The sequence below is a fragment of the Halichoerus grypus genome, chromosome 10 (assembly GCF_964656455.1).
Source record: "Halichoerus grypus chromosome 10, mHalGry1.hap1.1, whole genome shotgun sequence".
In the NCBI taxonomy this organism is placed as follows: Eukaryota; Metazoa; Chordata; class Mammalia; order Carnivora; family Phocidae; genus Halichoerus; species Halichoerus grypus.
The window spans coordinates 18,068,569-18,645,284 of NC_135721.1; the positions used below are offsets into that span (position 1 = coordinate 18,068,569).

Consider the following 576,716-nt stretch of genomic DNA (forward strand, 5'->3'; position numbering starts at 1 on the left):
CCAGTCCCTGGATTGTTGTCAGGGTCTGAAATGGAATCGAGGCTTTCTTCTGGTCACCATGCTTTAGAACCTGTTGAGCCCACTGATGGCTGACACAATGTAGATTCTGGACCTCAATGACTTTTTGTGTGTTTCTGTGTATGTATATAAATAAATACATAACTGGAGTGTTATATATTTTATATAATAACTTGAATAATTTTATCTTCACGCAAAATGGGATTTTTTTTTATTCAGTCACAGTGCTGTAAGAGAAATGTTAAAGTGTTAAGTATTAAAGCCTTAAAGCTATTTTTATTGAATGTTTTCCAGAGCAGCATGAAAATGGATAGGGATGTTTCCTCATATTAGAACCTTTTCTTTTTAAGGGGGGGCCCTGGCATTTACACCGCTCAGTGCTGAGGGGGAAGGAGAGGTCCTGGAAGTCACCATCCTTACCTGGAAAATGCAGTCCCTCCCTCCAGGGAACACTTGAGGTCACACCACTGGTGTCTTTATGAGGGACACAAGGAGGAGGGCAGGGCCACGCCTGCGACAGCCGCCTGCCTGGTGCCTGTTGGTAAACAGAAACAAAACGTGCTGGTAAATGAAGATCTGGTGGACATGGGGAGAGGAAGCACCTGCTCCCTCCCAAATGAACCCCTCCTCACAACCGCAGCCCGTCAGCCAGATCAGGATCAGAGGCCAGAAAAGCAGACTCTGGCCAAGGCCTGGGCCGTGCCTGAAGGACAGAGACAAACTGGATGGTGAAGATAGATGGCTGTCGTTCACTGTCCGTCCCCGCCTGGCCATTAAACCTGCCCCCTGGCACCTCTTTTCAGGTTTCCCTGCCTCCTACACACCAACACACACACACGTGCATGCTCACACACACATGTACACTCACACACAAGGCACACGGATACATGCTCACACATCAGTACTCACACGCTCACACATCGACACACACACACACAGCCATCCACTCCAAAAGTGCACAGACTTCCATTTCTTCCTACACCCTCACTTGCAAACTGGTCAATTACATTCACCCCACAATAAATGTGTGTTTTTGCGGACAGGAGAAGGAGGGGAGGGAGGAAAGATGAGAAGAATATGAAAGGTATTTATTGAGCCAGCTCTGAGAGAGGCTCAGTGCTTGGGCTCTGGGCTCAAATAAGATGACAAAGACACAGCTCCTGATCTTCAAGAAGCCTCATCGATTCTGCTGTAAGGGAATCACCTTTTCAGTAAAACAACACTTAGCCTTTTGCAAGGTCTGCTCTGAGAAGGGATCTTGGGAGGGGGCTGGTGAAGAGACCCGGGCCACCTGCCAACTCTGCCTGCCACGGGGATGCCTCACCCTGCACGCACACCCCCCCCCCCCAAGCCCAGGGGCATCTGGTGTCACCAGAGCAGTAGACACTCCCCGTGGCCTCCCTAAGTTCAGCTGAAATGACTTCTTCACAAAGTCTCTACTGCACGCTGAGAGAACAAAGTGGGTAAACATGGAGGGAGAGTTTGGGAAGTCTGAGGCCACGAAGTTCACACACCCACTCCGGCCAACTCCCTCCCAGGGAATAACGGTCACTCTGAGAGCCACCTAGGGGTCTCATTTGTTCTGAGGGTCTTGCCTCATAGAATCATGATGGGCAGGAGGTACGACCCCCATTTATGGTGAGACCCACCTCTTATATTCAGGGTATTGCCTGGTCCCCTGAAGAGCCACACCGTCACAGAGCCTTAACCCATACCCACCCTGGAAAAATGAGAAGTACATTCTCCCCAACTGAAACTCAGCAAGTGAAAGATCATGGAGATCACAGAGGGGAGCAGCTGACATGTGAACCTGTTTGGGGCCCAAGAAGGATTTCTACAGGCAGAGATAAAAGGGAAGGACAGCACGTAAGGGACATAGAAAGACTATGAACATAGGGATGGGGGTAGAAATGCAAGGGCTATGAACAAGGTTCCAGATCCAAGAAGAAGGGGGAAGTGCAAGCATGCTGGACAGCACACGGGAGGAGCAGGGACGGGCCACCCTCTGAAGCCAGAGGAAGTTTGTCATAGAACTAAGTTCTGAGCCTTCCAGGGTGGTTCACAGGTGCAGACACCACACCTCTGGCTGTTGTGGCTGTGACAGCAGGTAAGGTTGCCAGAGACAAGGTGCAGAGTAAGAAGGCTAGTAACCAGAGGACAGAACCCTAGAACACTAAGGAGCAGGCTGAGAGTGAAGAAGGAGTCTGAGTGGCAGAGGTGGGAAGGAACACAGCACTGGAGGAGCTCAGGGACTAGGGAGGCAGAAAGCTCATGGCAGGAACGTCACCTGGACATGGCTGGTTCCGGGCGGCCCCCCCAACGGATCCTCCAATCTGCTGCCACATTAATCCCGGGAAAGTGCAGTTATGACCATGCCATCTGCTTGCGCAGAGCGCCTCAAAAGACTCCCCACTTAGACTGGCTTTAGGGTTCTCTGTGAGCGGGTCTTGCAAAACGCTCCGCCCTCATCCTGTAATTGCTCCTCTTAACCTTAAAAAAAGATAAACCACCACTTAGTCCACAAGCAAAAAAATTATGGGTTTATTCGGGAATAGCAGCGACTCATAACCCAACGCAAGAGAACCACCACAAAAACCGCAAGCGACTATGCCCAACAAAGGCCAGGAGGCCTTTTTTTATAGCGGCACGGTGGTGGGCGGGCTCTTTATAAACAAAAAGCCTATTGGAGTAAACTGGGAGTTCCGAGTATAGTGGCTTTTCATTGGCTGAGCTGTGACAGCCTCTGATTGGCTGAGCTGTTGTTTGGGGGCGGAGGAAGCTTTATTTTTCACCTGCTGTGTTAGTAAAGTAGTAGCTAAAGTAGTACGGACTTGCGAGGTCCGTCTCTTCCGGTTGGCTTTGCAATTGAGGTAGAGCAGTAGGGTGTGAGAGTACCCCCGCCAAACCTCCAGGCTCCGCTCCAGTGAGGATTCCCTTTACTAATTTTCACACTCCCGTGCAGAAACCCTGTTCTATCGAAATCAGGTTTTCACTATTGCCCCTTTCTTCTCACCTGTATTTTAATCATGCTGGTCCACCTTCTAGAATGCCTTTCCTGCTTTGACTCTCTTGCCTGCCGGAGAAGTTAGTGAACATGCTCCCTAAGCCTAGTTCATAACTCCATTAATTATAATTAACTCCATTAATTATAAGTCACCCAGAGGTTAACAGGTGTACCTTAAACCCTGCGGTGGACAGGCATAGCCAGACACACCAGTCTTCCCTCCGGTCACCGTGGATGGACATCGGCCCCCTGATCGACAATAGCCAGGACATGCAACAGCACACTCTCCTGGACATCTAGAAATGTGTGAGAGAGAGAGAGAGAGAGAGCTCATGCCTTAGAACTTTGAGAACCTGTGTGTTCAACTAAAGCCCCAAAACAGTGTCCCCCAGCAGCTCAAAAATCCCGTTGGTTTTTCTCCCGTTGGTCTTCATTGTCCCTCCGGGGAGTAGAAGGCTAGGTGGCATAGGCTGGCCCGTGGGGCTATCTCCCGGAGAAATCAGAGCACTCCTCTAGAGCTCTTGGAGATCTCCCAAGGTGAGACCCAGCATCAGAATTAATAAAAAGCAAGTACGACTGGGTTGCTCTCGGCTCTGACACAGGCTGGGAATCCTTATCAAACAAACACCAGCCCGGGAGGAGAGGTCACTGTGGATATTCCAGCGCTAACATTCAAACGTTAATAACTTTACCGCGTAGATTAATTTTAAATGTCAGACCACGTTGCTGTGTAAAGCTAAGGCACTCAGGAAAAACGTACATTCTCAGGCTTCCTGACAGCACCAACACATGCCGTGTTTGATCGCCAGCGGGGTGGGCAGGATCAGAGGAGAAGAGGGTGTTTCTGTAACAGTCGCTGCCCCTGCAATGCAAACATGACAAATAAACGGCATCTGAGCGTGCCGACCGCCTAGTTTCTCAAGCGGGAAAATGGCCGAACTGACAGTAATGAGATTTCACACAGAACCGCAAGGCAGCGTGAGGGCCGAGACCTCGCCCAGGATGCCGGGTTCCCAGCCCAGACAAATGTGTGCAACTTGGTTAAGAGCCCCTGGAAGATAGCATTTGTAGTAAAGACGGAGGTGATGCATGGCTGCGGGCCCCGGACTGAGGCGGGAGGCAGAGCTGGGTCCTTCGCCGAGGGAAGGTCTGCACTGCCCCGCGAGGAAAATCCAGGGGCAGCCCCAGCCCAGGAAAAGGCTTGAAAGGAAAAGAGAGGGGAGGCAGAGGCTGCAGGAGGAGCACGGAGGAAGGAACAGATGCTGCACACAAAACCCACCCAGGGCTGCCAGGCTTGCAATTAAAAATTCACATATTTTGGACTGAAATTCTCATATTTTAAGAGAACTTGGGTAAAATCCTCCTCCCATCAATATTAGCAATGCAAAACCGGCAGTCAAGACAGACCCAAATTATCATCCATTTTGCAAAAAGGATGAAAATTGTATAGCGCGGAGTCCAAAATTCTTAAGCGAAAACAATCATTAGAGCGCACCTGGCAGCCCTTGGTCCCGCCCCCACCTCCGGGCTCCAGGGGACACAGGACAATGCGCCCACCCTCTCCCTACAGAGCCCCAGGCTGCAGATCTGGGACTGTCACAGCAGCCACCAGTCACCAGGGGCTCTCGGATTCTCTTTCAGTTTGAAAGGGCACCCTTATTTGGATAAATGTGCATACTGAATTCAAGAGGCATTAATACTAGAGCAGGATACAGCAAAAGGGCAAACACAAAGCATACCAGGAATGCCAAACATAAACACTGTCCCAGGCCTGATGCACCTGGATTGGGCTTCCGGTGTTTAAGCCAACAAATGGGGTGGGAAAGAGGGAAAGAGAAGGCCCTGATAGAAAACGGTAGGCTCCCAGAATCCAAAGTAAAGTGAAATCCTCCATCAGCAAGGTCGGGCACGGGGCTGAGCACACATGACAGTCAATACGTCTCTGACTAAAATCTTTGAGGTTCTACCTCCAAAATGAATGGCAGACACATCTCCCTGCCTTCTTCTTCATCACCTCCAAAGTGATGTTCTGCAAACACCGATCTCTCTATGTCACGCAGCCAGCACTGCAAACAGGACCAATTCTCGGCTCCAGCCAGGCTCTCTGGGGCTGGTTGAAGGCAGCGGCCACTGCTGGGCCGGCTAGAATGCAGAAGGTAGGGAGGCAAGAAGCATAACGAGAGGGAACTGGTCTCACCAAAAAATAAATATGTTTCTACATGTAAATATTATCTTTATTAAAGGTCTGTAAATGCAAATATAATGTAAATGGATTCTGAATTCCAGCAGCACATCGCAGGGGCTAGCTGGAGTCCTAATTACAGGACCCAGGATGGGACGTATCTTTGCAATGTTCATGGACCTCATGTAGAAGCAGGAGCTATAGGGTTAGCATTAGGATTTGCAGCAAGTGCTATCTCTCTTACCAGGTTAGCAGGGCTCTCAAAGAGCAGCTGAAGAGGCAGGAGAGTGGAGGGCTTCAGAGGGTGGCTCTAAACTCATACGTCTTAGGTTCAAACCCAGCGTCTGGCTTCCCAGCAGTAAGAACTCAAGCGAGTCACATAATCTCTCCGACCCCCAGTGTCCTCTCCTTGGTATAATAACAGTATATACTTCATAGGTTTGTGGGGAGATTTCAATGAGATAATTCACATAATGCATTTAGCCCACTGCCCCATGCCTCCATAAATGTTCTTTATTGTTTTTAGAATTAGGAGACTGGGCGCCTGGGTAGCTCAGTTGGTTAAGCGACTGCCTTCGGCTCAGGTCATGATCCTGGAGTCCCTGGATCGAGTCCCGCATCAGGCTCCCTGCTCAGCAGGGAGTCTGCTTCTCCCTCTGACCCTTCTCTCTCTCATGCTCTCTGTCTCTCATTCTCTCTCTCACAAATAAATAAAATCTTTAAAAAATAAAAATAAAAAAAAAAAAAGAATTAGGAGACTAAGATCAATGAGGAGGAAAATCTCACCCAAGGTCATGTGGTAAGCTGGCAGCAAAGCTAAGAGCCACAGCTCTGGTCCCCAGGTTCCCCATTCTGACTCCTTCCCCCCACCAGCTTCCTTTCCCTTGCTGCAGTCTGCAGCAGAAACATTACATCAGGAGCCAGAAGATAATAAACCTAATTGGGCCATTAGGACCAGTCACTTCTCTCTACATCGAGCCTTTGGGGATGTTATGGGTGATCAATATAATAAATAATGTTGCATAGTCTGGGGCACCTCTCAAGGGAGCATCCTGGAAACCAAGAAGAGAAGGAGATTGAGATCATAGCAAGAGATTCAGAAAGAAAGCAAAATCTCCCTTGTGTCCTCCCTTGCTTACCTTGCCTTGCTCTGTGCCAGACACAGTGGGGGGAGGAGGGATGGAATGCCAAAGGTGGGCAGGTGACCCAAGTGCTTCGGGTTTTGTAGTTTGGGTTTTTGTCATTCAAGGTGTATCTTCCAGTCATGCCACCAATGCACAGACGCGGTTCACAGATAATAACGGTAAGGCTTGGGTGATCTCAGCCACGAGCAAAGGCTTCCTTCTTTCTAAGCAGAACCTTAAATGCCTGAGGAAATCTCATGGTGCCCGGCCGCACCTTCAGTGGCAGCCCTCCATCTCAAGAGCATTCACTGGCTCGCTGACATTCAGAATCATGCAGACACCTCTGTCCTGTATAAATGTTTCCCTGGCTCCCTAGAATAACTTTGGATTCAAAGGGCATCATTTGGACTTACAGAACCAGTTTGGAGGGAGAAGAATGTCCTCTGGGAATCCCTAGCAAATCATTAGGAGCTAACCAATGTCCCAGAAAACCAGAGATTTCCACACGTTGCCCTGGATTTCACTGCAAGTCGTGGCCCTGACCTAAGGGCACACAATGAAGGTTCCAAGAAGCTGGGGTCACAGATCCACAAGTAACCCCAGTGGGCATGCAGTCCAGATATTATTGGAAATAAAATGGTTGAACTGGAACCCTTTGAGTGTTTCATGCTAATGAAGATATTCAGTGGTGTGCACAAGAATTGATACCACGACCATGTCTGCTGGATGAGGAATATATTGTAAGCTTGGACTTCAGTCAGAATGGAGTCATTCATCCAGTGACCACAGAGCCTGCAGGTGTGAGGCATTGCAATATCGAGCCAACAGGCAGTGAAGCCACCATCTGGTACCAAAGAGGGCAGGTCATAGCCATGTGCAGAGGGGACTCAAGGGATGCACAGCCCCTCGGCAATATAACAGCAAAGATTTCATTCCTAAAGGACCTCTGAGCAAGTGCAGAAGCAGGAACAGAGAATTTTCTCCAGGTCAGAACTCTAAAATCCAAAGCTGATGGGATGTGAACAGCACAAAACACCCAGGAGGAATGAAGAATTTTAACTGGATCAGAGCAGAGGTTATTACCTAAGAAAGCAAGAATTAGAAAAATTAGTAACCAAACCCAATATGTCATCATTTGTTGTATCAGTCATGCTTGTATTTCCTGTCTGGTAACCATTTTTCTGGATCTTTTAATTACCCTCATCTCGAGTCCTCTCTATTAATACCTTCATTGAAAGAACTCCTCCACATACTGCTGTTGACAAACAGGTGGCTTGGGTGAGCCCTGACATCACTTTGGGACACTGTTCCCAGACTGGGCAAAGCCAGGGACGGGGCTTCCTTAGAGAAAGCCACTTAAGTGTGGTGGCTCTCTGAGAGCTCTCCACCACCCACTCACGAGAGCCTGCTCACACATCCATGAGGGATGATACCCACAGACTGAAGTCCTCTCCCACATCTTATCTTGGCTCCCTGCCCCTCCACAGAGCACCTACTACCCATGCCCACGTGTCTTTGAAATCTCCAGGCCATACTTACTAGAGTAAACATGATGGCCTCCCAGTGAAGGGATGAACCCAGGGAGCCAGGAAAAAAAGGCAGATCTTTGAAGTGCTGAGGTTCCTTTATTTCCCAGAATATAAAAAGACTCATTCCTCTGAAATACCATCTCCCAAAAGCATCAGGCAGAGAAGGTCTAGGGCATTTGGTTCCTGTGTCTGAGACAGTCTATGACTGTGTGGGTTTTTATTTGAGGTTTGGTTCGTGCTGTTCTTCCATGACTATGGGACCTGTCTGTGCACCCTGTCCACGCCCCATTCTGTGCCCTGGTCCTGCCCAGAAGCCTTTCTACTTCACATCTCTGGGTCTGAGCCAAAACTGTCCAAGACTGACCGAATCTGTGATCCTTCCCATGGCTTTCCAGGTCCAGAGATGTGCCTGGGCCTAATTATTGCCTATTCCTAAAATTATGATTGTTTAATTATACCTGTGGTCATTTCTGATTGTTAACTGTCTTGGTCAATGTCTGCTGCCATTGTGATTATACCTGTCTATGGGGATGATATTCAGAATATTTAACTACTGGTCCAGAAGCAGCCGATGAGAACAGATGCCCACCGTGAACAACCAAGGCATTCCAGCTGGGTCGTCCATGGTTCATCGAGCAATCTCAGTTCGGTGACATAAAACCCTGAAAGTGCTGTATTTTTTTCCACTGCTGCCTTCAACCATGCTCTTTCAGAATCCTTCCCTGTCATTTAATGACATCTCGAGCGGATCCTGCGGGTCTCTGGTCACTCTGTTATTGGAAGTCTCGTCCAGCCCACAGGATATACCTGATTTCAACCCAGAGCAGGCAGGCTGCCTGGATGGGGAGAGAGGGCACTGGCCTGTCTCCCTCCTCCTCTCTGCTCTCTTCTGGAAACAGAAGCCAGGGTGGGGGATGAGAGAGATGTCAGGTGTCCTCTGCCATGACTGGTCACCTGCAGCAGTGGGGAGGTGTCCCTGATCTTACCCCGGCTCCATCTGGCTTCATTGGCTATTGGTTGTGGCTTTAACGTGTGTTGGGTGGATGGTGCCTGTGGCTTTCTTGGAGCCAGCTTCCTCCATCACTGAGGACAGCTCCCTTGGGCCCCATCAGCAGTCCACAGCCCAACTTCTCCTCAGGGGGCATCACTGAGCCACAGCAGCAGGCACGTGGGCAGCCCTGGGGCCTCTGGGTTCTAATCCCCGTGCTCCTGCCCAGAGAGTCACAGGAACCTCCTTTCCTGTCCTCAGACGGCCCCAAGCAACAACCCCCTGTTCTCATCCTCTTCCACCAAGATACTCCCCTAGCCCCCTCCTTTTAACCCCTGACTTCAGAAATCTCCAGGAGACAAGCAGGCACCAACCCCTATGGCCAGGTAGACCCTGAAACTCCAAGGGTCGGGTCAAACTCTCCCTAGATCTCTTACTCCCACTGCAGTCCTGACCACGGGGGACCAACACAGCAGCACCAGCCAGCCACCCTCTGGAGACCTCTCTCCTCTCTCAGGGCTCTGGGAGAAGGAGTGGGCAGTAGAAACGAAGCCTGCTCTCCACAAACCCTGCACTGCTGTCAACGTGAACAAGTCCCTTCTCTCCCTAACTGGCTCTTTTTATGGAAAAAGGAAGCTGGAGACGGGGTTAGGGGAGGGTGCTGACTGTCAGGATCACGGTTTGTTGGAGAGATACCTGGCCCCTGTGGTTACCAAACTCCATCTTTAGAATGTGGGGTGCTCAGCAGCCCCTTCCTCAGCTTTGGGCTGATGTAACAGTCCAGAGGTAACTGAGAAAACCCTGTTCCCCATCCAGTTCCCCACCATTGTCTTTGTCTGCTCCTCGGCCTGTACCAGTTCTCATAGTTGTGTCTCTGGCCTGTTGCTGTTCCAAGCTCTCTGTGATCAGGCATCTGGGATTTCTTCTCCGTCCCCATGCCATGGGTTTATGATGATGTCTGTCTGTCTGATGAGGGACTCTCTTTGTGCCTGCAACCATGGCTCAGGGCCCACCTTGGGATATCTGCGACCATGTCTCTGGGACAGTGTTTCTATGCCCAAGCCTGCACCTAGCCCGACTGGGAGGCTAAGATGACTCTACACCAGTGGCCCTGCTCAGTTCAGGCCTTTTGGCAGGGACAGTTCATGTGAACAGGAAGGACAGAGATGGACTATCACACAGAGTATCAGTGACCAGGCCAGGATGGGGATAAAAGGCAGCCCTCTGGCCCCCCAGCACAGGAGGTGCTGCTTCTCTCCCACTTACCTCTCTTGTCTCTAACTGCATGGACCAAAGGGAAAGCTTTGGAAAAATCATCTCAACAAGTAGATTTCCTCTCCTCTGTCCATGTTCTTCTTTTTTTTTTTTTTTTTAAGAACAGGTAGTATGGCCCTTCCCTTCCTTTAGTTTACAAAGATTTTATTCCTAAATGAATTATGAATAATTAAAACTCCACTCCATTTGTTCTCTATTGTTGTTAATTGAAAAAATTAAAGATGCATGGGCTGCAGCCCCTGGGGTGGCCCTGGGAGAAGCTGGTGGGCAGCGCAGGGGGGGAGATGTGCCAGCATCTCGGCAGCCTGCAGCCAGTGCAGCCTCTGCGCGGGCACCTGGTCGACCACTGGAAACACTCCCCTGGCCTGTCCTCACCACTTCCAGCAGAACGTGCAGAAGGTATAATGTTATCTCTTTCCTTAATGCACATTTCTCTCTGCCTGTGTAAAGCCAGGGTACATTTATCATTCAAAAAATGGGGAAAGCTGCACTCATTTCTCTTGACTGGCTCTCAGGGTGATCCAGGCCCCGGGTGCCATGGTGACCTGCTGGTTGTGGGATGTGACATCTTCCAAAGACACCAGGTAAAAACTGAAGTCTGATCAGGCAGGTTGGTGCCTGCTTGTCTCCTGGAGATTTCTGAAGACTAATCACACTGCCCAGCCCTTGCCACGCAGAGCAGATAGGTACAGACCTGGAGCTGAACAAACCAAGGTCAACGTCTTTCACCTGGAACCTGGGCCCGGCATGGGCTCACCCAACTTGGTGGGACTTTGCCTTTATCCTCGTTTCCCTCCCCTGTTACTCTGAAGTCCTCTCTACCACAGTTTGCTTGGGCTCATCAGACCACCCCCACTGCCTGCTTAGCACATGCTTGGTACTCACAAGTGCTTGTTGAATGAATGAGTCATGTCTATAGTGCTGGGCTAACACTCCTAAGTCTGAAGCAGAGTCAACATTATATTAGCCATTACACACTAACTAGGGTAACAAACAACCCCGAATTCCAGTGGTTGAACACAATAAGCATTTGATTCTAATGACCCCTTATGCACAGTCTGATGCTCTCCCGAGTGGCTCTCCTGAAACACCAAAACTCAGAGCCCCAGGGCCCTTCCCCTTGCAGCCTACCCCACTCTCTGAGAGCTCCTTGTAATATTCTCCATTCGGTGGTGGATAAAGAAAGAGTGGAAAACGCCCTGCCATGCATTATAATTGTTCCTGCCCTCTCCTCCCTCATCGAGACTCCAGAGGCTCTGTCCTCCAGGTCTTCCCCACCTGGTCCATACAGCATGAGCTCTTGCAATGTCTAGTCTCCTTATCCTTAAGAATGACCTCCCATTGCCTCAGGCCCTCTCCAAGGAGGGCTTCCCCAGCACACTCTATCATTATAAGCTTCCCTTGACACAAGATAAACTACGGGGCTGAAGCAATGCAGCTGAGGGCAGAAACTGGCTGGGGTTCAGGTTGCCCCTCTGGCTGGGGTTCTTGCCCCCTTAGCAGGTGCCCTTTATTTGGTGGGCAGAAGGGCCTTCCCCAGCCTCCCCCCACAAAGGCTAGGCTAAGATGTCACTGCCCAGGGGAACAAGCTCTCCCCAGGCAGGCAGGTAACAGGTGAGGCCAGTGACCACGGCTGGTTCCTCGGGACCACTGCCCAATTTGAGCTCTGTTTCCCTTTCCTTTTAGGCAGTCCTGTGAGAGGGATGGAGACTTTGCATCCGGGAACCCAGGGCAAGCCACATTCTAATGAGCGGCTTCCCTCCTTGGGTTGTGAGCAGCGTTTGCTCGAAGGTGTGCCTTGCTGAGAGTTCTGCTTTCTGCATTTCGCTTCCCACTTTTAATGTTCCCCTGATCCAATTTCCTTTGCAATAAATAAAAAAATAAAATAAAATGTTTTCCTTGAATACAAACCTACTCACTGCAAGAGGCCTGGGTGGCACATAAACTAGGAAAGATCCGTTCTCTTCATTAAAGCAGTCAGTCCTTAAGCCCCACACTTTCTTCCTCCCCACCGTCTGCCTTGATCTCATGGAAGTGAAACCACAGCCTCCACTCCCTCGGGAAGCTCACTCCCAGAGGTTCAGACTCTAATAAACCTCAGGCCAAAGGATCCCACAGGCATCACAAGTGTTAGAGCCAGTCCAGAGCCTGGAGAAAAATGGGCAGCAGCAGAACTAGGTGGCAGGACCAGTGGTGGAGGCAGCTTCCCCCCGGAGTTTGGATTTCTGTGTGTCTCAACAGCCCAGGAAGTTACCTTTGAGATGCTCCACAGTGATCATGGTGCCATAGAAGGGGAGCTGGAGGCAAGTACCCTCTAACCACTGATCAGGCCCTCGGCTCCCTGCACCTGCTTCTGATACGAGCCCGCCGGGTCCGGTGGTGCTACAGTGAGCAAGGCTCTCCACTGACCCTGCCCCCAGCATTACCCCCACAGAGCTCCCTGTGCATGCCACTCCCACTTCAGGGAGGGGCTGGTTGCATCCCAAAATCTTCCCCTGGCTCTTGGACTGGCAGCGCCATCACCTGCTGCCAGGCTAACTCATGGATGGATGCCTCAGTTTTGGATGCAGTGCTCTTTCAGACAGTACTTGGAATGTCTCCACCTCCTTCAGGGCACTGAAGCCTACTTTTACACAACTATTTCTTTTTAAGTAAGCTCTACGCCCAACGTGGGGCTCCAACTCATGACCCTGAGATCAGGAGTCACAAGCTCTTACTGACTGAGCTAGCCAGGCGCCCCTTGAGCTCTACTTTCAGGCCTTTTCAGAGCCATGTAGAGAGAGAAGAGGTGATTTGGGGAATAATCACTGTCCCATTCGGTGCAAACCCACCAGACTTGGTTGGTCAATGTTGAATCTGAACTATTTACAAGTTTTCTTTAATTCAAATACTTACAGAGGAAATGTTTTCTTACTGCTTTGGACTAGTCAACCACCGACTGACGAGCATGTATGGTGCACCCATGCACCCACCCCTGCTAAAACGGTGGGGTGGAGATAGAGATAAAGATGTTGCCCTACCTCCAAGAGCTTAGTCCAATTGAATGGATCAGACACACACCTGAAAAATGAGATGAAATCAGAACAATTTAAGGCCAAACGAGACATTTAAGGGAAGCAGAAAGTAAAACTGTAACAAGAGCTACTATTCCTGGAATGCACACCCACTCTGTGTCTCAAAGATCTTTAATCTTCACAACTACTCCTGAAATAGGTATTATTATTAGCCCCGTTCACAATGAGAAAACTCACGCTTAGGGAGATGAAGTGATTTTCCTGAGGTCACACAGCCAGTAAATAAGGCAATTGAAATTCAAAGTCCACTCTATTGATTCCAAAGCCTGGGCTTCTACCCACCATGCAGCCTCAGAAGACACGTGCCCATGGAGAGAAGCCTCTGAGGCAGACCTCAATTCAACATGAAGAGACTTGCTAATCGCCCAGTTACGGAATAGGCTGTGTCGAGTAAATGAGTCCCCTCCCACAGAGAGCTTCAGAGGCTGGAAGGTCCTCAAGCAAGTGAAAGAAGAATCCGGGCCTGACAGGAGGTTGGGCAAATACATCCTAGGTGGTAAATGCTATCTCATTGCTGAGGAAGTGGGATTTGGAAGGGCTAGAATTTGAGGAGAAAGGTCAGGAAGGTGGCAGATGCGTTGGCCAAGATGCAGACATAGGGATCACAGGTGTGCCAGAGGGTAGTAAGTAAACCTGATGGGCTGAAGCAAAGACTCTGTGTTGGCCAAGTCTCCCCTTGCAATGGGCAAGGCCTAGCAAGGCACTGGGGTTGGGTTAAGAGGGCTGGGGAAGTGGCCAGGAAGATTTGAAGAGGTGGGAAAGGTGGGGAGAAATGAGTGCCACATTCTCAGGAGAGCCATGCCACAAATATAGAAAACTCAATTCTGCCTTCAAGAGCAAGGAGCCAGCCATTTGCATCCAAAAATTGGGTGGCTCAGTCAGTTAGGTGTCCAACTCTTGATTTCGGCTCAGGTCATGATCTCAGGATCATGAGATTGAGCCCCACGTCAGGCTCAGCACTCATGGGGGAGTCTGCTGGAGATTATCTCCCTCTCCCTTTGCCCCTCCCCCTTCTCGTGCTCTCTCTCTCTCTCTCTAATAAATAAATAAATCTTAAAAAAAAAGAGGCCAGGCCACCACAGAGTCAGGAACTGGGAAGTAAGAACCAGGCTGGGAGTCCTTGGAAGTGCTTCTGGCTAGAGAGTCAATGTCAGAAGTGCCCTTCCTTGCAGCCACATGGGTTAAAGGAGCAGGGGGGTTGGGATCAAACAGGGTTGAGAATGGTGGGCTCACATCTCCCCAGGGGGGCTGGCCTCACAGCCACAGGGGGCAGATTTACCCCAGAAGTGTCCCCTACCCATAGCACAGCAAAGCCCTTGGAGGATGAAGAGAAAATCAGACCGTGAGACCAGAACGCCCAAACCAGTCCAGAGCACGGTGACATGGCGCCCATCCCAGAACATCCATCTGGGCAGAGATGAGGAAATTGCAGGCCTGAATCTGCTCTTTGCCATTTTCTGGAAATGGCTTCACTGGTTCACTTGTTTTAAAAAAAAAAAAGGAAGGAAAGGAAGGAATATGGGCCAATTCTGAGGGCTAATTGCCTTTGCTCTCAACTAGAGCCCATGCTTTTTCCGGCAAACATGCTCTCCTGGTGCTGCGCAGCCAGACCCACTCTCCATTTCCAATCAGCCCTGAAAATAGCCCTTGATAGAGAGAATAGGAAGAACAAAGAGAAATTTAGAGGAGCAGAGAGAGGGAAGAAAAGTCATGCCTAACTGACAGCACAGACGTTGTTTTCATAAAGAGCCCTTCAGTTGGTCCCTGATTTGTCTCCAACAGCAAGGTGTTAAATAAATCCCAAGAAACACACTTGGACCAAGACCAAGGGTTCTTTGACATTTTTAGGTCACAGAATCTGGAAAAACATGGACCCTCTCTCACAAGGAAAATGCACATCAACACATATTCCGTATATTAACTCAGGGGCTCATAGACCCCACTGGAAACCCCAACCACAGACCCTGGTTAAGAACCATCATATAGGTAATCTCTTTTTTAAAGACTTTCCTACTTGTTTCTCTCTCTCTCTCTCTCTCTCTGTGTGTGTGCGTGTGTGTGTGTGTGTTTAAGGGAAAGTTTGAACTGAATCTCTTCAGGCATAGTCTAAGGGATTTTTTTAATTTGTTCAATTCAAAATCTTGGAAGCCTTTCTGCAAATAAGTGAGTGTGAGGGTCCAAAGAGGGGGGTGGTTCTGTGTGAGCCATTCTCCGCAAAGACAGATGCTAAGGGAGTCAATGCTCAGTCCCGGAATTCTCAGAAGAGCCAGAGACATGAGTCCCTCACCTCCAGGCCTCAGTGAGAACATGGGTACCACCTAAAAAGCTAATAATGGCTACGGGCTATGCAGGGGCTGTTGGAGCCCTGAGCCTCATGCCTGTGGAGAACGGTCTATGCCAAGGCATCCCAAACTTTACTGTGGATCCAAATCCCCTGAGGTCTTGTTAAAATTCAGATTCTGATCCAGTAGGTCTGCAATGGGAGTGGAGAGCCTGCGTTTCTAGTAAGCTCCCAGGTAATGCTGATGCTGCTTTAAGTAACAGGAGTCCATGCAATTACCTCCTCCTGGCTGAAGCCCTAGAAAAGACCTTGAATGCATGCTCTGGAAGATGGAGCACCGTTGGGATACCCCAGACATAAATGTCTCCTGAACCGAGTGTGATGTTACTGGAGTTGATGACAAGGGTGCCTACAATACCAAGGGCTAGAACTTCCTCCTGGGCTGTCCAGAGATAGCAAATGGTGGGGTGCCCCTTCCATCCCTGAATCCATCGCCCAACCAGCCCAGGGCCATGGACACAATAGGCATCCTTAAGTGAGTGACTAATTGAGAGCCCCATAAACAGGCATGGTCCATTTTCTAGCAGGGCAGGGGGTGTGGCCTATAGTCCGGGATCTCCAGGAGGCAGAAAATAAGGCTGAGGGACCATTGCACTCAGAGATCTGGTCTACAGTGCCTCATGTGGGCCAGTGAGCCTGCAGGTGGCAGGGAGCATCTCTGATATGGCCCAGGAAGGCAGAGAGAGGCCTACCTGGGAGCAACGCTACCTCGGGGCCTCTCCCAGCACATTACAGACTGTCAGCCTAATAGACCTGCACTGAGTGCCCGGGGGAAAGTCAGTTCCAATCAGGCCGTGATCTGTGGCCAGCAGACAAACACAGGGCGATGGCAGATCTGGCCTCTGAAGGAAGCAAGTCTGGCCCTCCTGCTCCCTCAAACAAGCTTGCTCCTGAAGAAGAGGGGAAAAATCAGGCCTGGGTTTTCCCCACAGCCAGCGAAGGGGCCTCTCTTCTGTCTTTTTTGTCCAAAAACAACATTAAGAAGATACTGCCGCTCTGGCTCTCTTGAGACCCTGAACTACAGATGCTCGGAGCAGGAGCAAATCCTGAGGCAATGTGGACCAGCCTCACATCTTGGCCTGTCCCCAGTGCTCGAGGGCCTCAGATCTGTGGTCATAGCCTCTGAGTAAATTGGACAGGTCACTTCTGAAGATAGCTGCCAGCTGATCCCGGGTCACAAACACCCACCTAGCAGGAATACGTGAGATTCGGCACGCAGCAAGCACGCATGAGGTTATGGGAGAGCTACCACCACCCTTAGAAACACACACATGAGGGCAAGGGTGCAGCCCTAACTAGGGACTTGAATTAATTCCACAAATACTTAAGCACCTACTATGTGTTGCTCTGTGTTCTCTGCTGCTGCAGGGCCGAGAGAGCTTGCCTGAGCTGGTCTCCTCTCACATGAACTGAAACAGAAGCTTCTCTGTCCCACTTTCTACATCCAAAACACACTGCAGGGATTTGGGGATGATGTGGCTAAATTTAAAAGCAAGTGCCTTCATCAGCCTTTTAAAAAAAATGTGCAAGAAACATTTGGAGCTCTTCGGTTTGTCCTCTCCCCCCTGGAAACTGTCCTCCCCACCTCCTCCGGCTCCCAACTTTGAAGCTATGGAAAAAATTGGCATCCAGCCCACAGTTTATAGAATCAGACCTCTGGGCTCCCGGCTCTGACACGCATGCAGGAGTGACTAATTCCTGTCTGAGTCCTGGAGCAGCGTTCCTCTGGTGTAAGTAGTACGTCCTGCTGAGGACATGAGATCACCAGGATAAAGCACTCAGCACAGGGCTGACACAGAGTGGGCCCTCAATGAATGGCAGCTATTACAACCATGACCCCGATGGAGACAGAGAAGGTGGACACGGATGCCCAGTTTCCCCATCTGTGCTCCCCTCTACGCTTTCCCTCCCCAGGCACAGGAGAGGGTCATGATCAACCCCAACCTGGAGGCCACCCGGTTCCCTCGCTCTGTGCTGAACCAAAGTCACCCTTCTTTCTGGACTCTACCATCCTAAAGATGGCCCACAGAGATGGGATATGTCCATGGGCCATCCCGGGGAGGAGGCCTTGAGACGGGCCCTGAGTGATTTCATCAGGCTGCAGAGGCTGCTGGTGTGCATGGTATGCTCTGGTTGAGTAAAGCACAGCGGAAAATTACTTTGTCAATCACCTCTGAGGGAAGGGGGTCTGGCAGAAGCTTAGGATTTCATTGGTGCCTGCCATGGGAGCCTCATCTTTTGTACAGACTATTTTTAGCATAAATAATGTACACTCTGTTATATTGTCAAAACTGACAGATGAGCATTCTTGTGGCACCCACAGACCACTTATTCACTTGGGAAAATGTTAGAAAATGTTAAATGAGCTTCTCCCAACCATGGCGCAAAAAGCCGTGTACCATGACCTGCGTGACAGGGGCTTCTACCCCCTGACTTCTGTCATAATTGTCCTGGCCTCTGAACCCCGCAGCCGGGATTCAGACTCAACTCCGCGGCAGATGCCATCTTCATCAAAGACTCAGCCAGGGGTAGCTGAGTCCAGGGAGCGCAGTTTGACAGAGCATTTGCAAAACTGTATATTGTAGGGTACGAGGTGATGGGATGAGAACTCCATCATCACTGGGGGCCTAGAAAACCACCTGTGATTCTCTATCATCCTGTCTCACAGCACTGGCCTCCTCCTTGGTCTCACCCCCAGGGGAGCCACTGCTTGGGTCCAGCTAAAGGGACAAGAAATGCAGTATGCCTATCACACAGGGAGACCTCGATCAGCCCATTTCTCAGGTCCTCCTGAGATTAAGGAATTCTTTGTTTTGTGAGTTGGTTTGACATTTTGTTTTTGCTTTGTTGCCTCCTCCACTGACTAGGCTCTTCTGACCACATCCCTGCATGATAGCGCCCGGCACGCTATATGCGGCCCAGCATGCTTTCTTCCTCTCATCACCCAGCTAGTTCTGCTTGCTCTTTAGGTCTCTGCAGGGATGTCACTTCCATAGCCAGGCCATTTCTGGCCACCTGACTTCAGGCAAACCGTCTTATTTCTTTGCTCTCAGAGCACCCTGCATTTTTCCTGCAGAACATCATAACAGTTTGCATGGATTACTGATTTGTCTCCCTCATTTGCTTGCAAGTTCTCCAAGAGTGGGGACATGCCAATTTTGTTTGCCACTATTTACTAGCACCCAGCACAAGGCCTGGCCTGGAGTCCAGCACAGAGTAGGGATTCATTAAGTAATATTCAGAGGCAATTGAATGAATGAACAAATGAATGAATGAGTGGATGGAGGGATGGATGAAGAAAAGGTTAAATGAGTGAATACTAAGAGGGATGCAAGAATAGTCTAGACAGAAAGCCTCCAGAATTCTTTATATTCCTTAATCCACTCCATTCATCCATTAAAGAGGGAGGATCTTTTATCACCTAAAACAAGTGAAATGCATGACTCCTTGTGGGGAAAAAAAAAAAAAAGAAAATTAAGCAAATGCAATTGTGTGTCCTTTGGGATGACTGAGGAAGGGCTCAGGGGAGGGGAAGACCCAAAAATATCTTTCTGGACACTGAAAAAGGTGCAAGCAGATCTATGCAAAACCATTGTAAGTCTTGCTTCCCTAAAGAAGTAAATATGGTGCCAAATTCTGGGATTCCCAGCCTGCTACAGACAAATGCTGAGGGCTGGATGCATCGAGCCTCCTTCTCCTGGGAAGCCTTTCCTGCCCTCCCCAGCCTGCTAAGCTCTCTGCGGCACTCCCCTTGTACCTCACTGAGTCACTGTGTTTGGCTCCTTGCACTTGCTCCCCTGGCATCCCAAAGAGGTGGACTCTGAGCTCTATGTAGCGTGATCATAACCAGACCCATGGCTGGGCATGCTCCCCAAGGCTAGTTGGTCTATTGCTTGATCACAATCATAGGAGTAGTAAATTTCAACAGCAAGAGCAGATTAAGAAAGGTACTATAGCACGACACAGCTTGAAGAATGAAGATGTAGGGTACAAATAGAGAAGAAATAGTGAGAGACAGTGCCACCTGCCTATTAGAGAACAGCTTTGAATCGGGTTCAATTTCAGCTGTTCAGCTGAGCCACTGTGCATCCCCCCCTGGATGCCAGACACAGACATAGGTACCGGGTGGCAGAGGGGGAGGGCCAGATGGGAGTGCACAGAATAAGCAGACCCAGGCCCTGCCCAGCAGAGGCTCCCAGCGGTTGACCCCAAAGACAGGCACTCAAGTTCCTGCCGCCCGAGGCAAACTATGAACAGCCCAGGGAGGACTGTGGACACGCCTCACCCAAGTTTCTCCAGCAAGTCTGCCCTCCAAGCTGGCAGAGCATTCTTCTCTCCCCGACAGTGGGAAAATTACCCAACGAGAGGTGTTGCCAGACGTGTGGTCAAGTGGACCATGGAGGACTGGATTAGAAGGTGAAGAGGCACCAGGATACACCTGCAGGAGAAAGGGGAGGGCGGCGGCAGAGTGGGAGGGGGCAGAAGTCAAGCCAGAAGCCTCGACATGGATGGCTCCTTGCAGAGCTTGCTAGAACCCAGAGATCTCTCCCCAGGGAGAGAGGGAAAGATAAAACCTGCAGCCATCTCCCCAGGTACAGAGATGCAAAATATCCTAATGGGGGAGGTTCAGGGGAGGCCAGGAGAAAGAGGGAGAAAGAGAGAGAACGAGAGAGAGCACAAGAGCTGTCTGAGAAAGTTGCTGTCCAGACTGTTATCAGGCATGGCACTGGCCTCCTATGAGTGGACACAGCCTTGCTCCCAGCCCTGGACAGACACTAGTCTCCTGTGACAAATTCACTAGCAAGAGCTGTGGAGGGTCCCAGGTTGTACCCTGCTTACATGCTAACAAGTTAGCCCGTCCCAGTTTCCTGGATGCAGGTAGAAGGCATGAGACTCCGGGCCAGAAAAAAAGCACTCTGTTCCTCAGGGTTCAGCAAGCAGCATGAGCATCAGATTTGCTTTGGCTGTTCTTGCCTGCCCAAACTCCAGGGGCAGGGGGTGGTGTGGGGGGGCCCAGGCAGATGCTGCACGCACAGCGGGTTTGCCTCACTGCTGAGGGGATCCAAGCTTAGGAAACCAAACCTTTTAAAATGGGCATAAGCCTGCCTGAATTTTGTCCTGGAGGGAGACATTATCTTCACTATACTGGACAGTAAAAATACCTGCTACTGTTCTTTACCCGCAGAGGGAGACCCAGTCTGTATCTTCCAAGGCTATTTGCTACACAAATATCCCAGAAGATAGAGTCAGAAACAAAGGCCATCCGTGCCTCTGCTCCCAAGATGTGCAAAAATGCAAGGAATGGGGGGATAATTGTCCTGCAACACTCAAACACTACAGACAGATAGAGTCCTACCCTCCCACCACAGCTCCCGCCTCACCTCTGGATGGAGCACAGGATGATGCAGGCAAGGGATGCTTCGTGAAGGGACAGTCCTTGAGCCTGATCTGGAAGGATGGCAGACACAACCTCACATTACACTCCTCTTTCTGAGGAATGCCTCCTCCAAATTCCACTCTAAAACATGGGGCAACCAGGGTACAGAGAAGCAAGGAACTATGCATGAGCAAACAGAATTCCCTCTGCCCTCCCCGAGGGAAAAAGATGGTGTAGGGATTTTTCAGGATTGCCTAGAACCTGAATCACATTGGAGGCCATTCCCTGGCCACAGAATGAGCATTCCTTATTGACCCCAATCTCTCTTTTCATTTGTCTGTGGCACATCCCACTCCTCCCTCCCAGTAATGGCATTCCCTAAAGTTATCCAAATAAAACCTCAAGGATCCTGCCCCCCGCTCACCCCCCACCTCCAGCCCCAGTTCACGCTTCAAAACAGCCAGAGGGGAAGGGTGCCTGCAAACACGCCTCCCTCCTCACAGCAGACAAGTGGTGAGAAATTTCAGTCGGGTCAAGTCTGGTTTACCTTCTACACTCATTGTAGAGATAACTAATTCACAAATCTTGCACTTAGAAGACAGGTCAGATGGCCATTTCTGTGACTCCTCTGATCATTTTGCTTTTACCTACGGGGGGCAAGAAGGACCACTCAGGGTCACTCTCTGACCTATAAACTGTCAGCCGTAAGTCACAGCCCTGAAGCCCACCCTGTCCTTTCTCACAGAATTTATAGTAGTGAGAGCCCATGCCATGTCACCGGACCCCCATCTGAGCAGCCCTCTCCTCAGGTCTGTCTAGCGGTTTCCATGAACCCCTAATCTTCTCCCCCTCTCCCCAGGATCTCTTAAATAAATGTTACATGATCAATTACTGCATTGCCCTATTTAATTGATTTATATGCACTTTAAAAAGCTTTACACTGAACAGGAAACACATCTATCATAATTCTTGATTGAATTGGAGAAAGGAGAATGGAGAAGGGGAATTAAAATTTATTGAGCACTTACTATGTGCCAGGTAATGAACAAGGTACTTTCCATACATTACTGAGTTTAACCCTCACAGCTGCCATGTGAGGGAGGGATTTTCCCCTCTTTAATGAGGAAACAGACCTACAGAGGTTAGGGGACTTGCCCAATGTACCAAAGCTTCTAGAAGAAGCAAAATTCAACTGTAGCTCTGATTCCTTGCCAACATATACTTCAGGATTTAAATATCAAGTGCTTCTATAAAAATTATGAATAAGGAATATAACCCTTATGGTGGCATTGTCTCATTGAGAAAATCAGAGTCTACTTGCATTCTTTCCTCGTACCACATCGTGTGCTAGAACCAAAAGTGCCCTGTGCACCATCTCACACTAAAGGGTACTAAGGAGTGTGGGGACGGGTGAGGAAGGGTGCTGGGGGGTAAGGTAAGCATGTTTGGAAAGCCTGAGAGTTTTCTCTCTAAACATTAGCACTTAAAAAAAAAAAAAACTTAGCCATTAAAAAACTCTTCAGCTATTTCTATTCAATACCATTGTGGGAGGGTACAGAGAACATTCATTTATTCCACGGTGTTCGTGGGAGACAACTCACTGCGTGTGGGCCAGGCAGGCAGCAAAAAAGCAAGCTGCTCAGAGTCCCTTGGAGCTTGTATTCTGGAAGTATACAAGTGACACTCAAATCTGCAACCACCCATTAGCCATGACCTTGAGCAGACAGAATAGACATGGGTCCCAGTGCTGGGCAGAGTCCAGTGGAGGGGACGGCTGATCTGAGACTTGTGTGGCAAGGAGGACATAAGCCCTGTACCTTCCCTTGATGACACAGGGTGGGCATTGTCAGTGCAATCACAGGGAGCCCCAAGACCCAAGCAAGGCTTGGCTTGTTAGCCTGGATTCTCCAGACAGAACCAGGATGATAGAAAGAGAGAAAGATAAGGATAGAGACAGAGGTATTACAAGGAATATTAAGGAACTGGCTCATGAAGTTATAGAGGCTAATTCCCAAGATCTGTAAATTGATAAGCTGGAGACCCAGGAGAGCCAATGGTGTAGTTCTACTCCAAGCCCAAAAGCCAGAGAAACAGGAGAGCAGATGGTATAAGTTCCAGTCTGAGTCCAAGTCCAAAGATAGGAGAAGGTCAATGTCCCAGTTCAAAGACAGTCAGGAAGAAAAGAGTTCCTCCTTCTTCAAGGGAAGGCCGGACTTTTTGTCCTATTTGGGCCTTCAACTGATTGGATGAGACCCACCAATGTTGAAGAAGGCAATCTGCTTTACTCAGTCTACTGATCCATATGTTAATCTCATCCCCAAACCTTCACATGCCCAGAACACATCCAGAATAATGTCTGACCACACACATGGGCACCCCACGGTTCATCAAGTTGACACATAAAATTAACCATCATACTTGGGAAAGTATTTACCCCTTTTCTATATCGAGCCAAACTGCTGGGTTCTGTGGGCTTGTGTCTGTTTTGCAATATTTCTGTCTCTTATTACCAGACAGTCTACTATCATCTCGGGTAGTCACAATCCCTGCCCGTAGAAGGACCTCTCTTCACTTCTAATTCACTCTGGGTTTTAAAACCAGCCTGCTGCTCTTGCCACAATTTAAGAATCTTGAATGAGTCCAGAGACCTATGGGTAAAATGCCCGAGATGGGGAGCAACCACTGTGACATCTCTTTTATCTTCTCAGGGGAACTTTATGCTTCTCTTCTGATTCTTAGAACAGTGATCCAGACAAGGAAGTTGCTAGATAATACAAAGACTCTCTGGATCAGGATGAATCAAAAACAAAATGGAAATAATTATGTGAGGGCAAGTCCTAGCTCCCACAACCTCAGGAGGTCATTTGGTATTCAGGAATTACAAAACGCAACAAATGTGAAAAGGTAGCTAAGCAGAAGTGATGCCCCCAACTTTTTGGTCTCTGTAAAGTAGCCTAGGAAGAAATAATTTCCTCTAAAACCAACAGAATGAGTCTTCACTGTGATTTCCCACAAAATAAGTTAGGTCCCACTAAAGAGTTTCCAAACACAATGGGTTTTTACTTTTAAAAGTGATCAGAACATTCAGTACTTAACACAAAAAAAGTAGCAACCATTCTGCTTGGCACTATTATACCAAGTGTGAGTGTCAAATTTTTTATAACTCAAATTAACAACAAAGAGCTGTAATTTTTGTGTTTGTTTGTTTAAAAGACCAGCAGAGATTTTTCTCTTTGCTGTTTAAGCTTCATTTAATTCAAGCTCCAATCTGCCCTTCTTTGATTGCATTTCCAAATCCTAAATAAAAGTGATAACTCTTTCTGCCAATTGTAACAAACTGCTGGTGCCTGTTATTGCTTTTAGGGGAAAAAAAACAAAAGACAAAAAAAAAAGCAAAGAAAAAAAAATCTTTTAATACTCAGCTGACAGCTTTATCCAAAAGCGGGGAGAAAATCCTGGCCTTTCAAAACCACCCAATATATTTGTAACAACCTCTTTACTGAGTTCATGTATCTTCTTTATTGTTCTTCATAAACAGGCTATTGGATCTCTCCAGCTTGCAATGTGAAAAATGAAAGAATTTCCTCCCATCCATGCCTCTCTTATCTCATAATTGTTTTGTTCTGAGAGGTAGGGGAGACCCGTATAAATGTCTCTGCTATTTTATTTGTCTTCTCCAAGCCCATTCATGAGTTTTTGACTCCTGTTCTGTTTCTGCCTGAACCTCTATCTGCTTACAGTTCTCTGCATCAAACCCCACTAAAGTGTTTGAGATTTCATTTCAGAGCATGATGCAAGAGAGATAAGAGTCAAAGGCATTTTAAAAGCCACTTTCAGCGTGTCTGTGCTGGGTATGTTGGAGGTAGAGGCACTTAAGTCGCTGCTCACCTGACATCACGGAGAACACCCTGGTTTGTGTCTGCGACATCCTCATGTTGTGTGAGCACTCAGCTGCATGCCTCCTCCGATCTTTCCAGTGGGCCCTGCTGGTGGCTCCTTCTCCTGCTGCTGCAGCTTCAGACGCCCCTCCATCTCTCTGAGCTCCATCCTCTCCATCCTCCCCGTAAAGCTGAGGTCCTCCCACAACAGAAATAGCCATGTCAGAGACAGGCAGTTCTGAGAGCCTGCAGAGGTGGCTGGTAGAGGAGGACGAGGAGGTGGAATTTTGTAAATGTGGTTAATTGTCCTGTATATGTGGGACATACACACTTGAAGAAGAGGCCAGGGAAAGGAGCCTAAAGGGGGGAGAGAAGTGTTTATGAAGCCCTAAGTCCTCAGTGACATGCCATTGAGCAGGCGTCTCAGACCTGAAGCCCTCTGTGAAAAGGCCTGAGGATTGGAGCAGTTCTCTGTAAAGAACACCACAAACACTTGTTAGTCCGGTTTTCTGTGATAATGCTGTGTAACAAATAACCCCCAAATCTCAGTAGCTTACAGCAGACATTTATTGCTTCTCAGTCAAGGGTCTGCAGGTTGGCTGGACTCAACTGTGCTTGGGTCAGTTCTGCTCTCCACATGTCTCTTCATTCTGGAGCTGTGGCTACCCAGGGTACACTCATGTCATGGAGGAGGCAGGAGTGCCAGAGGGCAATCAAACATTCAAGGCCTTGGCATACTCCCACTTCTGTGCACTGGTTCCATGGCCATGCCTAAGGAGAGCGAGGCAGTTAAGTATGTGCCAGCCTACGGAGGAAGCGAGAGAGAAGATCGAGTGAATATTTGTTCAACAAGAATCCAATCCACCACAAATACACACACACACACACACACACACAAACACACACAGCCTTACAGGGCCAGAAACTACCTCAGGAATCAAGAAGAAATAGGAATAGCCTGTTCTTCCGACCTGCCCCAGGCCAGTTAGAGCAGCCTAACAAAAACATTTCAAAATCATGATAGAAACTGAGGGTTCTAGAGGGGAGGGGGGTGGGAGGATGGGTTAGCCTGGTGATGGGTATTGAGGAGGGCACGTTCTGCATGGAGCACTGGGTGTTATGCACAAACAATGAATCATGGAACACTACATCTAAAACTAATGATGTAATGTATGGGGATTAACATAACAATAAAAAAATTAAAAAAAAAATCATGATAGATATGTGGGCACTTCAGACTAAAAACAACTTTAAATGTCATCTCGTCCTACATGATCACCAAGGGAAGCTTCTAGTAACACCTCCAGTGATGGAGAGATCACTGCCTCCAAGGCAGCCCCCTTGAAGCACAGAGGATGAGTCCTGTCCTTCTAAGCATGGCAATGCCTCGGACACCCGTGGACAGCTTGCAGGTATCCCCTAAGCCTTCCCTTCCCCAATGAAAGGCTCGGAGTTTATCTTCCTCAAAGCCTAGGGTTCCAAGTCAGAGTCTCTTCCGGGCATGTGCCATTTTTGTTAACATGCTATGTATGCTCTAAACCCAGCACCGCACTCAGAGCTCCAGAACAACAACATTTGAGTAGGCAGAGCGGGCCAGTCCACTCCCTCATTCTGAGCAAGCATCAACCAGAGAATGACAGGTCATATGTCTTACTCAGATTGAGCTTAGAGTCACCTAGAGTCAAGACATTCTTACATATGTTGCTAAACCATTCATCAATCAACTATTTACGGCACACTTATTATATGCCTTGCATCCGACTAGGTGCTGGGGACACAGTGATAAACAAAATTGACCTACATAGTCCTGGCTCTCCTGGAAGCTACTTGGAGAGACAGATAGCAAGTGTGCATGGAACCGTGCAGTCCTCTGAGGAGGCAAGGCCTAACTGGAGAACTTCACATTTGTCCCAACTGAGTTTCTCTTCATTAATTTAGGCCCCTTGCCCCAGCCTTTCAGCCAACAAGCCAGCTTTCCCTCGCAGCTCCCTGCCACCAACACAGGCGAAGCCAGGAGGAAACGTGACGATAACGGGGTGGACGACAGAGGCCTCAGGCACCTCACCTGAGGTAGAAAAAGCATAGGATCTCACAGAACTTTAAGAGCAGAGCCTTCAGGAGGCATGATTTTCAGGAACAAACAGTTCATCTTCCTACAGAGCCAGCTGAATGGCTGCGAAGAGACCCTGGGTGATGAACAACAGGTGTGCCAAGTCACCTGTTTCCAGGTGGAAATGCCAGGTGTGAGTCCTAATGGGAGCCTGGAGCCTGTCTGCAATCAGTCAGACACCCCTGGAGTCCCGTCCGACCCGGGAGGAAAAGGTCAGTGCATCCTGCGTCTGTGCTCATGTCACTGTGACCGGCTGCTTGACAGGCTGGTGTTCTGCCGGGAGAGCCCTGCTTCTTCCTTCTCCAAAGCCATCAGCCTGAGCCAATGTGTGGGTCTGGACCATACAGATAGGATGCGTGAGACCAGAGGCCTAGTGAGGAAGTAGAGAGCCCTTCAAGCACAGCCCAGTGGTCAAGGAGCTTTGGGATCCAGACCCTCAGAGATAAAGGAGAAGCTGTCAGCACAGATAAGACGGGCAGAGAAAGCACTGTGGACAAGTACAGACTTAAGAGTTATTGGGACTCTCTCCTGAGCCCACATGCAGGGGCGTCCTCAGACACACGAGGGGACACCTGCTGATTTGCTAGGAATGCAGTGAGCCCTGGGAAGGCTCGCCTGACCAACAAATATACATATATATCTACCCCAACGGAGTCTTTCTTTTTTTTTCAGCGAGTGACCTCCCTCAGGGAGCAAGGAGCTCTGGAGAAGGAAGTCATGACACTGGGGGCCGGCACAGCTTTTGTGGAGGGTGGTGGTAAGGACTGCACCGTGTCACCGAAGGACATTCTGTCCCACCACTCACTCCCCTTCTTGGGCCTCCTCTCCCACCCAGCCTTCGAGGGACTCTGTCCTTCCCCAGGTCCTGTCCTTCTCCTTCCTTCCTTCAGCCTTGTGACCTGGTCTGAGTAACACAGAGACTTCAGCAGTCAAGTCCAAATTATCAAGAAGGAGGTGTTTCACATTTATCATCCCCATCTCATTTTTCAGAGGGGAAACAAGTTTCACAGCAGTGTGTATAGTATAATCCTCTCTTGAAAAAACATATATATTAATACCGGGAGGGGGAGGGGGGGTTTCAATGTGCATATATCTGGAGAAGGAAATGTCTGATGGATGCAGCACAGAGAATTTTCAGGGCAGTGAAAATACTCTGTGTGATACTCTCATGGTGGATGCATGTCATTATACGTTTGTCCAAATCCACAGAATGTACATCAGCAGAGGGAATGCTACTGGAATCTGTGGGCTTTGGGTGATAATGATGTGTCAGTGGAGGCTCATTGATGGTACAAAGGTGCCACTCTAGTGGGGGACGTTGTTAACAGGGGAAGCTATGCACATGTAGGCACAGTAGGTATACTGGACCCCTCTATACCTTCCACTCAATATTGCTGTGAACCTAAAACTTCTCTGAAAAAAAAAATCTTTATTTTTAAAAACTCTGGGAGATATCTATCAGACGCTTTACAGTCATCTGAGTTCATTCATTCCCTTAGACACTTGCGGAGACCTTCGATGTTATACACTTTACCAGAACTGAGTATCAGAATTTAATTAATTTAACATAAGTGATTTAATTTTCTTTCTTCGTTCTGGCTCTTTCTTTTTACATATCTATATTTTCTCATTTTTAAAATGAACATATAATGATAATGAACCACAGAAAAAGAACTTCAAAGCAGGCCTCCTCCACCCACCAGTTCCCGCTTCCTTCTCCCCAGCTCACAGCCCAGGCTAGGCACCCTCCTTGAGAACCTTCAGACTGATGCTGTAGCAGGTGGACCTGGAGTTCGTGCTGCGCTCCCGGTCCTAATATCCCCTCCGAGCTCAGAGGAAGCCCTGCCTGGCCTCCCCCGGCCCCCAGAAATCCCCAGGGCTAGGACTTGGGCCACTATGCAGGCCCTACCATCTCACTGAGGTGATACGGTTCTCCGTTCAGGTGGCACTGGAGAGGTAGCAAAGAGGATAAATGGAATTTCTGCTCAATGAGTCTTTGATAATAACAAATAAGGTCTTTTCTCCAAAGACTTGAGTCTCATTTCAATGCACAAAAGTATTCATTTAAAAAATCCTCCCCACGGACTTGGAGTAGGTGGGGATTAGTAACCATTAACCCCGTTTTGCAGATGGGGAAGCAGGACCCAGCAGGAGCCGGCACTCCCAACCACCCGCAGAGCAGGTGACCTGCCTCCCCAGCAGGCACCCTGGCTGGAGAGCGTGTGAGCACAGCCTCGGGCTGGCACGGGAAGCACAGGCCCAGAGAGTCCCCGCGCCATCCTCGAGAGTCTGTGCTGAACTCTCCACCCGTCCCCCTAACTGCTTCCTTCCTCTGACTCTGAGCTCCCCGAGGATCTGTCCTCCTAAGACTGAGCAAACTGAGGACACCTCCTTTGCCTCCCTCCCACCGAATGTGCTTGGGACAGGGCCGCCCCCAGAGGCCCCAGTGCTCGGTGATTGATGCTATATGAATCAGCTGAACCCTGGCAATATAACTTCTTTGGTTCAGGCTCTTATATTTGCCAGGAGACTCCTTCCCAGGGAGGCAGAGGCAACCATGTGGCTCAGAGCAGGGAGACGACATCCTTCTCCTGCTCTGCCTTTGACTGTCAGAGCTTCCAGCCTCGGGTAACCATGGTAATCACCAGCATTCCCCACAGCACTGACAGGAGCCTCAGCAGGCCAGCTCTGACCTGCTCCCGCTGCAGATGGTACACCAGCTTCCTGCAGCACACGGCCCCCCACTTTGTCCTCTTGCACCCCTGCTGCATGCCCAGGGACTATCTACGAGACCCAGGAGTCAATGCTGGAGGGAGAAAATGGACTCCAAGCCTCCCGCTCCCTTAGCAGCGCCTGGGTCAGAAGAGGTTTAGGATGCGGTCCAAAAGCTTAGTGACGATGTCAGTGGTGGCCAAAGATGAAGGCTTATTCTTGGGACACCCTGTTCATTCAGTCCTAGCCTGGCCTCTAAAGGTAGCAGCCATCAGCTGGTCACCGCAGGAAGCCAGCCCAGCCTGGACCTATAGGAATCTCTCATGCCAGGGTTTAGGGGCATCCACAAGCCATCATGTGCTGCCCTTTACCTAAGGGCCATGCCAAGAAAGCCACAGCAGGGCTGTTCTTGCCCAAATTTGGGGTCTAACCACTCCACGGTGCCCATCCGCTCCACTAGCCCCATGTTTGAGATACTGGGAGCCAGCTCTCCTGTCTCCGGGTCTCAGACAGCAGCGACACGTCCTGCCAACCTGGCCTCACCTCATTCCCCATCCTTTTTCCTCCCACCAGGCACTAAACTACTTTTCCAGGTGGCACAGAGCTGAGCCACTGCCCAGAACCCATGGGCTTCCCCTTTGCAGCTCTGAGGGCCAGACCAGACTCCCCACAGGGAAACTGAACTGAGGCCCCCTGCTTTTCGCAGGTCCTCAAGTGCTGAGAGCAAAGGACAGCTTCTCCTGGGACCAGAATCCCTGCCAAAGCCACCCAAGGTTTGCAAGAGGCCTGAGGCTGCATCCCCAGTTGAAGGGTTCTGCAAACTCCTGCCAAACAATGCTAAGAATTCTTGAGTCCAGCTGCTTTTGAGAAATCTTTAAGAGGAAAAGAGCAAACGAGTTTCCCAGGAACCCCCAAGCCCTGGCAGTCACCCAGGCCGGTTTGCGGCCCTGGGAGCCCAGTGCCAGGGAAGGAAAACGACGTGGCACTCCCTCTAGTGGCAAACGTCCCGCACAGAGCCTGGCGTCTCTCCAGCCAGACTTCCCTGCAGAGCGGACTCTCCCGCCGGGACCCGTGGCCATCCCTCGGGAGCGGAGCGGGCACCCACCCGCTCGGCTGTGGGGAGCAGGGGCATCTCACCGGTGCCTGAGGAAAGACCTTGCTGCAGCCAGGGAGCCCGTCCAGCCTCAAAGCCACTCCCGCCGGCGGTTCACAGCCCCATCCCCTGACCTGCCTCTGTTAGGCCAGTGCCAGTTCAGGGAGGCTGTGTGACCTGCCCCAATCTGAGCTCTCTGCAAAACACCTGCCTCTGAGCTGCTTTGCCAAGCCACGCAGTCTCATCCTTCCAGCACTCACTAACTGCTCAGGAAGCTCCCCCTGAACAGCCCCCTCGGGGTCTCCCTCGGCCTCCAGCCCTACCCTGCTGCCGGGCCACCAGACTTGGTCCAGATGCCCCACCTACCCCTTGGGGACACTCTCTGATTCATCTCTGTGTCCCCAGCACCGCGCACAGTGACTGTGAAATTCATACAAGAATGAAGAAATAAGGGGCGCCTCTGTGGCTCCCTGCTCCAGGTCTCCTTCTCCCTCTCCCACTCCCCCTGTTTGTGTTCCCTCTCTTGCTGTGTCTCTCTCTGTCAAATAAATAAAATCTTAAAAAAAAAAAAAATGAAGACATAAAACCGTATTTGCTGCGGCAAAAGGTTTCTCCATACAGAGATGATTTTTCCTGCCAGAATCCCCACAATACCCTCTCTGTGCCCAGTGAGTTATGCTGGGTCTTGACCGTGTGCAACCTTTACATATTCCTTTCCACCCTGCTCTGCTCCCAACAAAACCTAGCTCCTTGAGGATAAAGGCCATGTCCAATTTGTCTCTTGGTCAAGGTCCCCAGAAGAATCCTGAGAAAGTATTTTAAGGGCGGGGGGGCGGGGAGGGACGGAGGGGGAAGGAGAGGGGGAGGAGCTATTATCCAGGTCCAATCAAAGCTGCCGTTTGATAGGAACCCACTCTGATTGGCCTGCTCGGTCATGCGCTCATCAAAGAGCCAGGGGTGCTCTTACAGGAATTTAATCAATCTTAACAGCTTTGTTGACATATAATTCATATACTAGCACAAAGTCTGCTTCTCTCTCTCCCCCTCTCCGTCTCCCCCACCCCCTGCTCAAGCTCTCTCTCTCTAAAATAAATAAATAAATCTTTAATAAAAAGATAAGGAGCTCAGATTTTATTCTCAGTACAACAGGGTTCAGTGAAAAGTTTTGGAGAAGAGAGTAATGGGATCCAACTCAAGTTTTTTAAACAGTGCGGCGTGCACAATGATTGGCGAGCAAGAGAAGAAGCACGAAGCCCTGGTAGGAGGCATCGGTGGACGTCCGGGGAAGGGATGCCTGCCACGGACAGGGCGAGGCAAGTCACACTGGAGAGAAGGGAGGAGATTCACTTAAATTCTGGAAGTAGAATCAACCCGCCTCGCTGATGAAAGCATAAAGAGGAGGAATCACAGACGGCTCCCAGATTTGGTTTGTGGAACTAGGTAAATGATAGGGCCATCTTCGGATACGGGGAAGAGTGGAGAAGAAAAACAGTGTGGGGTAACATCAAGAGCTCGGTTAGAGACACCGATGGTTTAACACCCCCCTGGAGAGGTTATCGGATAGAGGAGACAGTCCTTCCTAGAGAAGCAAATTAGGGACTGTCACAATAGAGGTGGCATTTAAAGGCACTGGGTATGGATGAGATCACCTGGGGAGATCTCTGAAGCTTCTGAAGCATTTCCTTATCCCTGTGCCTCTGGGTGCCAAAACAATAGGCCAATTCTGCCAGTTTAGAGAGGGAAAAAACTTCACAGATGTTTCTGGACATTTGGTGCCATGTAAATAAAATGGTTTGACTGAGCAACTTTTTCTCCAGGCAGTCATGGGTTTGTTTCCACCTGGCACATAGAGAAACACAAACCATTCCTATCCCCCTGACCAGAGGAGTGCAAAGGGGCAGCCAGCCAGACCCAGGGTAGCAAGTGGGCTAGCCCCCAACATGGGGGAAAATGTTCCTACCAAGCGGTCAGGTTGCATGTCGATCAATTACCACTGCAGCAGAAATGGTGTGACAACTCAACCATGACCAACCAGCAACACAGACAGGACTGACACTCTCTGGACTTTAGGAAAATGGGGAGACTGGAGCTCCATGGGTCCATACTGAGTGACAAAGGGAAGGAAGAAGCTTGGCCAGTTCTGACCATCCACATTTCACCCCCAACATCCACCACCACCACCACCATCATCCTCACTCTGTTAATGGGAGACAGTGGTTTTGCCCAATAAAAATCTGCAGAAACATTCCCAAGGTTTATTTTTCTGAAAACTCAGCATTGACTAAAGAATTTGCCCATTGAGGAAAGATGGTATATTTCTAGATTTCTGGGGCATAATCACACTGTTTTCATGATTTTACCAGAAAACCTAGGTGAAAAGGGAAAGCTTCTCAAGACTCCCATTCCAGAGGCAAAGATAATTCCAACTTTCACTGTTTACAAACGCAATGACTCAGCCTCTTCTCTCAGCCTTGGGGGAAGTGTGGGCGGCAGACACAGGCTGGAGAGGAGGAATTAGCAGAGTTTGTTCACATGTGGCTTTGTCCAATCATTTCTGAATGATGGGGGTGACGTGGATATAAACAAACTAGTTAGTGTCAGTTGGGGTTTAGCTTACGGTGGAAAAGAAAGACACCATCATTACCCAGTTATCATGACTTATCATGACGATGAGCCAAGACCCAAGGTGGACAACACCAGAACCAAAGAGAGGAATAACCAGTCCTCATTTTCGGGACACCAAAGAGCAAAGAAGGCTACGACGAAGGCAGGTGCAAAGTTGAAAGCAAAGCATGCCCGCACACATCAAAGGCCAAGTAATTCAGAATCTGACGTCGCTGGGACTAATGGGGAGACGGTGCTGGGAGGGCAAGCCAGAGAGGGCAAGCTGAGAGGGTCCTGGAAGATTCAGAAGAGGAACGGATGATACACCACCAGCAGGGAATGGGCCCGAGCAAAACTCCAGCAGGGGCAGTGGGGAGACCAGTGTAGACACAACGTAGAATGCAAGGGTGGGGCTCCAGCAGGCAGAGCAATAAGGTGAGTACCAGGGGGATCCAATCTGACCTGAAGCCATATGTACACGTTACCACCCTGTGATCCCACCTGAAAACCCTCAATAGGCCCAAGTGAACTCTGTCCTGACTCCACATCCACTCTGCAAACACATGGACAAGCTGGCTTAAAGTTGTAGTGTGTTTTGTTAGAACTCAAACCTCGTCCTCCTTTGCCAAGCTTGGAATCATATAGATATTTGGGGGGAAAGAGAGAGCAGGTTAACAAATTGTGTCATTCTATCCCAAAATAAAGCCCCCCAAACCCCCCTCCCCACTCCAATTTCCCAAGATAACTGACTCTTATAAAGCCATGGCATTTACTGCCCACTATTCATTTTTATTTTAAAAGATTACAAGGGGTGCACAAATTGCAGGGTGCAGACCACCTCTGGCTCTATCTGTTTGGCAAAAGGTTTGCCCCCCAAATAACCAAAATATGTTATTTTACTTAAAAAAAAATATCCGAAGGGTGCATGTTCCAGATTCCCAGTTTGAGCGCATGTAAAAGAGAGACTCAGAAATTTAGTAAATGTGAAACCTTATCCACTTGCCAAAATTCTATTCAGAGTACTCACCAGCCCAATTTTTGGCAGACTTCTGTGTGAGGTGGGCGGGGCCCATAAGGAAAGCTGAGGGTGGAAAAGTGCCCCAAGGCCTGCAGGTTGCTCCTAGGGCTGGTGGCCACATGCAGAGGGGAGGAGGCCTGGCTGTGCAGGGCTGGGGCTGTAGGGACCTGACCCAAAGAAGGTGACCAAATTACTCTGTCCAAGGGGCTCATCAATCCATGTCGACACTGATGTTAAAAAGCACCATGATTTTTTGGAAATGGCTTCCAATGTGATTTTGTGAATCCAGGTTTTTTTTCTTTTCCCTGCATCCCTCCTGCCTGGCTAAACAATGAGGCTTGTTGCCCAGTGAAGGTGGGAAAAGGTCTCAAAGAAGTTCACAGAGCAGAGAAGCAAGGTACATCATAAAGAAACTCCCAACTACCTGAAAAATGAAGTAGAACATCCTCCAATGCCAGTGGAGGGGCTGGAAAAGAGAGGGCAAAGTGTGGTGAGGAGGGTAGACATGAATTTCTGGCTCTCTTCAGAGGTTGAAACTTCTGTGGGCAGAAGAGAGACTGGTAGGGTCAGCCTGACAGGGGTGCAGGGAAATCCCCCCGCACACAGCAGCTTACTCCTGACTTCCCAGGGCTGATCTCAGGAAAACCAGTGTGCCCACAGAAAAACTGTCTCTTGCACAAGGTGTTCAGCACGGCACACGGTGGTAAATTAGGTGGTAAATTAGGCTGCGGATGTGTCCAGGTGGCCCAAGATGGCACTCCCTCCTCATCTCCTGTGGTCCGAGGAGTGTTGCGTCAGGAACTGAGAAGCTTCCTTCCGCCAAGCCCCAGGGTCAATGGCCGAGCTCTGCCTGAGCCAACAACACAGGAGACAAGTCCCTCCCCCTCCCCCACCCAGCAGTGGGCACCTCATCGGTGGAGCTGGTGAGGCCAGAGGCTGCCCCAGGACAAGTGGACAAGCATGTCAGCAGGTGGACCAGCAAGCCCATCAAAGCTGGAGAAGTGAAGACATCCTGTGCCTGGGCACCCTCCTAAGAAAGTGGGCAGGAGGAGGAAGGGGAGAAGATCCCATTGGGGGAGGGGGAAGTCACAGACCTGAAGGAGAGTATATACTTTAATTGGTTTATTTACTGGGGTGTGGGGAGGGGCACCCTTCAGGCCAGAAGAAATCATGCTACCTTCGGTTGTCAAGGTTAAAGACTGCTCGTGCTGGTGGTAGTATTTGTGTTTTTGTTACCATTGCTGTTTTTCCTGCCGCCAGAAGGAAAGCAAGATGAGACTAGTTCTGGAAAAATGTTTTACAGCGACATTTTCCTGCACGTGCTCCTATTTGGCAATAGCATTTCAGCGCCTTCGCCACCCACAGTGTCTAAAGGACCTATTACGGATGGGCACGCATGGCAGCAGAAATCTCAGGACTGTGCCACCTGGCAAAGTCCCATCTGTGGCAGCACCTTCGTCCTAGCCTGGGCCCAGCTGTGTTGAAGGAGGACTCTACCAGCAGCCGAGGGCACAAGCACGGAGCCCAGCCCTTCCCAGAGCAGCCTGCAGGGGCCGGGAAGGACGTCCAGCACCAGCCAAGCATTCGGCTCAAGGAGAACTGGGGTTCCAGGCAGGGAAACTAGAACTGACTCCAGTTTATAATCTGGAGAGACTTGCTAAAGTTTCTGTGGGAAAACAGCAACTCGGGGTCACTTCCGAGGGGATGTTCACAGCAAGATAACTTCAGCAGTAGCGCCCACCCACTGAGCCAGGCTGGACTCCCAGGAACAGAGGCTGCTGATTCCCCAGAGGTGACAGCCCCCTCTGTTCTCCCCTTCCTCAATCTCCCACTGATGTGATGAGATAACATAATGCATTCAAAAGCACGTCGTCAACTGCAAAGTGCTATACAAAAGCTGGCATAATTATTCATATTAGCCCTGGGTTTTTTTCTTTTTCCAGTATTTGTGCACTGATAAATCATAAAAGACTTCCTGCCTGAGCCTTTTCCCTTCTTTCTTTGCCTGTGAACTCCTCAATCCTACCAAGTGAGTCCTTTTATTGGAGATGTTGTTCGTTAAAATGGACAAACAGCTCCTGCCTGTCTCAGTACTGGGGCCATGGGAGGCCTCTGTCAGTACCTGCCTTGTGGGACGGAACAGGACTGGAAGGAATGCGACCCCATACTGATGTGGAAAAGAGGGGGTGAGCAGTGTGACCACAAGCCAGCATTTAAGGAGGCTACAGCTCATTGCTTGCATGTGAACCTCATCCCTGGAGGGTTTTCAGTCTTACAGAGGGCAGCAGTCACTTCTTCTGTATCTTTTAAATCTACCGGTGTCCTTCCCAAGGCTCCAGCCTTGTTCAGGAAAAGAGTGCTTGGCTGATGCATTAGTCATTGCTCAATAGCTGAAATGCTCATCAAATCCATAAATCGGTGCCTGGGCTCCAAGCCCAGATCTTGTAGGGGAGACACTAGAGTAAGGGGCAGGAGGCCTGAGTTCTGGTTCTTAATGGCCACACGTTTCAGGTGGGACTTTGGAAAAGTCCCCTCCCTTGTTTGGACTATAGTTTCTTCATCTGTAAACACAAGAAAGTGGATAAAAGAGTTTTTGAGTGTGTGAACCCACATTTTATGATTCCATCTATCCCCCTGCTCTCCTGGACAACACAAACAAGACAAAACCAGATAAAATAATCTCTGACAATTTAGCAAAAGGAATAGTCCTATTCTTAATGAGATTCAAATGAGGTTAAGACTGATTTTTATTAGATTCTGCAGTTATTTAATGCTATTAGAATATTGTTGATAGGATGCTTAAAAATTGTGAGTGAAATGTAAGTAAATGATCCATTTAAATCTGGATCTAAAAATATAATAGAGCCAACAGAAGGACCCAGAGCGTGGTCAAGCAGGGGAGCCAGGGGGTGGCAGGAAAATGGGTCCAGAGCTGCGGAGAGTGCACCGTGAGCTTGCCACATGCAGCCTCAAGAATGAGAACGAAGAACAAGTGATGAATCCGAGCCTTTGAACTCTGACAATAACCAGTACATGTGTACCTCTAAGTTACATGGAATCAGAATTTTCAAAAACTTGCAACAAAATTAATACTAAAATCATAATCTGCCTAGCCTAACTTTGAATCTTTGATGATGTGAAATGTTCTGCTTTGACTTTAAATTATTGTGGCACATGCAGATTTACACACACACACACACACACACACACACACATTCCTGAATAACAAGAGCACAGGACTGAGCTACTTCCCAGACTCTGCCATGAGAAGTCATAGCATAACATTTGGAACATGGTGGGGGGGGTGCTCAGTTCCACAAGCGTTAGCAATGATGTGATGATGATGATGTGATGATGATGATGATGATGATGTGATGATGATGTGATGATGATGATGATGATATGATGATGATGATGATGATGATGATGATGATGATGATGTGATGATGATATGATGATGATGATGGCTATGATCACAACAATAACAAGAAAAATACAGAGGCCATGTAACAGGGAGATCTCGCCTGGGCTAGAAGTTAGTAGTCCCTCCTGGAGGGAGTGATGTCTCAGCAAGCAAAGAGGAAAGAAGGGCCCCCACTTCCACCTGCAGGCAGACCAGTGTGGCTACCGATTAGCTGCCAGCAGAAACCGCCATGGGTGTGATTCTGTTTGTTGGGTGCTCCTCCCAGCAACTGTCTCTATCCAAGCTTTGGACTTCACCCCATCTTGTAGCGTTTCTAGCCTCACCTCACCTCTCCGGACCCGAATCTCAGCAATGCTGAATATGTGCTCCCCTGGAAGCTGCTTTTAAAAATAAGTCTTTGAGGTAAGTTTGTCTCTTTCTCTAATAGCAACACATTTAACCATGAGCAGTCCTATGAAGTTAGCAGAATTAGCATCCTCACTGAACATGGAAAGAGGCTGGGGCAGGCAAGAACTGGATACTGCATGCTCTTTTAAAGAAGAGGAAACTGAGGCATAGGAAGGAAAGTACCTTGCCCGCATTCATATAACCTGAAGCAAGTGGCAGGGCTGTGGTAAACCCAATTCTGTCTGTCCCCTGAGACCGTGTGTGACAATAGTGTCTCATTCTCAACACACTTTATTTTAAGGGTTTGAGGCTCGCCCACAAAGCTGTGAGCTCTACAAAGTCAGACACATCACCTGTTTTGTTCACTGCTCTAGCCCCTAGCACAGTACTTGGCGAGGGGACTGAGTAGGGCCTCACCTCACCGTTGACTGAACAAATAAAAGAGCGAATGAATTCTGTCTACTTCAGGAGGTGCTAAAGGAAATGAAGGCGAATGTGTTTCGGTGGTGCTTATATTATACACATAGGAAGGGAAAAGACGTTTGAAGTATGGTTTTTAGCAACTCAGTTAGTTGGGATGTAAACAAGAAACAGCAAGCCCTCCAAGTATGCGTACACAGGGTATTTCATAACACTGAGCGGTGTTCCACGTGACAGAGAGGCTGGGAAGGCAACGGCGGGTGGTAAGGTGCCCTAAAGATGAGTGCAACAGGAAATGACTGTCATCCTTCAGCTGGAGGGACAGAGAAGAGCCACGAAGTTAGCTGAGCTGGGGGTGGGGTCACTCAGCAGAGGCTGAGAACCACAGTAAGTCAGTCACTGAGAAGGTGGGGCCGTGGAACTTGCACGCTCTGCCAAGGACTCAGTCAACTCAAGACAAAGGGGAAGGGAGAGAAATGCACTGGCTTCTCCCTTCTTCTTGCCTTCAATCTTCCTCCAGTGCCTCTCTTTGACCAAATGCAAGAAGAGCCCTCTGACAGGGGAGCCTGGAAAAGTAGCCAACATGGGTCAGCATCCCCTGATACAGAGCTGGGCAGGGGAGGGAGGAAACAGGCTCTGGGGCAGCACAGGGACTAATCCTACACGGAAGATGGTAAAACTATCTCTGGGCAAAGGAGGGGTTAATCTTCTTTATTTATTTCTTACAAGATGGAAGATTCAGGAGGAACAGGAGGGAGACATTTGGAACAAGCCTGAGAAGCAACCACCTCTCGATGTGGAATTCCTGGCTGAGATAGTTGAATGGTGCAGGTTTTGGGGGCTGGATGTAGTGGAAGATGTTTGCTTTCATTTGGTCATTCACACAAGGGTGCGGCTCCCTGGGAGGCCAGCTACCCAGGGCCCCAGCTTGTCCATTCAGCCCCCAGGCCCCAGAGAAAATGGCCCCTCAACCAAGAGACTAGCTGCCTTAGGAGAGTGAGTTCTACGGTCTAAGGATCCATTGTTCAGATCAGTCTAAGTGTCCGACTGTTCCAAAAAGGATTCCCCAAATCAAAGCATAGAAGACAGACTGACCACCAGAGCTGCAAGGACCCTATGAGCCTGCCTGGTCCTATCACACTCCCCACCCCTACCTCATATTCTAAATAAAGTAATTGAGGGCCAGGGATTGAAATAGGCTTCAACCATGGTCATATTGCAACATAACAACAGAGTCAGAATATCACCTCAGGTCAGGATTTCCAGAGGGGCCAAAGGAGGCATGATGTATAGTAAGTGTGTGTGTGTGTGTGTGTGTGTGTGTGTGTGTGTGTAAGTTTGAAATGGAATGCCTCACAACAATATAAAATGAAAGATGGTAAACTATTTCATAGAGAATCAGTGTTGAAGTAAACTGAGTGATCTGATTGAGAATGATCATACTTGGCACATTAATCCCAATTTTAAAATACAAAATAGTTTGGGGCACCTGGGTGGTTCAGTCGGTTAAGCGTCCGGCTCTTGATTTTGGCTCAAGTCATGGTCTCAAGGTCATGAGATCGAGCCTCACTTCAGGCTCCATGCCCACCTCAGGCTCCATACTCAGCTGGGAGTCTGCTGGTCCCTCTCCTTCTGCTCCTCTCTCTCTCTCAAATAAATAAATAAATAAAATCTTTTAAAAAATACAAAATTGTTAATACTTACAAATTACATTCAATAGAGTTTAATAATTTGTTGTTGAAGGTGTTGAAGAAACCAAAAGACCTTGCCAGCCCTCAGTTGGGGATGTCTCAAAAAGATGCAGGAGATAGAGCTAAATGTGCAATGGCCCTGGGACATGTCCTGGAAACCACTTTTAAAAATAAATCTCTAGAGGCATTTCCAGCAGAGCCTGGCTGCTGAGAGCCAGGACAGACATGCTGTTCCTGGTCCAGGTTCCTGTCCGGGTCCTGCCCAGGCAGCGGCTGCAGTAGAAGGAAGGAGGTGTTGGACGTGCTGGCCCACTGCTGAGAAAATGGCCCTTCAACCAAGAGACTAGTGACTTAGGAGAGTGAGTTCTCTCCTAAGCCCTATCTCAGCTCAGAATGAACTCTACGCCCGGCACCACCAGCCTCATCGAGGACATCGACAAGAAGCACTTGGTCCTAATTCAAGATGGAAGGACGCTTATCGGTTTTATAAGAAGCATTGATCAATTTGCTAATTTGGTGCTACATCAGACTGTGGAGCTTACTCATGCGGTCAAAAAATACAGTGATATACCTCAAGGGATTTTTGTGGTCAGAGGAGGAAATGTGGTCCTACTAGGGGAGATAGTTTTGGAAAGGAGAGTGACACACCCCACCAGCAAGCATCTGTTGAAGAAATCCTAGAAGAACAAAGGGCAGAACAGCAGAACAAGCTGGAAGTTCAAGCTCTGTAGGATCGGGGTCTCTCCACTCCTCAAGCAGATACCTTTGATGAGGATTAGGTCAATTGCTGAGAGGCCATTGCTCTTGGGGAGCAGGGGTTATCACTGAACAAAACTGACATCCTGGTCACCTCACACATTTGACTAGAGACTGTAGAGTTTTGAAAAGTCATTTTTATTTTGAATTCTCTCACACGTGCAACATGAAGAAATCACGTGTCCTTTTTTTCCCCCTTATTAACGGCAAAATCATTGTTCAGAAAGAACAGTGGCATAGTCTCCTTTCACACATCGCTGTGGAGCCAGCAACTACTTTAGATTGCTCTTCTTGTGCCAAATTAGTGTTTACAGGAGACATTCTTCATTTACTTGTAAATAAAATATGAATCTCAAAACTCAAAAATGAATAAACAAACAAATCAATCTCTGGAGACTTTGGCCAAGAGCAACTATAAAAGCTAAATATGGTACATAAAATAACTGTTAAAAGTCACCAGAGAGTAAAAGCAGCCAGGACTTTAGAGCCCAAGGTTCTGGAGAAAAGGGAAATGCAATGAGTAAAACCCAAATTTCCTTCATGTTTTCCCTTCTAGGCATTTGCCAGTTCTCAGGGGGTATCAATGAGATAGAGGAGAAACATTGGCCTAGAACCGTAGCAGCCTAGGTGGTCTGAGAAGCCAAAAATTGAAGTGCAAATCTACCAAAGCAGCGAGAACATAGGGAACTCTTATCCTGGAGAAAGAGCCTAAATAGATATAAGCCAGGCATTCTGCATTTGATTTCCCCTAAAGGAATTGTTTCATTCCTAAGCTTTCCACATGATAGGCAAACGGCCAAGAAACTAAGCAGTAAACAGCTTCTAAAAGGTTGAAAAACCAGCCAGAGTTTGAGCAGTCTCAAAGTGCTAAGGAGAAAAAATATTGATGTCCAGGGCCCACCAAGGAGGAGAAATTTCAGTAAATAACCTAGGTTCTTATTGAGACAGATGAAGAGGATATTATCCTAAGAGATGAGACAAACCAGCAAAGACCAGCCCTCACAAAGCCTAAAATCCAACTTCAAAAATCTCAATTTCTGACAGGATCGAGGTGTTCTGTCTGCTATGAAAAAAAAAAAAAAAATCCCCTCCAAAGGAAGGCAAAATTATTCAGAGCCTCAACAATTCTTCATTCCCAATATCCAGTATTCAATCAAAACTTATGCAGCATGCTAGGAAATAAAACCAAATTAAAAAAGAGAGATAGAGGGAGAGACTATAGAAAAACATATAGATGACCTAGATACTGTAGTTATCAAAGACTATAAACCTAGGATTAATGTTCAAACAAATAGATGGAAAGATAGAAACCTGGAATCTATTTTAAAAGAAGCAAACAAAAATTCTAGGACTGAGAAATATGATAACTAAAATTAAGGATTCAATAAACAGGTAATAGGTAGGTTTAACAGCAGATTAGATACAACAGAAAAGAGGATTAGTAAATTGGAAAATAGGTGAGTAGAAAAATAATCAAACTGAAAGAGAAGAAAAAAGATTAAACACATGTACACATAGCTACACAAAAAGAGAGACAGAGAAAGAAAAAGAAACAGGGAAAAGAGCGTAAGAGACACAGTGAAAAGAACCAACATATGTGGAATTTGAATCCCAGAAGAGAGGAAACGGACCAGAATCAGTATTCGAAGAGATAAAAAGCAAGAATATACATTCAAGTAGCACCAACAAACTCAAACATATAAAATCAAAGAAAAGTACACAAAGGCACATTATGCTAAAGCTTCAAAAAAATAAAGATAAAAAGAAAAATCTTAAGATAGCCAGAGGAGGAAAAAAATTCAAAAGGTGCAATAAAAAGACCTACTCTACACAAACAATAGAAGCTGGAAGCCTATAGAATGACAGAGCTAAAAGGCTGAGGGTCTGTCAGTCTAGAATTCTACATCCACTGGAAATACCCTTAAAAACGAATATGAAAAAAATTTCAAGCAAATAAAAAATTAGAAAATGTATTATCAACAGACACATATTAAAAGACATACTAAAGGAAGTTATTCTGATAACATGATCCTACTTGGGAGAATAGTAATGCAGAAAGCAATAGATAGCACCAGAAATGGTAAATAGAAGAGCAAATCAAAATGAGTATTAACTCTTTAAAACAGTAGATAATGTCTTGTGGGATTTCAAATACATAGAGAAGTAAAATACATGACCAAAATAGCATAAAATGAAGAATGGAACTGGGTAAATGGAATTAAGTTGTTGTAAGGTCCATGTATTGTCTAGGAAGTAGTAAAATTATTAATTGAAGAATAGATTCTGTGAAGGCATATGGTATATCTTTAGCAGAGTTTGGCAAACTATCACCCACATCCAAATCCAGCCCACAGCCTATTTTATACAGCTTGGGAGCTAAGAATGGTTTTGCATTTTTAGAGAATAGTTGAAGGAGGAGGAGGGAGATGAGAGAGGGGGAAGAGGGAGTCAGTGTCCCTCTACACCTAAAATATTTACTGTCTGTCTCTCCACAGAAAAAGTATGCCAACCCCTGCCCTAGGGTAACACTAAATAAATAATAATAGAATTTATAACTAACACACTAGTAGAAGAAGGAATTAGAATAATGAAAAGCACTTTATTAAAAGAAGGCAGTGGAAATAAAAGAAGAACAAAAACCAGATCGAGCAAATTTAAAACAAGTAAGGTGATAGAATTAACACCAAAAAATCAGGAATTTGATAAATGTAAGTGGGATCAATTATCCAATTAAAATTAAAAGACTATCAGACTGGTAAAAACAACACAAAACAGCAAGACCCAACTATATGCTGCTTACATCAGATGGACACATAAATGTTGAAAGTCAATATGCCACAGAAAGACTAACCAAAAGAAAGCTGGCTTATCTATATTGTTATCAGACAAAGCAAGACTTTAAGGCAAGAAGTATTTCCAGAGATAAAGTGGAACATTTCACAATAACAAAAATTTGATTCAGCCGCAAGATTTAATAATCTGAAATGTGTATGCATCTAAAAACAAAACTTAAAACATGCAGAGCCCAAACAGAACTAAAAGGAAAAACAAGTAAATCCAATAGCATAGTTGAAGATTTCAAATCCATTTTCAGCAACTGATAGACTAATCAGACAATGAATCAGTAAAGATAAAGGGGACTTCAACAACATGAGAAACAAATTTGACCTCGCCAGCATAGGTAGAACACTGAACCCAACAAAAACAGGATGACATTATTTTCAAGTGTGCATGGGATATTTAACAAAATAGACCATATTCCGAATCATAATGCAGATTTCAATAAATTGCAAAGGGTTGAAATTTAAAGAGTATGTCCTTTTAATCAAGTGTGAAAAAAAATCCTAAATATGAAACACTTTAAAAATCCTCAAATGTTTGGAAATTACTAAATAACACTTCTAAATAACCTATGATTCAACAACTAAATCAGAAATTAGAAATTTCCATGCAAATTAGAAAATACTCTGAACTGGATAATAATGATGAAGCAACATGTCAAAAATTTGTAGCACAGCACTTCAACTAGGCTTAAGGGAACAATTCATATCCTTAAATGTATATTTTAGAAAAAAAAAGAATAGCAGAAAATCAGTGATCTAATGACTACCTCAAGGAGTTAGAAAAGAACACCAAATTTAAGGCAAATAAACTAGAAGGAAAGAAATAATAAAGATATAAGCAATAGATGAAATAGAAAAAATATAGAATAGAGAAAAACCAACTAAGCCCAAAACAGAGTCTTTGAAAAGACTAATAAAATTTACAAATCCCTAGAAAGATTGATCAAGGAAAAAAAGGAACACATTATTAATACCACTAATGAGAAAAGGTGTCATCACTAGAAATTCATACAAATATCAAAGAGACAATGAGAAGATGTTATGAATAACTTTGTGCCAATAAATTTTATAATTTAGATGAAATGGACAAATTCTGTTTTAAAAAATCATAACCTGAAAGTATTGACTCTAGAAGAATTAGAAAGTCTTAATTATCCTATTTACTAAAACCAAACATTGCATTCCCATGACCTAGCAATTCTACTTTAATAGATATGCCTACCTAGATGCATGGAAAGATGTGTGAAACATGTTCACAGGGACACTTTCCCTAGTAGATAAAAACTAGAAACTACCCAAATGTCCCTCAATAGTAGAAAGGCTAACTATATCGTGGTTACAATGGAATATTATATACAACAGTGTAAAAACTGAACAGGCAACAACATGGATGAATTTCACAGACACTAATGTTGAGTGAAAAAAGTTAGATACAAAAAGATACATACAGTAGTTCCCCTTTATCTGCAGGGGATATGTTCCAAGACCCCCAGTGGATGCCTGAAACCATGGATAGTACCAAACCTACATATAGTATGTTTCTTTTCCTATACATACATAATGAAGTTATGTGAATGTGGTCTCTCTCTCACACACACACACACATACACACACACAATACAAAATAGCTTATTGTATTGTACTCACCCTTCTTCTTGTGATGATTGATATAATAAAATGATACATAATAAGATGAAGTGAGGTGGGATGCCAGCATTGTGATGCAGCATTCAGCTATTATTGACCTTCTAAGACTATGTCAGAGGGATTATCTGCTTCCAGACCCCAGGTGAGCATGGGCAACTGAAACCACAGAAAGCAAAGCCTCAGAAAGCAAAACCATGGATAAGAGGGTGGGGGGTGGGGCATCTCCTGAACTGTGTCATTCCATTTATATGGCAACACGAATCTATTTTCGATAGAACACAGATGTTGACTACTCTATGGAGATAATGGTGGGCAGGGCACACAGGAGACTTTAGGAGTGTGTGCAGTGTTCTCTATCTTGATCAGAGTATGTTCACTAGGTAAAAATGTATCAGGAGGCATCCTCCATATTGTGTACTTCTCTGAATGTGTAATGACTTCACTTTTTAAACTTACAAATAAATACTAAGTTAGCCTCTGATGCAATTTTGTTTCTGGGACTTTGTCTCTTTCTAACAAAAAGCAGACAGCAGTATAATATTTAACCCCCAATATACTCTCACAAATAGAACTTGAGAGCATTTTAAGAGCTTCCAACCTAAGATCATGCTTTTCCTATACCTTTATTGGAAGAAGGATTTCTCTTCTGCTTGGGAATAAACAATTCTCTATATTTGATGGGTCTACAGCATAACAAGGACAGAATGTAAGAGTAGAAGAAAAGGGGTTTACCCTATCCTATAAGCTCTATCAGAGGGATCAGCCCATGAAAGGAAAGGCATGCCTAATGGAGGGGCCAGTGACCGATTCTGAACTTTCTAACTATTGGGCTTGCAAAAATGGGTATTTAGATGGAACCATCCAAGCATTCAATATTCAGTGTACTCTTCACCCCTAAAGGATTGGATGACTGAAGGGTGCTTTTCACACCAGAGGGGTGGACACTTTTGCAGAACGATGGGATTCACCAGACAAGTCCTCCCACAAAATAGGGATTTCTGGAGAGAAAAGAAAATCTCACTGGAAACAAATTAAAAAGGTAAAAAGATAAAGCTGTTTTTGCCATGGTAACTAAGGTTTGCCCATACCTAGATTTATTTCCTTGACTGAAGTGGCTTTGTGGGTATAAATGATTTTTGAAGAAAGTGATTTTTGAAGAGCAAATTAAAAAGATTTTTTATAAGTCCCAGTAGACAACAACATAGTATTAGCTAATGGCAGTTGCCATCTCTAAAATAATTACTTTTGTAATAATCTGTTTATTAATGAGGTGATCTACAAAGTGGATAATAGTTTCTTAAGATTTCAGGCACAGGATTCTTCTTTCCAGTTCATTTTCCTTTTTTTGCAAAAGTACACCATGAAGTAACTCAAAATTTGCTGACAGATTTTAAGTACAATAATTTCAGAAATGCATGTTCAAGCAGGTTGAATAAACCCATATTTCTTGCATTGTACCCTTAAATTATTCCCTCTGGTGATGGAAATGTTCTAAAATTGCTTGTGGTTGATGGTTGCACATCTCTGTAAATTTACCAAAATTGATTGAATTGCACACTTAAAATGGGTAAATGTTATGGTCTATAAATTATAACTCAATGAAGCTGTTTTGGGGGAAAAAAGCAATTGGACATTTAAAAAATTATTTCCTGTTTCCACTCTTTTGTCAGAGGAATGTTGAGTGTTGAGAAGGGAACATTCTGGGGAAAGATGGCAACTATACAAAAGGCAAGACGGAGAAAAGAAGATCCAAGAGTCCTAGTGGCCACAAGCTAAACAAAGAACACAAGTGAGCAGCAGAATGTTACTTTTAAGAAATCAAGCCTCCTATTGGGAAATGTTCTAAAAGCAGCACTTTCTTGTCCTAAGGCCAGAGTTCTGGCAGAAAAACAGGGTCCTGGGTACTCCCAAACGCAGCACTTCTTCACTTGCCACTCCTGCTAATTCCTTTTATCTTTGTTAATTACCACTCTGTTTAGTCCTTGGGTTACTATTCCTGCTACTTCCTTTTATCTTCATTAATTACCACCTTGTTTATTCCTTATGTTGTCTGGTAAAGCCTAGCACCCACAGGCATGTGGACTGGACCTCTATGAGGGCAGGAACTGTGTTGTATTCCTCCTTGGATCCAGGGTCAGTGAAAACCCCAGCCAGTGCCAGGCACAAAATAGGTATTTAGTAAGAACAGTTTCTGCCTTTCCAGCCCAGTGTATAAACAAGTTGTCCAAAACCTTTCCTTCTAGACTCTAAGGTGCCCAATCAATACCACCCTTATAGCATAAACTTGATGAAAGTTGCCATGGCACTGCCACGTGGACGATCTAGAAACAACCTGCCCGGAGGGCCAGCTGGATCCCAGCAGTTGAACTGGAGCTGAACTCCACCGACTGGAGGCCCTTACCCCCTCTGCAGCCATCCAGCCCCTGCTCAGCATCCCAGTCAGTTCACGGCCTCTGCCCCCAGCCAAGCCTTTCCTGCACCCAGTGGACTCTCTTGCTGGAAAACAATTCCAGGTGTCATCGGGGACGCCCTCCCCAACAGGTGCCCAAGGCCTCTCTCCAACGAGGCTGGGCTCAGTTCCCACCCAGGGTCCAGGCCGGCCCAGCTGGGCACAGTGAGAACTGGGCTACAAGTGGAGTTCCTGATGGTCAACAGGGAGCATATGAGAAGGATGACCAGAGAAAGACATCACAGGCTCATTGTCACACTCATTGTCCCAGAGCAGCAGCTAGTCACAGAGCCGGGACGAGAACCCAGGGCCCTCGACTTTGGGCCCAGTCTCTGCCATGGGTTGGTCAGGCTCTGAGCCTCAGGGTCTCATCTGTAAACAGGGCACTGGCTTGTCTCTCTCTCAGTTTTGCCGTGGGAGACAAGGCTGTGGATATTCAGATGCTGGACGAAACATCCCAGCACAGAAGGCCTGTGCAGATGCCTCCAGTGCTCACCTCTGCAGGGCCTGAGCGCCAGTTTCGGGGGCAGCAGGTTTCAGCCAGACGCGGCCGCGTTTGCACCTGTCCTGGGACCTAAATGCCTCCGTCGCAGAGGTGCTCCTGATGCCTTGCTGAATCACGAGGTTTCTAACCTGCGTTTTGGGGAATCTCTTTACACTCTCCCTGACAACGCTGTTACTTTGGGTTAAAAACAAACTTTTGCAGCTGTGTAACCTTTAGTCGACAAAGATTGTCAGATCTGAATTCAGAAAATAACACTGTTCCAAACTCCTGTAGCTGAGAAAGCCCAAGGTGACAAAATCCAGGAGGGGGAATTGCTGTGAGCGGGGGATGCTGAAGGGAAAGCAAGGGAGGCTAGTTACATTTCATACTAGCTGGAAATGTCTGACTTCTGTGACATTTTGGAAAAACAAGCTGCAATAATGTCACCACTAAATTAACACCATTAAAAAAAAGTGATTATTAGTGTTGAGAATTATGGGCTCTAAGAATAATACTACGTACAGTACAGCATCAGAGTGGTTAAAATCCCAGCTTCTAGAGTCAGCCCCTAGTTCGAATCTCCGCCGCCCTGTTTTACCCTGGCACGGTGTATCACTCAACCTTCCCGCAGTTCTGATTCTCCATCTGTTAAGTGGAAATAATGCCCAAACCATCAAGAGAGTGAGGGAACAAATTAAATGAGACCATATACAAAGGGCTTGTAGTCGACAGAATAATAACCCACACACACAAGATGTCATTGTCCCATTCCCCCAAACCCATGAATATGGTAGCTTACATGGCAAAAGGAACTCTACAGATGTGATTAAGCTAAGGACCGGGAGATGGGGAGTTGAATTTAGATTATCTGGGTGAGCCCAATATAATGTAACCACAAGAGTCCTTCAGAGAGGGAGGTAAGAGGATCAAGATCAGAAGAGATACGTTACCAGAAGCAGAGAGAAAGATAGACAGAAGGGTAGACAGAGATTTGCAGATTCTACACTAACTTTAAAGATGCAGGAAGGGGCCAAAAGCCGAGCAAGCCAGATGGGCTCCTGAAGCCAACAAAGGCAAGAAAAAGGATCCTCCCCTCGAGCCTCCAGAAGGAATGCAGCCCAACAGACAACTTGATTCTGGACTTCTGACCTCCAGAACTGAGAGATAATACATTTGTATTGTTTTAAGCCTCTAATTTTGTAGTAATTTGTTATGGCAGCAAAAGGGACCTAACACAGGGCTTTTGAGCCCACTTAGCACTGGGCCTGGCACATTTTAAGTTCTCAAAAAATGACAGCTGGTAATAGTAGTTATTAATATGTGGAGGGACTTCATGATTTTTCTGTGGCGAAACACCTTTCATCCCTCCCATGATGTCCCACTGAGGGACTTTCTCTCTCCACTCGGTCATGTCCATCGACAGGCGCTCCTACCTCCCAAGCAGCCCATCCCTTGGGGCCGCTCTGAGATGGCTGTAGGGAGTTCATTCTCACACGGACCTGAAATCTGTGCATCAGACCCCTATGAAATCTGCCTGGGCCTCTCTGCTCCTGACACCCTTCAGATAACCACAGACAGGTCTCAGCTAAGCCCACAGGCCTCATGGCTAAACTCTGAGTCCATTCTGGGCTGTGCTGCTTGGTGCCACGTTCCTGTATCTTTCTCTCAAACTGCAGTTACTGCATCTATTAGCCCCGAACTTCTGCAGGGGACTGTTTGAACCCACATGCTCAATCCTACCACTGGTCTGGTTCATCTCCTATCTTGGTACTCAAGCCCATTTTTGGGCCTTGTTGGGCCAAATATATTCCCTACATGTCATCTAAAGATTGGTTAAGTATTCACTAAGTTATCTATGTCTGCACCACTAGTAAAAATATCAGATGGAACCACGACTGCGGCCTTTCACTAGAAATTTACTTTTGCACTGACATAGATCAGCATCTTCGGGTATGGCCATAATACAATTTTAAATTCACCTACTACACACACCAGGCTGAAGTTACAATTACTTTGTCTTGTGCACAGATTTCTCATGAGATTCCTTGACAAATACTGAGCTGAGGTATGCTTTGCTTCTACCATAACTAACACAATTCCCTGACGTGATAATCTAGCAAACCTATCACAAAACTGGGAATATAGTTACCTTGTTGTGACTTGCTCTTAAAGAAGCCACATGGGCTTCTAGAGAATTCCCCATTTTTCACATGCTCACAAATCAACTTTAAGTAATCAACTGAAAGAGGTGGATAGGATAGCCCCACTTTTGGAATTTGTAGAATCATCCTCCCTCCCCATTAAGAAAAGCTACATTTTCCTATCTCAAGTGTTCCATTTTCTCTCCCAGTCTCCATGTTTCTTAAAGATTATCAGCAGAGACTCTACAGCGTCAGTGGTGAGTTCTCTACTCCCTGGAGTGTAATTTGTCCTGGCCAAGAGACTTGAGCTCATTTACAGCAGGTTGGTGCTTGTTATAATCTCTTTACTCATCTTGAACTTCAATTTTCTCTTACCACAGTTTTCTTTTTCTTTTTCGTCAGTAGATTGCTCGCCTTGGCAAAGAAGGAGGAGGTAAAATTCTGCTTTCTCACTGCCATTCTAAAATGCAAATAACATCATGTTACTTGGTCTGCCACTCATGAGTGGTAGGTTCCTCTTTGCCCTACAGCAGTGACTCTCAAACTTCTCTGGGGTACTTGTTAAAAGGGCAGATTCTCCAAAGAATTCCTCTCTCAGAAGCCGAGTCAATTGCTGTATTAGTAAGGGTAACACTAGCTACAAAAACAAACCCCCAAATTTACAACTGCTCAGAAATGATAGACTTTTGTTTCTTATTCTCTCGAAACTCAAATATTGGTGTTTCAGATCAGTGGGTGGCCCTCTCTAAACAATAATGCAGAGACTCAGGGCTTCCTCAATGTTGTTGACCTGCCATCCTCAACACGTGGCTTCCAAGGTCTCTGTGCTCACCCGCATCAACATGGAGAAAAGGACAAGGTAATGGAGAATATTCAGGGTATATCTTAATGGGTCAGGTCTGGAAATGGCACATGTTACTTCCATTCATATTCCATTGACATAAGTGCCCTTAACTGTAAAGACTGAGAAATAGAGTCTAAATGCAAAGGAGGCTGGGAAATGTAGTCCAACTGCAAAGGAGGCTGGGAAATATAGTCTGACTGCATATGAAGCTGGGAAATGTAGTCTAGCCCAGGAAGAAGAGAAAATGGGTAAGGTCAACAATCTGCTGGTGTGGACATAGGATTGGCCTGGGGCGGGAGGGCGGGGGGGGGGGGGGTGTCTGCATTTTCACAAGCCTCCCAACTGATCCTGATGTAGGACCCCACTTAGAGCAACACTGCCCTGTGCACCCACAGTGTAGAGCCTCTCTAACCCCATCTGCACTCTCCACCCTTCTCTAATTTTATGAAGCACCAGCAGCTTCCTCAGCCTGCTCTGCTCCCACACCTCTGTGCTTGGCAATTCTTTTTCTCCTGCCCTTCCTCCTATTGTTCATTTGGCAAAATCCTGCTCATCCTTCAGGACTCAGCTCAAGTGTAATCTCTTCTGTACAGCCTTCCCTGACCCGCCTGCCCCCGAGTAGCACTGGCAGTATCTCTTCTAATGTCCCTGCTCTACCTGCACTGAATCTCATTATGGTACTGATCCTGCTGAATGGCACTTGTTTATATGTGTGTGTGTCTTCCTGTTAGACTGGGAGATCCTTGAAGGCAGCAACCTTTTCTTAATTATCTTTGTATCCTCAGCACCTGGCACTTTGCCTGGTACATAGATTCAGTAAGAGTTTGCTTTACAGAAATTTTTAGTATTAGACAACTTCCCACCATCACCAGTCAGGTCCTTTCTTGATTTTCTGCTCATGTCAAATAAGAAAAGCTTTTTGGGGGGCACCTGGGTGGCTTAGTCGTTGAGCATCTGCCTACGGCTCAGGTCATGGCCCCAGGGTCCTGGGATCGAGCCCCACATCGGGCTCCCTGCTCCGCGGGAAGCCTGCTTCTCCCTCTCCCACTCCCCCTGCTTGTGTTCCCTCTCTCACTGTCTCTCTGTCAAATAAATAAAATCTTAAAAAAAAAAGAAAAGAAAAGCTTTTTTTGTTATCCATACAATTTTGCTGTCCTCAGTAATTAGATTTAATTAGGTCTGTATGACTCTACTACACTGAGCCCCCCCCCCCTCCTTTGCCAGCAAGGTGAGCTTTCCAATAGCCACTCTGCTTTCATCAACACCTCTCACCTTACCATTTTTCTTCAAGAACACTGGCAATTATACATTAAGAATTCTATCAATAAGAGTTCTTGAGCCATGTTCCCTTTTAGGGTCTCATGTCATATCCTCTGACTTTGTGGGGACCTTCAGAAGCCTGAATTCCTGAAATCCAGTAAAATACATCCTACTGTGCCCACTCGTCCCCTCTCTGCAAACCACGGAAGCTGAGATGACTGCTGTGGTAGTCAGCCTCCAAGATGTCTCCCAGTGATCCTACCTCCTAGTATTCACAGCCTTGGTCCCTTCTCACATTAAACTTCTGTTGGTCTAGATTGTTGATCCGAGAAAAAAAAAAAAAGACATTGCAGTTTCTGCCTTGTGCTCTCTCTTGCTCTCTCTCGCTCTCACTCTCTCTCACACACACATCACTTGCCATTCAAGGAGAAACTGGCTGCCATGTCTTGAGGCGTCCCTATAAAGAGATCCACATGGCCAGGAGCTGAGGCCCCCAGCCAACAGCCATGCAAGTGAACTTGGAAGCAAATCCTCCAGCCTTAGCAGAGCCTTGAGATAACTGCAGCCCCAGATGATGTCTTCCTGTAGCCGCATGAGAAATCCTGAGCCAGAACCACCCAGTTATACAGCTCCTGGATTCCTGACCCGCAGACACTGGGCAAGATAATGGATGTTGTTTAAGCTGCTCGGTTTGGGGGAAATTTGTATTTCCATAGCCAACTAATACACTTGGGCTTCTCTCTCTCATTCTAATTGAGCTTCTGGTCTCCTTTAGGTCAGACTTCACTGGCATGAGAGGTACAACCATCAGCTGGGGATGTCCAGAGCTTACCAGGGTATAAGATTAGGTCACAAAAAGGCACCACACAACATCCAACTTCGATTCTGGTTTTGAGATGTGTGTCCAGAATGAGCCAGCTCTATCTGCCATCTAGCCATAGGTTGTGTCAGATTCCACACCGAGGACAGAGCACCTGCCCCTCTCTCTATGCGTCTGCATTAAAATTTTTAGACTCGGGATTCACCAATTTTTACATCCTTTGTTGTTAGGAATATAAAAAACAATTTTAAAAGGAAAGTTAATGGCTTAGAACAGTGTCTGGCACACAGTGAGTGCTAAGCTAATACCAGATATTGTTGATATGTTCATCAGTAGTATGTCATTATTTTATAGACTGTCGCCCCAACTAACATTTCTGTTGCTTTTGAACACATACACATCTACAACCATATGTCGCTCTTGATTCCCAGGAAAAAGAGCCTTGATTATCAGGGTGAGGTCATATCTGCAACCCTTTTAAAACCCTAAGTTCAGTTTAATAGGATTCGTCTGCAGACTGGTATGAAAATATGTCAGGTCCCAGATATTGTTCTGACTCTCTCCAAGCCCTCCTAGGTTTCCCTAACCCACTTCTTCTAATGTTTAAGTTCTAGCTGTTTTTAGTGAAATTTTACATTAGCCAGAACTCTCTGGCTAATTTTGAAATTGACCTAAAGCTACATTGACATTATCAAGGGTTTAGACGTTAGCCAGAAGATACTTTTGCTTTCTAGGAAAATTCACAGCCACCTAAAGAAAACATGTCTGATTGGCAGCCCTTTTCCTGAATTGGCAATAAGTAAATCTATAAAGGATTGAAATGTTTTTTTAATGAAATCGTCGGGTAAATATTTTTCAAAGGTTTAGAAGTAGTGAAAAATGTTAACATAACAGGCCTGTAGTGTTATACTTTTCCACGTTTGTCTCCAAAGTCTAGAGGAGAAACCTTTTATCTCAACAATACTACATTCTTCAATTTATAACAGTCTCTGATTTTTAAGTAGTTTCTATTCAAAACATCTTTTATTACCTAATACAAATGTGCCTTCCTTTATACAATCAGGTAACCTAACTCATGTGCCCTTTTTTCCCTTAGAGAGCCTAACTGTAGAACCCATTCATCTTGTATGCTTGATGCCTCTAACCCCACCTCCTCCCTTTGGGTTCTGTCTGTTCTATTTCCTTCCTAAATGTCTCCTTTTGCCCCATGTTTTAACCTGTAAGTTGCTCAAGACCTCTTGAAAGTAAGCAGATGACAAGTCTTAAATAAATAAAAATAAATGAATGTGTTTCTGACCAGTTGGATATGAACGGAATTTCTAATAAATCAGCCACACATTAAATATCAAAGGGAAAAGCTTCACTTAGGGAAGTCCATGCATCCTTTTTGTAATGCAAACTGGCAAGTTCTTCTGTTATATCATTTTGAATTTTCAAATATCATATTTTCTTACAGCAAGATGCACCTGGACCAGATGGTGATTTTTATCACAGACTTTGGGCTATATTTAAGGCCCTTAGTAAATATTCAATAGGTACCCTGAGTTCAGGCCCTGTTGCCTCTGGTTCCCTGAGGACAGAGCCTCTGGGACCAATGTGTTGACAATCATGTTTCCACTGGGCATGACCTCACAAATTCCTCCTCCCAGACCCACTTCACAGGAAGAGTATGCAGCTTCACAAATTCTAGTAGGGATAAGCACAAAGATGAAACACGCAGTCACATATCCCAAAGTAGCTGAAACCATTAGGTACTTCAAATATCTCAGATGCCAAGAGCGTGTGGAGCTTCATTCCCGACACCTCTGTCTTTGGGGAGAATAGTGAATTTGTCCCCTGGAGAAAGGGCTGCCTTTTGCTTGCGAACATGACAGGTAGCCTCAGCTTTGGGGATATGGAGATAAACGGCAACTCCTCAGACAAAGCTCTGGATCTGACCATGTTCATTAATTAGCTGATGAAAATGGGTTTTGCTGCCAAAGGCTTAGCACTGTGGTTCCTCTGCCTCCAGCTGTGCTCCCCCCACAGCCCATGTGGACCGTGACACCCTCTCGGGCAGCCTGAGTCCTGGCAGAGGGCAGAGAGCATGAGGGTCTCCATCCTGGAGACAGTCAAAGCAGGGCAGTCACCTGCCCTGGATGGTCAATGTCCTGCCTCTGGCCCAATTCAGAGCTTCAAAGTGACCACACTAATGACATGGTCCTGGTCCTAAGTTCTACTGAAAACTCAGAGGGAGATAAAAGACAGTGGCACCAGCGGATTCTGTAGTCAAACAGGGAGCAGGCAGGCCCTTTACCTCTTTATTCTCAAAAACAGCTCAAAAATATGTGTACGCAAAGAACTATCAGGATTCTACCTTCGCTCAAAAGTCTCCTGAATTTTCCCTTTAGTGAACCTGCTTCAGTGAGTGAAAGAAGTCTCTAACACTCAAACAAAATAAATGCTCCTTACAACCTATCCTACCAATCATTTAGGTTTTCTTTTTGTACTCTCTCACGGGGGAAACGTTGGCCCCCTCTTAAATATGGAAAAAGTAAAGTGAACAATTCACCACCCAATACATATGTATGGAGCAACTATTAAATCCATTTCTTTGACCACCGTGTTTGAAGAATCACTTTATCAATGGGAAGAGTAGAATGTGCTCTCTCTAAAACGCCCAAACAGTGTTTTCTGTCAGTTTGGGAGTCAGAACCACCCAGGAAAATTGTGAGTGGCTCTGTCTAATTAGTACTTCTGCCACCTGCAAAAAAAGTGGTACTAAAAAAAGGTGCTGAATTCCTGCCATTGACAATGAAAAAAGAGAGAGAAAGAGAGATACCACTGGTTTTATTCTGAATCTTAGACTCTAATCATCCATTGATTTGGGCAGAGAAGGAAAACACACTTTCACTTCCACCCAAAGGAAATGATTACTAACAACGAGTTATGTTTCAGAAGCTATCATACCATGAGTCCCCCAGTCTGGGGATCCTACGTCCTCTGCCCTCCTGGCCCCTGCCTTCTGCTCTGGCTAGTCTGGGCTCCTCAGCCTCCCATGAAAACCTCCTCACTCCTCAGGTCCAATCTGAAACTGGCCTCCTCCAGGAAGCCATCCTGACCAGCCCAGTTCTTCCAAATCATCCCCTGGACCCTACAACACTTAGAGTCTTTCCCCCCCAACTAAGTGCTAAGTTATGTTTCTTGGTAACAACCACTGTTACCTTTAACCTCTATCAAGAACCAGAACCAAGTATTATTGTTTGGCTGCCTTGAACCCTTTTGTGAAACAAACTACCTTATACCTTCCCTGTATTCTGGAGCACCCAGCACAGAGCTGCACCCAGCGGCAGGAGGTCCTCAGCAAATGGCTGACTGAATGATGAGCATGTGCCTTTGTGATGCATCAAAGGGCAGGGTGGCTACAGTGAAAATTCAGCAGCTGTGACTTCTTGCTTCCCGCTTTAATCAACACCATGGGGTTGAAATGCTGGACACACAGTAGGTGCTAGATATATTTTTATGGATTGATTAACCACTGGGCTGATGACTTGCCTAGGATTTTTTTTTAATGCTTTTGATGTTAAATGGGGGTTTTAGTGGAGAATCATGTTAGAAAAACAAAACAGCAAATACAAAACCCCAACCAGCAGAGAGGCTGGCTCCTATTCTGTTTACACCCACTACACTCCTAGAAACAGATGTCCTCTCAGACCTGAGTGTTTCTGATGAGGCGTCCACTCTTTTAAGTGACCTGCGCAGTCAGTAATCAAAGAGATGTTTTGCCCTCTTTGACATCAGTTCCCTGTATCCCAAGACTGATTTCCAGTTCTGGGTCCAGGACCAGCTGCTGATAAAGGCAAAATCAGCATCCACTGTGTCTATTTGAAGGGAAAATCACCAGGCTAATGACAAAAGAAATTGCATTCGTGTGTTGAGGAGCCAACCAGCCTCCAATTCCAGCTTGGCCATTTCCTGGATATGTGATTTCAGGAGATCACCTACCCTCTCCTGTGACCCGACTTTTGGGACTGGTCACACTAATTCCACAGGTTGTTGTGATGACTAACAAGATTTCATGGGTAGAATACTTGGCGCAATGCTTTCGATGTAGTAGCCACTGAGTAAACGAACGTGTTGCTGTGGCTATCATTATAAATGTAAATAAGGAGAGAGGTCCATCTCAGCCACAGCGGGCACTCCAGGCAATGCTGGTGTGGATTCCTCTGGTGCCTCTCTAGGGCACAGTAGTGGCTTTTCGAGTACAAAGCCCCAGTCTGATTGCACAAGTAACAGGGGAATGAATGCTCTAGAACATTCCAGTCTACTTCCCTGTGCACCGCCAGTCCACTCCTTCACATTCGTCCTGATCCCAGAGCTTAGCTTGGGGCATCTCTGTCAGGACAGAGAGGGCTGCCTTTTAAAGCACATTCCACAGGGCAGATCCTGTGCTTCATGGAGAAATTTGGGACCAGGACAGAAGTTCCCATGTGCAACATCCAACAAATCCCACTTACCACGCGAGAGATCCTTGCCAACCATGGAACATATTCCATATGCCGCAGGGCAGGGCATAACCCAGAACAGATCGCAAACACCAGCAAGATCTGTGGAGAAAAGAGAGGAGTTCCCTTACACAACACAAAGCAGATCCAGCGTATGTCGCCAAGACCTGGGGGAACTGGGGCAGATGACACGAACAACAGTGCTCCAGATGAAATGGAGCTCATGTCTAGGCCAGAGCAGATCCTTCATAGGCAGCTATGTCCAACTCCCAACAGCTCCCAGCAGGGCCAAGCCCCACTGCAGAGGAAGATCTGGGCTTCAGACTGTGGAAATCCTTATTTGCATTCAGGCTCTGGGGATGAAAGAAGGGTGGGCTGGAGGGAGGGTAGACAAGCCCTCTGTGATTCTAATTCGCACAGCTTTTCCCATTCTACTGACAAGCCAAGCCGGCCCCCCACAGCGAGCTGCTATCTAGTTTGAACCCTGATGGTACCGCAACACTCTGGGACTGGCACCCTCACACAGAGACCAAAGGTGGTCTTCTTCTGTGTAGATGGGGATACAACAAGGCTTCTCTCCTCTGATAAGGCCAGCAGGGAAACCGGGAGAATCCTCATACCTTCACCTAGAGGTGCCACTGAGGAAGGATTCGTGGAGTGTGTTTTTCCTTCTTTCATTTGAGGATCACTCAAAGTGATCTCTAAGACATTATGAGTGCCTCAAATTGCCAGAACTTAACCGATCCTAGACTGTGCAAACCTTAGCTACACTTCCATGATGCCCACAGCTACACTGTCGGGTACAGCGCTGCTGCAGAACATAGCCCAGTGGATTCCTACATGTTCACACGTGGGAGGTCCATGCGGATCATTTCAGAGGGTGGCTTCCTACAACAGGAATGAACACGGACTCACCTTGCGCCTTTACTCTCTTTGTCTTTGCCTTGCGTTGCTTGAGGTGTTACCTGTTGTTACCTGTTACCTACCTTTTAAAAAATCCCAAGTAATCTCCTTTTCTCCATTTTCCTATCCACAGCACTCTTCAATCACTGTTTATACACCATTTTAACAACTTAGCATTCAAGCCACATCTTCTCCTTCAGGTTTGTTGAGGACCCTTGGGGAGCTCTCCTTCCCCGACTCCCCCACTACACCCCTCTGTCACTCTCCCTAAAAGACACACCACTTTTCCCAGCTGACCCCCTCATCTAGGGTGGAGTCCTCCCCGCGGTGCTTTGCCCTGTCCCCTCCCCTGTCCCCAGGCTTCACACACCAAAACTTTATTCCATTTTTTTCTTTTTCCAGGAAATACAGTTACTCTTACACCAATGTGCCATTTCCCTGGTGTCCTCATTCCCTGTCACTGACAGTCCTCCTGCTACCCTCAGTAGATTATTATTATTTATTATTTATCAGCCGCCACACTGTACTCTGCTTCCTACAAGATATTAAAGAAGACACCAATCCCTGCACTGAGTTTACAGCCAAGGAGAGCAGAGGCCTGGATTCAGACATCACAGGAGTGAAGCGAGCGCAGGGGATTTGCGGACCGAGGGCTCCCGCTGCCCGGCGCCCCCAGAGGATGAGGGTGGGCCCGGCAGAGCCCGCTCCAGGCCCGCTCCTCCCAGTTCCAGCCAAAGAGCCAGCCGCTCCCTACTTTACCACACCCCCTCCCCAATTGCTACCCAGGCCTCAGGCCTCTGCAGCTCCGTCAGGGGGAGCGGAGGGTGCGGGGGTGAGGGGAGGAGGTTGAAACCCACAAGGCCTTACCTTCAGGCTGGGGGTAGGGGCTATGTTTCCTCTGAAATTCAAAACCAGACGAGGGGGAGGTAGGGGAGGAAGGAGAGGTCAGGGAATAAAAACCAGAGCTGGAGAGTTACCAGGGAAGACTGGTGCTGAAATGGAATGTTCTGGCATAATGGAAAATCCCGCACTGGGGGCTGCCACGGGCCTCCAGCCAAACTCTTTGCTATTAGGGTTGACGTTAGGGTCTGTGTGGACAGCAAGTGTAGACAGAGAGGTGAAGGGGCTAAGAAAGTCAGTGTAGACCGTGGTGGTATGTGTGTGTGTGGGGGGGGTGTCAATGTAGACATGCAAGGCTGGTGTGGCCTGAGTAGGGGCTGACTAAACAGAGAGGTCGGGTGGATTCGAGTGCGTCAGTGTAAACAGGAAAGTCCTCGTGCAATGGGGAGAGTCGAGTCTGGACAGACGAGAGGGTCGCTGGACAGGATGGGCGGGCTAGTCGCGGTTCTTCAGATTTGAACAATTCCTGCTTCTTTTCGTGGCTGGAGTGTCCTAGGGAGGGCGGAAGCTGAAAGACGATTGGACTTTTCGTGCTCAAACTTTCCTGCCAGTTTTCTCAGGTGTTGAGAGCAGCCGGGGAGCTCCCTCGGCCGCGTCCCCCAACCCTGGGCCGGCGGGGCCGGGAGGCCGGGGCGGAGCAGCCGGGGCCACGCGCCGCGCATCCACCGGGCGCGGCCGCCGAGTCGGGCGAGCCGGGAGCCGCCGCGGGGAAGGCGGGGTGAGGGGGAGGAGGACGGGGGCGGCGGACGGACGGACGGACATACCCGCCGGCACTCCGGCCCGGGCCGGGCGCGCCGCTGCCGGGGATCCCTCGGGTCCGGGAAGCAGCGCCGGGTGCCCTGCCGGGGCGCCCCGCCTCCCCACCCTCCACCCCCGCCCACTCGGGCGCCCGTGATTGGCTCCGCCCGCCCCTGGCTGCGCGCCGAAGCCCGCCTCCCTCGCAGCTAAAGAAGACGGTACCCGGAGCGGAGCGAGCCAGAAGGGAGCATGGTCCCCGCGCCGCGGCCGCGCCAGCCCCCGCGCCGCCGCCGCCGTCCCCGCCGCCGCGGATCTAGCTGCAGCTCTAGCCCCGGCCCCGGCTCCGCAGCGCCCGCCCGCAGCCCCGGCGGCCGCCGCGCCTGAGCGCAGCCCCCGCCCGGAGCCCGAGCCCGGAGCAGCCCCAGCCCCGCGGCCGCCGCGGCTGCGGGGAGAGGGCGGGGGCGATGCTGCCGGAGCCGCCGCCGCCGCCGCCGCCTCGGTGAGAGCCGCGCCGCGCGTAGCCGCACAGGCTGACAGGCAGAAGGACTGACTTCCCTCTCCCGGGCATCCTCCCTGGGCTGCCGGGAGGCGGCGGCGGAGGAGGAGGAGAAGGAAAAGGGGGAGAAGGCGGAAAGCAGGAACGCGAGGAGGTGGACCTGGATCCGTTTCTCCCGGCCAGGACCCGAGCGGCCCCAGCTACCGCTACCCGCCGGCGCCGTCCCCTATCCATCAGCCCTCCTGCGCCCACCCGCGACCCCCGGCTCTCTGGGCGTCGGGCCGGGGCCGGAGCGGCGCAGCCAGAGGTAAGAGCCAGGCTGGGGCGCCAAGGATGTGGCGCCGGGGACCCCGGGTCCTGGCGGCTGCGCGGGGCCGGGCCGGGCTTGGGAGCGGGGCCCGAGAACCCGAACGCTGGGCTCGGCTCCCGCGGCGGCCGCGGCGGCGGCGGTAGGAGCCTCCCGCGTCTGGACTCGCAAGGCTGCAGGAGCCCTTGCGCCTGCGCTGCTCCAGGGGAAAAAGGGGGGAAAAACTTCCTGCCCCCGGGTGTGTATGCACTGGGGCTGCCCGGAGCCAATGTCGCGGTGGTTGGGGGTGCTGGAGGCGAGTGTGACCCCGGCCCCGGCACCCCCTGGCTGGGCCCAGCAGTGCGCGTTCCTCTCCAGGCCACCTCCCCGGAGCGGCCCAGGGCCCGCGCCGGGCTGGGGGCCAGGAGGAGGCACCGAAGGGCTGGACCCCGGGGGCGGCCGCGCGCCCTGCCCTTTGGGGAGGCGCGCGCCTCTGTGCAGCGGGAAGCCGGGTTGGGGTTTTGCCCCTTCCTGTCCTCAGACCCCGCATTTGGGGACTGGGTCTCTTCACTCAATCCCAAGTAACTTTCGAGGTAGAGGAGCTTGTAAGTCATGAGGAGGGAACCCGCACAGACCTGGTTGTCACCCCCCTTCCCTTAACACCTTTTGGGTGCCAGCGTGTTTGGGGGCGCGGAAAGGAGAGCTCATGGGGATGGTGAAGAGACGAGGATGTGGTGTTGGGTGGGGAGGGGTTGTTTATGTGTGGGATAGTGTGGACCCCGAGCTGTGCAATGTGGGAGTGTGGACGCGCGCCCCGACCCCGGTGGGGCTGCAGGGTGGCGGAGGGCTCACGTCCGGGTCTCCGTGGCCTGGAGCGGGCCGAGAGCGCGAGGTTTTTCTGCGGTCGCGGCGCGGGTGCGGGCGCTGGGCAGCGCCGGCCCGGGGCCCCGAGGGAGGGGCGCGCTCGCCCGGGGCCGGGAGAGCGGAGCCAAGAGCCGGGGCAGGTCCCAGGCAGCTCCCGGGGCAGGTCGGGTCTGCGTTAGCTGGGGAAGGCGGGGACGCGCTGCCTGCCGGGGGCCAGCCGTCACGGCGGAGGGGTGGGGGCAAAGCGCGAGTCTCGGACGCCTGGGTCCGCCAGCTGAGAAGCCAGTTGTTGTTCCTGGGCTCTGGAACCCAACGGCAGACAGGGTCAGTTGGCTGGTCCTCCCACGGGTCCCTGGGGATGCTGATGGGTAAGGAGCCGCCGCCTTTGCCATCCCTGCCGCTCTGCAAACGCTCTCCTCCTGCCGTACGGTGCTTGCGCCGCGGCGAGCCCCGGGCGAATCGTGGACGCAGGTATTTGTGTAGCATTAGGCGAGACCTCGGCGCTGGAGGGACCGGACCGTTAAGGACGCCGTGCTGCTGCCGCCCGCGAAACTTCCACTTCGTCAGCTCAGGGACAGTCAGGCTCCACTGATGCAGGCTTCAGCCTCTCATCAGCCGAGCTACGCTGGGATTCGGACTCCTCCTGCAGTGACAGATCTGTCCTGGTTACAGTTATATTTACCCTAATTTCGGTCTCTTGAAAGTCATCTGTCTGGTCCCTACAGAGTTCCTCCCCTTGCCTGTGGTCTTATGTCCAGCTCAGCCTGGGAGAGCATATTTAAGGAATTAATTCGGTGTAGGGTGAATGACAGATTTAATTAGCCCACTTCATTCCTGATGTTTTAAAAAATTATATTGGGGAAGCATAGAGCTAACTTTTTCACTCTTAGGGGGGTGAGGGACAATTTTACAGATTGTTCATCCTGGCACTTGGTAAAATCGTTGCCCTCTAAGGGCTGCTTGGTACGCATGTATTTGAGTAGTCACATCTAGGTGTTTATGCAGGTATGGAGCTGTGTGCCACTGATGAATATAGTCTCTGTCCCATGCATTGTTCTGAGTGCTCTTGATTTATCATCCTGCTATAAATCAGGGAATTACTAGCATATGTGTCCTTAAACTCTGTATGAATTTAATGACATTTAAACTGGCTTATGGGCTGATGCATTTAACCAATTTTAATAACTTTTCTGTACAAGCATCTTATAAACCATATTTGTCCATGATTAAGAAAAACATTTTCTTCTGCTCAGTCTCCCCATTTCTACACAGTTAACGGGAATTTACAGGTCTCCAACTTTCATTTGCAAGCAACAATCCAAACGAAATACCTAGAGTTGTACCGAAATTAAAAAAAAAAAATCCTATGGTAGCTATGGTAACAAATAGATTAAGGGTTATTGGTTTTCATCTGTATGTGCTTGGGGGATGGGGGTGGATCTAGTGTTGTGTCTTTTTAATTATGTTTCTAATGAGTGGTGGTCATACTTCAAGTACCCAGTATGGGAGATAAGCCAGACTGAAAATTCAGTTTTGTGAGAGGTTTATTGGAACAAAGACTAGTAGAGCCCAAGAGAATGACTTCTGCTAACTGCAGTTCCTCATATCCAGAAAGCAAATAGATAAAACCTTTCTTGTTTTTCAAGTAGATGAGAATTGAGTTAGTCCCTTTAAGATTAGAAAATGTATTTTTCTTATAAGCTCTTACCAAAGGAACCTTTAAATCAGCTCCTGTTTTCTAGGAATAAACATGTTAGAAGTGTGGATGTTGGTGTGGATTGAGTGTCAGAGTTGTTATCAACACCTGTCAGTCTAAGTGAGGCATATCATTAGTCTATTCAAATCTTGCCTATTTCAATATTCATGCATTTCCATGGTGATCCATTCCATTTTTGTTTACTTAGTCAACCTTATAAATCTTTGGCATCAATTTCAGTTGTGCCATCTTTTTTTTCTTTTATTTATCAATTGATTTGGCTGCAAATCATTCCCAGTTTAAAGCGTTTCCTTTTTTTTTTTCCTGCTAGTTTCCAAAAGTTTACACTATTCCTGGTTACACACAGATATAAAGGGGTTAAATTTTTTTTAATAGACTCAAATAACACCATTGATGCTAATGTAGTTTTTTAGCATCTCATTTGATAATGTGTGTGTGCATGAGTATTTTTTTTTCTTCCAGCAGGCTTACCGTAAAGCTTTCTTGCTTTATGGCCCGGGGACATCAGTGCAATCCAGCAGAATTGACTAAAGATTTCTCCTTCCTTCCTTCCTCCCTTCCTCCCTCCTTTCCTCCCTTCCTTCTTTCCTTCTTTCCTTTTTTCCTTCTTTTCTTCTTTCCTCCCTTGCTTCCTTCCTTCTTTAGTTTTATCCTTCTAGGATCTTTTCTAGTAGTAGCAAAAGACAGAAGGTTCTGAAGTGTCAGAGGATTTTCCAAATACAATATACGTTTAGTCACAGCATATAGTATCCCTAGGATTGTTGTAACATTGTAAGCTCACTGACCAGGCAGCTTTGCTTAAATGCGAGCCATGATGTTGCTCACCCGCTTTCATTTTGCTTTCTAATGATGCAGTCCCATGCTAATCACACCCTGTATATTTCAGAAATATCAAGGCAAGCATTAGCACGCTACTGACTTATTAGCATCAAGCGAAGTAATTGGAATACTTAAGTTCAAAGTCGGATGGAGAAATGGAATTATAACCAACCTTGTGATTCTATAATCGGTCAACTAAATGCCTGCATGAGGGTAGGGGGAGGAAGAAGCACCGTAACTAAGAAATCCAGCCATGGGTTGTGGAAAGTGAAGATAAACCAAGGCAGGAACCATGTAGGATGACTGGAGAACAAGAAATCTCTTTGTGAACACATAAATCACATGGAGACCCAAATGTTTAGAAAATGGAAAAATATTTGTAGTTTGTGCAGAAGAGGCTCATTTGCTATTACTCAGGAAATTGAGGGTCATTTCCCAGTATGCTAGAAGAATTGGGTAACAGAGTCACTGGAGAATACTTTCATCTGAAGTAAATTTTACCATAAATGGTCTTAATAATTTTGGCTAAGAAGGAAAAAGGAGTCAGAATTCTTTATCTGCCTGTTGTATCAAAAATGATCAGAGATCAAGACCACTTTGAAAGCAGATTCTGTGGTTCTTCCTGGAACAGCTACACGCTTACTTTCCCAACACCCTAGGCCAGGAAGGTAGTCTATACTTTCTTCAAAGAAATCACTTGAAAACAGGGAAATTGGAGCTGCAAATTAAGGTGAGGTGAGTTGATCATTAGCAACACAGCTATTCGTGAAATGAACTTAATTGTCTTGGGGCATTTCCACCTTTAGGGTGGGAAGGGGAAGATTTCTCATTTCCCTTGAGAGAGGGTATCTTCATGAAATTCAGATGGTTTGTAAATGCTTAACGGTGGCAGCAGATGATGATGCAGAAGCTAGAACAGAACAGCTGAACACTGTTAGGGCAGCGGATCGAGTTTGGGCCAAGAGGTCATCCCCAGACATTCAGAGGCTGCTATTGTCCCTACAGGTATCAATCTTTATAATTATTTTATAGAGTTTTGAAATTTTTTTAAAGATTTATTTATTTTAGAGTGCACACAAGCCGGGGGGGGGGGGTGCTGGGGCAGAGGGAGAGAATCTCAAGGGGACTCCCCGCTGAGCACCAAGCCCCACATGGGGCTTGATCTCACGACCCTGAGATCATGACCTGAACCAAAATCAAAAGTCAGATGTTTAACCCGGCTGAGCCACCCAGGTGCCCCTAGAGTTTTGAAATTTTAAACCATTAACTCTTTTAAGGATACACACATATACATAAATATATATAAAAACATACACACACATACATACAAACATATAATCTCCCACTTTTCTTTCTTTTTAAATTGTGGTTTAAAAACATAAAAATTTATCATCTTTACTATTTTAGGTGTATAGTTCTGTAGTATTAATATTCACATCATTGTACATGGATATCCAGAACATATGTTCATCATGTGAGACTGAAACCTTGTTCCCATTAAACATCAACTGCCCATTTCCCCCTTCCCCAGCCCCTGGCAATCACCTTTCTACTTTCTGTTTCTGTGAATTTGACTGCTTTAGATCTTTCACGTAGGTGGAATCCTCCAGTTTATGTCTATGAACATGGGTGTACAAGTATCTCCGAGATCCTGCTTTCAGTTCTTTTGGATACATACCCAGAGGAGGGATTGCAGTATTCAGCCACTTTTTACACTAATATATTACGCTGATCTTCTGTTTAGGAGACTTGGTGAAATTGCAGTCAACAGAACACAGTCAAACAAAGAATACAGTAGATGTGACTGACATTTGTTCTTCCTTTCCTGTGTGTACATTTCCTGGCAAGTCCCTCGAATCTCTTCTGTTTTGCTTTTTAGGGCTGCTTGTCTGAGTTGCAGCAATATTGCAGAGTGGATAAAGACGAAGGCTTAGTGTCAGAGGTGAAGTCCAGTCGCTGGTGCCTACTAGCTGTGTGACCTTGGACAGATCCTTAATCCCAGTAAAGCTTCAGTTCTCTTTTATGAAGATGGAGAGAATAATCGTGGCCAATATTACCCCCAGTAAAACATGCATCCCAGTGTCTGGCCTAGAGAAGTGTTCTAGAAAGGAGAGGTTAGGTGAAGGAGTAATGACAGCCTTGGCAGCAGCAACCCCTGGAGATCTCAGAAACTGTAGACACTATCCTGCTAAATTTGATCATAAATATTTCCACGGTACACCACCGTGTGTATATATATGTATATATATATATATTCTCCGAGTCTCATTATCAGTACTTACTCTGAAAAGCGTAAGAGATTTGCATCACAATTACAATAGTTAAAAATATCTTTAAGTGGATTTCATATATGAACTTTTAATTCCATTTTTTAGTATCGTAATTTTAGAGTTGATAGGGATTTTAGAGGTCAGCTAATTTACCCATTATTCAATCATCAAACCTGGAACAAATGCCAATAATATGATAATAATAGCTTCCAGTTTTGATTGCCCACTATATTTTAGTACTTTACATATATTATTTCTAATCCCCATATCAGCACTGCAAGGTAGGGATTATCCACATTTTACAAATGAAGATGAGGCTCAGAGAGGTAATCAGCTGGCCTGAGACCACAAATCTAGCCACATTGTACGGCTGTTCGAATCCACATCCGTCAGCGACCAGTCCACCTGTCTTGTCTTGTCTTCTCTGTGTGTGTGGATGTGTTTCTGATACTCTAGACAGGGTCTTCCTGCATTTGCACTTCTTCACAATGCCTTTTATTTGCCAGGGACCGCATTGTCTGTGCTAATGAGCACTTTAAATAAAATAATTCTATTAGAGGGAATATGAGCTTAAATAAGAATTATTAACCAGGTCTGGCCAGCATTCACTATACTTTTAGATTTGCCCACCTGCTTCCGTTTCCTCTGGTCCTGGAAGGCTAATGAGAAAAACTTTTAGATGCTTTAATGGCTTCTGTTCCCGCGTTAGACAGTGTAATAAACAAAGAGCAAATTGAAGAGTAGAAATGATGTACGAAGAATTAAGGATCCACCGAGAGGCACTACAGACTGGTCTAGGTTCATTCACTTTGGAATCCCAGCGCCTAGCACAGTGCTGGGCACAACACTCCATAGTGAAAATGTTTGCCTGCCTCAATTTATGCCCAGAGAAGGTGTCCGGTAATAGACATCAAAGACTACTTTTTGGATTTTCTTTTTGTTCAGTGGCTATGTAGTTAGATCTTCATGGTTTCTCATTGTGTGGAATTTTAGATGCTATATTTGGGCACATATCTATAAAATATGCTTGTTGAATTCTAACTAATCTAAATGGAATCTTCTAGGATTTATGACTTGAGACTTCGAAGACTAATTTTCTTGGAGCTTCTTCATTGCCGTGATAACTTGAGTCTATTTGGCACTTTTGCGAGTCGACACGAAGTCCATTCTTCGTATCACACTTAACTTGCAAGGTGTTGTCCCCACCAGGTTTTTTAATTTGTGGCGTTTCACGAAAGCATTGTTTTAAAGGAAAGTAAAACACCTAGGAATTTCTATTTTTATTCTTTAGATGAGTTTTTTGTGGGGGGGAGATGGGCAGACGGGGTGAATAGAGTTTGCAGCAGACACCACGAAGAGATGTCTGCTCCCTGTTTTAACTCTTCCAGCCTTCGTTCAGCGGAGGAGGACTTCTCCGGTTTGAGAGTCACCTCGAGAAAAGCACAGTCACCGGTGCCTGTGATCAGACCTGTAACTAAGTGGCCGCACAGGAAGTGCCAGGCAAGGGCTGGGCTGCAGAGGGCACCGGGTTGGCTCAGGCCCTGCCTGCACGCCTGCTTGTCTGGCCCCGCCACCTCCCCCTTCCTTACTCCAGGGCTGGTTTTGACCCTAAAGTTAAAATCAGGCATGAGGCTTTCTTTTTCTTCAAGCATGCCCGCAAAGCTCTCAGAAGCAGGGTCAGGGGTGAGGCAGAGAGGCAGGAACAGACAAGAGGACTCTCTCTGTCTTGTAAAAAGCAAAACCTAGTCAAAAGCTTAGGCCAAATTAGAGACCTAACGGTTTTTCACATTGTCCTTGTTTTCCTTTTGGACATTTTGCTACACTGAGAGGTGGTGGGGAGTGGTGAAGCCAGGATTTAAATAAACTTTCCTTTCTCCCTTCTCTTCTCTTTTCACATTGTCAGCTTTGAGCATTTGCTTTTGGATCAACCCTGCAACTGAAGTTAGCCTCTTGAGGAACTTTAATGATATGTGCTCAGCTTCTGGAGCTTCTGAGTAAGTGTAGACTCAGTAACTGTTCACTGAGCAGGCACCGCTCCTTTCGTGTGGCATCTCATTTGTTGCTCACGCAGTGACATGGATGGCATTATTCCCACTTCACAGATGAGTTCTAGAGAGACAAAGCATTTGCCAGAGGTCAGATCGACAAACGGGGTACTGGATGGGTTAAAGGGCTGAACAAGCCTAGCATCCAGACAACTGCCAACCTACAAAAAAGGGAGAGAGCCAATATCCCCTTTCATACAGAATATAAATTGCTTATTAAAATAACACAGTAATTACACATTTAGCCACATTGCTCGCTGATTACCACAGTTGCTATAATAAGCTGAGGGTCCTGCTAATTTTATTTTAAGGCCTGAAATAAACTCCAAGAAACAGAGGCCTACCCGTATGATTTCAGATACCTTCACACTTCAGTGTGCTATCATCACCATTTGTAAACTGAGCAAATGCTTGATTCCGAGTTATCTTGAAGGCTTAGGTCTAACTGACCACTTTTCTTCATGGACAGAGGCTCCTTAAGGGGCGCTGACTTAAATGTGTGAGGAGTGAATATCTGAGAAGGACATGAGTTCCTGTTTACAAAGTGCCAAGAACAGGGCCAGGCATGTCACAAATGCTGTCTGTGTATATGGGTGGGTTGGGTTCTGCTCCAAATCACATGAACAAGTGGTTATTTCTACGTTCATTTTGGGAATCATGGTCTCCCTGAGGACAAGGACCATCTTTGTCTTTTAGCCTTGGACCTGGCCCACGTTGGGTTCTCAAGTGTTGGACACCCCAAGACAAGGTCCCAACCAGGAGAGCTCCCAGTTTAGCTCAGAAGCCCATGGCTCCTCATGAAGCATATGGAAAGCAAGCAGAGTAAGATCAATGAATGATCCGGTCCTGGGATTTCCTGGGAAGTTCTGAGACCAAAGGGGGAATAACGTGATCATGAATGCTGCTGTGGATGTCCATTCAATTCTGCCTAACCACATAAGTTGGATCCTGCCGCCATTGACCAGGCTCTCCAAGCCAGTAGAGGAGTTAAAAACTCCAGGCCTCGTCCTCACGCTGGTGCCAAGCCACGAACTGTTACCAGTCTGTGACAAGATAAATTGGAAGTTAGCATTTAGAAAGTTCTATTGCATTTGACAGCCAAGAGCATGATCCTTAGGCTTATCCAACAAGGTATAGACCAGTATGGGCCATGTCAGACTCTCAGTAAGTTGCCCAGAGAGTGCCATATGGTGTGAGCTGTGGTCTAGTCATGCATGGTAGGTTTTAATGGGTTGGAGATACCAACAAGACCCGAAAACCTGGTCCTTCATTACAGATGGGTAGGGAGTACAGCGTGGAAGCCTAGATATGGTTTCTTGCCAAAGCCTGCTCAGTGATTTTCTAAAGCTCCTGTCCAGGATTCCTCATCAGTGAGGCCAACTTTGCCACCTTTAGGATAACAAGCAGACTGAATTCTGGCCAACCCGGCAGTGCTCACCTTAGCGGGGATAGCTGCCGGGTCTGTCCTGTCCAGAACATCATTGCCATTTGGGGTGGGCTGTGATGAGGGGCACCTGCTCAGTGTTTACGTGCATCCCAGTCCATCTCCCGGATGCCGAGTGAGAGCTCATACCCACGCTTCTCTTGAGGCCATTTTGTTGCATTTCTGCACGATTTTGATCTCTTGAGATACGGGCGGTTTATTTTGCCATTGAAATAGCTTATTTGGTTGATGTAAAGAAATATAAGATGAGCGTGCTCTGATCCTGGCTTTCTGAACCCAAAACGAAGGCCACCGAATTTGGGAAGTGTAAGTACCACATTCGGAAGCTGGGCTGCTGAGACCTGGAGGCCTCGTGCAGTGTGTGCGTCTGGCTGATCTTGCTAGCGAAGAGCCTGCCGTAAATAGAGGGCTGTAATCTATCCGGGTCATGCTGTTCCAGCCAGCTTTCATCATCAAAACTTGAATAATATTCAAACTGTGAAAGGAACATACTTCTTGCTGAAGCCTAGGTATGCCAAATGCAAGAGCAAAAGCATCTCAATCTACAAATCTACAGCAACACGTTGCAAAAAAAAAAGGAGCACCTGGGTTGCTTCATGAGACGTGGGGAAACTGCCTTTCTCCACAATCAAATGGCATTAAGATTTAAAATTTCTCCTCCCCCCCACCCTGCCCCCGGAGTAGAAAGATTATTTTCATGGGAACCATGCTCCATGGAAGTCACTTTTTTCCCCACCTGTGAAGTCACCACTTCCCTCATGGTCTGAAGGGACATTTCTTCCCTGGCCCCAGGTATCTGACAGGGGGTGCTCTGAGACCCCTGGGGGAGAAAGCTGGCAGTGCAGAGATCCGTGGGGCTCACTGGAGGGAGGGGACATGGGCTGTACAACCTGGAAGGCACCAGTGACTGAGACATGAAGGGAAGGTTGCAGGCAGCCATGGAGAGACCAGTAGGAAAGCAGCTCGGAATAGTGCCTTGTTGGGAAAGACAACGCAAACCATCTTTTTCATGTGCTGTAACTATCAGCCGTTTTTATTCCAGGTATGCCCCCCAGGATGTCTGGTCTTCAGAAACATGTTTTGATATCTAGAATAGACATCTGGGCCAGGGATAGTCTCCTCAGTCCTAGCAGAAGGGGAGGCAAGTTGCCTGTGCTAACTCTCTGCCCCTGTCCTCACTCTCTGCTCCTGTCCTCCCCGTGACCACACTGGAGGTGGGACAGGGACAGGGGATGTGAGAGTGACACTTGGGACTGAGCTTGTGACAGTGGGGAGGGCAAGACTGGGTTCTCAGAGTTGTAACGAAATCTTATTTACTTTCAACTCAACAACAAACAACCTGATTGAAAAATAGGCAAAGGGTAGGACGCCTGGGTGGCTCAGTTGGTTAAGCATCCGACTCTTGATTTCGGCTCACATCATGATCTCAGGGTCTTGAAATCAAGCCCCACATCAGGCTTCGTGCTGAGCATGGATCCTGCTTAAGAATCTCTCTCTCCCTCTCCCACCCCCCCCCAAAAAGGGGAAAGGGCTTGGGTAGACATTTCTCCAAAGAAGACAGACCAGTAGCCAAATAAGCACATGAAAAAGATGGTCAACATCACTCATAATTAGGAAAATGCAAATCAAAATCATGATGAGATACTACTTCATACCCATTAGGATGGCTATTATAAAAATTTTTTTAAAGCAGAAAATAGCAGTCGCTGGTGAGGTTGTGGAGAAATTGGAAACCTTATGTACTTCTGGTGGGAACACAAAATGGTAAAACAGTTCTGGAAACCATATGGTAGTGCCTCAAAGAATTAAACATACAATTACCATATGATCCAGCAATTTTTATGGGTATATACCCCAAAGAAGTGAAAACAAAGACCCAGATATTTACACCTGCATGTCCGTAACAGCATTATTCACAATAGCTGAAAGATGGAAGCAACCCAGGTGCTCATCCACAGATGAACGGTTACATAAAATGTGGTTTATACATACGTTGGAATAGTATGCAGCCTTAAAAAGGAAGGAGAATCTGACACATGCTACAACGTGGATGAGTTTGAAGACATTATGTTAAATGAAATAAGGTGAAATAAGCCAGTCACAGAAAGACAAATATTGTATGAATCCACATGTATGAAGTACCTAAAGTAGTCAGACTCCTACAGACAGAAAGTAAGATGGTGGCTGCCAGGGGCTGTGAGGGGAGGGGAATGGAGAGTTCCTGTCTAATGGATACAGACTTTTAGTTTGGAAAGATGAAAAAGTTCTGGAGATGAATGGTGGTTGATGGTTGCACAGCAACGTGAATACACTTAATGATGTTGGACCATACACTTAATAAAATGGTAAATTGTATGCATTTTTACCACACACAAAAAAAAACAGACTTATAAAAAAACATACTGCAAACTGATTCTCCTAATAAATTCTTTAAACAATTTGCTGGGGGTGGCAGGGGGAACCATTTACTTTAACAGTTCAACAGGTCTTACTGAGCACTCGATGTGTCCCTAGCCCTGTGGTGGGCACTGTATTTATTTTATTTGAGGTATAATAGTTGAGGCCATAATCTAAAGTCCACAGATCTTAAATGTTCAGTTCTGTGAGTTTCGATAATTTTATATTCCTGTGTAGCTACCATTCAAAACAAGATATAAAACATTTCCTTCACCCGGAAAATTCCCTGTACCCGTCTCCTAGCCATCCCCCTTCTGCTCTCCAATTGCCTTTTATGTGAGTCGCCAGAGATTAGCTTTGCCTGCTGTTGACTTTCGTAGAAACAGAAATATACAGTGTGTACTCCTTTTCGTGCCCAGCTGGTTTCACTCAGCATACCCTGTGTGCCATTTATCCATGTTGACTTGTGTCCCTTTTAGGTCATTCTTTATTGGTAAGTGGTAGTCCATGGCGATACCATAGTTTGTGTGTCCATTCTCCTGGGGATGGACATTGGGTGGCACTGTGTTTGGAGACACCCACCAGCAAGTGAGGATGTTAGTTGGCCAATTGGGGGTGTCCGCACAGGTTGGGGCTCCCATACAAGTTCTCCATGCTTGGGATTTTCCCACTTGACTGGCAGCATACCCAGAGTTGAACGGTCTCCAAGTTGATGGCATTTTGGCGATTTACACTAGAAATAGGATATCCAGTGGACCCAGGCCCATGTGTTGCCACTCAACAGATTTCTCCCCCTGAAGACACATCATAGGGGAGGCTAAATATCAAGAGGCTGCTTGGTGACTGCAATGGGGACAGGAGGTTGGTGCATGGTCTTAAAGGTCAGTGTCCCTGAGCTATGACTGCACCATTCCCAGCTCAGGGGGCCACCTGCAGAAGTGACCAGATGCCTGGGGGGGCAGAGTGTGGGGGCAGGAGGGTGCAGAGCACTCTCCTCGGGCAGGACTGGGGTGGCCGGTTCCCAGCTTGGCCCCTTCCTCCCTGGTTTGTAGACTCCGGCCTGGTTAATGTGTTCTTTCGGTAGCTTTGTTAACACCTTTCGTCTGAGACTGAAGCATGAGCTAGTCTCTCCTTACAGTAATTTTGCCCTCTCTATTGTACCCCATTCTCCAGTGAATCTGTAGTCTGACTCTGAGGTCAGTGTCCCCTTTTTACAGAGTTCTGGGCAGTATCTCCTGTCATGAAGTAGTGAGGCCTCCTGCTGAAGAGCCATGGCCTTCGCTGCCAGGTCGATCTGGGCTCAGCAGCCTAGCAGGGCCTCCTACAAATGGTGGGCTCTTACTTCATCTCTTGGAACCTAGCTACCTCCTATAATGACACTAATAATAGCTTTACTGCCCTCTGTTCTGCCTGTCACCGGCTTATAGGAAATTAGGGGTGGGAGGGAAATTCCTGCCTTCCAGGAACTCAGACAAAATTCATCTGTGTGAAAGCTCAGTCTCGTTGTTTCCCTCATTCCCACATTCCTGGGCAGTGCCTCATCACAAGATGCAGACGATGCAAGTGGGGAGTGTGGGGGTACAATATGACCCGTTGCTCTTTGGTAGAGAGCTGTGGAGACACAGGGGGAGGGGACAGTCACTGGGAAGCCCCACAGAGCAAGGAGAATTTGGAAGACCTACGAGGGCAAGTGTATTTACTGTGGTCTCCTTCCCTCCATTCTGGAGCCTCAGTCTGTATATCCCTGGCCCCCAGCCCAAGTCCAAAAGCTCACAAACCCCATACAGCTAACAGATCTGCTCCCCCCCGTGAGAGGTAAGCTTAGAAGACCCAGCTTGGCTTTGCATAGGATATAGAGGACACATTGCCTGGAGTTCACCTCTGAGAGACGGTGGCACAGCTGGGTGTAGACGAGCCCCGTGATGCTCATGGGGATGGTGGAGTGGAGCGTGGAGCCCATCCCAGCAAGTCAGGGCATAGCGAGTCCTGCCTGCGCATGGGTTGGCACAGGGGAGCTGGGATGGAAGGAAGGATCTGCACTTGGAGAGAGCAGAGCCCCGGAAGGGGCTCCCGGAGTAGCCAGTATGCCGTGTTGACAGAGTGACTATCAGCTGGTTCCAAGGAGCCACTCTGGCCTGGCCAAGGCCACCCTAGTTCCCTCCCCCTCTTCCTAATCTAGAAATCTTGCCTGTCTCTCTGCCCAGTTCAGAACCTGCCTGTCCTGTATGGCTTCCTCGGGAGAAGCCGCCCGCCCGTGGGGATGACCTGACCGAGGTTCTCCATGTGACTGCTTCAGAGGAGCCCCAGCTGACCATGTGCCCCTGGGGGATCTATTGCCTCACCTTTGTTGCTTTTCCCCCAAGGGCCTAGACCAGTACTGGGCACATTGCACAGTTTGAACAAGCAAAGCGCAGAGAAGGGAAATGCATCTAAGATTTGCCAGTCAGGAGAAGAGCAGGAACCAGAATCCCAGATCCTAGAATGTGGGAAGAGTATCATGAACGGTGCAGGGAGGGACAGGAGCGCCAGGTCTGGATGAGGGCTCCTTTCCTGTGAATCTAGTGCTGCTTCATGCTCTCCTGGGTGCAAAAGTACAAACCCTGTGGAATATTCTCTCTGGGTTGGTTATTGTCTCATGGAAGTAGGGATTATTCCCTAAAATGTGCAGCTCAATAAGCGATCCCTTCACCAGGATGTGAAAAAACCATGCATCCAAATCTGAGTCAAAAAAGATGATCTTTGCTCCATTTTTTTCTACACACCAGACACAAATTTTTTCCAGGACACTAACCTGTGTGTTCATTTTCAGTCCTTGGGCCTTGGGGTCTCCTGTGAAAGCCCAACCTGTATTTGGTTCCCAAGTGTTGCCTATGTACCCCCCTCCAATTCTCTTCCCTGTCTCTTCCCCAACCTAGGTTTATGTCTCCCCTTTGCCCAGCTACAAACCTCACTGGTTTGTCTTGGGGAAAACCTATCTTTGGAGTATGTGTTTGGGCACTGGGGTGGGGTTGACATAATGGTGGCATTAAAACTGTTCCTTGTTTTCTTCCGACCAAGGAAACCAAAAAGAAAAACACGAAACACTTCTTTGGGGATTGAGAACAGAGTTTCTAAAGTGACTTTGTCATGAGTTTGGGTATTTGAGGGAATTGTTTTTAATTAAGAGGGAGATTTTGTTAATTAAAGGAAATCAGGCACCTATTATGTATGTACTATGATGTCAAGGATGTAAAAGCAAAAGAGCATTGGAAAAAAAAGGCTGAAAATATACCCTAATGTTAACAGTGATCATCTTTCTGCTTTAAAATTCTCCAGATTGTTTAAATAATTAGCATATTTTTCATAATGGGGAAAAATAAAATTTTATTTAACAAGAGAAAGAGATTTAACTGTACTAATAAGGTTAATTTTTGCCTCCCACCACCCCTATCGTGAGCAATATGTGTTTGTGTACATGCCCACACTAACACTGATGAAAACGTGAAAAAGACAAGCCGTCACGTGGAGGAAATGTTTAAACCACCGGTTTTATAGGGAGGAAGGAACTGAATCATTTCATGTAATTCCATATAAAATCTCCCTCCCAGTGAATCTCAGATTCGCCTTAAATGAACAATTCTGTCAGGGTTATGTTCCACCCAAGGGCTCCTGCAGGATCCAGGATTGAGGGGCTTTCTCAAACGCAGCTGAAACAGGCTTCAAACCATAAAAGCCTGCCTCATTGAATGCGGTGCCAGCTTTCTCCACTAACTGTGCCCCCAAGTGGTCACTTGTACCTGTAAATTACAGCCGGCAAGAAAGGTTTCCAATTACCAGGTCTTGGACCACAGGGCTTGCAGTTTGAGGATGACGATGACGATGATGATGATGATGATGGTGATGGTGGTGGTGCACGACAAAAAGCAGTGAGAAAGGGAAGAAGAAACCTGAAGTGCGCGCACACGTGTGTGTGTCTGTGTGTGTGTGTGTGTGTGTTGTTTGGAAAGCAAAAGATAGGGCAGCATTTTCTGAATGTTTGCCTTCCCCACACCCCTCCAGAAAGTGCGGGTGCATGCATGAGTGTGTGTGTGTGTGTGTGTGTGTTTCCAGAAGAGGTGGGGGTGACTGTGAGCAGAGCCCTCCCAAGGATTCCGGAGACTTTGCTCCTTCTTCTTTAGGAGTGCACCTCCATGTCTTGCACAGCCTGTTTCTTCTTTGCAGCAGTAGCTCTGTGATAGTCTCCTTGGCAGTCCGCCAGAGACTGTAAGTGTACAGAGAATTGTGTTTTAATAGAAGGCTTTACCTCTGATACAGATTTAAAATGAGAAAGAAACTTTCTGTTCCTCAGCCAGAGTGAAATGCATTTTGCTTCTTGCGAAATGCTGGTGATTACAAGCTCATCTTACATAATTTTATTATTTTCAATTGCTGCCTGTCAGTCTCAGGTGATGGTTTCCTGGGAGCAGAAAAGGAGGCAGATTCTGGGTGATGATAAAAAAAAAAGTCACCCAGTCATTAGCAAATCGTACAGAAGTTTAGAAAGGAGAATAATTTTCTTTGTGATGATGCTGTTTAAGACATTCAGAACTTGCATACCTAAGTTAGACATGCAGAAGTGAATTGAGTACTCTTTAATGGCCTTCTAGAAAATGTATCTTCACTTTAACAAAGGGTTGATGTTTGAGATTTAAAAAAAATTTTTTTAAATCTAATGAAGGAATTCTCTTGAATAACCACATTTTCAGAAATCTTTGACACTGTCGGGGTGGTCCACTGTCACGCCCACAAGAGGGCATTTTCTCATCAACTTCTGGAAAAAGGATTTGTTTCCCAAAGAGAAGCTAAGAGGCCTGGGGGGAGGAGAGTGTTAATGAGAAGCAGGGATGGAGAGGAGCTTGCAATTGAGTTGTATGTATGCTTCCAGTTACTCTGTCCTGCCAGCCTGTGAGCCAGTGCTACCCGCTGGCCAGGAATTCAGCTCACTGTGTTTACTCACTGTGCTGTTAATGTCTTATTCCCAGAATGACTGGGAACCAAAGGAAACCTTCACAAGAGTTTCCTCCAGATATGAGATTCCACGTGCTAGCACGGAGCTAGGATTAATTCCTAGAGCTGGTGTCACCCGTCAGTGACTTAAGTACTAAATTTCATTTTCTATTATTTTAAGACTCTGGCCAAAGTCCCCCAGTATCATGACCCTGCACCTTCCCTAGTTCCAAGTTCCTTCCTTTACTTATTGAACAAACATTTATTGAGCACCTACTGTGTGTCAGCATTGAGCCTGGCTAAGATCCTACATACATTCTTGGTAGGAGACTTAGCATAAAAAACAGAGACAAATAAATACTGGAATATTATCTAGGTAACTATAAATGCTATGGGGAAGGATCATTGGGAGAAGCGAAGAGGTAACTATTCTGGATTGGGTAGTTAGGAATACTTCTCTGAAGAGTAACAGTTATTAGTTTGCTAAACACTTTAAAATTACCATCTACTCTTCTTTTTTATTCTTTATTGAAATTCAGTTTAGTTAACATATACTGTATTATTCGTGTCAGGGGTAGAATTTAGTGATACATCAGTTGCATACAACACCCAGTGCTCATTACCACGTGCCCTCCTTAATGCCCATCACCCAGTTACCCCATCCCCCACCCACCTCCCCTCCAGCAACCCTCAGTCTATTTCGTAGAGTTCAGTGTCTCTTATGGTTTGCCTTCCTCTCTGTTTTCATCCTATTTTGTTTTTCCTTCCCTTCCCCTATGTTCATCTGTTCTGTTTCTTAAATTCCACATAGGAGTGAAATCACATGGTATTTGTCTTTCTTTGATTTATTTCACTTAGCACAATACCCTCTAGTTCCATCCATGTCATTGCAAATGGCAATATTTCATTCTTTTTGATGGCTGAGTAATATTCCATTGTATATATACACCACATCTTCTTTATCCATTCATCTGTCAATGGACATCTAGACTCTTTCCATATGTTGGCTATTGTGGACATTGCTGCTATAAACACTGGGGTGCCATCTACTCTTCACCCCATTGCTGTGATAAAACAATGAATGTTTTAACACCAGAGTAGGAAGGACATAATCCCAGAACAAGGAGAGTTGAATAAACTTAGTGTTTTGGAAAAATTGCTGCATACTCTTGAGTTTTCTCACTTTCCATGGACTATGGGAACTTTATCATGGCCTGGTCCCAGTCATAAGTAATCATCCAGCCTTTTCCCAACCATGAGGTCCAAACCCTAGAAAGTATGGTAATGGCAGCTCTGTTGGCACGAATTCCACAAGCCTGCTCAGCTCACAGCTACATACATAAGACATGAGTAGAAGGTTGCCTGCTCCCCACCCTTGTGGTTCTGGGACACTGGATGGGGAGTCGAGCCCAAGAGCTGTGATGCCCTTAGAGATGCATGTGAAGCATTTCTGAAGCCAGGAGTCAAAGCTCTACTTTGAACACGTTTTGGAAGGTCAGAGCTATATGAGCTGGGCAAATCAAGGAGAGCTTCATAGAAGAAGTGAGTCTTCAACTTGACCTTAAAGGGTAGATAGGTGTAAGAAAGAGGGTAATGGGATTATAATGGATGGTTCATTTTTTCGAGTGAATGTGGAACAGTTTTTGGTAATAAAAGCAATATCCATTTTGTAATATTTTCAAGCATAATGAAGTAAGTAATAATCTCTTAAGACATATTGCCTAGAGGAGCGTCTGGGTGGTTCAGTCAATTAAGCATCTGACTCTTGATTTCGGCTCAGGTCATGATCTCAGGGTTGTGAGATTGAGGCCTGCATCAGGCTCCCCGCTCAGCGGGGAGTCTGCTTGAGATTCCCTCCCTCTGCCCCTCCCCCTGCTCTCTCTCTCTCTCTCTCTCTCTCAAATAAATAAATAAATAAATGTCTTTTTTTTTTTAAAAAAGACCTATTACCTAGAGATGGCCATTGTTAATATTTTATTATATTTTCTTCTAATCTTTTTTTGCATTTGCACAATAGCTAGGGCTATGTTACATACGAAATTTTGCATCTTGTTTTTTTTTTACATTAGAACATTTTCCCATGTCATTAAAAATGATTCTTGGGCGCCTGGGTGGCTCAGTCGGTTAAGTGTCCAACTCTTGATTTCGGCTCAGGTCATGATCTTAGGGTTGGAAGATCGAGCCCTGTGTCCTGCTCCACCCATGGAGCCTGCTTAAGATTCTCTCTCTCCTTCTCCCTCTGTCCCTCCCCCACTCTAAAAAAAATGATTCTTAAACATCACTCCTTAGTGCCTACATGGTATGCCATCATGCTTGCAATCTTATTTACTCAGCCAGGGCCATCAGCTGTATTTTTTTTTTTCTACTCTAATACTCTGGTGTGTATTCTTGTGTATCATTTTGATTCATAATTTTGGTGTCAGACAGATCTGACAAGACCCAGCTCTAAGGGCAACATCAGGCTCATCACATTATCCACCCAGGCCTTTGTCACATGGAGATGATACTAACAGCCTCATGGGGTGGTTATGAGAGATACATGAGAGAATGTTTTGGACAGAGTTCTAGAAATAGAATTATGAACGTTTGAGGTTTTAAAAATTATATAACTTTCCAATTACAAGAGTAATGTTCTTTATGGAAATTTTTAACAGAAAGAAAAACCATGGCTAATCTCATCACTAAGACATAAAAACAATTAACATTTTAGAATCTATTATTTGCCACTTTTAGCAATATTGGTATCATACTATATATATATATAAATATATATATATATAAATTTATCTCTTACTTCTTTCCCTCTTAACCTTGTACTGATTTTTTCTTGTCATTACATATTCAGAAACATGATCTTAAAAGGCTACATTTCATTATATGCCTTTAGAGTAATGTGCCATATTTTATTTAACTAACTTCCTATTGTCATATATTTAGATAATTCAGGTGCTATTTGCTATTATAAATATTGTTGCAATCAGATATTGTTGAACATAAATATATGCAGACATTTGGGATTATTGCTTTAGGATTAATTCCTGGAACTGGTATTATCAAATCAGAGGTGGGAAATACTGAACACATTGATCTGTATTGCCACATTGCTCCCAGAAAGCCTGTGCTGTTTGCTTTCCCATAAATGGCACAGGAGCACCCATTTTACCCCACCCTTACCTATTATAATTTTTAAAAATATCTACGTCTGTTGGATAGGTGAGTCATGGTATCCCGTAGTCTCAATATGCACTCCTTTAATTACCAGTGGGCTGGAGCATTTGTTTCTATGTTTATTGACATTCCTCTCCTTTGCCTGTTTTTCTATTTATATTCATCTTTCTCTTATTGATTTGTAAGAGCTCTTTATGCATAAGAGGATATTAACCTTTTGGTGTAATGTTAGAAATATTTTTTTCCCAGTGCGTCATTTGTCTTTTAAATTCATTTATGGTTTCTTGGTTGTATAGAAGCCTCTAATTTGCTTGTCATCCTATTTATAAGCCTTTTTCACTTTGATGTTTATTCTCGTTTTTATGCTTAGAAAATCCTTCCCTATCCTGGCTTTCCCTATCTGTTCATTTTCTTCTGTTTGTTTCATGATTTCATTTTACGGATTCAACTTTTTATCCAGTTCTAAGTTATCTTGTTTTAAGATAGAAGATAGGAATTTAACTTCTTTCTTAGTGGTTATGTAATTCTTACGGTTCTTTTTATTGAATGATTCCCCCCACCCCACCCCCACCATTTGAAATGCTACCTGTCTTGTACACTGAATTCTTGTATAGGCTAGGATACGTTTCCAGGCTATTTCCTTCTGTATTTTTTTTTTATCTGACCAAATGCTATAGCACATTGTTTTAACTATAGAAGCTTTTATATTATGTTTAAAAACTGGTAGTAAGGATCATCTTCATTAGCGTTATTTTCCAAAATATTTTTAGATACTGTCTCTGACGCATCTCATAGTCCAGGTGAACTTTAGGATTATTTTTACCAGGCCAAAAAAAAAAAAAAACAACTCTATTCTTGACTTTTTTTACATGCTATGCATATGAATTAGATTAGGTCTATAAATTGGTTTATAAAGAATTGACATCCGACTGCAATATTGAGTCTTCTCATTCAGGAACGTGCCATCCCGTTTACTCTGTGTTTATTTAAATTTACTTTCATATCTCTCTGTAAACATCGCTTCCTATGAGCTCTGCATTATTCTAGAAACTTCACTCCTAGATGCTACGTATAGTTAGACTAAGATCTTTCTGTCCGGTTATATTTTCTAATGAGTTACTACTAACAAATAAGAAAGCTCTTGGTTCTTATGTATTTTGTATCTTGCAAGCTTATCGAATTTTCTCATGAATGGAACTTTTTAAAGGCTTTTGAAACATGCTAATCATTTTATCAAATGTACGTGCAACCACTAGTATCTGGGAGAGCTTATCATCGTTCAGAATCTTTATTAATTTGGAGGAAAATGGCATCTTATTGTGTTATATTATATGCCATTCCAGTGAAATTTCTTTCTGGCTCCAAGTCGGAACCCTGGTCCCATCATTTATTTGGTGCGTGAAGTCAGCACTCCAGCCTCCCCTGCAGTGACAGGCAGCCGCAGTAGCTCTGATGTGCCACCCGGCACACTCCTCAGGCGGGACTGGAGGTTCACAGCCCTGCCTTGTGGGGAGTGGGGCAGGGTAGCCATAAAGAACGACGGAGGAGCCGGCTCCGGACACTTGTCCCAGACTGATTGGGTAGAGTCTGCTGTTACTGATGTTAGGTTTAATTTCACCCAGATGTACATTCCCAGCTAGACAAACTTGAACGTGAAGAAACAGAGACACCACTTACCCCATTGTGGAGCCATGGAGGATGCTCAAGACCCGTTCACCGCACAAAGACCACCCCTCAGAGTGAGCGAAAAAGGAAGAGAGAGGCTGAGCAGATATCTAACTGTAGTACCCATGCGCTTTGTCCTCAGCAGCTGTGCTGAGCTCGCATTACATTGCCATCTTCCCAAATTAAGGCCTTCTACCGGTTATGGGGAAGGAAGGATTTCTCCTACCCTGATTCTCCCTAGCATATGGCTCTGGTGGGGGCGGAATCTCCCCACGTCCCCACACAGACTGCTTGTGAATGTACTGATGGTGTGCGTTTCCTCCGTTGGACGAAAGACTCATCTTTTACTCTTTGATTCGTATGCCAGTTTAGGAAGATTGTTTTTCACCCACTTGAAAATCTTCCTCAGAAGGAATATGTTGCCATCAGCAAGTCCTCTATGTTGTAACTTGTCTCCTATGAAACCAGACTGTAAGGCAGTGCGGCTTCCCTCCATAAAACCCAAACCCATTATTCATGGTTTAACAAATATCTGAGTGCCTTCTGCGCGCCGGGCATCATGCTGGGTGTCGGAGCTTGGGAGTGAGCAACAGCATGCCTGCTTCTTTCCCGCAAGGAGCTTACAGTCTAGTAGGGGAGACGCGGTTATCGGAGAGTTCAGACAGAAGTCGTCCGGTGCTGTTATAGGGAGCCTTCCCTCTTCTTGGATTCAGGGGTTTCAAGGAACAGTTGACATGAGTATTTAAAGGGAGGCTGAGCTGGGGTGGGGAGGGGACGATGCATGGCAGACAGAGGACACGGGTGTACTGTAGGAGAGAACCCTATACAGGCACATTCAAGGAACAAGAGAAGGCCAGGGAAGCTGGGGCTGAGAAAGCAAGGGGGAGTGTGGTCCCAGAGGAGACCAGAAAATTGGGCAGGGAAAGACCATGCAGGGACTTGTAGGCCACATATAGCATCTTTATCTTTATTGCAAGAGCACTGAGTGACTTGGACAGATTTAAAGCAAGGGAATGGCATTTTTAAAAAAGATTTTATTTATTTTAGAGAGAGAAAGAACACGAGTGGGGGGCAGGGGGTGCCAGAGGGAGAGGGAAAAGCAGACTCCCCGCTAAGCAGGGAGCCCGACATGGGGCTTGATCCCAGGACCCTGCGATCATGACCTGAGCTGAAGGCAGACGCTCAATGGACTGAGCCACCCAGGTGCCCCAAGGAATGGCATTTTGAAATGATGGCACAGGCCACTATGTGGGACCTACTGAAGAGTACCAAGGAAGAATATGGGGCACAGTTACAAGATGATTGCCAGAGTCCAGGTGAGAGCTGGTGGCAGCAGCTGGGACTGCCATGATGTTGCAGATGGAGGGAAGTAAGTGAGTTTGAGACATTTAAAAGGTGGAGTTGTCAGGCCTTGGTGGTGGGTTGGATGTGGGGAAGTAAAGGAGAGGGGTGGCCCGAGATTTCTGACCTGAGGCGTGGATGGATGGTGGCGTGCTGGGAGCCCTGGGATGCTCGGGGGTGCTGCAGAAGATTGAGTTTTGTTCAGAACCAGGTGTGAGGGTTCCTGAGACATGACACTGGTGTCAGGTAGGTAATTAAATGTCTGGACCTGGCTCTTACTCAGAGGGGACAGACATTTGGAGGAATCACTCAGGCAGGATTGAGGAGGAAGGATCTTAGAGGTAAGGGACAAGCTGTTGGGCCAGCCAGCTGGACCCAGTCTTCCTGGGACCTCCTGCTACTCTGGCTTCCAGAGGCGGCACTTTCCTAGGAAAGGAGGAGATTTCCTGTGTACTCTCTACCATGTGCTGGCTGAATCAGCCCTGGAGGCAGTTTTTAAAAGGGGCACAAACTCAGAGGAACCACACATGTCAACAATCCAGTCTATAAACTCTTGTTTGCCTTTCGGGCTCTTAAGTCCCATGCCTCACGGTGAGTCTCAGGGTAGCTCAATGGAGCCGGGGTCTCTCCTGTCCCTCCCTCCTCTGCCTGAGCCTTTCCTTCCTCCCCACAGACCCTCATTTCTGAATGATGGTCTGATTGCCTGATCATTTTGTTGCATGAGGCAAGAACATGAAGTTTGCATCAATTCAAGGTCATTTATATAATTATGCATTCAATGAATATTTCTTGAATACCTACTACATGCCAGGCTCAGTAACGTGGATAAAAATAGTGAAAAAAACATGGTCGGTCATACCCCTCCCAAGGAACCTTCAGTGGAGAAGAGGAGACAAAAAACAGAAGAGATGAGATTATCCTGTTGATGGGACCCTGCTAAAATAGAACATCCCAAATCCCATGAGGCCAGGCAAGGGAGGAGCCTAGTCCGCAGAGTTAGGGGAGGACTAGGGCAAGTGGAATTGTGACATGTAGTAAGGGCAGGGGCAGGGCAGGGAGGGCGTTTGGGGCAGGAGAAACAGACAGGTAAGAGAAGGTATTTGGGGACTGTGAGGTGGTTCTCAGGACCAGAGTATACCGTATGTGTGTTGGAAAGATGTGTGCTTGGGGTGGACAGGCCCGGGTCATGGGGGTAGATACAGGGAGATGGGTTGTGATGTCTAAGCTGTCTAGGTGGGCGCACCCAGGTAGGGCAGGGCCTCAAGGACAGAGTTGTAAGGTTGGCCGGACTTCCTTCTCTTGCATGTGCCAGAAGACTTTTCTCAGCCTCATCCATTCCTGCTTTCAGGAGATGAGATGAGACAAAAATATCCTGTTTCTTCTTCTTGCCTTGAGAAATGAAAGCCTGGACTGGAATCGTAACAGGTACTGCTGGTTCTGCCTCCTCTACTTTCCAGACGTGAACACAGCAGCTCCCCACATCAGCAGCCTTGAGTGATTTGTTCTGAGGGGCTCCTTGGGCTCTTCTGGTAAAACTAAGGAAGTTAAGTTTCTCTCTGAGTCACTTAGGCCCTGTGCATGGGCCCAATCTCAGCACAAATAACCTGCTGGAAGAGCCAGAATTTAAGTCACGGGTGTTTCCCGACTCACGTTCTCATTAGAATGACCTTTAGCTCCCTTTAGATCTTACTCCCAGGCTTCTTAGGAAATGTCCTAGGGCTCTGACCAAAGGCAGCTGGGGCTCACCTCCTCTAGTGCCTCTGAACTGATCCAAGGACTAGGGTACTTCAGGGTCATGGAGTAACCAGCTCACACATGGATCTGCTTGGAGTTTGTCAATAGTTGAGGAATTTCAGAGAAGGAATAGAAACAAATCCATGCATTGTTCTGAATTTGGGTCCCAATTTATGATTTCTGAACCAGCTCTTTATTGAATTCCCAGCCCTGTTGGCTGTAGGCCCCGGGGGGGCAGAAGAAGGGGAGGAGAGGAATCAAGAAGCTTGTTGGAGATAAGGCAGGGAGGTCAGCATCACTGGCCTGTAGATTGTAGCCCTTAAAGCTTGTCCTGTATATGCAAATGGTGCCACACCGGCCGAATCCGAATTGCCCTCCAAGGCTGGGGAGAGGCTGCAGGACTGCCCATCACTGTCTTTGGGGAAAAAGGCCGGCGACCCCCAGAGCTGGGATGAGAGTCAGAGGGCTTAAAGATTGTTGTGGACCAGAAGCATCTGGGAAATCCTTCAGAGCACCTGGGCCTGGATGAAAGAGGATCACAGGTTCTTTCGGAAGATAATTATCCTGCATTTGGTGAAGGGGGAAGGTGGTGGGTACCATGCCCGGGCCACTGCATGATCACATGCCCGGGCCTCTTCTGCACAAGGGTCAAAGGCAAAGTTGCAGAGCTCTTCTGCCAGGCCCGACGAGGCTGACGGGGTCCACGCGATGCTCCAGGGATTACTTCTCTGCGTCTCAAGATGCTCACAGCTGGAGTGCCCTTTCACAAATGGGGAAATGGCAGGTGCTGGGCCTGTCAGGGAGAAGGCTGGTTCGGGCTGGCTCAGGCTTCCTTCCCCTTCTGCCTCTGACTGACTGTCTCTAAGTCACCTTTAATGTTGTAAACCACTGCTTGTCACTTTGCCAAATTCCTGTGCTCTTACTTAAGCGTGATTCACGCACTGGATGTTTTTGACATTTGAAGATTACTTGGTTCTTTGGGCAATTTTCTTGTTTGCCTTCAAGAAAATGCCTGCAGTTCTCCATTTCATTTGGGGAAAGGGGAGGCCCAGGATGCATGTAATGAACGGGTTGAACTACAGGCTGCTGGGCCCTGGTGAACTTGTGGGGTGTGGCAGCGCTACGAAACAGATCCAGCAAGTCCTTGGCCTCGTGTTAGGGATCACTTGTGAGTAAAGACCATCCATCTGCAGAATCACGCTGGCACTGAGTTGGTCAAATGAGGCCATCTCCATGCAGAAGCCAGCCATAGGACCAGCTTGGGAACTCGGCATTCAGGGCCCCCAGTCTGTCCCAAGCCACCTTCCTCCCCTTCGTCGGAGGCTCGAGGTGAGGGTTGGGTGCCCTGCCGTGGGGTAAGCCGACATCAGCCAGAGAGATTTTGAACTAGAGGCAGGCTCGGCAAATAGGCAGGTAATTTCACTTCACAAATGATCAGAGAAGAGGCTGCGGCCCCCACAGACGTCTGCGAACCCCATTCCTGAGCCCCTCGGCCCTCCCGGCTGTGGTGTTCCTCTGATGGAGTCCACTCCATCAAAGCACCGGAAAACAGGACTCTTGAAGACGGGAGAAAGGATTAGGGATAATTTCATTTCAGAAGAAAGAGGCTGAGGAGGGACTTAATTGTCTTTGAAGGATGCTCCTGAGGAGCACAGAGATGAGTCGTTCTGCATCTCACCGAGAGAGAGAAGACAAAGTGGATCTCTGAGGAGCAAGCAAAGTTTCCAGTTAGCACCCTGCCTGCAGGATGCAGGGAGCCTGGGTAGGCAGACTGGGCGGCTCCGGAGGGTCTTGCTGGCAGACGTGTTTGTTCAGGGGTTGCTGTGGGACAAGGCGGTATCTCGGGCCTCCCTTTGAAAAAAAATTTTTAAAAACAAGGAATTAACAGACAGGAAGACCGCGAGACCTCAGGAGTCGGAGAGCTCTCCGAGGGCTGAGGAAGCTGGGCTGTGGGAGGGCTGGAGAGATGAGCCGAACTTTTAAATGCAGAAAACAAGAGGCGAGGAGTGGATAGCAATATGAATAAAGATGAGAAGTGGGGATATGCTGTCTGCATCCTGCAGATGGGGGGGAAACTATCTTAGCTAAAGCCCAGAGTTCCTGGAGGGAGAGCAGGAGCAGAGATGGGGCCAGAGAGGTTGGGTTTAAACTTCACCAGTGGGCAGTGGGGACACACTGGTGATCCTTCAGCAAAGGGCACAACCCACGGTGGGGCTTCTGGTTCTAGTTTCTAACCGCTTGAGGGTAGGGAAGCAGTAGAGTGCAGTCCCTGGCCCCAGCCTCCAGGTCCCTCGCTGCCTGACACAGACTGGTCTGCAACAAAAGGAGAAAAGGAGGGATGCTGTGTGGTGAGGTTTTCATAGAACTAAATGCATTCCATGTAAAGTGCTGTCCTTTATTCTAAGATTAAGTTCTATCTGTCACCATTCTAACTAGAAAGCAACAGAAACCAATTTTAGCCAATTAAAGCAGAAAAGGATTTTATTAAAAGGATATAAGGCAGCCCAGAGTCTCCAGGAGAGTAGAGAACCAGGTTCAGAGGCCACACAGCCAGGAAGGACAACCAGTCATGCCCAGACCTGACCCAGCAAGGACGCCACCGCTGTCCTCCTGGGCCAGACCCCAGCTTGTGCCACCAACATCACCAGCTCCAGACAATGGATGCTGATCCTGTCGTGATTCTGCGCCATCCCAACTTCTTGGCATCCCTGGCTTCTGATTAAAAGGGCTCCTCTAGGGGTGTCTGGTGGCTCAGTTGTTAAGAGTCTGCCTTTGGCTCAGGTCATGATCCTGGGGTCCTGGGATCAAGCTCTGCATTGAGCTCCCTGCTCAGCAGGGAGCCCACTTCTCCCTCTCCCTCTGCCTGCCACCCCCATGCTTGTGCGCTCTTTGTCAAGTAAATAAAATCTTAAAAAAGTGTGCATCTATGGGTCTGATTGGTGAAGTGAGGGAGGTTAAGTGTGTTTGCCATTTCCCAGATACAGGACAGGGGTTCAGGTGTAACCACGTGGCTGTGTGTGCATGTGCGTGTCACAAACATTTTTCCTTTTGTGGAGGGAAGGTTTGTTTGGTGTTTAAAACATGATTGTTAATTGGAAGAATATGAAGTTGGCAACCTATTATTTGTCCCCAAATGTTTTGGAAGTTTAGTAGTCCGTGAAGCCCACAAAACGGGGAACCGTGGTTTTGACAATGCACTCAGGCGCCAGACAGCCGGGTCCAAATCCCAGACCTGCCACTTACTAGCTGAGTAGGTTTGCGTGAGTGATGTCAAGATTTCTAGGCTCCATTTTCTTATATGTACAATAGAGATAATAATCTTCCCTTCTCTGGTGGTGGTGAGCAGTGAATAAGAAAGCATGGATAAAGTGCATAATCAATGGCCAATAAGGAATTGGTGATACTACGAGGTTGAAGGATCAAAATTGACCTGAAGGGCTTTCTAGAAGCAGATCCGAGATAACCCAGGACACCTGAGAATCTGCTCTTGTGTCTGCTAGAGGTACAACATCACAATAATAGGTATCTGGGGACATCCTTAACCCCCAGGTAGCCTCACTTATTTCTTCTCTGCTCCACACCTGGAGGCTGGAAAGAAGCTGTTGTGTTGCAGACATCGATGGAGGCCAGGTTCAGCAGCCCTGAGCGCACACAGCCCCATTACTGCCCACACTCCCGGGCGACCCAGGCCCCACCCTGTGAGGGGACTTGGTGTCTGTCTCTCCTTCTCTAGCCCTCATCGGGATGGACGGGGCAGGCCGTGTTACCCTCTCCAGCTGCATGCCTCAGTTTCCTCATGTGGCAAGAGGCCCGTGAGTGGGTGGCAGACCCCAGACTCAAGTCCAGGCTCTGTTCACGCAACTGTAGGAGGTGCTTCATGCACTCACAGTCGTGGGTTAGAAGGACTGAAGTCCTCTTCTGCCCGTGAGGTTCATGTTACCAGGTCCTTTGAGATGTTCCCGACTCTCCATCAATAACACCTCGTAGATCGGTTGTCTATGCATTCATTGAAACTCGTCCCGAGTTTGCTTTTTTTTAATCTACTGTGGTCTGTCAGGAGTCACAGGTGTCTCAGCACATCGCCAGCAATACACATAGTGACCGTCCTGGCCAGGTTCACTTGGCTTCCCCTCCCGGGGCTCCGTCTTTGTTCTTCTCACTATACATATTCTCCTTGAGTAATGTTCTGTACTCCCCAAAAACAACAGCTCCTAAATCCATATCTTCACAGCTCCCATGGCTGATCGTGCGGTCCATAAAACCAGCCCTCCGAGGATTGTCTTCCCTGGATGTCTCTCTGTTTCAGCCCTCGGCCCCCCGCCCCTCTTCCCAACCCCGCCTCCAGACCTCTTCCTTTTTGGTCTTTGCGGCCAGGCACCCAGCATGGGATGGGTGGGCACCGGCTCTGTTAGGACCCCCTTGGGAGGGCGTGTCCCAAGTCTGGCGCTCCCCTGTTGGGCCTGGGGGCAGATCCCTTCTCCCGGCCACCTGTGGCCTGCAGAGGGACTTAGGAAGCTCCGATGGGGCCGGCAGGTCTGGTGCTGCCGTTTGGAAATGTTAGGCTTCAGCATGATTTAGTGCCCTGGTATTTCTGAGCTAGTTTACAGTAATCAAGCATTTGTTACTGTTCACTTTCCCCTCCGCGGACTGTTGCTGACACAGGAACTTTCTCTGTTGATTAGATTTCAGCCTGTGCTAAACAGTAACCAGTGTGGGGTACTGGGGCCAGCTGAGCTCTAGGAGCTACTTTCACACCTTCAGCGGACACCTGCCCTGTCACTTGCTAACTTTGTTAGCAGGGACGGCTCTGAGTCGCAGCTATTTCAGCTGTGAAATAGGGCTAACCGTACGTTTCTCCTTACCGTTCTTACAGGGATCACAAGGGAAAGAATGCAACACACTGTGCTTGGTTCATAGTATGTGCTTAAGAAATACTTACCCCTGCCAGTTGTCCCTTAGTACCCATGTTAATCTGGCTCCTTGGAACCTTTGTTCCCCAATGTGCCCGATGATACTTTCCAGATAGGAGTGGGCTTCCTTTTCTAATGTTGAAAGACTACTGCCTCCTGCCCTGCCATGTTACACATAAGTACTTTGAGAACCCGGAGCCGTAGACCTACAAATACGAGTAAATTGTCCTCCTAACTAAATTAAAATGGGTGGAGTCAGAAACTAGGCTTCTAGATCCCCAGGCCAGTATGATTCACCCCAAAAGAAGAGAGTCCAGGAAGTGTAACGTGTAACTTGAAATTTTGAACCCTGCTTACCCTGGCCCCATCCTTGGGCCACCTCAGAACAAGCTAGCTCTCTCCCTGTCTTCTGGCTTTCTCTCATTTTTGCCATGTCTGGAGTGAGGGAAGGCCGAGGCCAGGAGAAAACCCCTGACCTTCCAGGTGCTGCTGGGGGGTCTGCTTGCCCACACTACCTGGGGGAGCCCGGCCTGGGCCAGTAGCTGGATCTTTGCCACCAGTGTGACCGTGTGGCACTGTGACCCCCCCACCCCCATCCCTGTTGAGCTGTGCTTGGCGGGAGCCAAGAAGCCGGCTCTGGGTATGAGAGTGAGGAGGCTGGCAGTGTCCCAGGCCAGCCCCCAGAGGCCATTCTTCCTGTGGCTCCAGGGAATGGCCCAGCGCTGGGACTCCTTAGAGCACACAGCTGATTTATGTCTTTTTAATCACTTTGGACTTGGACGTTTTATGTTATTTTCAGGGAGTCTCCTCAATCTCATCCTAAAAATATGTCTTCGTTCTCTTCAGGATAGATTTTTAATTGCCCTTTCCCTGAAAAATGTTGAACAAAATTAGTCTTCAGGATACCAGTGGCCTTAATGAGGAGTCCAGTTTTCTGTTCAGCACCCGAAGTGGTGCATTTGAGCGGAGTAGAAGTGGCCCCCGGTCAGGCTGCACTTTGGGAGACAGCCACCTTCTGTGCGTTGACGTCTTCATATTCAGGATGTTCTTGTACCGGCCCGTAGGTCTTCCTCGGAGAGGAAAGGATTTGCGGCCTGTCCGTTATTCTGGGATTGGGCTGGCTCCTCATCCCGGCTGGCTCTTGACTGGCTGGGTGACTTTCCACAACTCCCTTCTTCTGTGTGAGCCTCAAGGGCCTCGTATATAACACGTCACAGAAGCTAGATCAGCACTTTCCCGTTTTGTTCACCTCATGGAACACGGGCAGAATATTTTTCCACACACAGAGATTCAGGCTCCTCCTGGTGACCAGCCTGGCGGCTCTGGCTGCCCCAGGGACAGAGGGGCTGTCTGCCAACACACATGGGAACCGTTGTCTTGGCCCCCCATTGGGATACTCTGGGCCAGACGGCTGTGTCCCCTCGTGGACTCCCCCACACTCTATGAAATGAAAGCCAATTCAGTCATTCAAAGCTGTTCAAGGTTGGAACTCACCCAGCATTTTGGTTGCACCTCAATACCCAGTGTCCTGTCTCCCTTGCTGCCCCCAAACTGATTGTGTTAAGGGTCAGAGAGGCTCACTTAGGGGAGGCAGAATCCCATGGGGAGCCAAGACTGGCCGGCTCCAAGGACCAGGTCATGCCACTGATGTCCTCCCCTTCGTGAGGGGTCATTCACGCACCTTCATCTCAGGTCTGCCCACAGAGTGACTGTTGCCCTCTTGGTCCTGGCCTTGCCTTTCCAAGCTTTGTTTTCTTCCTGCAATCTGCTGGTGCATAATGTGTGCTTTCTGGTGAGAATCCCACAGGAGGGGGCCCAGTGGGCTTTGCTAGTTGGGCAGAGAGCCTGTCGTACTGTGTACCGACTGCCTTCTGGTCACTGGCATCTGGAGTCCTGTCTGTGTCCACCCAGTGCTCTAGGAATGGCCTCTGGGGCCACATCCCCGCAGGCCCCACAGGTGGCGTGAGCTCCTGCACTGGCCGGCCGCCCACCGAAATCCTAGCTAGCCCTCACATCCCAGCGTAGAGCCCAGGCCTTACAAAGCCTGTCTCTTTCTCATTCTCTTTCAGTCCTTGACAAAGACTGTGCAGAGGCGGGACCAGGCCCTGATACGGAGGCTCCTCACCTCATTCAGTCCTCACAGTAACCCTTTGGGAAGTCGGTAGCCCTGTATTCCCTCACTACAGAGAGGGAAAAAGGCTCGGAAAGGTTTGATGCCTCTCTCAGTGGGACAGCCGAGGTGTGAGTCCACCCCGTGACGCCTGTCCTTCCATCCTATCCCAGGGCCTCTGAACCCCTAGAGCCCTTGGTGTCTGTTGTACACTAGACAACAGACTAGGCACCCGTTCTGTGCCATCTCTTGGGGTGGCCTGTGTTGTGCTGATCTCTGCTTGGTCCACTGCTGAAGGCATGTTTGCTTCTCCCCCAATTAGGTCGCCACAGGGAGGGCAGGTAAACGGAGGTCAGATGCTCGGCATTCGCCACCTCTGCTCTTGACCTCTGCCTATGCTTGTCTTCTCCTTGGGGGAAGGAGTGAAGGATTCCTGGGCCAAAGTACATTCTGCTTGTCCTGAATGTTAGGAAGAGAGTTCTAGAAGAGTGTGAGTGTGTGAGTGTGTGTCTCTGTATAGCCACATCTGTCTCTGTGTTTGTCTCTGTATGTTTGTCTCTGTGTGTCTGCAAGTAGGTGTCAGTGTGTGTGTGTGTGTGTCTGTGTGTCTCTGTATATGAGTGTGTCTATGTTTCTCTATGTCTATGTGTCTGTATGTGTCAATTATCTGTGTGTCTGTGTCTCTGTTAATGTGTCTTTGTGTGTTTCTGTATCCATGTATATGGTATGTCTCTCCATGTCTGTGTGTATGTCTCTGTGTCTGTGTGTGTTATGTGTGTGTTGTGTGTATCTTTGTGTCTGTGTTTTGTGTGTGTGATATATGTCTGTCTGTGTCTCCGTGTGTGTTATGTGTCTGTCTTTGTGTGTGTCTGTATGGCAGGGTGTGCCTCTGTGTCTCTGTGTGTGTTGTATGTGTATTGTGTCTCTCCAGGTCTCCATGTATCTCTGTGTGCTTCTGTGTGTATTGTGTGTGTCTCTGTGTGTGTGTGTATGCCTCTGTGTCTCTGTGTGTTTGTGTGCCTGTGTCTGTGTGTGTGTCTGTGTATGTCTCTGTGTGTGTTGTGTGTGGGGGGTGGTCTGTGCACATCTCTCTGTGTTGTATGTTGTATGTGGGGGGTCTGTGCACATCTCTCTGTGTTGTGTGTTGTATGGGGGGGTCTGTGCATGTCTCTCTGTGTTGTGTGTTATATGTGGGGGGCGGTCTCTGCACGTCTCTCTGTGTTGTGTGTTGTATGTGTGGGGGGGGTCTGTGCACATTTGTGTTGTGTGTTGTGTGTGGGTGGGTCTGTGCACGTCTCTGTGTTGTATGTTGTATGTGGGGGGTTCTGTGCAAGTCTCTCTGTGTTGTGTGTGTGTTGTGTGTGTGTGTGTGTGTCTGTATGCACAAACCCCCAGGTAGGCAGTCAGCGGGCAGGGGCGCCCCGTGAGGCCCTGACCGATGACGCCATGCTCCCTCTAGCAGGCCCCTAATTCCCGTTCAGTGCCAAGCCTCTGAGGGATCCAGTCACTCGCCCACACCTCCGTCGGTAAAATGCCAATAAGCCATTTATGTCCCTGTTTCTTAGAAAATGAAAAACTCAAGTCATTCAACAAAAGCAGCGCATGAATGGGTGTGGAGATTTTTCTTTCAGGACCATGGGGGCTGGCCTCTGCGAGGGTTCTGCCAGGAGCCAGGCCGGCGCCCGGCAGGGAGCAGAGCCACAGCAGAGAGGAGCCCACTGCGGCCTGGTGGTCGTCTGGCTCTGTGGCTCCCGTGGCTCGCTCTGCAGTGAGAGGGGTGTCGCTCTTCCCAGTGCCTGGCTGCGCCCGGCTGAGCGGGGGTGGGTGAGGACTGCGGAGGATTAGGGAGGCCTCCGCCCCGGGATGGGGTAGTTCTCCCGCTGAATCCAACCATGCGTGGGAGCAGGACCCCACGCCGAAGCCCCGGGTGGCTGAGATGTGCTTTCAGAGGTGTGTTTGGGTGGGTGCTGGGAGGGGCTCCCCTGGGCGGGGGTGGGGGCTGCCGGCGCTCTTCTAGCATCGTCCAGGGTAGGCGGCCTCCCGGGTGTGGGGGACGTGTGCAGGGGCTGGGCACGGCTGGCTTCCATCCCCACCCGGCTTGGAGCCATAGGCCCCGCTGAGGTGGAGCTTTTGGCTGGCTTCCACAGGTGGCCCCCAGAGAAGCTTGCGTTATAGGAAGTGGTTTTCGCCCACCTGCTCATTGTTTCTCTTCCCTGCAGGAATGTAGAAACCCGTGTGATTCCCCTAAACCGCCCGTGCTGGCGCTGGGGCTGGGCAGGCCTCTTCTGGGGCCTGCCGTCATGAGCAGCGTGTGCTGAGCAAGGAGGGGCCCCTGCGTGGTCACCTCGCCCACGGACCCCTGGGGGCCGGCTCCTCATGCCAGAGTCCCTGTCCCTTCCCTTCACACAGGGGCTCCTTCCGCCCCACTGGCTGTGCCCCAGGGCTCCGTCAGCCCTTGCATTCCAATGTCCTTTGAGAATCTCTTAAGCACCTGCAGCATCACTGCTTCTTCCTCTCCAATTCCCAAGCAGCTTAAAGACGGAGTCTGGACTCCTGTTCCCACAAAGGGAAATGGCCTCAGGGATTTCTGGAGTATTTGATTCCCCCACAGCTTGGTGGGTCTGTTACTGGCGGTGAGGTCAGTCAGGAGAGGCCTTGCCTGGGACAGGGAGGGCGAACTCATGGAACCTCATCCAGCTCTTCACTCACTGGGGTGCGGGTGTGGGGGCCATGCTGGGTTGGAGCTTCTCACCCTCTTGGGCCGTGGCTTGTGCTCAGGGACACCCCCTGAGATCCTTTTCCAACCTGGAGTGTCCTAGGCAGGCAACCCAAGCTCAGCTAGGCAACCCCCGCCCCCGCCATGGCCCAGTCTCCAGCAGTGATGCACAGAAAGAAACAGCAGATCTCTCTCCTGAAGAATCATGGGAGCTTGGTTACAGCCTTCCTCAGAAGGGTTGCCAGAGATCCCACATATCACATCCCCAAGATGCATTCCCCAAATCTCTCTGGAACCTCTTACCTCCTGGAAGTTTCCCAATCCAGACCACCACTCAGACCTCTCCCCTCCCACTCACCAAACATAGAGCCTTTGCTGATGTGGCCCTCACGCCACACTCACCTCCTTCCCAGCCCTCCACCATTCCCACCCCCACAGGCCTGACTTGCCGGCCCCTCCGTGCACAGCTCCCTACAGGACAGGCTGTGTCTTCTTATAATGAAAGCACCGCCCACCACTCTTTTTCTAGCCCAAGATGGGTAGAACCTTGAGACTTCTGGCATGAACGCTTGTGGCTTATCGTTGTTAAAAGTGGTAAATGCATTTGTTTCAGATTACGTATTTTAAAAGCCAGTAGATGGTTATTTACACAGTTTTCCTAAAATGGAACCCTGGGACCTCTGAATGTGTATGTGTGCATGTGCGTGAGTGCACACGCATGCATGTGTGTGCGTATCGTGTGAGAATGTGTGCCTGATAGAGATCAGGCAACCATGCTCATTACTCTGTCGCCAATTGGTTTATCACTTTGGTTCACTTTGACTGCTATATACTTTTAAATTGTTTTTATTATTTGTCATATATGGTTTCATTTATAGCCAAAGTGGATCTCTTTGGCTGTAAAAAGTGACAAAGACAGGAAACATAAAGAACATTTATGTTGAACCTCCCCAAGCTAATGAGGAGTCGAAGAACGATAATTCTGCAAATTTGCCTCAAAGGCATTTTTTCTAGATCCATAAGTTGTGCTCATCTGATCCGAGTTCTTATTTAGAGGTCATCTAAATGTCTTCAGTACATTAAATGAGAGGAAGAGAGAAGGAAATTGGTGGGGATGGGGGTGGGTACAGAAAATACAGAGATAATTTCACTAGCTTGTCTTCTCATTGATTGGAAAAATTATTGCCAGCAATGTGTTATTTTGAAGAACTTACAGCTCTGTCTGAATCCTGCTTTACTTTATCATTTAGATAACATGAACATTACAAAAATAATGCAGTTGATTTTTCTTAAGCTCAAAATGCAAGTATTCTAAAGATCAGGTCACAGAAACAGTTTCTATTTTTGAAGCTGATGCACATAATTAAGTTTCAATTATGTTTTAAATATATGTTGGTCCCAGAACCAAAATGTCGTTTTTTATTTGTCAACAAATCAGTCTTGCCTTGCACAACTAATTTAAAGGAAATGAAATGTTGTGTATAACTTGTTAAATAGAAAAATGTTGAAATGTGTCCTTATATATAATGAACGTTATTAAAAATTGTCTTTTAATGTTCATTTAATATAATCTTTGAATAATATACTCATATAAAATATTTAACTAAAAATCTTTTTTACTGTAAGCCATGCAAAAATGATAAAATGATTTTTTTTAATTGTAGGGAGTTTGTGAAATTATAGATTACTGTGAATGGAGTTCATTAGTCAAAAACAGGATTGGAAATGCTGATCGAGAGGCACAAAACCCAGGAGCTCGCAGCAGGAAAGGCGAGCCAGGGAGGAGAGGCCAGCTGAGGACTGTGAGGCTGGGGAGGGACCGGCCCCGTGGGGTACGAAGCATGCAGCTTCTTCTGGGCTCTGGCAAATTCCTGCTCACTTCACACCTGCCAGAGCCCAGAGCCCGGCCCCACTGCAAATGCCAGACGCTAGCCAGAGAGGCCAGGGCACTTTTCAGTGTTGCCTTTACCTCTTCTTTCCTAAAACTAAGTCCCAGTGGAAAGTACATTCTTCAAAGATGGACCAAGTCCCATTTCTGTAGCCACTGATGAAGTGTGTCTCCCCAACAGCAGCCCCAAAAGGTGCATCCCGAGGCTAATCCCCAGCTAAGCTGCTTTGCCAGCTTGCCTTAGATTAGAGACCAAGTGGACAGGATGCAGGTGACGTCATTTCCAAGAACTGGCTGTCACGTGACTTGGCAGGACGCTAGCAGCCCAGCCAGATTCTGTCCCAGAACCATTCATAGGAGCTGGAAGGGCCCCGGGGCACAGGTCATCCAAGCCAGCTCTCTTGCTGTCTAGGGGACAGACGGGAGCCCAGAGGTGGGAAGAGCTTGCCCAGGGCCTTGTGGTGGCCCAAGAGGGTGTCCTGTGTGCAGGGAATTTTTAAGAGTGGTCGAGTTCAAGAGCATGCTCCATGTGGAAGGTACTAATCACAGGCTGATTGTGCCCTTACTGTTCCCTGGGGGTTGGCCTCAGGCTCTGCTCGGCAGGGCGGGGGGGGGGGGGGGGGGGGGGGGGCGGGGGGGGCGCTCTCGAGGGAGGGGCAGCACGGACTGGGGAGAAGGAGTACATTCGGGACAGAGGATTAACTTCAGGAGCAGCAGAGACCATTTCACTGTTGTCTGGCTCTGTAGGTATTTTGTGACCCATCCTGCGGGGACATTTATTTGTATCTATTCCAGTTGATTGACCTGCCACAGCCCATCCTCAAATGTATCAATCCAAGGTACTATTATTTATAGAATCATTGACTCTCAAGCTCCCCAAGGGCTCCCTTGCCAAGTGACTTCCCAGCCGCTGTGGGTCTTCTCCAGGGGCAGGAGAATCCTGCCCACGCAGCTGTCCGTTCCTTCAGACGCAGCCTCCTCTGCTAGCTTGTCTCCTGTGGTTCCGGTTCTCTCTACCCCTTGGGGTCACCGAGAGCACACCTGCCCGCCTGCCACAGGAGAGCCGTTCAGATGCTTGCGGACAGTGATGAGCCCCTCCCCGTTGCTGCAAATAAACCCCGAGGCAGCAACAACATCTCCCACCCTTGCTCTTCACTCAGACTTTTCACGACCTCTTAGCGTCCCAGGCACCTGTCACTCCGTGGGCTGCAGTTTGTCCACATCCCACAGAAGGCATGGCCCGAGAACCACATGCAGTGCTTAGAGTGATAACCAGGACAGCAAAGGGCAGGGTTGCCAGCTCTTTGTGCCAGGATCTCGGGGAACAGCTGGGCCTAGTTACAGCTGACAGCTCTTCTCGAAGCTTCTGTGTTCCACTGGGGACGATGCAGTTTGGCATGGGGGTGAGGAGCCCGTGAGGGGCAGTAGAATCTGACCCCGGAAAGGACTGCATGTGTTGTTCAGAAAGAACATTTCTTTCCAAGGCCTGTTTCTGTTCTAACCAGAGAAGTAATGTCACCCTTCCATAGGGTGACACGGACTCGAGATGTTAAGTGATTTCTTTAATGATAGCCAGGCCTCTTGATCAGGCACCCCACAGGCCAGGTGACTGCCAGAGGTACCTCTGAATGTCCCTACTCTTTCCCAAACCCAAGGACCTAACCAGAGCTCAGGGTCCCCTGAAATGTCACAAAAAGGTGCCAGCTAATTACACAGCAGGATGATCACGTGAGAGCCTCTTCTAAGACGGGCCGCACGTCCTGTTGATCATTGTGGGCCAAATACTTTCACAGTGTTCTGTATTTGCACCAAAATGGAGGCGAACGTCACAATATGGCGTGCTCACAGGAAATGAATGAAATCTGTCAAAAATCACTCTTGACTGGGTAACTTCTTTAACCTGGGTTGCCAGGAAGTCTATGACAGTAAGAAGCGGTGCTCTGGGTGATATATCCTGATGAAAAATTGGCATTGGTGGAAATACCATTTTTTAAACTTGTAGGTATTACTAGTAACTCAGTGTTCCGCGTGAGGGGCAGGGGGAAGGCATGTCCCGTGTGCCCCCATGCATGTTTTATGAGTTTGTAACCTTCTTGGCAGCATTCCATCATCAGAGCAAAATTGCAAGCTGTCAGCAGCGCCTGTGGACGGTCACGTAAAAATGGCTTTGAGGGAGAGATGGCTCACGCGGCCAGGCATTTTGGTGTCACACTCAATTGGCTAAACATAGTCATTTTGGGTTCTATTATTGACTAATTTGGGTAATTCACCTACTGGGAAATATTTAAAGATAAAAATGCAAAATCCTGTTGGTTCACGAGTGAGGTCTTTGATGTCAGTTTTGTGACATATTTTTAAACACTGGGAGCTGTTCTGCAGGAATAGTCTGGCGTGTTGTAGTTAAGTAAAACAATGTTGGAAGCCCATCAGCTGTCTGTCTGCCCATCTTCCTGGGCTCATGGAGGCTCCTCTCAGGGCAGCTATTTTATACCTGGGCGGTTCCAGCTTAATAGAGAATGCCATTAACAAGCGTGCCGGAGTGTGTCCCTGTCTGGAGCCTTGATTAGCCATCAGCATGCTCGCAAGCTCATTTCTTGATTGGTGTTGAAATATGTCACACCCCGATGGAGCATTGCAGGCCGTCACCGCTGATGGATTAATGACAAGGCACCTGCTGCACGGCCTCACCCACGAGAGCAGCCATCCAGGGGAAGGAGTGTTTGGCTGTGTTTGCAGGAGGCCTTGGCATGGGGAGGTGTGCAAGCTTCTAGGAGTCTGCGTGGGCAGCAGTGGAGAGGAAGAGGCGCTCTGGGACAGGTTGCTGTGTCTTTCTCTGTCCCCTGCATGTGACGTTTGGGAGCTTGAGGCCCATGTTGCCCTAGAAATGTTTTTGAGGTGTTTAGGGTCTGACACGGGCAGAGGATTTCTTCTATCCAAGGTCCATCCGATTTTCCTTGCATTCCAGAATCACTTTAACCTGTCTTATGTTATGAGGGGTGTGCGAGTCTCATCTCCTCTTACGTACCCACGCCAACAGTGACCACACACCCGCTGTGTGTAGCCCCATTGCCAGGGTGCATCTGGGTTATAATTCTCTTGGGGTCAAGAAGGGCAACTTTGTCTGCCTCCCACACCCCTCACACATTTCACGTTATGTTTGTTACCTGGGCTGAGATCCATACTCAATGCAAACAGGAATGTATGGCTGAATTGGGATGAGGGCCCCCTTCTCTTGCACCCAAACCCAGGACCTCAGCATACCCTGAAGATTTCACAAGATGCAAAGCATGGTCTGAGGACTTTGGCTCCGCCTGACAGAGCCAGCAGAGGCTCCAAATACTTCTTTAGTATTCACTTCCCAAATGCCCTGCTTTCCCTATAAGGCACCTCTCCAGACAATCCATGGAAAGTTCTGTGCTCCCCCTCTGAGCCTGGGCTTGAGCTAGGCTGGGCTCTGGGTTCTCTCCCTGACTCTGCTGCTAATTCAAGGTATATATAACCTTGCTTGGGCAAGTGTCTTCTCCTCTTTGGGCCTCAGCTTCCCCATGTGCACAACAAGGGGGCTTGGAACAAATGACCAACTCTTTCAGTTAACAATTGTGGACATTCACCTCTCACCAGCTTAAGCCTGTACTTGGGCACCTATATGCACGCGTGCGCGCGCGCACACACACACACACACACACATGCCCAGCTGGGTCCTGATCCCTCACTGATGAGCTCAAGATCTGTCCTTTCCATGTGAGCCGCTTCTTGCAGCCCAAGGAGCAGTGGCTGCTGGCGCTGGGCCTGGGCCCCCACCAGTCCCAGGAGAGTCTGCAGTGCACAGCTGTGTTTCTCGCCGTGCAAGCCGCCCTCCAGCCCTGAAGGATAGAGCAGCCTCCAAATGTGGACTCTCACTGCAGTATGTCAATGGGATTTTTTTTGCTTTATAAGTATCGTAACTGCCTTGTCAACGGTTTAGGAAGTAGAGATGAGGAGAAGGAAATCAGCAGCCACCCACCACCATCACTTTGTAAGTTTCCTTCTCATGATTTTTCACATGTGTATTTTATAATTTTTTCATGCTTGGCACTATCCTAGGCACTTGATGTATATTAATGACGTGAATCTTTGCAACAGTCCTTCTGGGAAGGAAGTAACAGACCCCATTTTATAGAAGAGAAAACTGACTGGAGGTTGAGTGGGTTGCTGAGGAGACTCAGCTGCTAGGGCTGGGATTCGAACCTTGGCCTTGGGATCCCAGAACTTCCGCTCCTTCCACTAATGCGCTGGTTCTCAAACGTCACCCATGTGAGAATCACCTGGAAGGCTTGTCAGAGCACAAATCAGTAGGCCCAGCTGGAGTTTGGGATTCAGTAGGTCAGAGCCTGAGATTCTGCTTCTAACAAACTCCCAAGTAATGCTATTCCTGCTGCTGGCCTGGGATCCACACTTTGAGAACCACTGGACTGCTCTACATTTCTTCCTTGCATAGACCTAGCTCCTGAGTTCCTGACTGATTCAAAAGGCATCGCCCGATGTGGCTGTTGAGCTTCACAAACATCACTTTCTGTGGCTGCATGGTATGGTGCATGTTCTTTAAAAGAAATGTGTTGAGCTCTGGAAGCCCCCCCACCCCAGTTATAGCCCTCCCTGAGAAGGGCTCTTGGGGCCCTCAGACTGGTCCCAAAGTGACAGTACCTTGGGTCAATCCGTGCCCACGGCCATTTCCAGTTACCTAAATCTGACCCAGTCTTCAAAGCACAATTCAGCTTTCACCTCCACCAGGAAGCCCACCCTGCTTACACCAGCCCCTAGGGATCTCTTCCTTGTGAGAACAGTAACATGGGTGCTGCTGTGGTTGATAGCCTCGTTTAGAGCCTGGGAATGAATTTTGTCTCTTCCAAGAGTGACCCTCAAATCCCAGAGCCACAGACCATCAGCCCTGCAGGGCCCTTGGAGGATGTTTGATCTGCTCCCCCCGCCAATTGTATAGATGATGAAACTGAGGCCCAGAGGCAAAGAGAATTGTCGCTGGTCACACCCAGCACTGTCCCCATAAACTCCATTTTGAATTAATTCATGACAACTGTAGATTTGTTTTTTGACCTTACAACTGATTTACAATTACCGCTTAAGATGCCTTCCTAGATATCGCTCCATGGAAAGCATTCAGACTTGAGACAGACTGGGTATAGCATCTATCCCTCCCTCCCTGCGTGCAGCCTGGGGACGCTTCTGGAGCCGTTGCCACAGTATTATCTGAAGGCTTTCTAGCCCCTGTGTGGGTAGCCGCTGGAGAAGGCACCGGATTTTGGATCCTATTCCAAACATTTCCAAGGGGTCCACCGGAGCCAGGACCCCCTTGGCTCTTCTGACTCCCCAGGGGCTCGAGCTGAGTTTACAGGTGTCCAGAGTTTGCAGATGGGTCCTTTATGCAAACGTGTGTGTGATCTGTGTGCAGAGCCCCGGGTGGAGAGCAGCAATGGGGTGAATAATGTGGAAGAAAGCCACAGCTGGTCTTTCTCTGTGGGAGGGAAATATGCCTGGAGGCTTCTGTTTTTATTATCTAACAAGTGTATTTTCTCTGAAGCGGGCTCAAAATGGGGTGAGAATAATTATTCCCTGCAGCCCCACCTCCGCCTCGTCCTCTGGGGGGACCGCTGTGACAGGCTCCTGGCTGGCCTTGCTCCCTCAGCCCCTCCACCCACAGCTATTTCTCGGTGGCCACCGTGAATACGGATGGGGGAAGATTATTCTTCATTTCAAATCTATCCTTATTTTTTTCTTATTACAAAAGCAATATACGTTCATTATTTAAAAACCAGAAAATACGAACAAAAAAGAAGTGTATGAAAATACCTCAATATACCACCTACCCCAAAAATAACCACTGTATAAAACTATAGGTATCAATTCCAGATTAGCTTTTCTCTTTTTCCTCATTCTCTCTCTCATTTAAGGTTTTTGTGTACATATAAACACGGTATTTAGTGTTACAGGGTTGTTGTTTTTTTCACCATAAATGAAATCATGCTTATGCATATCATAACCTGATTTTTTCACTTAGAGTATCTTGGACACCTTTCCATGTCAATGCTTGAATATCTAACTCATCCTTGTTAAATAGCATTCAATAATTCATAATGCTGAAGCATTGATTTATGCAATCTTCTTTTGTTGGCTGTTTAAATTATTTTCAAACTTTCCATCTTTGTGTACTGCCCAGTTACCTGGTTAGTTCATTGGTTATTGTGTCAGTGGTGAAGCTGATTTATTCATCCCTTCAAGCCAGATATTTACCAAACTCCTCCTGCTAGGGGCCTGCCATGGTGCCACACACTGGGGCTACAGTAATGCCCAGGATGATAAGGTCCCCGTCTCTGCACTTCCAGAAAGGGGACATGGTTCGTAAACAAGAAACAAGTAAATTTTAAAAATCACGGCAGCTTGTGGGAACTGCGGTACAAAACCAACAGGATGACGTGATAGAGGGATTGAGGGAGGAGGCGGGGCAGCTACCGTGGATGGGAGGTCAGAGGAAGCCTCTCTGAGGAGGCGCGTTTGAACGAGACCTGCAAGAGAAGAAGCCAGGGCCGAGCAAGACAAACGGGGGGCTGGTGTGGCTGAGGAATGGGAGGGAGGCATAGAGCTCAGGGAGCCAGGGAACAGCTGACCTAAGAAGAGACTGGAGAAGTAGGGGGGACTGGAGCACTGGGGACCCCAGGGGCTGCGGTGACTATGTGGATTTCATGCCAGGAACAATATGACATGGCAGTGGTCGGGGGATGAAGGGACAGGAAAGGCACTGAGATTTATTTGGAACTGGAACCTACAGGACATTGAGGTGGGCCTGGGGGGAAGGGGCAGGGAAAGAGAAGAATCAAAGGAGACTTCTGGGTTCATCCCGAGGAGCCTGGTTCTGCCTCCTTGCTTCCAGAGTGAGTGCCCTGAGTTGTCCTGATGACGGCAAGGGCAAGCCTCCCAGCCTCTGGCCTGCCCCCTCGGCAGGGAGAATGCCCACGGGAATGTCCACATTTGCCTCTTCTGCGGGGTCTCTCCACCCCCTTGGAGGATGGACATCTATGCTAGTCCTGAGTCTCCAAGAGCAGAAGGGTTAGCTCTGTGACAAGGAAATCCTACAAAGCGTGTACTGAAATCTCTTTACAAAGTTGCCAGGGCACCTGAGTTATAGGGGCTAGAGACCCATTATTAGGATGTTGCCGGGATCCTGTTGTTCCAAGACTTTGCTGCACAACCGGCCCCAGGGGGGAGTGTGGGGTTGGGTGGGGGGCAGAGCAGTGGCCAGAGACTACTTGCAGTGCTGTCCAGGTGCCTTGGCTACCTGGGGGATCTAGGACTGGGAATAACCTGCATCCCCTGCCGTAGCTGGAAGGAGAAGGGTGCCGATAGGAGGCACATCACAGAGGCAAACAGATTCCCAACCTGATTTCACAAAGCAATAACAGTGTCTTTTTAAACGATGAAAAATGCAACTGTCAGTGTGCAGTAAGTGTCCTCCTCTTGGGGGCGGGGGGGGTGTGTGGTGGGGTGTGTGTGAGTGTATAGTCCTTAAAAACAAAAGCTAGGCTGTGGGTCACGGTCCAAAGCCAGGAACTCTGTGCTTTGACAAAGCAAACAGGATGGTTTTGTTCTGTGGGAGAGAAAGGCCTTGTCCAAACCCTCCGCTCGGGCGAGGGCACCAATCACGAATACAACCTTAATTGTCAGGCAGTCGTAATGTATAGTTCCAGAGTGGACTGAAGTTCTCCTGATTTCATGCTTGGGCCTTTTAGACAGGAAGGAAGAAAGAAAGAAATGGAGAGATTGAGATGCCTCCGGTGAACCCGTTACTGGGGTTTTATACACATTTTTACAAAGGGACAAATATATGGGTCAGATGAAGTGCTTTGCAGGGGGCTGGGTTTTGACATGCTGTAAATAGTTGTCCGTAATGGGGCAAGACTGGCTACACTGAGCCATTACTGTGATTAAATCCTCAACCTCCTCAGGTCCCATTGGCTCTCGGTCCAGCTGTGAGCTGCACACCAATGCTCTGTCATGTGGTCTGGGCAGCCTGTGCCCACCAAGGCCTGGGGCGGGGCTAGTGAGTGTCCCTGGACATGGGCTGAGGGAGGATCTGGGAAGCAGAGAGGAGGTGAGGGCTGGTGCTGGCCAAGGGGACTAGTGGTCTTGTCATAAACAAGCCCCACCCCCTGCCTTCACATCATCCCATAGCTTGATGCGCTGGGGGCTAGTGTGAGGCAGAAGCTGGGTGTGACTGAAGGGTGAGGAGGCCATGACGAACCCCTTGGGGAAAGTGCCCTAAAAGTCGCAGCATTTCAGTGTGGCCTTTGGAATGGGGCATGTCAGCAGCTATGGTGGAGCGGTGAGGTGCCTTCTGGGTAGTGGTAGCTGCATGCCCCAGTGGCACAGAGGTGTGAAAATGTGTGGTGAAAACTGGAAGACACAAAATGTGGTGTTAGTAGATGAGGGGTATTGGGAGACCACGCTGGGGCGGTAGACTGGGTCTTGAAAGCCATCCTGAGGTGTATGTCCTGGAGTCTCTGGCGTGGTTTGTGCCTATGAGTGAAGGCATCCCATTACAAAGATGGCCCTGTCGAGCGAAGGCCGTGGCCAGGCTGGATGGGAGAGAAGTTACAGGCCGTTGAGAGCTGTGGTGTCCAGATGGACATGACGACCCTGAACGGGACAATCCTATAGCGGCCATGGCAAAGAACTGACAGGGCTTGGGAATCCGTTTGGGTGACATGGTGAAGGAGAAGTCAAGTTCACCTCCCGAGTTTGGGAAATAAGCCGCTGTGGCACGTAAATCAATTTTCTCCTCCACTAAGTTTATTCATTTAAGTGCCCAAACTTAAATTAACTCTTTTTTGGTAGAAAGCTTTCTAACTAGTGACCACCAAACATCACCCTCTGCCTTTTTAAGCAAAGGAAATAGAGCATAACTTAACTAGAGTTTGATGAGACCACTGCTATGAATAGTTGTAACTGCCCTCATTCTCACAAGCCTCACGGCCTGTGGAGGTGTTTGGGACCCTTTGCCCCCCGGCTATTGTACTTAGCAGAGTTCTGGGTCTTCTCTTTTAAAAGAAAACAAAACAAAAACAAAACAAAACAAAAAAAACGCTATTGCTTTCTCCCTGTTCTTCCCTTCTTTGCTTCCCGCTGTCATTTCTCAGTCCTCAAGCTTTTAGGACACTCATTCTCCTGCTATTTCTAATCTTCTGCCCCAAGCTTTTCCAATCTACAGCTCTTCTTAAAATGAAGTGCATGGCCATTGTGAGGGTTGTTTCCCTTGTTAACTGGCGGGTTCCTTCCATTACTTCCCCAGTTTTACTGCAGATAACTGAGCTCTGAGTGCATGGGGATGTTTTCCTATGCCTTCGGTATTACCCACAGTGCCTAGCACGGGGCTGAGCACATTGTCCGTCCTCAGTAAACATCTATGGATTTAAGAGATGTAAATAGCCTTCTGTGTATTTTTTTTTTTTGCCCCCTATCATCAAAGGAGTCTACCTTTAGTCCCTTGAAAGCTGATGTTACAAAGCCATTTGGAGAGCCGGTTTTTCTTCCCTTTAGATGTGGTGTTAATTGTTTGGCGATTGCCTGCGGCACTGTGGAAGTCTGCACCTCGGGAGCAGAATAGCACTGCCTCTCATTGTCTGTGGATTTAGGCGCCAAGTGCAGCCCAGAGAAAAACAGATGAGTCACAGGTGTGGATCCGCTGGGTGGCTCTTGTTGTTAGCGATACAAAGCCACAGGTGTGCATTGAGAGCTGCCAAGCCGGATGAGGGGACTTGATGATTTTGAGGGTCTCGGGTCAAGTTAGTTATGTGTGGACTTGAAAATGCTTTGGAGATGCAGCCAGCCTTCCACAGCCATGGAGAAAATGAGAGTGATTTCTGCTCTTTGCTGTTGGGGCACCATTTAAGCCCATGTCTTGCTAGGTCAACGTCTTCATGCCCGGAGCTATAAATTAAAAATATGCCTCAGACTTGGGTGCCATTTCTCTGACTAGAAGCTGGGTCTGTTTATTCCCTTGCAGTTGCTAGGAGCATCGTAGACCAGAAGGAAGGGAATAGAAGATGAATGATTTTAAGCATATTTTCCAAGAGGAATGAAACTGTAAACACAAATTCTCACACACCAGAAAGTAACTGGTTTCCACCCACTATAGCAAAAGCTCATTTCGAGATCGAGACTCTCTGAAAATCAATCCCCCGCTCTCTGGCTCAGCTGGGCTGCTGGCTTGATTGAAAGTCCTAGTTCAGCAGGAATGTGTGGGTAAGGTGTAGTAAGTAGGCCACGTCTATGCAAACCAGCCTCTGAATCGGTTACTTAAAACAACAGACTTGGGTGACATCAACAATCATCCTAATCTAGTTCATCGGGGAGCAGCAGTGTATCTGAGGATCTCATTCAATGCCACGAGATTGAGGTGGGTTTCAGATTGCTATCACAGTTGTGAAAATTCTGCAGAACTCTGGCCCTCCTTTATTTTAACAAGGTCCTTAACATGGGTAAGTTGGCATCCCTCTTGCTAGAGAGACTAGGGAAAAGGGCACTGTCTTTTATGGGGGTGACATGGTTTTATTTTCACAGATTCAGAAAGAGCTTCATAGAGCATGGGCTCTGCTATCTAATTATTACCATAAAGACGGCTGCTGAATTCTAAACCCAGAGTCAACACTTTTGACGTACTTTCTCCGGCATTTAACTGGCCTATAGCAAACGTCCTGTCTCAGTTTTTCCAGGCAAAAATCCAAACCAAAACGTAGTGGCTTATAAGAACAACAGTCATTATTGGCTCAGGATCCTGCAGGGTGGGCAGGGCCCAGCCAGGATGGTTCATCTCTGCTCCTCAGGATGTCGGCTGAGTGCCTTGACCGAGGTGAAAAGGTGCATTCCCAAGGCAGTTCATTCACAGGGCTGGCAAGTTGTTGCTGGCCGTCGGATCGAAGCTCAGCTGGGGCTGTTGACCAGAGCCTCGCTTCCTTCCCCTGTGGCCTCTCCCGGTGGCTAGGTTGGGTTTTTCTCAGCACAGTGGTTGTGTTCTGAGAATATCCTAAGAGGAGAAGTTCTCAGAGGACAAGCCCCACTGTGCAAGCACAGATCAAGCTTCTGCTCATATCCTGCTTGTTTTTACGTCATTGGCTAAAGCCGGGTACATGGTGTGGCAGGGAGCATAATGGCCCCCTAAGGATGTCCACATCCCAGTCCCTGAAAACTGCGAATTTGGTATCTTCCCTGTGGCAGGAGAGATTTTGCGGATGTTAAAGATCTTGAGATGGAAATTATTCTGGATTATATGGGTGGGTCCAATGCCATCACAAGGTCCTGATGAGCGAAAGACGTAGATAGAAGAGTCAGTGTCTGAGGAAACGAAGAGAGGACAGAAGCAGAGTTTGGAGTAATGCAGAGGTTGGCTTTGGAGTTGGAAGTAGGGGCCACAAACAAAGGAAGGCAGACAGCCACTCAAAGCTGGAAAAGGCAAGGAAACAGATTCTCACCTAGAGCCCCCAGAAGGAACACTCTTGCTGACACCTTGATTTTAGCCCAGTGAGACTCATTCTGGGCTCCTGACTTCCAGCCGCACAAAATAAAAAAATTTATGTTGTTTTAAGCCACAAGTTTGTGGTGATTTAGGACAGCAGCAATAGGAAAGGAATGCACAAGGGCTAAGCACAGAGTCCGTGTGGGGCGGACGTACACGGAGTGAAAACAGGAGCCCGGGTTCATGGGGGTCACCAAGGGAACTGTCTACTCTTCAAAACAGGGTACTTCCTGCAAACCAGAACATCATGCGGTTTTCATCAGGAAGTGATTTTGCCAGAGTTAAATATTTTATGGGTGCCTTATCATAACTTCTCCTGGTCACGGTGAGCGTTTAGTTTTCTGTGCTTCATTGTATTCCAACCTAAAGTTGTTATTGCCACCATGAATGGGACACCACTTTAGGGCCTTGTGCTGGAACCAAGCTAAGATTCTTTTTCCTTTCCCTGATTTTTATTATGAGAAATTGCAAACATAGAGAAAAGTGGAAAGAACAATAAAATGAATTTCTGGATACCACCTAGATTCCATCATTGTTGACATTCTGACATATTTGCTTAATTTATAGTTGTGTGCATATTTATCTAATGTGTGTGTGTGTGTGTGTGTGTATACACTTTTTGTTTGTTTGCTGAACCTTTTGAAAGTTGCAAATACCCAGACCCTTCATCCCTAAGTTCTTTAGTATATATGTCCCAACTATGGAGACATTCTCGTATATTACCACATTGCTATTATCACATCTAAGAAAATTAATAATAATTCCCCACTATCATCTAACATCCATTCTACGTTCACATTTCTCCAATGGCCAAAAAAAATTTTTATTCATTCATACATTACATTTAGTTGTTAATGTCTCTCTGTTCTCTTATTCTAAAACAGCCCCACACCTTTTTTCCCCTTTTCATGACATTGAAGAGACCATGCAAGTTTTCTTCTGGAATGTCCCACATCCTAGATTCGCCCAGTTATTTCCTTGCAGTGGTGCCTGACTTGTTCCTCCATCCCCTGTGTTTCCCATAAACTGGAATTTAGTTTTAAAGACTTGGCTGGATTTGCGTTCTACACTTTTGTCAAGAATACTTCGTAAATGGTGCTGTGCCCTTCTATGGCATCACACACAGAGGTGCATAAGGTCTAGTGCCCCCGGTTGGTAAAGTGAAGTTTAATCACTGGGTTAAAAGTGGTGATAGGTTTTTCCTTTTGTGATTTCAGGTAACCTGTGGGGTGGTCCTTCAGCATGGGGCAAATAGGCTGCTTCCAACAACTTTTCATCCCTGAAAACCTGTACTCAAACCAGTTATTTCCAGTATAGATGGTGACTTTCTAATTCTGTCATTCTTTCTACATTTATTAGGTGAAGGTTTTTGTAAAGAAGACCTCATGTCCCTCTTTGAGCCCTTCCTTGCTTTTAGGCACAGTATGTCCCAGATAGACCTTGTATTTTCACTGTTCTAGACCTAGATTCAGCCATTTTCCTGAGGGATCCTAGTTCTTTTTAGTGGGGAGTTAAAACCAAGATCTCGGCACTAGGGATGCTCATTCTAGGACCGTTCAGGGGATAGAACCAGAAAACATATTTATTTACTGAATGTTGTGTTCACATTGATATTTCTGATTCAAATTTAATATTCAGGGTATTTTTCTTAAGGCTTTTAGTGGTTTTTTTTTATATTTGAATCTCTCTTCCCAAACTGAAAATTTGATTGCCATACATTAACAGATGTACCTTCTGTCCATAATAATACATAAACACATAAAATAGTTTCAAACTTAAAACACCAATATTATTACTAGAGTAAAACTACTGAGTATAGCTTTTCTTTGCATTTCTTTTTGACCTTGGGATCTATCCCATTATGCAAGAATAGAGTACAGTGTTCAAAAGTTATTCTTTGTGTGATTATGTTATCAATTCGATAAACAGGTTTATTTAAATCGTAAGGTTTACCTGTCCTTTTTAAATTAATTTTTGTGGGGGTGTTTTGGAAAATAAAAAAACATTTACATGGTTTAAAAGTGAACACTATATAATTACGGCAGCCCCATCTAAATCTTGACTCCATACCTGTCTTTTCCACCCCGTGACCCTACACCGGTCACCATTTTGTCAGCTTTTTATTTCTCTTTCCCCTGTATCTTTTTGTAAAAATAAGCAGATTTTATATGCATTCTGATTTCCACTTGTTTGCTAGACAAGAGTAGCCGAGGGCCTGTGCTTTCTTTCCTCTTGCCTTGTCCACTTTTTAGCGTAGTCCTGACATGTCTCCACGTGAGCCCACGAGGCTGTCCCCCTTCTCTCGAGCTGGGAATGCTCCCCTTCACCAGGTGGTAGCACTGAAGTAGATTCAGCAGTGGCCTGTTGGATCGTTTCTGATCTTTTCCTTTGCCAACCATGCTGTAATGAGTGATCTCTAGCCCGTGTTTTTTCATACATGTGAAGGTATGACTTCAAGTGAAATTCAGGATCACAGGTAAAAACATACATCATTTCATCAGGTCTTGCTAACTGCCCCTCTTTGGGACCAGGCCGCCCTGCATTCGCTGGTAAGTGGGTCTCCACAAACTTTTGGATTTTGCCAATATCATGAGGAAGAGGTGCTCCTTCAGCTTAGTTGTGATATTTATGTTACGTTGAGGAAGACCAAGCATTTTTTCTTAGGTCTAAAGGCCATCTTCCTTTCTCTTTCTGTGAACGGTATACATCTTTTGTTCATTCTCTGTCTTGCTCTGGGTCTTTTTCTTCTCCAATTTTAAGAGCTTTTCGTAATACTAGAGAGATTAGACCTTTGTCTCTGATAGAAGTTGCAACTGTTTTCCTTTCTTATTGTTGTCTTTTGACTTGACTTACATGTATTTTGCCGTGCATTTACGTTTTTACATAGACAAATTTATCAGTCTTGGATTATCTCTAGATTTTAAGTTAAAATTGGAAAGACTTTTCATCCCCCAGGTTATCAAGGAATTCACCCATTTTTTTTTTCTAGGACATGTATAATTTCATTGTCCATTTAGATCATCTAATCCTTGGGGAGTTTTTCTGGTGAATGCTGTGAGATATGGAGTTAGTTTTGTTTTTCCAAAAGGCCATGCATCTTTCCCCCAAAGGTTTGAGATGTCACCTTTGTCATATGCCAAATTTCCACATGTCCTTGGGTCTACTTTCCAGTTTTCTATTCTGTTCATTGATCTGTCAGACCTGAGATTCGTGAAGGTCACCTTGACCCACCTCTGAGTGGAGGGATAGTGTGTCTCTGTCATTCCTTCCATAGTCCGGAGTCAGCCCAACCCCAGAAGGCAAAGCTTATGACAGAGTACTTAACCTCAGCAGAGAGCAGCTTCGGTCCAGATGATCGGACTGTAAGTGACATCACAGCATCTCTCTGCAACCCACATGGTACCAACAGCTTTGTTAAGGGTGACAGTATTGACAGAGCGGGTCTGGGGATAGCCAGCACACCTAGTCCTTGGGGGTAGATATTCTAAAAGTTCTTCCTCAAGGTCATTCTGGACTATTAGTTACCATGTACCAATCTCTACTATTTGGCTCCCTATGGAATTGCTTTTGATGAAGAACACTTCGGTGACAGGTCATGGTCCTGTATTGAGGGTTGTGCTAAGAAAAAAGCCCAGTGAACCTCGAGAGTGTTTTTGAGCACTCACTATACTATTCTCTCACTCCCAGTCTGATCTTATCTTTCCTGTCTTTATCCTGGTTTCCTGACATTATTTTACTTGTTTCTTTTCTTTTTATTTTAATGCATCTTTGGAAGCTGTTTTTGGAGTCAGGGGATATATTTTCAAAGGAGAAAGGAGGGAAGGAAGGGAGTTAGACGAGACTGAGGGCTTTGTACTGCTGAAATATGTAAACAATGTGCAATCCTTGATTTCAGGCTAGATTTACTGCACTTTTCAAAGGAACTTCTCTTTGACAGGTTTACCTAATGCAGAAAAACACCTTTGCTTCCAGGTCAAGCAGTTTCATCCTTTAAATCTTATCATTTTAGATCCGGGAGAAATAAATGCAGAAGGATTTTAAAAGTTGATGCGGGTTCGGACAAGCGTTCTTAGGGACGAAAGTCAGCTTGAGACATTGGTGTTTAACTTCGTTGAATGCATCAGCACCCCAACTCGCCTTTGCCATCGTGGGCCTGTGCTGGGGTGAGCACTGCATTGCCCCGTGGACCAAATGCAGTCCTTTCTGTGGGCATTCATCACTATGCTGGTCCTGTCTCCCTCACTTCCCAGCTCTTCTCCTTTGGTCCAGCAGCCCTTTTAACCATGTGCAGAGCATACCCCTATAGGATGCCATGGCTGCTTTATTCTTTTTAAATTCCATTTGCTTCAGTCTCCCCAGCCCCGGGCTCTGCTTGCACCTGAGGTGACTACATTGACCTTACTTTCTTGCTTGATAAATTCGTTTGCATCTTTCTTGCCTGTGTGCTCACAGAATCCCAGAACTAGAACGGCATGCCCTGAGTGCCCCGTGTGGTCAGTCCTGTGTCGAGGGAAACAGATGAGTAGGACAGGGACCGTGCCCTAGAGGGGTGCCGAGAAAGACGGCCTGGGTGCAGGCTCTGCAAGGGGTGGGGGGTGCGGTGAGCGGGAGTCATGGTCCCGAGATTGCTCCGTGGGGAGGCCTGGAGCGGTAGTTAAAAGAAATGCCAAAATTAAACTCCCGCCACCAAAGTGGGGACTGCTGGTTCAGAGCGTGCACCTTCCTCCTGGGCTCTGTTATGTTCATCACTGTCCTCCCAAAGTGATGGCACCACCCTCTACTCTTCCAGATAGGTCTTTCTTTGGTGTCTTGTCCTCCTGTTCTCTTCAGTGTATGAAGAGAGAGAACAGTTTTGCCCAAGTGATTGCTTGGGAGTGCCCGCTTTTGTTGCATTTGGTCAGGCAGCCTTGCAAATATAAAAAGTTGTCCATCAGCTCACTATGTCTTCTGAACAGTGCTGACTGCCTTGACTTGGACCCAGCTGGCCCTTCGTGGCTAACCTTACCCCCACTCAGCTCAGCACCGAGGTCGTTGTCATATCATTAGGCCTTACGCAAAGGCCCATATCCCTTATTCACAAAACTGAAATAGAAAAAGCTCTGGAAACAAGAAATCATTTGACAGCAAAACTTGACCTAAACTGACACAAGGCCTTTAGATTTCTCATTTCTCCCAGTAAACGTAAGTATTCACACCTTTTGCTATAGAAATACTAATACGTCTGATTCGGGGGTGCTGTTGCAGACCCTCCTGGGAGGATCATGAAATACAGCATTTGTATTCTGAATTCCAAAGCAGGTTCGGTCCCAAGGACGTGGATTCAGGGATTATGGACCTGGATAAAACCAGAGGCTTGAGATGCCTATAATTTCCCTCCATGTGACGGACAAGACAACTTATGCATAGAAGTGACCCAGGCCACAAAGAGTGAAACGATGTAATGCCCAAACCTTTGAAAATACCCAAACCCAATCAGTATACCAACAACCTCTTCATCCCTGGAAGATCCACCAAACATGCAAGAAGCCTAGAAAAATGTCCCCACATCAGAATGTCACTGGATGTCTTGCAGTTCCCACAATTTGTCAACTCTGGGTGCCCTGACACCAGCAGTTTTCCAAAACCTAATTTAAATGTTTTCTGTATGTCAGGCACTGTTCTAATTGCCTAACTGGATTAACTAAGCAAATCCTTATGACAACCCTTTGAGGCATGAAGTGTCAGTATCCCTTTACAGACGAGGAAACTAAGGTCCAGAGAGATTAAGTGTATCCATTACAGTTTAGGAGCCAGAAAACAGACACTTCTCTGGCTATTTAAGGAAAGATTAATAGAGGGGATTAGGAGTTCCCAAAATCATTAGATACGCAGGATCTTGGCTCAGTGTCCAGGAATGATTTGCAACACAACACTGCAGAGCTGTACTTCCGAGGGTGGAAAGGCTGGGAATTGGGACCCCCACTATGGGAACTGCAGACCTCAGGAACACCCATCTTTGCTGCCATCCAGGGACCAGGAGGGGTCACTGCAACTGTTGGCTTCAGAATTGCATATGCTACGTGGGTACTCTGCTTCCCAACACATCCACAAAGCCGGTGGCTGGTCTCCTCACCTCTGCTTGGCAGGAGAATAGCAGAATCTATAGCCATATGGCCCCACTTCATTTCCTTCGCCTCTCAGATTATATCCAAGCACGCCTCTTGGTAGAATCTTACACACATCTAGATCCCTGGAGGTGTGAAGGAGTATGCCATGTTAGCTTTCTTGACTTTTAAATACAGGAAGACACATCAGGAGTAGGGTTGAATGGATGTTGATCAGGCCAGTTTATGGTTCCATGCATTAAGTAAGTTCACAAAGATGACCCAGGACGTGGTGGAACCAGGATTTGAAACCAGGCTGTCTGGCTCCAGAGTCTAAGCTCTGTAAATTCTACTGCCTTTCCTACTCCATGAGTTCGTATCTGGCCTGGCTGGCCCCCATGACATGTCTTCTCCAAGCTCTCTTCCTTCAAGAGATCTTCAGTTAGCTGGTCCATGTATCTGTATGTCCAAAAGGGCCTCTAGAACTAGACTCTGAATCCTTTAGGGTCTGGGATTGATGATCTCCATCTACTGTGGATTATCTCCATCTACCATGTACTGGCTGGATGTATCAGTTACCCATTGACCCAACAGAGTTGTTCAACAAAGTCACCCCAAAATTCAGTGACTTAAGGCAACATCTAGGGGTGCCTGAGTGGCTCAGTCCGTTAAGCTTCTGACTCATGGTTTTGGCTCAGGTCATGATCTCAAGGTCGTGAGATTGAGCCCCATGTCTGGCTCTGCGCTGGGCATGGGCCTGCTTAAGAGTCTCTCTCTCTCCCTCCCTGTCCCTCTGTGCCCACCCTCTCCCACTCCTGTTCATGCACACATGCTCTCTCCCTCTCTCTAAAAGAAAGAAAGAAAGAAAGAAAGAAAGAAAGAAAGAAAGAAAGAAAGGAAGGAAGGAAGGAAGGAAGGAAGGAAGGAAAGAAAGAAAGAAAGAAAGAAAGAAAGAAAGAAAGAAAGAAAGAAAGAAAGAAAGAAAGAAAGAAAGAAAGAAAGAAAGAAAGAAAAGAAAGAAAGAAAGAGAAAGACAGTGAACATCTAGTATTGCTCATCTAGTCTGTAGGTTGGCTGGTTCTTCTGCCTTAGCTGGGTTCATCCGTGCTTCTGTCGGCAGCTGCAGGCCACTTAGGTGGCTCTGTTATCTTGGCTGGGTTCTCTCAGACTTGGGCTCAGCTCACAAATCTCTGGCTGGGTAGGCTTGCCTCTCATCCTCCAGCAAGTCTGGCCAGCATGTTCTTCCAGCCTTTGTTGAGAAGTGAGAGAGGAAATAGAAATGTACCTGTACTTTTCCAGGCCAAGTCACATGGTCATGCTCAGGGTCACAGTAGAAAGGGCACTACAAAGTTACAGGGCACAGAGTGCCTCAGGGAGGCAGTTAGTTGGGAACCATCAACCTTAGGACACAAGTATTTAACCTCTCAGACAAGCCCACGCACCTGGGTCCAACTTTCTGGAACCCCACAGGGCCCAATCTAATGCAGAAGTCAGCCCCCTGGGGGCCATCTAGCAAAGCTCTACATAAACTGAATCTTCCATTCTTCTGGCTGGTTCAGTTCTGTGCTCAAGTCAGGCTCACCAGCTGACTCAGGGACACAGCCATTCACTTGCAGGCTCCTGCCTCACGGAGACACTTCTCAACACAGTCTTTTGACATCTCAAGCTGCATGTCTGCTCGCTCTCCAATTAAAAGGCTTATGTCCTCAATGTGACAAATACCAGGGAAAACAATTCCACAATTCAGAGCACAAGTGGGGAGAACACAAGCGAGTTAATCATGAATCAGGTGCCGGCCTTGCTGTCCAGCTTCCATCTGGCTTCTTGGTGAGACAGAACAGCACTCTCCCAGGATCTCCCGGGTCACGCTGGCCACTCTGCTCAGGCAAGACGTGCCACCGGGCAAAGATGGTTTGCCTGCTCTGCAGGATCATGTGAAGGCTGAGGGTTGTTTTTCCCTAGCTTAGATTTCGGCAGGCAGATCTCACATTTTCTTAATTCATATTTAATAACCTGACAGTGCTGTGTGGTGGCTGTGCTGTGAGGACAGAGCAGAGGCTGGGGTCCCCTGTGCAGTGGATCTTTGGGCCCCCCTTCCCTGCAGAACAGGAGGGGTTGCCCCAGTCCCAGGCCTGAGGGTTCAGTTAGCGGCGTCGATACTGGAAGACTCTAAGGAAAACACACATTCCTCCCATTTTTTCATCTGGCTCCCTTTGAAGCCAAGTTGAGTTGTCTCCCTAGGCCCCCAATGAAAGGAGAGTTGTGTGTTCTCTGGTTTGCTTTATTAAGATATAATTTACCTTCCATACAGTTTGCCCACTGGAGGTATATGATTCAGTGGTTTTCAATATATTCACACATATGTGCAGCCTTCACCACGGTCAATATTTTCATCACCCCAAAAAGAAACCCACACCTGTTAGCACCCATGCCCCATTCCCTTCTCCCCCAACCCCTGGCAGCCACTAATCGACCTTCTGTCTCTGCAGATTTCCTTATTATGGACATACCAAACGAACCGAATCATATAATATGTGGTCTTTAGGGACTGGATTCTTTCACTTAACATAAATTAAGTAACTTTTTTAGCCTTTGAAGGCAGATGAGTGGGTTTGAATCCTGACTCCACAGCCAACTGGCTGTGTGGGCTTTGGCAAACGGCTTAACAGCTCTGTGCCTCAGTTTCCCCATCTTAATAGGAGGAGCGTTCCAGTGCTCCGTCCCATAAAGTTCACTGGGTTAACACACGTAAAGGCCGAGCCTGGGACACAGAGTTCAGTAAGCCTGAGTTCTTGCCATCTTTCTTGTCCTGGCTTTCCCTGAAGACCTGTCTAGCTCCCCTTGAGGCGCCCTGCCTCTCTCCTTCACTCCTTCGGCAAACATTTACTGCAGTTTGCACACTTCTTCCCATCAGGGCTGCACCTGTGTCCCAGGGTCTGGGTAACCCTGCATGTGCCTTGCAAGTTCTCAGCCAAGTCCACAGCCTCCTGCACCCAGCCCCTTTTTCCAAGGCAGTCTTATGGCCCTTCTATGGGCTTTGAGGTTCAGAAGAGTTAGATAGTTCTGGGAATGGCACTTGGAGGGCGACTACCCTCTTTACTCTCACTATCGCCACCCTTCATGTCCTCAATATTTTCACTCTCAAATTGGGAGAGAGTAAGTCCTGTCACAGCCCTCGTGGAAAGGAGCCAGCCCCTTTGTTCTTATTTGCCGAGGTGTGATACATTAATATTATTAACTATAAAAGTGATACAAACACATATACAAAGGTCGCAGGATAAAATAAAACAAAACATATCCCTCGAGTCTGAGGTACTGACTTCCTTTTGGAGGATTCTTCTTTCCGGCTCCAGGTGGGTAGAACTTGAGGAGATCAAGGAGGCTGTGTTCAGGAGACAGTAACAGAATCCCCCACCCCAGAGCCCTAGCGCTGCGCTTCTGTGTAACCACCCCATTTGTACTAGGGGACTGTGGTTTCTTTGTGCATTTTTATGTCTTTCCATGTCTGGGTTTGTCTCCCCTGAGAGACTGTGAACTTCTAAAGAACAAGAACTGTGTTGTCTCCTTTTATAATGTGTGTGTTTCACAAAAAAATAAGTAAAAGTAAAATTTTTGAAGTGTTTCTTATCTACACCTACAATGTTCTCTTACTGACATGAGGGTCCAGGGTCTCTGGAAATTGTGTGACAAACACTCCCTCACCCAGCCATTATCAGCTGGTTAATATAACCCAACCACAACTTAATCCTCATGTACTTCTGTCTGTGTCTTTGGCCCCCAGAACTACCCGTGCTGTGTAAGGTGACAGAAAATGCAGCAGTGGCCAGCCTAGGGCCAAAAGGTAGGATTTCTCTGAAGCTTCAGAATTTCGTTGGCTTATAGTGCATATCCCATATTGAGACCTTTTCAGAAATACTATTGAAAAAAAAAAAAAAACCAAAACTGTGGGGTATAGCATTTTCCTCTGTGCCAGGTAAGGACTCTGGAAAAGAACCCACCCCCTATTTCTAGGCCTTTGCCTCCTTTCAGACACTTGGAGGATGAAGGAGGAAACGTTAGTGTAGTAACCAAGGCGCCATCATGGCCTGAGATGGGGCCACAATAAATGATAAAAATGGCTAGCTTTTATTGAATGCTTACCATGTGCCAGGCTGTTCTAAACATTGATGTGTAGTGTCATTTCATCCCCTCCTTACAAAACTGTATGAAAAAGAGATGCCCTGGGGATGGGGTCACTGGGGGATGGGCATTAAGGAGGGCACTTGATGTCATGAGCCCTGGGTGTTATATGCAATGAGGAATCACTGACCTCTGCCTCTGAAACTAAAAAAGAGAGAGAGAGAGAGATGCCCATTTGCCAATAAGGAAATGGACACAGAAAAGAAACATGACCTTAAAGTCCCACAGCCAGTAATGGCTGAACCAGGATTCCAGCCCACACTGGAATGCAGAATAATGGCATTCCCGAGTGGCAGTCCTTCCAGCTGGAACAGTGCTTCCTGGTGGGCAAAGCACGCTGCCCCGTTTCCTCTCCAGAGTCTCAGAAGCGTCCTTGTAGGAGCATGTCACAGGGGCCCAAATGACCACAGGGTATCTGTCCAGGCCTTAGGTATATTCACCAGCTCCTAATCTCTTCGTTTATTGCCTCTTCCTTAAACATTCAAAAATAAGGGCAGGAACTTCTCATTAAATCTTCACACCATAGCGTTGGAGCCTCAGTGTTCCCAGAGACTTTAAGAGAGGTGCTCTGAGATTAAATAGGGTTGTGCAACAGCATCCCCACCTTAGAGCATTACATGGCACATTTATTGGGTTAATTGTTTTCTATACTTGGTCTAGCACAGGAAGTCTGTGAATATGAATGGGGGGGGAAATGTGTCTTTTCTTTCCAATGAAAGTTAGCATTTTCTTCGATTTATGAATGTAGGCAACGAACCACGGTAGTAATAAGCAAGACCCGTGACTTTGTCACAAGTAGGATCACAGACATTTTCATCCTTGTGGCTCACGCCCCAAAATATCATTTGCACTCATCACTGCTCTGAAATTATGGTAGTTTAAACATGACACCAGAGTTTATTATTTAATGCACTAAAAAGGAAGGACATTTACTACCACATTAACATTTTGGTTTTTAGTATTTTGAAAACTATACTTAAACAAAGTTGGTCTCCTTCGTCATCCTATGTGCTTTATTTTATGCATTCAAATGCATTATTCTGAAAGGTGTCCACAGGCTTCCCCAGGCTGCCAATGGTGCCCCTGGTCCCTGGTTACCATCCCAGGAAAGCACTTCGGAGGATTCAAAGATGGGAAATGCAGGAGGAGGGTCTTGTATACACATGTGGATGCACACACACACACACACACACACAGGATCCTTGCCGGGAGTGTGCAGTGGACCTTTCCCCTAGAACCAGAGCCCCTGCCAGGTCCCAGTAGCCCCGTGATGCCTCGCTGACTCTGCTTCCCCCAGCCACCCTGAGAAATGAAAACCAGTGCCCCTGACTCGTGGCAAAGACACTGTTTCAATTAAGCCAGAGAAACACAATTTATTATGAGCATGTTTTCAGTTCCAGGCGATGCCTTGAAAAGGTCAGCTTATATGAATATTTAGAAAAAAGCAAGATCATGAAATGAGAAGGACCTGGTATTTTAGGGTTTTTTTTCCCTTTGATGAAGAAAATTCAGGTTTACTCTTAGGATTGGCAAACTGCAGCATTTTTTACTGGACCTGCATTTACTCTTTAAAAAGGAAGATGTTTTAGAGCAGCGTTTGAAGGGAATTTATGTTGCGGAGAAGTTATAGCGTTTGAAATCAGGACAGCGAGCCCTAACCATGAGACCAGTGGCTCGCTCACTGTCTACTGGTCATTGAAGGCAGCAAATCAGGAGAACATGCCTGCTTTGAAGATCCTGTGTAATGCCTAATTGTTCTGTATTTGTTTTGGCTGATGGCTACTGTTTTCATTAGTGGCTTTTCATTGGTGAGTCATCTTTTGAAAAATTCAAATTTGATGTGTCACTTATTCCTTTAAAACCTCTGTTGTCTCCTCCCTGGCTGAAGGAGAAAATGCAAAATCCTTAACCTCATGCCCAAGCCCTTTATGCTCTGGCTGCAATATTTCTTCTTATCCTTGTGTTTCAGCCGCTTCCTGCCTCCCCTCTCCTCCCATCCCACTCACATGGTGATGGAGACTGCTTGAATCATATTGTAGGGTGAGCTCAGTAAAAGAACAATCTAGTATGTTTATTCTTTATTTCACAGAGTAATTGTTTTAAAAAAAATAAGTTTATTTTTATGCTTCGTAGGCTGGATTTTATTTAAAGCCCCACCCCAGGTTTTAAATTGGTCTAGAGGATGCCTCGTCTTGATGTCCTCTATAACTTTGATATACACCCCTTACAAAATCCGGAGTTCATTTTTGAAAAGATGCAGGTTACACATGTTAAAGCAGTTACTTATTCCACTTTATTCCGCCTCCTTTTATAATCGTATCAGAAAACTGAATAATGATTGATTTGCACAGTTGCTCGTGATTGGTAGACTGCTCTGCTCCGAGCTTCTCCGTGGGTATTGCTTTCCCTACATTCCTGCATTTTTCGGCACTCTTCCCCTTGCGCAGGTCTCTTCTGCAATGAATGTTTCTATAATTCCATATAACAAGTATTTCTGGGAACCCACTGCCTACCAGACACCATGCCAAGGGCCCGGTGTAGAAGGTGGACGCACAGCCAGCCGCCCCCCACTCAGTGCCCAGCGCCGCATCCCCCGGACACTCCTGCTGATGGAGCTGAGGATTTTATGCTGAGTCTGACCACTTGTAGAAACGAGAGGCAGAGGCACATTTATTTTTTCCTCACGTCCACACCCTGTGTTCCATCGGTTTGTAGACACATTTACTGTGTCTCCACAGTAATGTGTCTCTGGAGACACATTTACTGTGAATGAAAGAAGACCACCCTGTGGTGCTTCCAGACCAGCCTCTTCCCTCTTCTCGGGTCGGGCTCCATTTGGTAGGAGTGTTGTCTAATTTTCGTCTCTTCAATAATTGGTGAAAAAGTTTTGGTTCGCCTGCAAAATCAGACCATCGATAGATAGTCCGTGGTCCCTTGTGACTGGCTTACAATGCTCTCTAGAAAGATTAACTAATACGTTTTATAAATGCTGGGTATTGTAGTTCGGAGTGACATTTGGGTCAACTTCAAGCTATTTTAAGTTAAATGTTTTTGTGGCTTTGCTTGGTATGGTTGGTGGTTGGTTGGTCTGCTGTTAACTGTTACTGCTATCGTCATCATTAATTTGTCTGTTTTTAGTGAGGGCTTTGTAAAAAGCAAATAAATAAATGGAAATCCAGTTAACAGGAGATATTTTGGTTATGATTTTTATTCACCTTTCTGCTCAAAAACTTCCTCTGAGGGCAGACAAGTGTGCCATTTGGTGAAGTGTCAACAGAAGGGGGCCTCCCACTTTCCTTAATTCTGCTAGTACAAGATAACACATACTGTTCGGCGCATTTGTTAGTCACTGTTATACACTGAATTGTGTAACAGTTCCCCACAAAACTGGTATGTCGAAGCCCTAGCCCCCGGCACCTCAGAATGTGACAGACAGTATTGGGAGATAGACATTAAAGAAGTAGTTGAGGTTAAGTGAGGTCATGTGGTGTCCTTACAAAAAGAGGAAATTTAGATCCACGGAGACCCACCAGGGATGTGGACACATAAAGGAAAGACTGTGTGAGGACACAGCAAGAAGGCAGCCATCTGTAAGCCAAGGCAAGAGGCCCCCAGAGAAACCAGAACTGCCCACACCTTGATTTTGGACCTCCAGCCTCCAAAACTCTGAGAGAGTGAATTTCTGTTGTTTAAGCCCCCCAGTCTGTGGTATTTTGTTATGACAGCCCTAGCAGACTCATATAGCCACCAAGCCTGTTTCAAAGGATTCCTTTTCTGAGCAGATTCCTGCATGATGGACGACAGGAGCCAGCATCCTCTTCATGTTTTTAAATGGAGAAGCCAAGGCAGAGAAGACTTTGGACCCTGAGCCCTTGATGCCGGGGGGGCAGTGGCCAGGACAGGCCTGAGAGGGAGCTGCCTCCACAGAACCCCCAGTGGGCTCCCTTTAGTGCCCAGGTGTTCATGGAGCCGTACCAGGGACCCGGGAAGACGCAGGTCGAAGAGGATGTTCTAGAATATTTGGAGCAGTGCTTTGAGCTTTGCTCAGGAGTATTCGTTCTCTTTTCCGTGGATCTTAACAAAACATCTGAGAACTAAATGTGAAACTCTTTTTCTAGTAAAGCCACGTGATGCACGCGTCTAGCACCCATGAGTGAAGAGCCGGAAACATTCTCCCGCACCAACTCTGTGGGTTTCTGGCTATTTGCGCTTTGGTGTAAATGCTCACATTGCATTTTTTGTTCCTGCCACATTTAACGCTTCAGCCTGAATCCAGCTTTATCACTGCTTGGGGAATTTTCTACAACTTACTGATGAGTATTAAAATTCTGGAGTCTTCCCCCATCAAAAAAAAAAAAAAAAAAAAAATGGTGGCTACTTTTTGGCTTGGACATTTTACCAGGACGGCAGTTCCAGAAGCTCCCTGCCAATCAGCCTACAGGACTGGACAGTGGATGCACCCAGGCTGGTTTGAAATGTGCTGATAGGGCCCAGCTGGGACGGCGCTGAGCAGAGGGAGGAGGGAGGCAGGGTCACTCCAGGTCAGGCATGCCATAGAAGAAGCAGGCCCAGGCAGAAGGGAGCTGGGTGGCGGCGATCAGCCTCTCAGGTGTCAGAAGCAGCGTGGTTTGGAGTCAATTTGCCTTTCCTAGGTGTTTGCTGAGACCCTCCTCTGTGCCTTACTCTGTGCCTGCCTGATCCAGGGGTTGGAGCTGGAAAGGGTGGTGACAGGCAAGAGAAGCATAAAGCAGGCCCCGCTCTGAGATAGTGCAGGATATCGAGGCAGGGAGCCTCATGCAAACCCGGGGACCACTATAGGAAAATGTGTGACCAAAGGCTGAACTCAAAGTGGGCTCTGAATGAGGAAATGCCAGGTCTTTGGGGGCCGGAGTGACTAAGGCAATCTTTTCCTGTGGGTAGTGGTAGCCTTGAGCTGCAGGGTTCTGGAGGTTTGAGCTAGGAAGAGAGAGAGCCAGGAGTTATTAGTTCTCTCTTTTGGTTCTGTGCTTTGGTTTTGTCCCTTTAGGGGTTTTGGTGTGGCTCTGGGCTCCTTCCCCACCCAGAGTCCCCACAGGGTGTTTGAGACTTCTCTGGATCCATGCAGTCCCCCCAGTGTCCCTGAGGTTGGGGGTGGCTCTGGAATTCCCTTTTCTTCCTTTAGGGCTGTCATAGGATTGTCACAGGGTCTGGCTGATGTGGGATAGGCAATGAGAGTTTCTCGGGCTTTGAAGCACCAAGAGCAAAGGCCCTGTAGTCAGATGAAAGGCCCCCTCTTTGCCTAGAGTGACCTGTTGGCAGGGAATCCAAAGAAAATTTTAGGAATCCTGCTCCTAAAGAAGAGAATGAGAGTCAGCACATTAATACCAGCCCCTATGGGCTCCAACACAGGTCTGCAGGTGGCCTGCATTGCCCTAGAGAGGGCTTATTTGAGATACTCACTCAGCAGACACTGAGGCATATATCAGAAGCTCATTTTTTCAGCTTGCCCGTTTACTCATTCATTTAACAAATGTGTATCGAATGTCTGCTTTCTGCTAGGTGCTGGTGTTCTGACTAGAGCAGGGCCTGGCAGACGTTTTCTGTAGAGTAAATATTTTAGGCTTTGAGAGCCATATTGTCTTTGTCGTAACTACCCAACTCTTGTAGGGGGAAAGCAACCATAGACAATACATAAATGCATGGGTGTAGCTTTGCTCCAATAAAACTTTATGGACAAAAACAGGTAAGGGGCTGGACTTGGCCCAAAGACCATTGTTTGCTGATCCCTGGGCTAGAAACACAGAGGTAAACAAAAGTGGACATAGTCTCTACCTGTTAGGACTTAACACTCTAGGCTAAGAAGACAGAAATAAATCATATAATCACAAGCATAAATTATGAGCACTGGTGTTTGTAGGAAAGATATATTCTCATAGCTCCACAAACAGGGATGTGATATAGTCTCAGGTCAAGGAAGGCTTGAGGCTTGATTTGGGCTTTGAATCAGCATAACCAGGTGAAGAGAGAGAGAGGAAACAAACAGCACATAGAAAGGCCCTATGGCAGGAGTATGGAACATTCTAGAAACTTAAAGAAGTCCAGTGTGGTGGTGGGTAGAGGAGAACAGAGGGGAGGGGTAAGATGAGGCAGTAACCAGTCCATGCACAGGCTTGGGGCCATGCTGGAGCTCCAGTCTGTCTGAGACTAATGAGGAAGTCTTAAAGCATGGGGAGAAAAAGAATCAGATTTGCATTTTGAGACAAATCTCTCTGGCTGCAACATGAGAAGAGATCAGAGAAGAACAAGTGAAGATTCAGGGAGAGCAAGTAGAAGGCCTATTGCAAGAGAGGAAAATGGTAATGGAGGTAAGGAGAAGTAGATGGAGATAAAAGATCTTTCAGAAGGAGTGCTGAAAGGTAGTTAGGGAGGGAGAGAACCTGCAGGATGGCTAGGTGTCAAGTTCGTACAATGAGAGGGTTAGAGGTGCTGTCTACTGAGATCCGCAGCACTGGGGAAGTCCCCTGGGTTTTTTGTTGTGCTTGGTTTTGTATTTTGTTTTGGTCAGAGGAAGGAGCCTGATAGGTTGAGTTGCCTTTGAGACATCAAATTAGAGGTGTCAGGTAAGCAAGGGACATGTACAGAACTGGAGCCCAGAGGAGAGGTGGGGACTGCAAGTCATATGCTTTGGGGAGTCATCAGCATGAGAGGGTACCTGAAGCCTTGAGCATCGCTTAGATTATCCAGGGGGAGAGAATCAAGTAAAAAGAAGGGAGCCTGGGAAAAATCTTCAAGGGACTCTGATACTTAATAGCCAGAGGGAGGGGAGGAAATGGGAGACTCTTCAGCCGGTACATACAGCACAGCGGACCTGGGCGCTGATACCCCGCGGCCATTCTGACTGGTCAGCGCATGTGCTGGGATGGGCTGGTGCCCACCCACGGCCGTTACTAAATATCACACTATCAACCGCGCCTCCCAGGAGTGGTCGTCAGTGTTGAAGGCTTTCGACAGAGCAAATGAGCTGGAGAGTGGAAACATGCCACCGGATTTAGCAACAGGGAGTTGGGTTGGTGCCCTTAGCCTGAGAACTGGACAGAGAACGATGGGCTCAGCAGGGAATGGCAGGTAAGGAAGCAGACAGAAAGCCCAGGTAACTCCTGCAGAAGTTTCACTGGGATGCAGAACAGCTGAATAGGTCAGACAGTGGGGAAACTGGGAGGCAATGGGGGTTGACATTTTTCTTTAAGATATTGAAATGATGGGAGGCACTTGTTTGTTCAACACTCTTACTGTGTGTTTAGTGACTTATCAAACGCTGTCTTGTTCATTTATTCATTATTTGATCCCACGTGCCTGTCTCATCCTGGGCGGGGGGGGGGGGGCAGGTATTTACTATGTTACGAGCATAAATTCATTTCATTTCCTTCTTTCTTTTTCAATGGGACATTTATCGAGCTCTTACTATTTGCCAACTACTGGACCAGGCCCCAGTGATACAGAAATGAGTAAGTTACAGCCTAGGTGTCCCAGGGACTTATAGTCTAGTGCAGTGGCTATCACCCAAGGGTAATTCTATCCCCTTTTTTACCTTGGGGATGGTAGGCCATGTCTGGAGTTATTCTTGATTGTCACAACTCGGGGGCAAGGGAGAGAGGCTGCTACTGGCAGCTAGTGGGTAGAGGCCAGGAATGCTGCTAACCATCCTACATTGCACAGGACAGCCCCGTCCACAAAGAATTATCTGGTCCAAAATGTGAACAGAGTACAAGGTGCCTCAGTAACTGTGCGCATATGGTGACTGCGGGAGCTCAGAGGACGGGCACTTAGCACGCACAGTGGAGCTGGCCAAGCAGAAGATGAGGGACAGACAGGAGGTGGAGATAGCACCTGTGGAAAGGCACGAAGGTGTGAGAGAACACAGTGCACGCTCAGGAGGCGCCACAAGCAGAAAGGGCAGAAGTCACTAGAATAGGGTCAGGACCATAGAAACCGTGCCAAGTGTTTCAGATTTTACCTATTCAGTGGGAGGCCACTGAAGGAATCCAAATGAGAGCAAACCAGATTTGTGTCTTAGGAAGATCATTCTGGTGGCAGACGAGATCAAACAAAAATCACGAACATTTACTATGCGTCGGGCAGGTTTCTGAGTACTTTATTGAATGACCTCATTTGATCTCCCAACAACCGTATGGCGGAAGTGCTCTGGCTACCCCATATTACAGCTGAGGAGACTGAGGCAAAGAAGTCATGAGGCTGGCTCGACATCACATGACTAGTACGTGGGGGAGCCAGGACTGACTGAGACTGGGCTCGTAGACAAGCATGAGATGTGGTTCTTCCTGTCTCCCCTTTGAATCTGGGCTCTGGAACAAGACTTGAGCATCCACAGGGTCTTAATTCGTAATTCATACATTCCAGCGCTTCCTGCAGCTTCTCCAGGAATCCCACGCCCGCAGCTCTGAGGAGTGTGGCCTTGAGGTAGCCAGCTTAATCCTTCCTATTAGGAGTTCTCATGGAGCTGTTAATTTTTAGGCACTATGTGGCTGAAATACCCCATCGAAAGACAAACACTTGAGAGAAGCGTGCTTCCGGGAACTCAGAATTGTTCTTTGCTGTCTGGGACTTACAGTGGACCCCAGGAACCTCATGTAACTCCTCCATCAGGACACCACACCCTATCATCACATGCACCGTTCCTCCTCCATCTTTGCTGGGGGGAAAAGTGGATCTGCATGACTCATAAAATTTAGAGTGGGTCTCAGCACCCAAAGCTGCATCGTGAGCCAGTGCAGATCCGGCTTTCTCCCGTTCTAATAACAGCAGTCCCTCCTTCCATCAGGATGGGTGGTCCAGTGGGCAGCCCCAGCCCAGCACCGACAGGCATGAACAGCGGGAGCCCGAGGATTGCAGACGGAAGGGACTGCTCCAGGCCAGAGGGGAGAAGTTTGCTGCTTGGGGAGGCTGAGGGTGATAGACAGTGATAGGATCAGAAGACCACTCCTGCCTGGCACCTTTCACCTTTCCTCCCATTTGAAAAGAGGACCAGACATACATTTTCATATTTAGATAGATTTTTCAATAATTGTGTCGTCATTTTTTTTTAGGCAGTGTTAGGGTTCTGGCAGGGCTTTGGAAATGCCAGCTTGTCTGTGATCCAGAGGGAAAACCTCCTGAAGAGAAGGCAAGCACCGCAGTGCTCTAGAATAACCCACTACAGGTAGATTCTTTGAGGTTAGCCCCAAATTACCCCCGCTTGACTGATGAAGAGCCTTAGGCCGAACCACTGCCACATGGGGTATCCATGGGCGAAGCCGTGTTCAGATTTTCCAGATTTTCTTGTAGGTTTCACTTCTTAATTTAAGGATTCCTTGGTAGGACAGAGAGTTCTCTGGCTTCTGTTTTCGCATTCCTACAAGGAAGGAATCGTTGAACTGAATATTGTCTAGTCTCCCTGATGGCTTTGATTTGCAGATTAAATTAGGCCTTTGGCAGGATGGTGACCACCCCTCTACAGTGCTAAGAAAACTAACTTTCCACCCAAATATAAGATATTCCCCACTTTCCCAAAGAAAAGGTCTCCGAAAAAGCCTTTTTAGGCAGCCTGAATATATGAATTTTTTGGAATATAGATGTCCACATCTATAGGATGGTACACAGACGTAGAGTATATTGTTATAGTATAGATAACTTACCATTTACTTAAAATACATAATTAATTGCTTTAGTTACACATTTTTAAAATGACAGAATCTATAACAGGCTAACTTTTTTTTTTTAAGATTTTATTTATTTGACAGAGACACAGCAAGAGAGGGAACACAAGCAGGGAGAGTGGGAGAAGGAAAAGCAGGCTTCCCGCCGAGCAGGGAACCCGATGTGGGGCTCGATCCCAGGACCCCGGGACCATGACCTGAGCTGAAGGCAGATGCTTAACTACTGAGCCACCCAGGCGCCCCAGGCTAACTTTAAAATACTACCTTTTCCACTGATAGATTTCACAAGTCATCATTCAAGCCTGTCGCGTGCAGTTTCAACTCCAGCGAGTGTTCTCTTCCCAGTGTACTTTTTATCACTAGAGTGGCTTTGTTTTTGTGTTTGTTTGTTAAGTAGGCCCCGTGCCCAACGTGGGACTTGAACTCAGGACCCTGAGATCAAGAGTCACGTGCCCTATGGACTGAGCCAGCCAGGCGCCCCTTTTTTGAGTCCTCTGACAGTTTTCCCGAGCTCATGATTCTTACTTCCATCCAAATTTTCAGAAGAAGCCACTTTCTGAATGTGGAGATTACACCTTCCTTTACAATTTTGTCCCAAGCCACCAGTCCCAATTCCTATGAGTTGTGACATTGTTGCATTGTTTCCATTTGCCTCACAGGTGAATGTTCACCATCTCTTGCAGCAATTACCCATTGTCGGGTGTCTTTTTAAAGTGACCTTTCAGTCTTCTTTACAACAACATCCAAAAGCTAAAATTATGAAGTCATAATCCCAAGAATAATTACTGCATCTGTTTTTGCTAAATTAGGCGAGAGAGTGCACTGAGAGATGTCCTTTTCTTGATAAAGAATTAATAAATCAACATATTGAAGCATATTGAAGATAAGGCAGCCTCCTTTTTCTGAGGCATAATGGGAGATGAAGGGAAAGATGGTCATGTATTTGGGCATAAACAAGCATTTTTTAATTTACCAAATTCTCCTTTAAAACCTATCAGCTTACTGCATTGTATATACGGGCATTCCTTGCTGGCTGTTCAGCAGCTGATGTCTGCAAATACAGGCAGAGGTCTCCGATGGGGCCAGATCACAGAGGATGGTGCTGAGGCTGCTGGGCCCGCCAAGAACTCTGGCCCCCATCATTCCCCACATTCCAAGCACCAGGAACTGCAAGCCCCTTCCGGCCACCTTTCTGCCAACCCGCCGCTGGGCTTTTGTGTCTTTTAATGAGCATAGAGTCATTTGGAAATATGCACTGTGTTCCACAAAAGGAAATAGTAATATAATCAGAAATGATTATATTCCAGCACTTCAGCACTATTGCTACTATTAATGTCCATTATCACTATATTACCTGAAATGTGTTTAACGGTTACAGCCACCAATCAAGATGCCTGTCCTGGAAAATGTGTATTCTTTCCATCTGGATCATACTATGTATTGTACTGTTACTGTTTTAAATTTTTTTTCAGATAATTGGAACCTGCTACTTCATACTTTGAAAAGTAATGTAGCGGGTGAAGCCCTGAGAGGTGCAAAGCCTATGCTTCCATCAGGGAAATAATGCAATTTCCACGCAAAATGATTATAATATTATGCAGTGATTACATGGGGGGGAGGAGTCTGTTTTTGTTAGACTTTTGAAAGTGGCAAATTGAATTCCATCCAAGCAATCAGAGGTTATAAGTTTCCAACATAGTGTGTTTGCACATGCTGGAACTTCATTGTCCCAGGATCCTCCCCAACCCTGCACCCCCAGAGCCTCTGCTGACCCCTTGGGGCAGATCTGAAATGCCAGGAGGGCTCATTCTCTGGCAGGAGCTCTAAGCCTAGGAGAAAGGGGAGTTGGTGGAAGATGCTCCAGCTGCCTCGCACCCCAGGATGTGAGGGATGCCTCTGAGACATGCCCCCTCTGTCCCCCAGAGGTCCCCAGTGAGATTGGTCTAGGTGCCCACAGTGGTGTCCTGCTCATTTAGGGCAATCTATGTTGGCTTTCTTCACTTACCTGTGTGACTTCCCACTAGCCTAGCTTTCTGAAATCACTTCCCAAATAAACCAGTTGCCTCAAATCCTTGTCCCGGTCCTGCTGCACAGGGAGAGGTGCCCCTGATCTCCCTACTTTCCTCTTCCCATTTTAAGGGCCCCCAGGGGCTTCTCTGGATCCCTCTGTCCTATAACCCATTTTGTAGGGATCTTGGCAACACCCCAGATGTCTCGGTGTGTTAAGGCATCCTCATCCTGAAAAGTGAAAATTCTTGACTTTTTTGGGGGGGGTCAGGAAGGTGATGGGTATAATTGATTTCTCCCACCTCTTCTCTTAATTATTATTCCTCCATTCAAGGGAGACAAGATGATTTAATCCGGGTTGTATTTAAAATGCCCATAATCAAGGTTCTCATTCTGAACATGTGTCCGTGTGCTTTTAGATAATTTATGTATAATTTTCTTAGATTTGTCAACAGCAGCCCTTCCTCATCTAAAAGGCTGCTCGCAGACAGATCACTTAATTTGTTCCTCAATGTTATTTTTCGTACATGGTTGCTGCACGGCCGACAGATAGCCAATGATCCTGCTACAAACACATTTGACATGGCATGTGCTGTAGGGATGAGCAAACTCAAGGTCTCCTACTGTGGCAAGTGGTGTGTGTCTCCCTGTTATGCAGAAGGGGGGGTTCCCAGAGACCAAGCAACAGAACCGGTGCTGAGGATGCAGTCCCCGGCAGTTTTGAGGTGCAGAAGTGAGCCCCCCCCTTACCGGTAGTAACAGAGGCCCCTTCCCCAGCCTGGGGGTCACCCACTGACACTTTCCATCTCCTGCCTCTCTCTGTGGGAGGGCAGGATGGAGGTGTGGGGGCCTTGATATCCCCAAAGCACCCGTCAACCTTCTGGTCTCCAGGCTGACCCTGCAGTTTCTCTCATCCTCCAGGACCTAGAGGTCGCCCTGACACAGAGCCTTCCGGCAGCCTGGAGCCCTCCCTCCTCCGACTACCTTCAGTCCCAGGAGTCTTGTTAACTTAGCCCTTAGCATCCGCAGCCTTGTGACATCCTGTATTTCTGCATGTGGGTGTGTGACGGGGTGGATGCCAGCTCTGCCGGCTTCTAGCTGACCTGAGCGTCTGTCTGAGAGGCGGTGGTTCTCCAGCCACATCCTCGCTTTGGAGTGAGGATCAGCAGGGTGGAGGGTGGGGTAGCTCCACGAGGCCGAGAGTGCACACTCCGGGCAGGGGGGCGGGGGGAGTACAGAAACCCTTCCTTCCAAAGACTGAGTGCTGCTGGATTATTTGCGCCATTTTCATTGGCTGGGGTAACGGCATGCAAGTGCATTGTGTTCCAAATGAAGAATGTTCTCTAATCTTCGCCATGCCAGCATGTGACAGAGTGAACCACATCAACTTCTAAATTTTCTCAATGGAGTGTGATGTGTGTAATGTGTAATAAAATATAAATAAGCCTTTAAGAAGCATCTATGTGTTTCTTTTTATCAACCTTTAGATGCGTTCAAGCCAACTACGATTTTATATGAATTCTAGATGATATGTAGTATTTTTATTTGCTACTTCATTGCTAAATGTTTCATATAAAACTGAAGAGGGAAAAAAATACACAGTCCCACATATAAAAGAAGAAGCAGATGGCTAAATGTGACCGTGGGAGAGAAGCAGTGAATGGAGTGCTCCGAATGGAGGCTCCCCGCTCCGGGGTGCAGCCTGAGATGGAGTGGAAGGAGGTTCGTGTCTGTGGTTACCTGAGCTCTGTAGCCGTTTGCTCCCACTGTGTCTTAAATAGGCCATTAGTATTCAGAAGAATCTACAGGTATCTTTGTTATGGCTTTTTTTTTAATCTTTTAAATGTACATATAAATGAGTATGTATTATTTATAGATGTCTTTGGATTTAGAAACATCGAGCTTGAAAAGTAATGCAGCAAGGAATATTTGATTTACTGCTCGCTGGAGAGGAGAGAGGAAGACGGGGGGCTTTCTGAAGGAATGAAGACTGGGTTTGATAAGTTGTTTAACCTTTCTAGGGGACTTTCCTGGAATCTTCAGGTCCAGTTAAACCACAGACAGAGGAGGGGGAGAAAGAGATCAGCGGGGGAGTTAGGAAGCCAGCACTACTCCTCCCTCTCCTGCTGATCAGCTGTGTGACCTTGAGCTTGTCACTGACCCGCACTTGCCTTTGCTTTCTTGCCTGTATCTGGACATCAAGCCGTGCCAGGCCGCAGCTCAGTGATTCTGTGCACTTGTATCGACTGCTCTGGGCTCTGGCCCGGCTCCTCGGTAGCTGGTTTAGATCGCAGCAGTGCCGTGAAGCTGGTGAGCCATGGCTCCATGTTTTTTTATTATTATTATTATTATTATTATTATTATTATTATTATTATTTCGGATGGAACGTGAAGCCATGGCGTGATCAAGCCACTTGCCTGCACACGTTGGTAGAGATCAGGAAAACAGAATTAGCTCCTAATTCTATTTTCAGTTCCTAGGATGTTTCTATATTGGCCAAGAAAAGCAGAGAACTTAGAGAAATTCCTGGTAATGACTGCTTTCTGCCTGGGTACGGAGAAACATGCCTGTCTGTGGTTTATTTTTAAATGGATAACTCATCATATCTGGGTAAAAAGTACTGTAATCTCCAAAGGCTTTTCTTTCACAATTTTTTTTTCCTCTGAGAGTATAGAAACAGCCTCAAATCTACTCAAATAAAACAGCTTTTTACTGGGTGAGGAAGCAGTGGTTTTCAGACTCTGGCCCTGTAGGCTTGGGTTCAGAACCCAGGTGGAGCGAGGGAATGGGAGCCTTCGCGGCACCAGGCCTGGAGTTTGGTTGACCAACAGCTGGCAGGGGGGAGGCGAGGTGGGGGAGGGGGAGAGGCCGAAGCTGCCCTCTCAGAGGACGTTCAGACACATAGCTGGAGGGGGCGGGGCATGGCAGCTGACCAGTGTCAGCTGGATCCAGGGCTTCTGTGCCCATGGTCAGCCCACTGCTTCCACTGCCTCCCGGGGAGGTCCCCGTCCACGCACGTGTCCCTGCGCGCTCGCTTCTGTGGAGAGGTGCCAGGAGAGAAAGCCCCACGTCGTGTGAGTCCCAGCCCTCCCCGTGGCACTACAGGTATCTTAGGGGCCCCTCTCGTGTGCTTCAGTTAGCATGGCTATATCATGGTTATAGCCGCCCATTCTCGGTGCCACGGGCTCTACTGAGTGCCCTTCCCACAGGCTCTCGACCACACACAGGCCGAGCCAGCCACTGAACCGCTGCGACAGGGACTAGGATGTCAATCCAAAAGGCAGCTCTGACCATGCCACGCAGGCCACGGGGATTCCGAGGTGGGAGAAGGGCTTGTCAGATCTCTCTGTGTCTCCCTGAGCAGACCAGAAACACACTGAGTCTAAAAGCTCAACGTGTTTTACTCTGTGAAGTCACTTTTGCCCATCACTTCTCTCTAAAGCTGTGGGTGGGGGGGTGTCTAGGGGGCAGGGGATGCTGTGGGACCCCTGTGCACTAGCAGGTACCAGATCCAGTGAACAGGTTTGGTGGCTGTGTCTTCTGTCCTCACAACTGTCTCCTGCCCCCTGACGTGGACGGCTGTGGCCCAGATGGAGGACTCAGGTGTTTTCTGATGTGGTTAGCTACTTGAGGGCTTAGGGTACAGGTCAAAGGCTCCCCCCCACCCCAAAGAACTAAACAAACAGCCTCAGGGCCAATCCCCAGGAAGGAGACAGGCCTCACAAGAAACAGGAACAGGGAAGGTGGAAAGAAAGGGAGGCCCCCCTCTCCTGGGCTCTGCCTGTGTGGTCCAGACTGGAGGTGGGCTCTTCCTGAGTGTGCGTTCCTCTGTGGTTGATGCTAAGATGGGGCCGCCCCCTGGAGCTGGGACGAGCCTGCCCAGGGCCGGAGACCCTCCTGGAGACAGCCGGGAAACCAGCCTGTCTGGCCACAGACGACTTCCTCTGTCCACGGCTGTCACCCACCAGTGGGCCTACCGTTCTGTTTTCCTCCAAGATTCTAGACAGGTCTTCCTGAAATGGTACGGCCTCTCAGGAATGTCAGGGAGAACCAAGGGAAGAGACTTGTCACATTTGAGTCAGAGTTTGAAGTGGGCAGCGCCACTGAGGCCAACATGGCCGGGGCGGGGGGAGCCTCTGTGGATGCCCCACCCCACACGGAGACCTGGGGGGGTGCTGGAAAAGAGGGTAGTGCAGGTCTCGCAGCAGCAGGAAGGAGAGGGGAACCCATTCACACTGCAATCCAGCTTGGCGGTATCGGCAGCTGGCCTCCCTGTCAGTGAATTAGAGATGCTGGCGCCTGTCCGCCTCTCCTGGGCTCCGTGTGGTGGTCTAATGAAGGAGAGAAGATGCACAAGCTCTCCAAAGAGCCCACAGCACCAGGCAAATGTGAAGCGTCATCATGAAAAGCTTAAATTTATGGGTCTGAAGGAGAAGCAACATCTGGGAAAGAATTATTGCAATTTAAAGGGAGGATGCAAGCCTGTTCGTAAGAGCAAAATCTGGAAGCAATGTCTGATTTTTTTTTTTTTTTAGCTGGTTTGTATTCCAGTCATGAAACCATGGTGTGAACTTCCAGATGTGTGAAGCAAAATTGTAGAAAATGAGTTGAGTCTGGTAGGCATTTTCTTTCCTTCAACAGAGCCTTACTGAGCATCTACTACGTGCCAGGGGCTACACACTCTGCCAACATCTTAAATGCTACCACAGGCGAGTCAGGCTGGGGGGTCCCCTGGCACCTCCACCTCTCTCCTCATCTTGTGGTCTTCAGAAAATGCAAAGGTCCTGTCAGCTCCGGCTCCAGGGATAAGCACATGTGTATTACCTGGGGGTGGAGGAGGGTATGTGTACTGGCGCTGAGTGGTGGGGCCCAGTTAGGCGAGTCCTGGTTAATGCAATTGCTGAGGGGTCTGCTGTGTAACAAGACAACGGGGGCTGGGTTTGTAGGGGAGGGGGTTGATTTTTTTTTTTTTTCTGAACTGTTTTAGTCCTTGTGTCTGGCAGAGCACTATGATGGCATAATTTAGGAACTGATCAGTCTGTGTGTGGGCACCCCATTTTCCTCCTCTGCCCATTCTCCTTGCCCAGACCAGCCAAGAGGCAACTGGAGGTGGGCCATCAAGAAACTTCTTTGGATGACATGCATGCACTTGATATTTTCCAGCAGTTTTCCTTAAGAGTGAAGGTAGGTGGGAGGAGATTCAGGGAGGCAAGCAGGTGTGTGGTCACAGTAGGAGAGCTGGGGGTGTCCGCGGGGTGGGTAGCCCAGGCAGTGGAGGCTGGACAGCTCAGGGCATGGAAAGAGTCCGGATTTGCCTGGGTTCCCCGGGGCCCCTGCCATGGAGGGATTTAGGGCAGGAATGCCATGACTATTCTGAGATGGAGCACAATCCCCGTGGCGACAGCAGGGCCCCTTGGGGGCTGTTGCTGTGATCCCGGTGAGAGGTGGGGAGGCCCGGCCCCGGCCGCGGTAGTGGAGATCATAGAGGACAGGTGACTGCACACCATTAAGGACAGTGCTGGGGGCGGGGAGCAAGAGAGAGAAGGAGGAACTGGGGTTTTTAAGGTAGAGGAGGTGGCAGTGCTAGGCCCTGAGGAAATGGTCCAGAAGCAGCGGGTCTGGAGAAAGTCAGTGAATACATGCAAGGGGCCAGGGCCGGGGGTGAGGGTCGTAAATCGATTCCAGGAGTGAAGGAGGGCACAAAAACTCATGATGCCACAATGGCTTATGCCCCTCAGCAGCGCCACCCTCCCCGACAAAGTCTTACCCCTTCAGAATTGAATGTCACTTGTTAGAAAGAATTTAAATGGAATGGAATGGAATTTTTCTCTTGCTGGGGGGAGTGATAACAAAAAAAGTTTGAGAAACCCCGAGGTAATAATAATGAAGAATCCAGTGCGCCACCTTAAGGCTGACAGAGGTTTCATGGTAGGCGTGGGGTCCAGTGTGGCTTCTCTGGTGTGGGAGGGGAGGGGGTCACTTGGGAACCTGACCACCACCAGGGCTGCGGAGAAGCGGGAGAGGGGGAGGGAGGCAGTGGCCAGTCGGGTCTTAGGGTTGGTTTGGGCTCACCGGGACCAGACTGGAACGAGGATATCCACTGACACCTGTATTTTTATCCAGCCCAGGGGTGGGGACTGCAGAGTGAACCCAGGACAACTCTAATCTTATCATCCATCAGGGCTCCAGGGTCATGGCAGCTGAAGAATTTGGAACAAAGCATGGGATGCAAAGTGCAAATCTAGAGTTCCAATTCTGAGTCCCTTGCTTATGTATCTGCCATGTAACTTTGGGCTGTTCTTATTTTCCATCTATAAAATAGGAATAATAATAGTAATCCACTCATACAAACTTCTGAGCAAAGGTAAATCAGGAAATGCACATGAGCGAGGCTTTGTAAACTTCAAGCATTATGAAAATTTCGTTATTCCATCTCAGTCAGGAGTCCTGGCCCCTGAAGATCCTCTCTTTCTCTGAAGAACCCATGCCTGCATGAAAACTGGCCAGCCGGTGCATCCTTAGCTTTGAGAATAAGTAATGGATCTCATCAGTGGCCGGTTCTGGCTCCTTAATGGAAAGAGGAAACCTCTGCCTTGTGTTGGGTGGGTCCTCACAAGGCACTCCATCTCTGCGCGTCCATTCTCTTCTTTTAAAAGCAGTGCCTTCCGGACCCCTCAGCCCGTGAACTGTCACCAACCTGATGGATAAACCTTTTGAGAGTGTTTATTTTGGGGTTGGCAAGATGCCTGAGGGCTTTGGTGAACCCGTGGTTGATGTTATTAATGGATGGGTTGTTTTTTCCTTCTTCTTAATGTGAATGAGAGTTCCCCTTGCAGGATACATTCAGAGCAGGCCCAAAAGCCCCTGCTTTGTGACACGGGTTAAGGTATTTAATGTCTATGAACCTTCCTTTCTCACTCTTGGAACTGGGGGGGGGGGGGGGCTGGCGCACAGGGTCCTGAGTCTGGGCTGACAGGAAATTGGGTGTGGGTGTGGGAGTTGGTTTTCTTCCACAGTTTGCAACCTCTAGTTGCTTTGCTTTTTCCTTCTGAGGAAGAAAGAATCCTTGCTTCCCAGTTGGGTGAGGGCTGGTGAGCTGCCTGGTTGCTGGAGCAATAATTGGGTAGCCTGGTCAAGACCCGGACAGGGCTAGTCTCTGATCCTACATCAAATGGGAGCCTCCCTAATTGGTTTATCCTCTCTTAAGGGCAGTTTCTCTCCAAAAATTGGTATCTTATATAGGGAAGTAAAAAAAAAAAAATCCTGGGGCCCTTATTTGTAATTCTCTTGGCTATCAATTTGGTGCATGTCAGGAGCCATCTTTATTTATAGATTTAGAGTGAGAATGGTCTCAAACATTTCTTTAGGTTTAATTTTAAAGATCTCCCATCATTCAGCAGTTATTTAACCCAAAGACCCCATTGGAGGGAATTTCATATTGGCCTTTTATGCTCTGCCAAACTCAATTAGCATGTCTTAAGTGCCTTGACAAGGCGGGGACAATGTAAGACCCCTTTCACACGCATTGACTAACTACCCACTGTGTTTTTTAAATGAATGTAAAAAGCCCCTCATCCCTTGGCTTTTTAATTTTATTTTCCTTGACCCTGGAAGCTGCCCTTTGGTGATGAAATGAGTGGAAGAGAAAGGGTCAGTTTGACCACAAATGTCAAAGTCAAGCCTGCCTACAGCGCCTTCCCCTCACCTGGAGATGGAAGACCATAGCTGTCTCCCTGTCCTTTCCTGGGTTCATTCTTGATGGATGCTGTGGACCAGAGATTCAAATATTAAGATAATGTCTGTTCTTTGGATGCCTGGGATTTGACTGCAAGGAGTAGAGGTTGGGTGGATAGAAGTGCAAAAGGAAATAAGTGAAATCCCTGAGACATCAACTGATGCCAAATAGGAGCTGAGAACAGCTAAAAACCCCTCGAGGGAGGAGTTTCTGGTTGGGGTGGGCAAAGATGTCAGCCAGGAGGTGCTCCTTGCCCTGGGCGGTAGAGTAGGTGGCGTAAATGCTGAGACAGTGATCCTGCTGCTGCTAATTATGCATCCGTTTCTCTAGTTCCAAGAGTGAGAAAGGAAGGTTCATAGACATTAAATACCTTAACCCGTGTCACAAAACTAGGGGCAGTGTTAGGATTCCGCCTGATCCCGGATTCCCAAGCCCTGCTCTGCACTGCCCCCAAGACTGTACCCTCTAGGGTCTTAACAGGAAATCGGCAGGTCGAAATGTGTGGTTGGAAGAGAGTCAGACAGGGCTGTTCATAAGATGTAGCGCGGGCTGCAGAGACCACGCCAGGGCCGTCCCCAGCCCACAACGGGGTGGGGCCGTTTCCAGCTGGAAGCCGGGGCGCAGAGAGGACGCTCTGTGAGGCCTACCGCACACCAGCCGTACCCGTGGCCTGCAGTGGAAGCCACTGTAAGGAGGGAGGCAAGTAGGGGAGTAAACACCCAATCCCACGCCAGTCCCCAGTCTCCCGCTGGTGTCTGCACTGGCTGCACCTGACCAGGAGTCTCAGGGTCTGCGAGCTCCAGTGATGCCCTCCGTGCAGATCAGTGAGCCCCCTGGGGACACACAGCATGGAAGGCAGACCTGGGCAAGACACCTAGCACAACCTGTAATGTCTAATGCGTCAGCTCATGTCAGGATCTCTCCATAAGCACGTTAGGGAAAAGTCCCAAAGAGCTCAGCCTCGCATGCAGTATATTTTTGTTCAGGACTTTGGTTCAGTTACCTCTTCTAGAAGTGGCCTCTGGGGACCACAGAGGAGGAAAGACAAGACCATTGTCATCAGAACAAGCTGGGCAGCCCTGGGGGCTCACCTCCTTCCACTGCCCCTCCAAGCCCCAGCCTGGCCTGTGCCCTGTTCATCTCACACAGCCTAGAGTGCTGAGCCATCTGGGCCGAAGGGATGGCAAGCAGATTGAGCTGACAGACCTGGGAGGTCTGTCTCAAGAGAATGAGAGCTCCATCTAAAGCCAGGTGCCAGGATCTGGGGCTCTCAGTTAGTAGCCTTTACAGTGGCCTGCAAGGCCCTACGCGATCTACTCACCTCTCTAGCTGAATGTCCTACTAGACCCTCCCTGTCCCTACTAGACTCTCCAGCCACAGTGGGCTCCTTGCTGGCCCAGGAACATGACAGGTATGCTCCCTGCACCCCCCAGGACATTTGCACTGGCTCTTCTCACTGCTGAACGCTCAACCCCAGACTCCCGCATGGCCCACTCCCTCATCCCCTTCACATGAGCTCAGTTCCCTGACACTCATCTTCTGCTCTGTCTTCTCTAAGACATAGCACTGCCTACCTTTTAATATACTGTATAATTTGTACTTATTTCTTAAGCTTATTGTTTATTCTATGTTTCCCTCCACTAGAAGATGAGCTCCCTTAGGGCAGGAATTCTTTTTTTCTTTCTGTTTGGTTCACTTATGTATCCCCAGTGCCTAGAACATTGCCTGACACACAGCAGACGCTCAACAAATATTTACGGAATGAATAAATGAGTAAATGAATGAATAAAATTCTCAAGGATCTAAAAACAATCTGACCACTGTCTCCCAGACCTCTCTCTTCACCAACACATATCTGCCAAGGGTCTTTCCCAGAAATACATCGATCGTTTATTATCACCAGTACTGTCGATACTTTGTGGCCAAAGCGATCCATTTATCCGCATGCTTCACATCAGCTTGGTAGAGGAAATGTACTCACGACTTTGGCTCTGTGTCAAAATTAAATGGTGACCTTGGCTTACTTCGCTTCCCCACAGAGGTTATTTCTTAATCGTAAAGGGAACACTCTCTCCTTGGGAAAAATAATATTTTTGCCACCTTCAGCTTGAAAATGGCTATTTGATATGGCTCGCATGTGTCTCTGTCGGTGGTAGCTGGAAAAGCTTGGGTTGAAAGAGGCTCTGAGAAAGACCCGTTGCGTTGTTGGAGAGAAGCTTGTCGCAAGGTGGAATTAGTTTACAATAACTTATTTACCTGTCCAAATCCCTCATATCACATTAAAGCTTTCCCCTGCTATCCAGGACTCTGGAGTGCTAAGAGGAAACAGGAAAATCAATTGATAATGATATATTCAGTTTAGAAAAATATATTGATTCCCAGGTAATGACAGCCGTGCATTTTTGCCATTCCTTGTCGTGAAGAAGGCTTTCACATATATTACATTTGAAAGAGGGAACTGGGAATAGCCCTGCCTCACCATAACAGATAGGCTCTTTATACTAGGTATTAAATCTATATTTTTTTTAAAAAAATGAATTCTCTCCAGGGAACCCATCCTTGCCTCCTCAAGGTCTTCTTGCCCATTATCTAAAAGAAGTAATGATTTGTTTTTGTAATTCTAGAGTTTGTGTCCTATTCTCTTTTCAGCATTTGAGACCTAAATTTCGTATTTTTCCCTGTTTTTGGAGTCTCTTGGTTTGAATCAGATGGAAGGCAATGCCATTATTCTCCCTTATCCACTGCTAGTGGCTGTGCTGTGGGGATTAGGGCTTTGTGTGTTTGGCGGGCAGGGGAGGGACATCTAGGGTCTGTCCCTTGGGGTTCTCTGCAGCCCGCTTGGCCCCCCTTGCCTGAGAGTGCCCATGGCAGTGTTTGGGCACACCCCGTTTGAGAGGGTCCACACTCAGAAATTCAACACAGGGACAATTGTCCACTTAGGGTGGGGACTGTCTAAGATACTGGAATTCCAAAGAGATTTTCTGCAGAAGATGATACCTTTTCCCACCCCACCCCCAACCTTTTCCTTCTCTTTCTAGACGGTCTGGCCTCCTGGTGATGCTCACACTGTGCTAAGTGTTGGTGGCCATCGAGGTTTTTGCATCCTGGGGACAAATCCTGAGCTCGCCAGAGACGGACATCAAAAGGTACGTCCCTGCTCAGCTCTCCTGCATATAAGAAAAGCGTCCGACCTGGGCACTGACAGCTATCTTCTCTAACACTGATTTTCCAGGGGCAGTGAGGAAGTACATAGCTGGTCCTCTCTGCCTTTTGGTTAGAGAGATTTTTACACAGATGTGGGATTAGAACCTAGCAAAGCCACCAGGCCCCAATCTTCCTGGAATCAATCTATGAGCATTGTGGTAGCTCTTCTGGCTCCCCAGGAGGGGGGACCTGTGGGCAGCCAGCAGCAGGGTGACCTTTAAATGCCTCAAAAACTGTAATGCTTCCTTGGTAATTTAACTTTTCTTGTTATTAAAGTAGTAGTATTCAATATCAGTAAAAGGCTATTTGTTCATTGTAAATATTTTAAAAGATAGTACCTAAAATTATAGAAATTACTTACAATCATCCATTTACTGTCCCTTTCCAGACTTTCTTTCTATGCACATACGTAAAGCGTACATGCATACGGGCACACACGCACACACGCACACACACGGGATCACACTGTATGTATGGCTTAGCAATGCACTCTTTTGACTTCATGATATGTCACATGTACATTTTTTATATCAGTAAGTGCAAATCTATAGCATCTTTAAACTCTCCATAACATCTGGATATAATAATCTACACAATTTACTTACCCAGTGCCCTAATGGTGGACATTAGCATATTTTTATATTTCATTCCTGCAAATAATAACACAACAAACATTTTTGCATATATATCTTTGCACAGTGATTTAATTATTTCCTTGGATTAAATGTATAGAGGTCTGGCCTCAAATTTTGGTTCAGGATTTTCAAACCTAGATTATAAAGACCAGGTAGCCAGGAGAGTTGGGGGGGAACGTGGCCTACTTGAAAAGAATTGGTAAGATTGCTTGAACACCCACCCAGCAGACCTGGACTGTGCCTGCAGAAGCAGGAGAGCCTGGAGATGGATGCTCCCCAGGATTCTGCAGCTCTAGGATTCCGAATTGCAGGTAGCCATGATTGTCAGCAAGAAGTAGGAGGAGGCTCCAGGCTGGGCCTGGATCAGCTGCCCAAGTGGAAGAAATGTTCACTGGGCATCCAGCCTGCCGCCACCAAGCAGCCCAATGGCGACAGCCAGTGGGGGCAGTTGGGTTTCCAGCCTTGGGAGCTGGTGGGCTGTTGGCACGCATCTAACAGCACCACTGAGCCGCGGGACAGCCGTCCTGGTTAGTCATCCCAGGCCCTGGGTAATGTTTGCTTCTGTGACTGTCGGGCGAGAGGAAGAGAATTGGAAAACTAGACAGATCTGGTGACAGTGGCCTTTTGGATTTCATGATGGTGGCATTCCCAGCTCCTAGAGGGGGCAGATGTGGAAGTGAGTGTCTGAGCCTAAGGCATGCTCTTCACAGAAGTCAACTTTCCAAGGAGAAGCCCTCCAGTCTTAGATGCTATGAGTGTGGCAGGGGTGAAGGACATCTAGAGACCCAGGGGAATGGGTTTGACGGCCTTTATCTTGGGATCTTCTGACACAGGGTGGCACATGGCTCTTATTTATCCCAGGCTTCAAGAAGCGTATATTTTAGGATAGGGAGGGACCTTGATAGGATACCTGATAGATCCACCCCTGGACTGGTGTCCCCGCTGCGAACTCACGTCAGTCTTCCCTACCACCTGGCCAGTTCCTGGGGGATGGGAATCCCATCTGATTCATCTCCATATCCCCTTCACCACGCCCGCACAGCACCTGCTGGGGCTCTCAGGGAGCACCTCCCCAAACACATAGTTGCAACTATTCCTGGGAACACCGTAGCACGTGGCCTGCTGCCAGTTCGTCTTTTCCCTTTTCCCTCACGTGAAGGACTCCATTGATTCCCAAGAAGATAGGAAGTCTCCACAGCCCAGTCTGTCCCCTGGTGACCAGTGGAAGAAGCTATCACTTTCCTATGGAAACTGGGCCAGATCACTGGGCTGTGTGCATCCTGCTGCAAAGTGGGGCCTGCTCAGATGCAAAGCAGGGAAGGCTGTGCTGGGCTTGTCAGTGACCGAGAGTGTGGTGCCAGGACCAGTTAGCAGGAGTGAAATCTGATCCCTGCACTGCAGTGTGGGAGCCTGGCAGGGGTGGAGCTCAGGGGAGGTAGAGCTGAGGACCTGGTTTGTGCAGAACCCAAGGCTGAGCCAAGAATGACAGTAATAGACACCTAGACTTTGGAGGTGGTGAAAGGCAAACACAGTGCTGAGGAGTGCCCCTCTGCAGCCTCCCCCTGATGCCCAGTGGAGGCATCCCTGCCCCAGCACTGCCCACCCAGGCCCCTTGTCCCCCTGCATGCCCTGCATCCTGAGAGGACATTGCAGATGCCTCCAGAGCTAATGGGACTTGGAACCCTTCCATTAGAGAACGCTGCAAATAATAACACAACCGTGCCGTGCCCTGGACTTCCGCACTCTCGGCAGCTTCACTGGCAAAGCCATTCCGAAGGTGCCCTTGCCGACCCGCACTCCCCCGCCCCTGTGCTCCCTCACTCTCGGCAGCCTTGCTCCATTCCCTCCTTCTCTTTCTCATCCATCTCTTTGGCTTCCATGGCTCCCACCCAAAGACAGACCTGTGGGCAGACTTCTCAGTGCTCCCTTCCCCAACACATCCACTCTGTCGCCTGCTTGTCCTTCATCCTTGCTTCCTCTCCCGGCCCCACCCTGGGAACCTTGGCAGCCCCCACCTCCACTGGGCATCTGGGCCCTCAGCCCGCTGAGGAGGCCATAGAACCATGCCAACACCCGCGCACAGATCCTTCTGCAGAGTCCCGCCTTTCCCATCATCACCAAGACTTCTGCCTGCCCTGTCCACCTGAGGGTGAGCAAGTGACCTCCCTGCTTGCTTTAAGGAGACCGTGAGCCTCTCTCTCTCTCCCTTGGCTTGGTGGGCCGTGTCACTCCATCTTTGTGGCCCCTCTTCGTCCTCCTCTCTGTAAGTGAAGGTGTTGGTGCTAGAAGATTTTCCTCTGCTTTCCTTTCTCTCAGCGGTCCCTCTACTCCCTCTGCTTCACCTGTCCCCAGGGCTTCATTCTGTCCTAAGGTCCCGACTGCCTCTCCAGAGTCCTGAAAATCAGTCACGACCTGTCTGATTTGCATCCCAGACTCGGCTTGGCCAACACAAAGCCGCCTCATGCTCTGCAGCCTTTGGGGACCTTGCCACTCGCCCCTCCCTGGGCTGCATTGCTCAGCTTCCTTCCTGGACCGTGAGCTCCTTAAAGACAGGGACTGTCCTCTTGTCTCCACATCGTGAGATTAGATGATCTTAGTTCCGAGATCACAGGGCCACAGGACAGAGTGACCTCATAGGCAGTGGATGGACAGGCCCCCGGACTGGGAGACAGCCACTGGGCTCTCATCCCAACTCTGCACTAACTCTGCGTGAGCCCCATAGGGCTGCTGAGTCCCCATCTCGTCTGCTTTCGCTGAGGGCAACCCCTAACCTTCCTAGTTCCCGGGAGAACACTGGCAGGTCTTCCTGGGCCAGCGATGTCAGCTCTCAGTGAACGCTGGAATCACCTGGAGAGCTTTAAAACCTACAGACACCTGGTTGTACCCCCAGACCTTCTAATTTAACTGTTCTTGTGAGGATAGGCGTCAATGTACTTTAAAGCCTTAACACTGCTCTCAACTCACAGGTGTTACCAAATTCCTGGACTCTAAGCCTTGAATTGACATGGAAGTTATGGAGATTCAGCAAAATGACATTCCTGGATGATAGGTCATTTATTTACTCTTTCAGATATTCTAAAATCTAATATATCCCCTATATCTCACCATCCGAAAGCCTGGGTACTTTGGTCGTCACGCTGTCAATTCCGTATCCCACCCACCCCCGGAATGCTTTCGGGCTGTTAGAAGATCTTCTTCTCCTATCGATCGTACCAGTGTGCTCATATTCAGGATTTTATGGTGATTAATGTTTATCCTGTCCCTGTGATCCCATTGCTGGGCCCCTTGGGAGAAGTGCCCCTGATTTCAGCACAGACATATTCTTCTCCCCAGCCTTGTCATAGTAGCTCAAATCGAATCCTGTTGTAACATCAGCTTCTTGTTTGCCTCTTCCGAGTCACAACAGCGGCTCTCAGCTCTGGCTGCATATTCAAATCACCTGGGGACATTTTTAAAAATTCTGATATCCAGGCTAGATACACCAGATCAGTTAGATCAAAATCTCTTGGGATGGGACCCAGGTGTTAGTATTTTTGTGAGGCTCCCCGGGTGATTCCAGTGGGAGACCACGGTCAGAGGCACCACCAAGCCTGGAGGCAAATCTGTGACCCACCTGTAACATACACATGGAACTTTCTAGATCTGGTTTCAGGGAGGCAGCAGTGCCTGTGCCATTTTCTGCTTCTACACTCATCGGTCCCTCTCCTGCTTTGGATTCACCTCGTCTCCTTACATGCATCCCTGTAAGTTACCTTCTGTCCTTCCTGGAACTGGGTGAGGTGAGAATGGAATAGAAGCCCCCTGCTTTTCTCTGGTGGGGCTCCCAGCTCAGGCCTCTGAGAAGAGAGGGTCAGAGACCCCTTCCCTACCCACAGGTTCCGGGTCAGCGGCCCCCGTTCTGGGAATCCCACGATGAGGTCAGTGCCCCCCATTCTGTCAAGAGCTGTCCAAGGCCCTGAACAAGGCTCGGTGGGTTCGCAGCGCCTGTGTGCTGATTGGGACCGGGGCAGAGAGGGGACTGGCGGGGGGGGGTGGGGGTGTCACCATGTCCAGGACAGTGGCCATGCCTCCCTGGTCTGCTCCCCTCGGTCTGCGAGACTCGGCCGCTTGATGAACGACATGTTGAGGTCATTGATCAAAGGCAAGAGATGCCCCGGAAGTGGCATCTTTCCCCCTTTCTGGAAGCAAAGTTGTTCGGGAAACAGCAAATACGTGGTGCAGTTCCCGTTAGTTAACAGGGCTGGGGTGGGGTGCACACAGCGGTTCACTCTAGCTGCAAAACCTCATTTGGCACCTGGGCTAGAAATAGCTTATCTGCAAACCTCAGAGTTTATTTTTGTGGCCAAGTTTGATTTTCCAAGCGACCTGTCTCCTTCCTTACCTTGAATGTGCCCTAGTGGCCGAAGCTGCTGGGAACAGTTGTTTTTGTGCCCTACAGGAGGGCACCTGGCCCAGGGGGTGTAGGGACTGACCCAGCCTGCACCTTGCAAGCTCTGCTGTGCACTATGAGTTCTCAGAGGGAGGTACGCTAATTTGCACACAATTTTAGTGTGCACAGAAATCTTGTTAGGACAGAAATACCAAGCAGGCTAGTAATGGCCCCACCACCAGAGCCCTGCTCAGGGAAAGCACCATGCGTACGTCTGTCCAGTGACCGTGCAAGGATGCTCCTGAACTACTGTGTTTCTGTCCCTTCTTGATCATCTCATGTATTCACAGGTCACTCAAAAGAACTTTTAAGCTTTTGTCTTCAATCATAAATTCTCTCTTTCTCTCTAGCTTTCTCTCTCGCGCCCTCCCTCTCATGTGCACACGCAGCATGACCGTGCAGACGTAACAGCCTGTTCGTGCTAAAATGAAGGGCATTCCAGCATTTGTTCCTGGATCCCTTCAAGCGCTTACTGGTGGCCACATTGCATACTGTTCTAGGGCCAGGGTCCGGAGAGATCAGACAAAACCCTGTCCTCAGGGAGCTGGCAGCCCAGTGGGGAGATCAGAGAGTGAATACATTCTTATAATAAGATGTGATAAATGCAACAATAGGAATTTATACAAAGTGCTATGGAAGAACAATTCATTCACTCAACAAATATTTCTTGAGCCCCTACTATGCCATGCATCATTCTAGGCAGTGGGGATACGACAGTGACCATATGAGACCAAATCCCTGACCCGGAGATTCCATTTGAGGGGATGAGAGTACTCAGCCGCTAACTTAATTTGATCAAAACTACAGGCTTCCAAGAAGAGGCGGCTTTAAACTGGAAATAAAGTTTGTATGTGTGTGTGTGTGTGTGTGTGTGTGTGTGCGCGCGCACACTCAGGGAATGTTCGGGCAATGGGAAGAGCTTGTGCAAAAAGTCTCAAGATACAAAAAGACAGGAGAGCTCAGCGCCTAGGTACTATGGGAGACCTATGGGTTGGGAAATGCAGCAACAAAGGTAACTAAGTCGTGCTCATGGTGGGCATTGAATGCCATGCTAAGCCTCCGAAAGCCATGCTCCTGGGTAATGGAGACATAGCTGCATGCTCACAGAGCCCTCTCATAGCCAAGCTTCCAATGCATTCTCTGACCCCAAAACAGAGACTCTCTGGCAGCCTATGCTCTGGGAAGCCACTGCCCCAACCCCAATTTATTAGAATATCCCAGACTAAGGTCATAGGACTTCTTTTACCTCCTCCCATGACCTAGTGCTTTTCATTTGCAAAGCGTTTTCACACAGTTCCCTCTACTTGGTCATGAGGGAGACCCGAGGAGGTAGACAGAGAGGAATTACTGTTGTCACTTATTACACCAAGCAGCAAGCTGAGGCCCAGAGAAGGCCAGTGTCTTGCCCAAGCTCACACAGCCAGTCAGAGCAGAAGGGGAACTAGAGTCCTTTGTCCTGGTCGTAATCCAGAAGTCCCTCCTGCCTCCCTGTCAACTGCTGCTCCTTAGACCAAAACCGAAAGAGCTCTGAGCAAATGTCAATCATGTACCAGCCTGTCTTCCACAAAGATAGTTGAGCACCTATTATGTGTCAATCCTCTGGGCCTCAGTGTCCTCCAAAAGTAACCCAGAAAGAAAACTGTCCTTCCTCCCACCCACCGTGACCCAAGAGGCCTAAAGAGGTCAGCAGACCTATGCTGTCGTCCACCAGCACCAACTTGAACGGGCGACAGAATCACCATCAGCAGCCAGAGACCACTCCACTGCCTCACTGGGTCCTCTCGTCCAGGCCACTTGGAGGCATGCTGATTAGAGCTGCCAGTACATCTGCCCCTCTGACCTGTAAGTGAGCTGGGTGCTGAAAGAGTAGGGGGCTTACACCTCACTCACGGAGCGATGGGTTGCCTGCGTATGGCAGACACAGCCTAGCAACGCTCACGGGTTGGGTTTTTTGGGGTTTTTTTGTTGTTGTTCTTTGTTTTTTTGATTTGTAGCAACTCATTTAGATAAAAGCATCTGGTTCATAAGAAAGCAACAACAACAAAAAAAATCATTAAAAGCATATTTCTGCTTTTACAAAGTAACCTAGTAACAGCACAGGAGGTAACAATTAACCCGGCCCCCCTTCTCCAGGTAGGCAGGCAGGTGCTCTAAGTGGGAAATGAAAGTCAGGACACAGAGAGGGTCTATCCAGGGTCTGTTAGATCAGCGCTCACCGATGTGCGCGATGCAGCCTCAGCCAGCCAGGCAGAGAGCCTCGCCCTCCCATTAGCGCGTAGAGGAGGCATCCTGCCTCTCCATCCCAGAATAAGCAGTATGATTATTTATTTAGCACCAGTTCAAGGCTTTCTGAAACGCTCTCAAAGTGCTCTGCCGTCTTGTGCGGGGGTACGCGCTCCTGACTTTGTGAATCAGATAAAGTCAATCATACGCCGCACCAGCTAGCCTAACTCACCTCCTATGACGCCCCCTCAATGTTTTCACACTCACAGCCTCTGTTCACCATGCAGACAGACCCTTGTGCTCCTAAGAGACCCTGCCTGGGTGCATCACACCTCTGGCACTTATCCTGCAAGCCCGAATATCCCGGAAAAGCCTCGCCCATCCCCACCCATCTCCTGGCAAAGAGCTCCCAGCCACCCACCCACTCATGGGAATCTTCTCCTCGGATTTCCTGATGCTGCTCCTCTCCCTGGCAGCCATTCGCATCTTCTCGGGTCAAGTGTGGTCCTTTTGCGGTCCAGTGTGCTGGAGGCTCATCCCCCAACCATTGTGAGCTCTTGGGCTGGGGGGTGGCAGGCGAGCTCTCTGCCGAGCTAAGCACAGAATAAGCCCTGAAAAGGAACTGATGATAGAAAAAGCCGACTCATGTGGCCTGTAGCTATGTTTGTTTGCTCCTGAGTCCTTCAGCGCCTCTGCTCCCTTTCTATCAGGGGACCCTCACACCTGGCACCCGGCTCTTCTCTCTTCTGCCCTGGGAGACAGTGGGCAGTGCCCTGAGGGCAGGGGCTGTGTATCAGTCGCTGGGTCCCTCCCCAAAGCCTGGCACAAAGAACACTCTCGAATGTTTATAGGATGAGCGAGGGGCATGTGTGGGGGGCATTCATCCTGTCTCATCTGTGCGCTCAAGGGCCAGCCACAGCTCACGGCGCCCACCTTAGAGGAGTGAGGGCGGTGCACTGACCTTGTCCTTGCAAGGCCACTGTCCCCTGGGGATACCACACACCCCAGGCTAGAGCTCTCCTTCCTGCTGTTCCAGGCACTGTCCACACTCCACAGTCCAGGAGGAAATAGCCCTCCCTGGATCCTGCTGGAACCCAGGATCTCAATAAGCTCAATTTCACATTCAAGCCACATTTAGAAAGGTGTGCCGCATATCCAAAGGGGTCTCACAGCATTGCATTCATTTATTTGGGAAACATTTCTAGTAAGCAATGTGGCATAATGGTCAAGAGCACAGATGGGGGACCCAGACTGCCTGGTACTAATCCCAGTCATGCCCCTTACCTGCTGTGCAACCTCTAGCGTATTATTGAACCTCTCTTTGCTTCAGTTTCTTCATCTGAAAAATAGAGATTATAATAATACCTACGTCATACGGTGGTTGTAAGGATTAAATGAGTTAATGTAACACAGCACCTAGAATAGTGCCAGAAACATAGTCCTCTGCAAATATTTGCTATTATTGTTATTCTCAGGGGCTAGGAGTCCAACTGAGTCATCATACTCTCTTCAGGACCAAATGCACTTTCAAGGAAGGTATTGGTGTGCCCATCCCCAACCCCCTCCCCCACCATGTCAGTCATCCTGCAGCTCTTCATTGCTGAATGCAGTTAGTCAGCAGGGGACTTCTGCTCCCAGGGAGGCGGCCCTCCTTAGCCCACAGGGACCCCAAGCCGCCCCAGAGTTACATCCTGATTCTCTGTGGACAATGCTCTCCAAAGCGTCCTGGAGCCCCTCCTGCTCCCTTCAGGCGCAGGGGTGGGAGGGAATCTCTCAGCACCCATCACAGACCCATTTCATTCCCCACCCATGTACCCGTGACCTCCTGAAGAGAGGACCTAATCTCGTGCTCAGCCCACAACTGCCCCAGCAGCCTATACCCAGACGGTGAGAAATGACCACCAGAGACACTGGGGTTGACCCACCCAGGACTGCCTCTGGGACCTGGAAGCCTGTCCTCGCCCCTCTTTGGATCTCAGTCTCTTTATCCGTGTCATGTGGGGTTGGGTTTACGATTGATTCCCAAGGGCCAGTCAGGCTCTGTCCCTAGGAGTGACACTCTGGATGTGGCCACATGGGGGCTTCTGGAACTCCCCACAATTAGCACTGTGGCTTCAAAAGGTATGTCAGCATGTCCTTGGGGCAGATGTCATTAACAATTATGAAGTCAGTATCTGGTAAATAATTCATAACCTGAGAGATGGGATAAGCCGCCAATAAACAATAATCCATTTAGAAGGAGGCTTGGCAAGGGCTGGGGCTGCCACGGCGGTGTGGCTCCATCCCGCCTCCGGCGTCAGCACGGCCCGCAGTTAGAGCCTCTCGGCCGCCTCCCGCCTCGCCCCTGACCAAAGGCATCACCCTTCGTCTGGGCTCAGGCAGGAGTTCGTGCCCAGAGTAACAATACTGAGTGATGATGCCAAGGCCTATGCTGAACGACAGACATGCGCGTTCTTGAATCCTCCGAAGAGCCGTATGTGCGTGCGGGTGCTGTTATAATACCCCTGTGCAGAGCAGCACGCTGGGGTTCAGAGAAATGAACGTTTTGCCCACGGTCTGAGCCAAGATCAGAAAGCGCTGGGCCGGGATTCAGGTCAGTTTGACGGGAGAGCTCTCCCTCTCCCCTACTAGGAGCTTCGACCTCCAGGCATGCGTTTGGGCATGTGACCTATGCCCTCCCAGCTGAACTGGGAGTCCCAGAGCCTCTGTTCCCCTCTCCTGTCTTCCTCACCAAGGAGGGGGCCTCGGAGGTGTTCCATAGAGGCGTCAGACCACAGCCTCACTGGGCCGGCTGCCTGGCTAATGGTGTGGTTAGGTTTGGCAGTGAAGGCCAAACCAAGGGCACTTCAGAAGGGGAGCAGGACGGCATGTCTTCAGGACACTGTATCTGAATTTCCCTTCTTCTCATAGGCCTGGTGCAATTTCCTTTTCAGGAAGACATTGCAGCCTTCTGTCCACACTCCCACGGAGAGCTCTATCCTGCGGAAGGAGCTTTTTGCCCGAATAGAGTGAACCCGGGCCATGTGGGTTGGTCTTTAGGATGAGGTTAGCTTCTTCTAGGTAGGGGCACATCATCAGCACCCATACAATGGGCTTTCCTAAGGCCTGGAGTCATGAAAGGTCTTAATGACACTTCTCAGACTACCAGAGCTCCTCTGAGTTGGGAGCTTCAAGGAACAGGGTAGAGTTCCTGGATGCTAAGCCCTGTAATTGTCACACATCTGGAATGTTGCACAAACCTCCAGGGCCAGGCTGGGTGGTAGAGAAAGCCACAGTGGTTCCCAGGCATGCAGATTTCTCGATAACTGTGGTCACCAGCTCAAGAGGAGGCCCCTTTAGCCTTGTGACCTCTCCTACTGTGGACAGTGGGGGGGTCAAGACTGGCAGAAACAAAGGCCAGGAGAAAGGGATCACCTTCCTGTGTCCTAAAATAGCCTGAAAGAACCAGAACTCTCCATCACCTTTGAACAGAATTTCCTCATGGGAGGTGCTGGTTCTGTCCTACTGGCCAGGCCCCCACACTGACAAAAACATATCCCCTGACCCCTTCCTGAATTCCTTTGCTTCCAGAAAGGGGGAAAGATGCCACTCCCAGGGCATCTCTTGCCTTTGATCGATGACCTCAGCATGTCGTTTATCAAGGGGCCAAGTCTCACAGACCGAGGGAAGCAGACCAGGGTGGCACGGCCAGTGTCCTGGACACGGTGACGCCACCTCCTCCCGCCTGCCAGTCCCCTCTGCCCCGGTCCCAATCAGCACACAGATGCTGTGAACCCACGAGCCTCTTTCAGGGCTTGGACAGCTCTTGGCAGAACAGGGGGCACTGACCCCATCGTGGGATTCCCAGAACGGGGGGCGCTGACCGGCACCTGTGGGTGGGGAAGGGGTCTCTGACCCTCTCTCCTCAGAGGCCTGAGCTGGGAGCCCTGCCAGAGAAAAGCAGGGGGCTTTCTATTCCATTCTCACCTCACCCAGCTCCAGGAAGGACAGAAGGTAACTTATAGGGACACATGTAAGGAGACAAGGTGAATCCAAAGCAGGAGAGGGACCGATGAGTATAGGAGCAGGAAATGATGCAGGCACTGCTGTATTCCTGAAACCAAATCTAGAAAGTTCTATATGTTTGTTACAGGTGGGTCACAGATTTGCCTCCAGGCTTGGTGGTGCCTCTGACCTTGGCCTCCCATTGGAATCACCCAGGGTTTCTGGTGACTAATGGGACAACATCCACCACTTGCTTACCCCAAAAAAGAGGGGGATCCATCCACCTGTGTTCAGGGCCCTGTTCCTGGGGCTTGCACTTCCTGTCCCTCATGGCAGCAACAGTCTGAGACCCTGCCGTGCTGCTCCCAGGGGGCTGGGGATGCTCCTGCTGCCAGGCCAGCTCCTCAAGTCAGTAGGACAGGATTTTCCATGCCTACCCAGTTGTGGATAGATTGACAGAAAACAAAACTATCATTTAGGGAGGGAGGGGGAGTTTTCAGCCCTGGCAGTCAAAGGAGTGAGAGAAATCAGCTTTTGTCATGAGGCAGAGAGCATGGCTTGTCCGTGGGCTGTAACAGAAACTACATCTTCCCGGCAGCCCCCAAGAAATGGTGCTGTTCCGCATGTGTTCACATGTCGTTTGTCCTCCTGTTCTCAGTGAGGAGGTGCTGGGGGCTGCGGGGTGATGTGCAGCGGAGGAGGAGCCCAGGACCCCCGGGGCCCGCCGTCCTTGGCCTCCTCCTGCACGGCGCCCTGGGGATGGATTGACCTGGCACTAAAGCCTGCTCCCAGAGGTCTCCCGGGAAGGAAATTCCATCAGCTCCCAGAGTCCCCGTTCTGGTGGCTCCTGCAGGCTTTTCTTCTATCTGACCTAAATCTCCCTTGCTGCAATTTAAGCCCATTTTCCCTGGTTTTGTTTTGAATGGAAATGGAGAACAGCTAGTCCCCAGCTGCCTCCAAAAGCCGGGTGAGTCACAGTCCTTTATACCTCCTGCCACACTGAAGCATTCTCAGAATCCTGCCCTGTGGAATCCCTCGCCGCTAAAGCCTCCAAGAGACCAGGTTTCACATTAACGCTGGAGATGAGGCTTTGGTGGTGGCAGGGCCCCTCCTGCGGGCAGCACTGAGGTGGCCCCCAGGAGTGCCGAGGCGGGGGGGGGGGAGGGAAGATGGCGTGTGAGTGGATCAGCATCCCACAGTGAACCGTGCAAGGATGCAGTCTGGCCAGGGAGCTGGGGGAGCTTCTTGTAGGAGGTGACATCCTGCGTGAAGTCCTGAAACAGTGGGGAGTCAGCAGGAAAAAAGGAGGCCTTGCAGGCAGATATCAGGAGGATTGTCCTTCCCTCCAGGTCCCACGTTTGGGTTTGGAAAACTAGTTCTCTTAGTTGTATCCTCCTTCCCTCCAGTGTTTAAGTGGAATCAGGGGTTTCACATCCTCACCCGTTCATTCTCTTTCCGGTGAGCATCTGACTGGGGGGAAGCCGCCACGGGCCAGGACGTGAACGCAGCCCATGTGGCCCATGTGGCCCGTGGGCCTTTCTGGTGGCCTGTGGGTCTCCTGAGCCGCTCACTAGGTTTCTGTCTTCATTTTGTGCCTCTTTACTTCTGGGAAGTAGGAACCCCCACTTATTTCTGCTAAGCATTAGCTCTTTTGTGGGCCATTAAATTCAATTCCTGGAAGAGTTGGGTTCATGGTTTAAAAAAAAAAAAATTAAATAAATAAATAAAATTTGATTGGAAAGCCGTAGATCGCAGCTAAGCCTGAGTTTAAAAAGCGGTGACGCTGAGTGTCCCTGACAGTGCTCAGGCAGGGCGCGGTGAGTGCAAGAGAACTTTTATTTTTCCTAGGCCCCTGGAATTAAAGCCTTCCTACTCTGGAGGCTAAATGGAGAGAAACTGAAACCTTTTCCCTAAGCAGTTATCTTACCATAGTACTGAGATGTGAACAAGGTCATTTCACTTTGTTTCCATTGCGTGGTCAAAAGCGCCCTCCAAACTACTTGGCTTCAACACAAAGGAACCAAAAAAAAAAAAAATTGATTGGATTTAAATAATGGAATTGCCATTAATATCTTCCATAAAAGATGATTGATTTTGACTTGGATTTATGGGAAGTTGGGGCTTGTAAAAGTAAACAGAGTGGCAGTCGTTCAATATTAATGCTGGTTTATGCTCTGCAACCCCCACCCCCACCCCCACCTCTACCCCCAGAGCTGGTGAAATGGATGGGCTCCCAGCGGCTGGGTCTAGAGAGTTATCCCCTGTGCCAGTTTAGGAAGCCAGCAGGCACCTGACCCCTCCTTCCCTCCCATGAGATCCTAATGTGGAAATTACTGGGTAGACCAGCAGCTTGCACCTCTGCTCTGGGGAAGCCCACAGCCTCCAATAGGACCGAGGACTCCCGGATGGCCTGGACAGTCTCTCCCTCTCCCTGCACTCCTTAAGAACTCCCAAGCTTCAGTGGGCTTGCTCTGAGCTTCTCTGCAGGTGGGTGGGTGTTTGAGTCACTGCAGCCTCTAACTTGGCTATTCTTAGGGCCCAGAGCTCAATAGACGGGTCTTCAGTGCAGGGACATGAGGACTGTGGGTTTCAGAAGCAGTTTCTCCACTGATTCTTTACTCCTCCTCAGAAAAAGACAGAGGTGAGCCCTAGGTCCTCCAGGAAAGTGGTGGCAGGCCCTAAAGTAGCCTAGGGCTTTTCTTAGGAAGGACCGGTGATTGAGGGTAATAGGGGCTGGCCCTCTGCCATGGTGCCCGTAGCTCTCACGCTTGCCAGTGTCCCACCCAGCTGGGCCGTCTGTCCCACTCCTGGCTCTCTCCCCTCCCAGGTAGCTGCCTCTTTCATCCCCATCGGGGCAGCTTAAAACCCTTATGATGGTCTCCCAGTCCTCTAGGCACTATTAATCCCTGTCCCCCAGCTGTAAACTGGCAACTCCCAGGACGGTCTCCAGGGTCTGTCCACATGGCCCCCTGCACCTCCCCAGGCTGCCCCTCAGAGGACACAAAACCTCACAGAATATGCCTCAGCTCTCCAGCCCACTCCTCGACCTGTGCTTCCCACCTCCGGGAATGGTCACACCATCCCCCAGATCCCAAGTCAGAAATGTGGGAGCCCCCCCTCCTCCATCACTCTCCACCCCCCACATCCCAGGCTTCTGGCTCCGTCTCCCAGTCTCTCCCCCGTCCTTCCCTCCATTCCCACTGCTCTTGACCTGGCTCAGAGGTCTTCATCAGTTCTAACCCTGTTTCTCTCCCCACCTCCCTCTTGCCCCCTTCTAATTCCTGCATGCTGGCCTGCAGGGTCTTCTCTAGGGGACGAGCCACATCCATCTGCCAGTCCCTATAGGATAAAGTCCAGGCATCTGCCTCTGGAAACCACCCCCCACCCCGCCGCCGGCCATGCTGAAAGCACCACCCGTGGTCCCAGTCTGGTGCTTTATACCACAGCACCTTTGCCGCGCTGTTTGCTCCACCGGCAGTGCCATTCCCACCCCCACCCAGGCCTCGGCCCAAGGCAGAAGCAGCCACCACACTTGTGCTCTTCTGACATGCTGTCCATACCTTTAATGCAGGGAAAGGAATGAACCTTTGAGGGCCTTCCATATCAGACATGTTTGGAGCTGCCTGCCTTGCCCACACCACCTTCTGGAAACATCTGTGCCCACCCACAACCCCTGCTGCTGACAGCAGGTCATGCAGCATCCCTGCCTTCAGCCTCATTTACTGGACTAGGAGCAGATTCCTGAGTGCAAGGGTGGCCTTCCCCTGGCTGGCCAGCAATAGGGGACTGATTGCTCCTGACGTTAAAGAATCAGCTAGACCGGTAGGATCTCTGTCTTCTGGAATGGGAATGAAGGGAACCGGAGACAGTTCCATGTGGGGCCATGCACTTTAGCCAAATGGCAACACAGATGCAAGACAGCAACTATTCTGGGGCTCTGTGATTAGGAGGAGAGGAGATGGGAGATGAGGGAGAAGGTGAACCGTGGGCAAGAGGCCTTGTTCCTCGTGGCTCGTCCCCGAAGCTCTTGTTCCTGCCCATCTGCTGGCTCCCCGAAGCCTCACCATTGCCGCACAGCACCTCCCTTTAACATGAGCTGGTGTGGGTGGGCTCTCTGTAGTGAGACCAGAACCATAACTAGAACGACTTTGGAGCGCCTCGGGGTCATGCTACCGAGTAGGAATTGTTACTGCCGTTTTTACAAGTAAGTCTGTTGAGGCTCAAAAAATGTTAGGTGACATGCTCAAGTCTACAGGGTGAGGAGGAAGAGAGCCGAGATGTGGGCCTGTCTTTCTCATCTACGGCCAATGCCTCTTGCTCAGCGCTTGCCACCACCATTTCCTATCCTATTAGCTGTGATCACTGTCCCCTCCTCTCCCACTCCGGGCTCCTCGAAGATGGGGCTGTGTCTCATTTGCCACGGTTGCCCACTGCCCAGCCATGGTTATGGCTGAATTTCCATGCAGCCCGTGGAAAAAGCATTGGACTCTGAGACCAAAAGCCAGAATTCAAGTGCTGCCTGTCTGTGTTAAGGTTGTGCAACCTCTCCCCTGTCACCAACAACGGGAGTAGCCCAAGATGTCACTGGCGGTTGGAAGAAATGGTTTCTGGGGTCCTTGCCTGCTCTAAGATCTCACGGCTGGGTCATCTCTGCCCCGCCCGCCTCACAGGAATGACAGAACGTAGAGCCCCGCACATGCTTGGCCCACTGGCATTTGCCCCAACCTGCTCCTACCTTTCACACAAGTCCCCAGAGGCCCCCTGCCGAGGGTCCTTCCTTTCGCTGCTTGGAGTTTAGGAGGGATTTGTGCCGAGGCCAGCCGGGCTGCAATTTTCAGGCATCCCTGACAGCAGCTTTGCCTAATGAGCACGCAATGCTTACACATATTTTCATTCTTTAAAAAAAAATCTGCTATTAATTTGTCAGAATTATTCATATTTTACTGATGATATTTTCCATGTATCTAATCAGGGAGCTCATGAATAGAAATGAAACTATTTAAATACAGAGATGGTGTACATTGTAAGATCTTGTTTTCTCAAGCTGTTTCAGAATGCAGTGCATACATTTATTTCTTCTAAAAACAGGTTTTTGCAACCATCAAAAAAAGTTTTTTAGATCTTTGATTAAATATGACTCCATTCAAATATGCTAAATAGGTGAGAGTGGTGTGTGTGTGTGTGTGTGTGTGTGTGTTTGCACACACGTGTGTGCCTCTCTGTGTGGTCACTTGAAGCCTGTTTTCTGGGCAGGAGACTGTGTTGGGTGGGAAAAGTGGAAAACACATTTGGATAAAAATCTTGGATGGATGGATGACAAAATAAAACTATAAATTGAAATTGGGCTGAATAATATTTGAGATAATTATTTGTACAATGTAGACTTTTAAACTGCTCAAAATTCCAGCAGCACTTTACCTCCATTGAAAGTGGCTTGGAATCATTAAACAAAGCCAGATATTAAATATACTACTGCTATCTCTCGAAACATTAGCAAGTAATGTAAAACACATGGCATCTACTCAATGGAAAATCTGAGAATACAAATTATAATAGTTGTCTTATAAGACCTCTGGGAAGCTTGAACTGAATTACTTAATTCCATTAATAACAAACTATTACTCTAGCTATTAAAGCAACATAAGGTAATAGAGATCATGTCGAGAGATTGCACTGAGGCTCTTTCTTCACCTAGCACAAATTTATTCAGGGGCATTGATAGATTTTAATTGACTATGGCAACTGAATAGCAACAAAGGAAATTGAATATCTTTTGAAAAGCTCCACATTTTGTAGAAGCAAATAGCAACACCAAAACGAGGGTTTGGGGGAGCTAGGAGAGGCGGGGAAGGACGTTGAGGAACATGTGTACCAGCAGCTCCTCCACAGAAAGGCTTTCCCATGACCTTAACGGAAAGTTCCTTGGGAACAAGCACACCACAGGCCCAAGCATCTTTTTCATTTCCATGCCGTCCAAACTGAAACGAAACTACTCCAGGCTGCTGTAAAGACACGTGCTTTGTCATGAATATCCATGGGGCATGCTTCCAAGATAGAGGACTGGAGGGACCTTCGTGCAGGCTGCTGAGTCTTCTCTGGAGAGTTCTGAGAACAGGGTTTGTTTCAGCCTGAGGGCCTACCAATGGCATGAGTGACCTCTCATCATGGCCTGGCGATGGAGTGAGTGACCCCTCATCCTAGGCTGGCGATGGTGTGAGTGACCTCTCATCCTAGAGTGGCAATGGCATGAGTGACCTGTCATCGTGACTCTGAACCTAAGGACCACTAAAGACTCCCTCAGCTCCTGTCTCATCCAGGATGGATTCTGGTGACCCGTCACCTGCTTTTTGGTCCCCCTGTCTTCTTTTCACACCCTATGAGCATCAGGTGTCTGTCCTGCATCTCATATGGGCCTTGCTTTCTATGAAGTCCATTTTATTCTAGTCCGCTCAGGCTGCCATAACAAAATACCACAAACCAGGTGCTTACACAACAGAAACTTGGTTTCTTGCAGTTCTGGAGGCTGCAAGTCCAAGACCAGAGTGCCAGTGTCGGCAGGTTCGGGTGAGCGCTCTCTCATTGGCCTGTGGATGGCCCTATTGCTGTGTCCTCGCATGGCAGAGTATGAGGGAGAGGAGGAAGGGGAGAGAGGGAGAGCTTTCTCTGGTTTCTCTTTGTATAAAAGGACTAATCCTGTCGGATCAGGGCCCCACCCTTACGACCTCATTAAACCTTAATACTCCCATAAAGACGATGTCCAAGTAGAGTCACATGGCGCGTGAGGGCTTTAACATGGGAATTTGGGAGGGACACGATTCAGTCTGCAGCATTGAAGTCCTCTTTTCATCTTGTCGGGCTAATCTCTCCTTCCTACTCACGCCCAGCCCCAGTACCCAAGTGCTGCCTCCGCTTCTCTGTTGGAAAGGAAACCCGTTTTTAAAGGAAACTCTACCCAGGCGTCAGGGGCTGCCGGGAGCATCCCTGTGGTGGCAATTCTAGAAGGTGGTAAGGAGCCTGTGGGCAGCAGAGGAAGTGGCAAGGTCACAGGGCACCCCCAGTCACCTCCACACTATGCTTGTTGGTGGATTGGGTCCAGATCATTGCGCCACGTGGTCCAGGGCACACAATAATGTTGCTGCAGAGGTGTTAGAAGGTCATGTCTTCTGATGTCTGGGCTTGCCGCTGGTTTTGGGGGTAGGTCCTGCACATCATCTCACTTCAGTCAGTTCAGTTATCTTCTCATTATTTTCTGCCCAGGGTGGCAACAGGTGTAATGTTCGACTCTGCTGTGTGCACTGGGATTGGGGACCTTCTCCTTCTCCCTGCCCATTGGTCCCAGCTTCTCTCCAGGACATCACAGAGGAGCTTTGGAGGGCTGGCCTGCAGGACACAGTATCCCCTCCGTGTCACGCCCCAGCGAGGGCACTTGGCCCTTCTGGCATCTTGTCAGAGCCGGGGCTCTGGGTGCGATGCCCAGGAAGGGGTTCTGGCTCACGGCAGTGGGTGCCTGCTCGCTGGCGCTGGGAGAATCTAATACTACTGTGACTGCAGCACACGCATGTGTTTGAAAACCTCCTTGGCAGGCAGGACCTCCTAATTTTTTCCACTTCTTGTGATTAGCGTTGCAGACTAATCCTAGCACCAGACTCAACACCAGCTGTTCTTCCCCCACCGCTTGTTTTTACTTAGAGACCAGATCTGGAGCTGCTGCTGTATCGGCTGGCCCCACTCCTCGCCGGCAGCCCGTCACCTGCAGCACGACCCCAGGCGAGTTAGCTTTCTACCTGGCCATCCGTGCTTCACGCTGCCTGGGCGGGCATTCCCCTGTCTCAGTGCCAAAGAGGCCTCTGGCTTACCTGCCAAGACGGTCTGAGAGCCGCGGTTCCCGGAGCCAGACTGACCCTAGAAATTTGATTCTGCATTCCAAAACATCAAACATCCTCGGGTACCACATTGCAATTGTTGGCGTCATGTGATCTATTCAAAACAATGCAGGCAACATTTAGGTAAGTTTTATATCTTGACAATAAAATGAGCACACATGACCCTACCTCTGAACATAAGAACTAGAATAGTCCCAGCCTATTGAAATGGCTGTTTTGCTCAATTCTTTCCAACACCCCTTACATTTAGAAAGGGGTCTGCAGGAAGAGCACTGGCCTTGGCCCGTCTCTCCTCCCCTGCCCCACCTTGTGGCCATCTGGAGGACAAGGACCTGCCCCCCAGGGACCCCCAGTTTGCAGCAATAGCACCTCCCCCATTCAGCGGGGCCCTGGCCAGGAAGCAGGGCATCAGTGGCCTTGAGCCCAGCAGGAGTGGCCAGAGCTCTTCTGTGGAGTCCAGGGAGGACAACAAGGCAGGAGATCTCTCAGCTTTGTGAATTTCCCGGCATCCCCCCCTTCTTCTGATGACTGCCACAGCAGTGCTGGGAGGAAGGTTATTTACAGCATGCATAGACACAGGAGCTCAGACTTCTGCATCCTTAGATGCCATCAATTTGCATTTCTGTGCGAGTTTCTCACATACCTGGAAGGCCCTAAAAACAAATCAGGGAGTGTGGCATATGGGACTTTTGCCCTCCAAACACTCCAGCGTCAAGAAGAATTGTGATTGTCAGAAATATCATATTCCTGTCGAAAGCACATGAAATCAGCTCTGTAAATTGGGAAACATAAGTCATGGTTATATTTGTTTTGCTGCCATATAAGAATCATGAATGTCTCATGGAATAGGAAACAAAACAGAACAAAACTCTGAGCCCTTTTAGAATAACTTAATGTCCAATCATAGCCACCTCTACCCAGCTGTGCTGTTTCTCTTGGTATAAAATTCCTGACTCCCTTCCTTCCTCACATATTTTGGGCCAGTTGGTTTCTTTCTTGGCAACTGCAGTTTATTGAAAGTAGGATTAAAGTAAATCACTCTTTTGTCCTTTTCATCACCCTCTCCATGGCTTTGCCTCTCCAGCGGCTGCCAGCCGTTTGGTTCTCTCTCCTTCCTCACCCCTCCCCATTCCTCCTTTCCTCACTTGGTTCAGAATTCCTGAATCACAGGATCACACGGGGAGCCCACAGTTTCCTGGAGTAGAGTGGTGCTCAGCACCCCAGGCCGTGCACTTGTGCACGTGCCCCCCACATCACCACCCCAGAAAACATTTTAGCTAAATAGGCCTGGGGGTGGTTGGGGGACAGTGGGATGAGTCCACCAGGGTGAGCTTAGGTGGCAGAAATAGAACTCAGCTCTGCCTGGAGAGAGAGGGCCAGGCAGAAGGTACTATAGGGGTCTCAGAGAAAGGGAACAAATAGCTGGAGGAGTCCAGGAAGGTTTAACCCTTGAGCATCTTCCACTGGATCCTAAAGCAATATAGGATCGAGATCTATAGAGAAGAGCAAAACCACCCGCTGGGGAGAGAGAAGGCTGGCCTGACGTGGGCGCTTGTGTGTGTGACTTGAGGAGGGCATGAAGCTGGGAGCATGACTGTGGTCGGGAGTGAGGGCCGGGGGCTGGGTCCTGCACTGAAGCCTAGTCTGTATAGGTTAGCACTGAGTCAAGAATGTCCAGGGGGACAAAAATTGGTCTAAGGACTACAGGAATGGTTGACTCTGGATTTTAAGCCAGAATCCTAGGATCTTATATACTGGCAGGGAAAGCCAGATTCTGGGAGCTCTCAAACTCAGATCCTTCCATGATCATTTCGTGTGTGTGTGTGTGTGTGTGTGTGTGTGTGTGTGTGTGTTTGAACACAAAAGTCATCCCTTGGAAAGCAGGCCAGGATTTCCCTGACCATCAGGAGGTCTGGGACTTGGGCAGTCAGTCTCCCTTCTCTGAAATCCCCATGTATACTACTTCCTTGGCCCCAATGTCAAATGGGCTGGTGCTGGCATGCCAACAAGGTGCCTTGACATCCCCATGAATGTGACAAATCAAAGCCCACACCCAGCCAGGCAAGGAGCTGCAGGCTTCCAGGTGGAGAGAAGCCCCCCCGGCTGGAATCAGAAAGCATTGAGAGGAAGGAGAGAGCAAGCCAACCGGAAGGAGAATTTAGCCTTGCTCTAGCACCCAAGTCAATACCCAACCACACCAGTCAGGGACTTTCTAGAATGGTATGCCCACAGTCCAGAACTTTCTGCAGTCATGGAGCTATTCTACGTGATGTTGTCTAGTACTGTTGAGCACCTCGAATGTGGTTCCTGCTACCGGGGAACAGGATTTTTAATTCTATTCAAGTTACGTTAATTTCAATCGAAATAGACCCATGGGCCAGTAGCCACAGTATTATTAGCAGCATGACTCTAGAAGACCCATAGCAGAACCTGGGTGAGGCTGCTCAATGCCTCCCCAAACTCCAGGAGATCTCGTCCTTTTCTATGCCTCAAAGTGGCAGGGCATGCAGATCTCTCAGAGAGAAATTATCCTGAAAATCAGAACGGGCTGGATGCTGACAGAGGTCCCTGCCACCAGGCATGTTCCGCTTAGTAGTCAGAAGAATTGTGCTCGGCATAGGAGAAGATCCTCCACATTCCCCCAAAGCCATTTTCCCTCTTGCTATACAAAGTCTCCTCTGCTCCAGCTGTCTGAGGAAGTGATTTTGCAAGGCTTTATTATTTTTTTATTTCTTTGGCATATTCTTTGAAGCTGTACCTGGGTTCCCACCCTCTGTTTGATTTCTGGCTGTTCAGGATTCACTTCTGACCAGGGTGCTGGGGTTTTCCCACAGACCAGTTTAGAGTTCCCACTACATCTCTCTTCCTTGGGGTGTTTGGAGAGGAGATCAAGGGGCTGATTGCCACCACTCATAGGAAATGGGCAGATGGAGGCTGTTTGATGACCATTCCCCTGAAAATGTGTGCCCTTTTTGGGTGTACATTAGGAATGCCTAGATAGATATTTATTTTCTTGCTCCAGAACTACAGGCCCAAGCAGTGGCTGGATTTGGGATGCTTTGGTGAGGTGCCCTGGCTCTGGGGTAACTGATGGAGAAGTCAGAATCCCTTCCTGCTTTCACCAATCTTAACTTCCCGGAGCCGGGCAGGGATACTAGGAGAAAAGGGAGCCAGTCAGAACCCGGGATGAGGAGAAACAGACCTTCAACCTTTGGGAAAGTGGAGGTAGCACCTCGTCTGTGCCTACCGCCCACCAACCTCCCAGGGAGTAAATCTTACGGGGAGAGGGAGTCAAGGGGCAGCACTTAGAGATCCAGAATCTCCCAGACCCCTGTGTGGACTCAGGAAACAATGGAGGGTGAGGGAAATAGCTCAACAGTTTCATTGTGTTTATGGCATATCTTTTCTCCATGGGCTGCTTAGGATTCCAGAACCTTCATCTAGAAATAGACCCCTTCCTTGTCCACTGGCTGAAAAGGGTGGAAACAGATGAATGGGGGTGTTTGCATTTCCTAGGATAGAAGGCTTAATGGTTCATTTAAGAACATTTGCTTTGGGTTTAACATTGGAAGAATAATTAACTTATGTGGGGACTCTCCTTAAACTCCCAGATATGTATTGGTGCCAACTGTCCAGCAGGCCCTGTGCTGTCCCCCAGCGAGGGAACAGTGCATGCGATCACCTCTGCCCGAAAGGTCAGACTCTTCCCAGTATGGTCTGAGTGGGAGGAGCAAGCTATTTAGACAGTGTTAGCAAGGAAGGAACACAGGGTGGGGCAGTCATATCAGACAGTGTGCAGAAGGCAGCAAGCAGGAGGGCTTCATGGAAGAGGGAGAAACTGGAGCTGGGCCTCGACGTGGGTAGCGGACTTCAGATGTCTGAAAAGACTGAGGGGGTCTCTTCAATAGTGCAGGTGGGAGAAAGAAACGATAAGTGAAGGGAAGCCATGGGGAAAGTTTTATTAGTATAACTTCCAGTTATTTGGGTATCTGCTTGCTACGTTTAAACCTTATGAATTGACAAACCACCTGGTATCATTTGTTAGGTCCTGGTTTGTAGTTCTAGAGACCCCCTGACCATCACCCACCTCCCACTGGGCCAGAAAGGTAGAGAAACTGACAAGACTCTGATAACGGGGACATGATTTTTGTGTGATGGCCAATCAACTGTGACTCTGAAGCTGCTCTTCACACATCTTTGATTTAAAATGCAGTTTTGGAAGTTCATTTCTAGGTTTATAAAAAAAGCCCATCTATTTTGAGTTTGGAAACATAATTAATTATTTCCTAGAAAAGAGTTTTAAAACCTGATTACTTTCCCCAACTCCACATCTCCTTGCGGCTATTCTAAAAAAAAAAAAAAATCAGATTTCAAATCACGCACGCGGAATGAGTAGCTTTTTCGAGTTCAGTTGACGAGGTTGCACTTTGACATGCTTTTCAAGATTTGAATATTTTTATAAATCATGATTATGCTACTGTTTAATGAGAACAAAAGTGGAAATAGCATCTGCTTGTCTGCCGCCGAGCCTCTCCCGGCCTGTGTGTGCTGTCTGGAAAAGTTGTGGCCCAGTCTGGAGAGAGCTGATGAGCGTCTTGATTAGCTAAAATTGCTTCCTGCGGTAGTTCGGGGGTGTCGGTGCTGTGATGAACTGGGTCGTTTCAGGGATCCGGGACATAGGAGCTGCTCTGAGACTCAGAGTGGCTGACAGTCTAGCTCAAGTCAGAAACCCCCACCATGGACGCATGGGCCGGTTTCCCTTCCGGTCGCAGCTGGGATCTTGGGGTCCATTCTTGGCTAGACTATGAGCTTCTCCAAGGCAGGCGTAGGGGCTGATACAGGTTGAATTGACTCTAACTGAGATGCAGGTGTTGTGGTTGCTGCTTATGGAGCAGGAGGTGGTACAGGCATGGACAGATTCATTGGGGGTGGAGAATGGAGACAGCGCACGACAGCGGCGGAAACAGCTCTGCGGTGGGCGCAGAGGGCAGCTTAATGCCATTCTCATTCAGCCCAATCATTGGTGTTCGGGTTGAAGAAACTATGTCAGCAAAAGAGTTTAAATAGGGTGCTCTTTGTTTTCTGAGTCTTCGAATGTTGCAACATGTTAGTTTTCTTTCGAAACAGTGAAACTAAAAATGTTTTTGATTTTTAAACTGTTACCATTTTTATCTGGAAAACTCATCCTTCCAGAATTCCTTACCACCAGCCCCCTGAAGCTCCTCTCTAAATAACTGTTTAATATAACTTCTCTATAAGGAAATGCCTCGCTCTTCAGTGGACAGTTCTATCAGTTACGCACTGACAAATGCAAACATCGGCGTAACCCACGTCCCTATCAAGAAAGCAACCATTTACATCAGAAAGTCCCTCGTGCCCCTTCTCAGTCAACCCCTTACTCCAAAAGCAACCGCTGAATGGTTGGCTTTAACGTGCATTTTAATTCAGTGTTTTAATTTAAAACATCACCTGCATTTTGAACCTGAAAAAGGACTCCTTCCTCTGAGAAAGGTCTGCTGCTGGCTCCTGAGAGCCCCTGTGGTGGCCAGGCCCAGGGGACCTTCTCCAGAGGTTGCCAAGCCCCCTGGTTTAGACTTGGAGGTCGTCTGAAGTCTCATCAGCTGTACACCTCCACACCTGGAATATGAGACATTTGCAATACCTTGAGAACAATGGATGGCAAGAAAATTCATTCTGTGCTTTTTCCAGGATTGCTTGCATGCAATTGTGCCTGCTGAGCAGGAGGGCTCCAGATTAGAGAGAGAGAAAGAGAGAGAGAGGCCTGTTCGTCGGCCTGCATAATCAGCATCGAACATATTTCTGCCCCAACAAAGAGAACAGTGTGTTCCTGAGATGCTGCTATGCGGCTTGGAGGCTCACTGGTGGGCGGTTCTCCTGGGAGGGAGTCAGAGTTTTCAGCAGCGCCCCATGCCCACCCCACCACCCCCCTTTTATTTTCTGCCCCAGACTCTCTGGCTCCCGAGGAGGGGGCCGCTCACATGGGGCCTAGCAGAGGGCAGAGACAGCTGCAGCTTCTGGGCTCCTTCATCCCTCTGACCCTCACAAAATGAAATTCCTACACACCCACCTGTCTGCCCGGTTGACTCTCCTTCTCAAGCTACTGTGGCGCCTTTCTTGCCTCTTTAGATGCGGCGTGTGACTTATTTCCTGGTGCTGAGGGCACCTCCACCTTCCCACAGGAGCTGCCGTGGGCTCCCAGCCGGACCCTAACCGGTCAGATGCATCAGCAGCAGCACTGTGCTAGGCACCAGGGACATTTCCAGATAGAAGCATCCAGGCGGCCAGCTACAAGACACAAGTGAACAAAAAGCCAGGCTACAGTTGACTCCATTGGTTTGCTCACTAACACTCCATTAGGACTCAAGTCTTTTAGGGGAGACCAAGATTGGAAAAACGACTTCTTTTTTTTTTATATATATTGTGTGTGTGTGACTTACCTGTAATTGTATTTTCCTTTTTAATCATAAGGATTTAAATCTGGAAAAATAACCTAAGAATATATGTGCTTTGTTTGAATGTCACAGTCATGCCCTTGGTAAAATGACCCTGAGGCAAGAGAATTAAAGATGTAAATGATTAAGATACTAAGATGCGTGGGCCTGTAGCCGGTGAAGGGGGCTCCCTGGGACCGACCGGCACACGCAGCCCTGCACTGGGATGCCTCCCCTGTCCCTCTGACCTTCGACAGGTCACTCCCTGTCTTGTGCCCCAGTCGCCCCAACCGAGTGAAGGTTGGGCTAAAGGTCCAACGTCACCTCAGCATGACCCTCTGTGGCTCCGTAATTCCTTTGTTATCACTGGTCACTTAAATGCCTGCCATGATCCCTGCCAACTATGCTGGTGAAAGTTTAGTGGGTTTTAGAGACTCAGACCGGGAACGACAGAAGAGTCCACCTGGGCAGCACCGTCCCGTCGACGGCTTGTGGTTCCTGCAGAAGCTCATGTCCTGCCATTACCACGGAACAGCCCCACTAGCCCAGCTCGGACTGTGCGGCCTTGCTTATCCAGAATGAAGGCAGCAAAAGGGAGCCTCAGGGGCCCAAGGCTGTGAAGCACCTTCGCTTTCTTTTATAGAAGCTGCCCCATCCATGCTCCGGCTCCCACCCAGACCCAGAGGGATTAAAGTAAGGCCACAGGTGAGAAATGAGGGCCCTGACCCCGAGAGGCGGCTGCTGAGAGGGAGGAAGAAGAAGAGGCAGGCAGATCTCCAAGCACAGCACTGAAGGCCTTTCGTCCTCACACACAGTCCTGCACTTACTGCTTTCTGTGTTTCAGTGAAGAACAGGCCAGCCCTCAAGGGCTGTATAAATGATGAAATGCTTCTGTGTGCCCGAATCCTTCCTCTTCCTCCACTGGGAGCCTCTGGTTCCAGCCCGAAGGAGTCCGTTGGGCTGGGAACACCTCAGAAGAGCACTGTCTGAATCAACCAGTGAGGTCCGCAAGAGCGGGGGCTAAGTTGTAGTCTGGATGCTCCCCACCTAGGACCTTAGGACCACAGGGCCTCGGGAGACCATGGGAGCTCCACCTGTGACAGCTCAGGCCAGGAGTGGGTCTTCCTGAGAACAATCCCAGGTCCTGAAGGGAAAGAATATGTGTTCCATATATTCTGCTCAGGGCCAGACAAATTTATAATACATTTCAAAAGTGTTTTTCGCTGAAAAAAAAAAAAAATTTTTTTTTTTTTTAATTAATATTTGGTGCTTAAAGTGACAGATGTGAGTTCCCTGGAAAATTCACTCATTTGGAAAAAGTTCAGAGTATAAGCAATGGCCCACCAGCCTGAGCTTTCCGGAACAGGGGCGTCTGAGGCACTGAAGGGGCTGCTGCTGAATGAGTGGCAGGTGCGGGGACATCTACACGGGGGCTCCTGCTGCTCACGGAGGGGCAGTGGCTACGGGTCCTGCTTCAGTCCTAGGCCCACAGCTACAGGTGAAAACTCAACTCTGTGTTCCGCTGGGCAGCATGCCCTCTGGAGCTCCAGCGGCAGTTTCTAGGGTTTTCATCAAAGGGGCTTGGGGTCAGTCTCAGGGCCTTCCCTGAAATGGGGTCATAGCTCCTGTTGCAGCTGGGACTAGAGGGGGAATGGGCACAAGTTGGGCCAGAAGAAGGGGCTGGGCCACAGATTTCCTCTGGTCCTGGTGCCAGGGCTGGGCGCAGATTCAGCCTGTAGTAATGGTGCTCCCTGGGGGAGGCCTGCCCTCGGGCCGGCACGTGCCGGGCACAAGGCTGAGGGCTGCGACCAGGCAGCTGTGTCCCTGAGGCTCCTGGCCTGTGGTCTGCAGCCCTGCTGGTGGGTGAGCCCCTGGCCCCTCCCCCTGGGGCCCCCAGCCTCCGCTGATGGTCTGGGTGGTCTCTTCTCCCAGGCAGCCGAATCAAACCTCCACTGGTGGGCACTGCGTGGCTTTGATCTGCCGACCTGCCCCCAAGAGGCAGTCTTTTTCAGAAGGTCTTTCTGCCTTTCATCTTCCCCCAGGGAACAAACACCCTTAGTTTCTCTCCTCCCTTCTGCTAGAATGCTTAGTCTTCTGTCATGCTGGCCTTTTTTAGACAGTTCTTGAAATTTTCTCACTCAGCAAGATGTGTTGTTTACCCTATCCCTCACTTTCTTTCCATGGGGGAAACTGAGGCCCAGGCACTGATGGGAGAGTTAGGGTGGAGAGCCCTGTGATGGGGGTGTCAGAGGAGACTAGCCTTGTCCTGGCAGGTGGGTCCCTGAGCATCCAGGGGCCCCGGTGACTGCTCCCCCCAACCCCCACCACACAGGGGTTGGGTGGGTCTCCTCCCAAGGTGTGGGCTGTGTGCTGGGAGGCTCTCTTCTGGGTGGGTGTGATGAGGCCCTGTCTCAGCCACTTGGGTGCTCCTTACAGCACCGTCTCAGCCACTTGGGTGCTCCTTACAGCTCTCTGGTCTCCTGCAGGGCTTAGGCTGCACCCCTGCTTTCAGAACCCGCTATCCTGGCCACGCTCTGTCCACACTTAGTTTCATCCCTCCACCCCTTTTGGTGAATGCTTCAGTTGCGTTGTCTGCTGACCCTTGAGGCATCCTACACTATGACTTTGGTGCCACCTTGCCTGTTCTGCCCCATCCCTGCCCCCTGAACACACTCTCAAAACCCTAGCCCAGTCTGTTCGCCCAGCCCCATCATCCAGGAGGGGAGGTCCCCCATATACCTCCCCAGGACCTCCAGCAGGCAGATTAACAGAACCTGGAGCTCTGGGGGACCAGAAGAGGCATTTTCAAGGATGGTGCACAGGCCCTCCCAGACGCTGACTTGCGAGTAAATGCCCCTTTTATTGCTGGGAAGAGAATGGGGACATGGACTGGTGTGTGCTGCTGCGTTAGCATCACGGACGCCTTCCCAGGCTCCTCCTGGAGGGTGGGCTTTGGAGGACACCTGTCCCAGTTTGGGAACCACCTCCTGGCCCCAGAGGTCTCTGAAGAGGACGTTCGTCTACCACGGCCAACACCAGGCAGGTCCCAGCCAAGCTAACCAGGTGAACTCCCCTCCTCACGCAGCCGGGAGGCCGACCACAGGGCCGTTCTCAGGTAGGGGGACTGGCGTCCTCACTCAGCCTCATGCCAGCCTCCACAGCAACCGGAGCACTTAGCTGGCGAACACCTGAAACCTTTCATCTTCCCTCTTAAGAAAATGATGAGAAACACGCCAACTTCCCCAGGAGTGGCGGGCATTGTCCAGACGTACTCCAGATGGGCATGACTTGGAGCCCTTTCTGCCCCAGGTGGTTCATTTTCCAACAGGCTGGGCAGCTGGCCTCATTAACGGGTCATTCATTAGGAAACAGAGCTGCTTCTCTCCGTGCACTTGAAGGAGTGGGAGGGCTCATGTCCTGACTGACCCTTCCCCACATGTGTCTTGCAGACGCATCGCCCTACTGCCTCTGTTTTGAAATTCTGGCTTCCTTAGCAAAATCAGCTCCTGACCCTCCTGAGTGGTGCTGAAGAGTCTCAACCTGACCCTTATTCCCTGAGAGTTACTTCTCCCGCAGGCCTTGTCCTACATTAAGGACAAGGATTCCAGCCGCTGTCTGGCCCAAGTATGGGTTTTCAGGGCCATTACCTTCTTCCCTGTGGCTGCTGAGATCACACTAGAACATTTAAAGGGGCTTCACCCAGAGCCATGAGAGAGCACCAGGGAAGTAAAGACAAAGAGCATTACATCGCCAGGCCGTCTGGCTCCCCCACACCTGCCTCTCCTCCAGGGATCCCCAGCTCCTTCCCTGGGTCCACCTCAGTGGTGGACACCATCACGGCCCCAAGAGCTCAAACCTTACCAGCCTGACTCCTGGCAAGACGGAAGCAGAGCTCCCTGGAGGCCCCCCTTCTGCCCCGGCCCCAGTGTGCGCTGTACCCCCGGGGACCTGCAGGGTGAGGCGGAAGTCTCTCTTGGAACTGCTCAGGGACAGGAGGGTACTGAGTTTATGCCAGAGAACTTCCCAGACTCAAACCGCTCAGATTCTTTCTAGGCAGTGCAGAAAAGCCACATCCGAAGCCAGAAGGGGGCCGACCCTGGGGTTGTGGGCAGAGTCGTGACTGTGTCTCCCACAGGCTGCCCATCGCTGTCCTGTGTGGGGCGGCACGGGGGGTGGGGGGCCGGGCTGCGTGTACACGTGCTGGCACTCGGAGAGCCTGCGAGCACCACAGGTGTCAGGAAAATAGCAACGACTTGCAGGACGTTTAAGACAAATAAAAAACCCGTGTGGGAGGAGTGCCCATTGCAGAGACCAGTTTGTATGTTCTGACCTGCCAGATAATAGGATAACACACTGCCACAAGGTGACTCGGTACCAGCCCCAGTCTAAGCAGTGTGACGGTGGGTCGTACGTCCTTCCTTTCCTGCTCCACATCCTTCACTGGGGTCACAGCAACTCGCTTTTGGGGATCCAATATCCCCAGGGCCTCAGCTTCCTGACTTTGTAGAGCCTCTGGGAAGAGGTGACTTTTTTTGGTCTAGACTTTGGCATCTGCTCTTGAGTGTCTTCACCCATCTCTTGATTCAAGAAACCCAGACTGATGTGTGTCTTTGTAGGCAGCTCAGGAGGGCCTCATTCGGGCCTGGCCCTTGGAAACTCACCCAGGGCTGCACGATTGCTCCTACAGTACTGTTTGTCTACTGGTCCATCAGACCCTCCTTCCAGCTCCCCAGAGGGGGTCTGGGCCAAGCCCTCCAGGGCCTGATGCTGAGCACGGGGAGGGCGTGGCCAATGGCAGGCACCAGGGAGACCATCTGACCTGGCATCTGTTCTGCTCATTGTTGCTGGATAACCGACCACCCCAAACCTAGGTGTATGGACAACCGTGTGGTGAAGAGAGTCTGGGTCAGGGCTTGAGACCAGTCACGGCCAGGGGAGCTTGTCTGCAATATCTGGGGCCTCGACTGGGAACACTCACAGGCTGGTGACTCCACCAGCCAGCCGGCATCATCCAGAGGCATCCTCTCTCCCAAGGCTGGCATGGACATGCTGTGGACAGGAACCCCTGCATGGGCCCTCTCTCTCTGGGCCTGGGATGCCTCACATGGTAGTGGCCTCAAGGCAGGTACATTTCTTATATAGAAGCTCGGGGCTAAGGGACAGGTGTGTCCCAAATAACATTTGGAAGCCGCATTGCCTTTGATGACTTAGCCTTGAAAGGCACACCTTGTCGCTTCTGCTCTGTTCTGTTGGTTATAAGCAAATCACATGTCCTCTTGGATTCAAGAAGAGGGAAGTTGGACTCCACCTCTCGATGGGAAGGGGGAGGGACGAGGTTTTAGAAGAGTGTGAGATTGCAGCCTGCCGCAAGCACCCCCGCTGCGGGTCCCTCCCCTTTGCAGATAAAAACCCAAAACCTTCATGTGGTGCCCTGTCCCAAGCAGGTCGGGCCTGCTCACATTTGGGATTCCCACCCTGGGGTCCCGTGGCCCAGCGACTTCGTACAAGCAATTCAGTAAACCAGTTCCTGGTGACAATGACTCTCTGTGGGGACATTTAACATAAAGCACAGCCTAATACAGCAAAAGTCAGCTTCCACGTCTGGGCGAAAGCAGAGACTGGAGCTAGACCTCTGGTTCCGAGGGCCGGCTCTGCCCCTTGCGATGTGACCTTGGGCAAGTGACTTAGGTTCTCTGCCTCTGTTCCCTCGTCCGTAAAATAGGGCTGATACAATGGTACCGCCTGCTTTAGTCAACTCAGGCTGCCGTGACCAAATACCAGACTGGGTGTGTTAAACAAGAGACATTTATTTGCCCTCCGTTCTAGAGGCTGGAAGTCTGAGACTGAGGTGCTGCCCTGGCCAGTTGCTTGACTCACAGATGGCTGCCTTCTTACCATGTCCTCCCGTGGCAGCCTCAGCCGGCTGTCTGGGGACACTAATCCGGTCATCTCCTTCCATGAGGCCCCACCATCGTGACCTCCTCTAAAGCTAATCACCTCCCAATACCATCGCATTTGGGGTTAGGACTTCACCTTATGATTGGGGGGAACCCATTTCCACATACCTCGCATTTGGGGTTAGGACTTCACCTTATGATTGGGGGGGACCCATTTCCACATACCTCGCATTTGGGGTTAGGACTTCACCTTATGAATGGGGGGGACCCATTTCAGTGTACTGAAAGCACCTCCTTGTAGGGCTTCTGTGAGAGTCCCATGAGTTACTGTTCGGCACGGGCCTAGAATGCTGCCTGGCCCGAGGCAGCCACTACAAAATAAAGTGAAAAATCAAGAGAGGAGCTCAGGACAGGAAGCAGCTGTTCTGCTGTCCAGGAGGCTGTGGCTGGTGGAGTCCTAGAGACATGGGGTAATTTCTGCCCCTGTATGGCAAGGGCTCACATCTTTGACGAGAATGGCAAATGATGCCCACAGGGGCCGGGAAGTGCTGGGCGGGGCGCTGGGGCTGGCCGCCAAGTCCAGGGTCTTGCATTTGGATTGCAGGATGGAAATTTTCCCTTCCCTCTTCTTTGCACATGTATAATTTTTCCAAGTTCATAACTTATTCTCCTCCCTGGATTTGGGAGAGTCGGGGAGAGGAGCCGAAGATGTCTTTAATTAAATATTGCCAACTCCTTCCTCCTTAAGGTCATTTACAGTCAATAAGGGGAAGGAGAAATATCTCTTTAGAAGGCCTTGCAAATGAAAAAGAAAAAGAAAAAAACCAAACTACTGAATGCAAAACCGTTCTTATCTCGCTCGCATCCTTCCTTCGGTTGTGATTTAATATGTGCATGGTGCTATATAGAAATACAAAGCAGCTTGGGAAAACGTCTCAGCCCTAAGAATCTTACAGCATTAAAACTTGAGTAATCCCACACAAGAGAAAAATTCAGCAAAGCCTGAGCTTTGCCCCTGCAAACCGGTGTGCTCCACCCGCTGCGACCCAGGGGCAGGGGGATGTCCCCGGAGAGCCTGTGCAGGCGGCTTTTGACAGCTGAATTTTATTAACTGTTTTTTCATTACTCCTGATGGGTCTGGCAATGAACTCTTATCAGTGTATTGTGGCGAGTACAAGTCAATTAATTTCTTTTAAATAACTTCAACTGAAATCCTATTTGATTTATATTCCAAAAATGATTTCCATTCCATTCCTTCCTGAGATTATAGTCCCGGCTGAGTTAATCACACTGGCCGCACAGATACCCATACCCCAGGGAGAAAACAGGATCAAGGAGAGAAGGAAATGAGAAGAAGGTGGATCTGAGCATTCTAAAGACTCTTTATTCAGTGCGAGGCCATGTGCTCGGTGACAGGAGAGCTCGTTTAAATCTTGCCTGCCAAAAAGCTTATTTCTCGTCGTTGTGGCGAGGGATGAATTGAGAAACACACGAGACATCCAGAAGGTGGAGGAGTCCTTACCAAGAAGTGTGACGGGTGGCCACTGTGGCTGCCGAGGTCTGGGGACGAGCCACCCCCTCGACTGGCATGCACAGTTTACTGGAGGTTCTGGGGCTGGTGTCCTAGAAGCTCCTTTTTTTTTTTTTTTTTAGCTCTGCCCTGGCTATGAGCCCTGAGCTTCATATGCCACCCCAGGTGTGGTGGGGGCGGCAGTCTCCGTGAGCAGAACCCCAACAAGGTTGCTGCTGGCCTGCCAATCTCCCAGACAGACGCAGGCGCAAGCAGAGGTGCCGCCTTCCCAAGGCCACCTTCCCTGGCCGGCCATCCAGGTGATAAGGCCTGGCTGAGCCAGGAGGCCGAGTGGCAGTCACACCCACTCAGAGGTGGCAGCCTGAGCTGGTGGCACCTAGCCCTGGAGAGCAGAGCTTAGTGCACAGCTGGTGATAGCGATGAGAAGCTGGAGCTCCGGAGGGGGTGGGGCGGGGGGGGGTGGCTCCTGCCGACGGGGGAGAAGTAGGGTGGCTAGATCCCAAGGCCGGGCAGGTGTGCGGCTGGTGAGATGCTATCCCAAGCCCTTGTCTGCCCTGATGCCAGGATGCCGAGCTGGACCTGGCAGACTTCTGGGTGACAACAGGTCACAGCCTTGGGGGAGGAATACCTAGCAAAGAATTCAGAGCAGAGAAAAAGTCTGGCAAAGATGAGTTTGGAGGGAAAAAAATGTATTTGCACCATATCTGCCATGGGTGTGGCATGAGTCTGCTGGGACTGCCGCAACAAAGTAGCGCTGACGGGTGGCTTAAACAATGGAACGCTATTTTCTCACACTTCTGGGGGCTGGAGGTCTGAGATCAAGGTGTCAGTAGGTTCCGAGCCTTCCGAGGGCCGTGAGGGAGGGATCTGTTCCGGGCCTTTCTCCTGGGCTTGGAGATGAATGTCTTCTCTCTGCGCCTTTACATCAGCTTTCAGATTTCCTCTTCTTATAGGGACACTGGTTGTATTGCACTAGGGCCCACCCTAATGACCTCATTATAATTAATTACCTTTGTAAAGACCCTGTCTCCAAAATAGAGATACAATCTGAGCCACTGGGAGTGAGAAGGTCAACGTATGAATTTGGTGTGGGGACACAGTTCAGCCCCGAGGGATGCTATCCTGGAGAGGCAAGCCAGCAGGGTTCCCCAGAACATGAACCCGAGACTGCCAGCATGAGAAGCATCTAGGGCACTAAATAAAAATACGAACTCCTGAGCCACACGCCAGAAGCACTGAAGCAAAATCTCTAGGGGTGTGGCTCAGCACTGGGCATTTAAATAAACTAAATTAACTCCCCAGCTGATGCTGGTGCCCTCTGAAGGTCCACTGTGGATGTGGGGGGCTCGAGGGGTGGCCATGGGGCTGACACAGCTCCACCTTCAAGGAGATGCCTCGTCGAAGGAACGAGATCTATATGAACAGTCAGAGAACACAGAACACAGCGTGTAATCGAGTGACCAATGGCACAACAGAGACCCAAATGCCACGGTAACTCGGAACAGGAAGGAGGATCCAGGAAGTAGGAAGCATTGGGGAAGCAGTCCTAGAGGGCGATGTTTCTCACATCTCCCTCTGCACAGAAACAATTCGAGGCCAAGGATTAGAAATACCTAAGGACGGGGATGCTCGAAGATGCGAGGCTCTGTATAAAAAATTTTCTCAGTATGAAGGATACCTTTGAGCAGTGTACCGCTTTTGTCTTTATCAAAAAGCAAATTTTGTTTTTTTCTGGAAATCCCATTTGCCATGTAGGAATGTGATATCAGTGCCTGATGCATCAATCCTCAGCGAAGGCCTGCTGCCTTGAAGGGTTGGGACATTCTGTGTGGTGTGTGGCTGGGGCGGCTTTATCCCCGGGAGGGAGACACGTGGCGGGGAGGAGGCTCAGCCACCCAGCAGCAGACGGGACAGGTTTGGGCACTGCTCGGGACCTCTGATTCCAGCAGGCCAGTGTTGATGTTCTCTTAACATTCGTCCCACCTATCTTCCTATACTCGTATTGATCCCAGCCAACGGAGACTTGACAGGACACCACACAGAAAGAGTTACATAAGCCTCTCGGTGGGAAAGAACGTGCATGGAAATGGGCAGGAAGCACAGTGAGGCTCGTGGACTTGGGAGCTGTGTTCACACCTTCTGGCTGGGTGAGCTTGGCAAGTTACTCTCCTACCTATGGCATAGTCGTGTGTTGAGCATTAAATAAGTTAATCACGAAAGGAGTTTACAATAGTGCCTGGAATGTAAGTCTGCAATAAATGTTAGTGATCGATATATTTTTTTCCACCTGGGTAAGTGATGTTCTGAGAATTTACTTCAAACAAGAGATCCTGACTGTTCTCGAGGGACTGGCTGGTCACTAACATCCATTCTCCTTATCGTGATCTGTATAGCTCGGTGATTTTTCTGCTCTCTGCTCCAAGCTAAGGCAAGAAAGCTTCGCCCCCCACCCCCAGACTGAAGTGAAGCATCAGCCAGCGCAGGGTCTCAGCCTTCCTGCAAGGGGTAGGGCCCAGTATGTGCGAGCGCGTGCGCATATGTGTGTGTGCGTGTATGTGTGTGTGCACTCCTTCAGTCCCGAGGGTACTACACGTTGGTTAAAGAGTATCATTTCCAGCTCCTAGAGATGCTGGAGCAAACAGCCCGCTTAGGCAACTTCTCCATTTGTGTGGTTGGGACTCTGCTTCCTGTGAGGCAGTGTCCCTAATGCACACTGTACACTCAGTTTCCCTCAGAACCAAGTCCCAGTGCACAGGCCATGAGGTACGGCCAAGGTGGTGTGGTGCAGTCCACCGTCACTTACCCTTGGGGCGGGGCCCCACATCTGATGGTCCCCGTGAGGGCAGAGGGCAATGCCCCTGTCTTCCTGGGAGCATGCTTCTTCTCAAAGGTTCTCACTGTCCCACTGTCCGGGAGTGCATTCTTCCCTGTGCCTGTGCTTTAAAATCATGGCAACATGGTGGATTTGAAGAGAGAAGGAAGATCAAAGAGGCAGAACGCACTGGCTCCTATTTGGGGATTAGTTCTCTAATCCAATTTTTTTTTTGCTAACAATGGTATAGAAATCCATTAGAGACAATTAATAAAAGCAGAGCTCCCTGGTTGAATCAGGGGTGACCTCGCCAGGAGCCCCTGAAATTCCCACATGGGATCCTAGGATGTCTCTGAACCCACTGGGAAAACCCTTGCTCCAAGCTGGGTGGGCATTCTCCTTGCTTTCTCAGCCCACCCCCCCACTGCCAACCTCTGTTCATGACAGTACCCATAGCACCTTCCCTGCAGAGTGGGCAGGACATGGTCTGGGAGAGAAGAGACTGATCTTTCCAGAATGGGGCATGTTTCCTTTTGGATAATCACTGCAGACTTCTTGGCCCAAATGCACTGTGTGAACTTGACTTTTCTGTACTCCCCTAGTATCTGACTACCAGAGCTAACTGAGGCCTGAGCCAGGAAGCTGAACAGCTTTGATGTGTTAATCCAGACTGTCACTTGGCCCACTCTGGTTCCTAGTCTCCTCCTCCCTCCCACGTCACTTAGGGGACAGGAGGACAGTGGGAGGGATCGGAAATGCTGGGCATCAGGAAGCAAGGGTGAGCCTCAGGCAGGACCCACTGAAGATACATGGACTTTGGCAGGGAACCCTTCAAACCTGCAATGGCTCTGTCTTTAGACTTCACATCAGCCTGCAGCCACCCCAATTTTTCTATTATTATTATTTTAACACCACATTGGCCCTATTTTTAAAATCTGCTGCACTTGAGCAATTTTTTCTGACGTCAGCTGGCTGCCGGCAACTTGCTTGAAAACAAGAATAACCAAATCTTCTAAGGAGTAATGCTGAACCTGCTTCAAACGCAATAAATCACAAAAACCATTGTTTACGATAAGTGGTATCTGATTGCTGTTAGAACCTGTGTTTATTGCTTTTGTGCATTATGGTCTCTTGTAATTTGGACAGCAGAAATTGTATTCCTTTACGCGGTGCGTAGGAAGGGTTTGTAAGGAGGGAGGCATCTGTAATTATGCTGCCAGGGAGTGGGGCTGGGGAGCCTCCGAGGAGCATGAAATGCAATTGCCGGGTTTTCATCTGAGGAGCTAGGCATCAGGCTTCCCGCTGTTCCTTGTGCTTGGGACCCTCCAAGCTCCTTTGGGGACCTGGGCAGAGGAGGATAAGCGGGAGGGGCCGCGGAGCCATGGGATCCCGCGTCAGAGCGCCCTGAAGTGGCCTCTGGGAGAGGAGTATGGGGTAGGTGGGCAGCCGCAGCCTTGCAGGAAGCTGAGTAGACGGTTTTCCCTGAAGATTGCTCTAGACGCCCCAGTATATTTCTTCCTTCCGTCTTTCTCGGAAAGTGCCCACTCGGCTTCCTCGGTAGGGGCTGACAGCAGGGGTCCAGGACAGCCAGTGGCAGAATTCCTGGGGGCCACTGTCTGCTAAATTGGGGAAGAAGCTACTTGGCCACGGAGCCTGGATCTTGATGCATAAGGTGGGCAGACACCATCAGTCCGTGAGTCACTGATGTGGCTTGATTCCTCGGAGGCGCAGTTGGAAAGAGGGGCCACGTCTGGGGTACCATGGGCCAGCTCTGGTTCTCATAATGCAGATATCTGGACTCAGGGAAGAGGGTCGAGTTTCGTTTTCATTCCCTCCATCTGTCCCCGCTGCCTTTGCCTCTGTCTGCTCCCTGACCTGGAAGGCTCCATCCTGCCTACTTCACCTGGCTGGAACGCAGCCAGCCTCCCCGTTCCTCCGCTTCCGTCAGGGTCCTCCCCGAACTGGTGCCTCCACCAGTGTTCCCAACCCCAGAGAATTTCACCACCTCTCCGCCTCCCCAGCCTGAAAACTGGGGTTCTTCCCAGACGCCTCTCTTTCCCTCCACCCCATTGCCAGCCCAGCATACGAAGGAGCTTGTTAATGCACTCAGGAGCCAGTCAACTGCGAAGTCTCACCAAAACTGCCTCCTGACTGTTCCCCACATGTCCTCCTCCCCATCGCTGCCATCCCTGCCCTGCTCCAGGCCCTTGGCTATTCCTGACAGGACCCCTGCCAGACCCCTGATGCTCCCTCTGGGACCTGGCTAGTGTTCGGGGCCATGTCCTCCCACGCCCATCCCCCCACACCCCTCTCACCTGTTTTGTTTCACTTAACTCCAAGCTCCTTTCAATTCCTGAACATTCCATATGGCTTCCTGACTCTGTTTCCACTACTAAGGCAGTTTCTCTGTCTAGAAGGCCCTTCCTCTCTTCTTCACTTGGCTTGCCTGCTTTGGAGAAGATTCAGGCACCGTCTCTTCTGGAAGCCTGTTCCAGCCGAGCCTGCAGGCCTGGGGGCCTCTGTCCCTGCTCCCACAGCTCCCTGTGTTCTTCTGTGTAACTCTCACCACAATTATAAGCAGCCATGAATGTCTCCCCTTAAAGGCAAGAATGCTGTGTTCCCTGTCTGAACGTGGCCAGCATAGCGCCCAGCCCACAGAAGAAAGAGAACGGTTCATGATAGTGTGTTAGAGCGAGTTCACAGCTCCCCAACGAAACCACGTCTCTGCCCAGGAGGGGACAAGGTCCTTGCTCAGCACCAGGCCATCCTGTCTCCCCTGAGGGCCTGAGCACTCACGTGGGACAAAGACTCAGCCTGAGGAGTTCCAGCCCCCATGGTATCTGAGCACAGAGCAGACAGACGTTCCTCAGTGGAAGCTCCATGAGTGAGCAAGCAAGGAGCATGGGGGGAGCCTGGCCTCACTTGGTATCTGACATCTGTCCCTTGCAAAGGATGGGACTAGCAAAGCAAGCTTTATTGAAGGGATGGATGATCAATGGCAATTCTGAAGCTGTGACTTCTGGGCAGATTGTTCAAGCCCTGACCTTAATAGACACTGGGCTTGGAGGGGCTCTCTGAAGTTCCTGGATTTGGCTTCAGGGTCACATAGGGGTCCCTCCTGCCCTGTCCAGGCTGGCCATCAAAGCAGTAGGGGAAGTGGGAAGAGAAGCCAAGGCAGGGCCCCACTTCCAGAAGACCCTCGTGTCTGGGGCCACAGGCACCTACTGGGCTGATGGCACTCTGTACACAGCCCAGCAGTTTGACTGAAGCCAACTGTCACAGTTTCCAGATTTGTTGATTTAAATACTCAACCAGCCTCCCCTTAATTCACACATACACACACACATGTGCACACACACGCATGTGAATGCTAAACTAGCCAAACTCAGTGCCAGCCCCAAGAAACAAAAGGGACCCATTCCCTCTCCTCCTCCCCCCACCTACCTTGCAGATCTTCCAGGGGCAATGCTCATAATTGGGGTTTTTGTGGCATGACGCAGCAAGCTAGATTATGAAATTGGCTTCTGTGGTCTAGCCACACAGGCCCACGACCATTGACGGCTTTGTCTCTACAGGGATGTACAATCTGAGTCACAAACAGCCGACTTCCTGGCAGACTTTTCGGAATTCGAGCTGCTCACCAACAAGGGTCTGGGAAGTAGACCCCCAGTCCAGTTGGCCAATCAGCAAATCCACCAGGACCCCAGTCTGGGGTTGGTCTGTGCCCTGGGGAGGCCAAGAGGAATCAGAGCACAGAACCCATGCTTCCAAAGCCCCCATGGTCTCGTCTGATGTGGGGTGGCAGTGCCCTGGGCACAGAACTAAGTCTCCCCGACCCGTGTGCATCCCTGCCAGTGGCTCTGAGGACAGTGGACAGAGGGGCTTCAGGGAAGGGGAGGCAGAGTGGACAGGGGCAGGCCGATGACTGGCATGCCTCGGCCTGGCCCAGAGAGCACAGAGCTGGCCCCTCATCAGCTGCCTCGTGGAGCTGAGGCCACTGGGTCCACAGGGAGGATGCATGCAGAGAGCAGGGTGCCAGGCATGCTTCCTACACCCCTGGGTCCAAAGGCAAGGCTGAGTAGTAGCTTTTATTTAGCCTTTCTCTTCTGGCCCAGGGGCCTGCCATCTGTGAACTTCTTTTTTCTCAAAACTTAGAAATATAAGCAATTGGACAGAAATTTTTTTAGAAGAACCCAATTAATATAAAATTTGGAATTATCAGCCTTACCAGATTCTCCTTTCATCTTTTTCACGTGCAGACACAGAGGGATACCAGGCTCTCATGGTTTCCACTTCTCTCGTGATGGGATTCCTCCTCCGCATCTCCATCCACACTACGTGGCTGGACGGCTGCTCTAGGGGCCCTATTCCCCAGGCTGAGTTTTGTTCCCACCCTTAGAAAAGTACTTTAGTGCACCATCTTCTTGCCTCAAATACATTGGGCTTTCTGCTCTTTGAGCCTTGCAAGGTTAATGACATGGGTGAGGGAAGTAGGTGTTTCTCTTTCCATCAGCTACTATAGGGACAAGTCGTTGTCCACCTCTAGTGGCTCAGTTTTCTCATCTATAAAATGGGCATAATAAGAATACCTATCTCAGAGGGCTCTTATGAGGAGTAAATGAGATAGTGTGTGGTTCATAAGAAATACTCAGTAAAGGGTGGGATAGAAGTAGGAATTATAGTAAATACTACTACCACTGTTGTTATTAATTATTACCGGGAAGCAAACAGATGTGGTGAGCTGGGAGCTTACGTCACCGGCATACCACTAGCTTTCAGGAACATCCTGTTCACTAGAGCTGCCTCCGTCTTCAGGCCAGGAGCTCCCTTCCTGTGGCCCCTGGGGGATCTAGAATGGAGGATCTAGAATGGAAGAGACCTGAGAATTGCCCTCTGACACCATAGCCCACATCACCCTGCCCCTTTAAGATTTGCATAAAATGTTCCGAGAGGGTTCACTATGACATATTTTTCTTACCCAGAAGGAACGACAAAAAAATTTGGGGTCCACCCACTTGACACGTGAATGAGGCGTTGGTCCTCTGGGGAGGGGTGAGCATCCAGGCCACCTGGATGGGGAATCAAATCCCCTCCCTTCTCCTGCCCCCCATCATGAATCCAGTGACTGTCCCCCCAAAAAGAGTGGCTCTGGATGCTGAATGGAGCCCAAACTCTCAGACCAGCTCAGGAAGCAGCCAAAGTGACCTATCCCATTTGAACAATCAATGCTTTCTTTTTATTAGTGACTCCCTGGGAGCGGGGAAGGGGCCTGGTCTGTGAGCCCAGCAAGGGCCAGGCAGCTGTGGAGAAGGAACTCATTTCTGGGAGTCCTGCACACCATGCCCTGAGATGCACTTTCCTGGCCCAGGGCTGTTTAGAGGCGCTCTGGCAGCCTGTGCCCAGAGGCTCCATTGGAAGCTGCAGCCGCCAGGTGGGCATGGATCTCCCTGGGTCAACTGACCCTGTGCCATGGTCCTCCTCCCTTGCTGTCAACCTGGCCTGGGCACTCCCCCACCCTCCATCCAGGACACTTTTTCTAGCCAGCTTTAGCCATTACCTCCTCAGGCTTTGGGTTTCCCAGGGCTCTTGGCCCCCTGCCCTCTTCCTCCCCACTTCTTCTTCTTCCTGGACATCCTCACGGGCTAACTGAGCTAGAATATGCCAGCCAGGCCAGCCCCACATCAGGACTGGGCTCTGGCCCAGGACTGGGGTGTCACCTGCCTGAGGGCTGTCAACAGGGTGGGTGTCAGCATAAACCACCTTTGAGTATTGCCCGCCCAGGAGACAAGCCGGGAAAGGGAGACTCAGGGAGAGCAGAATGGGATTGAAGTCTTCCCCATCTCATGGAAGAGGATCAGTGGCCAGCCACTCCGGGTCAAACAGACTCCAGCCCAAGCAGAGCCAGATCCTTCTGGAGATGGGGTCCTAGATGGGGGTGAGCATTGTTAATTTTCTTAGGCTTGGCGTCTGCAGTTTCACGGGATCCAGGGCAAGTGCCTGCACCTCCCAGGATCTCAGTTTCCTAATCTGTGCAATGGGAGGCCTGGAGGGAGAGGAGCCTGCAGGAGTCTTTCAGGAGCCTTTCAGTCTGGCCTTCTGTGATTCATTGACTACTTAAAAACAAAGACTTATAGCTGGGCTGGGCGGTGGGGAGAGAGGGAACAAAGCATGCCTTGTTTGCTTGTATTGGAATCCAAGGAGTGGACTCACTGGGATTGCTCACCGCTTGCTGGAGGTCAAGGCCGGGCCACTGCCCTGACTCCTGTTCCCTGGGTCCCGAGACCATGAGACCACCAGAACTCACTGGGAAGGGTCGATATCAGTGATTAATTACACAAGTCTTTTCTTTCATTTTACTATTTATATACCCCAACTCTTCAGGGGGAAACAAATTTCTGCCTGAGAGCACATAAGAGTTTCCCATGCTTTAAGGCTACTTTTTCATATATTTTTTCTTGGGACAACACAAATTCTCATTATAGATATTTCTGTATTTTAGCAGAAGGAACCATACTCAGAGTAATGGGATCCCTGAATAAAGTTCAGTTCATTTTCATCTCTTTCCTCCCCGAATATTATTGCTGGGAATGTTACATTATCATAAACCAGAGTTCAGGTTGCATATAAGGTTTTAACAATTGTCATTTTTCTCTGTACAAATTCTGATTACTGCCCACATTTTACAAAGACCCTCTCCCTCACTCTGGTGTTTTCTTTGTAGGTATTTTTCTTTGCTGGGCTCACGATCCAGACAATGAGAATTAGGAGGGAATATGATGGAGCACTCCTGTGTCCTCTGTCCCTCTTTTCTGCCGGCCATTTGAGGCACGGAGCCTGGGGCTGGGGTGTATGTGGGATGTAATGTGACTGGGGGTGATCCAGGGGGCTCCCCCAGAAGACTCTCCTTCTGACAATCCAGAAGAACCCCTGGAGAAGGCTCTGGGCCCAAGGCCTTCTGTCTGGGCACCACCTGCTGTGTAGGAGACCCCTTAAAGGCAATGTTCATGTGCTGGGAAGCTTCCCCCTTGACCATATCACAAACCACTGGCAGGACAGATGCTTGAACTTCACAAGGGGTTCAGGGCCAAGGGCCTTCTCTCTGGCACATTGAAGCTGTAGGTGTGTCCTGCCCTTGCAGCCTGTTCACTGGCTTGATGGCCCGCTGGGCAGCCATGGGTGGGGAGCTCCTCACCTACTCAGTCTCCATCTCCTCCCTGTGGACTTGCTGGGAAGCCCCTCCCTCGCTGCCTCCCTACCTGCTATAGGGATTAAGAAGCTGTCTTTGGGGGCGCCTGGGTGGCTCAGTCGGTTAAACATCCGACACTCGATTTCGGCTCAGGTCATGATCTCAGGGTCCAGATCGAGCCCCACATCGGGCTCCACACTGAGTGTGGAGTCTGCTTAAGATTCGCTCTCTCTCCCTCTCCCTCAACCCCTTCCCCATCTCTCTTTCTCTCTTTCTCTCTCTCTCTCAAAAAAAAGAAGGAAAGAAACTGTCTTTGGACTCAGATATCTCTGTATTTGAATCCCACTTGTGAGCTGTGTCACCCTAGGAAAGTGTCTTCATTCCTATGTAAGATTCTTCACCTGTAAAATGGAGTTTTACAATAACTACAACTAAGTTGGGAGGATGGAATTAGATTAATTATATCAAATACCTTAACCAGTGCCTGGTACCCAGAGGTGTCTTGTAGGTGATGGGGGGCTGCACCTGTTTCCATTCCCACCCACACTTCCTCTATCTTCTCCTCTGGGTCGTCTTTTTCTGTCACTTTTGCCCCCCAGTAAAGCCCTAACTTTCTTTTATTTTAACCAAGTTGGGTAAATCCTCCTGAAGGGACAGTCACCCTTCTTCCATAGCAGTGTGCTTATCCAGGGGACACTATCTGTATGTGCCCAGCACTGTCCACTTTCCAAACAGCCTCATCCCCACAGCAAAAAGTGGGGACCACTTGTATCCCCATCTCCTACAAGGAAATAGAGGTTCAAAAAGTTCAAGCCAAATGCTCAAGGACACAAAAATGATAAATGTCAGAGTCAGGACACAAGGCTCTGTTGAATTCCAAACCCTACACCCTTAACCAGTCTGTGGCCTTGAGTATCGTCTCTTATGCGACGGTGCCTTGATGCCCCTGGGGTCCTACGGAGGTAGTCAGGATGTTTGACCCTGAACCGAATGACCAAAAGTTGCCCTGCTTGCTGAGGCTGTGCTCCTGCTTTTCACAGTCTTTCTGCATCTTTTTTCATCCTCATCCATTCAGCTTGCTGTGGTCACTGTGTCGCCTGAAGCAACAGCACCACCCCCACCCCTACTGTGGGCCTACTTGTTACAACTGTGTGCAAAGGAAGCATCCATAGGCCACCAAGAAGGACGCTGGGGCTTTGCTGGGAACGGGGAGCTTCTGCACAGTGAGGCCCTCTGGTTTGCTTGTTCAAAGGCTCTGTTTGATTGCTTCTGGACTGGTGGTTGTGTTTGGGATAAAGGAAAGGTAGCTCTTCCTTATTTGGGGGCAGACTGGAGACCTTTTGCCTTTTGGAATCTGATCAGGAAAAAAATGCTTTTTTTTCAAGGTTGGGTAGTCATCCAAGTGGAATGGGAAGATGAAGCAGGCCTTTTGGGTTCTCTTCCCATAGAGCGGGCTGGTTGCCCCAAAGGGACCCAAGGTCTTGGGTTCTGAGAGGAGATGCCCACGGCCCAAGCCCTGGGAAGGGGACTTGATCTCCTCCAACCCTAGACCTAGGTCCAGACTCTCAAATTTATTCCTGCCTCCAGTGTCAGCTCTCTCTAGATGGGGTCATGTCACCCACCATCTCTAGAGGCCAGCCAGCACACCTATAAAATGGGGGTGTGGCAGGCCCCCCGCCCCCACAGAGTTTGCACAAACTCCACCCTGCATATGTTGTATGGGCCCAAGTTTGTCATTGCTTGCCCTGATCACAGTGCCCAAAGAGCTACCCCGGTGGGTAGATGTGAGAGCGGTCCTTGTGGAACTGAGTGTTAGAGTCTATGCGCCTGCCTCTCAGGGGTGGTTATGGACACTTGGGGGGGGGGGTCCAGAGCCTCGGACAGGAGGGGAGGGCAGAGGCATTCTAACTTCCAGAGATTCCTTTCACAGCCCCAATTTGCATTTTGTTCAGCAAAGTCTGGACTGGGAATGCTTTGCCGCCCAGATGCCAATGAGTAATAGCACAGCGTGTCTGTGGTGGGCCGGGGGCAGAGGACCCGCATTCTATATGAGGAGAGCAAAAAGGGGGCAGAGGTATTCTCCCACAGTGAGTTTTCGAATTCCTCTTATGATCCTTCTTCCATTCTAAAGCAAAGGACATAAATGCTAAACTATGGCTCTTGCCAGTGCTGATAAGGAAAACCAGTGAGTGCAGGAGTCTCATTAAGAAAATCCCAAAATTTTAGTCTTATCACTGCTGCAACATAATACAGTAAGTATGTTAATTCTAACCTCGCTCGGCTCCCCCACCCCCTGAAATCCCTTTTAGCTACGGCTGGCAGGGTGAACGGCGGCCCCAGCTCCAGCCTAAAGTGCTGTCGGATTCGGATTTGTCTCCCTGCCTTGGCTTTATGGGGTGAATCTCCAATTTGAGTGGACAGGGCTTGGCCTCTTCGCACTCCCAGCTGCTGCTGCAGTCACTCTGTTCAGCAAGCATTGTCTGAATCCCTACTGTGTGCAGGGGAGGGCGGTGGGATCCGTGAAATGTCCAAGTTGGGCTGAGTTCATCTCCTTGTGAGAGCCAATGAGCTGAGGAGGGAGCGCTGATTTATAGGCCAAGCCGCCGGCCGACCTTGTCCCCAGCAAAGGCTCATTTCAACAGGCTTCTCATCCAAGTGATTATTTGCTGTTTGTATGGCTTGGACTTGGCAACGATCCTACAATTCCTGCTAGCAAAGAGGGAACAGGAACCTTGAAGTAAGTGCTTATCTCATAAGGAGACGATTCATGGAGGAAGGCTTGTGCCTCTTTTGGGACTGGCCTAGACACCTCCAGCCGGGCTCTGTAATGGTAAGAACTTCTTGACTAGCGTGCTTGCCTCTTCCAAATTCCTTCTCCATCTGGGGTTTCTCTGTCTCCCCCACGACACCCACAGGGGGTAGGTAGAGTAGACTCGAGTATTCCCATTTCCCAGAAGCAGGAAGCCGACGCCAGCGAGGTGAGGTGCCTTGCTCCGTGCCATGCTAGGGAGTGACAGAGCCCGCCCCAGCAAGCGCTGGCTCTTCATCGGCATCTTTCCACTCCCCCAAACCCCGAGCTGGCCAGGAGGGCAGAAGATGGCGCGGGCACCAGCCGGGCGGGCCTGGACTCTGTGCAGAAGCTCGTGCTCGGAGGGGCTGAGGAGAGCCGGGAGTGGCCGCGTCCCTGGGGACTCGTGAGAGGTGCTGAGGGGAGAAGCCGGGCGGCAGCTGCAGCGTCACACTGATAGATGTTCACAGCTAACGGGTGGGTGGCTTCCGCGCAGCGCACCCGGGCCAGGGCGGCCGCACTGCTGGCAGGCCAGTGGGCCAGGCGTCACATTTCTGCAACACGATCCGATCCCAGCAAGGCGAAGGGCAGGGCGAGTGAGGGGGAACAGGCCACCTGGTGTTCCCTCGTGGTCTTCTGCGCCCAGAGGGGCTGGGGGGTGGGGCCGGGGCTGGGGCTGGGGCCGGGCAGCGTAGGGGGTCTCTCTGGTTCTGTCTGCTCCTCTTCTCTGCCCACCACACCAGCTTTTCCTGAGTAAGCGATGCTACGCTTCCCTCCCAAGACCCAGTAATACAAATACCGCGTTTGAAAGTCAGAGTTTCGGAAGGGACTTCGCCAAGAGAGGAGCACATTTGGTCTGAAAATGTTCCAGGAAAACAAAAGCCTCCCAGGCTCCCTACCTCTCAGCAAAAGAATTGGAAAGGCCTTTTCCAAGTGTATATATGTGTGTTGGGGGATTGGAGAGGAGGCCATTTATATTTGCTAGGGATCTTATTTGAAAGTAATTTTGCTCCCTGTAATTTTTTTTATTCAAACCCTCCCGGACTTTAGTTCTCCACTGGGTGACAGTGATCTCCAAAATTTGCTGACCTTCTGGCCCATACAAATACATACTGTAACTTGTAACAAATGGGATTTGTTTCTGGCACATTTCCCTGAGTCAGCAGAGCACCCAGGTGCAACCCCAGGGCTGGTCCTGGGGATGGGAGGCCCAACGCACCCCTGAAGGATGCCGGGAGCTAAGTTTTCCTGTCTAGACACGGAGGAGGGAGGAGGAAACGAGAGGAAGCTGGCTCGCTGGGAACTGGAGAAGGCCCAGCCTGCCCCTGAAAGAGAAGAACTCTCCCTTTGTTCCCTGCCCACTGCTTGTTCCTGAGCCCGGCCCCACAGGAGGGCAGAGGAGACTTCTGGGGCTCGGCCTGGAGAATTCCTTTCTTTTCTTGCTTCCTCCTACGCCACGTGGCATCAGATCATGACATTTCTGTTCAATGCTGTCAGTGCCTTGGTTTGAGGAGAATGTCTGTGTACCAGGCCCCTCGGCCAAGAAGAACTGGTGCCCGGAGCCTGCTGGCATCCGTGGCTCCCTGTCTCCCTTCCCCTGCCATGTGACTGCAGACAAGGAACAGTGCCTAACCCAAGGTGGTGGGGCAGAGCTAAGCAGGAGGTGATGCAGGTCAGGCCCAGTCCTTAGCTTGCGGATCTGGCTGCAGGCCGGCTTCAACCCAGCTTCAGCCCTGTCCAGGAAGGGTAAGGTCCAGACCCAGCTGTGACGTGCCTCACTCCTCTGAAACTTGGTGACCCAACAGCTCCAGCCCCTGCCCCTAGCCACAGGGAAGCCCGCGGGGCCAGGGCCTACCTGCTATTTTTAGAAAGCTATCAGGTGCACAGCATAGCCACTTGCCTTTTTCCACCCGCTTGGGGTCATTATAGGGATCCTGTGTCTCTGCCACAGGCCCTGCCCGTCTAGCAGAAGAGTCTCACTGTGGCTGGGGCAGCCTCCCAGCTCCCTCCCAGTGTAGCCCAGCCATCTCTCCAGCCTTGCCTGGCCATGACAAGTGAGCCACTGAGATCCTTGCCCATGGTCATTTTGTCCTTGGAACTACAGGTGTTGGACACTAACCCTTGCCTTCCTCTGCTTTCTTGAGAAGTTTTCAAAGGTCAAAACATACGGTCGGGTCAGGAAGCGTCTTGAATTGGGAGCCCACCATGGGGAGTGTTGATTCATGGAGCAGAAGGTCCCAGAGCCTTTGTTCTAGCAGGAAGCTGCACAGCGTGTGCGGTCAAGTTGGAGGTGTCCCTGTGTGTGCCGTGGACTTCATTCCCCGCAGGTGCAGGGGGTGACAGCTTTGCACAGAGGGGGTGCATCGGGCAGGGTTTGATCGGGGAATGCAGGAGAGAAGGTGTCACAGGCAGAGGGTCACTCCTAAGCTATGCTCTCGGCCTGGAAGCTGAGGGGATAGCCCAGGGGATGACCAGGACCCAGGAAGAGACAGTGAGGCTGGTGCAGGGGACTCTACAGGGACAGCACGAGAAGGGCCTGGGGAGATCAAGAGGTGTCACCAGGCGTAAAAAGCCTCGAATGCCAAGTGAGGTGTTTGGACGTGATCTGGTGGATCAAAGCAGGGAGAGACGGAGGAGGGTGGGGGTGTGCTGGGCAGCTCTGCTCCCTGCGGCCAGCCTGCCGTGGGTCTTCCTGGCCACAGGGCAGCAGCCACAGCTTTGGGCCAGCACATTCGTGACCCCCTGCCCTCCAACCCCGTTCCCAAGTCCCGTGAGTGTGGTGAGCTGGCCTGGCTCAGTGGCTCCCAAGAGCCCATTGCTGACATCCCTTCCCAGCTCCATGGTCACTGACATCCTGTTGGGAGCTCAAAATCGAGCTGGGAGTGTTTATACAACTGGCAAGTGCTACAAATCAGGGTCTAGCTGATCTGTTTGCTTTGTGCCCCCCCACCCCCCGCGCAAACATTTACCAGCACAGCACTGGGTGATGTTGGCCCCCGAAGGAATTCATGCTGAGGAGTAAGAGTGGGATCAGCAGTGACCACACAGAACTACATTGGTAGAGTGCCTTTGTGAACACGTGGCCTGCCCCCTTCCCTGTGGAGGAGGCCAAGCATAGAAGTGAGGATGGAGCTTCTGCCAGGACAGTTGAGCAGCCCCCTCATTAGGTGGCCGAGTCTGAAACCAGACTCCTAAACGGGGACCACAGAGCTGGGACACTCCTCACCCGGAGGAAACGTGCTCTTCCCGCCTTTCTGCTTCCTCACCTGAGCAAGCTCTGGCCCAACTCCCCTGAAGTACTTTCAGCTCCTTAAATGCAAACTGCTCTCCTCCCTCCAAGCTTATCTCATCTCTAAGATGGGGAAATGGGGAAAGAGCTCAAAGTGAAGGCTACTTCCTAAATCCATATTACCCTTTGGATACATGTATTTACCATTTGGAAGAACTCCGAGGAGCACGCACGCTCCCTAGATTGCTTTCTTTCCCACAAAGGCGGCAAGATTCGCAATGCGGTACCACCCACAAGTGTGACATGGAGGCCAAGATGGGTCAGGGAGCACCGAGTCTACAACTGGTAGACCCCAGGCCTTGACCCTGGTTCCTGGGACCCTCTACCCAGAGCTCGCTTCCGGAACGGAGGGTTTCGGATCATCCATCCCAAGTGAGCTCAGACATCAGGAGCTAGCCTCCTCCAGGAGATCAGAGTACAAGGCCTGACTCCAGAGACAGGTCTGCAAACCCCAACACCACTACCCCTCAAGACCTTGCCTCCTAAAAATGGGCATTAGTGGTGGCAAGGAATATGCTGTTGCATTTGTTGCTCTTTTGGGAAAAGAAAAAAACCTGGCTTCTTAGAGCTGTTGTATTTTATTTTTCTGTAAAGAGGAAATTAATTTTAGTCTTTCTTTTTGGTTTAAAATGTTGTTCTTTGCTTTTTCCGCCCTACAATTTAAAAGGAAACATTTGTCTGTTGAGAAAAGAAATGATAATTATAGACTAAAAATTGTTTCTATTCTGATTTGAAAAAGTGACAAAAAAAAAATTCCATCGCACAGATGGGACCCTGCTGACAGAGGGTGTTTAACAATGAAGCCCCGGGCCAGTTCGGGGCTCAGGGTGGCATTCGAGGTGGATTTGGGCTCCACTGTGGTCTGGGGAGGGGCTCTTCCCAAAGCCGGTCCCCATCTCCAGTGCTACTCAGTAGTCATTGTGAGGTGTGGACCCTGCGCCCTCCAAGTGATTCACCAGTAAGAGGAAGGAAATGTGCCTGGACACTTTACCTGTGGATTGCGTGGCCCCAGACAGGGGAGCTATGTGGACAAGGCCAGGCATTCCCTCGCACGGCCCCGGAGCTCCAGAGCCACCCAGCTGGATTCCCTTAGCCGAGAATTTTACTTTTCAGCTTTCACCAAATTACAATTGCTCCAAGTCCTTCGATCAATAAAGCAGGAAACTGATTAGACTGTGAAATTAAACTAATAATGCCCGCTCTTAACCCTTGATCAATGGGGAAAGAGCTCAAAGTGAAGGCTACTTCCTAAATCCATATTACCCTTTGGATACATGTATTTACTTTTTGGAAGAACTCCGAGGAGCACGCACACTCCCTAGATTGCTTTCTTTCCCACAAAGGCGGCAAGATTCGCAATGCGGTACCACCCACAAGTGTGACATGGAGGCCAAGATGGGTCAGGGAGCACCGAGTCTACAAGATGGCTGGGATGGGGCAGCACACTGTGTCTTGGGGTGGCTGAGGGCGATGTCCTCAGGGCTTCGGCTGCAAGTGTGATCCCCACAATCCCCTCACCCCCTGATCTGCCCTTCTGGCCTGTGGCTCTGATCACCATACAACAAAGGCTTGCTTGGTCACAGCGTCAGGGACTGTGTCTCAGGTGTGGCCAAGTCCTTGAGAGGCCACGGCTTGTCACTCGCCAAAGAGGTGAGCATGGACCAGGCCAGACCTCAACCATAAGCATCAAAACCTGTTCAGCTATAGCACTTGCATCCTTCCAGCCCTTTCCATTTGCTCTGCACTGCACAGTCAGCCCTACAGAACAGGATGGCATGTGTTACTACCCCCATTTAAGGGCTGAACAAACTGAGTCTGAGGGATTGAAGCTGTATGGTCGCACAGCGAAGGAAGATAGGAGCCCAGCTCCAGAACCCTGGTCCAGAGCCCTTTGGTCACCTGAGCTGTCTCCAAGGGGCTGTTCTGGAATTAGCCACGTCTTTGTCCTTCCCTGGCCTCACCACTGAGGAGTAGGGACTAGCATACCCTTCCCACTGGCCCTCCACCGGGACCTGTCGATTCCATCACTGTGGAATGTTGCCAAGGACCAGACCCCCTCTCTAAAAGTGGTGATGGTATTTAATAGCTAATTACTCTAATGATCCTGCAGAAATTCTGGAGACCTGTTTTAGGAGAGATGTCAATTAGAGCCATCTGCACGGTGAATAAAGGAGCCCTACCCCAGCTGTACTGTTGAAACATGTTAGCGTTTTCCTACCAGCGGCCATATGGTACTTAACGAAAGTGAATTGTTCACACTGCACAACCCGCGCCTCCTGATGAATACCAGCATTTTGTTTTGGAAAATAGTTCTTCAATCGTGTGGAATATTTTTCAATGCAATAAGTAGCAAGTTGGAAGGCGGCAAGCCCTTGAATGCAAAAAGACTTCCATCACCTCAAGATGCTCTTCCTCCATCCCAGCCCACTCCCTGCCCCCGCCGGCTGCCGAGCCCAGCCCCACCCCAGCTCCCACATCCCACCTGGGCCCAGGCCTTAGCATCTGTCTCCGAACCTGCTCAGCCTCGCTGAGGCCACGCAGGGTTCTTGCACCACCCCACCTTAGTGTTTTTAATTTGTGTGAAATTAAAAGCAGGCAGTTCAAAGCTATGTAGAACGAGAGCCCGGAGCTCCATCTGGAAGGCCACAAGACATTGGGCCAGAGGCCCCCAAGGGTTGAAAAGTAGTGCAGGGTGTTTCATGGGGTGTGTGGCTTCAAGGAAGGGTGAGCTTTCTATTTGTGTCTGTTCTTTTTAAGAAGTGCAGATCTCAAGTCGATACCTGGTTGCTCAGCGAGGGGGAGGTGGACTGTTTCTGGGGGCTCAGCAAAAGCCAGCCTGAAGCCCCCCTCCTCTTGTCACCAGCACAATGCCACCAATCAGCAGTGACTAAAAATCAGAGCCACCTGGTGGCCACTCCCTGACCTGGGGCCTGACAGCTGGGGCCCAGGGTGGAGCGGCCCTGTGGGTTCCATGAACTGAAAGCAGAAGCAGATCCGTGCCAACACGAGGCCTTTGTTGTGCCAAGGAGAGCTGGAGATCACGCTCCAATAGTTATGTCCCCACCATCCACCCACCACCAGGTCGTGCTGGGCAAGGGGGCCCTGTGCTCCCTCTTGGGGCTCTGTGACCCCAGCCAGCTGAAGGCTCTGCTGTCACCAGGAGGACACTATTTTATTGTAGTCTGCTCTGGGACCAGGAGGATTTCACATGCTGGCACTGTCTATTCTGGAACTTTCCCTAGAAGCGAAGTCACTTATTAAAGCTTAATAAAAGGCAAGATTGACTACAGTTAGTGATACAGAAGATCTGCTGCAAGTCCTGATACCTGAGATGTTCTTCACAAAACCGTGGTCCCATAAATCTCACTTATTTCCAATTCAGCAGCAACTGATCCCAAGTTACAATAATGATCCTAAGTTCAGCTGAACATGTCCTTAAAGGAAATCCTTCTGGGTGAAAAATAGCAGAAATTGTGCTCACATCCGTCCCCGATCAGCAGACTGCACAATTGCTTTCCACACCTTTGCCCTGGGTGTCTGCTCAATTCTCATTGACACCTGGTACCCTCACAGACACGTGTCTGGAAGCACCGCATCACGGTCGCTCCCGGGTGGCCATCTCAACAAGGTGACCAAGGCCAAAGGCAGCCTCAATTGCCCCTACTCATGAAAGGTGCCCAGAGCATCTCGGCTAAGTCCCCGGCCTTTCCATTAGACCAATTCCAGAATGACCCTTGCAGACCAGGGCCTACCCTGCTGCCCTTCTCGCCCTAGGTGGGGCCACGCCTGCCGGTTACCCTAAAGAGTTAATCTTTCCTCATTTGGGGGAACGGGGTGGGAGAAGCCTGGGGCCAGTTTGGCATACGCTGCCTGGTCTGAATGTGAATGCGGTGCTCAGACACTGAATTTGATGAATTGCATTATAAAATTTAAAAACAAATTTAAAACTCTATTAACTCCCTGTAATGGCCTCCTCCTGGAGTACACACACAGCAACGGCTCACTGGCAAGGAGAAGAACTACTCTGGTTTGCAGTGTGTTCCACTAGCAGCCGAAGGGAGACTGGTGAGGTGTAGGGTGAGCTCACATCCCCTCTGCACCACGCACCACCCCCTGCTCCTGGGTCAAGAGCGAGGCCCCTGCAAACAGGCCATCATGGGTTTCACATCGCCGAGGGGAGACTTTGTCTGGCTCCTAGGTTTTACCTAAAACCTGCTTTCTTTCAAAGCTAGAATACTTCTTTCAAGACTGGACCACGGAAGTGGTGAGCTTACAAGATGTGGCTGAGGCCTGGGGGGTGGGGAGCCCATCCACACGAGAGGCCTGTGGTTTGTGGGTCAGCGTGTGGGTGTCGGGCAGGAGGAGGTGCATCCTCAGCATTATCCTCTCACCCTCTGCACCAGGAGAAGGGGCAGGGCAGGGAGATTTGTGGTTCACTGGAGGCCTCTGCATATCAAGGAGCATTCTGGGGAAGGAGGGGGATTGGCCTGGCTCCAGACTACCAACTGGAGAGAGATGAACTTTTGTTGAGAAAGGAGCCAGCCCTGCAGCTGTGTGTGCACATGGGCAGAGAGGAGGGGCTCTGCTCGCACTGAGAAGGCCTGGGGGTCCCCGGGGAGAGCTCCCTCACGTCTCAGATACCCCAAGCTGAGAGTATGAGGGGCTGCGTGGCCTGGCCTTTGGGGAGCTCACAAAGTTTTCTGCCACCCAGTACCTTCTCCTTCATGAGCTTCAAGAGCTGCTTTCCCTCCTTCTGTGCACATGAAGTGGTTTGGAGATCTTTGGGGAAGAAAATGCTGGCATACATATACGGCTGGCCTGGGTGACCAAAGGCAGTAGAGAACCTGTGTGTGTTTGTGAGTGAGACGGAGTGTGTGTGTGTGTGTGTGTGTGTGTGTGTTTGCGGATCTGCGTGTGGCTTGTAATGTGGCTATCAGTTGGCCATTCCTGGGGCTGCAGTGTTATGTGGACTCTGCATCCAGGGGTGTCTGTGTTTCTGAGAGCGCCCTCCTGGGCTGGTGTTCCACCCACTTTGGGGAGGAGGCTGGGACAGTCTGGGCTGGGGCGCTTGTGGCATTTGGTGTTAAAGAATATTTGAGCCTCTCCCAGGAGTTATGTAGCTGATGCAACCCAAGGAGTTCCTGGTGTCTGACACAACTTCTGTGTCTCTTCTAGGGAGCCTTGACCCTGGCTAGCAGATAAAAGTCAGGGGCAGCGGAAGCTCCCAGCAGACTCCTCCCCTGTCAGCTCCAGGGGGAGTGGGGCGTTTGGGGTAAAGGGAAGGGAGATGACATTTGGAGTCGTTTGAGGACTCCCCTCCCGTCTTAGGACTAACAGTGTAAGCAAGAATCGGGGGCATCTACAGCAACGAAGAAAAGAGAATTTCCTCATGCTGACACACGCCAGAAGGTCCATTCCTGGGCTGTCCTGCTAATTACAGGCCACCTCTGCCTCCAACCTTCTGAGTCTGCTTTGGGCCATTTTGTATAAAAAAGACTGCTTTTAGAAAAAATCATTTTACTAATTAGCCCTCATTACTTTAAATAAATAATATTTTCCTATGACATTAAAAGAGAGAGAGAGAGATGTGTGTGCATACTGCAGAGTTTACAGAGCTCCTTCTGTGAATGCAGTATTGCTCCCGCCATCTTAATTGAAATTTGAACCAAGTGAGGAAGCACCGAGCTTTGAAAGTCCTCAATGGTTTGAATGGCTCTCGGCCTTGGTCCCTACACCACCTCCCCTCCATGCAGCAGGCTGAAGCTTTGTTAATAGTGTATTTCTTCCCACAACACAGCAAGCGGCAGAACATGGGCATCAGAGGGGCGCCTGGGTGGCTCAGTCGTTAAGCGTCTGCCTTCGGCTCAGGTCATGATTCCAGGTCCTGGGATCGAGCCCCGCATCAGGCTCCCTGCTCAGCGGGAAGCCTGCTTCTCCCTCTCCCACTCCCCCTGCGTGTGTTCCCTCTCTCGCTGTGTCTCTCTCTGTCAAATAGATAAATAAAATCTTTAAAAAAAAAAAAGAAAGAACATGGGCATCAGAAACATCCAGAGCCAGGGCTGAGTCCCGGGGCCATGCTTTGTGAACTGGGGAAGCCACTTAGCCATGTTGCATCTCATATGATTTCTCTTGTGGGCCAGCCACCATCATCATCATTTTATTTTTGTTAAACAAAATGATGTGAAACACCTAGCCCAATGCCTACTGTAACAGCCATTCCATAAATGATGGCTCTTATTATGTCTCCGTGCCTTTGTTGACACAGTGTCCTCCCTGCCTGGAGTTTTCTCCTCTTTCTGGCCTCCTGTTGAAATCCTAGGCATCCCTTAAAGGGCTAGCCTGACCGCCCTGCCTCCAGAAAGCCTTCCTATGGGCCTCAGCCCAAATGATGGATGTCTCTGCAGCGTCACAAGATGCGAACTTGGGTTCCAGCCCAGATGCCATTCTTCTTCCTGTTCCGCTCCGTGTACCCTACCCACCATGGAAGCGCTCCAGTCCCATGCCCCGCACAGAGCCAGGCTTGTAGAGTGAATGGGACTTGAGGGACACTTGAGTCCCACAGTCTGCTCTGGGCTCCAGGGATGCAAAACTTCCCTTGCCAGACCACTATGGGTGGCTAATGAGCTGCGAAATTAGGAAAAAAAAAAACAAAAAAAGGCCCTGCCTTTGGTGGTGACTCAGGGCTGAGGACATCTTGGTTTTCACAGCCTAGAACCCCCAACAGGCTTTTTATAAGTCCCCTAACCCTGTTGCTGCTGCAGCAATATTGACTGGCTCTAAAAGAAGCTGTCAAAATGCAGTCTGGCCCGAAGGAATGTTCTGGGCTGATGGAAATGGCCTGCATCTTGATTGGGGTGGGGGTTATGCAGGTACTCACATTTGTCAAAACTTGTCACACTGCACACTTAAGATCTGAGCAGTTACTTTAGGAAATGGCATCTCCATAAAATTAGTTAATTAAAAAAAATTACAGCCTGCCCAGGCAGACCAAGCAGAGGGGGCTATTCTGACCCTCCTGTCTTCTCCTCCTCTGTGGGTGAGTTGGCATTGAGAAGTGTGACTAAAGCCTGCATGTCGCAGGATTGCTCTAGGAGGCAAGGGACAGAACAGCCTCTGTGCTTGTGGAATCACAATCCTTCCGACCCTGAGCCTGGTCTGGGTGCACAGGTGTCCCCCCGTTTGCTCCCCCCCGCACCCTCTCCCTAGCCTGCCTCTGCAGAGCGGCCAAGTACCAGCTCTCAGCTTTGCGGCCTTGCTCAGCCACAGCTAGGGCCACCCGCCACCAGAGTGCAGGGGGTTAACGGTAATGCAAACCCCAAGGCTCCTCTAATATCCTTGCGCCCATGTTTATAACAGCATTATTCATAATAGCCAAAGGGTGGAAACGACTCAAGGGCCCATCGATAGATGGATGGATGGATAAACAAAATACAATGAAATATTATTCAGCCTTGAAAAGGAAGGGACTACTAGAGTCATGGGTAGACCCTATAACCTAGATGAACCTTGAAGACATTGTACTAAATGAAATAAGCCGGACACAAAAGGACACATACTGTATGATACCACTCATATGAGGTCCCCGGAGGAGTCAAATCCATAGAGACAGAAGGTAGAAGGGTAGTTATTATGGGCTGGTGGCTAGGGAAGAATAGGGAGTTAGTGTTTAATGAGTACAGAGCTGAAGATGAGAAAGTTCTGGAGACGGGTGGTGGTGATGGTCACACGACATTGTGAGTGTACTTAATGCCACTGATGTATATGCTTAAAATGATGAAAATGGTCAATTTTATATTTTGTATATTAAATCACAATTGTAAATTTTTTGAAGTAAAAGAACCAAAAAGAAAATATATATCCAAGGCCTAAGCCTGCCCTGTGGCCTCCCTAAATTGTGACATCTCCTATTTCAGAAGCAATGTTTGCCTGGAGATGTGCTTTTTGTACTGAAAACCCAGATGTAGAAAACATAGACCATCTCTGACTGCCTGCCCCTTTCTTAAAATCAGAGTGCAGGCCCCTTCAGAGTGACAAGCATCCTTCCTCAATGCTGGGTCCTTTTGTCAAGACAGACACAGTCTCACCCCTGGTTTCACTTAATTTTCTCGTGTTGACTCTCGCAGGTGACAGGCAGCCTCCACCTAAGAGCCAAGGAGTGAATTTTCCTTTATGGCTCTGGAAACCCCCAGCATCCTAATTGGGGTGACCCCATCCTCAAGACCCAAGGGGCCCCCAGCTGCAGAAATTAGAGCACACTTGGAGGCTGGCTGTCAGGGCGGGTTGGCGCTTGGCCTGTGATGCAGAGTGACGCCCAGCACAGCCAGGCTCCCAGACAGGCCCACGGCTGAGGACTTAAGGAGGCCAACTGTCCCACCTCTGCCTTGGGACCAGACTGGATTTGCCCCTGCGCGTCCTAACGCTGCACCCCTCACCATCTCACACTCACAGCTCACACTCAGAGAAGAGAATGGCTCGACACAGCAGCATTCCGCAAGGGGCTCCTGACTTTTGTGTTTGCAAAACAGGCCTGGAATGTTGAGTCCTGCTATCTCTCCATAAAGGTCTGTTGAGGGGAGCAGAAAGAGGATCCATCGAGAAATGGAGAAGTCCTGAGCCCATGCTGTGGAAAGAAATTATATACTGTTTACTCTAGAGTGGCTATCCATAAATACATAAGACCCATTATAAACAAGGACAGCGCCATTCTAAGACAAACTTCTGGTTTCTCCTCCTACCTAATGAATAGTGAAAAACAACACACACACACACACACACACACACACACACACGCCCTTCTCCAGGCACAGTGGAAGACTGTTCTGTTCTGGACTGGCTGGCATCGCCCTTCTGTCTGTTATGTTCTGGTTCTCTGTGGGGCCTGGATGAGTGTGCATGGTTCTTGCCCCACACCAGCCCACCTCTGGTTAGCACCTGCCTACAATCTGCCTTTCTGTCTCCACGTCTACATGTTCTGAGCCCCCTCTCGGCGCCATCCGTGGTCCTCAGGTGATTCCCTGCCTCCCCATGGGACACTCTGTGGCCTGGGGGCGGGGGCTGCCTTCCTGACTTTGCCTCCTCGTTTAGCTACTCTGAAGGGAAGGCCGGTTAATGTCCTTAACAAAGAAAGAGTAAATTCTCGGCTGGGTTCGAACTGTAGATCCCTGCACTGAGCAGAAACATGAGCTCTGTGACACTCTATGTAACACAGTTACACACACACACACACACACGCACGCACGCACTCCTCCAGCAGATCGAGAGGAGGCATCCTGTTTAACCACTCATGACCAATATTAGGTCAGCTGCATTAGTGCTTGGAATGCAGAGTTGTTTTCACTATAAAATAGACCAGGATTCATCTGTGGGCAGATTTAGAGCACAGAACCGCAAGGACAAAAGGAAGCTGGAGGGCCCCATCTGGGTATTTGGGAAGGGGTAGTCCATGGGCTCTTTGCTGAGATTCTGGGCCTGTGGGGCTTGGCCACCTCCAAGAAGCTGCACGTTGAGGGGAGCTGGAGAGGCAGGTCTCGGGCCAGCCCCGCACCTCCATACACGCCAGTCCAGAAGGAAGTGTTGGATTCTAATGACACTCACTTGGTTCAATATTCTGGGCTGCTGGAGGCTTTGGAATGTGTCCAAAGGAGGTCAGGATTCATGCCACAGCTTATGGGAGGGTAGGAGAGGTTTCTGAAATCCCACGGGGATTTGTCCCTGAGGAGAAAGGAGGCTCTGGTCTGCAAAGGAAAACGGCTCTGTTCACACCAAATGTACCTACGGACCTCGTTTCGGGGATGAGCACATGGGCACATCATTGAATCCATTGGCCTGGACCCCAGTTAGCATTTGGAAAAACAGAGGCCAGAAAGGAGAAGGACATCTGCAAATTCACCCCACAGTGAGGGCAGAACTAAGACCAGGGCTCAGCTTCCCCCCAACTGCCCGCACGGGAGCAACGCGGAGCACCTAAGTGGACTATGAACGGTTCACTGAGTCCCCCTGAGGATCCATGAAAATGCAGATTCTGATTCAGTACAGGCTGGGGTGGGGCCTGGGATCCTGCATTTCTGGCAAGCTCCCAAGGGCCCACTCTTTGAGAATCAAAGATGCCTAAAGTCAGCTTCACTGGCAAGGAAGCCAGATGGTCTCGGTGCAAAGCTGGAATATTTAATTCTACATCCGATCCACTTGGCTCTGCTCTTGTTCTGTTTTATTTTTACCAAGATGTCGAAAAGCTTTTGGCCGAGACCCCCAGCAAGGGGGTTGTCTGTCGCCTTAGGTCAGCTGCTTGCTGCCCAGACCTCCAGTGCTCCCTGGCACACGGGAAGCTGAATCATGCCTGAAAAGTGCCTCGCAGACACCAGGAGGAGTGTGCCTGTGGCTTGGTGGGGGCGAACGTGAGAAATACTCTCTGGTTGTGGGGAGGGACACCGTGGAATACGTCACTCTGTTAGTTTTCCGGGCTGTAGCTTGCCTGACTCCAGTGCGCGGTGTCTGTCCTCGGCATTTGTGACAATGTGACAACGTGTACCGTTGATCTTTTTTAGAATAAGAGGTCCTGGCTGGCAAGACTGTCGGGGCATCTGCTTTTTCCACCAATTCTCACTTATCTGGAAACTGCTCCCGCCCAGAGCCTAGATTGAGAAAAGATAGGAAAGCGTCTCTGAGGAGCTGACGGAACAACTAGGCATCACCAAGTGTGTGCACCCAGAATCTGTTCGTTCTTCCTCATCAGTCACCCCTGGGCTTTAATTCAGAATTGTTCTTTAAAAAAAAAAAATACAAATTGACTATAAGATTGATTACCTGGATTCTGAATTCAAAGCAAATTTTTGCAAACACTCGATCTGGCAAGAGTAAGGAGAGGAGTTGGAAGGGTAAGAGAAGCAAGCAATGTTTGGTGGAAGCTGATGGGAAATGAAGCAGCCCACAAAGCTCTAGAATTCAGTGTGCACGGCTGGGAGGCGCCACAAGCCGGGGCCGGGTGCTCGGACCTGCCCCTGCCCGGCAACCTCGGTCCCCCGCGTGACACTGCTCTGCAGCCCCGTGTCTCTATTAGGTTACATTCTGTGCAGCATGTTGGGAAGGAGGCAGTGTATTTCAAGACATTTTGTCTTTAAAATGGCTAAAATGCTTTGTTCTTGTTTGAGATTGGATATTTAAAGGAATCAATTTCAGTTATCTCAAAACTATATCTGTAGGTAAGAAAAATGAGCCTTTCACGGATAATCCCAGCGGACTGGGATGATGCTATATTGCTTACTCTACCTCCTTTGGTTACTTCACACACCTCTTGTCCTTGTTTTCTCTTTTGTCCACCTCTTCCTGGAAATCTTCGTCATGGTTCTAGCCTTGCTGTACATTTGTCTTTCTACAAGTTTGACCAATTCCCCGCTAACCCCCAATGGCTCCAAAACCCTGTGTCTCCAGCCTCCAGCTTTCTAGTAAATGACCTTCATCCTGACGTTCTCCCACATCAGATTCTGGATATCCAAAAACAAAATCCTCCACTCGCCTTGCACACGTGCATCCCCTTCTGCACTCCGCAGCCACACCAGCCCCCAGTCCTGTGAGTTGGCTTTGCCCATTGACTACTCATATCTGCCTCCTTCCTGTCTCCTCTGCCACATCAGACCCTCATCGGTTCCTCCCCAGGCTACTTGCATCTGTGTCCCCAGTGATCTCCCTGTTTCTAGTTGTCCATCCTCCAATCTGTCTCCCTCATGCCTGCCCCCTTACCCCCTGATCCTGCACACCTTCTCCCCAAGGGCCTTTGTTCACACTTGCCCAGTACAGTAGCCACCAGCCAGATGTAGTATTTAAATTAATTAAAATTATATATAGATCTTCCTCAACATACAGCAGGGTTACATCTTGACAAATGCATCGTAAGTTGAAAACCTCGTTAGGTCGAAAAGGCATTTGCTACACCTAACCTACTAAACATCGTAGCTTAGCCCAGCCTACCTTACACGTGCTCAGAATACTTCCATTAGCCTACGGTTGGACAAAATCATCTAACACAAAGCCTGTTGTAAAGTGTTGCATATCTTATGTCACTTATCGAATGCTGTACTGAGAGTAAAAAACAGCACGGCTATCTGTGTATTGGTTGTTTACCCTCGTGGTCGAGTGGCTGACTGGGAGCTGTGGTGGCTGCCCCTGCCCAGCATCACGGGACAATATCTGCATCTCGCTGGCCTGGGGAAAGATCCAAATTCAGAATTTAAAGTATGGTTTCTACTGAACGTGTATCACTTTCGCAACATCGTAAAGTCAACACATCGTAAATTGAACCATCCTAAATCAGAAACAGTCTGGAAAATTAAAAATTCAGTGCCTCGGTCACATTAGCCAGTTTTGGAGGACTCAGCAGCCACGTGTGACTGGAGGCTAGCATACTGGATCGCACAAATTATAGAACATCCCTATGATTGCAGAAAATTCTTTTTGGGCAGTGCTGGCCCACACTGTTCTTTCATCTTGGGCATCTTTCTTTTCCCTCTCCCTCTCTCTGAATCCTTCCTGTTTCCCAGAGAGGCACAAAGAAATTTCCTTCCATCCCAGACTTCCTCTTAAGCGGCACAGAACTTAGTTCTTCTGATAATGTATTAGAACATACTAGAACTCTTGTGATTGCAGCAGACAGGAACCTAGCCCAGGCTAATTTAAGCAAAAAAGAGCATGTGTTAGCTCTTGTAACTGAAAGTTTCGGCAACAGCTTCCGACATAGCTAGACCCAAGAGTTCCTAGAATATCAGAACTCTTGTCGGGCTCCCATCTCTGCTTCCCTCTCTGGCTGGCTTCATTCTCTGCTCTGCAGATTGCTTCCTCCTCACAATCAGGGAAGATGGCCAGGAGCAGCTCCAGCTTACAACACCCATACTGTTCATGATCTGAAGTTAGAGAGACCTTTGTTTTCTGAGTTCTTCCACCCAATCTAAGGGATTTGGGTCTGTCTGGGCCAAGAACCTTGAATGAGCAATTATGGCCAGGGGGATAGAGCCCACTGATTTGCTTGGCCTGGTCGTGTGCTCCCCCCGGGGGTGGGTCAGAACACCAGAAACCTGTCTAATGGGCCACATGCACATGGGAAGCAGTAATTTCTATTATCAGATGAAGCAGGAATGGATACCAGACAACACAAATTTTACTGCTGAATTCCGCTCAGACCTTTCTCACTCTACAGTAATCTTCCTGATGCCTGGCAAAGTACCTGAATAGTTGATGCATTAATGGGTGGAGAAATGAATCAATGAGTGGGTGAATGCTTGGGTGGGTGAGGGGAGGGACAAATGGATGGACAGAAGGAAGGGAACCCATAGGCCTAGGTAACACTGTGGGGTGCTGTAGGGAAGGCAAGGGGAGAGAACCAGGTCTCAGTACTCAAGGAGCTTGCGTGCACGCTACGCAGAAATACCACTTACTGTCTGATGGTCTCCGATCCCCTTAAGGATTGGCCCAGCCCTGCCAGATGGTGGCCCCCTTGGGCGAGCCCTCTGACCGATTCCTCTCTGCTGCCCCTCACAGCCCCTGGCACGGTGCTGAGTGCCGGCCAGAGCTGGCTGGTGGGCTGGGAGCCTGGCAGCAGTTCCATGTGCCTTTTGTTGTAGTAGGACAGTAAGACAAGCTGACCAGCATGCAGGGTGATTCCCGGCGTCTGAGGCAGCTACTCTCCCTGGATTCCTGGTCTCAGACACAGTATGTTCACCATTCTTACTCAAGCCCCTCACAATTGAAAGCATGGGTTTTTTTTTCCGAGTCCAAGCCAAAAACCCACACAATCGGTGCTCCCGGCGGACAGCAGCAGGGCTGGTGCCTTCTTCTTGTGCAAGAGGATGTGTGGGCTTTTGGCCCAACATCTAGCTCCCAGGAACCAGTAGGTGTGCCTTCCATCCAGGAGCTCTTGTTTTTGGCCGTGGCCACGGCGGCACGGCTGCTGGAACTGTCTAGTAGACGGAAGGATTAATCCTGGGAAGTAATTGGCACTCCAGGGAGTGGTTGGAGGAGTCAGCCCGCGTGTTGTGTCCCCCGCGTCGGTGCGCCAGTGGCCTTGGGAAGCCGTGTTAATGAGAGTAAAGGGCTCACCCAGGCAACCGGGGTGGTGTGGTGCTTTGTTTTGTTCTGTTTTTCATTTCTATCCCTTTAATCTGTTGTTTAAAATAGCCCCTCGGAATTTGGCAATCATATTTCTCCCTGGCAAGTTTGTGCTTTTCCCATCCTTTTCTTCCATCGGATCTTCTTCTGTGCACATGTTCATTAAGGAGCAGAAATTCATGAGGCGTCTAGAGGACTTATCCCAGCCTCCACAGGGCCGCCTGTCTGGAAGCTGCACGCTCAGGACACTCCCGCCACAGAGAGGGCCCACCTGAGCGGGGATTAGCCCTCGGCCCGAACCAGGTCTATTGCGGGAGGCGCTCCCCCTCTGCCCATTTCTTGTTCTGTTTCCAGATGGCACATGCACTCAGGGGCAGCCCGCTCTCAGGATCTGGCTATTTGGGGATTTGCTGAGTCTCCTGCTTTCTGGAGTTGACCTTTTCCATAAAGCACGTGCCATCCACAGAGCTTGTCGGGCATCTGAAGAAGACTATCTCCTGAGAGCCAGCATCCAACCTCTGCCCTTCCCGCATTCACTCTCTACAACGGAGGCTGTGGGGGACAATCCCCCAGGGACAGTCCCCTGCCTGGCACCTCAGGGAGTCAGCCTTTGCATTGCTCAGCCCCGGGGAGCTGACCTGGAAGACAGGCTCAGCATGGCTGCCTTTCATCTGGGACACCCAAGGCAGGGAAATCAGGTCTTGCTAGCACACAGCTCGTGCTTGGCTGGATCCAGGCTCTCGGTGACCTCAGGAAAGCCACTTTCAACTCTCTGAACCTCTGTTTTTCCATCTATAAAATTAAGATTGCGTTAGTCATAGCAGTGTAACTGCTAAACAAGCAATCCCAAAATGTAGCGGCTTAGTCCAATAGAAGCTTGTTTCTTTTCCAACTCACAGGTTAAGGGGGGAGAGAGGTCACTGGGTCTGCTCTGTGACCCCCACGAGAACCAAATCTCCTTCCTTGGTGTGTCTCTGGCACCTGGGCCTTGTCATCTCCTGCAGGGAACAGAGAGAGAGGGTGAAGAAGGTGTAGATCTGGAGGGACCCACGTGGCTTGCACACACTATTTGCACACACTGGCAAGACCTAGTCATACAGCCCCAGCTAGAGCCACGCGGGACTGGGGAGTGTCGTCCCACTGTGGTCCCCAAGAAAGAGGGGGACACAGACACTGGGAAGAACTAGTGGCCTCTGCCAGAGGGACCACAATGAAGTGTCCCTCCCCAGGCTGCCCATGAGTGCCAAATGTCAAATGCAGATGATCTTCCAGCACGGTGCCTGGCCCCATAGACACGTAGTGTTATTATTTTTCTCTTTACTGGTATTCCTTTGAGGTTTATGCAACTAGCAGGCCAAGGCAAGAAATTAAATATATGTCCCTCACCTCCGAAGCTACTTATTTCCTGGTTTCCTCACAGTGTAGCATTTCATTAGCCCTTCCAGATGGGGAAAGAGCAGACAGATTAAAAGTCAGATAGTGCCTAGAAGCCTGCTTCATCGGTTTTGGGGATGGCTGGAGCTTCAAAGCTATTTGGTATTTCCATTGCCGGAAGGCCTCCTCAGGAGCAGTTGTGTTTTAATAAATGGCTGCCTGAGTAATTTTCCTCGAAGGAATTGCATCACAGATGTGTCTGCTCCTGGGGGAACGCTGGCTGCCCCCTCCCAGTACTCCCGGGGCTGGGGCATTATGAACAAGATGCCCTCCAAGGGCTCCCAGGGCTGGGGCATTATGAATAGGATGCTCGGGGCTGGAGGAGCCCATCAAGTCTACCCACCCCTACACCCGCCCAGCAGACTCACAGGGCTCGGGGCGGGGGTGCCACTGGACAGGGACAGAGGGTGAGAGCAGGGCTGGGCCATGTGGGGGTCTTCACCACAGTTCTGAAGGAGAAGTTTCGTCCAGCCAGCCCGAACTGGCCCTTCTTCATGGCCAGAGGCAGAAGGAACCACTTCAAGACTCGGGACAGATTCATGCCCTTAACATACCTTGAGTGACACTGTCCCCATTAGGTGTGGGCAGCCTGGGGGGTGGGTCAGTGTAGGAGGGGACAGCAGAAGTCCTCAATCCAGGATAGCTCCATCTGGGCGGGGGGGGGGGGGTGGGATAGCACAGGCCCACACTGACCTGGAGTTGTGGGATTCACGCATTCATTTGCTCGTTCATCATTTACTGAGTGCTGACAAGAGGCCAGGCACTGTCTGAACCGAGATACAGCCGTGAACAGAACTGGTGGTCGAAGAGCGGTGACTAAGAGCCACACTGCCTGGGTGGGGATCCTGGTTCTGCCACCTCCGACCTGGATGATTTGGGCAAGTCGTTTGACCCGTGTGCACCTCCGATTCCTCATCAGGAAAATGGAGAGAGCCATCATCAACAGTGGAGTGTTTGTGGATTACATGAATCGATACTTATAAAGCACTACCTTTACAGAACTTGCATTTCAGCGTGAGCGAGACAGAGAAATCTAAGTAAACTGTGTCGTCTGAGAGAAGGATTAAGAGCAATCAAAAAATAAAGCAAGGGAAGAGCCAGTCACTTTAAAATAAGATGATCAGAGAAAGTCACTGAGAAGGTAACGTGGGGCAAGCAGAGGAAGCAGCAGGTACAAAAGTCCTGAGGTAGGAGGGGGCCTAAGCTGCTGGACAAGCTGCAAGGAGGACCGTGTACTAGGGCTGTGTTGTTGCAGGAGAGACAGAGTGAGAGAGGGAAGTGGGCACGAGGGCCTCATGGACCTTGTAAGGGTTTGGCTTTTTGACATGAGAACCATTGCAGGGATTTGGTTGAAGAGTGAGATGGTCAGACTTGCATTTTATCAGAGTCACTCTGGCTGCTGCGTGAAGAATGCACTAAATGAGGGCACTAAATGAGGGAGATTCCAACAGAAACCCAGGTGAGAGATAATGGAGGCTCATGCCAGGGTGGCCAGGAGGGAGATGGAGAGAGATGGAGGGAGATGGAGAGAGATAGAGAGAGATGGAGAGAACAGCCATCCGTCATGCAGTTGGACCTATATGAAGCATCAGGAGTTTGAGGTGAAGGTCTGCACGGCTGGGGCTGTCTGGGAGTCCAGGTCCAGAAATGAAGTGGAAAGAGCCCTGGCCTTAAAGCCAGAGATAAGAGCAAGCACCTAATCTGTGAGCCTCAGTCCCCCCCCCCCCCCCATAAAATGGAGGCCATGCTAGGACTCACACAGCTTAAGTGACTTGCAGAGTGACCCGTGTGCTGGAGGTGCTCAGTAAATGCTCCTTGCCTCTCCTTCCCACTGCCCCCTTGCAGCTGGGTGAGGAAGGCTCAGCACAACAGAGAAGGGTCCCCAGGTCAGGAGGCCAATGCAAGCAAAAGCTCAGGTGTGCGGAGTGAGGTGGACACCACCTCATGCCCATGTAAGCAAAGGGTATTTGGCATCTCTGCTCTGACTTTGTGATGAGTTCACCAGGCCCTTCCCATAGGGCCCCGGAGGCTGCGGGGTGGGCACGCCCTACCTGCTGCTCCTGGGGACAGTCATTTCCTGGGCAGCCAGGGAAGGGGCGCCAGGCCAGTCCTCTTCTCTGCCCTGGGTAACACTGAGCTCCTTTCATTCTGGTCCCGGAAGTCCACCCCGATGATACCAGGCTGGCTTCTGACGCCAGAGTCCCCCAGGCCCAAGCAGGGACTCCCTTCCTACCCCTCCCCTCCATATCTAAGCACAGACCTCTGTAGCATCCTTTGTTGGACCCCAGACATTGGGGTGTCAGCCCCGCTCTGAGTGCCTGCTGAAGGCTGGTCCCTTGTAAATGGGCTGCTTGTGCCTACAGCCAGGACTGGGCTGAGCTGAGAACAGATAGGCATCTCTCTCCCACTCCTGGGGCTGTTGCAGCTGAGATCTGGCCTGTAGATGGCTGTCCAGCACCCATTCAGTGACCCTGACTCTGTCATCCCCAATTGTCCTCAGGCTGCCCATTCCCTTGTCCTTAGTAGACCCTGGAGCTGAGCTCTGGGCAGCCTGCGTCTACACAAATGTGACTGTGGGCCAAGGATATAACTGATGGCTGTAAGTAGAGTTTCCACCCAGGCAACCAGTGGGAAGGGGCCAATGGTGTGTGTTTTCAGAGCTTAGTGTGTGATCGGGTACACAGGACTCTGCAGAGCAGGAGCTAGAAGGCAGCACGGCCGAAGGATGAAGTAGCAGAGTAACCTGGCGTCATCAGGAAGGCTTCCTGGAGGAGGCAAATACTGAACCAGAGAAGGATTGAATTATCTGTAGCAGGATGTTAAATTAGACTGTTCCTGTTTTCTTGGAGACTCAGACAAGGTTCAAGGCTGAGCATGAAAGGTGCCCAGTATCGCCACATTAAAAATACGAACTAGATAGCCCCAGGCCCCCTCTATCCCTCCGCCAGCCCCTAAATTAGGAAGGTCTTGAGATTGCAGGAGAGAACACCCCTGAGCAGAGTTGTGCAGGGAGGGGTGCTGAGGCTTTTCCCTTCCTCCTGGGGAGGTGACCCCTCCACCCCCTCCACCCCCCCACCCTGACATCAACTCAAGACAATCTCCCTGGTGCTTCCCCGAGCCTGGAGCACTGGGGAGGGTGACTTGGGTTCCCTCGAGCTGGGAGCTCTGAGACTGTGCCTGACTCTGCAGGACCAGAGTTGACCTTGACCATAATCGAGTCAAGGTAATGTCATGGTCACGCTTCCAGAGTGGACACTGCACAAGGGAGCCAGACAGGAGCCATCTTGGAAGACCCCACCCCAGAGGACGGCCCGCAGGGTGCTGGTTATTGGTGCTCTGCAGGAAGCACACTCACACAGCACAGAGGCCACCATAGGGCCACAGGCAGGAGAACCACCTCTGCAGGTGGGTGGTGCTCCAGTAAGAATAACAGAAGTCGTACCCAAAAGTGCGCCCTCTCCCCACCCCCGCCAAATAAAGCTGTTTGGGTCCAACAGAGTAGATGTAAAGGAAAGAAGTGGGAGAAAAAGAAATCTGTTTGCTGTTGCTATCCCACTGAGTTCAGCCTGTTTAACAAACCTGCTACATACACATCTATCATTTCGTGGGATCTAGAATGAGAAGAGAGCCGTGCTGGGTGCCAGAGGAGGCCTGGGTCGGCTATCCCTGCTGTCTGGGTGCGCTGGGAGGGCTTCTAGGAAGAGGTGGCACAGAGTACAGGTGGAGATACTCCATAGGAGAAGAGAAAGGTCTGAAGATGCTTGTGCGTGGTCACGTCCTTCTCGCTCACACCCCTGCCCTCGGGACAGTTCGGCTCAGTAAACGTCGGAGGGGCCCCTGCCATATGCCCAGCCTGGCAATGAGACGAGGAGGAGGTAGGCTCTGCCTTAGCATGGATCCTAGGGAAGGACAGCCTGGCACAGGGCCCCAACTGACCAGCAGGGAGTGTGCAACATGAGTGAAAAGCACACGTTATAGTTTAAGTCCCTGAGATTTGGGGCCATCATCGCATGACCCACCTATCCAGGCCGATGAGACCATAATTTCTTTTAAAGTGGCCCAAATAGAAAATGGACCCTGAGAGAATCTTCTCTGAGCCATGTGACCCTTCTTTTGTTGGAGCCCCCTTTGCCCTGGAAATGCCAGCTCTGGATTCTAGTTCCATCCCTACCCTACCGCTCTGTGCCTCAGTCCCACTGTCGTCAAAGGGGTTGGCCGACCCCAGAACTTCTGTGAGAGTTTAGCACAGTGGGAATGGGGCAGTCTTCAGGGACCTGGGAGTTAGCAGACAGCTGGCGGGCAACCTGTATTCGTTGGCTTCCCAGCTTTGGGCCCTGGGGATCACAGTGAAGGGCAAAACCAGAGTCAGGTGCAGGACCAAACCCAGGACAGTCCTGGGGGAGGCCCCGGGGGGCACATGGCGGTCCTTGCTGCTGGTGCTCCTGGGGCCAGTGGCCCCACACTGCCCAACAGGGGTGGAGGTGGCAGCCTGGAAGCCAAGTATCCCTGCTTGGTTAATCTAAAAATAAACAGAAAGGCAACAAAAATCTATGTTTCAATTACTGCACACAAGCCGTTCAAACAGCCAGCTCTGCACTAGAGATGTGAACTTGTCAACAGAGGCCGCCTCGTCTGCATGCTTGGGTGGTGATAAAACACACAACCTCGCAACGGGCTGCCCTCTGGTCTGGGTGGTTCTTTGTTTTGTTTTTTTAATTACATTAAATTAAAAACACGGACATAGAATAAAGACGGTGAAAATCTGAAGCAAGTACATCAAGATAGGGTAGCAGCTGCCAAAACAAGGGCCAAAGAGGCTGTGAGGTCTGAGACAAGCCTGGCCCTTGGTAGAGAGGTCAGCAGGATCGCAGCCAAAACAAGGGCTAGGTGGTCAGGACCAGGGGCCCCCCACACTCCTCCCCTCCTCTGCTGGTCCTGGGAGGCAGTCCCAGTGAGCAGCGTGGGTTCTGGGTGCCTGTCCTCACCAGCCTTTGGGATCTCACACAGAGCCTGGCACGAGGAGGAGGGAGGTGGTCAGTATACCGGAAGCGGTTCGACAAGAAAAGGGCAGAACAACGTATTAACCCAAGGGCTTGCCTAGGGGGTGGCTCGGGAGGGAAAAGGAGGCACAGAATCCTGATTCCTAGAAGCAGGGATGGTCGGCTACTTGGTGGTTTCCCAGGAAGATATTCTGGATAAGCAGAAGGTCCCCCGCGTCCCACCAGAGGTGGAGACGAGGAAGCGGTGTGCTTGCCCGAGAAGGTTCCACAAGGCTGTCGGTCCCGTATGCGCTCTGGACAGGGATTGTAATGTCCCCAGCCCTCTGAGCAATCCCACAGTCATCAGACACTAGTTACTCAGGGAAATAAAAGCGTGGTGGAGTCTCTACCAAGGAAGATAATATCCTGTCACAGGCAGTATGATCTGCCGGCCATGTGACGGCCGTTCCCTAATGTTTCCAAATAGACTTTTGAATAGACTCTTGTCTAGAAGAAAGCAAATTGCAAGAGCATTTTTGGCAGCCAAATAGAGAGAGTGCATCAGTCTTTCTTCTCTGCAACTCCTGCTGCTGGGTCTGGCTCCAGGCACCGAGTGGGATTTATTCATCAGCTCGGGTCACTGATGAACACCATTTGCTGTGAAGAGAGATCTCGTTGAATTAGTCAATTCTGCGAGATTTGGAATAATCAGGCATGCCTGAGAGGCAGCCTGCGAGACAGCAGAAGGCCCGCTTGGAGAAGGGAGGTGATGGCAAAGTCTGGCTCCCAGTGCTGCAGTCGTGTGTTTGCAGGGCCGTGGGAAAGCGGGCTCCAGATTTCAGTGATTCCGCTCCCGTGGAGCCCCCAAGAACAAGGAGTCAGAGGAGCAAAGATGGCTCCTGGTAACAGTAACTGTGGCTAATCCCCCTCTAAATGATCAAACGGTGCCCGCCATAGCAGCCTCATCGATCCTGATGTTTACGAGCCCCTAATTTATACACGCCTCCCTTCCTCCCCCAGTTTATGCTGATATTATGTTGCCAACTGTCATTTCCAATATCTTTTTTATTTTTCATTATCACCATTATAATGATTTACAGGAGTAGCAATAGCACAAATGCCTAGTCAATTAGTCCCATGAGAAAAGTCTCTGAATCATGTGCGCCTCTTCGAAAAAAAAATCACTACATCAAAACCCACAGCCAGATTTCTCGAAGCAAAGTTGCACATGGGAAGGGAGGGAAATGAGAGGCTTGTTCTTTTAATATTGTTCATCTAAAACGGGCACTGGATACCACCTTCCGAAGGCAGAGAGATTGCTTTTTGCGTGAGCAATTGTGCCCAGAAAAGGAATCCGTGGCATTTTTCCTGAAACCTATCATCAGAGAAACATTTTGAAACATTTGTCTTTTTAGGTCATGTATTAAGCCCTGTAATTATGGAATATGACTTTTCCCCAAAATACTTCTGCCCCCCAGCGCCTTTCCGAGGACCATGGTGCAGTGGTGAGCATTGCCGAGTGTCAGGAGGCCTGCGTCCTAGGGCCGACTCCGGTCCTGCTAAGAGGCGGATCTTAGGCTGGCATGTCTGGGGCCGTAACCTGCAGCTGTGTCCGCTGCCCCCCCCCCCCCGCCCCGGGTATACTGTGCAAAAGGCAGATTCCTACTCAGTAGTGCTGGGACAGCGCCTGCGATTCTGCACCCCAACAAGCTTCTAGGGTGATGCTGCAGACCGCAGACCACGCTGTGGGTTAGGGGGCACACACCACTACCCCAGCCCTGGTCTTCTGTTTTCTTCTTCCTCACCTATGAAATGCGAGTGTCAGGTGCATCCCAGCCTGCACCACTGGGATGTCGTGAGAAGCAAATGATGTGGTGGCTTGCAAAGAACCTAGTGAAGGATAAGAGCGGCGAACCTATAGGCCATATAGTTGTTGCTGTGACCGCTGCCGGACCTTTATGCCAGGGCCTCCTCCCTGCCCTCCCCTGAGGCCAGTCCACCCACTGGTCTAGGGTCTGCTGGGTTGTGTCTCCTCTAAAGCTTTGGATGGGCCAAGACCTGGGAAATAAAGCAGGTGCCCAGTCTTCCTTTAAAGATAAAGATGACACCCTAAAGCCTCTTGTTACAGAGATTGATGCCCCCCCTGGGGGGAGGAAGCAGAGGTCAGAGGTCTAATCTGAGTTGTCATACCCCTGACTCTTTCTCCCCTGCAGCGCTTGGTAGAGGCTGCTTGTGGGTCCAGACCTTGGAGCTGTAGCAGGTCTTGGTGGAACCTGCCAGCAACTAAGCCAGAGGGCTGGGATGAGCCACTCCAGCCTGGCCCTGGGCTGGACACTCTCCACCCTTGCCCTGCTGAGTGAGTGACTGATGGTGGTGGTGGGAGGGGAGGGTTCACACGAGGACCCTCATGGCTGGGCGAGGTAAGGTAGAAGGGAAAGGCCCTTCCAGAGCAGAGGGGAAGTGTGACAATGACTGTCCAGCCCACTGGGGCTTTGGTATTTTAAGAGAAAAAACTAACGATAAAATCACACCTCGGGTCACTCCTCCTAGAGAGGACCAGGGAGAGGCTGCTGTTAGCCTGTGAATGTTCCAGAACTTCCTTAGCATCTGAGCAGATCCAAAGGATTTGAAGCAGGGCTTGGACCCAGGCTGCCACCTTGGTGTGCACCCACTAGCCACACATTTCATACCCACCTGGAGGTGCTCAACACCTGCACACCCCTGAGCAATACCTCCCTCCCTCAAGGGCAGCGCCAGGACCGGGGTGAGGAGGGGAGGTAAGCGTGAGGAGGCCTCACTTTCAGGGCTGAGCAAGTGCGGGGTGGACCCTGACACGGTCCTTCTTGCATTTTTCACTCCCAGGCACCTCTCGCCTCACCTAGTCTCCACCCCGAGGTGTGTTCTGAGCTGGAAAGGACTTGCCACTTTGATCCAGGTGCCCACCCTGTGCCCAGACAGCCCCATGGAGGATCGGGGTAGGGGGGGCACAGCCTTGCAGGAGCAGCAATCACGTGGGAGGCACAACAGGCCAGCCCATTGCTGGGTCATAGGCCTGCCTCTGTGAGCTCCAAGAGGAGAGGGCTGGGCAGAGAGTGCCTCCTACAGCCTCAGCCAGAGGCAAGTCTTCTGAGTTAGTGGGGGCTCGGCAGGGCTGGGGGTCAGTGGGAGCTGAAGCAACCCCAGGAAACAGGGGCATGCCCGAGGCGCACCCCAGCTCCCGTCAGCATCCGTGCCAAGTCGTGGCCAGGCCGGCTTCTCCAGAAGCACCTGGAGTTTTCCTTTGTGTTGCATTTGCCAAGATGCTCTTTTGGCTGCTATTTATTATTTTGCTTCAGAAGAAAAGCTAAAAGATGCAGAGAGGGAAAAGAAAATAAGAAAGATGGGCACGGCCTGTTCCAACCGACTTGGCAGCACGTCTCCCCCAAATGAGGCAATCATACATTTTCCAATCGGGCTGGACAGGCCGTGGCTCGTTCCTCAGCTCCCTGTCTGGAGGCAGTGCGGGCTCCCCTACCTTCTGTGGATTAATCACACCTTCAGGGCCCTCACAGCCGGCGCCCTCTCCTGCACGTGCCTTCATGACATGAGCGAGGAGAGGGTCATTAGCCACCTGGGCTCCTGGGTACGGCATGTGCACACGGGCATGTCAATATGTGTAGCCACGACCAGCCTCCAGAACGCATCGCGGGTGTCCCCGGGCACAGAACGCCGTCGTCCTGATGTGTGTTCAGGTGTGCACGGTGTGCCTGTCCATGTGGCCAGCGCTGTGGGCTCCTAGACAGTGGCCCCCATGCCCCAGCCTGGCACAAACAACACTGACGACTATGGCACACGCAACTCTGAATTATTTACTCATGAATTATTCATGTGGAGGCGAATCTCTGGGGCAGGGTTGCTGATCTGGGACCCAGCAAGTGTCCAGGAGACTGAATTACAGAAACACAGCCGAGGCACTGGGGCTGAGCCTGGGTGTCAGCTGAGTCCCCTCCTCCAGGCTATCCTCAGGCCCCAGTTGGCCCAGGCCTTCCATAAACCTGGGCCTGAGTCTGTCACGGCACCCTGAGCTATTGGGAGAAGGCGATCCGACAAGGCAGGCCCTAGGGTTCCTGATACAAGATCCCCCTGGTCACAGGTATTCAGCTGAAGATGACCTTAGTCCCACCCAAGTCTGTTCTCTCCCAGGGGCCCTAGAAGGCAGAGCACCTTACAGGGTCCCATCCACCTAGCATGGGGGTCTTGGGGAGTCCATGGCTGTGTGTTTCAGACACTAGACCACACACAACTTCATAGTTGGCTATCTCCTTTGTCCTCATCCTGGAAAACTGGCTCCTGTTGGCCTACCTTTGTCCACCCTATAACTTTAAGGGTCTGATCATTGCCCAGTGATAGGGCTCTTCGCCCCATGCAGAGGGCTCACTGGAGTCAGGCTGGATTCTCTCGTGGTCCTGGGGGCAGTAGAGCTGTCCCTCCTTACTCTCCAGATGAACAACCTGAGGCAACCCTGAGTTTTCGGAACTAGTAAGGGGTAGTGCTGGGGTTCACACTCAGCCCTCTTGACCCCCGACGCGGCTCTGTTTCCACTGCCTGGGGCCCCAGGTCTAAGTCCTGGAGCAGTCACTGAGAGTTCTGGGCCTGCAGAGCAGACAGGACAGTCTCAGCACCCAGACTCTGGCAGCCAGTGGAGTGTGCCTTCACCAGACAGGCAGGGAGTGTGGGCCCCTTTGCAGAGAGGCTCTGAAACCCAACAACTCAATGACCAGGCTGAGCAGTGGCCAGAGAGGTGCCCGAACACCTGGGGCCTGGTTGGGTTTTGGGATCTGACTGGAGCAGGAACAGAAGAGGGTCCAGCTCTGTGGGGTTTCCAGAGCCTGAACTGGGCCTCAAACCAGGCACTTACTGGGGTGGAGCCCCTATTTCCTGGCAGGGAAGGATGCATAGGGTAGACTCCATAGCCCCAGACTATTTCTTATAGGACTCCAAAGTACCGACGAAAAAGATGTTCATTTCACATTACCTTTTCTATCATTCTAGAGGTAATCCAAGCATGTTTTAGAAAATGTAAAAACAAAATAAACAACACCTAACACTTTGGATCAAATTCTTAGACAGTTTCTTCTAAGCAGGAGACGGCTCCTTTTCAGAGGGTGTGCAAAACCGAAAAAAGGGAAGCTGTGGTTCGGAGTAGAGGCCGGGCATGATTCAGATCTGGGTATCAGGAGCGCAGAAAGGGGAGCGACTGGGAGCTCAGGGGTCTAGAGACAGGTGGTGGGCGAAGGTTTGGGACCGGAGCTAGAAGTACACCCAACACTCAGGAATGTCTCCTGCCCAGACTCCCCTCCGTCCCTCGGTGAAGGGCCCCATGCCAAGCTCTGCCAGCTCGCCAGCAGCCTGCCAGGAAGAGGTGCTCACCCCGACAAGGAAGCACATCCGTGTGTTTTGTCTGCAATTGCTTGACCAGTCTTGTCTGAGGCGCCCTGTCCATGTGGGGCCTCCTCCCGCCCCGACGAGCCCTTCCTGCTGCCTCCCCACCACCACCCTGGGCGCACGTGTAGGCACATGGGACCTTTTGGACACGCTGGCTCCATGCCCAGCAGGAAATACTGAAGTTGCCACACCCCAGGTAAACTGTGCAACACATTTCTTTCATTCCGTTTGAAAGGGGGAATTAAATTGAGGAATGAAGGCGAACCCAAACCTGGCATTCAAAGAGTTGACCTTTGTTTTGAATACACTTAAAGAGGCTCAAACCAGACTGTGTGGCCTCCAGGCTGCCTGAGTCCCCTCTGGCTCCTCGCTAGCGTGGTACGCAGCCTTGAAGAGATGAGCAGCGGGGCCAGGGGGCGGGGGGCAGGAGGTGCGGGCTGCTGGGACCATGGGTGCCGCGGAGCCACATTGTGCTGCAGCAGACGGTCCCTGAGGCAGCGAGCTGACGGGCTCTACGGCCGTGGGAGGCGTCCTTGGGGTTAAGGAGACCCCGTTGACCTGCTCCCAAGCATGCTGTGCCCACCCGTGGGCACATCTCAACAAGTCTGCCGTTCTCATCTCCATCTTCACCAGCTGGAAGGAGATGATTTCCTTGACAGTATGTGAAGTTGGGTTGTTTTGTGGGAATGTAAGTGCTGACTTAGGGTATCAGTCGGGCTAGGCCAGGCTTCAGTAACAAATAACCTCGCAATCTCAGTGTCTTAACATGATGAAGATTTATGTCCCAATCGTGCCAAGTCCAACGCTGGTGGGGCAACCCTCTTGCACCTCCAAGGTTACCATGGCAGGTGAAGGGAGCTAAGGTTAATAGAAGATGCTCTTAAAGGGCCGGATCTGGGAATGTTCTCCATCTCCTCCCCACTCATTCTAGTTGCCTGAATTCAGATGTGTGATTCCCAACCTAAGTGCAAGGGAGGCAGCGGGGAGGTCTTCCTGGGTGGTTGGAAAGAGGTCACAGTGTGGTGAACTTTGTGACATCATCTCTGCCATACTTAGGATCCAACCTAGGAAAACTGCCCTGAGGTGCTAATCATTAGGAAGAGCCTTGCAGGTGAATCTTGGGAAACAGGAGCCTAAGCTGTGGGGTCCGGCTAACCCTGGATATGCAGAGATTCTGTTCTCCTTCGGAGCCATCCTTGGAGGCTCCAGGTCTGACCTACCAGGAAGATAAGACATTTCCTTACCCTGGTACCTACATGGAATTTCCAGGTGGAAGACTCAAGTTTTTTGTGTCTCAGCTTCTCCCTTCACACAAACATGTTTGTCTGTTCTGGAAACATTCAGCAATTAAGAAGAAATAAACATTTGTTTATTCATTCGGCAAACGTGTACTGAATACCCTTCTATCCCGGACACTGTGTTAGGTGCTAAGGTCACAAAGACAATAAGCCAGGGACTGTTCTCAAGGTAGCAAATATACCACAGCCATTGATGCCGGGATGGGGTGCTGGGGGCCAGGTGTCCAGGGGAGTAGATGGGGGACCCTCTTGCCTAATCCAGAGGAGGTGGGTCCATGCAGCCTCCTAGAAGAGTCAGTGCCTAAGCTGAGTCATAACAGACATGCAGGGCTTGGCTGTGGAAAGAGTGGGAATCCATTCCTGGCAAAGGAGCAACAGGGGCTTGAACCCCAAGCTGAGAGAGGGCACGATGCCTTCAGAAACTGTAAGGTGTTTGGGATGGCCGGGCATTGCGTGAAGAGTGAATGGTGATGCTAGAATCCTCAGGTGTCTCCTGGGTCACACTGAGAATTCTGGACCTTATTCTGAAGGATAAGATTTAAAGCAGGAGAGTAAAGTATGGTGATCAGATTTGTGCTTTTAAAAAAAATCACAAGGTGGGGGGCACCTGAGGGGCGCAGTCGGTTAAGCATATAACTCTTTGTTTCGGCTCAGGTTATGATCTCAGGGTCGTGAGATCGAGCCCTACATCAGGCTGCATGCTCAGCACGGAGTCAGCTTTAGACTCTGTCTCCCTCTGCCTCTCCTCCCACCCCCGCCAGTGCACACTCTCTCTTTCTCTCTCTCTCAAATAAATAAATAAATCTTTAAAAAATAAAAAAGTCACAAGGGCTGTTGGGTAGAGAATGGGTAAAAAGGGCAAGACTGGAACAGGGAGATGTGGAAATAATCTATGTGGGACACAATGAGTCGGGATGGTGGATGTGCAGAGGGAGGGGGGCAGATTTGAGAAGCAGCTGGGGCGACAGAATCAAAGACCGCACTGTTGAATATATGAATGGAGATGGGAAAATGGGCTTGCAGGGCAGACAGGACTTCCTGTCTGCTAGAGGGGATTCCTGGGAATGAGTGGGCAAAAGAACAATGAGTTAATTCTGGGACATCCAGTATTGAGGTACCTATGGGGCAGCCAGTATTTCAGATGGTAGGACAGGGGGTGTGGAGCTCGGGATGGACAGGGAGCTAGCATGTGGCCTTGAAGGCCATCAGGGAAAGAGGTGACAGCTGACGAGATTGTCCAAGGAGAGTGCGTAGGGTGGGAAAAGAAGAGGAGGAAATAATGGATCCCTAAGGATGAGCTGAGAAAGAGTTGCTTGCCTAGGAGAACAAAACGAGGAGAGAGTGTGATGTCTCAGAAATCACAGAGAAGAAGTTTCGAGAAAGAGAGAGAGAGAGAGATCAACTATGCCAGATGTGAGAGAAGACAAGGCTTGAGTGTCCCATGGGATTTTACAAGCAGATCATTGGTGACCTCGGTGAGACCAACTCCCAAGGAGCAGCCAGAGCAAACGCCCCATCAGAGCAAGTTGCAGCCTGGGCGGGAGGGAGAAAAGTGACGAGAGCTATTTAAACAACTCTCTCAAGAGAAGTCTGTGAGGGGGTGGCCAAAGGGGAATTCGTTTTTATTTTTTACTATGTAATATTGAATAGATGAAAGGATAATGTTGTGGCATTGTGTAAGCCGTGAAGCATAGTGATAAAAGAAACAAGGAGCCCCCCATCCACTTTAAGAGGCCACGGTCAGCTCTGCTTCGGCGTGCTCCTTGCGCCTGGTGGCAGGAGCGGTGCCAAGGGAGGGGACAGTGACTGCCAGGACCCGCCAACCACACAAGTAGGACGAGGTAGCAGCTCACGAGGGTGAGGCCCAAGCTTGGCTCAGTGGTGCTAGAAGTCGACAACTAGATCTGGTGTGCAAAAACCAGAGTAGGATCAGGATTGATAGAAATTTTTAAAATAGGTGGCCTGTCCACCCACTAGCCAGTAATTCCAGAGCCTGCCGCCATGACAGCTGGATTTGCAGGCTAGGAAAATGAGCCAGGAGCTACCCCGGACCTCCAGGAGCTCACAGCCCAGACAGGAAGTGGTGGAAGAGTGCAAAAGAGTCAAAGAAAACTGAGCCTGAGCAGTGGCCAGAGCTGAGGATGTGATGTGCAGGACAGACCCCTCTCCAGCCTGCCCGCTGTGTCTGGGCTCTACCATCCCTCTCCCCTCTGCCTCTCCGGCCAAGTCAGCCTCTCCTGTATCTTTACGTCCTTCATGACCAAGGGTGACATCAGACCTAGGCTATGTAAGAAGCTGGGGGAGTCTCTGTAATGCTGAGCAAATCCCAATCCTCATGATGCAGGGGGCCCTCAGTATCCTGGTGTGTCTAGGTCTCCATGACAACCCTGAGGGCCTTACGTTCGGATACTCAGGAAAGTCGCATGGGAGATGTCTGGTTCGCAGGGAGCATGGGGGTCTCTTGTGCCAGAGACTAAATCATAGGGTTATAAAGAACTTTTTACGTCCAGGGGCTTAAGATCTTCTCAGCCTGGAGTCCTACGTTGGGCTACAGTCTGAAGGTGAGAGATTCTGGCCGCCTTCTCCCTTCCTACGTCTCTGACCTCAGGGACTCTCAACCAGCAACTTGGTCCATAAACTGGGATGAGCAATGCCGGGCCAGCTCACGGGCTACTAGAAGGATACAATGAGGTTTACGTAAAAAGGCTTTGTCCACTAGGAAGGGAGGCCACAGATGTAGCTGTTCTCCCCATCATAGGGTTGAGGAGTTCCCAGGATCTTGTTTCCACGGTGGGGATGGTGGGATAAAATCCCAACCACAGTCCCCACGAGCACATGCGCATCCTTCAGGGCAGTGTGGCGCTGCAGAACAGAAAGCGTTACTCTTCAACGGACACTGGGTTCAAATCTTGTCTACTACACTTTTGCCACATGATCCCGGACAAACCATTTATCCCCCGCCGCCCCCACCCCCTGGTGACGTGGGGCTAGCGATCCATGCATCGTGGGCTTGCTGTGAATATGAGATCAGCTATCAGCTATTGAAAGCCCTTTTTTGCACCCAGGGAAGGTGCTTACTAGATGCCGACGGGCGTTGCTGCCCTCCCGGCCTCCTACTAGGGCTGCCGTTGGTCTAAATCGCCTCCTCTCCACTCTGTGCCAGCAGGTCCGGCCTCGGTTTCCCTGTGAGGAGCAACCACGGCCCAGCAAGATGTCCCGTCACCACAGTCGCTTCGAAAGAGATTACCGGGTGGGCTGGGACCGCCGTGAGTGGAGTGCCAACGGGACGCATGGGACCACCAGCATCTGCAATGCCACGGCCGGGGCCGGTGGCGGCACAGCCAGCAGCCTCAGTGCCCGGCCCGGCCTCCTGCCACTGCCTGGGGTGCCCTCCCGGCTGCCCACGCCTGCCACGGCCCCGGCTCCCTGCACTACGGGCAGTGGCGAGGCCATCACCAGCCTCGTGGCCAGCTCGGCCTCCACCGTCACCACCAAGGTAAGCCTGGTGGCCTCTCTGAGCTGGAGCTGGGCACCGGGGCCCCTCTTCCCCTGAAGGCCCGGGCCGGCTCCACGGGCTCACACCCTGGGCCCTGGCCACCCTGTTCCCCAGAGTACTGGCGTCCCTGGAGCTGGGCCGGCCAACCTTTGAAGGGTCACATGGTTTCATTTGCTGTCAAGTCTCTGTCTGCAACTACCTTGTAAGACAAGCAGGTCTGAAGCCGCCCGTCATCCTAGGCCACGTTGATTAAATGCGTGTAGGGACGGCAAACTCCAAGGTGGCCATAAAGATTCCCTAAATAGGTGACTTTAGACCACACAAGTCCTCCTCGGGCACCAGTGACGTGGGTTTGCAAGAAGATAGTGACCAGCAGTAAGGCATAAATGGTCATAAATCTACTACTTATTAACTACTCTGCTGAGAATTCTCCCCAGCAGATTCACCCAACTGCATGAATCAGTACTTTTGTCCCCCACCTGTCAGCTGGGGATACTGCGACACACCAGCTCTGTGAGAGCTGGTCCAAGGCTGGACCTTCCTTGGGGACGCAGGCCTTGGGCCCCAGCAGTCCGCTTCGGGGCAATCGCTCTTTTCCGGAGGCGGCTCCAGCCTTGGGAATGACAGCAGAAACCAGGCTATGTTCCTAACAGAGAGACTGAAATGAAAAGGGTACCAAGGCTCTTGCCTGGCTTCAGGCTGAGCTGGTCTCCCTCGCGCCGCTCAGAGCCCCTCAGGGATGGGCCCACGCCGGGGGCAGGAAGCCCTGTTTATGACCATCCTGTTTCCTTGGCCGAGCAGGGGCTCTGCCGGCCACCTTTGCCTCTTTCAGCCATTCAGAGCGGCCTCCAGGAGCCCTCTCCAAGCCAGTGTGTGCGTGCGCGTGCGCGCGTGCATCTGTGTGTGTGTGTGTCTAGTGTTTTCTTCCCTGCTTTCATAAAAGTTGTGGGAGAAGTTAAAGGCGGGGGAGGCCCGTTGAGGCCATTGTGAGGTGGCCGTGGTGTGAGAAAGCCACGCTCCAGGTGTGCTGAGCCTTTGTCTCCGTGATTTTCAAAACTCCCTTTCAGCCCTGCTTCCCATTAATAACTGAGCGCTGCCGGCCCAGAGCCCAGCAGAGGCCCGAGACAATGGAGCTATTGGAGGCCAGCTCGGAGCACGCTGACATCTTGCTGCAGTGCCTTATTGATTTTATTTTCCTGTTATGAAAACACCTCCCCACTGAGGTGGGGAGGGAAGGAATGTCGGACGGGGGAGAGGAGATGGAGGGTTATTTGGGCACGACGCCCCCAGACCAGCCGATCGCATTTCTCTCCTGGGCGCCGATGCAGTGACCTCTGCCTGGTGGAGCCAGCCGGCCGCCCCGCCAGCTACATCTGGCAGCCGCTCAGGAAGGCCAGCTGTTGGCCATCTGGACAATGGCAGCTTCTGGAGCTGACCACTGGGGGCTCCAGGTCGGCAGAGAGAGAAACTGGACCTGGGAGCCCACTTGATGACTTCGGCCCTCTCTGGGTAGAGGCCTTTTTAGGGATGCTGTGGGGCTGCACCTGGGGCAGGGGTTTGGCCCTCCAGGCTGGGGTGCTGGAGGACACTTGGCAGTGAGGGCCCCTCACACAGGGCTGTCCTGCCCACACAGCTCCTGCTTTGCTCCCAAGCAGCTTGATATTCAGCATCCCTCACTGGCAGGGCCCCAAACCACAGCACATGGGGGGAAAGGAGCCCAGCCTCTGATAGAAAACAGCATCTGGGGAGGACTGCCCTGGGAGGCTGGGAGGGGAGAGGGGGTGAAAGGTCATGCCTGTGGGACAGCCAGCTCCGTGGCACGTGTCCCCTCTGTAACCATCTCCAGCCCAGCTCCAGACCTGCAGGAGCTGGTCCAATCAAACAAAGATGCCTGCTTCCACCCTGGATTTTTCGAGGTGCTCAAGAGAATGGGGTGTGCAGGGGAGAAGGAGGAGAGTAGCCAGCAGCAGCTTCTGTCCAGGACACTGTCATTGAATTTGGGCCGTGGTGCCTCTCTGTCATCTGGCCAAGCGGCGGCGCCCCCGCCTGACGCCTGTCCCCCAGCCTATTTGTCTAACCCCATGCCCGCACCACCTCAATTGAGAGGCAGGCCCAAACCAAGGTATCTGTGGTTTCCCTGGTCAACAAGCTGCGTCTTTACCGAGTAGCCAAGGCCTAGCTCTGGCCCTCGGGGAACACACAGGTCAGGATATACCAGGTCTGTGACCTGAACAGTGTGACCAAATGACCTGAGAATGTCTCTCCCATTGAGGTTCTTGGCAGAGGCAGGTTAGTGTTGTGGATGAAGACGGACTGTGGGGCCAGCCTGCCTGGGTTTGGCTTCTGCCCTATCTCTTGCTAGCTGAGGAGCCCTGGACAAGTTAACCTAACCTCTCTGGGCCTCGCTTCTGCAAAATGGGAATAGGTAATAGTACCTGCCTCCCAGAGTTGTTGTGAGCATTGTGTGAGTTCAAACATATATACAGTGCTCAGAACAGAGCCGAGCCTGGCACATGGTGGTTGTCACCCCTGCCACGTTGTCACTGTCACCCAGGAGAAGCCTAGGGAACAAGGGCATGCCCCTTCGGAGAAGAAGGATCATTTCTAACCTCACCAAGAGAAAAAGGTAAGTCTTTCAATGAGAAACAGGAGCTAGGCCCCAAGCAGGTGGGGGAAGCAAATTGTGTTTCTGAGTGGTTAGAGCTCACGTCTGTGACATGGAAGCATGACATGACCAAGGTGACATCATGGCAGCAAGGGGAGCCAGAGGGAGGGCATCCAGTGATGACCATGAGTCTGCATCACCTTGTGAGCCTGATGATGGAGTGAAGGGATTTTAAAGCTTTTTCAACCACCGGACCCCTTCCTCCCAGGAAAGTGCAGTGTGTATACAGGGCCGAGACCCCACTCTGGTGGGAGGGGGCTGAGGGAGGGGGCTGCATGGGAGCCAGGAACAGAGCCACGTGTCCCTGCTACTCTGGAGTGTGGCGATGGGGGCTTGAACACACTGGCCTGCCGTCCTCGGTGAAGGGTCTGGTGCCACATGTGGGCCAGTCCTGCCTGAGAACTCGGGCAAAGGTCCCCAAGGTGACTCTCAGGGACAAGTGTTAGTGCTGTCAGGCCTTAGCGACCCCCTGGGCGGGGCATGGAGCGGGGTGTCACAGCTCTCTGGGGGCTGGGGGCGACCACTGGCATCCTATGCCATCACCACCCATGCAGAGACAGCCCGCCCCTCTCCTGCCCCGAGTCCCATGAGCCTGGCCACCCGCTCACCCTCAGTATGGGGGCTGTTTCTGCCACGCCGTGGGGGACAGTCCCAGCTCCTCAGGGTAGGGAAGGCTGACCAGGCTCCCTGCGGCTGGTGAGCGAGGTGATGACAATTCTTTCTGTCGCTGCTGCCTTAGGCCTGTTGATTTTTATGTTTCTTCATTTTTCTGTGGCCTGAGGATTTCTTGCTGGTCTTTGATGAAAGTCCAGTTGGACAAGCACAGATTCCTGGGCCACTGAGGCAGGGGGAGGGTGTGACCAAATGCAACACATACTCTCACATACACACACACACACACACACACACACGCACCCACACATTCACTCATAAACACACTCACACGCACACTCACACACGCACCCATACACACTCACATGCACACTCACGCACACCCACACATTCACTCGTATACACTCACACGCGCACCCACACACTCATACACACTCATGCATGCATTCACTCATACACACACACGTGCACCCACACACTCATTCATACACACGCACGCATTCACTCACACATGCACACTCACACGCGCACCCACACACGCGTACACACGCATGCATTCACTCATGCGCACACACTCACATGTGCGCACACACACTCACACATACACACTCACGCATGCATTCACTCATACACACTCATGCACACTCACACGCACCCATACACACTCACGCGCACCCACACATTCACTCATACACTCACACGCGCACCCACACACTCATACACACGCACGCATTCACTCATACACACATGCACACTCACACGCGCACCCACTCATACACCCTCACGCATGCATTCACTCATACACACTCACACGCACACTCACACGCGCACCCACAGACTCATACACACGCATGCATTCACTCATACACACTCACATGCACACGCACACACGCACCCACACATTCACTCATACACACTCACATGCACACGCACACCCACACACTCACTCATACACACTCAGGCACACATTCACTCATACACACATGCACACGCACCCACACATTCACTCATACACACATGCACACTCACACGCGCACCCACAGACTCATACACGCATGCATTCACTCATACACACACACACACGTGCACCCACACAGTCATTCATACACACGCACGCATTCACTCATACACACTCACACGCACACCCACACACACTCATACACACTCACACGCACACCCACACACTCACACACTCAGGCACACATTCACTCATACACACTCACACGCACACGCACACATGCACCCACACATTCACTCATACACACACACACACTCACACACGCACCCACACATTCACTCATACACACACGCACACCCACACACTCACTCATACACACTCAGGCACACATTCACTCATACGCACACTCACACACGCACCCGCACACTCATGGATGCATGCTCAAACACACACACACACAAGTCCCCAGAGCCTGAGAGAAGCAGAGGGACCGTGCCCTCCGGCCGCTCTGTTTTGCCAGTTAGAAGCTGAGGCCCAGAGGAAATGAGGCTTGCCGAGGGCCCCTGACGAGTGAGAAGCGGACCGCCTGGGCTGGCTCCTTTGCTCGCTGCAGGCTGCCTGGCACAGTGTGCTCTCCATGGTAACCGTTAGCGCAGCATTGTGACCAGAACTTCTCCAGCCCTTCAACCACCTACCTGACAGCAAAACCCAGTCTGCAAGAAAATGGGCAGATTTACCCCTTGGGTGAGGTGGGGAAATGTAGCCCAAAGGTTCTGCCGACTCTACACTGCAGAGCTAGTGAGAGCTTCAGGCTGTCACATCAGACAGAACCGGGTTTGAATCCCACCTCTGCCTCTTAGGAGCTGACTATGTCTCTGAGTCTCATTGTCTCTAAAATGGGAGTAAGAATAGCATCTTCCTCGTGAAGAGGTCGTGGGGATTGGTTAAATTCGGATGTGTGGGAAAGCTTAGAACAGCACCTGCTACCCATAAAGCACTCAATAAAAGTTAATTTTAAAAGCTGCCTCAGAGATCCGGTCGGACCAAGTGTCCAGACCCACGGGGTGAAACCGGCCCCCTGGAGGTTGGCGCTGGTGGGGGCCCTCCCCTGACTGGAGAGGCATGAGGATGCCGAGAGCTGGGACAGCCCCGCGCCTGGCCCACCATGGCCACTCTGGGCTGCAGGCCGTCAGGCCCCCAGCAGGAGGGTGGCCCCGATGAGCAGAAATGAAGCTCCGCAGTTGCCGCTGCATGAAATTTAAATTATTCTTGGCAAACCTGCCTGACAGATGAAACAGAAAAGGGACGGCTTCATAAAATGCAATTTTGTTCTTGAAAGAATGGACTTTGCAGAATCCTGGCTGATGTCTGTGAAATGTGTTGGGGGCTTTCTTCCTTGTGGTCAGGAGCACTCATGCTGAAACATTCCGTCGTTCCTCAGAACTAAGCCCTCAAAAATTAATCTGGGCTTGGAAGAGAGAGACTTAGCCAGTGTCGGGGGCCCAAGGAAAACCGAAAGGGGCCGTGAAACCTGTAGGCTCCACCCTCGGAGCACCAAACACCCTGATTTTTTTTTTACATTTATGAGCATTTGGGGCTTTCAGGGTGGATATTTGTCATTAGAGAGACAGCACCGGCCACAGCGTCTTTCCCCATACACTCTAGGTTCTCTGGAGAGATGCCCCCCTGGGGGGAGATGAGCTGAGATTTCCGTGGGGAATTATGTGAATGACCTCGAGGCCCCGCCTGGCCGGACCCTTCCCCTTGTGTGGTTCCTCGGCGTCCGTGAATGGATAAGGGATGCTCTTGCACAGTTACAGAAGGAGAAGCAGACCTCCCTTTCCTCTTGTATTCACACTGAAAATCAAAGGCTGCTGAGTGGGCTCGGTTGGGAGAATCACTCAAGTCCCTTTTGTGGTGAATTTCCAGACTGTGCGTGATTTTATCCAGAAGACTGTTCTTGCTCCGTGAATGAGAATGTGTGATTTCCCCTGTGATAAATGATCAGGCACTGATCATGCGCCGTGAGACAGCTTTTGTGCATGTTCGTGCCGAGCTAATGGGTTTTGCCTGAACGTTGAGTTGCAGCCGCAGTTTGGATTCTATCTTCATTGACTTAAAACCCATCTGTCAGTCACGAAATGTGTACCATTGAAAAATGTCATGATTTCCAAAGTAACCATTTCAAAACCTACAGTGTAGGGAGGGCAGACCTGAGGGGCTTGAACTTTAAATTTGTGACCGAGGGGGCAGAAAGAGGGGAGAAGACTATGTATTCGTCCGCATTTGTAAGGGGTGAGCCACAGGCTAGATTCCAGAAGAAAGCTGCCAGGAGATCTCGTTGACTAGAGCCAGGTGTGTAGATAAGTTAGCTTTTGCTATGGAAAAATCATCTCAAAATGTAGTGGCTTACACCTTCACAGTTCTGTGAGTTGGCTGTCAGTTCTGGTCCAGGCTGGCTCCCTCATTGGTCTGTGGTCAGCTGCAGGTTGGCTGAGGCCGGCTGATCTAGAATGGCCTTGCTCACACATCTGTGCTTCGCAGACTGCCAGCCAGTGTGTATCTGTCTCCTCCGTGGGGCCTGCCATCCTCCATCCAGCTAGCTCAGGCTTGTTCACACGGTGCTCTCGGGCTTCCAAGAGCAGCAAGAGGGCGAGGCTCAAGGGCTTTTGTAACATCTGCTTGAGGCACATTTGCTAAAATCCTACTGGCCAAAGAAGTCTCGTGGCCAAGCCAGATTCAAGGAGTGGGCAAAGAGACCCTGCTTCTTGACAGGAGGTACTATAGAGGGGCAGGCATTCAGGGATGGAAGATTTGTGGTCATTTTTGCAACATACCACGAGGCTTTCCAGCACACGTGCTTAAAGCCAAGGGTCACGACCTGCCTCTGGCAAAAAAGATAGGGTCGATCTGCTACCATCCTCTACATGGCCTTGTGTGGGAAATCAATATGGGACCCACATGACACATACACACCGGGGTTACACACCTCCAGTCTACACCAAGAGCTGCCTGATGAGGTCTGAAGGAAGGTACCAAGCAAGGATTATGTTGCCAAAGAGAAGAAGGGGCAGTGGGCCCCCAGGGAACCCTGCAGGGTGCATTTACCTTAAGAACCCACTACTGGCAAGGACTTGGCCCTCACGTGATCCTGTCACTGCCCCCAGAGTCGGTGGGACTGGGACACTGCTCTTCCCAGGACATTCTCATAGACAGATGCTAATTTATGGCTCAGAATTTTAAAAATCTACCCCAAAGAGACCACCTTCATGGATTTTGGCCAGTGAATTTTTCCTTGTGAGAATCCACATGGTAAGACGTTCTGACGAGCCTGAAATCAGGAAAGGGAGCCTGTTATGTGGTGCAGATATTCAGTAGCCGAAAATTGGACAGCCCAATGGCTCTTTCTCCCTAATAGGCTAAATCCCGTGCAATTTCCCAAAAAGCCTTTGGAAAGGCCTCTTCTTAAATTAAATTAGGTTTCCTGCAAACAGCATCATTCAAGATGAACATAAATCTATTTCTTATTCGCTTTTAATGGTTTTCCCTGTTTTACTTAATTACTCATGTTGCAATTAAACAATTTTTTTCATTGCGAAAGGACAGTATTTCAGCTACATTATGGGTTAAATAGGCTTTGGAGAACTAGCCTGCAAGTCTTATCACCATTTATAACATAGTTTTTTTATGGGGAAAGTATGTTCCAAAATCTAAACAGCCAGATTACAAATGAACTTTCAGAACCCAATCCGTTTGCTAACTGGAACTATCTGTAATGCTAAAAATAACTCGGGGAAATAAACACAAAAAGGAGAGCTGAATACCCCTCGGTATAATTCGTTCACCATCAGCATCTACAGATTTCGTTTAATTTCAGGGAGGAGAATTTCCTCCAAACCCAGGCTGACCCTGTCCCTGTTTTACTCACTTTCATGACACAGGCCGCCAAATTGGCCTGAGCCCTCCCAAAGCATAATGCCACAGAGAAGGGTCTCTGTGAAGTCCCTGCAGAGCTGAACGGATGTAACGCGGCAGATTATCCATCAGTTTCAGCGTCCCGTTGGCTGCCCTGCAGTGAAGGCTCTGGAGGACTCCGGGCTGCTCCGGCTACGGGCTCCAGTAGCCGTGTTCATTTGCATCGTGAATTTGTCTCTGTAGAACCCGTAGGCAAGAAACCTCATTTTCCTCTGCGCGTTCAACAGAGCATCCGCGTGCACTCGGAGGCTGTTGGTGCACACCTTTCACCTTTCCTGTTGACAGGGTGGGATCCCTGCTGTTCCAGCCGCCTCTCTCCTGCCTCTTGTTGGACCCTCTGGCACCATGAGGGGAGTCCTCGGGGCCGGGGATGGAGCTGAGTGCACACTGATAGCAGAAGGCCAGTAGTCAGCACCTCCCTCCCTAGACTACATCCCTGGCTGCTGGCTGCCACAGTCCCCACACGGGGTCCTCGTTAGACCCGCTTCTGAGGCCAAGGCATTTTGGTTAAGCGTGCTAACCTCCACCCGTACCCCTACCCTCTGTGGTCCTTAGAGGCCACAAAGTCTTCCCCATAGGCCATACCTTGCGTTGTCAGCGAGCAAGCCTCCTTGCCCTTTCCAGACAGAGCTGGGGTGCTAGAGGGAGTCCCTCACACCTGGAGGGTGAGGAATCGAAGCCCACAGGACTCCCCTTGGCTAAGAGGCTGGTGTTGAGGAGCTGGGGAGAGTTGGAAGGATCCCAATCACTCATCCTTTCGGAGTTGACTTCTTTATTTTAAAAACATGGATTTAAATGACTGAGACGAGCTGGGGCAGAAGGACAGACTCATGAGCCCGGCTTCATCGATGGCTATCCCAAGCTGGTCTGCTTCCAGCTGGCTGTAAAATGTGGGCCAGGGACTTCCACACTGAAGGCTTCTCTCCCTCATCAAGAGTAGATTTACCCACCTCTCCCGGTACATTGGCCAGCCCTGGGCCCCAGCTCTGACTCATCTGTGAGCCTCTCTGTGATTCTAGAACAGCATCTGCCTTCAGGTTACCCTGGGGAAGCTCCTCTAGCAGCAGAGAAACCTTCTGAGCACAGGGTAGCCTTTTACTAGGTTAAAAGAAACCCACCTCAGCACTAGACTGGCCCTGAACATGATTTCAGATTCTTGACATACTACTTAAAGAATTCCTTCATCAGGTTAGAAGCGGCCCTGAAGTTGGCGGGTTGGGTGTGGGGATAGGAATAGGAAGGTGGCCAAGACTGCAGATGAGTCAGGTAGCTCTCGCTGTGGGAGCACAGAAGCTGGGGAACCTCTCCAGGCCTGACAAAACAACCTTTGGGTTGGGGTGTTGCTGGCTGTCTACCTGATGTGCATTTTGTTCCCCTCTTCCTTCCTAACAGAATCTCAGTTCTGGTCAGGTATCCACCACCTCTCGTACCTTAGGGAAATTGAACCCTAGCCCCCACTGGGATTATGATGGTTCTAAGCCAGGTGTTGGTGATCCCAATCCCCTTAGCCATTGTTGGTTTAGGAAGGGTCATGTGACCTAAGTATAGCCATGGAACAGGAGGGTAATGCTGTCTGGGACTTTGGGGAAAGGTTTTCTTCCCTCTGAGGAAGAGTCATAAGAAAAAGGCCATCTTTCTTCCTCTAAACTGTCATGTCTGGACATGCTGCCTTAAACCATCACGCTACAAACTGAGGATGAAGCCAACACATGAGGAATGGGGGGGGGGGGGAAAACAAGAAAATTCCAGAAATATGGAACCAGAGCCCTAATGTGCATTCCTTCCTGCCTCTGGGCTTCTTGATATGTGAGCTAATACATTTCCTCATTGTATAAAAAAATAAACAAAACACAACTGTATCCGTTGTGTGGAATGCTCCCTAGTGACAGTGTGGGTGCCTTCATCCATCTCCCAGACCTTGCCTGGCACAGTGGTTTGCCAAAAGCAGCTGCAGTGACCTTTGTGAGTACAGTCTACCTGTTACTGATTCATTTCAGCACTCACTGCTGTGTACAGGGATTCTGCTATCTTTTGCTTCCCTAAATGCCAACACCAGATCATAGATTACTACCGCCACACTCCTGTGTTTTCGTGGGACTGTGTTTATGGCTGAGGGAAATCCACCAACACACTGGGTGCCCAAACCATGGATCACTTGAGAGTTCACCCCTACCACCCATTTTAGCCACAACTCCCCAGATGTAAGTAGAATTCTCATGCCCCAGGGCCTTTGCACTTGCCCCTCACTCTTGCCCACCCAGAAAAAAACTCCTGTTCATCCAACAACTGACAGCCTACATGTTACTACCTCTGTGGTGGAGGGAAAAAAATGCTATTATTTCTCTTGTTCCCATAACACTGTCGTTTATGTTCCTATGTAATGCCTATAATATATGGTACTTACCCATCTATTCATTTGTATCTTTATTAGGCAGTGAACTCCATCGAAATAGCCTCCGTGTGATCCCAGCATATAGATTCTCAGTAAGTGTGTAAGGACAGAATGAATGAATTTATGCTTATAAATTTGTACTCATTTATTTAGCCCCTATTACTGGGGTCGAGAGGATGAATGCCTTTGACATAATCTCTACCTACATGGCAGATCAGCCTTCAAATAATGAGTAATTTCTGTGGATGCCCATGATGAGGCTGATGAAGATGGGACCCACATGGGGAGCCAGAAGGAAGCCTTCACGGGCTTGCAGATGGGACCTGGGTCCCAACAATGAGGTCTGGATCACAGTACGGATTTTACATACCAAGGCCTTAGCCCTAGGTCCTGCGCCCCTTCCCATCTCTCCCAAAGTGTTTGGGTTCATGGGATCACAAACATTAGTATTTATTCAGCACTAGTACTTTCCTCTTCAACATTAGTATTTTCTTGGGACTTTTTCCCATTTGCCTGCAATTCTTGGCAGCCTTTTGCATTTATTTGGTTATTTTATTTAAGGTGCTCGTGTAAGAATTATTTTGTTCCAGGCACTGTTCTAACCACTTTCCCAACATTAACTTTTAAAATCTTCATCATAGCCCTCTGAGGTACTTACTATTACCACCATTAGAGACGAGAAAGGCCGGGGGACTCGGCTGAGATCACTCAGCAGCCTGGGACTCGTCCCTGGGCAGTCTACTCCAGAGCTGGGCATGGAGCTCTCTAGGGGCCCTGCCCAGAACCATCCTCACTCAGTGAAATCTGTTGAATGAGCCACTTGGCTGAACATCTTGCCATTAATTTCCCTGACACTCACAGCACCTCCTAAAGAGAGACCTGCAGGCTCCCCACCGAAGCAGTTTTGTTCATCAGCGATTTGAAACCATCACGAAGGCTAGGACCAAAGCACATGTAGGATTTCGGGGCGCAGCCCCATTCCTCCTAGAAGGCCCGGCTGCAGTTCTGTTCCCTTTCTCTCTGGTCAGCTGACCCTCTTTCCTTAACATCCAAGCCATGTGTGCAGTGCAGACTGTGCTCAGATGCAGGACGTGGGAGACCGTGGAGTCTTGAAGCCACAGCCTCTTTCTCGGGGTTTCTTGTTTTGGTCCACGACAGAGCCCACGGCTGGTGTCCACTTTAGTGGCTGCTTTCAGAGTGCTTTGGCCAGTTTCATTCCGGAAGGGCATTCTAGGTCATCCCAACTGCCCACAGCCATGGCCTGGTGAGCTTGGGGCAATACCCGAGCTTAAGGGGGCAGCTCCGTCGTCTTGCTGGATTGACACCTGGGCTGGGGAGTGGAGATGCCGTAGCATCTCGGGCTGGCCGCTCACGTCGGACGCTGTCTTCTCTGTGAGCTCAGCACTGCTCGAGGGGAACAGAGAGAAGAACGAAAAGGCTACCGTTTGTCGCGGGTCGTTATGGTAAAAATGGCAAGTAGTATAGCATATATATTTTACAATGAAAAATATTAAAAATAAATAAATGCCATGCCATCAAAAGAGAGAGGAAACATCTGTGTAAATTCAGGGAAAGCTGAGGCACTGAGTAATTTCCCGTATGAAGAGAAATGGGGGTGCTGGTCAGGGTGGCCGGGCGTGAGGTCAAATGCACACTGACAGGGGCTTGATGGCAATGTGAGGGGGAGCTCCTGAGAATGGGCAGGGGGGCTGCCTGGGCCGGTCGGGGGCTGGGTGTCACTGAGGGGTCCCCACCATAATGCACTGTTGGTGGCGCGAGTTGGTGGGCAAGTGTGCTCACTTTCCCTGCCATCCCCAAGAGCTGGGGCTGCGAGTAAAGCCTCAAATGTGCTGGGCTCACTAGCGGTTACCAGTCTCACCAGCAGGGAGGGTTCTCCAAGCCAGAGACGTGGGCCTCCCAGCACAAGTGTGCACTTTAACCCCGTGCACTCAGAAGCCACGGGAGGAAGCAACTCAGGACTGCCAGCCAGCAGAGACCCTAGACGTGTCCTTGGCCTTGCCACCACCACCACCACCAGCAGCAGCACCGACGCTAATGTTTATTGAGTCCTCACTATGAGCCAGCCAGGGCTCTGAGAGTCTCTGCCCGTGTTAACCCCCTGCATCCCACGAGTGTATGAGGCAGGTGCCCTGCACATCCTCCTTATATGGCGCAGTGAGGTGATGCAGGGTCCAGGCTTACGCCGTCTGGCCCCACGCAGGACAGGGCGCTTGCCACCTCCTTACGATGCTGCTGTAGTGAGTGGATCCTCACGACAAGAAGAAGGCAGAGAGGAGGAAGGATCTGAGCCACAACAGCTCCCCACTGACTGAGCTCCAGGGCCCTGCCACCCGTCTGCCCGGCCGGGAGCAGAACAGACAGACTCGCGCTGCCGTCACCTCCCATATCAGGAATATGCTGAGGGTGTGATTTTATTCCCCCACAATATTAGGCTGAGGAGAGGATATTGGGCAAAATATATTGTACCCATAATTCATTTTAATGGGAATTCAATGGTGGCAACTTGTCATCTACTAGATTAGAAGGGAATATTGTGAATATTGTGTTATAAAGGCATTAAAAAGGCGTTATGAATTGGGTTCCATTGCACCACGTCGTGTTCCTTGTAAATAATTGAGGAAGAAACCGGTGCTGGGCGTTCGGGATGATCCATTTTTGAGATCCCAGCAGTTCCCTCACCAGGCTGATGGGGCCCCATTGATCCAACAGCTCCCACAGCTATGGGGAAAGTCTGCACCTGGCAGGTCCGAATGTTCTATAAAAGGAGCATTATGCTTCCTAACAGACTCTTCCTCCCCGAAGAAATTAGTAACTGCCACATCCAGCACGAGAGTCTAGGTGTTTCTTGAAAACCTGTCCCAAGTCCAGATAGTTTGTGTCCCTTACCTCCCATCCCTGGAAGTCTGGCTTCCCAGCCAGGGCCCAGGTGGGCTCTGGGGGCATGCCTGAGTCAGCAGCAACCTTCCCGCCACCACTCACACCCACCTCCGGTTCCCTCAGTGGCAAAGACTGGACCACCAGTGCACCCCCATTCAGACAGCTGGTCAAGCATCAGCAGCTTCGGTGCTAGTGGAACGAGCCCTGCTTGGCCAACACCCATCTCCAGTGGGCTTGTGGGTCCTGCTCTACCGCCTGAAGGATCCATCACCTGCTGTGAAGCCATGCCTCCCCTTGGCTCAGACCCCTGGGGTCTCCATATGGTCCTATGAAAGATACACAGGGCTTCCTGGCTGGGGTCCAGTACTACTTTTGTTATCAAAGCCGAGAATTTGGCTCAGAACAGAAGAGTGGCTGCCCCCCCCCCACCCACCCAGGAAAATCTAAAAGGAGAGTAGGGGAGGAAGCTTCCAAGTCTTTGCCCCATGTGCGGATCTGGGCAGAGCCGGTCTACACTTGTCCTGCGTCTCTGGCGCGGACTCTTCAGAAGGACCTCTCCCTGACCTTGTCTGGTCTAGGGACTCTGGCGGCTAAAGAAATTCTGTGACCTTTGCCAACTTTGTGGGCAGTTCTGAAGCAGCTGGTCATTGGTAAATGAGTAACTCCCCCTTGTAATTAGAGGTGTTGTTCCAGCATTTCAGATGTGACCTATCAGACACCAGGGCAGGAGTGACTAGAGAGAAGGGGAGGGGCTGCAGCTGGGGGGGCAGTCCAGGCCAAAGGTTTGGTTGTTGTGCGGAGGGCAAAAACGGTCATGGGTTGGCCAACCCATTAATCAAACCTAGTTGGGATACCCGTAAGTACTTACACATCTTGCCTGCACCGTAATGGGACTGGGAGCCCAGACTCCAGATTTGAGCTGCCAAGTTCAAAGCCCGACTCTTCTACTTTCTAGCTGTGTGGCCGTTAGCAAGTTACTTCCCCTCTCAGAGCCTGGTTTCCTCCTCTAGAAAATGGGATAATAATACCATCTATTAATTGGGTTGTGGGGGAGAGTAAATGAATTAATAATACAAATCCTTCCAGCCATCTCTAGTGTCTAGTAGACACTATACGTGTGATCTACCATTATTATTATTACGTGGTCTTCACCGTGTGGTCTCTTCCTCTCTGTCTCCCTCCCTGTACAAAGTGGGTCCTTGAGACATAAGATCCTGCCTTGGGTTTCACATCGCGAGCACCTCACACTTGCCTGCTCTGTGCTTAGGAAATAAGTGTTGAATTATCAAATTATATTGTGGGTAGAAGAAGGTGTAGTCATGGAAATCACTTGCTTTACTTAAAAAAAAAAAAATAGCTGCGCACTTCTGAAAATCGTCTTCCACTTTTCCGTGGTACTATAGTCTCCTTTCAGAGAGGTTCCACGACTGCTTCTTGTTCTTCACGTGGCATCTCAGTGAGAGTAGTCAAGAGCCTGCAAATACATTAACTATGTATTTGAAATGCATGTAGCTCCTCACTGATTAAAAGGATCCCAAAGTAAGGCATTTTGCAAAGCAATTACTGTGCTTCCTTGAAATGAAAAATCATCTCCTGTATTTGATGATCTCAAATCCAGAGCTGGTGCCTTGAACAGCCCTGGGCTCCAAGCCACATTCTGTTTGTTGGGGGTTGTTGTGAGAGTTGTGTTGTTGTTCTTCTTCTTTTATGTTGTTTTGCTTTTAAAACCATTTGTGGAGGTCCAAGGCACGGTGCCAAGAGCTTTACATGTTTTGTCTCTGTTCTTACAACAGCCCCGTGTCGTCAGCCTGCAATTATCCCCATTTTGCAAGTGAGGAAACTGAGTTTCAGAAAGCCTGGGGAGTTTGCTCAACACGCCAGCTCCTAAGTGGTAGAAGTGAGATTTGAACTCAGCCCTTTCTTAGCTCAAAGCCCATGCTTCTCGCTGTCAAGTCTTTTGCCTGGATGCCTGCCTCCTCTGGGAGCTGCAAATATGAAGTGCCCAGAATTAAACTCCCTGTCCTGAGGCTCAAACCTGCTCCTCCCCTACATGCCTGGCTCCGGGCCAGGTCCCCCCACTGCCCAGCAGCCCAGCTACCTGGAATCCCCTCTCCTTCCCTGTCCCCATCACTGCCACCAGCTTCACCTTTGGATGTTTCTCGAGTCCATCTGCTTCCCTCCATTTCCACGCCTACTGCGGTAGTCTGGAACACCATCGAAGCTCACCTAGGGAACAGAGACAGCCGCCACACCCATCTCCCCACCTCCAGTCTATGCCTTCCTCCCATCCATTCTCCCGTCACTGCAAATCTGATCTTGTCACACCGCCGCTTTAAAAAATGTGCAGGGGCCCCTGGCAGGGGAGCTCAGTTGGTTATGTGTCTGACTCTTGATCTCAGCTCAGCTCTTGATCTCAGGATGGTGAGTCCAGGCCCTGCATTGGGCTCCATGCTGGGCATGGCGCCTACTTTAAAAAATGTGCAAATACCCCAAACTTGGCCTGAAGATAAAGTGGCTTAAGGCCCACCTTGCTAGCCTCTTATCTCTCACCTCTGTACCTCTGCACCCCTCGTGTCCCACATTTCAGCCAGACATCAGCTGCAAACCCACCTCTGACGCCGGTGAGTCTGGCTAGAGCAGGCGAGCGAGCCCACAGTACCATGCAAAGCAGAGCATGACCTGGAAAGAGCACAGGCCTTCAAGACAGGCAGCCTTGGGCTCGCATCATTGGTAAGATGCTTAACCATTCTGTGGTCTCATTTTCCTCATCTGTAAAATGGGGACAACAGCAATACTACTTTGCAGGATTAGTATATCAATTAGGGAAAGTCCAGGTTAAAAAAAACAACAAAAAACCTAACCCATCACTGGGCAAACGAGATGTGTTCAGAAAATCCTGGGGGTGTGGGTGACATGAGTTTTGTTTTATAGATAAATTCCTAGGGGCTGATTTTTTTAAAGAAATGGATGCTCATCGGAAAAAATACAAAGTATGAGCATTTACACAATGACATCTCACTGGTTTCTACCGTGTTCCTCCGAGGATGCCAGGCCCCTCCTTTGGCACAGCCCGTAGAAACATCTGGCCTTCCAATGAACGTCCTCCCCACCCCACCCAGCATTTTGCACATCCCTCAGGTCCTCTCTCTTTAGTCATTCAGCAAACGTGTACACTTTGTTTCCCGAGGAGGTTCGGATGGCCCAGGTGGTTTGGCAGGGACCTTCTGTGAGTGCAGCTTCCCAATCGGAGAATCACCCCGGTGCCCTTCTCTTCTGGACAGCGCATTTGTGATGAGGGACAGGGGGGCCTCACGCTGCCGCCACGCACACCCTGCTCAGCACTGTGGCGGCGTGTTTAAGAACCACTGTGAGTGCACCCTCCGAGTTCAGCCTTTGGAATCTCTCCCAAGACACAAGCATTCGTGATGTGGATTGAGTTCTGATGACCTTCAGGGTAGCTTGCTGCCCCCGCCTCACTTCCCCCGGACGCCATGCCCGAGTTGGGCAACCAGAGGCCTCCCTCCGAGCGAGCACCCCTGCCCCCAGGCTCCAAGCTCCAGCGCCTCCCCGACTCCGGCAGCCTGCTCATCGGGGCAGGCCACAAAATGAGGAAGAAAAATCTTTTTAGACTGGAAAAATAGGGCTGCTGCTGCTTTATGGTGGTGTGGTTTATGGTTTTCAAACATTTTAATTAGTTTCATTTTTAATATAAATGCACCCTGTTGTTTCGTGCAGGAAGGGCACAGTTCTTAAAATCTCAGAAATAAAGTAGGAAAATGACAGATTGGCTATTAAAGCGTCATACTCAGACGTGTTATTATTATTATTGTTATTTAACATTGCTAAGCCCCAACACTGAGCCAGGAGGGATGGTGCAGGGTGGAGCGTGGAAAGGTCTAGGGGTGCTGATGATTCAGGTATCAGGGGGCCCCCAGGGGGCTGGCAGTTGCTTTCTCAGCTGTCAGAGGTTGCCCTGCCCCACAGAGACTTCTCGGGGTGCCCGTCAGCCATCTGGTTAGTGGACTGAGGATGCAACTGGGGGAGGGCTAGGCTCTGTGTCTCAACCCCGTCCATCCTACGCTCACCGGTAAACTTGCTGAGATTTCCTGGCACCCCCAGCCCCCCCAGGTAGAGATTTGAGCTGTGTTCTTGAGATAGGCGTCCTCCGGAGAAACTCCTCTCTTCTTTAAAACATTTGAATCCGTGAGAAAGCAGGGTTAGACAGACAGGATTTTATTTCAGGGACACTCCTTGTAGTGGGTTGAATAGTGGCCCCTGTACAAAAAATATAGGTCCACTCGGAGCCCTCCAGTGTGACCTTGTTTGGAAATAGGGTCTTCGCAGATGTCACGAAGGTAAGATTCTCAGGATGAGATTGCCCTGGATCAGAGTGGGCCCTCAGTCCAATGACGAGGACACTTTGAAGAGAAAGCAGAGGGAAGGTTGACACGCAGAGATCAGAGTGACGCAGCCACAGACTGGGAACGCCCGCGGCCACCAGAAGCTGAGAGAGATGAGAAAGGACTCTTCCCTAGAGTCTTCAGAGAGAGCACGGCCTGATGGCACCTTGATTTTGGACTCCCGGCCTCCAGAGCTGAGAGAATAAATTCCTATCATTTAAGCCCCCAGTTTGCGGTGATTTGTCGCAATGTCCTAGGGAACTGCCGCGCTCCACGAAAGTATCTCATCCTAGCTCCTTAAAGAAGGCCTACCTGAATGGGGGCTGGTTTTTCGCAAAGGATGCTCTTGATGCTCTGAATGTAATCCAGGAGCAGGATGGCCTGCTGACCTCACTGCTGAGTTGATATGAAATACCATCTCGCCTTTTTCCTCCATGTCAAAAACTGTTTCCATGGGCTTTCTAATGACCACCCACCTGTTTCCTGTGACATATGGACTCCAATTTGGAAAACTCTCCAAGGGCGAGTAAAGCAAGAAGGCGGGTGCTCCCAACGTCCCTCTCCCGTCCTACGGCAGCGTCCCCTCCGCGTGGGAGGGCACCTGTGCTGGTGTCTGCATTTACACATGGTGTTTGCAGAGAGAGACAGATTTGTGAGTTTGGGGCAAGACTTCTGCTGTGGCTGGCATGAGAAAATGGGAATGGACAGATTCTGCTGGTTATTCCTCCGGCAGAAGGCTCTTGATCAAATGCAGAGCGCCATCAAGGAAATTCTTTAAATCCAACAACCACACACTCACTGGCTTTAATTCAGAGGGAAATTCTCTTCCCCGCCGTCTCTACCCCTCTTTGATTCATTGTAAGTAAAAGGAGAAGAACGTGCTGGAGCTGTGGTCTTGGCCACACCTCATCCTCAAAGAGGCCATTTTGACTGTGGGGTTCGCAGCAGGAGAGTTCCGAGGCACGCACTGGGCAAGGAGAGGACTTCTACAAGCCCACACAGCCACCCAGACAAAACCAGCCAAGTGTAAGCCAAGGCTTAGAGGCCTATTTCAGGAGACAAGCGATCCCCAGGCAGGCTCCAGTCAGCCGGCTGGGCCTGTGCTGTGTCTTTTCCCCAGCTGGTCCCCTGAGTCTAGGTATGAAATTAGATTGCAGCCCAATTGCGAATGCAGCTGTTGTTGGCTGCCCAGAGCCCATCCTGGGGCAGGCGTCAGTGTTCCTCGGAGGATATTTATTCTTTAATCACTTAGGAGTTGGAAACAGAGCTGTGTATCGAGCTCCTGGAGAAAGGCACACTCCTCCCAGATTTGCCCTTTGGGGATTAAAACAGCAGAAACTCTGGGAGCAGAGCGTCTACATTTGGGGAGTACTGGCTCTGCCCAGCGGTGTTTAGGCTGGTAACTAAATCCCTTGGAAGTGATTTAACAACTTGGGTTTAATTTCTTTGGAGAAACGTAGAAACTATTTGAACTGATCACATCCTTCCAAGCCTCTGGCCACACCATAACCCCACATTGGCAGTGCTGGAGCAAGTCCTTAGCCAGGGAGACTGGGGGATGCCTGGTGGGGGGGGGGGCAGAGAAAGTCAAGGGCAACACCACTTGGTGTAGACACTTGGCCTCAAACAAGGAGAGAAAGTGGAAGACCCAGACCATAGTACCTGTTAGACCCCACGGTAGGAACGGCCACCAGCATGGGTATAGATGCACAGAAAGAGAGCAACGGGCCTTCAGAAAGGCCAGACGAATGCATGGATTGGCTCGGCTGGCCTAGCCTGCAAGAGACTGCTCCAAGAAACAGTGCCTTTAAAGGCCGGGGTGGTTCTCGCAAGCACTCAGCAACATGGCAGCTGAAATCGGTATAAGAAAGGAGATGGATTACAGGAGGTGGAATCCGTTACTGAAAGATTCTTGGAGTCTAGCAGCGATAGCCACAGCTCACTGCTAACCGGGAGATTTATGTGACAAGATTATCGATGGTATTAAGCACATTTAGAAGAGAGGATTATACCTACTTCTGGGTCAGTTCCGTGCCACCAGGCCCCGGTCTGGCCAGCATGTTAACAGATGGGCGGCCGGCTGCACGAAGGTGAAGCTAAATATTTGCACAGTCACAGGAAGAGGGGAAACACAGACAATGAGTGTAATGCTTGGTGGCTAAGTTCAGATCCAAGGGAAGGATCTGGCTCGGGGTCTCAGCCAAATCCAGGGCAGGCTCCATTTCTACCTCCTCCCTTCCCTCCCTACCCCCATCCCCTGCTGCCCCCAGCGGCCTCCCCAGATCTTTGTCAGGTGAACCTCCTCCCCCAAGAGGAGGGGACCCACGTGTACCTGGAAACAGGAGGGTGGCGTTGGGAGGCATCAAGGGGTGACAGGAAGGAGACTGTGCCACCTTCCCAGACCGGCCACCTTCCCCGAAATGAACTTGTGGGAATAGCAGACGCTTCTCAAGAGGAGGAGTGGCACCATCATCGCTCTGCCACTGGAGAACTTAAAACTAGACCAGGCAGAGCTCCAGAAGACGCATGCTGCTGGGAGCAGTTCTCCGTGGCCTTTCGGAGGGTGGCTATGATGTGGCCTGGTGGGCCCTTGTCACCGGCGATGCTGAAGCCCAGCCAGGAGCCGGCACTGAGCAGAAGGAGACGGAGTGGCAAGCCTCTGGGCAGGCTTCACTATCTCAGGATCCTCCCCCCTCACCCCCAAACAGCCCCCGACTCAGGGCTTTTCGGGCAGCGCTTGACCTTGTGAGCAGAGAATGGAATGTGACCTCAGAAAACATTACTTTTGAAAAATGGTGGTAAAATAAACATAAACACAGAATTCACTGTTTTCCAGTGTCCAGTTGGGCGGCATTTCGCACACTCACACGGTTTGGCAACCATCATTGCTCTGCAGTTCCAGAACATTCTCGTCACCCCCAGAAGGAAACCCAGACCCATTCCACAGTCACTCCCCATGCCCTGCTCCCTGAAAACATTCCTTTTTTAAAGTAAGAGTAAGAGAGTACTCTCAGGGAATGTCCTCTTCGCCAACATGGGGGGGGATGGGGAAGAGCTGGGGCGAGGGTTACCCGCCCCTCCTCGGGAGACCGCGTGCCCCACTGCCTGGGCACGCGCTGCGCTGCGTTTCCCTTGTCTGAACCTTCTCTTCTCCCCCTGCCCGCCCCCGCCCCCGGCTCCACCAGTGTCTTCTTCGCCGCGACCTCAGCTCCTGGCATAGCGGCTGGCACATAAAAAGCTTCAGCAGCATTTGTTGGACAGAAGGACATAAAAACCAGTAATTCAGTAGCCGATATGCTACATCTCATTGTTTGGGGACATAACTCTTTGTCCTCCAGTTGTCATACTTTTGAACCCTGCACAGAAAGAAGCCAACCCAGAGTAGGAAGAAAAGGCCCTTCATGTCGCTCCTTTTAATTAGGCGTCCTGTTAAATTGCAGCAATTTTGTACTGTGGTCCCCTCAGTGTGTCTAGAAGCTCTGAAGAAGCTCTTAACCAAGAAAGCCCGGAGTTCATTTTTATTCTTTTCCTCCTTATTTTCTTTCGAAGGCCAATTTACTTTTTTTAGACATTTTGCTTTTTGCCTATGCCATTTGTTGGGATTTGTGTATCTAACAATGCTCCTTCCACAGAGGGGGCCAGTGCGGTGGAGTGGAATCCCCGGGACCCCCCACTAATCACTTTTGATGGAGTAGGACTTGGAGGATCCGTTATTTTGCCTCGTAATCTAAAGACATCCACTGTTCTCTCGCCTGCTTACATGGAAATAGAAGCCACCTGGAGGGTTCTGCTCTCCCCCACCCCGGACCCCTCCTCTGCAGCCTCCCCAGGCTGCCCGAGTCCCCACTCTGCTCCCTGGCGGGACCTGGAAAGATCAAAGGGACAGATGACAGTGCTTGGCGCCCATTTGTCACTCTATTGGAGGGAACCAGTTGCAGTGTTAACAGTCAGTCCTGGTCCTGTGTTTCATGAATATTTTAGAATGTTTGCTGGCAGAATTCTAACTGCGCCGTGTCCTCCTCGTTGTACGTGTCACCCATATTCCAGAGCTTAATGGAGACTTTGGGGGAAGGAAGCACTTCTCCACTAGTCGCCTTTATTACCCTAAAACATGCCGGCTAAGCTGTTCCATGTCCAGGGTCTGAAGTCACTGTGGTCCTCTCATTCTTGTTGCACACCGAATCACGACACAAGGACAGGAAAACTGGCTCGGTTTTTATTGATTGACTATTTAGGGGCTCAGAGAAGAAGCTTGGGCACTGGCCCTGTCATGACATTTCTCTCAGGTGTCTTCAGCCTGTCCTGTAGTGGTTTGTTTCTGAAAAGCCCTCTCACCTGCCCTCCGCTCACCCCAACCCACCCTGTCCTCTGGACCCCATCCTCAGCCCACCCCTCCAGTCAATCTTCACAGAAACCACGGACAATTCTGACATCCTCATCCCTGCCGTGCAATTTGGGCTTGACCTGTCCCCTCTGTACATTCCCTGACGACCCAATAGCAAGGGCTGCTCCCCTTCTTGACTTCCCCGTCCCATAGCCTGGCGCAAAGCTGGACCACAGCAGGCCTCAGGAGGGAGGCCATATTGATAAGAGGCCACATGAGGCCCAGGCCTCTCCTTTTCCTGGTGGGAAAGTATCCTCGCTCACTTGGGAGCAGGCCAGGTAAGGAGGCCACATCGTGGGGCCTCAGCATCCCTCACCACCTTCAACTCGCCCCCTCCCGCCAGTTCCAAAGGGTGCCCCCAGTGTGGGCCTTCCCAAGCCTCTCTCGGGCACCAAGGCCTTGGATACACATGCTCCAGCCACGGGTGACTCTGTTTCCCCATGTATGCTTTTTTTCTCCATGCTGTGATGATGGTATCTCTGGGCTTCTCACTCCCCATGATATTTGTGACCAGTCCTGCCTCAGCTCCCCGGGGACAGAGGCTGGGGTCATGGAGCTGTTTTTAGGAGAGACGGGGCAATTGCCACGATCCTTTGCTTAGCGGTCACATGGAACAGAAATGAGACCATGTGTGCCCGATGTCTCCATAACCCTTGAAACGGAGAGACGCTCTGAATCCCACGTTCCTGACTGGCTTCCTTTGAGTGGTTCCACCTTTATTGCCTCTACCTCGCACCAGGTGGCACCCTGTTTGTGAGGCCGGCCACACACACAGGGCAGGCTCCAGAGCAGCCTGGGGCCTGGAGACTAGTCAGTCAGAGCTATTCTCGGAGGGCCACTCGGTGCCCGGCCGGGACCCAGCGGGGGTGAGGCCAGGGAGCCCAGTGGGGGAGTCAGGACAAGCCAGCCAGCCAGCCAGCTACACAGCCTACACAACAGGAGAGAACCCGCCGACAGCTCTGGCCACTTGCCTGGGGGCCATTGTTCCGGTCACCCTCAGACCTCTTGGTACACCTGAGCAAAGTGTAATGGGGATGTAGTGGGTATAGGTGGGGGGATGTGTTCACATCTTTGGGGAATGTGGAATTTGGATTTCTCTTGGACCCAGGATCCTGATAAAACAGAACACACATGAGCTCCATTGACGCCGAGGTCAGTTAAGTGCTGATCTGGGAAAGACGCCTGCGCTGGAATGGCAGGGGACGCCCCCGGGCGCCAGGCCTGGACATCAGATTTGTGGTGTGGAGGTCAGGGGGGGCCTGGGGTCAGCTCGGCACCCCCCTCCCTTCTCACTCTGGGGGAATTCTCCGACAAACGTGTCATTCACCAGACACTGATGGACACCAGTGCTGCCGAGGGCGGGTGCACAGAGGCTGAGCGGGGCACAGGTGGCCTGGAGCTGGCCCAAGGGGCCCACATCCCGGGCAGTGCTTCTCAGAGTGTGACCTGAGGATTTCCTGCTCCGAATCCCCCGAGGTGCCTGTCTGATGGGCGGGTTCCCACGCACCACCTCTCCCCCAGCCAGAGTGTATGGAGCGGAATCTCTAGGGTGGCAGCCTGGATTTGCATCTTTACCAGGCTTCCCCAGGACCTTTTATGAGTTGTCCTGGGCTGTCCGGCAGGACGCTGGACACAATCGTACTGGGCCCAGCCAGGTGCCCCTGCAGTCCCTGGGAGGAGCCACCTCACCCAGAACTCTGCTGTGAGGCCTGGAGAGGGTAGGGGACCCCCCCCGGACAGCCCCCCGGAGACAGTGTCCTCACGCTCCCGCTATGCATGCTGCAGGGCATGCGAGTCTGCTTCCTCTGTGTGTCACGCACAGACTGTGCCCAAAGATGGAGGGTTTCAGACACTCGTCTCCTGGCCTTACTCTGTCTTGCCAATGATGCATTGGCCCATAAGCTTCATTTATGTGTCTGTGTCCCGCAACACATGTGCTCCTCGAGGCCCAGGAACTGTCTTATTCATCCTTCTCTCCCTATGCCCAGTGGGCTTTGACACATGGAACATGCTCGATAAATGTCTGTTCATTTAATGTAATCTGCTGAATTGAGGCAGGAAAGGGCCTAGTGGCCTGTGGGCCCCTTTCCTTGGACCCGGTGAGCAGGAGTAGAGAGAGGGCCTGGCCTGCCTGAAGACCCGATACCTCCCCCCGTGAAGGAAATATTGATTCTGCTGTTTGTTTTGCAAGGAAGCTGTCCCCACTGGGACACCAGATCTAGTACAAGTGAAATGGAAACTGGGAAGGAGGCAGCGTTCTTGCAGCTGGTCTATTAATAGGGCGGCCTGGGTGTGTCCGGGCAGAGGGAGAGGCCCTGGGGGGCTACCCTGGAACCCCGCTCGCCTGCCCAACTGCCTCGGCTCTGGGCCTGTCTCAGCTCTGCTCCTCTCCACGCTGCTGCAGATGGAGGTGGGAGACACAGCAGGTGTCAATCCAGGTCACCTTTGAAGCAGGAGCCAAGTTGAGCAGCCGTGGCTCAGGATTCCAGAGAAGAACTCCTAAAACCCCTGCTGGACACAGCACAAGGGTCAGCAGACAGACAGCACATTTGGGACCTGCAGGGAAACAAGCTTTTCCTTTCTGTTTCAGAGGAAAATTTGAGTTGAGCAAAGCGGGGCCAATCCAGCAGCCATCTGGACGCTACACAGTCTAGAAGCTAAATCCAGTACCCCAGTTACCCAGAACAGCTCTCAGAGGAGCCTTCCCAAATATTAGGGTTTGATCGCTTTTAAAAAGGGTACTAGTGTCTGCAGTGCCAGGCAGATGAGACTACCATGTACAGCTGCACAAGCTGTGCACTGAGCAACTGGGAACTTCCATTCTACGTTCTACTGCACTGTAATAACTTGCAAGGGCACACAGCTGGCATCTTGGGAAAGCCCAGCTGGCTGTTCTGAAGGAGGCTGTTTAAATACCAAGAAATGGAACAGCTAGCTGGAAGGCCCAGTGTTCAAACCCCTCACTTGACAGACAAAAACAGAGGCCTAAAGAGGGAAGGAATATATCACACAGCATCTGTGGCAGAGCTAAGTGTATGGTTGGGCCTCTGAGTCCCCAGGCTTCTTTTGCCTCTTGTCACCTTTAGCTTCCTCTTATATTTTACCTTCTTTGGTACCAGTGAGGGATGCAGCCTCGAAGAAAGATCACATTCTGGAACCTTCTGCCTCTTCCCAAGCAGCTTTCTAAATGGTGATTTTTCTCAAAGGCCCTAGACTGGGCTGTCCCTTCCACCCGCTCTGTTTGTTCAGGCTTTGGCACATATGTTTCGTCCATTTCACGCCTCCCCTCCAGCTCTCCCCAGATTGTTTCCTTTAGGTTTGGGGTTTTATTTTTTGCATCTGCCCCCCCCCACCCCAAAGTATGTGCGTTAACCTTAAAACTCAGGGAGCCTTCGAAATAATAAATTCCATCCAACTCCAGGCGTCCTGCCCGGGCTCTTCATTCCTCTCCAGACCTGTGTGAGGCCCAGGGTGGCCAAGCGCATACTGAGATCACCACCCACAGAGAGGCTGCATTTCAGTCTCTAGACTGCAGAGGCCGCGTCTGAAGTCCCTGCTGCCTAGAACCCAGGGGTCCCAAGTAGCCCTTCTGGGACCGGCCACTTCCAGTGCCCAGGCCCAGAGCTGGGCGAACTGCACTCTGAGTTAGCAGCAAACCAAGGCATCCTTGATTCAGTGGAGGTGGGGATGGGGGCCAGCCAGAGGACGCTCATTTATTCATTCATCCACTAAATCAACAAATGGTAGTTAGCACCTACTGCGTGCCTGATCAAAACAAACATCTCTGCCTTTATGGAGCTTACATGCTAACGACTGGAGACAGGTAATACAATAACTAAGTAAATGTCAAGTGGTGATCCTGAGTCCCAAAGAAATTAAGCCAAGAAGGAAGTGAGAGCGTGCCAGGGTAGAAAGTGGGGTACGCCTGTTTAGGCCACACTGGAGCAGACACCTGAAGAAGGTGGGAGCCACCTGGGTGTCTGGGCAGGAGCATTCCAGGTGGAGGGATAACACAGTGCAGAGGTCTGGAGGGAGAAGCGTGCCTGACTTCGCAAGGAGCTATGAGAGGCCGGCGCCCCTGGGGCTTCCGAACTGGACCCCTCTGGCTGCCGCTTTGGGGAGTGGACTGAAAGGGGCAAGGGCATGGCACTGGCCCTCCCCACGGTTCATCTGTGTCCCACACCCTTCCACCCTGCCGGGCATCACCTGAGGAGCAACCTGGCTTTCTCACGCCAGGTCAGCCCCTGCCCCCCTCCTTCTGTGGCCCCTTCCAACCAAAGAACGCTCACACCTCCCTCAAAACCTGGCCCTGTCATCTTCTCCCCTCCTGCCCTCCCCCGCAAGCCTCCCAAGGTGGAATGACCTTGGTCTCCCTCTCCCCCGCCCCCCACCGAGTTTGACACATATAAGGCCTCGGGGAGTGCTGAATGGGAAATGAAGACTCTTGACAGCCCCACAAACCCCTTCCTCTGTCACCTGTCCGCTTTAGCCTCTGAGCTGTCCTTGGGCCCGCGGGGCTGGGAGCACGGAAGGTTTTCAGTAAATGTTTGGTGAATGAGTGGGCATTTTTTGAGCACCGACTTGAGTCAGCCTGTGCCCACTCCCTGCCACGGAAAGAGAGGCATCAGGGAAGCTCCCTGGGGAGGGGGTCCCGTCCTCATCAGGGGAAAGCGGGCCCAGCTGGCCTGTGACAGCCATGGGCTTCACAAAAGGGGACACAGCTAGGGGCTCAGGAGGGTATTAGAGGCCCAGGGCATTAGGCTGCACAGTGGCAGCTCCTGGGTGGTGGCGGAGGGTGGAGGTGTCTCTTTAGTTCCAGGGGAATTGATCCCCGGGTTGAGCCCCAAGCTGCCCATGCAAAGCTTCAGGTCACTTGGACCCAGAGACCCAGGAGTCAGCCTCCTGGAGTTGTCGCTGGCATCTTCGGGCAGCTTCCCAGGCACACTCTGACATGGGGCATGGGGCAGGGGCCACCCCAGAGAGAGGCCTAGCTTCCACGTGGTAGCAGGCCCTGTGGCATCTTGGGGAACACAGAGATCTGTCCAGGCTCCTGCCAGCCTGGCTGCAGTCCAGGCTTGTCCTGAAGTCAGCCCCTGCTTTGGGCTCACATAGGCTTTTTAGCAGAAATAATCAGTCCCCTTTCTAGAATGGACATGCCAGGGGTGTGGCTTATCTGCCCAAAAGAGAGGGGAGAACAGAGACCTCGAGGCACCCTCGCTGCTTCTCAGAGACAGTCAATAACAGAAGACTTTATAAATCTGTTGGGAGCAGAGGATCTGTCTTCTGGCCCCAAAAGGGTGTGGGAGCCTCCCTGACCTCCTGCGAGTGAGCTGGTCCAGGAACTGAATGCCTGATCTGGAAGCCTTTTTAGGGGACTTACAGCACTTGGTTTTATAGGTTTGTAAGACTTTTTTTCCCCCAACGGCCACACTGATCCTGTCAGGGGCTTTGTCTTTGTGCCCATGGCGGGGTCACAGGGAAACAAGCCAGCAGGCGTGGAAGGGGATCTTGACCACTATGGCTGAATTGGGGCAGGCCACAGATTTCCTGTGTGGGGCGTGCCCCAAGCTCCCAGGAGTACTTGGGCAGATTGTCTCCCCAGCCGGAGAAAGAACATCTCAGTCATCAGGGAGCCTTGTCCAGTGGCTTGTTGATGGCTCGACAAGTTCTTATGTCTGAGATTCAAAAGTGGAGAAAGTCAGTCATTTATCCTGGTGCTGTGTTTACAAAACCTGGATGGTTTGCAGCCAAGCAGACGCCGGCGGGCTTGGGCTGGATTTTTCCCATCTTTTCCACTGGGACAAGCAGTGGGTTGAACCAGAGTAGTGAACACCAGGGTCTGCGTCGAAGAGACCCACAGGCCTTTCACTCTCCTTGAGGCCCTGTCTCCCCAGCATGCTGGTGATTCTGGGTGCCCTGGCATAGCAGAGGATGTGGGTCCTTCCCTCCCGTGGAGGTGGCCTCTCCCACCATTCCTTCGGGGCAGTGGTGAAGGGGGAGAAGGGATGGGAGGACATCAGACCCTCCCCCCATAGAAGATGTGCAGTCAGGACCAGGGTGGTCCGGTGAGCCTGCCCCTGTCTGCTGATCCAATGGCACCTAGAACCCACACTCTGAAACACACTGTCTACACCTGGGAAAGGCCTCCCTTGAGCCCCTTCTTCCAGGTTAGACATCTCGGCCTACAGCAGCCTGGAAGCAGGAAATTCTAAGGGGGGGCCCCCACTGGAAGCATCAGGGGCGTGAGAAATCCGGGCACACCTGAGACCAGGTCTGCCAGGAAGGGCCCATTGTCCTCAAGCCTTCCTTTCTGGCTCCTCCTCCCCGCTACACAAGAGTGCCCATCTGAGAGAAGGACTCTGAGCCTTTCCCTGCCACCCACATGCTGCCAGATCCCGTGCCTCAGTTTCCCTGCCTGTCAAGGTGGAAACCCTTGCCCCTGCCCGCCCACCCCATGAGGTAGGAAATGAGAGGTGGGGTGTGGCAGGCCCTGCAGGAGGGGACAAATGAAGAACCCTTACGATTATTGGCAGCAGTGGTGGAAAGGTTCTGACTTTCCTGCCTGGGACCCTGGCCTGTAGTTTCCTGGGCTGCGCAATGGAAGAGGCTGGGGAGCCGCGGGCTTCAGGGAACACACAGTGATTTCATGGTCAAGGCGGGCGCCAGGCTGCCAGGGCCGGGGGCAGGGCGGTGTGGGGGGTACATTCACCATCTGGAACTGATCGGTGTTTTCCTGAAGTCAGAGGCCAAGCACAGACTTCCTTCCTTCCTGGCTTCTCCGGGCCCTGGAGTGGGTCCCCACCTGAACCCAAGACCAGGGACGTTTCATTCCCTTGATGATTTGTGGCCCAAACCCTCAGGAGCTCCCTTCCCCAGGCTCGACAGCACCCTCGCTGTTCTTTGTTGGCTTCTCTTCAGCGTCTCTCTCTGTAAACACGTTAAAAATCGCCTTCCGGTTTGAGTTCCCCACCTCTCCTGTAATTTTCTGGCTTCCCCTGATTTCAGCCTCCAGGATTGAAATTCTTTCTCCTGGTCTCCATGAGGAATTGGTGAAACAGAAAAAGCAGGAAATTAATGTCCCAGCCTCAAGGCTCCACACAGTATTAGATGGAATTAAAGTAGAATAATGAGTCAATACACACACAACTCTGTTGTTCTTTGATTTTCCTTTCAAAATTCATGTAGTGAACGCTTCCTCTGTCCCACACCGTCTTAGGCTGCGAGACTCGATAACGTCCTGAATGAATTTACATACCAAATGGGTTTTAATTTTATATTTTCGCTTAAGGTCAGGACATTTATTTATTATCATTATTTATTACTGAAGCACGAGTGGTTTTAATTATTTTTGTGTTCCTCCTACAAAGCAGGACCACTGCTAGCTACGGAACATTTTCCGTTTCCGCTCACATAAATAATATAGTTTTTAATTTCATGAAGATTTAGTATTCATCTGCTTTGTAAATTAAAGTCATCATTTACCACAACAGAGACAGAGTGTTCAGAACATCCTGGTGGACCTTCTCAGGGTGCCCTTCGGTGATCGCTTTTCCCAGCTTTGGTCTTCTGACGCAGGTGCCCAGAAAGAGGGCCCCACAGACAGGCCAGGAGGGAGGAGGGTAGTGGATGTGGAAAGGGGGTGATGCGGGGAGGGGAGAAGAACCCCTTCTCTCATAAGACATCCCTCTGTTCCCCCCACAGAACCCTTCCAAATCCAAATGTGTTTGCCTCTGCTGGGCAGATAAGAAACCTGAAGTCCCTGCACCTCACCTTGCCCAAGGCCACTTACATCCAAACAATATGTTCAGATCCAAATATGTCTGACTCCAAAGTTCATCCCCTTTCCCTCCCCACCCTCTCTGTGCCAGGGCCTGGGAAGGTGGGCAGGCGTCTGTACCCAGGGCTGGGTGGAGTCTGGCGGACGCTTGGGCCAGCCTGAGTGAGAACAGAAACCCAGAGCCGGAAGGAACAGGCAGGGATGGGTGGAGGGCAGTGGCCACTGGCCAGGCTGTGGGCATGACTGCGTGTATCTGCATGGCGAGGGGAGAAGCATCCTGACTGAGGGGACAGAGGTCTTCAGTCGTGCCGAGGGACGCTGTCCCACACACAACCAGGAGAGTCAGTCTGGCTACCCTAAAGTCACCAGTCTTGTGAAATCCCTCTCCCCCGTGCTCCTAACTCACTCACTCTTTCCACCTAGATCCTCACCCCTTTTCAGGGAGGCTGCCGGGTCAGTAAATGATGAGCTCCCATAAATTATGATTCCTTGCCTGTAAATGACTCTCCCCTGCTTCCCCGTGGCTATCCCGGCCATCTCTTGGCTGGCTCCATCCTCAGAGGCATTCCCAGAAGGCAGACGATGGTCAACAGGAACTGTTTGCATGCTTCCCATTGTTTGTCGCAAGGACACCCTTCCATGGCCCCACTTTTGCTTCCAGCGTAGCCTCTGGAATGAACAGGCAGTTTGGGGTTGCCATGGAGAAGCTGGGCCCTTTGGTGGTTTGAGCTGTGCTCCGCGTCACAGAAGGCCCTCGCCCACCAGCCAGGGCAGGGCGGGGTAGCAGCCTCACACTCCGGTGCCCTCTGCTGGGACCCAGCCAGCCAGCTACATCCCCAGCCCTCAGGGCTATCAGCAGGTGGAAAACGTATTCATTTAAATGATGCCAGTTTCATTCTGCCGGGGTTTTTTCCAGTTCTCATGCGGGCTCCAGCTACAGATCAGCCCCTGTGAGACTCCGTCCCCAAGCACAGGTCTTGGTGTCCTGGTGGCTGTGTCCCTGGGAGAGGAAAGAGCCCATTTCGTAACCAGGCAGAGTCGCTCGGACATTCGCCATGATTAACCAGGGGCCGGGCCACACGGTTCTTGTGCACGACATGGCTTAAATTTAAGCAAAAAATAGAGCTCACCCTGAGTCATCCTCCTCCGTGACGGAAGATGAGATTGTGTTAGCAGCAATACAGCGTGTTAGGGGAAGTCCCCTGCCCGAGCAGGAATGTACCTCTTTAGTGTGTCTTTAATTCCTCTCCTGTGAGCATCTCTCTCTAAATAAGGGAGCCAGAAAGACTTCGAGGCTAGGGCAAATCCACCTCTTACCTAGAATGGCAAAATCCTTGGCTCCTTCTCAGACACAGGCTCCCCCAGGAGGACATACATAAATAGAAGATTCCTGGTGCATATTTTACCCATTTTTCAGATTTTCTTCCTTCTTACTCATGGCACTGACTCAAGTGGTACTTCTGGATTGGTACCAGCCCAGCCAGATAGGTGCCTGGGGGAGGCAGGAAGTCTCGGGGCTGCATGGAGAATCAAAGAGAACTAATGGCAAAGTCTCTCCCCACTGGAAAGGGAAATAAAATAGCTTTCGGAGCCGTATCGCTTGCTGTTTTATACAGGGGGCCCTGCTTTTGTTAGGCGGGCTGCCACTGAAATCCAGACCCACACATTAAAAAGACATTTTTAGGGGAGGCTTCCTTTTAAAAAGGTGCAATTAAGCATGTGTTTACCATTTCCCCATTTTATAAAGGAGGAGATGGGAGCTGGAGATGGGGAAGCCTGCCCCAGGGCACATAGCTGGGAAGAGGTGGCACCTCCTACTCTGTGTGTTCAGAGATCTGTCTTTTCTGATGATCCGCGCAGGTCCCAGCCTCTGATGGACGTGTTATTTCCTCTGCTCAGCCAGCACACCTGCCTTCAGGGACCCTCGGTCTGGCTGCAGAGGCAGAACTAGGCAAGGAGAAAGTCAGGACTGGGGTAAGGCCACTGGTAATTAGGCTTCCGGCTACAGCAGACATGGCGGCCACCTGAAGGAGGCTGGGGACCTGATGGCTTAGGGTGGAGACTGGGAAGGGCATCGAGTGGCTCAGAAGTCACCAGCCTGGCAGGAGCAGGTGGGACCAGCGGAGAACAGGGAGAAGGAGGCTGCATAAGGGAAAAGGAGAAGGAGCAGGGGCTCAAATGCCTGGATGATAGTTTGGGCTTGACCTCACGGGGCATGGGGGGCACACGAGGGGGAAATGGTCCTAGAATCAAGGTCTAAAACCTCCAGGCTCTGCCGCAAACCTGCCGTGTGTCCCTTCACCTGTCCCTAACACAAATGTCTGTAAGGTCCCTTCTGGCCCTGACATGCCGCCAATCCAGGACGGTGCCCTTGCAGGTCCTTCTAAAGAGAAGAGAGAAGAGGCTTCCACTGCCTCTGGGCCCGGTGCCAGGAGCAAGGCTCCCTTCTGATACAGGGAGCTCTTGCTTCTGTGGGAAATCAGCTGGGGGGCTCTGCAGGGCGCAGGGAAAAAAGCATCCTGTCATGGGGACAAGGATAACCAGACCGAGCACACTCGAGGTTGACAATGAGAGCAAGGGTGATGATGGTTGGCATTTATTGAATCTTTACTGTCTGCCAGGCTTGCATAAGCGCCTTGCATCCGTTTTGCATCAAACCCTATGGGGCAGGTATTATTATCCCCCTGTTAAGATGGAAAACTGAGGTTTAGGGAAGTTCATTTGCCAAAATCATTTGCAAAGTAAGTGACCTTCCAACGTTCTAACCTCAGGTTCGTCTGGCTCCAAGAAAGAGTGCAAGACCTTAACATTCTTGTGTTTGCCTCTGGCAAAAATGCAAATTCAGGTGGCGTTCACTGAAGGGCTTGCACACACATGTGCACACTTCTACTTCTGCCATGCATATGCACACACAGCCCTGTCCTGTCTGCACCCACATTCCCTGACGCACGACTCCCCCTGCAGCCACAGATGCCTTCATGAGAGCTACCCCCCCCACCACAGTCACAGGAAGAACTCAGTGCCCCTCTCCAAGGACAGATCACAAGCTCACGAGTGTAGCAGGGTCTGCAACAGAGAAGACTCCAGAGCGCCCGCATGCGGCCCCGTGGTGGCCCAGGGGAAGGCTCCAGCAGAGGCCTGGGCTGTGGTGCACTTAGCTGATGATTGGGAGTCTCCATCATGCCAGGTCCCTGGGCTGTCCTACCTCCAATAATGGCACAGGGAGCCCGATTGCTCAAAACGGCCAATATCAAACTGAGGCTTGAGGGTACAGAACTGCAATGCCTGTGCTTGCTAGATCACGGAGGCAGCCTCCTTTAGACCCAGAAGGCTGGGAAATGGGGGCAGGCCTGGGAACGCCAGACCCTGCATTGGGCCCCTTGGGAGCTGCCATGGCTCAGGCCAGCTTGCCTGGGGAAGGGTCACAAAAACCCCCAGATTCCTATCCTAGCATTCTTTCCTATTTAAGGAGCGTTTTTGACTTAAGCAGCTACCCCAGGGCAGTCAGGGGCAAGAGAAGTCGGGAATGTTACACTTCTCAGAGAACAGAGGAGGAGAAAAATGCATCCTGCAGAATTGCCTGAAGCTGATACAGGGATACTCGCGGAGCTTCAAGCTCTGGGTTCGAGGCCCAGATGTCCCACTGGCCTTTCAGGACGCCTTGATCCCCGTTTCCTCATCTATTAAGTGGGGAAAATACTGAGGTCCCCTGAAAACCTCACAGGTAGTTGTAGAAAATGTCGAGGAGCTCCACAATAGCCAAACTATGGAAAGAGCCTAGATGTCCATCAACAGATGAATGGATAAAGAAGATGTGGTATATATATACAATGGAATATTATGCAGCCATCAAAAAACCCCCAAAATCTTGCCATTTGCAATGATGTGGATGGAACTAGAGGGTATTATGCTAAGTGAAATAAGTCAATCAGAGAAAGACAATTATCATATGATCTCACTGATATGAGGAATTTGAGAAACAAGACAGAGGATCATAGGGGAAGGGAGGGAAAAATGAAACAAGATGAAACCAGAGAGGGAGACAAACCATAAGAGACTCTTAACCTCAGCAAACAAACTGAGGGTTGCTGGAGTGGTGGGGAGGTGGGAGGGATGGGGTGGCTGGGTGATGGACATTGGGGAGGGTATGTGCTATGGTGAGTGCTGTGAATTGTGTAAGACTGATGAATCACAGACCTGTACCCCTGAAACAAATAATACGTTATGTGTTAATAAAAAAATAGTTTATCTCCCCCCAAAAAAAAACAAACAAACAAACAAAGAAAATGTCGAGGAGCTCTCCAAATGCAGAAGACAGGGCTTTTCCTGTCAGTAATAACAAGAGAAGGTGCGGAAGGAAATGTCCGTTTATTCAGCCAGCTTTTCAACCCTCAGCAGTTTCTAAAGTAGTGAGATATCTTTAAGTATGTATAAATGTAGATTATATGATATATACATTTAATATAGGAAATATCAATATTTGTATACATATATAAATATTTTTATATTTATGTGTGGACACAGCTGTAAATCTACGCAGGTATGTATGCATATGTAATTTGGAAACGTGAGAACAAGAGGAAGTCTAAATGAGAATACTGGTACTCATGCTTAATAGTACCCACGACTTTTTTTTTCCTCTAGCACTTCCTGCTGTGGACGGGAAATGTGTATCATACTTTTTTAAATTTAAAAACAAAGGGAAGGGGCACCTGGGTGACTCAGTCAGTTAAGCATCCGACTCTTGATTTCGGCTCAGGTCGTGATCTCAGGTTCATGAGATTGAGCCCCGCGTTGGGCTCAGCGCTGAGTGCAGAGCCTGCTTGAGATTCTCTCTCTCCCTCTCCCTCTGCTCCTCCCCCTGCTCATGTGCTTGCGCTCTCTCTCTCTCTCTCAAAAATAAATAAATGCATACATAAATAAAAAATGAGCCCCACCTCTTTGCAAGGCTCCGCTGGGCGCCATGTCCCTTCTCTGTGCTTCCTTCCACACATTGGTTACATAGAGCTCCTGTGGGCTCAGCCAGCTTTTGTCATCCCATCGCCTTCCTTAGCGTGTCCCCCAGGGGTCCTGGCCCCCCCCATTCCCCAGTGTGGCACTCGCCTGCCACTTGAGGGGATATACCACAGGAACCACAAGGTTTCTTCATATTTTCAGTGTGGGGCCAGGGTAGGAGTGAAGAGGGAATTTGTCCCCACATATTAGCTGGAACGCAGCCTGAGCTGGAGGTCAGTGACACCGAAATAATTGGAGGTAAGAGCTGTGAGGCCATTAAGATAAATTTTTGACATAAAAATATAGGCTGGTTCATGAAAGGTTGCAGTGACAATAGGTTATGGCGACAGCTTTTCAACAACTGTGTGAGCCTCCAGATGGAAGGGAATTCAGCATAATGAATTATGGGCAATCTGGACAACACAGTGTCCTTTTATGGGCATAGATCTAAGGGAAGAATCAAGTTATTCAGACTGGCCCGTATTAAATAGCGTGTTGTTAGAACATGGAGCGGAGAGACGGTGAGAGGTTGGAGGTGCTGAAGACACAGCAGTGAGGCGGGAAGGCCTTGGGACCAGGCACTCGTGGCTCCGGCCGTGGTCTAATGAGCGTCCTCGCCCGCGGGACCCCAAGCTAAACACCACGCGCGTCTGTCAGGGCTCTGGGGCCTTCCTTTGAAGGGAGCCCTGTTCCTCCACCAGCTCAGGTTTTGCTCAGTTTTGCCCTTTTGGTGACATTGCTCCCACTAACCCCCGGATGAGACATGTGGAACCTTCTTAAAAGGGAGGCTCTCTGGGTGGGAGATGCTGCCAGAAAGAAGGGAGCTCAGGGAAGGGTGGGCTCCATCAGGCTGGGAGACGGGAAAGGCATGGCTCACGCCGGACCCTCCCTGCCAGAGTCTGCCCTTGGCTTCTGATCACCATCTTGTGTGGGTCACAGAGCAGAAGAGGCCACCTTCACCCCTGTCCCCCTTCACTTCGGGGAAATCGTAGCAGCCGTAGTGACAGCTATCCTTCCCTGAATGCCTGTGTGTATCTGACACGGTATGGAGGAGCACCTCACTCCATCTCATTTACACCTCTCACCTACCCCATGACATAAGTATTGTTATTCCCATTTCGCAGACAAGAAAACGAAGGCCTGCAGAAGTTCATCTGCAGCTAGCTGCTGTTCACACTGGTCGGAGTTTAAGTGTGGATGTGTCTGCCCCTCTAGTCTGGGCTCCCAACCACTGCACTTACAGACACCCACACACTTGAAATCTGAACAAAAAGCTTCAAAAGGGTAAAAGAGCTTGTAAAGGCCTTCCAGGGCTATTGGGGGCTCAGCAAGTGGGGAGGCACGGTTTGCTTGGCTGAAAAAATTCCCACACATTTTAAAGGGGCTTTGGTTGGGTGGAACGTCCTTGATAGTAAAATGTCTGAGTTCAGTGATTTCACTGTGGATGTGTGAATTTATATTAATAATTTGTTAATGGCAGTTAAAAGAGATGAAATCATTTATGTGGCTATAAAGGAGCGAAAGTCCACACTGGAGCAGGTGCATCTGTTAGGCCTTCACTTTCTCTGGTTTGCCGCAGGGAAGCATGGGCAGGTTTGGGGTCTTATTTAACCAAATTGTGCCTCAGATAAGGGCAGACCCTTTAGGGAACCACCTCGGTCCCCAGGGAATACAAGGCCAAGCCAAGCTCTGTGAGCGCTGAGTCACCCACCTCTTTGTGATTTCCTTCCAGATGCTAGAGCTCTGGAACAAGAACAAATTCCTCTGGGCGAGCCCACTGGAGTGTTGGGGAAGGCACTTCAGCTCTGAGCCTCCCAGTGAAGAGCATGAGTGCACCTCTGTCTTGGGCAGTTCTGGCTGCTGGAAGAAATATGTCATGGCGATTTGTAAACAACAGGAATTTATTTATTTTTATTTTATTTTATTATGTTATGTTAGTCACCATACATTCCATCATTAGTTTTTGATGTAGTGTTCCATGATTCATTGTTTGCGTATAACACCCCAGTGCTCCATGCAATACGTGCCCTCTTTAATACCCATCACCAGGCTAACCCAACCCCCCACATCCTCCCCTCTAGAACCCTCAGTTTGTTTCTCAGAGTCCATGGTCTCTCATAGTTTGTCTCCCCCTCCGATTTCCCACCCTTCATTTTTCCCTTCCTGCTATCTTCTTCTTTTTTAATATATAATGTATTATTTGTTTCAGGGGTACAGGTCTGTGATTCATCAGTCTTACACAATTCACAGCACTCACCATAGCACATACCCTCCCCAATGTCCATCACCCAGCCACCCCATCCCTCCCACCTCCCCTCCACTCCAGCAACCCTCAGTTTGTTTGCTGAGGTTAAGAGTCTCTTATGGTTTGTCTCCCTCTCTGGTTTCATCTTGTTTCATTTTTCCCTCCCTTCCCCTATGGTCCTCTGTCTTGTTTCTCAAATTCCTCATATCAGTGAGATCATATGATAATTGCCTTTCTCTGATTGACTTATTTCGCTTAGCATAATACCCTCTAGTTCCATCCACATCGTTGCAAATGGCAAGATTTCGGGGGTTTTTTGATGGCTGCATAATATTCCATTGTATATATATACCACATCTTCTTTATCCATTCATCTGTTGATGGACATCTTGGCTCTTTCCATAGTTTGGCTATTGTGGACACTGCTCCTATAAACATTGGGGTGCTCGTGCCCCTTTGGATCACTACATTTGTATCTTTGGGGTAAATACCCAGTAGTGCAATTGCTGGATCGTAGGGTAGCCTACTTTCAACTTTTTGAGGAACCTCCATACTGTTTTCCAGAGTGGCTGCACCAGCTTGCATTCCCACCAACAGTGTAGGAGGGTTCCCCTTTCTCCGCATCCCCGCCAACATCTGTCATTTCCTGAGTGGTTAATTTTAGCCATTCTGACTGGTGTGAGGTGGTATCTCATTGAGGTTTTGATTTGGATTTCCCTGATGCCGAGTGATGTTGAGCACTTTTTCATGTGTCTGTTGGCCATTACAACAGGAATTTATTTCTTTTATTTATTTTTTTTAAAGATTTTTTTTTTATTTATTCATTTGAGACAGAGAGATACAGAGAGAGAAAGAGCATGAGCAGTGGGGAGAGGCAGAGGGAGAGGGAGAAGCAGGCTCCCCAATAAGCGGGGAGCCCGACGCTGGGCTTGACGTAGGGCTCAATCCCAGGACCTGGAAATCATGACCTGAGCCGAAGGCAGACACTTAACCATCTGAGCCACCCAGGCGCCCCAACAGGAATTTATTTCTGACAGTTCTCAGGGCTGAAATTCCAAGATCAGGGTGCCAGGCTGGGAGGGTCCTGATGATAGTCCTCTTCTGGCTTACAGACTGCCCACTTCCTGTTGTATCCTCACATGGCAGAGAGGGCTCTAGAGAGCTCTCTGGGGTCTCCTTTATCAGGGCACTAATCCCATTCCTGAGAGCTCCGTACTAATGACCTATTTACTTCCCAAAGGCCCCACCTCCTAATTCCATCCTATTTAAGGGTTAGTATTTCAACATATGACTTTGGGGGGACACAAACATTCAGTTCATAACAACTTCCCCACTAAATAGTGCATCTTGGGTTGGTAGGTTCTCTGGCCAGCACACCACACCATCTGGCCTGATGACTTTTCTGAATCGTTTCCAGGAATTTCCACCCCGTATCCTAGCACGTCATTTGTTTATGCCTCAACTTCTCACAGGCCGTGCCAGACACACACCTGAGCCTCCCCAGTGTCAGGTGCAAGTGAGGCCCAGTTCACAGCTGCCACTCCCGTGTAGTGAAGGATGCTTTCGGGTCCTTGGTCCAGAGGAGGCCAAATGCCAGGCTGAGGCTGGGTGGCGGGAGAGCCCAGTGGCCATGGCAGTGACAGCCGTGGAGAAATCCACTCACCCAGGCTAGAGGCAACAGCATAGGTCCCTGAGTGTGTCCCTGATCTTCTGCACCTTCGACAAGCCCAGGATGCCCACTGCCCTGAGGCTCTAGAGGCCTGCCAGGCTGTACCTAGTTTCTGCAGAATCTGGAGGCAACCGGAGCTCAGAGCCTCTTCACCCTAACAGACAAGGGGACAGCCGTGCCGGACAGTTCGATGTGACATTGTCCCTGTGCCTCCTGGAGCACCTCCTGAGTCATCGGCGCCCCTCCCCCCAGCTGCAGGGCCAGTCCAAGGCGGGCGTGTTGTGTTACCCTTTCTCCTTGGGCTTTTCTTAGTAACAGCACTGGCTGTGGTCGCTGCACAGGGGCCTCCTGGAGACATTCTGTCCTGGTCAACCCCAGGCTGACCCTGAGTCAGCATGTCCACCTCATCCGGGAAGCCTCCTCCTCACCCTGCCCGGGGCCTGGGCGAGGTCAGTGGGGTGCCTTTGGGAAGCCACAAAGGGAGTCAGCAAAGCCACAGCAGTGGCAGATAAGCAGGTACCCATCCCCCCACCCCCATCCTTCCCCCCCCCCCCCCCCCCGCCGGCTAGAGGGATAGCTCTAGGCAGCTGTTCTAAGTGCAAATGCTTGTTCACACTTGGGGTCCTCTGCCCCGAGGATCTGATTCTGGGTGAGAGGGAATGACATGGAGGGGTGCAAGGTCGGATCTCAGGTGCTCCCAGGCCAGGCCCCTGGGGGCCATATCCCATTGGCTTAGAGACATCAGAAAGTGGGAGACAGTCGGCCCATCCCGGGCAGCCTTGGACTTTCGGGTGGTTCTGCGGCTTGTGGACCCCTCCAGTTTCTCAGGAAACGACATCATGGCTCTTGCCAATCAGCGAATAAGACACTGAATATAGAGTGAGCAGAGTTCTGTGCCAGGCTTGGTGGGGGGCAATCTGAGGTGGGGTCATGGGGCTGGACCATGCATCTTCTCTGGGTAGGTCAAGGGCAGGGCAGGGACCCCCACTCCAGGACAAGCAAGGGCTGAGGAAAGCAGGTCCGTGGTCAGAGGTAAAGGTGGGCAGGATTCTCAGGACCTGAAACTGGCGAATTTCTAGCCTGCTGCAAGCTCTTATGTGCCTGGGGGTGATTTGGGCCAGAAGAGTCACCCAGCAGGATTGGCCAGACCCCCACCTCCAAGCAGCAGTCAAGGAGTTTTCTGGGTTGGGCTGTGAGGCTTGACAGAGGGGGTCCAGACAGGGGGGTACGCCCCAGAGAAGTCAGCCTGGCCCTGGGCTATTGGATTCTCGAGGGACCTCTGGTGGCCCCGAGCTCTGTGGCTCAGGACAAAAATCAAGGATTCTAGAGCTGGTGGAGCCTCAAGGTCTCCCATCCAGTGCTCGTTTACAGGGGGGCTCTGAAGCGTTTGTAAGAAGAATCTCCCCTGGGTGGTTTTCTGAAAAAGAGAGCTGGAAGATGTGTGGCCAGGGAAGAATATCCTCTGTCTGGTGTTGGAGTCCAGGAAAGCCAAATGAATACATCTGAGCCCCCTCCCCACTCCCCTCCCCAGGTCTGTCTAACATGGGTCTGGCCCTGGGGAGCAGCCTCCTGACTATGGGGCCCTGGTGGACTTATTAGCAGAGGCCCTGATGTGGCTGCAGAGGGAAGGAGTCTGTTCATAGCTCATCACAGAGCTCAGGGCAGGAGCGGGTCTTGTGGGGCAACCTCTGGTCACCCAACACTGTTCTCGTCTCCTCCTGGGGGACCGGTGGCCACGGCACCATGAAGTCGATCCCATGGGCTCAGGCTTGGGTACCTGGTGGACAGTCCTATGTGGGCCTGGTCGTCAGTGCCCAGGGGCTGGGGCAGCCCCAGCAAAGCCCCTGTTGCCATCCAGCATGAGACACTGGACCCAGGACATTTGGACAGCTGGAAGATCATTTCTCCTTTCTGTAACTGAGGCAGCTGCTTCTGGTTACAAGGCCTGCTGATTAAGTGGTCCCATTGGGATGCGGGTGTCACCAGAGGAAAGAATTGACGATGATGAAAGTGGCAGATTTCCTGGGACACAGCGTCCCTTCTAGGCAGCATCAGGAGCCCTGGAGGTGGACACTGAGAGCTTTTCCTTCTGGTTCTGACACTGAATGTGCCCTGAGGACTCGGGCCCCTGGAGCACTGGGTGCCCATCTGCAAAATGGAGAGACCAAGTCACTTCGGGTCCTTTGAGTTCATTGTATTTATATGTATATATAATAGCAAGAGTGGACATGGGATCAGAAAGGAGAACTTAAAGTATGTGTGAATTCCACCCCACCCCTCTGAAGTAAGCAAGGACCCCTTCCTTGAAGCCTGTCTCCTTCCCCTCCTCCCCGTGCCACCTCTTCTCTGCTCCTTGGCTGACTGTTGGCATGAGGTCCCCATCCTGACTCTCTGCCCCCACCCAGGGCTGCACCCAAGGCATGGTTGTCCTCTGGCCATTTGTAGACCCAAGGCCAGGCCTCTCTGATGGTGAAACAGGAGAGTCCTAGGACTATCTGCTGAGAGTAACACCCTGCCTGCAGGAGTCCGACCTGATCCAGCCTGACCTGACCTCCTTACTCAATAAGACCTAGTGTAAGTCCTCCAGCACTTGAAGGACAATATGACCCTATTTCTTCTTGGTGACTTCCATGCTGCACTGCAGACCCTCTAGACAGCATGGTCCCTGGCTCCCCAGGACTGCTGCCTAGTGAAGGACATGGAGGAAGCCTTCACCCTTCATCTTCTCTCCAATTTGGTGAGCTATAAAGTAAATTTTGGTCATGTTTTCAGAACATGTAAATCCTTACTGATTAAAGTGTCCTTGTAAATTGACACATATCCTAGCTTCCAGACCTGAAAAAAAAAGAGGAACCATAATAAAAACAAAAAAGTTATCCAAAACCTTCCTTCTCAGCTACTTCAGCACTGTGAAATTCTACCAAGTCTAGGAACTGGGGAAACCTTTTTTTTAAAGATTTTATTTATTTATTTGGGGGGGGAAAACACAGAGGGAGAGAGCACAGAGGGAGAGGGAGAAGCAGGCTCCCCACTGAGCAGAGAGCCCGATGTGGGGCTCCATCCCAGGACCCCGAGATCATGACCAGAGCTGAAGACAGACATCTAACTGACTGAGCCACCCAGGCGCCCCTGGGGAAACTTTTCTTGAAAGACAAGTTAGAGTATATAGAGGGTGAAGGTCAGGGTTAACTTGTGAGTATGTGCGTGGGAGTGCGTGTGTGTGTGTGTGCGCGTGTGTGTGTGTGAAAGGAAGGGGAGAGAGAGATTCCAGAACATTCTTTTGTTTAAGATTTATTTATTTATTTGAGAGAGAGAGAATTCAGGCAGGGGGGGAGGGAGGGGCAGAGCAGGAGAAACTCAAGCAGACTCCACTCTGAGCGCAGCGCCCGACGTGGGGCTCGATCCCACAACCCTGAGATCATGACCTCAGCTGAAACCACGAGTCAGAGGCTTAACCGACTGTGCCCCCCAGGCGCCCCTCCAGAACATTCTTTAGACGCTCAGGAAGGTGGCACAGGCAGAGGCCGTGCTTCGGCTGCAAAGCCAGGCCTTGCACACAGTAGGGTGGCGGGAAGGCTGGAGGCCTCTTCCCTGGCAGACTCTGCTGTGAGGTGCAGAAGGCTCCGTGGCCTCGTTTTTTGGGGGCCCCCCTGGGGGGCTGCCCTCTCTGTGACTTGGTCTGGTGCGGCCTTTCCATTAGCTGACTCTCCGTTCCCTCTAGCTGCTCGATCTAAGGTACCACGTTAAACATTGCCTGAAAGCATCTTAAGGGATCTGCCCAAAGTTCTGTGTTCAGCCTGACCAATTTAACAATTAAAGGTTCACTTTATGAAATTTTTTTCTTATAAAACACAATTAGCACTTTTCACCCCCTGAGGGAACAAATCATTCACTGCATGGTGTGAGTTGATTTTATCCATTTTTCTTTTTAAAGCTAAACCAAAGGAAGAGCAGAGGGGCCGGGGAAGGTCTCGTATGGGGGTCTGGGCACCCAGAGGAGTGGGCACCTGTTAGGCACGTCAGGGAGGGAGGGAGGGAGCCAGGGACTTGCTGAGCCTGCACCAAGTGGCAGATGCCCTCTTGGCCCCTAGCCGCCCCCGGAGTAGTGAGGGCAGCTCCACCCACAGACGAGGAGAGGTGACTCAGCAGCCGGCCAACCGCCCAGAGCACACGGGAGACAGAAATCAGCGTGGGGCTTGAAAGGGGGTCCTTCCGGCCCCAGAGAAGAGTCTCTTCCTGCTGGCCCGTGCTGGGCGGGGGGGGGGAGGGGGGCGTGCCAAGAGGGATGAGAAATGATTGAAAAATGCAGGGGGGGGGGCGGGGAATGCAAAAAGACAGGTGGAGGCTTCCAGTGATCCATTTTGGTTTTTTAGTCTTGGACCAAAGGGGAAAGTTATTTTTAACTGAATGTCTAAAATCAAATCCTATCTAATTATACATAGACTTGGTATTTCATTCTTTAAAGGGCCCCGGACTTGCTTCTTCCTGTGAGTGAAGCTCTGTGGTGATGTGCGCTGTCCTTCCCCAGTTTATCTGTGTGATGGGTTTAGATTCTCACACAGCCCTCTCTTTCAAAGGGTCCTGAACTGCCTCAGGATGGGGAGGGCAGGGCGGGGAGTCTCCAGGTCACCAGTAGAGGTCATCCGTCATGGGCCAGAAATGTCGCCTCTTGTGCTGTCCACACACACACACCGCAATGTCTGTCTCCATCCCTGCTGTGGTGGGGGAGCGACGCGCAGAAATAATTTGGTAGATGTTACCACATACAGAAGGGAGTCAAAGTGTGTCTGTAAACATTAAAATGGCAGGATCTGCTGTGAATTCTAGGGTTTTATTTGTTTCCTCCTGAGTGCATCTAGTTTGTTGTCTGTACTAGGAACTCCCAGGCGCCCCGTGAGCTCTCTCGCCTGCTGCCCTGCATCACCGTTGATCATTCCGGTTTGTGTACACCCCGTCTCCCCAGCAAAACCGGGGTCTCCTCGGAGGCAGGGCCTGGGCTTCTTCCTCTTTGTCTTATCTTCAATGCCTGCAATGGCATAGATGCTCAGAAAGTGTTTGTTGTTTTGTGTTTATTCAAAGTCAGAGCTATAATTCACAAAATACACACCGTACATTTACTCTGGTAAATTCTTCCTTTAATTGAAATGCATTCATTTGGAGAAAGCGATGCTGATAGGAACCAGATAACCAGAGAACTGATGAATTTCTAAGTGCTGTGGGCCCCTTAGGATGGAAATTACAATATGGAGCATTTAGATACCAAACCCGTTGGGGGAGGCCCCGAGGATTATCCATTCTCACATGGAGCACTCAATACAAACCCCAACTCTTATTAATTAAAAATTCTAAATCACCCAATTGTTTTTTGCTGGAAATACTTTTGCACACTGTTTTATTTATCACCATTAATAATAACGATAATGGTAACAATAATAATAAAACTACTATGTGATTAAGGTGCAGATAAGCAATTAGGAAACAAAATATTTACGGGTTTTAGCAAGCCTTGTGCTAGGAACAGGAATAGAATAATTACAAAGAGGTTTGTGTAAGAGCGCTTCCAGAAGACTCTTCGACTGGGAGGTGAGTCGGTCCCAGAGTTCTCTTCCATCTGTGATTCGGTTAACCTGTTCTCCTGATACCATTTATCCATTCGTTTGACAAATATGTATTAAGAGAGCCCACTCTCCAGGTCCGGGAGTGGTTACAGACAGGTGTGAGGCTGTTAGAGCAAGGTGTGACAGAGTCAGCAACATCAGTGGTGGGGACTGGGAGCTGAGCTGGGACCTGGAAGATGAGATGGAAATATCCAGGTGAGAGTGGGCCAGAGAGGGAAAGACCGTTCTCTGGAGAGGCCCTGTGATAGGAAAGAGCTTGATCCTTTGGAGGATGGATGGTAGTGCCATCCTTTTACTGAGGGGGTAATAGTCAGATGTGAGCAGGAGATGTCAGTATGGACCAGATCCTAAGGGCACTGGGGAGCCACTGAAGGGTCTATCGGAATAGTGATCTGTTGTGCGCTTCAGAATATTCTCTCTGGCTGTATTGTGGGGTGATAAGACAGGAAGCAAGGACCCCAGTGTGGAGGCAGATGCAGAAACTCATGATGATGGTGGCCTATGTATCTATAATAACTGGGGGGAAGAGAAACGGGAGGGCTTGAGAAATTCAGGACAAGTGAAGATAACAATGGTAAGTATTTAATGAGCTCTCACTGTGTGCCAGACCCTCTAGTAGGCACTTTGTCTGTTTATTTGGTATAATATTTACACAAAATCTAGGAGGTGGTGTTGATTATCCCCCATCTTATGGGCGAAAAAACTGAGACACAAAGAAGTAGAATATCGGGCCCAAGACCACACCACTCATCTGAAGAACAGATGTAAACCAGACTTTGGTTTACATTTGAACCCACACCTTTGTGTGATTCCAGAGTCCCATGGTCCTCACTATTACATCCAGTGGCTTGGTGATGGGAGGTCTGTCACCCAGGTAGGAAGGGTGGGCTGTGCAGATGAGTGCTGGCGACGTGACAAGTACATCAGACAATCCCTTGGGGCTCACATGGTGCCAGGGGCAGTAGAGAGTCCTCATCCTCTGGCTTCTCCCTGCCACGAAGTCCTAACTCCCAATGCTTGGAATTACAGACCCTTCCACTGGGTGTCGGGTAGGCATGCGGTGGGCGTGGTGTGGGGGTGCCCCCGCACTCTGCACTTGCTGGGCCTGCTGAGCCTGTGGCCTGGCCTAAGCTCCTACTCAGACTCTCGCTGCCCTCCTAGCATCGAATGCACCCTGCTGTCTTTGTTCTGGTGTGACTTGGAAAACCAACTGATTTCCTAGCTTCTTATCTCGTCACCATCTGAGAGCTTTTGGGGAGAATCTGCTACTCTTTGAGCAGTTTAATGGACATTTTCTTCATTTTTTTTTGCCTGAATAAAGTCCATAAATTGGTGCTTTGGGGGGTGCGGTAAAGAACGAGCTGCATGGAAAGGCAGGCTTAAAAAAGTCATCTCCCTGATTTTCCACTTCCCTGCAGGCCCTCTGTTTGCCTTTGCCCTGTGGGGCTTGTGTGGCTTCTGAACCCAAAATCCTCAGTGTCATCAGTTATGCGATGGACAGGTCGCTCCTTGTCCCCACTCCAGCCCTGTCCTTGGTTCTGGGATAGCAAAGGAGCTCTGTGCACTGAGCAAGTGCCCTAAAATATTACTCGAAAACCCCGGGTCCTGACTGTCTCAAGTCACTGCAGAAACATGGCCCAAGTCACCTTACTCTACAAACATAGAAATGCAGATTCTTGCTTGTTGGATAAATCTTTGTGGCTATAGAGTCAGATAATAGATTCACGCATTCATTCACCAACTATGTGCCAAGCACAGTTTCAAGTGCTATGGATAGAGCAATAAACAGACAAAAATTCTGCCCTCATGGAGCTTACCTTCAGGTGAATGAGAAGACAACAAAAATATAAGTAGCAAAAATATATAATATATAGGAACAAGTGCTAGTGAGTGCCATGTTTAAAATGGTTGACTAAGAACTTCTAACCAATCCTTCTGCTGCACACAACTGGAAAAGGAGGCAATGAGTCTTGAAGGCTCTGAAGAGCTAAGAGGACAGTGAAGAATTGCCAGATCGAAGTTTGGAGAAGAACAGAGGCCCATGCTGGTGAGCCAAGCATCTTGGGCTGGTTTTTCCCCAGGACTCTTTGCCAACTCTGAAGGGACAGCTGAGGGCTGAGCAAGACTTTTGACAGCCTTGTGGGATCAGAGGACCAAGATTGGAGTCCAGAATCTTCCAAGGGAGCAGTGGGAGCCAGTGACCCCTTCACTTGCTTTGGGTTGGAACTCCCTAGGGCTGCACCCTGGGACTCTCAGCTTCAAATTGGATTAAATCGATCTGGGATTGCTAGTGCACCCAGGTGCCCAAGAGAAGCAAACAAACCATCTTGGAAGGAAGATAACAGCATCTTAGGCCTCAAATTATTTTTAAAAGTAATACGCAAAGACAGAATCTGGCATGTGATAAAAAATAAATAAATAACCAGACACAAGGAAACAACATGAAGAAATACCAGTCTAAACAACAAAAAATAGAAACAGAGGCCACAAGGGCTCCAGATATATTGGAGTAATCAGAAACAAACTTTAAAATTACTATACTTTACCATGATCAACGTGTTAAAAGCCAAAATGGGGGTTTTCAACACAGAACCAAAAACTATATATTTTTTTAAAAATCAAGTGTAAATAACTATATAACACCCCAAATTAAGAGCTCATCATGACTTTAACAGATGCAACCAAAGAGAGAATATGGGCTAAAAGACTGGTTAGAAAAAATACCCAAAATTGAGTACAGAGAGACAAGAGAAAAAATAATAACAATAATAATAAAAAGGTAAGAGACATTGGGGTTTTGGTGAAAAGGTTTGACACATGTATGACTGGAATTCCAGAGAGAGAAGAGAGAGAACATGGGCCAGAAGCAATTGTTCAAGAGATAATGGCTGATAGAAAAAGAACAAACAAAACCCAGAACCATCGGAAGGAATGAAATAATAAAGATTAGAGCAGAAATAAATGATATAGAAACTAAAAAAACAATAGAATATATCAGTGAAACCAGGAGCTGGTTCTTCAAAAAGATCAACAAAATTGATAAACCTCTAGCCAGACTCAGAGAGAGAGAGAGAGAAGAGAAAGGACTCAAACAAAACCACTTAATGGAAGAGGAGAAATCACCACCACCACCACAGAAATACAAACAATTGTAAGAGAATATTATGAAAAATTATATGCCAACACATAGAAGAAATGGATAAATTCCTAGAAACATATAACCTCCCAAAACGGAAGCTAAAATTTGCACAGACCAATTACCAACAATGAAATTCCATCAGTAATCAAAAAACTCCCCACAAACAAGAGTTCAGGACCAGACAGCTTCACAGGTGAATTCTACCAAACATTTAAAGAAGAGGTGATACCTATTCTTCTCAAATTTTTCCAAAAAATAGAAGAGAAAGGAAAACTTCCAAATTCATTCTATGAGGCCAGCATTTCCCTGATACAAAACCAGGTAAAGACACCACAAAAAAAGAGAAGTACAGTCCAATATCTCTGATGAACATGGATGTAAAATCTTCAACAAAATAGTGGCAAACCAAATCCAACAACACATTAAAAAAAAAATCATTCAAGGGGCGCCTGGGTGGCTCAGTTGGTTAAGCATCAGCCTTCGGCTCAGGTCATGATCCCAGTGTCCTGGGATCGAGTCCCACATTGGGCTCCCTGCTCAGCAGGGAGCCTGCTTCTGCCTCTGCCTCTCTCTCTCTCTCTCTCTCTCACTCTGTCTCTCATAAATAAATAAATAAATAAATAATCTTTTAAAAAAATCATTCACTACGACCAAGTAGGATTTATTCCCAAGATGCAAGGGTGGTTCAATATTCGCAAATAAATCAACATGATACATCACATCAACAAGAGAAAGGAAAAAAACCATATGATTATTTCAATAGATGCAGAAAAAGCATTTGACAAAGTACAACATCCATTCATGATAAAAACCCTCAACAAAGTAGGTTTAGAGGGAACACAGCTCAACATAATAAAGGCTTTATATAAAAAATCCACAGTTAACATCATACTCAGTGGGGAAAAACTGAGAGCTTTTCCCCTAAGGTCAGGAACAAGACAAGGATGTCCACTATCACCACTTTTATTCCACATAGTACTGGAAGTCCTAGTCACAGCAATCAGACAACAAAAAAAAATAAAAGGCGTCCAGAGGCACCTGGGTGGCTCAGTCAGTTAAGCATCCAACTCTTGATTTGGGCTCAACTCTTGATCTCAGGGTCCTGAGATCGAGCCTATGTCTTAAGCCCATGAATTTAAGATTCTCTCTGCCCTCCCGCCCCCATTCACACTCAAGCTCTCTCTCTCTCTCTCTTAAAAAAAAAAAAAAAGGAAAGAAAAGAAATAAAAGGCATCCTAATTGATAAGGAAGAAGTAAAATTTTCACTATTTGCAGACAATATGACACTGTATATAGAAAACACTAAAGACTCCATCTAAAAGCTACTAGAACTGATAAATGAATCCACTAAAGTTGTAGGATACAAAATCAATGCACAGAAATCCTTTGCATTTCTATACACTAATAATGAAGCAGCAGAAAGAGAAATTAAGAAAACAACTCCATTTACAATAGCAACAAAAATAATAGGGGCACCTGGCTGTCTCAGTCAGTACAGCATGCAACTCTTGATCACAGGGTCATGAGTTTGAGCCCCACGTGTAGTGTAGAGTTTACTTAAAACAAAAAAATTAATAAAATAATAATAATAATAAAATACCTAGGAATACACTTAACCAAAGAGGTGAAAGACCTGTACTCTGAAAACTGTAAAACACTGGGCGCCTAGGTGGCTCAGTCAGTTACGCATCTGCCTTCAGCTCAGGTCATGATCCAAGGGTTCTGGGATCAAGTCCCATATCAGGCTCCCTGCTCAGTGGGGAGTTTGCTTCTCCCTCTGCCTCTGCCCCTCCCCTGCTTGTGCATGCTCGCTCTCTCTTGCTCATTCTCTCTCAAATAAATAAATATCAAATCTTTTTTAAAAAAAACTGTAAAACACTGATGAAAAAAAATTGAAGATGACACAAACAAATGGAAAGACATTCCAAGCTCATGAATTGGAAGAACAAATATTGTTAAAATATCTATCCTATCCAAAACAGTCTACACATTTAATGCAATCCCTATCAAAATACCAGCAGCATTTTTCACAGAACTAAAATAAACAGTTCTAATCCTTGTATGAAACCACAAAAGACCCCAAATAGCCCAAGCAATCTTGAAAAAGAAAAACAAAACTGGGGATATCATAATTCCAAACTTCAAAGTTATTTACAAAGCTGTAGTAATCAAAACAGTATGGTACTGGCATAACAAAAGATACATAGATCAATGGAAAAGAATAGAAAGCCAGAAATAAACCCACAATTATATGGTTAATTAATCTTTGACAAAGGAGGCAAGAATATGCAATAGGGACAAGACAGTCTCTTCAACAAATGGTGTTGGGAAAACTGGACAGCAACAAGCAAAAGAATGGAACTGGACCACTTTCTTATACCACACACAAAAATAAACTCACAATGGATTAAGGACCTAAACATGAGACTGGAAACCATAAAAATCCTAGAAGAGAGAACAGGCAGTAATTTCTCTGATATTGACCATAGCGACATCTTTCTGGACACATCTCCTGAGGCAAGGGAAACAAATGCAAAAGTAAACTATTGGGACTACATTAAAATAAAAAGTTTCTACACAGCAAAGGAAGTAACCAACAAAACTAAACAACAACCTATGGAATGGGAGAGGATATTTGCAAATGGCACATCTAATAAAGAGTTAGTATCCAAAATATATAAAGAACTTAGAAACTCAACACCAAAACCCAAATAATCCAATTTTTAAAATGGGGATAAGAAATGAACAGACATTTCTCTGAAGAAGACAACCAGATGACCAAGAGACACATGAAAAGATGCTCAACATCACTCATCATCAGGGAAATGCAAATCAAAACCACAATGAGATATCACCTCACACCTGTCAGAATGGCTAAAATAAAAAACTCAAGAAACAACAAGTGTTGGCGAGGATGCGGAGAAAAGGGAACCCTCATGCTCTCTTGGTGGGAATGCAAACTGATGCAACCACTGTGGAAGACAGTATGGAGGGTCCTCAAAAAATTTAAAATAGAACAACCTTACAATCCATTAATCATGCTATTGAATATTTACCCAAAGAATACAAAAACACTAATTTGAAGGGGTATATGCACCCCTATGTTTATTGCGGCATTATTTACAATAGCCAAACTACGGAAGCAGCCCAAGTGTCCATCCATAGATAAATGGAAAAGAAGATGCAATGGAATTTTATTCAGCCATAAAATAGAATGAAATCTTGCCATCTGAAGCAACATGGATGGACCTTGAGAGTATAAGTCTAAGTGAAATAAGCCAGTCAGAGAAAGACAAATGCCGTAAGATTTCATTCATAAGTGGAATTTAAGAAACAAAACAAATGAAAAAAGGAAAAAAAGAGAGAGAGAGACAAACCAAAAAACAGACTCAAACTACAGAAAATTCCTCCCCTCTGATGGCTACCGGCGGCGGGGGGAGGGTGTGTGAAATAGGTGAAGGGGATTAAGAGTATGCTTATCTTGATGAGCACTGAGTAATATATGGAAGTGTTGAATCACTATGTTGTACACCTGAAACTAATATAACACTGTATGGTAACTATACAAGAATTACAATTTTAAAAAATAAAAAATAAAATAAAAAAGAGATAATGGCTAAGAACATCCCCAAACAGTTGAAAAGACATTGTCACAGACACAAGAATCACTACAAACTCAAAGCAGGATAAAGAAGAAGTCTGCTGAGGCACTCATGTAAAACTGCAGAAAACAAAAGACAAAAAATTCTAAAAAGCATGAAAAAAAGATTACTTTCAAGATACAGTAATTAAACATGTAACTTTGGAAGTCAGAGGACAATGGAATGATATCTTTAAAGTGCTGAAAAAAACTGCCAGCTTAGAATGTTATACCCAGTGAAAATAACCTTCAAGAACAAAGGTGAGGTGTTTTTTTAATGTCCAGACAAACAAAAGCTGAGACATTACTCGGTGCCCAGAAAATGCACACTACAGAATATACCAAAGCATGTTCTTCAAGCAGAAGAAAATTAATTCAAGATTAAAAGTTAGAGTTTCAGGTAGTAATGGAAAGAAGCAAAAAAAAAAAAAAAAGAAAAGTAAAAAATGTATATCTAAATGAATATTGGCTTATAAAACAATAAAAAGTACTCTCATATGGACCTTAACACATAGAGGGGAATCAAATAAATGCAAAGCTGGCAGGGGTGTGGGGAATGGGGCTAAATTATTTTAAGGCTCTTGAATTGACAAGGAAGAGAGTATAACTATCAATTGATGTTAGACTTCAATAAGTCAAGGATGCAGATGGTAATATCTATGGATAGTACAGTGAAATAATACAAAACACTTCATCCAAAAGAAAGCAAAGGGAAAAGAGGGAGAATGTAGAACAAGTGAAACCAATAGAAAGCATTTCATAAAACGATAAATTTAAACGTAAATACATCAAATGGATATGCTCCAACTAAAAGACCAAGCATTTCAAATTGAATCTGAGAATTCTTACTATATGCTTTTTATAAAAAAACACATTAAAGGATAAAAGATGCAGAAAGATTAAAAGTTAAAAGACAGAAAAAGAAAAGATACACTGTGCAAGAAGCAGATATAGCTACACCATTACCAGACTAAGTAGACTTGAAGACAAAAAGCAATACTAGAGGGCATAATGTAAAAACAAACCCTCAGTTCCCCAGGAAGATACAACTGTATGCACCTAGGAACACAGCCTCAAAATGCATAAGGCCAAAATTGATAGAACTACAAGGAAAGAAAAAAAAACAGAAAATCCACAAGCATAATGGAAGATCTTTTTTTCACAGTGGAAGATTTTTAACACATTCTCTAAATAATCAACAGAACAAGCAGATCCCCCCCCCCAAAAAAAGTAAGGCTATAGAAAACTTGATGCAATTAATAATTGTGACTTAATGAACAGGTGTAGAATACTGTACACAAAACTAGAGAATACACATTCTCTTGAATCACCCACATAATATTTATGAGTACAATGGAGAAAAATAAATAAGGGATGTTGGATGTGCAATTTTAAATAACAGGGTCAGGACAGACCTCACTGAAGTGGCATCTGAGCAGAGACCCCAAGGAGATAAGAGTGGGTGACACAGATGCCTGAGGGAAGGGCACAGCAGCCTCAGGCAGGAGGCTCAGGAAACAGCAAGGGGCCTACGTGGCTAGAGCGGCACGCCACAGGGGAGGACGTGGGCTGTGCAGTTCCCACAGGGGAGTGGCACCTGTGCCCTGGACGTAGCTAACGGGAATTTGGGCCTGCGGCTCCCCCCAGACCCAGGCCAGCATTGCCTCCACAAAACAAGGCTCCACCAAAATTCTACCCAAGACATCGGTTTACTTCTGTCCATGTCTGCTGAGCCCTCCAGGCCCCCGTCGGCTCTGGAATTGCACACCTTCCAAAGCTCAGCCCCTGCCCGGTGTCCCATTTGGCCAACTTTTCAGGGAAGCCAGCGAACCTGGTGTCCACGGAAAATGTACTGTGGCTCGGCAGCACACCAGTCCTCCTCAGGTACTTTATCTGATCCTCACGAGCCTGGAGGTAGGCATTATTATTATTCCCATTTGACGGCGGAGAAAACTGTCTCTGGATCTTTTACTCTTTTGTAAAGTTAGCCTCCTCACAGATGCTCACATTACCTTCTATCTGAATTGTCACCAGGTTCTGCTGATGGCCACCTTCCAGGGTGGCCGCCTCCAGGGGTTGCCGCTCCTCCTCCCACCCTGTACTTATTTCTGGACCCTGAGAACAAGGTGGGACCCTCAGAGCTTCCCAAAGTCTCTTCCAATTGCCCTGAGACAATACCACCTTCTGCTCCTGGTGGCTTGATAGCCTTTCCCAGGGCGGACTTCAGTGCCCAGCCCCATCCTCCTCTGCAAGTCTTGTCCTCATCCTGGTCACAGCCCCAGCTTCCAGTCTAGGGAAGGCAGAGGAGATCCTCCCTCTCCTTCCTCCATGCAGCTCTCCAGGCCCAGAGTCCCCCTCCCTGGGAGACGTATGGCCCACATTGCTCAGTTTCTCACCTGTCACTCAAAGCCTTCTACTGACCTCTGCTTTTGCTGCATGTCAGTCTTATCTTTCTAACCAGGGTGAGGCTCTGGTGGCTTCTGTTCTCATGTCCCAAGGAGGAAGAGAAGAATACTGTTCAGGATTCTGAGGTTGGGTGAGGTTCTAGCCCCAGTGTTGAACACCTTCATCTCAACCCGTTAGTACTGGCCAGCATTTTATAATTTACAATGTGTTCACTGACCTTCCTCCACCTTTGCCTCACAAGAACTCTCTTCTCTGATGCTCAAGCTGGAAACCATAGTCATCATTGACTCTCATATCCCAGGAAATCCAATGGGTTCTCCCTTCAGTGCAGATCCCAAATCCAGCTACTTCACACTGCGTCCATGGCCACCATCTTGTCTGGGCTGCCTTCTCTCTAGCTAGGCCACTAGTATTCCCTCCTAACTAGTCTTCCTGACTCCACTCCTCCCACCCATAGTCAGTTCTCCACACATCACCCAGAGTGATTCTTTTTTAATTTTTTTAAATTCCAGTATAGTTAACATACAGTGTTATATTGGTTTCAGGTGTACAATATAGTGACTCAACAATTCTATACATTACTCGGTGCTCATCATGATAAGTGTGCTCTCAGAGTGATTCTTTTAAAACATAAACCTGACCATGTCATTATCTTACTCAAAATCTTTCAAAAACCCTGCCTTACTCAAAAAAATGCAAACTCCTTCCCCTGACTACAAGATTAGACCCCGGCTACTCCTCCACATTCATCTACCATTCCGAGTCTTTCTCAGGGTGCCTCAGCCTCCCTAGTTACTTTACTATCGTTCTCACATGCTGAGGACGCATCCACCACTTGAACACTGTCTTGAGTCCAGGTGTCTGCAGATGAAGACTCAGTGCTCAGCCCTTAGAGCTCAGTGCTCATCAGGAAGGCCTCACCTGACCACTTGGTCTGAAGTCACATCCTGGCAGGGTCTTGGCAAGAAACAGATGGCACACTCCAAGGGGGCAATTGAAGACTGCTTAATGAAGGGTCTGCTTACCTAAGTGTGCTTCTGATTAGGGGTGGTGAAGTACCGCAGGGCAAGCAACAGGAGGAAGCCAGGACTTTGGGCCTGAAGAGGCAAGGGGGGGGGGTGTGGTTATCAGAACACAGAAGGAGAGCTGTAGTTTTGGAGAGAGCCATGCTTGGGAGCCGTGGCCCTCAGTGGCGGAACGCAGCTACCACCAACCTCAGCCCAAAAAAGTGAGCCAGAGTAAATACCCACCCGATCATCTCCTGTGGACGTTTCCACTGGCCAGACTCGCCCAGAGCCAGACGGTAAGGGAGCCCACTGATGTAGTCCTCAGGAGTCACCTTCCAGGGCTCGGAGCAGAGCGAAGAAGCCTGGAGTGGACCTGGAGGGACGAAACAGCATATCCAGCACTGCATCCGTTACTCAGAAACCCCTACCCTGCCTCACACTTCTTAAGAGCACTCACCACTGCCCAACAACTTACTATGCATTAAATCATCTTGTTCTGTTTTGCTCTCTCAACCCCACTAGACCCATGACGGTGGGATGGGGTCCTTGTGGGGGTTGGTTTGCTTTCCATTCCCATCTCTGAGGTTCCTAGAACAATGCTGGCATGTGGCAGGAACTCACGTAGTCGGTGAATAAATGACTGAATGAGGCTGGTGTCATTATCCCATTTTAAAATTGGAAAGACCAACACTTAAGGTGACTTGGGGCCCCTCGGGGGCACAGCAGGAGTCACAGCCGGGTCTTGTGAGCCCCAGGCTATGTTCCTTTCCCCACCCCACAGAAAAACAAGACACAACTGCCTGAGAGGTTATCTGGTGCTTCGGCCGTCGCTCTGGGCGCAGAGCGTCCTTCCAGGCCCTTCCGTATCCATGCGCTTTGCCCAACACCTCTAGCACTGTGTGGCTTTATTCAAAGTCTAGCATGGCTTAAAATCCTGTTATGCCTCAATAAAATTAGCAGATTAGTCAAAGTATTTTTCTCAGTCCTTCGTGTTTGCTGCTAAGAACGCTTTCATCCTGGTGGCCCTTGCTTAGAGAAGATACTCACCCCTTCCCCCAGCTCTGCTTTTGATTTCGGAGCCATGAGGAGCTTGCAGAGCTCACTGAGGTCAGCACACCCTCAGACAAGGCCATGCTCGTGGCCCAGGGCCGAGAGCCCACGTGCCCAGCGGCCTCTCTCTCCTGCATTCTGCTCTGAGAGTTGCCTTATTCAAAGGGGCATCGTGCCAGGGAGGAGGTCCTGGGCTCTGTGGGACCAGGCTTCCTCCAGTGCCCGGACCCTGCAGAGCATCCGCACCAGTGCACCGGGCGGGGAGGGGCGTTGCTGACACTGCGCTTTGCGTGGGCTTCCCACCCCTACTCCCCGGCTCCTCGGAGAAAACCCATTATTCCGGTCTAGGTGGCTTCACACCTGCAGGCACCAGCACGCTCCGCACCTGCAGCCAGATGATTAGGCACCTGTTGGCGTCACTGTGGACGTGGCTGGCGCTGAGGGTTTTGGATTAAAATGAAGTGGCCACATCAGTCTGGTTCAGCTGCACTGGCCTTTAGCAAAGCGATGCCATTGTCCCCTCATTCAGCATAAGCCTCTGCTCATTTCCGTCCCCTGTCAGCAAACATTCTTGCCCCGGCTCCAGGGCCTGCAAGACCCACCTCTGCGTCTCTTTGAGGAACCAGGCTCCCTGTGGCCCCTGGCCTTCCAGGCCTCGATTCCTCCCAGTAAGGGATCCCAAGGCCGGTCCCCTCAGGCTGATGGGGATGAGGTTGCCGGGCTGTGGACCCCTCTGCACCATCTTCTGAGCCAGGCCTGCTCCAGCCCTGCCTCCCCAGGGGCAGCACGCCCCCAGCTTATCCCCCCAGGCCCCACAGACTCCCCGGCTGATCCTCTGGTCCAGGGAGCCCCCGGGAGCAGCCGGCCTTCTTTTCTCACCAGCCTCTCTTCTTCCCTCTTCCCCGGAGCCAGCCTGGGTGCACCTTATTCTGGTGGGAGCCTCAGAGCTCTTACTTTACCTAATCTAACCTCTCTTCAGCTCGGAGGAAGAGGGAAAGATGGAAGGAGGAGAACAGAGCGTGGCAGGTCAGAGGGAGGCATACGCTGGGCGTCTAAATGTCGCCCTTGCCACACTCCCTGCCCTGCTGAATAAAGAAAACAGAGGTGCCTTCAGGCCTTTTTCAAATCAAGATTTTATTAAAAAGAAACACAGTTTCAATCACCAAGCAAACAATTCTCGAAGACATTTTCTAGAATAATGAGAATGATAATACAAGCTCTCGTGTTGGAGGGACCCGGGCTGCAGGTTCCGCATCCATCACTCTTGCCACCCCGTGGACTGTGAGACAGACCCCCCCCAGAAAAACGGGGAACAGGTTGGGAGAAGGCCGGCGGCCTGTCCAAGGACACGGAGGGTGAGAGGGGGGTGCTGTGGTTCGCACTGAAGCCGGGGCGGAGGGGGTCTCTGGCGCTCTTCCTGGGGTGGCTCGCGACAGGATCCCCACTCAGACCAAGGCAGGCAGAGGACGGGAGAGCCTCATTGGGCATCCGCTACAGGAAGCTGTTCTGACTTCTGAGGCTAAGGGACGACCACAGGGGATCCCTACACTGGGTCTCCGTTTTCCATTTCTCTCTGGATCAGAGGTGTGACCGCATCACAGCGTGTTTGCCCAGAGCCGCTTGAATAGCAAGCTGGCGAAATAGAAATATCTTTGTGAAAATATGAACACACTTTTATTTACCGAAAGTAAACGAAACCTTTTCCTGGTTTGAAGATTTCCATTCTTCTGCCTCTCCGTCTCCTCCTCTCAGCTTGCTTTGATTGCCCATAACATTAACCTTCAGAAAGAAACGAGGGTAAACAACCTGGCAAATCCAAGTAGCTGATTTCCTGGCCGCATCCTCCTCGGTCAGGCAGGGCACACGCTGCAGGCCCTCACGGGAGTCACCCGACGGGGAGGCCCGTGTGGGCCTGCCGCCCACCCCACTCCCTGTCCTTTGGGGGCAGGGAGTTCCTTGCTGGCTTTGGGGCACCGTGAAGCTCGCATACCTAATACTTCATTGAGCCTTCCCTCTGTCTGGCTGCCTTGGAAGGCTCAGCGGAGCTCTGTGCTCCTGGCTCTGGGACAGGAAGAAAAGGAAGGGAAAGGTCTTCCAGGCAGGACTTGTTATTGCTGCAGAAACGGTCGGCATTCTTTTCGGGGATGTTGTGTTAATAGGGGATGGCTGTTTTTTGGGAACTATTGCCTTCGAGTAGGGTGACTCTTTCCCAGGTTATATAAAAGGGCATTAGGCAAACACTCGGAAAGTCGGCAGCTTCCTTTCTCGGGAGTGTAAACAGTGGGCAGACAGGCTAGGTGCCCTCCAGCAGCAGGCTTGCAGAATGCCCATTGGCTGCAGCTACCTTGCCAATCAGCCCTCAGTCTGGATAATATCAGCAGTACTAAAGGTTACAGCTTTTTCTGTGATATATTGCTTCTTCAGAGAGTATTAAAGATGTTTTGAATCTATTTTTTAGGAATCTTGAAACCACCAGTGGAACATTTTTGATGTTGTGGGTAATGCATGAAGCAGCAGCTTGGGAAGGCCAGGCCAGGAGAAGTACCCAAGGGTGTTGGAAGCACAGAAGACACTGCCCATTTAGTTTGAACAGCTAAGAAGCAAGCGAGGCAGAGCATATGCTGGGATGTGGGAGCAGATGTGGCTGGGAAGCGGCTTATTTATTTGATTTGCTGGGGGCGGGGGTGGAGGAGAGGCAGACCCTGCCTCTCCGGGGATTGGGCAGTATTTACTGGCAAGGCAGAACCAGCGCAAAAGGTCTGTAATCATGGAAGGAATTCTCAAGCCCTGCTTAGTATTCTTATTGTTTTGGGTTTTTTTTTTTTTCCCCTGCCTGGACTCTCCCTACCCAGAGCACAGATTCATACAAAAATTGCAACAGGAGGCGATATAATTGTGAAATTTGTAGTAGATAGTGTAATGGTTAATTTTATGTGTCCCCTGGACTGGGTCAAGGGAGGCCAAGATATCTGGCCAAGTATTATTCTCGATGTGTCTGTGAGGGTGTGTTTCTGGCTGAGATTAACATTTGAATCAGTGGAATGAGTAAAGCAGATTGCTCTCCCTAATGTGGGTGGGCTTTATATAATCAGTTGAAGGTCTAAATAGAGCAGAAAGGCTAACCCTCACACGAATAAGAAGGAACTCCTCCTGCCTGACAGCTTGAGCTGGAACATTGGTTTTTTCCTGCCTTCAGACCGAAACATTGGCTCTTCTTGGGCCTCAAGCCTGCTAGCTTTTGGACTTATCTTACACCACTGGTTCTCCTGGGTCTCCAGCTTGCCAACTGCAGATCTTGGGACTTCTCAGCTTCCATAATCACATGAACCAATTCCTTATAATAAATCTCTTCATTCATATATATATATATATATATATATACACACACACACACACATGTGTCTCCCATTGGTTCTGCTTCTCTGGAGAACCCTGAAAATAAGGAGACATTAATAAATCAGGGATTGAAATATTACAATCTTCCCTGAATCCATAACCTGACCAAATCAGCTATATTTTCTATGAGAGAAGAGAGTCATTGAATCTCCCAATTGTTCAAAATATGGCCAGTGGCTCTAGAAAGCTCTCCAGTTGTACCTCTCTGCTGAGAAAATCAGAGGCTGTGAATGGAAATGAGGAGAGGGTGACATGAGGGACAGGGAAATGGGCCTAGCCCTAGCCTCTCCCACCTGCCTCTCTCACCCGGCACCTCCTGGCTCCTCCCACTCAGAATGGCCCTTGGAAGAGCAAAGGACTCGGGCCCGGCTCCACATCCCCTCTCCCAGCTTGGCCTGGGCTTACCCCCCAAGGTACTGCTGAGCTCCTAAAAATAAAACCTATCATCATTGGAGTGCTGTAGACGCCCTTTTACTGTGATTGCAACCCAGATCCCTGGAAGAGTCCCTCCCACTCAGACATGCTTTGGTAAAAAACCAGAAAACCCTCTAGCTGTCTTGCAGCTGCCCTCCCACTAACTGCATCTCCCAAGGTGGACCTCAGCCACAGAGAGATCCTGACTCCTTTTTACCTGCACAGCCTCTGTTTTTGTCCAGGCAACAGGGTCCTGGGGCCGACAGGAGGGTGGAGGAGGGGCCACAGGACACAGACCCAAGCCTGAACTGAGAGGAGCTGAGAGTCCTGCCTAAGAGACTGGGTATCACCTGGCATCTACACCCAGTGGCAGCCATGTCTGGGGGTTCCTTTATGGGGTCCATATGGGGTGGGGGCTCCAGCTGGTACAGATTATATAGCTCACCTAGGCACTATTACCAAGAATTAAAATAATCCTAGCCTTTGAAGCTCAGCAGCTAAGTACACAGGTTTTCATATCCCAGCTCCACTTTGTTAGCTGTGCAGCTTTGAGCGAGTTAAGTAACCTCTCCGAGGCTTACTTAATGAACCTAGTTATGAGGAGTAGATTAGACTAGATAGTAAAAAGTTTAGCTCAGTACTTAATAGAGTTAATGCTCAATAAAATTTTGTTATCATTTTCTTATTTTAGATCATCAGCACTTTTCACCAGATTTATCAATACCCAGGAGCTGACACATGACTTTAGAGCCTTGGCAATAACATTACCCTGTCCATGAAAATGGTGCAAAAATGAATCTGTGACGCACCAGAGCATTTCAACTGGGAAAACCCCGAGACAAACCATATGAAGTTACCATTTCATTTGTACTCTCACTCATTCATTCAACAAACACTTATCATGCCAACTATGTCCCAGCCCAGGCTCTCAAGGAACTCACAGCTGGGAGCAGGAAACAGACAATACTCTGTGAGGAGTCTCAAGATCAAGATCAGCCCTGAGCCCTATCACAGCCCAGAGGAGGAAGATACAGCCCAGACTTGGGCATAGGGAGTGGTCAGGGAAGGCTTCCTGAAGGAGGTAACACCTGTGCTAAAGTTTAAGTTCCAGTTAGGCAAGCAAAGAGGTGGTGACAGAACACTCCAGTGAGGACTGGAAATACAAAGGCAGAGAGACAAGAAAAGAGTGGGTGGGGGTGGAGAGGGAAGGTTCAAGAGCATGTGAGGAGTGTGGTGTGGCACGAAGCTGGAGACCAGACTGGGGCCTGGTCCTGGGGGTAGTCACGGGCTGCGTGGCAGGGCTCAAGCTTTGCCCTGAAGACAGTGTAGAGCCCCTGAGGAGCTTGAAACAGGAGTGGCATGGTCAGGTTTGCATTTTTTTGAAAACTTGGAGGCCTGCTAGACTGCCTGCCCTGGAAAGTCACAACCTGGGATGTAGTAGTGATTCTTCCGCTATAAAAACATCACCCATTTCACCAGGGGCCCATTTCGCCAGGACCTGGGACCCTTCAAGTCAGGGCATGCCCAAACTTTTAATGAAGATACAATACATATGCCCCATATGAGGGACAGATCTCCCTTCCACGATGCCCACTAGTCCTTATGCAAGAAAGGTGCAATTTTGATAAATGAGATTTATTAGTGAGAGTTCTCCAAAGAGACAGAACTAATAGGATGCATATAGAGACTGAATATTTATTTTACAGAACCAGCTCATGTGATTATGGAAGCAGGCAAGGGTGGACCATCAGGCTGGAGACCCAGGGAAAAGTCAATGTTACGGTTCAAGTCCAAAGACTGTCTGCTGGCAAAATCTCCTCTTGCTCAGGAGAGGTCAATCTTCTGTTCTATTTAGGCCTTCAACTGATTGGATGGGGCCCACCCCCATCAGGAAGAGCAATCTACTTATTCAAAGTCCACTGATTTAAGTGTTAATCTCAGTACACCCAAAACTAATATTACACTGAATGTTAACTAATTGGAATTTAAATAAAAACTTAAAAATAAATAAATAAAAAATAAATGTTAATCTTGCCCAAAATACCCTCACTGAGACATCCAGCATAGTGTATGACCACATACCTGGGCACCATGGCCTAGCCAAGTTGACAAAGAAAATTAACCATCCCAGGCACGCCTCCATGAACATGTCATTTTGCAGGGGACATGGCTTATGCAAGCAGAGAAGGGCACTGCACAAGCACATATATACGGGGACTTGGCCACACCGCCTGTGTTGTCCGCTACCTGTCCCTGAACCAGACCTGAACCTGGCTCCTGGGAGACAGAGCAGCCAGACATACACCCAGCAGCTGCAACCACTCAGCTGAGGAAGGGTGGCCTCTCAATTGCAGGTGGCAGGTTCCAGCCAGAGCCCCTGCCACTGGGTCCCCGGACTCAGTGACTGTTCCTCTGCCCATCCCCTGCAAGAAGGGAAAGGAAAATGGGAATGAAACGGTCTGTGACGGTCTCTGCAGCAGGTGAGGCTCACACCTGGGGGCATCTCCAGGGCTAAGGGGAGAGCTAGGGCTCGCTTCTCCTGCAGTGTTAAGTGTCTGGTTCCAGCCTGGGCCGGTGGACTATTTTGAGGCCAGTGGGTGCTCCCAGAGGGGTGGGAAGAAATGGATCAAGGGTATGGGTCCATCTGTGCGGACATTGGCTATGGCTCCTCTAGAAATCCAAGCATCTCAGTGGCAGGAACTCTGACCCTGATTTTAGAAAACCAGGTCCCAGTGGCCCGGAAGTGGGCCTGGTCTGTGAGGACAGAAGACTGGGGTCTAAACACATGAACTGATGGCCAGGATGCAGAATGCAGAGGGGAAGCCGCCTCCCCTTTGGTGAAAAATCAATGCTGGTGTCGGGACTCCCCATTGACAGCTTGATTAGAAAGGACTCAAAACACACTTCGCCCTGGAACCCTACCAGGGAGAGAGAGTTGGAGGCCTTTCTGGGGCCTTGGTAAAGCCAACAACTGCATGAAGACCCACCCTCTCAGAGCAGCATGGAGAAACTTCCCTAGTAAGGCTTCATTCACCCCTGAAACCTTTACTGAGCACCTACTATGTCCCGGACCCTTTCCCGAAGGCAAAGCACAGTCTTCGACTTCGAGGAATTCATGACCTAGTGGGGACAGACGAGCAAATAGGAGCACACGGGGCTCCATCTTCATGGGTGTGTTGGGAGCCCAGAGGTGATACCTGGGGCCCAGCCGGGACAGGGAGCTGTTCAGGGAACGCTTCTCAGGAGAGGATGCCTGAGCGGAGTCTTCAAGGATACGATGGAGTGAGCCTTGGTGAAGGGGAGCTCAGTGCATACCCCTGGGCCAAGGTGTGGAGACATGAAGCTGCCGACCATGAGCCAGGCAGTGCTGGTGAGGATGAAGGAGCAGGCTAGGAGTGATGAGAGATGGGGTCCAGGAGGCCCACAGGGCTTGGGAACCACATCGGGGAGTTTGGACTTCACCCCTTAGACTATGGGGCTGGAGAGTTTTAGATGAAGAGTGACATGGTCATACTTATATTTTAGGAAAAAAAAAAAAAAACAGGCTGCAACACAGCGAAGAGATTGGGGTGGACCCCCCACCGGGTGACCGGGGGGCCGGGTGGAAGCTAGACTAAGGGGCAGGGTGGTGCAGGCTGCGGGGAGAACCCCGGAAGAGAGCCTCCGCAAGGCTGCTGGTGGGTGAGGAGAGCAGTGGCGGGAAGGGGCCGCCACAGCTCAGTCCCTGCTCCTGCCTGCATCACAGTGGGGGCTGGGACCAGCTCTGGAGCCCAACATAGGGCAGAAGGAGCAGATCTGGGGAGGAGGACAGGCTGAGTTTGAGGTGCAGGCAAAACATCCCAGTGGAGATGTCTGCTCGGCATTTGAACATGTGGGGTCTGGAATTACAGGTGCTGAAGACTTGGCAGTTGGGCAATAATTAGGTCCAGAAGTGCAAGCAGGGTCGCGTGCAGGTGTAGCAGAGGAAGGCACGAGAACATCATCACACCCTGAGAAACACCAACACTTAGAAGGCCAAGCCCACAGAGATGGAAGTGCAAACCAAGGCCGTTGTATGTCCATACGATGAGACCAGCCGGGAGGCAAACCTGCCGGGGAAACCAGGTCCCCGTGCCCGGACCAGCGTTCAGAGAGCAAGTAAATGGCTCTTAAATGGCGCACAGCCCGGCAGCTCAAGACACACATTAAGGGACAGCCAAGACCCTCTGCTATTTTCCAACAGGGTGGTGCATGAGGCCCAGAGGAGAGAGAGGTCTTGTCCAGGTTACCCAGAGAGCCAAAGAAGGAACAGCAGTGGGTGCCCAGAGCAAACAGGAGGAGAGGACCATGCTGGCCCCTGGTGCAAACAGGACAGCCTCCTCCAAGCCAGGAAATGGATGGACCGGAAAGAATTTGAAAACGCTGAGCCCCCCAGGAGAACAAGAGGGGATGTCAATACGTTTTAAAATAGAAGCAGCTGCCAAAATAGCGTGTGGCAGAGAGTCTCCCCTCTTTATTTCGGGATGCTTAACAGAGAACCTGCCTGATGCACATTTGTAAGGAACAGGCCCTGGGAGGGGGCCAGAAGGGATAGAATATACCCTCCTCCCCTTCATCCCGGAGCCTCCACAGCCTGCTGCCGCCTGACACAATGAGCACAGAGTGATGGATCTCTATGGTGGTTAAATGCAGCCCACCTTATCCAGGGCCCTGGAATAGGGGCGGCCACGGCACCTCCCATAGGCCAGAGGCTCAGCAGAGTCCAGGGGTGGGAGAGGGGACCAGATGGAAGCAAAGGGGGAGATATGGCCTCTACAGTGCGTGCCAACTGGTGTCTCCTTGTATGTGAACATGTGGGAGGGTGCGTGTGTTATCTACCTCGGGCTGCCTGAACAAAATACCATGACCTGGGGGGCTTTTCAACAGCGGACATTTATTTCCCACAGTTCAGGAGGCTGGAAGGCTGAGGTCAGGATGCCAGCACCGTGAGGTTCTGGTGAGAGGCTCTTTCAGCTTGCAGTCTGCTGACTGATCCGGTTTCCTCACTGGAGAACAGAGAGGGGACCGATCCCTTTTGTGAGGGCTCCACCTCTGAGATCTAATCACCTCCCAAAGGCCCCCCACCATCACATGGGTGTTAGTATTCCAACATATGAATTCTGGGAGCACAGACTTTCAATCCATAGCAGTATCACTGGTGTGCTGGGGAACGTTTACCCTGCGTGAGAGCTCGAGTGTGTAAACGTGGCTAAGACAGGACCCGTGGGAGAAAGTCCTGTCCCAAAGGTGGGTTCACGGAGATCCCCTGTGGTGAGCATCTCACGTGCTAGGTGTCAACTAGGGACTTCTGATACACAATCTTACTTCTATTCTTCACACGAGGCTTGGGATGGAGGGAACTATAATCCTCATCCAGCAGATGGGGAAACTGAGGCTCGGAGACATTGAATCCTTGCCTGGGGCACTCCAGTAATGACTCGAACCCCTCACTCTTGATGCCTTGCTGTTCTGACCCCCAAAGGCATCATGCCCCCTGTGCCCAGAACGGCCCATTACCCGTCCTTCCACCCCCACACCCCTCCTCCTGCCACTCGGGACTTAGCCTCTCCCCCAGGCAGCTTTCCCAGGCCCACAGGGCTAAGGTGGGTGCCCCCCTCTGTCACAGCACTTGATCTCCCCTGGATGCACCTGTTTCCTTGCCTGTCTCCACCAATCTGATCTGCCAGAGGGCAGAGCCCTTGTCCTGCTCAAAACACACAGGATGGAGAAATGACAGGAGACAGAGCACAGCAGACTGCAGCTCAGGACCCTGGCCCTGGCCATCTGCTGCTCCCGGGCCCTCGGGCACCCTGCCTCAACAGCAGGGCTTATCCTCTCGGCCCTACCTTCAGTGCATGGCTTCCCCCGCCTGGAATGCCCTCCACTCGGCAGACCTTGACAAGAAGCTGGCTGTCTGCATGGGTCGTAACAACAAGACAACTTCCCCATGGGACATCCATGTGCACTGGGCCCGGTCCTCCGTCCTTTGCACATATTAATTCATACTCGTATGGTGTAGGTTCTAGAATTATCTGCATTTTAGGGGTGAGGAAACGGTGGCAAAGGGAGGTCTGTTGGCTTGGCTCAGCTCATCCCACTTGTAAGTGGCAGGATTTGCCTTTGAACGAGGCAGCCTGGCACACACCACCACCCACAGTGAGAGACCCTGTCCTGCCCTCAGGGGCTCTGGCAGGTGAGACAGGCGGCTGCAGTCCTGAAGGGCAGTCAGGGCTGGTCACAGCAGGGGAGGAAGTGTCCCACCCACATCTCGGGCCTTAGACAGGACGTCAGAGGTAGTGAGGTAGCCTGGAATGTGCTGGAACGTCCAGACTTCCCTCCCCGGAGAACAGGCTGTTGCCAGGTTTGGGGGGCCTTGCCCTGTGGTGCTCAGAGGCCTTCATGGCCCCTCCAGGGCTGGCCCATCCCCTGGGGTGGGGACGGTCCCGGGGAGCCCAGCACCCGGGTTCACACAGGGGCAGCTGGGGGGCGATGCACTGTCTGGGGACAATATGTTTGCCTGCCCCTTCTAGAGGGAACGGCTCTGTTTTCTCCCTCCTGTAATTGTTACCATCTGTTTCCCTCCATCGTGTTTGTTGATGTTTTCTTGTTTTAAAACTGGAATGAGTCAGATTGGAAGCTGATTTAGGAAAAAGTGTCTGGGAGGGAAGCTCAAAGTGGCCATGGGGGACTCTGTGTTTCAGAGCTATGGGAGAAAAAAAGATTCTGTGGGGCAAGCAGGGGGCGTCTGCCGGCATCCCCTGCCCTGTGGGGGTTGGAGTGCCCCCCGAAGCCCGAGCAGGCTGGGGCCGTGTGGTTTTGTGTGGGAGTGGAGAAGGTACGTGCGTGTCAGTAGGCAAGTGTGTGTGTGTGTGTGTGTGTGTGTGTGTGTGCGCTCTTGTGCATCTTTGTGAACGTGCATGCACGTGTAAACCTGTGTGTCGTCCAGGGGCAGGGCTGTAGAATGCATACCCTGTGGGTGGTTGGAGTCTAGTATTCACAGGGACACAGACGCAGAAGAGGAGAGCTACGGGCTGGCCGTGACCAAGGTCCAGGTTGGGAGGGTTCCCCTATCTCTGCTCTCAACTTACCAGTGACCTCAAGTGGATCTATAAATTACCCCTGCCTGAGCAATGTACGCTGTGATGTCAGGGCTTGACCCCAGATGCAGAGTGAGGGGACGGGCTTATTTGGGGGTATTTATAGACGTGAACAGCCCCCTAGAGGTGATTCTCGGGAGCAGCAGTTGGTGTTGAGGGTGAGCGGCACATGGCTGCCTGAACCTCCCTCTCCTGGGGCACTTGGGGCCCCGCCCGCCCCCCACCCCAACCCCAGAGCTAAGCCGGGGTTTCTCTGTAGGGCCAGGCTTCCACGTCCTGCTGAACCCCACAGGGTAAGAATTGGCTTCCTGACCTGCCGTTCGATCAGGAATTTTAAGTCCATGACTCCTGCCTCCTCCTTCCTATTCCCATCCACCGGGCACCCTAGACTCTTGGTTCCTAAGTGTTGTTAGTTAAGCCAAAGAAGGGTGCCCTGTGACTCTGCCCCTGGCTCTCTGGGACTACAAGCCCAACACAGCTCTAAGAATTTGACCTGCAATTCGGATTAGCTGCCACCGAGCCCATGGTGCCATGGCGTTGGTCCTGTGGCCAAACAACCAGGATCCCCACAGGTGTGGTGTGTGAATTTAGATTCAGCCTGCTTTCCTCTCCTTTGTCCTTTCTCCATAATCCACAGCCTGCGGGGATCCTCTGGCCCCAGTAGCCCAGAGCAAAATGATTTAGAAGAAAGACTGCCGTGGACACAGCATCCTTCTTGCATTCTTGGGTCCCCTTATAGTCAGAAGAGCTGCCGTTTCCTGAATGCTGTGTGCTCTTTGCTTTGTCCCAGCTTCTGTGCCAGGCCCTGGAAATAGGGGACATCCGCTCTTCACTGAAATCAGTCTCTGGGAGCAGGATTATCATGCAGGCTTTATAGGTGAAGAAGCAGGGGCTCTGAGGGGTAAACTGATTTGTGCAAGGTCACAGGGCAAGCTAGAGAGGGAGCAGGCCTCAATCGCAGAGCCCTGATCATTCTGGAGAGGGGAGGCGCTTCGGGAGACCTGCGTGCTGTCAGCCAGACAATGCAATGTGTGGCGTCCAGACTGGCTGGGTTTCCCCTAGAAATTCTTGGATACTGTTTCTATCCTTGCACCTTTCATTCCAAGCTTCTCCTTCCTGGGAAGCCACCTGGCGTGTGCTCAGCCTAACTGCATGAGGCAGGGTACGCGGAACTCACTCCACTTACTGTGATATTTAGGAGCAAGCAAAGGAAACTTCTCGTGTCTGCATATTTAAGCGCTTTTATTAAGTGGAACATGCTATTTCTGAAAAGAAGAGTGGCCAACAGCCTTAGAGGAAATTAAAATGAACCATGACAATGGAAAATTGCACAGGGGCACAGCAGATTCTCCGGAGATAAATACAACAAGCCTTCCAACAGCATTCAGGAAAGACTAGAGATCATGGAGATTATGTTGTGAGAGGAAAAAAGCAAACCATCAGAAAATTAGAGCTCAGGCTCGTGGGCAGACCCATCGTATGCTGGTCAGGCCCGGGGGTGTCCCTCTATTAAATACCCCCCACCCCCCGGGTCTGGTGGAGCCCAGAAACAGCCAGCAGACCGAGGTTCACTCCATTCAGCCAGCATTTTCCAAACCCTCCTTGTGTGCATGCTTTCCAGGTGCAACTGGCCGAACTGTGTCCCCCCAGAATTCGTATGTCGAATCCCTAACCCTCACCGTGATGGTATTTGGAGATGGGGACTTTGGGAGATAATTAGATTAAGATGAGATCATGAGGGTGGGGCCCCCATGAAGAGATTGGTGTCTTTATAAGAAGAGGGACTAGAATTTTCCCTGTGCTGTGTGAGGTCACAGCAAGAAGGCAGCCATCTGCAGACCAAGGAGAGTTCTCACCAGAGCCCAGCCATGCTGACACCCTGATCTTGGACTTCCAGCCTCCAGAAGCATGAGAAATAAGTTCTGTTGTTATGTCAGCCAGTCTACAGTATTTTTTATGGCTGCCTGAGCCGACTCGGTACAGAACAGAGACGAACCGCCAGACCTTGGCCTCAAACAACCCCCAGGCCTTGAGGATTGTAAACTGGCACATCTAAGGGTTCCACAGCTCTTGGCTGTTATCATTCTGATGATGGTTCCTCCATTAGCCTGTGTGCTCTCCTAGGCCATAGACTATTCACCACTGTGTGTCCAGCACGGGTTAGTTTCTCGGTAAGTGTGGGGTGAAGGAATGAATGAATGCATGAATGAATGAATGATACACTAGAAGCCAATGAGCCCCGGCACGGGACGGATGAAGCTATGGTAGCCAGGCAGCAGGGCATGGCAGGGAGGAGGCCTCACTCAGCGGTGAAGGGAAGGCAGCCTTGGACTGGGCAGTCTGGGCACCCGCTGAGGACGGGGCATCAGTGGAGGGGGCTGGTCTGGGACCCCTCAACCTGACGCAGGGGCCCACAGCAAGCAGCCGCAGGTGGCAACCCTCCATGCCATCTCTCAGCCGTCTCCATGCAGAGCCAGGTCTAAGCACCCAGGATACGGTAGGGTGGTCACGCCAGCCCCTTGCAGAGCAGGGCCAGGGCCTTCCGCTGCTCTGGTCACCCGCCACCCTGCTCGTCCTCCATTGTCACTCCTGAGGAAGAGAGACTTACCTGCCCCTAGAGGGCTGCTTCCCTGTGACTCCCATCCCCTTCTACCGCTTTCCCTCTTGCACCCGGACCTCCAGTGAGTTGGGACAGAATCTGTCCACCCAGCAAGCTCTCTGAAGAGATGGACTGGTGCTGAGTGATGCCATCTCCTTTAAAAAAAAATAAAATAAAATAACTCAAACCACTTCAATTCTGAACTGAGGGAGCTGAGCTGGACTGTGGCCAGAGGGTACTCCTCTCCCTCAGGGCCCTGCCTGGCTGCAAGTTGTTCTCCTGACAGAGAGCCTGAGCAAGCAGGGAGCAGAGAGAGAGAGAGAGGGCCAGGAAGCTGGGAAGGTGTTCACGGAGTCCCTCGTTGCATGCTTCTGGAATATTCCACCGCAGAGCTGGTCTGTCCCATACCGCGTCAGAATCTAGGCTCCAGTCCTGAGACACACACTCGGGTGCTGACGTGCTTCAGTGAAGTCTTGAAGTCCTGGCAATAGTATTTTAGCTCCTTCGGCGGTGCCACCCCGTCTGAGGAGCTGTCTCACAGGGACATTTGTGCTGCCTTGTTTGTTTCATTGTCCTGCCTGACCTTGGGGCGACCCTGCCACAATCCCCTCTCTTGTTCAGGCTCTAATGAGGTCGCTAAAGATGTCTGTGTCAGGCCTGCCTTGCCGAGCTCTCAGTTAACTTCACGCTCGGAGAGTCGGCCGTGCGAGTCCCACGGCAGAGGCCTTCAGAACTCAGAACTGTCCCCTCTCCCCGGCAAGCCTTTGTCTGTGTGAAAAAAAAATCAGGAATCCTCTGCCGAGGCCCACGACTCGAAGGGTAGACCACAGGAGTTTTAAAAGGAGTGTTAGGTGTTTGTTGAAGAAAGGACCCCCGGGGGGAGATGCAGACAGCCAGCCAGAGCTCATTTGGGGATTCTTGCTGGCTCCGGGGTGAGTCCTGCACCCAAGGCGGGCTTGGTTAATCCCAGGATGCCCGCTAGGGAGGGCCTGGCAGGGCCTTGTGGGGCAGAGTGGCCAGGCCGGTCCCTGGCCCAGAGAGAGCCCGCTGCGTCCCCTGGGAGCCTGGTTCAGAATTCATATTGGGTGCTCAGAGTCCAGGCGTCTGAGGGCCAGGCCGGACCAGCACATAGTTCAGTCAGGGACACATGTGTGTCCCCACACCCGCTCCCAGCTCAGCCCCACACCTGCACAGAGGACCGTTCCTCACCAGACTCACTGAGGATTTCAAATCTGAGAACGACAAAGGCACCACAACGGCTATTGTCGGCTGTGCATCTGTGAGTCTGGAGCTGACCCTGGCGAGGGTGGCCGTGTCACGGGCTCTGAGGCTGGGAGGTGGAGGGGTGGTCCCGGAGTGTCACTGCCTGCAGGGCCGGCATGTGGGAAATGTCCCATCAAAGGCCGCAGCGAGGCTGTCTTGCCGTGCCTCCCTTCCCGCCCACTTTGCTCGTAAGAATGAACACGGGCGCCGTGCTCCAGAGGGGAGCTGTGCTGCCACCAAGGCCAAGGTGAGCGGGGTCGCGCAGGGCAGCTGGGCCTCTGAGCAGGCCACGCGGGTGACAAGGAGCAACGGCTGTCGGGGCGGGGGCGGGGAGGCGATGAAAGGCCCATCCCAGCTCTGCGAGCGGGTGCCCCGCGCTCCTCCTCAGCCCCGTCTGTCCGTCTGGGCCACTCGCTCCCTCACATCACAGGCATCTGCTGAGGGCCAGGCCTGCCCTGCACCTTTCAGCGGAATGAAAGGGAAACTGGTATCAGAGGGAACTGAAGCACAGGAAAGGGCCTCTTTCTTTTCAAAGACCTTCATTTGTGATGGGCTTTTTTTTTTTTCTAGGTGCTCTTATTTCAAAGCCCCTTTGAAAATTTTGTGGGTTTTGTAATGGATGAAAAGTAACTTGGAAATGGGACTAAGAAGTTTTCAGTTGAAAGTTGTTAGAGGAAAGTTGAAAGCTTTGAGTTGTAAGGTGCTGCCAGATTTATCATGTCTTTTGTCCACGAGGCCCATCTGTGGGGGTGGGGGGCTGGAGGAAGGGGCTGGGGGCCCAGACGGGGCCCTCGAGAGAGCACAGCCCCGAGCCGAGACCCAGCCATGGCTGCCTCACGTCTGCAAGGGGAGCCAGCTGAGCTGCACCTTTAGCAGGAAGGTCTCCAAGGTACAGACTTTGATGTGGGGAAAGGAAAAAGCAAATGCACTTCCAGAATACTACAGGAAGCCGGGTTCTATCAAAAACAATGGCTACCTCGCAGATGTTTCCTATCAGAAAAATAATTATGAGAGAAGTTAAGGCCCGAATAGCCCTGAGAGAGGGAGAGAGGGGGCCTGGCATGAGCCCTGGGGCGGGCCACGTGGGAGAAGCCAGTGATCGGCACAGAAGCAATTTAGGTAGAAAACCAGGAAAAGCATTGTTCCAGAAACAGAAGGGAAGGGGGTTTCAAGGAGGAGGAAGGAGGAGGTCAGAGGCAGAGGATGGCTGCAGTGAATCTCAGGGGTGGGCACAGCTAGAGAGGAGAGGTGGGGCGTCCGGAATCCCACGGAGGGCATGACCGCGAAAGAGGAAGGCAGATGGATGCTAGAATGGCAGGTGGAGTGGTCAGGCAACGAGTTTTCAGGTTTTCGGTCCCTGTGTTGGAAAGCCAAGGGAAAGGGCTGCTGATGAGAGGGGGGGACGGAGGGAAGAGCTGGAGACAGAAGGGACGGGAAGGGGGGCCCTGCAGCACCGTCGGCGCTGGAGAGGGGACGAGGTGTCTATACCTCCCTGCTCTGAGATTGAAGAACTGGCCCCACTAGACAGTGTCGAGACCCCACTGGCGGCATTTGGGGGAACACATCGGTGGCAGCTTAGGGTCTGGGAGGCCCGAGGGAGTGGGAGACATGAGGGAAGCCCAGCGTGCTGTCAGGGTCAGAGCAGGAGGCTCGGTTGGGCTGGACAGAGTGGGGAGAGGGGAGGCCGTGGCTGGTACTCAGAGCACCAGGGGAGGGGTCTAAGTGTTATCCCAGCAGGTAAAGAGGGTGCAGCGTAGACGTGGCTGAACCGCTTTATGGGGCTGTCGGCCACAGCAGGGGCGGGCTGGAGCCAGGTGGCCTGGGAACATTCCAGCCATCCCAGATCACTTCGGAGCGTCTAAGGATAGAATAGAGGTGGGTTAGAGGCCCGAGTCTGGCCTATTCTAGCTATTATCAAACTTCTCCGGACCCTATTACTCTCATCTGTGAAATACGGGTGAAATCACGGAACTCCTCATGGAAGGAAATCACAGCATGCCCGTGCCTGGCGTGTAGATGGTGCCCAATAAATGTGAGCCGTTAGGATGGCGGCAGTCCAGGCAGCCCCATCTCATCTGTGCCTGGCATGTGTTTACAGCCGGGCTTGCTGGGCCCTTGTGGTGAGAGAGAAGGTGCAGGAAGTGGTCAATGGCTGCTGGAGACCCTCAGGGCAGGGCACAAAGCCTGGGGTCACAAGGCCAGGTTAGAGGCCGACCACTGGCCTCCAATTCTATCTCCCACCCCAGCACATGGGCTGCCCTCGTCCAGCTGTCCCCTGGGGTCACTCCCTCCTTACTGGGCTCTCCTTACCCTCCCCCATCACATCGTCTTCCCCCCACCCAGGTTCCCGGCAGGAACACTTGCCCCCCAAAGACATCATCATATTCTGTAATATGATTGGAATCTGAATATATATTTAAAATGACAAGATTGAAATTAAAATTTAAATAAAGAATTACTTTTCTGTAAGTTGCTCCGAAAGCAGTAATTTAGCAGCAAATTGATAGAGAAAGGTAAGCACTGGTCCTTTAAACCATCATGCAGTTTCCGGCATTCGAGCCAGAAGTGTCTCAATTTAACACATCATTGGTTAGTATTATTAGAAATTTCAGCGGTCTCCGAAGCACATTATGGCAGTGTTCTGAAGGGTAGGCCGAGGGCGCCGGCCTGGGTCCAGCGGGCCAGAGAGGGCAGCCTCATTAATGAGAGTCGGGGGGGTGCTCCGGAGAGCCTCCCCTAGATCCAAGTGGGGATTTAACTCTGATGATTCTCCTGTTTGTAGTTCGGTGGCAATCATGAAATGAGAACTGAGAGACCCATAAATGTCATTTGCTCTTCCCAGAAGCCACAGATTTATAGCTTTAGCATCTGACAAAATGTCCTTCTGACCCCCTGAAACTGAGGCTGGGGCCAGGGGTCCATGAAGATGGTATCACCAAGGAGCCGGCTCCCGTGAGCCACCTGAGCAAGACCCAAAAATCTGTCCCATTCAGGACCTGGCCTGCAGCTTCAGCTCCTCGGTCCCCCACCTTCAGGCACACAGGCCTGCAAACTTGAACATCCAGACTGTCATTGCTCCCCAGAGTGAGGTCCATGGACTACCTATACCCCCTGGTAGGCCTATTAAACCACCACACTCAGGGGTCCCCTGTCCCAGACCTACTGAACCAGAAGCTCTGGGTGGGTTCAGAAACCTGCATTCCTAACACATGCATACACCCGCAGATACTTATGTGCGTTCACATTGGAGAACCCCTACATTAGCAGTGGTCAGTGCCCTACCTGTGTGACCTTGGAATCTGTGCTCTCATTGACAACCTGCCAGTCCTAGAAAGCCAATAACCTAGGTATAAACATCAGCTGTAATCTAAAAAACACAGACACCAAAACAGCTCCTCCCCAAACCTGGATTTCCAACATTAGAATACCATTCTTCAAGAAAAAATTGCCTTCCTAGGGCCTCACCTTCGTGGTGCAAGAGCCTCAGGGAGGTTCCTACACTCAGTCCCCAATATACCAGACTGAATAAGTTTAAACTGGCCTCCACCTGTCCGCACAGGTGGAGTAGACACCATGAAGAGGCTCAGTGCCTTGCAGGGGGAGGGATGCTGAGAAGGAGATGAAACATCCACTCCTTGCAGGGAGTGGCCTGCCCCGCTGTGCATGCAGCCACCACCATGATGGGATTCCCCAGCGTAGCCCAGGGCCTGGTGATCAGTGGGGCCTGAACATATTCACTTCTTCTGGGAACTGGGTGGGAACCTACTCTTGCTGTTCTCAGACGAGCCCTGAGAACCTTCCAGAGTAAGAAGGGAAAGGAAATGGCAGCTTTCACAGCTGATGCTATGCCTGGGACCCCAGGGCCTCCACCATCAGTGTGCTCCCAAATCTGTGGGTCTCTACCTGCAACCTCTGCAGACCGTGGACTTGGAGCTGTGCCGGCTCCCTCACGTTGCCCAACTTCCAGACCAAAACCTCACCCACGCCTGGAATCTAGCTGCAAGGGAAGCTGGTAGAGCAAGTTTTCTAGCTGCCACCTCAAGATGGGGGGTGTTGCCAAGGTGCCAGGCAGTCAGAGAAGATGCCCAAGGTCCACTGTGGGGCTCAGGCCACATCAACAGCAGTCGTTCATCAGAAGGGGCCCTCAAAACCCAGAGCCAATACTTGTCTTTTCCAAATTAGGTGGAAATTACGGGGAGTCGTGAGACAAAACCGAGGCTGCAGGTCAAGCTCAGAGTGTGGTCAGCCCCCGGTTACCCACTGCTGTTGTCCTCCCTGGGGCTTGTCAGTTTTCACCCAAGGCCCCATCCCCCCACCCCCACCCAGCTGGGGTGTGCTTGGGGAGAGGCTGCACCAGCTTTAGCTAAAGCATTTATGTACAGTCCCCACTAGAGTTATGCTGCAGGCATCCTCTGTGGAACACAAAGGATACATACAAAACTGTTGCATTTATATGTCAAGAGCAACACGCAGATGACTTTTTGGTCTTTTGCTATTTTGCAATATACACAGTAGACTGTGTATCTTTTTTCTTTTAGTGGCTTTAAACAATATTTCAAAGTATCTCACAAATTTGTGCACAAACTCCGAGAGGTCTTGGCTGGACCATCTGCTGCTTCGGTGGTGCTGACTAGAGTCACTTGGTGGTATTCATCTGACAGGGGGAGCTGAGGGACCCAGGCAGAGGCTGTGAGTCCTCTTAAAAGGCCTGGCCCCGAGCTGTCATAATATCATAGCCTCATGGGTCTGTTTCCTGCTCTCCCAGCCTATGTCATCCTCCAGGTCCCTGGTGCAGGCCTTATCCCATCCTGCTAGTGTAGACTCCTCGAGGGCAGGAGCTGAGCTTGACGATCACTATGACCCAGTGTCCCGTGGTGCTTTTGGGCCACAGTGAGCAGGGAAGCTTTGTCTGACCAATCAAATGGAGGTGAGGGCTCGGGGGCTCCGGGGTCCCTTGAGGGGAGGAGGCTCACTGCTGTGAGGGATGGGCCCAGCCGTGCTCAGGGAAGCCCAGCAGAAGGCAGTCCCTGCCAGCCCTGTCAGCACCACACAAGTGACAAGAAGGTCAAGGTTCGGGTGCCTGGGTGGCTCAGTTGGTTAAGCGACTGCCTTCGGCTCAGGTCATGATCCTGGAGTCCCTGGATCAAGTCCCGCATCGGGCTCCCTGCTCGGCAGGGAGTCTGCTTCTCCCTCTGACCCTCCCCCCTCTCATGTGCTCTCTCTCATTCTCTCTCAAATAAATAAATAAAATCTTTAAAAAAAAAAAAAAAAGAAGGTCAAGGTTCATAGGTTTATCAGCATCAGCAGGAGACGGACATGGGTGCTGGTGTTGTCACTCCTCCCAGAGGAGGCCACCTGAACCCCAAAAGTGGACTCCGGAGCCTGGCTCTGTCATATGTATGTAGGCGGGAAAAACACTTGTTGCTGTAAGGTTCTAGGTGGCGACTTCGGCCCGAATCCATCTCCCTTAGCGAATCCTGCCTAGCCTTTGTGGCCCAACGCCAGCCCCATTCTTTCTGGATGTTCTCCCTGACTTCCAGGCTCCATTGAGTCACCGTCTTCTGGCCTCCTTGGGCAAACAGCAGAGAGGCTGAGCTCTGGTTTCTCCAGGTGGTCCCCCAGCCCCACGGAGGCGGGCATCAACCTCAGCATCCCACATCTTCATCCCGCTCGGGCACATGGGAGGGGGCCGGTAGAGCCAGGCATTAGGCTTCCAAGCAGCCTCTGGCAGCATTCAGGGCAATGACATTGGGGGCCCCACACACGAGGCTCCCACAGTCTGGAACCTAATCTCTCCAGTAAGGGGAGCTCATTGCCTCCCATCGCCCACCTGCACCGAGCTACTTCACATCTCTGTTCCATGACATGGTCCGCTCTTCTGAAATACGCCCCATGCCTCCCTGTGTCTGTTGCACCAGCAGTGATGAATGCTCCAATGTTGGTCGACGCCGGAGCTCAGACGTGTGGCCTGCTCGTTCATTCCCTGGGCACCTACGGGAGGCCGGGCTCTGCGCCGGGTCCCTGTGTCGTGGAGCTGGCCCACCAGGCCAGGGTCCGTACAGGCCCTGAGGGGCAGTGTGCAGAGACTGTGATCGTCGCATGCAAGAACCAGGGGGCATGTGAGGGGCCCCAGGTGAGCTCCATCCCATCATCTTTCAAACCTTCCTGACTACCTGGGATGCTGCTCACCTACATGGCACCTTTGTGCAAAGTAGAAAAAGGGGCTCCCTCTCGGTGGGCAAATTAATAAAAAGTAGCCCCTCTGGGCGGTCGCAGCATCATGGGTGAACCGCCTGGTGGGCACAAGGTGCTTCGTGGGAGGAAAAGTGCCCCCTAACCCCTCTCTGCCAGGCATCTTTGCATTGTGCACTACCTTTGGCCCCCACAGCTTCCCCCAAACAGAGCAGGCCTCCGGTGCGGCTCGGTGGGCGATGTGTACCTGGTTCTCCCCAGGCTGGTAAAGCACAAGCCAGGGGCCCTGTGAGGCTTGTCGCCCAGTGAGGTTCCCGCCCCTGGACCAGCGGGCGCCTCAGCCCGTGCCGCCACCTCACAGAGAGCTTCATCCATAAAGGATCAGGGTCTTTAGTGTTCTTCAGTCGCTGAAAGAAGCAGGATGCTGTCAGCTGCCGTAAAAATGTGACCTTTGAAAATTTACAAGAGCTTAGGGTTTAAAAGCTGCGGCGTTAATGAGGCATCCTATTAGCATCTCATTAAAGGGAAGCAGAGAGAAGCCTGCCCAGCCCAGTGATGGGCAGAGAGGGCCTCTCCGAAGCACCAGGCAGGGGGAGGGCTCTCCTCACCTGCCTTTCTCTTGTCACTCCTCCCAGAGGATCATCATGTCAGGGGAGCAGAAACATGACCAGGAACACTGGCAAAAGGCCAGATGTCTGGGTGGCTTCACCGATGTCCCAGATGATGTGGTGGGAGGGGGTCAGGGGAGCTTCCCTCAGCCCTGCCTTCCTCCCCCGGCCTGGGCTGTGCTTCTGGTTGGTTTCTGTGGCATTCTTGTGCTGGGATCCCCCTGGCAAGGAGAAGTGGAACTGGGGAGGCCTGCTCGGGCTGGGGGAGACCTGGAGAGCCTTCGGTGGAGTCACAGACCTTTGGGGACTCCGGACCAAGGGAGAAAGTCTTAGCAGGAGCTCAGTTCAGAGCTGGAGCCATGGACCCGCACACAGTACTCCCGAAGCCTCCAGAACTTTGGAGACCATGCGTTTACTTTGGGCCTGGAGCCCTTTGCGGGAGGAAGGGCTCCGGTCAGGCCCAGCTGATTCCCATCACCAGCTTCAACATCCCTCACCCACCTGGGCACCCAGGCCCCTGGCAAAATGCACAACCGTATCCAGTTTTTTCTTGAGGGAGTGGAGAAAGGAATGTTCATTTCATTGTTTAAAAATAAATAAACAGAAATTTCTGAGCTGTGATTTGCTCGTAGCTTCAGAAGTTGCTAGTGCGAGTAGAGAGAGTGGCCTTATTTATCTTTCCTAAAGGAAAAAATGAAAGACCCTGTTTCCCTTCTCACAGCAGAACGGCTTTCTTGTGCATAAGAACTTGCCTGTAATCGTCGTGAAAGACAGAGCCAAGCGGGAGGCCTGCTGTAGCCACCGCTGGTTGCACCCAGCCATTCCGGGCTCACCCCTGTGCCCCCGGCTTCCTTCGGGAGGCTGACTTGCGTACAATTTGCAGAGCTGAGTGCTCCACTCCGCTGGGAGCAGCCGCCTGAGGGCAGGGCTGAGTCTCAGTCACCCCATCCCCGGTGCCCGGGGCAGGGCCTGGCAGGGAGCAGGGGCCCACTGCTTGTTTACTGAACAAACCAACTAACCAACAAATGCATTGGTGAATGACCTGGCAGGAGGGTTTTGGAGCCAAGGGACTAAGCCCTTGCAAAAGTGTGCAGGGTTTCAAGTTCAGAAACCCCACAGTTTTAGAGCAAAAACAGGGACTCCTAAAGTTTTCAAGTTCAGAATCAGGTTACTCACTGTGGAGGAGGAGACCCTAACCCCCCCTACTGGTGGCAGCCGCTGCCATAAGGCCCAGAGCCTTTAAACTCCCAGAGCCCTTCCGGACCCTGTCCCAAAGTACCAGGCGGAGGAGGCACCATGCTGATTCAGCGGGGGACAAATGGCAAGGGCAGGAGGACCCTGAAAACCAGACCTGCCTCTGGCCTGAGAGGCCTCCGGGAACCCCGGGCTGCAGAGAGGGGCTGCAGCACCCCCTCCTGGCAGAGGGGTCTCTGTTCTGTCCGTGAAGGAGGGTGCTCGAGGAGGCTGGAGTGTCGTCCTTCAAACCTCACCCCCCAGACAGGGCCCTGAATGGGACATCCCACAGGCTCCTTCCCCTTCGCAAGCCTCTGGTTATGGGAAGCGACCTCTGCACCTCCCAGCCCACGAGCACCCGGGGGAAGCTGGGAATGCAGAGCTGGCTGCAAGCAGGGCGCTCTGCAAAGCCCTCTGTTTACAGAGAATGCTATAGAAGCCACGCTTTTGTTCCCTAAGTGCCACAGGACTATCGGTGAGTGTGGCTAAATCCCCAGCCCCCTCCCCAGCACCCCCACCACCACCCCCACAGCCAACCCCAAGCTCCCATTTGTCCCACTGACAGAAATGGGGCAGGGGCCTCTGAGAAGGAAGCTTGTCCATTGAATTGTTCTTTCCTCCGGAGACTCACTCATCCCTTTGTTTCCTGCTCTGTTCACAGAAGCGAAGCATCTGAAATGCAGGCCAGAGATAAAGTGCAGCCTAATGCAATTAGCTCCTTGCAGCCCACAGGTCCTAATGGGATACGGCTCCGCTCCTCCCAGCCGGCCCTAATGCAGGCGCTGTTTGTCATCTGCATTAGGCATCAAAGACCCAATAAGTGCTGTCCTCCCTCCTCTCCACCCGCCCCTACCCAGCCATTCCCGCTGCTCAGGGAGGCCCAATGGGGCGCTGCCCCCACCAGCTGGCTCACTGGGTCAGCTTCTGGGAGAAGTCAGGAAGACCATGGCCCTTACCTGAGAGAAGCCTGCAGATGCCCCTTCAGGCCCCCCTGGGGGACAGCCGGCTCTGCCCCCCACCCCACCTCCTCCTTCACCCCCAACCTGGTTGGTGCTCTGGCTGCAGTCTTGGGAACTGCAGAAACTTCCTGAAACCACCTGTGCTGAGACCCCACCCCCCACCCCCGCCACATCGCAGTGATCCCAATCCCAGGCTCTCCAACATGCTTTTGGATTTCTTCTTGTTCTTCTTTCTTTTTTTTTTTCTTATTATAATGGTAATGGCCATAGTAGAAAATTTGGCATACAGAAAAGTAGAGACAAGAGAGTAGAAGTTACCCATATTCCTCTCACCAAGAATAACACCCCGGCTAGCATTTTGGTTTGTTCTCTCCTACACATACTGTTTTACATGTGAGCTTCTATTTGTGTCATTTTATGTCCTGCTTTTCTCATTTAACATTATAGTGTAAGCATTTTGCCATCTCATTATGCATTTCAGTAAACATGATTTTTAATGACCATATAATATTCCATCAAGGCTGTAGCTCAGAGACGAATGCTGTGCTAATGTTTGTTTTCAACCTGGGGTTCATTTTCTCATTAATCTAAATATCTAAATTAGAGAATGAGATCCTGAAACAGAGCCTCCCTCCTTCCCACAAGGAGCCAAGGGTCCCAGGGAAGATGCTACCTGTGCTGAGCTGTCCTCCCACAGGTCTCAGCCCCTACCGTCCCCGCACCTCCTCCGTGGAGTGGCACGTGGGGGCCTCAGAGGCTGGTATGGGGCCTGACCGCAGAGGGCGCCAGGGGGGGGCACTGGGTTGGGTGTTCCTGGGGGTGGGACTGCAGCAGAAGCCTACAAACACTAAGCCCAAATGCTCTGCAGCTCCCCGGTGGCGCTGGGTGTGGGGCCCGGTCTCTGCCGCTGGCCCCGTGGCACCACTCCGTGGATGGGCCCCAAGGCAGCAGCCCTAGTCAGGCCGTGCTCATCCTCCTGCTCTGCTTCTCCCCAGGCCCCTGGAATCTCCAAAGCGGACAATCAGTCCCAGGGACTCACGACCAGCATCCGGTGGGGGCAGACGCCCATCAATCAGTCCACGCCCTGGGACACTGATGAGCCACCCTCCAAACAGATGAGGGAGAGCGACAATCCAGGTGTGTACTTCATCGGCAGCCAGAGACTCCCACGGCGAGGCTGGGAAGGGGGTCAGAGGCCCCCTGGGTACTCCAGCTCCTCAGCAGGTCCCAGCTCACAGGCCTGCAGCAGCCCAGGCCTCAGGCTGCCTGCGGGTAGGGACCCTGTGTCCTGGGCAGTAGCTACATCTCTACCCCTTTCTCTGCTACTCAAGAAAGCTTTGGCGGAGGTGGAGGGAGTGAGAGTGACATCACAGGAGTGACTGTGAATCTGCTTTGTGTTATTTTGAATAGTCCTTCCCAAACCTCAGGATTCTGGTTCATACGTCTCTCAAGTCACACCTTCCAGGGAGGTTTTGCCTTGCCAATGTTGAAATGAGAACCGGGATGCTCCACCCCCTGGGAATGAGGACTCCTCACCTCCTACAGCACTCCAGGCCTTCTTGGGTCAGCTCTGACCATAACAACACCTTCCCTGTTACCACACATTGGTCCCAGACCTCCCCTTAGGATACACAGAACTCATCTGCTTGGCCCTCCACACCACAGCCCTACAGATACCTGAACACCCCACTCATCCTCCCCTCCAAGTCTTCTGCAGGATAAACACACCAGGTCCCTCGGCCACACTCCAAAGCCTGTGGCTGCCAGTTCCTTTGCCCTCCAGAGAATTATTTCTCCCTCTGCGTCCCTCAGGGCCCGGAACCCAACGCAAAGAGCCCACATGTGCTATGACCAGCACCTCCTTCATTCAGCCCCTCTACTTTGACCACTGCAGCCTTAGGTCACTTCTGATTGGCTGCTAGCCCCAGACATGCGCTGTCACCAGTGAGACCCCAAGACTGTCATGGCAGCAATTCTGACCCCCGTCCTCTCAATCTGCCTTAGGTAGCGGGGTGTGGGGACTCACAGGCAAGTCCTTGTCAATATCTTCCCCTAGGACTCTAAAGATCTCTTAGATTCCAGCTCTTTATTGCTGACCTCTGCCTAACCCTCCCAATATGATGTCACCTCCAGATTGAGTGGTGATATCCTCCCTGTCATACAACTCATTGATAAATAGGGTGAGCAGGGCTCAGTGCACATCACTAGAGACCTCCTTTAGGTCCCCAGCATCCTCTGGGCCAGTCGCACTCTGATAATCAGTCACCGCCATGGCCCGGCATCTCTGTACCTTCACCAGAGTTCCCAGAGAAGTCACTAGCTGTGCTTCCAAGTTCTGGTGCATCGTTCCAGGCTCCCTGGCTAATCCTGGAGAGAAATGAGCTTAGGATGGCATGTCTTGTGCTTAAGACACCAGGCTGGCTCACAGCTGGCTCCTCTTCCTCAGACTTAGGGACAATCCCCCTTAGCAGCCTATTCTAGAATCTTGCCGGCACTGCTTCACCAATATTTGCCAGTTTCTAGTTTTCTCTAACCTCCTATTTCTGTGAGGGAGCTCCCAGCTCCCCTTCTCGTCTCTGGGGCTGGGGGTCCTGAGTGGCCCCCTGGCCCCCACTCTCTTCCTCAGTCTCCCTGCCCTCAGTCTATACTGCCATTCCAGCAGCATCATGAAAACCAAGGTGGCATTTGGGCGATGGAGACCTAGTCCCACACTTATTCAGTCAGCGGTGACCCAGGCTGCCTTCCCTGTCACAGTGTCTTCTGGCTTCGCTCACAAGCACGCTTGGGTCACCTCAGTGTCAGCTCAGCTCAAGGGGACCTGACCCTGCTCGGCCTGACCTGGGCTCAGCAGGCCTCGAATCTTGTATCAAGTCTCAGGAGGTGTGTCTTCTTCAGTCAAAATTCTCTTAAGGGCCAAATGCATTTCTGTTGTTTCCCCCAGGGCCGGCCATGCAGAGGTTGCTTAGGAGAAAGCCTGGCCCCCCAGCTCCTGCCCGCCTTCCCCCACTTCCCGCACCTCTTCCTCTCCCTTCCTGCACCACAGGGCCCTTGCACGGCTCCAGGTTCTGGTGTTCTCACCTTGCCCAGCAAACACCTACTATCTTCACAATCCACCTTTCTCCCCACCTCCTCCAGACAGCTATTCTCCAGAAAGGAAGGAAAAACACCAACATTTATGGAACATTTAATACATGCCAAACACTCTGCTAGTTTTTCTTTTTTCTTTTTTTCCAAATACATTTTCCTCATTCAATTCATCCCAAGAGACCTCTGAGGTAGGTGTTGCTAGTTCCATTTAACAGACGAGAAGAATGAGGCTCAGAGAAGATAAGCACCTTGCCTGGGGCCCCTGGCTAATAAATGGCAGAGTCAAAATTTGAACCCAGAACTCTTTGAAGGTCTCTGCTTTTTTTCTCTCTGTTTTGTTGCCTCTTGAGCTCTCCCAAGTAGATTGTGCTCCCCCTCTGAGCCTCCACTGCCATCTGCTCATATACCCCCAAAGCATTTATCCTATGCTACCATAATCACAGATTTTTAACCTGGGGGTTCCTGGATGCAGGTGTCTTTTCCACCTCTGTGACCTCAGCACCCAGCCCAGGGCCTGGGGCAGTCGGTGTTTGCCGAGGGAATGTGTATCCAGCAGATGACATCTCTTCTGTCTCCCTTGCAGGCACAGGGCCGTGGGTGACCACGGTGGCCGCCGGGAGCCAGCCCGCCCTGATCGCACACTCCTATGGAGTGACCCAGCCTCCCACCTTCAGCCCGGCTGTGAACGTCCAGGCCCCAGTCATTGGGGTGACGCCCTCACTGCCTCCCCACGTGGGGCCCCAGCTCCCGCTGATGCCAGGCCACTACTCGCTCCCACAGGCACCCTCTCAGCCGCTGAGCAGCGTGGTGGTCAACATGCCCGCCCAGGCCCTGTATGCCAGCCCGCAGCCCCTGGCCATGTCCACACTGCCTGGCGTGGGGCAGGTGGGCCGCCCGGGACCCACTGCCGTGGGCAACGGCCACATGGCAGGGCCCCTGCTGCCTCCACCACCACCAGCCCAGCCGTCTGCCACCCTCCCCAGCGGTGCCCCTGCCACCAATGGGCCCCCCACGACTGACTCAGCCCACGGGCTACAGATGCTGCGGACCATTGGCGTGGGGAAGTATGAGTTCACCGACCCCGGGCACCCCAAAGGTAAGTTCCGCTGCCCACATACTCCTGTGTGCCCACATCTGTGCTTCCCCGAGCGGTCATGACAGCAGTGCGGACAGGAGTGTGCTCTCCAGCAGGTCCCTCCCTGGCCTCACCCAGCCCAGAAGTAGTGGCGGGGCCTCCCCCTGCCCAAGACAGCCTGGCCTCAGGCAGAGGAGGCAGAGGGGAAGGTGGAGGAGGGAGGAAAGCAAGGCGAGGACCTGTGAGCTGGCAGGGAGAGGAAGGGAAGGAAGAGCCTGCAAAGTCCGGGGTCCTTCTGCCTCCAGCCCAAGCCCTAGGCCATTCTCACCTCTGACCCCAAGGCCAGGCCAAGTATGGAATGAGCAGGAATCATCTGCTCCTCTTAGGGCTCCATGGAACAGTCCTTTGTGGGGCCTTCTCCATTTTCCACCCATAAGAACAGTCAGAACATGAATTGTGTCCTTCCCCAGAAAAGCACCCTCTGCTGCGCCATCGGATGAGAGCAGCTCCCCAGACATTAGGTGAGGGGAATGTCTCTTCCCCAGGAGACACTCCCAGACCATCCTGAGCCACTTGGATTTTTTGTTTCAAGGACCCAAGCGTGGCTCTGTGAGGCTCCAGGAAAGAGCACCTCTAGCCTCGGCCTTCAGTTAACCCCTTTGCCCCACCCCCAGGGCAGTTTTCAAGGCAGATCCCTGACAACAGAGGCTGCAGGATGAGCCCCCAGCCTTAGGGTTAGGACAAAGTGCATCAGCAAACAGGCATCACTCCTGACGTCTGTCTCGGGGATCTCTCCAGCTGGAATGCAGAAGGGGGCAGGAGGACAAGGGACCACAGATGTTAGACTGGTGGGGTTTATCCGCCCCAGACTTACTTGCTATCCCTTAGAGCTCCAGACAGCCAAGCCCCTCTCCTGCTGAGTAGAGAGGGGAGGCAGCCAGGCCTGGACCCAGTGGCAGACAGGAGGGCACATGGTGGGCAGTCTGCCTGCTGGGGTACCCAGGCCTCCTTTGAAAGGGGGGAGTCCTAGGAGGTGTGGACCTCTGGGCATCACTTCTCAGCCTTCTCACTCACAGCCCCTGGAGATGGCTTCTCAGGGGGCCCTGTCTCTCTGCAGAGCAATGACTCCCACTAGTCATTCTTTCCTGCCTGCTCTCATGCATCTCTATCTTTATTCTTTCAAGCAATTTTCGGACCTCATCAGGCATCCCCACAACAAAGCCGTGTCTAGATCTCCACTGGGTTTCATTCCCAATCTGATTGTGCCCCAACTGCCTTTGTTTTGGAAATCAGCACTAGTTTTAAATGACAAAATTATAGAAAATTACATCTAAATTCTGGTAAACTCTTGCTTTGTTTAAGATCTTTTTTAAAAAAAATTGACTAAATTGATTTTTTGTTTGAATTGTTTTGGTTAAGCGCTCTCTCCCTTAAAAAGGAAAAAAAAAAAAACCTTACTCCCAGTTTATACACGGCCAGATCTGATACACTGGGAACTGGGTGTCCTGGCTGCTCCCAAGGCTGTACCAAAGCCCAAGGCACTGGGTGGGCTTCCCTCTCCCACCATAGGGGCATCTCCCCCTCCCCCAGAGGCCTCCTAGGGCTGATGAAAGGTCTTACTGATTTGCCAAGTTTCAGACATGTATCTAGGAAAAGGACTTATTCTGGGCAGAAAGGGAACTGGCCCAGTTGGGCCTAAAGTCCCTGGTTTGGAGCTTGGCACAGAACTGGGGTCCGCCTCCTCAAAGGCACAGGTGCGTTCTATAATCAGCACCCTGAGCCCATAAGTTAGGGGCCCAGGAAGTTACAGGCGGTAGGGACACACTGGGCCAGCACGCCATTGCAGAGCCTCACCTGTAACATCTTTCTGGGGCCAGAGGGCGTGAACCATCCTCTGTACTGAGCCCAAACCCGCAGACAGGAGGGAAGGAGGAGAGGGCCCCTGAGGGAGTTTGTCCTGCTAGCCCTGGAGGGTGGATTCAGGGCTTGGTGAGGCCAGGCATAGGGTCAGCCTAGGAAGTGTCCACAGCCCTGCCTTCTGGTAAGCCAGTGAGATCCCTCCAGCTCCAGCCAGCGACAACCGGAGACCCATCTGTCACGCTGATTTCCATAGTCGGCCAGTGAGCAGGCTGTGTCCCCAGAGATTACATTTAACTCACCTATTTATGGCCCTCATCAGCTGATTTATCCCCTTATATTTGTGGTGAAGAAAGACAATGAAGCATGAACATACAAATGCCTCCAAACTCAAGCCTGGGTGGGTTGTGTGGTTTTTTTTTTTTTTTTTTTTTAAGTAATTTCTCCTTTCATTTCTAATCTTAAAAGCCTTTATTGCTAAAGCTATAATTTGTCTGTCAGATCTAATGTCAAACAACTGCATATTTTTTAAAATAAGAAACCCGAATTTTAAAACCAAATCTTTGAAACTTACCATGTGAGAATCATATTCCTGACAAGACCATGTGGGTTTGGATTTGGGTCACTTTTAATTTCGCCCCTAGGGATTTTACATCTCCAAGACCCAATTGATTTCACACTCCTAAATGACAGGCAGCTGGCTCCAAGTGAGCACCGGGAGGCACCGCGGGATGGTATCCACACTGGTCAGAACTCCACTTAAGGAAGGAAAAAAAAGAAAAAGAACTTTCCGTTTCTCCTGTTTGGTTTGAAAGCTTGCCCGGCATTATAATAAGATTCACCATAGAGCTCCTTGAGATCTAGCTCATTAAAGTCCCGCGATTTTTCCTCTATTGTTTGACATGACAACCTGGCCTCTCACGGGGTTGAGTAATTATGGAGAGATCCCCTCCATGAAGAACAGGTCTTGCCAGCCAGAGGGATGGGCCACTGGTATTTTTAGACTTCATTAGTGCCCTGATTTAAAATTTCACATTTTGTTTCTTGTAATTATCTTCCAATCGATGGAGCTGAAATTTCTGTTGGGGCTATGAGAGTCTGCCTTCCCAAAAAGGGCGTTGTGACTTTAATTTAAAACTTAACCAATTGAAAAATAAAGGTGGTGCAGAAATGCTTTTTGATTTGCAATAGGTCAAGCGATGGTCTCTCTTCTGTGACTAGAGAAGCCAGCTTCCATGCAGTTCACTTTAATGAGTGTTATTTAAATGCACTGAGCACATATAGATTTTCTTAAGAAACTTATAAGATGAATCTTTCTTTCTCTGAGAATAATTTGGGGGTAGGATTTCATTCTTTTAAAAAAAAGATTATGTATTGAAAACTAATTAAAATATAGATTTCATGTGTGCAAAATGATAAGGGAGGAAAAAAGAATTAGTTCTATTTGATTCCTGTTATCATATACCTGAGGCCTTTGTCTTGTTGGACTGGAAACCGTGATGCAATCTATGGGCAGAGGTGGTGGCCAGCGTCAGGCCTTGTGAGATGAGTGAGGGAAGTCTAATGTCACTGCCCCAGTACCCCAGGAGCCCAGTTGTGTGAGGGCAGAGGTGCAAGCTCTTGGTGTCATTTTTCTATCCCCTACCTTTTTCCACAAATGATTCCTGGGGGCTAAGACGGTAGCCAGAGACCTTTAAAAGCCCCAGACTAATGGTGAGCTGCGGAAAGTTTATATTTTCACCTGCATGTCCAAGGAGAGAGAAGCAAGTTTGCACCTGCTCCCTTCTTCTGAACCAAAAAGCAAAATCCAAGTTGACCTGAAATGGTGAGGGCTTGTCTCTTCTGACTTCAGATTTTGTAGGCCTAGGGTGAGGGGCCATGAGGATTCCCACCGCCAGGCAGCCATGTTGTGGGGTGTGCTCAGCCCCTCCCTGTGGTTTCACACCTCTTCCTTCTCATCCTTGCCCCAGAACGCCGCCCCGGGGGAGCTCTGTGTGTCTTTATGCCACCTTCCGCTTGGAGAGCAGCCGCTCTGTCTCCATGAGTGGCAAAGACAGGATCTGGAAAAGATACCTTGAGGCATAGTGAATACCTATGTGATGGGGACAAGTCTCCTAACCTCTCTGAGCCTCCTTTTCTTCACCTTTAAAATGGGATGAGAGTACCATCTTCATCAGGCATAGAGGAGGTTTGAATGAGATTGTGGACATGAGCATACATAGTACTTTGCCCTCTTAACTCTGCAACACTAACCCCAGGTCTAGAGTTCAGCAGAGACAGAAGCTAGTGAAGAGGGGAGAAACAGAGCCCCCTCCCCGGTGCAGAGGAGATGGAAGAAGCCCAAGCTTGTTCATACTGTTGGCAGCCCCCTGGTCAAGCAGTGTCATGGGACCATCATGTCCCCATGTGTAAAAGGGAGTGGATGTGTCACCTTCCTGGCAGGAGGATTTTGGACTGCTCTCCCCAGTGTGGAGCCCAGCACAGATCCCCCCATCCCTTCCCCACCCTCTGACATGCCAGGACACACACTGCTCAGTGCAGATTCTGGAAGCAGCTGGGAATTCATGATAAAGCTGTTTGCCCACGCATGGTTAGCCCAGAGGCACAGAACGTCCAAACTGAAATCACCTTCCCACAGACCTGCTTTTCCCGGGCCTCTGTCTCAGAAATGACATCATGAATCCACCCAGGAGTGCAAAGTCAGAGCCCATGGTTGTCCTTGACCTGCCCCCTTAGGCACTGAGTCTGAAAACTTCTTTGATTCTGCTTCTTCTGGATCTGTCCTCTTTCTGTCCCCACCACCACTCCCCTCTCAGGGCACCAACGCCTCTGGCCTGCCTTGGTGGCCTCCAGGCCTACGGCACATCTCCTCCCACCCAGGCCTACGGTGCAGCCAGCATGGTCTTTGCAGAACCCAAGTCTGGTCCCGTCACTCCCTGGCAAATGCCTCCACCAGCCCCTGCTACCTTCGGGACAGTGCCCAACCCTTCACGTGGTGCCTCAGGGTCTCACTTCTGCCTGCCTCCACCTTCATCTCTGCTGTTCTGCTCACAGGCTGCCCTGAAGCCACGCCAAGCCTAGGGTTGTCTCCCTTCCAGCTGTGCTCTGTGCTTGGCCACGCGCCTGCAGTACAGTCACCCTGCTCCCGTGTCATTCTCCCCGCTAGACTGCGGGGCACTGGGGTGGGGGCAGGCACCTCCACCCAAACGCTTGCCCCAGAGCACAGGGGAATCTGAAACTCTGACTCGGTTTCCTTGTCTATGAAAGGGGATAATAATAGAACGTGCTACTGAAAGTCGTTGTGAGGATTAAGTGAGTTCTTTGACATAAAGCCCTTGCGATAGTGGCCAGCATGTCATGAATCACTGCAAAAGTCTTTGCCATTAGTATCTTCACTACCAATGCCAGGGCCACCTTTCAGTGTCTGTGGCCTTTTAGGGGCCCAGGGTAACATGAAAAAGCCAGAGACCAGTTTACCTTGGGAGTCTTAAGAGATTGCGTCCCCATGGTGATGTTTGAAGCACCTCGTTCCCAGGGGTCCACTTTGAACACAAGAACTTGCCTTCCTGCCTTGTAACACTTTACAGCCCTCCACATTGCCGTAACAACCAGAAGGCATCAGGTTGTTGGGGAGACCCTCCCCCCAATTCCAGGAACTCTCTGTCGGAGGAGGTGCCAAGCTCACTGCGTGGGTCCTCCTCCAAGGCCATATCAGTAGATGGGACAAAAAGAATTCTGTCGCTCCTGCAGACCAACCAACCAAGGACGCAGGCGGAGGGAGTGGGTTAGGAGCATGTGGCCAGCAGCACGGAAGGTGGCCAGGAGCCCAGGTTCTGCACCAGACTCCTGGTGTAGAATTCAAACTCCACTACCCGCTGACCCAGTGGGCCTGTGCTAGAACACTGGTGTCTCTGAGCCTCAGTTTCCTCATCAGTCACATGGAGAGAATATTAGTGCTGTCGTCATAGACACTTTTTAAGGACTTAATAATGTAGGCAAAGTCTCAACACCACGTCTGGCACATAGTAAGCCCACAATAATGTTAGCTGTTGTTATGACCGCCACTAATGTAAAGAATCCTGGAGAAGAAATATCGTCTGGCGCACCTTTGACTCAAGCCCGCCATTGTTTCTAAAGCAAGGTTGGCCGAAATAATCTCCCAGGTCTAACTGACATAGCCCTCAACACAGATCTGGAACCAAATCCAAGACACGCTGTTACCCTAACTTTCCCTTTTCTAGCCCGCCCACCCCCCTCCCCAACACACACACCCTCACCTAAGAAATGTGTGTCTCAGAGCCTGTGGAATTTGACACTTCGTCTACACGGGTGCTTGGTCCTTGCCTGGGCAGCACCTGCCGCAGCCCTGCCTCCGAAAGCCCTCCTCCCCTTCCCAGGACTCTGGCCTCCTGAGGTTTGTTAATCATTAATTGGAGGGCTGTCCAGGGCTTAACTGTTGTGTTAACAGATCATTTGATGATGAGCGAAACCGGCAAGCGGAAAGATGCAGCAAAGGCCCCTAGACCACCCAGAGACCATGTCATTCTCGGAACAGCGGGTGACCCCAGCACCCCAGCCTGTGTGTAACCGTCTCAAGGGCCCTCTGCTCAACAGGGTGCCCAGGGCCCCCTCCCCAGGAAACTGAGTACATGGAACTAGGAGTAGCATATGGGCTTTCAGCCCCAAATCTCTGCTGAGCATTTTTGAGATCAGAAACCCTGCTCTGGCCCTAACTATTGACGGGTAGGGCCAGCAGAGTCAGGACACCACGGGAATGAGAGGGCTCTTCAGATTAGAGCAGAAGGAGAGAATATTTCCTTTCTGGGGGCTTCAGGAAATGGCACTGACCCATGGCAAGAAGCCAGCTGCCTGGTCTCAAGCCCACACAGATACGAGCAGGGATGACCACTAGGTTCTAGATCACTGACACTCAGAGGCCACCGAAGAGCATGAGTCAAGTCACCTCCTTCCCTGCTGCACCACCAAGCATTTACTGAGCAAGTAGTGTGTGTAGTATTAGGCACCTGCTGTGTGCAAGGCCCACAATAGCTCTTCCCACTCAAAAGATGCTGTGGAATGTGCTAGCTGCATGCCCCGTAACAATCTCTGCTCCTCCAAACATGAGGCCCTGTGGGGATGCCTACAGTGTTCCAGACACTGTCCCCGGTGCTGGCATGGATGGCAGTGTTCCTGGAGGAGGCTGCACCCCACTTGGGGAGTCCAGGGGGAGGCAGCAATAAAAGCCACAGGGGCTGGAGAAGAGAGGTCAGTGTGGACTGGGCCTTCAAAGGCAGTCAGAATGATGGAGGGGAGTGAGCAGAAGGGAGGTAGTCCTACAGAGGCAAGATCTTAGGTAAGAATGTTTGAAATAAGTGCCAGCAACACAGAATTATGATTTCTCAATAGAGCCACACACACACTTCTATTCAAATGGTTCGTAGGGCCTGTCCTGATTTGAGACAGGTTCAGCTAAGTGATTTATACTTGAGGGTGCCAGAAGTCCATTCCCTGACCTCTTGGTACACAGAGTTGAGGAAGCCTGGACTTTCCTCCAGCTTCTTGGCTTTACTTGCCCAGTTAGTGATGGCCGGGTAAGGATCCCTGATCTTGGGCAAGAATCCATTTTATCAGCCATTCTGGGCTTGCAAGGTGAAATCATCTTGGTCTTGCAAGGTGAAGTCATTCTGGCTAAGGTCAAGTCATTCTGGTCAAGGTCAAGTCATTCTGGTTTTGGAAGACCACTCTGGTCTTGCAAGGTGAAGACCCCATGGTCTTCAGGGGCTTTGATCTGGGTAGGAAACCCGTGAGGGCCATGAACCCCTCACTGGGAAATCGGTGCACACCCAGGGTCCAGAAATTCTTTGTAAACCTTTCTCTCTCCCATTGTGACAGGTTAATGGCAAGTCTCCTGTTGCCTAGTCATTCTGCAAACATCTAACACATGCTGTCTTTGCTGGGAAGGGCATGCCGTGCCAGGCTGATCCCTAACATTTTTCCGTTTTTAAGGCTGGGAACGAGTTTTGAGAGGGGAAGAGCTGGGCAAAGCTGTGGTGTGCCTGCTCCTGGTCCCCGTGTGATGGGAAGGTCGCCGTGCCCCAAACCACGAAACCAACGGGAGGAAACGTGGCCCAACATTGGCTTTAGCTGAAATGACATTCCATTCAAGAGCACACTCACTATTCCAGAAGCATAAAAGGTCAAAATAGCACGCGCATGTTAGGAACCGAAAACTTGGTGTAAATTGCTTAAAGGTAAAAAACGGCCAAAAGCTTGCAGTCTGTTGAAGTCGTCACCATTGCCTGTTTTCATCGTATAACGCTCTTTCTTTTCAAAAACGTATCTTAGAGGGAAGCCCAAGTGTGCATCAGTGCATCACCAAGAAAATGCTTTTTTTACTTTCTAGCTCTGCCAGCCGCCTTTTGGATGCCCTGGCAACTGCGCCGTGAACTGTCTGGTTTTGCCCACTGGCCCCTCACGGCCTTTCCCTCCTCTCTTCCACGTGACTCCTCACTGTTGTCATGGCTCCGTGTCTCAGGCCCAGGTCTACACACATAAGGGTGACCGGGGATCTGTGTTGCACCCCTGTCTATGGAACCAGTGTCTTGGGCTGTGTATGAGTGTGTCAGGGCTGTCTTCACAGCAAGCCCCCCACTGGGCAGCTAAAACAACGGGTGTTTGTGTCCTCGCGGTTCTGGAGGCTGGAAGTCCGAGATCAGGGTGTGCCCACAAGGTTGGTTCCTCGTGTGGCCTCCCTCCTCGGCTTACCGCTGGCCGTCTCCTTGCTGGGCCCTCACATGGCCTCTCCTCTGTGCAAGCCCTCCTGCTGTCTCTTCCTTGTCTTACATGGATTAGAGTCCCACCCTCATGACCTCATTTACCTTGAGTCACTTCTTAGAGGCCCTATCTCTAAATACAGTTGCTTTAGGAGTTAGGGCTGCATATGAATGGGGGGGGGGGAGATGCAATTCAGTGCATAACGGGCTACCTGTCAGTCTAGTTGACAAATGGCGTTAGAGTTTGTCCTTGTCATTTTGCCTGGACAATGTCTCCTCCCCGGTCAGGCCGCACTCCTGGGGCCATCACTGACCTTGCCCGCATGGTACCATTTTTGACTGGGCCCCCCGTAAGTGTGTGGGTCCCTGGTCCGCCCTCTTCCCCCCACACATGCCTTGTGGACCTGCTGGCTTGTGGGAGGTGGCGCTCTGGTCCCAGCAGCCTAGCCGTGTGTGCCCCATGGGCATGGCCCGGAGAGACCCAGTGAGCAGGCCCAGAGCAGCCCGGCCCAATGGGCCCTGTCTCTAGGTGGCTTTCTGTCTGCAGGGACAGAGGTTTCCAGGGAAAGAACTCCTAGCAGCAGCTGAAGTAATTGCTTAAGGAGTGGGGATGGTTTCCCAGGGGATTCTCTAGAGACAGTTTCTGGGGACAATGTGATATCTTGGTGAAAGCCCTGAACTTCAGTTTCCCCACCTATAAAATGGGGGGGTTCTAAATGATCTTTAAGGGAATATCCCACTCTTATATTCACTGTAGTGGTGTGGAAGGGGTGAGAGGGGGCAGAAAGGAGGGGGATGGGTTGTTGCTTAGGAGTAAATTCTCACCAACAGGGGTAGGTGATGAGTTGCCTGGGAGAGCACAGCTGGGGAGTGGGGGCAGCTGTGCATGCTGGTTAATGCAGCTCTGTCTTTCGGAAGGGCATGGAGTGGATATTTTATATTCATTATATGTTCACTCTGCATTTATGTAACCCTTGCATCTGCCCTCTGAGGTGGATTCACAGAGGGAAAACCGAGGCTTGCATGAGACACTGGCCCGGATCTAAGTGGTAGAGTGGGAATGGGAGTCAGGATCAAGACTGCCTGCCTCTAACCCCCATTCCCTTTCCACTGTACCACACCTTGAAGCTTCCCCAGCTTGTCACTCAGCATTTCTGGGCTAAAGATGGGTCCCGATGGCTGTCTTACATTTCCTGGGGTCATGTGCCTGATATCTCTCAACATAAATCGGTGATTCTTGGGTTCTTTCGTCATCTCCAAAAGTACTGTGTGACAGATGGATGGGTGAGTGGATGGACATAATTCCTCAAGTAACCCCATGAGGGATGTTGGGCCCTTGCAGCGGACTGCAAACAGGGCACCGGCCACCCCAGAAGCCACTGGAGCTTGGGAATCAGGCAGCCCTGGAGATTCCTTCCCACCGTGGCATCTCCCACATCTACACAGTATTGCCAATGCAATAAAGTTAATGGAGCCAGCCAGCCAATGAAGGAGCCAATTCCGTGCAAAGATGATACATCTTTGAAGTTAGTGAGGTCTATGGATCTTATGCCCTTTTAAACAAACACAGTTCTGGAAATCCCCCAAACAGCAGCACTTAGAAGTAGTTACTGACGCTGTGTACCTCTGTCACCGAGGGATGAGGAGCCGCCAGGACAGGGCTCCTGGAACTGGCTTCCCTCTGACGTCTGGATAGCCTTCGGCTCCTTGGGAGCTCAAAAGATGTCATGCCTGGCCAGCCATTCTTGTCCTTTGCAAAATCCCCAGATCGTGGTGCTCAAGGAAGAGTGTGATAACATGGAGCCATGACTCTCTTGAGGAGTATCCGTCCCAGCCCACAGCCTCAGGCCCAGCCTCAGGATTAGCTGGAAGAGGCGCTCAAGCACAGCTAGAGCGTCAGTGCTTCCAGGATGGCCACGGCTCAGGGTGGTCCCTGGGCTCGGGGAAGGTGAGCGGACAGTGTCTAGGAAGCGTAGATCTGGAACGGGCTGAGAGACACAAGCCTGCCCTTAGCCTGCCTGCAGACTGAACAGGGACCATCACGCCATGGCCCCGGGGCCCCTTGAATATGCTCTGCCAATGCTCTGCCCAATTTCAGTCTCCTCCCCAGTTCACACTGCTCGCAGTTGCTGAAGAACACAAAGTGGTATTTGTTGTGCCCACAGAACATCTGCTGAAGGCAAAACTTGTGTTCGTCGCTCTTCACTTCAAAAGACTTGCCGTGTTATAAAAAGAAAGGGACCATCTGTCCCTCTTCTGGACCCCAGCACCTCTTGGAAAAGATTTCTGTGCAAGAAGGCAGTGAGAAGTCAGCGCTGACTTCAGGGAACTATTCTGAGGCCGGAAGAGAAGGGTGCCTCCCCACTGAGGGGAAGTTGAGGTGGCAGATGGAAGCCTCTCTGTGGCGGCCGTAAGATGGGAGACACTGGTGGGAAGGAAGCAGCTGGGGGGCCGGGGAGACGCTCCATCTGTGCGAAGGCCCAACTGGGAGGATGAGGGCTGTGAGGGCAGCCCAAGAGGAAGGACCGGGAGGCATGGGGCGGCGGAGGAGGAGAAGGTGTAGAAGATGTCATCGCCATTTTCGACATACCTGCTGCCCAGAGTCAGGTATCATCCGTTTGCAGTCCTCTGCTCAGCTTGTCTGGCCTTTCTTATCCAAAAAGCCCTTTAAGACAGTTCTGTATCTTGGGGACCACCGTAGGTGCCATGATTCCCCTCCAGTGGCTGATAATTGGGGTGTTCTTCCAGAGTGTGTGGGGTGCGGTGTGAGGCCTGCTCAGGGTCTGTCTGCCTCTCGGCACCAAGATAGAAACATCAGCCGAGCAGCCAGGAGAAGGTGACTGGGCACCCGGGTGGAGCTGAGGTGAGCACGGGTCGGACCTTCAGCGGGGAGGCATCCCCCCAGCCTCCCGGCCACACTCTCTCCCAGGCAGGGCGCCCACTGACTGCAGCTCCGCAAAAGGCCCTTCCTTCCACCTCCTCTACACACACCCAGGAAAAAGCTAGGTTTCTACCAGAATCCTAGCAGATGCCAGAGAGCCTTGGTCTGTGAACCTCTAAGCTTGAGGCTTATTTTGTTTCAGATCAAAACCTGCTTCTCTTCTGAGCTTCTGTCCTGGGGTGGAAACGGGGGGAAGGTGCTGGAGGTTCTGAAGTGGGGTCCTCTGAGGACACCCCTTGCTCCCATTTCCTACTTGTCTCTGATGGGAGGGAATGAATTGAGAGCTTTGCCTCTGTCCTGGAGAGGGTTTGCTAGTTTTCATCCACAAGTCTTAAATGTACAGAATTCCCCCCACTTGGGTGCATGCATTTAGATTCTGAGGATGAAGGCAGTTCCTGGACTAGCATATTCAAGGCTCCCAGAATCCTAAAAGGTCACACTCCTTTTATTCTTGCCTCTTTTCACTTCTGTTCTTATTGATTTCTTTGCGCCCATAAGAAAACACAGTAGGCAAAGCCTGCTACTTCCATTGAAATAAAATATTCTGCAGTCAAACCACACACCATAAAGAAATAATTGCAGTCTGTATATATTGCTAATGGACATCTCTCAGCAATTCCCTGTCTCATAAGCTTTAAACACAGACATTAGTATAAATATGCAGAAACCCCCATTTGGGCAAATTACTCTGCATTTCTGAACAGAAGGAAGATTAACCATGTGCTGATATCTTTGAAGGAGTTCAGCAGAGCAGGAAAAATTCACTGGCCCTCTCTGGGAGGAGCGGGGGACTCTGTGAGGCCTGGATGGAGGACAGAGCTGGAGGCCCAGCTGGTATCTTCTCCTCCCCTGGGCCTGGGGCTCCCCTGCAGCACTCGGGGCTTGGCCTCAGGAAGAGGGGACTGGCCACCCCCCCCCGGCCAGATCAGCCTCGTCTGAGCGGGTTGGTCACTTGGGTGTCCTGCTTCCAGAGCCTTCCAAGCTCCCAAGGTGCTGGCAGGTGCAGGAACAGAGAGTTTGAAGCATTTTCCCCCTGGCCTCTCATCTGCCTGACAAACGCCCGCAGGGATCATCAGGCTTCCGCAGTAAAGGCCCATGAGGAGCCATGGGGAGACTTCTAGAGGCAGCATCACTATCTGAACTAGGCCCTAGAATCTCCCTTTCTCTGGCCCTCCTCTTCTCTGCACTCCTCCCCTACCCCGTGCACCCCCATTGAGGGCCCCACGCTCCCCACAAAGGCCAACACAGGGGTGAGGGTCTCTATCTTCTGGGCCTCAGCAGCCTGTGCCACCAGAGCCTAAGCCCAGCCTGAGCTTCAAGGGTCTGTGAGGAGAGCCCCTCCCTTTCAGGAATCGGCCCCGACCCCTGGTCACCACGGTGGGGAAGATGCCCCCGTCAGCACAGGTTGCTTAACCCCGGGGGTGACAGGGTCTGGCCTCCACCGCCTGCTGATTAGACAGGAGGCAGCAGAGGCAGGGGAGGGCTCTGCATGAAGCTCACGAAAGTCCCCTCCAGGTGCTCGGCACAGGCCACCAAGTCCCCTTCACGGGCAGAACTCGAGGCTTGGTTTTCCGGGGGCTAGAGCAGCCAGGCGAACAGTGGGAGGGGGGTGGCGGGCCGGCCGGAGGGCTGCAGAGTGGCCGCAGGCCTGCCTTGTTGTGCGACATGGGAGCTGAGCTATGAGCTAGTCAGGCATCGCCGAGGGGGAGAGCGGAGCGCAGAGGTCTTCCGGTTATTTATTTTGTGTTCGCCTGCCTTTGCCACAGTGGAATTGAATGCAGAGGCGAGCGCTCAGCATTTACATTCTGAGGCAGAGGGAAAGCGCCTGGGCTCCTCAGAGCTGGAGTTGCACCCGCCCGGCCTTGCCTGTCACCGGGAAGTCGGGACAGGACAGGCAGGGAGCCTGGCGCCAGGCCCTCCTCGGCCCCCAGACCACCTGTGAGGCCGGGGTTTCTGTAACACCCCAGTTTTCGAGGCAGTACTCTGGGGTGGCAACCTTAGCCAGAAACAGAGGCTCACGGGAGGATCAGAGCCTCTCCTCAGCTCACCCCAGCATGCGTGCAGGCTTCACTCACCCGTCTCACCAGGAGCATCTTGATGGTCTATTTTCATGTCTGTCTCCCCCACTCGACTGTGGATGACTTTAGAACACCCCCGCTGCTGGCCAATTTAGCAACTTTCTGTAAAATTTTAAGACACCCTTTTCTCAAGACCCTTGCTTGCCATCTACCAGAAAACTGTCACAATAACAAGAGAAATCTTGATGAGTGTGAGGTGATGGCGCCCCCTGGAGTTGTGCGGTGTGCAATTTGGGTAGCTGGAAAGTGACTTACTGAGGGTACTGTATTCCAGACGCTCTTCGAAGCCTGGCACGCACACTGACCATGTAATCCTCACGACAGCTACGGTCCAAACCCCCATTCTACAGATGAGAAACTCGGGCTCAGAAACATGAAGGAAACTTCCCGTGTTTACCCAGCTGGTCAGGGACACAGTCAGGGTGGACACTGGGCTGTCTGGCCCCAGGGCCTTGCCCTCTCCATGTATGCCGTAATATCCTCAGTTCCTAGTTCTGGGACTGGCCCTGAGGGTGCCAAGCAAGGCTATGTTTGCTGTAACAGCACAGAAAGGACCTGACTTCCAGCCCAGTTCAGCCCCGCTCCTGCCCACCCCCCCCACACACACACACTGACTACCTGTCCATTTATAAAATGAGGAGCCGGATGCAGAGTGTCAGAGTTCAGGGGCCTTGGGTCTCCCCAGAGGCTGCTGCAGGTTGCCATGCAGTCAGACCCGAGCAGGTGCCCTCGCATGGACCCAATCTGGGCCCATGGCTGGGGAGCCCCACACCCCCACAGGACTTGGGGCCTGTCAGCTCATCTCCACCAGGGCCTTTCAAGCTCAGCCCACCTGACTGGCCTCCAGGGCCCTCACATGCCCTCCTTCATCCAGGCCGTCCTTCCCACCTGGTCAGCCTCTGTGTGGTCTCAGTTCTGCTGTCCACCCTCTGCTCGGCCCCTCAGGACTGCCTCCTCAGCTCCTCCGGCCTCCAGGCTTGCCCCCTCTCGGGCACTCTCAACCCTGCTGTCAGAGTAGATTTTCTAAAGCACCGTGTGACCAGGCCCTCCCTTAGTCAACATCCTTCAGTGGTCCTCATTTCTCACGAAGCTCCCTCACCTGTCACTCAAGGCTGTTGACCCCTCCAGCCTCTCCCACCCTTCAGCCCCATAGGCCTGGCCCCTCAGGGCCTCTGCCCAACAACACACTTACTTCAGCTTCTGCTCATTGCTCACAAGGCCCACACCTATTCAAACCTGCCTTTGGTCTTGTTCCTCCTCCAGAAAACCTTCCCAGACCCCCCAGACCACATGGAAATCCCAGGCACAAGTGGTGACCTAGGGCTGACATGACTGTTCTCTCCCATGACTCCCTCTTCTCCCCAGGCAGAGGGATCTTGGGCCAGGGCCTGGGCCAGAGCCCAGCCAGGAGGGGGGCCCAGCAGCAAACAGTCCCCTGACTGGAAGAACAGGTACTGAGTCACACCTAACTTCACCCAAGTTGTGGCTGTGGTCAGCCCCAGCTCCTGGCCACCTCCTCCCTCAGCCCACACGGGCCTCTGATTCCCAGATTGCTGAGGCAGCTTGTCCTCCTTGAGTAAAGTGAGGGATGACCTCGTCAGGGTTCCCCGGGACCATCCCCCTGGTCCCCTGTGGCCGCCGCACAGAAACCAGAGAGCCCTCCTGAGGAACTACAGGAAACAGTTACACATGTGCCCATCAGAGAGCCCAGGAAAGTGCAACACTCCAACCCAAGAAGAGCTAGTTCTCACAGCCAGAAAGGGGAGGGGGGCTCAAGTAGCTGCCCTCCCAGCCCCCAGCACATGGGAATCCAGCTCCTCTCCTGGGGACAGGAAGCAGTTGGTGATGGATCAGGTTTTCCAGGGAGCCTCTGCCCCAGTCAGTAAGGAGAGAAGCCCAAGCTCTGAATGTTCCCTTCATTCAGGAGACCCTCCTGTGTAGACTCCAACTACATCTCAGCCCCCAAACAGGCAGCACATGCACACACGTGCACAGCCTCCCTCTGCCTTCATCACAGGGCTGGCTCCCCAGCCTGCTAGGCTCTGGCTGGGGCTTGGCTTGGAGCCCTCCTAGCACCGGGGCAGAGGGTAGAAATGGGAGCATGTAATCCCCCTCCCAGGATGAGGTCACTGACCTGGAAGGACCTGGCCTTACCCATGTGGGAGGAGAAATCCCCCCACTGACCCTTGTCCTGGGAAAGAACTCCAAAAAAAATATGAGCAACCCCCAGGTGCACTAGGAAGAAGGGAAGAGAGATGATGAGTCATGAGGCCTGAGGCTCTGAATAGACATTCGCTGGGAGCTTTGGGACCTAGTGCAGCCAAATGCGTGACTGACCAGACCTCGTGAGCCAGCTAAATCACGCCTGCCCTTGAGAAGGAGGAGACAGGTCACCAAACTTCCTCCAGAACCAGTGCCCCGCAGGGCAGGGCTTTTGATACTTTTTGTTCATCAATGTATCCCCCAGTGCCTGGCACATGGTAAGTGCTCAGTAAATACTGGCTGAATGTATGAGTGAATAAATGAATGAAGGAAGGACTATAGCTGTAAGCGCTCAATTCTGCCCACGGTACTATAGTGTAAACCCCACAGTGTTGTGGACACAGAGCAGGGAGGCTGGGAGTCCAAGGAGACGGGACAACTTGAGCAATGACAGAGGCGGCTCCAGTGTTAGGGCATTTTTAGGCAAAAGCCATCCTGAAGATAGGATGTCTGTCTTCTTTCAGTCATCAGCTTCTATGATTTTGTAGAACTTCATTCAAACGTTCAGCCCTTTGGCACAGTCTCTCTTGTCCAGACACTTTTGCGGGGTTTAATCTTATTATCTATCTTATTGTTACCCACTGACCATAGGTAACTCACTTTTTGATGGATCCTAGTGCTTTGCAGGACCACATCATGCTCCTGGGCAATGAGCAGGGTTCTTCTTTCCCCTGAGGAGTTGTTGTGATGTCAGGAGCCTTGGCCACATAAGCCCTTGGCCATTGGAGGCTCTGGCAATTTCTAGGGTTGCCCAGGATAGTACAACTGCTAGTCTGTGGCCATTGAGCTCACCAGCCCCCACTTTAAGTCCGAGCCCCTCCCAGTGGGTTCATCCTGCCTTCCTTCCCTTCCTGAAGGCCTGAGGTCCGCCTCACCACCTCAAGACCAGAGCCCAGGCCCCAGGCTGGCTCCAGACCCTGGGCTTTGCAGTGGCTCCTTCCACCCAGCCTGGGGCCCATCTCAGGGATCTCACCCAGCTGGCCACACCAGCCAGCCCTCCGGCTTGCCTTCTGAGCCAGTTCTACCCAGGCCCAACCATGGGCATCCCCTTGCTTTATCTACATCATGACCCTTTATGATGCTCCTTGGACCCTGGGTGTCACCTTCCCAAGTGACCTATAACTCTTCCTAGGCCCCTGGGCCTGCCCTGCCCTGAGGAAGGCAGCTAGGACAAGCAGGAAGCAGCGTAATTGTAATATTCTGATACGCAATAATGTAATCAGTGGGTATCAGAGGGGGAGGCAGGGTGCATGCACCCTGGGGGTGGGGGGGGCTTTACAAAGTGCCGGTGCTTCCTCCTCCTCCCGCCACCCACTCTCCCCAGCAGAAAGGGCCCCTGGGCGTCTATGACAGGTATGGGGTCAGAAAGACGACTGAGGGCAGGCGGATGTAATTAAAGCGCCCCTTGGCCAAGCCCCTGGCAGGTGGTAAGCAACGCAGAAAGGCGCCGGTTTCTTCAGCCCATTGGGTTTTCATGCTGGGTTCCTAGTCCTCGCCGGCCTTAAAGCCCAGCGCGAGCCCCAGCCCTGGCGGGTGGCTCCGGCTGAGGCGGACTTGCCCGCGTGGCCAGGCGCTCGGGGCCCCGGAAAGGGGAGGCCCCGCCCCCAGTGACGTGTCGAGCCCGCCCCCCGCGCCGCAGCACGTGCCACGGGGAGGGGAGGGACCGCCGGGGTTCCCGGGCGCGCGGTGGCGGTGGCGCGTCTGCAACGCCTATTTGCATATGCGCGGGTTGGATATTTATAACTTCTCTACAGCCAGTTCCAAGTTATTGATGTCTTAAAGTGACTTTAATCTGAGCCTTCTTTTCTTCAAATGGGCTTTTGATTTCCGGAGTGATATTATACATGGCTGTAAGCTATTGACTGAGCGATCGCCCTTGTGTTCTCAATGTGCTGATGTTGAAAATCTGCGATATAAATAAACTTCCTCTGGTAGAATCATTATAAAGCACAAGCAGCAGAAATTTATGGAAAGAACAGATTAAATGCTTAGGCTTAAATTCTTCAGTGTGCTGCTTGCCCTAAACTGCTGTGTCTGGAGTTTGGGCTGCTGATTCAGGTGGAAAAAATCAAACGGACACATCGCTTGTCGGCGCATTTTTACTATGATCTATTGTGTTGCCAAAAGAGAAAGCTCGAAAGCTGCCATTGATAATCCTGGTTAAAACTTGGAGCATAAATTATTAAGACATGTAGTTTCTTTTCGGAGTGGTTGGGGACTGGGGTGTGCAGCACAGTAAAGAAATATAACATCAATATGTGCTTATGCATTGTAATGTGGGACATTTTTATGCCCTTAATAAAACATTCTGCCTACAACTATGTTTATGAAAGCAACAGATAGGAAGATCCATAATGCCACTTTAATAGAGTTAATCACCTCCCATCGGAATGGTTTAAAAGGCTTTTTATTGCATGTTGAAAATCTCTGACCATAATTAATACTCCACACACTGTCAGGTGCCGATCAGAGGGCTGGTAGCAGCAAAGGGAACTTTCTAGCACACTGGGGCTGGGAGGGTTCTCAGGACTGAGCGCCAGGTTTTTAAATCAGGAATCTAGGCTTTGTGTCAAACATTGAGCTCTGTCTGGGGCTTTAGGTTCGAAATGTTAAGGTCTGGGCTCTAAATGTAAAGTCTGAGTTTGTTCTGGGCTCTCAAATCTAGACTCTGGGTTACCAACTCTGGGTCCACAGGTCCTGGGTGAGTTGGTCCCACAGTATATCTATACCCACAGCCAGGAGAGGGGTAGGGCTGTTTCCTAACTTGCTGTCAGCTTGGTGGATCCCACTGACCACTGAAATTTATCCCATGTACCTTCCGTTCACCTCTGACCTTTCCAGCCAGTTTTCAACTAAGAGGAGGGAAGTCTCAGAACGCCCATGGCTGGCCTCCCCCAGAGTCAGCATGTGGGTACTGACATGGAACAGGCCCAGACTCCATGGCCAGACCCATAGCCAACCAGCCATGGAGGCTCCAGGGCCAATCACTCCCCCTTGCCTCCAAAGGAGAAGCCTTTATAACCTTTATCTCCTTTGTCCCTTATCACGTAGCCACTGAGTGACTGGAGCCACAGGGAATCTCCCAAAACAGCCCAGAAAAGCTGAGGAGGTGAAGGGTCAGCCTGAAATAATTAAAGAATAAAATCACCCTCTAGAAGCTCAGTTCAAGCCAGCAAGAGTGAAGCAGGCGGCGGGGAGATAGTGCTTTCCAGGGGCTGGGCCTCTGTCACGTGCCTGGGCGGCAACTCTGGGGACACTGGTGTCTGAGCCGGAGCCAGCTGGTACTCTGGCGGAGCTGTTTCTGAGCGGGAAAGCTCTTTTTCCTCATGGAAAGTTGGGTCAACATAAACTAAGAATGACCCCTGAGGGCATTGAGTGGAGGCAGGTGGCCAGTGAGGCCAAGCCGTATATCCCAGTACAACATGGTGGACTTCTCTCTCCACTAGACTGGATTCCGGGGCTCGTTAGGGCTTGGAGGGTGGGTTGTCACCAGGAGCTCAGAGACTTTTGTGCCTGATGGAGAGGTTGCTGTAACAGGTCTTTGTTGAGACAGAGTCATCCCCCAACCGACCCCCGGTCCCCACCTGGAGACACTGGGTTTCCTTCATGACCTGAAAAGATTGATACCCCTCTACCATCTCCCTACCACCGGCAGCCCCCAAAGGGAGAGCTGTGCTCGGGGGAATTGGCCTTTCAACGAGGGAGGCATTTCCCCACATGGGCTGTGCACAGGGGGACACTGTCTACGGCTGCTCTCCCAGAGTGAGCTCCCTCATGGGGACAGTCCCCGCCTCCCACACCCCACATTGTACATGAAGTGACAGGGACAATGGGAAGATAGCACCACATGCGTGTTGTGGAGGAAATGCTCGTTCATCCAGTTAGCCACCAAAAACGCAGTGAGCACCGACCTACCGTGCTTAACTTACTCTCTGCCCTCACGGAGCTCACACCGGCTCCCTAAAGCCTCCCAAATGGTATGGCCTCCATCTCCTGGATGCAGTAACTAGAGAAATAAGGAATTGAGTGTGACTTTGCAGGGCTGTCCACAGCAGGCTGAGCTAGGATCCCAAATGCCGGGGCCCCAGTTCTCAGATGGATCTCAGTCCCCTCCCAGGCCCCCTTGAGGAACTCCCTCCACCCACTGGGGGCATGTGCTGCAGCCCAGGAGGACACCCCCGGGTAGTGTTGAGCCTGTGGCGCGGAAGCAGTGAGGTTTCAGTGCCTCTTGGTCCTTCTCAGGGAACAGAGCCGGGGGCCAGCGGGTTGCAGGACTGGCTCATGCTTGAGGCAACAAGGCCAGGGTTTCCCGAAGTTACGGAGTCCATGGCTGATCCACGGGGCCTGGGAAAAAAACATTGCAAAGTAGTGCTGGGGCCACCGTGAGCAATTTGGGGGGAGCGTGGGTGTTCGTGCCAATCTCTCATCTTGACTAGGCAAGTTTTCTTCTGAGGTCCCGTGTCTCCCACTGGGTTGATGTAAATGAGCCATAGGATGTGGTCAGGCCAACAGCACCCAGGGGACAGGCTATCTGAGTGGGGTTGAGTGTCCAGCCACATGCCGGCCTACCCAGACTGGCCCGGAACAAAAGGCAGCCCGGCTAGGCCCGTGGGGGTCAGAGCTGTCCTCCGGCAGCTACCAGGTCCCCTGCCAGTTGCCCGGCCCCCATTCTCTTTGCCCCCAGGCCTGATGGCCTTGAAGCACCCACTGGGCAGCTGCTTCTGGTCCCTCCCTGGCCTGTGGGCTCAAGTGAGTCCTGAGGCCTGAGTGCATAGGCGAGGGGGTTTTGGTGCACAGAGCTGGGCTCAGTGAGCAGCTCCCTGGAGGACTTTTGGGCTGAGTTTGATAATAGAGATGTCTGCTCTGGGAGGTCGTGATATCACCTGTCATTAACCCGGGCACCCAGCCCAGGGCTCTCACCAAGAAATCATAGGCAGCTGCTTGCAGGCGGGTGAGTGATTTGCAAGGACCACAAGACTATTTGCATAAACATATGTATGGAGTGTGTATTTATTTGCATTCATTTGCATAAATTGCTGGCTCTTTGAGCTGTTTTTCCTTAATTTTATTTTATTTTTTTTCAGTAAATTTATTTGAGCTCTGAGCACAAATCTGGACACTTTAGGAATGAGAACAAAAAGGCAAAAAAACAATAACAGCGCTGGGGCATGAGACCAGAGATTCTCAAATTTTGCTGCACATCAACATTTTCTAGGAAGCTTTTAGGAATCCCGGTGCCCAGATTGTCCCCCATACTATTGGACACAAATCTGGGGGTGGAGCCCAGGTGTAAGTATTTTTGTGAATACTTGGGTCAAATACACAGGTTGAGACCTGATGCCTTAGACAGGGCCGGGCCCACATCAGATCAAAGCGGCCTGAGCCCCCAGCTGGAGACACTGGGCGCATCACCTCACCCCCTCATATGTCCCGGACACTCAACAACTTCAGCACAGTGAGGTGTGGGATGTGCCAGGGCCGCACCAGCACACCACGGGCTCTCAGTGAAAGGTCACCATGCCCTTGTTCCTCACCGTCCCCGTCCGTGTCCTCCCATGCCCGCTAGAGTGTCTGAACACCTGACTGCCCCTCCTGGCCCGGGCCCCGGGGCGCCCTGGACTCCCCCTCGAGCTTCAGTCAGTCCCTAGGAGACTTCGGTGCTTCAGGTAGGGCCCGGGATCCGTTCTTTCCCCTTCCAGATTACTTCCAGATGCCTGGGAAGTGAGTACTTGGGAGAGGGAGGCCCTGTGTTCTGAGCAAGCCTGCCTGTCCCCACCCTCCTCCTTCCCCTCCTCACCCCAGGCTGGGTGAGAGCCAAGCCCTGGGGCCTGCAGGCTTTGGACGGGTGTTGTCTGGGCAAAGAAAATGCTGGAGGCCTGGAAATGCCTCATGTCCTTCTGTGTGGTTGTTCCCCTTGTGCTGCCACGCTGCAGCTTCTCGCTCTCCCTGCTTGATGCCATCTCTCCACCCGGCCACCTGTCCCACCTGTCCCACCTGGTCCCTGCTTCTGGGCCGTTGCTTCTGCCATCACTCTGGGGGCGGCCCTTTCTCCACGGCTGTTGGCTCAAACCCTTCCCATTCAAGACCCAGCTCAGTGCGTCCTATTCCACAACACCTTCTCCAATCCAGCAACTATTCATTCCCCCCATCACTCACTCACATCTCTAGCTGAAACCTGTTCAGGGCCAGACACTATGCCAAGTACTGAGGTACAGAGACCAGCCAGACCCAGGTTCTGCATTTGAGAGCTTTTCTGAGCAATGAAAAAGTCTATTATAGTCCCCTCCCTGGGCTCCTGTCAGGGGAGTGGGGAGCCCTGGGTCCTGCTGCCATGCAAATGTACCACATTAACAGGTGCTGCCCGGGGTAGATGATACAGGCCTTGCTAACAGGAGATAGGCACAGCCGTACCGTGGCCTGCAGAGGGGAGCAAGGAGGGAAGTGTTGGTTTCAGAACCTTCTGGGAGCAGATGGGAGCGGAGAAGAGCAGCTTCTGATGGCAGTCAGGGTTGCCCAGCCCACTCCTGTCCTGGATCCACCTTTGCTGGAACACATGGGGTCATTCCTGGGCCCTCGGGGAGCCCTACGGTTTGCAGTGCAGACCTTTCCTAGCTCTAGGTGAGCCGTGCTGGGGAAATCCTTCTCCCCACCTGCCCCAGGCCCTGGTTGCAGCCCCCTGGGGCCAGGGCTGTAGCTACCCACCCTCTCAGTCCATTGAGACCCTCACCTCCATTGACCAGAGGCAATACCCACCCCATGTGGGAGCCAGTGTGGGCCACCGCGGGAGAGCTCTAGAAGCTCCAGGGAGCCTGGAGATGGCTTCTGTTCCTAAAAGGAGCCGTGGCACCAGATGGACACCATTATTTATCAGCAAGACAGAGCTGGGCAGGAGGGCCCCAGCCCACAGGGGGCAGGGACAGCTCCCAGGTCAGGTCCAGCATTGCCCACCCCTGGGCCTGGAGCTGGAGGCTGGAGCTAGAGCCAAGGGCTGGAGCCAAGGAGCCATCACAGAGGACTGCAGACCAGCTGCCCCAGGACAGGTTCCCCAGGCCCCAGAGGCTGCGGGAGGCCCTGGGACTTCGGGGGATGAACAGCAGCGTCTCTATCACAGCAGAACTCTCAGTCGAACTGGAGACACGATTCCCAGGCAAGGATCACAGACCATAGAGGGGAGGGATTAGCAGAGAAGAGGCCTGAGCTGGCAGACAGGAGACGGGAAGGAGGGATGTCAGAAGAGGCCGCCTGGTGACCCTTCCAGGGACCTCCCAGGACCAAGCCTAGGGTGCCTCCTCCACAAGCTGGTGGGTGCCAAGGACCCTGCCAGCCAGTAAGACAGGGAGACCAGCCGTGGACCAGGGGCTGGCTCCTCCCTGGTGGCCATGGTTTCTCCACAGGTGTGACACCTGGGCTGGCTCTAAGGCAGACCTGACCCTCTGACTCTGTGCTGGGGCCTGAAGTTGACACCTGGCTGCCTGGATGACAAACGGCACTTTCTTCTTTTTTGCTAATTTTCCTAAAATGATCATGATGATTGCTTGCATGATCATTCAAGACCATTAGCAGTATGAAAAACTGAAATAATCCCAGGCTCTCTCCTCCCCTGAAATGAGAGGAGGCAAGGTGTTGCCCCAGACCCGACCCTGGCCAGGCTTGTCAGGAGGGGTGGACCCGGATGGAGACTCAGGGGCAACACCCCTTCCCAGACACCCCAGAAGACACAGGTGGGGTCCCCATCCCCTACAAACACACACACAGAGGCGCACGCACTCCTCCCCTGCATCCTTACCCCTCTCTGGCCACAAATTCTCTTCTGTGATGTGATTTGAAGTGTTCGGAGTTGCCATTAGCCCCTGGCATCTGGGCTTTCCATTTCATTTCCCTCTTCACCCGGGTAACTGAACTGATCATGCTCCCAGCTCTGGTTCACTAATTCTTGCAAATCCTTTAAAACTATTGATTTATTTGCTGGGACTGTGCTCTCAGTATTCTTGGGAAACACTGGCTTTTGCTAAAGCAGGTCAGAGGAGCCGTGTTTCCCTCACTTCTTGTATCTCTCTCCTGCCTGCCCCCTGTCTTCTCCTCCCCAGCACCTCCCGCCACCCCTTCTCTGTGCCATCCTGTCCTTTCCTGTGGCAGGTGGCTGACTTTACCATAGCCCTCGCTGGCTGGACCTTCAGGGCTTAAGTCTTCAGGATGCTTGCAACAAAGCAAGGTTCTATGGAACATCGCACGTGAGAATTGAGGCTTTGAGGGTGTGTCTGGTTCTTGGGATTTTTACACTTTATTTGAGATATCATCTCCTCCTCTGGGTCCTTGTTGCTCTTCTGTTTCCCTGGGTCCAGGGTTATGGGTGAAGAAGTTCTGGGGTCCCTCACTTGGCCTCTTCCCCAGCCAGCCCCTTTGCAGCCCACACAGTCTCACCCAGCCTTCGCAGGAACCCAGGTGGAAGGCAGGTCAGCCAGCGCCTCTGGATGGAAAGAGGATGGGGTGGTCGTTATGGCCAGTTGAGGATGAAGAGCCCAGCCCCTCTGGGAATCCAGGGCTGTGAGGGAGGGAAGCAGGGCTCCCTATGGGCCTCCCCTGCCCCCCACTGCCCACTGGCCAGGAAAGGAGAGTAGCAAGAACTCTCCCTGGATGAAAAAAGCGGAGGTGCGTGATGACGAATGTTCAGGCTCAGCACCTAGAGCCCCATCCTCTCCACCTGGGAGGCTGGGCTGGGTTGCAGGTCGTGGTGGCGACAGTCCCCCAGCTACCTTCGCTGAGCTCTGTCTTCCGGGGCAAAGACGTCTAGAGTTGATACCTATCTGGGGGCACATTCAGTACTGCCCCACTCAACACACATCTCTATTCAATTCTCTGGCACGGGCCAGCTACAGATTCTCGTATGTATTTGGAAATCTGACGTCTTGCCCCTAAAATAGTGAGTGGTAAAATAGAAAGTTATAAAATGGTAACAGCCAAGGATAGACCACAGGCTGGTGACTGCTCATCGTAGAAAGGCCTCTGTACTCACAGCCTACGACGCAAAGTGTGGGGACCCATCAGTGTGAGGGGCACATGCACGATGCTGAAGGGAAGAGAGGTAGCAACCAGCACCTGGTTTCTGAATGCCATGGCCCAGGCCCAACAGGGAGGTCGGCTGCCCTGGGGGGCTGAAGACAGGGACAGCACTCAGAAAATCCTTCCCTCGGCCCCAGCCCTGCACGGACTCTCAAAGACCTGGGGTTCTGCTTCCCCATCAGAGCTCAGGGCCCCTTCCACTGTTTTCCAGGCTAAAGGCCAGGCCTCATCCTCACGGCCCACACCCTCACCCCGAACAGCAGTAGCCCCTTGGGGCAGGGTCTGGCTTTCTCCAGACATTTGCCTTCCATCCATCCCACCCCTCTATACCCCAGGTGACCTGGGTGACTTTTCTCAATTTTCCTCCCAGGCCCACACTCTACAGTTCCTAACACAAGCCGGTCACGGGGACCTTAGCGGGCACTCCAGCCTCAGTGCCACCCACACACCCGCCCACCCGCCTGCCCCCACCCCAGCCCTACTCAACTGCCCGCTGCTCATGCAGTCAGGTGCTGATGTGCGACTTGGGCCTTTGCCCAGGCCGAGTGCTAACAAAAGTGTCCTCCTGTCCACCGTTAACAAGTCCCACTCACCTCCCAAGACCCAGCCAAGTCCCCGATCCCTGCGGGCCTTCCCTCCTCCGCTTGCCCCCTCTGCTCCCCCAGTGGTCCAGGCGGGCTCTGCTATAAGGATGTTTATCAGCCTGCGTATGACACAGTGTAACACATGCATCCTGTGTCAGTGCCACTCAGGGTCACGCGACGCCAACCACAGACTACAGCTCTGAGAGTTCAAGAGAACAGGAATTTATTTGAGGCTAGGGATTGGGGCAGCACAGGCAGATCGACCTCAGGGTCAGTACCCACTGGCACCGTCCCCCCGTACCCCCCCCGGGGTTGCTCGAGCCCCACTGAGCCACCAGCTCAGCCAGTTCACCACAAGCACTGTAGTCCTCACTGGCCGGCTCTGCGCTCAGCCTAGGACATCCTCGGGCCAGCTGAGCCCAGGTCTCGTGGCTACGTGTCAGCTGCCAGGAAACTGCTCCCACCAGACTCACTCCACAGGGCCCAGTTCCCTGCCCATCTCGGAGTTCTCCCCAATAGAAGGGGGTTCCAGTGCTAAGCAACCCAACTGACCTTTGCCCGCTGCAGCATCTACCTCCCCCATCAGACTGTGAGCCCCTTGAGGATGGAAACTGGTTTCATATTCATAGTCCAGGTCCTGACACATAGTAGGTCCTCAGTAAATGTGTATTAGACTATGAACTAGTAAATTGAGAAGGATACCCCTTGTTATGTGCATTGGGCTCTCCAGCCATGACACTCCTGCACTTCCTGGTCATCCCACCCCAACCCTCCCTCCCCAGGCCCCTCTTCTCTCCCTACATAGAAGGCCATCAGCACCACCACTGACCACCACCACTGTGTCCCCACTGAGCTGCACTTTCCCCTGGGACTATTGCCCCCTCCTCTGCAGCTCCCACCCCGACCCCAGCTCGGGGCCCAGTGCCCTGTACCTGGTAAATTCAGAGGAGGAACATCAGACTGGGTTGGAATAGCAGAAAGGAAGTGTCTGATGGTGTGGAAAGGCCAGGGGTGGGGGCAGAGTGTGGGGGCGTGGGGGTGAGGACACTGATGGTGGATTCTGAGCAGACTTTTTGAGTGTAAGAGACAAACCTGACTCTCTGACCCTATCTCATAAAATTCACCAATGGCCCCAGTCTCCTGTGGGTTAAAGACCACAGTGGGTTTGTTTCTTTCACAATCTAATATGGGCTTGCCTCTTACACCACACACATACACACACACACACACACACACACACATTCGCAGATATACACACATGCTCATACACAGCCACATGTTCACACACACCATATGGTCATGCCCACATGCTTACATACACTACACACTCCAACACACACACACACACATATGCATATGGTTCACACCTGGCCCATCCAGCCCACCTGGTGAGCTGCTATACATCTTTCCAGTGTTTTCTTCACCGTCCCCCCACCCAAGCCTCCCTGTGCTCCACCAAGCCATCCAGCAGTCCCTCCTCTGAGCCTTCTCTACCCAGTGCTTGCCCCACAAAACTCCCTCACTCGGCACCACAGTCATTGGTGGTGGTTAAACCATAAACCATATGTTAAAGCATAAACTCCTCGGGTCTGCAAACGGACCGCCACCCCACCCCCATGCCCAGCCCACCTGTTTAATAAGGAAACAAGTGGGTCAGACAGACACAAGGTGTCTGAAGCTCCCAGAGTCTGCCTCCGAAAGGGGATGTCCATGCCTCAGCCTTACTCAACTGTGGACTTAGCACCCCCAACCTCTCTAGAGCCCTCCCCACTCTCTGCCCTGACCCCTGGGTGCGTAGAGCTCTCCAAGGTGCTGAACTTAGTTCTCTCACGTGGCCCAACTATCTGTCCTGGCCTCTGGACTCTGTAGTCCCTCTAGCCGAGAACCACCGCCCACCTTCCGCAAATCTACCCTCCAGTGGAAAAGAAGCAGTGTCTCTAAATATGCTAGAGGTAGAACACAGTTTCGCAGAGGCACAGGGGGAGGGCAAGCTCCCCATCCCCACCCCAGACAACAGATTCAGCTCTCTCCCTGGGGCCACACACGAGGCTCATCCTCCCCTGGTCCTAAGGACCAAGGCCCCTCAGGACACCCACCTCCCTGGTGTCAAGGTCTAGGCCTTGGAGTGGCCTCCTGCCTCACAGAGGGATTGTCTGGCCACCTTCCCTCCAAACCCCTGACCTCCTAGCTGCTCCCAGCCCATCTGCTATGGCCTCCCTGGCACTTCCAGATCCCACCTTCAGGCTTCTGGTCCCCACAGAGCTCTTCAGTGTTCTGACTTGACTTGCTGGGATGCTTAATTCACCGCATATCCTCCCATGCTGGCTCTGGCACGTCAGCCTGGAGTCCCAGTTCCTGCAAGCTGTCTGCACACTGCCAACTCTTCTAAGCCCCAGACTTGCCACCAGGTCTCCTGGCCCTGACCCCCATGACATTTTCATCCTCTCTTGTTCAGAATGTGCCCATCACCCCTCGGCCTTCATCCTTAAAACAGGGGAAGGAGCCAGGTGGAGGCGACTTTTCTGGGGGCAGAAAGGACTAACAGCTCCCAGTGTCCACCTAGCCAGGGCCCTTCCCTCTGACCGCAGCTTCGGGCTTTGCCCACTGGCCTTCCCTGCCCAGCCAGTGGTTGCCCCCACCTCTGCAGTTATGAGGATTTTTAAAAAATTCTAAGGAGAAAAATTTTCATGACTTTCCTATCACCTTGGAGGGCCTGAGAATGTTCCCACTGGAAGGTAACCCTCAGTTCTGCCCTGCAAATGCATATCAAGCACCCCCTAGTGTATAGCCCTGGGGCAGGGATGGTAGGGACAGAAAGGCCCTTCAGTGACAAATTGCACTGCCTGAGAAATAGGTCTTATCACCCAGCATTGGACAACTTGGGAAAGGCAGGCTGGTGAGAGGTGGAAACTGTCCTTAGGGCTCTTTCCCTTTCAGATAAATGGTGGGAATTTCCATTTGGACAACAGGACAACCAGGAGGTCTCCTCACTAAAACTCTAAGTCAGGCAAGAAGTCTGAGTCTTCCACGCTTCCCTTCTCTGGAAGGACACGTTTCCTGGGAGGGCCCACCTGTGTGAGGCTGTTGGTAGAGGACCGCCCCTCCAACTCAGGGTGGGCATGCAGTCCCCAGGTGGTTTTATCCTGTCTTACCTAGAAGCTAAGGCCCAGCTTGGTACTCCAGGTCAATTTAAGCTATTCTTTGGGAAAGGGGGTGTATCTATCTGATCAGTCAGGGGAAGGGGAGGAAGAAGGGCAGCATTCAGCTTGGGAGCCTGTCCCTGACCGTCTGTGGTCTGACTGAGCAGCAACAACAGGAAGCTTTGTTTGTGGAAGGTCGCCATTTGTCCCCACAGTGTCTGCACACGCCGGTCTCCTCCACTCCTGGATGAATTATCTTCTGGGTATGCCTGGCACAGTCGTTGCTGGGCTTTCTCAGTATATTTCACAACTGCTCTGAGTTTATAATTTTTTCAAGTCCTTTATCAAATATGTGTCATAAATAGCATTGGAATCAGGAGCATTTATCACCTAGCTGGGTTCGTTCTTGAGCTCTGAAAAAAATTATTCGGCTGTACAACCTTTCTCGGGGCTCTGATTTAATGGACTTCTCTGCTGCAAAGCCACTGAAATGCGTTGCCTTTTAATATTTGACATCTCTTCCTCTTTATTGCCACCTCAGACAGCCCTTCTAGTCCAGCTGGAATGAGCCCATTAGTCTCTGACAAATAACTTGTGTCGTTTGGTGAAAAATATGCAGAAGCTTGGCTGCAATGTCATCTCCAGGCTTGGTTCTGTTTGTGGCCTCCCTCTTCTCTAAACAAAGCATCCAAGTCCAGGCTGACCCTCCCCAGTGTCCTCTTTCTCTCAGATGTCGCTTGCTGCTGGGTCCACAGAGCCAGGTTACCCGCCACTTACAATGGGGTTTGAGCCGGCGTATTTAAGAGGTGTCCATCACTGAGTGTCAAGAACTGGCCTCACAGCAGCACTGTTCACAGTAGCCCAAAGGTGGAAGCAACCCAAGTGTCCATTCACAAATGAATAGGTAAACAAACTGTGGGGCATCCATGTAACAGAATTGCATTCAGCTTTAAAAAGGAAGGAATTTCTGACACGTGCTCCAACATGGATGAACCTTGAGGATGTTATACTAAGTTAAATAAGCTTGTCACGAGAAGACAAATACTGCATGATTCCACGTGTACGAGGTACCTAGAGTGGTCAGATTCATAGAGACAGAAAGTAGAAGGGTCACTGCCAAGAGCTGGGGAGGAGGGGATGGGAAGCTGTTGTTTAGTGGGTACAGAGTTTCAGTTTTGCAAGATGAAGTATTCTAGGGATACTTACTAGAATACTCTGTAAATGTGCTTAACACTACTGAACTGTACACTTAAAAATAGTTATGATGGTAAATTTTACTGCAATAAATTAAAGAAAAAGAATTAGCTTCCAACGCTACCCATAAAGGAGACCCTGATGGAAGGGAAGTTTCATGAGCCCTTGAGCCCTATCATTTATTCATGCTTTCTGTATCAGTTACCTCTTGCTGCATAACAAACAACTCTAAGATTTAGTGGCTTAACCATCTCTGATTTAGCTTGTGATTCTGGTCTGCACTTTTGGCTGGACTCTGCTGATCTAGGTCAGGCTCAGCCAATATTGGTGGGGGCTGGCTGATGTGCATGGCTCCTCTTTGCTCCATGTGGCATCTTACCCTCCAAAAGACTCACTCAGGCTTGTTCATAGGGTGGTAGGGGCAGGGGTCCCAAGAAAGTGAGCAAAAGCAAGCAAATTTTCTTGAGGCTGTGGCTCACACTCACACGATGTCCTTCCAGCCTCATTCCATGGTCAAAGCAAGTCGCAAGGGCAGTGAAGATTCAGAGGGTGGGGAAATGAACTGCACCCCTTGAGGGGAGGGGAGACAAAGAATTTTTGTCATCTACCACACCAGCTGTTTATATGCCAGGCCCTGTGCTAGATGTTGAAGATAAAAATATAAATAAATCACAGTCAAGTGCAGGAGACATACACGTAAATAAGTAATTACAATGCACAGTGTGCTCTAAAGAAATAAGCACGGGATGCTGTGGGAGCAGGGAGGAGGGTGAAGAGCCAGGGGATGTGGGAGGAGGAAGGGGAGGAGGCAGAGGCTTGGGACACAGTAACACCTTAACTGGTACTGCAGGACAAAATGGTAATTAGCCAGAAGAAGGAAGGAAGAGAGATTGGGACAGAGGGCAGGGAGAAGGGACATGCCTGGGGCACAGGGAGGCTTCAGCGGGAAGTGGGGGAGTCTTGCTTCCCCTGCTCGTCCTTGAGAGGTTTATTTAAGCAGGGAGGGGTTGCTGGGTTGCTGGATGGCTTAGGGCCAGAAAGAGCCAGACATCCTCAGAGCCTGCTGCCCCTGACTCAGGAGAAAGAGGGTGGTGGCTCAGACAGAGCCCAGGTGTTCCTGAGACCAGGAGAGAATGGACAGCAGAGATTTCTAGGCGGTAAAAGAGGCGGGCTTGGTGTGGGAAGGAGAGGATTCAAGGGGGAGATTCGGTGACCTGGACCTGTGCTTTCGGCCCAGCAGTCTGGCAGCAGAGGGTTCCCCACTGAGGGGCAAGGCCAAGGGCAAAGCACAGCCGCTGTGTGGCCAGGCAAGGGCGAGGGGTCCTGCAGACACAGGTGGGGCATCCCACCCAAAACCCGGGAGGCTAGAAAACAGTTCCCTGATGTCAGCCAGCAAGGAAGGACCCTGAGGTCCAGACTTGCCCCTCCTCCACAAGCCTGAAGCAGCCAGATTCTGCAGGGTGCTGGGGTGCTGCTGGGGTCTCCCCAAAGGCCCAGCCCCTGCCAGCCCCCGCCCCGACGCCCGCAAACTGCCCCCACTGGGCACAGCACAGCTGGTTGGAGAGCTTTCCCAGGACCCCACGTTCCCCGAGCCCCTCACACATTAAGTGGTTGTCCTCGGCCGAGGCAAGGGCCTGAGCAGGAGGGCAGCTTGTGCCTGGAGCCAGTGCTGGCTTCCTCCCGTGGATCAGGGATCGTGCTGTCCCGAAACCCGAAACCCGAGCTGTCTCCGGCCGGGCGCTCAGCCGGCGGCAATAAGCACATACCGCCTGATCAATACTTGGAATGCGCTTGGGGCCCTGCTGTGAAAAGGAATCCCCTGGTGAGCACTTTCATAAATTGAAAATTTTTTTCCGAAACTGAGTAATCCTGCCCAGCTATTAAATCCAGATTTCCGCAAAGTGAGAGTAGAAAGCGCTTGCATTTAGATGGTGACCTGCACCTCCAAGCGCCCCCCCTCCCCCCCCATCTGGCCAGAATTCCCAGGACAGCAGGCGGCGCTGCGGGGCTGGGGCTGCAAATGGAATCTTTGCTGGGACCTTGGTTGGAAGTCGGAGCTTTCAAAAAGAGAGTGCTTTGGGCCCAGGAGGAGTGGTAGTTTGTAACTGCTGCGTTCTCCTGGCCCCCTGGGCATGGTTAACTCAGCAAGCCTGCGGGGCTGCGTCCATCCCTCACTGCAGCCTGACAGCTGGGAGGCAACGGAGCAGGTGCCTCTCAGTGCCTGAAGGGACTGAGCACCTAAAGCTGGGGCAGCTTGCCCAGGGTCACATAGCCAATGAGTGGCAAAGCTGCAATGAGAGCCAGGATCCCAGGCTTTGGAACTCCAGCCCAGAACTCTTTCACCCCCACGTGACTTCACTCAAAAAGCTGACATCACCACCTGGCTCCTGTTTCGGGGAACGAATTCAGTTGGTGGCTCTTCGTGGAGCTGCTGTGTGAGTGTAGCAAGCAGTTGAGCCCTAACCCAGACTGACCCTGCAGGCTCCCCCACCGTGTCGTACCCCCCCACCCCCGAGCCACGCCCTCAGGCTCCAGGTCCCACTGCCTTGCCTCCCACCCAGGCCCCAGCCACGGCCTCCTGCACTTCCCCCCGCCACCCATCCCACAGGCCCGAACCCCAACCCCAAACTGAACTCACCACCCGCTCCCTTCCCGGCATCCCTCCAGAAGCCTGGAAGTGGTCCTCGCACCTGCCGGCTTCCGCCTTCCCTCCAGCACCGAGGGCCGCAACTTCCCGGCCTAAATACTTGTCTTCCTCTGTCCTCCGTCCCCATTGTCGCTCAGGCCTTTGTCCCTTCTCACTTAGATCATGGAGCCGTCACCACCATCGACAATGACATCATGCCTGCCACCCGCTGAGGCCCACGGCTAACAGTTTACCATGGGCTAGCTCATTTAACTTCAACGAAGGAGAAACTGAGGCTTCTGGGACACTTTCCCAAGGTCACACAGCTGATAGGAGGCAGAGTTCAGGTTCTCCCCCAGGCCTGGCTCTGAGGCCCAGTGCTCCTCCACCTCCCTCCTGGCCTCCAGCCTCCAACCTCCACCGTTCCTCCCGGCCTGCCACTAATGGGGCTGCTAGGGTGATTTGTCTGGCAACCAGGTCCAAGCCAGTCACTCCCCTGAGCAGAATCCCATGGTTCCCTGGTGCCCAGAAGACTGAGCTGGAGCCCGCTTGCAAGGCTCTTCAGGTCTGACCTCACCTGCTGCCCCATCTCGTTGCTTTGTTCCCTATCTGCCCCACAGGTGCCCTCCACAACCTCCACCTAGTGCTTCAGGCCCTGCTGGTCTCCCTTGTCCTTCTGGGGCCCCAGCCAGTGCCCTCCACACACCCCTGCAGGTGCCCTGCCGCGACTCCAGCTCAGCCTGATGTGGGGTTGGTGGTGTGGTCAATGATTCAGCTCTGCCCACACAACTCAGACCCCTTTTCTCCCTGTCTGCCTTGGTCTGCAGCAGAACCAGAGCCCGGTATGTCCTCGCAAAGATGGACCTGCCTGACCTCAAAGCCTGCAAGCCCCTGCCCATCCCTGAGCCTGAATCAGGGATTTTCACCAGGCTCTGGGAATAGAGCGGGAGCCTCCAGCTTCATTTTGCAGATGTAGAAACAGAGGCTCAGAGAGCACAGGGGCTTGTCCGAGGACATACAGGTGTCAGAGGCGGAGCTGGACTCAGGAGGGAATCCTGACAGGCAGCCAGTGTTGGCCCATGTGGACAGAGACGACAGGTCAGGCTGGAGCAGGGCATGCTGGAGGGTGATTCCAGAACACCAGCCAGCCCGGGTGCAGCATAGACCTGAGGGCTCAGGATGACGGTGGGGGGCTTGGAAGCAGGGCTCAGTTCTGCTGACCACCCTCTCCCATTTACCTGCTAAAGGACATAACCCTGCCTAACAATAGTCTAGGTCATTCTGGCCGAGAATCTGGGCCTCTGATGTCCAGCAACCAGCAATTAGGGAGTCCACTGGGGGCAGGCAGACAAGGCGAAGCTAGTGGGGGCACTGGTCATCGGAAGGCCCTAACTTTCGCAAATGAGAGTTTCTATCAGCGAATCAGGGTAGCTGTCAGGCTCTCCTCCTTCCCCGTTCTGAGCCCTGAGCGGGGTCTAGGAGACATCCCAGGTTTGGAGCCCACGGGCATGGGACACTCTCTGTGCCGGCCCCAGGTGGCCAAGACACCAGGCAAAGGTAGGTGTGCATCAGGGTGGGAAGGCCCCAGAGGCCACTTGGGGGGCACCTCTCCCATGGCGAAGCCCCAGCTGCGGGCAGGAGTCCAGAGAGAATGACCCAAGGAAACGGGAGGAGGTGCGCCCCGCCCCCCGCTTCCTGTCAGCCCTCCTGACAGTCCTGGAAGTGTGCAATGGAAGGAAGTGCTCTTCAGGCCCCGGTTGCACCCCCTTCTTCCTTGGGGCCCCTCTCTAAGAAGCTCACCCTGTGCCACGGCTTGAGTGTCTAACATAAGGGACGCTGTTCTTGCAGGTTTTGTGGTTTTTATTCCTTTGAACCATATCCAGCCCATCGTACATCACAATGCCATGCTTTACTTGGTATCCAATACATCAGCCCTCATTGGCATTTGGAGAACTCGTTCTGTAGTTATACGACAGTTTTTAGTTGTCTGTGATAATGTATTCTCTGTGTTTCCAATTGTCAGTGTGGGAGTCTTTTCCCCCAGCCTTTCAATTTCTGGGTTTGAGATATATATATATAGATATATATTTTGTATTGTATTGTTTTGGTTTGGGGTTTTTTTGTTTGTTTCTTTGTTTTTTTGTTTTTTGTCGGGTTTTTTTGTTTTTTTTTTTTGCTTTTGGAAGTTGTTATTCCTTTGGTTCTGTAGCCCCTCCCCGTTGCTGCTTGTTACGCCTTGTTCGTGACTTCTCTTGACTGTCAGTGTTGAGCCAGAGTCTTGCCAAGAAACAGTAGCAAGTATTTTCCTATTTCTCTACTTCTTGAAAAAAAATATTTTAATTAAAAAAAAAAACTCTTAATGGGAACCTGGCCCTGTCTGTCTTCTCTGTTCTGCAGAAATGTTGAAGGAATTGAACCAGCAGCGCAGAGCGAAAGCGTTTACAGACCTGAAAATTGTTGTTGAAGGCAGAGAGTTTGAAGTCCACCAAAATGTTCTAGCTTCCTGCAGCTTGTATTTCAAGGACCTGATTCAAAGGTTTGCCTTCCTTCCAGCTGTGGTCGGGTCTGTTCCTTTGTAGGACGCTTTTGTGTCGCTTTTCTCCTCCCCTCTCTTGCAGGTTCCTGAAGCGTGACTCCCTGTCACAGAGCCAGTAGCCATCTCTCCTCCCCCCCACCCCGCCCCCGAGTGCCCTCTCACACGCAGCCTCAGAGCAGCCACGGCCCCCAGCCCGCCCCCACGCAGCTTTGCTGGTCACCAGGGGCCTCTGCCATCCATAGACAACACCCCTGCCCTGCCCCGAGGATCCCGAGTTCTCAGTGGCTCACAAGCCCTCTGTGAGATTAGGAGGGCTGTGGACTCCACTTTAAGGGACCCCCGCACACTGTCCCCACTGGTTCAGCACAGGGTCCCAGGCACCACCATCACTGCTGTCGATGGTGACCTTAATGCCAGGAAAGCACATCGACCAGACTGTCCCCCTGCTGAGGAGCACAAGGTGCCCACGGTGCCGCTTTTCCACAGCTGGAGTCGGGGAGAAGAGACTTGTAGCCAAATCCTCATTCACGCTGCACGCCTTGATATTTGTGCACTGAGCCTAAACGGGTGTTGTCTGAGCACAGACCAGGTGTGTCCTAAACACGGTCTCTCTCAGCCTTTGCTCCCCGCCCCCTCTGCCCTCCGCCCCGGCTATTTCTACCTGAATGAGTTTTAATGGTGCATGAGCATCTTTTTTTTTTTCCATTATGTTGATTTTTTTTAATTTGTCTGCTTCATGCCCTCGCAAAGAAGTCAGGGGCCACCTTCTAGCTCCTTAGCGAGGGAGAGCAGCCGAGGGGGCCGGCCCAGGGTAACGCTCCTGTTTCTCTCACCCATCAGCAGATTAATGCCGCTGCTCATTTTGCCTTGCAGCCTCTCCGGGGCGGACGCTGAGCCGGGACTGGGCTCAGAGTGGGAGGACAGGACCTCTGCTTGCTTCCCAATGCTGTGTTTGGACTTGCCAACTAACCCCAGAGTGACTGTGTTTTGTTTCAGGATGGCACACTGGCTGGCATCTCCTTTCCAATCTGTTGTGTCCTTTCACTTAGAGCTGAGCTGCCCGGCGTGCAAGCCCCACCCAGCCGCGCTGGCCCCAGCCATGCAGGAAGGGGCAGGCTCTTTGTGACTTCCAGTCTCATGGACAGCTTGGGTCTCCCGCCCCCAGTGCTTGGGTTCTCTCTGTCCGAGCACAGGGGTCAGGGGCATGAGCTCTGGGGTAAAGGGGCACGTCCAGTGGCTTCTTCAGGCCAAGGGAGGTCTTTGTGCTGCCACTCTTGGCAAATTCTGGTACTGGCAGTGACCGGCATCTTAGGGCCTTGGTCCCTGCACAGACCAGCTGGAGAGCACAGAGCGGGCAGGATGCAGGGGCAGGTTGGTACTAAGTGATGGCCCAGCCCTCAGCTAGAGAGATGTGGGCAAGAGGAGCACAGGAGCCATTTGACTGTCTTTAGAGACCTTACACATAAAGCCAAACTCTCATACACAACAGAGGACACCACTTGGTGGGAACCCAAAGTAGTGAAGGCTTCTAGGCCCAAAAAGAAGGAGGAAGAACATTCCAGGCAAAGGGTGGGTTGCCTAGAATGTTCTGGAAGACAAGGAATGTTCTGGAATGTTCTAGAATGCTCCAGACAAGGCATGTGTTGCCTGGAATGAAAAGCTGGGAAAGAGGCCATCCTAAGCAGTGTGGAGGGGAAGATAGCCTTCCCAGAGATGGGTGTGAGCTGGGGTGAGATGGGCGGGCAAGCCCGACCCCTGGGCTAGGGCCCTGGGCTTGGTCTGAGGTTGTGGGGGCCATCAGGAGCAGTGGGAAAGGGATGTCCACCTGAAGGTGAAAGAACTGTAAGATGTGCCTCTGTGGCCCTAACCAGAAATGATGGGCACTGGAGCTAAGAGGCGGTCCCTAGAAGGGAGAGGGCACCCCCCTGGGAGCTAAGAGACCTGGGTTCTACACCTGACTCTGTCACTTGTCCTATGACCCCAGGCAAGTCACGTCCTCTCTCGTAGGCCTCAAGTTTTCTCATCTGTAAAACAGGAGGTTGGTTCAAACGACATCCAGGTTTCCTTCAGCTCCTACATCCCAGGGTGGCGGTAAGGGGATGGGCACAGCCAGCCCTGCAGAGGCTTCCCATGTGCAAGCCCCAGGACGTAAGAACAGTGAGGTCACGGGGTGGAAGGCGGGTCCGCGGACCAGTGTCAGGGCAGAGCTGGGGGCGGTGGGTGAATCGAGCGTCTGGCATGGCAGGTTTTAGTGGCTGAAGGATGCCCCAGTGGAGATCCCTGCGAGGCAGCCAGATAGATGAAAGATCTGAACGCAGAGGTCTGAGGTCAGAGGTCTGAGGTCTGGGAGACCCCTTCAGCGTACAGGAGGGTCACTCAGGGAGGAGGGAAGGCCGAAGCCGAGCCCAGAGGCGCCCCTGTGGGCAAAGGTCACAATGTTAATTTGCGGCCGTTTTAAATTTTACTTCCCTCATCTTAACCTTGGCGTCCATCACCATTTCTGCCCATAGCTGCAAACAAATTCCTCCTGTGGGGAGGAAAGCAGACTCTGCAGAAAGGTGATTTCCTTTCTGGGCCAAGTAAAATCCTGGAAAATTTCACAGTCTTGGTGGTCAGGGAGCAGCTGATGTGGTTGCCCTGTCGTTTCGGGCTGCGACCCTGGGGACAGTGTGCAGCGGCCGGGGTGGCCCGGCAGGAGAACTGAACCCGAGGCAGGGGCTTCCCTCTCCGGTGGCTGCACTAAAGAACCAGAGGGAGGAGGGACAGTCTGTGTCCTGGTCCTTCCTTTCCTGAGGGCCTCTGTGAGCACTGTCAGGGCAGGTGACCCACTGCCGTCCCAGGACCCGCAGACCTGCGGGCTCAGGCGGAACTCCTGTCCACCTGCATCCTGGGGCCGGTCACGGGGTCACCACTCCAGCCCCCCGCCACACCCCCGGTGTGGACACCCTCATCTGGCACCACAGGACAGACGTGGGGAAATCAAATCATTCAGTCCTTTTAGCTCAGCACACAAGCAGGAGCCCCTCCCACAGGAAACCCTCGACGAGTCGGGTCTCTGCCCTGAGGAAGGCCACACCCTGATGAGGGGAACAGTAAAGAAGTAGGAGCGGGGGAGCAGACTGAGCACAGAAATGGGGTTTAGAGGCCCCCAGGCAGAACGCCTGACTGTGGGAAGAGGGGCAGTCAGGGACAGCAGGGGTGTCAAGGCCCAGCACATGATTCAGTGTCACCGGGGGGCCAGGCACAAGGTGGCGATGCAGGGAAGGAGGCCAGCACAGAAGGCCAGAGCCGGCCCGCGGGGCTTTGCTTTCAGCCTGGAGGTGCTGTGGTCAGATGTGTGTTTCATAAGGACGACAGTCAGGCCGTGAGCGGGAGAGCCCGGTCTCACGGTGTCCCCTCCTGACCAGCTCAGCTGCCCGTGAGCCCCGGGGCCAGGCAGATGTCCTGCCCGCAGCGCCTGTTCACCAAGCCCCAGGCCGACCCCCGCTCCGTCCACACACTCTGTCCTCACGTGTGTGTGGCCGCAACAGCTTCTCTCCATAGCCTTCCCTTATTTCGTTTCAAACTCTTGTCTTTTTCCCCTGATGGGGTCAAGACCCAGCCCACAAGGAGACTTGTAGAAACGTCTAATGTCATCCTGAAAATCCTCCCACTAACCCTGAGAAGCAGGTAGCATTAGTATCCCCACTTTACAGATGAAGAAATTGAGGCCCAGAGGGTTTTAAGTAACCAGTAAGTCTGGGATGGGAATGGAGGTCTGACTCCTAAGCTCGTGCTCTTACCATCCATTTGCTAACCCAGAGAAGAACAAAAAGGTAGTCTTTATTTGTGCATGAAGTCTATACGGAAAGAAAGTGAAACTCAGGGTTGACAGTGTGGACAGAAAGGTGAGGAAAAAGGATGCAGAGTTTGAGTGTGTGTGCACGTGCGCCTTGTGTATCTGTTGGAAACACTCGTAAACTGGCCACTGGATCTGCCCAAGAGGAGACACAATTCCCACCTGAAACAGGTCCCTAGGCTGAGGCCCCTTGCCCCCTTACCCATGGTCCTCTGGAGTAAGGAGCACGGAGGAGGCTCGGGAGGCCATCAGGAAGGGCAGAGCCGTGCAGAGACCCCTGGGCTTCCTCACCTCCCCTTTGTCGCCCCATCTGAGCCCCTGTGACAATCAGGGCTGAAAGCGCAGCAGAGAGACGAGCCATGGCTTTGTCTTCAGACGGTGGGAGGGATAGTGCCGCACCATCACCGCACCCTGCCTGCCTCCAGGCTGGAGGGGGACCCCAGCACAATTAAGTGGGCTGAGCCCCGAGCTTCAGGAAGGAGGAAGGACATTTTGAGCAGACTAGAGCTAGTCGCGTTTGGGGGTTATAGCCTCCCAAGTCCAGAGTCACTTCTCAACCCCGCTGAGCAGTACCTGGGTCTGCCCTGGACTTTTGGGAGGCCATGAGGAAGTTCCTTCACTTATCCCCAGGAGCCAAGGAGCCCTCAGGGATGGCTGGTGCCACGGGAGGCATTGGCTACGCTCTCTGGCCGGGCAGGCTGCAGGTCCCCTCAGAGAGGACAGGGGTCGTCCTTCAGAGAGAGCAGAGCTACTGCCCTGCCTGCCCGAACTTCTGAACACGGCCCCCACGCCTGGGTGGGGGAGAAAATGTCACGCCTCAGAGGGGAGCTGCCCCCTCATCGCACCAAACAGGACAGAGACCCGGCATTCTATCTTCCAGCCAAAAGCCCCATCCCACCAAGTCTTTTGGAGCCAATGACACATTTGAACTCTATTCTCTTTTTAGAGTAAATGAAAATAGATGGACATATTGATTTGTCCAAGTTGATTTTCACAAGCCCCGTGTGTAGGCTCTGGGTTTCTCCATCATTCTTTTGGGGGAAGCCAAAGGGATCTACCTAATTGAGTGGCACAGATCCTGGATGTAGGGTTGCCCAACAGATAATAGGCAAGCCATACGCTGCCTTTCCCCTCCCTCCCTGTGAAGCTGGGCGTTTGTGGGTGGCAGTCTGACCATCCCCCTTTCCTGGTAGAAGAGACAGGTGTGGCTGGAAGACCAGATAATAAAAGGAGAGACTCACCCATCTCGAAGGCCAGCAGAACAATGTGAGTCAGACCCATCGCCAAATCACCACGGTTGGGCCAGGGCCCGCCCGAGCTGTGCAAGTCCTTGGGACCCAGTGAGGCTCATGTGTGCCGTGTTTGAGCCCTGACGCCTGAGCTCCTATGCATGCAGTGGGGTGGGAATCACATCGGAAGAGTGGGGTCATCCTCCTGAACAGGTCAGGATGCCATCCATATTCACCACCCGCTCCATGACTGCCCCCCTACCCACTACTGCTCCACGGTTCCCCCGCCATTATTCCAGATCAAACTTGTAAAATGCAAGCATCTGATTACTGAGGTGTGTGAGGGGCAGATGAGGGACTAAAGTCTGGAGAGGGCAGCTCTGATCCAGGTGAACAAATTGCTGATGGTGGGATCTCACGTGGCATTCCTGGCACATCCACTGACCCAGGCCTGGCAAGCAAATGCTGTGTCCCATACCCTGTGAGAAGGTGAGCCCGGGCAGACCCACGGGTCCTGTGTGGGCTGGGCAGCACGGCCTGCCCCACACGCCCACCCCCAGTGTTAGGTTCATGGCCCAACCTGACAAGGCTACCACTGCGCATTCCTGCCCTGCTTCACCTCCCTCCAAGATCATGTCAGGACCCAGACTGCCCAGCAGCTCCCAGTGCTCCATGCTGCTAAGTGGAACAGGATGCTTGGACCTCAAGAGCCAGCTTAGGACAGGGACCAAAAAGTCATCTGTGGAGGACATAGCTCCGCATCGGTGACCAGGGCCACCCATCATGGGCAGTGCCTCCCAGGGGATCCCTGCTCATAGGGAAGAGACCTAAGGATCACTGAGGTCCAGTCCCAAGACCGTCTGATGGTCAGTGATGGAGAGTTACCACCAGCCTCCCTCGGCCCCAGAGCTGTGTGGACAATGAACACGTATGTGCACATGAGCTACAGAAGACCTCACAGCCTGGGGCCTCACCTCCTACAGATCTTGAGCTCAGCCACCCAACAAAGCCTCCATCGCATTCCCAAGTATTCCTCCATAACCAAGAGGAATGGTCATTCTGCCCATGGCGTGGCATCTGGCCCCAGGGGGCTCCACCCACTCCCTGAATGTCCTTGGCCCAGCAGCCCCCAGCCTTCCTGGGTGCCTCTCACAGGGGTCCTGAAGGAGCAGCTGTAGCTGGGCACCATAGGGGGAGTGGTCCTCGCCAACCCTGGACAGCACTTGGGGTGGTCGACACCCATGTGCCTCCTCACGTTGTCCCTGCCCTCCTTGGCCGTGCAGTCACCACCCTGTCCCCAGGACCCTCCCCCTGGCTCAGACTCCGGGCTGGACAAGCATCTCCCACAAGCACAGCCATACACATCCCATCCGACTCCACACTCAGGGCCGTGGGCTCCCCTGGCCTTCCATCTGCCCGACACCCCTCCCCACAGGGTGATACTGGGGGTCCTCAGGGTCACGTGTCACGTGCACTCCAGTGTGTGTGTGTGTGTGTGTGTGTGTGTGTGTGCGCACACAGCTGAAGTCCACCCAGCCCTTCACTGAGTTGGATGATCTCTGCTGAAGAAATGTAGGTGGACGGGAGGGCTGGCCCAAGGTGGAGGCAGCAATGGCCGGGGGGCCTTGGGAGAATGTGAGCAGCCTGACTTTGGCCCACAGGCCCTGCCCTGGCCGTGGCCTAGCGGGACCTCCGCAGAGCACGAAGGGCGGGAGGAGGAAAGGCCAGGCAGCAGCATGTAGGAATGAAGGCAGAGACGGCAAAGCCCGAGGAAGAGGTGGACCAGATGGCCCCTGAGGCCTGGGGTGTTAGATTTCTGTGCTTTCAAGTGATCACATAATGAACTATTTTTATACTTAACCAAGTTACCCAGGCATGAAAATCTATCCCGACAGCAGAGGACTCGATGTGTTAAATCACTTGAAAAGTCACACACACCGTGTATGTCTATGGGTTTGAGAAGGGGCTCTGCCCAGACCCTTGGCTTAGCCAGCACTGTTCCCTCTCAGCTTTCCCTCCGAGCCTGGAGGCAGGGCCCCCGCGGGCCCCAGTGACATGAGCCATTCTGTGGGGAGGGGAGCCCTGAATGAAGTCACAGCTTCCTCTGTTCCCTGGCCCCGTCATATTGGTGCTTTAAAAGCCCTTGGTGGCCAGACTGTGGAGAACGTGCTCTCGTGGGAGCATTTCAGGTTCTGTTGGGTAGAGCAGAGTCTCCTGGGCAAGGTGTTTTCCAGCCTCTATCACATAAACTCTCCATGGGACTTTAGACTTCATGCAGTTCAATCCTCTTGTTTTGCAGAAGAGGAGCCTGAGGGCCCAAGAGGCAAGGTGGCCTGCCTGTCGGTGGCAGGGCTGGGGCATGCAGGTCCTCTAGCTCCCCGCCCACACAGGAGTCAGCCTCTCTTGGGGGCTGTAGCTGCTGGGCACCTCCACACTCCCAGTGCCAGCCACAGGGGCGCCCGAGGGACCAGCCACAAGTCACCAGTCTTGCCCCCTGGCCTCCTCAGGAGTGGAGAGTTGGCAGAGGTCATTGCCCAGCCTCGGGCAGGAGCAGGCTCCATGCAGGACTGGTCAGAGTGGCGGAGATGGGGTGCCAAGCCAATCACCTCTGAAAAACCTGCCTCCTGACTCTTAACGCTCTGGGTGTCTTTCCTCCTGGTCACTTCTGTATCGGTGTGATTCTTGCTTCATCTTATCTGTTTCCTTCCAGGTCCAGCTTTAGGGCGCGGCTGCCAGGCCTTAGGAGCCTTTGCAATGGTTTCGTATTTCTGTAGACACCAGATACGACCATATTTATATATTTGTGTCCCTCCCCTGCTCCCCCAGTTCACAAGCCCGATGCACACTCTACACGCAGGCCACTCTGACCTCTGACCCCGTGCTCCATGTGGCAGGAGGGCCCCACCCCGGGCCAGGTCCCAGGTCATGGCTGCTGGCTATCTGTGGCGGAAGTCCTCGGTTGTCCCTTCCCCTCCCCCCAGCTCTAACCATTCTGTCCGTCTATCTCGTCTCGTCCTCAGTTTCAAAGCAATGTCATGAAGGGCTTCCTTTCCATGCCTAAAAGGAAACAATATGTTTTGGGAAATAGGTGGGGTTGGACTCAGGGTTCTGGGACAGCTTGGGGCGATCGAGGGGCATCTCCAGATTGGCTGTGTTCACAGCCGGTTGGGAGCCTCAGTCACACGGGCGGCTCCCCCCACTGTGGAGGCAGCAGGGGCAGGGGGCCCCCCTCCCCAGGCCGGGACCTGCTGGCCGCGTGTGGCCGAGACGCGGGAGCCAACCGCAGGGCGGAACCGTATTGTTTCCCTTTGAGGCCAGTCCTGGTCCTCGTCCCCATCCACAGCTCATGCTTTTTGATTTGCATCTTTTTTTGCATGGACATGCCAAGTAGTGATAAGCAGGGTTTTCTGTTCTTTTGGGCATCTCTGGTCAGACTCTTCTCTTTCAGATCCTGTGTCAGGTCGTTAGGTTCAGGTGTGTCATTGCTGTGTCCCTTGAGTCCTAAAATGAAGGGCGTGACCGAGGCGTGCAGGGAGATCTAGCCCTGTGAGGAGGCGGCGCCGTGGCCGCAGCGGGGCAGGTAAGGGACACCGTGGTCTCTGTGCCTAGGTCGGTGCAAGATGGCAGCCAGTGCGGCCGGGAGAAGCTGGAGCTCGTCCTGTCCAACCTGCAGGCCGACGTCCTCGAGCTGCTGCTGGAGTTCGTCTACACGGGCTCCCTGGTCATCGACTCGGCCAACGCCAAGACGCTGCTGGAGGCGGCCAGCAAGTTCCAGTTCCACACCTTCTGCAAAGTCTGTGTGTCCTTCCTCGGTGAGTCCGGGGTGGGGGCGCGTGGGGCGCCGCGTGAGGGAATAGCGCCGACGGGCCCCCGAGTTTGAAAATAGCCAGGATCTAGAGGGGGAAAGGCTGTGCGTACGCCTCAGGGTGCCGCTGGATCTCACAAGGCAGTTTGAAGAGGAAAATTCGGATAACTGTAGGCACCGGCAGAGCCCCGGGCACGTCCAGGCTAGAATAACCATTAGCCAGACCTCAGGAGAGCCGGCAAGACTGTCGTCAGGCCTTGAGGCCAGGTTGGTGAGGCTGAGGCCCGTGGGAGGTGGCGGGGGGGGCATAGGAGGGGCACTACTGCTGGTGCGACCCTAAAGTGGGAGCCTGTCACAGAGAAGACATGGTCAGTCTCCGCGTGACCCCTGCCCCCAGGCCAGGCCCACGCTCTGAGGCCCGCAGCCACGAGGAAGCTCCAAGCCCCACACTGATGCTCCATACCTCACACTCTCCATCTTTCTGCTGGGACCTGCAGGAGCAGAGGGAGGCCCCAGGGGAGGCAGTGTGAGACGGGGCGGAGGAGAACCCTGAGGGTAGATCCACAGCTCCAGGGACACCGGAAACGGTCTTGTGGGGACCCCGGATGCTGGAGGCAGGTCACAAGGACATGGGCTCCGAGAGGGATCCAGAGTGTCAGGCGATAGGATGAGAGGGCCACCCTTCCAGGGCCCTGTGGTCAGTGGTCCTGTGCTCTTGCCCCCAGAGAAGCAGCTGACGGCCAGCAACTGCCTGGGGGTACTGGCCATGGCCGAGGCCATGCAGTGCAGCGAGCTCTACCACATGGCCAAGGCTTTCGCGCTGCAGATCTTCCCTGAGGTGGCGGCCCAGGAGGAGATCCTCAGCATCTCCAAGGATGACTTCATCGCCTACATTTCCAATGACAGCCTCAACACCAAGGCCGAGGAGCTCGTATATGAGACTGTCATCAAGTGGATCAAGAAGGACCCCGTGGCCCGTGCACAGGTAGCCCCCCACCCTGCCCACCGCTTCCCCCCTGGGTCTGGGGTCCCCGTGCAGGGATGGCATCTGGAGCAAAGCTGAAGGGAGGTGGAGGTGGCAGGACAGCCTGCTCTGACCATCAGTGGGAACATGTGGGAGCCAGTAGGCCTGGGCAGAGGGAGGCCGGAACGGCTCCTGTGGGCCGCAGAGAGGTGAAGGGAGGGAGGAGAGATGAGAGGTCAGTCACCAGAGGGTTCCCAGGGCTGGCCTTCCACCTGAAGGAGACTCAGGCCAGCCAGAGGCCGCAGGGCCTGCAGGGAGAAGCAGGTGCCCTGGGGCTCCCGTGAGCTCAGACCCGGCAGAAGCAGCTCCACCCACGCTCTGCTTATTGAGAGGGTGGGGAGCACCTGGACCAAATGGAAACCATGCTGGAGATGGGAAGCCACTGCACACGTCACAGGAGGGAAGGCAAGTCCCTCAGAGGGGACAGCTGGGGAAATCGGAGCCAGAATCCAGGGCAGAAGGAAGGGAGGGCAGGGTCCCCAGGAGGGGCATCCGAGTCACCAGAAATCAGTCACACCCCAGCTGAAGGCCTCGCTCAGAATGGAACCGCCTTGATTCTAACGTGTGAGGGGCCCCCAGGGGTTAGTGCAGACACAGGTTAGCTCAGAGTCCACCTGGAGAGCCGCAAAGGGGAGGCCAGAGTCGGGGAGGCCAGGGCCCAGAACACCCCGAGGCAGTCGAGTGGCAGATGGCAAGGGAACTTCGTTGTGTGGGGCGCAAGAAGCGGCACAAGGGAGGGAGGGATGGGCCAGGCGCTGGGATCAGCAGCGTGGGGCTGTCCACCCTGGCCGGGCCACTGAGCCCAAGAGGAGAGGGTCCTCTGATCAGGTGGGGAGGAGGCAAGATTCGTTTGTGGAGGGAGGCAGCCAGTCAGCTTGGGCAGCTGTGATGGTGACCGCTGTCCCCCACAGCCCCCACCTCTGTGTCTCCGGCCCAGCCCTCTGTCTTTGATTGTCTGCAGCACACCTGTGGCCAGCGTCCCCCAGCCCCTCTAATTCATCCACCCCCAAAGCGACACAGCTTGTGTTCCTTCCTTCAGTTCTGCCCATTACGCACAACAGAAGCCTGGATTCCTCCCATCCCTCCCGTGTGCGTCGGGCCACAGGCCGCCGTCACTTGCCGACTTCCTCTCCCCAGTCAGGCCCCTCACCGCACCAGCATTGCTGAGGGGGTCTCCCGAGCGGCTGCCCTGCCTTCTGTCTTCTCCATCCCCAATTCAGTCCCACCCCGCAGCCCGAGCTAGCAGTCTTCCTAAAGAACACATTTGATGGTGTAATGCCTTTGTTGAAAGGCCCCCGGGAGCTCCATCACGCACCCTGCGGGAAAAAGCCCACCAGCCCTGGCAGGCAAGGCATAGGGGCGGTCAGGCTCTGGTCTCCTTCACCTCTCCGGTGTCACTTCCCCTGTCCGCTTACCACCCCCCCACCCCCCACCCCCTGCCAACAAGAATCAGCTCCATAGAATTCCCCAGATGCACCTTTCTCCTTCACGCTCCCATGTCTCTGCGTGTGCTTCGGGCGTCCTACCTCCTCTCCACCTGAGGCCTGGAGAAACCTGCAGCCCTTCCTCACCCAGCTCAGCCGGCGTCCGCTCTGGGAAGCCTCCTACCCTGCACCCCCACAACTCCTAACCAGGCTCCTCCTCGGGGCCCCACTAGCGCCTCTACGATGGATCCTCCGCCACCTGCCAGTGCACTGCGCGCACCCGAAGCTCAGAGACTGGGGCTTACTGGTCTTACTGACACTCTCGCAGTAAGGGGTGTCACCAATCGTTTGTTGCATGAAACTAAAACCAAGTGGTGAGCAAAGAGTTTGCCAGGCAGGAGGGGATTCGAGTCAGTTCGTGCAAAGCCTTCAGTGCAGGTGAGAGGGTCCGGGTGCCAATCTGAGGCTGTGGGATGCCCCTTAAGGGGTTTGTAGGCATTGGGGAGACTCAGGCTCTGACCAGTGTGACTTGCAGGCCTCATGGTCACTCTCAGCCTTCCTGGGCCCTCCCACCTCTTCCTGACTCCCCGCCCCATGTACACCTCTTCAGGGCTTAGGATCCTCATTTCAGTGAGGGTGAAGCCTGGGGTGAGGCCCAGGCCGGGGACCTGGGAGGAGGCAGGAATGAGGTGCTGAAGAAGCGGATGGATGGTTCGCCCCAGGGTCAGCTGCAGCACACCCAACCTCCCCCATTGCTCTCCTCTGGCTGATGGGAGCCCCCCCATCACTGTCTAGACTGGGATAAGCAGTGTCTACACTCTCAAGCCAAAGGCAGACTGGCGTTACCTGGGTCGTGCAGTACCACACCGGTCCTTCCTGTCTGCCCAGTACGACTCGCCAGAGGGGGCTCCGTCTGCATAATGTCACCCACCCTGTGTCTCCCTGACCCCGCAGTACGCAGCGGAGCTCCTGGCCGTGGTCCGCCTCCCCTTCATCCACCCCAGCTATCTGCTCAACGTGGTGGACAATGAGGAACTGATCAAGTCGTCAGAAGCGTGTCGGGACCTGGTCAACGAAGCCAAACGCTACCACATGCTGCCACATGCCCGCCAGGAGATGCAGACGCCCCGAACCCGGCCCCGCCTCTCGGCAGGTATTGAGGGACAGGCCCCGAGCTCCCCAAATGCGGGTGCCGTGGGGTCAGCCCGACTCTGGGCGGTCCCCACCTGCTCCTCCACGGGAGGCGCCGGGTGCAGAGGCCAACAGTGTTGGGATGTGTCCGAAGGCGGGGCGTCTGTGTCCCTGCAGGTGTGGCGGAGGTCATCGTCCTGGTTGGGGGCCGTCAGATGGTGGGGATGACCCAGCGCTCCCTGGTGGCCGTCACCTGCTGGAACCCGCAGAACAACAAGTGGTACCCGCTGGCCTCGCTGCCTTTCTACGACCGAGAGTTCTTCAGCGTAGTGAGTGCCGGGGACAACATCTACCTCTCAGGTGAGGCCCCTCGGGGCTGGGCTGGGCGCCGGGCACAGACTTCCCGGGGGCCCCTCTCCCCACGCCAGGGCTGAGGAAAACCAAGGCCCAGAAGGGTCCACTTGGCGGGTGAAACCTTCTCCTTCTGCCCCTGGGGCTGGGCCGGCCCGGCCTGGGGCCCCTCCTCACTCTCCGCCTGCTCTCTGGACCTCCCACACCGCCTCCAGGTGGCATGGAATCGGGGGTGACGCTGGCCGATGTCTGGTGCTACATGTCCCTGCTCGATAATTGGAACCTTGTCTCCAGAATGACGGTCCCCCGCTGTCGGCACAACAGCCTCGTCTACGACGGCAAGATTTACACCCTCGGGGGACTTGGCGTGGCAGGCAACGTGGACCACGTGGAGAGGTAATGAAGCCACGGTCAAGAAAGCTAAAATCATGTTGCTCCTCCCACCCAGCACCGAGCCAGCTGAGGCCAAGCGGAGATGGGACATTTATAAGGCGATAGTCGCAGGCTCTTCAAACACAGCAAAGAGGGAGGACTGAGGGTGGGGGGAGGGCAACAGGAAGGACGAGAGCCGCCCCACCCCTGAGATGGGGCACTCTTGTCCCTTGCAGGGGTCAGACAAGCTGAAGGCAAGAGACGCACTGTGGGCTTGGCCGGCCTGCCCAGGCACCTAGAGGCACCCCGGGACTGGAAGTACCAGCCCAGAGACTCGCGGGGGGTGTAGGGCAAGGCTGCAACCGATGGCCCACATGGGTGCCTCGTCCGTCGCCGTGGCTCCGTGTCCCTGCCGAGCTTGGAGGTCCCACACCGGGGAGCCCCTTGCTCCCTCTTTCCCACCCATCCCGGGAAAGCTGCTTGCAACACGGGGAACGGTCACGGCAAGCAGGTCTGGCCAATCATCTGGAATTCTCCAGAAGCCGATACAAAGCAATGGGCCGGAGAACGGCGCGTGTGAGCCTGCCCTCTGCTGGAAGTCCCAGGCTGGCTTCCTCGCTGAGGCCCACTGACCACTGGCCACACAGAGTGTAGGGATCGGGTGTAGGCAGGGGGAGCACAGGCTGAGGTGGGCACTTCACGGGGTGCAAATGCTCCATCTTTCCTTTGAGCTGGAGACCATTCTTGCCGAGAACAGACACCTGGGGGAGAAGCCACGGGAAGAACTCAGGAAGGCTCATGAGTCAGCAGCAAGCAGGGGAGGCCTCAGAGCAGTCCCGCTTTTGGAGAAACTAGTTCCCCCAAGGGAGGGCAAGTTAGGCTGAGCTGGCCCCAAGTCCCAACCCAGGAGGGCGCAGCCAAGATCACCAGAGCCCTTTCTCCACGTCCTCGCCTCCTGCTTGCCCACCACCCTTGGCCCACATCATCAGCTGTCACGGAAATCACATCTTCCCATGCGACAGCATTTTGCCTGTGGACCCACACGTACCCCTCAATTTGTATTTTTCCCTCAGTGGCTAATTGGACACTTGACAAATGTTACAGCAAAGATAGTTTCAGAGTGAGACAAGCTCTGGATGTTCACTGTGGGCTTTTACTCCCCCAAGTGGAGCCCAGAGATGGCTCAGTAACGACATTTAATTGTCATATTGATTTGGAGTTAATGGGGAATCCCTGTGTGATTATGAGGATATTAACACTGCAGCTGAACCTGGGTCAGCCCTGATGCTGACAGCCTTCAGTGGGCCCGCTGCACGGCCCTCACGTCCCAGGGCTTCCAGAAGCACCAGCTTGCAGCCGTTTGTCATCCAATAATAAACACATGAAAAAGGAGAGGTTTTCTGTGTAGGAGTAAACTGAGCTAGATCTGTCATCCCGTCTTGCTTTTGTCAGCTATTTTTAATCTCCTAAGATGCTGATTACTCATTTTGCGAACATATACTTGTTGATAAATACAGGAATTTGTTCGAGGATCAAATGCACCAAGCGGGGGGAGAAGCTCCGCTCCCCTTGGGCTCGGGAGCACTCCTCCAAGGCCTGGTAGCAGCCTCTACTGGCCTCCCCCGGGGGCTGGGCCTTTGTTCCACTAAGAAATATCAGCTAGGGCACCATGTGAGCAAGACCAGCCCGGGAACCTCAGTAGATGGGGGAGCCATCCAGGACAACAAGGTGCCCTGAGCCCCTCCTCAGCCCTCTGGTATCTGGCGGCTGTCCTTGCAGGGACAGGACGCAGACCTGAAGACCTCCGGGTGGCGTGCACACAGGTGGGGTGGAGGATGCAGGCAGAGGGGACGCCCACTGCTTCCCGAGGAACATAACTGCAGCCCCTTTGCACAAGTAATTTCTGCACCGCATGGTGGCAATGATGAGAATTCAGGGTGACAAGGAGGTCAGGGTAATGGGGACAGACGCGAGGGTGCTTTGTTCCCCAGGAAGCACTAATGGTACAAATTGCTCTTATATTGATAATGAATGAGATATATGGTACATTATAATTATATTACATTACTGTATTACAGGAATAGAACAAGATTATATAATTATAGATTAAAACAACAGTGCAGTAGACAAACCTGTATTATATCATTATATAAATAACTGGGTCTAATACTTCATAGCAATATATTGCACTAGCTGTGGTTACCAGATAAATGATAGCAGAGTGCCTCACTCCACAGGGTCATTTGCATGTCATTAGCATATCCTTCTCAAGCAGGAAGCTGACAGATTGAGCTGACGAGGGCTTGCAGCTTGGCAATCAGCTACCTGGAATAACAAGCTCTCAGGAAATTCGCATTTGGCGGAATGTGCCATTATACTGAAAGTCTGAAGACTAACAGCCACATAATCTTCCGCTGTCACCCAGCTCCTTCTACAGGAGCTCTTTGGATCTCTGCCATACTGGCTTAAAAAACAGCCATCTGAACTTCTGACACTGTCCAAAAAGACTTACTCCATTGCCTGTGAGCCACGTAGCCTTCGTCCGGGGCTTAATTGAATCAGCCCCTGCTGCCCTCTAAGGTCCGTCAGCCTCTTCTCAAATCCTGAGTCTTCGCAAGCACAGAGCTGAACATCTCGCCGCTGCCCCCTCATCCCTGTCTCAGAGCCAGGGGCACCGGCTAAGAGAGGCCATCTTCTGGATCACTAAGCCGTGACCTTGTTATGGCTCGAGCCCCAAGGAGCCTCATGGGGAAGAGTGGGCCCTGCGTGCTTCCCAGGAAAGGTGTGCTGGCGAAAACCCAGCCCACAGTGGAGGCCCCGCCTTGGGTCCAGAACAGGCGACAGAGCCATGCGCCGAGCAGGAGATGGGCCACCAAGTAAGAGGTCCAGAGTGAGTGCTTATAAGAGCAGCCCCCGGGAGCAATTGACAGAGACACTGAGAACGGAGACCCAGAAGCTGCCCAGAAAGACATCAGATCTCCCAGTTCCTTGGCCAGTCTGCTAGATCCCAAGTCTGTCCCTCTCAGCTGCTTTCTGTTGTCACTTTTTTCCCCGCTTTGTCTGGTATTCACATTCCATCATTTCTCCATGCTCTTTACTTTGTCCTGCCATACGTACGCCACAGATCTCTTCAATCCTGTCACTCTGCACCTTCTCCGTGCCTCCCCTGGGAGCTGAACGCTGGTGGAGAAGATCCCAGCACCTCGTAGATTGGCCCCACTACAGACTGAAGTCCTCCGACGTGTACTGTGTCCTTCATGCTGCAGGGCCCTTGTCCGCAGTTTCGCCCGCTCTCAAGAGCATGTGTTTCTCATCTCCTCCTCCCCCGTCAAGGCTCTTATCCCACGGGTGCCCATATCCCGCCAGCGTGGGCTCCTGCTTCACAGAGCAGGTGGCGCCATCAGTCAAGAACCCTCTCCTCTCCCTGCCATCGCCCTGGGTATGGACTGACTCTCACGCCATCCTTGCCTCCCTCTCTCATGCCCGCATGGACACCACTTCCCTCTCCACTCTGGATCCAACCTGCATCCCCCCACCAGGAGCCTCCCTTTATCAGCTCTCCCCTCTCTTTCATCTATATTTAACCTTTCCTTACCCATTTGGGCTCCTTCCTATCAGCCCGTAAACACAAGTAAACCTTTCCCCCTAAAATTAAAACAAAACCCACGGTGTGCTGGAGCTCGTTCATACTGGCCCCTGAGAGCTGACTATTACCTTTTTTAGGAACTCTGCAAGCCAGTTGTCAGTTACAGGTATTATTAAAAATTAAACCGTATAAACTTAGAACTAAATAAATCATATTAAAAACAAAGGTAATCCATACTCAAAACTCACCACTACTTTTTTTTTTTTTACTATATTGTGTACCGTCTGTGCTCTGGAGGTTCGATGTGTCTGCTGTGTCTGTATGTGGTGGGGATTCTGTCTGGCGGTATGCCGCTGCGCATCGCTTCCTAGTGCCATGTTCCACCACGTGCCATTGGTAGCTTGAAATCGGCCGAGAGGATTCACATCACAGAAATCAGCAAGGACTTTTTCCCTGGAGAGCTTGTTTGTAAACATCTATCAGCATGCCACCAATGCAAGCCATCTCTGAGCTCCAAATGCCTTTCTAGGTTCTACCTTCTCTGCCCCTTTTCCCAGCTGAGTTTCCTCCAAGTCGAGTCTCTACCTGTCATGCCCACCGCCTTCCTTCCCATTCACTCCCTGATACACATATAGCTCTGCACCTTCCATTCCTCTTAAAGTGCCCGTGACAAGACGGCCGGGAACCTGTCTGGGACTTCTTGACTTCTCACCGCATCTCCCGCCCACAGAGCCGTGCCCTCTATATGCCGCCACTCCTCCAAGGACCCCCTCAGCTCCCTCTTAAAGGCCGGCGTTTCCCCAGAGTGTCCTCAGCCTTAGTCTCACCCCCCCACTGCCTGTGAACTCCCTTACCTTCAGTTTCCGTCGCTGGGCCCGTGATCCCAAAGCTGAATGTATAGGCTGCCCGTCAGCTGCACCCCGCACATCCCCAGTTGGTTGCCCACAGGTCCTTTAAACTCCCCATGAATAAAACTGAAATCATCTCTCTCCTCCAAACTCCCCAACCTCAATTCCTGTCCCCTGAGTAGTGCCCCCTCCTTCTGATGCCCCACGCCCGAGACCCTGAGTCATCCTAGGTAACTCTGCCTTCCTGAATGGCAACATCAATTAACGATTGAACCCCATCAGTGCCCCTCTCCTTCTGGTCCCGCTCCCTCCTGTCCTTCCCTGGTCCAGCCTGCTGTCTCCCCAGTTTCCAGCCCAGAGCCTGGGTGCACAGCAGATGCTCAGTGCAGCACTGTTGGACAAAAGGGTAGGAATGAGCTGGATAGAGAGGGATGAAGGGGCCCAGAAGCTGGGGAGCCCTATGTGAGCAAAGGAATGGAGACGAGAATCTGCATAGGGGTTGCGACGGGCAAAAAAAGAGCCCACGGAGCCTCAGGAGGAAGGCTGAGAGGGCCAGGCTGGGCCAGATCTAGGGGGCCTGGAGTGACTCAACGCGAGTGCCCCCAGCTGTGTGTGATCTTGGGCTATGCCAGTGATTCCAAGGGCAGGAAGCAGAGGCCGGTGCCCCCCAGCGTCCGCCGCCTTGGTTGTCCGCCCTGCCCCGCACACAGCCCACCACTGATGCTGGGCTCTTTTTCTCCTCCTCGACAGGTACGACACCATTACCAACCAGTGGGAGGCCGTGGCCCCTCTGCCGAAGGCAGTGCACTCTGCGGCAGCCACGGTGTGCGGCGGCAAGATCTACGTGTTTGGCGGCGTGAACGAGGCCGGCAGGGCTGCAGGGGTCCTACAGTCTTACGTTCCACAGACCAACACGTGGAGCTTTATCGAGTCGCCCATGATTGGTGAGAGCCAGCTCTCTGCTCAGCCTGGGGCCCGTGCAGCATGCCCACCTCAGTGTCCGCTTGGTCTCAACAGCCCAAGCCCAGAGGGCCGGCTGAGCCTAGTAGTTCTGCAGGCCCGCGTCCGGGGCTGGGAGGGGGAGGCAAGCCCCCAGGCCGGGCAGAGCTGCACACCCCACTACCGGGACAAAGGGCAAGCTAGACCGCGCGCCAGGTGCCTCCTGGCCCCGGGCCTCGTCCTCGGGTTAGCCACCGATGATGGCGGTCCTGCCGGAGCCCGTCCTCGGGAGCACCTCCTGGCAAAGCAAAGGGTGGGGAGGGGGAGGCCAGGAAGAGATGCCCTGACCTGCCTGCCCTGCTCTCCTCACAGACAACAAGTACGCTCCCGCCGTCACCCTCAATGGCTTCGTTTTCATCCTGGGCGGGGCGTACGCCAGAGCCACCACCATCTACGACCCCGAGAAAGGGAACATTAAGGCAGGCCCAAACATGAACCACTCTCGCCAGTTCTGCAGGTGAGGGCCGCAGGAACTCGGCTAGGGGTGGGAAGGAGGCGGGCAGGGAGGGAAAGGCGGCAGGACAGGTGTGAGCACGACAATGACCGCCCGCCATTGGATGACCAGAGCAATTCCCAGGCGCAGCGCCCTCCGGCTGCAGGTGTGGCTATGAGGGCCAGGGCGGAATGGGAAGAGCCCGGGGGCAGCCCGAGGCCCTCAAGCCCCTCCGGGGGGCTCCAGCTGACCCATCTCCAAGCCAGAAATGGAGGGCTTCGTACAGGCACCAGCCCCAGGTCGTTTGAGGCCACACCTCCGGGGATAGGTGAAGGTGCTGCTGTGAGGACAGCTGTCCCCCAGGCCGCACCTGTGCAATACCCTACACGGGACAGGTGGCTTTCCAAGGGATGCTCTGACCACGGGATCCGGGGAGCGGTACGAGGCACAGCTGCCTTGGAGTCTCAAAGCTGACGGGGCGGACACACACATGGACCAGCCCCCACAGGAAGAGAGAGGTAGAGGTCAGGGTGTGGCTTGGTTCCCAGTCTGCCCGGCCCCATAGCCCAGAAAAGTTAACCACCTTGGGCAGTGAGACAGCAGACCCTGCTCTTCTAGCCCCATCCCCTCCCAGACCAAGAGGAACAAGGAAATATAAAAAGGGGTCCCAGAAACCCCATTTTCAACATTCACATAGCAGATCTTTCTTGAGGACACCTTGCACCCATGCGGAGGTAATCACGGGATCCCCAGTCCCAGCGCCCGCAGTTGGTGTAGCAGAGCTAGAAAAGCTGTAACCTACTACTAACCTATCTTAGGACCTTGGACGAGCAACTTGCGCTCTCTGGGGCAGTTGTCCTATTGATGAAGCAGGCGGTTGGACTAGATAACCGCTAAGTCCTATTAGCGTGAAGAGCCTGCAGTTCCTGGGCCTTACCCTCCCGTCACACACTCCAATGGTCGCGGTGTGCAAGCCGTTCTGACTACACTGTCCACAATAAGCACACCTGGAGGTTGAGCACCACTTGTGGGGAGGACTTGCGTACCTCATCGGAGACTCAGAGTGGGCCCAGAAAGACTTCGTGCCCGTGAGGAGGTGTAAGCTGGGCCTTGCAAGAGAAGCAGGGGAAAGATGTGCCACCAAGGGAGAAATCGGAGGGCCCTAGGTGGCAGGCAACTACAGGGGCTAAGGCTGGAAACATCAGGTAAGATGTCTGGACCGGCACGTTCCGTTCCAGGCTCAGAATTTCAGAAAGAGGTGGCGACTTTGCAAGGGCACCTGTTCAGCGTCAGGGGACAGTCAAGAAGACAGGGCCGTTAGCTGACATGCGGCAGAAACGGGGGCCGGATGCGTGGATGTAGGTGCGCGTGGGACAGGGGAGCTGAGCCGCGGGAAGACGGGAAGTGCAGACGGGGCAGGCGGTGGTGCTCTGGCCGTGGGAACAGCTCGCTGAGACGACAGGGTGGCAGGCAACAGGAAGGCGTCCCGGGCTGCCCCGGGTGGGGACGCCGGGCCGTCACCGGTGGGCAGAAGCAGGCCCCTGGTGCTTGGCAATCAGGGCAGGGAGCCGGGAGTCTGAGCGCCTGGGCCAGGGTGAATTTCACGGTCAGGTAGTCAGTGTTGGGTTATGACTTGGCTCCTTATTATCCTGTCTGCCATCAGCCCTGTGAGTCGTGCTCTCTACTCGATTGGAGCTGTACGAAGCCTCTGGGCAACACAAAACAATGCTCAGTGAACGGATTCAAGGGTCCCGTACACAAGGCTGTTCTCCCCGCCACCTTTCAGTGGTCCGGCAGGTCCCGGGATGTCCCCCATGGCTCGGAGGGTGGTAGACGCAGGGCACCCGACCAACCCTAGAGGAAAGGTTTTCTTCTTGTACCGGCTCGGGTCACAGGACAGAGGCAAGCAGTGAGATCCCTCAGACCTTTGGCAAAGGGGGAGAGGCAGCCTACCCCGGGCCGGGGTACTGAGTCCGCCTCCAGGTCCGAGGTGGAAGTGAAATGGCTAACTCTCTCCCCGCTCTCCCTGACAGCGCCGTGGTGCTTGATGGCAAGATTTATGCCACTGGGGGCATTGTCAGCAGTGAGGGGCCTGCCCTGGGCAACATGGAAGCCTACGAGCCCGCGACCAACACGTGGACCCTACTACCCCACATGCCCTGCCCTGTGTTCAGACACGGCTGCGTCGTGATAAAGAAATATATTCAAAGCGGCTGACGTCTGCAGAAAGCCCACGACGAGACTGGACAAGTCTGGTGAGGCATGTATGCTACTCACAGTGATCAATGTTCAGCAACACCCGCAAGAGGCTGATAGACACAATCAAGGGAATCACTGCGCTAAACATTTTGAATACTCTCTACATTGAATGTAGAAAATCATCCTCGCCTTTGGGGGAAACGGGGGCATAGCGCTCCATGCAGCAGGAACCACAACCATACAAGCAGCTGGGCCTGGGGGCTCCTTCAAAGGCACTTGCTCTGAACGGAGGCGCTCGCTCTGCCCGGTGCAATAGAGTTTCACATATTTTTCAACTGGGAGAGAGAAGCTGATTTTTCCTTCCTGCAGAGCAAGCTTGATCCCTAAACAACCATAGATCAGTTATCCTATGACAATATTAGGTGTCAGGCTCTCTTTGGAATAAGATCAAAGTGTCCTTATCACTTTGATTCCTACTTTTGTTTTTAACCGATCTACACTTGTCCGTGGCCGAGAGAAGAGAAGGGACAATACTGTGTGTGGCACAAGGCCTAGGAGGCTCCTGGTCCCCGCCGGGCAGAAGGGAGGTCCGGCCACCGGTGCCGAGCCCAATGTGGCTGGAGCGGCCGTGCAGGGACAGCCCGGGGACGGCTGGGAGAACCTTCGTCCCTCACAGGTTTTTCTACCGTGTTTTTGCTGGAGAAGGACAGGTGACTGTGCTAGCTTTCTCTTGTCCGATATGAATTATTTAGATTTCCAAGGCATTTTCTTGATAAACAAAAAGGCTATTTTTAAGTACTGAGAGAAGGAGGAGGCCATGAGAGGATCATGCGGGAATTCCCAAAGCTCTTTGTAGGTTGTGCCGGAGTGGGGCATTCGCTCTAATTTTTTCTATGTGCAGAATAGAGGATCTCTCCTGGGTGGGGGTGAGGGCCCCCGTTTTATTTTTTAAAAAATGTAACTCCCAGACAGCCCCATCAAGAGCTGTGCCTCCTGGAGGCGTTGACAAAGAAGATTCTGTTCTAGAAGGAAACCAGTCCCGGCTCATGACACCAGTCCGGCTCCCTCCATGAGGTAAAGCTGAGGACCCAGGCCGGGTGGGAAGGGAAGGAGGGAGGGAGGGAGAATAAATGTCTACAAAGCACAGGAGACTATTTTTGATATTTATAGCTATATATTAAGGCACCTGCTACAAGAGCTCTCAGGATGGGGACAGCCTTTGTAGACGAGCCATGACAGCCAAGGCCTGAGGGGCATGAGCAGAATCGCTCTTCCTGTAGCAGACGAACCAGAGGAAAGGGAAGCCAGGAGGGAGATCACACCGTGGCTCATGACAGAAAGGCCTTCCTGCCAGTCCTCAGACCCTCAAACCTCACGCGGTGATCAGTTTCCATCCCAGGGCAAGAAGAGAGCCGCTGCCACTGCGCCGTTGAGTTGAAGTTGGTACCAAATACGCATTTACCATTTTTCTATCCGGGAAGTCAACTCGCCGTCATTTCATGATAAAAACCATTTCTAAGGAGAAAAGGACAGGACATGCTTTCCACCTTTCGGTATTTGAGGACACAAAATTCCAATTCCAACGTCGGGCATCGACTTCTAGCACTACAAGTGTGGCTCCCACTCGGACAAGATACCGAGCTTCGTTATGCAGTTTTTAATATTATTTATTCTTTTAAAAAAGTAATAAGCACAAAACTACATACATTGTATGTCATTTAAAGTATTTATGTCAAACAGGGTGCAAGTGTGAACCCAAGGACTGGAGCACAAATTTCTAACTGCCTGGGGCAAGGCTAATGTTAGCGTTGGTGTGTGTGTGCCTCCAAAGGAGGTGTTAGGGGTCAGCAAGACTCGACACAGATGACATTGAAATTCCGTTTCTCTCCTCACTTCTCACACTGGAGCAAAACTGGCTATTTCTGTGAATGATATAAAACAGGGTTCTCTGTAATGGTATTGTACATAGTATATGTTTATTGTTAAGTTCTTGTTATATTATAATAAATATATTTATAGATCTAGACTCAGAAGCCAATGGAATGCCTTTGTGTGCCACCATCCTGGCCACAGCGATGAGAAACCCCACGGAGGCCTGCTCCTTCTTTCACACATCAGCCGTCTGGGCTCTATTAGAGACTGTAGTGCCGACCTTGGTGATGAGAAAGGACAGGACTCCTTAGCAAGGGAACATACAGACCGACTTTGCTCTACTAAGGATATCCACACAAGGCTTCCCTGGGTGCCAGGTAGGATTGCTCACTCTCTTTCAGGGAAAGAAGTTTAAATTTAAACAGGGTAGTAGGAAAAGGGAGATCACCAGCATTTCATCCATGTGAAGAGCCCCACACCCTCAGTCCCCAAATCTCACTAAGACCTAGCCTCCTCTTGCAAGAAAACACGTGAAGAAGGTGGATCAGCATAGGTGGGAGTGGGAGTTCTTCAGAGGACTCGGCTGAAGCCTATGATGGTTGAGCAGGCATTTGCCAAATAAATATCTGCAATGGTATCTTCAGAAACACCAGTCCTAGAGGAAAGGATGGAGAATGTGTAGAAGATTCTAATCACGAAGAGCTGAAATTATCACCTATTATAAAAACCAAGCAATAGTTTTGTTAGCTCCTTCCTTCTCTACCCTCTTTCCCCAAATCAAGGGAAATGTGTTCTCTGGGTCTGTGAAGAGTCTGTGTACTTTCACCATGAAAGACATGTGTGACCACTCTATCAGGAGCCCGTGTAACTATGGGAGGAGTCTCTCTTGTTGGACTCAAGCCACTACCATCAGACCTGGCGAGGGTCGGGCACAGAGGAGATGGATCACATTGTGTGTATGTGTGTGCGCGCATGTGTGCATGTGTGAATTAAAAAAAAAAAATTGCAACCAAAATAGGAAGAAAACAGTCAGGAAAAACATTTGCTGTCCATATGACAAAGGATTAATATCTTTATTAAAGAGCCTACATAATTCAATAAGAAAACATTCAGTGATTCCGCTTGTTAGGTAGGTCATAGACAGCCCCTACAAGAGGAAACATTGCTAGTAAGTGTAAGACAAGTTCAACATCCATAGTTATGAAATAATGACACTTCAATAACGAGGCATTATCTGCACCTACTAAATTAGCTTCCCAAATCTAAAAACAAAGTGGGGAGGTGCTGGGGGGAGCTCCAAGTGCTAACGAGGAGCGGAGAAACTCTTTACTGCCAAGGGCTTGAGGAACTGAAACGGCTTCTAGAAAGCAATGTGGCAGGTGCCATGTATCAAGAGCCTAAAAGGTACCTGACCCAGTAAATCCACTTCTGGGCACCGATCAGGAAATGTCATAGAATAACTAGCTCCCACCTATGGACACTAACTTTATGCCAGACACTGTGCTAAGCACTTAAAGCACCGAATCCTTACAATTCTACGAGTTAGGTGCTAAAGACAAGCAGTAATATAAACAACATTGTAAGATTCCTATTTGTATGTGATTGTGATTATGTAAGATACGTATAAAGATAGATAAGCTACAAAGACACATAAAATATGTATATAAAAATATCCAGATGTGCAGTCATAAAACTATTAATTGTACTCACACAACTGTGGGCAATTTTCCTTCCCTCTTCTCCAAAATGTATATAAAGAGACGTTGCTTTTCTAATAAAAGATATATTTTAATGGGGAATCAAGGATAGAAAGTAAACTTTCCCCTATATTTTAGTCCAAGAAATTCTCAAAGATCATTTCTTATTTTGACCACCAGAAGCAATGGGAAAGTTAGAGTTTAGAATAAAGTAACAAAGAACTACAGATGAGAAAATTGCAGTAATAATCAAGATTTTTTTTTTAAACCTAAAGGCTAGGGGTGAGTGGAATATATCTTTCAGTGCATGAAGATTTTCATGAAACAAATGAACTTTGGGTTCTTAGAAGGCCAAGTGAGCTGAAAAGGACAATAATAAAGAAGGAAAAATTCTAGTTCAACATAAGGATAAATGTATTAGTGCTAACCCTGGAACGGATTACCAAGATCCTTGTGAAGGGCTTTTCTAATTAAATCTCAATCAAATCTTGGTATAGCATAATTGCATACTTATCTCATTTGATCCTCTCAACTACCCTAAAAGTCACAGGGCATCTTCTTCACTCTTGAAGAAGAAACAATCTTAGAAAAGTTAAGTGAGCTCTCTGCAGGAATAGTTATGCCATACCCCGAGTGCTCTCCGTACATTATCACGAGCAGTCCTCCTAACAATCCTGCGATGGCTATCCCTGTTGCACAGGGTCCAGACACGAAACAGCGTTGGTCTAAGGCACCCTGGCCCTCGAACCCCGCTCCGTGAGACTCCAGAGAGCCCGCGCTACCTCACACGGCCTCTCCAAGACTAAGACTTCTTCCTCCTTTCCAAGCTCCCTCAGAAATCTGTACTAAGAAAAAGAATTCTGCGAATATGACAGACAAGCCACTCCATGTTAGACATGGTCCTCTTGGGAAGCAGTCTTCCCTTTGCCTGGTAAGAATCTCAGCAACGCACTGACTCCTCCACGGAAGGCTTTGGCTTCACACAGGAAATGGCTCTGGGGGAGGGAAAGAGTCCACTGATGTAAGATATTAGACCAGCCATTGCTGCCTCATTTAAAACTCCTCCTGGGAGCCTTCACTCTGTAATAAACTCTTAAGAGATTCCTAACATTCTTGCTGACCACAACTCTGGCCTGGGAGAGTAAAGAAAAGGGAAAAACAGCCCTGGTATTGGCTGCACCAACCTCAGCTCTAAAGGGCATACCCTGACCTTGGCATCCAAGAGGTAGGTTAAAGTGCTCCCCCACCTGAGTCAAGGGACTGACGAAAACGTGAAGCCAACTCCAAGAAGTCTGCCTTCACCACAGGATGGCAAAAATCAGATAATCCAAACTGGGTGCTTACCTTCCCAAATCTATAACCCATGAGGCTCTGTCGCCCTCTAGGTAACATTTGGCTGGTCACTTGAGTGTCTTTCCTCATGAAAGCTGAGGACAGCCTTTGAGTGGATCACACCAGGTCAGTAAGACTATGTTCTCAGCAGGTGAGGGCCATGCCCTCGCCTTCCCCCCACAGGGCACCTCACCCTGAGTAGTGACAGCCAGATTACTCAAACTCTACTGGCAGCATGAAAAAGGTTTGGAGTTATGAAGAGTATAAAGGCAAGGCTATGGTTCTGTGCGCTGCTTTGGCCACCCTTGTGGTCTACAGATGACCAAAGAAGCAACAGTTTTTGCTAAAGCATTTTTATTTGCCGTATGTATAGAACTTCATTCTCGGGGAAGCCAGCCACTGCTCGTGCAGACCTGTGCACCGTGGGGCCCATCAGACCGTCTCCTCGGGGTTTCGGCCTGGGGACTCTGCATCCTTCCTGGTAAAAATCAGTCTTCGGGACTCCCCAGTTCACACCTCCAGGCTCTCGTACCTCTCCATCCCACTACCTTATTTTAAGCCCTCATGACTTCTTGCCTTAGTTGTTGCTATAGCTTCTTTCTTATGGTTATTTTTAAAATAACAGCTTTATTGACATATAATTCACGTATGATAAAATTCACCCTTTTAAAGTATACAATTCAGTGGCTTTTAGTATATTCACAGAGTTGAGCTACCATCACCACTACCTAATTGCAGAACATTTTCACCATTGCAAAAAGAAACCGGAGTCCATTAGCAGTCACCTTCCACTTCCCCACCGCTAGTGCATGGTAACCACTAAACTACTTCCTGTTTCTAGGAATTAGCCTATTAGGGACACATCATACAAATGGAATCATATGACATGTGGTCTCCTTTCTCTGGCTTCTTTCACTTAGCATAGTGTTCTCAAGATTCACCTATGTTGTATTGTGTATCAGTTCTTCATTCCTTGTTATGGCCAAATAATACTCCACTGAGCAGGTATATTAAATGGGTATATATAAAAATTGATACATTTTGGGGCGCCTGGCTGGCTCAGTTGGTAGAGAATGCAACTTGATCTCAGGGTCGTGAATTCAAGCCCCACGTTGGGCAGAGATTACTTAAAATTTTTTTAAATGGATACGTTTTGTTTTCCATCAGCTGATGGACATTTGGGTTGCTTCCACATTTTAACCATTAAGAATAATGCTGCTACCAACTTTTGTATACTGTGCAAGGTGTTGAGATTAAATAAATTTGGGAAATGCTAGGTTTAACAAGGTTAAACAGGTTTCTTTACTACAGAACTTCTCAGGGTCAAAAACAGACTAACACTCCAATTTTACTAAGGTAGATACAGAAGATAGTGTTTTCCAAATTATTTGGCCACAAATTGCTCCCCCCACCCCGAAATCTAGGAAAACTTTTCTTCTCTTCTAAAATTAATGATACAAGGGGCACCTGGGTGGCTCAGTCGGTTAAGCATCTGACTCTTGATTTTGGCTCAGGTCATTATCTCAGGGTCATGAGACTGAGCACTGCATCAGGCTCCACCCTGGGCGTGGAGCCTGCTTAGGATTCTCTCTTTTGCTCTCCCTCTGCCCCGCCCCACCCCGGTGCACACACATGCACACACTTGCTCTCTCAAATAAAAAACAAACAAACAAACAAGTTCAAACAGTCAATAGGATTCTGGGGTCAATACATCTGACCCTCATCTTTGAAAGATGCACAAGAGAAAGTAAAGGTAATATTGTGAAAGATTCAGAAGCAAATTCTGATTTAGAATTCTCAAAATATTTCTTATAATAAATTGATACATTTTTATATGTTAGAAGATCAGTATTCTTTAAAGTCAACAAATCTTTTTTCTGACTACAGCAAAATATGTTTCACTGCAATTTTCTAAGTGCCAAAAGGACTTCAGCATCTCTTACGCTGTACTATAAAAAGATTGAAATAAACAATAACATTATAACCACTCTACACAGCTAAAATACCCAGCCCACATATCCAGTGATAGTTGCAAATGTGTGACCTGACAATTTCTGGAAAAGATTCTCGGGCATTTTGTACTTTATTTATTTATTTTGAACAACATGATAATCTTCTCAACAAGGGGACTGACAGCAACCGAGATCAGGGAACAGAGAAGTCAATCACTCGTCCCATCAACATTGAAAATTCAAAAACTTTCACATTAATTCCAGTATTCTCATTAAAATCTATTAAAACAAAAAAATTCTATTTAATATGTGTTTAGATTAATATTTGTGTTAATAATGAGATACATTTCCATCCAATTCCAGCTTTAAAATCTTGAGCATGTGGGGAAAAAAGTGCTTTTTGATGATCTTTTGCTTTTTTGATTCTGTGTATATATATTTAAGTTCAAACAATGTGGAAATTAGTGTAAAGAAACATTCCAAAGATGTGAAACTGATTTTTTATAGTGTGATAGGCAATTACTCCTTTCTTTGCTACCAACTCCATTTTAAACATATTCTTATTAAAGAAATTTCCTTATTAAACTCTGGTAAACTACAGAACTGACAGCTTACTGATGTTTCTTTTAAATATGTGAAGTAATTTGAGACTTCCCACCACAAATAACCTTTATTTCAGTAACATATTAAGTATAATGCTACTTGTGGATTGTCACATTTCTTTTTAAAGGGATATTTTGTTGCAAAGTCTTGTTAAAATACTTTGCACTCATTAAAATGCTAAAATAGAAATTTGTAATTAATTTCCAACACTTGCCCAAGGAACTTTATGCTATAAGCAAAGTAACTATATGCAATGTTTAGAAATAATGCTATCTCATATCATATCAAAATTAATTTTGCTTTGTTGCTATAATGAGAACAGTAGAAAAGCTCTGTGCTCGGTGTAGATAGCCACAGACACATGATTCAGACTCTTCATGTGTTTTTTATTAATAGTTCTAAAGATTTTTAAGCCTGTGGTTTTACCTGTGGCTCTCAAGCTCCTGTGACAATTTTAGGGTAATGCCTACGGATTCACCATTTGTTGAGAAATTGGAAATTCCAGAGCATTTGATAACTTACAGGGATCAAATACATGAAACTGCACCTGATACTAGACTCTTCTTTTTTATCCTGTATCTGTTCTACCTAAGAAATCTTCAACTCTAGCTCTGACAACAGTCTCCATCTAGCACATTCACATGGTTCCCCTTTTTTATTTGCTCTTTAGTTTCATTACAGATTTTTAGTTCTTAGATCCTTTCCATTGCCTCCCAAGTTAGCAGCCCTACCCTGGCTACCCTGGTTTCACGTCCACTTATACCCAGGAATGGAATTCCTCTCCCAAAAGTTATCTCAACCACCTAACATTCTGGTCCTTCAATCAGACCAACAAGGCAAAATTACAATCCTAACTATAATCCTAATCCAGCTATCAGCCTCCTCTGAGGCTTCATTTGGGGTGATACCTACAAGGGGAAAAAACGCACATTCACATCGGCTGGTGCCATGACTCATACATGGTCCCCACCCTCATCTATGAACTTACCTTATTCTCACCATTCCTGAAGAGCTCCCTACTTCCATCAGTGACTACTGTAAACCTCCACCTCTCCCCTTTATGCTTCCTACTTAGAACCCCTCATTCTTAGCACAAGAGCATCACTTTGCATAAAAACAAAGAGGTGGAGGATGGTGGCAATGTCTGTATAGTTTTTTTAATCTTTCTGAAGAGCCCATTGAAAACAGAAACCATGATGAAAAATTCATAGACTCATGGATAACATCTAAAACAAAACTAAGTGACAAGCAATGTCTGGAACTCCCAAGCCCAAGTGGGTAGGATCAAACCACTAACACCTAGAAGACTGTGGCCATATGTGAGGAGGAGAGTCATGGGCATCTAATGGAATTAAGAATACCCACAGACACTCGCTGGAGAGCTGGGAGCAGAGCTAAGGGCACCTGAGCCGAGAAGCCTTGCAAACTCCAGTCCTCAGGTGAGGGCAAGGCTTCCGTGGTAAATATAAGCCTTGTGAATCTTTAAAACCAATATGCCAAAGCCCCCTTTCAGGACCACACCTCGTACAGACAAAGCCTAAACTGAACAGCACGGGGATAAAAGAGAGACCCAGATAAAAGTAGAGGAGGGGAACAAAATCAAGAGATTTCAGAAATTAAGCAATCCTGTATTTAAACACTTCACAAAAATAACAGAAGAGAGAGCTCTAGCACCGTGAAATTCAGGCTTCCTTCTAAAAGTTCAAGAAAATTTCATATAAAAGTGAGCAACAAAAGGACTGAGGGAAAATCCCATATAAATATATTACAAGAAAAAATTTTAAAAGGAGAAGACTACCCCCCTATAGGCAATAAAAGCCCTCCAGAAAGATATGCCTACAAAATACATGAAAACTATGACCTACTATTTCAAAACAAGCCAAAGGACATAAAACAATAACAGAAGAATGAAAAAACAATATAAACCAGAATTAGAAAAACTCACAAAGGATATGAAATAAGTCAGGAAGAATTAGAGTGCTTGCGTCAGCAGTACATATACTAAAATTGGACTGATACAGAGAAGATGAGAATTAGGAAACAAAATCACATTAGAAATGTACACTAAAGTAGAAAGAATGTAAGAGTTAACAAAAAACATTAGGTAATGCCTTATGACAAACAGAAGGGAAAAAAAGGCAGGAAATTTCTTAAAATAACAAAGAAATGAAAGAATTTCTGGTTCTGGTTAAGATTCGGTAGACACACTCTACTCTCTGTCTCCCACTGATTACAACCAGAAGTCCTGGACAAAAGACATAAGCAATTACCTAAGGACTCTGAAAAATACATAAAGCAAATGAACTGGACGGGAAACACAGCACTCACACAATGACCCACATGGTGGTGAATTCCCAGGTTTGCCTTTTATCTCCTCTATGTCCCAGATCACGCTCTAGGGCAGCCAGGATCTCAGAAGGAAAAAGCTCTCTCTGGACTCACAAGACCTAAACCCAGGGCAGCAATGACAATGACAATGGGCATATCCCTTTAGCTTCTTTTCTCTCTTTCCAGCCAGACCACCAGGAAAGGGTGTTCTTGGGAGCCCAAGAGTGTGGGAGATCTCAAAGAGGAGGGAGCAGGAGAATGAGGCCCTTTAACTTATTGTATGAAATCCTGAGTTGCACATGCATAGAACTGACCCAAATCAACAGAGTAAAGGGTGTGAGATCCCAGACTGGCCTCTCCCTGGGTGGTGCACATGTGGAGCTGTATCATTTTCCTACTGCCGCGGTAAGACATTACCGTAACCTTAGTGGATTAGGATAACACAAATGTACTACCCTATGATTCTGGAGGCCAGAAGTAAAAAAATGGGCCTTCATGAGCTAAAACCAAGGTGTCGACAGACCTGTGTTCCTTCCTGGAGCTCCAGGGAAGAACCTTTTTCCTTGCCTCTTTCAACTTCTAGAGGCTGCCTATATTCCTTGGCTTGTGCCCCCTTCCTCCGTCTTCAGAACACGTCACTCCAACCTCTGCTTCTGTCATCACATTTCCTTTTCCTGACTCTGATTGTCCTGCCTCCCTCTTGTAAGTACCCTTGTGATGACACTGGGCCCACTCAGATAATCCAGAATAATCGCCCCATCTCATAATCCTTAATCATATCTGCAAAGCACTGCCCCCCTTTTTTTTAAGATTTTATTTATTTATTTGACAGAGACAGTGAGAGAGGGAACACAAGCAGGGGGAACAGGAGAGGGAGAAGCAGGCCTCCTGCTGAGCAGGGAGCCCAATGAGGGGCTCAATCCCAGGACCCCGGGATCATGACCTGAGCCGAAGGCAGACGTCCAACGACTGAGCCACTCAAGCGCCCCTGCAAAGCCCCTTTTACCAACAGATGCATTAAAATGATATACTAAACCATATTTAAATCATCCAAAAGATTCCAGGAAAGGGGAAATAGAGGAATAAAAGAGAGGAGGCAAACAGAAAAGATCAAATAAAATGGCAGTTAAATCCAAACACATCAATAATTACATTAAATGTAAACCACCTCACGGCCATTAGGATGGCTGTTATCAAAAATGCAGAAAACAAGTGTTGAGGAGAATGGGGAGGAATTAGAACCTTCATGCACTGTTGGTGGGAATGTAAAATGAAAACAGTACAGTGGTTCTTCAAAAAACTAAAAATAGAATTACTATATGACCCAGCAATTCCACTTCTGGTCATATACCCAAAAGAATTGAAAGCAGGGACTCAAAGAGATATTTGTACACCCACATCCATAGCATTATTCACAAGAGCCAGAAGGTGGAAGCCACCCAAGTGCCCATTAATGGATTAATGGATTTTTAAAATGTGATATATACATACAACAGAATAGTATTCAACCTCAGAAAGAAAGGAAATTCTGGCTAAGTGAAATAAGCTAGTCACAAAGGACAAATACAGTATGATTCCACTTATATGAGGTGCCTAGAGTAGTCCAATTCAGAGACAGAAAGTTGAATGGCGGTTGCCAGAGGCTGTGGGGAGGAGGGAAATGAGGAGTTGTTCCTTAATAAGTAGAGTTTCAGTTTTCCAAGATAGAGTTCTGGAGGGGCGCCTGGGTGGCTCAGTCAGTTAAGCGTCCGACTCTTGATTTTGGCTCAGGTCATGACCTCAGGGTCATGAGATCGAGCCCCACATCGGCTCCATGCTCAGTGTGGAGTCTGCTTGACAGTCTCTCTCTCTCTCCCTCTCCCTTTGCCCCTCCCCCCCCATGCTTGCTTGTGCTCTCTCTCTCCCTAAAATAAATAAAATCTTTACAAAAAAAAAAAAAAGAGTTCTGGAAATGGAGAGTAATGATAGTTGCACAACAATGTGAATATACTGAATACCACTAATTGTATACCAAAAAATGGTTAGGATGATAAATTTTATGTATATTTTACCACAATTTTTAAAAATTACATTAAATGTAAATAATCTAAATATCCCAACTTAAAAACAGAGACTGTGAGATTTTTTAAAAAGAACTAAAAAGATACAGCTTTCTTTCTAAAAGAAACCTACTTGAAATATAATAATATAGAGAAATTAAAAGTAAAGTGATAAAGACACAGTTAAGAAATGAAAAAATAAGCCACAAACTGGGATGAAATATTTGCAAAATACACCTCTGATAAAGGACTGTTATTCAAATTATACAAAGAACTCTTTTTTTTTTTTTTAAGATTTTATTTATTTATTTGAGAGAGAGAGAATGAGAGAGAGCACATGAGAGGGGGGAGGGTCAGAGGGAGAAGCAGACTCCCTGCCGAGCAGGGAGCCCAATGCGGGACTCGATCCAGGGACTCCAGGATCATGACCTGAGCTGAAGGCAGTCGCTTAACCAACTGAGCCACCCAGGCGCCCTATACAAAGAACTCTTAAAACTCAACAATACAGGCTTAGTTGGCTCAGGTGGTACAGCATGGGACTCTTGATTTTGGGATTGTAAATTTGAGCCCCACGTTGGGTGTAGAGATGACTTAAAAATAAGATCATTAAAAAAAAAAAAAAAAAACTCAGGAGAGCCTGGGTGGCTCAGTTAAGTGTCTGCCTTCAGCTCAGGTCATGATCTCAAGGTCCTGGGATCAGGCCCCCACGTCAGGCTCCCTGCTCAGCAGGGAATCTGCTTCTCCCTTTCCCTCTGCCTCCTCTCCATTGCTCATGCTCTCTCCCCATCTCTCTCTCTCAAATAAATAAAATATTAAAAAAAAAAAAAACTCAACAATACAAAAACAATTCAATTTAAAAATAGACAAAAGATTTAAACCAACATCATCCCATATAAAGATGATAAATAAACATATGAAAAGATGCTCAACACCACATCTTCAGGGAATTACAAATTAGAACCTGGGTGGCTCAGTTGGTTAAGCTTCCAACTCTTTTAATTTCAGCTCAGAACATGATCTCAGGGCCTGAGATCGAGCCCCACATCAGCCCAGTATGGAGCCTGCTTAGGATTCTCTCTCTCCCTCTGCCCCTCCTTACCCCCCCCCCACTATGCTTTCTCTCTCTCCCTCAAAAATAAATAAAAAATAAATAAAAATGAGATACTATTACACACCTATTAGGCCAAAATCAAAAACACGGACAATATCAAATTTGGGGGAGGATATGGAATATTAGGCACTCACTCTCATTTGTTGCTGGTGTGAATGTAAAATAGTATAGCCATTTTGGAAGACAGTTTGGCAGTTTCTTACAAAACTAAACATACTCTTTCCATATAATCCAGCAATCATGATATTTGGTATTTACCCAATGAGTTGCCAACTTATGTTCACACAAAAACCTGCACATGAATATTTATAGCAGCTTTATTCAAAACTGCCAAAACTTGGAAGCAGCCAAGATGTCCTTTAATAGGCGAATGGAAAACAGACTATAGTACATCCATACAATGGAATGTTACTGTGTTTTCTTTTTGTTGTTTCTAAAGATTGTGTTTATTTATTTGACAGAGAGAGACACAGCGAGAGAGGGAACACAAGCAGGGGAGTGGGACAGAGAGAAGGCTTCCCGCGGAGCAGGGAGCCCAATGTGGGGCTCGATCCCAGGACCCTGGGACCATGACCTGAGCCAAAGGCAGACACTTAATGACTAAGCTACCCAGGCGCCCCTGCTGTTGTGTTTTAAAAAAAAAATGAGCTATCAAGCCACGAAAAGACATGAGAGAACTTTAAATGCATATTGCTGAGTGAAAGAAGCCAATCTGAAAAGGTTACATACTACCTGATTCTCACTCCATGACATTCTAGAAAATGAAAAACTATGGTGACGGTAAAAAGATCAGTAGTTGCCAGGGGAGGAAACAAGGAATGAATAGGTGGAGCACGAGAGGTTTTCAGGGCAGTGAAATGATTCTTAACGATACTGCAATGATGAATATATGCCATACAATTGTCAAAACCTATGCATAGAATGTACAATACAAAGAATGAGCCCTAATGTAAACTATGGACTTTAGTTAATTATGCATCAAGGGGCACCTGGGTGGCTCAGTCGGTTAAGCATCCAACTCTTGATCTTGGCTCAGGTCTTGATCTCAGGGTCTTGAGTTCAAGCCCTGCGTTGGGCTCCATGCTGGGTATAGAGCCTACTTAATAAATAACAAGAACAAGATAACCTATCAATATTTGCTCATAAATGTAATAAATGTACCACAGTAATGTAAGATGTTAATAATAGGGGAAACTGGTGGGGCAAGGGGGTGGGTAGGTAAGGAGATATAAGGGAACTCTGTCCTTTGTGCTCAGTTTTTCTGCAAACCTAAAACTACAACAACAAGAAAGCTTATTAATATTTAAAAAAAAACAACGTGCAAGGATTATTGTAATAACTCCCTTTTGTGTAAGAATAAGGGGGGGAGAATAAGAAAATGTACATGAATATTTATTTTAGCAAAAGGAACACCGGACAGATAAAAAGAAACTAATGATATTGGCTACTTCCATGGTGGAAAGGATGAGGGCAGTGACACTTCTCTGGGTCTAACTATTTTTGAATAGTTATGACTTTTATAAATATGTTAATGTTTTACACACTAAACAAATAAGGATGGGAGGGACCTTAAAACTGAACACAAAAAGGGGCACCTGGGTGGCTCAGCAGGGAGCCTGCTTCTCCCTCTCCCACTCCCCCTGCTTGTCTGCCTGCTCTCGCTCTCTCTCTCTGTCAAATAAAATATTTAAAAAAAAAACTGAACACAAAAAAACAAAAGAATCTAACTATATTTTATTTCAAAGAATAACATAACCAGAGTAGATGGGGGTAGAGGAGAAGGAGATTAACCCAAGTAACTTTTGAACACAGTATTTAGACTATATGCCCTCAGACTAAAGACAAAAAGCTCTATAAACATAATTTGAATTCTATTTAGTCAGGATGTTTTTCAGTGGTATGAGTTAACCCTTATTTAACTACTTTTTATGTAATTAAGGATTTAGAGAGGAAATATATTCAGGATAATGGGAGCCATATTTCTTGTTGGAGAAGGAAGTTCTATGTATGGAAAGATGAAAGACTAGGGCAAAAGAAAGTAGGGTGATGGGAAAAGACATACCACACAAACACTAATTTAAAAAAAAAAACTGCAATAGCTATATTAATAACAGACAAAGAAGACTATGAACAAGGACAATTACCAGGGACAAAGAAGAATATTATCTAATTATAAAAGGCCCAATTCACCAAGAAGACATAACAAATCCCAAATGTGTATGCAACTAACAAAAGAGCATTGGTATAGGACACAAAAACTGACAGAACTAAAAGGAGAAATAGACAAATCCACAGTTATGGTTGGAGAGTTCAACACTCCTCACTTAGTAACTGAGATAAGTAGACAGAACATCAGCATCAGATACTTGAACATCAGAGACTTGAACAACACGAGCAACCAGTGTGATCTGACACTACAGAACCCTCCACCCAACAACAGAATACACTTTTTTTTTCTTTCAGGTCAATATAAAACATTAAAACCAAGAGGCACCTGAGTGGCTCGGTAGGTAGAACATGCAACTCTTGATCTTGGGGTCCTGAGTTCAAGCCCCACGTTGGGTATAGAGATAGAGAGATTGAAGGAGAGAGAGAAATGTGGAGCTTTAAAAAAAAAAAAAATTAACCAAGACAGATCACACGCTAAGTAACAAAACCAACCAGAATAGATTTAAAAGAATTAAAATCATACACAGTATGTTCTTTGACCACAACAGAATTAGATGAGAAACCAACACAGAATCTGGGAAATCCCAAATATTTGAAAATTAAACAATACACACTTAAATAATCCAGGAGTCAAAGAGGAAGTTTCAAGGTAAAGTAGAAAATATTTTTAAATGAATGAAAAAGAATATACAACATATCAAAATGTGTGGGATGCCACTAAAACATTGCTTATAAATTTTAACAGTAAATCTTTGTATTAAAAAAGAAAAAATCTCGGGCGCCTGGGTGGCTCAGTCGTTAAGCGTCTGCCTTCGGCTCAGGTCATGATTCCAGGTCCTGGGATCGAGGCCCGCATCGGGCTCCCTGCTCAGCGGGAAGCCTGCTTCTCCCTCTCCCACTCCCCCTGCTTGTATTCCCTCTCTTGCTGTGTCTCTCTCTGTCAAATAAATAAATAAAATCTTTAAAAAAAAAAAGAAAAAAAAAAGAAAAAATCTCAAACCAATAATCTAAACTTCCCATTTAAGAAACTAAGCATAAAACAAACAGAAGGAAGGAAATTAACTTGAGAAATCAGAAAACTCAGAGAGAAAATGAAAAAAATAGGAAAAAGTCCATGAAACCAAAAACTAGTTTTTTGAAAAGATGAGTAAAAATAGACTGACCAAGAAAAAAAAAGAGAGAGAGAAGACAGAAATTGTCAATTTCAGGTACAAAAAATGGGTATCACGACAGACAAAGCAGAGTTTAAAAGCAAACAAAGGGGACGCCTGGGTGGCTCAGTCATTAAGCGTCTGCCTTCGGCTCAGGTCATAATCCCAGGGTCCTGGGATCGAGCCCCGCATCGAGCCCCACATCGGGCTCCCTGCTCTGCGGGAAGCCTGCTTCTCCCTCTCCCACTCCCCCTGCTTGTGTTCCCTCTCTCGCTGTATCTCTCTCTGTCAAATAAATAAATAAAATCTTAAAAATAAAATAAAATAAAAGCAAACAAAGACTAGTAGAGCTGTGTCAAAAGGACTCAGGAACCAGCTTGAGTGTACCAGAGATGGGAACACTTTAGCAGCAATAAGCATCATAATGGCGATGCACTAAACTACATCAAGTATGTTTAAAGCTATGAATTCATAATGATACAAAGAAAACTAATTTATCACTTTTGCATAGGAAGATCATTCATTTTTAAAACTGGTTAATAGAGATAAAGGATGAAGCATTAATCCTACCTGGATAACCAGATAACAGACAAGGCAATAATAAATGAGTAAGGAGTGATTTCCTTAGAACTCACAGTTTTGCAAACTCTAATGAATTAAGATATCTAAGCCTTTAGTATCAATCACTGCTGACATCACAAGAAGAACAATAACCAGACACTATGTGCCTCCTAACAAAAGAACACACTCTTATTTATGAAGTAGTCTTGCAAGAAATAAAATAAAACCAGAATCTGATTAAGCCTCTAAATCAGTGCTGCCCAATATAAACATAGTACAAGCCACAGATGTATTTAAGTTTTCTAGTAACCACATTACAAAGAGTAAAATGAACTAGGTGGAAATCATGTTCTAATAAATTTAACCCAATATATCCAAAATATCATTCAATATAGTTGATATAAAATTACTAATGATATTTCATATTTTTATAATCTTTAAAGTAAGTGTGCATTTTATACTTATAGCATATCTCAATTTGGACTAGCTACATTTCAAGCGTTCGATAGACACGTGGCTAGTGGTTACCATATTAGACAGCGCAACTCTAGATCCAAGTGCCAGTTTATAGGAAATACAAAAGCAAGTGAACACGTTGGCCTCACCATAGGTATTCAATCAGCAAAATCCAGACTGTCGGAAATTCAACGGGTCAAAACCTGGTTTCTTCATCAAATTAACGGCAAAGAAAAAGAGAGATTGAGGAGGAATCTGTAGGTTGAGATTTAAAGGCCAAAGGAGTAAAAAGGCAGGAAAAACTTAAATGTAGGATTTAGAAATGCTCATGGGTGCTAAAACTGTAAGAAAAACAACATTAACATAAATGTTAAGATAGTGGTAACACTAGGGGAGAAAAAGAGGGTTTTAACTGGAATGGAGCACAAAGAGAGTTTCTGGACTGGCTGACAGTTTCTTTCACCTGGGTGGTGGTTACATCTTATAAGAGTTCATGATAAGCTATACATTTGTTTTCAGCAGTTTTCCTTATCTGTGTTATGTTTGACAATAAAAAGGTATAAATTTAATAATAAATATGTATTTGATGGGAAAAGTTGGATGTGATTAAATTCCTAAACTTCCCAATTCCCCCCCTCCCACCCCCAAAATCACCACCTCCACCTGTAGCTGTGGTTTCTGGTCTTTAAGAATAAAATATCCTGACTCTTGTTCAAGACCAAAACTCCCACCTAGGTTCCTGACTTTATCCCCTCCAGTCTTTTCGGATCTTGAGCCATTAATGATCACTCCTCTTCCCCGAATCTACAAGCTCCAAGGTTCTATGGAGGTAGTCTAACAGGACAATGGTAAATAACTGGGCTATTGTGTCAGAATCCCAGGGTTCAAATTCTCATTCTGCTCTTTGACCAGTTGTCAGCCATGTAACAATCTGTGGTAAACTCTCCTCAGTAAAATGAGGAAAACAGTATCAACTTCATAGGGTTGCGGTGAGGAGTAAATGAGTTAACACATGGAAAGCCCTTAGAAGGCGGCCTGGAGTCCAGTGCATTTTCAGTAAGCGTTAGCTATCATCACCTTCGGTATATAAACATGCTCAATTTTTCACTTTTATCAGAATCCTTTCCTCAACCCTGTGCACCTCTCTAGTTATGCTCTCACTCCTTCCCTTTTTCCTGAGAACAACAAAGATCACCAAATTGTCGTGTCTACTGGCAAGGTTTTAGTACATATTTAATTAGCCTCCACTGGAGCATTTGATACTTAGTTCATTTCAAACATAAATTCTCTCTTCCCTGAGTTCTGTGATACTACTCTTGGCTATCCTGCTTTTGAGAAGTTATGATCAATCTCCTCTGTAAGACATTCTCTACTGCTGCTCAAACATTACCACTCCTCTGCGTACCGTTTCCATTCTGCTTCGAAGAACCACCGACATCTGATGTACATTTGTGGTTGGAGCGGCACCTACAGGAGCTGACCCCGAAGAGCCTCTAGCTCTGAACTCTCCCGTGCTTTGGACATATGTATCTAAATGTCTGCTGGACCTGGATGACAAAATGTCCCATACTGCATTCACTCCAGATCTGCTACTCTCCCCCGTCTATTCTCAGTTAATGGTGCTACTAATCTACCTGATTGCCCAGGCAGAAACCTAAGAGCAATTCGAGGCTCTTCCTTTATCCTTGTCCCTGAAATCCAATCACTTAGTTCTAATGATTTTACCCCTACATTTTCTAGAAGAAACCACCCCTTTCTCACCATCCCTACCACAACTTCCCTCATTCAGGCCTACAGCACCTCTCACCTTGAATACAAGAGGGGCATGCAAAGTCCTTGCTAACTTCAAACACTACTCTTTATTTAGCTTCAGAATTACGGCAAACCAGAAGCGCCCATAGTTGTATGAAACTAACATGTTTGCCTCTGTTTCTATGCCTTTTACTGTTCCCTCTGCCTGGAATGTTCTCCCCATTTTTTTTACTACATTCCTTCATTTTTTGAAACGCTGTTACCACATCCACCAGAAAACCCTCTCATGAATTCCTAGGTGGGTTAATTTCCTTCCTCTATGCTCTAGATAGCACCTCAGCTACACCATTATCATCGCACTTACCTAAATTAAAAAAATATATATCCTAATATATCTTCTACTGAGTAGTTATTTCCAAAGGCAGGGACTGTTTTACTCAGCTTTGTAACTTCAGTGCCTGGCACATACTTACAGCAAATGGTAGGTAGTCAACCTATCTTGTTGAAAGGAAGTAGTTATTTTCCATATTCCTGGCAAATCAATACTTCTAAAATTTCATTTTCATCATATCCTGGTGCTGTTCAAAAACATTCCAGGACTGTCACATGATAAAGTACAAATACCTTTAGCCTGGTCCTCCATTACAAGACCCCAAACTACCTAGACAGCTTTATCTTCCACCATACTTCCTTATAGATATCTTTAGTCTACTCAGCCCTCCAAACCAACTTTTTGACCCCTACCTCCCAAAACCGTTACACTCATTGAAATGTTGGCCTTTTAAATTTAATACTTATTTAGCAACTCATTAGCAATTACTCCACAATGCAGAGTGACATTAAAAACAATGTTGTCAGGGCACCTGGGTAGTACAGTCAGTTGAGTGATGGACTCCTGGTTTCGGCTCAGGTCGTGATCTCAGGGTCGTGAGATGGAGTCCCGAGTCAGGCTCAGCACTTAGTGTGGGGTCTGCTTGGGATTCTCTCTCCCTCTCCCTCTGCCCCTACCCATTGTGCACACACACACACTCTCTCTAATAAATAAATCTTAAAAAAAAAAAATGTTGTCATGGGGGTGCCTGGCTGGCTCAGTTGGTAGAGCATGGGATGCTTAATCGCGGGGTCAACAAGCCCCACGTTGGGCACAGAGCTTACTTTTATAATTAATTAATTTTTAAAAAATGTTCCCACAGATACGTGAATGGAATGATCATGCTCCTAACTTCCGTATCTCCAAGAGATGAGTAGTAGGGAAAAGGCCAAGATAACTTTTTGTTTAACTTATAAAACACATTACTTTACATATATAAGAGTAACACTACACTTCTTTCTGCTTTACTCACCTTTTTTTTCTCCAGTCCAGTCTTCCTTCATCTTTCTTGGCTTGAAGGTAAGTCATCAGGAACAAGTACAAAAGGATTAGCTAGTATAAGACTTCTTTCCCTGAAGCTATGTTTCTTCTGTTAATCAAAACACTAACCTGAAAAAATTCTAGATATCCAGAATTCCAGAAAGAAATAGAAATTATGATAAGAAAATCAGAGAGTCTTCGGACTTTTGGTATGTGGCCTTTCAGACCTGCCATATTAGCCATTAACAGTAGGACCATTAATCCAAATGGTCTTACATAAACCAATCATTTCTGTTTCTGGAATAAGAGGTGCTGTCAGGAAAATAGTTGGCATTAATAGAAGTCAAAGTGAGAAGAAAACCTGACTCCATCACCTCCAAGTGCTCTAAGGCAATTGTTGCTCCTAAAGGGGTAAAAGCCGTCAGTGCAAAATCTTCCAAAGAACACTGTAATTCCTTTTGAGTTCTTGGATCTAATATACTGGCCTAATGAAAGGAAAATGAGGTTAAGAGGGCAAAGGTGGGAGCAAACAAAAGGAGTATATGGAGTATATAGATATATATTCAAAAATCTCAAACTTGTTTGTAAAAATAACCTAAAAACAAAGGCATTCCCTCTAAGAGACTTCAACTGGGATAACCAGGCAAACTGCAAAATTTCAGGGTCAGTTCTTAAAAGACTAGAGAATGATACTGAAGGAGCCAACATTTATTTGACTTTGTTTTCATTTCCAATCTATACAACTTTGTCAGGTGATCTGGCTGGATGGCTTCCGCAGGGAATCCCCAGGGTTACTATCTTTAGCTTTTTTCCCGGTAGGCTGATGGTATTTTCCAGAGAAGGCTCTGCTACTCTCCCATCTGGATATTCTTACACTATGCTTTGAAAGCAGCTTTTTAGTCCTCCACTCTTCAATATGAACAGATAGCAAAGAATTACTGAACATTTAAGAAAAAGCTGCAATACTAAACAGGCGGCAAAACAAATAGGAAAAGCAAAGGAGGAAAAGAGTCTATGCAGGAAGAAGAAAAACCAAGAAAGAAAAAATAATTATTAATATCCTCAAGAGAGACTGACTTTACATCCATTAAACAAGAACACAATGATACTTTAAAAATCAAGAAAACAATGGCTCTGAAAAGATTAAATATGCAATTAAAACTGGGAAGGAAACAGAATTTAGAGAACAGTCTAGGAGGGTCAATATCTAAAGAACAATGATTCTAGAAATGGAGAACAACAACAACAACAAAATGAACAAATCATAATGAAATAAACTCTGGAAAATTTCTCAGAACTGAAGGACATGAATTTTCAGAGCAGAGAGGCCCACTAGCACAGACACCCATCCAGACATGTCTGGGACATTCTAGAACATCAGGGTAAAAGTGAAGATTCTAAAAGCTTTAGGAAACGAAAACAAAATCAAGAAAATGCATCAAGAATCAGAATAGGGGAGCCTGGGTGGCTCAGTCAGTTGAGCGTACAACTCTTGGTTTTCACTCGGGCCATGATCTCAGGGTTGGAGGGCTGAGCCCCACATGGGGCTTCGCAGTCAGCGGGGAGTCTGCTTAAGGTTCTCTCTCTCTCTCTCCCCCTCTCCCCTGCTTGTGCTCTCTCTCTCAAATAAAATCTTAAAAAAAAAAAGGATGAAAAAAATAAAAAAAAAAATAGAAAACTAGGCAAATAACAACAAAGACTATTAACAAAAAAGTGTACAGGAAAGGAAACTAACCATAGTATCCTAAGTATCTCAGCTGTCAAGAGTTTTTACATAATCACGATCATATAAATACTGAATAATGATCTAACAAAAATTAAAACTAACTGGGAGGATGAGAAAACAGGAAGTGTGGAGGTGCGTGGGGGACAGTTGTGACTATTCTCTTCATGGTGGGAAATCAAGTTACAGGCAAAAACTGGAAAATAAAAAAAAGTAGCCAAATATTATTTAGAAATACAGAGATGCATACTTAATTAGTTAAGGATGTTGAAAACAACTGGCTCTGGGAAGAATATTCCTTTTTAGGGGGAGAAAGGGAGGGAGGAAGAATCAGGGGATAACTAGTTTTTATAACAAGCCTTCTAGAACTACTTCATTCTTTAAACCCTATTCATGCATTTCCAAATTAAAAAAATATATATATATATATATATTTTGGACACATACAAACAGTAATAATTACAGTGGTAATGATTAAAACATACAAAACGTGCTACGTGCCTGGGACTGTTCTGAGGTCATTACAATGTGTTTGTTGATTCAAATGCATAATCCTCACAGAAACTACCACAGGCTGAGTGCTGTCGTTATCCCCCTTCCTACAGATAAACGGATGTGCAGGGAGGTAAAGTAACTTGCTTCATGTCACACAGCCAAGAAGGGACATAACTAGGATTTAGACTCACTCTGGCTTCAGCACCCATACTATTACCTTCTCAAATAATGAATTAAAAACAGATGGGAAAGATGTTCATCAAAGTTTTCAGAATGGTTCCCTCTGAAGAAGAAAAGGAAATTAACTGGGGAATGGTAGGAAGGGGACATCAACTTTACCTAGAATTTTGTCCTTTAAAAAAAGAACTACAGGGACACCTGGGTGGCTCTGTCAGTTAAGTATCTGCCTTCGGCTCAGGTCATGATCCTGGGGTCCTGGGAAAGAGCCCCATGGCAGGACTCCCTGCTCAGCGGGGAGTCTATACTTCTCCCTCTCCCCCCATCCCCTCTCTCACAAATGAGTAAGTAAAATCTTTTTTAAAAAATTTAAAAAATTTTAAAAATAAAAAATTTTTAAATTAAATAAAAAAGAACTACAGTTATGATAAACTGTTAACATTTAATTCTGGATGACAGGAACGTGCATGTTGTACCATTCTCTGCAGTATTCTACAGCTTAAAAATGTTTACTAATAGGGGAGAAAAATCTGAATGAGAGCAAATGAACTTATCATTAACCTTAATGATAGGTCAGTTAAGAATCCAAACTCTGAAACCACACAAGGTGGAATCCCAGCTCATACTCACTAGCTGTGTAGCCTCATCAGGCAAGTTGCTTAACCAACCCTGTATTTCAGTATCCCCTTCTGTTAAGTGGAACCAACAACAGAACTTACCTCATAGATACTGTGATAATTAAATGGTTAATCCTTAAAGCAGGACCTATCACTCAGATGTCTGCTGCTGTGATTACTACTGTATTTATCACACAAGCATTGGCCACTGTTAGATAGCATCTTGTTTCCTCTTTGCCCACTAGCCTATAAACCCCAAGAGAACCAGGACCTTGCTGTCCTGTCCTCAGCTGTAACTCTAATGCCAAGAACTGTGCTTGGCAAGTGGCAATGGCTTGTGTTAAATAAATGTTGACCTTTGGTGATTAGGAACTGCTTGTACTTTGCCCTGCAGCCATTTTACTCTTCAGTATATGTTCTCTTGTTCCTTCTGCCTACAAAACCTTTCCCATCTTGATGCCTCAGCTCAGGCGTCAGTTTTTTTTTAGGAAGGCTTTCTTGAGGTTGGGCTAGATGCTCCTCCTCCGTACACCCGTCGTGCCTTATGCATCACGCAATCGTAGCACGTGCCATACGTAGTATACTGAAACATGCTTGCGCATCTCTCTGCCCCCACAAGAGGCAGTGAAGCATAGCAATTAAGAGCATCAACTCTGGAGCCAGACTGCCTGCATTTGATTCCTGGCTGTGTGACCTTGGACAAATTACTTTATGTCCCAGTCTACCTGGCCTGTAAGATGGGAATAACAACACACAGCTCATACGGTTCTCAAAGGATTAAGAGTGTATTTGTATTTGTAAAGCACTCAGAACAGTCCCTAGTGCATAGTAAATATGATGTAAGGATGTTAAAGAAGATGTGGTATATATATACAATGGAATATTACGCAGCCATCCAAAAAAAAAAAAAAAAGAAATCTTGCCATTTGCAATGACATGGATGGAACTAGAGGGTATTATGCTAAGTGAAATAAGTCAATCAGAGAAAGACAATTATCATATGATCTCACTGATATGAGGAATTTGAGAAACAAGACAGAGGATCATAGGGGAAGGGAGGGAAAAATGAAACAAGACGAAACCAGAGAGGGAGACAAACCATAAGAGACTCTTAAAACAAACTGAAGGTTGCTGGAGTGGAGGGGGGTGGGAAGGATGGGGTGGCTGGGTGATGGACAGGTATGTGCTATGGTGAGTGCTGTGAATTGTGTAAGACCAATGAATCACAGACCTGTACCCCTGAAACAAATAACACATTATATGTTAATAAAAAAAAAAATGTAAGGATGTTAAATTATAAAAATCCTGTTGAAGACAGACATTATGTCTTTGCCCATCTTTACATTCTCTCAAATTGGTGACTATTACACCAGTTCAGACAAAAGGATTAGTGCCCAGATTAAGTCAGCTGCAATATGATGAAAGGGTGATGGATAGGAGATATTTTAGAGGGATAAAAATCAACAGAACACGCTGCATGATTAGAATGAGATGCACCATAATCCTTGATGGATATGGTTCTATTCACTAAGATGGGAAATAGAAGAAAAGGAAGAGTCCTTGGTAAATTTTTAACAACAAAATGTTTCACTCAATGTTTGCTGACAGAAGAACATTTTAAAAAAAATAATTTGAACCTGACCAACCATGTCAGAAATCTGGCACATTACATCTAAAGGAATTTAAGCTCCATGAAGACAGGGACCTTTTCTGCTTTGTTCGCTGCTTTATTTCCAGCACCCGCAACAGTACTTGGCACACTGTAAAGCACTCACTATCAATCTGCTGAATCAATGAAAGGATGATTTAAGTAAACTTCAGCTGTGTCAATTAAGCCAAAAAGAAATAAGCATCTACTATAGGCCCAGCATTGTTTTAAATTCCTACAGGGAATGCAGAAAAAATGTGATACTTCCTTTCCCACATGAATAAATTACTGTTTTGCCTAACATTAGTAATTCACTATGTTATGCACTACAGAATACAGCCAAGTTCTGAAAAGGAAAGATACGGTGAGGGAGATGTATTCGTGGAGAATCTAAGCTCAGCCCTGAAATATAAGCAAGATTTCAGTTAAGTTGAAAATAAAGATACTCCATGGTGAGTGGTATGAATAAAGTGATGATATGATGTAATATGAAGGGTTACAAGAAAACTAAGAAAAGGTTTTGGTAAAGTGGGGCTACAATCTAGAAATGCCAGAAACAAAGAGCAAATAAAATGCCAACTCCCTCTGGGAAGAGTTTCATTTTCCCCACTCCTAAACAGACTTAATTGGTTCCCTTCTTATAACTCTGAACAACACCGTGTTCCTTCGGTTATAGCCCTTATCACACCGATCATTACTACTGATATACACACCAGCCTCCCCTAGCGGACTATGAGCTACTAAAAGATAGACAATGTGTCTAGCATAGTACCTAGCACATAACAGACAAGACTGGGCAGGTAGAGAGGGAACTTATATTTAAAAAGATAGCCAACAGGGGCGCCTGGGTGGCTCAGTCGGTTAAGCGTCTGCCTTCGGCTCAGGTCATGATCCTGGAGTCCTGGGATCGAGCCCCCCATCTGGCTCCCTGCTAAGCAGGGAGTCTGCTTCTCCCTCTGCCCTTCATTCTGCTTGTGTTCTGTCACCCCACTCTTGTTCTCTGGCTCTCACTCTCTCAAATAAATAAATAAAATCTTAAAAAAAAAAAAAAAAAGATAGCCAACAGATAACTTTGCAGGTGTTAGGGAATAGCAATAACATGAAATAGATATTCAAAAGATTAGTCTCTCACTTTACTGTAGTTTTGAGTCCAGTGGAAATTAAAACTGGATAAATAAACCCAACTTCTCTCCAGACTTCTAAAAACTTGAGACTCAAATGTGGGGTGCCTGGGTGGCTCACTGGGTTAAGCAGCTGCCTTTGACTCAGGTCATGATCTCAAGGTCCTGGGATCAAGCCCTGCATCGGGCTCCCTGCTCAGTGGAGTGTCTGCTTCTCCCTCTGCCCCCCACCCCATTTGTGTTCTCTCTCTTTCTCTGTCTCAAATAAATAAATTCTTAAAAAAAAAAAAAAAGACTCAAATGCTCTTATAAATTACTTATATAAACATTTGGCTAAAATGTTTAAAACTCTGTTTCCCAGGTTTACTACTACCAGTCTTTTGATATACAATTTAAAGTAAAAATTAACACAATATGCAAAATCAATAAAAAAAAATCTTACTCAAATTCAACCAGTTCCTTTTTATTGTGATTAAAAAAAAAAAAAAAATTAAAAACTTCTATTGAGTAGGATTAGTATACTATCTCAGGACATGAAAAGGTATCTCATGGTAGACAACAGAAACATGGGCAATCTAAAGCCAAGAACATTCTATTCCCATGAAGCAACAAGCCCCTCAAAATTCTGGTATGAAATCTTTCTCCATATTTAAACTCTATGTACTATTCAAAGTATGCTCATAACTACCTGATCAAAGAAAAGTTAACCAAACTACCTGACCGTCTACTGTAGCGGTCTTCCAAATAGAAAAACAAATTTCAGAAGTAATCTATTTGCTTCTATAGAACACATTTTAGACAATCTTCAACTGAAATTAAAACCACACTTCCTCAACAGAAAAACTTTTAGCTAAAAAATACTGAGGGCTACTAAAATCTAAAAGAACACTATAATGAGATTTTGGTGGGTGCTTAATAAACATCAACATGCCAACCTGAGGAGTTAAGAGGGCAGAGCAGTAGGGGGACCCTGTGCTTGCCTCGTCCCTCGAACACAGCTAAATAAGTAAACATCAACATGCCCGAACCGCACAGCAGATGAGTTCAGCTAGAACAGTATGCTGCATTTGCAGCCAACAGCAATCATCATCAGGCTAAAGAAAGACAGGTTTTTCTTGTCATCTTTATTCAAGTATTTCACAGCAGTTATATTACAAATTACAGTAAATGTTCAAAATTCCAGAATTCAAAAATTAAATAATTTACTTCAAACTAATGTAAAATGAAGTCAAATGCAAAACATCAATTTAACACAATTCTAAATTAAACTATAAACCCAAAACAGACCATAGCTGATGAAGTCTACTTAATCTACAAAGTAGACATACATGACTGAAACCAAAAAGGACTCCCAAAATCTAAATAACTGAATGTACAAAATACAAAAGATGCAGGTACAAGTCCAAATTCAAGCTTACAATATGATTACAAATTATAATTATAGTAAGAATGGCATTCAGCTACGGGACCTGACACTGAAGATACCTACTGAATAGCACCATAGCTGAACCAACTTAATCGAAAAATGGGAAGATATTACCACCCCACTCCCTAAAAATAAAATCCAGTAAACCTACAAATACATTGGCATATGAGAAAAATCAAGTCATGAAAGGACATAAAACAAAACAAAAAAAATTAATCACAGGTGAGATTCAAGCTCAAAAACACAATTAACTCCACAGCCATCAGTTTCAACCCTAGTGCGGTTCCATTATCTTCAAAAAGCTCCCATGGTCCCCACAGCTGAGCATTGACTATTGTTGGGCTGTGCTGTGATACACATTTTACTCATCGGAGAGCAAAGTTTTACACAGGAGCTATCATTTATAATGCTCACAATAGGAAATAAGAACAGAGGTCAATTTGTACATATTTTTGCCAATGCTATACAGCAAAAATTAAGAACTTACAGAAAGGTAAACAAAATTGAGTCCACTTGGATAATTTCACAAACCGCTTTAAACTATAGAACCACCAGATATCTGTAAAGTAAGCAAAACTGGTATGTGGTTTTGGGGGGGGCGGGAAAGGGGAGCGAAGAAGTTGATACAATTTCAGCTAATTGTTCTCCCCTTGGCGTTAGATTGGCTTTCTCTTTAAGACCTAAACTGTTCGAAGTGGCAGTTCCTATCATACTGAGGTTGCCTCCTATTTCTCCATCTATATCAAGGTTAAAATAAAAAACTTGATCTTTTGGAAGCATTTTAATGCTGAACATAAATAAATTTCCCTTGTCAAACCCACTGATGGCTCAAATCTTAATTAACTTGTACAAATTTAGTGACCTACTAAGAACATGTGCGTTTTTTTTCCTTTCACAAGTGCTGCTGTTACTTGAACAGAATGCTTTTGAATTAGAGTAACTGGAATAAATATTTAAAAAAAAATAGTGCAGCAAGAACCTGAGACTTGCAAAAAACCCTTTTAGCAGAAACTTGCTACAAAAAATCTGCTACATCTTATTTCATCAAATCTTTAAATTCTGTAACAATTTCCATCAAAATACAAAATGCTAATGTATTAGACAGTAAAATAGTTTGAACTGGTATGATGGTAATAAATACTAAAGAAAGCATGAAAATCCTCCCAATAATCAAATTAGAGGTTTCAAATAACCTCCCCTTTAAAATGGTTCATAGTTAATCGCACTTGCCCACCTTAAAAATACAGTGTGTCTACATGGGTAGCCTCTTGAATTATATGACTGAGTATTATGAAAACTTCATAGACTAGGTATAAAGAAAAAAGTGGCATTTTAAAAAAATTAAGCTATAATTAGAAGGCGCAAAATGTTAATGTAAATGCAAAGAAGCACTTAAGATTACTGCAGTAGCCTACGGCCAAAGTGTGCGCTCTGCGCGGCATCGGGCACACTACAAACAGCCAGAGACAAGGAGACAAGTACCTTAGCTTCAGCATGTAAACGGTGGCAAAGTGATTACAGGACCCTGTAAACACTACTGGTAACTAAAATACAAAAAGCTGAGGTAGCTCAGTATCTCTGCAGTAGTCCAAGACCATTTGCTCTAATTAAAACCCAAACTACATGTGTTGCATATATTGGAAAGACACACCTGCAGCTAACGGCTATAATGAATGAAGATATCAAGCCAACTTGTCAAAATTTTCTACTTTTTTTGTTTAAAAATCATCTGATAAAAAAATGTCACTGCACTCCCTTTGCCTCTTTGCAACTGCCTAGACTGTGTCTCCAAATTTGTAGAGTTTTTGTAAAACTAGTAACCCATAATTAATTTTAGGTAAGTACAATTCACAGAAATCACTCAACAAGATCCAAAATGGGTTCCAATCAAAATGAATAGTTGTGAAGGTAAGCTTACGGTAAGGGATTTAAACATTAATACTGTTATTCAAGGACCATACCAAAGCTCACCTGCAACTATGCAGAAAGAAAATGAATTTTATGGAGCTTCTGACAATTCCTCTTTTCTGTCCATTGGCAAGTCCTGGCTTTAAAACAAAACAGTAACAATTCACTATACATGAAATCATTCTTCTCTGGGAACTCAAACATGAATAACTATTATAAATTGCCACTGAGAGAGGAAAAGAATGTCCCCATCTATCTAATTTCTGGTCATCATTGTCAGCAATACTGTAAAGTGTGTAAGTTTTTTGGTGGACTGTGTATTATTTGTTGTTGTTGTTTTATTATGTGTTTCTTAAACAGAAACAGACCATACAGGAAAACTTACCATTTTAGTATATCGTGTGGCTTAATGACTGTCTTGAGTTCTGAAAACAAGATAGGCATTTTATACCAAACACTGGTTGCCTCTTAATGACACAGAGTACCAAAACTTATTTTCAAGGTTGTGACCAAACAGACATTCTAATTCATTTGCTACAAACAAGCCCATTCTTTTGTTTAGCCTTATCTTTCTCAAATGAATTAAAAGGCACATTAAAGGCAGTTCTAAAGAGCCTAATCTAATTTCATCCAGTTTCTTCAGTTTCCCACCAGAATATACCATAGCCAACTCTAAAACAGGTTTCAGTCCATTACCCAGAGGAAAAAATAAAAACAAATATGCTTAAAGGAGTAGAAAGGAGAAAGAAAAACAAAACAAAACAAAAACAAAACGGTTGCCCACTGTTTAAACAATTCAACACAGTTAGAACTGCCCCATCCAGTTTCCTCGGTTTGCTGGTCTGCTCCCTAAGAGAGAAGTCTCCAAAAGAGAGTGCACGAAAAGAGGAGCAGAAGTGAGAGCAGTTTCTGTAGCACCAAAATCTCCAATCTGTGGGGTTGTATTTTTTATTTGTGGAAAATACAACGTGTTTCTGAAGTTCTGTTTGGTTCTTGTAGGCTGGTTGGTTTCAGGTACCTGAGACAATAGCACCAAATTCAACAGAGAGAAAGAATGAGTGAGAGAGCACTTTACACCAAGGCTCTGCACATAATTGGTGCAATTTGAAATTGAATGGCTCAGAAGACTGCTCTGTCAGGAGCAGATTGGAGAGGATAAACCACTCATCTTGAAAAGTTCATAGGAATGTCTCAAACATATGAACTGTTCTTTCCATCTCCTACAAGGGGAAAAAAAAGTGCATGTTATCTATTAAAGAAAAGACAAAAGTATTATGGGAAAATTCACTTAATTAACTTTTTAGAGAAAGAATTTTAGATACAGGTTAAGCTTTAAGTATTTTCTGATTATAATACTATAGCTACTCCATAAGACTATCCGCCCTAGACACTTCCAAATGCCTCCTATTTGGTATTTAGGCTATTGAAGATGATGCTACTAACATTCAATGAGTACTTAATATGCCTGATATTGTACTAAGAAATTTATATATATAAATAATTTGTCAGCTAATAAACAACAAACTCAGAATTTGAGTACAGGTAGCCTCATTCCAGAGCCTGAGCCCTTCCTTTACTCATATTCTCTCAAAGCAAAATGAATGTCCTCAGTATAGTAAAACTTGTACCAAAAGTAGAAGGCACTGTTCCCATAGCTATTCACTCTTATCAGAGCTGAAAACAAAAAGGAGGGAGGGGGGGATAAAAGCCAGAAAGAGTCGCTGCCATCACCACAAGAAATGCCACTCACTGATGACTCTGCTACAGATCCCTTCCCTCCCTAAAAAAGGCCCCTAGATTACAGGGTTCCAAGTCCCCTACTGAAAAATGTTTCACTGCTAAAGAGTATTCAATCCATTCAAGTTAATCAAACGGCAACCCATGTGAATAAACAAGTTTTGGAATTTAAAAATAAAGAACTCTACCCTACACATTTCATTCAGATGGCCAAGTGTCCAAAACATCTAAGACATTTGGTTTTCCTTTCCCCCTTTAAACACCTGAAATTATATGCTACATCTCTGTACAATAGGCCAGATTATCGTCTGATCAGTAAGTTCTCATATTAGATCAATAAAAATCACTCTTGCTAAATGTTTCATATTATTACTGAATAAGGAAAAAAGTCAGATTATAAAACGGAATACACAATATGATCCCAATTTTTAATATGTATTCACATACTTATACACATGTTATGCTCATCTAGACATTTTTTCTAAAGATTTTATTTACTTATTTGAGAGAGAGACATAGCAAAAGACAAGAGCACGAGCAGGGGAGAGAGGGAGAAGTAGGCTCCCCGCCGAGCACGGAGCCCGACGCGGGTCTTGATCCCAGGACCCTGGGATCATGACCTGAGCCGAAGGCAGACTCTTAACCGACTGAGCCACCCAGATGCCCCATCATCTAGACATTTTAAAAGATAGAAGATATCCCATAAGATTAACACTGACTAGTTTCCTCTAGATGGTGGGATGTGGATGATGTTTTTATTTTCTCATTTGTGCTTTCTTATTATTTCTATATACTGTATAATGACAGTGTAGATGCATAAAAATGTAACTCATAAAAAGGTGATTAGAAAATAACTTTGAAATGCTCTCTCCCTTTGATTCAAGTCCAGTATTATTGAACATGGAAAAACAATCACATCCTCTACATATAAATCTTTAATATACTAGAAATGCTCCTTGAGAGCAGGGACTTTGTCTCATTCATTTTTTGCAGCCCAAACATCTAGCACAGTATCTGGAACTATAAGCATTCAGTAAGTATTTAATAATCAGACCACTAGATAAACAAACTAACTGGCAAATGAACAGGGAGTCTAAGTCATTTAGCCATTTAGTGGGTCTATGTTTGCTCAGATGACCTCAAAAAGCAGAAGTGTGGCTTAATGATGTAAATTATATGAACAGGTATAAGTTCATATTTATAAGGAAGAACTCACTACAGCCTAGAGTTGTCTAGAAAGGGAACAGTTCAGGCGCCTGGGTGGCTCAGTCGTTAAGCGTCTGCCTTTGGCTCAGATCATGATCCCAGGGTCCTGGGATCGAGCCCCGCATCGGGCTCCCTGCTCAAGCGGGAAGCCTGCTTCTCCCTCTCCCACTCCCCCTGCTGTGTTCCCTATCAAATAAATAAATAAAATCTTAAAAAAAAAAAAAATAGAAAGGGAACAGTTAGGGCACCTGGGTGGCTCAGTCCGTTAAGTGTCCAACTCTTGGTTTCGGCTCAAGTCATGATCTCAGGGTTGTGGAGATCAAACCCTTTGTCGGGCTCTGTGCTAGCTTCGGAGTCTACTTGAGATTCTCTCCCTCCCCCTCTCCCTCTCCCTCTGCCCCTCCACCCGCTCACACACTCACTCACTCTCTCTCTCAAATAAATAAGATCTTTAAAAAAAAGAAAGGTAACGGTTCACCTCTAAAGTGTCTAAGCAAAAGAACAACCACTCCTTCATGTGGCCATCTCATAAGACTAGATCTGATGAATAAGATGACTTTTAAGTTCTCTTCTAATCATTAATGGGTTGGCAAACAGGTCTCACTGCCCAGGCCCACTCCTTTAATCAGCAGAGGCTGCCTAGGCGGCAGCGGTAAGGACTGTGAGGCCATCCCCACATATGCCCAAGTGACATGCTCAGTGATCTGTCAGTAATAAGCAAGGGACAAGAGAATTGTGACATGCTATTCTAGGTATTTGCCAACCCAGAAACCATGAAGTTCTGTTTTGATAAACAAAGAATCTCAGATTACCTCTGTCCTGAGATAAAATGATACAGAAAGGATTTATTCTTCAAACTATAACTCTTAATGAGTCTTCTAATCTTAAATCTTCAAAACATTCTTCAGTTACTTGGTGAAAGATACAGACTAAAAAAAAATGTTTTCCTCTTTTTTTCTTTGGAACAAGTTAAAGCACATATCTGTTTATTCTAAGGATGAACTGAGCACTTACCTCTACAAGTTGTGATTTGTCATAATCTTTACGATGACGATAGATGCACTGACTAAGAAGAGAATATAATCTCTCAAGTTGATCAACTGCCAGATTGTTGCTTTTATCTACCAACAAATCAAGCAATTTCTAAGAAAAATTAGAAGAGAATAAAATGAAGTTTGCTTTCATTTTCACACTGAAACAGTTATATTCAAATGGCTAAGCAATAGACATCATCGGCTATGGTATAACAATGACACATTTAGAAGATTCTAAGGCTTAGTTTATTACCAAGACCATTCTCTAAACCCCTCAAAACACACAAAACTCTTTTTTTACTAGAAGCCCTAAAACACATATATTCCTAGGTTAAAGCAAGAGATTATCATAACTACTTTTATTCAACTGCCTACAAACATACTCATATCTCTTTCCATTCATTTAAGACTGACTGGGAATAGCGAAGCTTACCTTCAATCTCTCATGATCAACTATAAGAGGTGGCACAGGCTCACAGGGCTCTTCTGGAACCAGTTCCAGGCTTGTTGTTTTTGCCTGCTCTAAAATTAACTTACGATATTTCTTTACTTTAGAAGCACCTACAATTGAAAAAAAAAATGCACTGCAGCAAGTAAAAGTTAAGAAAAATCAAGCTTAAACAACTATAAATTCTTCTACCCACCACAAAAACTTTTTGGAATAAGGGTATATTCTTTAAATGATAATTTTTTTTAAGTAAGTAACTCAAATTGAAGGAAATTAAACCATAACTATGAAAGCCAAGTTATGCCAGAAAATCATCAATAAACACGTCCACTTAAAGGAAGAGAAAAGCAGTCATCACCTCTAAGCACTAACCTATAAACAGTCTTCACTTTATGATAGCCATCATTTTAAGATTTAGAGCTTTCAGAATTGGAAGAGGGGAAGCAACCTAGAAAAGCAGATACCCACACCAAGTGAGGCCAACCTGTCTATATATTTCCCTTGCAAGTAAAAAAAAAAAATCTTCCTCAAAATTAACTGAAATTTATTTTTCTCTTTTACACTGCCCAGATTTCTATTAGAAATTAATCTGGTTTCTAACATTTTTTTTTTCTTAAAAATATAAGCCCATTTAGGGGCGCCTGGGTGGCTCAGTCGTTAAGCGTCTGCCTTCGGCTCAGGTCATGATCCCAGGGTCCTGGGATCGAGCCCCGCATCGGGCTCCTTGCTCCGCCAGAAGCCTGCTTCTCCCTCTCCCACTCCCCCTGCTTGTGTTCCCTCTCTTGCTGTGTCTCTCTCTGTCAAATAAATAAAAAATCTTAAAAAAAAAAAAAAAAAGAATATTAAGCCCATTTAAAGTGTAATAGGGCTAAGTGATCTTTCCTACCTCAGAGTGAATTACTATAATCTAATTATTTTTTTCTCAACATCATACTGAGACCAGCTACACTGGAAAAAAAAAACAACAGAAATTTTGAGGTGGCTGAGCATAATTTGACAGCACCAGGCACTCTAAGGGATAGAGAGGGCAGAGAGGCCATAAGCCCTATGATGCCCTAGGTAGGCATACTCTAAGAAGAAGCCAAGGGAGAAGGAACACAAAGACAAACTCAAACTGTTTGAACTTTATTTTTTTTTAAAGATTTTATTTATTTGTCAGAGAGAGAGAGCACGTGCACAAGCAGGGGGAGCAGCAGGGCAGAGGAAGACGCAGGGTGCCTGATGTGGGATTCAATCCCAGGACCTTGAGATCATGACCTGAGCTGAAGGCAGACGCTTAATCAACTGAGCCACCTAGGCACCCCTGTTTCAGAACTTTATAGAGGACCTGTCCCATGTCACAAACACTAAGGAGAACCTTCCTCCTCCCTCCTGCATTAGTTCTCCTATTCCCATGTCTTTAAACAATTTCCTCCAATCAATGCTTGCTATACAGATAAATAGTAAAAGAACCAAAATATTGCTTTGGGAAACATATACCTCCATGTAGCAGAGAAATTTTATATTTCAGATAGCCTCTAGAGTGAAAGCCTTTATTTATAGTTCAATTAATATATGCTAAGAGTTTTGTTGAGACCTTACGGATGCTCATTACCAAATCCACGGACATCCAGGAGCCTGAGAACTTGAACTAGGTAGGTAACACTGCCCTGACAGTTACAAGTGAAAACTTCAGATAAAGCTTTTATACAACAAGTATCTTTAAAGTTTTTAGATAACCAATTGAACATAATATTAATTTAAACCTTTTCTGCAAGCATACTAAAATCTCATAGTAAAAGAACATTACTCACCTCATATCCAAAGCGCCTTATCAGGAAGATCTCTTCCTTTCTCCCCACTCTGTCCCAGTCATTACTTAACCCTAGCTTTAACACATTTTTAAAATTCTGTCTGTATTATAAATATAAATAAGTACCAGAATAAATACTGCCCTTAAAACTACCTTCTATTATTAAATATTGAGGAGAAAGAAAAATTCTCAACAAATAGCATTTAAGAACATGGGGCACCTAGGTGGCTCAGTCCGTTAAGCATCTGCCTTCGGCTCAGGTCATGATCCCAGGGTTCTGGGATCAAGCCCCAGCATCTGGCATCAGGTTCCCTGTTCAGTGGGGAGCCTGCTTCTCCCTCTCCCGTTCCCCCTGCTTGTGCGTTCTCTCTCTCTTTGTCAAATAAATAGAATCTTTTTAAAAAAGACCAGTACACACACATCTCTCTTTATCCATTAAGAGAATTCTAAGACTGAATAATATCTTCCTACTTTCTAATTCTGCTAGAGGGCTCAAAAACTGGCAGCAAAAAACTTTCCCACATAGCCTGAATCCGAGGCTAAAGCAATATATACTCCACACCATTGAGAGAACATAACAGAATTTCACAATAGCTTAGTTATAAGAATACCTGTTCAGCATGAAAATGTACATTCAAAGGGTAGATCTCTAACTCACCCCATCCCACTATGGGCTAAAGAATGATAAACAAAGCAGGGCTAGAAACTCTCAGGCCCCCTATTCTGCTGCTGCTTAAAAGAATCACACAGCCATAGGAAGGTGGGAGCTAGCAGAGTGCTCTGAGTCTGCAAGAACAAGGTAAATCTGACAGCACAGGTTCTACTGCTTCCTATACCACTGGTTTACAAAGTAATGGAGCCTGTTAGACTCAACATCCCTTAGATTCAACTAACACTGAATGCCTGGAATGAATATAGCTCAGTATGTGCCAGGTACGAGAAGAGGCAATTAATATACATGACTTATTTAATCCCCACAGTGACACCACTCTGAAGTTTAATTTACAAAATAGAAAAACAAGGTTGGAGAGCATAAGTTACCAGCTCAAAGTCACATGATTATAATGAACAGGATTATAATGAACCATTCCATTGTTAAACTGAATTTAACGTGAGTGTACATAAGCGTAGGATACCACACTGCTCTAGTATCCAAGTCTTCTCAGCCCAGCCTACCCCACCCCAATCATTCTTACTAGAAAATTCCATCTTCTTAACACCTGTGGGTTTACTCAACCTTTAACCATAAATCCTTTAGGATAGGGATAATAATCAGGTGGGAGGCAAAAGAGTAAGCAGCCAGGAAAGTAATGCATTCTAGACCATAACCCTCCAAAACTTCCACCAAAAATTTACTAGGCATGTGTATGTACACTTTCCTAGGGAAAAAGATGAAAACTTTAACAGATTCTCAGAGGGGTATAACTGCTTATCAACTTGTGCTACTGGGGACCAAACAAAATATGCCATTAGTTAACTCTGGAATTTAAAATTTCAGATTTTTAAAAAAATATTCGCTCTACCTTCTTTATCCAGTTCTGCATCTTTAACCTCCACTTCGGGGCTGGGTTCTAACTTCTCATTACTGCTACACTCCAGGGCCTCTAGTTTCTCAGGATCATCTCCATGATGTTCATTTGAAGTTTCTGGTTTTTCTTTTGACTGGTCCTCCGGGACAATCTTTTGTTCAGAACTACATTTGTCTCCACTACCACAGAAAGAAACTACTTCAGCTTTGCCATTCTGACACTCCAGAACTGGTATTCCTTCAAAACTGTCAGTGGAGGCCTCACCATTTAGACAGCTTCCTTTAAGGAAAGGCTCTTTCCTAGATGTCTGTTCTGGATTGAGAGAACCGCTGCTGTTGACAAGCAGAGACTCATTGGAACTTTCCTCTTCAGTAGATGCAAAGTTCTCCTTCGTGCCCGCTCCACTGTTAAGCCTCTGCCCCTGGTCCATGTCCATGATGTCACACGATGATTCGTCATTGGTCATAGAGAGGTCTCCAGTCTCTTCGCCATTTTCTTCATGGCAGTCAGTGCTTACCTCAAACTCTCCATTCTCTAGCAACTTCCTGTCCTCTGTATGGTTCTCGTAGTCTGCAAATTTAGTGTCCTCTTCATCTTTTTTTAAATTATTGACTTTCCTTTTCTTAATAATTCCTTTACCCCACTGTGATCGCCGCCTTGATTTTCTCCGAACTCGAACTATTTTAGAGAGAAGGAAAACAGGTATACAGAACTTGGAGTGCAACACTTGTTTTACAAATGTTCACTATATTAAGACCCAAAAGAAAGTACACCCATACCAGTGAAACACCCAAGAACTACTTAGCTCTTGACATCCATGCTGACTAATCCTCACAACCTACAAGTTGAATGAATATGAAGTCAGAAACAAACTCTGAAGAATGAAATTTTTTTAAAAATTGAGCATGAGTTTACCCAGCATTAATTTTTTTCTATTATACTACATTCTACTTTACAGCTGTTCCTAATTCCTAACATCCAGGGGCCAAGCATATAATACATACATTTAGGGAATGACCAACCACATTACCAGGCTACCTATAAAATTGGGGGTCATAGACCCAGATTTCCACCAGGAAAATGAGTGCTTTGCCAGCAAAATCACCCCAAAGCTCCTAACCATGAAAGGAAATGAACACATGATCCAGTATATCAGACAGAACTGTTACAGGTGTCCCACAAAGAACTATCCACAGAGCGCCTGGGTGGCTCAGTCGTTAAGCATCTGCCCTCGGCTCAGGTCATGATCCCAGGGTCCTGGGATCGTCCTGGGATCGAGCCCCGCATCGGGCTCCCTGCTCTGTGGGAAGCCTGCTTCTCCCTCTCCCACTCCCCCTGCTTGTGTTCCCTCTCTCACTGTGTCTCTCTGTCAAATAAATAAAATCTAAAAAAAAAAAAAAGAACTATCCACTGCCTCTCCTTCCAAAAGAAGGAATCACCCACAGAAAGTACGGTAGTGGACAGAAACTCTGTGAAGTTTATAGAGACAATCTGGTTAGACAACTGTTAGCCTCCTCTACTATAAATGGTTCACCAAGCAGGATCAATTGGTTACATAGTTGTTACTTGAAAGTATGTAAAAAAAAAAAAAGGCGGGGGGGGTGCCTGGGTGGCTCAGTCAGTTAAGCGTCTGACTCTTGATTTCGGCTCAGGTTATGATCTCAGGGTCCTGAGATCGAGCCCCATGTCGGGCTCTATGCTCAGCATGGGGTCTGCTTGTCCCTCTCCCTCTGCTCTTCCCTCCACTCTCCCTCAAATAAATAAACAAAATATTAAAAAAGGAAGGAAGGAAGAAGGAAAGAAGGAAGGAAGGAAGGGAGGGAGGGAGGAAGGAAGGAAGGAAAGAAAAAAAGAAAGAAAGGAAGGAAGGAAGGAAAAGAAAGAAAACGTGGAAAAAGTTAAGCGCTCTGCTATCAAGGCAGCAACATTAACAAACGTTGAAAATAAGTATTTTGTCAGTAATGTAAAAAGGAAGACCTACAGAAGTTGTAAAGACTATATTCATCTCTAGATGCCAGAAACTATCATGAGTTTTATGAGTAATCCCAGACAATGGGTCCAGGAATCTTTAATTCCCCGTATATGTGTTTACAAACTTTTCATCCTTTCAACTTTAATCCTTACTGAGTTCTCTGTAAAGACACCAAAGTATTCACAGGAAATGGACAAATGCTGTTATATTACTTTTCTTTCTTATCTAATAATAAATCTACTAAAGGTTTCTGAAATCATTTCCCAAATTCAAATTATTTTGTCACTTGGTTCAAAATATATTTTGCCTTCAAAACCATATCATTCGAATCATCTCTCCATTCCTTTTTCCCCTACTAATTTCTATTTTCATAATTTACACTTACAGGGTAATTGGAGAAGAAATTTCTGTTATTAGTTTACTGTTAAAAGCTGTACATAAGCTAAAGTGATGGGCATTTTTAAGTACTCTATTAACTATATGAAAAACTAGGGCCACCTGGGTGGCTCAGTCGGTTAAGCGTCTGCCTTCAGCTCAGGTCATGATCCCAGGGTCCTGGGATCGAGCCCTGCATCTGGCTCCCTGCTCAGCAGGAGGCCTGCTTCTCCCTCTCCCACTCTCCCTGCTTGTGTTCCCTCTCTCGCTGTCTCTCTCTGTCAAAAAAATAAAATCTTTAAAAAAAAAAAAAAACTATATGAAAAACTAATCCAGTCCACATTAAAAGTGAAAAAAAAAATTCAGCCTGCTCTTTCTCTAAAAGGTGGAGCTATTAGGTTTTTACTGACAAGTCACTCCAGACATTCTGACCTCGCTTATTCTCTAGCCATGCAACCAAAGCACAAACGGTTCCCCTCTTCTTTCCTCACTAAGCCATCTAACTCTAGAGCAAGAAGCAGCTAAACTCTGTTCAATCAAGAGCCAGCTCAATCATTTGATCTGTAGGCACTAAGCAAAGGCTTAGAATGCCTACTGAAGCAAGTTTATTTCTAACACTTTCATCCCAGCTAAGAACAAAGAAAATGTTCTCATTTGGGAGAAGGTCAAACTAGAGATATTTTTCTCTTCCTTATATAATTATTTCTAATGGTGAGTATGATTTTTGGTAAAATAAGAGAAATTAATCATATAAGCTCCAGAAGAATGGGGATTTTTGTTTTAAGCACTGCTGTATCTCTACAGCACCTGGCATGTGGTAGTAGTATCCATTTATGGAACTAATCTTTCACATACTACTTCCTTTTACAGGGGCACTTTGTGTGAAAAACCAATATGGGGGCACAATCTTTAGAGTCAATTTTTATAGCCTCTCTGAGAAGCCTGTTTCCAAAACTAAGACGTTAGGAAAGCAACTCTCTCTTAGGGATATTTAGATTTATAATTCAAGTAAATTAATGTGAAACAGACAAATGATGAGTCACATATGCCATCTACTGGTAAGAGAAAACAAAACTCACATTTGTAGATTAAAATAACATTTAAAAGAACTTAAAATGCTTAAAGGCAATTTTCAATGGGTTTTAGTAAATATCTGTATCAGGTGCAGAGAATATACAGGATTTCAAGGTTTAAATTAGAGTGCTACATTATATAATCCAGGTCATGATCCAAGATACAACGACACCAAATAGCTTTAATCAATTTCATGGAAACAAATGTGCCACTAAGTCCTCCAAATTTTCTCACATATGGATATGCCAAATATCACAAAGAGAAGAGCTAAAAAAAAAAAAAAATGAGTCTGATTAATTCATTCAAATTCAACGCCACTGGTGAAAGAACATATTACGGCCAGGTTTACTGACAGCTTCAACAGTGTGACCACCTTTATACCAGAACAGCATGTATCTTCCAAGGGTGACTATCTTCAGCGAAACATATGGACTGTATTAAGAAAATGCTGTGTTCATTAACATTTGTCTTTCAGAAATCTTCTAAATTAGCATGAATGAGGACAAGTCAAGAAAACCTAGAACAACGAATTTTCCCTTTCTAAATACATCTCACTTAAACAAAACTAGATTAAAAAGGCTGTACAGATTCTTCAAACTGCGCACAAGATATTCTCTCAGAAAAATCAAAGTCCTACTGCCACATTGGCCACTCTCTTAAGTCAAAGTTGCTCCTTTCCACATAAAGAGAACAGCCTATGTATTATACAGCAAGGAATTAGGGTTGGAGGCAGGGGTAGATGAAAAGTGTTGGCTCTACATCTCTATCCAAAAACCAAAGTTTAGGGCACCTGGGTGGCTCAGTCAGTTAAGCGGTTGCCTTCAGCTCAGGTCATGATCCCAGGGTCCTGGGATCGAGTCCCACATCGGGCTCCCTGCTCAGCAGAGAGCCTGCTTCTCCCTCTCCCTCTGCCTGCCTCTCTGCCTACTTGTATTCTCTCTCTGTCAAATAAATAAATAAAATCTTAAAAAAAAAAAAAAAAAAAGTTTAAAACTAAAAATATTCAAACCTAGTTCAATGAATAGCAGCAAGTAGTGAATGTAGATAGAAAAGAGCAAATATGGTTAGAGAAGTATACTTCTGATTCCACATCCTACTGCACAAGCTCTTCACCTCTGAACAGAGAGAAGATGAGACAACCTGTGGGAACACAGCAGCACCTGGTCTGTGTCCCCAACTCCTAACAAATCTGCATACTTCCCAGCCATTCCCACTACTGGATAACATGGTCTCAAACACTCACATGCACATTTATTTGCAGAGTTGTGCCAGACATCCAATGGATTTCTTTGTTTGTGCCGAAATGCCTCTTCAACTCTAGTTTCGGTCTTCCGAGCTCCAGTGCCATGAGGATTTATTTGTTCTGCTGTTACCGATAAGCCTGCAGGCAGAAGATAAGCAACACCTATTTAAATATTCCCAGCTACATAAACCAACACGGTAAAAAAAAAAAAAGTCTGAAATATAGAACTAAGTTTTAGTCATTAATTACACCTGGACAGTTTGTAATTCAGATGAAAACAGTATCTTTTGTTTTAAGATGGGAAAGAAACTGATATAAAATCATAAAAAATAAAAAAATAACCCAGCAAGGAACCTTACGTTTACTTGGTTTAATTTGCAAAGCCACATATTCTTATGACTGTAAGACAATGAAAATATTTTGTCTAAAAGTTATTATTTCTGCCATCTTAGAATTTGTAAGTGTTTGTTGGGTCATTAAACCCCATTCACATGAACTGTTTTCGTCTGGTATTAGCTGCCTGTCACACCACACTGCAGTAAGTTTGGTTTTCCTACATTGATCTTCCTAAGAGTAACCACTCCATCTCAATTTCCTTCACTAGACTTGTTTCTTCTATGTGGTCGTTAAATACTGATGTTTCTCAGGGTTGTCTCTGGAATCCCTTTTCTTCTCACTCTGATCTATACCTTCTACCATAAAGTATCATTCAAGCCTTCAGCTTCTATCACCATTACATAATAATTCCCAAATCCATGTTTAGCCCAAGCATCTCCTAAGCTTCTGACCCACATATCCAACTGCCTATTTGGTATCTCCAACTGGGTATCATAAAGATGGGTCAAATTAAAGCTAACTAGTTTATCTTTCCCCACCAAAAAACCTGTTCATCCCTATCTCTACAGAGATATTCCCTCCCTATCTCTACTGGTAGTATCAGCATCTACTAAGTCATTAAATCAGTAATATGGGCAGCCAATTTTGACTCTTCCTTTCCTTCACAATGGCCTCCAACCCTGCCCCAATTTACAATGATTCTATATCTATTCCCACTTCATATTAATTAAAACTCTGCACAACTCCCAACAGCATTTTCCCCCAAAAGCTTTAATGAGGTACAACTTACATAACAAAAAAATCACTCATTTTAAGCAAACAATTAAATGATTTTTAGTGAAGTTACAGAGCTATGCAATCACCACAGCAGCCCAATTTTAGGTAACTAACCCAGGCCACCACGAATCTACCTTTTGTCTCCATAGATTTGTCTTTTGTGAATGTTTCATATAAACGGAATCACACAACAGGTGGTCTTTTGTGACTGAATTCTTTCACTCAGGATAGTGTTCTTGAAGTTCATCTATGTTGTACCATGTATCAGTAATTTGTTCCTTTTTATGGCTGAGCATATGCCATTGTATGATATACCATTTTGCTTACACATTCACCAGTTGATGGACATTTGCATTGTTTCCAGTTTTTAGTTGTTATGAACAGTCTTTTATACGGGCATATGTTTTCATTTCTCTTGGGCTGTTTCCAGGAGTAGCATCACGGGTCATATGGTAAATGTTACGCTTAATTTTTTAGAAACTGCCAAACTGTTTTCCAAACTGTCTCCGACAGTTTTTTGCCTGGTCTCTCATCCTCCTATCCTGACACATTGAGACCTTACTATTTCCTGCTGCCAAAGCAATTTACCAATTCGTTCCACAGCTTAAAATATTTCAATGACTCATACTGACTATGGCAATGGTTCTCAAACTTTAGTGTACAAAAAAAAACACTTGAATAGTTTGTTAAAGTAAAGATTTCTCAGCCTTACTACTCTCAAAGAATCTAATTCACTCAGTCTAATAAGCTGATGTGGGTATTAGGCACACACACTTTGAAAAACACTGACCTACAGGATAAAGTCTTAAGCTCCTTAGCATTGGCATTGATCAGTTCAAATATTTATAGGACAGAGTTCTAGGGCCTGCAGTAGAGCTATGAATAAGCCATTCACAACACTTACATTCCAAATAAGGAAGGGAGGCCCCCCCAAAAAAAGACAAAATGCCATGCTATGGTGACCAGAGCCTATATTAGATTAGGTGACCAGGGAGGACCTTAGGAAATAGAAAAAAAGCTTCTTAATTTCAATGTCCTGGACTCAGCTCGCCTCTTGAGCTCTATTTCCCACCATTCCGTACAGCTTCAGCAATACCAGTTTGTTGTTCTTCAAATATACCATGTTATTTCATATCTCTGTGCCTTTGCACATGCTATTATCTGCTGTGCTTACAAATACCTCTTCCTCCTCTGTCACTGCCTCCCTTCTTCTGTTCCACTAGAGACAACACTCCTATATTCATTCCCTAAACTCTAGGCAAAATGCTGGGATCCCTACAAGGAGGTCTCTCCTCTGTGCCTTAAACATGTTTCAACCAACTCATATACTTCAACTGTACTTGATTTGTTTTACAATTCTGTCTGTCTCTTACTGAGTTCTTCAAGGACAGGCTTATACACTGAATGAACAAACCACATTTGCTAATTCTATTAATTTTATATTTATAAAACTACACATAAATGTCAATAGGGAAAACAAAAACAGTATTCCTAAAAACTTTTAAAAAGTAAATCCTCTACAGATATGAAAGCCTATAAACCCTTTAAGAATCAATATTTAACAGATATTCTCCTGCAAAAAAAAAAATTCACTGAAAAGAACTTTCTGTAATTTGTATTGCTGCACTTACTAAAACTTTCACAGAAAGTAAAATTTTAAAATTTATCTTTGAGAATTTACATGACACATTAGTATCAGAAATACATAAAGTCTGTGCCTCAAAGTAGATTATTTTCATAATGCCAGCAACCCTAAAGAAATGTCATTTAGTAACACTCAGTGATTCTTGGTCTTCAGGAGCAAATTCATTTCTATAACTTACCTCTTTTTATTCTTGCTTCCTTAATTTCTTCACAGAGTTTATTAAATTCTGGATCCAATTCCGCTGCAATGATGGCATGTGCAGTGTCCTTCAGGGTACAAGCCCTGTGCCTAATTATTTTATCTGTTAAAAAAGTTGGAAATAAGTATTTTTTTAAAAAGTTGGTATACTTTACTATATAGATAAATGAAATAACATTAACAAAGGGCATCTTAAAAAGAGAAAGAAAAGAACACAAACATTTAAATAAAATTGTAAAAAGCATTTCCAGGTGAGAAACAAGCTCATTTAAATGATGAGTAAAAAATAAATATAATAAGCCACTTAGTCACCTTGATAATACTCTGAGAACTGTATTTTTTAGAACTTCAAAGTACAGGTGACCCTTGCACAACACATGGGGTTAGGGGTGCCAACTCCCCACACAGTCAAAAACCCGTATTTGACTGCCCCCCAAAATTTACTAGTAATAGCCTAATGCTGACCAGAAGTCTTACAGATAACATAAATAGTCCATTAACACATATTTTGTATGTTAAATGTATCATATACTGTATTCTTACAATACAGGTTGAGAAATGAAAATGTTAAGAAAATCATAAGAGAAATTATATTTAAGGTACTGTACTGCATTTATTGAAAAAAAAAATCCATGTATAAGTGGACTTAGGTAGTTCAAACCCGTGTGGTTCAGGGTCAACTGTACTAAGTCTATTTAACAACTCATTATCTCAAAGATACAAAGCTTTATTTTCTGTTTTAAAAAAACAAAAATGTATGATTTTCAATAAAAATTTTAAGAGATTCAGAGGACATTCACCATATGCCCAGCACCAGAGTTGCCATAGATGAATACTGAGAATCAGAAAATCTTACATAATTTTCTCCGTAAGTGAAAACTGGTCAAAACTGTGAAGAATATAATATATCCTAGTAACAGTGACCTATTAAAAAATTATAACAGAAACAAAAAAAATACAGCAAGACACTCTAAGCTAAAGACTGCAAGATAGTATATAAATTGTAGGTAAATCCAAGAAAGAAATACACACACCAGTCTAGGTAAACTATACCTGACACTTGCACTAAGTCTCTGCTTTACACTAATTCAGAAGCTCTCATTCATGAACAACACAACATAAAAAGTACTCCCGAGAGCTATGCAACTCTGAAATATTAAAAGTCAAGTAAAGGAGCATGTGGGTGGCTCAATCAGGTAAACATCCAACTCTTAATTTCGTCCCCGTGTCAGGCTCGCACTCAGCAGGGAGTCTGCTTGTCCCTCTCCCTCTGCCCCCCACATTCTTTCTCTCTAAAACAAATAAATAAAATCTTTAAAAAAAAAAAAATAAAAGTAAATATATCAAGGTCACTTATTTTACAAAGTATCAAGAACTAAAACCCCAAGGTCTCAAAATAACATCTGCTTTTTCAACCCTAGTAAAGGCAAATGTATAGACAGACATTTTATTCATAACTTTTCTTATTAGGAAGCCATAATAGTTCATTGTGGAAATCTTACAAAAACATGCAGCACTCAAAAGGCAACACTGGTATATTTCCTTCCAACACATGTTCTCTAAACATTCATTCAATAAATATTGGCAACTGTACCAGGACCTGAGCCAGGTGATAGCTACATGGTAGTGAACAAGAGAGGTCTCCACTTTAGTGAGAGAGGAGAGTAAATTGAACAAGGGTGGGGGTGGGGGTGAGGGTGAGGGTGGTGATGGTGAAAAGGAGAAGATTACAGACTATCAAGGATAATTCTCCAGCTTCCTGCATGAAAAATGGGAAAATGGAAGTAATACTTACAAAGATGCAAAAAACTAGAGAATAAATAGAGAGGGAAAGAGAAAAAAGTCAAAAATTATGTTTATTTTGATACGTGTTATTAAAAAATAAATATCCAAAAGGAGGTATCATGAAGATATGGAGATAAATGAATATAGGTCTCAAGAATCTATGACCAAAAAACCACAACAACTGTATAATCTGAATTTATTATTTAACATTCTGTACTTCCCAAAAGACCTATTATGGTATAGAAGAGATAATTAAACTGTACATATTTAAAGTATACATTTGATCACACCAAAAATAATAAAATACCTAGAAATAAACTAGAATAAAATACAGAGGAATAAACTTAACCAAAGAAGTGAAAGACCTGTACTCTGGAAAATATAAAACACTGGTGAAAGAAACTGAAAGTGATACAAACAGATGGAAAGATACTACATGTTCATGGATTGGAAGAATTAATATTGTTAAAACGTACACACTACTCAAAGCAATCTGCAGATTCAATGCAATTCCTATCAAAATAACAACATTTTTCATAAAACTAGAACAAATAATACTATAATGTATATGGAATCACAAAAGACCCCAAGTAGCCAAAGCAATCTTTGAGAAAGGAAACAAAACTGGAGGTACACAATTCCAAATTTCAAGATGTACTACAAAGCTCTAAGAATCGAAACAGTATGGTACTGGTTCAAAAACAGGCACACAGATCAAGAGAACATAATAGAAAGCCCAGAAATAAACCCACGCTTATATGGGCAATTCATCTATGACAAAAGACACAACAATATACATGGGGAAAAGACAGTCTCTTCAACAAATGGTGTTGGGAAAACTGGACAGCCACATGCACAAGAATGGAATTGGAGCCCTTTCTTATATCATACACAAAAATAAACTCAAAATGCATTAAAGACTTAAGTGTGAGACCTGAAAGCATAAAATTCCTAGAACACAGACAGTAATTTCCCTGACATCAGCCTTAGCAACATTTTACTAGATAAGTCTCCTCAGGCAAGGGAAACAAAAGCAAAGTTAAGCTACTGAGACTACACCGAAATAGACCATTTACTTTCACTGTGATTTATGTGATTATTAGTAAGGCTGCTATTTATTTTTCACTTGTCCCATATGTTCTTTGTTCCCTTCTTTTTTTTCTTACTTCTTTTGGATGTGTACTATTTATGATCCCATTTTATCTCCTTGCTGGTTCATTAGCTCTATTTGCCGCACTATTGCTAGCCCTCTGTGAGCTCCAAGGAATATTTCTTTTCTCTGGTCTCAGACAGTTTCCTCACATGTATACACCAATCAGTGTTCAGCTCAAAACTGGAGGAGGATCTTCTGCAGATCTCCAGAGTGCTCTCTCTGTGCAGCTTTCTTTCTGCCCTGAGAACTCTACCTACTTTGACTTCCTTACATTCCCAGCTCTGTCTCTGTAATTCAGGTAGACTTCCAGGCTCTGCCTGGGCTCTTCCTTCCTGTACCACAGTCTGGAAACTCTCCAGGCAACTACAGTTCTCATCTTTTGGGGAACACTATCCTTCATTTCCTGATATCCAATGTCGTCAAAACTGTTTTTTCATACATTTTGTTCAGTTTTTTTTTTTCATTGTTTCAGGCGGGAGGGAAATTCAGTTCCTTTTATTCCACCATAGCCAAAACCAGAAGTCTCCTGATAACTTTCAAATATCCTTTGAGAACCAAACCATAACGCTGTGTAAATATCCAAAGTAGGATGTACCTTAATTTTTCAAAATTATTGCTCTACTGTTAGAAGTTTTAAGTTGCTCCAAATTTTAGCTACTACACATAAAAACCTACAATAAACATCCTTAGAAGTAGCTGTACTTTCAGGTGATAATATGTGGTGCATGTGACACCACAATTTTCTGCCACTGGCTTTCTACCTCAGCTTGAAAAAAGCTAAGAAAGAGGTGAGGTTAAATATAAAGCCATGTATCTGATACATAATCACTCTAAAATACCTCAATGGTCTTTCTTTTTAAATATATGCCTCCTGCCCATATTCCATTCCCAATTAAATGGGAAATGAATGAATGAAAGCATGAATGAAGTCCATAAAAATTTCCCATTTGTGGGCACCTGGGTGGCTCAGTTGGTTAATCATCTGCCCTTGGCTCAGCTCATGATCTCAGGGTCCTGGGATTGAGGCCCACATCAGGCTCCCTGCTTGGCGGGAGGCCTGCTTCTCCCTCTGCCTACAGCTCCCCCTGCTTGTGCTCTTTCTGTCAAATAAATAAATAAAATCTTTAAAAAAAAAAAATTCCCATTGGTCTGAAGGATAAGGAATTTATTCTGAAGAGCATCTGCATTTGATGAGAAAAGAGTATTTTTCATGTGCCATCATTATAAGTATTTTTAATCATTCTTAGCTTAGAATTGTGTCTATGTTTATACACAGCAAAGAATCATAAGCTTATAGAACATTAAAACTAGAACAGATGTCATGTCTTCAAACTTCATCTTTTTTGAGAGGTAGGGGGGTAATCTTAGATCCTTACAAGCATGTGATGAAAATGAAAAATTACACATGTATACAATTTTGCATGTTGTTGTTCAGACTCTCTCATGGACATAAGACTTAAAATCCTTGTTTTAAAATGTAAGTTACATATTTACCACTTCTTTGTCTTACTTTATGATCTTAAGATTCTCAAAATCCATGTAATATGAAAGTAACATAAGCACAGCAAAAAAACACACACACTGGCTTTGAGGACAGAACTCAATCCACTCAGTTGTGCCATATAACATTTGTGGGTTTGCACACAAAGTACATAATCTCTGAGCCCCAACCCCCTTAACATCTATAAAATAAAGGTATGACCACCTACATTTGCCTTTAGTAAAAAGTAATGATTATTGGGGCAAATTGATGAGAATCTATAAAATTAACAGCATCACTACTTTTCTTAACACCCAAAATACAAATAATCCTGTCAAGAAATGGGCAGAAGACATGAACAGCCATTTCTCCAATGAAGACATACAATGGGCCAACAGACACAAGAAAAAATGCTCAACATCACTCGGCATCAGAGAAATACAAATCAACACCACAATGAGATACCACCTCACACCAGTCAGAATGGCTAAAATTAACAAGTCAGGAAACAACAGATGTTGGCAAGGATGCGGAGAAAGGAAACCCTCTTACACTGTTGGTGGGAATGGCAAGCTGGTGCAGCCACTCTGGAAAACAGTATGGAGGTTCCTCAAAAAGTTAAAAATAGAACTACTCTACAACCCAGCAACTGCACTACTAGGTATTTATCCAAAGGATACAAACAGTGATTTGAAGGGGTACACCCCAATGCTTATAGTAGCAATGTCCACAATAGCCAAACTTCGGAAAAAGCCCAGATGTCCATCAACAGATGAATGGATAAAGAAGATGTGATATATATATAGATATATAGATATATATATTATACATATATATGAATGGTAGAATATTACTCAGCCACCAAAAAGAAAAGAAAGAAAAAGAAAAGAAAAGAAATCTTAACATTCCACTATGGATGGAACTAGAGGGTATTATGCTAAGCAAAGTAAGTCAATCAAAGAAAGACAATTATCATATTACTTCACTCATATGTGAACTTTAAGAGACAAAACAGAGGAGCGTGGGGGAAGGGAGGGAAAAATAAAATAAGATTAAATCAGAGAAGGAGACAAACCATAAGAAACTCTTAACTATAGGAAACAAACTGAGGTTGTTAAAGGGGAGGTGGGCAGGGGGATGGGGTAACTGTGTGATCAGCATTAATGAAGGCACTTGATATAATGAGCACTGGGTGTTACATGCAACTGATGAATCACTAAACTCTACCTCTGAAACTAATAATATACCATATGTTAATTAATTGAATTTAAATAAAATAAAATTTTAAAAAAGAATCACTACTTCTATGAAAGTAGTAACTATTATCAGAGTATCAGTGTATCTTTTGTATTATGGCAAACAGAAGTGTATTAGCTGGGTTTTTTTCAATAAAATTATTAAAAAAGATAAACATTTTAAGAAAAACTAATTTTTTATGGGATGATTTTTCATCTTAAATTATTTCATAAAAAAGAAATTTCATGTATTTACTGGCTCATATCTGCATTATGTTATCATGTCTCCATTTTATAATTTCTATCTAATCTGAAACTCCTTCAGTTAGTACCTAACAAGAGAACAATTGATGAAATTTACTCACTAGCCACATTTATTAAGAACATGCTCCATACAGATACCTGTACAGATCCTGCTCCCAATCAGCTTAGAGTCGAAAACAAGAGATAAGGATATGTAAACAAGTAACTACTTCAGGGCAAGGGGGCGGGGGGTGGAGAGGTAGGTAAAAAGTGTCTCAGAAAAGTTACATAGTGCTATGATTCCAAGATGAAGGGATTACTTATAACTGTAAGGACATCCAAAAAAAAAAAAAAAACTTTCATGAATGTAGCATTTAATATTCCTTGAAGGGTAAGTAGATTTTAAAAGATATAGGTAGTTTTAAAAACAATGTACTCTATGTAACTTATACCTCAATAAAACTGGTTTACAAAGAAAAAAATGTACACAATCCCAGGAGGGGCAATACATTTAACAAAGGTACCCTAAGTTCCAACAGTAAGACTGGACCTAAATTGAGAACAGGGACCTAAATTTCCTAGGGGAGGATTCCTCCTAGGCTTCTCTCTCTTCTCTCTCTTTTCTACACACCGATAACTCCAACCATGTTTCTTTTTTTTTTTTAAAGATTTTATTTATTTATTTGACAGAGAGAGAGACACAGCGAGAGAGGGAACACAAGCAGGGGGAGTGGGAGAGGGAGAAGCAGGCTTCCTGCGGAGCAGGGAGCCCGATGCGGGGCTTGATCCCAGGACCCTGGAATCATGACCTGAGCCGAAGGCAGACGCTTAACGACTGAGCCACCCAGGCGCCCCTCCAACCATGTTTCTTGCCCAAATGTCTCCCCATCTCCAGAACCATATGTACAACTACTACTCTGTAGTATCTTTTATCTGGGTGAACCAAAAGTTAACTCATACTAACACGTCCAAAATTAAATACAGCATACTGCACATAAACCTGTTCCTCCACTGATTTCTTTCTCATATTCCTTAACCACTCAGACCACAAACTGAGGAGTCAGTCTAGATTTCTGTCAGTCACATCTAATAGATCCTTCACTAAGCCCTCTATGTTCAAGCCCTCCACTAGTTCAATCTCTGCTGCCACTGCAACTAAATTTTAATTGGTCTTCTAACCTCCATCTCTGCACTCCCATGACCTCTACCCCAAAACTGATCCTGCCTGCAATACTATACTCTTAAATGCAAATCAAATTGTATCACTTTCTGTCTCAAAACCATCTAATGGCTCCCTAGTTTTTCTAAGTGTAGAAAAGTAACTCTGAAGTCCTTACACAGGATCAAAAGAAGATAGGGAACTTCCTAAGACATTTATTTATCTGCAGGACTCTCTACTACATAGGCTTTAGGCATCTTCCAGGCCAGAGCTGTACATTTCCAGCACTTACCACAATTTATCCGTAACAGAATATGTCATACATGGATGCTCAGTAAATGGAGACTTGGTGATTAGGGGAGTAGACTCATTTCCCACCACTCTTCCACTCTATTCTCCAGCCACATTCACTTTCTTTTTATAATTTTGTACACTACTTCTCTCAGCCTGGAAGGAATGCCCTTCCTACTCTTATTCATTTCTAGATAGTGTCTTCTCCTCTGTGCTCTACTCACACTGTGTACATATTTATAACAGAGACCTTATAAAACTGCATTATTGGAAAACAGTATGGAGGTTCCTCAAGAAGTTGAAAATAGAGCTACCATACGATCCAGCAATTGCACTACTGGGTATTTACCCCAAAGATACAAATGTAGGGCGAAGGGGTACGTGCACCCCGATGTTTATAGCAGCAATGTCCACAATAGCCAAACTGTGGAAAGAGCCAAGATGTCCATCGACAGATGAATGGATAAAGAAGATGTGGTGAGGGGCGCCTGGGTGGCTCAGTCGTTAAGCGTCTGCCTTTGGCTCAGGTCATGATGCCAGAGTCCTGGGATCGAGCCCCGCATCGGGCTCCCTGCTCAGCAGGAAGCCTGCTTCTCCCTCTCCCACTCCCCTTGCTTGTGTTCCCTCTCTCGCTGTGTCTCTCTCTGTCAAATAAATAAATAAAAATCTTTAAAAAAATTTAAAAAAAAGAAGATGTGGTGAGTGTGTGTGTGTGTGTGTATATATATAGCAAACTGGTGCAAAACAGTGTGTGTGTGTGTGTGTGTCTACACACACACACACACACACACACATAATGGAATATTAGCAGCCATCAAAAGGAATGAAATCTTGCCATTTGCAATGACGTGGATGGAACTGGAGGGTATTATGCTGAGTGAAATAAGTCAATCAGAGAAAGACATGTATCATATGACCTCACTGATACGAGGAATTCTTAATCTCAGGACACACACTGAGGGTTGCTGGAGTGGAGGGGGGTGGGAGGGATGGGGTGGCTGGGTGATGGACATTGGGGAGGGTATGTGCTATGGTGAGCACTGTGAATTGTGTAAGACTGTTGAATCACAGACCTGTACCTCTGAAATAAATAATACATTATATGTTAAAAAAAAAAATGATAGCAGGAAGGGAAGCATGAAGGGGGGGAAATTGGAGGAGGAGGCGAACCATGAGAGACGATGGACTCTGAGAAACAAACTGAGGGGACGGGGGTGGGGGGATGGGTTAGCCTGGTGATGGGTATTAAAGAGGGCATGTACTGCATGGAGCACTGGGTGTTATACGCAAACAATGAATCATGGAACACTACATCAAAAACTAATGATGTAATGTATGGTGATTAACATAATAATAAAAAATAAATTAATTAAAATTAAATAAAATAAATAAATCACGGGAATAAAAAGTATAGCATGGGGAATACAGTCAATAACATTGTAATAACTTTGTATGGTGACAGACAGTAACTACATTTATCATGGTGAGCACTGAGTAATGCATATAATTGTTAAATCACTATGTTGTACAACCTGAAACAAATATTATATGTCAACTACACTTCAATATAAAAATAATCAAGTAAGAAAAAAAAACTGCATTATAATCATCTGTGGTTGCTTCAAGACAAAAGTCCTAACTGCCACCTCTATGCTATCTCTATACCTTAATAACCTATTATCATTGCAGGGGCCCCTGGGTGGCTCAGTCGGTTAAGCATCCGACCCTTGATTTTGGCTCAGGTCATGATCTCAGGGTCCTGGGATTAAGCCCCACATTGGGCTCCATGCCCGGGGCAGGGGGTGGGGAGGAAGGGGGGAGTCTGCTTGAGGACTTCTCTCCCTCTCCCTCTGTCCCTTCCCTGCTCATGCTTGCTCTCTCTCTCAAATAAATAAATCTTTAAAAAAATAAAGTACAGCCTTTAAAGAGGTAATTGAGGTAAAATAAGGTTGTATGAATAGGCCCTAATCTGATCTGTGTCCTTATAAGAAGAGGAAATTTGGATAAGGACACCACGGGTGTGTGCACATAGAGAAATGACCACATGAGGGCATAGCAAGAAGGTAGCCATCTGAAAACCAAAGACTCAAGAAAAACCAAACCTGCTGACACTTTCATTTTGGACTTATAGCCTCCAGAACTGTAAGAAAATTAACTGTTTGTTTTTTTTTTTTTTTTAAGATTTTATTTGACAGAGAGAGACACAGCGAGAGAGGAAACACAAGCAGGGGGGTGGGAGAGGGAGAAGCAGGCTTCCCGCCGAGCAGGGAGCCCGATGTGGGGCTCGATCCCAGGACCCTGAGACCATGACCTGAGCCAAAGGCAGACGCTTAATGACTGACCCACCCAGGCACCCTTAATTGCTGTTCTTTAAGCCACTTTTAGTCTATAGCATTTTGTTATGGAAGGTCTAGCAAACTAATACCATAACACACAGCGTAATGTCTGCCACACAGTAAGTATTCAACATGCATTACATCTGAGTATCTCTACCGCAAGAGGCAAGGGCTGTCACAGTCATCTCTGTATTCTAAGCACCCAGCTCAGTAACTAGACATGGTACTCATAAATACTTACAGGAAATAAGAATGGGTTTGGCTGAAGCACAGCCTGCAGAGGGCTCCGAAAGCTAGGGTGAAGCTCTGAGCTTCATTCCTAAGCAAACTGGTGCAAAACAGAAGATTTTGAGAAGACTACAAGACTAGGGCTGAACTTTCAGTAACATTAGCTCAATAATGGTATGTCCGTGAATGAGACTGAAGGCTAGGAAATGCGATGTACTACAAGACAAAGAATGGGGAATGGTTAAACATATATAGATCTATAAGATAATAATTAGGGTCAAATATCTGATACTAGTTACATTTAGAACTACAAGTTAAAATCCTTCCGGCAAACATATTTAATTTCTGTCCACATCATCCTCAAGGGAGAGAATCTGGGTAAACGTTTAGGCAACATATATAGCTTTCAAAACACTGCCTTTTGTCTTCTATGTATATGCTAGTTTTTTTCCCAATGGCCAAGGGTTCTGCAAAACAGAACACTGTAAGCTTCCAAATACTCATGGGAGCTTGTAAAAGTAATACAACACTCATGTAATTTCCACTTGCTACACAACAGACCCTGAGGTGGTTTTCCTAATACATAACAAGTGGTTCTGCTGCTAAGAAAAAAAACAAGCCTCTTAACTTAAAGATATGAAATAATCTGAACAGAGCCAAAATCATGCTTTTGAATTGTATCACACTCTTTGCATTTAAAACAGTGAAGAAAGAAAGTTATAAGTGTACCATGTCAACTCTGTGAGATAGAGCCATATTCTTTGATTATACAACTGCATCAGATAGGAAAAGCTTATTATGCACCAGAAACCATGGTTTCTTTCTCAAAAGTAGTATTATTTCAATGTGGTTATAATTAAGTAACATAGGGGGGAAAATCTGGATTGACCTCAACTGGCTTTCTCTAACCATTCAAATTTATTTTTCACTATCAGTCCCTAGACTTTTTCCAAAATAGGATTAAATTTTATTTTTTTAAAGATTTTATTTATTTATTTGAGAGAGAGAGACACAGTGAGAGAGGGAACACAAGCAGGGGGAGTGGGAGAGGGAGAAGCAGGCTTCCCGCGGAGCAGGGAACGCAGAGCAGGGAGCCCGATGCGGGGCTCGATCCCAGGACCCTGGGATCATGACCTGAACCGAAGGCAGACGCTTAACGACTGAGCCACCCAGGCGCCCCAAAATAGGATTAAATTTTAAATGTGGTGCAGGGAATTTAATACACAGGTACCCACTAAGCAACCACTTTATGAAAAATTAAAGCACAATTTAAATAAACTAATGATGATAACAAAAATAAAAATATGAACTACTAACCTCTATGGAACACTTACCATGTCTCAGGCACTATGCTAAGGGCTTAACATATTTATAATGAACCATATGAAAGTGGTAGTTTTGTAAGATTTAATCTAATACATTTTCTCATTTAACCCATACAACCACCCCAATGAGAAGAATACTTCAATTATCCCTGTTTTGCAGATAAGGATACTAAAATTTAAAGGACTAAACTCAAATCATGTTAATGAACTAGGTAATAGCAGAACTGGGACTAACACTTAGGTATAAATCCAAAGCCCAAGCTCTTATTACCTCCTACAGTTCCAGCTACCTCTGTGTCTTGAAAACTAAGACAGAGTGTAGGCACTCAAGTGCTTTCATACTTTGGTCAAGGCCACTATACACACCTATGCAGACTGCACCCTCACCAAGGGCCCCAGCAAGGGCCCCAGCAAGGATATCAAATCAAGCTGATATGCAGCCCATTCTTCACTACCCAAACTGTGGTACTGTTGCTGGATGCCATCTACACAGAAGAAGATTCTCTCACCCACATAAAATTGTTATATTGGCAAACAACAGCCCTGATGCTGCTGGTAAAAGAAAATTGTGAGAAAAATTTAACACTACAGATTAAAAGCCTTAAAAGAGATATATATATATTCCTTGATTCAGAAATTTCACTTTAAGAAATTCATTCTAAGGAAATAGTTAAGGATGTACATAAAATTTATGCTACAAAGATACTCATCAGTGTTATAATACAGGAAAAAACCAAAAAATGTCATAGAAATATGTTAACTCATAAACTTTTCACAATATTCTACATGAATGACAAAGTTCACAAAAATTATGCTCTCATCTTAGTAAAAATATTATGCATGTCTGTATTCCATATACAATACATCCGTGTATGTGAGAAAGAAAGAACACAAGGTAATGGAATTACAAGTTACTTTAATTATCTTCTTTGTTTTTAATCTCTAGAAATTTTCCTGTATGTTGTATAGGAATAAAAAGTCAAAATGAAAGCAAAATAAAATAAGTAGTCAAAATGAAGCTAAAGAAACAAAAACTAACAAGAACCAAATGTCCTAATACAAAGCTTAAGAACAGCTATGTAAAATGTTATTCTGCCTCTAAACTTGGAATTAGAATATATGACATGTGGTCTAAATTTAGATGAGAAACACCTAATTTCATGTGAAAGTGAGAAATCCAGGTCATTCTAACAAGCGGCCTAAGAACTACTGACCATGAATACAGAAACAAAGCAGAAACTGTATTCTAACTACCTTGAGATAACTGAAACTTAAATCAATGTTTAAGAAGTAAAAAGCATCTTACTTGTCTATCACCTGTTGAAGAAACAAAATCCTCAGCAGAGTGAGAGAGAATAAGAGCCCCTGTCAGCTGGAAACTGGCCAGGCACTATCAGCTGGCCTTGGTGTACTCATATTAAACACAAACAATTTTAAGAACACATCAGAAAAGGCCACTCTGTGACCATGATGAATCAAGATAAAAACAAGAGTACTCCATTATCATATCTAAACATAGACAAAAGCATGAACATTGTCCTAGCCACAAAAATAACCAAGTATAATCCTATCTTGGATAATATGAATGACTGCTTTTTTTTTTTTATGTTAGTCACCATACATTACATTATTAGTTTTTGATGTAGTGTTCCATGACTCACTGTTTGCCTATAACACCCAGTGCTCCATTCAATACGTGCCCTCCTTAATACCCATCACCGGGCTAACCCATCCCCCCCACCCCCTCCCCTCTAAAACCCTCAGTTTGTTTCTCAGAGTCCATAGTCTCTCATGGTTCGTCTCCCCCTCCAATTTCCCCTCCTTCATTTTTCTCTTCCTAACTATCTTCTTTTTTTTTTAACATATAATGTATTGTTTCAGAGGTACAGGTCTGCGATTCATCTGACTGCTTCTTCTTTACCCATCCCAGTTTTAGCCTCACGAAATTACCCCCACTTCCTAAGAGCATCCAATCTACTGCAATGCCCTACTTTCTTAAATCCTCTCCAAAATCCTTAGCACAAGCTCAAATCCTATGTGGTTCCATATAATATATATTCTTCCTTGTTACACTGAATCAGTCAATTCATCTTGTTTTAACTACAGATATGTTCCTAGAGGTCCTCCCTGAGCACTCAAAGAGCTGGGACTAGAGATTTGAGTACAGGGTGGGATTAGGAATAAAACAATAAAGTAATATTAAAAATACCCACAATCTACAGAATACATACTGTCTACCTAAAGGGGTCTTTTAGGGCGCCTGAGTGGCTCAGTCAGTTAAGTGGCTGCCTTCGGCTCAGGTCATGATCCCAGGGTCCTGGGATAGAGTCCCACAGAGGGCTCCCTGCTCAGTGGAGAGTCTACTTCTCCCTCTACATCTCCCCCCTGCTCTCTCTCTCTCTCTCAAATAATTAATAAAATCTTAAAAAAAAAAAAAATCAAATAAATAAATAAAAAAATGGGTCTTTTACTATATAAACTTATCCTATAATGAGTTCCCACCAATTTGGAATCCCCAGTGTTTATCAGCACTGGTGATGTTGACTAAACAAATTTCACATTAAATTCTCAATTACTCAGCTTTCTACCCTACCTGAACAAAATAAGAATCTAAGTACAAAAAGTAAAAACTAAACCTTAAACAGAATACCGAAATATAAAATCCTCTAATTTAAATCCTTTATTTAATTCAAATTCATAATTAAATATTTAAAAATAATTAAATTTAATATTTAAGTATGAGTTTCTCATCAAGAAGTTTCTAAATACAATAATATGTCTTTAAAACTAATTTATCTACCTGAAACATGGGCATGCTTTAGTATTTAAACTTTCAACTATCTTCTCATTGATCACCAAAGTGAATCTTGCCCAGTGCATCCTTACCTCCTGGGTCCTTATCTGGATTGTACTCTAGAGCATTGCTACAGATGAGGTCAATATCTTTCAGAAAATCCTTAGCAGTCAGGTAATTATGCTTATCAATTTTAGTTATTACTGTTGATAAATCCATTGGTTCCTTGATTACTTCAAGATAATCTGAAACCTAAAACAAAGAGGATATTTTAATGAAAATTACTTCTGCTATTTCATATGATCTACTCATAAAAACACAAAACCATATAGTTATTTAAAAATTAAATCTAGGTATCTTAAAAATAATTACAAATAAGGATAAAATTGTAGAACAATTTATGCTACTAAAGTTACTACTTTGAAGTCATACTTTCCATGAAAAGCTTCGGTTTCAAGTCATATCTAAATCAACTCTGAATTGTTTCTCATTTGAAATATAAAACCAATTTTGTCAGTTTTTTCCCCAAAACTTTTGGATATACCTGAGAAGAGAATGTATTGGTAAAAGCATCCAATTAAGTATCAATAAATGTTACTTCAAGAAATTTTTCTGAAGGAAATTAAGAAACATAGATTTTTCATATTATTAAAGAAGTTATCTGGTAAATCTCTTTAATATCTTTAAACAAAAAAAAAAATTTTCTTTCTCGTTTCCAGGGTGAATCATTTCATGGAAAGTGTTTTCTGCTCCTTTGGAGTCATTACAAACATTTTGAGTCAATTATATAACAAAAATAAGTATTGCCTTCATGACTAGTAAAAGATTTGCTTGGACTTCGCTAATTATAAACAAATTTGCAAGCAAATGTTCTCTATGTGCCGACTTTCTGGGAGATAACCCAAAATAGGAGCTAGTAAGTCAGGATTTGCCCACTGTTTTTTATCATTTGACCACTAAGAAAGCTCTACCAATCTATCTATTGCCTCCCCCAATGCAAATCTCAAATCGAGTAATCAGGTCTGATATAAAGGCAGTCTTAGAAACATCTAATTAGTCCAGGACCAAATTCTGGAGCTAGGATAATTTCTGCTCTATGAAACTAAAGGTTACTTAAAAAAACATTGCGCGCGTGCGCGCGTACGTGCGCGCGCGCACGCACACACACACACACACACACACACACACACACACACACATTTTATGTATGTTTATAAATTTTTAGGTAACTGTGTGGGCATGTTATAATTTACTTTTTAACTTGTAGGAGCCGAAAACCTCCTTATAGGGGAGGTAGTGAAGCTATAATGAACAAACAATAGCTCAGAAGATATGAGCTGGATTCTTGGCTCTGGCATTTGGAATGCCTTGTGTACATATGGAAACTGTTTAACTGCAAAGCACTATAAAAATTTATATTACTGGGGTGCCTAGGTGGCTCAGTCGGTTAAGCATCTGCTTCTCCCTCTCCCTCTGCCCCGCTCCTCCACTCATGCTTGCTGTCTCTCTCACTCTCTATCAAATAAATAAAATATTTTTAAAAAATTCGTACTACTAAAGATTATAAAACTTTTGCCCCAACATTTAATTTTAAATTCAATGTTTATTTTCTAAACTTGTTTTCGCTGAAGTCGGCTTTGGAATTCCATAAAGCTTTTAGACATTTCAAATTCATTATCTGAATATAAATTTTTATGTTTTAGGTTATTTAAAGGTTATCTTGTGGGGCGCCTGGATGGCTCAGTTGGTTATTAAGCGTCTGCCTTCGGCTTGGGTCATGATCCCAGGGTCCTGAGATGAGCCCTGCCTCAGCCTCCGCCTCCAGCTCCCTGCTCAGTGGGGAGTCTGCGTCTCCCTTTCCTTTTACCCCTCCCCCCACACCACCCCACCGCCCCTTGTGCTCTCTCTCTTAAATAAAATTTTTTTAAAAAAATAATTTAATATTTTTTTATTAAAATAAAAAATGACTTGGGTGGTTCAGTCATTAAGCATCTGCCTTCGGCTCAGGTCATGATCCCAGGGTCCTGGGATCGAGCCCCGCATTGGGCTCCTTGCTCAGCGGGAAGCCTGCTTCTCCCTCTCCCACTCCCCCTGCTTGTGTTCCCTCTCTCACTGTGTCTCTCTCTGTCAAATAAATGAATAAAATCTTTAAAAATAAATAAATAGATAGATAGATATAGATTTTATCTTGTTTTCCTCTCATGCTTCACAGAGACCTCTATGTTTTCAGCTTTAAGAGCAAAGAACCAGTAGTAGAATGAACGAAAGAAAGAATAAAAGAGAAAATAAGAAAATATAACCCTTGAATAAGTTTTATCTAACCAACACTTTCTATCCCCTTCCAATACCTTACCATCCTTTATAAAACTTTTACTCTACCACAGATGGCATTTGAAATCTGATCATCTCTTCTGTTTAGAATGAAAGAGAGTTCTCTGGGGGAAAGGCAATATTGGTTTACTCCCAGTATGAGAGGATGACTTGAGGTCAAGCCCTTATCAACTAAGTGACAGAGTCCCATACCCAATTTGAAATAAAAATATAAAAATAAACATCTAAAATAATCCTTAGGGGTGCCTGGGTGGCTCACTCATTAAGCATCTGCCTTCGGCTCAGGTCATGGTCCCAGGGTCCTGGGATCGAGCCCCACATCAGGCTCCCTGCTCAGCGGGAAGCCTGCTTCTCCCTCTCCCACTCCCCCTGCTTGTGCTCCTTCTCTCGCTATGTCTCTGTCAAAAAAATAATAAAATCTTAAAAAAATAAAATAAAATAATCTTTAAAGTGGGCTGATAGTTTTAAGATTATCTGATAACACAAAGAGGGAAAAAAATGTTCCACAAATGTAAAATGTTATGTATTAATTGCAAAAGCAAATTAGGCAATTCCTGTCATTTCAGTAGAAAAAGATTTAAGGTATAGCTGTGATTTAATGTAAGGAATGCAGGCTTTGAATTTCAAAAAACCTTTGAGTCTTGGCTATGTCACTTGCCTGCGAGCCTCAGTTTCCTTAGCTGTAACATAAGAATAATAATAATGACCTTGTGAAGTTGTTAGAAGGATCAAATGGATAAAACTATGTATTGTGGATAAATACAAATATACAAATAAAGTTATAGATATTCCCTTTACTCAAAAAAAAAAAAAACAACAAACTAAAAACCAAAACAAAAAATGGGAAAATAGCTATTTTCAGAGGGAAAAAAAAATATAATGCTAGCTCATTCTTCCCAGTCATAGATGAGGTAATGATTCCAAAGGAATCTGCTCAGGTCCAAAAGTACAGATTTCACAACAAGGACGCAACATTAAACTATGAATAATTTCATAATTCAAATTAAAAAAAAAAGATGAAGAAAAAACTTAAAACTAACAACACCAAAGCTGTTCAAACATGGAGTCTGAACTATAAGAAGGCCAGTAAAGACTATATTGTGTTCATCCACACACTATATTATCCCAGGATAAAAAAACAAAAACAAAAACAAAAAAAAATTTCATCAACACTATTATAGTAGATTCCAAATGGAAAATTTCTTTTCTTATCATCACAAACCATGCTCCCACAAGGACACAAAACAATACACATAAAAGTGAGAAATTTTCCACTGGGAGCAGAGAAAATCCTTGCAGGGAAAAACAATTTTAGCTGCATAGGATATGCTTAACTTCAAACAGCATCTTAGTCACGGGCATTTCCAAAATATGAAAGAAAAATTTCAGGGTTTTTTGCCACCTCTTTCACTAAGGTATACATAATTTGGAAAATGCCAAAAAATTAATTGGTCTTGATTGGTTAACACCAATATACTTTTTAAGAGCAAGATTTATCCTGGAATAAAAATAGTCTAGTATGGACATTTCACTAAAGTAACTTTTAATCCTCTTCTTAAACTGAAGAGTAAGAGATCACAAAGATCAATACTAATTAAGAAGACATACAAATTGGTCACTATTTTCATCCAAAAGTCACCAGATGTTTGCTGATGACATCAGTAGTTATCACATGGATTAAAATTTTACAGGCTAGGGGTAATATTCATCCATGCCTTTGCTTTTTTTCCTTCCAAAAAAAGATGTCAATATTTTTTTCTTTTAGCCAGTTCAACTTCACTGTTTGCACACTACTGAAACAAGACCTCTTCAATATCCACCGGTTTGCTGAAGATGTTAAAGCGTTTATCTGTGGCCAGCCTCTTGGTTACATCCCTGAGAAACAACCGCAACTCTCTTAAAGTATTTTCCTCCTGGTCCTCCATCCGATTTTTTTCTGATTCTGATAATTGACGAGGTGGAGAAGGTAGTGCAAGGGGAAGCACTTCCATAGCACAAAGACCTAAAGAAAATAGAAGAAAATGTTAAGATTCCAACATGGTAGAGCCAGGACCTCAATTACTTTTCTGTCATTCACTCAAAAAAGAATTCCAAATACATACAAACCACTTGCAAACCCAGCAAGTAAAAATTTGAACGGAAACCAACAGTATATTACAGAATAGATTTACTCCCTAAAACAACTCACAGTAGGACTCCTTTAAATGGCAAATGATATGATTTTAAATATTTGATTTTGAAATATGATTTACATACAACTTATGAGAAGTATTTCAAATCAACAAAAATACCTTTAGGTGAAGAACTGTATACTGATGTGCTGAAAGTCAATGTTGTTTAAAAACCTTCTCAAAATGGGGTGCCTTATATGCATGAAAGTAAAAGAGGCAAGTAACAATTCTTTGATCCTTCCCACTCCCAAAAGAGTTCTAATTTTAGACAAGTCTTCTACACTCATATTCTTAGTACAACATAGTAGGGGTAGTGAATGGTACGTACCTGTGTAGGGAGCAAAAAAAAATTACAAACTGGGGGCACCTGGGTGGCTCAGTCATTTACCTGTCTGACTCTTGATTTCAGCTTAGCTCATGATCTCAGGGTCACGAGATCAAGCCCTATGTGGGGCTCTGCACTGGGCATGGAACCTGCTCAAGATTCTCCCTCTCTCTCTTTCTGCCCTTCCCCACCCTCTCTCTCCCTCAAAAAAAAAAAAAAAAAAAAGGAACTAAAAAAAGAATCCCAAAGACATGGATAAGATGGAAAATCCAGTCTATAGTTATATAAAATCTATAATATTCACTATCTACCCTAAAACAAACAAAAAATCTTCTCAAAAAGTAAAGTATTAACTTTCCTAAACATATTATTCCCTAATTCCTTAAAAGATTTTCCCAGTATCACACTGAATTTCAGGATTAAAATTTTAAGGATTATGGCTGATTTCTAAATAGCCCCTAAGATGAAAAATGAAAAGTCAATAGAAGCAACTCAAAAATAAAAAGAATTATGTTAATCTTTAACATAGAAAATTCAATCTATGAGACTAAGATGTATCTGGGAGTATGCAAGATAAAATGAATCATTCTCATAATGAACTATTTTAAATACTGTTATTTAGATTAACAGGAGCAACAACCAATAATCAGAAGGTGTAACTTCCATATTTAATTTCCCAAGGTTTCTAGGGGGAAAAAAACCCCACAACTATAGCCATTTGATAGGTGCTCATTTTTGGAACTCTGAGAAAATGTGGAAAGGAGTCACTAAGGAACAATCAATTGATTGAAGTGTTGGATAATATAATCAATAAAAAACAGAAGTAGAATATGGAAAAGCAAGGACTTGCAAGGGGTGGAAATGTATTTAATATCCTACAAGAACCACATGAGAAACACAAAAGATAGAACGACGGGAAAGACACTTAAAAACTTGTAACAGGATTGCTATTTTCAAGAAGAGGCTGAAAGATTACAAAGAAGACCTTATCTTTTATACATCTTTAAGATTAGAAAGAGTGTCTTGAGTGACTTAGAATGCATTCCTCACTTAAGTCAGGGGGCTGAAATTTGAAATACTATGCTCTTAGGCCAAATTCAAGAAAATTCTAATGCTTAAAACAAAGTCATGATAGGTATCTTATGGTAGGCACTTGGAAACCTAACATAATAGATGCTCAATAAATATGTGAAAAATAAATAAACCAGAAAAGGCAAACATTCTAATCAGCTCTTGACCCATCACACCTACCCTGACCCACAAAGTAATCAGCACACCACCTGGTGTTCTCACAACTATAGTTCAAGTCCTCTGTACTTAAATTGACTAAAACTGAACAGAACTGAAGACTTTTTGAGCCTCAGAATGTGAAATCTACCACAGCATCTGGATTGAAATGGTAAGAACACTTCATTAACAGTCACCTTTTAGTAAGGCCTTAACTATGAGGCGGTACCTCACAATCTCCTCAAGTCAGGTAAACACAATGACCACTCCATCTAAAGAGAAGTGTCCATCTAAAGAGAATGTGTCCATCTAAAGAGTAGAATCTAAAAAACTGACTTTACTTCCACAAGAAATGAATTTTTTAAAAAGTGACTCCAAGAAAGGGCATTTCTTAATTCCATTCCCCATTCCCTTCCCCCCATTTTCCTAAAGGCTTTAGGAACTTTACCAGTGTGTTTCCTCCGTGGTGGAGCCATTGATGCCTGATTGAGAATCAATTCTTGGAAAAATTTTCTTCTGTCTTCTTCAATAGGCCTTTGAATATACAAGACCTCTTCATACTGTATTCTAAAGATACATTTAACCTACACACATACACATACACACAAAGACATTAAATATATAGAGAATTAAAAGCTTACTTATTATACCAAACTACAATTTCTTCAACTTCCAGTACCATTTTCAATTTTCATTCACGTGGGGTTAGGGTTAACCTCATCCTAAGGCTATGCTGTTGAGAGATTCAATCTCATGGACTAAACCATAATGGGAGAATGACCAGTTGCCGAAGTCATTAATAAATTATACTATACCCGGAAAAGTCTGCAAATAATAGCAGAAAGGATAATTGATTATAATAGTTAGATGGCAAACCTCAAAGGACTTCTTGCATAAGAGCTAGAAAGTAATTACCTACAATCTACATTAGAGAGCTGGAAGGATGCTAACAACACTGCCTTCTTGTATGTTATTTCTGTGTACTTCCTATTCGGTGATTTCCTTTCCTGGGTTCTTCTCATACCAAGTCTATTCCACTGCATCTTCCGGAATCCCAGTTTCACTGAAAATAAACTATACCTTCAGTTTCTTCCTAGAATGCTCCACAATGACACCACCTTCCACACAGAACTCCCAAGCAATATTAAGCCAGTCATTCTTACAACCCTCAGTTCCTTCCCACTGGTGACTACCTATCTCTCCATTGTTTACCTCCTCTATAGAGGCTTCGACCCCAGATGTTCCCCTTGCAAGATAGGCTGTTTAAATCCTCCACATCATCCACATTAATTCTACACACTTTAATTTTTATGTTTTCCTAGAAGGTCTATATTCCACTTCTAGACACCAAACTCCCTGAGAACAGAGACCATTCCTTCTTCATCTGTTTTCCTATACCTACCACAGTGACTGGGACATACTAATGCGTAATTAGCATGGACTGAATGAGTAAAGTTTGCAATTTTCTTCCCCAGCCTAGATCAAAATGGAAAATGTAAATGAAGATGGGAAAAGGTCACTAATATGGAAAGAAGAACCAACTATGAGACAATGAGGAAACACTGGATCAAAATTCAAGACATTAGATCCTAGCCCAAATTTAGCCACACGTTTATAGTAAACTTTAGATAATTCATTCAATTTGTCATGTCTAACCACTTACTGAATTGAAGACTAAAAATTTCTAAATATTATTTCAATCAATCTTTAGAATAATGAAGTATATATAGGAGTCCTTCATTTTATACTTGAGAAAACTTAGACTTGGAAAGGTTTATGTAACTGACTTAAGGTCACAAAATAAGTAAAAAAAAAAAAAAAAAAAAAAACTAGATTATATAACCTCTAAAGGCCTTTTCCACCTCTAAAATTCTAACATAGAAAAGAAACAATCAATGAAAAGTAGAATTCAAAATCTGGATGGGGAACTATTTACCTCAACCCAAAGCCAAATCCTTTAAGAGTTTATAAAATTTCACCATGTGCCCTTCCAATATTTTCTTTGCAGACTACTTTCATGTAAAATTCCCTCCAACCCTTTGATCTATGCTTCACTGGTCCTTCTTCTTCTTCTTCTTCAGCCAAACAAATTTACCACTGAATGCCCCCTGTGTGCTAAATATAATGCCAAATACTGCCATTACAAACTTGAAGAAAATACAATTACTTCCTGCTGTCAAGGATCTTAAAAGTTTGACAAGAAAGCATTATGGTACCACACCAGAAGTGTTGTAACACTCGTAGAGAAACAGAAGAGACTCTGCAAGAGGTAGGGATGAAGAGGCATTAGATAAGATTTAGCTGAAATAGCTAACATTAACTGGGTCTTGAAAAATTAATAGAATTTGTTCAAAAGTAGCAAAACATTTAATCTCAGTTTTAAATATTCTTCCTTCTGATCATTTTTCAACATTGTGCTGAACTTTGTGAATACAAAAAACATACCAAGAGTAAGTCTGTAATAATACCCTGATACTCCTGCCAGGTTATTACCAACAGCTTAGAACCCATCACTTTATAAGTAGGCTACATTTTACTTTAAATTTACTCCTAGCTCTGCCTTCTGACATTCCCAGCCTCAAATTTCATGAGGCAACTAGACAAGAAGCCTCATAAAACTCCCCGAAAGGAGTTTCACACTGGTTCACGGTGATCTCTATATGTGCTATCCACTCTTTCTTAACCCTGTTCTTAACTCTCCACTCAAGCCAATGCTTTCTGGGTGATGCTTTCTCTGACTTTCCCAGATACACTCAGGCATACCTTCTAATATCCCTCATTAAACTTTTTTTAAGTTCAATGATTTTTAGTAAATTAATTCAGTTGTACAACCATCACAAGTCAGTTTTAAAACATTTCCATTACCTCCAAAGATCTCCCTCATGTCCATCTGCCATCAATCCCTACTCATGCTCACACTCCCCACCCAACCACTGATTTACTGTCTCTAGAGATGTGCCTTTAGTAGAAATTGTGTATCGTGTAGTCTTTTTTTGTCTAGCTTCTCTCATTTAGCATAATATATTAAAGCTCATCCACGTTGTAGAATGTGTCAGTAGTTCATTCCATTTAATGCTGAACAGTATTTCACTGTGTGTATATAACAATGTTTGGTTTCACCAATCACCAGTGAATATTGAATAATGGGCTGTTTCCACTATTATGAATAATGGTAGCAGGAACATTTGCATTCAAGTCTTTGTGTGAACATATTTCTCTTCTGTAGTTACCTAGGAGTGGAAATGCTGAGTCATATCATAAGTTTATGACTAACATCTTAAGAACTGCCAATTTTTCAAAAAATGACTACATGCTTTATAATTCCACCACCAGTATATAAGGCCTTGAGTTTCTCTAACATCCTTTGCCGACACTCAATACTGTCTAGTGGTTGTGCCGTGGTATCCCATTCCTGAATGACTAATGATATTAAGTATCTTTTCTCATGCTTTATTAGCCTAAGAGAATATATACTCTTCAGTGAAATGTCTATTTAAATCTTAACTTGTAGTCTTTTTTACCTTAATTGTGGTAAAATAATCATAACATAAAATTTGCCATTTTTATCATTTTTAATTATACAGCCTGTAAAATTAAGTATATTCACATTGTTATGCAACCATCATACCATCTAACTACAGAACTTTTTCATCCTCCCCAAGTGAAATACTGTATCCAGTAAATACTAACTCCCCATACTCTCCCCCTTTCCCCAGCCCCTGACAATCACCATTCTACTTTCTATCTGTGTCAATCTGACTACTCTAGGAACTTTTTATTTTTATTTTTTTTTTAAAGATTTTATTTATATATCTGACAGAGAGAGACACAGTGAGAGAGGGAACACAGGGGGGAGTGGGAGAGGGAAAAGCAGGCTTCCCGCCAAGCAGGGAGCCTGATGTGGGCTCAATCCCAGGTCCGTGGGATCGTTACCTGAGCCGAAGGCAGAGGCTTAACCGACTGAGCCACCCAGGCGCCCCCTCTAGGAACTTTTTAAAAGAGGAATCATTTATTTGTCCTTTAGTGACAGGCCTATCTCACTTAGCATAATGTCTTCAAGGTTTATCTATATTGTAGCATGTGTTAAAATTTCCTTCCTTTTTAAAGCTAAATAATGTTATACTATATGTATATGCCACATTTTCTTTATCCATCTATCTGTTGATGGACATTTTTGTGTTTCCACCTTTTGGCTATTGTGAATAATGCTGCTATGAACATAGGTATACAAATACCTGTTTGAATCCCTGCTTTCACTTCTTTTGAGTGTATACCCAAAAGCAGAATTGCTGGATCATATGGTAATTCTGTTCAACTTTTTAAGGAATCACTGTATCATTTATTTTCAATGACGCTGCACAACTTTATATTCCCACCAGCAACACATAAGGGCTCCAATTTCTTCATGTCCTGATCAACACTAGTTATTTTTTGTTTTTATGGTGACAGCCATCCTAATGGGTATGAACTGACACCTCACTGTGGTCTTAATTTGCATTTCCCTTTTGATTAGTGATGTTCAGTATCTTTTTATGTGCTATTGGCCATTTGAGTATCTCCTTTAGGGGAAGTTTGGTTGGTTGGGGGTTTTTTTGTTCTTGAGTTGTAGAATTCTTATATACTCTGGATATCAACCCCTTATATGATTTGCAAATATTTTCTGCCATTCTGTGGGTTGTTTTTTCAGTCTGTTAATAGTGCCCTTTGATGCAACAAGTTTTTAATTTTGATGAAATGGAGTTTATCTATTTTTTCTTTTGTCGCCTGTACTTGTAGTGTAATAGCCAAGAAATCATTACTAGGGGCGCCTGAGTGGCTCAGTCGTTAAGCGTCTGCCTTCAGCTCAGGTCATGGTCCCGGGGTCGCAGAATCGAGTCCCACATCAGGCTCCCTGCTCAGCGGGGAGCCTGCTTCTCCCTCTGCCTCTGCCTGCCACTCCCCCTGCTTGTGTGCTCTCTGTCAAATTAATTAATTAATAAAAAAAAGAAATCATTACTAAATCCAAAGTCGTAAAACTTTTCTACTATGCTTTCTTCTGAGGGTTTTATAGTTTTAAGTCTTCTGTTTAGTTCTTTGATCCATTTTGAGTTAATTTTTGCATATGGTATAAGATAAGGGTCCAATTCATTTTTTTGTATGTGGATATCCAGTTTTCCCAGCACCATTTGTTGAAATGACTATATTTTCCCCCATGAATGGTCTTCACACTCTTGTTGAAAATCATTTGTCATAGTCTTGTGGTGAGTTTTTTTTAAGTATTCTCTACGCCCAACATGAGGCTTGACCTCATGACCCCAAGATCAAGAGTCACATTCTCTAGTGACTAAGCCAGCCAGGCATCCTGAAAGAGTTCTTAATACATTCTGGATTTAAGTCTTATCAAGAGATGCAATTTGATGTATTTGAAATATTTTTTTTCCAGTTTGTGGCTTATTTTCTCATTTTCTTAATGGTGCCTTTTTAAAAATTTTTAATTTTGATAAACCTGACTTTATCAGTTTTTCCTTTTATGGATCATGTTTTTATATATTATACTATCATAGCACTTCTCATACTGTATTATTTTTTTCAGGTATCTTCTTCCCTCTACACTTTTTAATATATATATATTTTTTTTTTTTTTTTAATTTATTGGGGGGGCAGAGGGAGAGGGAAAGAGAATTTCAAGCAGAGTCTGCACTGAGTGTGGAGCCTGACCTCACGACCCTGAGATCATGACTGAGGCGAAATCAAGAGTCGGACGCTTAACCGACTGAGTCACCCAGGTGCCCCACTCTAAACTCTGAATTATTAGAGAACAGTGGCTATCTTTTGGTTTTTCACCTATTCATTCATTCAACAAAGATTTACCATACTAGAAATACATACATGTACATATACAACAATTTGTGAGTATTCCATGTGTGTGTGTACACATAGAGACTGCATAAGGCAGCTAAGCATTGTGAATGAAAGCACGAAAAAAACAGACACTGGACCCACCTTAAACAAATTCACTTATTGTAACAATGCATTGCACATGACAGGCACACAATAAATTTTTGATGAATAAACAACGGTTTTAAATTGATAAATACAAAACTCTTACTTCCCTGACCACTCATCAGCCTGAGCATCACAATATGCAGAAATGGGTCTCTCTGCAGTCTGAAGAGTACAATGCATTGTAAGTGCATGACCTTTGTAATCAGACAAACCTGGATTCAAAACTTTGCTCTGCCATACTAGCTGTGAGATCCTAGGCAAGATACTTTACCCCTCTTGGCTTCAGTTTCTTCATCTGTCAAATGGGAAAACAACAGTAATACTTTCCTTACTAAACAGTTAAAAAACTTGAGTTAGATAATATATGGAACTGGCTTCTACAGTGCCTGGGACATAGTTGCATAAGTGGCAGCAATTCTTTCATTACCAAAATCTTTTCGTTTTACCTCATTTATTAAATGTTAGAGTTGTCAGTCCCCAGTTTTAAAGGTAGAGTTCATTCAAACTCTGTAATGGGGAAAAATAGTGTTTTAAGACTCAAGATGTCAAAGAAAACAAGGAATGGGAAATTAGATCAGAAATGAACCTAAGACAGCTTTCGTGAATAAAATTTGCTTTCCCCAAAACAAAATAAGTAAATAATTCATTAAATAAAAATAAACAATAACATTTTACCTTAACATAGTAATAATTCATGTTCATTTACTAGAGATCTAAGCTGTGATTTTAAAAGACTTGCAATGACCTCTTTCCTTGTAAATTTTAAGAATCATGTAATTGTTTTACAACAAAAAAACAATACTAAGATATTTCTCTTGTACACATGAATCATTCATCTGAGTTTTCAATGCCCCTACTTGATTTTTCTACTTAAGTTATTGATTTTTAATTCCCAGTTCCCATGACAAACTGAGAGACACAAAAAGACACGAAATACTGAAATAACAAAATGCTGCTTGTGATCTTTACTTTCCTAAGTGTAGCTGAGGAGGTATTTCCTTAAAATTCATTTCCAGGGGCACCTGGGTGGCTCAGTTAAGCATCCGACTCTTGATTTCGGCTCAGGTCATGACCTCAGGGTTGTGAGACTGCGCCCTACATGGGGCTCTGCACTGGACGTGGAGCCTGCTTAAGATTCTCTTTCTTCTGTCCCTCTCCCCTCCCTCTCTAAAATGAATAAATAAAATTAAAAATAAAATAAAATTCATTTCCAAATATATCATTTTGAGCCTGCCCATATAACAATACCAAAATACATACTGTGAAACTGTTCAGAAATGTAAGCACAATTCTTTCTGACCAAAGTTTGTTTTCCTTCCTACAAATATTTCTGCTTTTTATCTGCTTCCTTGTTTAAAAGTCCCTTTCCTATGCTCAATCCTCTTTTCTTTTTTCTAATTCTCCTGAAGAGAAATAATTCGCAATTCCCATGTAACTCAAATAAAATTCTCCAACTATTCTCAGAAAGAGTCTGCAGGGTCCACAAAACTAAATTTACCTACTACACTAGAATTTTACAAAAATAAAAAAGAAATGAGGCTGAGCAGGAGCTCAAGCCAATGTGTGATGATTCAGTGGTAAATTCCTATTTTTTATGCAACAAACATTTACTAAGCAATTCCAATGTGTCAAGAAGTAGAGAAGTGAAGGCCAGTAAGACAGTCCCCTCCTCTCAAAGAGCTTGTGGTCTAGGTCAAAGGTTCTCAAACGTTTCGGTCTCAGGATCTTATTAAACTCTTAAAAACCACTTAGGAGGGTGCCTGGGTGGCTCAGTTGCTGGGCGTCTGCCTTCGGCTCAGGTCATGATCCCAGGGTCCTGGGATTGAGCCCCACATCGGGCTCCCTGCTCAGCGGGAAGCCTGCTTCTCCCTCTCCCACTCCCCCTGCTTGTGTTCTGTCTCTCGCTGTGTCTCTCTCTGTCAAGTAAATAAATAAAATCTTTAAAAAAAAAAAAAAACACTTAGGAACCCAAAAGAGCTTCAGTTTATGCGGGTTACATCTGTCCATAATTATGTATTAAAATTAAAACTAAGAGCACTCCAAATTATTTAATTAAATCCTATTACATATTAGCACTGAAAATGTATTTTGAAAAATATATTCTTTTAAAAAATGTATTTTTCCAAAATATAAAACATATAGGGCGCGCCTGGGTGGCTCAGTTGGTTAAGCGACTGCCTTCGGCTCAGGTCATGATCCTGGAGTCCCAGGATCGAGTCCCGCATCGGGCTCCCTGCTCGGCGGGGAGTCTGCTTCTCCCTCTGACCCTCCTCCCTCTCATGCTCTCTGTCTCTCATTCTCTCTCTCTCAAATAAATAAATAAAATCTTTAAAAAAAAAAACAAAAAACAAAAAAACAAAATATAAAACATATATAAAATAACATTTAGCAAAAAATAATAATAATAATAATAAAATAAAATTTAGCAAGAAAAATGGCACTATTTTACATTTCCTCAAATCTCTAATGTCTGGCTTACTGAGAGACAACTGGATTCTCATTTCTGCTTCTGCATTCAATCTGTTACAATATGTTGTTTTGACTGTAATACATGAAGAAACCCATATTTAAGCAGATATGTAGTTAGAAAAAAGAGAAATGTGACATCTCCCTGAAAGTCTTGTGGGGCCCACAGAAGTCCTTAAACCACACGTGGATAACAGCTGATCTAGAGCAATGATTTCCAAATTTTTTTTTTTTTTTTTTTTTAAAGATTTTATTTATTTATTTGACAGAGAGAGACATAGCGAGGGCAGGAACACAAGCAGGGGGAGTGGGAGAGGGAGAAGCAGGCTTCCCGCAGAGCAGGGAGCCCGATGTGGGACTCGATCCCAGGACCCTGGGATCATGACCTGAGCCGAAGGCAGACGCTTAACGACTGAGCCACCCAGGCGCCCCGATTTCCAAATTTTTTATCTAACACCTCATCAGTTAAAAAAAAATATCTCTCTTCTAGTATATTTAATACACTATTTAAATATATATTCTACTAAGATTATTATTTCTATTATAAAACCTATATATACAAAATAAGATAATATGAAGACAAATGAAGTTCTAATGTTTTTTTTTCAATATCCCAGTGTACTGCCTTAAGTAGAAGCTTACTTTGGGAACTACTGGATTAGGAGAGAGATGTAACTACAAAGAAACATCTACAAGAGAATGTTAAAGAGCTCTAAAAGATGAAATTATTACTCTGTCCCACAGAAAGAAAGTAGTTTTATATTCCTAATAAAACATTACCCCCACCCTGAGGGGGCGCCTGGGTGGCTCAGCTGGTTAAGCGTCCGACTCTTGATTTCAGCTCAGGTCATGATCTCAGGGACATGGGATGGAGCTCCATGACTAGCTCTGTGCTCAGCAGGGAGTCCGCTTGCGGTTCTCTCTCCCTCTCCCTCTGCCCCTCCCCACCCCTCACACCTGCTTGCATATGCTCTCTAAAATAAATAAATAAATCTTAAAAACAAACAAACAGGGGATCCTGGGTGGCTCAGTCATTAGCGTCTGCCTTCAGCTCAGGGCATGATCCCAGGGTTCTGGGATGGAGCCCCTCATTGGGCTCCCTGCTCCGCGGGAAGCCTGCTTCTTCCTCTCCCATTCCCTCTGCTTGTGTTCCTGCTCTCATTGTCTCTCTGTCAAATAAATAAATAAAATCTTAAAAAACAAACAAACAAAACATTACCCCCATGGTAACTAATTCTTTTTTGGTTTTGTTCTATTTTAAAAGTTGCGTGGAGAACCTTTCCTTTTCATCTCTGAATGAGTTTATTTTCTGAGAATAGTAGCATTTAGTACACAAGATTCAGAAAATACAGATAAGAAATTAAAATTATTATAATCTTAATACTCAGAAATAATTACTATTAACACTTCTGTTAACAGTTATATTTATGTAAATAGTTTTATTTAAATATATAAAACTATACAACTACTATATAGTTATTTCTATATAAACTTGGATAATACTATACATAATGATTACCTGTATTTTTTAACAATGTATTCACAACATCTTTTCATGACTTTTTTTTTTTTTTAAGATTTTATTTTTAAGTAATCTCTACACCCAACATGGGGTTCAAACTCACAACCTTGTGATCAAGAGTCACATGCTCTACCAACTGAGCCAGGACCCCACAACACTATTTTTTACATCAATATTTTATTTTATTTTATTTTAAAATTTTATTTATTTATTTGACAGACAGAGGCACAGCGAGAGAGGGAACACAAGCTGGGGGAGCGGGAGAGGGAGAAGCAGGCTTCCCGCTGAGCAGAGAGCCCAATGTGGGGTTCAATCCCAGAACCCTGGGATCATGACCTGAGCCGAAGGCAGACACTTAACGACTGAGCCACCCAGGCGCCCCACATCAATATTTTAAAGGTTTCATTGTGTTTCATGAAAGAAATCTGTAACTTAGCTAATCCCCTACAATATGACATTTAGATAGTTTCCAATCTATGAAGAAAGGCTATGATAAATACTCTTGTATTTTTTGTGTGGTCTGCACTGTATCTTTGTGTTAGTCCATGAAAAACTCTTCAGATAATTACCCATAAATGGTATTGCTGAGCCATAATGTGTGTACATATTTAAATCTATTACTTGGACTGCCCTGGAGAGGTTTATTCAACCGTTTTTTTATATCTGCCTATTTGACAGGTTAAAATCTGTTTTACTTTTAAATTATCCACTGTATTTTTTATTTAAATTCAATTAACCAACATATAGTACATCATTAGTTTCAGATGTAGAGTTTAATAATTCATCAGTTGCATATAACACCCAGTGCTCATCACATCACGTGCCCGCCTTAATGACCATCACCCAATTACCCCATCCCCCCACTAACCTCCCCTCCAGCAAACCTCCGTTTGTTTCCTATAGTTAAGAGTCTCTCATGGTTTTTCTCCGTCTCTAATGACTTTCCCATTCAGTTTTCCCTCCCTTGTCCTATGATCCTCTGCACTGTCCCACTATATTTTCTTTTTTTTTTTTTCCACTGTATTTTCTTAAAGGCACTCACTCTAGTAACTGGCCGTTTCCTTCTTTTAGAATCACTTGGGTTTTTTGCCACCCAGTGTCTACTTCATCTCTTCTACAGATCAGGTACTTTGCTAACCTACAGTTACTTAATCTGCAACTCTCTATGCTTTTCATTTATTCACCAAATATTTATCAATATGTGCTATTATTCACTACTATCTCAGTTTGTGACCTAAACAAAGCAAGCATTCTAAATTTAAATGAAAGGTTAGGGGCAGGGAAGGATTTCTGAAGAACAGTAAGTATAAAACATGTTATGTAATGAGTAATCTAAGAATTCTCATACTCTTCTCCCCACAAATGTGAATATCCATGATAGTTTTGCTAGCTACTTGGTTTATAATTAGTGTAAAGAACAGAGAAAACAAAGGGGAAAAAAAGAGCTGAAATTTCAGCTAGCAACTCTCTAATATTTTAGCTACTAATTAAGGGTACTGATAAACAAATAATGAATAAGTTGAATCCATTAAAAACTATAACAACAATATAGCAACACTGAAAATTTGTATGATATAATGTTAGCTTTAAAAACTAAACCAACAGGGAAGCCTGCGTGGCTCAGTCAGTTAAGCATCTGACTCTTGATTTCAGCTCAGGTCTTGATTCCAGGGTTGTGCAAGTTCAAGCCGTGTGTTGGGCTCCACTCTGGGCGTGGGGCTCACTTTAAAAAAAAAAAAAAAACTAAACCAAAAGTAAAATCACGTATGTGAACCGACAACAGGAGTAGGCAATGCTGCTGTGTTAAGAAAATGGGTTCACAAGACTTTTATTTACAAATTTTTCAGACAATATAAGGAAAACATCAGGTAATTATATATTCCTAAGGAGAACCCTCAATTATCCCGAATTTTCTTTATCTAAAATTATAATAAAACTACTTGACAGTGAGGATCTAATTTTTAAAAGTGGCTTCTAGGTTATGTCCAGGTTCAATCCATTTAAATCAATTTCAAGTACATTCCTACTTCATAATACCAAATATTTTATAGCTCTGTGGTTTCCAACATAAATTCACATCTATTATCTCACACCGAGAAGCCTGACTGTTACTATCCACATTTTACAGATGAGGTAACTGAGGCTATTCTAGGTTCAAAAGTTTATCCAAAATCAAAAGACTAGTAAGTCAGTACAACTTGGTTTTTCTGACTCTTACTACATATAGCATTCTACTAAACTTTATTAGCCCCAATGATAAAAAAAACAAAAAACATTGTGATTAATGGTCTTAATTAAGAATATCAGATTCTGAATAACCAAAAATGAATTATTCTACACTTAATAGATGTATTTACAAAATCAGTAAGTGTACTGATTTTAGCAAGATAGCTAACAAGTACGAAACAGAACAAAAGATCTCAGTAAACAGGTATCTTAATCATAAAATTCTATATAATCAAGGTTTACATTATAGCTTTTAAAACATGCAAAATCTTTTATATAAACTGTGTCACCTGGGCAAAATACTGCTAAGCATTTCTAAAGGTGATCATTTCAAGACCTAGTAAGCTTAGGGTGTTAAAAACACACATTTTGTAAAAATCAATTTCATTCACATGAGTTGACTACTATTTTTTTCTGAAACAAATGTGATTTTACCTTTGATCCTAATATGTTAAATATGAGTTGGCTTTGAACTCAAAAACTAAATATCAGATTTGCAAAATATGCACAGCAGTAATAACAGTCAAATTAACAATAATGATACCAAGGAAAGAACTGAAAGGTCCAATCCCACCAAATAATCTACCAGACAGTAAGAACAAGAAGGCTAACTGTAATGGAACTAACTGTGATACAGCTTAGGCCTTTATAGTACGTACCATACATATGTTGGGCTCTGGTCTAAACATGAATTATCTCAATCTTCACAGTAACAGTGATAAATATATCATTAGTACACCCAAAAAAAACTTGAAACTTAAATCATTAACTAACTTTCTTAAGTCACAGGGCTAATAAGTGATATAACCAAAGCATGAATCTAAACAGTATTTATTTTGTTAAAGAAGTTAAATTTATTAAATAAATTAGAATGTGTCCAAGTTACAAGATCAACTATTTCAAAACAATAAGGTAAATATTTAATCACTTCTTACCTCTTCAGGCAGTTCACTGTACATGGTTTCAGAGGTAGACAATAAAAATATAGGTGAAAATGATGGTATATCTTGTAGCAATGTCAGAAAAGTTGCTCTCACAGTTTCACTGACAGCTTCCCACCAATCACCAATGTGAGGCATATAAACAATACTAGGTACTGTTCTTCGAGCTTCACGAAAAATCTAATTAAGGAAAGAACTGGCATTAAAAATTAAAATTGATCTTATTCTAAATTTTACTCAGTAACCCCCAAATACATGAAATGTGTCAGGCGTGTTACTGTAATTATTCTCAGCTCAAATATTTAAGCTGTTCAAGATGTAATATACAAGTCTCACATAATAGCTTCCATCTACCCTTGCCCCACCTAAAAAAAGAAGGGGTGTGGGGGTTTTTGCCATTTTGTTATTCCTATTCAGTATTTAATAGTATAAAGGTATCAAATCGCTCCACTTATCTACCAAGTAAAGATAATAAAGCAAAATACCACTATAAAATATGCTGCAAATAAAGAGATAAACATGCACCTATATGTCACCCGTGTCAGAATGGTATCAGTAAGCACAAAGAAGAGAAGGAAGACATAGTTTCCATGTTTGTGCACATTCCCTAAAATCACTAAATATATGAATTAAATAAACCTTTTTACCACAATGTACCACCCTACAGTTTAAAATTAATGAACTACCTGCTGAACCACTTGTTTAACTCCTATTACCTTAATTCAATCCTCCATAAAGTAGTCACAAAATACCCTCACATCAATAAAGAGCAATAAATAAATGAGCAAAAAGCTCTGAGACACTCCCATTGTCAGAAAATACAAACTAAAGTTTCCTCAAGTGTTAAAAAGAGTCCTAACCATAGTTTCAGTCGCACTCTGCCAACATAACGCCAATAAGGACCAGGTTGGCTATTAGTAAGCTGCCAAGCAGAACTACTGCCCTTTACATATATGTCAACAACAGCTCAATAGCCCATCAACAAATTCTCGTGGGTTAATATGGCATCTCTTCAATACTTTTAACAAGTGAAAGAATAAATGTAAAAATCTTTCTTCAATTTCAGAATTCTATTTCTAAAATTGTCTACTACTTTCCCTTATTTTAAACATGTTTCAATTAACCTGTGTAATGTGCAAGATAGAGAAATAATGATATAATATTTTTTGATCTAATATTCCAAGCCATTAGGATTATCAGAAACGTTCCTAAGAATCACAATGATTATTTTTCTTTAATGAGTAAGCCTACCACTTGCATGAATTTTTCAAATGCTACATTTTATAAAGCTTAAACATTCTGTGTAAAATAAAATGTGTTGCCAATTTAATAAACCAGATGGAAGATGCTGAAATAAAAATTCTCCCCCAAATTGGAAATGTAGATGTTATGATCACTCACATCAAAAGTAATATTTGCTCCTTCCCTTCCTTTAATATTTGCATATCCACCAATCCAGAACAGTTGTACAGTACAACTCCAGGACTCTCAAATTTTGACCTTTTCTGCAAACACGCACCCTCTTATCCTGGATCTTGAAAATCCAAGGATTATTGTTTTCCAAAGTTCTTGCAGAAGATTCATAAGAGAAAAACAAGCATAAATATTGGCAAAAGGAAGGAACCACACAGGAGCACAAAGGCAAGTGAGGCATTTAATCCCCCCCCCCAAAAAATTGTTACATGCCACCCAAATCAGGGATGGTATGTGGAAGACAGTGACCAATGCCTTTTGTCTTTCCAATTCCCATTCTGTGCTGGTAAAACTAGGGAGAGTCAGCAGGGAAAAAAGTGTGATTACATGAAAAAGACTAATGAGCTATACAGCTTACTGAGAAACCTGACAAAACTAACCACCTAATTCAGCCATGCAAGTTACCACATGCCCAAGGAGAAATGAGAAAACATGCCTTTAAAAAACATAAAATGTAGCCTTTCGTTCTAATACTTGTAAGTTAGATTTTCCAGAAGTATGGGTTGAGAACATCTAGCTGCTAATCAGTACCAAAGAGTAAGGGCAAAGCAACAGAAGGTTAAGTGATAAATAAAAACTCTACAGAGCCAGAAGTTAAATAATGCAGTACTACAGGTATTTTAAACTCATTTGCAAGGCTGAACTAGAAACAAAAGCATCACCAACTCTACAAGAGTTGAGGGGTTTTTTTTTCTATTTCTTTCCTCTTTTCATCCAATTCTCCCCAAATTAACAAAGTGAACATGATATCCTATTGAACTTATTTCTAAAGACTTTAGGAAAATACCTTTATCAGTAGAACTTTTAAAAATTATATTTTAAAAGCTAAAGGAGGGAAAAAAATCAGAAAGAAAAAAGCCTAAGACAAATACAGAAAAATAAAAAGGGTTAGGCTTTCTGGTCCATGAATGTATAATTACCTGATTTTATAATTAATCTAACTACATGCAGTTTCAATACCCAGGGGCTATTTTCAAAATTTCTCTCCTAAACCTTTACAACAAAAACATCTTTAATTTCTAGAAAACTTTAAAAGCACTAATAAAACAAGTGTTATTTTTAATTCCTTACCCCATGTGATCTCATGATATTTAAACTTTCATATTTTCTTTAAATATATAGCCAACCTGTTCTAATTCTCCAGGTTTGTAATGAAAATTCAAAAAGAATAGTCTAAAAACGGTATTTAAAATTTCAGAAAAAAAGTTTAATCCTATTGTGATTTTTCCATAATGGAAAAACAGCTCTTCAGCAGTTTGCTGGTAACTTTTAAAGTTGTGGAATAAGATACACTCTGTGAAATCAATTAACCAGATTCAGAGTAGAAAAATAAAGTCTAGTTTTAGTGAAGCGGCAACTGTCTTGGGAACAAGTGATGCCATTTGATAACTAGAAAAATACTCACCTAGAGGGTGTCTTGGATTGGTGGATGTGCAAGGTGTAGTAGAAAACAGAAAAACTGTTATAGAGAAAAAAAGACAGTAGGCCAAATTACTGAACCAACCGTTCCAAAATACCTCTGACATGACCAGCACTCTTGCACAAATAAAATGAACAAACACCAGTGTATGTGAACTGTTCATTTTGATTCTTTAAACAATATATTCTATTTCCTTCTGGCCTCTTCTTGCCCCAGACATCATGGTCCCTTATGTAACTTTTTTTAAAAAATTTCTTTATTAAAAAAAAAAATCACAAACTACTTCTTCTGAATATTAAGATATTAAAGAGAAAAATCAGGTCATTGAAGTTAAAGGTATCCATATAAAGAAGCACTAATTACATAAACTGCACCTATATTTATAAGAGTTCTTATCATCTCAATAGCTAAACTGTAAAGTCAGTATTTTAGCCAACAAATTAAAGTGTAGTGCATGAAAATTTACTGTGTTTTAAAAATTAAGACCATACAGCCCATAACAAGCCATCTTCTTTGGAAACTGGAAACTAGAGCAATTTTAAATACAAAAGCGAATGAAGCAGACAGCTCCAAACTAGTACAGCTTTCACTTTCCTAAAAGGGGCTACATAAGAAAGAGGGAAACAACTTTTTGTCATCAATAAACTTCCAGAATTTGTCTTGCTCTTGTGCTAAAATTTATAAAACATAGGTAAAAGAAAAATCTTGGGGGTTAAAATATTCTTGATTTTTATAATAAAAAGCACTATTAAAAAAGTTTAATTCCTTATACCATGCTATCACAAAGTATTATAACAAATAATATATCTGCATTACTAATAACTTCATATCATATCTATCACTTTACTCCACTTATATTCTATTTACCTAGGATTTATCAAGCATCTCTGTGAAAAGGAGGCACTGTCTAGGGTCAAGATTCAAGAAATAAAGTGCTCAATTTCTTTACAAGCATACAAAATCAGCCTGTTATAAAATATAACTATACTAGAGTTTCTATATGACTGTAATATAAAGCAACATTTTATGAAAATTAAATCACCCAAATTTCTTTTCTGTTATTTTCATTGCCTAAGAATTTCAAGAATTTCAGTAAATGTGATAAACTCTGGACCAGGATAATTTAATTTGTTTACAAGTCAAGGAAAAAAAGTTGTTGCTATGGTAAAACACAGAAATCCATGTGCACAAACACAAGAGTATCCAAAGTATACACAGACTGCTATGGAGAAATCCAGAAATCCTTATATACAAACACAAGAGCATCCAAAGAATACACATAGGTAAATATTTTAATTCCTTCATGCTATTTAACCAAAAAGGATTTCCCCTGAACATTTCCAAATACAATTTCTTTCTGGGAAAAGAAATATACTCAAATTTTCACCAAAAAAAGACCCTTATTGACCATTTGAAACTATTTGTAACACCATATAGTGTCCAAACTCCAAGCCCTGTGACAGAGAATATATAAATTTATCAATTCAATCATACTTCTGAATTAACAAAAAAGATAAGATACGATATGCTCATCAATCCTGGTTTTCCTAAATCAACAGCAGAAATAATACAAAAGGCAAAAAAAATACATTTGAAGGTGTCAGAAAAGGGGAATCATAGCTGTTGGTTTTTTTAGAGTGTTAATACAGTAAGTCTTTTAGTACAGCTACTAACACCTCCAACCTTATTGTAGGGCTCAATAATTACTTGTGAACTTAATCGAACAATCATAAATCTTCCAGGCTACCCCAGTTTTCTATTTTCCTTCCAGAACCTTTGGAAGACTATAAAACACTCAGGTGGGTAGGTAGATAGATACAGGGACACACACAAACACACAAACACACACACACACACACACACACACACACAACCACTTTATGAACTCTGGCAATTGTTTTCAGTAATAAATACCTAGTGTCCAGTGATTGGCCAAAGTACTGTATCTCAAGTGTGATCTACTCAAGACCTAGAACAGTAACACCCAGATGCAGGTTTAAAGTGAAGATTCCCAGGGCTCACCCCAAATTTAAGGAATCAGAAACCCTGGGAGTAGAGCCAGGGAATCAGAAATTTTAGTAAGCACCCCCAGACAACTCTTATATTGACTAAATCTTAATAGAGAAAACCCTATAGTAGACACGAATTCCTCTACTGTTTTCACACAATTTGTAATATTCATCATCAGCTGAGGCAGTATGAAGGAGAAAAGGAAGATTTTCATATACATACTTATGTGTGGATAGGTTTTAAAGAACAGACATAGAATTAAACATGTATAAAGAAATATAAACGGGGCTCTTCCCATTTTCCATTTTATCACATATATAAATACAGCCCTTTAAAGGTGATTCAAGACTTCTTTCCTTTAAGATTACCTTTCATGTTTGTGTCACATTATTAAATAACCCCATTTAATTTATATCAGGTATCTTAGAGGCTGGGAAAAGAGAAAAACACAAAAGAAGAATGTGCCACAGACTGAGCCACATCTGTTTAGAGAGAATCCTGCCTACAGGAAGACTAGCTCTCAAGAAAGTAAGGCAAAAGGGAAGAAAGGGAATAGAGGACAAAGGATGAGAATTTTTCCAGCATTTTACTCCTAATATGCTCTCTTATACCTTCTTCTACCCACTAATAGCTCCACAAATTAAGAAAAAAAAATTCCTCAGTTTTATAATGTAATAGTCTCCTTTTGGATAATTTTTTAGAAGAGACAGTAATATATTTACAAATTTAAAATAACTTTAAATATGTACGTAAGATACAAATAATCAGGGATTAACCAGGACAGTTTATCTAGTCTCTGGCCAATGTTCAGAAGAAGTCTGAGCTCTGGCTACCATATCTACAAAATTCTACTCCGTCCCTGGGCAGTCTGGATACCCAGGTGTGGTCACTCAAAACTAAGCTCTACTTCTAAACCAGGACCTTGTAGGCAAAAGCAAAGATGAGATGTCTTGACGTACTAAATACAGTGTAATACAACCAGAACAATAAATACTAGGTTTTTGTTCTTTTCCACTACCAAAGGACACCTCTCTCCATCCTCCCCAAGAACACAACAAAAAGTAGTAAAAGACAAGAAATGAGAAAGAGACGTAGAGTATACAGTTAGAATTCTAATTTAGCCCAATGATGCCCATTAGAATGCAAGAAAAGTCCTAGAATCCCAGCAACACCAACATATAGTTCACTACAATGCTTCCTAAGTATTTCCTCACCTAATATAAGTCAGTAATAATTTATGAACATGTACATACACATATTAGCCATAAAGAATTATAGACAGAATACCCTCTGACTCTGAAAATGATCCTCTTTCAAAGTTATTTTATCTTTAGTTTGCCTGATACTGTCAAAAATACATATCAAAAAAAAATCCAACCTGTACAGCAGAGTGTAAACTAAAATGACAAAGTTATATTCATTCCCCAATTCTCCATATTCCTTCCCCCAAGGCAAAGCAATGATTATTAAGTTTTTTAGGGTATTCTTGGACAAAATTTCTATTTATATATAAGTATAAATTTTTGAAGGTTTTTTTTACAGAAAGATCATATTTTGATGGATTGATTTACAACTTGCTTTTTTCATAAATATCTCCTTTCATATATATCTCCTATGTAAATTTACCGCGTTCTTGTTAATAGTTTCATAGTACATAAGGATATACCATAATTTATCATAGCCCACCCACCATCAAAGGACATTTAGTTTGTTGGTCTTATTTAGTTTGGCAATGCTATACGATGCTGTGATAAATGTCCTTATACATCCAGCAGTGACTATTTACAGCTAAAACATCTTTAGGAAAAATTCTTTAATGTAAAATTCCTGGGCCAAAAGGTATATGTACTTAAAATTTAAAAAAATAGCGCCAATCTACACTCCAAAATCACCAGGCATCTTCTATCTTTTCATTTTTTTTATTTTTTAAAGATTTTATTTATTTATTTATTTGAGAGAGAAAGCACACAAGCAGGGGGAGTTGCAGAGGGAGAGGGAGAAGCAGGCTCCCCACTGAGCAGGGTGCCCGACGTGGGGCTCAATCCCAGGACCCCAAGATCACGACTTCAGCCAAAGGCAGATGCTTAACAAATTGAGCTACCCAGGTACCCCCAAGCTTTTTATTTTTACAAACCAGACAGTTGTTTCAAAATAGTATCCTGTTGCTTTAATTTGCATTTTCTTCAGCTATAAGTGAGGCTAAGAATCTTTTCAAACTTCTACTGGTTGCTTTCTATTTTTTTCTTCCGATAAATGGCATGCTATCTTGCCAATTTTTACATTACGTTGTCATTGTCATTCTTTCTGATTTTAACGTATTTTTGTATATTTAGGAAACGTACCCTTGACATGTGTGTTACAAATATACTTTTTCGCCAGGTTGTGTCTATTAATTTTATTAAAATAATTATTTCTGCCATGTGTAATTTAAATTTTATAAAGTCAAATTTGTTCATATCTTTATGTTTTCTGGCTTGTGTTTATTGTTTAGAAACTACTTCCTCATATTCAAGATTATAAATATACTGACCTTGTGAATTCTCTTTTTACAGTTCCACTGACAATCTAGAATTTGAGGACCACAAAAAAGGTAGGAAATCCAGTTTTGTTTTATCTTTTTCCCCTCATAGAGTCAGTTTTCCAAGACCACTTATTAAATAACTCATCTATTCTCTAACAACAAATGTCATCACCATCATCATCATATCCTCACCATCATCATACGCTAATCATCATCAGATACTAAATTCTCATTTCTACACAGGCCTAAGTGTTCAATCTCTCTTCTATTACTTTGTCTATCCCTGCACAGGTACATATTCTTTATTACTATGTTCTGTTACATTTTTAAAAACCCGGAAGGGCTCCCTTCGTCCTATTTTTTTTCCTCTAGAACTGTCCTTGCTATGCTCATACTTTTCTTTCTTTTTTTTTTTAGAGAGCACGAGCGCATGTGCACAAGCAGTGGAGAGGGGCAGAGGGAGAGAGAGAATCTTAAGCAGGCTCCACACTCAGCACGGAGCCTGATGCGGGGCTCAATCTCACAACGCTGAGATCATGACATGAGCCGAAATCAAGAGTAAGATGCTTAACCAACTGAGCCACCCAGGCACCCCTCATATTTATTTTCTAGAAGAAACACAAAGCCCTTTTCTAACTTTTCCTCTTAAACTATGGGTACATTATACTTGAGACTGCATTTAATTTATACATTGATTTAAAAAAGAACTCACAACTTTTCAATTTTGAGTCTTACCAGCCCTTAGTTGTGCAAAGAAGCTATAGGAGTAGTGATAAATACGATGACAGCTAACAGCTACTGGGTACTATATGCCATCCCTATTGGATGAGCTTATTTTAATAATTACAACCACCTTATGTAGCATCATTATCTCCATTTCATTATTGAGAAAATTAAGGCTCAAAGAAGTTAAGCAATTTCTCCAAGGCTACAAGCAATAAGCAAAGTAGCTGATATTTTAATCAATTTGCAATTTAAATTGAGTACATATTTTGAATTGTAGTACAGTAATTAAAAAAACAAGGTGTGTTTTTTATTTATTCAACTGTCCTCATTGAATTTTTAGTTTTCTTCTTTTAGGCTCTGCAAATTAACTGTTTAATTTGTTAATTGTTTAGTTAACAGTTGCTATTTTACATGGGACTACTTCTACTATATTTCTAACTTGTTACTATGTGTATAAAAGAAAACTTTTTTTTTAAGATTTTATTTATTTATTTGATCGAGGGAGACACAGCGAGAGAGGAAACATAAGCAGGGCGAGTGGGAGAGGGAGAAGCAGGCTTCCCGCAGAGCAGGGAGCCAGATACAGGGCTCGATCCCAGGACCCTGAGATCATGACCTGAGCTGAAGGCAGACGCTTAACAACTGAGCCACCCAGGTGCCCCTAAAAGAAAACTGTTTTACATTAACTTTGAAAGTGTCCACCCTACAGAATTCTCTTATTGTCCCTAATAATTTTTCAGTAGATCCTATAAGTTTTCCAAATATATAATCATATCACAGGCAAATATTTATAACTTCAATGTGTCTGTTCCAATATTTGTATCTCTCAATGTCTAAAAGAATCTATTTTGCATGCTTTAATAATGGTATATTACTCTTCTGATGTGCTACTAGAATCCATTTGTAGTATTTACTTTATGACCATTGCCTAAGTGAGATTAGTCTTAGGGTTTTCTCTGTATTTTAGTTTAGCATTAAAATGATCTTATCTTTTGGGCACCTGGGTGGCTCAGTCGTTAAGAGTCTGCCTTCAGCTCAGGTCATGATCCCAGGGTCCCAGGATGGAGCCCCACATTGGGCTCCCTGCTCAGTGGGAAGCCTGCTTCTCCCTCTCCCACTCCCCCTGCTTGTATTCCCTCCTTTGCTGTGTCTCTGTCAAATAAATAAATAAAATCTTTTTAAAAAATAAATTAATTAAATAAAATTATCTTATCTTTTAAGATTAAAAGAATTCACCCATGAAACTATCTGGATTTAGTGCTTTTTTGATACTCAATTTCTTCTTCCACAGTTAGTGTCTGTTTACATTCTTTCTCCCCTGGATTTATTTTTAATAGTATTGAGTAATTCTCTTACTTGCATATAAACTGCAGTAATTTTGTGTCACTAAAAAGGAAAAATATGAATATATAAATCAGCATTATTGGAAAACACTCACAGCCAGGATGAGTTAAATGTATAAAACTTGGAACAAATTACTAGTATATAGCTTTTTATTTAAGCCATGGGTTTTGGAAAAAATAGGGCTTTCTAAGTAGTGAAGTGTTACTAGGATGTTGATACCCAAGCAACTGTAATTGAAAGAGAAATGAAATCAACACTGTGGACTATTAAAAAAATACACATTTCTTGCTACAAGAAATGTACAGAGTGGTTTTCACTTAGGTACTATATGTGCAGGTATTAAGTATTTATAAAATGTATCTAAAAAAAAAAAATTATGTGCAATGCTCTTATAAGTGTTACTACTCTAGTCACCTAATCTTTAAAAGTAGGCAAAATATCAAAGTAGAAAGTGACATTCCTCTAATTTATTTATAAGAAACATTACTTAAACATTTAATGAGCACTTACTATGAGCTGGGCACTGTGTCAGAGACACAGAGATGGTGAAGACATGGTCCCCTCAAAAAACTTATTCCCCCAGCCCCTAGTTCCATCATGACACACTTGAAATAAATTCATAGTTATATAGTAAAACCTCAAGAAATACAAACAGCCCCACTATAACTTTGCACTTTACAAACCAGCAAACATAAAAGTAGTTGAAAATCAAATATCAAACACACTTGACTACTAACACAAATATATATAATGTTTAAATTGCTATCACTTTTCTACATTAATTTTAAATCCTGGCATCTCAAATTGGTTATCATTTCCTCTTCAGTAAGGCTCTAAGTACAGACAGAAGTCTAGAAAGGCTCTGAAACCACAGCGTTGAAAAGAGGATCAGAAAAAGGCAAAAGAAACTTCCTTTCTACAGTGTTTAATAAAACTTTAATATAAGAAAAAGGATATTAAAATTTCAGGAAAGAATGAAATATCATGGGGGAAACTATGAGCTCACCTTTATACATGATATAGATCAAAAGGATCCTTGGCCTTAGTATTTGAATGTTAATGAATAACCAACAAAAAGTTAATATTTATATTACTTTTCTTTGAAAAAACTTTATAAACACTACATAGATATAAACAGTAAGAAAGTTGGAAGTACTCTGATTTGGTACAAACCTACCTGTGCACATGATTCTTCAGGTGTTTTGGCACTAACTGAATAAAGTGCTGGGAGATCTAGTCTGTGCACAGAGAATTTTTCTAGAGTGTGCAAAAGTGCTGGAGCAAGGTGAGAAGTTTGACCTGAACCTCGTTCTCCAGACAGCAATAATCTTGGCCTGTAAGAGGTTGGCTGATGATATGGTGACCTGCAATACATGTAAGACATGATAATTATTTCAAAACCATACATTCTGAAGATCAGTATGAAATATTAGGTAAAATATTTACACTAAAAATGTAACTCCAAATTAACAGAACTTTCTCTTATCCTTAATTTTTAAGTACAGTGAATCACTTTTTTCATTAATTATGGTTTTAAAATGTTGATCTCTCTGATCATTTTAATAACCAAGATGTAAAAGTATAGAAAAAACAATGTAAAAATACCTGGGTATTCATCCTATCATATCATATGTATTAACTTGGAAAATGCTTCAGACCCTAAGCATTAGTGTGACACTATTAATTATCCAAGGTCGATGTTAAGAATCCCACTTCAACAAAGAAGTTGGTATATCTGAAGATTATCCAAGATGTAAGGCTTTCTTTTTAATAGTTAAAATGGTAAATCTTATGTATATTTTACCACAATTTTTAAGATAGAAAAAAAATGTAGGACTTCCTCAGTAGCAGGAAAATTTGGTTTTTCGGCCAATAAAAACTAAATGCCCATATCCTAATACATAATATCTAAAGATCTACAACAGAGAAAGCAAATTTAGAAAAATATATTAAACTGAATTCAACGTGCATTCTCAAGATTCTACAGCACCATTAAAATGATAAATGAAACAAGTTTATCTACTATCACTACAGATAACGCAGGAAATTTTAAACAATGCAATAAGAACAAAGCAAATAAAAAATGGAATAGAAATAAATAAGGAAAACACTGTTACTTGTAAAGGATATGATTATGCACTAAAAAAATCCAAGAGAATCAACTAATAACTGTCAGAACCTACCAAAAGTAACAATTCAAAAGACAGAAATAGAAAAATCAAAACATTTCCTAATACCATCAATAACCAATGTAAGGAAGGAAAGGAGATCCTATTCACAAATGCAAAAGTAAAATAAAACAAAACAAACAATATTAAATATTCTTAGCAAAAGTGTGAAACTATATATACATAATGAGCCTGAATATAAAGATGTCAATTCTTCCCAACCCATTTAACTATAGTTACGGTATTTTATTTCATACATTTAAAATATTCATATCAAGGCCAACAGACACATGAAAAGATGCTCAAAATCACTCATCATCAGAGAAATACAAATCAAAACCAAGATGAGATACCACCTCACACCTGTCAGACATAAACAGAAACAACAGATGTTGGCGAGGATGGGGAGAAAGGGAAACTCTCTTACACTGCTGGTGGGAATGCAAGCTGGTGCAGCCACTCTGGAAAACAGTAAGGAGGTTCCTCAAAAAGTTAAAAATAGAACTACCCTGAGATCCAGCAATTGCACTACTGAGTATTTACCCACAGGATACAAAAATACAGATTCAAAGGGATATATGCACTCCTATGTTTAGATCAGCATTATCGACAATAGCCAAACTATGGAAAGAGCCCAGATGCCCATTGAGTGATGAATGGAGAAAGAAGACGTGATATATATACACAATGGAATACTATTCAGCTATTAAAAATAATGAAATCTTGCCATTTGCAATGACATGGATGGAGCTAGAGTATGTTATGCTAAGCGAAGTCAGTCAGAGAAAGACAAATACCATATGGTTTCATTTATATGTAGAATTTAAGAAACAAAACAGATGAACAAAGTGGAAAGGGGAAGAAAGGGGAGGGAAGCTAACCATAAGAGACTTAACTATAGAGAACAAACAGGATTGATGGAGCAAGGTGGGTGGGGGATGGGCTAGATGGGTGATGGGAATTAAGGAGGGCACCTATTATAATAAGCACTGGGTATATTATGTAAGTGATGATCACTAAGTTCTACTCCTGAAACCAGTATTACGCTAAGTGCTAACTAACTAGAATGTAATAAGAAAAAAATTAAAATATTCACATCAAAATCCAAAAACTAAAAATTGAGGAAGGGACAATTTAATACTTAATCACAATATCATCTGAAAGAATAATCAAGTAAGAACATCAAGAAAATTTTGGTAAAGTGTGCTAGCTCCAATTTCAGAACATTTAAACCTGTTTTAGTAATAAGTACTTCATACAGCTTTAATTTTCTCAGCAATTCTATGAAATATAAGCTTCCTCTTATTAAACAGATGAAGAAACCAAGACTCAGAGAAGTTAGATATGAGATTGTACAAATGGGTGGTGAAAGAGTTCAAATTCTCATTCAGGTCCATGTAATTGCTAAGCTGAACCACTGTGTTAGGATGTACTCTACTTTATATTGAAATATATTACAGAATAGAATAATAGAATATAATGTAGAGTACACCAAAGAAAACAAACATAGATCAGAATATAATAGGCAGCCCAGGAAACAAGTCGTTGTAGTTCAAAGAATTTCATATAAGATAACAAACATAAAAAATAAATGGAATGGGGATGAATTATAAAATATTGTTTTAAAATAGGGAAGATTCAGATCCTAATTTCACAGAACAAAATTAATTCTAATAAAGAAAAAACAAGAGATTCGTGTACTTTTAACTCATAAAAATCTACACTTTTGTAACTCAAAAATTACAATCTGAACCAAATGGCAAACAACTAAATGAGACAAAGAATCTGCCATTAATAGGAATAGTTCTTAATGTATAAAGAGCTTATGTTCATAAGTATTTTGTTTTTGTTTTTTTTTTAATTTTATTTTATTATGTTAATCACCATACATTACATCATTAGTTTTTGATGTAGTGTTCCATGATTCATTGTTTGCATCTAACAGCTTCCTGGGCAAAGGACATAAACAGATAATTCAAAAAGAAAATAGAAACATAACATTTTTTTTAGTGTTCATTCATTTAATAATTGAAGAATGCTTCCTATGGTAAGTCCCTCAGCCCTGGATACCTAACAACCAGTTATCATAGAGCTCATACTTGAACAGTATTGAGTGGGAAAAGGAAATATACAACTAATATAATTCAGTGTGATTAACAAGCAGTACTGTTTAAGTACAGAATGCTATGAGACACTCCAATTAGAGACTCAAGGCTTTCCTGGAAAGTGTTACCAAAGCACAAACTGAACAGATTGGAGGCAGAAAGGACAAATTTTAAGAAATAAAAATAGGATGTACAAAGGATCAAAGGCCCCTGGACCTTTGGAGTAATAGTTCATACAGTTAGCTTCTTTTAAGGTTTTAGGGCAATGTATGGGTAAAGATTCTGGGGTTAGGGAGGAGAGGAGGAAAGGAGAATCAGACTATGAAGAGCTACAAAGAGTTTCGTAAACCATGTTAAAAGTTTGGAATGCGCACTAAAGATAAGGAGGAAGCATATTAGCTTAAGCAGGGGAAGTGATATGATCATACACATGTTTTTGGAAGATAACTCTAGATCACTATGTCAGTATAGGAAAAGGTTTGAAAGAAGACAAAACAGGAGGAAAGATGACCAGTTAGGAGTCTGCAGTAATAACCCAGGCATGAGATGTTAATGATAATCTAGACAAGAACAGTGTCAGAGGAGGTGAGAAGGAACAGCCTGAGATGAGACTTATTCACAGGACCTAGACATTGACTAGATACATAGGAAAGAAAGAGGAAGGAGTTGAGGATGATATCCAATTCTAGTTGTAATACCTGCATGATGGTAGCTCACCAGACTCACAGGAGAAGGGGAGACACAGTCCAGTACATACTGAAAGATGTGTGTGGCATATTAAGGGCAATCAGCAGCTAGAGATGGTCTAAAACTCAAGACCAATGTTGGCTTAAGAAAGATTTGGTGGGGCGCCTAGGTGGCGCAGCTGGTTGGGCGTCCAACTCTTCGTTTCTGCTTGGGTCATGATCTCAGGGTCGTGGGATTGAGCCCTGCGCTGGGCTCCATAGTCAGCACAGAGTCTGCTTAGGACACTCTCCCTCTGCCCCTCCCCCCACTCAAATAAATAAATAAATCTTGGTAGGTAGGTAGGTAGGAAGGAAGGAAGGAAGGAAGGAAGAGCTGTAAGGAGGGAGGGAAGAAGGAAGATTTGGTAGTTACAGGTCGGGGGGAGACTTGGTAGTTATTAACAGAGATTAAAAAATTATGAAAATTGGGCGCCTGGGTGGCTCAGTTGGTTAAGCGACTGCCTTCGGCTCAGGTCATGATCCTGGAGTCCCTGGATCGAGTCCCGCATTGGGCTCCCTGCTCGACAGGGAGTCTGCTTCTCCCTCTGACCCTCCCCCCTCTCATGTGCTCTCTCTCTCTCATTCTCTCTCTCTCAAATAAATAAAATCTTTTAAAAAAAAAGCCAAATTATAAAAAAAAATATGAAAACACATCTTTTATCTGTTAGACTGATAAACTAAAAATTAATTTTAATACCATTAGTGAGTAGATGTTGGGAAAATTGGTTTTCTCATGACTAGTGATAATGGAAAAAAGCAAAATTTTTCCAAAATTAAATTTGGCAATTATGTCACATACATTCTAAAATATATATCCCAAGGATATTCTGCAATTCATCCCACTCCCAAGGACTCCCTTACCTCTTTAACATTCTCTACGTTTTTTTCATAGTACATATCTTCTAATATTTTATCTACCTATTACACTTATTGTTTTATTATCTATCTCCATCTAGTACATATGCTGAATGAGGTCAGGGGTCATTGTCCATTTTGTTCACTGACATATTCCAAGTACCTAGGACAACATATGGCACATGATGGGCACTTTGACAAAATATCTGAATGAGTAAATATGAAAGAACAAATGAATGATTCAAACAAGCAAGAAGATACTATTTTCATCTATCTGGTTGGCAAAGATGTAAAAAGGCAGTGTTCAGAATTGACACGGGTATAGGAAAAATAACACTCTCATATATCAGTGCTGAAAAATGTAAATTGGTACAACTGTTCTGGAAGTCAATTTAACAACCTGTATCAAGTTTTTAAATGTATATACCCTTTGACATAGCAATCACTGTTTTTAAAATTTACCCTAAGCTATGAATCAGATAATGATGTTAAAAATGTATACTGAGAAAGATGCCTATCCAGATCCACATATCTATCATAAAAGAAGAAAATTAGAAATTTCAATCTTTTATTAATAAGGTTATAAAAATTATGGAACATCCAAAAAATAAAATACTATGTAGCTATTTTAAAAGAATGACATTAAACATATTCTGGCATGAAATAACTTTCCCAATGTAGTAGATAAAAAAGCAAGTTACATTAGCCTTACAGGAGGATTTTAATTTACATAAAATAATATGTGGGTCTGTCTATACACACAGAGAAAATATGGAAGTGTGGTCACCAAAACTTTAACAAAAATTACCTTCAGGTGCTTGGGCTTTAATTTTTACTTTCTTCTTTATGCTCTTCTTTATTACTTGAATTTTCTACAGAGTATATCATCTTTCTAATCAGAAAAAACAAAGCTATTTTCATTTAGAAAACCTCAGAAAACTCTGTTTCTAATCCCCTTATGGTAATATACAGTCAGAAAGAAAACTTATTTTCCATCATAAGGGTTTTTTCTATCAGATTGGTAGACTTTAAATATCTTGACTTCTATTTCACCTTAAGTCTATAAAAAGGTTTCAACATTGCTTTAGGAAACTATTCCCAGAAACAGAAACCCACCAACAATGCCCAAGCTAGTGTTACTGGAGACCAGTATTAAAGTCATGCTTTCTACCTATTGAGCACTTTTTCTGTATTGATCTAGCACATGCTAACACTTGTTCAAACACAAAGCCAAACCAAATCAACAACAACAACAACAAAAAACACGTACAGCCCTTATTAAAGGCCTCTATTCTAAACTGTATGCTTTGTGGGAAGTATGAAAATCCTACTGTCCAACCTACCCAAAAAAACAATGCAATTCCCTATCTACCTATTAAGCTCAGAAATCAATTTGGAAATTACATAGATAATAAAAATAATAATAATAAGATCCTAGGAAACAAACAGTACAGAGCCTAACTCTGCTACCTGCTAGCAGCTTAATCATGGGCAATTTACTTATTTTTCATTGTGGTTGTTTCCTCGTCTATAAAATATTGATACCACAAATGCTATATGACTGATGAGAGGCCTGTATGTATTGCTACATATAAAACCTCAAGCTTTATATATCTACCACATGTCTAGTTTGTAATGAGCATCAGATGCTAACTCGTAACCCTTCATACTCAGAAGGACAGCAAACCTTCCTTGACTTCCCAATGAAAGCTTCTAGTTCTGCTATAAAGCACTTTAGCCATATCACAATGTCTGTCACCCTCAATAAAAAGAATTTCTCCAGAGTAAGAACTACTTTATATCTTACTCATGCTTATGTTTTTAGCACCTAATACAGTGCCAGGCATAAACACATAAAAACTGGGAGAATGGGTCAGTAAATAAAGAAATAAATAAATGGAATTTATCAAAACATCTAAAACAAAAAAAGCTTACTTCTAGGATATACCTGTCTCCCTATTAAATAAAAATCACATCATGAACTAGAAATTTTATGTAAAAGAAGCTAAAATTGGGCGCCTGGGTGGCTCAGTTGGTTGGGCGACTGCCTTCGGCTCGGGTCATGATCCTGGAGTCCCTGGATCGAGTCCCGCATCGGGCTCCCTGCTCGGCGGGGAGTCTGCTTCTCCCTCTGACCCTCCCCCCTCTCATGTGCTTTCTCTCTCATTCTCTCTCTGTCAAATAAATAAAAAAAAAAAAAAAAAGTTTAGAAGCTAAAATTAAACCAATTCCTTCAAAAAGGTTAAACCAAGCAAAACCATACCGTGATACACATTAAATGACAGAGAATGTTCTTAATAAAAAGTCAGCCTCAAAACTGCACATGAAGTTTTCTAAATCAAAATCTATTTCTGTATCACTTTACTGACAACAGAGCTATATCATAAAACTGGAACAAGTCTTCTGATAAGAGTTTCTTAGCTCCTATTATATATTTCAAATCCAAATAACTAAACAAATCACACACATGCACACAGGGTAGCCAGGTGAGAACCAGAAAAAAAATGATTTGGTTTTCCCTTAGCCATCAGTAAAATAGATTTGTAAAAGTACTGAAAAAAATTCTAAGAAAACGTCCCTGAGGGCATAAAAGATCTGGAATAGAAGAAAAGAACCTGCTGTTAAAGAACAAAAGAAAAAAAAGAATAAATGAAAGTAACTTAGTCTCATTTTAAAAAAATAAAAAATAAGAAAGAGTTATCAGTGCAAATAATCAAATTAACATTTAACCAAAATCTACATGGGAGAAACTTCAAGTTGAAGACTTAAATTTGTTCAAAATATCTCTTTAAAAAATTACTAAAAAGTACATACAATCAATCCAGCCTTTTCTAATAAAAGTGCTATCAGACCTACCTGACAGGGCATTATGGTCCTATAACTATCATGCTAATTATGTAAATGCAAGTGATGAAGCTGCTAGTATTTGAAAACTATTTGGTCTCTTAATTTAAAATTACATTAGCACTAAAGTTGTTTACCCAATAAAAAGTGCCTAACAAAAGCTGCTTTAACATGGATAAAGGTAAATGTAAATAGAAAAACCATAAAATCTAAATCAGGAAAGAGTACACTAATGAGGTTTTGGAGAATCAAAAAGTTGTTAATCTGTTTACTGAGAAATTTCTAATTCAGAATCTTTTTAGTACTCTTAGAATCCCTAAACTATCATCTGACACTTGTTACAAATTAAAATACTCCAGATCACGATAAATATTTCATTTTTGACCATTTTAGTTCAAAATAAAAGGCATTAAAATTGGGGACATAAGCTGACTTTCTAAAATACAACCCTTTCTTCCACCCTGGTTTAAAAAAAAAAAAAAAAAAGAGGGGCACCTGGGTGGCTCAGTCAGTTAAGCATCTGCCCTCAGCTCAGGTCAAGAACTAGGGTCCTGTAATCCAGCTCCCAGCAGGGCGTCTGCTTCTCCCTCTCCCTGTGCTCTCCCCCACCCCACCATACGTGCTCTCTCTCTCTCAAATAAAATTTTTAAAATTAAATAAACAAATAAATCTCCTTAAAAAAACACACACACACAGAAATCACAGTTTAGAAAAAAAATAATCTTTGGGGCACCTGGGTGGATCAGTCGTTAAGCGTCTGCCTTCGGCTCAAGTCATAACCCCAGGGTCCTGGGATCAAGCCCCGCATTGGGCTCCCTGCTTGGCGGGAGGCTTGCTTCTCCCTCTCCCACTCCCCCTGCTTGTGTTCCCTCTCTCACTGTGTCTCTCTTTGTCAAATAAATAAATAAAATCTTTAAAAAACAAAAAAAGAAAAAAATAATCTTTAGTTGACCAATAAACCCATTTATTACCAGACAAAAAAGCATACACAGTAAAAGTTTCCTAGAATTGTGTCCAAACAGCTGAAGAAAACAAAGTCCTCAGTTACAACCATAAGTAAAAATATACCATAATTCTAACCATAAAACAGTAAAACTCACTCTAAATTTAAAAAAAAAATTGATATGTTACTTACATTGTAAAATGAAGGTAGGGTTTATGTACAGCAGCAGCTGATGACTGTTTCTTTGGTGATCCTGAGTGACAACTGGTCTCAAAAATTGATAAAGCATTCTCATCTTCACTATCATCTAAAATCAGAGTTTCTATATCTGTTCCAAAAAAAAAAATCACACAGATTATGAGGCTTATAAAGTCCTTTAGTATTAGTGCCCCACCAAAGCTAAGGAAAATTGGTTTAAAAATCATGTGACATTAATATATTACCTATCAAATAACAGAGATCAACCAGGCAAATTGACAAACTGCAGGTTTTTAAAATAATTTGTAATTGGAATTAATGGAATTCTTTTACCCTTACAGACTGCCTAAGTGCTAAGAGATGTGATTCGGAAGACTTCATTGACTAACTATAAGAAGTCTGGAAAAGAAATGACACTCTCATAAAACACCCACATACTTATTAAAAATTTCTAAGTTAATTTGACCAAAACCAGTGCATTTCATATACGATATCTTGCTTAGGTACTAGGGTGCTAAAGTTATGGCCAACTCTTATAAAAACAACAACAAGGAACAAACTGACTTATTTTTTAACATGGCATACACATATACACACATCTATACGTCTAGTTAAGAGTCAGGAAATCCGTGGAAACAAAACCAATCTTAAAAATGCACTCATTCAAGTAACATTAGTCTCTATATGAGTCTGCTGTTACTGCTCAATGAACAAACTGGAATCTCTATTGAGAGTGCAATACTTAAAATTTACCTGGACTACAACCTGAAGTACTAATAACTGTGCTTCACACATACCTAACAAAAGTGTCAATTCGCTCAATAAGAAGCAATGCTACATGTGTAGGAGAAATGAGAGAATTAACATTGATAAAAATCGTACTCTTCTCCCAAAAAAAAAAAAGGAAAAAAAAGAGGAATAATTTCTACAAAGAGGTACTGAACTATGCTGGCAGATACAGAGTTCAATGGATTTTATAAGCTAAATATTTAGTACAAACAATATTGCGAAAGTTAACCTGAAAAATAACTGAATACCTTTTGAGTGATAATTTCATATACCAGTCTAAGAAGAATATTAAGACCCAAACAAACCAGAATAATATATCTAAATAATTAAAAAATAATTATTAATAATCAAATAATAATCAAATTTTTTTCTCTTCTCCACTGGCACATGAAGAAGTGGAACTAAAGCATACTTTGTATTTATTTAATAAATTTGTAAGAAAACAGTAATGCCATAAAAAATTCTCAAATGAAAATAAAAGAACTATATCATATGTCCATTGACAGATGAATGGATAAAGAAGATGTGGTATATATATATATATACAATGGAATACTACTCAGTCATCAAATAAAATGAAATCTTGCCATTTGCAACGACGTGGACAGAACTAAAGAGTATTATGCTAAGCGAAATAAGTCAATCAGAGAAAGACAATTATCATATGATCTCACTCATATGTGGAATTTAATAAACAGAACAGAGGATCATAGGCAAAGGGAGGGAAAAATAAAACAAGACGAAATCAAGAGAGGGAGACAAACCATAAGAGACTCTTAATCATAGGAAACAAACAGGGTTGCTGGAGGGAAGGGGGTTTGGGGGATGTGGTAACTGGATGATGGACACTAAGGAGGGCACGTGATGTAATGAGCACTGGGTATTATACAAGACTGATAAATCACTGAACTCTGCCTCTGAAACTAGTAATACACTATATGTTAATTAACTGAATTTAAATTTAAAAAAATTTAAAAATGAACTATCATAATCTCTCAAATGGGAAGATACGATTTTTATGATTTTCTAAAGGCGACACAAGTTTTTTTTAAAAATTTGGGGAAAAAGATACATATCCTCAGTTATGAAAATCAGACATAAGAAAAGTACAATTCATGGCAGAGTACCTGACTCATTCATAATAAAATATTTGTTCCCCTCCCTATTTGACAAACTTAGGAGATCAAGTAATCCATGTCATATTTCATGAGAATCTATCCCTGAAAAATACAATTTCCAAAAAGTATAATTTATAAAAACAGCAAAATGCATTGATTGTTGATGATTTTTTACTATATATAATATTTTTAATGTTAGTATAATTAATTGAACAATTTTCTGGTACAGCCTACATGCCAAATAAGATATTAGGAATTGGGAAAATTAAGATAGTTAAAACTCATTACCCTCTCTTCAAAGTTCAGACCTTACTTTGGTTAGCATATAAACCTAAAGTTTCCCTGTAAATGGATGACTTTTTTTTTTTTAAGATTTTATTTATTTATTTATTTATTTATTTGAGAGAGAAAGAGACAGAGAGCATGAGGAGGAGGAGGGTCAGAGGAAGCCCGATGCAGGACTGGATCCTGGGACTCCAGGATCATGACCTAAGCCAAAGGCAGTCACTTAACCAACTGAGCTACCCAGGCGCCCCCCATGGATGACTTTTTAAAGACAGTATTCTTTTTTTTATTTATTTTTTTATTGTTATGTTAATCCCCATACATTACATCATTAGTTTTAGATATAGTGTTCCATGATTCATTGTTTGTGCATAACACGACAGTATTCTATTTTTATCTCAGGTCCAGTCTTAAAGCTAGAATTCAAGACCTTATATAACCAGGTTCTAATTTACTCCCTTACTAATGATTTACACTCCATTAATACAGTACACTGAAGAGTGCCCTGCCAGTACCAACGAAATATATTTGAGAAGTTGAATCCAGAGGGACATTATAAGCAACTCAGTTAAGAGCGCAGGCTAAAGAGTCAGGTGTCCTGGGTTTGAGTAAGCCCTAGAACTTACTGAATGACCCCAAATAAGTGAATACTTCCTACATCTCCCAGTCTCCTCCTTTACAGTATAAAAGTACCTGCCCCACTGGACTGTTAGGAGGATTAATAAGTGACAATTTATTTAATGGTTTTATAATAAAATAAATGTAAGCCATCATTATTATAGTCAACTTTTCTAAAGATAGTAACACTTCTCCATTAAGATAGTCAGAATGTCCCAAGAGGTAACAAATAGAACTAATACTCATTCTTTCTTTTGACAAACATTCACTAGGCAACTACCATATGCTAGGCAAAATGCCAGGCCTGGAATATAACCTAGTGAGTGAAATAGATACATTTTCTATATTCATGGCAAATTTAAAGGATAACACATAAATAACCTTATAAGGAAACTCAGAATTTATTTATGCCTGTACTTGTTTCATTTTAACAATATGAAAAAGTACTTTATAGTACCTTCTTTCTTGTCACTCTGGCTAATTTCAGCATGAGGAAACACTTTTTGCAAGACTGCTAGGATGTTGTTGAAGCTTCTTTCCAGCAGTGGTTTTATGATGGGGGATAGTGCATGTCCCGAAGACATGACAGCACGCTGGGAAGCAGGCACAATATTCTGCATTGCATGGTAAAAATCTTGGGCATTGAGCACTATTGAGGAAACATCTAGCTGCAGTTTATGACTGCTAGCATAGATCTGGGGGTACCGCCTCCGCAGGGCAATCAGGGCAGCTTCAGTGCACAGGGCCTTGATATCAGCTCCACAATAGCCTAATGCACAAAAGGAAAAGAATAACAAAGGTAAATTCATTCTCCCAGTACCAACTATAGTTTGCAAGTATATACATCTTTATCTAAGGAAATAATTAATACTAAATCAATAATTATGTGCAATTTTATCAGCCAAAACTGACCATTTAAGTCACCTAATAAAATTATTTACTCGGTAAGACTAAAAATGTTCTGAATATTTTAATTAACAAAACATGAACTAGTGATACCAAAACAAACCAAGTATTTTGTGCCAAAATCACTGATTATAATGTACAACTTTCTTCAGGAAAGGTTTTTAAAGAGTAAGTTTCATCTCAATCCTTCATCAATATTCCCAATAATTAGTTTAGTCCTCATGACATTACACTTACCTATAAACTTTTCTAATATTACTAATTACCAAACACATATAAGGAAGGAGTACAAAGTAGAACATACGCAGAAATTTCAAGAACAGAGCTATTCTCCTATCAACTTTGGATGCAAACCACAGCAAGTTTATATCTAATTACCCCAAAAATTATACTTTAAGGTTGTCACCATCTCTGGTAGTTTCAAAGGTACTGAAGGGAATAAGAATCCATTAATTTTCCACATTAACTTCCTTTTAATATATACGTTTAGCTTAAAATAACTGAAAATCTAGTTCTAAGGGCTATACCAACACAGGGTTTTATCCATTACCCATACTTAACTGATTATGTAGTTAACAGATCAAGCCCCCTCTTTTAAGTCATTTCACTCATTTAAGCAACACATACAAAAACATACAAAAACACACAAAAAAGACTTATTTAGGTCTCAATCACAAAAAGGAAGAAAAACTCAAACCAGCCATGTTGTTTTTTATGTCAGCAATTAAACTTGCATTTGGCCACCTTTATCAGTTATGCCAGCAGGGGGAACCACTCAAACTAGTTTTAAAACTTGAGACCCTAAGCTCTTCAAAGAGTGGCATCAAGTTTATCTTTTTATACTTTGCAATGACCTTGTGGAACATGTAAATAATGAAACAAAATGGTGATTAGGAAAACTATGAGCAGAAAATAAATAGCCCCAGACTAACCTACAGAAAAAGAACATTAAGGGACAAAACTATATAAATCAAACTGCAAGTGACTCACACACCTATAATGAACTATATCTCTATTATTAGTAGGGCACATGATCCTGCTAATCAAGTCCTACAGTAACAGAAAAATCCTCCTTACTCTGCTCCCTTTTTCCCAAAGCATGTACCACTTTTATCATTTACCTATTATGTTTATTGTCTACCTTCCCTAACTAGAATGTGAGCTTTGTGAGGGTATGTGTATTCATCAGTTTTGTTCACTAACATATCTCATATACTGAAAATAACGCCTGGCCTGGCATTCAGTAGATATCCAATAAATGTCTGGCCTGGCATTCAGTAGATACCCAATAAATATATCCTGAATGAAAAAAGAAAAGAGTAACTCCAAGGTTATAATTTGGGGATGTATAACTGTGAAGTTACCATGTACTACCATAAAAAGTGGAAGAATTATATTTACTGGGTTTTTCATTTTTTTTTTAAGAACTCTAAATTCTTTTATTATTAAGCCAACATACTGTGAATAAAAATTTCAATGAAAATTATGGAAAAACAGAAAAATATTACATTCTTAAAGAAATATTTATTCAGAATTAAGGGAAAACTTAGTATAACCTGTGAAAATCTAATTCAGAAAATTATAAGCAGATGAAGCACTAACACTGTCCCATGACAACAATCAATCTCCCAAATAATTCTGAGAATAACCAAATTTACCATTAGCCTTTCATTTTTTATTCTATTTCTCAATGAATAAGCCTGAAAAAAAGTATCTTTTCCTATGCTGTACATATCCTAGTTATATTAGTTCAAAATAACTGTAAAATACCAGCTCAGTTATAAATAGTTAATGAAATAATCCATTTCAGAGGAAGTAAAAAATAAACTACCATCTTCAAAAAATATAAACAACCGCATTTCTTTTTCTTCTTTGAAAGCATATACAACACAGTTGGTGAACATACCATATGATCCTATTTCTAAGAGCAAAAAGCCTAAATTTTTTTTAAAAGCTCAGAAACAGTGCAAAACAAAGAAAAAAGCCACTAAAAGATATTTTATGTAATAAATGATACTTGTAACATTTATGTTCGACATAACGTTAGTAACATACATAATAGCAATGTACTGTTCATTTTTGCTTAATCTACTAAGGATAATTTAAAAGTGTAACAATTGGATTATCATAATCAACAGACTATAAAAGAGAGGATTTATCTTCATTACATTTGCCTGTGAATGAGAATACTGGTTTATATCTGTAGTTTTTAATCTTGACCACTGATCTGAATAAACGATGAAACTGAAACAAAAATAGATTCCCAACACTTAGTGAATCAGAATCTCTGGTGATTTAATATCATAAATGTGTATTTTGAGAAAGCTTTACAAGTGATTCTGATATACAAAACAAAAAACTGAGAACTACTGGATTAATAATATGCCTCCTTTACCAGACTCTAAAACAAAATTAAAATTACATGATAATCATGGCTAAAGAGATTATATTTAAGATCACATGTCCTGGTTTGGGCCTCTTGTCTTGTCATAATTAAAAGTATATTTTTTCACTCTCCAAAGGGTCCTGATTTAGAAAAATAGATATAGATAATATGATCATTCTATATTTACGGAAATTACAGCCTTTTGAAAGTTAAAAGTTGGTGTTAAAGAAAATATCAACATCCCTTTCATAAGAATTCCATAATCATATTAATTCTACCATTACAATTCTAATACTCTGATGAACACAAATACCTAGATACCAAAGAAAAGCGTTTTTTTGGAAAAATGAAACAAGACGAAACCAGAGAGGGAGACAAACCATAAGACTCTTACTCTTAGGAAAAAACTGAGGGTTGCTGGAGGGGAGGGAGGTGGGGGAATGGGGTGGCTAGGTGATGGACATTGGGGAAGGTATGTGTTGTGGTGAGCGCTGGGTGTTGTGTAAGACTGATGAATCACAGACCTGTACCCCGAAACAAATAATACATTATATGTTAATTTAAAAAAAAGAAAGAAAGAAAAGCTTTTTTTTTTTTTTTAGGTAAACTCTACACCGAATGTGGGGCTTGAACTCACAACCCCGAGATCAAGAGTCACATGCTCTACTAAGCCAGCAAGGCACCCCAAGAAAAAGCATTCTTAAATACCACCACTAAAATGGAAATTTGTCTGAAAAACTGAAAATACAAAAAGGTTATAGAATAGACAAGTGTAATACTAAAATTTTATGAAGTTACTGTTTAAGTAAAACATCAAACATAATGAAGGCCCACAAGATAGACTCCTCGTTGATACACTTCCATTGTTTTGGCCTTCTTAAGTGAAAATGAATAGAGGAATATGATTAGATTTGAGATCCTCATAACCTTAAGCTCCTACTATTTGTGTATGTGATCTAGACACCGAAATTATGTGAGGACTACTTTTAAAAATCACCCCTATTAAGCATCCAAACCCTTCCACGTACTTGGGAATTTATTTCAAGGTAAAAGTTACCAAATCCATAACCTCTAACAAGAGGTCAGCTGTCTTTGCAGTTTTTTATCAAGACAACATATTCTTTTTGTTAGGCATAAATTTCACTGAACTGAACATGAACCCATACATGTTAAAACATGTTTGGGATACAGAAAGTGATACGTTCATAATGAATTTAAAATGTATTACTATTTCATTCCTGTTTGAAGACTTGCATCTGACTTTTTGTTTTAATGTGAAACTGGCTTCTTATCTCACTCTCCAGGAAGAAAATGGCATAGATATAAGCATATTTCTAAAACACCACCACCACCCCCAAAAGGCAAGAGAAGTTTTTTAGTCCTATAAGAAATTATGTCTCTAAAATGTTTAAACTTAAGAAACTGACTAAAAGCTAAAATAAATCATTTGGAATAATGAGAAGCTGTGGCCTTTGGAAATGAAAAAGGAAACTAAGATTCTTATATTTAGGATAAAGAATTAGAGTGTAACATTTCAGATGGTAGACAGGGTAATAGCAAGTAATTTTAAAATACCTATTGTTTAGGGAATTTCCAAAGTTATCTGAAGTCTTCTGCTTATTCCAGTTAAGGATCATTCTGTGACAGAGTCACAGAAAAATCTACAAAGTTTTCCCAGTCTGATCAGTTCTCTAATAAAATAATATCATAAAAGTAGGAAATAAAAGGGGTCAAATTTCAAAAAGGGAAAAGACTGGATTTTGTACCAAATACCACCCTCTCCCGTAAAGCAGCACAAGGCTTTGCAAAGGTCAAGCCAAATTTACATGAAATGGGTTTGGTGCATGCTCTCTTATACCAGGCAAAGCTTAAACTGGAGTAGTGCTGGAGAGATTTACGTTTTCTCCTCACCAGAAGATGTCGAGGTCTTTGTGGTTCAAAAGCTGAGGGATGCTGCTTCGGAGATGGAGGTCCCTGTGGATGAAGAGGATAATTCGGATGTAGCTAACTGAATGGACTAATGTTCTATTTAAGTTTTAATATCTGATGGTGGATCCCAATGATTTTTTTAACTAAGTTGTTCTTTCTGGTTTTGGTAACTTTAAAGTTTTCCCAAGTAGACTGTTAATTGTTAGTGAACTTATTTTGGGGATTTTTTCATAATGCTTAAAAAATTCATGTAGAATGATTTTTTAATTTTTTTGTGAGAGAATAAGAGAAAAATAGACAAAAGACAGAAAAAGAGTGAAGGAGAAATACCAATGTGTATACTCAGTTGCTTAATACTGTAATCATTTTTATTTCAGACCTAATTAGAGCTAAAACCCTGAATTCCAAAACCCCTGAATTTCATCTCCTATATATGATCATGTATGCACATAAAATACTCTCACTACATCCTTTTAGGACAGTAGTATTCATTCACTCTGTAAGGAGGATCTTCCAGTCTGTGAATAATTTAATATTCAATTGGAAAGTCTTATATTTTGGGAAATACTAGCGGATGCCAGTAAGTATTTTCTTTGAAGACTCCTCTCACTCAACTTCTTTCTAGACCACAGGCATGAAGATGAGCCCATCAGGTAATCTGCAAAGTAAAAGACTACAGTCCTGCCTTCAACATGGACCTTTATCTCTCAAGGTTAAGCTTATTTTTCTTAGTAAAATTCAAAAGGACACACGGCAGTTATATTATGGAAATCCAGCACTCAATGAAAGGCATATTACTACTAGCATTGTTAATAATCAAACACCTAATGGCAGCTAAAATGGTAATTTAGAAATGTTCAAGTGAAATGTTCAAAATAATTCTTACATTTAACGGCAGAGCCAGTCATCTATTGCACAGAGACATAACTATACTCATTCACATTCCAAACATAAGGAGAGGCTGAGCAGAACAAACAATAGTAATCAAAGAATTCAATTAATAGCACTCACCAACACATTTTTCAGCCAATTCACCTAAAAAAGCATCTGACAATTTTGGATTCCAGTCCCTGGTATGGATTTGTAAAATGTGTTTTCTTGCCTAAGAAGAAAAGTACAAATAAGTAAAATAGCAACAACCTCTCCAATGTATTAGCTGGAACAAACTTATGCACTCACCATACCCCAGAAAACCAACTGTTTATTTTAAAAGAAATTTAAACACCATGGCATCCACATCAACTCTAATTCCCACATACAGTAATATGTAGGAGAGATCATGTCTCTGTTTCACAAACTAAGATATTTAATATTCTGAGAGGTGAAGGAATTGACTAGTGGAACACATGACTAAGTGACTGATCTTGACTGATCTAGGACTAGATTCAAAACTAAGTTTCACTGTTCTACCACATCAGATCATTTTTACCATCTACATACATATGAACAAGAAACTTTAATGTGTTATAACATTTGTAACCTTTTTTATTAATGTAATTAACATATAGTGTTATAATAGTTTGAGATGTACAATATAATGATTCAGCAATTCCATACATTACTCAGTGCTAACTTCTATTTTTTTTTTTTTTAAGTAGGCTCTACACCTAACATAGGGTTGAACTCACGACCCTGAGATCAAGAGTTGCATGCTCTACCGACTGAGCCAGTCAGGCACCCCAATAAGTGCTAACTTTTAATAAATCTAGATTTCATAAAACTTTTGGTTCTATCATATGCATGAGTTATTATGCCTGACAATGAGCTAAACAAGTAATTTAAAACTTGGAAAAAGTTTTAAGTTGAAAAAGTTTTCAATGAAATAAATATAATGCATATTATCTTATAAGTTAATTGATGCCTTGGCATTTAATAAATAACAAGGTGATATTTCAGTAAATATTAATTTAATTTGTTTTAAAAAAATCAAATGTTTGAGCAATTCTACCTTGATTTTTTTTTTTTCAAAATAGCATTCTCTACCTTAAATCTGACTGTATAGCACAATCAAAATTTTAACAGTTTGGTTTCAAATTAAATGAAATTTCTTCTTTCACAGTCAAAGAGAAACGGAAGTAGTAAGAATCCATAATCAGCTGACATTACCATCATGAAGAGTCATATCAGACTTTTATTTTCACTTTGGCTTTCTTTCAAGGAAAAAACACTTTGTAAAATTTGAATGCACTCGTACCCTCAACATTGCTACTTGAGCTTTGTAAGACTATGAAAAAGAGGGGAGCCTGGGTGGCTCACCTGAGCAGCCAGCTCTTGATTTTGGCTCAAGTCATCTCTGGGTCCTAGGATCAAGCCTTACATGGGGCTCCACACTCAACAGGGAGTGTGCTTGAGGATTCTTTCTCTCTCTCCTCTTCCTCTTGCCCTTACCCACCCCCATGTGTGCTTCCTCGCACTCTCTCTCTCTAAAATAAATAGATCTTAAAAAAAAAAAAAAAAAGAAAAGAATATGATAAAGCAAATTATACCCAAGATGATAATCTTATTAGCTTGATGAGGAATTCCGGGTCCAGGACCAAAACAAAAAGAACTTCAAAGTCATTGAGATTAACCTTGCTCCAAAGTTGATAAAATCTGGTAACAATAGCTATTGTTCTAATTCCAAGTTCTAAGTTAGGTGTTCAGCTACCAAAAATAAAGCAATGATGTGACACTTATTTTCTTCCAACTTGAAGTACCTGCCTGAATAGATACTAAAAAAGTATAAAATCAAGGTCAAAAAAAAAAAAAAAATCATCCAAGAGCTTGTATTCTCTAGAAGATGACATTAAGAATCTATTTGACCTTCATTAGCAGCACAAGCACCACTTGTAGAAGACCCTTACAGAATTAGAAACACACCAAAAAAAATTCAGGTTGGAAGATGTCTCAAAAAAATCTATTCTGATCCCGTCATTTTACAAAATAAGTAAAGGTTTAGAGGAATGAAATTAATTACTTAAGGTCAAAAGTTATTGTCAGGTCTCTAATACATTTAGTGCCTTACCCTTTCTCTATATAATCAATCAGAGTCTCCCTTCTTTATTGTAAAAACAAGAAAAAGAAAAAGAAATTACTTAAATCAGAAATGCTTCATTATGCATTTTATATGGCATACGAAATAGTAAGTTATATTGCTTCCCCTAATAGAGAGTAGCTTCCTGGGTGCCTGGGTGGCTCAGTCAGTTAAGCGTCTGCCTTCAGTTCGGGTCATGATCCCAGGGTCCTGGGATCGAACCAGGCATCAGGCTATCCACTCAGCGAGGAGCCTGCTTCTCCCTCTCCTTCTGCCTGCCGCTCCCCCTCCTTGTGCTCACTCCCTCTCTCTGTCAAATAAATAAATAAAATTAAAAAAAAAAAAAAAGTAGCTTCCTCTACTATTAAGAGTCAGGGACAAATTCAAGTTCCTCATTTTTCAGGATTCATAAATACACACATAACACTTATAATAATCGTAAGTGTTGATGATAATAAAGGAAAAGAAACAAAAGAAATTAAAAAGCATCACTGCCTCAAGAAGGTATGTGCTATTTTGTGCTAATAAGAGTTAACAAAATAAAATTTGGAAGAATCAAGGCTTGCTTTTTTTCCTATACTTTCATTTGGTCAAACAGCAGGAGTCATGATATTCCACTGCCCAAACTACAGGACTAATATGAGACACTGACTTTATCACTTTAAATTAACGTCCCAAACGGATCCTTATCACTGCCTTTAATCCTTCCCTAGATCATTCATTAGGTCTATCTCCTAGCAGACTAGTTCAGTTTCTCTGTCTTCACACTCAGCTTCTCAATCAGACCTTGCTTCCTAAATCACTGAGAAAACTGAAGCAGTCGAAAGAAAAGTTCCAGAGACACTCCACACTAAATTTGTACACCTGTAGGCATTTGTACCCATAATATTCTGTCTTCTCCCTAGTATCACAAACTATCCAATTCCTATCTATACATTATCTATACACTGTACATTATTTTGCATTAAGATACTCTTATACATTGTTAGGACACTAGGATGCCCTAGTATCAAAAACTACCCAATTCCTATCTAAAAGTCATTCTCACCACTCATATAGTAAATTCTATGGCCCCTCCTGCCTATTAAGGACACACTGTGATAATTCTTCGTTCTCAATTTCATCACCAAAATTTCCTTCTCTATTGGCTATTTGTCCCAGCTTAAAAATAACACACTTTCTCTTGCCTCCAAATCCCTCAACATCTATCACCTCAATTCTTTGCTTCCTTTTGCAACAAAACTCTTTGAAAAACTTAATTTCATTCTCTGTCTCCAATTCCTCTCCTCCTGTTCTCTCTTAAACTAACCATACTCCAGTCAAGCATTTTTGCACCCACCACTAAGTCAACTTGCTCCCATCCCATCTCCCATGCTAAAAACAATGGCCAATTTTCTCATCTGACTTAATTTAGCAACATATGACAAAGTTAGTCACACCATCTTCATGATATACTTTCTTCACTTGGCTTCCAGAATCCACTCTCATACTTTTACCTTACTAACTGATCCTTAGGATAGAGGATTTGATAATCGCATTTAATCTTATACTCTCATTACTTTAAATATTATCTAAGGGGAAAAAAAAATAGTCCAAGCCTGTTCCATAGACACAGACCAAGAAAAATGACCTTAGGTTTGAGTCTCAAAGCACAGTTTCCTTGAAATGTAGAAAGTTAAAATTCACATGGAAAACTATGTCAAGATCTGTGCTGTACAATGTAGTAAGCCACTAGCCACATAATGCTATTTTATTTAAATTTTTAAAGAAAATTCAAAATTCAGTTCCTTAGTCACACTAGTTGACATTTCAAGAGCTCAATAGCCACATGTGGTTAGTGGCTACCATGCTGGACATTCTCAATGCACAATACAAATAAGGAATACTTCCATCATTACAGAAAATTCGACTGTCCTAGACCTTGCTTATTGTTAAATCTCTGATTTGTGTGGGCTGCACCTGAATTGGGAGGACTATAACTGGCACACATGACTGAGGGCCACATGACTAGAAGACAACCGGTTAATCGAGATAATGGCTGTCCTGTGCCAAAATGAACACAGGCTGTGTTTCTTAGAACTAAACACATTATCCATGTACACTAGAGCCTAAGAGATGTGCTTGGACCGTAAGATGTCCCAAACAAGACAGCTGATGTTTCCCCATGCTGAAATAGACTCCTCCCACTTCAGCCTTGTCTTCTACAACTAAGCACACTCTACGCATTGATACAGTCCTGAAAGCTACACTTGGGTATTGAAAATGATGCTGCATATGCTAGGTTTTCTATCCCAGGTAAATTCAGTACCAAATTAAAGCCTCTCAGTTAGACAGTCAATCCAAAACTGAGAAAACTAGTAGTGGCTGTGCAGACTAATTTCCAGCTGAAGTATGAACTGCTCTACACAGCAGCACCACTGCCTTCATTTCCCTATACGCTTGTACACTGTCCTGATCACAGCCTTTTACATCTAAGTATGTAAACCAGGCATTTTACATGGAGATCTAAAATCAAAGCTATATAACAATTACAAATGTGTATGTGTGTATATTATATATCCATAAATAGTATCTTCTTTAGGTTATATTTATATGTTATAAATGTTTTAATTATGCTTATTTGAAATGTTAAATTACATGGGAAACATTGTCAAAGTATCTTCTCTATATACATCTCCCCCTTTCAAACTTGAGTTTCCAGTGAAGAGATAGTCAATGATTAAACTGCTCAAACCAAGAACAACAATAAAGATGTCAAGCAGAATTAGGGGAAAAAACTGTATAAAATATTAAATAACATTTTGCACAATGACTGCAGATTGCCCTGTTTTAATTATACATTCTTAAAAATATACTATAATGAATAACTTTTGCTGCTTTTAATTATGATATCATGGTCATTTCTATGAAAATTTGCATATTGGGTTCTTATTCATAAACTCACTAATACTCTAAAAACATTATTTCTATTGGAACACAGCTCCTTTGGCTAACTAGAGACATATAACCTGCCATCCAAGATAATTACTACAATCTGGCAACTGAAGAAAAGAATAAGTAAGCATCAGTGACCTAATCAAGGGTTTTCCTCTTCCTAAAAGTCATAAATGTTCCAATAGCTGTTAAGAGAAAAAGACTAGATTATTCAAGCATTTTTTTTAGAATTACTAAGATATCCCATAAGCACAAAATTTTTAAAATGAAAATTCATAAAATACTACTCTCAAAGAGAGTTTATGCTTCATAACTGAATCACAAATAAATCTTCATATATTAAAAACAGAAATTTTTACCTTTTGATCAGGCAGGTTGAAAAGGAATTCTCTGTCAAAACGACCCGGCCTCCTAAGAGCAGGATCTATAGAATCAAGTCTGTTTGTAGCACCAATAACAACAATTTCACCCCTATTATCTAATCCATCCATAAGAGCAAGGAGGGTTGACACTATAGAGCTGTAACAAAAGTTTAAGACAAAATTATAAATTAAAAAAAGGAAAGAAAAAATTGTAAAAACTGCTGCTTATACTAAATTTTATCAGTCTTAAATGCTAATAAAATTATGGCATGAATAAATCTTAATGCAAAATAATGTACAGAAATCACTTTTGAAAGTATTCAAACAATACATTAATAGACACCTAAAGCACAGAAACAACAACAAAAGAGATTAAGGACTTCATCAAAATTAATAATTTTGTGCTATCAAGAAAAACGAAAAGGCACCTAAAGAATAGGAGAAAATATTTGCAAATTATATATCTGATAAGGGTCTAGGGTCCAGAATATGCAAAGAACAATTACAACTCAACAATATAAAGAAAATTAACCCAACTTAAAAACAGAAGATTTAATAGACATTTCCCCATAGAAAATATACAAAGGGCCCATCATCAGGGATATACAATCAAAACCAAATGAGGTACCACTTTAAAGGTTTTCTTTTTAGAGATTTTATTTATTTATTTGACAGAGAGAGAGTACAAGCAGGGGAAGCAGCAGGGAGAGGGAGAAGCAGGCTCCTGCTGAGCAGAGAGCCCAATGTGGGGCTCGATCCCAAGACCCTGGAATCATGACCAAAGCAGAAGGCAAACGCTCAACTGACTGAGCCACCTAGGCGCCCCGAGGTACCACTTTAAACCCACTAGGATAATAGTCAAAAAGACAAATAGTAAGTATTGGCAAGGATGTAGAGAAGTGGGAACATTCACACACTGCTTGATGGGAATGTAAAATGGTATACCTCTTTTGAAAACTGACAGTTCCGTCAACTATTAAACATAGAATTACCATATGATCCAGCAATGTCCATAAAAGACTTGTACACAAATGTTCATAGCAGCTTTATTCACAATAGCCAAGAAGTGGAAGCAACGCAAATGTCCAACAACCGATGAATGGATAAATCAATGAAATATAATTTGTCAATAAAAACAAATGAAGTACTGATAGACGCTATAATATGGATGAACCTTGGAAACACTGGGCTAATTGAAAAAAGCCAGTCAGAAAAGTCCCCATACTGTATGATTCCATTTATATGAAATATCCAATAGGCAAATCTATAGAAACACAATGTTTTTTAGGGCTTGTCTAGGGTTTGAGGGGACTGAAGAGGCGGTTGGAGAGTGATGGGTAAAGGTTAAAAGGTTTCTTTCTTTCCGGGGAGAGGAAAATGTTCTATAATTGATTATGGTGATGGTTACACAACTCTGGAAATACACTGAAAGCCACTGAACAGTTTAAATGACTGAACTGTATGATATATAAATACTATCTCAATAAAACTCTTTAAAAAAAAGAAATATAGGGGTGCCTGGCTGGCTCAGTCAGTAAAGTATGTGACTCTTGATCTCTGGGTTGTGAGTTTGAGCCCCACATTGGGTGTAGAAATTACTAAAAATTAATTAATTATAATTTTTTTTAAAAAAGAACTATAAAAGTCTGTTTTAATAGACAGCAATCTTGGGGGGGGGGCTTTATGTCTGGCAATTTATATGATGTTTAGAGTTCCTATAGAATTACAGTTGCATTATTGTTATACTTTCGGATGATTTCTTTAGAATGGCTACTATTTTAACTAAGTTAAATTCAAAATCATTTTGTGCATATTTTAGTTTTTCAAACTATGACTTAAACATTTCTGAATAAAAATGTTGAATGTCTAACCATAGTTCTAGTAATAAAGGTCTTCCTAGTGTTCTCACTTCTATCCCTTTATTCTTAGTGCTAACACCTGCCTGAAATAACTTTTCCAATATGCTCAATAAGTTAAAGAAATCATTCTCACTCCCAAATAAACTGTTCTAAATGTTTCTTGAAACTATAAATGGAACCAAAATGCTAGAGGCCCAGTGTACATGTATAGTGAGGATTTGTTGCTTGTTCTTTCTAATTAAATTAGTGAAAATTAACAATCTAAGTGTCTCACTTCAAATATCAAGGGTACAAAATAAGCATCCTTAAGTGTAAGTTCATATTTAACCTCAAATTTTTCCTTAGTACATTCCAATCACAGATAGGTATTTCAAGTGTTTGTTAAGATTTATCAGCATTTTGGGGGCGCCTGGGTGGCTCAGTCGGTTAAGCATCTAACTCTTGATTTCAGCTCAGGTCATAATCTCAGGCTCATGAAATCAAGCCCCAAGTCAGGCTCTGCACTTAGCAGGGAGTTTGCGTGAGATTCTCTCTCTTCCTGTCCATCTGCCCCTCCCCCACCGTCTCATATAAATAAATACATCTTTAAAAAATGTATTTATCAGCATTTTTAAGTGTTCTCTACAAGGGTTTTCAGAAAACAAAGTCTCAAACATGGCCAGAAACAGAATTACAACCTAGCTTAGATTCTACCAAAAGTTGCCTTCTTTAGAAAAATCAAATGACCAGTCCCTGGATCAAAATCCTTTAGTAAACCTTATTACGTTCAAAATAAAGTCCAAACTACTTAATACTATATTCGAGGCCTGCTTGCCTACCCTAACCCTTTCTCCTACGTATCTTCTAAAAGCATTTGTATTACCTTCAAATATGGATCTAAATAAAATCAACTGGAATTGTTTTGTATGGTGTGAAGAAGGATCCATCCAGTTTTATTTTTTCACTGGACACCCAATTCTCCCAGCATTATTTATTGAAAAGGTCATCCTTTCCCAACAGTACTGCATTGTCTCTTTTATTATAAATCAAGCATCCATATATGTGTAGATTTATATGTGGCTCTGGACTCTGTTCCATTTGTCTATTAGTCTAGTCCTCCACAACATCAAATTATCTTAACCTTAAGAGGCCTTAAAAATCAGTAGAGCAAATATTCCCACCTTGTCTTCACTATTCTTATTCCTTTTTTTTTTTTAAGATTTTATTTATTTATTTGACAGAGAGAGACACAGCGAGAGAGGGAACACAAGCAAGGGGGAGTGGGAGAGGGAGAAGCAGGCTTCCCGCGGAGCGGAGAGCCCGATATGGGACTCGATCCCAGGACCCTGGGACCATGACCTGAGCCGAAGGCAGTTGCTTAACAACTGAGCCACCCAGGCGCCCCTATTCTTATTCCTTTTTATTTCCATATAAATTAGAGTCATTTTGTCAAATCCTACCCCAAAAAAGTTGAACAGGATTATACTGAATCTATTGATGAATATGGAAGAACAAACAACTTACAAATATCCAGCCTCCCAACTCATGTACACGGTATTTCTCTCCATTTATTTAATCTTTCTTTAATGTTTCTGAATCAAGTTTTATTCTTTTCTCCAAAGATGTACAAGGAACTTAATTTACTCCTAGTATCTTCTTTTCTAAATGAGTTTTTAAATAGTAATTTTACATTTTTATGCAGAAAATTGGTACACAGAAAGGCAAAATTCTCTATAATGATTGGTTTAACCCTGCTAGATGCTCATTACTACATCCAAAAAGTTATCTAGAGACTGCTTTGGAATTTCTACATACATAATTATATCATCTATAAATAATAACGGTATTGTTTATTCCTCTCCATTACACACACCTTATATTGTTTTGTCTTACCAGACTACACTGATTGGGATCTATGTACAGCGTTGATCAGAAGTGTTCATAGCCATGCTTATAACTGTCATACTAAAGTTTTCATCTTTCAACATTGTTTGTAATAGGTTTTTATAGATACCTATATTCCTCATTCTCTGAGTGACCTTATCAAAAACAAATATTAAAGGGAAACCCTCCTACACTGTTGGTGCGAATGCAAGCTGGTGCAGCCACTCAGGAAAACAGTATGGAGGTTCCTCAAAATGTTGAAAATACAGCTACCCTACGACCCAGCAATTGCACTACTGGGTATTTACCCCAAAAATACAAATGTAGTGATCCGAAGGGGCACATGCACCCCAATGTTTATAGTAGCAATGTCCACAAGAGACAAACTATGGAAAAAGCCTAGATGTCCATCAGCAGATGAATGGATAAAGAAGATGTGGTGGGTATATATACAAGGGAATATTATGCAGCCATCAAAAAAATGAAATCTTGCCATTTGCAACGACGTGGATGGAACTAGAGGGTATCATGCTAAGTGAAATAAGTCAATCAGAGAAAGACAACTGTCATATGATCTCGCTGATATGTAGAATTTGAGAAACAAGGCAGAGGATCATGGGGGAAGAGAGGAAAAAATGAAATGGGACGAAACCAGAGAGGGAGACAAACCATAAGAGACTATCTCAGGAAACAAACTGAGGGTTGCTGGAGTGGAGGGGAGTGGGAGGGATGGGGTGGTCACAGACACTGGGGAGGGTATGTGCTATGGTGAGCACTGTGAATTTTATAAGACTGATGAATCACATACCTGTACCCCTGAAACAAACAATACATTATATGTTAATTTTTAAAAAGTTATAACAATAAAAAAATATTAAATTTCATCCATTTCTTCCACATCTATTGAGATGATTATATGATTTTCCATTAACATAATAATATGATAAATTTACCTTAATTGATTTCTCTCATATTAATCAAACCTTGTATATGTGAAATACAATCAATTTGATCATGATGTACTATCCTTTTTATATCTTCCTGGAAGTCACATGTTACTAGTTTGTTTAGGAGTTTTATATCCACATTCACAACTGAAACTGGATTCCAATTAACTTCGTCATACCGTTCTGAACAAGTTCTTTTTAAGTCTTTTGAAGATAAACTTGATATAAAAGACACAACATATTTAAAGTATACAATGGAGTAAGTTTTGAAGTGTGTATACACCTGTGAAACTACCATCACTATCAAAATAAGTAACATATCCAACACGCTCTTCCTCACATCCCTTTGTTTTTTTTGTTTTTTTTTAAAGATTTTATTTATTTATTTGAGAGAGAGAGAATGAGAGACAGAGAGCATGAGAGGGAGGAGGGTCAGAGGGAGAAGCAGACTCCCTGCTGAGCAGGGAGCCCGACTCGGGACTCAATCCCGGGACTCCAGGATCAATCCATCCCTACTGCTCCTCCTTCACCTCTTCCAATCCCCAGGCAACTGCTGATCTATGCTCTGTCACTACAGATTAGCTTGCATTCTCTAAAATTTTTATGTATGGGATCATACAGTAAGTACTTTTTTTTTCTGGATTCTTTCATTCAGGATAATTATTTTGAGATTTACCGCACTGTTGGTTTACTAAGAGCCTGTTCCTTTTTATGGCTAAGCAATATTCCATTATATGGATATACCACAATTTGTTTATTGATTCACATGTTGATGGCCCTTTGGATTGTTCCCAATTTGGGACTATTACAAAGAAAGCTATGAAGATTCATATACAAGTCATGGTTTTTTCTTAAAAGTTTTATACATTAACCTCTTAAGTTCAGGCCTTTATCCTCCTAACCTTTAACATTTAAAGAATCTGATACATCACATTTTGCATTCCTAATACCACTTACCAATGTCTTCTTTTTCTCATGACCAAACATGCCAAAGGTTTGTTAATTTTATTACTTTTTTTTTCAAAGAAGCAACTTTTTGATTTCTTGATATCTATATATCTTTCCTTGCAGTTCATATATTGTTTGCAATTTTTTGTTTACTAGTAACACAGAATTAAAATTAAAATAGTTTTTTTCTTTTAAGATTTTATTTATTTATTTGACAGAGAGAGACACAGCGAGAGAGGGAACACAAGCAGGGGGAGTGGGAGAGGAGAAGCAGGCTTCCTGCGGAGCAGGGAGGTCGATGCGGGGCTCGATCCCAGGACCCTGGGATCATGACCTGAGCTGAAGGCAGACAATTCACGAGTGAGCCACCTAGGCGCCCGAAATTAAAATAGTTCTTAACATCAAATAAAATTCTCTGCTTGTATCTTTTTGTTATTTGTTTCATGAATTTTGTTTATCACTAAGCCTTGGAAATCAGTCATGATTTAAGCCAGGATATACGATCAAATTTCGTAAATCCTGTGTATGTTTGGAAACAGTGTTCATCCTATATTTATCTTATGTAAGTATACCCACTAGATCATAAATTAATCTAAATAAAACAATATATCAGGCATTAATTTATTTTTTTGTTCATTTGTTCTTTTAATTACTGAGAGGCATATAATATCTCTCCACATGATTTATCAGTTTGACTCTGCAGTTTTATCACTTTTTGTTTTATACAATTTGAAACACAAAATCTAAATTTTTATAGCTTCTAATAAATTGAAGCTTTTATGGGGTGCCTGGGTGGATCAGTGGGTTAAGCATCTGCCTTTGGCTCAGGTCATGATCCCAATGTCCTGGGATCAAGCCCTGCATGGGGCTCCCTGCTAGTGGAGAGTCTGCTTCTCGCTCTGCCCCTCCCCCTGCTCGTGTGTTCTCTCTAATAAATAAATAAAACCCTTAAGAAAAATTGAAGCTTTTATCATTATAAGTTGGTCTTCTATATATGTATAATAATGCTTTCTGCCTCACAGTCTATCTTGTCTAATACTAATACAGCAGTATTCCGTTAGTATTTACTTGGCATATTTTCATGCCATTTTATGAATGACTATAATGGACATTTTACTTTTTTTTTTTTGAAGATTTTATTTATTTATTAGACAGAGAGAGAGAGACAGTGAGAGAGGGAACACAAGCAGGGGGCGTGGGACAGGGAGAAGCAGGCTTCCCACTAAGCAAGGAGCCCGATGCGGGGCTCGATCCCAGGACCCTGGGGTCATGACCTGAGCCGAAGGCAGACGCTTAACAACTGAGCCACCCAGGCGCCCCTATTATGGACGTTTTATATGAACAAAATAGTATGGGGCACCTGGATGGCTCAGTCAATTAAGCATCTGACCTTTAATTTTGGCTCCTGATCTCAGGGCCATGAGATCGAACCCCATGTCTGCTTGGGATTCTCTCTCCCCCTCTCCTTTTGCCCCTCTCCCCAATTCATGCACTCATTCTAAATAAATAAAATCTTTTTAAAATAAATAAATAATAAGATAAATAAAATAAAATAGTATAACATGTGTATGAATTACTTCACTTAGCATTAAGCCTTTGAGGTTCATTCATGTTACATGTACCAGTACAAGGTAAACCCATAAAGCATGTGTCAGAATTTTATTCCTTTTTAAGGCTGAATTGTATGGATATAACACATTCTGTTTATCCATTCAGCAGATGATGGACATATGGATTATTCCCATGTTTTGGCTATTATGAATAACACTGCTATGAATATTTGTAACTAAGGTTTTGCATGTCTTTTCCCCACCATTTTACTTGGAATCTTTCTATATCCTTATATGTAGTGAGTCTCTTATAAACAAAGTGCCATAGTATTTTATTTTTCCCCAGTTTGACAATCTTTGTCTGTTAAAAAGAACATTTAGGGGGAGCCTGGGTGGCTCAGTCAGTTAAGCCTCTGACTCAGTTTCGGCTCAGGTCACCATCTGATGGGTGGTGGGATGGAGCCCCGCGTCGGACTCTGCTGGAAGATTCTCTCCCTCAGCCCCTCCCCCCCACGCACTCTCTCTCTTTCTCTCTAAAATAAATAAATAAATATTTAAATCTTTAAAAAAAAAAAAAGAACATTTGGTCTGGGGCATCTGGGTGGCTCAGTCGGTTAAATGGCAGACTCTTGATGTCTGCTCAGGTCATGATCTCGGCTCTGGTCATGATCTCAGGGTCCTGGGATCAAGCCCCGAGTTGGGCTCCATGCTCAGCAGGGAGTCTGCTTGAGGATTCTCTCTCTCCTTCCTCTCCCTTGGCTCCCCCCACCCACATGCGTTCTCTCTCTCTCTCTCTCTCTTTAAAATAAATAAATCTTGGGCGCCTGGGTGGCTCAGTTGGTTGGGCGACTGCCTTCAGCTCAGGTCATGATCCTGGAGTCCCTGGATCGAGTCCCGCATCGGGCTCCCTGCTCAGCGGGGAGCCCGCTTCTCCCTCTAACCCTCCCCCCTCTCATGTACTCTCTCTTTCTCTCTCTCATTCTCACTCTCTCAAATAAATAATCTTTAAAAAAAATAAATAAATAAAATAAATAAATCTTTTAAAAAAACAAATAAAGAACATTTAGTCCCTTTAACATTTCATGTCATTTTTTATGTATTTGGGTTTAAATCTACAATTATATTTGTACTGTTTCTCCCACTGGTTCTATGATTCTGCTCCTCTTCTTGACTGCATTTCAATTTTTTTAATTATTCTATTCCTCCCCCCAACCACCAACTAACATTTTAGAAATTACAATATATTTCTGATAGTAATTATTCTAGAAATTAAAACCTGCATACTTGGTACTCAAAGGTTCCCCTTCTAAGTTTGATGGATGAAGACCCTGCCAGATAACCCCTTGCTTTGCTTCAGAAAGTAACTATAAGGGGCACCTGGGTGGCTCAGTCGTTAAGCGTCTGCCTTTAGCTCAGGTCATGATCCCCGAGCCCCGCACTGGGCTCCCTGCTCCATGGGAAGTCTGCTTCTCCCTCTCACACTCCCCCTGCTTGTGTTCCCTCTCTCTCACTGTGTCTCTCCCTAATAAATAAATAAAATCTTAAAAAAAAAAAAAAGAACAGAACTATGAAACCTGTACATAATAATACATAAGCACTGAAGGAACTGGTGAATAAACAGAGACATACAGACTTTGTTGGAAATTCATGGTCATCTGCAGAAAAGGAGAACATATAGAAAGCAAGGTCCCCTCTGGCTTTCAGCATGGGGCTAAGTACAGTGAGGTAGGTAAGGAAGATTATGTTAAGGGAAACCCCTTAACTTTCCAGCCTGAGAGTTCAGAAAAGAGACGACTGACTATTAATACTAAAGAATCCACAAGGGCAAGAGCCAGTGAAGACATCCCCAAACTCTATCTACTCACATCAATGAACAACTCCTAACAACAAAGACACAGAGCAAAGAACGCAGCTAAAGATAAAAGATTTGAAAGGAGACCAAAGCTGCCAGCCAGGAAACAGTCTGTAGTTCAAGCCTAAAGCAGAAAATTATCTGTAAAACATAGGAAATACTATTCATAAAAGAAAAATAATGAAATCCAGAGCCTTCACAAACTAACATTAATAAATCCAGGATGCAATCCAAAATTACCCAACAAATGAAGTAACCAAAACAATAGAACATATTTTCAGTAGAAAAGAAAATCAAGCAAGCCTAACAGTGAGATGAAACCAGATGTTAAAGCTAACGTCAGAGGGTTTTTTTTTAAAGATTTATTTATTTATTTTAGAGAGAGCACGTGAGCATGGCGGGGAGGGGGGCAGAGGGAGAGGGAGACAAAGTCCCAAGCAAACTCCTCACTGAGCATGGAACCTGATGTGGAGCTCTATCTCATGACCCTCAGATCACGACCCAAGCCAAAACCAAGAGTCAGACGCTTAACCAACTGTGTCACCCAGGCGCCCCTAACACAAGAGGATTTTATTTTATTTTTTTAAAGATTTTATTTATTTATTTGACAGAGAGAGACACAGCGAGAGAGGGAACACAAGCAGGAGGAGTGGGAGAGGGAGAAGCAGGCTTCCCGCGGAGCAGGGAGCCTGATGTGGGGCTCCTTCCCAGGACCCTGGGATCATGACCTGAGCCGAAGGCAGACGCTTAACGACTGAGCCACCCAAGCGCCCAACACAAGAGGATTTTAAAGCAACTATTATTAACCTTGATGAAGTAAAACAAAATGTTTAAATGCATGAAAATCACATTGGAAAATATAAATAATGAAAAAGAATCAAGGAGTGCCTGGGTGGCTCAGTCAGTTAAGCGTCTGACTCTTGATTTCGGCTCAGGTCATGATCTCAGGGTTATGACACTGAGACCCACATTGGGCTCCCTACGCAGTGTGGAGTCTGCTTAAGATTCTCTCCCTCTGCCCCTCCCCTCCATGCTTGCACACGCATGCGCACGCACTTTGCGTGCCCTCTCTCTAAAAAACAAAAAAAAATCAAATGTAAGTTCTACAACCCAAAAACAATTTCTGAAATAAAAAAATGTGTGGGCTGGACCAAACAGCAAAATGGACATGACAAAGTAAAAAGTAAGGACTGACCAAAGATAGATGAAAGTATTACCCAAGATGAAGAGAGAAAAAGATTGAAAAAAGACAAATTTGCAGATAGATGATAAACACAGATCAGAATAAACACAAAGCCCATACTGAGACATGTCACAGCTAAGCTGTTAAAAACCAAAGCTACAGGGGCACCTGGGTGGCTCAGCTGGTTAAGCAACCAACTCTTGACCTCAGAGTTGTGAGTTTGAGCCCCACATTGGGCTCCACCTAGGCATGGAACCCACTGAAAACCAACAACAACAAAACCACAAAGCTATACAGCAAATATTCAAAGCAGCAGGCGAAAAACCACATATTATAAAGCATGGGAACAATGACCCAATTGATGACTTTCTACTTCTAGGCTGCAATGCAGGGGACACAGAATCCTGGTGGGAATCAGCTGACTCACTGAGTGGAAGAGACAGAGCTAAGATTCCGAGGACACCAACAGGACTTAAGAGTTCATCAGGAAGAGCACCAGAGAAGAGAGCACTGCACAGAGAGAACTTAGGAAATACCCACAGGGCCCCTCAAGACTTCAGCTAAACATTGCATGCATGTGAGGAAATTTATCACAGCTTAGGGGAAAAAACACACAGAAGGAAGAGAAGTAACAGTATTTTACACTCACAAAGAACCAGGAATATTGCCATTTCCCACAAGCCAGACTGGTAAACCTCATGATTCACAGGTCACTGCAAGTAATACACAGAAGGACCCTCCTTCATTAGTGGGGAATAATTTGCTACACTGAACACTACTCCAGATCCACATAACAAACATTAAAAGCAAGATTCAAAAGAATCAAATTGTTTTCGGGGCGCCTGGGTGGCTCAGTCATTGGGCGTCTGCCTTCGGCTCGGGTCATGATCCCAGGGTTCTGGGATCGAGCCCCATGTCGGGCTCCCTGCTCAGCGGGAAGCCTGCTTCTCCCTCTCCCTCTGCCCCTGCTTGTGTTCCCTCTCTCGATATCTCTCTCTCTGTCAAATAAATAAATAAAATATTAAAAAAAAAAAAAGAATCAAATTGTTTTCAAGTAAATTAACTGTGCCCCCCAAAAAACTCGAAAATATTTATTCATAATATCCTACTAGAACTCAACAAGGCAAAATTTATAATATCTGGCATCCAATAAAATTGCCAAGTACACAAAGAAGAATATATATATTATCTAATAAGAAAAATAAATCAAATAAAATAAATCAAATAAAATCAACCCCAAACTAAGATATTACAATTAGCAGATAAAGACATTAAAGTAGGGTGCCTGGGTGGTTCAGTTGGTTAAGCGTCTGCTTTCGGCTCAGGTCATGATCCCAGGGTCCTGGGATTGAGTCCTGCATCGGTCTCCTTGCTCAGCAGGGTGCCTGCTTCTCCCTCTGCCCCTCTCCCTCCCTTGTGCTCTCTCTCTCTCAAAAATAAATAAATAAAATCGTTAAAAATAAATAAATAAATAAAGACATTAAAGTAGTAATTATAACTATATTCCATATGTTGAGAAGTTTCTTGTATTTTTCTTATATTTTTATATAGAAGATACAAAACAAACCCACATAGAATTTATAGAGATCAAAATAAAAATCTGTAAGACAAAAAATATAATGAACCAGATTAAGAATAGACTAGACACTGAAAATTAGTTGACTAACAGGGCAAAGCAATTTCCCAAAATGAAACATTGAAGAGCTGGCTTAAAGCAAAATTAGGGGTGCCTGGCTGCCTCAGTTGGTAGAGTATGTGACTCCTGATCTCGGGGTTGAGTTTGAGCCCCACACTGTCTGTGGAGATTACTTAAAAAAATAAAATCTTTAAAAAGAGAAAAAAGCACAATTAACTTATCATCAGTGAATTGTGAGACAGGACCAAGCAACTTTTAAGTGTAACTGGAGGCCCACAAGGACAGGAGAGACAGTAACAAGGGAGACAGAGAAATATTTTAAGAAATAATGGCCAAGGGGCGCCTGGGTGGCTCAGTCGGTTAGGCGTCTGCCTTCGCCTCAGGTCATGATCCCAGGGTCCTGGGATCAAGCCCCCTGTTGGGCTCCCTGCTCAGTGGGGAGCCTGCTTCTCCCTCTCCCTCTGCCTGCTGCGCCCCCTGCGTGTGCTCGCTCGCTCCCTGTGTCAAATAAATAAAATCTTTAAAAAAAAGAAAAGAAAAAGAAATAATGGCCAAAAATGTTACGACTATGAAGAAAACTAGAAGCTCACAGATTTAAGCAGCTCAAATTCAAGAATGAGAAAAAAAATGGAGAAAACTCTACCAAGGAATATCATTAAATAAATTGCACAAAACCACCATTAAAGCAGAAAACAAATATTAAAAGCAGTCAAAAGAAAAAGACACATTATTACAAACAAAGAGGACAACAGAAGTCCTTACTGAAACAATGTAAGGGAGAAGTGGACCAACGTCTTTAAGTACTGAAAGGAAAAAAAGTGTAAAACTCGAATTTTATACCTAGAGAAAATATTCTTCAAAAATATAGGCTTTTTCTCAAAAAGTTAAGCATAAAAGTACTATACAGCCCAGCAAATCAACTCCTAGGTATCTACCCAAAAGATATGAAAATATATGTGCACACAAAGATTTGCACATGCATGTTCACAGCAGCATTATTCATAATACCCCAAATTGGAAACAACCTAAATACATATCCAATGTGTGCCTTATCCAAACAGTGGATACTATTCATCAATAAAAAAGGAAAAAACAGTGACACATGCTAAATCATACTCACTGAAAGAAACCAGATACAAGAGACTATATACTGTATGATTCCATTTAGATGAAATGTTTTCAGAAAAGGCTGGTTGGCTAGGGTGAAGAACAAGGATTTACTACAAATGGACATACTGGATCTTACAGAGGGAAGAAAAATGTTCTAAAATTGCTTTATTTTTTTTTTAATTTTTTTACTGTTATGTTAATCCCCATACATTACATCATTAATTTTAGATATAAAATTGCTTTATTCTAATGGTTGTATCAGTTGGTATATTTTATTTTTTTAAAAGATTTTATTTATTAATTTGAGAGAATGAGAGAGAGAGAGAGCACATGAGAGGGGGGAGGGTCAGAGGGAGAAGCAGACTCCCCGCGGAGCAGGGAGCCCGATACGGGACTCGATCCTGGGACTCCAGGATCATGACCTGAGCCGAAGGCAGTCGCCTAACCAACTGAGCCACCCAGGCGCCCCAGTTGGTATATTTTAAAAATCGCTGCATTTTATACGTGAAGTGAGTAAATTTTACAATATATGAAACTATTATACTTTTATTGATGAACTAAATATTGATATTTATATATCAGTGAGCTAATATATAAAATAAAAATCATTAGGTTTGTTTGTTTTGTTTTGTTTTTTAAGTTAAAGACCAGGGTTGGGGCGCCTGGGTGGCTCAGTCATTAAGCGTCTGCCTTCGGCTCAGGTCATGATCCTAGAGTCCTGGGATCGAGCCCCGCATCGGGCTCCCTGCTCCGCGGGAGGCCTGCTTCTCCCTCTCCCACTCCCCCTGCTTGTGTTCCCTCTCTCGCTGTCTCTCTCTCTCTCTCTCTCTGTCAAATAAATAAATAAATAAATCTTTAAAAAAAAAAGACCAGGGTGCCTGGGTGGCTCAGTTGGTTAAGCGTCTGCCTTTGGCTCAGGTTACGATCCCAGGGCCCTGGGATCGAGCCCCACGTCGAGCTCCCTGCTCAGTGGGGAGCCTGCTTCTCCCTCTCCCTGCCACTCCCCCCTGCTTGTGCACTCACGCTAACAAATAAATAAAATCTTTAAGAAAATAAAGAGTTAAAGACCTTTTCAGACATGGAAAAGCTGAAAGGATTTATGCCCTGTAGACCTACACTATAAGAAATGTAGGCAGAAAGAGAATTCTAGCACATGGAAAGAGAGATAGCCACAAAATAAGGAACATCAGAAATGGTAGCTACATGAATAATTCTTTAAGGATGATGATGACAACTATGGTTATTAGTATTATTATTTAAATCTCCGAAAAAGTGTGTGGTATAAAAATGTACGACAACAATAGCACAAATCCCAAGAACGAAAAAATGCAAGCATACTATTTAAAGGTTTTCCACTATATGTGAAATGGCATATTGTCACTTTAAGGTAAATGATAACCCTTAAAGCCACCATGAAAATAATAAAACATAATAAGCTAACACAAGAAATACAATGGAGACACGCCTGGGTGGCTCAGTTGGTTAAGCATCTGCCTTCAGCTCAGGTCATGATCCCAGGTCCTGGAATCAAGCCCCGCCATCAGGCTCCTTGCTCAGCGGGGAGCCTGCTTCTCCCTCTCCCTGCCGCTCACCCTGCTTGTGCTCTCTATCAAATAAATAAAATCTAAAAAACAAAAAACAAAAAAAACACACAACGGAATCATAAAAAAAAAATTTCAATTAATCAAAGGACGGAAGAACAAGAGGGAAAAAACGGAACAAGGAACAGATGGACAAATAGATAACAATCATCAAGATAATAAATTTAAACCTAACTTTATCAATGGTCACATGAAATGTAAATGCCTATTTTGGGGGGGAAATGGATATATTCATTACCTTGATTATAGTTATGGTTTCATGGGTATATACATACATTAAAATTTGTCAAGTGTACTCTTTCAGAATGTCAATACTGTATATTTATATAGTATGTTTTATATGTCAATTATATTTCAATAAAAAATTCAACAGTAAAATAAAAAGGAGATTCTAAAGTATCTTCAAAAATTCTTTTTAAAAAGGCAGGAAAGGAAAAACAGAAAAAGAAAACAACTGACACAAATAGAAAACAAATATGGTTGTTCTCCAATTCATCCATGTCAATAATTACATAATTATTTACGGACTACACAAACTAAATACAGAGTGTCAGATTATGAAAACAATAGGCAATACATCTATTTAAAAAACACCCTAGGGGCGCCTGGATGGCGCAGTTGGTTAAGCGGCCAACTCGATTTCGGCTCAGGTCATGATCTCAGGGTCATGAGATCGAGCCCTGAGCTGGGCTCTGCACTCACTGGGGAGTCTGCTTGATATTCTCTCTCTCCCTCTCCTTTGGCCCCTCCCCCCACCCACAAGCACACACATTCTCTCTCAAATAAATAAATCTTAAAAAAAAAAAAAATCACTGAGCAAATTTTAAGAGCTAAAACTATTAACATTTTAAAAGATAAAAGAAATCAGAATTGTTGACAAATTGGTTTAGGCAATTATTCTCAAGACACAAAAAATACATATACAAATAAATTTATATAACGGGCTTCACCAAGATTAAAATCTTGTGCTTTTCGAAAATCATAGTTAAGCAAGCAAAAAAGTGCCAGACTAGTAGAAAATTTTTCAAAACATAGCTCTGACAAAGGGTTTGTCTTGAGAGTACATAAAGAAATTGTATAATACAGTAAGACATATAATCTGATCTCTTTTTTAAAGGGGGTAGTAATAAAAGATTTTAAGATACTTAACAACAGAAAATATATAAATGGGCAATAACCACATACTAAGATGCTCAATATTATTAGTCATCAGGAAAATTCAAATTAATCCACTACTACACACCCACTAGAATGGCTAAAGTTAACAAGAACAACAATACCAAATGTTAGCAAGGATGAAGAGTAACCCAAGTTCTCATACATTACAAGTAAGACTATAAAATGGTACAACCACTTGGAAAACAATATCAATTTAAACATACATTTACCATAGGATCTAGCCATTCCTCTCTTAGATATTTACCCAACAGAAATGAAAACATATGTGCACACGAAAGTATGCAAATGTTCATAGCAGCGTTATCACAATAGCCAAAAATAGAAGTGAACTAGATCTCCATCAGATAGATTAACAAATAAATAAATTGTGGTATATACATACATTCTTCCTCCCTCCCTCTCTCTTTGTCCCTCCCTCCCTTCCCAAAGACTACTACACAGAAATGGAAAAGAACAAAATATTAATATACATGACACGGATAAATTTCAAAAACATGCTAAGTTAGGATTAGGCAACTTTTTCTGTAAAGGGCCTGAAAGTAAATGTATTTAAACTTTGCAAGAGGCCATACAATCATTCTCTCACAACTACTCATTCAACTCTGCTTTTGAAGCACAAAAGTAGCCATATATAATGCAAAAGGTACAAATATGAATATGTTCCAATAAAACTTTACAAAAACAGGCAAAAGGCTAGATTTGGACCACAGGTCGTAATTTGCTGACCCCTGAGCTAAGTGAAAGGAGTCTTCCTCAAGGACACAGTTCACATTTTATAAGCCTCCCTAGCACTTAGCCAAAGACTAAGGCTAACTACTATGTCAGTGAGTGAAAAGAATCCAACATAATCAGATTAAGAAAAATCACCTGTGGATCTGATCTTGTCTGCTGGAGCGAACTGGAGCTAATCCATCTATTTCATCAAAAAATATTATAGAAGGTCTCATCAAATATGCCTAGTATAAAAAGAAAACAAATGTTATTTATATTAGTTTTCACTTTTTACATTTCATTATTGTATTTTCTTAATAGGTAATATAAGCAAATGGTTCAACACACAGCAGCTAAGATACAATAAAAATGCAATCTCCTTACCACCCAGTCTCCAACCACAAGGCCTCTCCCAGTAGACAATTACTATTCTGTTTATTCTTCCATATGTGTCGTTTATACACATACACAAAAATGTACTTTTAAACATACTATTTTGATGCATTTTAAGCACAGTATACACATTGCTTTTACCAGGTAACAGTCTATTTATGTAATAATATATTTTAATTAGTTTCCATATAAGTACATGAAGATCTTCATTCTTTTTTGACAGCTATAAAATGCCGTACTGTATGTATGGGTGTGCCATGATTAAACTTGTCTCTTATTTGTGGACACTTAGGCTATTTTCAATCTTTTCCTACTATCAACAGTGCCTGAGTAAGTCTTTGTGTATGTTTAACATTTCATATAAATATAAACCTATCAATATAAAAAATTCTGAAAGTGGTTTAAAAGGCAAATGTCATTTATAATTTAATTAGATATTTTCCAAATTGCCTTCCACTGATCTACCAATTTACCCTCTCACCAGCAATATTTAAAAAACCTCACCAACAATGTATTATCAAATTTCTCAATCTTGACTAATTTTTTAGGATAAAAATCTCATTTCATTTTAAATTTTTATTTCTATTATCAATAAAAATGAGCACTTTTCATATCTTTAAGAGCCATTTATACTGCTTTTTTAATCAAAGTTCTGTTCATATCCTTTGCCAATTTTTCTATTGGGTCATTGGTCTTTGGCTTAGTGATTTCAAGGAGCTATTTATTTTAAAAATTAAACCTCTCTCTGTGAAAGAAAATACAAATATTTTTTTTTTTTTTTTAAGATTTTATTTATTTATTTGAGACAGAGAGAATGAGAGAGAGCACATGAGAGGGGGGCAGGGTCAGAGGGAGAAGCAGACTCCCCGCCGAGCAGGGAGCCCGATGCGGGACTCGATCCAGGGACTCCAGGATCATGACCTGAGCCGAAGGCAGTCGCTTAACCAACTGAGCCACCCAGGCGCCCAAGAAAATACAAATATTTATCTACAAGGGAAACATTTAAATATTTATCTTTTGGTTTTGCTTATGATATTTTGTTGCAATGCAGAATCTAAAAAGGAAACTTATACAGTGGATCTTTTCTTCCATAGCTAGACTCTCCCTACTCTGAGATTAGAAACAAAAACTCTCCAGAGTTTTCTTTTTTTTTTTAAAGAATTTATTTATTTATTTGACAGAGAGAGACACAGCGAGAGAGGGAACACAAGCAGGGGGAATGGGAGAGGGAGAAGCAGGCTTCCCGCGGAGCAGAGAGCCCGATGTGGGGCTCGATCCCAGGACGCTGGGATCATGACCTGAGCCGAAGGCAGACGCTTAACGACTGAGCCACCCAGGCGCCCCTCTCCAGAGTTTTCTTCCATTACTTTCACAGTATCATTTTTCACTTAAATCTTAAATCAAGCAGGAACTTAACTGAAGGTAAAAATATATATATACATATATTAGATTATAAATGAAAAGTCTTTATATAATTTAGTCAAATATATAATTTGTTTCAGAATTACTTATAGCAAATTCTTGGTTCATAGGAAGCTCAACTTACTAAAAACCAGGTATGAACTTCCCATTTCTCTTTTACTGACATGATATACATTAAACATCCAGTGTTGGTTTTTTTTTTTTTATATTATGTTAGTCACCATACAATACATCATTAGTTTTTGATGTGGTGATCCAGGATCCATTGTTTTCATATAACACCCAGTGCTCTATGCAGTACATGCCCTCCTTAATACCCATCACCGGGCTAACCCATCCCCCCTCCCCCCTCCCCTCTAAAACCCTGTTTGTTTCTCAGAGTCCATAGTCTCTCATGTTTCCTCTCATCCAGTGTTTTCTAATAATTTAAAATTTGGGGGCAGGGGAGGGTGAGGAGGGTCAGAGGAAGGAGAGAGAGAATTTTAAGCAGGCTCCACACCCAGTGCAGAGCCCAACGTGGGGCTCAATCTCACAACCCTGAGATCATGATCTGGGCCAAAATCAACAGTTGGGATGCTTAACCAACTGAGCCAGCCAGGCGCCCCTAATAATTTAAAATGAAGGGCATTTCAACCACAAAACTTAGGTTTTGGGGAAAAAAACTTTGTAAGACTAGAATTATGTATTAAGAGAAAAAGAACAGGGGAGTCTGGCTGGCTCAATCAGTAGAACATGTTACTCTTGGTCTCAGGGTCATGAGTTCAAGCTCCATCCACACTGGGTGTAGAGATTACTTAAATAAATAAACAAACAAACAAACTTAAAAAAAGAAAGAATAAAGATTTGATCATCACTCTTACATACATGAAACACACAGCTGTTTTTGAGAATTACAGCCTTGTAGAACTGTAATACCAAACTATAGTATATTATGTGCCCTCCACTGTGATAAACACTACATACTTCCTTTCTGTGAAATCTCACAGTAGTCCAGTGAGAATGGTATTATTTCCCGTTTTATAGAAGAGGCAACTAAGAATCAGATGTTTTCATTTATTTCACGTTATATACTTAATTGTAAAGCCACATGTTTAAAACATTTTTCTGACACCAAAGACCAAACTCTATTTTTTTTAAGATTTTATTTATTTATTTATTTGACAGAAAGAGAAGACGAACTGCGGCGGGGGAGGTGGGGGGACAGGAGAAGGAGAGGGAGAAGCAGGCTCCCCAAACAGCAGGGATCCCAGATCCCAACACAGGGCTCCATCCCAGGACTCCGAGATCATGACCCGAGCCAAAGGCAGAGGCTTAACCAACTGAGCCACCCAGGCACCCCCAAAGACCAAACTCTTAGCCAATATATTATACTTCCTTCATTTCATTTACTGCATAGATCATGTCCTTAATTTAAGAATGTGGACTCTTTCATTTAAAAAGACAATAACGTGGGGCGCCTAAGTGGCTCAGTTGGTTAAGCGTGTGCCTTTGGCTCAGGTCATGATCCCAGAGTCCTGGGATCGAGCCCTGAGTCAGGTTCCCTGCTCAGTGGGGAGCCTGCTTCTCCCTCTCCCTCTGTCTCTAGGCTCGTGCTCTCATTATCTATCTCAAATAAATAAATAAAATCTTTTTTAAAATTTTTTTTTAAATTAAAAAAAAAAAAGACAATAATGGGGGTGCCTGGGTAGCTCAGTGGGTTAAGTGTCTGCCTTCGGCTCAGGTCATGATCCCGGGGTCCTGGGATTGAGCCCCATGTCAGGCTCCCTGCTCAGTGGGGAGCTTGCTTCTCTCTCTCCTCCCCGCTTGTGCTCTCTCTCGCTGTCTCAGTCTCTCTCTCAAATAAATAAATATTTTTAAAATTTTAATAAAAAGTGAAGTAAATAAATAAAAAGACAGTAATTGGGGCGTCTGGGTGGCTCAGTCAGTTAAGCGTCTGACTCTTGATTTTGGCTCAGGTCATGATCTCAGGGTTGTGGGATCAAGCCCTCTATCAGGCTCCATGCTCAGCAAGGAGTCTGCTGAAGATTCTTTCCCTCTGCCTCTCCCCCCAACGCCTGCTCTCAATCTCTCTCTCTCTAAAATAATAAATAAATCTTAAAAATTTTTTTTAAATAATAAGACAATAATGACTATCAGCAATTTTTCAGAAAAGAAAGCATTCCAACTACTCTTACCTACTTACTCACAAAGAAAACTATGAAACAGAAATAAACTAAATTTAGGTTTAAAAAGAGAATTAATTTATGCTATAGTTTTGAATGAAACCAAGAGACATTCCTACTCCCAGCATGAAGGGGCTAAAAGCATATTATATAACTCTGTCAAAAATTTAAAATTAAGTCATCGGACAATACATCAGCATTCCCAAACTAATTCTTTCACCCACCAATACTATTCTATATTTGTATTTTTCAATTATTAGTAAATTCTCTTGAAGCAAACTGACTGCCTACGTTTCACTTCCCAATAGACACTGAACACCTTGAAGGCAAAAATTTTACCCTATTCCTCTTTCTACTCCCATTATGCAGAACATGCAGTTTCTCATACTAACTAAAAATAATATTTGAGGGCACCTGGGTAGCTCAGTCAGTCAAGTGTCTGCCTTAGGCTCAAGTCATGACCCCAGAGTCCCAGGATCAAGTCCCACATTAGGCTCCCCACTCAGCAGGGAGTCTGCTTCTCCCTGTGACCCTCCCCCCTCTCATGCTTCCTTTCTCTCAAATAAATAAAACTTTTTAAAAAATAAGTAATAAATTTAAAAATAAATAAAAATAATATTTGAAGTGCTTTACCAATTACAAAGGACTCTGATAAACATGAACTCAAGTAATGACTGCTCAAAGATTGTTGAAAGCTGTTTAATTTCATGTAATTTCCTTAGATATTATGAAATAAAAGTTGTACTACCAAATATGAATGACTTCACCAGCTCAAATAATCAAAAGTGAATTTATAACAGGACTAAGTTAATAAAAGACTAATGAAATAATATTGTTAAAGCTATAGTAATAAAAAAAATGAAGATTGCCTACATGATATTCAGTCACCTAACCCTGCCTTTTAAAAGCACTCATTACTGGGGCACCTGGGTGCCTCAGTCATTTGAATGTCTGACTCTTGGTTTCAGCTCAGGTCATGATCTCAGGGTTGTGGGATCAAACCCCACATCAGGCTCTGCACTGAGCACAGTCTGCTTGGGATTCTCGCCCTCTGCACCCCCTCCCTGCACACACACTCTCTCAAATAATCTTTTAAAATAAATAAATAAATAAACAGCATTCATTACTGAATTCTTCCAGTACCATATTTACAGCTCATGAAAATAATAGACTGCTCTGTGAGATTTCTTGCACAAATATTTAGCTTTTTATGCTTGTTCTATTTCCTTAATTAGATTATAACCTAATGATATATGTTATACTCCAGGTTCTCAAAAGCACCTAACATGGTATTATATGCCTACTAGCCACTTTAATAAATGTTTTGTGAATCATCTTAAATTAGTACTATTTAAACTGCTATTAAATATATCCAAAGCATACAAATTCAGATTATCGATCCTAAATTAAACACACTGATTGGAAATATGCCTTCTTGTGAACAGTTTATATTTACAGACTAAATGTATTAAATATTCTATTTTAAAGAAGATACTCACATAAGCTGATTTCACTTACCTGATCAAAAAGAAGCCTAAGTTGCCGTTCAGATTCACCAACCCACTTGCTCAGACAGTCTGCTCCTTTTCGCATAAAAAAAGCCACCTTTTTGTCTCCTTGACTGCACTCGTTAGCTAGTGCTCTGGCGACCAAGGTTTTACCTGTACCAGGAGGGCCATAGAACAAACAGCCCCTAAAGGAAAAAAGAATCAACAGAAGTAAGGCAATGCTATCACCACCATTAATAACCAACATACAAGGATGCATCACCCATATAATTTTGTCCTAATGTATATGATAATTATTAGACACTGGGAAAGCTTTTTGTAGTATAGAGACAAAAGTTTCACTTTGCTGAGAGCATTCAAGGATGCTCTCAACAACAAAACTTTGATAGGCAAATCAGAGAAAAGAGTAATTTGGCAAGATATATCAAAATTTTAAATGTGTTTTCCCTGTGATCCAGAAATTTCTTATCTTAGAATGTATCATACAAAAAGACTCAAAAGAATACAATATAGATTTTAAATCAATGTTCAAAAAAGCATTAATTCTAACTGCGAAAAACTGAAAAAAATTAAGTGCTATCTCTTAGTAAGGCACAGATAGGGGCACCTAGCTGGCTCAGTCAGTGGAGCATGCAACTCTTGATCTCGGGGTTGTGAGTTCGAACCCCATGTTGGGTGTAGAGATCACTTAAAAATAAAGTCTTAAAAAAAAGTCTTAAAAAAAGGGCGCCTGGGTGGCTCAGTTGGTTAAGCGACTGCCTTCGGCTCAGGTCATGATCCTGGAGTCCCTGGATCAAGTCCCGCATCGGGCTCCCTGCTCGGCAGGGAGTCTGCTTCTCCCCCTGACCCTAACCCCTCTCATGTGCTCGCTCTCATTCTCTCTCTCTCTCAAATAAATAAAATCTTTAAAAAAAAAAAAAAATCTTAAAAAAATAATAAGGCACAGATAAATATAGTGTTACACCTATAAAACAAAATACTAGTAAAATATCAAAAAGAATAATACACACGTTATTGATATGGTAAGGTGTCTAGAATATATTATAGAGTAAAACACAGTTATATAAAGGTATTACTGAATAATTTCATCTATATTAAATGTTTATATGTACTATAAACAAAATATAAACTTAACATACGCATATATGTGTAAAATAAGCCTATAAAAAATAGACAAAATTGTTCCTCCCTAAGGAGTAAGATTACCCTCTACTTATAACACTTTCTGCTTACCTCTCTCCATTTTGTTTCAGTTTCTCCCATAACTATACTACTTTAATGACTTTGAAAAAAGTAATAATTATTTTTAAAATCCAACTTATATCTATAAAAAACAAATAAATTGCTTTTATGATTTTAAAAAGCCACTGTAGAATAAGCCACATTTTTAATCTACTGATTAATAGAACAGAGGATGACTTTTTAATAAGATTTAATAAGATTTTAATAATCTTGAAACAGATGGAAAATGAAAAGGAATATTTAGCAGTTTAAACCTAACAGTCTGTATGTACATCTTCAGAATATTTTATTCTGCCCAATTTCCTTTACCATGACTTCTAGCCTTTTCTCAGCCTAGCTATCTCATGATCAAATGCAATTAATCTGATCATAAAAATAAATATCAAGCTTACCATTTCAAAACTACCCCATCATCGAGTCAAAGAAACACTTAATTGAAATTGTGTTTCCAAAGACTAAACAACATAAGGAATCCAACTCAATGTTATTAGGAGGCCAAATTAAGGAAAATCCACTGGGCAATCCACTTGTATATTCAAGGCCTGCATAAAGATTTATACCTTGTGCCTGACTCTTAAATGCTGAAATGTGAACTTCAAGAACACACTTAGTACCAAAGCCTTTCAACACTAAACAATAAAATTTCATTCCTAATTCTCATTGCTAGAACACATCAAATAAATACATACAAAATACTTATATTTATAATCATTTATTAACTGAAATTTGATAAATTAACAGTAGTAACAATAATAAACATCTAAAACATCACTTACCTTGGAGGCTGGATCTTAAATTTTTCAAAAATTTCTGGATAAAGAAGTGGGAACACTACCATTTCCTTTAGTGCATGAATATGATGGCTCAATCCACCTATGCTATCAAACCGCACCTTGGGAAGAAGAGGAAAAGTTTAATCTAAAATAATTTTAACTGCTTATAGAATTTTTAAAATTTATGAGATAGTCTTTTTTTTTTTTTTTTAAAGATTTTATTTATTTATTTGACAGAGAGAGAAACAGCGAGAGAGGGAACACAAGCAGGGGGAGTGGGAGAGGGAGAAGTAGGCTCCCTGCAGAGCAGGGAGCCCGATGCGGGACTCGATCCCAGGACCCTGGGATCATGACCTGAGCTGAAGGCAGTCGCTTAACCAACTGAGCCACCCAGGCACCCAAATTTATGAGATAGTCTTATGATTCAGAAATATAGGCAAAGCAGGAACTGCTGAACATAAAGTTCAAAAAACTTCACTTTTGAAATGTAGAAAAATAAACTTAGCAATAAAATTCAAGTTTACATTTCAGTTCAGCTAAATAAAGCTACCATTCTTTAATCTCCTAGTAACTAAGGACAAAATTAATGACCAATCTAACACTTTAATGGGTATCTATAGAAGACGATAAGTTGTATTTACACTCTAATATTTTAAATGCCTTTCAAAATACCATCTATCACATACATTCTTAGCAAGCGCAATACTGTCCCCAAGGGAGCAAAAACTGATTTAGACGTAGGGTGAAAAACACCTTAGCTACTACAATGGTTTGTGACCCTCCAAAGCTGAACTTTACATAACCAAGTTTCTTCTTTATTTTTTGTAAAGATTTATTTATTTATTTGAGAGAGAGAAGAGAGAAAGTTAAGTGGGGGGAGGGGCAGAGGGAGAGAATCGCAAGCAGACTTCTTGCTGAGCACAGAGCCTGACGTGGGGCTCGATCTCACGACTCATGAGATCATGACCTGATCGGAAATCTTGAGTCGGACACTTACCTGACTGAGCCACCTGGGCACCCCATACCTAAAAGACTTTGTAAAGTAAAAATTGTAGAGAAAAAAGCACTTGACGGAAATATTGCCAAAATGTTAACAGTGATTGCCTCTGACTGCTGGATTAGGGCAGATTTCTTCCCCTATATCTTTATTGTATTACAGTCCTTGAAAATGTTTCACAATGAAATGTTACTATATAAAAAAATTTAACTAATGTATAAAAATAAATGCAGAGTTTAAGTAACAAATGTTCTAAGAGAAACTGTATTTTCTTATATACGATATCAAATTTTAAAGAAATACTACTCTTATTGGAGGAAAGAGACATCTAAAATTAACTAGATTCAAGAGAGTAAGGTCCTGGTAAACCAAATAAGCAAAGATCATTAGGTAAGGCCCTCTGAAGGGCACCTGGGTGGCTCAGTTGGTTAAGCTGCCGACTCTCGATTTCGGCGCAGGCCATAATCTCAGGGTTATGTGATTGAGCCCCAACTCACCCCTGTCGGGTTCCACACTCAGCACAGAGTCTGCTTGAGATTCTCTCTCCCTCTTCCCCTCCCCCTCCCCCCAGGTCATGCTCACTCGTGCTCTCTAAAATAAATAAAATAAAATAAATTAAAATAAATAAATAAAATAAAATCTAAAATAAATAAATACATAAATTTAAAAAAAAAAAAAAAAGTAAGGTCCTCTGAGAATGTGTATTCATAGATATGAGATTGTGAATTCAATATTCTAAATAAGGTCTTCAATTAAAATATTTTCCCCCTATGACTTCAGATTGGAGATAGCTAACATTTCATTTTGAAATATTACACAACTATATTTCCTGTTTCTTATATGAGAATCAATTAAATTATGTTGTACAGAAAGGCTTATGAGAACAAAGAAAAAAAATCAAATACAATCTTGGCTATGCAGTAACCTTATTCCAAAATATTTCCCCCAAAAAGATTATACTAACAGTAAGACTCTACTATATCCTCTAAATCTTGTCTCACTTTTCATACTACGTACTTTCCCTGGGTACTATAACCCATTTCCCATAGTGATCTCAACTATCTTTATATTGGGAACCCGTATCTGAATTTCTAGATATTTCTCCTTAATGCCAAACCTAAATAACTAATCTCCTATAGGTACTTCCATTTGTGATGTGCTACTGACACCCAAACACGTCTACAACTAACTAACTCACCTTGACCCTTCAAAATATATTCTTCTTGTAATGTTCCCAACCTCAGAGAGTGGATCATGCCACCCAGTCACTTAAGTCACAAACTTAGGTCATACATTCAATTTGTTTCTCTCATTCCCCAAAAGCAATAAATTCACCCAATTCATCAAACCTGAATTCTCTCCTGAATTCTGTCAAATCCACCTATTCCTTCCTTCCATCATTACCCTACCATGACCATTACTCTAGATTACTATGTTACAACTATGTCTAAACCAGTTTCCCTAATGCCAGCCTTGCTTCCCTCAAATTCATTAATTACATCACAAACAGAGTACTCCATCTACAATGTAAATCTGATCATGAAATCTAAGCAGCTTCAACAATACCCCACTAAGTACTTCACGGTTTATGGGTCCTTGCCATATTTGTCAGCCTCATTTCCTACCCATTTTTTATTATATATGCCAGTAACACTGAAATGGGGTGGGGGTGGGGGGGGGACTTGAGTAAGCATCACATGGTACCATAGTGCTAGGTTTCAAATCATATGCATCAAAACAATAATAATGGTGATATCTGGGTTTTTATTTTTATTGTGTGTTGCTTTAGAAACAAGAACTAACCTTTATTTAAAAAAAAAAAAGCTACTTCTAGAAAAACATTTACAAAACTTACTGATTTATCAATGTTCATTGGATCAACATCAGCCAAGCTTGCGCCCACTTTGACACGTTCTCGGAGAATACCACTAGCTAAATCTTCTGCTCTGAAGTTCATAGGTAAACATCTGAAATTCGTAAAAATGCAAGTAGAGAACATTAAAAGTTTTACATTTTCAATGTCAAAATAAGTGTAAGTCCCTGATACATTTTATCTTTCTCCTTTTTCTCAAAACCCAGAAAATAACAAGGATTTCATATTTTTGAAGTACTTTACCTAAGTTCCTTTCAACTTTCAAAGCCAAAAATAAATGTATTCACTAGACAAAACAAACAAGATCACTAATCTATTTATTTGTCCAAAGAACCCAACCTATTCCAACTTAGAAAACAACATATTATTTGACAGCATTAAATGAACTCAAACTTTATTATAATATTTACATTTGTCCTCAGGTATTATGTGGGTATGTCTACATGATTAAAAAAAATTTATTTCCCTTTAATTCAAAGGAAACCAATCCTAGATCACTTTTGATCTAACTAACCTTTATCTTTTGTGTAATTACCTTAAAATAGATCTTTAGCCACTTAAAATCTTACATTGTATTATTTAATTTTATTACCCCTAAGAAAATATAATCTACTTCCTCTTTCAATCTTGGATAAACACCAAAAAAAATGACATAAACAGCCTCAAAAAAAGTATACTTTCTATAATGAATGTACTTTTCACTCACATTTCTGAATCCCAACTTAACCTTAAAAATACTTCCAAAGCAAGTATCAGAATAGTTCAGATTAAATAAGCATTACATTCTTTTATTCAAACTTAGATTTTGGGGCACCTGAGTGGCTCAGTAGGTTAAGCGTATGTCTTCGGCTCAGGTCATGATCCCAGGGTCCTGGGATTGAGCCCCGCATCCGCCTGCTTCTCCCTCTCCCACGTACGCTGCTTGTGCTCTTTCACTTTCTGACAAATAATAAAATCTTTTTTTTTAAGATTTTATTTATTTATTTGACAGAGAGAGACACAGCGAGAGAGGGAACACAAGCAGGGGGAGTGGGAGAGGGAGAAGCAGGCCTCCCGCGGAGCAGGGAGCCCGATGCGGGGCTCGATCCCAGGACCCTGGGACCATGACCTGAGCCGAAGGCAGACGCTTAACGACTGAGCCACCCAGGTGCCCCCCCCAAAATCTTTTTTAAAAACTTTTTTTTTTTTAAAGATTTTATTTATTTGACAGAGAGAGAAACAGCGAGAGAGACACAAGTAGGGGTAGTGGGAGAGGAAGAAGCAGGCTTCCCGCTGAGCAGGGAGACCGATGCGGGGCTCGATCCCAGGACCCTGGGATCATGACCTGAGCTGAAGGCAGACGCTTAACGACTGAGTCACCCAGGCGCCCCTAAAAAATTTTAAAAAATAAACTTAGATTTTTTTTCTCTAACATTTTCTTTCCATCCACATGAGGAATTCTTTTCAGCATAAAATCTATACCAATCCAAACTTGTTTCCAAGACCCACTAACTGAAAATTTGGTATTTCTACAATAGATACATAATGCCAAATTATAGAAATACTTTGCTAAATGTAAATTTTCTAAATATAATTTATCTCTACTAGTATAAATATAAGCTAGAAAATTAACTCAAATTTTAAAGAATAAATTATAATTTGGGATGCCTGGGTGACTCAGTTGTTAAGCATCTGCCTTCAGCTCAGGTCATGGTCCCAGGGTCCTGGGATCAAGCCCCGCATCGGGCTCCCTGCTCAGCGGGAAGCCTGCTTCTCCCTCTCCCACTACCCCTGCTTGTGTTCCTTCTCTTGCAGTGTCTCTCTCTGTCAAATAAATAAATAAAATTAAAAAAAAAAAAAAGAATAAATTATAATTTGACATTCTAATCACTTACTAGACAAAATACTGGTTCTCTCACCCAGTGAAAACTCCTGAGGTTTTAGTGAGCCATGTATTAGTCATTTACCCTAGGTAGGCAAAGACCACTAGATGGCACTCACTGAACCAAAACAAAACAAATTTTCCAATAAAATCCAAGGGCTCCTGAGATGATTCTATTAGAAACCGTATCAGGGGCACCTGGGTGGCTCAGTCAGTTAAGCGTCTGCCTTCAGCTCAGGTCATGATCTCAGGGTCCTAGGATCGAGCCCCGTGTTAGGCTCCCTGCTCAGGAAGGAGTCTGCTTCTTCCTCTCTTTCTGCCCCTCTCCCCCAACTCAGGCTCTTCCTCTCTCACGCTCTCCCTCACATAATTAAATACATAAAATCTTAAAAAAAAGAGAGAGAGAAACCAGATCTTACTCTGAGGGCTGTAATCACTGTAAGCATCTAAAATCAGCCTCACTAAATGGATTTGGATTAGAGGAGAGGTACCAAGGAAATACTACCATAGTTGTTGGCCTCTTCCCCTTGGCTCTTCCTCCTTTACGTTCCTGCATTCATTGAGTAGTTACACAGTAAATAATTCATGAGAAGTTTCCCAAGGTTAGATTTCTATTCTAAGAATTACTAAGTAAAAACCAAGTCAGTGCATTACTCTAGTCTAAAATATGTATTGAATATCGCTGTTAGCAAAATGCTAGTGCAGATAAGAATGTCATTCAAAAAATAACTTGTTCTTCCTTTTTCTACAATGGATATAACAATAAAAAATTTACTAACCTATTTCTTGCTCTTGCCATACTTTTTGATTTCCTTCTTTCAAAGCGTTCTTCATCAGAAGAAGTTGTGTCACTACTATGAATGGCATGCTTCTTTCTCCTATTTAAAGAGAGTAAAATCCTTAAAATCATTATAGCAGCAAATGGTTTTTAAAATCACATTGTTGGGGCACCTGGCTGGCTCAGTCTGAAGAGCATGCAAGTCTTGATCTCAGGGTCATGAGTTTGACCCCATGTCGGGTACAGAGATTACTTAAATAAAAATTTTTTTATAAAGATTTTATTTATTTATTTGACAGAGAGAGAGAGAGAGAGACAGCGAGAGAGGGAACACAAGCAGGGGGAGTGGGAGAGGGAGAAGCAGGCTTCCCGCGGAGCAGGGAGCCCGATGTGGTGCTTGATCCCAGGACCCTGGGATCATGACCTGAGCTGAAGCCAGACGCTTAACGACTGAGCCACCCAGGTGCCCCCTTAAATAAAATTTTAAAAATAAAAAAATAAAAAAACCAACATGGGGCGCCTGGGTGATTCAGTCAGTTGAGCAGCCGACTTTCGGTTGGTTTCAGCTGGGGTCACGATCTCGGGGTCGTGGGACTGAGTCCCCCACCCCCATCTGGCTCTGCACTTGGTGCAAAGTCTGGTTGGGATCCTTACCCCTCCCTCTTCTTCCCCCTCTGCTCCTCCCCCTGCTCTCTCGCTCTCAAATAAATAAAATCTTTAAAAAAAAAAAAAGGAAATTTAATCCTAACACCCAACTTAGCTCTACAGTGAAAAACACTGTCATTACTCATAGAAATGTAAAAGCTCTCAATTGGTTTTTGACTTTTAGGATTAACCTAACAAATTAATCAAGTAATACTTAGTGTCACAGAAAAAATATAAATGCTATCAGTCCAAATAATAGAAAATGACAGAGAGGCACCCGGCTAGCTCAGTCAGTAGAGTGTGCAACTCTTGATCTGAGGGCTGTGAGTTTGAGTCCCACGTTGGGTGTAGGGATTACTCACAAATATAATCTTAAAAAATTAAAATATAAGAGGAGGGGCGCCTGGGTGGCTCAGTTGTTAAGCGTCTACCTTCGGCTCAGGTCATGATCCCGGGGTCCTGGGATCAAGCCCCGCATCGGGCTCCCTGCTCTGCGGGAAGCCTGCTTCTCCCTCTCCCACTCCCCCTGCTTGTGTTCCCTCTCTCGCTGTGTCTCTCTCTGTCAAATAAATAAATAAAATCTTTAAAAAATAAATAAATAAATAAAATAAAATATAAGAGGGGCGCCTGGGTGGCTCAGTCATTAAGTGTCTGCCTTCAGCTCAGGTCATGATCCCAGGGTCCTCAGATGGAGTCCTGCGTCGGGCTCCCTGCTCCGCAGGAAGCCTGCTTCTCCCTCTGCCTGCCGCTCCCCCTGCTGGTGCTCTCTTGCTCTCACAAATAAATAAAATCTTTAAAAAAAATTTTAAAACAATTCTATATATTACTCAATGCTCATCAAGCTAAGTGTACTATTAATCCCCTTTACCTATTTCACCAATTCCCCCCACCCCCTCCCCTCTGGTAACAATCAGTTTGTTCTCTATAGTTAAGAGTCTGTTTTTTGATTTATCTCTTTTTTTTCTTCGTTCATTTGTTTCTTAAATTCCATATAGTTCACTCTTTACTTTTAAGGTTAGGACACAAACATCCACTTCTCTCCATTCTACTTTTTTTATTTTTTATTTTATTTTATTTTTAAGATTTTTATTATTTTTTTTTTTAATTTTATTTATTTATTTAAGAGAGAGAGAGAGCAAGCATAAGCAGCGAGAGCAGGAGGCAGAGGGAAAGGGAGAAGCAGGCTCCTGGGCTGAGCAGAGAGCCTGACGCGGGGCTCAATCCCAGGACCTGGGGAGCCTGCTCCTCCCTCTCCCTCTGCTCCTCCCCCCACCACCTCCCCTCTTGTGCTCTCTCTCACGATCTCAAATAAATAAAACCTTAAAAACAAAACGAAACAACCTTCAGCTAATACTCTACTTACTGGAGAAATAGTGAACGTTTCCCCAAAAATCAGGTATGATACAAAGATACCCACTCTCACAACTTCTATTCACCACTGTACAGAGAATCCTAGCCATTACAATAGGAAAGAAATAAAACTCAGAGATTTGAAACCGTCTCTACTTGCAGATGATATGGTTTATATAGAAAATACTCAGTAATCTACGAAACAACTACTAGAACTAATAAAATTTGCCAAGGTCACAGGATACAAAGTTAATAGACAAAACAATTCTATTTTTAAATCTTAGTAGCAAACAATTAGAAAGTAGTTTTTCTACAGGATATTTTTTTAAGTTTTTATTTATTCATTTAACTAATCTCTACACCCAAGGTAAGGCTTGAACTCACAACCCCAAAATCAAGAGTCACATGCTCTTCTGACTGGGCCAGCCAGGCACCCCTAGAAAGGAATTTTTTTTTAATGTTTTTTTTTTTACAGATTTTATTTATTTATTTGCCAGAGAGAGAGAGCAGAAGCAGGGGGAGTGGCAGGCAGAGGGAGAAGCAGACTCCCTGCTGAGCAAGGAGCCCGATGCAGGACTCGATCCCAGGACCCTGGGATAACCTGAGCTAAAGGCAGACACTTAACCACTTAAGCCACCCAGGCATCCCGAAAGTAGTTTTTTTCTTTTTTTTTTAGTCTTTTTCTTTTTTTTTTTTTTTAAGGATTTTACTTATTTATTTGAGAGAGAGAATGACAGACGGAGAGCATGAGAGGGAAGAGAGTCAGAGGGAGAAGCAGACCCCCTGCTCAGCAGGGAGCCCGATATGGGACTCGATCCCGGGACTCCAGGATCATAACCTGAGCTGAAGGCAGTCGCTTAACCAACTGAGCCACCCAGGCACCCGCGAAAGTAGTTTTTAAAAGCAATTCCACTGAAGCATAAAACATAAAATACTTAAATATAAATTTAAAAGACATGAAAAACCTCTATACTGTAAACTACAAATCATTGCTCAGAGAAATTTCCAAAGACTTAAATAAATGAAACGATATAACATGCTCATGGATTGGCAGACTAAATATTATTACAGTATTGATTCTCCCCATATTGACCTACAGTTTCAATATAATCCAAACAAAATCCCAGCAGGCTTTTACTGTAGGAATTAACAGGGGTGCCTGGCGGGCTAAGTCAGAGGAGTGCTGGACTCTTGACCTCTGGTTGGGAGTTCGAACCCCACACTGCATGCAGAGATTACTAGAGGGGAACCTGGGCACCTCAGTAGGTTGAGCATCGGACTCTTGATTTTGGCTCAGCTCATGATCTCAGGGTTGTAAGACTGAGTACTGCATGGGGCTCATGCTGAGCGTGGAACCTGCTTAAGATTCTCTCTCCCTCTGCCCCTCCCCTCCACTCACGTGCATACACATGTGCATGCCCTCTCTCTAAAAAAAATAATAAATTTTGGGGGCACCTGGGTGGCTCACTTGTTAAGCGTCTGCTTTCAGCTCAGGTCATGATCCCAGGGTCCTGGGATCGAGCCCCGCATCGGGCTTCCTGCTCAGCGGGGAGCCTGCTTCTCCCTCTCCCTCTGCCTATTGCTCCCCCTGCTTGTGCTCTCTCTGTGTCAAGTAAATAGATAAAACCTTTAAAATTATTTTTTTTAAAAAGAGAGAAAGAAATTAACTAACTAGCTGATTATAACATTTAAATGAAAATGCAAAGGACCTAAAATATCCAAAGTAGGGGCGCCTGGTGCTGTTGGTTAAGCGTCTGCCTTCAGCTCAAGTCATGATCCCAAGGTCCTGGGATGGAGCCCCCGTGTCCGTGTCCCACTCCCTGCTCAGCGGGAAGCCTGCTTCTCCCTCTACCCTGCCCTTCCCCCTGCTTGTGTGCTCTCTCTGTCAAATAAATAAATAAAATCTTTAAAAATAAATAAAATATCCAAAGTAATCTTTAAAAAGACTAAAGTTAGAGGACTTACAGTACCTGCTTTCAAGATGTACTATAAAGCTACAGTAATCAAGACAGTGTGGTAATGCTTGATCAGTAGCACAAAATCCAGAACTAGACCTGGACTATATATAGGAAATTAGGTTTTTGACAGAAGTACCAAGTCAATTCAATGAGTCAGCTTTTTCATCAACAAGTGATGTTGAAGATATTGTATATTCAGAACCACAACATTTACCTCCCATAATACACAAAAAGCTAAAACTATAAAACTTCTCATAAAATACACGGGATAAAAATCTTTGCAACTTTATGGTGAAAGAAGGTTTAAAAAACACAAACTATAAAAGAAAAATGGATATTCTGATCTTCATAAAAATCTGAAACAACCAATAAGAGATGGATAGTAGATAGTAGGAGTCAGGTCTCTCAATGTCTGAAAGTTACAAGATAAACAAGAAAGGTTAGAATAAACTCTGTGATCGTGGATTAGAGTGGCCGACTTCAGTAAGAACTCATGTTTAGCTTAATACAGATAAAGATGGATAAAGAAACAATTATAAATGTGTCTATATGCATAGGTTAGTGTACATACAAAGATTACCTAGCTATCTACAAGAGGGCCTTGTAGCTACAAAAATACACAGTGTTTAGATACTGGCTTCTAAATATTATTCTCCAGTAAAAGAAAACAGGGATCCTTAGTGAGATGGCTTATCCTAGAGCCGGGGGACAGAATGTATACGATGAGCCTGGCGCATGTTGTACTGACAGAAAATAAAGAAGTACTCAGAGAACAAAAGGATTTTTGTTTGTAAAAGGGACACAGGAGAAAAACCTGAATTTCCAATGGCTAAACCAGGTACAATTTGAGCAACAAAATAACACAATATTTCATTATAACCCAAAGTATAAATATGCATGCATCCATACTGATATAAATGACTGAGTAAATATTTTTAATGGGAGAATGCCAATGTCTTAAAAAGAATTTTAAGTAATATAGGTAGATACTCCCCTCTCTAGGAGATGGAGCTTAATTCCCAAACCACTACCTTTCCTTGAAGGCATGCGAGACTTAGTGATCTCTTTATATAAAAAATAGACTATGGAGGGCGCCTGGGTGGCTCAGTCGGTTAAGCGACTGCCTTCGGCTCAGGTCATGATCCTGGAGTCCCTGGATCGAGTCCCGCATCGGGCTCCCTGCTCGGCAAGGAGCCTGCTTCTCCCTCTGACCCTCCCCCCTCTCATGTGTTCTCTCTCATTCTCTCTCTCCCAAATAAATAAATAAAATCTTTAAAAAAAAAAAAAAATAGACTATGGAAATGGAAAAACAGTACCTTTACAGTGGAGAAACATGGCAAACACGACTCTAACCAAGTGATAAAGGTTAACATTATCAGTGATCTCATGTGGATATAATTTTCCGCTTGATATGATACAACAAGAAGGACCCTTTTCCCCCTAGGTGATCTTTCCAAAAATCCCTAACCCCAGTCTCATCTAGAGAAAAACACAATTAGATGGATTGGAGGACATTCCACAAGATACAGGGACAGGTGGGACGCCTGGCTGGCTCCGTCAGTTGAGCGTCTGCCTTCAGCTCAGGTCAGGATCCCAGGGTCCGGGGATCAAGTCCCACAACGGGCTCCTTGCTCAGCAGGGAGCCTGTTTCTCCCTCTGCCTGCCACTGCCCCTGCTTGTGCTCTCTCTCTGACAAATAAATAAATAAAATCTTAAAAAAAAGCTACACGGACAGGGTTCTTCAAGATTATCAAGATCATGAAAAACAAGACAAAAAACCGACAGACCAGAGGAGACTGTGGAAACATGACAACTACATGTAATATGGTGGTACCCTGAACTGTATTCTTCAGCAGAAAAAGAACATTAATGAAAAAACTATTAAGGGGCGCCTGGGTGGCTCAGTCGTTAAGCGTCTGCCTTCGACTCGGGTCATGATCCCAGGGTCCTGGGTTCGAGCCCCACATCTGGCTCCCTGCTCAGAGGGAAGCCTGCTTCTCCCTCTCCCACTCCCCCTGCTTGTGTTCCCTCTCTCGCTGTGTCTCTCTCTGTCAAATAAATAAAATCTTTAAAAATAAAATAAAATAAAAAACTATTAAAATCCAAGTAAACCTTGGAGGTTGGTGAGTAATTATGTACCAATATCAGTTTTTAGTTTTAACAAACATGCCACAACATGTTAACAATGACAAAAATTGGGTAAGAGGTATAAGGGAACTCTATACTATTTTTGCAACTTTTCTGCAAAGCTAAAATTGTTCCAAAATTAAAAATTCATTTAAAGAAATTTTTAAACATTTGCTCTTCAAAACACATCATTATGAGAAAAAATGGCCAAGCCAAACAATGGAGGACACACTTGTAATACATACACGTGACAAAAAGAATTATGTTTAGAATATATTTTAAAACTCTTAAAACTTGGGGCGCCTGGGTGGCTCAGTCATTAAGCATCTGCCTTCAGCTCAGGTCATGATCCCAGAGTCCTGGGATCAAGCTCCGCATCCCTCTCCCACTCCCCCTGCTTGTGTTCCCTCTCTCGCTGTGTCTCTCTCTCTCTGTCAAATAAATAAATAAATAAATAACCTCTTAAAACTCAATAAGAAGGCAAACAACTTGATTTTAAGATGGGCAAAAGATTTAAACAGAAATCTTTACGAAGAAGATATAACAATGGCCAATAAGGGGTGCCTAGTGGCTCAGTCAGTTAAGCGTCTACCTTCAGCTCAGGTCACGATTTCGGGGTCCTGGGATGGAGCCCTGAGTCAGGCTCCCTGCTCAGCAGGGAGTCTGCTTCTCCCTCTCACTCTGTGTACCCACTCATGCACACACACTCTCTCTCAGTCTCCTTTTTTAAAAATGGGGGGGGCAAAAGGGGAAAAAATAGTAAAGACTAACTGAACCAGTGTTTCAAGGGAAAGCAATGTGAATTGTTTAGATTCAACTCTACTGAGAGACCCCCAGAGAGCTATGTGGCTTTAGGGAACATAACTGTTAAAACAGTAACTATTCTAAGCAAACTGAAGCAGGAAGAGAATAGTCACATATAAGATAGTAACTACTAGTCCCTAATTAAAGAAAGAAAGATGCCACTTAGTCCCTCATTGACATTATCAACACCATCAATACCTATATTCTAGTTATAAGGCATTTCATTATGTATTATTTAAAGGATATATCTAAATGACAGATATAAATATTTCATCCTTTCGAAAACCAACAAAACATACCTGATATGGCTTCTTCTTGCTGGAGATCTGTGAATATCAAACAGTGTGTTTTCCCTCTTTTTTTGATGAGCTGGTACTTAAAAGAAAAAGACAACACAGAAATAACTAATAATAAATTGATCAACTGATGTATTAAAGGAAAAGAAATTACTTCTGTTAACTTTCTGAATAGAAGCTAGTCATATGTGGGCAAGAGATTTGAACACTCCTCCAGAGATAACGCTGGCAAAGCAGCACATAAAGATGCTCAACATCATCTGGGAAATGGAAATTTAAACTACTGTAAATATGTATTAAAATTAATTTCAAAACCGGACCATACCAAGTGTGTGGTAAGAGAATGGTGCAACTGGACTCTCATACATTCTTAGGGAGAATGTAAGTGGTAAAATCACTTTGGAAAACAGTCTGGCAATTTCTTAGCACATTAAATATACACCTAAATCACAAAACCCAACCATTCCACTCCTCAGTGTTTACAAGAAAAATGAAAAAATATGTCCAAAGACTTGCACATGAATGTTCCTAACAACTTTATAACAGCAAAATACTAAAAACGTCAACAATCCAAATGTCCATCCACAAATGAATGGATAAACAAATTATGATATATCCATACAATGGAATGCTACTTGGTAATAAAAAGAAACACACTAGTGTTATTTTCAACAACATGGATGAGTCTTACAATTATCCTGAGTGAAAGAAGTCAGACAAAAAAGAGTATATATTGTACATAAAATTCAAGAAAATGTGAACTCATCTATGGTTAGAGAAAGCAGATGAGATGAGTGGCTGCCTGAGGACTGGGATGGGGATGGCTCCAGAAGGTTAGGAGCAGATTACAAACAGGCAGCAAGATATTTTGGGGGTTGATAAACATGTTCATTATCTTGATGGTGATAATATTCATAGGTATATACCTCAGGTATGTCCAACTTGCCAAACTGTACATATTAAATATGTGCAACTGCAGTAGACTGTATTTCAATTATACCCCAATGAAGTTTTTTTTTTTTAATCTAGAAAAACAGTTCACAATCTTTTTTTCTATCTTTACATATCTCCCCAATTATCAACAGGGCTATCTGTGACAGTGACTCCTAACTGGTGTAATGTCTGCATACCAAGTCTGCATAAACTAGAGGCAAGCCTCTAGTGAGATAACTCTGATCCACCCCTTCCAGAAATTCAATCATCATTTTAGAGCATAAGAGTCTAAGTATAGGGGCGCCTGGGTGGCTCAGTCAGTTAAGCGTCCGCCTTCAGCTCAGGTCATGATCCTAGAGTCCCGGGATCGAGCCCTGCATCAGGCTCCCTGCTGAGCAGGGAGTCTGCTTCTCCCTCTGCTCCTCACCCCACTTGTGCTCTCTCTCTCTCTCTCTCAAATAAAATCTTTTTAAAAAAAAAAGTCTGAGTATAAATACTTCATAAATATCTCAGTCCTTCCTTAAAAACATTATGCTAAGTGAAATAAGCTAGACACAAAAAGTCACATAAAAGCAAATCTATAGACAGAAAGTACATCAGTAGTTGCCAAGGGCTGGGGGGAATCAAAGGGTAGAAATAATAAAATGTTCTGGAATTAGACAGTGGTGATAAATGCATAATTCTTATAAATACACTAAAAACCAATGGATTAAAAATCAGCAAAACCCACCAAAAATGGTGGATTTCAGGATACCTGGATTACTGTATCTCAATTTTAAAAAAATTGTAGGGATCAATAATGATGGAATTTCCCAAGAGATGGAAGAAAGTCAATAAAACAGCACTTACAGAACTGATTACCTGTCATTATCTTAACAGCATTAAGATAAAAGTTTCCTCCTTAATAAAACAAAAACAACAACAAAAACCTAGGGTCATCTGGCTGGCTCAGTCGATGGAGCATGAGACTCCTGATCTTAGAGTTACAATTCGAGCCCCACGTTGGGGGTAGAAATTACTTTTAAAAAATAAATAAACATATAAACCTAGATTATTGGCCAAGCTGCAGTCCTGTACCAGTTTTGTGACTTTGGCTAAACTACTTAACCAGTTGGAACACAGATATACTTGCCCTAAAAGAACTGCTGTAAATGAAAGTGTTCAATGAAATCTAAAGTATTACATGGGTGTTATGCACAAACAATGAATCATGGAACACTACATCTAAAACTAATGATGTAATGTATGGGGATTAACATAACAATAAAAAAATTAAAAAAATAAGAAAGAAATCTAAAGTATTACAGAAGTATGAGCAGTATTTATTACTAAATTTAAGAGTCTTTAAATAAAATGTACATGCTGTATGTAATTCTATATTGCAACTGCGTACTTCAACTTTCTTTCAGTTGTGTCTGTGAACATAAGTAAATATAAAAAAATATGACTGTAACTACAAGAGATTCCATTCTTCTAAATTCAGCAACACTAGAGGCACCTGGCTGGCTCAGCCGGTAAAGCATACAACTCTTGGGGTTGTGAGTTCAAGCCCCACATGGGGTATAGAGATCACTTAAAAATAAAATCTTTAAATTCAGCAGCACTGATTTTTTTTTTTTTTTTAAAGGGGTGGAGCAGAATAAGCTACTCAACTACAAAAGAAGTTCTTCAGCATTTCTTACCTATTGGAGGTGCTTGGTATCGATCCACTGTTTTCCTTTGTCTCAAATTATACGGTCTATCATTTTCTTCTCCTTCTGCCTCTTCAACTTCTATATCTCCATCCTCCTCTTGAGATTCTAGTTTCCCCCACACAAAAGAAAAGAATCACTGTTTTAATCCACAAGGATTGGTTAACTCTAGAAATGAGTATTTACATTTTGTCTTTTAACTCTCTGCACAGCTGACATTTAAAAGTGTCAACAGGGTGCCTGGGTGGCTCAGTTGGTTAAGCGACTGCCTTCGGCTCAGGTCATGATCCTGGAGTCCCAGGATCGAGTCCCGCATCGGGCTCCCTGCTCAGCAGGGAGTCTGCTTCTCCCTCTGACCCTCCCCCCTCTTGTGCTCTCTCTCTTTCATTCTATCTCTCAAATAAATAAATAAAATCTTAAAAAATAAATAAATAAATAAATAAAAGTGTCAACATTGTGGGGCGCCTGGGTGGCTCAGTCGTTAACTGTCTGCCTTCGGCTCAGGTCATGATCCCGGGGTCCTGGGATCGAGCCCCGCATCGGGCTCCCTGCTCAGCGGGAAGCCTGCTTCTCCCTCTCCCACTCCCCATGCTTGTGTTCCCTCTCTCACTGTGTCTCTCTCTGTCAAATAAATAAATAAAATCCTTTAAATAAATAAATAAATAAAGTGTCAACATTGTATGATACAGCATATGTCAATACAATCAAAAGTCAACGTAGATAGATGCAAAAAAAAAAAAAAATGCCTTTCCTACAAATAATATAGCTCTCTGCTAAATAACCTAGGTATACTTATGATCTTTCCATTTCTTTGGTCATACAAAACAGTAATAGAAGATGAATCAAAATTTGCATCAAACTTCATTTAATGGCCAGTTATCCACCAGTGAATAAGGTTAGTATTCAAATACCACTTGGTAGTTCAAAAAATATGCTTACAAGCTAATTACTAATGTTACAGCAAGAGCAATTTTTGTTGGTAGTATAATGGTTTGTTAGGCCTGCTGACAACAAATAAGCACAAATTAGTTCTATTTTGATAGGAAATGCAGGTAGGAATTGGGAGGGAGCATGAAGCCAATTTCTGGGGTGTTAATGGTTCATTTCTTGACGGAAGTGATCACTTTATAATTCACCTAACTATACACTTAAAAAATAAATTATAGTGTACATAAATCTTAAATGTTTATTTTTAAAAAGTGTTTTGGCTCGGGATGCCTGGGTGGCTCAGTCGGTTAAGCGTCTGCCTTCGTTTCAGGTGGTAATCTCAGGGTCCTGGGATCGAGCCCTGCATTGGGCTCCCTGCTCAGCAGGGAGCCTGCTTCTCCCTTTCCTCCCCCCTCGTGCTCTCTCACTGTCTTTGTCTCTCCCTCAAATAAATAAAATCTTAAAAAAAGTAAACTGTAAATAGATGTCATATCATAGTTATAGCCAAACCACTTTTTATTATTTATTTATATATATATACATATTTAAAGATTTTATTTATTTATTTGAGAGAGCAAGAGAGCACACGAGCGGGGTGAGGGGCAAAGGGAGAAGCAGACTCCCCACTGAGCAGGGAGCCCAATGCGGGGCTTGATCCCGGGACTCCAGGATCATGACCTGAGCCAAAGGCAGACGCTTAACCGACTGAGCCACGCAGGCACCCCAATTTACAGTTAAAAATAAAAGTCTGGGGTGTCTGGCTGGCTCAGTCGGTACAGCATGCAACTCTTGATCTCAGGTTTTTTAGTTCAAGCCCCATGTTAGGTATAGATATTACTTAAAAATAAAATCTTTAAAAAAAATAAATAAAACTCTAATGTAAATTTATTGGCTTATGGTTCCCAAATGCAATATGCTTTGTGATTAACTTTTACCACAGGAATTGTCAATATAACACAACCATATTAAGGAATAGGAAAAATTTCAAAACCACCAGTGATACTGACTGAAATAGGAGACTAAAAATGCAAACATCTGAAAGCTTATTCTAAGCTTATAAAAATTTTTATTATTAAGTTCTAGAGAAAATCAGTAAATACAATATTATTATCTAAATGAATTACTTATACCCAAATAAGTCTCTTTAAATCCTCAAAAAATATTAAGTTTTGAGAAACACCTGCACAATAATATTGTGGGAAGAAATTCTATATATGGCAAATCTATTCTGAAAACTCTACAAAGGTGTTCATTTAATGAAAAGGCAAAAGTCACATTATAAATCTGTCTCACCTATACTGATTTTCTCCAAAGGAAGCAATATAGAGGCTCTAGCTATAACAACAATAATATTTGCTCAATAAAGTACCTTCATTAGAAATATCAGCTCTTCAAAACTCACTAACAATATATTAGAGAATTTGAGAAATAAACCCCTTCATCTCCATCTAAGCTATACAAATAGTAGGAACTGGTAAGATATCCTGGTAAAATACAACTATCCTGCATTTACAATATACCGAATCTTCTGAAAATCCATTTCAATAAAGATTAACACCTAAGAATTGAAATCTATAGGTGTACTTACTAGTCATTGATTTATAATCTTTGGGGCAAATGTACTTTCATCATGTTCCCAGCTCCAGCCCTACAAATTCAGCCAGGGTTCTTCAGTTCAGAACCCAGACAAGCCTCAGAAAAGAGCAGTACAACCCCCTCCACTAACATGAGCAGGCCCTCTTTCTCTGAACCTCACCATTCACTTCTCATTCCATAACTAAATTTGGGACCCAAATAATCAGAGATTCAGAGGATATAGATAGAAGGCAGATAGAGGCTTCCAGTTAGACGGTATCTAAACACAAAAGAGGCCTCACCTAACAACAAATCAGCCCATGGCAAATGCCACACCAGATTAGGTCACTTGAGGGCTACTAATAAGATAAATTACATAATGACGTAGAGTATAAAGGCATTTTTCCAGATGAAAGTGAAAACTCAGAATGCCAAATAAAAATTATTCCAAATTATACAATATAGAGCTCTAAAGCCAAAAATCACCCACCCAGCAATATTACGCATATATTACCTGTATATATTTTTCCTCCCTCCCACCTGAACTTTGTAGTATTTACTTCACAAGGTACTTTACAAACCTTCTTCTTCACCCTCAGTAGAGACCTCATGATGATTCTGTATCCCATAACTATTTCTTCTCAGTGATTTTCTTCGCCTTTTCACTCTTGAATACATATCCATGTTTTCCTTTTAAAGAAAGAAAGCCGTCAAATATTAACATGGAATTTATTCCTATCTATAAATATCATTAACCCAATGGTACATGACCACTCTTGAAATTTACTGAGTACCTATTTGAAGGCACAGATTCATGAAAAATGGAGGTTCCTGAATTCAAAAAATGTAAGGGACAAGAGGAAAAATAAAACAAATATTTGAAAATTTAAAATTACAATGCCATGAACATACTTTCTCCCTGAAGCAAATTACAGCCTACTACGATGGAATAAGACAAGTCACAGGTAACTATAAAACAAGGTAAAACAAATTAAATGCCATAAAGAAAGATACAATGTACCATAGAATTCAGAGAGATGCTGCTCTTGTTGCTGAGGAAAGGGAAGGGAGGCAGCATTTGAGATGAACCTTGAAACAATGGTAGGACTGCAGCAGTCCCTAACAGGAAGTATTACCAGAAGTGAAGGATAAAGGAACAAGAATGATCTGTTTATATTTGGGCAATGGTGTGTGAGAAGATAAAGCTGAAACCAGATTATGAAGGTCAAGGTGTTTTTAATTAATTCAGTACACAATAAAAAGAACATTAAAGGTTCAAATCAGAAAAGTAACAGAATCAGAGTGGTAATTTAAGATGACTCTTCCGGCAAAAGCACAGAGGGTCTTTTGGGGAAGGTTGTGGCAAGCAGAGTAAGGACAGAAGAAGAAAACATAAAATCCCAAACTAAGGTAGAAAAAAGAAAGGAACAAATCTGTTAATTCAAGAAAATCCAAATGCTGCTCACCCTCCCTTTGAATTCCTCAACCAAAATAAAAAATATTTGCCAAGGTTGTTAAAGTTAATATACTCACAAATTCTGTATCTGTCCACATTCTAAGTCGTTCTACTTCTCCTGACCGACGATTCCGTCTGATATTAATGTTGTCCATTTCCTGTAGTACAGCTTCAGCAGTACTACAATCACATAATAAAACTAGGATTTAGACAACTGTGAAACCACACAATGTGTCATACATGTAAAAGGCTCTTCATCAAAGCATAATCAAATTATCTTTGATATGTAACTGTACATGGCATCCCAATTAAATAACTTTCTGAATCAGCATCATCAGAAGATAATGTCCCCCAAAAATCCAGAACATCTTTTACCTTAATATATTTATTATAATAAAACTTATAAAATAGAACATTTGTTATAATACTCCAAATATTTGGGGCACCTGGCTGGCTCAGTCAGTACAGCATACAACTCTTGATCTCAGGGTTGTGAGTTCAAGCCCTATGTTGAGTGTAGAGATTACTTAAAAATAAAATCTATGATACTCCATATATTTAACTCCACAATGCCACTATAAATGACTACCAGATCCAATGGTAGGCAATGAAAAAAATTTCAATATTTTTATTTGAAGATAGTGTTAAGAAAATTTATAGGACAGAAAATCTATAAAAAGTTTAAAGCTGGGGGGAGGAAGGCAAAAAAAAAAAAAAGGTTAAAGCCAGGGGTGCCTGGTTGGCTCAGTTGGTAAAGCGTCTGACTCTGGGTTTCAGCTCAGGTCTTGATCTCAAGGTCGTGAGTTCAAGCCCTGTGTTGGGCTCCAGGCTAGGCATGGAGCCTACTTAAAAAAAAGTTTAAAACCAACATAAGGTTAACTGAACAGATACTTTCAAAAATTAGACAACACTGACCTCTACGAAATACAGGCTAACATTACCACATTTTATCTTTTAAACACATTTATACAGCACTTACTGTGTGTCCAGATAATGATCAGCGTACTTAACTAATACTTGAATTTGACATTACCGGTATAAAATATAATTTCCTCTCTTGTAAAATAGGGATTATACTGACCTCCCTTCTCTCCAGGTCATTGCAAGGATTAAGTAGGATAATTTATCATCTGAGAAGAATAAAATTTCATTGCATGGAGACACTGAGCAATCTGCTAGGCTCATTCACTAACTATATCCCATATACCCAGTCTCAAAAGACCTTTAATTCAAAATCTTGACTAAACAAAAGTATACTTACTACACATCAATAATGGAATTTAATGTTGCTTGAAAATTGTCAAAAATTGTTAATGAGCAAATGTTAAAGGACTATAATAGTAAAGACAGAATAAAATTACTTTTTATATTATTTATGCACAAAAACTTAAAAAGGATGAGAAAAATTTAGCTATTACATAAACTATTAAATCTAGTAAATGGACTAGAAACTGATAATCATTGCTAACCACTATTAATTCAAATTAAGTTTTAAAATAATTGCATTTATTACTAAGTCAGTGCTTAAGTTATTTTTTAAAACATATCTAGCTTAAAAATCACTGATTTTTTTGAAATCTGAAATCTGATTTTGAAATTTTGAAATCTGAAAAATTAAATAAATAAATAAAATTAAACTGCTTACTGCATAAGCATTCATACCTATTTACTAGTTGATCAAATAACAAACTCTGGTTCACACTTTCAAATCTGTTTTTCCTGGAACGACAACTTTTTCTGACTTCCATGTCACCATTTATACAAGAAAGGTCCCCATCTCCCTTCTTTTCCCCTCGAAGGGGATGGCTTCGAAGGGCTACAAGAAGAGAGAGATTTACAGTTCAAAGTACAGAGTATAAAAAGAAAAAAGAAAAAATACATCAAAAATTACTTATAAAAGACTACAAAAAATTTAATATTACCTCTTAAATGGCTTTAATATCCAATAATCTAAAGTTGATAACTATTTACAATCTGTCATAATAATTTTAATAATTTCATTTGTACTGATTTCTCAATGTTTAACAATTACGTAAGCACTATGACTGAAATCCAGTCATTTCCAACTGTATGCTGAACATACTAGTAAATCACTGTTTTATCCCGCTTTAACACTTACTAACAACATTAGTAAGAATTTCAATACTAACCAGTTTCATAACAGAATACTCACATAAGCTACTATGTCCGTTTGGTAATGTAGCACCAGGCTGAGAAGTTAACCTAGAACACAATTATATTTAATATGCAAACACATCAACATTCATTTAAAGAAGCAAGAAACGCAATACTGGTGGAATCATTTTAATCTTTAAAATGTCAGTAATATTACTTTTTTCAGAGTAAAGATGACATTATTTTATTCTAAGATTGGTAATATACCAATTAATAAAATATACTTGCTATGAGTCATTTCATTACTTCAAGAAAAGCTTTAATAACAGATTATAAACTGAATTTACTCTGTCTCCAACTCTATAAAGTCCAAAGAAGAGGCTGAAGCCTAACAATGTACCATAAAGTTAACTGATACCATAAGCAGCAATGGTTAGAGACATGCGTTATTGGTTTTGGTTAACAAAGTAAAAATCAAACAACGACAAATTTATTCAAACAATAAACTGTGCAGGGCGCCTGGGTGGCTCAGTCATTAAGCGTCTGCCTTCAGCTCAGGTCATGATCCCAGGTTTCTGGGATCGAGCCCCGCATCGGGCTCCTTGCTCAGCAGGAAGCCTGCTTCTCCCTCTCCCACTCCCCCTGCTTGTGTTCCCTCTCTCTCGCTATGTCACTCTCTGTTGAATAAATAAAATCTTAAAAAAATAAAATAAAATAAAAAATAAATTGTGGGAAGAATAAAGCCCTTGAACATCAATACCGTTTAATAATTTCTCCAAAATATTTTATTACACAATCTAACCTGATAAATGAAAACTTAGCTAATTTCTCAAAATAGTCATCATACAATTCTCCCTTTTGGGTGAAGGAAAGCAAACGTTAATTCAGTAAGAAGATACTTAAATGGTCATCAAAACATGAAGACTTAAAAAAATTCACAGTATGGGGACGCCTGGGTGGCTCAGTCATTAAGCGTCTGCCTTTGGCTAGGTCATGATCCCAGGGTCCTGGGATTGAGCCCCACATCAGGCTCCCTGCTCAGCGGGGAGCCTGCTTCTCCCTCTCCCACTCCCCCTGCTTGTGTTCCTGCTCTAGCTATCTCTGTCAAAAAAAATTTCACAGTATGCTTTTGTGTAATTAGAAAGTAAAAAACAAAAACTAAATTGCTACATAATAAAAGAACTGTCGATGTAAACTTACTAAGGTATTTTTTAAATACCCAATGATTATTATTTTCAAAAATTAAAAAAAAGGGAAAGGACCATTCAGAAAATAGTAAATATAGGATTATCTTCTCTTCTATTATCTATATGGTTTGCACAAAATTTTCTTTTAATGGAAGTATACTTGATACACAATGTTATTATTAGTTTCAGGTGCATAACACCGTGATTCAAAAAACCTATACATTATGCTGTGCTCACCACAAGTGTAGCTCCCATCTATCATCACACAATGCTATTACAATACCATTTACTGACTATATTCCCCCATGCTGTATCTTTCATCCCCGTGACTTACTCATTCCATAACTGGAAACCTGTATCGCCCACTCCTGTTTGCAGAAATTTTCTTAACTAAAATATTCTAATGTTTTGGGTTACTCCACCACTCTTCATGCTAAATTTTAAATGTTAAATATTAAATATTAGTTATAAATGCCCTTGCCTAATAAAGGTCAGAGCTAGGATGACTAAAGGATATACACAAAACTAAAACTGTTGTATGTACTTATACTATGAAAAACGCAAAAACAAAAAACTCCTGCCCTCCCTTCCCCCAGAAAACAACAAAAGTATCTCATTCTAATATGGTACACCCCTTGGAAAGTATTTCATTTTTAGCACCTTTGTACACAAAGTACACATAAAGTAATGAAATTGGCATATTAACATATCTTTCCTTGGAAAGATTATGCATATGAAATTTTCTGGAACTCACTTAAAACCACATAGAAAAGTCAATTTTACTACTTCATAAATATACTTGGCTTTGGACCCAACATAATATTAACTCAGTTTGATCAGTTTATTTACAAGTCTTGGCTCCAAATGAATTTTAGCGTATGCAAAATCAAATTGTTGAAATTGTACATACTTAAATAATTCAAAAACATAAGATGCTAATCCTGAAATCATTCTACAAAAGAAATCTAAAACTTTTCTCAACAATAACAACATCACTGAAAAAAAGCACAATAAGCTTTTTGTTCCTCTGAAGAAGACAATGCTTACTTGGCTTTTATTTCATTGCTAATGAAAGATCTGTTTTAAAAAGGAAAAATAAAAACTTATTCTTCAATCAATCCAATTATCTTACAATCATAGATTACTGTCATCCTTTTTCTATTACCATTTCTCTTTATAAAGATGAAAAAGGAGACAGAATATTAAATACCTGAGTATGGAAAGAGAGAATACTGGGATTTTAAGAACTGGCCTGCCTATATAATAACATAATATGCCTAAAAAAGTTTTATTGGGTGCCACTCAGTTGGTTAAGCAACTGCCTTTGGCTCAGGTCATGATCCTGGAGTCCCGGGATCGAGCCCCGCATCGGGCCCCCTGCTCAAGCGGGAAGCCTGCTTCTCCCTCTCCCACTCCCCCTGCTTGTGTTCCCTCTCTCGCTGTCTCTCTCTGTCAAATAAATAAATAAAATCTTTAAAAAAAAAAAAAAAGACCTTAACCAATACTACCTACAATTTTATGTGCCTCAGCAGTTTAACAAGTGGTTACATTTCTGCCTAACCTCACTACTCTCTCATCATCTGACCACAAAACAAAATTTTCATGCATACTACATTTAAGTGTACAGTTAGTCTTATCAAAGATTTAATTTTAGGGCGCCTCGGTGGCTCAGTCGTTAAGCGCCTGCCTTCGGCTCAGGTCATGATCCCAGGGTCCTGGGATCGAGCCCCACGTCTGGCTCCCTGCTCAGCGGGAAGCCTTCTCCTTCTCCCTCTGCTTGTGTTCCCTCTCTCACTGTGTCTCTCTCTGTCAAATAAAATCTTTAAAAAAAAAAAAAGGATTTAATTTTGTCTGTATCTTAAAGCATGTGTTTCTATTATTCTAGAGACATTAAGTGCATGTCACATTCTCTAGGGTGCCTCCTCCAACAACACAGACAGACACGTGTGCACACGTACGCACACACAGCATCCCAGTTCAATAAATGTCTAGTAGCTAAATAAATATCAGCTGACAAAAATGGGATTCTTTACTCAAAATATTTGTAAGCTGTAATAGCTATCTAGGCTAGCATGGATATTTGTGAATTTCTACATATAAGATAAAGAAGAATATATAGTAAAATTTTTAACCAAAAAAAATCCTTATTTTATAAAAAATTATCATAATTATGTTGATAAACTTGAGCCTTTAAATATATAAGCCCCGATTTCTCCCCAAAAGAAAACTCATAATCTATTTCAAATCATTTATGAAAACTTCAAAGTTCTAGTTCCACTTTTACCTCTATCTTCATCCAATTACCGAGCTCTCAAAAGTTATTTCACCAATCAACAGTAATTAAAAAAAAAATTAGCAGTCTTGGGGAGCCTGGATGGCTCAGTCAGTTAAGTGTCCCACTCTTGATTTCGGCTCAGGTCATGATCTCAGGGTTGTGAGATTGAGCTCTGGGTCCGGCTCTGCACTGGGGGTGGATCCTGCTTAAGATTATCTCTCTCCTACACTGCATGTTAACTAATTGAATTTAAATTTTAAAAATGACATAATATTTAATTTAATTTAATTTAAAAAAGATTCTCTCTCTCTCCTTCCCCCTGTCCCTCCCCACCTGCCTGAAAAAATTTAAAAATTAAAAATTTAGCAGTCTTTACAAAGTCCTTTAGGATTCATTATTTTTCAGTGAATACTAATTCTTATCTATATTCACTTTCCCCAAAATGAATTACATTTGTAACAAAGCATTTTTGTGAAAGAAGCTTAATAATTTTACTTCAGATGCTCATAAGACCTTAGGATTACCAAAATAAAGGAATCGAGATTCTCAGGCTCATGACATAAAAACAAACACAAGCTTCCAAATAAATCCTGATTTTTGTATTTATACTATCTCAAAATCTAAAATATTTTTAACTACAAGCTTTCCTCAAAATTCAATTCTGTTGAATCTAATAACAGGTCAAATGGTGTCTTCTTTTCAGGTCATCTGAAACACCAGAACATTCTAACAGTGTGGCACTTACATTACTAAATGAAAATTAAACTCAAAAAAACTTTTCAAATTGTTATTCTTCTGCCAAAATATAAATAATAAATTGTTAGTATTCATTATTTCTTAAGCTTTTTATTCAAAATGTACTTAGTATTTTTTTAATAAGGAGTATCACACTAAGGCACCTAAATGAAGCAAAACTCTCTCCCCAAAACAATTTTTGAGGCTTTTTTTATACAAAAGACATAATCAAGGGCGCCTGGGTGGCTCAGTTGGTTAAGCGACTGCCTTCGGCTCAGGTCATGATCCTGGAGTCCCTGGATCGAGTCCCGCGCATCGAGTCTGCTTCTCCCTCTGACCCTCCCCCCTCTCATGTGCTTTCTCTCTCATTCTCTCTCTCTCAAATAAAGAAATAAAATCTTTAAAAAAAAAAAAAAAAGACATAATCAAGATCAATTACACAAAGGCCTTCTGAGTGGCTAAGATGCAGACAATCAAGTGCCCATCATATACTCAAACTGTTAAAATTATCTTACAGTGAAAGGTAAAACTTTGACACTAAAAGAACAATTTTAAGAAACATTTATCTAGAAAAAGAAGCCTGATTCATTCATTTAATAAATATAGGATACAGATTACAACAGGTAGATCAAGTCTAGAAGTGTAATTAAAGGGCAGTACTCATTTTAAGTAACATCATTATAGCGACCTAGATCTGTTTTATCTCACAGATGAATGAGTGTGGGAAAAGAAAAATCAACAGGCTATGATTCAAGATTTTCCTACTTAGCTCCCAGACAATGCAAAATAAAAAACTTATAGTAAGTGGTGCATCTTCTGGAACATACTGAAATAGGTAAAAAACTCTTCAGGGACTAGTAAATGTATACTGCCTATCAAAGTCTATATAACCCCAAGATTTTTTTTCATTAAAGAGTAACAGTATCCAGGGGCACCTGGGTGGCTCAGATGGTTAAGCATCTGCCTTTGGCTCAGGTCATGATCTCCTTCATGGAAGGACTCCTACCTCAGCGGGGAGTCTGCTTCTCCCTCTCCCTCTGCTCCTCCCCCCGGCTTGTGCTCTCTTTGTCTCTGTCTCTCTCTCAAATGAATAAATAAAAATCTTTCAAAAAATATTTAAAAAAAAAAAGAATAACAGTATCCAGAATTTACCTATACATATAAAATCAGATAATTTTTAAATACTTCGAGGAGGAAAGAAACCAAAGGATTTCCCTTTTACTTTTGTTTGTAGTCAGCACATCATCAGCACTTCTACATCAAAGACTGGAGAAAAGAGAAGCTAAGAATTCTGAGTTCAAAGTTTAAATCCTTTCTGTGTGTGGTGCCTATCTTATCTACATTAAATTATTATTATTTACTTTGGTAAGTGTGTAAAAGTTTTCCTGATACATACCGAGCCAAACCCAAAGCAAATTTAAACTGACAACAAGCAGACAAATGAAAAGATTTCTTTAAAAATTAATTTTTATTTTATTACATGTTAGTATATAATTCAAGTATAATATTTAATAATTTTAGAAAGGGGAGATTTTACTTTATTTTCAAATAAAAATATACTTCTAACCAAATATCTTTATTTAAAACTTCCAGGAGTATAAGTATGTACGCATATTCAAGACCTATCGAAATCCTTATTCTTTTAGTAATAATAGTTTCTATTATATACTACATATTTTTATATAACAAATATATTTTATGTGATATTTAGAAAAAATAAAAACACATACAAAATCATAAAACAAGTTTAAAAATTGATAAGTATTTCTAGACAATAGTGGCTTTACAATTTAAGAAAATTAGCATTAATATGAGCCCTGAATCATATCAAATTATTCATGAAAAAACAGTGGATGAGTTCTCACTTCTCACCTGGCCTGTCCAGTTGATATGTTCCATTCCTCTCGCTGACCAGTACCTCGTGATTTTGATTTGTCTTTGCAAACAGAATCAGGTTGTTTCAAAGTGCGTTTGGCTGGAGGAGACACGTGGCTATCACTTAAACTACCATCAACTTCAGCTTTCTGAAAGACAGTTAAAAATGAAATTATTCCTCTTAAAACACTGAATTCCTAAATTCTTGATAAAGTACAGTATTTATTCAACCAATAAATATTTACTAAATGAATCACTCTATAAGTATAGCAAATGTAATAATCTGTAAATACAGAAACAAGGGAGTTAGATTACATTTATAATCAGAAAAGTATAGAGTTTGTTGTTTTACAATAGTTTCAAGCCTACACATCTATACCCATTTATCTGTGCATGAATAATAACATACATGTGTACACCAAGGCTTCTAATTCTAATTCTACACCTTAAGTTTCTTTCCAGACTTTCCGCTTTCATGTTTGTAAAGCTCTTCTCAAGGAGAAACATGGCTTCCATTATCTTCAATACATTTATTTATTTGCTTTTTTAAACAAATTAATAATTTGTTTAAAATAACCAATTTCTCAACCAGAGACCTCCAACCATCACATTTCCATTTTTCCCTCTCCAGCTACATGTCCTCAGATTAAGAAAGGTCAGTATCTGCACAGCAGCTCTCCTCTTCACCACTCAGTTCATTGGATATTGGGCAAGTGGGTAAGAGAGCAGAGGGAAGATGAACCTTTACTTTAGAGATGATTTAATTCAATGCTAATACTTAATCACTTGATATTATAGATCAGTATTTCAAAGGTATATATGATCATTTTCAATATGCTACCAAATAAAGTTTTATTTCCTTTTATACAAACTTAAGAAAAATATAAGAAATATCTTTTTCATAAATGCACATTTCTAAATCCTATTTTCCCAAAGCAAGACAACTACTTTACACAAATAACTAGTCAAAATGTAGCCATTAGCAAACAAACTTAAGAAATACTTGTAATAGGGGCGCTGGACTGGCTCAGCTGGTAGAGCATGACTCTTGATCTCAGGGTCTTGAGTTCAAGCCCCATGTTGTACTTAGAGCTTACTTTTAAAAAAAACAAACAAAAACTTGTAATACTGTATATGTTTAAACGTAACCAAGTATAACATATAGATTTAACGGTTCACTTACTAAAAAATATTTTACAAAAAGACCAATTTCTAATTTTGTGGTGTTAATACAATTTGCCATGAGCTAGTTTTAAAGCCACAAGACCACATTCACACTAAAAAACACAAAGGGAAAAACTACTAGATATTCAAACATCAGAGTGTCTATAATTAAGGAAAATAAACATATTAGTTTTTTTGTATGTATACATATACAATACATATGTATTGTACATATACATACATTTTTTGTATGTATAACATACAGCATCACTTATTAGTTTAAATTACCAGGAAAAACTGGTTAGCTACTTCCAAACTATCCTCGGTAGAGGAGGAAAAACTATTTAAGATGCAATTCAATCAGGGCGCCTGGGTGGCTCAGTTGTTAAGCGTCTGCCTGCGGCACAGGTCCTGATCCCAGAGTCCTGGGATCGAGCCCCGCATCGGGCTCCCTGCTCAGCGGGAAGCCTGTTTCTCCCTCTCCCACTCCCCCTGCTTGTGTTCCCTCTCTCGCCGTGTCTCTCTCTGTCAAATAAATAAATAAAATCTTTAAAAAAAAAAAAAGATGCAATTCAATCATGTAATAGTACTTTATCAATAAATATGCTTACTGTACTTAACAAATGAGTGCTTTTTTTAAAATGCACTATTTTGGGGCACCTGGGTGGCTCAGTCAGTTAAGTGACCCACTGGATTTCGGCTCAGGTCGTGATCCATTGTGGGATCAGGCTGCCTCAGGTTCTACACTCAGTAGGTTGTCTGCTTCTCTTTGTCTCCTCCTCTCCCGCTGCCCCCCCCCTCACTCTCCAGCTCTAAAATAATAAATCTTAAAATTGCACTAAATTTCACTTCCTCAGGCTCTTGCCTTCTCCAACCCCCACCCTTTAATGGAGTACATTAACGAGCCCAACATCACATGGCTAACGAATGGCTGACAGAACTAGAGAAAAAAAAAATTAGTTCCTGCCATTCCTAATATATAATAGTCCTCTTTATATTATCTCAAACACTCCACCTTAGAAATTTATAAAAATACTAAGGTTAAAGTGTGTCTTAAAGGTCATCCAACTCAACTACTCATCCAAGACTTGATTACTCTCTACATTTGTCATTCAAATGTGCTCCACCCCAGACTATCCAATCAGAAAACATTTTTTTATAAGATCCCCAGGTGATTCTTGTGCACATAATGTCTGAAAAGCATTATTATATAACGTACTCAATAAGCAGTCACTGAGGAAGCAATGGCATGTGTTCTAAACTAAGGCATGTTTGTGAATACAGACTGATACCTGTGAACTTCTTCACCAATTTAGACAGACCAGGCCAGCATTACTCCTCCTGATCAAATCCTATCACTCACCCTTCAAGACCCATATTTTCCAGGGTGCCTGGCTGGCTCAGTTGGTAAAATGTGCAATCCTTAATCTCAGGGTCGTGAGTTCAAGCCCCATAGTGAGCACTGAGCTTACTTAAAGAAAAAAAAAGAAAAAAGACCCATCTTTTCTTAAAATCTTACCTGAAGGATCTAATCTTATCTAAATTGACCTTTTTCCTCTACTAGCTGCAACTCTATTATACGTTTTTGGCACTTGATTATATTCTACTACAGTTACTACATAACTCTTTGACTATCAATTTAAATGAGTCTGTAGGATTTTTTTAAATATTTATTTAGGTAATCTCTACACCCAACATGGGATTCAAACTCACAACCTTGAGATCAAGAGTCGCATGCTCTTCCAACTGAGCCAGCCAGGTGCCCCAAGTTTGTAGGCTTATTTATTGATCATTCTCTCATATTGTACTAGCTTTTTTCAGTTCCATTCAAGGAGTGTCTCTCGAAGTGTTATTCACATACTACCTGAATCAGAAATCACCTGATTTCTCATTTAAAGAAACATAACCTGCTAAACTAGAATCTCTGGAGTTGGGATATTTTTAACAAGAGCCTCCAAATGATTCTTAGTACCCAAAAGTTTGAGGACTTCTAGCATATAATACAATTATGAGTCACATCATCCCAACTGCTCCACTATTCTGTTGTATTTTTCTTATTTTGGTAGGGTTTCAATTTGGACTTGACTCTATGACAGAGATCTCAAAGTAAGTAACACTACAAAAAGCTCCTTCCCTCCAAAGAAATCTAGGGATTTAAGTAAAGCAAATAACCAAAATGTAAATACATACAAATTAATTACTTCAGCACCATTTAATTAATGCCAAGCTTTAGGAAAGCTTTTACCTACAAACCTGTGTACTAACAGTTCTCCTTTAATAGGATGATCATAATGCTCAACTTTAACTTTTTCATCTTCAAAGCATTTTACTAGTTAATTATAACCTAACCCTCTGAGGGAAGGCGTTGCCAGTTTCAGAACAAAGATACTTAAGAGAGATTACGCAAGCTACCCACAGTCATTTAGCAATTTGTGTCAGAGTGATTACAATCCATGAGTAAGAAAGGCATCTCAGACTAGGGAATAATTTCATTTAACAAACATTTATTGAGGAGCCTACTGTGTACTTAAGACTTGGAGGACAATGGTAAAAAAGATTAGACCTAATTGAACTCAATACACAATCTACTGGGTTGACAGTCACAATGACAATATATGGCATATTACAGTAAGTACCATAAAAAGTACACAATTCTCTGAAAACAAAAACAAAAAACGGTAACTGCCAGTAGAGATGAACAAAGATATCATAAATGATGAGGACTTTATTTTGTAAAAACATAATAATGGAGCACAAAGAATGGTCAGAGGAACATGATTCAAAGATGAGATAACTTCCAAAAGAAGTGTAATAGTAATAGTTCCAAATGCCACAGAAAATAAAAGTACAATGAAAACATAAAGTCATTCCCACCTAAATGACTTTTTACTCTAAATTCTAACCTTAAAAATAGTTTAATTTTTCCAAGTAGCAAAAATCATTTTCTCCTTGAGTCTTAAAGTGCCTTAAGCCATCCTCATCAGCTACTACAAATACTAGCCACTATCCTACCACAAGTTTCATAAAGCCAGGCAAAAGAACTTGAGAATAACAAAGCAGAGAAGAATTTATGCTACTCTAATTTTTAGGGAAGACTTCCTGCCCAGATGAGAATTTGTCAGAAATCTAGAATCTGGGTTTTAATGTAAAGACAAAAAGGATATATCCAACTATAACATTAAAAAATGAGAAAATCAAGGAAATAAGTGAATTAGCCAACCATGAGATTAATCTGAGGCTTGATGATGGCCTCATGTAGAATTGTGGAAGTAGAAAATAAGAAACTGATTCCAGAAAGCAGAATAACTGAGAAATTAGTGACGCCGGCATTCAAATAAGCACAATAACTGCAGGTGTAGAAGTGGTTGTTATTTTTTAGTGGGTATGGAGGGGAAGCCAGGAGACAGATTTTAAAGGAAGAAGTGTAATGGTGAATTCTAATTTCAAAAGTTAGAATTCAAAAGAATTCTAGCCAGAAATGTAGGGAGACAGCTATCAGGCTGTGGGAAATGCAGCTCTGAGACAGAGTGAGGTGAGGACTAGAGATAGATATGACATGGGAATAGAAGGATCATAGGTAAGGGGCGTCTGGGTTGGTTAAGTGTCTGACTTCAGCCCAGGTCGTGATCTCAGGCTCCTGGGATCCAGCCCCAAGTGGGGCACCACATTCAGCAGGGAGTCTGCTTCTCTGTCTGCCTTTCCTCCCCCATGCGCTCCTGCATGCACTCTCTAATAAATAAAGTCTTTTTAAAATTTTTAAAAGACGGATCATAAGTAATACACAGAATGAAAAAACAGAAAGCAGAAGTAAAAATCTTAAAAAGGCCTACATTCAATCGAAGAGCAGACAGGATTTTGTATAAACTAGAGAAAAATATATAGCGTCTCACTAAAACAGGGAAGTGGAAGTTTGTTCCAAAACGACTAAATGGGAAAAAAGCTGATAAACCTGTGGATTGGTAATTAGGATGTCACTATAACTTCTGATAGGGCAAATTCTCCAAAACGCAGGATAGAAATCACTAGGGGAAGAACTGAGTGAGCAGTGAGAAAATACAGGTGATGACTACAGAGCTATTATAGGAAGTGTCAGTGTGAAGAAAGATGAGACAACAGTCTAAAGAGGTTACAAAGTCAAAAAAGCCAGGGAAGAATTCTTTTTTTTTCTTTTTTTTTTTAATGCCCCTTTATTTTTTTCTTAAACTCTACTCCCAACGTGGGGCTCTAACTCATGACCCCAAGATCAAGAGTCAGGTGCTCTATCAACTGAGCCAGCCAGGCACCCCAACTCTTGGTTTTGGCTCAGGTCGTGACCTCAGGGTCCTGAGATTGAGCCCTGCGTCTGGCTCTGTGCTCAGTGTGGAGTCTGCTTAAGATTCTCTCTCCCTCTCCCTCTGCCCCTCTCTCTCTCTCTCTCTTAAATAAATCTTTAAAAAAAAAAAAGATAAAAATAAAAACTAAAAGATGATATGGTTTCTTATAAATAGAAGGAACCACAGAAGAGAATAAAATCAAACTTTAGGGGTGCCTGGGTGGCTTAGTCGGTTAACTGTCTGCCTTCAGCTCAGGTCGTGATCCCAGAGTACTGGGATCAAGCCCCACGTTGCATCCGGCTCTGCTCAGCAGGGAGTCTGCTTCTCCCTCTGCCTCTCCCCCTGCTTGTGCTCTCTCTCTGTGCTCTCTCTCTCTCTGTCAAATAAATAAATAAAATCTTTTTTAAAAATAAATAAAATAAAACTTTAAAGAGTAAGATAACTGATGAGAAAAAGATCCTCAAAGAGACAAAAAATAAACAAAACAGAAACATTATCACCCAGGTTAGATCAAAAAGTATATGTGTACCATCAATCTTTTCCAGTTTCCTATATAACACAGTCCTTTTTTCTACCTTTTTTTTTTTTAAGATTTTATTTGACAGATAGTGACAGCAAGAACACAAGCAGGGGGAGTGGGAGAGGGAGAAGCAGGCTTCCCGCTGAGCAGGGAGCCCGATGCGGGGCTCGATCCCAGGATCCTGGGATCATGACCTAAGCCGAAGGCAGATGCTTAACGACTGAGCCACCCCAGCGCCCCTCTACCTTTCTTAAAAATAATTACTCCTGCTTTCATGAGAAAGCTTAGAAGAGCAATTTCTTTTTCTTTCAGCAGTTACCATGACTGCAGAAAACAAACCACACTGCTATTTATTTGCTTAGGGCCAGTGCTATTCCACAAAGTCCTAAAACTTTAGGCTCACAAAAGATCCTAAATTTTCCTCAAATATCCCAAGAGCAATGGCTTACTAGTTTAAGATTTCTAAACAAGAATGAATGTATGAAAGGATATACAAAGAGACAAAAATATATACAAGTGAGCTGAGGAACTGTAAAAAAAAAAAAAGTCTATTATAATTTAAGATACATTTTTCTTCATGGAAAATAATTTTTAATCTGAAAATAATACATTACTTAAAATAAGAAAGAGACATAGGTACAGAAAAATGCCACAGACTTAAATGTTGCACAGGACCAGTCTTATATATATAGCAGCACTACCACTGTAATTAAAAACTACTATTCACCTCATAAGACTGTTCAGAAAACCAGGTGAGGTAATCAGAAAACCAGGTGAGGTAGTAGAAGTAACAAATATTACACCTACAGCCTGACAGTGGATATAGTCTCAAGTAAGGGCACTTGCTTGACTTTGTAGGATTAGTATAACTCTATAATCTTATTAAATTCTCTTTAGTGAATTCATTCGTTTCACAAACAAAATTTATTAAGCACCTATTATTGTGTTAGATACTAAAGATACTTGATGACAAGATAGTCTCTGCTCTTCAAGAAAGTTAAAGCCTAACTCCTTAATTCAGCCAGTAAAAGGTATATAAAAACTTAATAGTTCTGAGTATTGGGGAGTGGGATGCATATTGATTTAACCTGTTTAGAGAACAATCTGGAAAAACCCATAAAAATTTAAAATACATATGCCTTTGACCCACTAATTCCACTTCACCTATTAAAAAAAATAAAGGCCGGGGCGCCTGGGTGGCTCAGTCGTTAAGAGTCTGGCTTCGGCTCAGGTCATGATCCCAGGGTCCTGGGATCCAGCCCCACATCGGGCTCCCTGCTCAGAGGGAAGCCTGCTTCTCCCTCTCCCACTCCCTCTGCTTGTGTTCCCTCTCTCCCTGTGTCTCTCTCTGGCAAATAAAATCTTTTAAAAAAATAAATAAAATATTTTGTCAAAGAGCTAAGACCAAGAGTCTTGCATATTCCTTTATCTTCAGTGTCTTATCTGGTACACAGAGTTACTCAATTAACGATATTAAAGAATTTTAAAACAAAATTTCCTGGGGCACCTGGCTGGTTCAGTCAGGAGAGCATGCAACTCGAGCTCAGGGTCGTGAATTCAAGTCCAAAGTTGGGTGTAGAGATTACTTAGAAACAAAAGAAAGGAAAAGAAAAGAAAGAAAATTTCCATTTTCAATTGAACTGCTGCTTCTAAATAATTGTATGCTCAGCTGGTGCAGCCACTCTGGAAAACAGTATGGAGGTTCCTCAAAAAGTTGAAAATAGAGCTACCCTACAATCCAGCAACTGTACTACTGGGTATTTACCACAAAGACACAAATGTAGTGATCCGAAGGGGCACCTGCACTCCAGTGTTTACAGCAGCAATGTCCACAATAGACAAACTATGGAAAGAGCCCAAAGTCCATTGACAGATGAATGGATAAAAATGTAGTACACACACACACACACACACACACACACACACACACACACACACAATGGAGTATTACACAGCCATCAAAAAAAATGAAATCTTGCCATTTACAACAACATGGATAGAACTAGAGGGTATTATGCTAAGCAAAGTAAGTCAATCAGAGAAAGACAACTATCATATGATCTCACTGATATGTGGAATTTAAGAAACAAGCAGAGTACCATAGGGGAAGAGAGGAAAAAATGAAAAAAGATGAAACCAGAGAGAGAGAGACGAACCCTAAGAGACTCTTAATCATAGGAAACAAAATGAGGGTTGCTGGAGGGGAGGAGTGGAGGGATGGGGTAATTGGGTGATGGACACTGGGGAGGGTATGTGTTATAATGAGCACTGGGTATTATATAAGACTGACGAAACACAGACCTGTACCCCTGAAACAAATAATACATTATATGTTAACTAATTGAATTTAAATAAATTTTTTTAAAAAACAGAAAACAAAACAAAACAAAAACAAAAACCTTCCAGGGAAGTTTCAGAGGAGGGCCCAAGAGCTGGATGCTCCAAAACGTGCCACTCTGGCATATTATTTTAAATAAAAGTTACTTAAGAAACCAATCAGGGCGCCTGGGTAGCTCAGTCAGTTAAGCGTCTGCCTTTGGCTCAAGTGGTGGTCCCAGGGTTCTGGGATCGAGCCCAGCATAGGGCTCCCTGCTCAGCGGGAAGCCTGCTCCTCCCTCTGCCACTCCCCCTGCTTGTGTTCCCTCTCTCGCTGTGTCTCTCTCTGTCAAATAGATAAAATCTTAAAAAAATAAAAATAAAGTAAAATAAAATAATTGTATGCTCTTGAGCAACTAACACTTCCCCTCAATTCTTCCATCTAATAAATTTGGAAACCGAATTAGAATAGTAAAAACTAAAATATGAAAATTAAATTAAAATTCTAAATTTTAAAGTATTTTTAAATTTTTAACAAAGAGTCCACCCACCAGCTCATGAATTTATGCTGCCATCTCATTTGTGCACATCTGTTAATGAAGCTCCTCCTGTTTCTACACAAACTTTTTAAATTTTTATAATGTGTCCTTGATTAAAAAAGAAGTATAGCTCTGCAATGGGGTTTGCTTTTTTAAAAGTAACTTCCTTTAATTTGCACAATCATGTACACAACCATAACACATATCCTGAGTGTGAACACTGGAGTATACTCTAGTTAAAGGGTCTTAACAAGCTGTAAAGGAAATGAACTTTTATCAAGCAACTGCAATGCTTTATCCCAAGAAATGGGCCACTTAACACATGGACACCAAAATAGTCAATGGGAGTCAGCCACAAGAAGGACCAAGTAGCTCAAGTAACTGAAAGTTTGTTTACTCAAGTAACTGTCAGTAAATTTCTCCAGTAGGCCATCCAAAGTGCTTAAAAACAGTTTGCTTAATTATCAATTTAGGGACAATATTTTTCTAGGTGCCAACATCTGAATAATATGAGTCCCAGAAGTAATATTTGAAGAAATGATAATTTTAAATTATCACTAAGAAATAATAAACTGAGGCAACTGGCTGGCTCAGTCAGAAGAGCATGAACTCATGATCTCACAGTCATGAGTTCAAGCTTTAGGTGTAGAGATTACTTAAAAATAATAAAATAAAATAAAATAAAATAGAAATGATAAATTGACCACAATCTTAAAAAGATGAAAAACCACAGACTAAAAGAGCTAAGATTGCCAAAAAAGGGTAAAGGAAAAACCCATGCCTAAAATTAGCAAAATGTATGCACAAAGACAAAAAAAAATCTATAAGCTTCAAAAGAGAAAGAACACCTACAAAAGAATCAGACCAACATCAAACTTCAAGAGTAACACTAGACACAAGATAACAATAAAGTAATATTCTTTAAGTATTAAACCTAGAATTTTGTATTCAGCCAACTTTTTTACTTAAATGAAAGAGCATAATGAAAATATCTTCAGCCACATAATGCCACAGAAAGTTTGTCAGAAAAAGTCCCAAACTGAAAATATTCTTGGAGGAAGTATTCACAAAGAAGAGAAATAAAAGATGATAATATGAAATATAAAAAGATAATCAAATTGATACCTTAGAAAAATTTATTCCTACTGGAAAAAACTAAAAATTAAAGAAAAAGACAAAGTACTTATATCCATAAAAAAGTCAGAACTAAAATTCTAGACAATACAGCACAGATAGGAAGGTAGAACATTATAAAAGTATGTTAAACAGTATGTAGTTAGAAAGAATAGGGGCAAAAAAAAAAATAAAAAAATAAAAAAAAAAAAGAAAGAATAGGGGCACCTGGGTGGCTCAGTAGGTTAAGGGTCCGTCTCTTGATTTCAGCTCAGGTCATGATCTCAGGGTCGTAAGATCAAGCCCGGCAACAAGCCCCCCACACCCACACCTCCAACCCACCCCCACACCCCCACCCTCCACCCCACCCACCCCTCCAGGCTACCCCCCAACCCCCCAGCCCCCCTGGAGACCCACGCTGGGCTCACTGGGTGCTAGGTGTGGAGCCTGCTTTAAAGTTTTATGACACTGAGATCAAGCCCCCAGGCGAGCTCTGTGCTGGGAGTGGAGCTGGCTTAAGATGCTCTCTCCCTCCCCCGCCCATTCTCTCTCTCTCCCACTCTTAAATAAATAAATAAATAAAATAAGATACAATAAAATAAAATAATAAAACAAAATCAGAAGGTTCATAAATATGACCTACTAGATACTGTAACACTGCATCCCCACTTGCAAAATCCACACTCAAGTGTACACATTTACCAAAACTAACCATAAATAAGGTGACAAAAATAAATCAGAACAAATTTCAAAAGACTGAAATCATATGGAGTATGTCTCCTGAACATAGTGGTATGAAACTAGAAGTGATTAACAAAAAGATAATTAGAAAATACATGTCCACTGTTTGAAAAAGTAAACAATATACTTCTTGACAATCATTGAATTAAGAATAAAGCAGGAAAGAAATTAGAAACAATTCTAAAATAAAAAGTTTCTTTAAAAAGATATATAGAGGGGCGCCTGGGTGGCTCAGTCAGTTAAGCGGCTGCCTTCAGCTCAGGTCATGATCCCGGAGTCCTGGGATCGAGTCCCACATCGGGCTCCTTGCTCAGCAGGGAGCCTGCTTCTCCCCTGCCTGCCATTCCCCCTGCTTGTGCTTGCTCTCTGTCTCTCTCTCTCACTTTCTCTGTGTCAAATAAATAAATAAAATCTTTTTAAAAAAATAAAAATAGAGAGAGAGGGGGGCTCCTGGGTGGCTGAGTCGGCTGGGCATCTGCCTTCGGCTCTGGTCGTGATCTCGGGATCCTGGGATCGAGCCCCGCATCCGGGCTCCTTGATCAGCGGGGAGTCTGCTTCTTCCTCTCCCTCTGCCACTCCCTCTGTGTTCTCTCTCACTCACTTTCTCTCTCAAATAAATAAATCTTAAAAAGAAAATTAAAAAATAAAATAAAATAAAAATAAAAATACATAGAGGGATGCCTGGGTGGCTCAGGCGGTTAAGCATCTGCCTGCAGCTCAGGTCATGGTCCCAGCGACCTGGGATGGAGTCCCGCACTGGGCTCCTTACTTAGCGGGGAGCCTGCTTCTCCCTCTGCTGCTCACGCACACGCTCTATCTCTCTCCCTCTCTGACAAATAAAATTTTTAAAAAAATAAAGCTTTAAAAATAAATAAATATATGGGGGTGGGGGGGGCTCCTGGCTGGCTCACTCAGTAGAGCATGCAACTCTTGATTCTGGAGTGATTAGTTCAAGCCCCAGGTTGGGTATAGAACTTACTTTAAAAAAATTAAATTAAACTAAACTAAAATAAAATACACAGACATATATATACAACAGGAAGATTTGAACAACAAAAAAATTAGGTAAAATCCTAACATGAGACAAGAGAGGCCACCTGGGTGGCTCAGGGGTTAAGTATCTGCCTTCAGCTCAGGTCATGATCCCAGAGTCCTGGGATAGAGTCCTGCATCAGACTCCCAGCTCAGCAGGGAGTCTGCTTCTCCCTCTGTCCCTCAGACCCCCACTGGTGCTTGCCCGCATGTGTGCACTTTCTCTCTCTCTTGCAAAAATAAATAAATAAAATCTTTAAAAAAAGACAAGAGATTTAAGTATCGAGTAATCAATAAATCCACACTATAGTATTTCCATCTCCTAATGTTTTCCATCATATATATTTTTCTACACCAAATAAAAAAATATACATTTTTCTCAAGCATACAAAACACTCACCAAAACTGACAGTATATTAGGTCACAAGGAAAGCATCAAATTCCACAAGAGAAATATACAAACTAGATTATGTGAGTGATGTTCCTTGCTCTTGGATTTATTATGAAGGTGTCAATTCTCTGAAAATTAATCTAGGAATCCAAATACTCTGCCATTCTCGCTGCAGCAGTATATATATCAAATACTTGCCCAATCAAAATTCTAGCTGGATCTTTTGAGGAATTCCATAATCTTAACTGGAAATGTATATGTAAAGAATGAAGATCCTTGAAAATCTAAGTCAACTTTGAAAAAAAACAAAAAGGAGGAACTTGTTTTTTTAGGATATTAATATATTTATAAACCACAGTCATGAAAACCGTATGGTACTGCCACAAGAACAAACAGGCCAACAAAAAAGAATAGAGAGATCAGAGCAGAACATATACAGAAACTTGGCACATTATCAAGTGGCAGTACAAAGGACAGGTTGTCTAGAATAAAATAAATCAAAGATCTAAATAGGAAAAATTATTATGTGTGAAAAGGGTCATAATGTAAACATTATCCCTTACTATGGGACAAGAAGATTAAAAGCCACTGAAAACAAGAAAAATTAACAACTTCAGTAGAAAACAGAAAAATGGGCAAAAATATTAACAGCATCTAGAGATAAATCAAAGAAATTACTATGGACATAAAGAGTTGTTCATAAAAGTAGTAACCAAAGAAAAGCAATTAGGGCGCCTGGGTGGCTCAGTCGTTAAGCGTCTGCCTTCGGCTCAGGTCATGATCCCGGGGTCCTGGGATCGAGTCCCACATCGGGCTCCCTGCTCTGCGGGAAGCCTGCTTCTCCCTCTCCCACTCCCCCTGCTTGTGTTCCTGCTCTCGCTATGTCTCTCTCTGTCAAGAAAATAAATAAAATCTTTAAAAAAAAAAAAAAAAAGAAAAGCAATTAAAAAGCCAGGTACTAACTAATGATGTACTATATATTGGCTAATTGAACATAATAAAAAATAATAAATAAAAATTCCATAAGAATCCTAAAAAAGAAAAAAGAAAAAAAAAAAGCTAGGTATTCCCAAATACTGGCAGGTGTCTGGGGATATAGGAACCCCTATAAACTACTCCTAGAAGCAGAGACCAGAGCAGCAAATGTGAAGTAATATTTAAGTACATGTATACTCTGTTCCACTCCTGGGTATCTCAAAGAAATTCCTATACCAAGTCCTCAAGGGACATTGCATGAGGATGTTAGCTGCAGCATATAACATAAAAAGACTGCAATGCACAATTCCAGTGGGTGCCATTCACACAGACTGCAGTGTGAATGGTGCCTCCTTGACTTTTTGCAACATGGCAGTCCTGTAACAGTGAACCAAAGAGACAAAAATGCTTGCCCACAATGCACTTACTTTTTTTTTTTTTTTTAAGATTTTATTTATTTATTTGACAGAGAGACACAGCGAGAGAGGGAACACAAGCAGGGGGAGGGGGAGAGGGAGAAGCAGGCTTCCCGCGGAGCAGGGAGCCCGATGCGGGGCTCGATCCCAGGACCCTGGGATCATGACCTGAGCCGAAGGCAGACGCTTAACGACTGAGCCACCCAGGCGCCCCGCACTTACATTTTAATGCAGTAGTACTTCATAAGTATTTATTGATTGAATGAAAGAACAAAGGAATAAGCAAGCCTCACCACCAAAGTTAGGTTGAATTTTCTCCAAGGTCCTGTCTAGCAAGATCAGAGAACATATCATTTATTTTATTTATTTGTCTGAGAGAGAGAGCACGCACATACAAGCAAGGGGAGCGGCAGGCAGAGGGAGAAGCAGACTCCCTGCTGAGCAAGGAGCCCGATGCGGAACTCGATCCCAGGACCCTGGGATCATGACCTGAGCTGAAGGCAGCCGCTTAACCAACTGAGCCACCCAGGCGTCCCCAGAAAACGTATCATTTTATGGGGATGTGAAGCACCACTGGTCCAGAGATTCTGATTTGGGTCCTAGAATACAGACACAAACGAATAATGCTAAACATGTTAAATTCACTAGTATGTATCTTCATTTATAAGTATGCTATATAATCTCTTTTCAAGAGGTTTAAAACATGACACATTTTTTCAAATGGAAAACACTTATCTACCCCTCAAATAAACAGATTCTCAGAGCATAAAAGAAAACATACACATTGATAAATATCGCCAAGCAGAGGGGAAAGATGGCAGCACAATATACCTCTACTGTAGACCACAATGCCCCAGACTTACTCTCTTTATAGGGATTTTTTTTCCCCCAAGTCATCTTTACAATACTGCAAAATGATCTCTCCACAACATGTCTGTTCCTTTTCCTACACCCACACCATGAAATAAGGCAGCAAACAATTACTGAAAAATCGCTATCCAGTATTTCATATCCCTTTAGGCCACTATTCCCTCTTTTAGTCCTAATACAATCTAAGACACAACTCCAGATAGTCTAGTAAAAATCTGTCTATACACAGTATGTAGAGAATTTCTTGACTGTACAACAGCTGCCTTCTTTGCTTTTCCAGATATTTGTAGAAACTACTGATTGAACAGCATCAAAGAGTAGTGATAAATACAGATGAGACAGTAAGATACACAAGTGGAGAAAACAGAACTAGATTTAAATATTAAATCCACTTATTACCTACTTGATATTACGTATTACCTACTACTTATTACCTATTTGGTCTTCTACAGGCCATTTAACCTCTTTGACAATTCATTTCTTCAACTGTAAAATGGAAGTACCATCACCTGCCTTACAGGGTTGCTGGGATTAAATGAGACAGCATTAAACACCTGGCATGAAATGCTAAATAAACCTTGTTTACTCCTCTCCTTATTATGCTACCACCAATGGGCAGAAGAGCAAAATGCAACAAGTAAATACAGCTAAAGTAAAGATTGCCAACATGAAAATAATTTAAAATGAGGCATACTTGGGACACCTGGGTGGCTCAGTCTGTTAAGCGTCTGCCTTCAGCTCATGATCCCAGGGTCCTGGGATTGAGTCCCGCATCGGTTCCTTGCTCAGCAGGGAGCCTGCTTCTCCCTTTCCCTGCCACTCCCCCTGCTTCTGCACTCTCTCTCTGACAAATAAAATCTTTAAAAAAAAAAAAATAGTAGACATAGTTTTAAAAAAAATAAATAAAATGAAGCATACTTTCCATTCATTCATTCAAAAATTATTTACTGAGCACTATGTTTGGCAGGCAATATTGTAGGCACTCAGGATATAGCTGTAAATATGACAATCTGTCTTTAAAGAACATCAAATATTTCCACTCAAAACACTGAATAAAGGAATAGAACTCATCCCATTGATTAACTGTGTCATTCATTTAGTCCCTACTTGAATTGACTTGTCTTATTTGTAATTTCTTATATGCATACAATGTGTATACTTACACCCCTAAAAGTAGGGGCTGTGTTTTTTTTAATCTTCTATTCTCAAACACCAATTATCCTTATTTTCACAAAATAATTAGCTCCTTAACACGCTATTCATTAACAGAAATTTATTAAGCATCTTCTATGTGTCAGATGCTGCACTAGGCCCTAGGCATACAGCAACTGAGGGAAAATAAGATACAGTGCCTACCTCGTGAAGCTTACAGGCTATTCTAATAGAAAAGTCTAGGGTAGAATTTCTTTTTAAGTAAGCTCTACCCCCAACATGGGGCTTGAACTCATGACCCTGAAATCAAGAGTCTCATGCTCTCCCAAGTACGCCAGCCAGGTACCCCCAAGGGAAAAAAACTTAACCAAAGGTATATATCCTACCCCCAGATAAAACTAGAATAACAATCTAAAAATGGGGGAAAAAATCATACAAAATACTTACAGTTCAAAAGCATCTGAAGTTTAGAATCTTAAAGCACATACTCAAAGTATCTAATAAATACAAATTACAGCCTAGTAACTGTAATTTAGAATTTAGATGTCTTTTCCTGCTTCTCCCTCTGCCTGCCACTCTCCCACTAGTGCGCTCTCTCTGACAAATAAATAAAATCTTTAAAAAAAAAAAAGATTTTATTTATTTGAGAGGAGAGAGAATGAGCAGGGAGAGGGAGAAGCAGGCCCCTGCTCAGGGAGCCCAATGCGGGGTTCAATCCCAGGACCCCGGGATCATGACCTGAGCCGAAGGCAGACAGACGCGTAACTAACTGGGCCACCCACCCAGGTACCGCTTTAGATGTCTTTTCTATCATTTGATACACATACAACGTACCTCTCTAAAACTGTCTAGCTTATATTTAAATACATTTTTTTAAAAAGATTTTATTTATTTATTTTGACAGAGAGAGAGAGAGACAGCGAGAGAGGGAACACAAGCAGGGGGGGTGGGAGAGAGAGAGAAGCAGGCTTCCCGCTGAGCAGAGAGCCCGACATGGGGCTCGGGGCTCGATACCAGGACCCTGGGATCATGACCCAAGCCGAAGGCAGACGCTTAACGACTGAGCCACCCAAGCGCCCCAATACTTACAACATTTTATGTATGGTTTTCCCCCCTAACTTTGTACTTTCATATAAGTTTTTATCCAAAAATCTCAAATGCCTTTTACTCAATAAGTCATTTTTCACAAAATCCTCCCACACCAGAGAGGCATAATATAAAATATTCCCAATAAAAGACCAAAACCCAAATATCAAATCAACTCAGTAGTGCACACAAATGAAATTTCATTGTGTATGTCTGAAAAGAAATGCCAAATATACAATTCAAAGTAGTACAGCACTTTTCTGAAGTGGATCCTTGAAGGAACAGGATCACTCCCCCTTCAGGTGAAGCCACTGGTTTGGTCCTTAGTTCTCCTAACAAGTAGTAATCCTATCACCTGTCCAGCTGGTTTCCAGAGGCTATAGGTTTATCTATACTTAGGTATTTAGGACCTAACAAAGAATGAATGGTTACAAAGACTACTTGCCAGAAAAATGATTTAAGGAATTAATTAACAAGCATTCACTTCTACAGGTGTTTTAAGTTTCATCTATGGCCTTAAAAACTGCAAGTCTGAATATCTAGACTACAGAAATGGCCAGTAATTAAATTTTTTAAAGTTGCATTTTCAGCTGGCTACCACAGATAATCCTATAAACTCCATAGCTGCTTTGGTTCCAAACTGTGACAGGGGACATTATTTAACACATTACTCAAGACCTTGATACATATAAGGAAAAACTTGCTCTACTCTGAAGGACTTCTGTTTTTCCCTACTCATCTGAGAGTTATATACATTATTACATTTTGCTCTCAGACTTCTTTTCCATGTTTAACCATCAACTTCTGCCACTCTGCTTGTATTATGTTGGTAAATGCATGGGTGTTGGAAAAGAGTAAGTACAAGGTATAAAAGAGCATATTAAGGGGCACCTAGGTGGCTCAGTTGGTTAAGGGTCCGCCTTCGGCTCAGGTCATGATCCCAGGGTCCTGGGATTGAGTCCCGCATCTGGCTCCTTGCTCAGCCGGGAGTCTGCTTCTCCCTCTCCCTCCCCCTGCTCCTTCTCTCTCTCTCTCTCTCTCTCTCTCTCTCTCTCTCACTCGCTCTCTCTCAAATAAATAAAATCTCTAAAAATAAATAGAGCATATTAAAGGACCCAGAGATTTTTTTAATGAAATTAAGATAAAGCAAGTTTACCTCTAAAGTTATTCAAAGTATTTTGACCCTCTCGACTTAGATGTGGACTCAAAATGTACTATGTAACCTTCCCCAAGAGCACAAAAAGCTAGTGATGAAGCCAAAATCAAACAGGCCTAACAGAAGTAAAAAAAGAGCTGAAATATTTTTCAAAAACTGCTTTCCAATTCTGTGAATATATTAGTTTGCTGAGAGTGACTCTTTGGTGGAGCAAATAAATGCTAGTTACTGATCATATTAACTGACCTAAAAGAGGTCAAACTTTATACCTACTAAACAAACAAAAAAAGCCAGTTATCAGAGTAATTACAACTAACTACCTAAGTCAGGTTGACATTTAAAAAGTGTGGGCACGGGGCGCCTGAGTGGCTCAGTCAGTTAAGCATCTGCCTTCGGCTCAGGTCATAATCCCAGGATCCTGGGATCAAGCCCCGCATCGGGCTCCCTGCTCACCGGGAAGCCTGCTTCTCCCTCTCCCTCTGCCCGTCCCCCTGCTTGTGGCCTCTCTCTCTCAAATAAATAAATAAAATCTTTAAAAAATAATAAAATAAAAAGTGTGGGTACAAGAAAATCATTGCAATAACCTACAGAATGTATCATATGTTTATTTCCCAATTCTACACATACTTGGGGAAAAGGCAAAATTACAGGCACAGCTCATGGTCCTATGGCTTTTTAAAGCAAATGAAATAACTCTAAACACAGCACATGAAATCTAAAAAGCATCCCGGGAGGTTGAGGGTAATACGGAGAGAAATCAGCATCAAGTGTAAAGTGAAGAACATAACAAAAGAAAAAAAAGGAGGACCTCCTCAATGATGTATCTTATAAAGAGGAATACATTTCTTCCTACAAAAATAAGAGTCTCCTAAAGCAACAGCACGAACAACCCCATTTTCCAACAAATAAGTCATTACAGACAGTAGCAAATGCCTAAAACTCCGAAGACACAGAGGGTGCCTATTTAAATACATGGGAAAGAATACTAAATTCTTGTAATTGATAAAACGAACTTGAGAGGAAGACCTTACCAGACTCAAATCAACCCACTTTAGAAATATATACAAAGAAATATACAGAAATTGCTTCATAAATATATATAGCCCATAAACAAATTCAGGATTATAACTTATCCTCTTTTAAAGGACCAGTCATAGGATTAGTAAATTTCTTAAATTTCTCAGAGAAAGCCATTAGATCATTCTATCATCTACTACAGACGGAAGATAAGTCTTAAAAGTGAGAAACAAATATTTTAAAGTAAATCTTCATTAGCCTGTTATTTATGGCCTTTTAAAACATTTTAAAGGGATCCTTGAAACAAAGTTTCATTAGCATCCTTCTAGAAAAAGCTCTAATATCTTTCATTCCTCCAGCAATTTAAAAGCTACCAAACGTTCATTTCTACATTAGATTATTGATTCCTTGCCTTTTAACATCTCCATAACAGCTTCTTGACAAATTACTTCACCTTATTCCTTAGGGGGTAAGGACAGCATGATATCCGTGAATTCAAAAATGGGACCACAAACTGATCAGTGACAGATGAGCTAATTGCTTCAGATGAATTAGACACTGCTCTAGCTAGCCATTCATACCACTATACTACAATTAAATGCTTACACTCTAAACATTTTATTTGTACTTAGGTGTAGAAGACAGACCTTTCTTAAATTTATTTCTATTTTAAAATATATGTTAGCTTCAGAAAGTCAATAAGCCTGTACACATTGGGAATAATTTCTACAAAAAGCCAAGTTTTCAGAATAATTATTCTAAATAGTTTGCACAACTTTCAGATTTAGCTTTCTTATTTCATCCTAAACTCTGTTAGCCCCAAAATAGTCTACTAACAAGACAATTTTTTAAAATATTTTCCAGACTTTTAGCAAAATAAAAGCCAAATATATTTTCAAAGATACAATAAATATATTTCAGAATAGTACAGTAAAATATATGATGTATTTGCATCAGTTCATTCTGATTAGTGTCTAAACAATAGGAGATACAGAGAAAAAGCACACACAAACCGTAATCTTGTAGACCCCATAGAAAATAAAATATTGCTTCCCTCTCACAATAAATGGTGTGAAATCAAAGGAGCATTTTAAATGAATAACAATTTCCAGCCAAATTACTCTTAGTAAATTAGCCTCTTGCTAGACAGAAGCAATACTCTTTTCTGAATTCATAACCAATCTCGTAACACAAACTTTTATCAATTCCCTTAAAGTGACAAAACAAGTGCTAGCTTAGAGTTTTATAATAAATTTCAAGTTCTTTCAACAACTTTCTAAAAAAACTATAATCACCAGCCTTCTTCAAATGTCACGTTTGCAATAGTGTGACGATGGTGTTAATTCCCCTTTTATAAACTATTCCCATAACAAAAATGCAGACATCCAAGAAACCATACAATTTGAAGATAGTGTGTACAATCCAAAACATTCGACATGCCCCTTTTGTGACTTGAAAGCTCTACTAGAAAGCTCTACTAGGTCCCTACTAGAACCTTGGTTAGCTAGCTGGTTGATTCCCCAGCTACAAAATCATGCTTGATCTCTCCTGCCTGGAGAAGCGATAGCGTTGATTTTGTTTTTTAAAGTTGGTGTCAGAGCAGCTACAAACTTTTTTCAGCATCCCTGCCTGGCTGCCAACTGGAGCTCTCCGTTCACTTCCTCACCAACTTGAACCACCCCCAAACAGTTTGAGAGTAAGCTGGAGTTAAGACACCGGCAGGAGCTGACACACTTACAAGAAGGGTTTGACACCGCAGAAAACTTTCATTTCTCTCCTCCAGCCCTTCCACCCGGGGACTCCGGCCCTCCGCTCTTGCTCCCCTAGAATTCCCCTCTAAGGCAGGGTAAGGACACGGAAAGCATGTCCCCGAAAAGACCCCCCAGAACCCTCTCCCCCAGACTCCAGTCCTGTTCTTTACACAAAAGAGCCGGACCAGCAAAGCTGTCGCAGCCCTGCCTAGCCGGGTGCCATCCTTCACCGCACCGGCGGACCCGGTCTCCAGCCTCCCGAGCGGTCTCCACTGGAGGCTTCCTGCCCTAACCCGGCCAGACAAAGCCCCGGCGGCCGGGCCGGCACTCGCAAGCCTCCGGACTCGGGCCGCGGCGCTCTTACCCGGGCCTCTTCCAGAGCGACGCCGGCGCCACCGCTTCCCCCGGCCTTGGCGCCGGGGCAGCTGGCAGCGCGGGTCTTGGAGGAGCGGGTCCGAGAGGAGATGAAATGGCTGCTGCCTCCGGTCGCCCCAGGCTCCGCTCCGGCCCCAGGCCCAGGCCCGGGCCCAGGCGACTTGGACCCGAGAAGACGCAGAGAGCTCTTCCGGGTGTTCACCATGGTCCAGCCAGGAGGACGAGGTCCACACCGCGCCCGCCGCGCCCGGGAGAGCCAAGGAAGGCCGGCCCGCCGGTCGGGCAGTCAGGGCCAGTGGAGCCGGGCCGGGAGAGACGAGCCGACCCGGACTCTGCGGAGCGTAGACGAGGACAGGCGAGAGTAGGGCACAAGAAGAGAAGTAGGCGTGAGAAGGCAGAAAGCGGGAAGCGGGAGCGATGCTCCAAGCCGACAGCTCAGACCCTCCACCGGCTTCGCCCTCCTCAGCGGGAGCCGAGCGGAGCCGCCATTTCTGCCCCTTTCTCTCTCGTTCTCGCTCTCGAGCTCGGTGCGTCAGGGATTCAGCGCCGCAGGGCCGACGAGACCGCTTCCGGCCGTGGCCGCTGCGGGGCGCTGCAGGGCCGGCCAGCCCTTTTCCAGCCCGCTTACCCCTCCTCTCCCTCCGCCCCTCCAGGAGACCCCGCCCAGCGGCGCGGCGTCAGCGCTGGGCGGCCGGGGAAGGGACGCTCTGGGCTGTGTGAGCTCTATGGTTTCCAGGTCTGGCCGGGAGTCTAGGAGGGGGATGGGAATAACCAGAAGGGGCTTGGGGACAGGCTAGCGCGCCGGAGTTTGCTCTGGAATTCTCACGCCCTACCGGGCTCGAGCACCCTAGCATCTCCACGATCGCCCCAGATGGCCTGGATGGAGAAAGGAACGACCAGCAAAAGCGGGAGATAGACGGGGACCCGGGAAGGCGAGGGCGCGATGACCTGAGCTGGAATCCCAGAGGTACCAGAGGCAGGACACCGAACTTGAGTCGCACTTTTCGTGGCTGTAAAAATAAGACTAACTGTGGTAAAATAGATCTGTGCGGCTTCTGGCACATGGTGAGTTTAAGAAAGAACGAACGCTAGACCCCTGCCTGTATACAAGAAAGGGTCGTTTTCTATAACCTTCGCCTAGATCTAAGGCAGAGGCACAAAGAATGAATTCTTTCTCCTAAGAGTCTCCTTTTTTTTCTTTTTTTTTAGATTTTATTTATTTATTTGACTGAGAGAGACAGCGAGAGAGGGAACACAAGCAGGGGGAGTGGGAGAAGCAGGCTTCCCGCCGACCAGGGAGCCCGATGCCGGGCTAAATCCCAGGACCCTGGGGCAATGACCCTTTCGCCGAAGGCAGAACGGCGAAAGACTGAGCCACCGAGGCGCACCCTAAGAGTCTTCTTTATCACTGCCGCCCCCACCCGCACGAGAATTAAGAATATAAAAAGCTGAACACAAAATATAAAATTTCTGATTTAACTTTCAAAGATTAAGACAATATGAAAAGCTCTCCAGTAAAGTAGAAATTACGTTAATTTCACCAAAATTCTCCGTACATTAGCGATAGTCTATTATTCATTGGGCATAAGTTCTTCCTGTTTGCTGCAGTAAGAAAAATTGAAGGCTCAAGAAAAGTCCTGTAAAAATACCCAAGCTGCATCAAAATTAGGGCTTTCTGGCCATCCAAGTGCCCGGTGGTTCAACAAAACTTCGTCCAGCACTGAATGAAGGTAACTTTTCTGTTTGGAAATAAGTATGGATCCCAGGAAAGCAGGCAAAGTCCACTTAACAATAAATTGCAACATAACCACCTGCCACTTAAAACCAGCCTCTTATGGGTGTGGAGGCCTCATAATGAAACCGTACCTGGTTTTCCTGCATCAGTTAGCTTTGTATGAGATCATTGAAGAGAATACAGGTTTCCTACAGAAAGAGACTGGTTTTCAGTTGTATATGAAGTGTCTTGAAGAGGTGTTACAGCATGCAAATTAGGATATAAAGGATTTGTGTGCTTTCCTGCCTTATTTTGTTTCTGTGTTTGTTTATGTAGTCCTAAAGTGAGAAAGCCAGGCTGTGATTTGGGCTGTTACTCCTGATGAGAAAACAAAAGGCAAGCTGAGGGCAAAACACAAGCTGACAGCCCCCAAAACCCCCCATTAAGGTGGGATATGTATATATATAACATTCTTCAGGCACTAGTAACTGCCTCAGAAAGGCAGGGGAAAAACAAATGGTCAACTGATAAATATCCCAGTTATGTAGGACATGAAACTCTACTATAGTTTATAGCTGTCTTTTTTTTTTAAGATTTAAATCATTTATTTGAAGAGAGAGAGCACACGAGCTGGGTGAGGGGCAGAAGGAGAAACAGGCTCCCCGTGGAGCAGACTCAATCCCAGAACTCCAGGATCACAAACTGAGCCATCCAGGTGCCCCATGTTTGTAGCTGTCTTAAAGATTTACAAGAAAAACACAATCTTGGGGCACCTGACTGCCTCAGTCAGAGGAGCATGTGACTCTTGATTTGGGGTCGTGAGTTTGAGCCTCATGTTGGATGTAGAGATTAAATAAATTTTTTTTTAAAAGAAAGGAAAGGGGTACAGTTAGTTGGGTGCCTGACTCTTGCTTTGGGCTCAGGTCCTGATCTCAGGGTCATGAGATCAAGCCCCACCTTGGGCTCCTTGCTCAGCACAGTCGGCTTGGGACTCTACCCAATCCTCCTCTCTTTCTGCCCCGCCCCTCCCCACCGCCCCAGAAATAAATAAATCTTAAAAAAAGAAAAGAAACAATTTACTTTAAGACTTTATTTATTTATTTGTCAGAGAAAGCACAAGCAGGGGAAGCTGCAGGCAGAGGGAGAAGCAAGCTTCCCGCTGAGCAAGGAGCCTGATGTGGGACTTGATCCCAGGGCCCTGGGATCATGACCTGAGCCGCAGGCAGATGCTTAACTGACTGAGCCACCCAGGCATCCCAAGAAAAACAATCTTAATAATAGACCTCCAGGAACCTATAGACTCAATATCCTGGAGCCCTAATGTCACCTTACCTCCACAGGATAGAAAACCCTATATATTTAGTCACTCCTCAAAATCACAATGCAACTCTTTCTACCCACAGGTCCTGTCCCCGTGCTGTAATAAAGACACACCTTTTTGCGCTGTAAAACGTCTCAACAATTCTTTCTTCACCGTTCGGTTCAACAATCCCGCATTAATAACCTATACCATTTACTGTCAACAAATGTTTACTCGGAACCCAACTGGTGTTAGGTACTCTCTGCCAGGCCAGGAAATAGGGAAATTTAAAAAAAAAAAAAAAACAGCAACACATAGTTTTGGCCCTCTAAAGTACTTACAGACAAGAGAGAATGAAGAAAACAGGCAAGAAACCAGCAAGCTGGGCGCCTGGGTGGCTCAGATGGTTAAGCATCTGCCTTCGGCTCAGGTCGTGATCCCAGGGTCCTGGGATCGAGTCCCGCATCGGGCTCCCTGCTAGGCGGGGAGCCTGCTTCTCCCTCTGCCTCTGCCTCTCTCTCTCTCTCTCTCTGACTCTCATGAATAAATAAATAAAACATTAAAAAAAAAAAAAGAAACCAGCAAGCTGCAATACAGTGTGACAAAGAATGAGGCACATACCTCTAATTCAAGCAGGGACTTAGGGAAAGCCCTGAGATGCATCTTTTTTTTTTTTTTTTAAGATTTTATTTATTTATTTGACAGACACACAGCAAGAGAGGGAACACAAGCAGGGAGAGTGGGAGAGGGAGAAGCAGGCTTCCCGCTGAGCAGGGAGCCCGATGCGGGGCTTGATCCCAGGACCCTGGGATCATGACCTGAGCCGAAGGCAGACGCCAAACAACTGAGCCACCCAGGCGCCCCCTGAGATGCATCTTGAACCACAAAATGGAATAAGGGAATATTATGGACAAAAGAAAGGAAGACTTGAAGAAGATATGAAAGAGTTGCTTCTATTCTTCAATATGACAGAGAAAATAAAAAGTTGATAATCCTTTTCACTTTGCTTAAAAGTACATGAGCAGGGGGCGCCTGGGTGGCTCAGTCGTTAAACGTCTGCCTTCGGCTCAGGTCATGATCCCAGGTCCTGGGATCGAGCCCCGCATCGGGCTCCCTGCTCGGCGGGAAGCCTGCTTCTCCCTCTCCCACTCCCCCTGCTTGTATTCCCTCTCTCGCTGTGTCTCTCTCTGTCAAATAAATAAATAAAATCTTTAAAAAAAAAAAAAAGTACATGAGCTGGTGGGACACCTGGGTCGCTCAGTCAGTTAAGTGTCTGCCTTTGACTCAGGTCATGATCCCAGGGTCCTGGTATCAAGTCCCACATTGGGCTCCTTGCTCAGCGAGAAGCCTGCTTCTCCCTCTGCCTGCCACCCCCCCCCCCCGCTTGTGCCCTCTCTCTCTCTGACAAATAAATAAAATCTCTAAAAAAAAATTACATGGGGGCGACTGGGTGGCTCAGTCGTTAAGCGTCTGCCTTCGGCTTAGGTCATGATCCCAGGGTCCTGGGATCGAGCCCCGCATCGGGCTCCCTGCTCTGCGGGAAGCCTGCTTCTCCCTCTCCCACTCCCCCTGCTTGTGTTCCTGCTCTCACTGTGTCTCTGTCTGTCAAATAAATAAAATCTTTAAAAATAATAAAATAAAATACTTTTTAAAATAATAAAAAATAAATAAAACTTTTGCTCCATGAATGATCCAGGTAAGACAATGAAAACCACACAACAGACTGGGAGAAAATATTTACAAACCACATATCCCACAAAGGACTCACCAAGAATATAAAGAGGGGTACCTGATTTGCTCGATATGTAAAGCATGTGACTCTTGATCTCCAGGTTGTGAGTTCAAGCCCCATGTTGGGCATAGAGCTTACTAAAATGATAATATAAAAAGAATTCTCAAAATTCATTAATAAAAAATTCCAATTAGAAAATGGGGAAAAGGGCTCCTGGGTGGCTCAGTAGTTAAGCGTCTGCCTTCGGCTCAAGTCATGATCCCAGGGTCCTGGGATTGAGCCCCACATCAGGTTCTCTGCTCTGCGGGAAGCCTGCTTCTCCCTCTCCCGCTCCCCCTGCTTGTGTTCCCCTCTCTTGCTGTGTCTCTCTCTGTCAAATAAATAAATAAATAATCTTTAAAAAAAAAAGAAAATGGGGAAAAGACCAGAAGATATATTTCATCTAAGAGGACATGAATAGAGAAAATAAGCTTATGAAAACATTTCAATATCAGTAGTAGGGAAATGCAAATCAAGAACCATAATGAGGGACACCTGGGTGGCTCAGTCAGTTAAGCATCTGCCTTTGGCTCAGGTCGTGATCCCAGGGTCCTGGGATTGAGTCCTGAATCGGGCTCCTTGCTCAGTGGGGAGCCTGCTTCTCCCTCTGCCTGCCACTCCGCCTGCTTGTACTCTCTCTCTCTGACAAATAAATAAATAAGATCTTTAAAAAAAAAAAGAAAGAAAACATAATGAGTTATCAGTACATACCTATTAAAACAACTGAAATAAAAAATAGTGACAGTACCAAATGCTGGTGATGAGGCAGAAAAACTGGATATTTCACACATTGCTAGTAAGAATGCAAAATGGTACAGCCAGTCCCAATCTGAAAAACATTTTGGCAGTTTCTTAAAAATCTAAATACAGTACAATCCAGCAATTGCAATCCTAAGTATTCCAAAGAAATGAAAACTATATCCACACAAAAACCTGTAGACCATAGTTTTGTTTTGTTCTGTTTTTTTTTTTTTTTTAACCCCACCCTCCAGCCTTAGGCCATAGTTTGCTGCAGCTTTACTTGTAATAGCCAAAAACTGGGGGGGAAGGGTGCCTGAGTGGCTCAGTCGGTTAAAGGCCTGCCTTTGGCTCAGATCATGATCCCAGAAGCCTGGGATCAAGTCCCTCATCCGGTTCCTTGCTCAGCCGGGAGCCTCCTTCTCCCTCTGCCTGCTGCTCCCCTGCTTGTGCGCGCGCTCTCTGTCTCTCCCTCTCTTGCTGACAAATAAATAAATAAAAATAAAATCTAAAAAGGGGCGCCTGGGTGGCTCAGTCGTTGAGCGTCTGCCTTCGGCTCAGGTCATGATCCCAGGGTCCTGGGATCGAGTCCCACATCGGGCTCCCTGCTCGGCGGGAAGCCTGCTTCTCCCTCTCCCATTCCCCCTGCTTGTGTTCCTGCTCTCGCTGTGTCTCTCTCTGTCAAATAAATAAATAAAATCTTAAAAAAATAATAAAATAAAATAAAATCTAAAAAAAAAAATGGGGGGAATGTTCATCATAGATGAATAAACAAACTGGCACATCAACAACATGGAATACTACTCAGCAATAAAGGGGAATTAATTAGTGATATATGCAAAAACTTGCATGAATTTCAAAGATACTACACATAAGCAGAAGGAAGAACATAATATATATTGAAGCATAAAACAATAAAATAGGAAACAATATAGAAATTCAATTAAATCAAAAGTTGAGGGGCACCTGGGTGGCTCAGTCGTTAAGTGTCTGCCTTGCTCGGGTCATGATCCCAGGGTCCGGGGATCGAGCCCCTTATCGGGCTCCCTGCTCCACGGGAAGCCTGCTTCTTCCTCTACCCCTCCCCCTGCTTGTGTTCCCTCTCTCGCAGTGTCTTTGTCAAGTGAATAAATAAAATCTTAAAAAAATAAATAAATAAAATAAATAAATCAAGAGTTGATTCTTGTACAAAGAAAAAAGATAAGGCACTAGCCAGACCAATCAACAGGGGTAGGCAGGGAAAAGAATCAATTACAAATTTCAAGAATGAGCGTGTAAGCATCACTCAAGATCTTATAGAGTTGGAGTCAGCAGAATTCTTTCTTGTTATAAAGGATGAGTTTATAAATATTTCAGGTTTTCCAGGGTACATATGGTCACATATATCCTTTTTTTGGTTTCGTTTTTGGTTATTGCTTTTTAACAATCGTTTAAAAATGCAAAAACTGGGGTGCCTGGGGGGCTCAGTTGTTAAGAGTCTGCCTTCGGCTCAGGTCATGATCCCAGGGTCCTGGGATCTAGTCCCGGCTCCCTGCTCTGCGGGGGGGCCTGCTTCTCCCTCTCCCACTCCCCCTGCTTGTGATCTCTCTCTCACTGTGTCTCTGTCAAGTAATAAATGAAATCTTTAAAAAAAAAAAAAAATGCAAAAACTGGGGCGCCTGTTTGGCTCAGTCAGTTAGGCATTTGCCTTTGGCTCAGGTCATGATCCCAGGGTCCTGGGATAGAGCCTGCACCAGGCTCTCTGCTCAAAAGGGATTCTGCTTCTCCCTCTGACCCTCCTCTGTCTTGGGCTCTCTCTCACTCTCTCTCTCTCAAATAAATAAATAAAATCTTTAAATAAATAAAAAAAACAAAAATCCAAAACCTGGGGCACCTGGGTGGCTCAGTTGTTAAGCGTCTGCCTTCGGCTCAGGTCATGATCCCAGCATCCTGGGATGGAGTCCCACATCGGGCTCCCTGCTCAGCGGGGAGTCTGCTTCTCCCTCTCCCTCTGCCTGCCACTCTGCCTACTTGTGCTCTCTCTATCTCTCAGTCAAATAAATAAAATCTTTAAAAAAAAAAATGCAAAAACCTTTCTTTGCTCACATATATACACAAAAGAGATCATAGAGTAGATTTGGCCCATGGGCTGCTATTTGCCAAACTCTGCTATAAACATTAAAGAGACAAGAAATATAATGAACAACTTTATTCCAATAAGTTCCAAAACACAGATGAAGTAGACAAATTCCTTGAACTGAAATTACTAAAGCTCACTCAAAAAAAAAAAAAAAAAGATAACCTGAATACCTCTATTACTGGTTAAATAAATTAAATATGTAATTAAATACTTTCCCATAAATAATACACCAGGCCCAGATAACATCACTGGTGAAGTCTATCTAATATTTAAGGAAAAACAATACCAATTTTACACCAATTCCTTTAGAATATAGAAGAGGAAACATAAATCAGCATTACGCTGATATTGAAACCAGTAACATAAAGAAAACACAAACAGCTATTCTTTTTATATATGGGAACACAAATGTTCATAACAAAACATTAACAACAAACAAATCAAATCCACGAATATATAAAAAGTGATAAATCATGACCAAGTGAGATTTATCCCAAGAATACAAAATTGGTTAAACATTTGAAACTAAAACAATCAATGTAATTCACCATATCAATATAATAAAGGAGAAAATCCATATGGTTGTCTTAGATTCAGAAAAAGCATTTGACAAATTCAAAGTAGGACTAGTAGGTAACTTCAACCTGATAGAGAACATCTAAAAAGTCCTATAGATAACACAATAACAAATGGTGAAAGGTGATGGCTTTCCTCTGAATTTCAGGAACATGGCAAGAATGCTCTAATAATTTCTATTCAACATTGTACTAGGAGTCCTAGGCAAAGCAATAGTAAAGAAAAATAATTAAAAGATATATAGTTTTGTTTTGTTTTGTTTTAAAGATTGTATTTATTTGAGAGAGAGAGGGAGAGTGAGAGAGAGAGAGAGATCACGAGCAGAGGGAAAGGGTAGAGGGAGAAGCTGACTACGGGCCCAGCAGAGAGCCTGATGCAGAACTCGATCCCAGGACCCCAGGATCATGACCTGAGCCGAAGGCAGCCCCCCAACCGGCTGAGCCACCCAGGTGCCCTATAGTTTTTTTTTTTTAAGATTTTTATGTTTAAGTCATCTCTATACCCAATCCCAAGATCAAGAGTTATACACTCCACCAACTGAGCCAGCCAGGTACCCCAAAGATAGACAGTTCAGAAAGGAAGAAGCAACTGTCTTTATGCGCAAACATGGTAATCTCATAGGAAATCTTAAAACATCTAAAAAACAAAACAAAAAGCCCTGGTAGGACTAATAGGTGAATTTAGCAAAGTCATAGAATAGAAGATCAATTTATAAAAATTATTTCTATTTCTACACTTACCACAACCATTTGGACATAGTTTGAAATAGTAATGATAAATTTAACAAAATATATGGAAAATGTAGTGACAACTGGGTGGCTCAGTCGGTTAAGCATCTGTATTTGGCTCAGGTCATGATCCCAGAGTCCTGGGATCAAGTCCTGAATCGGGCTCCTTGCTCAACGGGGAGCCCACTTCTCCCTCTGCCTGCCACTCTCCCTCTCTCTCTCTCTCTGACAAGTATAAATAAATTTTTTTTTTTTTAAGATTTTATTTATTTATTTGACAGAGAGAGACACAGCAAGAGAGGGAACACAAGCATGGGGAGTGGGAGAGGGAGAAGCAGGCTTCCCGCTGAGCAGGGAACCCGATGCGGGGCTTGATCCCAGGACCCTGGGATCATGACCTGAGCTGAAGGCAGACGCTTAACGACTGAACCACCCAGGCACCCCTAAATAAATATTATAAAAAATATGGAAAATCTATATACTGAAAACTAAAAAGTGTTGCTGATGAAAAACTAAACAAGTGGAGAGGTTTACCAGATAATTCATATTGTTAGGATGAAAATTATCCCCAAATTAATCAATAGATTCAAGTCAATTCCAGTAAAAACCCCAGAAGACACTTTAGAAATTTAAGAAACTGAATCTAAAATTTACATGGAGATGCAAAGAACTTAGAGTCACCTAAACAATCAGGAAAAGAACAAAAGTAGAGAACTATACTACCTCATTTTAAGTCTTCCTATTAAGTTATAATAACCAGGGCAGTGTAAATATATAGTCATACAGCTCAATGGAAATGAATAGAAAGTCCAGAAAGAGACTCACACATATGGTCAATTGATTTTTGTCAAGGGGTCAAGGTGATTAACAGGGAAAAGGATACTTTTCAATAAATGATGCTAGAATGACTGTATATTCCTATGCAAAAAAAATAATAAACCTTGACCATTAACTCTAGATTGACTATAGACTTAAACACAAGGCTAAAACTATAATTTTTTGTTTTTTTAGAATAAAGCCTAAAAGAAAATCTTTGTGATTATGGGGTAGGAAAAGATTTCTTACAACGGACACAAAAACATAAACTATAGATGTTGATAAATTGGGCTCTTTGAAAGACACTTTTTTTTAAGGTTTGTTTTTTTTTTTAAGATTTTATTTATTTATTTGACAGAGAAAGTACAAACAGGGGGAGTGGCAGGTAGAGGGAGAAGTAGGCTCCTGCTGAGCAGAGAGCCCCGAATGATCCTGCAAGACCCTGGGATCATGACCTGAGCCAAAGGCAGACACTCAACAACTAAGCCACCCAGGCACCCCTGAAGGACACTTTTAAGACACCTTTTTACAAGGAAAGTCACAGGCTGGGAGAAAGTAAACATAAAAACAGAAATAATGATATAGAATATAGAAACTTAACAGAAAGGATAAGCAATGATAAAATTAGGTTTGATTTTGTTTTTTTAATTTTACTTTATTTATTTATTTATTTATTTATTAAAGATTTTATTTATTTATTTGACAGAGAGAGCAAGAGAGCACAAGCAGGGGGAACAGCAGAGGAAGAGGGAGAAGCAGGCTCCTCGCCCAGCAGGGAGCCCGATGTAGGGCTCCATCCCAGGACCCTGGGATCATGACCTGAGCTGAAGGCAGATGCTTAACCGTCTGAGCCACCCAGGCGCCCCTTTACTTTTTTTAAAAGATTGATTTATTTAGGGGCATCTGGGTGGCTCAGTCGGTTGAGTGTCTGCCATTGGCTCGGGTCATGATCCCAGGACCCCAGGGGGGATTGAGCCCCAATGCAGCCTCCCTGCTCAGCAGAGAGCCTGCTTCTCTCTCTCCCTCTGCCACTCTGCTCCCCCTGCTTGTGCTCTCTCTCTCAAATAAATAAATAAAATCTTAAAAAAAAAAAAAGATTGATTTATTTGAGAGAAAGGGAGTATGCAGGAGTCAGGGGAGGGGCAATGGGGGAGGGAGAGAATCTCAGGCAGACTCCCTGCTGAGCACAGAGCCTGACGTGGGGCTTGATCTTATAACCCTGAGATAGTGACCTGAGCTGAAATCGCGTCAGATGTTCAACTCACTGAGCCAATCAGGTGCCCCTAATTTTACTTCCGATGGAGCTCAGGTGAGATACTGCAACTCTATAAGGAGGTCCTCAGGGAAGAGATGATACTGATCCAGTATGCACAGGGTGACTTCCAAGAGGCTATATTTTTAAGAAGCATGACACTTTGAATAAACACTGAATCATGGGACAAAATCAGGATTGGTGACATTAGTGTTCTGTACTGTCCGATATGATAACTACTATCCACATATGGCCATTTAAATTTAAATTTAAAAACTAAAAATCTAGGGGCACTTGGGTGGCTCAGATGGTTAAGCGTCTGCCTTCGGCTCGGGTCATGATCTCAGGGTCCTGGGATTGAGTCCCATGTCGGGCTCCTTGCTCAGCAGGGAGCCTGCTTCTCCCTCTGCCTGCCACTTCCCCTGCTTGCACTCTCACTCTCTCTCTCTCTGGCAAATAATAAAATCTTTAAAAAATAAAATAAAATAAAAATAAAAACTAAAAATCTAGTTCCTTAGATATACTACCTATATTTCAAGTATTCAGTAGCAAAATGTTGCTAGTAGTTAATATATTAGACAGTGCAGAAACAATTCCATTACCTCAAAAAGTTCTATTGGACAGCTCTGGCCTAGATATTCATCTTGAGGTAAGGGAAATGCTCAAAGATGATGACTGTATTTGTAACCTGAACTGGATGGTTGGAAGGGATACCAACTGGAAAAGGGGATGTAGGATCAGGAGCAGATTCCTGAGGGTCACCTATCATTTTTCTATGTCAATTCAAGAAGCATTTACTGCCCCCTAGTATGTACCTGTGTAATAGCTACTGTATAAAGTGCTCTGGAGAATATCTAACAAATACATGACTCAGTTTGTACCCTTAAGGAGCTTATAGTGGCTTATAACTAAAAAGCCAACAGATTCAATCCTGGGTTTTGGCACCCAAAAACAAACAAACAGAAAACTAACAGAAAAAAGAATTAAAGAGCAAATGAAACCCAAAACCTAGTAGGAGGAAGGAAATAATAAAGATTCGAGTGGAGATTTAAAAAAATAGAAAATAGAAAAACAATGGAGAGAATCAATTAACTTGAAAGTTGGTTCCTTCAAAAGAGTAACAAAACTTTAGATAGACTGACCAAGAAAAAAAGGGAAAAAAACCCAATTATTAAAATCATAAATGTGGGCACCTGGGTGGCTCAGTCAGTTGGGCTGCTGACTTCGGCTCAGGTCATCATCTCGGGACTTTGGGATCAAGCCCCACATTGGGCTCCCTGCTCAGCGGGGAGCCTGCTTCTCCCTCTCACCACCCCCCTCATGCTCGCTCTCTCTCTCTCTCTCTTAAATAAATAAATAAATAAAATCTTTAAAAAAAATTCATAAATGAAAGTGGGGACATTATTACCAACCTTATAGAAATAAAAATCATAAAAAATACTATGAACAATTGTATGACAACAAATTAGGTAATCTCGATAAAATGGACAAAATTCTAGAAACACACAAATGACCAAAACTGACTCAAGAAGAAACAGAAAATCTGAACATATGTACAATAAGAGATTGAATCAGTCATCAAAAACCTCCCGACAAAGAAAAGCTCAGAACTAGATGATTTCACGGGTTCTACTAAACAATTCTACCAAACACTTCAGAATTGACACCAATCCTTCTCAAAATATTCTGAAAAATAGAAGAGGAGGAAACACTTCCTAACTCATTCTATGAGACCAGCATTATATTGATACCAAAGCTAGACAACGATATCACAGTAAAAGAACTACAGAGCAAAATCCCTTATGAATATAGATGCGAAAATCCTCAACAAAATACTAGCAAAGCAAATCCAGCAGCATGTCAAAAGAATTCTATACCATAACTGAGTGGTATTTATCCCAAGACCATTAATTGGGAAAAGGATAGACAGTCTTTTCAAAAAATGGTTCTGAGAAAACTATATACACATGCAAAAGAATGAAGCTGGACCCTTATTTTGCACCATGTACAAAAATTAATTCAAAATGCATCAAACACCTAATGTAAGAGCTAAAACTATAAAAGTCTTTGAAAAAAAAAAAAACAGGAAAATCTTCATGACATTGAATTTGGGCAATGGTTTCTTGAATATGACTGCAAAAGCATAGGGGAAAAAGGAAAAATAAATAAATTGAACCTTATCAAAATTTAAAACTTTTGAGTATCAAAGGACACCATCAACAGAACGGAAGAACAACCCACAGAATAGGAGAAAATATTTGCAAAACATATCTCTGATAAGGAGTTAATATCCAGAAGACAATAAAAAAAAAAATCCCACAAAACTACAACTCAATTACAAAAAACAATCCTATTTAAAAATGGGCAAAGACTGGGGCACTGGCTCAGCTGATAGAGCATGGGATTCTTGATCTCAGGGTCATGAGTTTGAGCCCCAGGTTGGGTGTAAAATTTACATACACACATACATACAAATGGGCAAAGGACTTGATTAGACATTTTTCCAAAGATATACAAATGGTCAATAAATACATGGAAAAAGGGTGCCTGGGTGGCTCAGTCAGTTAAGAATCTGTCTTCCGCTTGGGTCATGATCCCAGGATCCTGGGATCTAGCCCCTCCACTGGCTCCCTGCCCAGTGGGGAGTCAGCTTCTCCCTCTCCTTCTGCCCCTCCCTCACTGCTCCTGCTCTCTCTCCCTCTCTCAAATAAACAAAATCTTAAAAAAAAAAAAAAAAAGCTCATGAAAAAAATGCTCAACATCACTAGTCACTAGGGAAATAAAAATCAAACCCACAATGAATACCAACCACTTCACGCCCGTTAGGATGGCTATTGTAAAAACACCAAAACAATGGAAAACAACAAGTGCTGTCAAGGGTATGGAAAAACCTGAATGCTTGTGCACTGCTGAAAGGAATATTAAAATGCTGTACTCATTGTGGAAATCAGTTTGGCAGTTCCTCAAACAGTTAACCATAAGCCATATGATCCAGTAATTCTGCATCTAGATATATACAAAATAATTGAAAGCAAGAGATTAATCAGATACTTGTATACAGATGTTCACAGCTCCATTGTTCACAAGAGCCAAAAGTGGAAACAATCCAAATGTCCATCAGCAGGTGAGTGGATAAACAAAAGGGGGTACATACAACAACGGAATATTTTTCAGCATAAAAAAGAATAAATCCTGATACCTGCCGTAACATGGATGAGCCTTGAAAACATAATGCTAAGTGTAGTAAGGGCAGACACAAAAGGACAAATATTGTATGATCCCAGTTATATGAGATACCTAGACTAGGGCAGCTTCAGGAGGTAGGAAGAGGTAAAAGGATTATTGCGGTGAGGTGTGGAGGGTGAGGGGTGACTATTCCTCTAGGGGAACTCTGACCAGGAGCTCGGCAACTGTATCCAAGGTCAGGCAAAAAAGGGCTTTTCTTTCACAGGGAGAAGTGAACAAAGACTAGAAAGAACTGGGTGTGGGGGAGTGGGAGGAAAGGGGGGAAGGTGGCAGTGACCACCCAGCACATCAGTGTTTTGCACGAAGGTGAGCCGATTTTTCAGGAGTGGTGGATAAGAAGGGGTCGCAGACCGGCTCAGGCTGATGGTGGGTCAAAGTTTAGGGGCCTGGTGGAAGGAGAGCAGCTTAACTAAAGTTTGGTCAAGTCAAGGTAGCCCGTATTTCGTCCAGATTGGTCAGTGAGTGCAATCAGTTCACCTTACCATTTACGAGGCAAAACCGAAGGGAATGTGGACGGTCTGTGTCTGACCTGTCATAGGTAAAAACAAGGGTGCACGCGTGAGTCATATCTGAGTTACACGGGGAAGGATGGTTCCCTGCGGTAAACCCTTTCAGGAGCACAAAAGGGTGGGAGGATTTCTTTAACCGTCGCTTTCCAGAATCACAGGGCTCGGCTCGGGTAAAGTTCAGCGTTGTCACAATGCAGGGAAATCTCTCCGCGGACTCAATCAGAGGCTGGAAAGGTAGAGAGGTAAGTAGACGCTGGGTTCTCCGTTGAGCCCACACCTCGCTCCCAGCATTTTCCGGGCCGGGTGAGAAGGCAGCCAGCGGCGGCGCCCGCGGCAGACAGGAGACGGCCGCCATTAGTGCGCGTCAGCCGAGGCCTGAGGCGGCGGCGGCGGCCCCACCCCCGCGCGCGCGCTCTTGGGGCTGCGCGGAGCGTGCTCGGCGCGCGCTCGGCGCCCGGCGGCGGAGGCCCAGGGAGGCGGGCCGGTTCCCAGCGGCGCGGCCCGCGAGCCTCAGCGGGTCTGGGGGCGGCGGTGCTCCCCGTCTGAGGGGCTCCAGCCCGACAGCAGCGGTGGCGCCCGCGGCCCCTGAGCGAACGGAGGACCAGGCCGGGAGGCGGCAGCGCGGCCGTGCCCGGAGGTGAGTGCGCTGGGGCCGCGCTGCGTTCGGCGGGGTGAGGGGCTGGGACGTTGGCTCGCCGCCGGGCGTGGGCGGGCGTTTCCCGGGCGGGGCGCGGGGGGGTTGTCGTTGGGTCGGGCGGAGCCGCAGCGCTCGGGGCACTCTCGGTGAGGCCGGGGTCCGGGCTGTTTCGGCGACGCTGGCGGCGGCGGTCGGGGCCAGACTCTGGCCAGCTCAGGTGAGCCGCGGCTCCGGCCTGCTGCGTGTGCTTGCGTCCTGCGTGGCGAGCTCCGTGCCAGCACCGCGGAGGGTTGCCGTTCTGGGGGCGCTCGGAAACTTCGAGTTAGGTGCACTTAAAATGCCCCCATTTCCAAAGGCGTGCGCTGCTGGAGCACGGTGCAGAAATACAGCACGTTTGTTTGGGGTGGCCATTTCTCAGGTAGCTTCACCACGTAGTGGTGGTAGTCTCCCACGACAGTCTTTTTGTAGGTTTCGAGTTTGCTGTTTTCCATGTTTAATTTTTTGTATGTGCGTCTTTTTACTTGCAATTTCTTGTTAGCAATAAGGAACGTTAGGGTGGCGTCCAACATCGGTTCCCTCGTACATCACAGGAGATAATGGCAAATAAAGAGGAAACTGACAGTCTATTGATGTCAGTGTGGAACTGAAAAGTATGACATTGTATGAACACGTGAAAATCGGCCTCCGTGTTTCAAAGTCATGGCTCAAGTGTGTTTTGGGAGTGTTTTATACGTTTTTAAATTACAGTTTAGTTTTTAATGGGGAAAACTACTTAAAAGTTGATGTTGTTATGTCTTCTGTGTAAATATGCAGAAAGGCGTATTGATTTTAAAGGCAGTTAAATTCAGTGAATATTGAGCATCTATACCGCTGAAGTTAGTGCTATGCACTGATGGCATCCAAAAACAGGAGGAATGGTGTGCAGGTTGGAGAGAGTGATTAAGCACGCAAGTAGTAATGATACGAGGCAGAATACAGTATTAACAGAAACTCCAATTTGTTGAGTACTGACTCTTAGCCCTACACTGTGGTAAATACTTCACATTCATACTTTACTCAGTGCTTAATGTTAATTACCTAATTTATTCAAAATTTTTAATACCTACTGTTTGGTGATTGCCCATGATACCAAGGTGACCCCTATAGATTATTTTTTTCTTTTCTTTTTTTTTTTTTTTTTTTTGATCCCTATAGATTTTGCCTTTAAGGACTTTACATTGCTATTAGGTTAAACAACTAATCACAAAAGTCTCATCAGTTGACCCTTGAACAATGGTGGGAGTGTTAGGGGTGCCAGCCCCCACACAGTGGAAAATCTGTGTATGAATTCTGATTCCCCAAAAACTTAACAGCCTACTACTGACTGAAAGCCTTAAAGTCAATTAGCACGTATTTTGTATGTTATATGTATTATGGTGTTTGCTTACAATAAACTAGAGGAAAGAAAATGTTATGAAGAAAATCATAATAAGGAAGAGAAAATACATTTATAATATACTATATACTATGTATATAATACATTAATATACTATACTTACAGTATATTATATATACTATGCTCATAGTATATTACATACATTATATAAAGATATATAGTATATATAGTACATTTATATTTATATATAGTACATTTATAAATGTACTATATTTAGAAATATCTGTATTTATAGAAAAAAGTCTTCATATAAGTGGACTTCTGCAGTTCAAATGCCAGTAAACCTAGACAGAAGCTTAAAAAGGAAGAATATAGTATATTGTGAGAACTTGTAACAAGGGGATAACCAGCTTGGGAAATCAGTTAAAGTTTTCTTAGGAAAGTAATCTTCCAGTTAAGATGTTATGGGTAAATACGAATTAGTTAAAGGTGACCCCGCCCAAAGGAGGGAAGAAAGGTCCAGGCAAAGGAAATAGGTTCCCCAGAGGGAGGTTCAGGGAAATTTAAGGAACTGAAAGGTCAAAGCAGTTGGATTTAGTGTGGAATGCAAAAAGGGGCAAGAGAGATGATGCCAGGTCTTTTAAGCAACGTTAAGAATTTGGGACTGGCTTTTTTTTCTTTACCTTTAAGCTTTATAGTGAAATTTTCAAACTACTGAAATGTGATGAGATAACAGTACAGTGAACTTCTCTGTAATATTTCCCAGAATATTTGGACCTTATTTGAAGAGCATTGGATGGTCATTGAAATGTTTTAAGCAGGGAATCTTTTTTTTTAAGATGTTATTTTTTATTTATTTGACACAGCACAAGCAGGCCCAGGGGCAGAGGGAAGGGAGAAGCAGGCTCCCCGCTGAGCAGGGAGCCCTCAAATTTGTATCTTTTTATTTATTTTATTTTTTTTTTTTTTAAAGATTTTATTTATTTGACAGAGACAGCGAGAGCAGGAACACAAGCAGGGGGAGTGGGAGAGGGAGAAGCAGGCCTCCTGTGGAGCAGGGAGCCCGATGCGGGGCCCAATCCCAGGACCCAGGGATCATGACCCGAGCCGAAGGCAGACGCTTAACGACTGAGCCACCCAGGCGCCCCTGTATCTTTTTTTTTTTCTTAAAGATTTTATTTATTTATTTGACAGAGACACAGCGAGAGAGGGAACACAAGCAGGGGGAGTGGGAGAGGGAGAAGCAGGCTTCCCGCCAAGCAGGGAGCCCGATGCGGGGCTCGATCCAAGGACCCAGGAATCATGACCTGAGCCGAAGGCAGACGCTTAATGACTGAGCCACCCAGGCGCCCCTCAAATTTGTATCTTAATCAGAAAGGTCATCCTGGGGGCATCTGGCTGGCCCAGTAGTAGAGCGTGAGACTCTTGATCTCAGGGTTGTGAGTTTGAGTCCCATGTTGGGGGTAGAGTGTATGTGTGTGTATATATATATATATATATATATATATATATATATATATACAGAGAGAGAGAGAGAGAGGTCATCCTTACTCCTGTGTAGAAACTCCCTTGAGTGGGGACAAGAATGGAGTGAGGAAACCACCAAGAGGTGATATTTGGGCCTAGAGTTACGGCTGTGAAGATAGAGCACATTCTAAGGGTACATAGTTGATCTCTCCTCACTCTACTAATAATTTTATATTTAGTCTTTCAGAGAAATTGTGGAAAGTTTTCTAAAGGAAATGGTATTTGAGCTGGGTTTTGCAAGGTAGATAACACTTCAGTCCTGGAATTCAGCCCTGGAATGAAAATGTCTTGGTGTCAAAGGATCCCTTAGTGACCTTGACAACCTCTGCTAAAGTGCCCCAATTCCCCCTAGGATTTTTTCATTGAAATTACTTTTGTCACTATCACTTTGGTCCTTAGGGGTATTTAACTTCCTCAATAACAGTTTGTCTAGGAGAAGACAAAAAAGTATTTTCAGTTACTCTGCAACTAAGATAAGCTGAAACTTTCCAAAATTTTTCATTTTTTATTATTTAACAGAAAACTAGAATTCTTTAAATATACAAACTGTCTTTTAAAGTGTTTGATTTTGATCCTACCATAGTTTGTTTGCTCTTGGAGGCTTGGTGTCCTACTCCCATTCCATAGAAGATCTAGGTGAAAAGGACTCCACATGGAAATGTGATCCATCGGTTCCTTTGCCCTGTGTTTAATGCCAGGAATGGCTTTATCCCTATGGAGAAACTTCAGCTTCTACACAAAGATAGCATACTCCATGGAATATCTTGATACAAAACTTTAATCTTAAAAAAAAAAAATGCAGCCTGTCATGTGCATTTACAAAAATAAATACAATTGGTAATATGCAGATTTTTTTCTGTTTGAATTCTAATGTATACATCAAAAAAACTCCTTTTCTTAGTAGTCTGAATCTATTTTGACTGGATTTTTCCTTTCAGTGGATATGTTCCAAAAAGCTCAATCTAGTCTCTCTCCTGACTGATTTTATCACTGCAGTTGTTGGGAGTAAGTGGGATAATAATTGGGAAGGTGTTTGGTAAACTGTGATACACAGTACAAATATAAGATGGTAGTGGTACTAATTGGAAGTAAACTGAAGCAAAATGAAGGAAATTCTATTCATCTGTCCTTTCTAATACCAAGCTTCATGCTGGTAAAGTAGACATTTGTCACATGGCTTTTTTTATTCTCTATAGTACAGTGCATGACTTAGGTTCATTTGTGTCACATGACTGTGATGATTGTAGAAGTTCACTCAGCTGATATAAATAGATTTTACATGGTTTATTACATAATACTAATTTAGGATAAATACCTAAAATGATGACTCTTTAAAATAATGACTTTATGTCCATCTTAGATTGTTTTTTGTTTTTGTTTTGTTTTTTTTAAGATTTTATTTATTTGACAGAGAGAGACAGCGAGAGAGGGAACACAAGCAGGGGAAGTGGGAGAGGGAGAAGCAGGCTTCCCGCGGACCAGGGAGCCCGATGCGGGGCTCGATCCCAGGACCCTGGGATCATGACCTGAGCCGAAGGCAGACGTTTAATGACTGAGCCACCCAGGCGCCCCTAGTTTTTTTTTTAAAGATTTTATTTATTTGACAGAGAGAGACAGTGAGAGAGGGAACACAAGCAGGGGGAGTGGGAAAGGGAGAAGCAGGCTCCCCACTGAGCAGGGAGCCCGATGGGGAGTTTGATCCCAGGACCCTGGGATCATGACTTGAGCCAAAGGCAGACACTTAATGACTGACCACCCAGGCGCCCCTATCTTAGATTGTTTTTACTTCATAATTCTATGCCATGTTTGCTATTAGTAATTCAGTATATTTTTCCTTGTTAGTCTGCAAACTCCGTAAGAGATTGTGTCTGTCCCATTAACCCTTCTTTCATTAATTCTAAACCAGTGCCTTGCACATGGTGGTGGGAGGTTCAGTAAATATATAAATGTTTTTAAAAGTTTAATTAGTGAAATCAAAACTAAAAGTTCAAAGTAAATCAGAGAAAGACAATCATCATATGATCTCACTCATACGTGGAATTTAAGAAACAAAACAGGATCATAGGAGAAGAGAGGAAAAAAATAAAACAAGATGAAATCAGAGAGGGAGACAAACCATAAGAGACTTTTTTTAAAGATTTTATTTTTTTATTTGACACAGAGAGAGCAGGGGGAGCAGCAGGCAGAGGGAGAGGGAGAAGCAGGCTCCCCGCTGAGCAGAGAGCCCGATGTGGGGCTCATCCCAGGACTCTGGGATCAAGACCGGAACTGAAGGCAGAAGCTCAACCAACCAAGCCACCCAGGCGCCCACCATAAGAGACTCTTAATCATAGGAAACAAACTGAGGGTTGCTGGAGGGGAGGGGGATAGGGGAATAGGGTAACTGGGTGATGGACATTAAGGAGGGCATGTGATGTAATGACATTTAATTATTTTACATTAGAATAATATATACATGTAGTTTAAAAGACAGTAGTATTAGAAAACTATAAATGCTCCCATTCCCTTTCCCTAAGTACAACTACTTTGAACTTAGCTGTTTTTTCTGTTATTTACAGTTATATTTCTAAACAACATGTACATTTTGAGTCCTTATTTTTGAACATTGCCTTTTGTATTGCTATTAGGATAGATAACCATCTTAGCTTTCTTATGTTTACCTCCTTTACCTTCTCACATCCTCTTAATGGTTTTAGTTCAGATTTTTTCTATACAATGAGTAAAAATATACACTTATTTTTTTTTCCCTTTAGACCTCAGGTCCATCCTCGGTCCAAAGATGGTGCTTATATTTATCCAATAACTGTAATAAACATTGCAAACTCAAAAGAACATTGACAATATTGTATCTTATATTTAACAATCATTTTTAATGGCTGCATTTTTATTTATTTTTTAATATTTTACTTATTTATTTATTTGAGAGAGTGAGTGAGAGAGAGACATAGAGAGAAGGAGCAGGGGGAGGGGTCGAGGGAGAGGGAGAAGCAGACTCCCCGCTGAGCGGGGAGCCAGACATGGGACTCGAGCCTGGGACTCCAGGATCATGACCTGAGCTGAAGGCAGATGCTTAACCTACTGAGCCAACCAGGTGCCCCATGGCTGCATTTTTAAAGCATATAGTTTACATATAATCTATTTAATCTATATAAATCTTTATAATCTATGTAAATTATTGGTACAAAAAAATCTTCTTGTCTGCTTTATTACTTTGTAAATCTAATGCCTAATTAGGTGCCTTACACATAATTAATATTGACTAAGATTCTTTGAATGAAATGGTCTATTTGCATTTTTAAGTTTAGAGAATAATTTTGGAAAAGCATTACAGGAAGGATTAAGAATTAGAAATACAAAATAACTTGATACAGTAGAGACATCCAATTTGCCTTAATTGTTGGATGCCGTCCTCTTGGATGCTGTGGCTTTAGTGAGTCCTACTTTACTCTCTAGCTACAGGGCAGAGTCTGAAGTTATGTTGGGATGCCATTGATGTTGCTGTCCCTCACTTTATATTCCACACTCACTCCTCAGCCCCATTGCATTTCCTCCTTTTTCCTTGCCTTTCTGTTTCTCCTTGTCTTTCAGAATTTTTCACAATTGTCTCACGAAAGGGTTAGGAAATAAATTTGCTATCAATTTATATTCAATTCATAATTAAAGCTAGAGGTACCTATAACAACTTTCAATGATAGGATATTTTCCAGAGCAGAGTCCACTATCCTACTTTAATTCCTAGCAAAACTGAGGCTAAGTGGGAATTAGTGCTCAACACAAATTGCTGTGGTTATTGGCCCAGCTCCATTAGCAGGCCCTAAGATCATTCAGACTGGCTATTATTTTGCAGGTTTGCCTTCTATTCAAATGTGCTTACTTTTTTTTTTTTTTTTTAAGATTTTATTTATTTATTTGACAGAGAGAGAGAGCATAAGCAGGGGGAGCAGCAGGCAGAGGAAGAGGCAGGCTCCCCACTGAGCAGGGAGCCTAATGCAGGGCTCAATCCCAGGACTCTGGGATCATGACCTGAGCCAAAGGCAGACGCTTAACCAACTGAGCCACCCAGGTGCCTCCAAATGTGCTTACATTTTTAAATATAGACATACACTATTTACATGTTATAGAAATATTCATATATTTTTCACCCTGATTTTCCACATTTTTGGGAATTTAAAGGAACAGCAAAGTAAGCTGTATACACAGAATTTACCCACCACAGCTGTTATTTGTTAGGAAAAATTGAAAGGGAACTAAATTCCCAGTAGTCATGGTATAGCTGCCTGATGGAATAATATGTATCCTTTAAAAATAATTATGAAGCAATTTATGTAGCCAAATGGAAAAAGCACAGAAATGAAAAATACAGGAAACAAAAATCATTAATATACTAGCAATGCATTTGAATGTGTATGAAAAAATGGACAGGAAGAAGCAAAAGTTTAAATAGTTATTGTTGGGGGTAATAAAAGTATGGATTATTTTCTCTCTTTCCCAAACTTTCTCTATCAGTGTTTTGCCTTTATAAGAAAATATTGTAAGAAATAAGCGAACAAATCAGTGTTTAAAGTAGTCCCAAGCCATCTGTCCACTGAGAGGTCCTGGAAGCAACAACACAGTAGAAAAAACAAACATGCCAAACACCCAGATCTTGGTTTCTAAATACAGTTAAAAAAAAAAAAAAAGTAACTATGGCTTCTCAGAGAAAAGTCTGATTCATGGGCTGGGGCAGAGAAAGAACAAATGATCCTGGAGCATCTTCTTGCTCCAGAAAGTAAGAAGGTGTTCACAGGATGATGAATACGTATCAAAAGGACATCACACTGAAGGGGTTCCCACTGGACAAATCTGGGAAATGGAACATCAAAATAAATGGAACATCAAAACATTGACTAAAACAAAACCCCATGAGTCCATACACTTAGAGCTAAAAAAAGAAATAATAAAAGATGGACTTTTATTTTATTTTTTTTAGGATGGACTGTTCAGTAAACTCAACTGTCATGTGGAATCACTGTAAGATAAGTTCCAAATAGATCTGAGATTTAACAATTTTAAATTAAAGTTGAGGGGGTGCCTGGGTGGCTTAGTTGGTTAAGCATCTGCCTTAGGCTCAGGTCATGATTCCAGGGTGCTGGGATTGAGCCCCACGCTGGGCTCCCGTCTCCTCCCCCCTGCTTGTTCTCTTGCTCTCTCTCTCTCAAATAAATAAAATCTTTAAAAAAACTAATATTGATGGTCACATCAGCAAAATGGCAAAATAGGCAGTTGCAAGCTCATGTTCCCACAGAAACGTTGAAAAACACGCAGAAACTGTTAGAACCAACTTAGAACTCTGGAAAGTAGCTCATGGTGTATAGCAGCGAAGCAAATGCTGAATCAAGAAAAATGCAACTTAAAAAGAGCAGGCGAAACACATCAAAAATGGGCAAAGCACCTGAACAGGTATTTCTCCAAAGAAGATAGACAAATGGCCAATAAGCACATGAAAAAGATGCTCGACATCACTAGTCACAATGAGATACACTTTATTAGGATGGGTATTGTTTAATAAAACAAACTAACAAGTATTGGCAAGAATGTGGAGAAATTAGAACCCTGGTACATTGCTGGAGGGAATACAAAATTATTCACAATAGCCAGAGGTGTAAACGGTCCAAATGTCCATCACCAGATGTGTAGGGGCGCCTGGGTGGCTCAGTCGGTTGAACGTCTGCCTTCGGCTCAGGTCATGATCCCAGGGTCCTGGGATCTAGCCCCACATCTGGTTCCCTGCTCAGAGGGAGTCTGCTTCTCCCTCTGCCTGCCCCTCCCTCCTGCTCATGCATGTGCACGCACGCACTCTCTAATAAATAAAATCTTGGGAAAAAACAGATGAATGTGTAAACAAAATGTACATATATACAATGGAATATTAGCCATAAAAGGAATGAATTTATGTTAAGTGAAATAAGCCAGACACAAAAGGACAAATGTATGATTCTATTTATGTGAAATACAAGGCAAATTCATAAAGGCAGAAGGTAGAATGGGGTTATTAGGCATGGGAAGAGAGAGGAAGAGGGAGTTATTGTTTAATGGGTACAGAGTTTCTTTTTGGGAAGTTGAAAGAGTCTTGGAAATGGATAGTGGTAATGATTGGACAACATTGTGGATGTAATTGATGCCACTGAATTGTACACTGTACATCTCGTCAGTTTGCTTCCCCAAGGAATTGTAAGAATGAGAGTAAGAATGTTTCATTCACTTTTGTTTGTTAAACCAAAGGGCACACTATGATTTTTATCATTATTCTTAAGAAATAGTTCTAAAAAAAATTTCTTTTGTTGGAAGATTATTGGACTCCAAAATTTATTTTTTATTATTGTTGTACTCTGTAGATGAAAATGACAGCTTTGAGTTTGGTCACGTAAGTTCTTAAGACCCTTTCAGTGCTACTTTAGGGACACCTAATAGCTTATGTTAAAGATTATTAATGCATATATAAGAATGACCTTATTTTTAATACTTGAGGACTTTAGCTTTTGTTTATTTTTACTTTTACAGTAAGGCAAAAGAATGAAAGAAGTAGATAATCTCGAAAGTATAAAAGAAGAATGGTAAGTTAATTTAAGCTTTGCATTTCTTTGTTACTGCATTTCTTAGTATTTATTTTTACTGCATTTCACTGACAGATACAGTAAGTTTTCATTATGGGTCTTTCAGTTAAATAGCTAATGGTTGGGGCGCCTGGGTGGTTCAGTCATTAAGCGTCTGCCTTCGGCTTAGGTCATGATCCCAGGGTCCTGGGATCGAGCCCCATGTTGGGCCCCCTGCTCAGCGGGAAGCCTGCTTCTTCCTGTCTCACTCCCTTTGCTTGTGTTCCTTCTCTCGCTGTGTCTCTCTCTGTCAAATAAATAAAATCTTTTTAAAAAAATTATTATTAATAATAACTTTATTTTTAAGAGTAGTTTTAGGTTATAAAAAAAATTGAGCAGAAAATACACAGTTCCTGTACCCCACCCTCCCCTTCACCACCACACACACAGTTTCCTATATTATTAACATCTTGTATTATGTAGTATATTACAGTTTGGAACCAGTATTGATACATTATTTTTTTTTTTTTTTTTTTTTCTTTTTTTTTTTTTTTTAAGATTTTATTTATTTATTTATTTGAAAGAGAGAGAATGAGAGAGAGAGAGCACATGAGAGGGGGGAGGGTCAGAGGGAGAAGCAGACTCCCTGCTGAGCAGGGAGCCCGATGTGGGACTCGATCCCGGAACTCCTGGATCGTGACCTGAGCCGAAGGCAGTCGTTTAACCAACGGAGCCACCCAGGCGCCCCTGGAACCAGTATTGATACATTATTAATTGTGGTTTACATTTGGGCCCATTTTGTGTATTGTACAGTTCTTTGGGGTTTGACAGATGTTGCTGATGCATATGGTGGTGTACTTTTATTTATTTAAGTTTATTATTTATTATTACTCTTATTTTTCCTTTTTTAGTAATCTCTATACCCAATATGGGGCTTGAACTCACAACCCTGAGATCAAGAGCTGCATACTCTTCCATCTGAGCCAGCCAGGTGTTGTGTTTTTAATTCCAGGTACCAGTTGTTATTGCTGGTTTATAGGAAAGCACTTGGCTTTTATATATTAATCTTATATTCTACAGCCTTGCTAAAATTGCTTATTAGTTCCAGAAGTTTGTTGTTGTTGTATTTGGGATTTTCTGTGTAGACAGTCATGTCATCTGCAGACAAAGAATTTTATTTCTTCCTTCCCAATCTGAATACCTTTTATTTCCTTTACTTGTCTTACTGACTTAGCTAGGATTTGCAATATGGCACTGAAGAGGAGTGGTGAGTAGGGGCATCTTTGATTCCTGATCTTAGGGGGAAAGCATCTAGTTTCTTGTCATAAAGTATGACGTTAGCTGTAGGTTTTCTGTAGATGTTTTTATCAAGTTAAGAGAGTTCTTCTCTGTTCCTAGTTTGCTAAGAGTTTTTATCAAGAATGAGACAACATCAGACCTAGCCATATTTAGCCTACCCATGCTTAGTATAAGTGTATTTCTTAAAACATGGTCCTTATTGCAATATTTTGTACTATGTTTAATTCTTAGTATGTTCTGAGATAGAAGTTAAAACCAAGCTTTAATTCTAAATGAAAAAGAAAACAGTTTTTAAGATGTGCCTTTGTAACTGCAATTTAGAATTTCCAAATTAATTCAGAAAATATTAGCTTTTTCCATAAGGGACTCTTAACTCTAGGATAGATGCTAGGGTTGCTGGAGGGGAGGTTAGTGGGGGGATGGGGTAACTGGGTGATGGGCATTAAGGAGGGCACGTGATGTAGTGAGCACTGAGTGTTATATACAACTGATGAATCACTGACCTCTACCTGAAACTAATAATACATTATATATTGATTGAATTTGAATAAAATTTAAAAAATTTAAAAAAGAATGTGTGTTGGATGTTGTCAGATGCTTTTTATCTGTTGTTATGATCGTGATTTTTCTTCTATAGTGTATTGATATGATGGATTACATTAATTGATTTTCTCATGTTGGATCAGCCTTGTATACCTGGAATAAATCCTACTTGATTACAGTAAGGATTTTTGCATCTATGTTCATGAGAGATACTGATGAGGAAGCAGAAGGCAAGTTGAGGGCAAAGTACAAGCTGACACCCCGCAATCCCCCCAACTCCCAGGTGGGATATGTGTGACATTCCTCAGGCACTGCTGGCTGCCCTAAAACCAAGGGAAGGAAAAAACAAATGGTTAATAGAGATCACAGTCCATGAGTCTCCATCAGTTTACAAATGTTTTAGTGATTTAGAAGAAAAAAAGCATTCTTATCCATAACCTAACTTCCAGAAGGAAACTCTCAATTAGCTTAATGTTATTGCTTTATTATAGGGAAAAACAATCTTAACTTTACCAAGGTAAGGCTCCAGTATCTCATAGGTCCTCTTTAGCAAATGAAAGTTCTTTTGAAAACCTTTTATTTCCTTTACTTGTCTTACTGACTTAGCTAGGATTTGCAATATGGCACTGAAGAGGAGTGGTGAGTAGGGGCATCCTTTTTCCTTACCTCCCCAACTTCCCAAGTATATAATCGGCCACTCCTCACAACCCAGAGGCAGCAGCTCTTTCTGCCCATGGGTCCTCTCCCTATGCTTTAATAAAATCACCATTTTTGCACCAAAGATGTCTCAAGAATTTTTTCTTGGCTTTCGGCTCTACATTCTCACCTACATTCAAAAACTACATCAATACTGTTTTTTTCCTTTCTTGAAATATCTTTGTCTGGTTTTATTTACTTTATTTTTTTTTTAAAGATTTATTTATTTATTTTGGGGGGGGGAGAGAGTGCTTGTGCACATATGAGTGGGGAAGGGGCAAAGGGAGAAAGATAATCCTGAGCAGACTCTGCTGAGCACAGAGCCTGTTGTCGGACTCGATCCCACGATCCCTGAGATCATGACCTGAGTGAAAACCAAGAGTTGGGAGTTAGAAGTGTTCCTTCTGCTTTTATTTTCTTGAAGAGATTGTAGAGACTTGGTATCATTTCTTCCTTAAATGTTTGATAGAATTTGCTAGTGAAATCTTTTTATTTTTTTAAGATTTTATTTATTTGAGAGAGAATGCACACGCACTGTGAGTGTGGGTCGGGGTGGGGGAAATGGGGCTGAGAGGCAGAGGGAGGGGGAGGAGACGCTCTCCTCAGCAGGGAGCCCCACGCCCGGCTCCATCCCGAGACCCTGGTATCATGACCTGAGCAGATGTTCTGGCCGGTTAAGCTTAACTGACTGAGCCACCCACTAATGAAATCTTTTGTGCCTAGTGCTCTGTGTTTTGGAAGATTGTTAATTATAGACTCAGTTTCTTGATAGATACAAGCCTTTGTATATGTTCCTCTTTAATGTAAGTTTTGGTGGATTGTCCCTTTCAAGGAATTGGTCCATTTCATCTAAGTTATCAAATTCGTGGGCATAGAGCTGTTTATAATCATCTCCACACACTGTACTCTGAACGTCTTAAAAACCTAGACTATTTCTTGCTCATCATTGTATCTCCTTATCACCTACCATATAGTAGGTACTCAATGTTTGAATGACTTGAATTAACAAAATGAGGCTTAATAGAATTTACATATCAAATAGGATAAAGGACTAAAGCTACTTTGAATGCTCAGCTTTATTGACTTCTTACTTAGTAATTGTGTATAAACTGCTTTCTTAAAGCTAGGACACAGGGGTGCGAGAGAACCTGGTTCTGGGGGTCCCAAACATACCAGGGTCAGGCACTAGCCACTGACAAAATCCAAAGGCAGAGAAACAAGTGGTAGTGAAACAGGAAAGGGATTTATTTCAGTGAGGCCAGTGCTGGAAAGACAGCAGACTAGCATTTCAGACTGTATCCAGAGTGCCAGAAATACTTCCAGGTTTATTTAAGGAAACTGGGGGAAAAAAGTGGGTGGGTGCATACAGGTAGGCAGTGAAGGTCAAATTGATCATTGTCTTAGAGTCGATCATGGGCTGAGTCTTGCTGGCTCAGGCCAGTTCTTATTGCTTGAGGGGATAGTTTCAGTTCCCATCAGGGGATGCTTTGCCCGCAGGGTCTTTTGCCTGAGCCAAGAAGCAATCTGGAAAGAACCCAACTAGAAAGTGAGGTAAAGATGGAGACAGACAGGGGCGCCTGGGTGGCTCAGTTGGTTAAGCGTCTGCTTTCAGCTCAGGTTATGATCTTGGGGTCCAGGGATCAAGCCCTGTGTCCAGTTCCTCGTTCAGTGGGGAGGAACTTGTACCTCATCTTGTCCCTCTGCCCCTCCCCCGCTCCTACTCTGTCATCTGCTTTTATTTTCTTGAAGAGAAATCTTTTTTTTTTTCGCCAAGATTTTATTTATTTGACAGAGACACAGCGAGAGCAGGAACACAAGCAGGGGGAGTGGGAGAGGGAGAAGCGGGCTTCCCACTGAGCAGGGAGCCCTATGAGGGGCTCGATCACAGGACCCTGGGATCATGACCTGAGCTGAAGACAGACACTTAACAACTGAGCCACCCAGGCGCCCCTCAAATAAATAAAATCTTAAAAAAAAAAAAAAAAAAAAAGATGGAGGCAGCCAAAGTCCAATTTTTCTGGCAAATACCAGAGAGCATTCAGTGGTTACAATGATTCCTAACAAATACTGTGTGTCAGTATGTGTACTGACACATACTGTGCACCGGGCATCGGCTTTTGTGTTTGCGGCAGTATTCGCAGCAGCCACGCAAGGTAGATGCTAGTAGCTGCATTTTGCAGATGAAAAAGCCAGATCACGTAGAGGCTGCTGGGTTTCTCGCCCAAAGTCAGTGTGACTCAGTGCCTAAACACAAACACCAAAGCCTGAACTTTTATTAGACAATATCCTCTACTGCTACATAGCTATACTGATTAAAGAGGGGAAGATCATTAGTATTGTGAGAAATCATCTTAGGGTGTGACTATTTTTATGTAAGAAGTATCATTCCATTGCTTTCGGAAAGGCATAATTAATATTTTGTGATAATATGAAGCGTCTTAAGAATATACAGAGATTACCTAGAAGAGTAAAAAAAGTATACCTAAATTAAAATACTGCTCTGAGTGTTCCATTTTAATAACAACATAGCGATGACTATTTGGTCTGGCTCAGTGATTAAGAGTACAGGCATTGGTAGCCTGGGTTCAGTTTCCAGCTCTGCCTCCCAATAGCTTTGTGATCTTGAGCAAATTGCTTAAGTGGGGGGTGGGGCGGAGTGCAGAGGGAGAGGGAGGAGCAGGCTCCCTGCTGAACAGGGAGCAAGACAATGTGGGTGGATCCCAGAACCCCAGGGTCACAACCTGAGCTGAAGGCAGACACTTAACCGACTAAGCCCTAAGCCCTCAGGCGCCCCTCTTTTTTTTTTTTTTTTTATTTTACCTTTTTCTTTTGCTTAAGCTTTTTTTTAATGTGCTAGATGGGATAAAAACAATATGTGCCTTTTTAGGTCATTGTGAGGATTGAATGAGTTAACCCATGTAAAGTACTTAAAATAGTTCCCAAAATATATTAATAAATGCTCAATAAATGTGAGCTATTAAGAGAAGTTTTATAGGGCGCCTGGGTGGCTCAGTCGTTAAGTGTTTGCTTTCGGCTCAGGTCATGATCCCAGGGTCCTGGGATCGAGCCCCGCATCGGGCTCCCTGCTCCGTGGGAAGCCTGCTTCTCCCTCTCCCACTCCCTCGGCTTGTGTTCTCTCTCTCGCTGTCTCTCTCTGTCAAATAAATAAAATCTTTAAAAAAAAAAACAGAAGCTTTATAGTATATCATAGGTGCATAGATGTGGAAGGCAGATGAACAGCGTTCTAATGCTGTCTTTGCTACTTACTAGCTTTAACCTCGTATAACTTAACCTTTCTGTGACTCATTTTCCTTCCTATAAAAAATGTGGATAAGAGTATCTATATTATAGTTCCTGGCACAGTATGAGAGCTGTAAAAATACTATTTATGGGATCTGAGAAGTTATATTTCAGTACATGTATGAATTTTCTGTATGACTTTCAAAAAGATTGGTCAGAAACCATTTTTTCTGTCAAAATCTTCAGTAATATTTCTTAGATGATAAAATATAAAT

The 576,716-nt window shown here is 46.0% G+C and overlaps 3 protein-coding genes, 4 long non-coding RNA genes and 1 pseudogene across 17 annotated transcripts in view; 4 read left to right on the forward strand and 4 right to left on the reverse strand.

Moving 5' to 3' along the window:
* Nucleotides 1-7,029: 7,029 nt before the first annotated feature.
* On the reverse strand, nt 7,030-60,538 carry LOC118543515 (uncharacterized). Of its 3 annotated transcripts, XR_013441617.1 has the most exons (8): nt 59,748-60,538; nt 57,990-58,079; nt 50,945-51,029; nt 48,951-49,073; nt 45,496-45,651; nt 40,048-40,202; nt 24,801-25,595; nt 7,030-7,411 (listed from the first exon to the last, which is right to left on the reverse strand). It is a non-coding gene; the product is annotated as an uncharacterized LOC118543515 (long non-coding RNA). The 3 variants fall into 3 exon arrangements; XR_013441618.1 differs by lacking the exons at nt 45,496-45,651; nt 48,951-49,073 and having other exon boundaries at nt 40,048-40,206; XR_013441616.1 differs by lacking the exons at nt 40,048-40,202; nt 48,951-49,073.
* LOC118543522 (U6 snRNA-associated Sm-like protein LSm1 pseudogene) lies at nt 40,643-41,028 on the forward strand (annotated as a pseudogene).
* Nucleotides 60,539-60,747: 209 nt separating the features above from the next.
* Nucleotides 60,748-363,735, forward strand: KLHL29 (kelch like family member 29). Of its 5 annotated transcripts, none has more exons than XR_013441619.1 (15): nt 60,748-61,321; nt 141,649-141,756; nt 221,319-221,648; nt 302,253-302,394; nt 304,928-305,440; nt 340,332-340,470; nt 349,147-349,349; nt 350,068-350,327; nt 352,745-352,943; nt 353,099-353,281; nt 353,488-353,668; nt 358,829-359,022; nt 359,390-359,534; nt 361,544-362,783; nt 362,880-363,735. XR_013441619.1 is itself a non-coding variant. In XM_078056026.1 (15 exons), the coding sequence occupies exons 4-15, from the start codon at nt 221,364-221,366 to the stop codon at nt 361,725-361,727; spliced, it is 2,628 nt and encodes an 875-aa protein (XP_077912152.1). In that variant the 5' UTR covers nt 60,748-61,321; nt 118,778-118,837; nt 141,649-141,756; nt 221,319-221,363; the 3' UTR covers nt 361,728-363,735. The 5 variants fall into 5 exon arrangements, 4 of the variants coding, with proteins under 4 accessions (XP_077912152.1, XP_035960516.1, XP_035960515.1 ...); XM_078056026.1 differs by adding an exon at nt 118,778-118,837 and having other exon boundaries at nt 361,544-363,735; XM_036104623.2 differs by having other exon boundaries at nt 361,544-363,735.
* Nucleotides 265,961-276,796, reverse strand: LOC144379335 (uncharacterized). The gene is made up of 3 exons (XR_013442155.1): nt 276,672-276,796; nt 276,447-276,518; nt 265,961-266,405 (listed from the first exon to the last, which is right to left on the reverse strand). It is a non-coding gene; the product is annotated as an uncharacterized LOC144379335 (long non-coding RNA).
* On the reverse strand, nt 278,594-279,506 carry LOC144379336 (uncharacterized). Its single transcript, XR_013442156.1, has 2 exons — nt 279,285-279,506; nt 278,594-279,110 (listed from the first exon to the last, which is right to left on the reverse strand). It is a non-coding gene; the product is annotated as an uncharacterized LOC144379336 (long non-coding RNA).
* A 25,238-nt stretch (nt 363,736-388,973) lies between the features above and the next one.
* On the reverse strand, nt 388,974-546,129 carry ATAD2B (ATPase family AAA domain containing 2B). Of its 3 annotated transcripts, none has more exons than XM_078056034.1 (28): nt 545,773-546,128; nt 524,854-525,005; nt 518,843-518,892; nt 518,332-518,485; nt 516,747-516,849; nt 515,795-515,903; nt 512,703-512,819; nt 510,091-510,166; nt 502,909-503,007; nt 500,251-500,362; nt 497,402-497,517; nt 495,394-495,568; nt 490,055-490,143; nt 473,457-473,616; nt 468,162-468,252; nt 462,387-462,698; nt 459,114-459,249; nt 450,459-450,645; nt 439,782-439,967; nt 427,096-427,231; nt 424,745-424,926; nt 420,686-420,845; nt 406,545-406,667; nt 403,609-403,746; nt 398,939-399,622; nt 395,609-395,736; nt 395,156-395,284; nt 388,974-392,418 (listed from the first exon to the last, which is right to left on the reverse strand). In XM_078056034.1, exons 1-28 carry the CDS (start codon nt 545,986-545,988, stop codon nt 392,377-392,379), a joined length of 4,362 nt encoding a protein of 1,453 aa, XP_077912160.1. In that variant the 5' UTR covers nt 545,989-546,128; the 3' UTR covers nt 388,974-392,376. The 3 variants fall into 3 exon arrangements, 2 of the variants coding, with proteins under 2 accessions (XP_077912160.1, XP_077912159.1); XM_078056033.1 differs by having other exon boundaries at nt 424,730-424,926; XR_013441620.1 differs by lacking the exons at nt 388,974-392,418; nt 395,156-395,284 and having other exon boundaries at nt 398,939-399,123; nt 399,209-399,622; nt 424,730-424,926; nt 545,773-546,129.
* A 215-nt stretch (nt 546,130-546,344) lies between these two features.
* LOC118554305 (uncharacterized) lies at nt 546,345-548,948 on the forward strand. The gene is made up of 3 exons (XR_004926422.2): nt 546,345-546,848; nt 546,993-547,513; nt 548,901-548,948. It is a non-coding gene; the product is annotated as an uncharacterized LOC118554305 (long non-coding RNA).
* A 12,005-nt stretch (nt 548,949-560,953) lies between these two features.
* The window catches only part of UBXN2A (UBX domain protein 2A), a 36,606-nt gene continuing 20,843 nt past the window's right edge, over nt 560,954-576,716 (forward strand). The window contains exons 1-2 of one of the 3 annotated variants that reach the window (XM_078056039.1): nt 560,954-561,189; nt 570,632-570,684. In XM_078056039.1, coding sequence (XP_077912165.1) covers nt 570,644-570,684 — 41 coding nt within the window. In that variant the 5' untranslated portion in view covers nt 560,954-561,189; nt 570,632-570,643. Of the gene's footprint in view, nt 561,190-561,318; nt 561,407-570,631; nt 570,685-576,716 lie in introns of those variants that run through there. The other 2 variants (XM_036121697.2, XM_078056038.1) reach the window with 2 other exon arrangements.

What these genes read in the sequence shown, in the direction of transcription:
- KLHL29 (XM_078056026.1), top strand. Translation starts at nt 221,364, where the DNA reads ATGTCCCGTCACCACAGTCGCTTCGAAAGAGATTACCGGGTGGGCTGG. An exon ending in CCGGCCCCGCCTCTCGGCAG is followed by an intron (nt 352,944 to 353,098) that starts GTATTGAGGGAC and finishes GTGTCCCTGCAG; the next exon opens with GTGTGGCGGAGGTCATCGTC. An exon ending in TATCGAGTCGCCCATGATTG is followed by an intron (nt 359,023 to 359,389) that starts GTGAGAGCCAGC and finishes CTCTCCTCACAG; the next exon opens with ACAACAAGTACGCTCCCGCC.
- ATAD2B (XM_078056033.1), bottom strand. Translation starts at nt 545,988, where the DNA reads ATGGTGAACACCCGGAAGAGCTCTCTGCGTCTTCTCGGGTCCAAGTCG. An exon ending in ATACCAAGCACCTCCAATAG is followed by an intron (nt 510,167 to 512,702) that starts GTAAGAAATGCT and finishes TTTTCTTTTAAG; the next exon opens with TACCAGCTCATCAAAAAAAG. An exon ending in ATGGCAAGAGCAAGAAATAG is followed by an intron (nt 500,363 to 502,908) that starts GTTAGTAAATTT and finishes TACGAATTTCAG; the next exon opens with ATGTTTACCTATGAACTTCA.